This window comes from Vidua macroura, chromosome 22, assembly GCF_024509145.1.
Source record: "Vidua macroura isolate BioBank_ID:100142 chromosome 22, ASM2450914v1, whole genome shotgun sequence".
NCBI lineage: Eukaryota > Metazoa > Chordata > Aves > Passeriformes > Viduidae > Vidua > Vidua macroura.
Genome location: NC_071592.1, coordinates 5890591 through 6461698, shown reverse-complemented (window position 1 = coordinate 6461698; position 571108 = coordinate 5890591). Strand labels below are relative to the sequence as shown.

Here is a 571108-nt window from a genome sequence, read left to right as displayed (position 1 = left end):
ACTTTAATCCACATCTGACCTCCAGATAGGAATCAGCGGGCTCTGGAATACAAAGAATTACAGCTTTCCTGGGATTTTAGCTCTTTTTCTGTGAAAAACCCTTGCCAAAATGATTCTCTGGCAGAGAGTGAACTCCTGTGCAAAACACATGTTTGGTGTGAAAGGATTTTTGGCAACTCAGGGTGGATTTGGAAGCCTGTGCTCTCCTTCATTCTTTCCTTGTGGAAAGAGGAACAGGTCCAAGCCTGAGCTCTTGAGCAGCTGCCTTTGGAGTTACAGAAGGGAATGTTCTTGACAGGGAGAAGCCATCTGGGTTAAGGGATCCAGAGGGCTGCAGACAGGAATGAAGAGAAAGGGTTGGGAGCAGGGACCTGGGCTGGGGTAAACAAACACCTGAGGTCAGTATGAAATCCTGCAGCTCCCAGGAGACCTCACAGTCATCCATGAAGAACAGATGATATTCAACAGGTTGGAGAAAGCTGGGAAGTGAGGGAACCAGGAATAAAGCCCGGCTTAAAAGCAAAAAGCAAGAGTTCATTTGAGGATGCTCCTAAAGCAATATGTTGTACTTTGGATTCCCAAACCTGCAGAATTTTGCAAGATGGGATTGGGTAACACCACGTTTTTTAAGGATTTTGTGTTATCTTGTACTGTACTGTATATTGTACTGTACTGGAGATCGAGGCCTGAGCTCAAGAACTCCCTCTGACCAGCAGCTCCTGCTTTGCTGGGATCAGGGTGCTGGGATCCTTGGGATCTCTGGGATCTCAGCTGTGCAGGTCCCTAGAATTCTCCTGAATACAGCAATACAGCATATAGAAAAAAAAAAATTAATTGGAAGGTAAATGACTGAGCTGCCTGGAACCAGCTGCAGACACAGCCCTGGCTTCCGAAGTCAGCATTTTCCCCCAGCCTTTACTTCAGGCTATTTTTATTTCGTGATGGCACAAATCAACCCTTTTGTTTTTTCCTGGTCACAAAGACAATGTGAATGGATGGGGTGAGGTCCAAAAAAGTGAGAGAAAGGAATTGTGGAAGGAAAAATCCCCTTGAAGAGCAGAGGGGCTACAGGAGCTTAGCTCAGCACTGACCTGCAGCACGTAGCTCACCCTAATTTAGACCCAGCGTAGGTGGATTTGGGGGAATATTTGGATCCCTAATTAAGAGTAATGATGTGAAAGGAAGTGCAGGCATAGTGAAAATGGATCAGAAAAGAATTAATTCATTAATAGGGGTGTTCACAGTACAGGCTTGATGCTATTTTAGTTCCTCCTTGGGCTGGAGTGAAGCCAGGATAACTCAATGGGAAGTGCTGGGCTGGGAGCAGACGGTCCCAGTGCACCTCCAGTGCTGATGTCACTGCACTGGTCCCATTCCCAGGTCATCTTTCCATGTGGATTCAGTTCAACCTCCTGTCCTCAGACCCTTCAGTAAGCACTGGTAGCACTAAAGTCACCTTCCTATAGAAAATCCTGTTCCAAAAGGGCTGAAAGCCCAGGCTTGGGATGGCTCATCAGCCCCAGGTTGGGGTGCACTGGTGGGCTGCTGGGGGATCTGTGCAGGAATAAATCCTGGAGAATCGCTGCTCCTAAAGCAATTCTTGATTTGCTGGCTGCTCCTCCTGAGCTGACCTCAGAGCACAGAAAATCCTGCAGGACTCTGGAGGTTTCCAGCCTGTGCATTCCCATGTAATTGGCTTTGGCATCTCCAATGAGTTTTTTCCCTCTTGGCTTCTTCTTTGGGCTCAGCCAGAACAGGGTCAGACCAGTCTTGGAGCAGAGGGCTGCAGACACCCCTGACTTTAGTGCACAGAATTATATCAGCGCTGGCCAGAGGTCACATCCTGCTGTCTTCTGCAGGATAACTCCGTTTCCCTGGATCCGCACAAACCTGGCTCGCCCCGTTCCCTGCAGCAGCCAGGCTGCACGGAGCAACATCTTGGATTAGTTACGAGCTCTTCAGATGAGCTCCAACTCATATTTCATCTGCTTCCCCCCAGCCCAGAGATCCCAGCCTGTCACACTCACTGGAGGCTGCAGCCCCCACATGTTTTATTCATTATCTGTCCTCTGCTCCTCACCCAGCACCTGCAACGCATTTCAGCTGGGCCGGGATCAGCGGGGCTTCATTAGGCCTGACACTTTCTCCCCACCTCGGCTGATGGAGCTGCATTTTGTCCCCGCTCTTCCAGCCTGGAACACGGCCTGCAGATCAGCACCTTGGCAGGAGGCAGGATCCCAAAAGCTCAGGAGTGAGGTGGGGAGAGAGGGATGAAGGAGACGGCACAGCCCAGATCCCTGTGAGCTGAGGGACACAGAATTATTTAAGCCTTGGAGGATCCAGGGGAAAGCAGAGTCCTGCTTTATGCACATGGAGCTTTTCCACAGCCTCGAGCAGGGATTCTCCAGGCTACAGGGAGCAGACAGCCTCTCTGGTATCTTGATTTGACCAGGAGTTGATAATGGAGCAGAGGTTCAAAGCTCTTTGCCCGCTGCAGCCCTAGCCTTTCCCTCTGCCCGACTCTCCTCCTCTGTCCGATGAATATTCATTGGATGCAGAAAAGCTTCACCAGGAGAGGCAGGGAAGTTGTTTTCCCTGCAAAGCAGCTCAGCCTTGGAAAAAAGGGAGGAATAAGTCCCTCCTTGCTCTGAATTGGGCACAGCTGAGGTTGAAGTGTTACTTGCCAAGCTTAAATAACTGAGAAAATTATTTGGGAATGATGTCCAGTGCCAGGACATCTTGGGAAGACCAGGATCTTCGGACCACCAGTGCCTAAAGCGGCCCATGAGCATCACATTGGTTTTTGGGCCATTTTTGCCCCTCCCCCCAGCAGCTCACTTAGACCTTACATCTGTCCCACCAGCCTTCCCTGGGGCCTGAAGTGCTGCCAGCAATTCCCAAATCCTCCCAAGTCCCGGGGTTTTATTCCTCTCTGTGAGCACATTTAACGCTGTGCTGCTCCTTCCTCACTGCCCCTGTGCCCCAGGAGCTTTCCTGACGTTGTTTTCCTTTTCATTATCCACAAACATCTTTTCCCCCCAGTCTTTCATCACTTGTCTTCCATATCTTCCTAAGATTCCCAACACGTGCCATAAAAATGCTGGTTAAATATTCATGAGGAAAGGCTGATCTGAGATCATGGGCATGAGATGTCTTACAATGTAATTAAAAGATATTGCCAAGAATGTTGTGAGGAGCTGTTTAAAAGGGGCCTGGGAGATGCAAAATCCGATTTCCAAAGCTCTTCCTATTTAAGGTGACAGCAGTTCCTTGTTAAACAGCAGGAAAAGGTGGCCCCAGGAGAGAAGAGTCAGTGGCAAAGCAGAGCCGAGAATTTATTCAGTGCTAATGCAGAAGTGAGCTTGGAAATATTAAAATGTCACTTTCTTTTGGAGGTAAAAGCTGAATTAATCCTGAGAATTACAATATTCCATGGGCTAAGGGCTTTATCTTGGCAATAGGAATGAGGGACGCAGGGGTTGTGTCCCCAGCTCAGGAGGTTCCGTGGATTTTTCATGAAGGGCCATTTCCTTCACTATTTTCAGCCCTCTGTGGGGACTTTTACAAGTGGTCCCTGCTCCTTGCTGGGGGAAGTTAAGAATGGAAGGGAAGAAAACTCTGCAATAATCTCTTTGGATATCAATCCCACCAATTATTCAGCATCTGAGCACAACAAGACCTGGATAGAAGATGCTGCTGACACAAAATCCCATTTCCTGTTCCCTTTCCAGGCAGGAAAGGGGCATTCCAAGGACAAAAAAGCTCCACTTTGGCTTTGTCCAACAGTACCTTAACATCTTTCCTAAGGCTGCCAGGAAAAAGTGATGGTGATCTGTTGGCTGAGGAAAGCAGGGCACAGATTTATCCATGGCAGGGATTTGTCCATGGCAGGGATTTATCCAGGACAGGGATTACCCATGGCAAGGATTTGTCCGTGACAAGGATTTATCCCTGGCAAGGATTTATCCAGGGCAGGGATTTATCCATGGCAAGGCTTTATCCAGGGCAAGGATTTGTCCATAACAAGGATTTGTCCATGGAAGGGATTTATCCAGGGAAAGGATTTACCAATGGCAAGGATTTATCCATGGTAAGGATTTAACCACGGCAAGGTTTTGTCAAGGGCAGGGATTTATCCACGGAAAGAATTTACCCATGGCAGGGATTTATGCAGGGCAGGAATTTATCCCTGGCAAGGATTTTTCCATGGCAAGGATTTGTCCATGGCAGGGATTTGTTCATGACAAGGATTTTTCCATGGCAAGGATTTGTCCATGGCAGGGATTTATGCAGGGCAGGAATTTATCCATGACAAGGATTTGTCCATGACAGGACAGGAATTTAGCCATGGCAAGGATTTGTCTATGTCAGGGATTTATCTATGGCAAGGATTTATCCAGGGCAGGGAATTATCTATGGCAAGGATTTGTCCATGGCAAGGATTTGTTCATTACAGGGATTTATCCATAGCAAGGAATTGTCAAGGGCAGGGATTTATCCATGGCAAGAATTTAACCTTGGCAGGGATTTATCCATGGAAAGGATTTATCCATGGCAAGGATCTGTCCATGCTCTGGCACAGAGGATTGATGAAAGGCCAAAAGATTTTCCTCCCCACTTTGGTCAATCACCATCCCAAATTCCAAATTAAGGGGAAGAGAAGGGCAGGGGAGGAGCTGATTCCATCCCTTTTCCAGCTGGGATGGCACAGTGCAGGGTTGGGGGGAATAGGTGGATTTTCAAGGTGGAGAGGAGTGGGAAGAGCCTTCCTTCATCCCTTCCCTCCCTCCTCGGGAACACGTGGCATTCCCACTGTGCAGCTCCAGTGGGGTTTTCCAGGCTCAGTGGGATCCTGGTTAGGCAATTGTGGGAATAGATTTATAGAAAATTCTCAAAGTTTGACAGAAGGCTCACATAGTGTGTGTTTGGATGTAAACTTTGAGATAAGAAACATTGGCTTAGAAATGTTACGGAATAAGATAGACATCGTTGAGAGAGAAATGGAACTAGAAACAAGTTTTTAAAAATAGTTTTGCAAATAAGATTAGATATTTTAGAGAAATGGAACTATGAGAGATGTATTGTGGTAAGACTCAGAAGAAGTGAAGAAAAAGCTTGATCCTGCAGCCGCTCCCTGCGGGAACGGCTCCGCTGGCTTTGAGCCCCTCGCTGCTCTGGCCCTTCCCTCCCATCCCTGGCACTGCTTCCCTCCCTTTCCTGCCATTGTCCCGTGGCCCTGAGCGATGCAGTCCCCAGAATTGCTGTCCCCACATTGCTCTCCAAAGCCATGGCAGGCCGGGATCGGGATCGGGGCCGGGCCCGGGAGCAGCCCGGGCTCTGGGGCTGGAGGGAGATCCACACCGCGGGATCTGCTTTTCCAGCCCAACGCCAGGCCTGGCAGGGACCTTTTGCCTTTGGGATTTTTCTTTCTTTTTGTCTTTCTATTTGTTTTATTTTAATTTTTCTTTTTTTTCTCCCTATTTTCCCCAATCTTATTTCTATTTCTTTTTCTATTTTTCCTTTCTGTTTTTTTCTCATTTTTTCTATTTTTCTTTCTATTTTTTATTTTCTTTCTTATTTTCCTACTTATTTCTATTGTTCTCTCATCATTTTTTCTTTCCACTTTTCTATTTATTTTTTCTATTTTTTCTATTTTTTCTATATTTTTGTTTTTTTCCCTGTCCATTTTGATTCCTATTTTCTTTCTATTTTTCCTTTCTACTTCTCCCTTTCCTCTTCTTTTTTCTCCCTTTCCTTTTTCTTTATTGTTTTCTTTCTTTTCTATTTCTATTTTTTCTTTCTGTTCTTCCATTCCAATATTTTAATTCCCATCTATTTTTTCTATTTGTTTTCTTTTTCCTTTCTTTTTTTCCCTATGTTATATTTTTTGGTTTTTTTTAATCCCCCTGGGTTTTTTTTTTCCTCCCCTGCTTTTCCCCTATAAAAAGTGATCCCACCTTTCAAAGGCCCCCTGGGAACCCTTTGATGGGGATGGTGCTGCAGGTTTATGGTGATTTGGAGGGGGGATTTTACATCCATTAGGATTTTCCTCTGGAAAACACCTCCCTAAAGGGCTGAGAACTCACTGTGGGTTAATATCAGTGGGATAGGGAAACAGAGTTTTGTTTTCCAAGGCTTTGGGATCACACAGGCAGAGAGATGAAGAGTTTATTTATAGGGTCGTTTCCCATTGGCATTGGATAGGATGATGGAATGGCATTTCCAGAGATACATAAAATTTAAAAAAGTATCACTTTTCACCCTAAAAGCAGGAGGCAGGTGAAGGTTTGGGTCTGGTGAGTGTTGTTTTCCCTGTTCCTCCTGAGATGGGTCTCGCCACAATCCAGGGAGGGGGAATTTCCCTCCAGAGATGATGGAAAACAAACACCAAATTCAAAACTTTCCCACCCCAGCACCCCCAGAACCCATTTCACAACCATTTCTTCCACTCTCTGTTCAGGCAGGGAGTGGTGCTGGGAAGTTTTCATTCCCAAAGCCTGGAGCTGGGAGGAGGAACAGAAAAATGTCAAATGTCCCAATGCCAAGGGTCTGGAATGCCAAGGGTCTGTCCCTGGTGCCACCTGACCCTGTGACCAGGCAGGGATGAGCCCTTGGGTGCCCTTGAGCAAAGGGATCGGGGCTGGCTCTGCCATCCCTCCCCAAATCACTCTCCAAAATCCCTGCATCTCCCCACAGATGGCAGTTGGAGGAGTTTTAGCTTGGATAACTTAAATTAGGATGGGAAAGTGGATCCCTGGTATGTTCTCATGGAGCTGATGAGCCAAAACCTCCTTCTCTTCCCTGTCCCCTGCCTCACCTTCCTCTCGTCCTTCTGAGGGACACGAGAGCCTCTCCAGCCTCATCCTGTGTTGGAGCCCTGGCTGCTGAGAATTCCAGACTTTCTGTGCTGACACACTCTGACCCCCAGGAGAGCACTGCATTGACCTGAGGCTGTGGAGAAGCTCCCAAAATGGAATGACAGAACTGGGATTGTGGGTGTGGAGTTTGAATAGAAGTGTGTGACATCACAGGGTGGGAAACTTAGAGTTTAAGGGTTTAGAATAAGTAATATATATATGGCAAGATGGAGGTTTTAGGGTGGAGGCTGGTCCTTCTTCACCTTTTTCTTCTCCTCCTCCTTCTTCTTCCTCTTCTTCTTCTGCTTCTTTTTCTTCTTCTTTTTCTTCACCTTCTTCTTCTCCTTCTTCTTCTTCACCTTCTTCTTCTCCATGGGTTTGGGTGGTTTTGTGTAATTGGACAGAAAAGTCCACATTGTGGGCATAGGTGTTTGGTTATTGGGTTCAAGTGAAAAATAATTTAGATGTCATTTCTTAACTGGATAGTTTAGCCTTAAAAGGCCTTGTACAGAAGTATGGTGAGCCATTTTGTAGCTTGTTAGTGAAACACTGCAGAGCTCACGCCTTGTGAGAGTGTGATATAGATAAGAAACAATAAACACCTGAGTCTGAACACAAAATTCCGTCTCGAGCGTTTCAATCCCGACCTTGACAGTGAAAGAAAAAAGAAGACAAAACCCAGCAATCCTGCCCCTCCATTTGGGCAGCACCCCGAGTTCCTCAGCTGAGCCCCAAGAGTCCTCCATGGGTGCTGCTGATCTCCACAGGGGACTTGGAGCATCCCCACCTCAGGGGACAATTTATCCCCCAAAAAAGCCTCTCAGAAAAACCTGGATGCACCGTTCTTCCAAGGGGCTCTGTGGTATAAACCCGATTGGGAATTTCAATTCCAGCCCCGTGGGAAAAACCAGCATTTGTTGCAGCCTTTCACCAGGGACGGGGAAAAAGATCCAAACCAAAGCTGATTTTTGCGGAACAAAGGGTCATTTATTCCTTTGGGATCACCAAATTACTTTTGGAGGAGTTGATCTTCAGGGCTGTTTTGGAGTTCTAGATGCTGAGAATTTTAGACTTTCTGTACTAACAGACTCTGACCCCCAAGAGAGCGCTGCATTTGACCTGAGGCCCTGAAGAAAGCTTCCAAAATTGATTGATAAGACTAAGACTACAAGTGTATAGTTGATGAAAAATGTGTAATATTACAAAGTAGAAAACTCAGAGTTTAGGGGTTTAGAATATAATAACATATTTAGGGCAGTAACTAGTCCTTCTTCTTCATAAGTTTGGGTAGTATTTTATAATTAGAAAAATATTTTATAATTAGAAAATAATAATAGTTTATAATGAGAAAACTCCTCATTGCGGACTTTGAGTGATCAGTTATTAAGTTAAAAGTAAAAATAATTTAAGTGATAGATAGTTTAACCTTTATATATACAAAGACCTTGTATATATGTATATTTATGTATATTAATATATTATTAATATGTATATTCATAGATATTGTATATGTAGATTAATATGTATATTTATATAGACAAAGACCTTGTATATATATATATACGCAAAACCTTGTATAAAAATTAGTTAACCAGTTTGTAACTCATTAGTAAAATACTATAAAACTCACAACTTATACTATAGATAAAAAATAATGAACTCTAAACCTAAACTCTTCCTGTGTGCAGTGGTGAGCAGGGTATGGAGAGCATCTTCCTCAAGAAACTCCAAATTCTCCTTGCCTTCCTTCCCAAAAATAGGAAAGCTTTGCATTCTCCAGTACCTGTAAAAACCCCTGGGAATTCTACAAGCAGGGAAATTTCCTTTCTCACAAGACAAAGCGTCCAACGTCCCCCTCTGGCCACCACATAAACCCCAATTCCCCATGAGCCCCTCTCTCCCCCGGCCCGTGGGTATTGTAAAATGCAGGTGAACCCAGTGGGAAGAAACGCTGATGTTTGACTCTAGTTTAGAAGGTTGGATGATTTCTTTATTATGTTATAATCCATTAATATACTATATAAAGGAAGATACTAAAACGACAAACTGACTTGTTTTAACTACTATATCTAACTAACTCACAACTCGTGACTCTGTTCTTGACAGTCTAGGCACAGGTGGATTGGATTGGCTATTAGGTTCAAACAATCTTTACTAGAATTCAATCAAGTAATCACTTTAGGTAAACAATTCTTTAAACGCATTCTACATGAGAAAAACAAGGAGCAGAAACAGAAATTGTTTTCTCTTTCTTCTCTCTGTACACCTTTATGAAAAATCTTGAAAAAAAGAAAAAAATGTACTTACTACACGTGGGTAAATCCCAGCCTCCAACACTCCCTGTTCCAGGACAGCCCTCCCCAGGTTAATTTTTCCAAGGGGTAAGCTGATATTCCTGCATAAAACACACATCTGCAGGGAAAACGCCAGGAGTGTGGGTGAGTTATGGTCCCGCAGCACCGATCACTTGAGCCCTAATGCTACAAGCACCGTCAGGTTTTCCTGACTGAAGTTCTTGCTAATTGCTTCCATATGATCCCTTTCCCTTTATTTCTTTATTTATCCCTCCATTGTTCGTCCTGCCATATTTGATGTTCAAAAAAAAAAAAAAAAAAAAAAAGAGCAGGGAAATGGGTTTATTTCCTAATAATTCCTAAATTGTCCAATAATTGTTTTGTTTGGGCCAGGGTTGTTGCCCATTCAGGGGTGGGTTTTGCATGGAGTTGTTCTCACATGGAAAGGGGTTGCTCTCAACCCTAAGCCAAGGGAAATACAGAAAATTCCATTAATGGTTTGGGTTGGAAGGAACCCCATAAACCATCTTGTTCCTACCTAACTTGAGGGATACCTCCCACTGTCCCAGGCTGCTCCAAGCCCTGTCCAGCCTGGCCTTGGGCACTGCCAGGGATCCAGGGGCAGCCACAGCTGCTCTGGGCACCCTGTGCCAGGGCCTCCCCATCCTCACAGGGAACAATTCCTAATTCCCAATCTCCCATCCATCCCTGCCCTCTGGCAGTGGAAGCCATTCCCTTGTCCTGTCCCTCCATCCCTTGTCCCCAGTCCCTCTCCAGCTCTCCTGGAGCCCCTTCAGGCCCTGCAAGGGGCTCTGAGCTCTCCCTGGAGCCTTCTCCAGGTGAGCACCCCCAGCTCTCCCAGCCTGGCTCCAGAGCTGAGGGGCTCCAGGAGAGGTGGAGCATCTCCGTGGCCTCCTCTGGACCGGCTCCAGCAGCTCCTCATCCTTCTGATGTTGGGTTTCCCTGAGCTGGAGGCCGCTCTGCAGGTGGGTTCTCACCTGAGCACAGCTGAGGGGGATAAATTCAGGAGTTTTCCCCCACAAATCCATGGTCTAAAGTGCCACCCTCCTGCCCAGCCCCATCCCTTTGGCAGAACCTCTCTTTAGCCCCTTTTGGTGCCTTCCAGCTCAGTTTTCCCTCCAAGTTGTCTCTTTTCCCCCCAAGGTAATTCCATGCTCTTCATTTGCCTCTGCAGCTCCAGCTGGGCTGTTCCAAGGAGTCCTGCATGTACCCAGGCAACTGGAAACAGAAAAAAATGCCCCAGTGAGAAGGAAAAGAAAGACTTTGGGAGAGGAAAGCTTGTGGATCATGTGAAGGAAGAGGAAGACAGATCTCGGGAGAATTTGTAGATGTTTCTAATCCACAAGGTTGTCTCCAAACCCACAACGATTCCCGTAAGTATGGGCAGGAACAGAGTACCAGGCACTGTTATTTCCCCACTCAACATCCAGATCTGATTCATTTAGGCATCAGATCTGAGTAAAATCCCTGGCAAATCAAACTTGGACATCTCAGTATGAACCTTGGCACCCTCAAACCATCTGAGCACCAACACAAACCCCACCTAAGAGACAATTCTGCATCCAGGGTTTCCCACATCGAGCTCTGTGTGTCCCAGCAGAGCCTTCATTCCACCTTTCTGCCTTTTCAAACAGCAGGATATGAATGAAAATTCCCCCCAAAAAAGCCCTTTTTGAAGGGCTTTTTCTTTCCTGGGAATGCAGGAGAGTGAAGCTGTGCTGGTCCTTGCAGCTTTGCCCCACAGAGCTGGAGGTAACTGTGAGCTGGGGGTCGCTCCTGGGACATACATGCACTGCCCAGCTGTAATATAGGGATATCACATTGCAAATAAGGAAAAAAAAAAAAGGTTTTTTAAGGCAAACAGGGTCTCGTTAAGGTTTCTGGAGAGGTCTGAGTTCAACCCCCCGGGGGGAGGCAGAAGGGCAAAGCAGAGCCTTGAAATAAAGCAGGAGGTGCTGGGTGAGGGATCTCGGATTTCCAGCCAGGGCTTTTTACAGCCAGGGCTCAGGGCTTTCCAGTAGAGCCCCAATGCAGCCAAATTAATCAGGCTAATGAAAAACCCCAGGCTGCTGGAGGCTTTGGTTGTGCACCACCCCTTAATTAGGGCTAAATCCCTGATTCTGAGCATGCAGAGGTGCAGCTCTTCCATCTGGAACGTGATTAACCTCAGTGCCGGTGTGGGAGAGAACAAAACCCAGCCCAGAGGATGGGATGAGGGGTTTCGGCCCTGACTGGAGTTCAGCTCAGGTCAGGCTGCACTGGGGACTGGGCTGGGTCTGATACTCACCCCCTCCAAGCAGAGCCAGGACATGTTTGGCTGCTGGGAGGAGATGCCCAGGGATGTTGGAATCACCAACATCTGCATTTGAGGACTTAAGGGTTTTTTGGGGGGAATTTTCATTCATATCCTGCTGTTTGAAAAGGCAGAAAGGTGGAATGAAGGCTCTGCTGGGACACACAGAGCTTGATGTGGGAAACCCTGGATGCAGAATAGGTGGGGTTTGTGTTGATGCTCAGGTGGTTTGAGGGTGCCAGGGTTCATACTGAGATGTCCAAGTTTGATTTGCCAGGGATTTTACTCAGATCTGAAAGAAACTGGCTGTTAAGAACAAAACAGGATTGATCAATCTCAAACCACACAAAATCTGGATGAATTAATTAACTCTGAGCCTTTGTTGTGACAAAGAGCTTTCCCCTGGGTGACAGGATGACCGTATAGAAATGCTGATTTTTGGAGGGCAAAGTTAGGGTGGGAACTGCAAAAGGCATTTGGGAATTGAGGCAGGGAATTGATCTGGTTTAGTATAAACCAAAGCCATTCCATCATGGAATGCATTTGGCCACCAGGACTGGTTTTTCATCCACCTGTGCCTGTGTTAATTTGAGCTGCAGTTCTGTCCCCAAGGGTGACTCAGGGGGATGACTCTGTAGGTAACTATTTATATGTATCCATTATATATAAATGATGTTTTCATGTGACTGTATTTGTACATATTTGTGTCCTCATCGCTGTGCAAAGTACTCCCATTTTAATGGAGGCAAACACACACAGGAGTGAATTCTCTTCTCTAGAGGGAACTTCATTTGACACAAGGGAAGGAGTTACCTGAACCCAGAACTGCTCTTCCCAATGTTCCTTGTCTGATCCAAGAGTGGATTGGGACCAGCTGCATCACCAAGCTCCTCCTCTCCCTCAGTGGAAGCTCAGGAGAGCTGCCCTTGACTTAGACCAGGCTTATCTTGCGGCCTAACCATCGAAGGCTGCATTGCAGGAATTGTTGGACTCCATAATTAGCCAGGAGGAAGTTTACCCTGACCAGTCAACCTCAGCAGAGAGGGAATTCATTAAACATCTCTGGTTTGCCAAGCACAAGGCTGACTTTGCAAGTCAAAGAAGGTTTTTGTTTTTAATTGCATTTTCTTTGGTGGTTTTGCCAGGAAAAAAAATCCATGTGTGTCCTTTCCAGCAGAGACAGGCACTCGGCCTTCCCAGATTTTGCTTCTTGGCTCCAAATCCAAGAGATTTACTGATTCCCATGTGACACAGTGACATCCAGAGCAGGGAATGGGGAAGCTGGGGCTGATTCTGAGCATTGCTGCCCAGGGGGGTTTGCAGGGAAAGACAGAACCCTCTGTCCATAAAGCACACAACAGAAAGGGGGATTATTTTGGCTCTCTCCTGGTCTTTCACTTGGGTTCCAGATCTCTTTCCAAGGAAGGCTTGGCACAGGTGATTGAGACCAGGGGCTGCAAGGCCTGAGCCTCCAATTCCCAGACAAGTCAGGGGTGTCCTGCTCTGGGTGCTGCTCACCTGCCTCATCCCAAACCCTGGAGCTGGTTTATGGTATCATAGAACACTTTGGGTTGGGAGGGACATTAAAGCCCATCCCATTCCACCCCCTTCCATGGGCAAGGACACCTTCCACTAGACCAGGTTGCTCCAAATCCCACACAACCTGGCCTTGGACACTTCCATGGAGCTTCACTCCATGTCCAGGTGCTGGAGCTGGGCCTGTGGCCTCTTCTCCTGCTTCTGCATCCTGGTTATTCCCAGCCAGCTCTGCCTAAATTTCCATTGCAGCTGAATAAAGCAAGCCCTGCCATCATCACCCTCACAGAGCTGAGGGGCTGCAGAAGTTCGCTGACCCTGAAGCTCCACCAGGAAATTCTCTGGCCCCAGGGATGGCCTGTGCGCCAGGAGCTGCAGGGCTGCAGCCCAGGGCTGCCTCCTCCTCTGCTGGGATCTTCTCCATCCAAGAGCTGCTGGAAATCCAGTTCCTTGTGTGGCAGCAGCTCTGTGGCCACAGAGAGCAGGCACAACTTTCCCAGGCATTTTCCTGGGGAAAGGCTGTGAGAAGATCAGAGAAAGGATGAGAAACAATTCTTATCTCCACTTGTTGGACCTGCTGTTGTGCGCATGTGGAATGTGTTATGGAGATTTGTTTACCAAAAAGTGATTTCTTAATTGGACACTGGATGGTGTTTGGATTGATTGACCGATTAGGTCAAAGCTGGATTGGACAGGCTGTAAGGGTTACCGAGTCTCTTAATAACTATAGTATAATATAGTATAAGATGATATAATAAAGCAATTGATCAGCCTTCTGCAATCATGGAGTCAATGCTAATTATTACCCAGCTGGGGACCTGCAGCAACATCCTTGCAGAGGCAGAAGGCAACCAGCTGGTCCAAAAGCAACACCACCTTCCTGACTGGTGGCTTGGCCCTACCTGACACCGGGTGGGTTTGGAGCCCAGTTCTGGCCCCTCAGTTTGGGAAGGACGTTTTGATGCTTGAGCATGTCCAGAGGAGTCAACGAGGCCGGAGAGAGGCTGGGAACACAAACCCTGTGAGGAACAACTGAGGGAGATGGGGGTGCTCAGCCTGGAGAAAAGGAGACTCAGAGGTGACCTTATCACTCCCTACAGCTCCTGAAAGGTGGCTGTGGCCAGGTGGGGTTGGGCTCTTTCTCCAGGCAGCACTGACAGAACCAGAGGACTCAGTCTCAAGCTGCACCAAGGGAAATACAGGTTGGATTTTAGGAAGAAGTTTTTTACAGAAGGAGTGATAAAGTTCTGGAATGTCCTGCCCAGGGAGGTGGTGGAGTCACCATCCCTGGATGTGTTTAAAACAAGCCTGGATGTGGCACTGGGTGCCAGGGGTTAGTTGAGTTGTTGGGGCTGGGTTGGACTCGATGGTGCTTCAAGTTCCAGCTCTAGGAACAAACCCAACCAGAGACTGGGAAAAATTAATTTCATGTTCTTTCACTTTACTCTGCTGCATTTCTTCTCCAGATCAACTTTCTTGGCAGGGTCTAAGGCTGGTGGTGACTTCCCCAGGGGTGTATTTTCAACAGGAAACAAAGTTACCTTGGAAATTCCCAACATCTCAGGCTCTCATGGACATGCTGGGGCAGAGGAGGCAGAGATTGAGGAGATCTGGAGGCTTGGCCTCAGGACTTCCATTAAATCTTGTCCTTGTGGCGCTGACCTCGGTGTAGGGGACGTTTTCCAGCCCCTCCATCCCTTTTGAGAAGCACCATGAGGGATAAATAATGCACTGCTGGACAGGAGGTCGGGCCAGGTCATCCTGCAGGACCTTTAGGGATGTGTTTCCTGGGCAGCTCTGGCTGGAGCTGAGCCAAAGCCAACCAGAGGTGCTCATCCCACCCTCAGTGTGGGATTTCTCCAGGCACAGGAGACTTTGGAGCACACCCAGGGACTCTGGGAGCTTGAGGTCACACCAGGGGACCTCAGTACAAGGGGCCAAAATGAGCCAAGGTGACAAAGTGTCTCCTTTGGGTGACGAGCCTCATCTTTGAAGTCATCACTCTTTCAGCCACATGTTAAGAGAGTTCTCTTGTAAACACCTCAAAATCCCATTTTTTTCTCCATTCCTGGAGAAAAACCCAGGTGAATATTCTCATTTTATTGTATTTTCACATAGGGAAGGAGAAGTGTGAGAGCTGCAGACAGGCCCAGGCTGGGAGCACCAGGACTGGGTTTCTCACAGCAGGAAACAAACCCAAATCTCTCAGCTGAACCCAGCAGGGAAAAATCCCTACTTCTTATATTTCCTTAACCCTCTTCCCTTTTGCTTTTCTTCCTTGGAAAAATAAAAGAGATTCTTCAGTGCCCAGGGCAAGCCCAGAGCCCTCCAGCCCGGAGCAGTGAGAGCTCTGTCTGAAGCAGCCCCAAATGGGATTTATTTTCTAATGGATTTCCAATTCCAGCTGTTCTCTGTTCAGGCTGAGGAGCCAGCGTGCCTCTGCATGCCTTCACCCCATTACTTGCAATCCCCATGCCTCATTTTCCACGTGGAGAAACTGAGGCACCAACTGAGCTATTTCCAGGTCGATACAGAGGTCTGGCCTCTGACGGGGCTTGTTGGGTTTTCTTGATGAGGATGTGCATTAATTTAGGAATTTAATATTTTATTTGGATGGCGAGTGGTCCATTCCCTCATCCCAGCTTCCTGGGAGAGCCAGCACAGGTTTCAGCATCAGCATCCCACAGGCTGCACAATCCTGGGGCTTTGGGAATGCTTTTCTGGGAGAAAACAGCTCCCAGCTGCTCACAGGATTGCTGGAAAGTCTTCATTTTCAATGCAAATAAAGAAAGGAAATAAAACCAGACTTTTATGTCCTGAAAAACAGCCATGCTGACCTATCTTGCTCTGGGACAAGGATGAGATGGAATACCTGCTTTAAAATACCTGCCTTGGAACACCTGCCCTGGAATACCTGCCTTGGAATATCTGCCTTGGAACACCTGCCCTGGAATACCTGCCTTGGAATATCTGATTTGGGATATTTGCCTTGGAATATCTGATTTGGAATATCTGCCCTGGAACATCTGCCTTTGAATATCTGCCTTGGAATATCTGATTTGGGATATCTGCCTTGGAACACCTGCCTTGGGTATGTGCTTTGAAATATCTGCCCTGGAATATCTGCTTTGAAATACCTGCCTTGGAATATCTGCATTGGGATATCTACCTTGGAACACCTGCTTTGGAATATTTGCCTTGGAATATCTGCCTTTATTTGATGGGATTGAAATGAGTCTGTTCAGACAGGGATGCACAAACATGACGTGGGAATGAGGGAAAGTCTTGGATGGTTTGATTCCCTGCACTTCAAGATTTGTTGAAGGGGGAACTCAGAAAATCCCCTGTGCCACAGGGCAATGAAAAAGAGCTGGAATCCATCAAAAATCTCCAAATAAACAAGCAAAAACTTTGCCAAATCAGTGCCCAGGATAAAAAAAAATGATGATAAGAAATCATTTGCTGAGTGTAGCTGTGTTACACCAGATCCCAAATCTGGGGATTGGTTTGAATAGTTTTCCCAGGAGCATTTGAATGGATATTTGATTCCATTTGGAGTAAAACTGGAATGGCTTCATGTCACTTAACAGGGATGCTGCTGGCAAAAGGTTTTTGGATCTTGGAGCAGCTCATTCCCCTTGATTCAACTCATCTCCAAACCCCACACATTAAAACCCTACAACCCAATTCCCATTTTCAGAATGGAAATTTTCAGAGTTTTTTGCAGGGGATGTGAAAAAGAGGAGGAAAACAAGGGCTTGGCTCTTGAGGCTCGCTCCTGGCTTTTCCAAGGAGAGGGATTTGGGATGGAGAAGAGGGATTTGGGATGAGGTTCTCCATCGGAAGGGCTGCACTGCCACCTCCAGGTCTGCCTGCACAGCCCCGGCTGCAGCTCCAACCCCATCCCCATCACTGTGGAATTATCCAGCTGTGCTGGCTGGATTTTAATGCCGGGAAAAGCAGTCAAATATTTTTGTTGAACAATATTTTAACAGTAACTTAATTTAAAATTCCACTCACCTTCTTTTCCCTGTAAGGATTTATCACTGGGAAAATCTCCAGCCTGGGCATTTTGTTCCAGCACAGGTGTGGGTGCTTACAGTGATGCAGGGATGCTACATCAGGCTGCTCCCAGCCCTTTTTGCATCCCCCAAATCTTAGGGGAAAGCATCCACTTCTAGTAAAATTGCAAGTTTTTCTGATTTTCCTTTTTTTTCTCTGCAGGCAGAGAGCCTTGGGCATGGCTGTGTGTTCTTTCTGTGGTGCCACCACCTTCAAATCCAGGTATCCCCCGGTATCACCTTCCCTGCTCTGCTCCAGATGGCCATCTCTGATCCAAAAGGGTCTGGATGTGGCCCCAAAAAGCTTTGGATTATCCAGGCACCGCCAGGCTGCAGCATCCCGGAATACCCATGAGATGGCACTGGAGCTGCAGCCTTGGTGCAGGGAAAAATCCACTTGAGGGATTTGGTCCCAGAAATATCCTATGCTCCAATGTCTGGCACAGGGCTGCGGTTTCTCTTCTTTCTGGGAACCCAAGTGAGGCGTGGAGCAGCTCCTGAAGGCAGAGGATGTTGGAAATCCCAGGAGTGAGGTGTGGGGAACGCAGCAGGTCAGAGCTCCCAGAGAGCTCTTTGGTTTATTCCTGGCCACGGAGCCGAAGCAGGAACTGCCAGAAAACCCCAAACTGCCCCAAAAAGGGGCTGAGTGCACAGGGCGGGGCTGCTGGGGGGGGTTGGGCTGGACTTTAGTGTGAATTAATACTCATATTAGTGCCTCTCATCCCATTCCAGGGCCTCTCCCTTCCCAGCAGGTGTCCAAGCATTTATTCCTGCATGGTTCCACTCCCCAACCTCCTGCACGGCTTTCCTTGCTGTGGACACAGCTGGCATCCCATGGATGCCCCGAAATGATGCCCAGCCCTGCTGGCACCTTGGAATCTCCTGAGCTTTTCGACTTGGTCACTGGGGCAGGAGCTGAGATGGTGCCGTGGCCCTACAGGTGGTGGTGGGAACATCCCGTCCCACAGGGCGGCTTTGGGGTTCACTGTAATGCTCAGGCTGTGGCCACAGGGCAGAGGTTTCCCGGCTGGCACGCTCCCAGTGACCGGGGAGCACCACGAGAGTGGCTGCCCCCAGATCTCTTCCGAGGCGTCTCGGGTGGCAGTGCTCACAGAGAGCTGCAGCTCCCTGCAGCAGACTGTGGTGTGGGTAACACGGCTACCGAACGAGATGAGGCAAAGAAATGGAGAGGGGCCACTTGTATGAATTCCAAAGCAATTTACCGCCAAAGAGGGCTCAGAAACAAGTAAGCAGGGAACTGAGGGTTGCAGCATCTTTTAAACAGGGGAGGGTGTGAGGGGTGGAAACAACTCTCTTCCAATGGGGAGGCATCAGGGGAGGAGAACACAACCGAGGTACTCAATGAGGGCAATTCAGGGGAGGGAGCAGGCTTAACAGTCCAATGAGATACTAGGGAAGGGGCAACAGACAGGGAATATTCTGGAACAAACAGGGAGTGGTCAGCTTGACAGGCAGGGGTAGGGGGCAGTGCAGTAAGGATTGACAGGGACTTATTGGGGAGCAAGGGAGGTACAAGGGAGGGACTGGGGAGACTGACATTGGGATTGACAAGCACTTGGCAGGAAAATGTTGGAGTATACAACTTAGGGCTAAACCATCAGGGGAACAGAATGGGCTACATGGGGCAAACCATTGTGAACTTATCAACAAAGAACAATTGTAAAACAACAAACCACCACAGTTCACCTGCAGCACTCAGACCCTGATCTGAGGCAAATCCTTGGAGCTGGAGAGGCTGGACCATCTCACCAGATGTCAGGTGAGCACAAGTGTTGGAGGGATGGGCAGGTCAGCATGGACACCTGGGAATTTCCCTCTGTAAATTCAGGACTTGCAGATTTTTAAAAAATACCCCATAACCCTCCCCAAAGTTAATTTAAGGCCCTCCCGTCCTTGCAAAGGGGCTGGGGCCAAGGCCACGGAGGGGTGACATGGGTGTCCCACTGCCATGCCATGGTCCCCTTGGCTGTCCTCCGTTTGTGCTTCCCATGGCGTCAAATCCCAGAACTGAGTTGGAAGGGACCTCAAAGCTCTGCTCCACCCCTTAATAGTGACACCTCCCACCACCCAGGTGGCTCCAAGCCCCATCCAACCTAGCCTTGGACTCTTCCCGGGATGGGGCAGCCCCAGCTGCTCTGGATAACTGATTCCAGAGCCTCCCCACCCTACATCCATGGGGTTATTTCCCTTGGAATACACCACAGGGACTTTTGGGAAGAGATTTGGCACCCTGGGGTTTTAAATTATTAAATTTACCAAGCCCTGAATCCCAGCCCAGCTCACATTTCCAAGTTCCATCACCTCCCCACCTCTAGTCCGGATGCTGCTGCTCATGGATGCTGGGAATCTGCAGAGGCTTTCCAGGAGTTCAGGAGCACCTGGCACAGGATCACCGTGGAGAAGCCTCCCCCCAACCCAGGGATCCCCCTGTCCCCTCACATCCCTACTCTGCATTCCTGCAGACACTCAGACACGGGAGCACTAATGGGATTAACGGGTGTTCTCCCACTGGAATAAACAAACGATGGAAAAATACCCCAATATTGGCACCGGAACACACACAATGGCATCAAATTCCCTGGAAAACCCCAGCAGGGAATACCCCCAGTGGGAACCCCCTGGGGCAGACCCCACGAGACGCTGCCCCCAGCAGCTCCAAGGGTTCCCACTTGCTGCCATATTCCCAAGGGAAAACCAATGGAATTCTGTCCAGGCCCCTCCTCTGTGCCCTGTCTGCATTTCAGTGCAAGGAAATTGAAATAAAGACATGAAATGCAAACAATAGTGATGGATTTTTTCTTCCCCAAATCCTCCTTTCATCCCTGTGTTTGACTCCTGGATATTTTCCAGGCTGCCTGTTCCATCTAGGGCATAAATACGTAGAACAAATATATTAAACAAATGCATATAATAAGTACCTGTAATAAATACATAATAACACACATAATAAATGCATATAATAAATACGTATAAGAAATATTTATAATATTTAACAAATATTTATTATATTTATTACATGTATTGTATACATACATGTATATATGTATATGTATTACATGTATTACATGTATAGATATAAGAATATATAAGAATATAATAGCACATAATACTAAAAATAACATAATAGCACATATAATAAATACAATATGCATAATAAATGCATATAATAAATATAATAACTGTATATACTAAATACATAATAATGAACAATAAATACATCATAATAAATAATAAATGAATATAATGAACAATATAATAAATATAGTACATATAATAAATATATAATACAGATAGTAAATGTATGTAATAAATATATCAAGGAGATATTTAGGGCATAAATACATCAGAGTTTTCACTATACATACACACATGATATATTTTTATAAATATATATGGTCTAGAGAGAAAGATGCATCCAGGCTCCTCCACAAATGGAAACTCATCAAGCTCTATCTTGCAGATAATGATTTCTATTCTTATTTTTCTTTATCAAGCTCTGGGAAAACAATTAAAACTTCTCCCAAATAATAATGATAAAAACAAAAAAACCCAAACAACAAACCCTGCAAGAAATCTGAGCCCACATTTAATCTACAGTCTTCAAAAGTTTCTTGGAAAGCTTAATTAAATGGGAATTCATCTGTGCATTGGCTCTGCCTTGTAAAGCCTGATAATGCCGGAGTCTTAATTAAAAAAATGAATGCAGCTTTTGGTTTTTATTCTGCCACTTCAAGGGGAAAAAGCGCCAGGCAGGGCTGTCAATAGAGCTGAGAGACGCCTCAGTCCAACATTGATTTTGTCGTGCTTAAACTCTCAGTTCCAGGGTTCATATTAAAATTATTCCCAATTTATTAATTTTGTGGCTCTAAAGGGGGAGAGGAAGCAGGGACGGAGGAGTTTTAGTGTCTGGAAAGGTTTCATCCCAAAAGTTGAGTCCCAAAGCTGTGACCCTGGGCTCATCATCTCCCCTGCAGCTCCTGACTCCATTTGGAGTTTCCCAGTAACTTTCAAAACCCACTCTGGGACAGGGATGGGCCCCTTCCCCTTCAAATCAAAAATTGGAAAATTGGAGATTAACGTTCTCCTGACCACTAGAGATGTTCCTGTTGGGTTGAGAGGGGCTTTTCCCTCTCCTCCCATCAGTAGCATTTTGCAGCACTTATCCCAGATTTTTACCAGAGCTGGTGGAACTTGGAAACCCCTCCAGGACTTCCTGCCCTGTTCTCTCCAAACCCCCCGCCTTTCCCCTTTTCCCAACCCATGCCAGGGACAACCTGCCAGGAATATGGGAATAAAAACCCACCCCAAGCTCGAGAAGCTCCTTCCAGAACATCTCCTGGGAAAGAAGTCCTTGGCACAATGTTCTGCTGCCCAAAAATGCCAGAAAAAGGCTGATCTGCCTAAAGATCCTGCTGTGCTCCAGCCCCCGAGGAAGTTCTGGAGAGTCTTAAGTGGATTTGGTGGGTTTAGATAACATCGAGATAACAACATCAGGGCTTTAAAGCTTCCAGGGAAGAAAAATGTTGACAGGGAGAAAATCAACCTTCTCCTGGAGATATTCTCCCATCTCAATATCCGCTGGGATGCTGCATTGCTGCATTGCTGCTGGGAGATGGGTTTTTTTTGGGAAAAACCTCATCCGGATGTTTTTCTTCCGCCTTTGTGCCGCATTCTGATGGGGAATATGGAAAAGTTGTGCTGACTTTTCTGCTGGATTCGGTCTCCTTCCAGCTCCAGACAGTGATATAAGGATCTCTTTAATGCTAATTAATGCGACGACACAAGGAATTAATTCTGTATTAGGCAAAGCTGTTAATTATCCCCAAATAAAACAAAGGAAAAAAGGGAATCAATGCGGGAGAAATGACAACCGATCCTTGGCTTCCCTCTCCACATCCTTCCCAACACCCAATTCTGGAAAAAGCAGCCTCAGGAGCATCTTCTGGGCAGCCCTGAGGGCTTCAGGTTTAGCTTGGAAAGAGAAGGAATTCTTCCCTGCCCTTGGAGGGAGCTCCAGGTGCTTGGCCAAGGATGAGTGGCATCATGTTCCTTTTATCCGCAGGGAAAATGGCAGCAGTGTTTTCCCAGGGACATTTTTCTCCTCCCAAGGAGGAGGTGAGATTCAGGCTTGGATCAACAAACAACATTGACAAATACAACCACAAAGCCATGATGGGGAGCTCAGGGCTTGAAATTCCTGTCACTGTGAGATTCCCATTGCTGTGAGATTCCCATTGCTTTGGAATTTCCATTGCTGTAAGATTCCATTGCTGTGAAATTCCCGTTTCTTTGAGGTTCCTATTGCTTTGGAATTCCTATTGCTGTGAGATTCCCATTCCTCTGAGTTTCCCATTGCTGCAAGAGTCCCATTGCTTTGGAATTCCCATTCCTTTAATATTCCCATTGCAAAAAAGATCCCATCCAAGGGGGTTACAAAAGCAGAGTCTCCCTTTCCTGTGCCTCAGTTTCCCATGGGATGCAGTGCTATCACATTTCTGGGATGCCTCTTTAGCTTCCCAAAATATTGATTAAAATAGCGTTAAAGGAATTGTCTGCAATGCCCCTGACAGTGTGGTCCATAGGACACCGAATTTGCTTTACAAAGAAGCAATTCCTGTTTTTCAAACTCTGTTCCCCCTTTATCCCCTTATATTGATTCAGGAATAATGAGACAATGAAGATTTAAAGGTGGATTTTCCCCCTTTTTGTTGCTAAACTGAACAGGGATAAAAGATACCAATTTTCCAGGTGTTTGGGACTTGGTGGCTGCTGGGATCAGTAGATATGCACACCCCCATGGCTTGTCCAGCCATGTTATCCCAAAATTTGGCACAGGGTGTGGGTATCAGTTACAAAACCCTTGATGCTCCACCCAGGGCTTCTCTCCAATGGGGCACGTTACACTTTGCAGCTCTCCCTCTTTATGGATTAACCTCATCTGGGTTTTTTCACCTACCTCACGCCCAGGGAAAAGAGCAGAGTGAGCACTTTCCTCCTGGAACACGGGCTAGGATGGATGGCTGTGCTCCAGAAACCTTGGAATGACTGCTGGAGAGGAGAGGAGAGGAGAGGAGAGGAGAGGAGAGGAGAGGAGAGGAGAGGAGAGGAGAGGAGAGGAGAGGAGAGGAGAGGAGAGGAGAGGAGAGGAGAGGAGAGGAGAGGAGAGGAGAGGAGAGGAGAGGAGAGGAGAGGAGAGGAGAGGAGAGGAGAGGAGAGGGGCAGTGTCACCCTGTTTCTTTAAAAATTTTAAAGTTCCTTTAAAAGTTTTCTATGCCTTCTGATATTTACATATTTTACTGGAGTTTCTCACGCACTGTCATGTAAATAATGATTGTTTTACATTCTTCTTTGTGGGAGGAGAGAATTGATGGACTGTTGGTTTGACCAGTGTGGCTGGAGAGGTGGCAATTTCACCCTCCAATCCACTGTCACTTCTGGAATTCCATATATTGCGAGGTCAGAAATAAAACTTGCTTCCTTTTGCTCTTTCGATCTTAGCGTGCGTGCGTGAGTTATTTTGTGTCGTAGTGCAACAGCAGAGTTCCTCTGCCAGCCTGGGCAGGCCTGGCACATCCCTTTTTCCTGCCTAGAGCTGCCTCCAAACACTTAAAGAGCAAAATCCTCATGGTCACTGAGACATTCAGGCTCATAAATAACAGCAAAAACTTGGGGCTGTGGCTCCCCCTTGGACATTTTTCTTGCTTTGCTTGATGCCAAAGGTTGGGAAAGGATGTTCTGCACCTTCAGTTGGGGTGGGTTTTAAGTAAACCCACCCTCATCAGGGTAGGTTTTAAGCAAAACTGGATTCTAACCCTACCTGATCCACTTGGAAGGTGCAGAGCGGCTCTGGGCTCATTCTGCTGCCCAAATTAGTGTCCAGAAGGAGATTTTAGGGTTTCAGGGATGGACAAGGAGAAGATGGATGTCCTTCCTATCCCCATCCATTGCAGGGATGGTCCTGGCAGAGCAGGATTGATCTGAGGGGTGGTGGGAGACACTCATCAGGGTGAACTGGACTTGTTCAAAACCTTCCTGCACATTTCTTCCTTTACCTGGAGAAACAGAATACACTTATTTAATAAAAAAAAACATGATATATAAATAAATGTCTATAAATATAGACAAATGCAAATAAATATGCAAATAAATACATTTAATTTAGTTTGATTTATTTCATATTTTTCCAATTAGGCCAATGAATTGCTGCTGAAAAGATATCTGAACACATTTGATTTTCTTATTTTTTCTTGATTTTCCTAATTTGTCTTCGTTTTCTCAGATCCATTTGCTACTTTCATGGATCCCTGCCAGGATCCTAGCAGGGGACAGGAGCACCACCAGCCAAAAGCAGTGAAAGCAGTGGGAATGGGCCAGTTAATGCTGTCCTTAATGATTGTAAAATGCAGGCAAACCCAGTGGGAAGAAATGATGATGCTCAACTCCAGTTCAGCAGGCTGAATGATTTCTTTATTATAATTATGCTATAATACATTAATACACTATATAAAGGAAGATACTAAAACTACAAACTTACTTGTTTTAACTACCATCTCCAACACTCAGCTCGTGACCCTCTCTGAGAGTCCAGGCACACGTGGGTTGGATTGGCCATCAGGCCCAAACAATCCTCACCAGAATCCAACCAAGCAATCACCCCAGGTAAACAATCCTCCAAACACATTCCATGTGGGAAAAACAAGGAGCAGAAATAGAAATTGTTTTCTCTTTCTTCTCTCTGTGCACATCTATGAAAAAATCCTGATAGAGAAAGAAATGTGCTTGCCACACTTAACCTCTCATCCCACCCAAAACCCAGTAAAAACAAGGATGCAACCGGCTTGTAGGAGGTCAGCTCAACTCCTAAGCTTCTCCAGGCTGCTTTTCCCTCCTCTCGCCTTTTCCCAGCGTGTCTCTCCAGAGATTACAGCCCTTCAATAATGTCCTTCCCTGTCTATTTGCTGCAGGAGCGGGATGAGCCTCGCTCTCCCTTCTCCCCTTTCAATGCCACTAAGAACATCCCTTGCCGGCTTTTCTCCCACAAAAGGGGCTTTGGAAAAACCATCCCATGGCTTATTTAACTTGTTTTTGCTTCCCCTCTGTCCGTGAGAGTGGCTGGGGAATGAATTCCTGCTCTGCTTCCAGGGAGGAAAATCTGGGGGGTTTGGGTGCTTTGAGCCGAGGTCAGGAGGATTTGGGGGTGGAGCAGGAGGGGGCTCTGGGCTCTCAGTTTGGATAAGCAGCTTTGGGGAGTCTTAGACCAGGGAAAATGAAACAGGCCCAAGCTCCTAAGCTCGGAATTAGAGAGGGGATAGCAAGGGATGGAGGCAAGGGGAGAATGATGCTCCTAATTCTGGCTAGGTGGGGATAAGGGCATTAAAAATGCTCCTTTTGGTCAAAATATGCAGTGAAATTATGAATAATCCATAAGCAAGGAGCTGGGCAGGACAAGCATCCCTGTCTTGTCCTTACAGCTCTTCAACCTTCCCTAAAACCAAGCAGCCTTGAAAGGGTTAAAGAGCACCATTGCCAAATTGGCATTAAACTGTGCTAATGTGGGCTAAGTGACTGCTCAGGGGAACAGAGGGGAGAAAAATGATGTGCCATGTATTTCTAAATAATAAAGGGTTATTTATTAATAATCTGGAATTGAACAAAGAGTCTATGAAGCTCAATTAATTATTACTTGTAAAGTGCTTCAGCGATTGCTGGATAAAAGCTGCTGCAGAAGTGAAAGGTGTTGCAAGGGAAACGCCGGGCACCACATCCCAGGGACGTGGCGGGATGTGCTGCCAGCCCAGGGGACGTTTAGATCCCCAGGGATGGAGGGTTTGGATGCAGGACTGGGATTGTAGAAAGGTTTTTTTTGGAGTATAGCAATGGGTTTGGGTTTTTTTGGAAAGTTTATGTGATTTATTTAAGGGTTGTTTGAGCTTCAGGTGTTAGAATTCTAGGAGATTTGATGTTGTAGTCTCTTCTTAATCAGTTAAAACGTGGGGTAAGTTCATTGTTGGTAATTCTCAAAATAGGTTTGACTTAATTAACTCCTCTGAGAAGCTGCTGTAGATCTTGTATAGTGTTGACACTGGTCTGGAGTTGAATTTTCTGTGGTGTCATTGTTTGTTTGGTCATCCTCTACCTCAGGTCATCACGTGCATGGGGACAGGGAAGGTGTGTCACCCATCCCTCGGGAAGGACAGTGGTGGGGAGGGATGAGCCCTGTGGCACGGGGATGGTGTGGAATCAGCTCCTGACCCTGCTGGGAGCAGGCAGCAGGATGAGGGCTGCGTTCATGCTTCAGCCCTGGAGCTCAGATGAAATTGAAACCATTACTAAAATTAATCATTTTTTTAGTGAAATGAGACAAAATTGGAAAATGAGCAGTTCCCAGTCTCCTGCTCCCCCTTTTCTGCTCCTAAAAAGAAGAAGAGAAAGATAAAACCTTCTTGAATATTTAAAGCCTGTAGAGGGAAAGGAACAAATAATTCCCACCTTTTTCTCCCAACAGCACACACAGCCCTGGTCTCTGGAGAGAATTTGTGGGGAAAACCATCTCTGACAGCCCAAAAATACTGCCCTGCTCCAATTAGTTCCCTCCTAAGGCTCTAATTTTATTTCTACCCAGAAGAAAACACAACACCAGACAATTAGCAAAACATTAAATCCATTTCATCCAGCCCTGAGTGAGTTCATTTCATGAAACACCCCTCACAAAGACCCTCATGGATAGACTGAGCCGACCTTCCCCTCCCATGGGAGCTTGTGGGGTCCTTCCACCCACCAACAGCTCCTGGATGGAGAGGGGCTGCCAAGGGACACTCCATTCCCCTGTGCCTCTAACCCCTACCATTGCAGCTTGCAGTCAGCTTGGAAAACGCACCTTGAGTTTTATTTAAGCCTGTGCACTTTAAGCTTGGCCTGGTTTTTGGCTGGGACACAGTTCATTAACCCCTGACTGAAAATCTGTGGGAAAACTGAGTGAGTTAAAAACTCCAGAATTATCCCAAAGTGACCCTGTGGATCATCCCTAGACTGCAGGGGCAGTGGGGAGGGAGGGAGGAGAAATGAGGTGACTCAGCAGTTTAGGGGCTGAATGTGGTTTCTGTCCCAAACAGGGACAGCCCTCAGCTGTCCATTCCTTCCCCAAAAAATCCCAAAGATTCCACCCTCTGGCTCTGCGCTGATTCTCCATCTCCCCTGTGCTCTACAGGACCCTTATTTTGTATCTTCTTATTTCAGTTTTTATTAAACCTTTAAAGCATTGCCCATTTCCCTCTCTCCAGCAGCCTCCTCTGGGAATATCCTCTGGAGAAATGAACAGAGCCATTGTTGGACAGAGCACGAACAACAATTGTTATCTGTGGTATGGCTTTGAAATTATCCAGAGCTTAACGGGGAAGGTTTGGTGGAGCTGGGAGGAGCAGAAAGGTCTCTGCTCCCGAAAGAAGTTTTGATTTATGCCAGGGAAGGTTTCTCCGAGCTCCATGGAGCAAGAGAGAGGTGATGCACTGAAACCTCTCAAAACTCCAAGTCCTTTGCCTACAGAAGCTCCCAGTTCATAATCATTGACCAAAACCTTGGGGTTTTACACCAAAAAATCTCCACTGGAAGCTGCATCAGGCAATGAAGGGTGGCCATCACATCTCTGATTTCTGCTACTTTTGTGCTTTTGCTCGTTTCTGGAGAAGAAGCTGTGGATGAGGTCTGTCTTCTCCCTAACCTTGATTTCGGAAGGAAAATAAATCTGGTTTTTACAATAATCAGAGTTTGCAATGCAGGAAAATCTCTGGAAGTTAATGAAGGCCTCGCAATTAGCTGCTGGCAGAAATCCCGTTATTGCATGGGGACGGTGATAAATGATACCAAAAAGTGTTGAAGGGAGGAGAACAAATACAGTGACCCCCCTCCCCACACTCCTGCGAGAAAAGCCCGATTTGGCAAAAGTGTCACGTCTCCATCTCCTACCATTCCCATTATCCCATATTCACACAAAAAAAGTGACTGTTGGAAAAGAAGGGGTTGCAAGTGATTTAATGCGAGCAATCCATTTGAATGTGAAACATCCAGGTTGGAATTTATCTGTTGTTTAAACTCCTGGATTTTCTCCATGTTTCCCCATTTCCCCCATGCTCATCAATGGCTCTGGGACTTCTCCTTCAAGCCTGAACCATCCTGGAGTACTGAGAAACACCCTGGTCTTTGGCTCCTTTGGTTTTTTTTTCCCCCTTTTAAATGCTTTTTTAAGTGTCACTGTGTTCTTTTGGAGTCAGATTAACCACGCAATAAATTTGCATAATGTGGATCCATAATGTTTAATCAAAGCCTCTCTGGAAAGCTGTTATTGTCCAGGAGCTCCCATAAATCCTCACTATCACCTCCATGTTAAAGACTAAAGCTGCCCGGGGTATATTGGGCACTAATCACTTGCAACACTGAGTTGAAAGGAAATTATCCCTTTCCTTTCCCTTCCCATTCCATGTGGAAACCTAAACCTCTTCAAGCCCCGCGTGAGGCATTTTTAGCACTGGATGGGAGCAGGTCACCCCCAGCTTTCTAAACCTTTGTAGGGGTGTCAGGATTAAGTTTGGACTGCCCCAAATTTCTTCTCCAGCATCCCAAGGTTGGGTTATTCATCCCCATCAGGATGAGCAAGCAGAGGAGGAGCACTCCAGCGTGCCAGGAAGAGATGGAGAGCCATGTGTCAAAATCGTTTGCACTTGGAAAATTATAAGACTCAATTAAGTCTTGAGATTCTCTTTTTTTTGAGCTTTTAATTTCCTTTAAATGAGTCAGGCAATAAGGCATGACGGGGAGGCTGGAGAGTCAGAGTGAGCCTGGAGAGCTGACCCAAATCCTTCCCAAAGGGATGTGGCCAGGAAAATCCCTCCCTGGGGCTGCAGGATTGGGGAAATACAGGGATTCCCTTTCAGGGAAATATAGGGATGAGCAGAGGGGGGAACTGCCCCACTGATTCCATCTGTGTGGTGTCCTTGTCCTGACAGTCTTGATGGTCATGGAAGGTCTTTCCCAACTGGAATTCCACTGTCACCACTGTTTATCTGCAAGTGCTGTTATCAGCCATTGAGTTGTCCACCAGCTCCACACTGGGGTCTCCCTGGAGATCCCATGGTGAACATCCTCAAGCTGGAATAAAATCCACAGCATCCCCTGGCTGCCACCATGGTGGGGAAGGACTCCAAGTGACAGAGAGGAAAGCAGATTCCATTGGGAAATTGCCTTTGGATGCCTCCAAGAGTGGAATGGGAGTAAAATGAAGATGAAAGGCACAGGTGGTTCACAGCTGGAGCAGAAGAGGTTTCCTGCCTTTCAAAGATTTGAATAAGAAGAGCTCAAGAAAACCCAACCCATGGGGTTTCCTAATTCCTGTAGGATACCCAGTAATGGGATGAGCTGAGCTGCTCCTTGTGAGTGCATTCACCGTTCCAGGAGGGCTACAAAAAATGGCAACTTCCAGGAGGTGACATCTCCAAGCCTCTTAGGAGCCTAATTCTATAACAACATTAATTCAACATAAAGCCTTCATGAATAGGGATCGGGCTAATGCTGCGTTTGGATGTTAGGCAGCTTAGTCTTGCCCATCTTCATTTAACTGAGTGCCTGGTTCTGAAAGGCAGCACAGTTCCAGCTTATTTCAGGAATTTCCATGGAAAAAAAAACAAAAAAACCTTTTTTAGGGATTTCTCCCCTCTTGCTGCTGGGTTAGTTGTCCATCCTAGACCAGCCTAAGTTTTTATTTTATTTGGCTTTAGGCTCAAGCCCAGATTAATCATTCAATAAAATGTGGACAAGAAAATATTCCTTGTTGCCCCCAGCTGTAATCCAAGAAGGATTTGAGCTGGAAAAGCAGTAGATCAACAGCAAATTCAGGGGGTTTGGGGTTGCTGCTGCTCCAGAGATGAAATACAGAGATCAAATTAAACCATGATTTGGCAAAAAGAGCTCTCTGCCCCTTTATTTGAGGGGATGGGTATTCTCCTGTGCTTCTCCTCTGGTGCCAACAAGGCTTGGAAGAAACCCTGGGGCACATGAATATCTTTCTATATCAGGAGTTCATCAGGCACCAGGATCCCTTTGAGACAGTCCCAGACCTGACTGACCAACCCCTGCTCCCCACAGGAGCACACTTCCATTCCCCATTCCCAGCAAGCAGCCAGATGGATGCCTCTGCTTGGGAACCCCCTCAGGAAACCATCTCAGCTGAAGAGCCACCACCAGGCACAGAAGAGTCAAAAGACCTGAAAAATGGAGCTTAACAACAAACCTCATTTAAGAGTGTTGTCCCAAGATTATTCCTTTCATTATTTCAGTTGAATTTGAAAACAATTCTATTGTTTTAAACCTGGGAGAGAAAAGAAAGGAATGAAAAGCACCTGTCCTATATTGGAACCACCTTTCCTGCCTCACCCCAATCCAAAGGTTTTGTTTTGTTTGGTCTCTTCCCTTTCTTTCGCTTTTCAATTATTTGAATTCCCTTTGGATCTGTGGGGTCTCAATCCCTGCCTTTGGAAACCACAAGTGCAACGCTCAGGGATGTTCACACTTCTTTTCTCTTCCTTATCAAGGGTTTCCCACCTCCCAGCCCAGGTGGGGAGTAATTCCAGCCGACTTGAGGTCCAGATCAACATCCATCAACTGCAAGATGCTGCTCGTCCCACCTGGGGAATCCTTAAAGGTGCTTTTCCCCATTAAAGGAAAGAGCTGCCAGTTCTCATTTTTTATTTTCTCGCTTTTTCCTCAAAATTGGGGTAATACAGAAAATTGGGCTTTTTCTCCTGAAATAAACTTTGAGATGTTCTCCTTAAGCATGGAATTCCAGAAGGATGTAAAATCCCAGAAGGGTTTGAGTTGGAAGGGACCTTAAAGCCCATCCAGTCCTACCCCCTTCCATGGGCGGGGACACCTCCCACTGTCCCAGGCTGCTCCAAGCCCCATCCAGCCTGACCTTGGGCATTGCCGGAGATCCAGGGGCAGCCACAGCTGCTCTGGGCACCCTGTGCCAGGGCCTTGGCACCCTCCCAGGGAACAATTCCTTCCCAATATCCCATCCATCCCTGCCCTCTGGCAGTGGGAGCCATTCCCTGTGTCCTGTTCCTCCATGCCTTGTCCCCAGTCCCTCTCCAGCTCTCCTGGAGCCTCTTTAGGACCTGCAAGGGGCTCTGAGCTCTCCCTGGAGCCTTCTTCAGGTGAGTACCCCCAGCTCTCCCAGCCTGGCCCCACAGGATAATTTCTACCCCAAAGTCAGTCCAACCTCCGGGTCCCTGCATGAAGGCTGGGATGGACCAACCCCTTGGATCAGATTCCGGTGCCACTGGTGCTGTGGACAGCAGCTGGAGGCATTTCAAGGTTGCCTCAATGTAAGCAGGAGCATATTTTAGCACAAGAGACCTCAGGTGCTACCTTAATTACAGAAGCAGGGAAATAATTCTGAGTCGGGAGGCAGGAGCAGGAGAAGATGAACAAGCAGTGATAAGGCTCTACCTCAAACACAGATAACTGCAAAGATTATCCAGGCAGCCCAGCCGGGTCTCGGTACTGAAGTCAAATAGATGGCTTAATGCTGGCCCCGAACTGAAAAAATGGTATTTAAGGATTTAAATCTTGAAAGACCTCATTTCCCAGCTGGCCTCTAATGGAATTCCTGTTAGTTTGGGGAGCGGATCCTGCACACAGCACAGCGCATCCATCACCAGAGCATTAATGCACAGCTCTGTAATGCATCCAGAGCCTTTGGATAATAGGCCTGCGATGGAATAATCAGGAGTGGGGCCAATTTCTTTCTATAAACAGAAGCTTTTTAGAAGATGGAAGACAAAGGTCTTCCCTGCCACTCTCTGGACCTTCAGGGCTTTTCCGCTTGGCCCTCTCCTGCCAGGATTGCTGCCCCAGATCTTGTGTCCATCTCTCTGGAAGATACTGTGTTTGCTTTTCTCTGAAACACCATTTTTGGGTAGTTTTGGGTGACTTTTCTCCTTAAAGCTTGGGATGTGTCTTCCCTCCTCCCACGTGGGTATTCCAGGTGAGAGTCAGGAGGGTTTGGGGCACCAGGGAACCCCTGGAAAACTTAATCTTGTGAAAGAAAAATGCCTTTTCTTTCTAGACTGCCTTTAAAAATGAAGAGCTCCTGGAAGCCTGATTTGCAAACCCATCCAAAATTCACCATCTGACCATCCATGGTGCCTCTGGCCTCCGTCTGATTAGGAGGCAATGATTCAATTTAATAATATCTAATTCCTAGTGTAATATCAATGAGGGAATCTGCCAGTCAGCGGAGCAATTCCGAGCGCGTTCCGCGCTGCGCGCTCACAGCGGGAGCAGCCCTGATTCCCGGCCATGGGATCAGTCGGGTGCTGACGGCATCGGCTCTGACACCGTGTGAGAGCAGAGCCCTCGGCCAGGGCTGGGGGGGCTCAGCTGGGAACATACAAAAGGTTTCTGGGGTGTAATTTGGTGATATTTAAGCAAATTAGCTCCAAAATGCCCCGACCTGAGGGTGAATCTCAACCTGTGCTCCTCAGCTGCTGCCAAAAATGGGCAGATTTACTAAATCCAGCCCTGTTCCAACAAAGATCTGAGTTCCTGTCCTTGATCCTCCTCAGCATCTCCTTCTAAACCTGAGCCAGGGAGCTTGACTAAGGTCAGGGGAGAGGATTTGGAGCACATTTTTGGGAGGCACCACCCTTCTCTTATCGACATTTCTCTTATTCCTCATGACTTACAACAAGAGAGGAATGGAGCTCCATGAACTTGAACTTCGTAAGGTTTCCTCCACTCCTTATCCAGCATCCCAGGAGATTTAAAGGATTTAAAGGTACCTGAGTTATGACAGATGAATGGACTTGGATAAAGAGACCCTCTTCATCTCAAGCAGAAGAAATCCAATATTCCCAGAGGTAAAAGGCTTGCTGAGTTTGATGGATCTAGTTAGATCTGGTGGAGCAAATCCCAGGAGCCTAAAGGTTTAAATGCCTTACAAGTTTAAATATTAAAAAGCACAGATTTATTACACAGAGTGACCTTTAAAACTTGTCTCATTAAACTACATCTCCTGGCCCTTCTGGGCCTCGGTGCCTGCGAAGACAAGGCTGGGAAGTTCAAAGCAATGAGCAAAAATGGTTAAAAATGTCACCACTTTATGGACTATTCTGTAAAACTTAACTTGAAAAGGAAAAAAAATCCCCAGAGTGTCTTAATGTCCCCATGGGCTTCTCCACTGCCTGGAATATTTTCTGTCTCTGTTACTGTTTTTTTCTTTGTGGAAAACTCACAATAAAACCATGCAAAAACCAGGGACAATTTTATACTGCCCTCATTCCTGGAGAATCCCACCCTGGGGATATTTTGGAGCGTGGAGCATCCCTCCAACGCCAGTCTGAATCTCAGGCTTCCATTGTGTCCATCAGAAAAAAAGCCTAAACACATTAAAATGCTTAAATTGCTTCTTTCTGACTGTGGAGAGGAGCATGGACACGACGGAGGCCGGATCCCTCTCCGGGCGCTCCGTGTGCATCCCTAACGCGAAGCGAAGGGCGCCATCCAATTAGGGACACGCCGGGAGACGGGATGGAATCAGCCACACGGAGGGACAGGATCGCTCCTGCCCCTTCCCATCCCTCCCTCCCCAAATCCAGCTGAATTATGCATGCTGTCTGCTCGGATTAGCCCGACATCCCGGACCCTCCGCCAGGAGATGCGCGGGAGGAGAGCGGCAGAGTGATGCGGGATGGCAGGAATGAGCCGTGGGAGAACCCCCGGGACACCAAAACCCTCCCAAAGGTTTTTTTTAGGAGGAGTTTCGCTTCCCCTGCTGACCTCCCAAACTTCTCAACTTGGCAAAAGGCTTTCAGAATGCAGAGGGTTTATCCCAGATCCCAACCCGAGGGTGTTCCATGAACATCAGGGAGGCTTAGGCAGCCCAACAGCCAGAATGGGCTGCTCCAACTTATTTCAAATTCTTTTCCCGCCTTTCTATGGGATATTTTCTCTAGGACCAAGGTCTCTGTCCTGACACAGAGCAGGAACCCACATTTGTACTGGGGCTGTGCCAAGCCTGGTGCAAGTGTGGGTTTATGGACTCAAGCCCTCAAAAAGGAGAAATTTGCTTCTTTAAGAGGAGTTTGACGCAAATTTGCAGTGATGAAGCCATTTGGGCACTTTACAAGTGAAAAATCACTTCCAATGTCTCCTTCTGCTCTGATAACATCAAAAAAAAAAGAAGGAATTTTATCACCCTTCAGATATTCCATTAAGTGCGGGATTGAGTTATGCCATTTGATATTAACACACATTTTTAACATCCAGTCTCATGTAAGTGCCTGTTTCTAAATTGGAGCTTTTTGGAGTTTCACAAATCTCTGATTTCCCTGTTTCTCACTCTGATTTGGAGCAAAAGCACAGATTTGAGAGGTTGGAATTTCAGACACTCTTGTTTACAGCTGATTTTAAGGAATAGTTTGCAATGCAGATGGAGCAGGGGTTCGGTGGGGGAGGATGTTTACTTGCTCTTCTCCTCAGGCCCAGGTAAGTCTGTCACTCTCACTAATGAATCTACAATTAAAGAAAGAGTTTACACCAAATTTGCCGAGTGCATCTTCATTTTTATTTCCTCACCTGCACCCAAAAAAAAAATAATAATCAGGAGTGTAATAAAATAATGTGATAGCTTCCTCCAACGCAATTTGCTGCTCTTCCCTGGAAAATCAATCTAATTATAGAGCCAGGATTAAATGAATGTCACAATCACTGCCGAGGCACCTGAGACTCGATGATTTTGAGCACGGGAAGATCATTTTTGCAGCAGGAAAAGGACCAGTCCCAGCCTGCTTTTGTGACTTGTAGTTTGTGCTCCTGAAGTCCTGGAAAAATGGAATTTAAGCCCTGACTGAGGGGGTTGTATCCAGAGCACATCAAGAGGAATTTGCATTGGGAATTTTTAGCAAAAACCTGATGGTTTGGAAGCTTTGGTCCTTTTTATGGCTGGGCTTGCAACTGAAAAGTAGAATTTGATGAGTCCGTACAATCATGGAATATCCTGACTGGGAAGGACCCATCAGGAGCATCCTGGACACCCCAACAATCCCACCCTGTTCCTGAGAGTGGAGTCCAAATGCTCCTGGAGCTCTGGCAACCTCAGGGCCGTACCCATTCCCTCGGGAGCCTGGGCAGTGCTTGGGGGAAGAATCTTTCCATAAAATCCACCTAAACCTCCCCAGCACATCTCCAGCTGTTCCCTCAGGTCAAACTCCCTCAAGTTTGGAAGAAAAGATGGAGAAGGGGGATAAAACCCAAGCCCAAACACCCAGCCAAGAAGGCTGAAGTTGTCGAATTATTAATGAAAGGAAATCTCATTCCCCAAACCCTATTTATCCAAAGAGCCACAGAATTCCCTTTGGCATCACTCCAGGTGGCTCCATGGGTGATCAAGTATTGGAAAACCTCCATGAGGATCCCACCACTTAAAAGCCTGGTACTCCAAATGACTTCCATTAACACCATGGATCATATGGACAGCGATATTCCATTTCCCCAGGACCATGGCATCCCTCTTAATCAGAGCTGAGCACCAACCCTGGGATGTTCCCAGAAAAGTGGTGCCCACAGGGATGCTTGGCAGGTACCAGTGACAAACTCCAGGTAATTCTCAGCCCTGGAGAAAAGACACGGCACAAACAGCTCCATGCCCACTTTTCCCTGCCCCTGGGTTTTCCTGAGGACATGGGAGGGGGAAGTTATGATATTTTTCTGCCCTGGAATCTGTCCGTGGGTGTTTTGGGGGTGTTATTCCTGCAAAGGGAGGTTTGCAGGACAGGGGAGGAGACAGAGGACAGGGTAAGGTGGGTGAGGGGATGTAACCAGGTATGGGGGGGAAAAAAGCCATAAATCCTCTTCCAGCCCAGCATTGACATTTTTAGGCACATAGAGAATTTCAACTCCAGGATGTTGTTGGAGAGTGGAGGGAGCAGTTGGGATTGATGCAGCTGTCCCCAGAATCATCACCAGACCCCAAAATCATCACCAAACACCAAAATCTGAATTATCCTCAAGGTGTCCCTTGTGTTGGGATCTTGTGGTGTCACATTACAGGTGAGTGTGGATTCTCCAGTGTATGATAAGGGTTGAGTTTGTTAAAATTAGATTATATCATATTTTTCCCTGAAATAAGTAGGACCTTTTGACCAGACCTGGAGAAAAGTGTGTTCAGCAGTGAGGCTGCACAAAAAACCCTCTGGAAACGTGTTTTTTCAGGAAACACCCACTCTCCACACATCAGCAGGTGCTGAAAACCTCTGGCTTTCACCGAAACTGAAGCAGGTGTTTTGCTCAAATTGGAATTCTTTCATATTTCCTTGAGGTCAAGGACCTGGTTGCGGGGGAGGGGCTGAAGGGACATGTTCAACCTGGTGCTGATTTTTGGGAGGGATTCATTCCACCACCTACACTGAGTATTTCACCAGGTTTTGCCAGAGGGAGCAGAGAGAGCCTCCAGACACCTGTAGGAATTATTCGAGGTCTCAGCCAGCTCTCTGCTGAGCCAGGGAGGCAAGAGCAGCCTGGCTGAATGCCACACCAACATTCTGGGATGGAGTTTTTGAGTTTTTCTCACTCCACACTGATTTGTCAAATCCTTTTTAAAGCCATTTAACCTTTGTAGGGACATTTTCTGCAGAACATCTCACTCTGCTGCAGGCACAGCCTGTGGGGTTTAAACTCTTAAATTAATTCAGCTTCTTTTTGTGGCCCTGCTTGTGGGAAGGGCTGCCCAGCCTGAATTTTATCTGAGCTCCCTCTCAGACTTTACCAAGCAATGAATTGCAGCAGCACGAAGAGAGGAGAGGGCAGTTAATCGGGCAGCAAGGACACAAGGCCCTGTTCTGAGGAAAACCTTGACACCTGAAACAGGTGATTTATGACCCCTCCAAAACTCTCCCTGCGTGTAATAAACCCCACATGGCCCCAGCTTGGACTGATTTGTATTTCAGCCACTTGAACAATGTAGAGCATCCAATTCCCTGGGTAGGAATTGTAGGAGCTGCTCCTTCAAGTTTCCCCTTTTTCTAGGTAAAGGTAGGTCAGCCAGGACTTGTTTTTTCAGGTTGTTCCTAAAACGTTGGTTTGTGGAGGTTGTGCACCAAGAGCTGCAGCCTAAATTTTATCCATTCCCCTTAGAGCACCTCACACCCAACTGCTGGGGGATTCCTGGGGGCTGACAAAATGTTCCAGTCCTGCTGGAGACATCCCACAGGTTAAAAAGATCATGAATAAGGCAAAAAACCTGCCTGGATGTTCTGAATCCATCCTTCTTCCCTTCTGTAGCCATCTCCTCTCCCACCCCGTGTTCTTGGCCATATCTGGGCATGGGTGATGATTTCCCCCTTTTTGTCCCCACACCAGCGTGGGATGGATTCTCTGATTTCCATCTGTAGCTATGGAAACCATTGATTGCTGCTAGTGAAGCCTCCCCACCCTCCCAGACTGGTTTGCAGTGGGAGGGCTCCGTGTTGGATGCCCTGGGACATTTTCCAGCAGGATCCCTCCATGGGTTCTCAGTGGGGGCTCCTGTGCAGGCTCAGCCCCTCTGGTCCATGCACATCCCCCAGTTCTGGATGCCCCGGGCTCTCCAGCATCTTTGCAGGTCCCAAGGTGTTTGCTGAGATGATTTCCACCAAACTCCTCTAGCTTTTGGCAGCAGGTTGTTTCCTGCAAGGACTGGGGCAAATCCTGCCTGGTTTGGGAACTCTCCCAGCCTGAAAAATTGATGGACCTCAACAAATACCCACTCAGGGACCAATTAACCCCAGGAAAAGCCCGCTCTGCTTGGGTAGGAATTCTGGGCATGGATTCTGGGCACCTCCATCTCAGCTCCCTCAGGATATTTCCACCTCTGTGGTTTTCCACAAAAGCTCCTTTCAAGCCTCAGCTCCCACCTCCCTTCTCTCCCCAGCCTTGCCTCCACCAGCCACTCCAATCTGCAGCTGCTTGCTGGATTTTTAGTGATTCTTCTTTATATTTAAAGCAATTTTGAAAAAAAAAATTAAAAATAAAAAAAAAAAAAAGAAGAAGCAAAAAGTTTATGGCAATTTGCACTGCTTTGTAATTAGAGCCAGTGATTAGAAAATCTTTCGCTTCGTGATGGAGTTTTCCTTTAAAGAGAAAAAAAAAAAAGGGAAAAAACCCAAAAAGGGAATAGAAAAAGGCCGCCAAAAGAGCTCAAAGACTGGAATTAACCAGATTATATCTCATTACTTCCAAATGGAAAGGAAAGTTACAGCCTATTAGAGCAGTTGCATCTGCAGCTGGGCAGGAAGGGAAGCAAATTCCCTCCATGGAACCAGGCTTGGGCATGGCACTGGGTTGTAATTGGCTTTGGGGGCTGATATTTTTCCAGCTTTTCCACTCCTGGAAAGGAATCGGTGACTTTTTATCCATTTATCTCTCTTTTATTCTCCTGGGGAAATGCCACCCTGGTTCCAGCCCCTCTAAAGGCCACAGCTAATTAAACAGCACATCCTCAGCCTGAGCATCTCCCCTCCCCAGCATCGTTCCTGGGTGATACTCCTGCATCCTCAGGAGGAAAAGGAAGGATTTGGGCATCTAAAAAGGAGGGGTTTAACTGCCCTAAGGTGTGTTTTGTGCCAGAGGGATTCAGGTAAGGAGGCTCCTGTGCACCTGTGTGGATCCAGGGCTGGATCCTGCCCTCGCTGCCATCCCTCCCGTGCCACCAGGAGTCCATCCAGACCTTACCAGCAGCTCATCCCAATGCCAGGGGAGGGCTCCAGCGTTTATTTTTTCCTGGGAGAAGTTGTGAAAGCACAAAAATCTGGGCTCAGCAAAACAGGGAGGGTTTTGTTCCCCCCTCCGATGCTGCTTGAGCAGCACTTCAGCACACATAGGATTTGGGGGTTTCATTTCCCAACTGCATCCCAGGGAAGGCTTCTCATTACATGGGAAGGCTCCCAGGAGATTTATCCTGATGGAAAAGGGTTTTGGTTGAGGGAAGGAGCAGCAGAGCTCCTTGGAGGGGGGGCTGTGCAGCAGAGACCCAACAGAGTCATTACACGTGGGGGAGGTTGGATGGGGCTTGGAACAACCTGGGATAGGGAAGGTTCCCTGTCCAGGTCCCTGGTGGTGGAACGGGATGAGATTTAAGGTCTCTTCCAATCCTAACTAATCTGGGGTTCTGGCTTTCTCTGGACTCAGATTGTGGCATTCCAGCTGTGTGAAATCACACACAGGACTGTGCCAGGACTTCCTTATCTCTGGGTTTTAGGGAGTTTTCAGCAGGAAATTTCCTTTTGGGGTGAAACCTGAGCTCTTCCATTTGCTTTTATCCCAAATGTTTTTTTATCCTGATGTTTTTTGCATCAGGAGGGAGCTGGGCCAGCACACATGGAGGTCTCCTCCCCAAACCAAGGCTTGGCACCTCAGCATCCTCTGGTCTCTGCAGTCCTTGGAGAGAGGAGGGTGCTGAACTCTTGGAATGATGCACAGCTCCCACCCTGCTCTGACCTTGCTGGAGCAATTCAGAGCTGGAGACAAATCCAGGCAGACAGGGAAACTCATTTAATTGGAGCTCAGTGTCTTTATTGGTGCCGTCTTCCCCTCCTTTTTTCTCCTCTGAAGGAATTCTTTCATTAGCAAACAACAAAAATTATTTGGGTGCCTGACATCTCCCGAGTGGTGCTGGATTTGCAGCAGCATTAGCTGGGAGGTTTATCCCAGCCCTTAATAGGCTGCAAGAGGGATGGATGCATTTTGCCTAAACCAGTAGAGCTGATTAGGACCTAAAAATCTGATTCATCTTCAGAGCAGACACCCATCAGGGCCCGGGAAAGAAGAGTTACAGCCAAGGTCGTGCCAATGAGCTGTGCAGGAGAGCTGCAGGCTGGGAAACCAGGGGGGAAAACAGCTCGGGATGTGCAGGAATGCTTGGAGGTGGAGAGCTGGGCTTGGAGGGGATTTCTGCTCCTCCATGTGGGAGGATCTCCTGTTAGGGTGCTCCAGGTCCGTCCGCGACTCTGTTACAACCAGTTCAGCTATTTTTAGTGCTGGGCAGGAGAGGCTGGAAGCCTGGAATGGTGTTTGGGAAGTGAAGGAGTTACTTGGGAATGCTGGAACGAGAGGAGATGCAAAAGCTCTGCTTTTAAAGGCATGACAGATGGGAGAGGAAATGGAACTGCTGAGGAGCTCAATGGGTCACGGCAGAAGGGCTTTTCCATGGTTTTCAGTGTCACAGGGGATCCATGGAGCCTCTTATCCCCTCTTGGGATGACTCAACCCGCTGAACTCCACTGAAGTGAGGGGAAAACTTTGGCTGCTTCCAAAGCTCTGCCATAAAGGGAGAAAACAGCCCCAGTCAGCACTCAAAGGTCCTAAACCCCAGCCCTGAATTTACCATCAAATTCTCTTCTTCCCTGGGGGTGTTGCAATGAGGCAGGTGAGGAAAACCCCATGTCCAGAGCCCAGAGCAAAACCACCCTCCACCCCAGGCACACCAAGCCCATCCCACTGTCCCCAGTCCTGCTCTCCAAAGGAAATTTTGCCAGCTCAGGCATGAGCTGTGACAGTGACAGCCTCCCATGGCTCCTGCTGCCTTGTGATTGAAGCTTCCATTAACTTACACATCCATTTTATTTTATTTTATTTTATTTTCCAGGTTTTCTTTCCCATTTTTTTTGCTTGAAGCTTTGCTCTCCGTAATTTGATGATTTTTTTTTTTTCCCTTAAGCTCTGTCACCACTTCTCTGGTCTCAAAGTAGTTGATCAGTTCTGGGGAATTGCTGCAGCCTCTCTGCTCTCAGCCAGGCTAAAATGGGATGCCCTAAATAATTCCCCCCACTCTTTGATTTCTGGGAGTTCACTCCAATAACTCCCCCCTGGTGTGTATTTCCAAGGTGTTTTTCCTCATGGCTGGTGGTCAGCTCTGGAGATGATTCAAAGCATAGAGGTCTGTCTCTAAGTTCTCTTACCTGCAAGAGTTGTCTGGGAACAACAACAACAAAAACTTGAAGAAAATGAAACCCTTTTCCTGCCTTTTAAGAGGATTTTTTGGTCAAGCTCTTGGGTTTTCCCAAGTGGGGACAAGTGGCCTTCAATCTTTGCCTGCTCATTTTTCTGTGCTTGTTTTCCCTTTGATTTCCTGCTGAGGCCACTCCACCCTGCGCAGGACTCTGCTCATCACACTGTGGTGGGAATATTGGTCTGGAATTGCAATGGCCAGAGACAATGGTTAAACAAGGGAAAAAACCTTGGAAAAAACCAAATTGGGCTTGCTGCTGGATCCTGGACAGGAAAATCATGGCTGTAATCCAATAGATCCCATGATGCAGATCCCTCAAAACATGAAGAAACTTCAGATTTGGAAAGGGGGGGCAAATCCATCCTGCTTTCACATAGGAAAAGGTGGAATCAGTCAATTGACATGTTCTGATTTGTTATTCACAATAACTTTGAAAGCTTTGCAAAGCTTTGAGGGAGGCATTAGGTCCTGTATAGCCCTGGAGTAGCTCATTTTCCACAAACCCCCTGGAAATCTGTCCCAGAGATAATAAAATGTCCTCAGTTACCTGGGTTTCCATTTTAATTCACTCTGGAAGAGCACTGAAGCTTCCTCCTGCTTGTGCAGCAGATAATGGACGTGAGAGTTTTAAGTGGGGACAAAATAACGCACAGATCATGGAATCATTGGCAAGTCCTTCCTCTGGGAGTGTAAACTGAGGTTTCCCTGGAGTTTTGGTTTCCCCCACACGCAGGATTTTCCAGCCAGGCTTTGAATCAAGCACAGAGGGTGGATAGGAAGGGAGAAAAGCAGTTAATGGGATTGGATAAAGCCAAAGAGTTTTGGAGAAATTGGGAGGTAGAGGCAGCCACTGGCAGGTCTGGGCTCTCCTCTGCCTGTGGGACCTTTCTGAGGAGACAGAACTGATTTTTTTTTTGTTGAAAACCAGGAATTAACCATTTATGGAGGTCTACTTCATTTATCCATGTGCTAAGAGCAAAACTCAACACCCCCACTGGGCTCCATCATCCAGCCCAATCTCCTCAACCACCACCACTCCCAGTTTTCTCCCTTCCAAAAAATCCCTCAGTAGGTCAGCAAGGATCCAAACCCTTCATGGGTGGCTGGAAGCTCAGCTGGAGCTGCAGAGTGAGATGGAAGAGCTGTGTTCTTCCATCTTAAACCCCTTCTTCTTCCCACTGCCAAAGGAAATGGAGGGGTTTTCCGGAGTGTAGGGATCAGCAGTGTATTCCTAAAAGTTTGTTAGTTAGCGTTTTCTTTTTGGGGTGATTTTGAGCTGTTTGAGTCTCCCTGGAGATGAATCTGTGTGTTTTAAAGGGTAAAGCTCTCAACAGAAAGAGTGGGATTTGGGGTTATGGTGCTCCTATCCAGATGAGGGTCATTACAGCCATTTTTAATAAAGATTTATTCTAACAGAAATAGCACTTATAAAACTTAAATGAATCCACAGAGCTGCTGGGAAAAGGGACAGGTTCTTTGCCAATTATTTTTCTTCAAAAACACTTCAAAGATTAAAAAGAAAAAAAAAAGAAGTAGAAGAATCAACCCCCTTCATTCATTTATTTATGAATTAATAAAAGCAAGAGAGAAAGAATCAGTTAACATGCATAGATTTGGAAATCCAGGGGGATTTGGGGATAATGGAACCTGACCTTCTGCCTCCCAGTGCTGGGCTTCAGGGAGGGACTTTTCCACCACTGCTGAGGAGCTCTGGGGCCACAGCCCAACATTCTCCAAAGGGTTTCTTTACACACACGAGCCTGGAAACCCCCATGTGGACACTTCTCAGCCCAAAAATCCTTCTTTTGGATTTTTTCACCTCTGTATTTCTAAACTTTTTTTTTTTTTTTTACCCAAATCAAAACTGAGGAGAATGGCAAACTTTTGGTTTTCTCTACAAAACTCTTCCGCAATTTGGTCTAGAAAAGCTTTTGTGCTTTAAATTCTCTAATGTTCATTAAACCTCTATGTTCAGACAATAAAAAATGCTGTCATGTTGAATTCCAAAGCAGCAGGGGAAGGTTTTCCCTGTGCCTGGAGCATCTCCTGCAGCAGATGCCTTGTTTTTTTAGCAGGATTCTCCAAGGAATTTTGGAGCAGGACATGAGGGCTTTGCCCTCCACTAAGGTCTTATTCCTGGGTTTGTTCCATACACCTGGACTTTGCAGCTCAAAAATAATCCATAACCCACTTTTAAGATTATTTTATGGTGTTGAGGATCTCCCTGAAATGTGAGAAAATGCCACAAATAAGCAGAGTTTGCACTTAGTTTATTTCATCAATTCAATCAGATCGGGACTTTGCTGAGACAAATTAGTCTGTGGAACTCACAAGAAAATAATTAGGAATGTTCAATTTATTTTAATCTTTTTTTTTTTTTTTAATCAGGGAGTTTTAAGGGATAAAACTCATATTCTGCAGGTTTTAATGCTGGAGACTCTGGGGTTTTGCCATATCATATTTCCATCCCATCAGCTGAAGGAGCTGTTTGCGTTTGAGATGAGGCACAGGTGGATGCTCTTTGCATGGATGCTTTCCTGATCCTTTATGTGCATCCTGACCTCCACAAAGGTGCTGAGGAGACCTGATACCTCATCAAATTAGGGACAGAAAATATCATTGGAGGTTCTTAGAATGCATCCAGCTTGGAACCCACACCTGCAAACCCTTTCCATGGTCACCAAGATGCAGGGTTTATTCAGGACAAATTCCACTGGGATGTCAGGCCCCACAAGTCTTGAAGGAAAGCTCAGTACCTTGGGCCACTCATTTGCTTTTTCTAAGGTCAAGGAAGAAATTTTAATGAAAAGGGAGGAGGAGAGGCAGCAATTGATACCTGGGCCTACCTCGTGTGTCTCCAACAGGAGATTTCAACCCCAGTCAATTCCCACTCCCTCTCCTCAATGGCTTTCTCCTCTTCCACGCCACCATGGATAACTGATTCCCACCAAACCCCTCTTTATTCTCCGAGCAGGACCCATTTCCCACTGCCTTTCTTAGACCAGAAGGGCAAGGGAAAATAATAAGCACTCAGTGCACTGTGTTCAAGTTAAGGATGGTCATTATCCTTTTGGAGTGCCGGAGTCGGTATTTTCACAACAGCAGAGGTTTATTTTAAGTGTGTCTCTTTTGAGGGCAGAAATAGGTGTTTACACTTGGAGGAGGTGGAGAAAAGCAGCTAGGGCTGCTTAATCTCTCTGGGAAAATGCTGGGCTGTGGCCTTGTGTGGGCATCCAACAAGGATGCCCATCGAGTCCGTGCCATGGGAGCATCACTCTTACAACTGAGATTAGAGAACGGCTCAGGATCAGTCAAATAATGGTCAAAATTTTTCAAGCTGGTTTCATAATACCTGATTATTTCATAAATTCTGATTAACTTTGTTAAAATTGAGCTGGGCAGATCTACTCTGGCTTCGGCACCAGCTTGTGGCTGCAAAATCGTGTGAAAAAAAAGCACCAGTAAGAAGGATATTTCTAAATAAATAACTTGGCTTCTCAAAGTGACTTTGGGAAGATGGATGGAGATCACAGGATTCTTGCTCTAAATCAGATTTGGGTCTGGACACCAAGCAGGGCACCAGAAAAGGGTGCTGAGGGGCAGATACAGCTTGTTCAGGGCTCAAAAACAAGTTGTTCATGTTCAAAGGTCACTTATGGATCTCACCTCCTCGAGGACCTTTTCCTGCATCTTCATCCTCCGCCTCTCTCGGGGGCAGAGAGCAGAACCACTTGAACTGTGCCACCTCGGCTCATTCCCTCCTGCTTGCCATTAAAATGTCAATATTTGCAGCCCTGCTTGATGACGCTCCGAGGTCCTGATGCCACCCAGGCTGGACCAACACCTGCCAATCCCACCCCGCCAGGGCGGGAAGAGGGCGGCAACCTGGCCGGGCTGCACAAAGGCAGCAATGAGAATAAATTGCCTTGTCAAAGAGGAGGGCAGCTCTGCTCTTAATGGAAATAATGGTAGATTACACGGGCTTTTGTCACACAATATAATCAAAGACAGGATCAAAGGGAGGGAATACAGCAAATGGTTAGCAGGCAAGACATGCTAATGAGATAAAAACGCTCGCCTTGCCACCTCTCCAAGCTTCAATCGAAGGATAATTGATACTAAATAATGTAATTTTGAGCTGTGGTGAAATGCACTTAAAACCAGCAGACAAGGCTGTGAAAATGTTTTAGTTTTTCTGTTATGTTACTCTGCTGTCATTTCTAGCACTTTTTTTCCAACGGCCGTGTGGCTGCTGATTGTGTGTGTGGGAGCTGTTAAAAAGAGAATAAATGGAGAAAAAGCCTATTTTTGTGAAATATTAGTGCATTTACACCACTTTAACCCCACCCCTGGGCCTGGGGCAGGAGCAGGTCACCCCTGCTGGGCTGGGTTTGAGTGTGGGCAGTGGGGACAGCTCTGTGGTGGCCGTGGTGTCACTCTTTGCAGAGAGCCCTGGGATGGCAGTGCCACCTCCACTGGCACCAGGAGCTCTCAGGCAGCAGCAAATTTCATCTGCTGCTCTCACCTGCCACTGGAAATGCAATTGGAAACTGCTGTGATTTCAATGGGAACCAGTGCAGTTTACAGGATTTGCCAGCAGCAATGCAGTGAAGTGCAAAGGCTCGGCGTGGGGTGGTGTCCAAAGGATGGGATTTTATCCCCCGGAGCCGCATTGGCTGATGCTCCACTGCATCTCAGGCAGATCTATGTAACCCCAGGAATTCCTGATCATCTGAAACACTTCTTCCCCTGGAAAATTTCTGCACTGCCTGCTTTGTGGGGAAATAAAAATGCCAGATTAGACAGAGCTTAAATATTTCTTAATGCTTTCCCATAGCCTTTGCTATGTGTTTTAGGGCAGACCTAACCCCTGGTGCTGGTGGATTTCAGACTTTGCCATCCATGCTGGCAAAGCAGCTCAGCGGAGACACAGAATTCCTTTCCTCCTCTGCAGGACTCCTCTTGTGTTTTGTTTCCTAGCTCACTGTGGGGCATGAAAGATTCACAGAGATCATGGAAGTACCAGCTCCGAGGGCCCTTCAATCAGCACCCAACACACCCAGCTGGCAGCACCGGCTCTCCTGAGAGCATCCGGAGGCTGGAGCCGATGGGGAAGATTTTGTAAAGTAATTCCCAGAGATCCAAAGGCAACGAGCAGTGCAGGAAGCTGGATTCTGCCTGGGGACAGCACAAGAAGCAGCCCTGCTTTGGGGCAGAGCTGATCCAAGGAGGAGCCGTTTATATCCAGCCTGGAAGATCCCATGTGTGGAAAAAACTCACTCAGGAATCTCAGGCTTCAAGCAATGACTTCATGTCCCAAAATATGAGTATTACAAGAGGGGAAAGCTGCAAATTAAAAAATAGGGAGCTGTAATCCTGTGAGGAACATCTCTGGAACAGGAGGGGAAATCTTATTCCCTGCTCCCAGTTAACAACCGCCAGTCCCCATCCGGCTTTCCTGGGTGCATCCATATTTTTAACATGTTCCAATTGCAGCAAGGATCTGGGAGGAGGAAGATCCACAAGTTCTTTGTTGAGTGTGGGTGGAGGAGAGATTTTCTGGGGTCCAAGAACAGCTGATCCATTCAAGAGCATTCCTTGCTCTTCCCAAGGTAGGAAGAGCTCTGTGAAAAATGCAAACAATGACAACTTAAAAATGAAAATTACTTTGGTGGTTGCAGATTTTTTTTCCCTACTTAGAAGCTCCTTGTGGCAAAATTAATCAAATCAGGATGTTCCCCAGAAACTTTTGGTGTTTTTTATTTATTGCACGAGTTCGGCTGAGCAGCTTCCCTGCAGAAAGAAAACTGTTCTGTGTCAAGGAAAATAAATAATGAAAAATAAAGGATCTCTCCTCCTGCATTTCCAACCCCCTCTTTGCTGACGGATGCCGCAGGCAATTACTGAGGATAAATTAAGACTAATTATGCCAGTTCTCTTCTGAAGGTTCTGAAGAACCTTGGAAGCACTTCTTCACATCAGGATGCCCTGCAGGGTTCAACAGCACAGGAGAGCACATGAGATCCAGGTTCATGAAAGGCATGGTCATGGATTGAGGAGATGAGGGAGGAATAATCCACAGATCCAGCTTAGCTGGACTCAGAAATCCCAGCAAAGCCTGAATGTGAGTGCATCCTCATATACAGCCACCAATCCTTCGTCATTTTAAGCTTTCTGACCCCAATGCATTGAATTCCTCTCCTGAGAAGCATTAAAATCCTCATTTTTCCTCTTTCCCAGCTCCTTGGTGACCATTGCCACACCCTCCTCTCGTTGCCTCCCTCTCCCCTGATTCTACATAAACCAGTCATTGCCTTTCATGGCCTCTTTTCCCCCTGGTCCCAAGTTTTGGCTACAGCTTGTGTCCCATGAGCTGGAAAACCTTCAGCTCATCCACTTGGGTGCAGCTGATGGCAGAGACTGGCACAGTGAAGCCAGCTGCTGCTGATGGGGCAGAGCTGATCCAAGGGGCTGTTCATATCCAGCCCAGAAGATCCCACATGTGGAAAAGTCACCCAGGAGTCTCAGATGGGCCCTAAACAACCTGTCTCCTGTAGCTCCTCAATGTTCTCCTCTGGAGTTCTGGGGGAAAGGTCAATGAGCAGAGCTTCTTGAGGAAATGGAATGGAATGGAATGGAATGGAATGGAATGGAATGGAATGGATTGAGCACCTTTCTAAAACCTGGTCTGGTTTTAAGCATTCAAGAGTCAGGTGAGAATGTTTTCATACTGGAGTCATATTTTATAAAATCATGGAATTGAAGAAGGACTTGGGTTGGAAGGGACCTTAAAGCCCATCCAGTCTCACCCTCCATCAACTTCCACTATCCCAGATTGTTCCAAACCCCATCCAACCTGGCCTTGGACACTTCCAGGCATCCAGGAGCAGCCACAGCTTCTCTGGGCACGCTGTGCCAGAGCCTCACCATCCTCACAGGGGAGATTTCCTTCCTTACATCCAACAGCATTCCAATGGTTCTTGTACCCCCAAAGCCTACTGGGACATGAAGGAAGCCAAGAAAAGTGGGATTTGAGATGGGATGAGCTCTTGCTCTTGACCTGATCACTGTCACCTTTAGGCAAGTCAGTGTTAGAATTCCTCTTTTCTGGTTAACACTTTCTGTAGCTGCCTTCATCCTCTCCAGAAAAAAAAAAAAAACAAAAAACCAACAAACAAGGAAGACAAAACACACAGAGGAAAATCCAGTGAGGTTCTTACACCCTGCTTGGACAATCAGTGCTGCTGCAAATCTGCTCAGGGAGAGGATGAATATCCTGTCCCCTGAGATGCTTTGGCCAAGGCTTAGCAGCCCCTGAAGTGTCCATACTTCCCAGAACAGCAGGATTCATTCCCTGGACATCTGATTGTATGGTTGTGGTTGTTATGGGGACGCTGAAGTGATTTCTGACAACATCAGAAAGGATCCAAGTGGTTCATTCCATTAATAGCCTTGTGCATGTGGATGGTGGGAGCAGCTCAGAATGCTCAAGAGAGATCCACCACCAGCCATGTGCTGAGTGTCTCAGCTGTTCTGCTGAGAGGACCTGGCCACTTCCAAAGCCTCTTCCCACTCTGCTGAGAGGATGCGAGGGTCTCAGAATCTGGCATTCCTCTTCTGGAGGGAAAAAAAAGGCATGGAAAAATGGTTTAACTCAGGCCAGAACAAGAGAAGTTGTCTCTTCCTGAATTCCCAGTAAATCTGGGGTGAAACCTTTATACATTTCTTTACTCTGCTCCCATTTCCATCTGTTCTGAAGCGAGGTGATAAAGCTGCAAACCAAACAGGCAGAAGCCACATTTTAATGGTGTAAAAATGTGTCCCTTTGAGGTGGTTGATGTCTTCCTTGCATTGTTTTTGTCCATAAGGCTGAGGTGGAATTCAGCATGAGTCAGGGTTTGGGATACCCAAGAGGGCATTTCCAAGTAAATCTACTCCTGTCTGGAAGGTAAAAACACCCAGGCCTCATTCTCAATGTTTTTATTGGCTTTTATGAGTTGAGATGGGAGCTGGAGGACAACACGGGCTGCCTGGGCTCTGCTGAGCTGAGGGAGAGAAGCCAAGGTGACAATTTTATATAACTCGCCTGTGGTCAGGAGCGGAGCCGCCGCCAGACGCTGGCTGGGCAAGGTATATTTAGAAATGAGTTAAATAGAGCGTTCAGCCACCTGGGACGGGAGCAGCAGCTCCAAGTGCTGCTGGAGTCACACATGTGGGCTTTCCACAGCCATCATTCCCCGTGGCTCCCTTGGTGGAAAGGGGATGGAGGCACCCAGGGTGTCCTTGCTCCTTGTCTGCTCTCCAGACTCTTCCCAATGCCTCGTCCGACTTCATCCTCACATGAAGCAGCACCTGAACCTCCTCCAGTTTTGACATTGAGGAACTTTGTTTGCAGCATGAAGAGTCCAGCAGGAAATGTTTTCAACCCGTGGGAGTGGGAAAAGGAGATTAAACATAAAAGAAAGATAAAGTGCTGCATCTCAGAGTTGCGATACCTGCTCTCGGCCAGTGCCTAATGAAGGGATTTGTGCGGAGCCTCCCTGGAGAAGGGCTGAACACTGCTGCTCTTCCAGCCCAACCCTGGAGCCAGCAGCTTTGAATAGCAGCTTTATTCCCTGCAAAAAAGGAATCAAGAGGTTGATGCTGTGAAGTAGGGATGGTTGGGAAAGATCTTGGAGTCAGGGATGACTCAACGCTGCTTAAAAGTTCCCCTTTCTTTCCCTTGGTTACAAAGGGATGGTCCATAAGCTGCACTTGTGTGTTGTTCTCTAGAGCACTTTTTTCCTGCTTTTTTTGCCCTTTCCTGCATATATTTGGAGGTTTCTGGATGAGCCTGTGTTTATTGATCCAGCTGCTCCCAGCCCCTTTCTCCAGCCCTCCATTAAATCTGGGCTCACACCTTCTGAAGGTCTCCCTCAAGGTTTCTTGCTTGTGGAAACCAACTGATCACAACTGAGACTGTTGGACTTGAGACCATACTTGATATTTCATATTTTATTTAGTGCAGAGCAGCTCTATTTACCAGACACTTTCTTTTCACACTTGTTTTCCTCTGGCCTTTGGAGTGGGGAGGAAAAAGAAGGCTCCTGAATATCCTTTGATGCCTTCAGTGATCAGTGTATTTTAGGCTTTATTTCATTTCTTTACAAACAAATGCAAGAGAGATGAAATTTTCTGGGTTTTCCCTTTAAAGCAAAAGAAGGTCATGTTAATTAACCATCCTCATTCTGACAAGCAGTGCTAAGGACTGAGTGAAGAATTTCTCCTGTTCCTGCCTGCGTGTGGGAGTTTGGATGATAAGGCTACTCCAAAGCACATAATCCCATCATTGTAATGTCTTTGGACTGTCATGTAAACTCAATAATGTGTCACTCTCGTCCTTTTCCTGCTATTAAATTAAATGAACTGGAGTCTGAAAGGGGAAGGTGACTAAGGGAAGGGAGCTAACTCCTTAAATCCTGAATTCCAATAAGAGACATTCAGAAAAAGGTCCATGGAAGTTTTCCCTGCCCTCTAAAACAAAGTGCTGAGTGATACCTAAAACAAATCTCCATCAGCTGGAAAAGCCACAGCTTCCTTTGTGTTTTTAATTCCTTTTTGTTCTGCTCATTTGGGGAAAGTGTTTCATTTGAAAAACACCTGCCCTCATTCAGAAAGGAATGAACCAGCATAATAAATTCCACTCCCCTGTCATTCATTGAACTGGGAGCTCTCGGAATTTTTTTTTTTCTCCTTCCAACTGTTATAAAATAGACCAAAAGAGAGCTATTTTAGATCAATAATCTTTTTTCCTCCCTCTCCCTCGATACTCCAGGTCAGCTGGCAAATGGAGAATTGTTCTTTGCACAGTTTTAAAGCGCTCCCGTTATCACCCATCGGAGACGGTCACTTGCCCCAGATAAGGGAGCCCTGTCTGAGCCAATGGGCAATAAAGGGAATTGCCTTTGGAATGAGCAGCTGTCAGGTCTGCCCTTGACAGTACTTTCTTCTCTGCTGCATCCCAGTCCTGCCTTTGGATGCCTTGGCACGGGGATGAGAGGCCCTTGGTCCCTCCCGGTTCCGTTCATTCCTGTTCCTTCTCCTCGCTTCCAGCCCGAGCTGTTCCTGCCGTGCTGCTCTGTGTCAGAAATCCATTAAGGAACTTTGCATTTTGATGGGAGACGTGGAAGTGCCATCTGCTACCCAATGGCTACGCTTCCTGTGCTGCACAAATCCTACAGAATCCCGCCAGTGTCACCGGGAGCGCTCGATTCGCCGCTCTCGTTCCTGTTATTAGCACATTAAGAGACACTTCCTGCTGTTGATTCCCTCATCTAAAGGCTGTGCTGGGACAAAAATCCCCCTGTTCCTGGGCCAGGATGCAATTTAGCCATAGCACTGATCTCTGCTGGGCTGAGACGGGTGTTCTTCCACAGCTGGTGTTGTTCTCCACGTCCGTATTCTGAATGCTGGGAAAGGCATTTCCTTATCAAACAGCTTCATTTAAGTCTAATTAGAGAGAGGCCCATGGGTGACTCCAGAATATCCTCCCCTCCAGTGGCACTCCCTGGAGCACCCTGGGACATGTGCTTGAGGAAATCTGACTGCGGGAAAAGCGCCGGGCTCCAGCAGGGAAAGAGCCACTTTATTTGGGCATTAAATGCAGCCAGGCAGCGATTTCCATCCTGATGGAGAGCGCTGGATACCATAAGGAATAGCACTGGAGTCATGATGGGCTCCCCGCGGAGCGGGATATGGCTCGGGGTAATGGCACCAGCATCTGCCTCCTTGGAAAGATCCGAGATCCTGATCAGTGCCAGAATGTGGGGAGGGGAGAAGGGGAGCGATTCAGAGCAGGGGTTGGATGGTGTGGGCAGGGGTTTGAAGGCCTCCTGCTGCTTTCTCAAGGTGCAAGAAGTCGGTATGGTGCCAGGGGGGGAATTTTCTGAAGATTGGGATTTCAAAGACTTCAAGCACTGGCACAGGTTTCCCAGGGAAATGTTGGAGTCCCCCTCCCTGGAAAGATCGAAAAGATGTGCAGATGTGGCAGCTGGGGACATGGTTTAGTGGTGGCCTTGACAGTGCTTGGTTAACAGTTGGACTCAATGATCTCTGAGGGATTTTCCAACCTAAACAATTCTATGATTTCACGATCCGTTTTTGTTCATCTGGGTAAGAGAGAGAAAAAGTGACTTTTAGGTAGGAAAAACAATGACCGCTAAATGCTCCTGTTTGGCTCTGGAAAAAAAAAAGTTAAATGAGTACATTAAAATCATGGAATCACAGAATCTCCTGAGTTGAAAAGGAACCACAAGGATTGTCAAAGTCCAACTTCTGTCTCTGCCCAGAATAATCCCAAAAATCCCACCCTGTGCCTGAGAACATTGTCTTAACATTAGGCTTAGACAGCCTTCTTTTGGACCTCCAAGGACAGCAAAGATAGAGGAGGGGCTCAATGGAATTGGGCACCAACTCCCACCCCAGTCTCCCTTCCCTGCTTCTCTGGAGTTGGATCATCTTTCCCAGCTTGATCCCTGACCATCACTCCTGTGCTCTCCTGCACCAGGCTATTGCTGCAGACAGGTTGCAGATGGTTTGAGAGGGAAGAGGAGTTGCAGTTACTTATTTGTATCCTTTTCTGCCCCAAAATGGACTGAATAATGACTTCTGTGAGTGCCATGGCCAGTGGGAACAAAGCTCCCTCATGCTGGGAATGTCACTCACATTGCTGGCTTTAGATCAAGAGAAGGGTTTATCCCCCTCAAATCCCATCCAAAATACCCAGGATTTCAATCATGTGGCCCCTTGGATTCTTTGATTTCATATGGTGGAAGTTGCTGGGATGTGTCCCTGCCAGATCCCAGCCAACCCTGGGGACCAGTGGGATGTGATGCTCTGTCCCCATCCCCATGCAGATCTTGGCAGGGACTGTCATTGTCCTATCAATGTGATTGGAGAAGGCAGAAAAAAAGAAGGGTTTGTTATGAGAAATGACCAGGAATGAGAGTCAGGTTTCCCGAAAACCTATGACTCCTGTTTCCAATCCTGTCACGAAGCCAGGACTTGAAGGCTCTGTACAAACCTTTCACAGCTTCATTTGAGTGTCTCATTTTCTTGTATTGACCCAGAAGGGTTTGGGAGCTCGGTGAAATCAGTGCTTTTCTGTCAATTGATTCAGCCTCAAAGAAGCTGCCACTTCCAGCATTCCCCAGCACACACTGAAATCCTGAATATTGCTGCTTCAAGGGTTTGGGGTTTTGAAATCCATTTGGATTATTTAGCAGAAGCAAAAGGCTGCCCTGAGATCACAGAGCCCAGCCCAGACAGACACAAGATTTGTCCCTGGAGTCACAGCTGAGGTCAAGACAACCTTGTCCCCCTCCAGAACTTAATTAGCAAAACCAAGAGTGAAATAAGAGGCATGAGAATAAATCCTGACCCTACTCCCAGCGTCAGACTGTGGGTTATCAGAGGCACAGCTGGGCACAGAACCACCCCAGTACATCACAGTGTGTGTCTGTCAGAATCCAGACTGCTCTGCCTCTGAGGGCTCCAGCCCACTTAGTTATTTCTGGGTTTTTTATCCCAGGCATTGCTCACAAAACCTCCCTCAGGGGCCTCACTGTGCTGTGAATCCATTGGACACCCACAGCTATCCCCAGGGCTGCTGCCCTGAAGCAGCAAGGAGGGAATTCAGCTCCAAAACACTCTGGGCAGGGACCCAGAGAGTTCAACTCCAATTCCCCCCATCCCTGGCACCCATCTGCCCAGCAAATGCCATGGGGCAAGCACGGCCGGAGGAGCCCAACACCTGCTGATCCCTCCCATGGGATGCTTGATGTTGATTGCTCACATGGGCTTCAAATCCCTGAGCTTCTCCAGAGGAAAATGTCTCTCCAAGGCCCTTTAAAATCCCAAACATTGCTCCACCCCTGTGGTTGCAGGCAGAGCTGTCTCCCATCCGCGTTCCCGCTGCCTCCCTGCCGCTCCCGGCTACCGATCCCTGGCTCCTCCAGCGATAATTTCCCGAGGTCGTTGGATCAAGCGAAGCAATTTGGAATAAACTGCGGTCACTTCAGACTTTTGCATTAAACTCTGAACTTTGGGAGCTTCTCTGCACTGGAGCTGTCGGTGATGGGCATCCCGAGGGGGTTTGTATTTATTTATATCCAAAGCCCTTCCTTGCAGAGCAACCTGCAGGGGATGAGGAGATCAGTGGGAAGGAGGGAGAGAAGGAGAAGCAAGGAATGTGTCTTTGGCCTTTCTTTCCTCTCTTAAAACCCAAAGGCAGCTTCGAGCTTAATGACCTCAGTTCGTGCAGGAGGCCAGGAGAACATCAGTGCAGGGTCAAATTCAGCAAAAATCACCCTTAAAGGGGATTTTTTGCCTCTGAAACTCCCAGCTGAGGTTTGGCCTGTGTGCTACAGCAGGAGAGCAGGGCCTTTGCTCTCCTTGCAGTATAGGGAACATGGGATAACCTGCAAGGACCCCTCAAACCTGGATATAAAGGAGAAAACACAATAGAACTCCAAACATCATCTGCTTTCAGCAGCTTTTGTTATTGGGAGTGGAGGGGAGGAGGCTGAAAAGTTGTTATTTAGAGATATTTCATTTTAGCATCTTCTGAAATACATTTTTAACTCTGTGTTAAAAATCACGTTTTGGTAAAAAAGCTGAAAAATCATGGAATCATGGGAAGGTTGGGCTGGAAGGGATCTTAGAGATCTTCTAGATCCAACCCCCTGCCGTGCGCAGGGAAAAATGTCACACTTTAATTCCCTTTTTTGTCCCAGTTTGCAATACCTTGGATCACCCCTCAGTGAATCTCCCTCGAAGTTCTGGGAAACTTTAAATATTAATGGAAGAAGGAGTTTATTTTTGACACCTCTTGCCCCAGTGGCTGCTGGAGCCACAGCATCGCTGCCCTCCCAGGGTGTGTCTGGATCGAAGGGATGATGGAATTAGAGTCCAGCTCCATGACAAGCCCATCTGCTGGCGCTGGGCTGACCTACATGAGGTGAAATGAGATGTGCTGGGCTCCATCCAACTCCTGGAGCAGGCACGGTGCCCCATTGCCAGCACAAAGGAGAACTGTCCAGATGGAAAATGGAGCGATGGAAAATCCCACTGGGACAGGCACGACAGGCACCTTTTGGGTCTTTATATCCAAATTCAACCCCATTTTGCATGTGTGTTTGAAAACTCACAGAAAATGGAAATAAAACACAGGCAGGAGATTTATTCCCATTCATCTGAGTCCAGGTGCTGTTTATTTCAGGAAAACTCCAAATAGACTGAATTTGGTGGTGCCTGATCCATGGCTTATACCCCTATAAAATTTGAAGACCTACAGATGCACTTTTCCTTCCTCGTATTCCCAACCCATGCCTATTAGAGCAGATGGAAAGTTTACCCTTCCCAATCTCGTGCTATCTCTGCATGTAAATGAAGAAATTTGAGCTTAAAACCTGTCAAGCCAACACCTTCCCCCAGGATTCAATTGACTTTGAAATTGTTCGCTTCAAAAAACACCCAAACAAACAGGGAAAGATCCCAAAAGGAAGAGAATTATAAGGGCAGTGTTTTCTAATGTGCACACTAAACAAATCCTTCAATCTAAATGAAATCTATATTGCAGGCATTTGCTGTTTTGAGCTGAGGCTGGGCTGCTCTGGTTCCACATCCATCCAAATTTCATGCTTCCCTTTGAACCTGGCTTATCAGAAACGGTGCCTTTCTTTTCTCCCTGCCTCCCAGAGGGTTTTCAGAATTCAAGTCAAAGCAAGAGCCTACACGGAAGGAAATAAAGAAATTAATTGTCCTGTGTCCTTGTCCCTCCCACATGTTTTGGTCAGGATGACTAGGATTTGAGTATCACCCTGCCAAAATCTCTCTTTTCCATCATCCAGAGGAAGAAATCCTGGGTTTGGGTGTTTTGAAGATCAAATCTAATCTTTCACTCCTATGGCTGTCAGGGATTTATTCCTGTACCTGTGAAATCTACATCTATGACAACAGGTTTCTGTCAATTTGGGGTGCTTCATCTCTCTCCACAAGGAACCTGATCACTCTTTCCACAGGGATAAGGTGCCCACAGCACTCAGTTTCTAATGGATGTGTACTTTTACCTCTTCAAGTGCAAAAAATCAAGGTCATTCCTACTCAAAGCGGCTTTTGTTACCTCTGTAGGTAATCCACAGATCCTGACCACCCTGCACATTATCCCCAGTTTGCCAGAGAGGGAATTAGGAATAAAATTCCAGATCTGTTCAGTTCTTTCTGGGACACCTTTTCCACCAGCCACTGTTTTGCTGCGTTGAGCAAACCAAGCCTGAGATATTTTCCCAGTGGATTTGGTTCTCTTCAGTTTTCTGCCATGGATTGAAGCATTTTGGATCAGATATTCGGAGATGTGGCTCCACTGAGCACCAAAGTGTCTCTGTTTTTCTGATTCCTGGTGGTGTTTGGAACAGGCTGCTCAGACAGAGTGTGGATGTCCCATCCCTGGAAGAGTTGAGGGCCAGGCTGGATGCAGTTTGGAGCCATCTGGGATAGTGGAAGGTTCCCATGGCAAGGAGTGGAACAAGGTGAGCTTTAATGTCCATTCCTACCCAGACCACTCCATGACTCTGTGATTGATGGAAGTGTGGCATGTGAGGTGTGGCATGGCACATGCCATATGGCACATGATGCTGTGACAGCATCACAGGCAGGGAAACTGCCACAATCCATGAAGGACCTTCCAGCCCATCCCAGATTTTGAAATTGCCCAAAACTGTTCCTAAATCTGGTGGGAAGCCAGCAGAGATGGACACCCTGCAAACCACCAGGAGCAGGAACAAGGAGGCAAACCCTGCAAAATGCCTGCTGGACCAGAGCAGGAAACCATAGAGAGGACAGTTTTTATTTCCATTCTCCATGGCTGGTGGGTTCTGAGCATCGCCGTGTCCTGAAGACACGCCCAGGGATTCCAGCCGGAGCAGAGGAGCAGATGGCAGCAGTTGTTCCGCTGGCTGCCAGATGAGCTCATTTCCCTTCCTTTCCCAAGCTGCAGGCACTTCCAAGTGCTCTTGAAAGCAGAAGGAGTTGGAAGTTTGTGGGAATTAGTAAAGGTAAGAAGATTTTTAGAAAGCTGGGAAAGCAGGCCTTAGAAACAGAAAGAACAGAAAATGTAGAGCTAGCTGCAGCTGCAAAGTCTGAAAGTAGAAAAAGTTACAATAGTGACTTATTAAAGAAATATGGATATTGATCTAGCACCGATATCCAACTGTGACGGACAAAAACTCTCTAACAGTTTAAAGTTAGAAAGTGTATGTTTATTGCGACGCCGGGCAGCGTGCGGGACAGCTCCCAAATCCACACTGCACCTTTCCAATGATTACAGAGTCCTTTTATCCACACCAGAATTGAATATCCAAAATACAAATACATATTCATAATTTTGGTACATCCCATTCCTCGCTCCGTATGCTAATCATTCCCAAAGCTATTGAGCATGCGTAGTTTGTTCCTTGAAATGGGTTGGTGGTCCCTTTCATGGGGAGGGGTCCCAAAGTGAGGAAGTAAATGAAGTCTTCCTCATTCTGACCTTTCTACCTTTTCAATGCAAATATGACAAATGAACCTTGGTAGAACTCCCATTCCTTGTCTTCAACCGGTTTCAGAACAGAGGAGGCCCACAATTGTCTTATGTTCCTAAAAGCTATTTGTCAGTTTGTTCATTACAAACCCAGCTAACTAAACATTATGTTGACAAGCAATCAATTATTAGTTAACTACTAACTCTTAACTTCATCAAGGCCTACTCATTTATTTTAATTAACTCTAATAAGGCTTATCTCTAACTAAAATCTTAGCTCCTCTAAAATCTCTAAATCCCTTAAAGTTTATGTTTCAATAATACAGCAAGCAAGGACATGAAACAATAGCTTGAGTCTTAGGCTTGCCTAAGATAGATCTTAAGACTGCAGGAAAATATGCTTAGCAAGATAGTAGAAGGTTTTAAGCTTGATAATGGTGTACTGTGTGTTGTTAATAGAAAGCAGACAAGCAAGCATTGTGTGAAGCAGGTGTAGGTGTACTTGTAGGAATTGGCTAGAACAGCTCCCTGTGAGCTTTAGCAATGTGCTATTGGCTAGAAAGTTTTTAAGATGTTCTGTAACAAAGCAATCTTTGGCTGCTGCTGGCTGCACGTGAGCTTTTGCCATCTTTCCATTGTCTCAGCCATGTAATGAGGCTGATGCTGCAACAAAACCTCAAGGAATGTACCCCAGCAGTCCTGTCCTGTTGGTGAAAAGGAAAAATGGCAACACAGAAGTTGGCTGCTCCCTCCCCATGCTGTGATGGACATGGATTTAGGAGTGGCCTTGGGGAAGATCAGTAAAACCACACTGGAGGGCCTGAATGCTGTGGGGGGAAAGGGTTCGAGGGGTGGAAGAAGAGGTGCCTTGGAGACCTGGACATAAACCCCATCCCATAACAATGTAGAGAATTGAGGGAAATTCCCACAGCAGTTTTTAAGCCTCCTCTCCTTTGCACCAAGGAGAATTTAGTGGATCTGAGACTGTTTATTCTCCCACAACCTGGATTTGCTCATCCCAGAGGTCTTGGCTTCCCCACGTAATAAAAAATCAAGATCCCAAACCATCACTGGTTATTCCTGCAGATATTTCCATGCACACCCTGGCCCTGCTAAAGCTGAGTTTGTTATCAGCTTAATAGGGCCAGGACTTCAATTCATCCTGGCAATAAACTGCAGAAATATTGGTGCTCCTGCCTTTTCTAATCTAATAATTTTTTTTCCTTCCAGAGGAGGCCATTCCCTAGCCCTGAGATAGTCTCCCGGCCCAGCATGTGGAATTACAGATACTGCCAGCGCCTATTAACTGTACAAATCTTTGCATTGATAAGTGAGGGAGAGATTTATGTCTTGAAATGAGAAATTCTATCCCCAACAACAAAATTGAGCCAGTGGATCAATCCAGATCAGAGTCCGTCGAGGAAGTGACTGCAGCAATTGACATTAATTGTTGTCTCTGTCATTTCAGCAGCCTGCCAGGAATGCTGGGCCAGAGGGATGGAGCTTCTCCCTGGCCCCTGGGGGACTTCTGGCCACAGCCAAGCCACTCTGGCAAATTATTGGGGAATATTTACGGAGTTTCCTTGGTGGCGCATTTTGGCACCTTGAAGGAGATGAATCAAAAATCTCCTCCCAGGGCTAAATGTGCTTTAAGAGCAGCCTCTCCTTGCATACCAATTGCCTAATAAGCCCCAAACTGGATTTGCTCAGATTAATTCCCATACACTTCATTTACTTGCTGCTTCTTATCCAGCAGCCTTCCATCCCCAGGCAGGATTCCTGTAAATGTGACCACTCCTGGGGGCACCATCCTGCCTCATCCTTCCCAACACCCCAAAATCAAAACCCTGAGGGCTTGAACCCCAAAATAATCCTCGACCTAAATGTCCACCGGGTGTTTTTAAAGGAGCTTTGCTGGTTTTATTTGCATTTTTTATCCCAGTGCCCAGTTCTTGGATGCCCCTGGGTAACCTGTACAAGCTGGCAGGGGCTGGGGATGCCTTGTAGTCTGAGCTCTTGTCTCCAAGCCATCAAATCCACCTAAACTATTCCTGACAGCTGCTTGTCCAAACTCTTGGATGGAGCCAAGGGCCTCCCCAGGTGACTGTTCCCACATCAAAGCTGAGCTCTGCAGGTCCTCTCTTCCTAATGTGCCCTGGAGGAAACTCTGAGGCATCACTAAAACTTTGTAGATGTTTAATCTTCATTATGGAGCAGTCCCGAACTGCTGGCTGGGTAAAAGATGGGTCTCCAGATCCAGCTCTGCTGGTCCCAGGAGGTTTGGAATGTTCTGCAAAGCCCTATCACCCCCAGGCACTGTCTAGGGCAAAACTCAGTTTTTCTTAAGGAGAAAATCCACTTTTAGGTCTAAAAGTTGCAGAAAAAAAAAAAAGGCGGCTTCATTCCTAAATACTTAGAATGAAAATTAACCCAATCCTGCAATTCTCTATTCAGTGTTTGTGTCAGCCAGCACTGGGCATTTCCCAGGAAGAAACAAGGAGCCTGACCAAGCATCCCTTGACCATTCAGGAAGGAAACCCAAAGAAAATTAGAAACTCTTTGAATTTTCCTGGGTATTTTCGAGTGACCCAGCAGGACTAAGAGAATCCTCTGGAGCAAACAAGAGGAATTTGCCCTCTCCTTCAGCTCTCATTGGACAGGTTTGCTCCACTTGGCAAAACCAAATCATCTGTACCACAAAATGGAAGGGAATTGTCCCCCTGGAGGCTGGAAGGGCTCCAGAGAAGAGCTGTGCCATGAGGGAGGCTTTGTGAGCTGCCTCACGTGGGATGAGGTTAAGGGAAGGGAGCAGGGACAGCCCTGAGCTGCAGATTGCTCATTCCTGCTCCAGGCTCTGGCTATAAATAAAGACCAGGATCTAAGACAAATGAAAAAGGAACAATGACTGGGTTTATTCTGCTTCATCAATAACAGGACAGCTTTAAAGAGACACAAGAACAATACAGAAAAAGACAAGGTTGGTTTCCTAGAAATGAAGGCTGAGCTAAAGATAAACCAGGGTTTGCCCAGATTGTCCCTTTTCTGGCCATTTCCAAGGAGAGTTGCTGGGCTTCAGTGTGAAATACAAAGAAAGAGGAGGCTTCAAGGAGGATATGAGAGATGTCAGAGATGTCATGGACTCTCTGGGGCCTTGCCAGGGTTCCCCCTGTGGGGCAGTCTGTTCCAGAGGACAGAGGGGTTGGGTATGGCCCAGCCAGGATGGGCTCCAGCAGCTGTAACGAACCGAGGGCAGAGCCCCTGGGCATTAATCACATGGAATGGGAAGACATTGACACAAGTGGGGTTTGTGCCACATTTTGTTCAATCCCAGGAGCTGCCACAGAGCTTCCACTCCTCCCAAAATGGCCTGGGAAAGACCTAAAGCCTGTGATGGGGAAGACATCTGTTATTAGAGCCCACATGCTTCAAAGGGATTTCTGAGGAAAGGTCTGAGGGTTTAATCTTAAAGGGATTTCCAAGGAAAGGTCTCAGTGCAGGCTCAGAGATGGGGTGACTGTGGGACTTTGATAAGGGACATTCACCCTTCCTGTCATGCAAGGCCTTTGTCCCCTTGGGCTCTCAGCTTTTCCCTTCCCCTGTGCCCACTGATGGTTCCCATGAATCAGGTTGGGAAAAACCTTTAAGGCTAAGGCCATCCAACCCAATTGATCCCCCACAACTGCCAAGGCCACCACTGACCCACGTCCCCAGGTGCCACGTCCACACAGCTCTTAAGTCCCTCCAGAGGCTGTACCCCTGCCTTGTGATGCTACTGCACATTTGGCAGCTCATACATGTAAATGTAGTATATATATAATCCTTTGACCACACATATAACCCAACATACAGCTGCTGGAAATTTGCTGAGTTCATCATACCGTGTTGCTGTTGAGGCAGGATGGGAACAGAAGAACTCCAAGATGAGAAGGCGAGAAGAAAACTCCACTTTATTTCAAATACATCGCTCTTTTATAGAGAGCATCGTGCAGACCAATTTCATTGGTCTTAAAGTAAAAACATCTGACACCATTGGTGTGCAGTGAATGATGCACGGTGGCAAAACATCTCTATAAACAATGTGAACAACAAGTGAGATAGTGAATTATTTACATTCTTTTCCAACTCTCTCCCAGGCCTAGCCTGGTAGAAATGTCTCTTTTTCTCTCTGACTGAACCGAGAATACCCATAATACCAGAGGGTTTATTTTTATTTTCCATAGCATTTTGGGTTTGAGAAAGAGGAACCTAAAAAGGGGGGGGGGGGGGGGGGGCGGGCGGTGCTAAAAGAAATCTCATGGCATTTGATGGCTCTGGTTTTAATATCATATAACGTGATAAATGGCAGAGCACTAAGACAAGGGCTGTCTTAGGACAAAGACCTTGTCCTTGTGCTGCAGGTGCCACCCAGGCTGGCAGGGATTGCTGCCACCCTTCAGCAGCCTTGAAAGCCCTTTGGTGGCTGCAGCATCTGTCACTGCAGCTGCTGGCAGGGATGTTCCAGGGCAGTTCTGGGGACCTGCGGGGTGGGATGAGCATCCAGGGATGCCCCATCTGCACCCAGGACCATGCCTGAAGGTCAGACACAGAGAGGGGACCTGGGGGTGTCACCCAGCTCTGGTCACCGAGGAGAGCACTGCAAACAGACATCTCATCACTACTTTCTGAAAGAGGAAAGCAAATTCTCCCAAAAGGAGCCCAAATTCTCCTTTTCTTTATCCAAAGGGACTGATGTTTGAGCATTTCCACCCACAACAAAAGCCCAGCCACTGCTGCTCTCCTCATTCAGGAAGCTGCTGCTGCAGTTGTGGGGATCTTGGAATGTGTTACTTGTAAATTCTTGTACCTTTCTGGGAAAAAGTGCCTCATCCTTTCTTATCACAAGGTGAAGGGGTTTTTCACCTATAACAGAAGCTGAAGGATTCTCACACTTTGTTGCACTAGCTGGACTGTAGAGAGAGAAGGGACATTTAATGTTTCAGGTAGATGTCCAAGAAAATCAAAAGACTCCAATAAAAGAAAATTCAGCCAGCTCAGCTTGTCTCTCCCTGCTGTAAAGAGATTAGGTTCAGCAAAGGTGAAGCAACTTATTTTGTTCCTGGTTTTAAAAATAACTGTCTCAACCTAAGCAAATCAGCCATGAGAATCCTTAATTGTTTAATACTGTCAGTAATGAACCCAGCCCTTTTCATCGGCCACTGCCTGTGAGGAGGAAACAAAAATACGGGGACTTCCACTCTCACCCCTTTTCTGGCATAGTTTTGCGTGGTTTGGTTAATTTTGGTGGTGAGGGGTTCATTTAGAGGTGCTGCTGAACCTGTGCTGGCTTTGCAAGGGTGTGAGCACAACCAGCTTGTGTTGAGCCTTGTCACCAGCCAAAAACAAGGGACCAAAGTTGGAAATGAAAGAGCTGCAGCTTCAGTGATCAGGCTGTAGGCTGATGTGGGATATGGAGAGAGGTGTCAGCCCAGCCTGAGGAGACATCACCCCTCTGGAACATCCAGAGTGGCACGTATGTGTTCAACCCATGGCCCTGGGCCTGGCTGGCACCTCCTCACCTCCCCTTACAGAGGAGGCTGCCACCCCTGACACTGCCTGCAGGTGACACTGCCTGCTTTTATCCCAGCAGGGAATCCTCCCCCAGCTTCCTTCTCACCTCTCCGTGTGTGGTTGGAATTTTCCCCCCATTCCCCTGGGGATGTCAGAGGCAACAAGCAGAAGTGAGCAGGAAATCAGTGCCTTCCTTCTGGCTGCATTTCCAGGCACAGCTCTCAAGGCTCGGGCACTGAAAACACTCTGGGCACCTCTCAGAGGTCCCTTCACCCTCAGCATTAAAAAGTCACTTTTCCCACAGCTGTGTCTAAGTCAAGTGTCCCATAACTTGTGGTGCTTGTGGCTCTGATATACTTGAAGGTCTTTCCCCCACAAATTATTCCCAAATTCTACAACAGCCTTCAAGGCCAATTTCTGCACCGTGGTTTGCACGTGGCTCAAATTCACAACTTCGTGCTAATGGGGGATATTGGAGCCAGAAGATTTCTGTCTTGCTGAATTCCTCACTTTGAAATGAAATAAAATAAAATACTAAGAAAAAAATAGAATAAAATAAAATAAAAATTAAATAAAGAATAAATAAAGAATAATACTTTAAAATAATAAATAAAATAAATAAAATTTTAAAATATTTTAAAAGTAAAATACTCTGGATGAGATAAATGTCACTCCAGCAGTTGTGGATGGACAGACACTGTCCTGCCTCCACCATCATTTCTCCTCATCTTCCCGCAGCCCCTCTCACCCCATACACATTTATAAAGTGAGATGAAAACAGTTTTAACATATCAGACCCCATGAATAATGGACTGGAACAGCCTCGGTGCAGCCAAGCGTGTCCATCCCATCAATATGATAAATGCAGGTACAGTTGTTTTAATTGTCGGGATCGTGTTGGACTGCAAACACATCTGTGCTTCGCCTGGGGGGACATTAATGTTGTCCTGATCCTGACAAACCCTCTCATTCACACACCACCGTGCCACTGCCTGCAGCTGGAGAGCTGGGAACAGGCAGGGTGGGCTGGAAGAGCCAGGATGGGTTTGGAACAGGCACGGTGGGTCGGGAATAGCCAGAATGGGCTGGGAACAGGCGAGGTGGGTTGGGAACAGGCAGAAGGGATTGGGAGCAGGCACGATGGGTTTGGAACAGGCACGGTGGGTTGGGAACAGTGGGTTGGGAATAGCCAGAATGGGTTGGGAACAGACACAATGGGTTGGGAACAGGTAGGATCGATTGGGAATAGCCAGAATGGGCTGGGAACAGGTAGGATAGATTGGGAATAGCCAGAATGGGCTGGGAACAGGCACGGTGGGTTAGGAACAGGCAGGGTGCGCTGGGAACAGGCAAAATGGGCTGGGAACAGGCAGAATGGGTTGGGTCCAGCAAAGGATGAAGGCATGGACAGCTTAGCTCCTTGTTTTTCCAGGGAAAATGGGAGCTGGGCAATGCCTCATGCCCCAACCCTTTTACTGGTGATCCCAAAGCCCAGGAGAGGCTCAGATCTGGTGTGGGGTATAGCACAGAGTGTAGGGTTTGTCCAGAAGTGTACTTTGAAGGCTGTCTGTTGTATCCTTCGCATCACCTCAAAGATCTTGGCTTGTCCTTCCCATTCCTGCTGGAGCAGCACAAGGAAGTTCATCTCCATCCCTTCCCCCATCCTGGCAGAGGTGAGAAGGGGCTCGGAAAAACCTGGGACAGTCGAAGGTGTCCCTGGCCAAGGTAGGGGAAAGAGATTGGCTTTAAGGTCTCTTCCAACCCAAACCAATCTGAGATTCTGGGACTCTGGGATATGGTGACATCAGCCCAGTGGTTTGGATTGACAACAACCCTGCAGGGAAAAGGGCCACACTGGACATACGAGATCTGCTTCCACTCTGGACGTGGCAGCTCCATTCCCATCCTGGAACATGACATCTCTGTTTCCACTCTGGAATATGACAGCTGCTTTCCCATCCTGGACACAGCAGCAACATTCCCACTCTGGAATGTGAGAGCTCCATTCCAACTCTGAAATGTGACAGTTCCATTCCCACTCTGGAATGTGAAAGTTCCATTCCCCCTCTGGAATGTGACAGGTCTGTTCCCACTCTGGAATGTACAGCTCCATTCCAGCTCTGGAATGTGACAGGTCTGTTCCCTCTCTGGAACTCCCAGCTCTGTTCCCTCTCTGGAACTCCCAGCTCTGTTCCCACTCTGGAACTCCCAGCCCCGTTCCCACTCTGGAACTCCCAGCTCTGTTCCCACTCTGGAACTCCCAGCCCCGTTCCCACTCTGGAACTCCCAGCTCTGTTCCCACTCTGGAACTCCGAGCCCCGTTCCCACTCTGGAACTCCCAGCTCTGTTCCCACTCTGGAACTCCCAGCCCCGTTCCCACTCTGGAACTCCCAGCTCCGTTCCCACTCTGGAACTCCCAGCTCTGTTCCCACTCTGGAACTCCCAGCTCCGTTCCCACTCTGGAACTCCGAGCCCCGTTCCCACTCTGGAACTCCCAGCTCTGTTCCCACTCTGGAACTCCCAGCTCTGTTCCCACTCCGCTGCGTTTTGCTGTTCTGCAGCCGCCGCGGGGCTTGGGCCAGAGGCAGCAGTAAAATATCTCCGTAATAAACGGAACCATTTGGCTCTCGGAGCCAGTGCCAGCTTTTATAACAATTTCCATCTTAAGCTGGCTCAATCCATATTTAATGAAATCTTCTATAAACCCTTTAACAGCCCTCAATTCATTTCGAGTGGTAAATGAGTCAGCACTTCGAAATGATGAGCAGGATTCAGACTCTGCTGCCGTTACTTAAGGAGAAGAAGTGATTCTTTTTTAATGCTTTTTCTCCTAAATAACATTTCCTTTTCATTTTTTTCTCTCTTTTTTTTTGGTTGCTGCTGTGATGCTGCTCGATAGAGATGAGGGCAGGCACAGGGGCATAAATGCCCCAGGTCTGGCACTATCCCTCTGGCCCTGCAGACAGACCAGGCCAGCCCAGACTGATTTATCTGACTCTCCCTGATCCAATCTCTTGGCTGGGTCAGCTCCAAACAGGATTCATCTCTCCCTGCCTCAGTTTCCCATTTACTTTTTGCTACCAACCTCCTGCCAGACATTTTGGAGAGCTCTGGACGGCCATCCCAGCTCTCTGTGCAGCCTGAATTCCTCTAGCATGGAATTTGGAAGCATTCTGGGGGGAGATATCACATCCACCAAGCACAGCCCACCTGAGGAGCAATCATCTGCCCCGCTATTCCCATTTTCCCTCGGAATCAGACAGCAAAATCCCCTAAAGAGCTGGAGTCTCAGGGAAAGGCATATACCAGCTGTGTAATCACCACTCCACGGTACCTGCTCATTTGAATAATGAAATGGCATCTTTGTTAAAGGCAAGGAGACTTCCAAGCTGTCTTGTTCTGCAGCTCACCTATAAAAGCCAAGCAAGCTTTGCAAAACATTTCAATTCTCCTGATCACTGTAATTACTGGCCAAGATCCAGCTCTGCTCTCTGCTCAGCTTTGCCAGCAGGTTACACACGAGGGCTGTGGGCACAGGCTCTGAAATAAAGTGAATCATGGCTCGGTTTATTTTTGAAAATGCCTTTATTTTGCATGATATTGATTTTTTTCTCTTATTCCACATGACGCAAAGCAAGCCCTGCCTGTGTGGGGATGTGTCAGTGCCTTTCTGGTTGGGGTGAGCTGAGGCTGAAGATGTGTGTCACTGGCTATAGCACAAAATCGAGTCAGAAATTTCCTCAGGGCATTTAAATACTGCCTTTAAGTGACACTGTGTGGGTGATGGTGGCACTAACGTTGTCCTAAGACAGCAGTGGGGGTCGAGTCACCTCAAATATTTCCATAGCAGGCTTTCCTGCACCCCCCTGGCTCCAGCCATGGAGTATTTCCAATTAACTCTGCGTTTCAATGGCCTAAATCCTGCTGAACTCAGAGCAGATGCACGGCAGTCCTTTCTCTTTTATCCCAGCACCCTGGGAGCTTTCTGGGCAGGCTTGGGCAGGGGCTGTGCTTGGGAGGTTGTGGAAGGAGGTGAAGTGGCCACATTAGGCCTGGCTTGGAATGAAGGGACAGTTCTGGCCCTGGTATCTGCTCATCCCAAGTGCCAGGTGAGGTGTGGAGCTGTCTGCAAGGTCAGCACCCTGTGGGACAGCTGAAACCACGGAATTATTGAATCATTTGGCTGGAAAAGCTCTCTAATATCATCGAGTCCAAGGGCTGGCCTAAAATTGTCAAGTCTACCACTAGCCCATGTCCCCAAGTGCCACATCCACACAGTTTTTCAATCCCTCCAGGGATGGGGAATCCACCACTGCCCCGGACAGCTGTGCCAGGGCTGGGCAGCCCTTTCCATAAAGAAGTTTCATTAATAAATAAATTTTCCCACTAAACCTCCTCTGGCACAACTTGAGGCTGTTTCCCCTTGTCCTGTCCGTGTTCCCTGGGAGCAGAGCCTGGCTCTGTCCCTTCCTGGCAGGAGTTGTGCAGACAAGGTCTCCCCTAAGCCTCCTTTTCTCCAGGCTGAGCCCCTTTCCAGCTCCCTCAGCCTCTCCTGGTGCTCCAGCCCCTTCCCAGCTCCATTCCCTTCTCTGGACATGCTCCAGCCCCTCAGTGTCCTTCCTGCAGTGTGGTATGGCTGGAAAAGAAAAGAAAATCCACTTGCTGCCCCCACTGTTTGAAGCATTTTCCTCCAGGAGCATCTGGAAGGAGTGATTTCCAGTGGGGATAATGATGGATTCCTGCTGGTGTGCCAGCCCCAGGTGAGATTGTCTCTGACACCCACAGGACACTTTTATTATCCACTGTTGGAAAAGGCTGGAGTGGCCCTGGAGCAGCTGCTGCAGAGCAGCCTCAGTGTCCTTGGAAAGGGAGAGCAATCCTGGCAAGGGGAAGGATCAGAGCCAGGCTCCTCCAGCCTTCCCGGGCAGAGGGGACCCGGCTGCTCTCTATAAATATGTCAGGGAAGAGAAACAAAGGGAGAAAATAATGGCTGAAGTCAAAGGCCACGATTGAACAGCAGCCAAATTTAGAGTGTGAGACAAAGGAAAGGGCCTAAAAGACAAAGCAGTTTGGTTCAGAACCAGCTGAACTCCTTGGAAGACAAACCTTGATCTGTTGGAGAATGGGATGAGGCCAGACCCATCCCAGAGGTTCCTCCCACAGTTCTTGGCCAAGGCCAAGCCCTGGGAGATGACCAGGAACCATTGAAAAGCACCCCAAGGAGCAAAACAGGAGAACACCCCAAATCCAGCAGGAAATCTTCCAATCCAGATTGCCATGGTGTTCCAAGGTAATTTTTCTGCAGCTGTTCCAGGAGTGCCCCTGCTAATGAGAGAGGGAGATGTCAACACAAGGGCTGGGTTTAAATTGTTAATCCCGCCCCAAATTCATCAGTGAGGAGCACAGCTGCCAAAACCAGTTGACTCCCAGCTGATCCCATGTATCTTTCATGTGACTGCAGTGGCGGCCACCGTGCTGGGATGGGACCTGTCACTGGTTTGGAGCCCGTGGGAGCACCAGGGAGGGCTTTGTTAAACAAAAGCCATCACAAGCTGTTCCCTTCTACACACATCACCCAGCCTAAATGGCACTTAATGGAATAATGAACCACGGGGAGACACAGACAAGGAAACGTCATTAAATCTGCTTAAAAATGGATCAAATGCTGAATCAATTCCCATTAGTGCATGCACGGATATTTCACATATCCTTAGGAGTTTTATTAGGCATTCATGCAGAATCTGAGGTAATGACAGTGATTTCCCCCCAAACTGCTTTCTTTCTAATAAAAATGAGCTGGACCAAGGAGCCAGGACTTTATTCTCTCACGCCTCTTTTTTTTTAAAGCATTTTATGAAATATTTAAGCCACGTCTTTTGCTTCTCATGGTCATGCCCTTATTGTGTCGAGTCCAATTAGTTAAGTATACAAATGAGAGTAAACAAAGGTGACAGATAAATGAAACACATGGCTCCCAAAGTGTCAGAGGTCCCCTCTGTGTGGTCAATCCAGAGGTTCCTTGATGGGCTCTTCATGCACAACCCTGTAAGAAGTTAAGAGGAAGAATCTCCAAGCTTCAAACCAAGTTCCTGAAAGCATCAGATGTGTTCCCTCCCTCCCTCCCTCCCTCCCTCCCTCCCTCCCTCCCTCCCTCCCTCCCTCCCTCTTCTTTTCCTCTCTCCGCCTCATCCACACTCTCCAATGTCATTTAAACACTGAGTGTGCACTGAGCAGAGCCAAGAAAACAGTGGAAAACAAATTTTCTTGAATATTCATCTTTAATAATATTTGGACAGCAGCAGAAGTTCCTGCAGGATCCAGGCCTCCTGGGAAGAGCTAGAAGAGCACGGCACAGGCAGGATCCAAGCTTGGAGCATGAGCAGTTTCTCCCAGAAAGGTGCAAAGGCTGGAAGAGATAAGGTAGCAGGAGCACAGGAGAGTTTGGGCTGGAAATCCATGGCTGTAAGGACCAGATATCCCAGTTTGTGCCATGCCCTGCAATTTCCCCCCCTGAGCTTAGCAAATCTCTTTAATTCTTTAAACCCAAAGTCTACGTGAAGTTTTAATGCATTTTCCCCCTGGTTTGTGACCCCAGCATGGGACATGCCAATCTCCTGTGAGAGACTGAACAAGCTTGTAACAAAAGGTGCCTGAGACAGAAAAAAACCAAAAAGTGGGGATGTGCAGACAGATGGAAGAGCATGGAGTGCACAGAGACAATATTGGCCAGCATGTTCACCAGGAGTCAAGGATGACAGCCTGGGAGCCTCCAGCTGCTGGGCTGGTGTCAGGAGTTTAATAATAATACCAGGCTTGTTTTGCATAACCTGGCTGTGTGCATAATTCATGGATGTAATGAGCTGATCATTAGGAGCAGTCTCAGCTCACCTTCCAGCAGCGTGTGGTTGGAGCGGGATCCGGCAGAGCAGAGCCATTAAGGAGGCATCTGAAAGAGGATAATTTATTCTAATTCCAAAGACAGCTGCAGCTTGACCCTTTTGTGCTCACTCACCTTGAACAGAGCCAGCCGAGCTCTGCTGGTGAGAATTTTCTCAGAAAACAAACTTTTCCTTCAGATCTTCCCTGCCAGGATGTTTCAAAACCACTCCTTGATCACAAAATTCCCAGTCTGTGGTGGGCCAGTTGGGTTTTAGCAGAGGTGTTCCCTTGCTTTGAATCCAAGCTTGGTTTGATTTGGAACCCAGATTTGCAAATGAAGGGTCCAGGCTTTGGAAAATCCAAGTGCAGCACTTGGAACAGAGGAAAATTGTTTGTCCATCAGCAGCCACACTGGGAGAAGCTCCAGAGAGCCAAAGGATCTTGAGCAAAGCTGTCAAATGAGCTGAGTGTGAATTAGAAAAATTAAACAGGAGGGGAATTAAACCTCAGCTCAGCCAATTGCAGAAGGCAGTGAAATCTTCACAACTTCAAGGTGCTGAATCCAGGCACTGGCTTTTCCTAAAAGTTGCATTTTTGGGAAGTTTGAGCAACAATCAACAGAGCTTTTGGAAGTCCAGCTGGATGATTTTGTTCCCTTCCAGCTTTAAAACTGACTTTTGGACTCCTTTCTTGTGTATTTATGGTGCAGAAACATCAAAAGGCCACAGCTCAGTCAGCGGGAATTGTGCAAATGGGAATTGTAGATTCCATAATCACATTTTGGACTCAAACTGATCCTCGGACCGTGAAGAAATTTGCAAAAATTTTCAAACAAGGAATATGGTGGGGACTTCTCCAATCTGTTTGCAGGCAATTTGCAAACAGAAACCCTTGGCAGCACTGGCTGGATATGGAATTCATGCCGGGATTTGTGTGCCAGGCTCTAATCTCTCTCAGCTTCCCTACTCCATGTTCAACAATTTGGGAAAGAACAGCTGGTTTGCCTCATGTTTCACATGCACTGGAAGAGGTTACCCAGAGCAGCTGTGGCTGCCCCATCCCTGGAAGTGTTCAAGGCCAGGATGGACAAGGTTTGGAGCCACCTGGATAGTGGAAGGTGTCCCTTCATACTTACACCCCTTAATCCCCAAATTCCTTTCCTACTTATCTTTTGGATTCAAATCAGTGCTTTAGTCATGTTCGAGATGTGTGGGAAGGGGGAACATTGGGGAAATCAGGACAAACCTGCCCCCATCTCAAAACATTTGGAGAAAAATCATGCCTGAAGATCTGATTTGTTTTCCATCAAGCCAAAGCTGCTTGCAACATCCCAGGATTGTCACACAGGAGGGTATGGAGCCTGGTGCTTGCAATTCTGGCCCGTTTCTTCTTCCTTGGGAGTGTCCTTGAAAAAATCAGGACCAATCTCATAAAGCCTGGCTGGAGCTGCTTGAAAAAAAAGTAAATTTTCTTCATTTTTCAGTCAAAAAACACATTCCTGAAGAAAGGGAAGGAGGGGGAGAGGCAAAGAACCTTTTTTTCACCCAGCCACTTCTTCTTCCTGGCAGAGGCAGAGTATGATTGATATAAAGAGATCCAGTGGTGATTTTAAGACGTCAGGTAATGGAGAGCTCCCCTAGCTCCTGGTAAGACTTTACTCAGCTCCTCATTTGATTCGTGTGTATCTATTTTTCTTCTTCCTGCAAATGGGGACAATTACATTCCCTATTTCTTGCTGAGTTGTTGTGAACCCACAGTTATTAAGGTCTGTAACACATCTCTGTGCCATTAGAGGATTCTGCTTTTCTACCACCCTGCTCTTACAGAAAATAGTGTACACCCCAAAATCTCCTTTGGGTTAGCAGGGAAACAGGGATGTCTAGACAGAGAGGAGCAGCCTGGCATGTCAGGATTTTATGTACTATTCTAAAAATCCCTCATTTTGCACAGGCTATTTCATGAGACAATCCCTAACTTGGGGTTTTTAGAGGGAAAAGGGGCTTTTGCAGCTGCAGATATGGTGGGGTCCTCTTCTAGGAAGTCAGAAATCGTGGAATATCCCGAGCTGGAAGTGATCAACAGGGATCTCCTCACCTTACACAGACCCCCCAACAGCCTCACCCTGGGCATCCCTGGCAGAGCTGTTCAAACACTCCTGGGGCTCTGGCAGCCTCGGGGCCGTGCCCATTCCCTGGGGAGCCTGGGCAGTGCCAGCACCCTCTGGGGGAAGAACCTTTCACTAAAATCCAACCTAACCATGCCCTGGCACAGCTGCAGCTGTTCCTCACATCCTGTCACTGTCACGGGGAGCAGAGATCAGAGCTGGCCCTCCCATTCCCCCAGGAGGAAGTTGTAGATGTTGATGGTGTTGGTCTTCAAAAGACTATCTGAGGTGGAAAGCCATCCCCACTTTCATTTTTACCTGGAAAACGGCAGCCAGGAGATCCCTGCTCTCCCATCCCAGCTCCATGCCCATCACATTCCCATCTTTGTTGAACATGTAATTAAATCCAGGGAATGTAAATCCCTGTGATGATTCTCAGCCTGTTCACAAAACCCATCAGGCTGACCCAAACTTCCACATCCCCCTCCAAAAGAAGACAGTTTGATAGTTAAATAAATCCCTGGGGGCAAGTTGGCTGCTCCAAAGTTTGCCAGGGAAATCCTGGGGTGATGCAATTTGTCTGTCAAACGGGAGCAAAAAGGAATAAATATCCTGAGAGCAGAAACATTTATCCTTTCAACAAGTGACACTGAAGAGGTGATTTATCCATGCATGGGTGCAGCTGTGGTGGAGGTGACATAATCCTGAGAAATACCTTTAAAAGAAAAAAAAAAAAATCCTAATAGAGTATCCCAAATTCCCTTCTGACCTCCATAAACATGGGATGCTGGGAATCTTCCATTATAAAGTTTGCAGCTCCCTATCAGGAAATATTGATAAACAAAGAGAAAAGAAGGTGAATTATCCCAAAATATCCCCCAGGCTGCTTCCTTGTGGTGCTCGGGATTGTTCTTCTGGAGCTGTTGGTCGACCCAACTTGGGCAACTCCTTGGAAAAGTTTGGAAGCCCCAGAAAATCAAAGAAAAATGTTTTTTCATTATGCATTTCAACCCTAAGCACAATAGGGAATTTTCCCTTCTTCCCTTCAGCTCCAGGGATTTCCAGGGGTCTGACGGACAACAATGATCGCGGAACCCCCTTGCCTCAGTTTCCCTCTTGGAAAATGCAGATTTTAGGGCTTTTTAAAGAAACTTTAAAAGAATTGCTCATTTTTAGGACAGGTGAATAGGGGGTGTGGCAGTGTGGCAGGGGCGGGGTAGGGCCTCAGGCCTGGCCAGGGCAGAGCCCCTCACTCCCCTTCCCTGGGATCTGGATTCTCCATCTGTTTAATTATGCATCATTCCCTGTTCTCATTAGACCTTCAAAGAGCCTCAAAAATCTCCTCGTTCAGGGCTTATTTTGGCCTCATTAAATTTTAATCTTAGCTAAAGGAGGAAGAGAATGGCAGTAAACCCTACAGAGGAACGCAGGGATGGAAGGTGGGAGGAAAGATGGAGGGATGGAAGGGTGGAAGGGTGGAAGGATGGAAGGATGGAACAATGGAAGAATGGATGGAAGGATGGGAGGAAAGATGGAAGGATAGAAGGATGGAAAGATGGAAGAATGGAAGGAAGGGTGGGAGGAGGAAAATATGGAAGGATGGAAGGGTGGAAAGAGGTAAGGGTGGAAGGATGGAAGGGTGGAAGGATGGAAGGAAGGATGGGAGGAGGGAAATATGGAAGGATGGAAGGATGAAGGGTGGAAGGGTGGAAAGATGGAAGGATGAAGGGTGGAAGGATGAAGGGTGGAACAATGGAAGGGTGGGAGGATAAAAGGATGGAAGGATGGAAGGGTGGAAGGATGGACAGATCTCCAGAGCTGCTATCCATCAACCCCCTGGCTGTGCAGATCCCCTCCTTTGGCTTCATGGCAAAACCATGATATTTTTAACCCATTTGGGTAGCCAAGGTCCATGAAAACAGAATTTCCAAGCCATAGGCCAGCACGTCTGGGAATAAAACTCTGGATTTCAAAGGAGAAAGAGATTTTTTGATTATTTAAAATTTTTATTAACCCTGTTGCCCTTTCCGCCTCGTCCCCCTGAAGAATGCTCATTTTTCCTTGTAATTTCTGCACTTTGGGACTTAGAGCTGTTTGGAGACTCTTTGCTCATGAGTTGCTCTTCCCCTCTCTCCCCAGATCCTCTCCCCAGAGAGAGGCAAGGCAAGAGGAACCACACTTTTGTGACTGATTGCCCTAAAAACCAAGGGCAAATTCAAAAAAGGCCATTTCAGGATGTATTTCAACTCCAAACATGTCAAGAATTTTTCCCTCCATCCTTGCCTAGCTCAGTGCCTTCTTCTTGCACTCCTCTTCACCTTTTCTCCTTAAAGAGAAGATTGAGGCTCCCTATCACTAAATTCATAACTGTTTGCCTGGAATTTCTCCCTAGGGAATGTTATTAACAGCAACTTAGTGGCTGATGGATGGCGGCGTTGCCAGGGCTCTGTTTTGCATCCAGGCAGCCGAAGATCCATCACCGAAATTCACATGGGCAGGCGTGGATTAAATAAACACCTCGAGAAATATTTATTGCAGAGGGGAAATTGGACTGGAGCCTTGTACAGATGTGTATTTATAGTGATTTAATAATCAATTATCGCACTGGCACTCAATACCCGCCTGATTAAATCTACGCAGGGAGGCGTCTCGAGAACTTTCACTTAAAAAGGTGATTTTAATTCTATTCTGTAATTGTTTTTTAGGCTCTTTGCTGGCTGCCCAGGAGCTGTAGGTACAGGAATGGACTGTGGTGAGGAACTTTGTGGTTGGGTGTTAATGGAGCCATGAATTGATTTTATTTTCTGCTCTTTATTCCCCTCTCTCCCCATTCCCCCAAACTTACACATTTTTATTCCCTGATAAGGGATAATTCATTCCATGAGTGCAAGTAGATCACAGTAAACTCGTTGTAATGGAGCAGTAATTACCTAAAAAGTGATGGATTTGGGGGGATTTTGGAGGCTAAGCAATACGAGAGGTACTGTACAAAGTAGGAGCAACTATTTTGATGCTGATCAATGAAATGCAAATTTTCCACTGATTTCTCTTAGACCAGCTGCTAGTTTAACCTTTCAGAGGCACTCGAAGCTCCCCAGGTCTCCCACACAGTGTATGCTGTGTATTTTATTAACACTTCACCAGCTGTGAGAGTAACTGAGCAAACATTGGCTTGATATTCCAGAGGATCTGCAAGCCCAGCATTCCCAGGACATCCTGTAACCTGTTATTTAGTGGGCAGGCCCCTCTTTCCCAGGGGGATCTTAGCAAGACAGGGGTCAGGTCTTGTCCTGGGAGATTTGGGCATCTCTTGGGTTGTAAAGTGGCACGTAAGGGCCTTTTTGGGGAGCAGCTGGCAAAGCTAAGGTGTGGTGAAATGGGATTCCTGTGTTCCTGCTCTGTGCAGCATCCCTGTGCACCCCAGGGCAGAGGAAAGCAGTCCCCCAAATTCCAGGATGCGAAATTCCAGGTATCCGGCAGGCGAGTGCGCTTGGAAGAAGCCACTAGTGGGAGCCGTGATCCCACAGAACCCCACAGACCCCGGGTAGGAAAGGCCCGGGCCCCGCCTGGGCTCGCTGCTCCCTTACTGCTCTGGGAATCAGGGAATACCAGAAAGGCTGGGGTTTTCCAAAACGGGATCTTAAAATCCATCCAGTTCCACCCCTGCCACGGCAGGGACATCTTCCACTAAATCCAGGCTGCTCCAAGCCCCGTCCAGCCTGGCCTTGGGCACTGCCAGGGATCCAGAGGCAGCCACAGCTGCTCTGGGCACCCTGTGCCAGGGCTGCCCACCCTGCCAGGGAACAATTCCTTCCCAATCTCCCATCCATCCCTGCCCTCTGGCAGTGGAAGCCATTCCCTGTGTCCTACCCCTCCATCCCTTGTCCCCAGTCCCTCTCCAGCTCTCCTGGAGCCCCTTTGGGCCCTGGAAGAGGCTCTGAGCTCTCCCTGGAGCCTTCTCCTCTCCAGGTGAGCACCCCCAGCTCTCCCAGCCTGGCTTCATGGGAAAAGGGCCCCAGCTTTTGCAGGATCTTCATCTTTCCCCTTGCCCCTTGCTGGCCTCTGCCTGCATCCAAAGTTTGGCCTCCTGGGAGGAGAAAGGGAGGAGTAGAAAGATGCTGGGGGGATGGAGAGGTCCCCTCTGCCCTTCCCACCCTCAAGGAGACCCCATGGCACCAACTGGGAGCACGATCCCATCTGTCCCTGGAGTAAGGACAAAGTTTGCTGCTCCTGTTGGGTTGTTTGAGAGATGGAGGAGGAGGCAGGACAAGCCTGGGAATTTTATTCACTTCTGTGATGGAGGGAGCTTTCAGGAGCATCTCTGGAAGGCTTCATCCAATCATCTCCTTTCTGGCCTTGCTGAGCTTCCCCATTCTCCTCTCCTCCTCCAGCCCAAATGCCTTTTCCTATTGCTGCTCCTCTTGGGAAGCAGCTCCTTGCCTGGCAAAGCTGTTTTCATGGTGTATTTTGGGGGTTCCTGGCTCAGTGGCTGCCCAAACACTCAGCAGCTTGGCCCTGCACAACAAACCTGCAGGAAAGTCTGGGATGCCTCCACTTCCAGCCCAGTGCGTCCAAAGCACGGCTGAGGAAGCAGCTCCACGTTGTTTGTTCAGACTTTACCGAGTGGCCTTGAGGAGGAAATGAGATCTTATTAGGGACTCTAATAATGCTCCAGATCATCCTCCGTACAGAGCAGATCTGAAGGATTAGCAAAACAAATGAAGTAATGACTTTTCTGTGAAATTAAAATTTTGTAAGATAATCCAAAGAGGAAATAGAAATTTTATTTCAATTATGCATTAAACTTTCTCAGCTCATTTTGGGTCAGGGTTTGAATGCCAGGGAAAACTTACAACAGTGCTGGGCCAGAAGGAGCTGAAATCCTTAAGCCTGCTCCGGGGTGGAGCTGTGATGGCACTGGACTCCTGAGCACCCTGGCGTGCTCCCAGACATGCCCAACAGCCCCAAACATGGCTTTTCCCAATTAAAATCCAGGCTGCGGAGCACAGACACGCTGCACGGCTGAGCTGGTTTGTCCTCAGCAAGAGCTGCAGGAATAATTGGAATTCCTGGCATTGCTCTGAGCTCAGGACTCCCGGACAGAGAAGCTCCTAACAGATGGACCATCCCATTCCTCACTGATCACAGACCACAGCAGTGGCAGGAGGGTCTGGGGCTTAAATTGGGACCAAGCCTCATTTCTGACTTGATTTTAGAGGCTGAGCCATGGCAGTGATTCCAGCCCCACTGGGGTGACTGGGGACAAAACCACCCGGGCTGGTGCAGTTTGTGCTTTACACAGATGTTTTTATTAAAACAGAATTCAGTCAACACTTGGATTGTCCCCAGATGGAGGACAAGGAGGTGTCACTCCACGGTGGCCCTGAGCAGCTGAGCCAGGCAAGTCTCCATCACCAAATCCACAGGAAATTGAATCCCAGAGCTCCATCCCAGTGGGATGCTGCTCTACAGTGGCAGGTATTGGTTTTCCCAATAGCCTTTCCCTTTCTGTCAAGTTTTAAGAATTCTTTACAAACCCATTTCCCACAGGGGGGAAGCGAGGTGTGGGAGGGGACACTTGTGACAAGCCACACTTGCTGTCACCAAACAGTGCCATGAAAACCCTGCTGAGGGAGGAACCTCCAGAAGAAACTTCATCCCACATCCTCACAGCTCCCAGGAAGGAAATCTGGGTAAATAAAGCTGGTAAATAAAGTAAATAAAGTAAATAAAGCTGGTAATTCATTAGGAGCCACAATCCAGGGACTGTCACAGATGGTGACACCACAGCTCGGATGGGAGCCTCCAAAGTGAGGAAATGAGAGGTTAGAGGCATTTCCTTGGTTTTGTGAGCTGCCTCAGACAGGGCTTTTATCTTAATTGCTACAGCCCCAGCCTTTCTCTGCACGCCTCCGACAACAAGTGCAGCTCTTTGTCCTCTCCAGTTATTAAAGACTCCGCTCTGGATCCCAGGGTTAACAGACAGGCTCACTGAAGATGCGGCTCTCGAGGCAAAGCCCAAAAATCTCCTTTTTTCCATCTTCTCAGGGCACAGGAGACATCCCAGAATCACAGAATGTACTGGGCTGGATGGGACCCACCAGGATGGAGTCCCGCTCCCAGGAAGTCACCCCAGGAGTCACCACATGCCCAGGAACATTTCCAGATCTCTGGAATTCTCTCAGGCTTGGGCCTGTGACCACTTCCCTGGGATTAAATCCTTCTGACAGTATTTGAACACTTTGCTTTTGTCCTCTGGAGCAGAGGGTGAGATCCCACCCCATCCCCAGCCTGTGTGATGAGGAAGAAATCCAAAAGTCAGGCAGTTTCCCATCCCAGATGGGAATGTGTCCCGGCCATCTGGAAGCAGGTGGCTGTGAGCAGGGAGCGTATGAAGCTCACTAAAGCTTTGTGTGAAATATCTTTATTTATTTCAGCTTTATTTTTTTTTTTTTCTCCCTGGGGAGATGAAAGCTGCACACCACCAGTGTCGTACTGGGAGATACCCAGGAGCTGGTGGCAGCTCTGGAGAGAGGATGGAGGAGGGATGGTGGCAGCTCTGAAGAGAGGATGGAGGAGGGATGGTGGCAGCTCTGAAGAGAGGATGGAGGAGGGATGGTGGCAGCTCTGGAGAGAGGATGGAGGAGGGATGGTGGCAGTCATGGAGAGAGGATGGAGGAAGGATGGTGGCAGTCATGGAGAGAGGATGGACAAGGGATGGTGGCAGCCCTGGAGAGAGGATGGAGGAAGGATGGTCCCCTCCATCAGGATATGAGGGTGAGGGATCAGCCCTTCCATCAGGGCTGGATATGGGTGTTGTTCACCTTCATTTAATGCTCATTCTCGAACTGCCTGTAGCGTGTCCATCTCCTGCAGGAGGCACTGACAAGTCCCCCTGGACAGATCATTCCCCACCCAATAACTGAATTTCCAGCACTTTCTCCACCAACATTTTTTTTTTCCCCCAAAGCTTTCCATGCTTCCAAGAATAAAATAAATCCCTTCTATATTTATGTTTATTCTTTATATATTTCCAGGGGGGTGCTGACAATTCAGGACCCCAGATCTGCTGATGAAGGTGGTGTTTCCCCACCAAAGGGCATTTTCCAGAAGCTTGGGGAGGACAAGTGTATCCCTGTATGGGGGGCAATGGAAAGGGAATTTCTTCCCAATGTTTGGTGACACCCAGGAGCTGCTGTGGCTCAAACAGCACAAGATGAATGCTGAGTCAGGGAGGAGGATGGTGGGGCTTTGCTTCTGCAGCATCCAGATCCCACAGGATCCCTCACAAGCAGCCAATGGGGCCAGAAAGATCAGGACATACCCAGGGATAATAAAAAAATCCATATGGGATAAAATAAAATAAAATAAAATAAAATAAAATAAAATAAAATAAAATAAAATAAAATAAAATAAAATAAAATAAAATAATTATTTCCATTAGCCAGGATCTCAACATGGGGACATCCAGTGGAGAAATCTGTCTGGGATGTGGAATAGGGAACGGCATTGGCAGCATTTACCAGAACTACATCCCAAAATATTCCCATTACTCCCCAGTGTGTCTCATCAGCACCATGGAAAACAGTCCCTGTTGATTCCTTCAGACTCCAGCAGATCCATAATGGGAAACAAATTGTGTGTGACAACCAGGATGGATGATGGCAATGGGCAATTGTGATCCTGGTCTTGGTCAGGAATTCCATAAATTCCATAAATTCCATAAATTCCATAAATACCAGAGAGTCAATGCTCCGGGGGTGTTCCTTTGGAGCTGGCCAAGACTGACAGCTGTCAGTGGAGATGACATCCCTGGGATGAGGATGGAGAGAGGCAGCCCATGGATGTTGCACATCTGAAGGAGGAAAAATCTCTGTAAGGAACGAGCAGCCCTGGAGCAGCCTGGGAAAGGAAGCAATTCCCTAGGGATATTTATATTCTAGGAGGTCTGCAAGTCTTCTAAATTCTGCCAGAAGGAGAAAAAAACCCTCTAAACTTAAGAACTTGCTACAACTGGGGCATGTCAGAGTTATTCCAAGAGCAGTCTTGCTCTTTCCTACACATTTCTATTTTTGGTGGCACAAACAGTGGCTCAGGTTGTCTGGGAGGTCAGGAGTGATCCATGGTTTTAAGAAGCCCTTAGATATCTCCAGCTCCGTTGGTGGGTAGTTTTCATTCCCCACCTCCTCCCTGACTCCTTTGCAGTTCCTCTTTCCAAGCTCGTTCCTGCCAAAGTCACCAACTCTGCTTTTCAATGAAAGCCAGGACTCCTGAGTGACTCCTGGATCAAGGGATTTAAGGCAAACCCCACCAATTTTCACATTTCTTTGACCCTGAGCACCAGCAGTGCCTCAGCTTGAGGTTTTTCCCACCTGAAGGTGATTACAGGGAAAACTGGAAATGAGCCCTGAGAAAGGCTGGGCTGAATTTTTCAGGGAGCAAAAGGGAAAGTGGCCATGGATTGTTATTATGCACATCCTGGAGTCCCAGAAAGTGCTGCTGAGTGGAGCTGTGCATGCACAGGGAGTCACCCAGGAGCCCATTCCTGCATCCAGAGAGGAATATATGGACTGTGAGATGTTCCCAGCTGGAAAAGCACTACTTTAGCTTTATCTCCAGAAATCCCTGGCATTGCTGCAGGCTTTGGGGTGTTTCCTTCCATCCTCTCACTTCCATGGGATGATATTCACTGCTCCTGCCTCCTTGACCATCATCACCTGTTCAGAGAAACAGGGATTTGGGGTCATCCTGCAGTGATGCTCTTAATATATACAGCAACATTTGCAACTCCAGCTCTCTCCAAAAAACATCCATAGCACCAAATTCAGTTTTCCTCCTCCTTCCCATAAGTGCTGTGTCTCTGCGCAGGTTTCAGCCTCACATTTTCTTCTGGAGAGGAGGATTTTTTGGCAGCTTCTGGATGTTGTGAACAAGATTATGCCTCATTTTGGATAAAACCCCTTTTTTTTGGCCATGGCAGCCCCTCTCCCTGCAGAGCAATGGGAATATTTGGGAATATTTGCACTAATCACAGTGCAACCATTTGACTTCATGTGGAGGCCGAGATTTTCCAGGGAAGTTTAATTTCAATTAGTGGCCAAAATTGCTCTTTCTCATCTGCTGCCTCTGTAATCCTCCCCTTCAATTAAAATGGAGTTTCTGCAATGGGAAATTAGAAAAATTACCAACAATTCCATGGAATGTCAGCCTGTGCTTGAGCCCAAGTTGCTGCACATCCCTTTGGGAAGAAAACTGGGATATGGGTGGGTTCACTGATCCCCTTTTCCTTTCACCTCCCCACACCTTTGGCTCCAAACACACAATGCTTAATTGAGTTATCCTAACTCTTCTCCCCTTTCCAGCGGGGTGGTTCTCTCCTGAGGTTTTGAACCAGAACAAATTTCCTCTTTTCCAAGCACGATGTCCCTGGGGTGAAGCTCTGCAGCAAATTAGGAATGAACATCTGTAGAGGCGCGTTATCCACCACGCCAATCACTGCCCACCATGTCTCCCCTGAAGGATCCTGTTGTGTGTTTAATAAAACAGCCAAAACGGGGCTCAAATTTCCTTGTTCCTATGAAAAATGCATTGCTGCAGTTCCCGGGAAGTGTTGATCCATCGGGGGAAAAGCCTGAGCCCACAGAGATGCCGGCAGCTCTGTAGTGTTGAGGGGCTCCTGTCCCAGCACATCTCTAAAAATGGACATTGGGCATGCAAGGGGGAAACTAAGGCAGGGAAGTAGATGTAGACAGAGAATTTGGGGTGAAAAACTCAGGGAAAGGAGCTTCCCTCTTTGCAGCCTCATGTTGGTGCACACTGACTTTAAATATTCTCCAATTCCAGCAGCAACAGCACCAGCTCTCCCAAACTCCTGGGTGACTCCAACAGGCAATTTCCATATTTGCTCAAATATGCACCTGAAAATGCAGCATCAATTGTGTATTTGATTGTAAAAATTGCAGCTCCTGTGGTGCTGCTTGGTGACATAAATCAGCTGGTGCTGGGGCAGAATCCCAACGCTCCCCTCCGTCACGGAGCAGCCGAGGGAAGGATTTATCCCCAGACCCAATGTTGTTCCCAGGAGAGCAGCACGAGCAATTCTGCATAACAAACATTCCTGGGCTGTGGGATACAGGGGGAAACACATCTCCCTGCTCCTTCCTGACAGACTCTCTGGGAAAGGCTGGTGAGGAGCAAAATTTCCACCTGAGTTTGTGGTTCGGATGGAGAAATCAAAGTGCTCAGGCCCAAAGGCTGGTGTGGCACCAGGACCACCAGGAATCTGAAATTGAGGGAAGATACATAGGAAAGTTTTGTTTCAATTTGTTTTTCTTGTGGAGTTTTGTTGCCCAGGTGGGGCTTGCAGGTTCAGTATCATGACATCCAAATTTTGGTGGGGGAAACTGAGGCACGGGAAGGAAACATTCTGATGAAATATCCTGAGCTGGACCCATCAGGATAATCCAGTCCAACCCCAGGGCCTGCACAGACACCCCCAAATCCCACCCTGGGCATCCCTGGCAGCGCTGTCCAAACACTCCTGGAGCTCTGGCAGCCTCGGGGCCGTGCCCATTCCCTGGGGGGCCTGGGCAGTGCCAGCACCTCTGGGGGAAGAACCTTTCCCTAAATCCAGCCTAAGCCTCCCCTGGATGTGGATAAGCCTCCAGGAGATGCTGCACAGAGCTCACCCACCCCCTGCTTTGGGGGTTTTATCATCCCTTTCACCTCTTTAAATCACTTCCTATGGCAGCACCTGCCTTTGGATGGGCTGGAGCTGCCCTGAGCACCATCCCTGAAGCTGGCAGCTCCCAAAGGATACAAGAATCCCTGGATGGTTTACAAAAAGACACTGGACTCTTTGAAATCCCCCTCTCCTGTCTGAAATGAAGGGGAATCAGAATTGATGGGAAATCTGAAATGAAGGAGAAGATTCACGGGAAAGCTTTGCTTCCATTTGTTCCAATTAAGGAGTTTTATTTCAGGGTTGGGTTTGCAGGTGGAGCAACGAGCTCCACTTTTTGCAGGGAAAACTGAGACACAGGAAGGGAATGGCCCACAGCAAACTCAGGGTGACTTTGGATGTGGATTGTGAAGGCTGACTTAGAACAGAGGCTGGACAGAGCAAAAGAATAAAGCAGGGATTGATTCAAAGATCTCCTCCATGGATCCACCTTGGGCAGCACAAAAGCCCAGCCAGGGCTGCACCCAAATGAACCAAAATGGTCCCAAAATGCACGAGCGCTCCTGGGGGCTCTCACTGGGATCAGCTCTGCTCCATTTGCACCTTGCAGTTCATTGTCCCATTCCAGCTTTAGCCCATGCACTCCCATCCTGCTTGTTTTTCTCTCTCAGCCCACGCTGTTTGTGCTCCTGGGCCTGAGATTTGGATCATTTGTCCTTGGTGCCCAGCTGGAGCAGGAATTGTTTTGTCTCCCTGCTCTGTGCACAGAGCTCACCACCCCATGATATGGAGCCCAGACCCACACACTAAAGCAGTGCAGAATCTGAAAAATAGAAAAGCTCACACCTGAGGCATCAGGATGAGCATCCAGGAGGTGACTGCAGGAGCTGTAATCCCTCCCCTTTTGCCCACCTGATAATTGTCCATCTGGCCTCATCATCCCTTTCAGCTCTTTAAAATCTTCTCATCTCCCTCTTTAAAGCACTTTATCCCTGGATGGGATGAAGCCACCCTGAGATACATCCTGGTGTCTGCCAGCTCCCAAAGGATAGAAAAATCCCTGGGTGCCCCACAAAAAACCACTGGGCTCTTTGAAATCCCCCTCTGCCATCCTGGGATCGAGCAGCCAGCTGGCAAGTTGGGAGGAGAGCTGTGGTTAATAGTAATTAGAGATGTTAATAATTGAACAGATGATGAACCAGGGCGTGGGGAGATTAAAGCAGAGATTTGCCGAGGGGGTTTAGATGCATGAGTCCAATTAAAAAGAACAAGAGGAATTAGATGAAATGGAGGCTGAGTTCCCAAATCCCTTAAGCCTTGGCAGGAGACGGGGATGGAATGAGCTTTGTCCATTCTCTGCTCCATCCCAGTGCTGGATTGGGCCCATGGCAGCTCCGTTGTGGCCATCGTGGTGCTGAGCCAAGGGCCTGTGGGAGGGGCAGAGCTCAGCAGCACCACAGACCAGCAGGATGGGCCATGATTCCCAATGTTCCCATGGATCTGGGGGACATTCCCAGCTCCAGGGGTGTTCATTGTCTCACTGGAAGGGGCAGAGCTCAGCAGCGCCACAGACCAGCAGGACAGGCCATGATTCCCAACGTTCCCATGGATCTGGGGGATGTTCCCAGCTCTAGGGGTGTTCACTGTCTCAGCACGTGCAGCCAGCAGAGTCACCTGCTGCTCCTGCCAAGAGCAGCTCCATAAAACCACTGTGGGCTCGGCATCTCCACAGCCCTTCTTCCCAAGCAGCCCTTATCTTCCCAGAGCTGCTTCCTCAGGCGTTGCAAATACCACGATCCCTTTCTTCCTAAACACTCCACAGGGGAAACTGGGCATTTAATTTCCAAACAAACCCCTTGGATTTTTGTTTCTTTTTTTCCCTGCTTCTCCCCAAGTGGTTGTAATAATAATAATAATTAATCGTAAGCAGAGCTGACTCCTCTGAATGGGACAATAGTGACACTGGTTGGCAGCTCTATCGTCCTTCCCAGACAGCAACTCATTAACCTTGGAACAGCAGGAGTTGTTTTTAACACCTGAGTTGTCATGAACAGGACAACATCCTTGGGATCAATCCTGTCCTTCTGACCCCCAAAAAAAATTATGGTCTGGGTTTGGGGGTGGTGGGAGATGCTTGGAGCACCCCATGGGACTAGCATGGATTGGGTATACTTAAAATAAAATAAATTAAACACAACCCCCAGGTTGGAAAGGAGAGGGGAGCAGGAGGCTTTGAGCACAAGACCCCGAATTTTTAGGGAGGCCCTTCCCACCATGGAGCTGGTCCTTTAAAAAATAATAGTTTATTCCACTTTTCCCCCTCCTCCCTCTAATTGACTGGTTCAGGGTTTATTTTTCCTCTCTCAAGTAGAACAATGGGAGGGTTTTGAAGCTGGCAATGCAATAATGCCAGAATCGTCACTTTCCCCATTATGATTCCTCATTAGAAAGTTATTTCCCCACGATTTGAAATATAAATGATGCCTTTGATGTTTGCCTCTTTAAAATGACTCTTTCTAATTTCCTTCTTTTAATTTTTTTTTGCCCAAAAAGATGTTTCCCCCCCCCCCTTTTTCCCTCCCCAACCCCCAGCACCACTTAACTCACCCCCAGTGCTCCGATGCGCCGCTGTAAACACGGCTTGGGCAGAATAAATAAACTGCCTCGAATTGCAAGATTTTGCTTTGAACAAATGGGATAATTGGGGCAGCTGGAAAAAAAAAAAAAAAAAGGAAAAAAGAAAAAAGAAACAGCCTTGGATGCGATTTCTTTTATTATATTTTTTAAAGGAGAGGGAAATAAAGGCTGAGCCTTCCTGCTTGGGAGCGTGGAGCAGTGTGTGGTGTGAGCCCAGCTGGGCGGGCGGTGCTGCCACGAGTTGCATCCCCAGCAGCATCTCCAGCTCCCTCTGCCCTTCCCTTTCCCAGTTTTCCTGGTGGGGTGGCACAGGGGCTGCAATGTGCTGGTGGAGGCTCCAGATAAGGCCCTGCCAATTTTGCTGGGAGTTAATTAAAGCCAGTGCTCCTCACACTGGGGCAGTGCCAGCTCCTGCTGCCACTCCCTGGGCTGCAGATATTCCCTTTCCTTGAGCACTGCCCGAAGGGCAGCGGGGGCAGAGGGAAGGAGGGGTGTGGATATACAGGGAAAGCCTTTTCCCACCATCATCCCTGCGTGGATGAGCATCCCACATCCCAGAAAGGTTTCCTTGGCAAAGCCAGTGTCTGCCCACGAGTGCCAGGCTCTGCTTGCCTGATGCCGGTGATAAAACCCCGATTTTGGAATTTAATTAAAAACTATTCTTTCCTTGGCATGGCAGGGTCCCAGCCTCTGCTTCCAGATGGATCCAGGGGAGCGGGTTCAGTGGGGTGTGGGATCTCCGGAATGGCGGCTCAGGGAGGGTGGGACACGGGGGGGGCAACTGTGGGAGCACATCAGGGAGAGGGGAGAGGAGAAGTGATGCCAGCCCAGGCTGGCAGCATCCCCCGGGCTTCTGGGAGATGGGACACGCTTCCTGAGCAGCAGAACCAGGCTGGTGCCAAGGCAGAGAAGTCAAGGGAAAAGCCACTGTATTATTTTTTATTTCCTTGGTTTAACCTTTCCCTCTCCAGATCCTCTGGCTGCATTTCCAGAGGGGAAGTGTCCCATCGGTGCTGAACATCCCAGGAAAGCAGGGAAAGCTTGGGGCCGTCCCAACTGCACAGTCCTGCCCCGGATTTATCCAAGGGATGCTGGCAGGAAGCAGCTCCCTGAAAAATTATCAAGCTGGTGTATTCCTCTACCCTGTAGGATCCCAAAAATCATGGCTGGTTGGGATTCCATCTGTGCCTACCACGGAAAGGGAGCAAGTCCTGGAAAAACAGGCTGGCAAAGGGAGCTGGAAGCAGAAAATAATTCTGGAAACACCTAAAACCTCATGGGAACTCCCAGATAAAAGGATGAAAACCCCTGAATAAACTCATGGAAACCCTCAAATCCAGGGAAATTTTGTCCCATCTCATGCAAATCTGGCACAACTGACAAGGACGAGCACCCCTCCAAGTCACTGGGTGGTGATGAACATCCAGGATAACTTCCCTGGCTTCGTGGTCCATGGGTACCTGGAACAAGCTGCAAATTAAGATGGAAATAGACAGGACTGTGTTTCACATCTACATCAGGCTTGTTTTTACCAGCCCTGTGATGTGGACGATGATTATTTTATAAAAATAGGATATTAAAGAGAGAATCAGGCTCAGATGAAAAATTCAAGAGCGACTCCGATTTAAGTTTTCATCTCCCAGCGATGTCCAGAGGATGGATGTCTGCAGGAAAAGGACAAACTGCGCATTAAAGAGAGAGCCTGATGATAAAAACCTCCACTTAAAATATACATTTCTGCCCCACGTTATTAATAACATGCGAGATTAATATTTTAAATGGGATGAATTTTAAAAAATGTCATTTCCAAGCCACATTGGAAGGTTTTTGCTGAGATTATGGAATGAGGGGAGGACCCCTCCCTGTATTCATTGCAAGAGTGTGATGTATATTTTATAGATGTTAAATATAAATATCATATTCCATCCCCTCCTCATCCTCTCCACATTTTCCTGTGTCTGGTTGCACTTTGAAGCCAACACTGACCTGGCTATTTTCAAATGAAGCTAAGGGATTTGGGCCGGGAAAGTCAAAAGGACCCTTTCTGCCTGGAAAAATTCCACCTTCAATGGATTTTCCACTTCCAAAGGGCACAGGAGCAGCTCAGAGCCAGGTCCTCGTGTGCTGGAGCAGGACGGAGAAGTCCATAACTCACTGCCGGGCCCAGCATGCATAATTTATCCCCAGCAATTCCCATCAATTGGTTATTAAAAGTGCCCTCCCTGGATTAAGCATGAACAAGGGAAGAAATAAATCTCGTTCCCAAGGTAACTAACTCCCAGTTATGCTCCGCAGGGAAAACTTTGCTTAGTTTGCCCATTTTGCAGTCAAAAAGGAGTGTTTTGGTGCAAAGCAGGGCAGCATTCCCATCTTTAACCTCCATGAAGGTCCCTGGTCCTCCTGGGCTCTCCAATGACCATGGGAGTGTGGAAATAATGCTATCTTTAAAAATAAAGTGGAGCTGGATCCGTTGGCATCCAGAGCATCGTTTTTGTGGAGCTCTAAGAGTCATTTCCCTGGATGGCCTCTGGATGAGGCACAAAGAGCATCCTGGCATCACTGAGCCAAACAAAATGGAAATAATTAGGGAGAAAAGATAATTTCCTGGAGCAAAGCACCCTCCAAGCTGCCATTCTCTCCCTGCTAAATGCTGAGGATTGGAGCTCAGGGTCTCGTTGAGATAACAACCATGAGCTGCTGGGGAGTCTCTCTGGGGCAGGAGGGAAGATTTGGGAGAATGAAACTGGCAAATATTCACTTCTGAAAGCTGCAGTCCTGGGAGGTGGCTTTGACGAGGATAAGGTGTCCTGAACACCCGGGATGGAAATGAGGGAGTTGAATTCCCTCCCTCCCATCTCTGATTTTGTGCCAGAAGTTTGGGCTTTTTGTCCTTCCTGATGTGGCTGTTTGGACAAGATCCACCTTCTGTTGCCCAGGAATGCTCCTCATCCTGCAAAGTCCAGGTGTGCTGGTGCTCTTGGCTGTGTTTTTGGAGGGGGAAGTGGAGGGAAGAGGTCAAATCAACTCCCCTTTATTTACAGCAATAAATAAAAAGCCATAAATGTCCACGGTAAATAATAAATACAGCTAAAAAGCCCAGAACAGCTGATCTTGCTGCATCCCAACTCCGCCGTTTCCTTATGGAAGCCACATCCAACTGCCCCAGGCATAAAAGCTTTGGGTTTCCTCATCCTTGCCTCATGTGGTACTTATTTCCTTGCAAGATTATGGAAAGTTCTTCCTATTTTCAGGCATTCCTTCCTGTTTTCAGGCGTTCCATCTTATTTTCAATCATTTTACTCAGCAATTTTTCTCCTTCTATTTCCTCGTGGTCAGTAACAACCCCCAGGTACCAGTAGGACCCGAAGCTCTCCACATACCCCACTGCTTTGTTTCTCCTTGTTGGCATCATGTGAAAACTGAGAAAAACTTGTCCTTATACTGGTATCATTATAATGATCCCTCTAAAAAAAAAAAAAAAAAAAAAAAAAAAAAAATTTAAAGGTGAAGAAAAGGCAATAAATCTGATAAAATGAGAGTGTTGGGTGCACACAGGCCCAAACAGGGAAAGAGTAATTTAAAGAATAATTTATTCCTTTCTTTCCCCTGGGAGAAATTATTTGGACACAGAGGAAGAGGAGTGGCTCCGGACACATAAAAGTCTAAGTGGGGATGTTTGAATAATTCAGGCAGAGGAATGAATAAAAAGCAAGAGGTTGGCCAAAGCAGGGATCAGCTCAGGAGGAGGCAGGCAGAGGCATGGCCAGGCAGAGGCAATCTGGGCTGAGCTGAGCCCGATGGGAACAGGGGGGACCCTGCCCAGCTCCGGGGGCTCTCCTGCACCTCCGAGGCTCGGCATCAATAGATGGCACTCAAGAACTGCTCCTTCCTGCGGTCACCAGTGTGGGGATGGTGGAGAGGTGATGGATCAACTGGGGAACAACTTTGGGAGCTCAGGTGGCCGCCCAGCCCTTCTCGCCTGGCGTGGGAAGGCAAAGCCACGAGCTCGGGATGTTCCAGGTGTCCAGGCATGACAAGGACTGTTTAAATGAGAGCAAAAACTGCTCAAGGCTTCCCAAGGACACACGTGCGTGCTGGCGTCGGGATAGTGCCACATTCCCATCTCCCGTGCTCCCGGTGCAAGGGCAAAAAAAACAGGGAGAGAGGGAGGGCAAAACCCCTCCAACCTCCTCCACCAAATTGCTTTTATTTAACAGCCTCGGTCAGCCTCAAGTAGGTCACAAGGCTGTGTGTGTATCTTCAGAATAAAGTCTTTAATCGGCTGATGGATATGAAAAAATAAATTACAGTGGCAAAATGTAATAAACGTTAAAGGGAAAATGATGAGAGTAATATAAGTACATTGATTTAACTAGGATGATATAGAGGAATTGTCTGCTTTATAGGTCTTTAGATGTCTATTAGCAGCTCTGTATTAAGGAATAGGGCTGTTCTCTTGATATACTTAAGAGCTGTCAGTAATTCCTATTTCACACTCCACTGCTTCAATTCAGAGAGCTCCGTGCAGCCCCAGCGACCCCATCCCGGGCTCGCTGGAGGGTGACCGCCTGCCGAAGGCTTCCTTTGCAGGCTCGGGATTATTCAGAGCCGGAGGAGGAGCTCGGCGGGGCCGTTTGTCTGAACGACGCCTTCCCCGAGCCCAGCTCTTCCTCCCCTGCGAGAAAACGAGGCTTGGGTGAAAAAAAAAAAACCAAAAAAACCCCAAAGCTTCACTCTGCAGGATCCAAGGTGTATTTTCCCTGTGTTTAGGGTCATACCTGCATTTAATTTTCATTTTTTACATCTGCCTCCCTGTGCTTATTTTCACCCGAGGGGTGGGAAATCCATCCTGCTTTTCCTGTTGATCATTTGAGTGTTTCAGCTCAGCTCCCAAGTCAGCCTTAATGAAAATACAGAAATATTTTCCCAAAGCAGAGATGGAGACAAGGAGTTGGGAGCAAATTGAAATTTTCAAAGGGGAAAAAGCAAAAGGGTGGGAGTACAGAGAAGTGTGCAGACACCCAACATAGCGTGGGGAGGAAAAAGCAGAGTTTTTGGGAATGTTGTGTCTTCATCCTGCTTGAAAGAAGGCAAAGCCAAGGCTTTTTCAAAATCATAGCAAAAAAAATGTGCAACAAATGTTTTTTCTCCAGGGTCAGTAGCTGTAGGTGCCATGTGGTTCCTACCAGCCTTGGGATGCTCCTGGTGGGATGTGTTTCCATGATGTCCAGGGGAGAAAACCCCATGTTGGGATAGAGCCCATTCCAGCTGGAAACAAAAGGGTTCAACCCTCTGAGGATGGAGCAGGAGGGATAAGACAGTTCAACTCCAAAATCCAAATAAAACCCTGAATAAAAAAGGGATAGGACGGGTTTGATCCAAATTGCCTTTCCTGCTTCTTAGCAGGAGAGGAAGTATTTTGGAAAGTATCAGAAACATGATAGAAAGTTGTTTTCCTTGATATTTCATAACATTTTCCCCTGCAGCGTTTTGGCCGCTTTCTCTTTCCTTTTTTTTATGGCTTACAAGTAAAAGAGGTTTTTATCGAAAATCTGTTTTTCAAGAACAAGTAAATCAATAAAAATATATCAGTTTATTCCTTTGTTAAAGAACCAGGAAAGTCCCCCTGTGTAAAAAAGAAACCCAAAATGTCTTGTTTGGGCTGGAAAGGGAACTTTCAACGCCTCATTACGAGAGAGGAATCCTGCACTTAACACCGGGGTTTTGCATAAAGGTTTGTAAAAATCCCGGTGCCACTGTGAGCGATTCCCAAACCAAATAAAAGAGGGCAGAGATCATCGAAGAACTGTTTTGCAATGATTGATTTAGCCAATTCCAGCCCTAACCAAATCCCTGAGGCTTCAATAATCTCTTTAGCATCGTCAGGTCGGGCTGTGCACGCCGCCGTTGATCCGATGCCGTTCTCTTCCTTCCCTTTATGAACAACCCAAAGCCAGGGATGCGGTGGAATTCATCTGGCACTTCCCTCTGAATCGCCTGCCCTCGAAGTGCGGATGTTTCACCTTTGGGAAGGACTCCAGAGAGCCGGCAGTGCTCTGCATCCTGGCTGGATCCTTGGGAGCCGTAACGGGGATGCTGAGCTGCACTTTGGCTCTGTAAATCAGCAGCTTTTAACCCCCCTGAGCACAAACACAGGGAATTTTCCCCATCCCTCAGTCCAAGCCAGGACGCTGAAGGACAAAGGTGACTTGTGTATTTTTAATTTATTAATCTCAGCTGCTGTTCACTTTGCCTTCACAGGGATTTTCACATCTATTTTCTTTTTTTTTTTTTTCCTTTTTTTTTCCCCTGGCCACATTCCAGTCGATCCAGGATGTGTTTGATATTGCTGTTCCCATATCAAAGCACTCAATGTGCACAGATTTCAGTGAATTGTGAAGGGAAGCAGGAGATGCTTTTATCTCTGTGCCTCTTCCCAGGATCACCTGGAGCCCAGCCTTCCCTCTGTCTCAGCCTCGTGATCCGGCTGTGCCCCAAAGCCTCTCTGCGAGCCCAGGGAGGGGGCAGTGGGGTGGGGAAAGCATCACCTCACGCCTCTGGAGCTGGGAACAAGCTCCAGCACAGATTTCTGGACAACCTTCCAAAAGGCAGCAAGCTCGACCTGTGATCAGATCCGAGGAAGAGGTGAAGAGCTCCTGGTGCTCCCATCTCACCCCTGACACTTCCATCTCACCCTTGGGGCTTCCAGCTTTACATCTCCTGCCAGGTGCTGGCATGTCCCTCCTGGAACTTCCATCTTCTCCCTGCTGGTCCTCTCATCTCACCTCTGCTGTTTGCATCTGTCTTTGTGTTTCCATCTCATCCCTGGAGCTTGGACCTCAGCATTTCTGTTTCCATTTCACCATTACCATTTGCACCTCCCATTCCTGTTTGCATCCCTCCATTCCTGTTTGCATCCCTCCGTTCCCATTTCCATCTCCCCATTCCAGTTTCCATCTTCCCATTCTTGTTTGCATCTGTCTATTCCTATTTCCATCTCCCCATTCCTGTTTGCATCCCTCCATTCCCATTTCCATCTCCCCATTCCCATTTCCATCTCCCCATTCCCGTTTCCATCTCCCCATTCCTGGTATTTCCATCTCCATGTTGATTCTTCCATCTCCCTCCTGGTATTTTCATCCCACCCCTGGCACTCCACCCCACACTTTGCCATTCCATCTCCCCTGGTTCCTGTATCTCCCTCCTGGCACTGGCATTTTGTCTCTCTCCTGGTGGGCACAGTGGGCTCATCAGGCAGAGCTGCCCCAAGTCCTGAGCCCAGACCCTGCCACCCACCAGGTGGACAGTCCAGGAGTTTGTACCCTCCCCACAGGAAAGGGCTTGAACATGGGATGCTTTTGGTTTTGTCCACCTGCCCCTACTTGGGTTCCATCAAGGACCAGCACTGAAGAGCTGGAAGAGGCTTGGATGTGCCAGGCACTGCAGGGCTGGGAACAGGCAGGATCCATTCCAGCACAGCAGGATGAAGGAAGAGAACAGGAAGGAAGAGGTGCAAAGTCACCCTGCTTCAAGGAATGACTTTTGGGTGAACACCCAGGACATGGAGGGGTTTGCTTTACTTAAATGAAAACTCTGCCTGCCATGATATGGATTAACCCCCCAGAGGGAGGCTGGGAATGCTGAAGGTTTGCTCCCCAGGAGCTCTGAATCCCAACGAGGGGGTGGCTTGAGCCACCCTAAACCCCACAGTCAACATCTCCCTAAACCCCACCCTCAAAGTCCCCCAAATCCCCACACTCAATGTCTCCTTAAACCGCACACTCAGTGTCTCCCTAAACCCCACACTCAGTGTCTCCCTAAACCCCACACTCAGTGTCTCCCCACCTGCAGTGCATCTCCTTTGCCATCCCCTCTTAGTTCTAACAAAGGAATGACACAACATTTCTATAGAATAACATTTACTGCTGCAGCCACAGGGAAAGAGCATTTCTGAGTGCTCTAGGAGCCATATGTGGGCAGCACAGATTTGTCTCTATAAGGGTTTTTCCAAGAGTGCTGCAGGAAAAAAAACTGAGGAATTAGGAACAGAAAAAAAAAAAAAACCACACCAAAAAAAAAAAAAAAAAAAAAAAAAAAAAAAAAAAAAAAAAAGAGGGAGAAAAAGAAACCCTTCCTCTGTCACCAAAGGTCAAAGTGGAATGTCACATCTTGAGGACAAAATACCTGAAGTCTGGAGAGAAAAGGCTTCATGCAATGGAAGTATCCATGGGCACAAAGGAAGCCCTCAGCATCCAGCTGTTCTTGTGGAATATTTGTCACAGCTAATGCTGCATTCAAATAAAAACATAACCATCACACCAAAAGTGATGCTTCATGTCCAAAAACTTCTGGTCCAGGATGCAAGTGCTGGCATTTGGGGTTGGACATGTGCCCAGGAATTGCTCAGAGCTGGAAATGGAGCCTGTTTTTCCCTGCTAACCAAAGACAAACCCCCACAAATCTGCTCTGTGCCCACGTGCCCATCACCACAATTAAAGGGTATCCAGAGGATGAGGAAACCTCCCTGTGTCAATCCCAGTGGTACCAACCTGCCCTGCCCCAGCAGCCTCACAGGTCACAGCCTGGCACAGAGGGACACACTCCTGCTGCCACCTCTCATCACCCCTTGCTCCCCAAAAGCCCTTTAATTAAGGGTAGTTAAAGCCTTTCACTGCTTGGAGCTGATCCCGAGCCCGGTTTGTGTCTGCAGTAGGAGAAATGGGCAGGGATTTTTGCAGTGAGGAGAAGGATTGAGTAGTTAAAAGTGATGCTGCATTAATGGACATTAATGGACATAAACATGAAAATAACCCGCCCAGGCTCCCCCATCAGCTCCATGTCCTTCTGGCTCTGCCGGCCTTTGGATAAATAAAATATCAGGCTCTGCCCTGCACACAGAGCTGGGAGAGGCAGAGGCACCACTGGGGCACTTCCCTGCCCTTCCCTTTGTGCTCAGCCAATCCCAGATATTGACAGATCCATTGGTTATTGGTTAATAACGAGCGATGCCCGTTAATGGCAGGGGCTGTGTCTTCTTGCATTCCTTAGTGTCAGGAGGCAGTTCACAGTTCTCCGTGGGACAGGGACACTCCTGGTCCTGCGTCTGGGGACATCTCACCTTCAGGTGTTGTGTCATTGGAGCTGTGGATGCTCCATCCCTGGAAGTGTCCAAGGCCAAGTTAGATGGAGCTGTGAGCAGCCTGGGCTAGAGGAAGAGGTCCCTGCCCAGGGCAGGGGGTGAATCTGAGTGGGCTTTAGGGTCCCTTCCAACCCAAGCCATTCCATGATTCTGTAATCCTATGATTCTATGTTTTTTATATGACTTCATGATTCTTTTATGACTCCATGATTCCATGACTCTATGATTTCATGAGTCTATAATTCTATGGTTCTATGATTTTATAATTCCATGACTCCATGGTCCCATGACTCCATGATCCCATGACTTCATGATCCCATGATTCCATGACTCCATGATCCCATGACTCTGTGACTCCATGATCCCATGACTCCATGATTCCATGACTCTGTGATTCCATGACTCTATGGTTCCATGATTCCATGATTCTGCAGCCCAAGCCACTGTAAAGCTGCCATGGAGGTGGCCAGAGCCCTTGGGAAATTTGGGTCATCCTTCTCCATGGCCAAGAAATTCCAGCCTTCTACTGGAATGGGACAAAGTCCTGGTGGTGGCTTCCTCAGGGAAGGACAAGTGACCCCATGAGAGGGGATGGAGATGAGGGAAGAGATGGGATATCTCCTTACGGGGCATTTTGCCCTCTAAGGAGCTGCCTGGAATAAAATCCCTGGACATCTCAATGCCTCTGGCTGGGGAAGGAGATGTGGGGCAAACGTCTTCCTTCAGGGCTTAATCCTTGGGCCCAAATTCCAACCTGTTTTCCAGAGACCCAGACCAGTCCCAAAAATATCTTTCCTGAGGAAGGGAGTGGAGAAGGTGCTCCAGAGGCTGCATGGAGAGGAAGGCAGCACTGCAAGCCCAACCTTCACTAGACATGAGAGTCTCCCCTCCAGAAGGAGCTCCTGGAGGGGCTCAAACAACCATAAATCCCAAAATCTGGGGACTCTGTTATGAGCAGTGACAGCAGCTCATGGCTGGCTGCTCCCAGAGGAATTCTGGGGCTGGGGGGCATTGGCAGGGGGGGGGAAACATTCCCATCCAGGAGCTCCATGGGCTCACCAGGCAGCAGCCAGGAGCCACCTGCCCACAGCAGCTGGAATATGGAGTGAGCTGGAGCAAAAGCCGTGCGTGCAGAGGAACATCTCATCCCTGGAACTGCCAAGCTGCTCACAGAACAGATGGCTCCAGGTTAAATGTGAATTGCAAACCTAAAAAATAAAAATGGTGTTTGTGCCCTTCCCGGCACCTTTATGATATATAAAGATACAGCAAGTGGTTTTATTTCCTTCGGAGGAAACGTGGTTGGGGTTCTTTATTCTTTTATTAGGTTTGGGGATTTTTATTTTTTTTTTATCTTGCATTAGGGAAAACAAGGCAGGGTTTTCCAGCTGGGAGCTAGGGGAGCTCAGCTGGATTTTGGGGGGTATTGCAGCTGTGGGAAGGGACAAATCTTAGGAAAATGCTAAAGCTGTAATGCAGTAAACTGCATGAAACATGGAAATAATACAAGTTCTCCCTGCAGAAGACCAAAGGAGAGGTGGGAGGATGTAACAAGCTCAGACGGGGGCTGAAGCAGGGAAAAGCCATTGGGGTCTCCAAGACAGCTCCCCAAGTCAGTTTGTGTCAGGCAAAGGGTGAAAGAGCCCTCTCCTCCTGCAGCTGGGTGTCACAGTGGAGTTAAGGTTGCATGCCACAAAAATTACCTCTCCCAGCCATGGAGTTTGTCCCTGGCTCAGATTTATTCTCCTGGAGTGGAATTAGCCAGGAAATAATTTGGAAACACTGTGTTTTACTTTGAGTTGGCTTGGAATGAGGCAAGAGAGAGGTAAAACCACCCCTTCAGCCCCTCTTTCCCCTTCCTGAGGGCAGATTTATTCCCTGTGCCAATGCCTCAATGCCTTATCCCAACAACAGCTTTAAACACAGGTGGGACAACTAAATGGAAAAATAAGATCGTGGTTATTCCATAATCTTTCATTAATGCAACACTCGCTATTCAGACAGAGACAAAAGAGGCTGTGCATCTTTTTGGAAAATAAATCTCCCACTGCTTATTTTTTCCCCCATGTAGCGAGGAAAAATATATTATTCATATGAAGACAAGGACCAGCTGAAGGACTTGCAGCTGAGGCTGTGGCTGGAGCAGCAGGAGTTGTGCCTGGCAGGTTTGGAGCTGCGAGGGAAAATCAGCATCAGGGTAAGCAGGGAGACAAAGCCATCGTGGCTCACTCACGTGGCAATTTCCTCCTGCAGCCAGGGAAACGGAGCCTTTGGGCTTGGCTTTATCAATTAATTCAACTTCTGGTTCACCTTTTGGAGAGAAGGAAAAGAGGGGGGAAAAGCTTTTCAGAGCTTTTAAAAATAGCTCAGCAAAATGTTTTGGCATTTGTGAAACAAAGCCTTTCACTTCAGAGGTACCGGCATGAGCAGCTCAGCGTTTTTCAAAGGTTTGCTGCTCTTTAATTCTTTTTTAACCTGAAATTATTCATCTCATTAACATAATCCTGAATTCACACTGCTCTGGTCCTCCTCAAACATTATTTCCAGCAGATGCACAAATTGATCACAAAACCCCCTTCAGACTGGATTGATCCTGAGGCCGTGGTTTTTCCAAATTCACACCTCATTCCCAATTCTCCTGTCAGGAAATCCATCTGTGACCTAGTCCTGAGAACTGCAGCTCCACGACAAACCCACCTGGGGTTCCCCACATGCCCAGGAGGGCTTGCAGCAGCTCCGAGCAGCTTCCAGCTGTGGGGAGGATGGGACTGAGGTGGGGATACACCCTCAGCCACTGAGCTATAACAGAACTATGGCTGAGGGGCTTGGTTTACTGGGATAAATTCAGAGGAAGTTCTGCTGGAGTTATGTAACATAAAGACAACGTGTGGTTGCGTCTGTCACAGATATAAATATGTACAGATAAGATCCATCTCCATTTGGGAGCATCCTTATTGCCTTCTGTTCATTCCCATTAACTCTGCATCCCCCCGGTGCCTCCATGGCCCAGACGAACGTCTATGGCCACAGCTGAGTGCACTCCTTCAAACAACACATTCCATCCCTTGGCATCTGGATGTACCTGTGGGAAGATGAGCCTGGGTATAGAAACTGGGAGATCTCCATAAATCTTCATTTTGGGTGTGTGGGAATGTGGTTTTGGGCATGCACATCCCAAAATCCGGGACTTCAACAAAATGCTTCAGGCAGGGAGGGTCTGGGGGATTTCTTTCCTCTCCAGTTGGTCAAAACCACTTTGTTGTCAGCATAATTCCATGGATTTCATCAGAAATGTGTTGAACAGACTTCCCCAAATGGTGGAGACAATGATTGTGGAGGGATTTAAATGACATGCATATGTGGCACTTGGAGACTTGGTGTACAGGTGGCCTTGGCAGCGGGGGGTTAAATGTTGGACCTGATGATCCTGGAGATCTTTTCCAGCCTAATCATTTCTATGATTCTATGAAAAATCCTCCCAGTCAGGGCAGTGCCAAAGGACTGCCAAACTGGCTGCCACTGGAGCTGGAATCGGCACAGAGTGATGCTCATCCCTGCCTGGAGCTGTGAGAATTTGCAGTGGGATAGGCAGCTCACAGGGCAGGTCTTTTGGGATGTGAGTTCTTCCTTAAAAAGCATAATGGATCTTGCCTGGGGTCTTTAGGATCCCCTGCCCCAGGTGCTGGCACCTGAAGGGTTGTGGAGAAGGGAGGCTCTGACTCCAGGCTCATTCTGGAAGGTGCTGAGCATCTTCTTAGCTCAAGGGCTGGATCCTCATTTCCACTCCAGCCTCTCCAGGCTGCAAATGCAGCTCCCAGAGCCCTTTAATGTTCAGAGCAGCTCGAGTGTAAATGAGAATCAGGCCCTCCAGTGCCATCTCTTTTCTTCCAAAGAGGAAAAATCTCCTTGACTACAGGGAGTGAAGTGGGTCAGGATGGTTTGGGGTTGACTTAAATCTCTTCAGTGCTATGCTGGGTGATGGCTGCCCTTCACTTGAGAGCCAAAATGTTTAAGCTGCTTTTGTAGGCAAGAAGAGTTTGCAAATCCAGTCTCGGCATCTGTGCAAGAGAGAAGATGCTCTCCCCATCACACCAGCATTAGCAGAAGGGTTTTCCCACTTTCCCTGGGAGCAGAGGTCTCTGAGGAGGAGCAGAAGAGCAGGCAATGGTCAAGGACAAGGAACTCTTGTGGCCTTCACTGCCAGAGGAGTGACTTTGCCCAGCGTGCCCAGCGCAGCGCGTTCTGCTGCGCTGCTCTCCTGCACTTTGTGCTCCACTGCTCTGCAAGAGGACACAGTGTTTGGAGTGTGGTGACATCAATCTGGGCATGTGGCTGGGGCTCCTTCTGTCAGGGACAGAAAGGTTCTGCAGTGGAAAGGAGGATGGATCCATCCACAGAGTAAATACCTGGGGATGGTGTTAATTAGTGCAAAAGCAGGGGGAGGGAGGCAATTTGGCTGGGATACACAAAAAGATGTTCATCTGCCAGGGAGTGGGTAATGAGGCTGGACCAAGTTAATATCTGGGGCTGGAATGTGTTCAGGTGAGGACGTGTCAATGCCTGGGAATGAGGATTTTGGAGACACGGCTGTCAAGGCTATCCAGGATCTTCAGAAACCCTTGCTAAGGACACTCCAATGCTATTGAGGACACCCCCTACCACAGAGAGTGCCAGCAATGTCCCTTCCCCATGTCCCAGCACTGCCACAGCCCCTGGGTGACTCCAGCCCCCTGGCCTGGAGCTGGGACACCAAGGCAACATGTACCCACCATCCCCACTCCCAAGGCAGCCTGGATCCTCTATCCCCACTCCCATGCTCAGAGACTGGGATGGGGTGGGATGGGATGGGATGGGATGGGATGGGATGGGGTGGGATGGGATGGGATGGGATGGGATGGGATGGGATGGGATGGGGTGGGATGGGATGGGATGGGATGGGATGGGATGGGATGGGATGGGATGGGATGGGGTGGGATGGGATGGGATGGGTTGCATTTGCTGATTCATCGCCTCTCCAGCAACATCAAAGAACCCTTTCAGGAGGGTTCCTCCTCTCAGGAGCTTTTTGTGGCACTTCATCAGAGAAGAGCTTGGCTGTGGCATCTGAAGGACTTTTCAGGTGAGGCGCATCCTCCCCGGAATAAAATCCCAGTTAATGCACAGGTGTGGAAAGGACAAGATTCCTTTTGGCACCACATCTCTCAGCATCTGATTGCAGTCTCTTCCCAGGAGGGCTGCACGGACAGGGAATGCTGGTGCTTTGATACACAACCTATTTACTGTCTCCTCACCATTCCCACATCACTGCAGCCTCCAGCCTCCTGCAGGATCCCTGCAGGGTGAGATGGGGTCCTCCCCACCACAGGGACCATGCAGGGAAAAGTTAAGGGACTTGGCAGGGGTTGCCATGGTTCTCACTTTGATTTCCCAACAGAAATCACCCTAACAACCAACTTCAATCATCACAGGAGAGATCCAGTGTCCTTATCCTCCCTTTACACCAAGGAGAATGTACCAGGGGAATCTGAAATTCAGATTCTCCCATTTGAATGGTATCTGTCGCTATCACTTGTGTAACAGCAGCTTCCAGAGCCTGTGGAAGTGACTCCCTGTGTGCTGGATGCTGCCCACATCCTGCCCTTCCATTATTATCATTGCTATTGTTACGGAATAAATCATTCCTTAAGCTTCTCTCTTTCATTGCAAATTGTCCATGAAACACTTGCAATCTCTATAGAGAGACACCCGGCTTGACAGCCTAAATCAGATCAGTAATCAAATCCTGATCCCAGCCCCTGCTACCTGCTCTGAGTTATTGGGACCACAAGGAGTTGGGAAAAAATCAACAATCTCTGCAAGAATAAAAAAAAAAAGGATGTGTAGGAAAGGTTTCTTCCACTTAGAGCTGTGCTGGAAAGATCTGCATCTCTCTCATATTTGTTATTTACTCTTTATTTCTAGGTATTTGAGCTCTGGGTCTCAGCAGACCTTACACTCGTGACCTGCACCAGCCAGACCTCAGATCAAGGAATCCCAGTGGTGACCAACACAAAATAGATACAGAGCACAGGCAGCAGGGCCAGCAGGGATGGAATGGGATGGTAGCTCTTTAGGCTACCCCTAATCCTGGAAAAAAGCTATATTGTGCAAACCCCACGATATTTTAATGGCTTGCAAAACTTGTTCTGAATAAATTCCTACAATTCCCTGATTGGGTATGGCCTGGATGCCCCATTTGGTGCCTTGCTTGGGGCATCAAGGAGCCAAAATCTGTCCTCACTGACATATTGTCAATGATTTTTGGCTTTTTTGAGATTTAGGAACTCTTGCCCACATATTATGATAAAAGCTTTGTCCCCTCTACCCAGAACAGCTGGAATGTTGTGGATGAAGGACCCCAGGGATCACAGCAGCTACAGCTGGATCTGTACCAAGCCTCTGCCTCTGCAATTGGACTCCTCTTAGAGACAGACAAATCTGGGGGGCTCCAAACTGCACTTGCACCTCCTTCTAGGATTTTTTTGGCTCAAAATATCCCTGCCTGGAGAAATCAGATGTTTTTCCACAGGCCGAGGATGGGGAGAGAACAGCAGACCCTTCCAACCCAAACTGTGCTGCACCCTTGATACCTCCCTTTAATTATTCAGTTGCACCAGAAAATGAATTTTTCTTCATTTCCAAGTGCAGCTTCAAGGCTTTGTTTGTAAGATGGGCTTTTTCTGCTGTGTTTGTCCCATTCCCCCAGAGCTTTGCTTGGCAGAGTGGACAGAGCTGCCTGGGCTTGCAGCCTCCACCTTCTCAGTGCTCCAAAAAAGCATCTCGGCTCCAGAGAAAGCAAATGGGAGCCTGGAATTTATTTTCTACCCATTTAATCAAGCGCCAGGGAAGGAGTTGGATGCACTGGCCCCTGATTTCACATTTGTTTCTCTGCCTGACTGAGTGCCAAAGCCTCAGCAAAGGCTTAGAGAAGTCCTTTCACCACAAAGAAAAAGTGGCTCAGAAGTGGTGGAGGGAGGTCAAGCACCCAATTTCTTCTTGCTGGAGAACCAGAGTCACTCATGGAGAGGTTTGATCCCTGCTCTGGAGGAGATATTTCCACCTGCTGGATCCGTGCTGCCTCCCACTGCCTTCCCCACTGCAGCACTTCCTGAGGATTGTGGCTAAATGGGATTTCAACTCCTCCGTCCTTATCACAGCCTGCTGACAGCTGACCAAGCCTCGGGCTGGTTCTTTCTCTCTCTTGAAAATCCATGTTCACATTTATATATCTCCTTTTTCCCAGCTGCTGTGGCACTGCCTTGATCCTCTCCTGTTCATTCTTCCCATTTTTCTGCCTCGCTTGGCAAGGGCCAGGCATGTTTTAAACACTGCAGAGGTGTTGCAGCCCCTTGAACAGGAATAACCTCCCAGGTATTGCCTGGATCTCGCTCAAGGCTGGCAGGAGGAAGATTTGACAGCCCCAGGGCCAGGACACGGCCACTCTGAATTTGTTGGAGAGTATTTACAGGGACACAGGGAGGAGATTATATCCCAATAGTGGGATAAGGTCTATAAAAAGACAAACTCTTGACTTGCCCCATGCAGCACTTACCCAGCTGTAAAAAATCCTCTCTTTTCTTCTCTCTGCTAGTAATTAAATCACCGGCTTCAAGTTCCAAATCCTGGGCTTGGGAAGGCTCAGGCTGTGTCCTGTGAGGGGTTGGGGTGCTGGGGGATTTGGGGATGCTCAGACATCAGAGGGTTGCTCTGTGTGCTGATCCTGGAGCTTCATTCCCCCTCCAGCCTCTTCTCTTTACAACGCTCGCACTCATGGAGTGTTTAAATGCCCTTCATGTGACAAAACTGGGGTACAGGACAGGAGCTGGCGTCCCAGTGCTGTCCAGTTGGAGCTCCAGGTTTCTATTCCAAGGGCCTGGAGTAACAGGATGTGAGGGGCAATAGCTTCCAACTGAAAGAGGGCAGGTTTGGATGGGATATTGGGGAAGAACTCTTCCCTGCAAGGATGGAGAGGCTCCAGCACAGGGTGCCCAGGAAAGCTGTGGCTGCCCCATCCCTGGGAGGGATCCAGGGCCTTCCATGGGTGGTGGCTTCTTCTGTCCACAGGAATCCCTTCCCTCCTCCCCCTCCAGCTCCTTCTCAGCTCGAAGTAGGACAGATACAGATAGAGATGCTATGGATATAGTGGATATGGATATGGATATGGATATGGATATGGACATGATATGGATATGGACATGATATGGGTATGGGTATGGGCATGGATATGGATATGGATATGGATATGGACATGGACATGATATGGATATGGATATGGATATGGATATGGATATGGATATGGGTGTGGGTGTGGGTGTGGGTGTGGATATGGATATGGGCATGGATATGGGTGTGGGTGTGGATATGGATATGGATATGGATATGGGCATGGATATGGGTGTGGATATGGATAAAGATATGGGTATGGACATGGATATGGATATGGATATGGATATGGACATGGACATGGATATGGATATGGATATGGGCATGGATATGGGTGTGGATATGGATAAAGATATGGGTATGGACATGGATATGGATATGGATATGGATATGGACATGGATATGGATATGGATATGGATATGGATATGGATATGGGTGTTGATATGGATATGGACATGGATATGGAAATGGACATGGATATGGATACGGACATGGATATGGACATGGATATGGACATGGATATGGATATGGACATGGATATGGACATGGATATGGACATGATATGGATATGGGTATGGATATGGACATGGACACGGACATGGATATGGACATGGATATGGATATGAACGTGGATATGGACTTAGACATGGATATAGATATAGATAGGGATATGGATATGGATATAGATATGGATATGGCTAAGGAAACACATGGGAAATTAATTTTTAGAAAATCCATTAGTAAATTAACTAGCTTCTAATTGTGATAGCATAAATTATAACATCTGTATTGTCTCAGCCTTCACATGAAACTAAAAATGGAATAAAAGTTTTTAAAACACCTCTCAGTTACCCCATCTCTAAATCAAAAAAAAACTTAATTCAACAGACACAGATATGAACATGGATATATGTGCTAAGGACATAGATATAGATTTTAGGGATACGGAGGATATAGATATGGATATATAGACAGGTACAGGTACAGATGTAGCTAGAAATGTGGATTACATGGATATAGGTTATATGGATATGGTTATCAGTTATTTGGATATGGATGGGAATGACATGGATGCACCAACAGATGCAGATACAGATACAGATATCGATGAAGTTAATATAGATATAGATGATAAGAAAATAGATATTGATAATGATAAAATTTAAATGGTCATGGACATGGACATGGACATGGACATGGACATGGACAAGGATGTGCATGCTGAGGATATAGATATAGACAGATTTCATGGATATGGATATTTAGACAGATATAGGTTTAGCTACAGGTGCAGATTTTATGGATACAGATACAGGTTGGATGGATATGGATGTAAATTATATGGATATGGATACAAATTATATGGATGTGGTTATGAATGGCATGAAAATAGCTACTCACGCAGATGAAGATACAAATATAGATGATACAGATACAAGTATAGATAAATATAAAGATAAGATAGAGATAAAGCAAGACATAGATACAGATACTAGACCAAGGTATAGATATATAGATATAGGTATGGATATAGATATGGATCCAGGCATGATGCCATGAGAAAAGGATGCTATTTTGGGGACACTCAACCCCTGCTCATGGGGAGAAAGCCTCACCCCAAGCCAAGAAATGAAGGGGAGGGAAGAGGAGGGAAGTGGATCTGTCCCACTGGAAGCCCCTGCTGGGGACAAAAGGCATTTGTTACATTAATTGGTGCTGGAGATAGCGCCGAACAAATGAAAGTTATTAAAGGAAGGGAGATGGATGGAGCTCAAGGCATCCGTTTGTTTTGCCAGCACCAAATTCATTTCCAGAAAAAGCCCTTATCAATTCCCAGGGAATAGTTTGCCCTGTCAGTGCCGAGCGGGTGTTAATGTTCTTTACAGCCCCGTTTGAGCTGCTGCAGTGACACCAATCTAAATAAGGGGGGAAGGAAGGCTTAATCAGCCTGTCACTGACCAGTTATTAACATTTGAGAACAAGGGCATTAAAGGAGAAAATTCTGAGAGGTCAATTTGTACTTGAGGAGAGAAGCCAAAAAGATAAGGAGGAGAGCAGCCACATCCTCCAGGCAGCGGTCACGGTGCCGGCCACGAGAGAGGGATGGATCCGCCTGCCACAGGGACACCAGGAGGCACAAATGACACGGGGATGGCGCAGCCCGGACCCACACTGAGGTGTCCCCCCACTGAGGGTCTCCAGCTGCCACCCAGCTCCCCCCATGCCCTTGCAGAGTTCCCCCCTCCCTCTCTCACTGCGGTCCCTGCGCCCCAGAGCAGCTGCGATTGCTCTGACAGCCCCGTGGGATGAAAGCTGTGTGCTTAGATATGGTTTATCCCTTCCAACCCCTGATGATAATCCGGGATTAGTCCTCCCTGGATATGATTACGTTTTGCCCACTCTCTTTGAAATGACTCTGTTCTGGCCCTTTTTGCTGCTGCTTGTCCCACCAACCCTCAGGAAAACGGTTTGCCAGGCTCTGATTAAGCCCGGCTCACAGCAGAGTCCCCCCAGGATCCCAAATGACCTGACAGGTGTGTCCCTCACGGGCTGCACAGGATCTCATCCCTGCTCCAGAGCTTGGCACCCTCCTCCAAACACCCATCACCCTCACGTCTCCATCAGGACCATGCAGGGACCTGGTGTAATTCCATAAATTCACCTTCCATAATCCAAAAACTCCACTGGTGCCTCTGGCCCTCGCTTCCCCAGGCAGCTGGATCTGTGGAGAAACATCACCCAGGCTCTGTTGGGGAGCACGCAGCGATCTGTGAAGGCTGCTCCATGTTGGATTTATTCTCTCTCTGTGTTGCTGGGCCATCAAAGGAGCTGTGTGGGAACTCTCTGGCTGTTTGCAGGAGCAGCAGCAGAGCCAGCAGCTGTCCCTCAAACCATTTCTCCAGGGAAAAGTAAAAGGGAGGGAAATAAAAAATTCAAAATGAAAAAAAAAAAAAAAGGAAAATCAAATTTGCAGTGGAGGAATCAGGAGGGCCAGAATTTCTAGTGTGATTATTTTAAGAGAGAAGGTGGAATGGAATGGAATGGAATGGAATGGAATGGAATGGAATGGAATGGAATGGAATGGAATGGAATGGAATGGAATGTGTTGGATTGAGTTGGGCTGGGTTGGAAGGGAGCTACAAAAATCATCCACTCCACCCCCTCTGCAATGAGCAGGGACATTCCTTTTGTTTTGTTTTCAAGCTCAGTGCTCACAGGGAATCTGATTTCCAGGGCCTGGACTCTGGCAGGCCTCAGGATGCTCGCTGGGATGGCAGTGCCTCTGGTGGGTAATGTAAATCCCACCACAACAACCACTGGAAGGGACTCTTGGCTGGGAGGAGATTTGGGATGCAGCATTTCCATTGTGGATCTGCCTTCAGCCCCCATCTGTGTTACACACAGCAGTTCCTGCCATGCACAGACCTCCATCCATGTGATTTGGGGGCTCCAAAGCGTGCAGGGACGCACCCAGGACCAGGCTGTGGGTGAGAAACAGCCAGCATACTCCAGCCTTTGGGACAGTACCTTGTCCTCCTCATTTATCCCACTTTTCCTTCCTCCCAATGGGGTCCACACAGCCAGGACCCCTCCAAGCCCTGCTGGAAGGTTTTATTGTGTTTCATACCATTTTGCCAGGATATCCCTCTTTCCCCCTTCTCTCCTTATCTCAAATGCCCAGCCCATAATAACTGACCCAGCACCACTAATACAGGGAAAATCATTCAATCTGGGGAAGTGCAAAGGACAGCTGTTAATTTTGATGGAAGCATCCAACCCCTCCAATCCTAGGCTTGGCACAGCCCTGACATCCCTGGAAGGGGTTTGGGTACCAAATGAGGATGTTTAGTCCTTAATATCTCACAGGAGGGGAAAAAAAAAATAACACCGAGCCTCTAGTCCTGGTCCTCATTTCTCTGATGGCCCCTCTTGGAAGATTTGAATTCATGAAAGATGGTTTTAATACCCGCTGTGCCGCAGGGAGATTTGTTTGGTGACAGCTCGTGTTAAAGTCAACCAAGCCCAATGCACCCGCTAAATAAACGACACCAAAAGTTGGGCTCCCCTCACCAGGCTGGGGAGATGGATGGGTTTTATTATTGCCATTATGTCAATTATTATTATTATTATTTATTGGGCAAATGGAAAGAGGCAAAGCAATTCCTTCTGCTGGTCCCAAAGCCCAACTGGCAAGGCTGGCTCGGGATGATGGAGGAGCAGCACAATAACAGCAAATTATAAATCATCGCCTTTTGTTTGTGACTGAGCGCTGCGAGTCAGGGATGCACCCTCCTTCCACTTCCCAAAAAACGGGGTCTGGAGGAAAAGTGGCAGGGCACTGATCCCAAATCCAGCAGGGATGGCATGGCCATCACACCCCCACTGCCCCCAGCACATGTGGGGTGAAGGAGGTGGGCTTGCCTGGATGAGCCGGCCCAAACAGCCACTCAAAGTGTAGAAATTGGCTTCCCTTTTCTCATTAGAGCTGATTACACTAATTGACATGTTTGTTTACAATGGGATATATTTTGTTGTCCTTTTGCTTCCCCAACTTTGTTATTTTTTGGAGCTAGAATGATGTGGCTGTTGCCAAAGAGTTGGAAAAGGAGCAGATCTCCAGGGAATGGCCACATCCTCCTGCAAGGCAGGGCTGGGACAAGTGAGACTTTTATACCAAAGGCCCTTGAACCCAAACCCTTTTATACCAAACACACTCGAATGTTTTCAGCACAGGACTTCTTTTCCAAAGTGCGCCGAGCCTGTTTTAAAGGATTAACTGCCTCCTAGTGACCCAGCCATGAATTTCCATGAGGAAATGTCCTTGCACTCCCTGTTTTCCCCCATGGAATTGCATGTCTTGCTCTCACCCCACCATTAGATGTGGCTAGCCCCTATAAAGCAGAGATGCAGGGATGCTGGAAGCCGGAGGAAAATGGCATGTGGTAGCCAAATACGGGATTTGGTACCCAAATACGGGATATGGTACCCAGAGCAGCCCAGAGATGCTTTTTCCAATCCCTTGGATTCAGGCTCCTCTGGGCTGGAGCACCTCAGCCGAAGCACAGCTGCTGAGCAGCTCACGTTTTCAGCCTCTGCAGCAGTGAGACACGGGCGTTCACACACTTTGATCCTCAAAACGGAAATAAATGATCCCCTCGGATGGAACAGAGATGTAGTAGTGGAGTCCATTTGGGAGCTCTGCCGGCAGGAGCGTGGAAGTGTCCCCAGCCCGCCGGGGCGCGTCGGGAACAGCCACATTACCGCCTCAATCAGCATTAAATTCCCGATCAGCCTGGCTGGGTTCCGAACATCTCCCATCTAAAGGTCGGGCAAATCATCTGCTGTGGAGGCACGGGGAGGGAGCAGCGGGGAAGCGGAGCCGGCACAGAGGGAACGAGAGACGCTCCGCCGGCTGTGGAGCATCCTCGGCTCGGCTTCGGGCTCCTGCTGCTCTCTGAGGATTGAAAGGAGCAAGCAAATCCCTAAGGCATTCCCAAACCAAACACATTCAGAGTTTTTTTCAAAAAGAAATTTAAAATAATAAAAAAAAAGGAATCATAGAAAAGAGGGTGATGCAACAGGAACATAGCACTGTCTGGAGCAAAAAAGTATGATTGAAGTGGAATCTCTTATCTGAGGTGAAATTTGAGCAAAAGGAGCTTGTTTTGAGTAAAAAGCTGAAACCTGAAACCATCCAGCAGAAAAGGAGCAGGAACACAGCTCTGCTCCAGCCAGACTCACCGCTCCCTCTGCCTTCCTCCTCCTCCTCCTCCCCTGGGAGCATCCTAGACCCAGCCCCACATCCCCTCTCCCTGCATCAGACACCCCAAAACCAAGCAGGCCCTCCAACCCCACAACAAACCAGCCACCAACCTGCCGCCCTCGTCCCTCATGCCCTCCACACCGCTGCAGAAACGCCAGCAGCTCATTCCAGCCGCTGCCCGGCTCCTGCCGGGCGGATTGCGATAACGGGCAGCCCGTTCAGATTAGTCCCACCGCGCCGCCGGCAGCCGGGGAAACCATCAGCAAGGCACTCACGGAATTAGGAGCCAGCATTTAATCGCTTTGCTGGTGGCTGAGTGTTATTAAATTCCCCTGAGTTCAGCAACTTCATAGCCCAGCTCTTTTATTTTTTCCCCTGTAAAGCTCAGAGTGAAGCTCAGAGCTTTGGTTGGGGTGGTTGGATCCAGCACTGCCTCATCCGTACTCCATCCCTGTGCTCCAAAGAAAGGCCAAGGCCAGGCAGCTTCATTTAGAAACCAGAGGGGGAAAAGCAGAGCAGGAGCCCAGACTAGAAGAATATTAATATTTAATCACAGCAGGGCAGAGGTCGCCCAGGCAATCGCTGTTAAATGTTATTGAAACAAAACATTCATATTCCCACTGTAGGGAGAGTTCAGGAGAGCTGCCTTTCTCCAGTCTGCTCTCAGGACTGGCACCAGGAGTAAATCCAGGAGTAAATCCTCCTGGGAGAACTTTTCCCCATGGAGGGGTATGATCCCTGAATACAAGCAGGGGTTCAAAGCTGCCTTTTGCAGGAGCCAGTTCTGCATCAGTGTCTTGCTTTGAAAAGCCATGTGTCCGCTAAGGAAGGCAGGAGCCTCTCTTGAAATAGAGAATGCAAACCCCCTCCCTCTGAATTACTATAATTTTCAAATTAAGGGGCTCTCAGGCAAAGATATGGGAATAGGAATAACAGTTCTTTTTTAGGGAAGAAAATAAAAATTAAAAAAAAAAAAATGCAGTAATACAAAACAACACTGCCAGAGTCAGAGCAGGCCCTGGCAGGCTGTGGGTCAGGGTGGTGGCAGCAGTGCCATTCCATGGGGGCTCAGCCCTCCTGCAGTGCCAGCTGTGCTTCTGCTGGAGCAGGATCCTGGACAAGGCTGGAGTTTTCCTCTGAAGCTCCAGGGCTGGTGTGGATGGGCCTGGGCTTCCTCTGGGAATGCAGTGGGGCAGAAAGCTGCTCCTCTGGGAATGCAGTGGGGAAGAAAGCTGCTCCTCTGGGAATGCAGTGGGGCAGAAAGCTGCTCCTCTGGGAATGCAGGGGGCAGAAAGCTGCTCCTCTGGGAATGCAGTGGGGCAGAAAACTGCTCCTCTGGGAATGCAGTGGGGCAGAAAGCTGTTCCTCTGGGAATGCAGTGGGGCAGAAAGCTGCTCCTCTGGGAATGCAGTGGGGCAGAAAGCTGCTCCTCTGGGAATGCAGTGGGCAAAGGCTGCTGTGCTGTTACAAGGGCAGATTGTATCCAGGTAGGAATGCTTGGCTCCTCCCCTGGGCGGGGCCTCTCCCCATGGATGATGGAATTTTCTCAGCCATGCAGGGGCACTCACTGGCCATGAACAGGAGATAATTAATAATTAATGGCCCATGAACAGAAGAGATCTCCTGGAGGGAGGATTGGTTGTGGAAGAGATAAAGAAAAAACTGCCCAATGAACAGCAGAGAACTGCCCCAGCTCTGACAGGTGGCAATGGAACACACACCCCAGCTACATCCTGCCTTTCCAACCTAAGACAATCAGGGATGGCTTTGAGGACTCCCAGATTTCCAGCAAGAAGCTACAAATACACCAAGGAAAAAAGGACAGCCCCAGAGAATCTTAGAATCTCAGACTGGTTTGGGTTGGAAGGGACCTTAAAGCTCATCCAGTCCCACCCCCTGCCATGGCAAGGACACCTTCCACTGTTCCAGGTGGCTCCAAATCCCATCCAGCCTGGCCTTGAACACTCCCAGGGACTCAGAATCTCAGGGGTTGCACATTTCTATACCAGATTCTCCTAGGGGTTTTTTGCACACTGGGGATGTACAGAGGATGTACAGAGGCACAGCATTCATCCCTCTTCCCGCCCTTGTCCATGCTCTGATGTCCATCTCTTCTTCTGGCTCTCCACAAATCCCTGACAGGAGGGGGCAGCTGGGGTGGGTTGAGCTCTGCTCCCAGGGAACAAAGGATGGGACAAGAGGAAAGAGCCTCGAGATGCACCAGGGGAGGTTTAGATTGTGTATTAAGGAAAATTTCTTCATGGAAAGGATTGAAACTGCCCAGGGCAGCAGTGGAGTGACCATCCCTGGAGGGATTTAAAAACCGTGTGGACATGGCACTTGGGGACATGGGTTAGTGGTGGCCTTGGAAGTGCTGAGGAATCAAAGGACTTGATGATTTTTGTGGTCTTTTTCAACCTAAATTATTCCATTATTCTGTTTTGTGATTCATGAACCAGGAAGAACTTTCTCCACCAAGCTTTGCTGCAAGTACCCTCCACCTTCTGTTTTACTGTCTCCCTATTCAATATACGATTATCTTTTTAAAAAAGATAAATTCATGAAGCTATCCATGGCTTTGCTGGCATTTCACTCCCTCACTGACTTTCAGTGGCAACCTGCCCGCTCTTCCTGGACCTTGGGAAGCCATAGGAAGCCCCATGAATGTGATTTGGAAGGAGTTTCCAGGGGTGGCATCCCAGTCCATGGTTTGGCACCGTGTCTCCAAACCACTCTGCTCAGAATCCTGCGAGGGGTCAAGCCTGGGGCAGCAGCTCCTCAGCACCTGCTCTGACAGGTCGTTAGCACGTTCGGTGTCTCACTTCCCTCAAAGCGGGATTTCTTCCCTGAGAATTAATTCCCATTTTTTGCTGCACACAAATCATTAGCCGGACTCTCCAAACAAAGTGCTAATGCTTCCTGTCACCTTCTGCTGCTCTGATTCCCCCCGAGCTGCTGCAATCAAGCCCATGAAAAGCCAATCAATTAAGGCTCAAAGTATCAAGAGCTCACAAGCAGGAGTGAAGAACCCAACACATCATTACGGAGCCTGTGAAATTCCTGCCTGGAGAACAGATGTGTGGGAAGCAAAGCAGCCCAAGGTCCTTTTCCTTCCCCACAGCCTCCATCCCGGAGTTCCCACCTGTGTCAAGCCATCTGTGTTTTCTCCAGTGCTTCAGGACCAGGAGAGGACACATCTTCTCCCTGTTGGCATCACATGGAGGTTGGACCTTCCATTATGGACACCTTGAGGGGCTGGATGTGCCCCAGATGACTCCACCATTCCCACTGTTTGTGGGTCCTTTTCCTCTGTAAAGGACTGAAGAGGGTTTTCTTCCCCTTTTTCAATGGAATCCCCCCAAATTCTACAAAACACCGCCCACACCAAAAAACAGCGCCTCCAAACAGCTCCAGTCTGAGCCAACCTCTTCCCCTAAAGTTAAACCCAAGCATCTGCATCAAAACACCAAAACCAGAGCTTGCCTGCCTTCAGATTTTAGAACAGAACACTTGTCTCCATGGAAACCCACACTTTTGGGTTTTTTATCTTTTTCCCCCTTTTTTTTTTTTTAATACTTCAGAAGCAGAGTATCAAGGCATGGAGCGATCCAGGGGCTGAGGTGAAAGTGTGAAAGTGTCTGGTTCAGTCCTGGCATTGAAGGAGGGATGCACCTCATTTTTCTGGAGAAGAGCTCTTCCCATCAGATACATCTACAAGCTCTTCCAAGCAGAAGGTTTGGTTAAAGTAAAATTTGTTTTTTCCAGAATAAATTGGATGTGGGGTCATAGAGAACAGGAATCATAGCTGGGCAGTCCCATGTCAGCATGGGGTATACCTGGATTACACCTCTTGGCCTGCAGACTGACTCCATTCAGAGTTTTTCCTCAAATTCCCTCAAGGAGGGGCCAGAGTCCCTCCTGAGGGTGGGCATCAGGATCCTGGTGAAGGTTCCTTTGTGCCCTCAGAGCTGCTCTTAAAGCAAATCTCCCGTGGACTTGTGCAGAGCTGAAAACATCAGGAATGAAGCCAACAGGGATGAAGAAATATTCCCCCTTTCCAAATACTTTTCATTTCCAGAGCCAGATATATTTCCAAAGGGCAAAATCCAATTTTTACTTCCAAAGTACATCAGATGCTGGAGCAAGGAGGTGACAGATGAGCTGTGGCTAGTCTCACTCGAGTGCCCTTCCTCAAGGTCATCCAGCTTATCCAGTGTCTCACATCTCCCTCCAAGCATTTGGCACTTGGGAAAAGACTCCCAGATTTCCATCTGGTGATGGAAAAGAATGTTTTTAGTAGTAACTGTGCCCGTGGGGCTGCACCTCTTCAGGTGAGACCTGGAGTTACAGCTTCTGTGCATCCTCCAGGTCTCCATCATTAAGGATGATCCAGTGTCTGGTGTCCTTTGGGGCTTTATCTGGTGCTCTCAGGCAAAAAATTCTACCCACAACACATCCAAGAAGCTTTGTCCCATCAGGAAACTGGTTTTGAGGCATTATCATTTAAATTATCCCCATTTCTGAGGAGGATACTTACTGGTAGAGATTGTGACCTTTGTGATACCATAGGAGAAATTCTTCCAACAGCTGTTCCAACATCTGGAACATCTGGAGCTCTCGAGCATGCTCAGCTTCCTGATGCTTGTGCTCAGTTTGGAGTAGATGACTTTAATAGACACTCACAAACGTCTGGTCCCCACAGCCCCTGATGTTTTGGAGGCTTAAAGCTGCCCTATACTGATACCATTATCAGTAAGTCTGGAATATGGCTGGACTTCCTAATTACTCCTGATGACCTCCCAAATGGCAGGAGTGAAGTTTAATGTCAGCCAGAGGGGAAAAAAAAAAAAAAAAAAAAGAACACCAGCTTTTTCCACTTGAGGGGACAGATGGAAACCACAAAATGATCTCAGACTGTCCCCAGCCCCCTGTGCCCAACCAGGCTCTGCTCCACCTGCACAAAATGTTCTGGAGAGTCTCCTTCTCCCTCTGATTTAAGAAGTTTGTCATGGCCCTTTCCTGGCAAGGGATATTTACAGGTGAAAATGCAAAGGGGTGTTTAGGTAAGTGGTATTTATAAGTACATCTGCAGGGAAATGTTTACAGGCAAGGTACTCACGGGTAATTATAGATCAATACTTCAAAGCAGAGTAAATAGAGAGGTAAAGGACCTCTGCTGGTGTGCCACAAATAAATATTTAGATATAACAGATGCACATAAGTGTGTGCAGGTTACATGGGCGAGATAAAGACTGGGATTTAGCTGGAGCCCTTTTCCCGGGAGCCGAGGCTGTGCCATTAGCGGCACATCCATAACTCAGCACCGCCGGCGCGTCCCAGCAGCGCTATCGGATCAGCCCCACGCTCCATCAAACCTGGCGGCCAAAACAGCTCCAGCAGAGATATGAGTGCAGAACCGAAGGTCAAAGAAGTCTCTTTTTCCTGTTCAAGGAGGTCTGATGCCTCCCTATTCCATATCCGGGCACAAAACCTGGGACTGGAGTCATGTTATGCCTTTCCAGCTCCCTCTGACTTGTTGGATCCAAATCTCCCTTGACAATCACGTGTCAGTTTGTGTTTGACAAAGTTCAGCCAAGCAACGAGCAGCCTGGAAGGCCCTGAGATCCTGCTGAAATCCCCATCCAATTTATCAAGTCAAAAATTCAGCCGGGTGGGAGCTAAGTGGGCTGAAGCTCTGATCAAGGCGAGAGATTAGGGCAGAGCTGGTTACACAAATCACAGCTCTGACTGGGAGGGGGAACAGCAGGGCCAAGGGGAGCTTCTCCAGAGCTGGGCAGAGCTGGAGATAAGGGCCTGGTGTTGGTAAATAAAACTGCTGGGGAATCGCATGTCTGATCAGTGTCCGCTCCCCTCAGGCTGGCGGGAGCTGGCAGCTTTATTTCCAGGCTTTTCCCCAGGAATACTAAGGGCATTCAGAAAGGCAAGAACAAAGCTACAACTTTATTTGAGAGCAAAACAAAAGCAAACAAATGCATACCCAGAAGACCAAGCGTTGAAAGAGAGCGGGAGACGTCTCAGGCAGCATCTGAGGCGGCCCTTGGACACCTCATGACTGCTAAAAAGTTTTGTGAGGAGCAAAGGCTTTTTGTTGGTTGGTTTGTTTGTTTGTTCGCAGGGAGAAAACAAAGTGGAAGGATTGCTGATGCCTTTGGTGGTAAATGAAGACAAATATCTCTCGATTGTGGAGATTGCCAGCATGGAAAAAGCTCTGCTTGCATCATTTTGGGAAGAGGCTGAGCAATGCTTTTGGGTCCTCAGGCTGACTTTTCAAAGATGAGCTCCTGCACCACAAACCCCAGGGGGATCTACACCCTGCAGCTCTCGGGAATGGATGCACCCTGCAGCTCTCTGGCTGCTGGCACGTGTCACCTTGAGAGACATCCCTTCTTATTCCACAGATGTCAAGAGCCTTGGAGAACCCTCCTCTCCTGATATTTTCACAGCCTCAATATTTTGGAAAAAATTGCAGTTTCTCACTTAACTTTGCTCTGTGGCTGCCTTTAAACTATTGGTTCCCATTCTGCCTTTCTCTGAGGGCTTAAAGAGCCCTTTAGTATCTGGTATTTTCTTCCTGTGAAGCTACTTAGACATGGTAATCAAGTCACCTCTCTGTCTCCTTTTTAATAAATTAAGCAGATGGAGCACTTTAAAGCTTTTTTTTTTTTTTTTTTTTTTTTTTTTTCCAGCCCTTGAAGTATTTTCTGTGGCTCTTTCTCAGCCCTGCCTTTACTGACAGAGCTCAACAAGGGCACAGCCAGCACCTCTGCCCATCCCCATCCTACTCCCCAGATATCCAGGTCGGGAGGCTGTGCTCAGCCTCCAGGAGATTTTATAGTTTCAAACCTCTTGCCAGTCAGATCCTTCAGACAAATCCAGCTCATTAAATGGGAAGAAATTTACAGCCTCCATCAATGTATAAAGCCCTCGGCTTCCCGACGGCTGCTGCCTGGCCAGTATTATAACGTAATAACCTTTTTCTTTATTTTAAAAGCAAGAGATAATAATTAAAGATTGGATTATGAGCTAGCCCAGCATCACAAGAAAGACACAACTTTATCGTATTACATAGCATCAAAATTAATTAGAAGCGCGTTAATCTCTAATCTAGGAAAATATTGCAGGATCTCTGGCCTCAATATCACATCCCCCATCCAGTGCCTGACAGCCTGGCCCCTTTGAAAACCTCCCTGCATCATCCCTGCAAAGAAAGCTTTGCAAAACTGGTGTAATCGATGTAGCTTTGATTAGTCAGAGCTTGCAGACACTCTGGCAGCCGTTCCCGGGGCTGCTGCCTTTGTGCTCGGCCGGTGCTCCCAGGGACTGGGAGTGAGTCAGGTCCCATTCCTGCTCCGCTGGCAAATCAGCACTGAAAGCGTTTAGGAGCACAGGGAAGGGCCTAAGCCAGCACTGATCACTGGATGCCTTTAGGATTGGGATGGAGAGAGCCCAGCAGGATGAGGATCCAGGCAGGCTGCAGCTCTTTTCTGGTGCTTTGCTCCTTTCTTCTTCCGCAGGGCTGAAGTGGCTGTGGCACAGCACTGGTGGTGCTGCCAACTTCACCCATGTTGGCCACAATCTGAGGACTCCACTGAAGCTCCAGACCTTGGGTTTATTTGATTTTCCAGCCCCATGTCTTGGTTATCACCATTACCCAGGAGATGTTACTGTGAGGGTGGCAGGCCCTGGCACAGGGTGCCCAGAGCAACTGTGGCTGCCCCTGGATCCCTGGGCATGTCCAAGGCCAGGTTGGAGGGGGCTGGGAGCAACCTGGGATAGTGGAAGTGTGCCTGTCCATGGTAGGGGGTGGGACTGGATGGGCTTTAAGATCCCTTCCCACCCAAACCATTCTGGGGCTCCATGACTCTCTGCTGAGCACGAGCTGTCACCCATGAGTGAGAGCTGCATCCCCCAAATGCCAGGTGTGGGTCCACATTCCGCCTCTCCAGGTGTGCTGAGCATGGATAATTACCTGATGCCATCATGGGTCATTGGACATGATGATCCTTGTGGGTCCCTTCCAGCTCCAGATATTCTCCAATTCCATGACTGAGGGATGACTTTAACTTAATTCCACAGGGAGCTCCCAGAGCCGCAGAGACATCAGTGTCACGCAGAGCAGCAAATCAAAGACAGCAGCAGCACCGCAATTTTAGCACAATTATTTCTAAAGAAACCCTTGATTTGAGCAGCCTGGAAAACTTGCAGTGGGCACAAGAGGGCTTGGGGTTTGTGGGAATTCAGTTGTTAAGGGAGACTCACTGGGAGTTGGAAAAGAACTTGTGAAAAGGGGTGGAGGGACAGGACACAGGGAATGGCATCCCATGGACAGAGGGCAGGGTTAGATGGGATATTGGGAAGGAATTGTTCCCTGTGAGAGTGGGGAGGCCCTGGCACAGGGTGCCCAGAGGAACCATATCCAGAGCCCCCAACATCAGGGAGGACCTGGAGCTGCTGGAGAGGGTCCAAAGGAAGCCATGGAGAAGTTCCAAGGGCTGGAGCCCCTCTGCTCTGGAACAGGCTGGGAGAGCTGGGGGTGCTCACCTGGAGAGGAGAAGGCTCCACGGAGAGCTCAGAGCCCCTTCCAGGGCCTAAAGGGGCTCCAGGAGAGTCCCTTGGAGAGGGATTGGGGACAAGGGATGGAGGGACAGGACACAGGGAATGGCTTCCACTGCCAGAGGGCAGGGATGGATGGGATTTTGGGAAGGAATTGTTCCCTGTGAGAGTGGGGAGGCCCTGGCACAGGGTGCCCAGAGCAGCTGTGGCTGCCCCTGGATCCCTGGAAATGTCCAAGGCCAGGCTGGATGGAGCCCTGGTCTATGGAAAGTGTCTCTGTCCATGCTTTGGGATTTCGTGATCTTCAAGGTTCCTTCCCACCCAAACCTTTCATGACTGAATAATTCTGGGAAGGGTGGCAATCTGTCCTGGAGACAACAGGCTGTAAACACAGCTGGTAACAATGCTGGCCCCTGCACACTGAGAAGCCAAGATGGAGAACATCCAGTCAGGCCATGATGAGAAGGAAAGGAGAAGAATAGGATCATGGGAATGACTGGGAATGACCATGCAAATAGAGACTACACAACAGGCTGTGATTGGCTAGAAGCTTTCTAGAACATTCCCTCACAGTCTATGTAAGTGTGTGCTCAACCCCATTTTGGGGTCTCCTAAAGGAGCTACACAGACCTGTGAACATCAGACTTATAGGGAGCAAGGACTTTATTTCTTAGGGGCAGCTGTGAGCAGGCGTTTCTGTTTATGTTTTATGTTGTGCCCTTGTGCACCCCCTTCGCTTTTATTAAAGTGTTCCGTTTCTAGCCCTTTAGTCGTTCCCGTCCCTTTTTATTTTGCCACACCACTCCCAGCTGGTCTGGTCCACACTCGTTGGATGTGACAGGAAGGGCCTGGGCCTCTGTTGCTCTGAGCAAAGCAGTGCCCCAAACTCCCCATTTCAGGCCTCAAACTTCCCTTACAAAGCTGAATTCTCTTTGGGATCACAACCTATAGAATGCTGTATGGTCATCAGCCTTTGGGACTCACCCATCAATACTTGCATTCCTCACAATAACCTGGAAGAAGCAGGAAAATGGTGGCTGCTCAACACCTTCCATGCAAGGAAGAAAAGCAGCTTTGTGACAACAGCATTTTCTTCCCTGATCTAAATATTTACATTACTGAAGTGGAAAGGGGCTGGAGAGAAACCAGCCTGGGAAGGCAGGATTCCTGGGAGATGGGCTGGGAGCTGTTATTCAGCAAAGAGAAGTGCAAGGTAATGCAATGTGGGGAGACCACTTAAACTGTTCCTGCACTCCAGTGGTTTGTGAATTAATTGTAGCCTGGCAGGAAAACACCCAGGCATCCTGCGGAATAACCTGATGGAAGGAGCTGCTGGTAGCCAAGCAGCAATTAGGAGGGGAAACAAGTCATTAAACTGCATTAAGCCAGGGATGGGAGGTTTTAATGCAAGGCTAATGCCCAGCTGGGTAAATCTGTGAAGGATTGACTCTTTCCCTGTTCATCTTTGGAACAGCCTGTCCCAGGACACCAGAGCACCATGCTCCCCATTGTGCTGAGGCAGGATTGCCTCTTGTTTGATGCACAAAGTTTCAATGGCTGCCAAAAAAATGGGAATAAATACAAGGTCCTGCAGGCTCATTGCTGCCATCGAGACAGATGAGGCTGCTTGGAGCTGGGCACATCAGCTCCTGGAACTTTATGGAGTCAGCGAGACTCCCTGCACCTCCCTGAGCTGAGGGACGGGATGGGAGATTGAAAAGACTTAAATTTGTGTCTGCAATTTGGGTTTCGCATTCCCTAAACCACAGGGATCAATTTGTTCTATCTCAGGGAGATCAGAGGGAATGGCCACACATAAATACAGATGAGAGCCTGCACATGGCTCCGGGTCCCTCCCTGCTTTAAACTCCCTGTCAGCTTCCTCCTGATCCCAATTCCTGCTGAACATTGGGCTTAGAGCATAAACATCTATTTAAAAAGTGCAGGACACCCTCCTGCCAGGTGTGGAGATCCCCTGTGGGTGTCACCTGCTGCCACCTGACCTTTACAGAAGAAGAAACTGCAGCTTCACATTGCTCATCCTCCAACCTTGGTGGTGTTGGAGCCAGCAGCAGGTTTGGCCCCAGTTTCCATCCTTCAGGGTGCCAGAGACTGCACTGGGATCCACTGAAGGGGACTCGGTGCTGAGAAGCTGGAAAATCCTTGTGAAGGTAGGAGAAAGTCATGGAGAATGATGGTGCCACTTCTGCACAGCGTCCCTGAGAGCTCCCTTAAAGGGGATTGCAGGACTCAAGGTGAGAAAATCCCTCTTGATTCCCTCCAGCATTCCTCAGGGCAGTTATCCATCTCATCCTGTCCCATCAAAGTCCCAACCTGTCTACATCTCATTTAATCTTTTCCCATCCCATCCCATCCCATCCCATCCCATCCCATCCCATCCCATCCCATGCCACCTCACCCCTTCCTCGCTCTCCTGCTCCCTCGATCCCTAGAGACCGTTTTTTCCCAGCCAAGGGTGGCTCTGATTTCCTAAGAGGGAAGCAGCCCCTCCTCATTTCCTCCTCATTTCCTTGGAGCAAACAGGCGAGGGTGTGAAAGCATTGCATGGAGCAAGGCAGGGCCGGTGGCAGGAGAAGGGCAGGGGCTGCAGCTCAGGGTCTCCCCCAGCACATCCAGCCCCGCTGGCAGTGGGATTCCCCTCCCATTCCCACTGTGTCCAGAGCAGATCAGTAGCAGAGGAGCAGGAGCCCAGTTTGCCAACGGAGCCTAGAAAAGCCAAAGGTGACCAAAATATTGACCAGGATGCTCACAGAGCACTGAGAAACTGCGGCTTTATGGATCCCAGTGGCTGCAAATCCCAGCCCTTCCTGGCTGTAAATGCAGTAATCAGGGAACTGCTGCTCCTCTCTTTGGGATTTTGGTCTGTTTAATGAGTCTCTGTGTGTGAGAGTATTCACACACCTCTCCCTCCAATTGCTCTTCAATCACCCTGAATCCAGCACCAACATAGCCTTCAAAGTGTCCTGCTGGGCTGGCATGGGCTGGATTCCATCTGGGGTGGGCTGGATTTGGTCTGGGGTGGGCTGGATTCGGTCTGGGATGAGCTGGATTCAGTCTGGGGTGGGCTGGATTCGGTCTGGGATGAGCTGGATTCAGTCTGGGGTGGGCTGGATTTAGTCTGGGATGGGCTGGATTCAGTCTGGGGTGGGCTGGATTTAGTCTGGGATGGGCTGGATTTAGTCTGGGATGGGCTGGATACAGTCTGGGATGGGCTGGATTCAGTCTGCAATGAGCTGGATTCAGTCTAAGATGGGCTGGATTCAGTCTGGAATGGGCTGGATTCGGTCTGGGGTGGGCTGGATTTAGTCTGGGATGGGCTGGATTCAGTCTGCAATGAGCTGGATTCAGTCTAAGATGGGCTGGATTCAGTCTGGAATGAGCTGGATTCAGTCTGGAATGAGCTGGATTCATCTGAGGTGGGCTGGATTCAGACTGGAATGGGCAGGATTCAGTCTAAGATGGGCTGGATTCAGTCTGGAATGGGCTGGATTCGGTCTGGGGTGGGCTGGATTTAGTCTGGGATGAGCTGGATTCAATCTGAGGTGGGCTGGATTTAGTCTGGGGTGGGCTGGATTCAGTCTGGAATGGGCTGGATTCCATCCAGGATGGGCCATTCCCGGTCACCCTCTCACATCAGGCCCTTGTGAAAAGTCCCTCTCCAAACCTGCCCACAGTGTAAGAAGACAACAAGAGCTTTTCCTCCATGGCATCACCTCTGTGCATCCCTCTTCATTCCCACCCTCCTGCATCACCTACGGGCCACTGGCTCCAGGATGGGCCAGGAGATGCAGCAGCTGGATCCCATTTGGATGGAGGAACATTTTGGGTTGCATTAACTCTCCCAGGGTCCAAAGGAACTTCTCCATAGATTTGTCACCAAATCCAGCAGCTCCAGTGGCAAAACTCAAACCCAGCCAGCAGCTGCTGGATGGAATCTAGTGAATTTCAGGTCGCTTTGGGCTCACAAGTGCCCACTCAGCCAGAGGAGACCCCCAGCTTGCCTCGGGCTGTGTCCCAGCTCCATCCCTGCTGTATTTCCTTCCCAACACCAGCAGCAAACCAGACCTGGTGTGACTGAGGCTTTGCTCCCTGCAGAGTTTTGCCAGCTCTTGCCAGCTGGAAGTTGGGTCTCCACTGGATTTAATAATACCTTATGTCCAATGGATTTTATGATTGATTATTATTACCAACAAAACCGTCCCAAAATTTGCCCATTTCAGACAAAGGAGACTGATTTGATTTGTGATTTTTTGATAGGTGCTTAGTAATTTTTTTCTTTAAAAGACAATTAAACCCCCAGAGGAAAATGAAAAGTGTTTAAAATCCAGATAAACAGGCTTTCTGTCAAAAATTACAGCTTCCAAAGGGGGCAAAGGGCCCAGGATCCATCTGCTGAGGGGCCTTGTCAGCAGCTCCCCCTAGTAAGGGATCTCTGAGAAAGTTGAGTTTAATTAGAGCCTTACATGTTGTTTTCCCCCTTGCACAGATGTTTTCTCCATCATTTACTCCTTGTTTAATCCCTGAGTCCAGTAGAAAGTGATGTAAAGCTCCTCTCTGCCTTGGGTGCACATAATGAGTGCTGCAGACATTTGGGATAAAGTTGCCCAAGGCAAGAGATGATTCTTTGGCTGCTCCAGCAATTTTCTCACCGCCCTCCTAAGATCCATTTTGGGTTTTACAACCTCCAAACTGCACCTTTTGGAGTAAAGATTGAGCCTCCATGACAACACCAGGGGGTGGGGAGGGGCAGAGGATGAAAAGCAGGAGGGTGGGAATGAAGAGGGATTTACAGAGGTGATGCCATGGAGGAAAGGCTCGTGTTGTGTTCTGGTAACTTCTTACACCGCAGACAGGTTTGGAGAGGGACTTTTCATAAGGACCTGGAGTGATGGGATGAGGGGGAAAGGCCTGAAGCTGAAGGAGGGCAGGGCTAGATGGGATATTTGGAAGGAATTCCTCCATGTGAGGAAGGAATTCCTGGTGCCCAGAGAAGCTGTGGCTGTCCCTGGATCCCTGAAAGTGTCCAAGGGCAGGCTGGACAGGGCTTGGAGCACCCTGGGATAGTGGAAGGTGTCCCTGCCCATGGCACAGAGCTGGAATTAGATGAGCTTTAAATTCCCTTCCAACTGAAATCATTCTGGGATTCCAATTAAAAAAAGGCAAGGAATGAAAAACATTTGCAGTTTGGATGTGCTTGGGAGAGACGAGTTTGTCTTTATTGGCTGCACTCATTAAAGATCCTGGTGAGAGGAGAAATCCTGACATGAGTGATCGGAAACGCAGGTGATGGAAGACCAAAAGGAAAAGGGTTTTTTTCCCTCTTCTCCCCTGCTGAAGACAGCAGGAACTGGGGAAGGATTGACTTAGCTCTATCCATCAGGAAAAGACTTTCCATCAAAAAGTGAGCAAGAAAAATTGCACCTGGGAAAAAACAAGAAGCCTGCAAGGAGAGCAGCAAACTCTCTTCAGAAGTCAACAGAGTCCTTTTGGGAAGGACTCAGCAGGGCAGGAGACTTGGGCAAGGCCTCGAGGAAGGCAAAAAGAACTTAAGAGTTCTAAAAGAACATGAAACAGGTAGGGGGGAGATGGAAGGAAAGAGGTCCCCTGGAGCATTTCGGGAAGAGAAATATTCTCATGCAGGATGAAAGGAGCGGAAGTGGGAGCGGTGCCAGAGGCGAGGCCGGGCTCAGAATTGGGAGAGATGTCTGGCTCAGAGGCTCTTTGAAGATTTTCTGGTCGCTTCGAGTTTGGGAAATGTTGCTGTCAGCTCAATGGGTCTGCCTCTGCCCTGGGAGTAACCACCCTGGGAGGCTGCAACAGAAATAAACTCATTTTAGCTCAAGGCTGGGGTCCCACCACCTGGTTTTGATCAGTCCTGCCTGAGGGGTCCCACAAAAGGTGGAGCTGGAAGGGTTTAGGGCAAGGGAAGCTGTGCCATGGCAGAAAGCAAAGAGCAAAGAGCTGACATGGCCCAGCAGAGATGGAGAGGCAGATCTCTGCCAGGATCCCAGAGGAGACCTTGCAGAATTTGTTGCCAGCCAGGAAAGCAGAGCAAAGTTGATGGAGTGAGGCTGAATTTGAAGACAAGGACATGCCCTGCAAGGACAGTGAGATTTGTTACCAGCCCTTTTCATCACTCTTCTATTCTATTCTGTTTTTCTCTGGATTAATCAATTCCTGGGATTAATTGGCTCTGCTCCCACCCAGCTGCACGGCAGGGAAGACACTCAGAGGCTCCCCTGGAAGGGCACAGCCCAACCACATCCAGCCCCAACATCTCACCCGGCTCAGGTCCTGCTACAATTCCCACAGAACATTTGCATTATGCAAATTTGGCATATGCAGATCAGCCCTTCCGAAAATAATGTGCAATCAGGCAATTAACAAGTGCCTTGTCTTTAGCTCACAGGTAGGCTCAGTTCCTGAGACTCTTCATTCTGGATTGGCTCTGCAACCTTAATAATGGCATTTTCAATTCCCTGGCAGCCTTTTTGGGATGGATTTTCACTTTCTCTTCCTGCCCCGAGCCCTCTCTGCCACCCACTGGCTGGTAGAAGGGAGGGTGACAGAGGGATGCTTTTGTCACAGCAGAGACTACAGCCATAAATTCCACTTATAGCCAGGAAAATACAGGCATCCAATTAAACCCATAATCCTATAAACCTGCCAGCAATCAAGCACACTTTTAAAAATCAAGCCCGACAGATACTTTAAATCAATATATCCAAGTAACAACTCGCAGCCTGTAGGATCATCCAACACTGCGTCCTCACGGAAAGAATAAATTTCCCAGCCTGTGCGTTGGTTTTATGGCTTTTTCCCCCTTTCAGCTTCTCCAGAGGAGATTCCTGAGTGATGAGCAACTGTCAAGGACTGAGGGGAATCAGGAGGAGTTTGGGCCATTGCACCCCATAAGACACCACTCCTCCTCAGCTCCTTTTGGCTGGAGGTGCTGGGGGGACTGATGGTTTGCAAAAGTCTCTTATTATCCAGGGTTTCTTTCCAGAGAGGGGAAAAAAATGAGGATTTAATTTATGAGCAGCTTTCCGAGAGCAGCTGAGGGCTCTGCCAAATTCCGAAATCTTTTCACCAGGTGAGGTACAAAGTGTTTGGCACTGGGAAGGGGCAGGGCAGGTGATGGATGCTGAGGAGCATCATTGCCACTCATCATCCCAAAGAGGAGAGGAGTCACCGGGTTCGTGGCCATCCATCAGGTCCCCATGGATAAATCATTGTGTTCCTTCTCCTTTTTGGGAGTTTTCACCCCAAAGACATCCAACTTGCTGCCCCCTGATGGTGGCACTTCCCTGGGGCTCTGCAGACCTTGAGAGGGACAGGGGAAAATCATGGAATTATAGAATCAGAGAAACACAGAACTCAGCAATGGGAAAGGTTTTAGTGTCAAATCCAGTCCTTTGGCATCCACCACCAAATCAGAGTGGTTCAACAAACCCTGCAACAACTCCAGGGTTCACTCCCAGCCCATCCACAGCTCCAGCTTTTTGGGAAGATGCAGCTGGGGCTGGGACAATGCTCCAAGAACCTCTTTGGCTCTGTCTTGATCTGATGCACTTTGAGCTTGCTCAAAATAACTTGGAAATGATGGTTTCACCTGCATTCCCGAGGTGACCTGGGCGAGGCTGGCCGGCAGCGACAGGAATCAGGGAGAGCAGGAAGGTGGGACTCATGGATTTTCACACCTCCCATTCTCCTGGCAGCTCCACCCGATCCAGCTCACAGCCCCCAACAGCTTTGCAGTAAGAACAGCCTCTTTGCTGGGAGCTAAACCCCCGTGTGCAGCAGCAGGGAAGTGTCTGAAGCACATTTCAGAGAGCTTTAAACAGTTTTATAGCAGCTGTTTCTTTGTGTCCCCTTACCTGTAAAACCAGGTATTCCCAGCATCGCACTCTGAATGCAATAAACACGGAGTCATAAAAAATCCCTTAGGCTGCCCTGGAACAGCTTTTCCAGACCTCACAAAGTGGCTGGTGAGGCTCAGAGCCTGCCAGGAAAGCTCTGCTTACCCAGACGAGGCAGCAGCACGTGCCCAACCCAATGGATGGCACAGCTCTTCTTTTTTTTTAAGTCCTTTATGGCAATAAACCGTAAACTTGAAATTAATGATCACTTCATGGAGAGAAAATGCAGCCATTGACCTGGGAGTGAACCTCAGCCATTCCAGGCTGCATTTGCTGCTGTTCAAATGTTCATTTCCAGGGGTCGTGGAACAGAACTTTGATCTTCTGAATACCAAATATTCCTGATACCACTGAGCTGCTTCCTCCCAAAAGTTCATTTTTGCAGAGTGTCCAACAGGTTTTCACTTATTGAAGACCAAAAGGCAGCCAAATAAAATTTCAATTGTAAAGATTCCATGTGGCTACAGCTCCAAAATATGATTAAGTTGGTGAAATAATGATCCAAGTGAGGCCCATGGTGAGGATCCCGGGATCTGCATCTCAAGACCCATGCTCCCAGTATTTCTCTGGTTATAGAAGAAACCATTTTCTCTTCTCCCAGGTTATTTGCACCTGGTCAAAGCATCAGCCCAGTGCAGAATCCATGGGAAATTATTCACTTATTTATCTCAGATCCCAGGTGAGAGTGGCCAAATCCCACCTCCCATCCACCCCTATAAAACACCATATTGACAACAGGCACCACGAGGATGATCCACCTCATCTACTGTTTAATTGACTGCAGACCTGGAGTTAACAAGGAAAAAAAACATAAAACTGTCATTTCAGAAGCCCTGTCTCCTCTCTTGGCTAATAGGATTAGACAAAAATGTTTAAAATTAAAATCCCAAAGCTTGGTGCTGGTTTTCAAATGAGGCTGAGGCTTTCTGGTGAAGCTTTTTTTTTGATCTTTCTGCTGAATGGTGACTCCGAGTCAGAGTCCCAAAGCTCTTTGGGGTTTTAGGCAGCTCGGAGCCAGATTGTTTAGAAAACGTGGGGGTTTGGGGTCAGAAAATCCATGGTTTTCAATCACAGCAGCCAGGAAAAGCATCCCAGGGGCTGGAGAGGCAGTTTGAGCACAGCAGGGTTTGGGGACACCACTGAGCCGCTCCTGTCAGTCCCAAGGGATGCACCTGGCAAAAGGAAAGGATGCTGAAAAATTGACCAGAGTGCAGAGAAAGGCCCAGAAATAACCAGAGGGCCAGGAAAAATGCCTTCCCCTGGGAGACTCAAAGAGCTGCACCTCTTTATCTTATCAGGAAGAAGAATGAGAGTGATTTGATTACAGCACAGGAGCACCTTCTTGGGGAGAAAACACCAGGCACGGCCAAACCTCTTTAATCCATCAGCCAAGGCAGAACGAGAAGTAAAAGCTGGAAGCACAAGCCAAATCCATTCAAACTAAAAATCAGAGAGTGGATTTTTATTTTGTTTTAATTTTTTTGCCCATCAGCAAGATGGGTTCACCATTAAAACAAATCACCTGTGAAACGGCATCCTGCTCAGACAAGGCTCAGTGGAGAGCAGCACAGACAAAATATTGGGGTTTATCCCAGTGGATTTGGGGTCTCAAATTCTCTGCAAGGCAGGGAAGAGCTGCAGATATCCCCAAGCCCTTCCCATCTCCTCCACCCTTGGATCTCTGTGCTAGACAGAAAAGTTTGCCACTTCCCAGCCCCTCGCTCTCCTCGCAACCCACAGATGCATCTGATCCACACTGCAAGATAATGATAGAAAATTACAGTGTAATAAGATAATGGGATTTATTTATAGAATTTGCTTTCCAATCACGCCCACATGATCTATGTATCCCCACACACTCACACACACGCACACAGGCACTTTCCATGTGTGTGTATTTGCATAAGTGCTTGGCTTTGTGGAAGCAAAATGCCACCTGGGGGATGTCTCAAATGGTTCGATCCCAGTGAGAAGGGTGCTGGCACATCACAAATAGTCTCCTCATCATCATAACAATGACACCATATTTCCATCACACTTTTCTCTCAAAGCACTTGACAAAAAAAAAATAAAAAAAGAAAAACAGAAAAGAAAAAAGAAAAAAGAGGGAACAAAAATAAAAAATAAATGTAAACTGCTACTCAAAGCCCGGTGTGCAGAGAGGAGAATTGAAATGCAATGACAGCCTCAACTGGAGACAAATCCTGTCTCCAATAGAAACAAGCCAAGGGAAATTTAAGGAGGCAGCTCATAATTAGCTGGGGATGGTCAGCACAGCAGGGCTCTTAATGAGCTCTCTCCCCGCGGGGCTGTGTCAGGTCTGAGCACACCGAGGTGCAGCAGGTCAGGGGGCTCCAAATCCCAGCCCAGCAAACCCAAACCGAGAGCAATGCAGCACCACAATAACTGAGATGAGAATGTGGTGGCTCTGCCACCTCTGCCTGGAGTTTCCTAACCCACAGCAACCCGGTTTTACCACTCAAACAAAACTATGGAGCTGTGAAAGCTTTGGGATTCGTGTCCTGGGAGGTTTTGTCCTCCTGCCATGAGCCACTGGGATTTATTATTGCATTCATAAATCCCACTGCAATCTGCATCCCTAAATCCAGCTACAGGGAGAGGACAGAAGTGTTAAAAAAGGTGAATAGGCCAATTGCTCCCTGCAAAATGATCCTGTGCCCTAAGAAAGCCTCAGCCATGGGCACAGGGATGTTTGCAGGGAAAGCGATGGCAGAGCTGATGAACCCCACAAAATTATGGAATGGTTTGGGTGGGAAGGGACCTTACAGCTCATCCTGTTCCCTGCCATGGGCAGGGACACCTTCCTCTATCCCAGGTTGCCCCAAGCCCCATCCAATTTGCCCTTGGACACTTCCAGGGATGAGGAGCCCACAACCTCTCCGGACAACTCCACTTCTCCAAGCTGCCCCTACTCTGATCATTCCCATCATGTGCTCACCGTGCCAGGGGACACTCAGGACCAGACTTTGGGGTGAAACATCAACTTTTTAAATAAAACATAATTTCAGCACCCTCAGACTTAGCAGCAAACGCCTTTTTCCCAAATACTTCACTAAGGGCACAGCAGGATTGTACCTGCCCATCCACAGGGTCTGATTAACCAGGGGGAGGTGAGGGGGGAGACAGTGTGTGAGGATCCCTGCTCAGATTCCCTGTTCAGGATCCCTGCTCAGATTCCCTTCTCAGATTCCCTGTTCAGATTCCCTGCTCAGATTCCCTGTCAGGATCCCTGCTCAGATTCCCTGTTCAGGATCTCTGCTCAGATCCCTGTTCAGAATCCTTGCTCAGGATCCCTTTGCATATTCCCTGTTCAGATTCCCAGTCAGACTCCCACTGAGATCCCTGCTAAGATTCCCTGTTCAAATTCCCTGTTTAGGATCCCTGCTCAGATCCCTGCTCAGGATCCCTGCTCAGATTCCTGCTCAGATTCCTGCTTAGATCCCTGTTCAGGATCCCTGCTCAGATTCCCTGTTTAGGATGCCTGTTCAGGATCCCTGCTCAGATTCCTGCTCAGATTCCCTGTTCAGGATCCCTGCTCAGATCCCTGCTCAGATTCCCTGTTTAGGATCCCTGCTCAGATTCCCTGTTTAGGATCCCTGTTCAGGATCCCTGCTCAGATTCCCTGTTTAGGATCCCTGCTCAGATTCCCTGTTTAGGATCCCTGTTCAGGATCCCTGCTCAGATTCCCTGCTCAGGATCCCTGCTCAGATTCCTGCTCAGATTCCCTGTTTAGGATCCCTGCTCAGATCCCTGCTCAGGATCCCACCCCAGCACCCTGGCCCCGTGGAGCCCACGCCAGGAGCCCATGGCAGACACATTTCTCTCTCCTCAGCTGCAGAGAGGTGCAATTATTTTCCAAGGGCTGCTGAGCATCTCCACCGAGCCGGCTTCTCTGGGGAAGATCAAAGCCAACCTCTGATCAGGAGAGCTGAGCAAGATCCCTGCACGGGGAGGGAGAACAGGGAGGAGAGGAAAAACATCAAGAACCGGGGGATGGCTGGCAGCAAGGGGAAGTTTTCTGTTCGTGGGGTTGGGTAAAGCCTGAACAAGCCCCGCTGGAGTCAGTGGCTCACCTCTAGTGACCCGGTGCAGGTGTGGCTGGGCTGTGACAGCCCCCGGGGCTTTGGGTGGGACTTGCAGGGCTGGCCACTCCCTTGTCCTGCAGCACCCACAGCCCACCACAACTCGGCTCTGCCGGGGAGAGGGGGCAACCGAGCCTTCGAGGCGTATTTTAGGAAATGCAAAGGACCAAGAAGACCCAGATCATCTTTTATAGATGCTGTTGCCTCTGGCAGAAAAGCCGAAGCAATTTCCAGCACTTCACTCCTCCTTTGATTTCAGCACTTTCAACCAGGGAGGAGGGAAAGCCCCCACACAGCAGACCCCAACCCTGCCGCTCCTGTGGATGCTCCAGGATGTCCCAGCATCTCGTTCCCTCCTGCCAACCCCTCAGCAGCAGAAATCTCATCAACAGCACCGATCTGGGTGCGGGGAAGGGAGGGGAGAAGGTGCAGGACTGGTTCCCTCTCCCTTCAAACGTACTTGTGCTCTATATTCAAATGGAAGTTTAATGAGCCTTTCCCTATTTCGAGCAACTTTATCACATCATTAAAGCACAGAAATGAATAATACATCTAGCAGGGGGCTCTGCTGAACTCCAGACCTGCTGCAGCTTCAAACGGAGACGGAGGAGCTGGAGGACGGGGCTGTGCTGGGAGAGGCCGCAGAGATCCCGGCTCGGATGTGCCAAACCACACCCAGGGGTACCTGAGCTCCTCCCCAGAGCACCAAACTCCTGCCATTTTACCTCAGCGATGGGCACGAGCTGCTTGTACCCAAACTGTCCATCCTCCTTCCGTCTCTGGCCTGAAGAAATAAAGGAATGATGTTTAAAAGGTGTTTAAACATGATTTTTAATTATTGCTTCCAGCAAACTGCCCGGGGGTAAGGAGCAGATCCCAGACCAAGCTCCATGTGTGGGCCCATCCCCACATCTCCACCTCTTCCCATCCTCAAAAATGAGGCAAAATGGGTAAAAAGGTCTGATCCAGGTCACATCTGACCTCACTGAGCGCTGGGTGAGGTCTTGGCCAAATGATCCCCTCGCCAAAGTGAAATGTTTGTTACATCCCCTTGGATGGATGGGCAGGGGGAGGTTTGCTGCTCCTGGAGGCAGGATCTGTGCCCAAGCACCCACGGGTGTCCTGCACCCCAAGGTGGCCTCAGCACAGGCTCAGCACCCCAAGGAAAGAAAAAAAAATTCATTTATTAAACTGAAAGCTCATTTAAAACAGGAGAAGAAATAAAAAAAAAAAAAAAAAAAAAAACCAAAAAAAAAAAAAAAACCAAAAAAAACAAGAAGCCAAAACAAACCATCTTCAGCTCAGGATGTGAAATATATTCTCCCCAGGGGAAAACTAAGCAATTAATGCTGGAAAGATTCAAAGATTTTATGGTTTAGGACTTCTTTATAAATTGTCCTCATGAAAACTAGTCCTTATGCATTTTTGGCCCATTGTTTGTGGGCATTGATTTGTTTTTCTCTTATTCTTTCTGACTGTTGTATTTTGGATGGTGCTTACTGATGTGAAAAAAGCCATCTTGTGTTGCTGATAAGGCTGGAGATAACTGCAGAGGTCAAGGAACAGCTGGGAAAAGAGAAAAGAGGAGGGGAAAAAGTTTCAGCATCTCCAGTTCCATCCTCACTCCCCCCTAAACCTGCAGAAAAATCACATCCAGTGGCCCAGAATGGTAAATGAGATGGATTTTCCCCAGGGCCAGCCCGGAGGAAGAAAGGAAGGAAACAATTTAACTGTATTTCCTCGTTATCTGATCTCAGTCGCTTTAATTTGAGCTCTCTTTGAGGCTTCTCCTTTTTTCCTTTCCTCGTGTGTTCATCTCCTCCTGCCGGGAGTGCTGAGCTGAGTAATGGATGACATTGCAAGAAAATGGGAGGGCTTTGCCTGGCCCAATAACCACTTCCAAGGTCGCACGTGAGAGAGGCAGACACTGCCTTCAACGTGAGGCAGAAAGGAGGAGAAAAACCCTTCTCTTACCAGATCCTAATAAAATAAATTTGCCACTGTATTCCCATCAGGAGCCAAGAACAACCTCATCCTTTTCCATTTCTTCCCCCTTCGAGGATGGAAAGCTGGTCCTTTACCCAAGGGCAGAGGAAAGTAATTGCTGGGTAAGAGAGATCAGACTTTAAGGAGAGAAAATCACAGAATAATGGAAAGGTTTGGGTTGAAAGGAAGTTTAAGGGTCATCTCCTTCCATGGGCAGGGACACCTCCCACTGTCCCAGGCTGCTCCAAGCCCCATGCAGCCTGGCCTTGGGCACTTCCAGGGATCCAGGGGCAGCCACAGCTGCTCTGGGCACCCTGTGCCAGGGCCTCACAGGGAATCCTCCCAGGGAACAATTCCTTCCCAATATCCAGTCCAAATCTCTCCTCTTTTAGTTTAAAACCCTTCCTCTTGCCCTTTTCAGTGGAGAAGTTGAGGGGAATTGTGTGGGAGCCCCAGGAATGCAGAGGGCACATGGGCTGAAAACAGAAGCAGTGACTCTGGAGAGATGGAGGAGGGCTCCTTACTTGGTTTGAGGGTTATTTTTTTTCATAGCATTTCAAAGAAGCAGTTTGATAAAATGGCTATTAATTATGCCTGTCTTTGTTTGAGCAATTAAGGGGCCGATTTACTTCTGGGAGAGCCCAAACGGAGCCTAAATGAGGTCAAAGCAAAGCAAAGCCACCTCAAGCTTAATTACAAAAGCAGTTTGATGCTCTGAGTTTGGCCTCTGGAGCTGGATTTAGTTCCAAGACCAAGGGAGAGGCCTCTGCCTCCCAAACCACTCAAGGAAGCAGGGATGAGGTTGCTAACAAACCTTTCAGTGGCAGGAACAACGGGACAGCAGCAGCTGCCCAGGAGGGAGCTCAGCCTGACGAAGCCTCAATGCCGGCGCGGGGACAACCTTACGGTGCCAATCCAGAGTGAAACGGAGCCCTGCAGCTCTAATTAAAAGGGCTGCTGTAGCTAATGATCTGCCCAGCGCTAATTAACTTCCAAACGTGGCGGCTCCATTCACTTTGTGCTCTGCTGCTGGGTTTGCTGTTGTTCTCCAGGCTCCTCCTCGGGTTGGCGTTTTCTCTGAACCATGCCCAGGATGATCTCCTAAGCATGGATAACTAAATCTTTGCAAACCTCTGAGGCCTCTCCTCCTCCTTCTCTGCTCTCCTTTTATTTTATTTCATTTTTTCTTCTCTAATTTGCCCAATTCTGCTTCCAGAAATTGGTGACTTATAATAGAAGTGTCTTCTCAGCTATATTTATAGCACGGCGCCAGCGTGAGACTCCCAGAAGGTTCAGGTAGCTGGGAAATTCAAAATTAGCTCAGGGAGGCTGTGAGGATGCAGCCATGTCCTTTGGGAGAGGATTTTCCCCACTTTCCCCCCAGTCTGAACCTCCCACATGCTGCTTTTGTGGGGTGATTTGGATGAGGGATGGGATATGGGCTTTGCACCCTGGCTTTGTGTTGAAAAGCAGGTTCCATGTTGGAGTTAGGTGGGGAAACCATCAGCTTTAAGTGCCAGATTTGGGGTTGTTTTTAATGTGATTGATGTCATGGGTGAGGGGCTTTTGCACAAGGAAAAAATTGGTTTTCCAAGCCAAAAACCTGACCTGTGGGGCCTTCCCTGTACCAATCCCACACCCAATCTCGTGAGAGAAGTGCAGCGCTGGGAAGCCTGACTGGCAGCCAGCCTTTGCCATCTGCTCCGGCCCCTCATTACGGATTCACAACAAACACAGGCGACAATTACATCCACGCAAACACCTCGTGTTTCATCTGCTGTGGGAACGCAGGCATATGCTCCCTGCCCAATAAATCCCACCTCGGAGCTGGGTCTGCTCCCGGAGAAGACACAGGGAAGAGGGATGAGGTGTTCTCTTCACCTACACTTGTGAGCCAGAGGGAAGGTGTGGGAGAGGAATCTTGCTCCGCCACAGGGGAAGGGAAGTAAAGGATGCTGAGGGAGGATGTTTGGAGGTGCTTCGGGCTTCACAAGGGGCTGAACCCTTTTGTTGAGTAATTCCCAAAAATCGCAGACTGGGCTGGATAAACCAAAACTGGCACAGAGGTCAAGAGGAGCATCCCAAAGTTGGCAGGAGGTCTCTGCATCTGCCCCTGTCATGATTTGACGCTGGCACAATGCCAGCACCCTCATAAAAATGCACCTTCCCAAACTGAATGCTGTGAGATGTGATCAGGAACAGAGCAGAGCAGGCCCAAGCTTAAAAAAAAAAGGAAAGAACTGTATTAAGCTACTACTATGATAAAAAACACACACTGAATCCAGAATGAAAGCCTTCCAAAACATTCCTCCTCCCCCCACCCAATTTCCACCAAAACACGGTGAGACACAACCTTGGACTCTCGATCAAGTTACCACCCTTCAGATTATCAATACTCAGTCCACCAAGGGAGAGAGGAGTCTCTCTTGCACCATAGAAACACAATTGACACCTAGAATTTTCTTCTAACATCCAAGGCCAATATCCAAACCTGACCACTGATTGGTTTGACCCCAACTTCCTGAGAAAATTCACTTCTCTATCAAACCATGACAACCCCCTTGAAGAAGCCCCTCTGTGCAAGCCCTGCTGGTTGCACGAGTCACTGATGTGATGAAAGCTGCTCTCAGGAGCTGGGACTGAATTGCTGCTTGGAAAGAAGTGGCTCAGAGAGAGGACAGACACAATAACAGTCCCTGACTCCTCAGCTGCTCCTCAGGCAGACCGAGCTGGCGCCAAGGCTCCACTGCACCACTGTGGAAACGTGCTCAAGGGACAGAACATCAGCTCTGTCCCTTCAAACCCCTCAAAATCCAGCAAAAAACTGTCATGGATGAGGCAAAAATTGTCCTTGGAGCCTGGAAAGGCACCTATTAAATCTCCAACCCCCAGCCTTTGGAAGAAGCCACGTCCTGTTTTCTCATGGCGTTCATTAAATTCTTAAGATATGGAGAAATCCACATTTTTCTCCATATTTTCCCTTCCAGACCTACTCCTGCTCTCTGTAAAACTGGAGCTCTCCCTACCTCCTCTTTCTCCTTTCCCCTGATATTCAGGAAGGGGAGACACCCCCACAGCACAGGCAGCAGCATGTCCATAAATATCCCCTTCTCTTTCCCCAGATTTCCATTTCATCACTCCCGTGGCTTTGTTGTAGAAATAAATTGGGAGTGCAACATCTGCACATCAGCTGCTTCCAAGTTTTTGATAAAGCAGGCATCTGACACCTTGTTATTTCAGTTCCCTTCTTCCCCCCAAAATGGCTGGGCCACAAGGTTGCCAGGCCAGAGGGAAGCGATGGAAGGCTCTGAGTTGTTAATTTTCATTTAAAAGTTTAAGTCATCCCATCCCTGGAAGATGTTCCTGGGGTGAATCCAAACCAAAGGCTTTGCTGGGGGTTCTGTTTAGTCAGCAGCTCAATGGAAGGAGAAACATCTGCTCCAGCCAGGCTGGAAAGATGCTGGATATCCCAAGCCAAACGCATTGGTATTTTTGGAAGAGATTTCCTTCTTTCCTGAAGATGAAAGTATGGAAAAATGAATAAGGTTGGTCATGCCCAATCTCAATATCTACAGAAACAGGGAGAAGCTGAGTTTTAAACTAATGAAGGCACAAAGCTTAAGGATCAAAATAAAAGGGAAGCCTTGAAAAAAGCTCCTCAAGGGTTGGGAGACATTAACAGGCAGCTGGAATTGTTGGGGAGGACTGTAAGGGAAGCATTGGGATCTTCCCAGGTGTGGGGGTTTGCAATTCCAGGCTGGGAAGAGCTTCCATGGAGGATAAGGAAGATTCCTTAATCCACATGCCCCGCATTGCCTCTGCCCCAGGCCAGGTTCATCCAAGGGAAGCACATTCACCATCTGCAAGGGATATTTGGGAACGTTTGGAAATGCCAGCCAGTGGGTGTGCTGAGGGGATTGGGAGTCCATCCAGATGTATCCAGAGGGGGAGGTTGGGGATTTCATTCCCATTGCACCCCCTGGAGATCTGGGGATGCTGATGGGACACAAGGGGGTGAAGCATTGCCCTCCCCATTGGCTGCACGGGAGGTGCAGGGAGGATTTTGTTTTCGTTCCCAGCCCTTCCAGTGCTTGCCAGGGTAGGGGAAAAGGCACTTTTTTGGAAATTAACTCCTCATGTCCCAGTGACCAGGCAATGAGCAGGGGAAGGGATGGACTTGGCATGGCTGGTTGGGCAGCAGAGGGTGGGAAGCAGCAGGAGTCCTGAGGATGCTGCACCCCAGATTCCCCAGTTAATAAATTAACCCAAAATGCTGGAATCGGGTGATCCCCAGGGAGCTTTTTCCACACGCATTTTCCTCTGGGGGTTTCATCCTCCTTCAGTGCCAGTGATTGAAACTTTGGATCCCAACCCAAAGCTGGAAGGTGTCACTGAAAATCCCCCAGGGCCACACAGGAAGGTGGAAAATTCACTTTTCAGCACGAACTTGTTGAAACAACTTGTTTGATTTTTTATTTATCTTTACACTATTCCAGTGAAAAAACCCCAAATATTTTGTAAAAAAATGAAAATAATATTCTATTAAGTTTTCCTTATGAAAAATCAGTTTGGGTTTTTTTAAAAAAAATCCTTGTTTTTCCACTGTTAAATTAAATCCTCTGCCAGAAATGGTTTTGGATGTGAAATGTGGGCATGAACACCATTATTTTTCCCTTCAGAAGTGGAAACTGAGGCAAGGGGATGTTTCTCCACCAACCTTTGCAGAGCCTGAGAAGCCTGTGCTGCACCAAAAGCCAGCAGAGTGAGAAGCACCCAATGCTCAAGAGGTTTCAAAGCAATCAAAAATTCTCCTTTTTTGGGATACAACATCTGTGGGGCACCAAGGGGAGCCATGGATATATGGATTAAACACTGGAAAATACTGTGCCTAACCACTGGATCCCTGGAGATCAGTGTGAAAATAGGGGAAGGACTCCCAGCCCTTCCCCACCCTCTTTTCCTCTCCCTTCCCACATCCCTCAGCCCTCAGCAAACACCACAGTTAAACCTTGCCTGCGGAAACGGCTGAAGAAAGAAAAACAAAGTCACTGGACTCCGAGACAGATCATGGAAAGAGAGGAGATAAATCCTGGGAGTGCAGCTGGCATGGGGAGGAGAAGACAAATACTGAAATAAATATGAAAAGAAGACAAGTTTGTGCTACAGGGAGCGTGTGAGCCAGAGAGAGACAGAGGAAATGGCACTAAAATAGACGAGCTTTCCTGGAGACAAAGGTAAAATTGGGAAAAATGAGATCTAAACCGAAGGGGGATAAATCACAAGGGCAGCAATGTCTGAAAATTATTGGGAATGAAGCCTTCCCAGCAAGTGAGACATCCCCTGCAAGACGGATCTGCTGTGAGCAGCAAACACAGCTCCGGTGACAAAGCCAAAACTGGAGGGGAATGGACAAATTGTTTCTCCTGAGGGATTTCTGCAGCTTTGTTCCTAGGTTTGGGCTTCAGGAAGCTCCTCCTGAGAAGCTTTAGCAGCACCTCCCCCAAAAAGAAAAATTTGAGAGAAAAACAATAAAGGGAACAGGTGTTTTTGCAGAGGGAGATGCATTCCCAAAACATCAGAAACTCTTCAAAAATAAAGGGCAAAAACGTGGGGAAAGTGTTCTGAAGCTGCAGTTCCCTCCTCTAGAGAAGGGTTCAACCATGAGACCATAGAATCATATTATTTATATTAAATATTGCAATATATATATGTCAGTGATTATCCAGGTTGGAAAAGACCCTTAAGATAAGTCCAACCATTCCCCCAGCAGTGCCAAGGCTGTGACACTAAACCATGTCCCTAAATGCCACATCCACACGGTTTTCAAGTCACAGGTTGGGAGATGGATCCAACCCTTTTTGCTGAAGGCTTTTAGCAGAAATACTCCATTCTACAGCTTCCTCTCCCCCGCCCCCCCCCCCCCCCCAAAAAAAAAAAACCACCAAAAACCCAGTTGCTAAACATCCCCCAAAGCCATTAAATCCCCCACAGACACCAGGACTGTGAGGAGGAGCTGGTGGGGAGCTCTTCAGCCTCATGACTTCTGAAGACCAGCAGCTTTTTTTCCCCTCAGGCTCCTCTCCTGCTCCCTGTCTGATGACACCTCATGGATAAATAACAGCAGTGATCCTAAATCGAGATCACAACATGCTTTACACTTCTGCCTTGCACTTGGAGCAGGGAAAGCTCTCTCCAGGCTGCACAAAAACAGCATGGGATTTTTTTTTTTCCCTCTGTGCCAGGCAAAGCTGTGACATAAAGCCTACAGCTTGTTACAGGCCTGGGTTGGTTTTTTTTGGTTGTTTTTTTTTTTTTTTTCCCACATCTCCCCCACTTTGCTTTGGCACGGCAAAGGAGTTTTCAGCTGGGAAGAGCATGTGGCATGCCAGACACACCCCCAAATTTCCACCAGGAAAGCAGAAATCTGTACACCAACACAAGGAAGCTTGGCAGCCCTCTTTTATTAGGGGGGAAAAGTATTAAAAATCCATGGTTTCCGCAGGGAAAATGCTCTTTTCCCACAAAAACAACTTGCTGCTTGCTCATAAACCTATTGCTACATCTTGACTCATTTGGCAGCAGTTTGTGGCCAGCATGAGGCTCTTGGTGTGGCTTTTGGTGGAATTATGGAAATCCATGGGATTTTGAAGGTGGATTTGAAGCAGATCTAGAAGGGGACAGCAGGATTCCCTTAGGGAGGGGTTGTTGTGCTTGGACTTGGGGACAAGCTCATGGTTGGTGTCCTCTCAGCAGGCATCACAACACCATGGTTTCCCCAACCTCCACAATTTTTTCCTTGGGGGTTTCCTCCCAAGCTAGGCACAGAGAGGAAAAACCATGAACCAAAAGAAAGAGGAGACACAAAAGCTGGTGTCAGAGCTCAGCTCAAGTCTCCATCCAGCATGTCCCACTGACGAGTCCCTGTGTTTGTGCATCCCACACCTGCTTCCAGCTTTTTATGGCTATGTTACCTCTGTGCTCACTGCTCTCCCGGCCTTTCCCCTCTCCTCCTCCCTCTGATTTATATAATTTGAAGTCCTGCTTGGGAGCTGATATTATGACACGTCCAGACTTCAAAATAAACCTCCCTCTTGATACCAGGTTATTTTATTGGGTGCATCAAGGCTGAAAACAACCTCATTCATCTTAAGAAATGTATTTTCCCATTTGCTGTATAAATACATACATGTTTCCCTGCATTATTCACCTGGGCACGGCAGATAGATGAGCAGCAACAAAGGCACCACATTTTTATTTCTCATTCTGTAACAGAAAAGGCACCAGGGAGTTCTGTGGAAGGAGCTTGGCGGTGCGGAAAAATCAGCTGGGGCAAAGGGTGGCGAGAAAATTGAATGCAGAGGAGATATCCCAAAATAGTCCAGGGATGGGGACAAGGTCTGGTCTTCAGGGTTCTTGTCCAGGTCAGAGAGACAGTCTGGAAACACAGGAATTAGAGGTGAAGAAAAAGCCAAAGAGCAGATGAAAAATAAGACAAGGAGGCCAGAAAAAATCGTCAAAGAAGAAGAGGGAGGGATAACAAGGGAGGGGAAAAAAATGAATAATTGAAAGTCTGTAATAAACATGGTGTAGAGACAGGAAAAATGCCCGTGTGAAAATGTAATTACTGCCTGTATCAATAACATCAGCGCTGCACCCGCTGCGCCGGGGTTAGGACCAAAACAAGCCATAAGTCTTGGGAACGCTCGGTTCAGATGTGCCAGAGAAATCATCCGTGTCCAGGTCCAGGCACCTTCATTCCCCCATACCTCCCTGGGGATTCCAGGAAATAAAAAAGAGGAAACAGCCTTTTTTCAAACCAGGCTCATACAGGGCTCTGAACCCTGAGGGGTTTTAGCAGCAGTTCTGCTGGTCCTGTAGAGACCAGGTTAGGTCTGTGCTGACAGCCCCAGTGGCCAACAGAGCCAATGGCCAACAGCCTAAACAGTCAACAGCTCCAATGGCCAACAGAGCCAATGGCAAACAGCCCTGATGGCCAAAAGACCCAATGGCCAACAGCCCTGATGGCCTATTGGCCCCGATGGTCTGTTGATGTGATGACCAACAGCCTTGATGGTCAATAGATGTAATGGCCAACAGCCAAACTGGCCAACAGCCCCAGTGGTCAATGGTTCCAATGGCCAACAGCCCTGATGGCCAACGGACTCAATGGACAACAGACCCAATGGCCAATAGTCCCGATGACCAACAGTCCCCATGGCCAACAGACTCAATGATCAACAGCTCCAATGGCCAACAGAACCGATGGCCAAAAGCACTGTTGGCCAATAGACCCAATGGCCAATAGACCCATTGACCAGGAGACCCAATGGCCAACAGCCTGAGTGACCAACAAGTCCCCAAGGCCAAAAACTCCAATGGCCAACAGCCTAAACAGTCAAGTGCCCCAGTGGCCAACAGCCCTGATGGCCAAAAGCCCCAATGGCCAAAAGCCCTGATGGCCAATTGGCCCTGAGGATCTGTTGACGTGATGACCAACAGGTGTAATGGCCAACAGCCAAACTGGATAATAGCCCCAGTGGTCAATGGCTCCAGTGGCCAACAGCTCCAATGCACAACAGACCCAATGGCCAACGGCCTGAGTGACCAATAGTCCCCAAGGCCAACAACTCCAGTGGCCAACAGCTCTGATAGCTAAAAATGCCAATGACCCACAGAGCAGTGACCAACAAATCAGGGTTTGCCAAGCCAGCCCGGGGATGCTCTTGGTCAGAACTCCTGGATTTCTAGTCCTGCCTTGTCCTCATGAAGCAGAGAATGCAGGAAAAGAGTTAAACCCCCACTTCCCTTCCTTTGGAGCCCAGGATGACTCGGAGCCTACAGCTGCTATTTTTAAATCACTGCTGGGGATACGCTGTGGATTTCTCTTAATTGGACATCACTGCTGACTGTAATGAGTCCAAAATAAGACTCTCTTTCTCTTCATTAACTTCCTGCATGAATTGGAGGTTGATTTCTTTGCACCAACAATTTTCACTCCCCAGCGGCTGAAGCACTACAATGGGATACTGGATTCTTAAACTCATCCCAAGTAATGGGATATAAAAACAAATTATTTATCCCGAGAAACTGTGACCTGCACTGCCTCAGCCTTGTGCAGCCTGAGAACCTCCCTGACCCTGCAAATTCATCACCTTCTGGGAAACTCAACCCATTACACAGGTGTCCGGGGCTAGTCCTGCTTAATTCCCACCCAGACCAGACTCAACTGGGAGCAAACCGGAGCAGGAGGTGTCCCTGCTGCTCTGCCCTCTCCTTGCACACCACAACCTGTGCCAATGCTGCTCCTTCCCCACACCCCCGCCCCTCCTGTGCCCAGGAGTGCCAATAAACCCACCCGAGATGCAGATTTAATGTTATCAGGAGATGCAGGGCATGTTTAGCAGGAACTTGAAAGATCATAGCAAGAGGCCTGGATGTAATCCAGGCTGCAGCAGATAAGGAACTGAAAAGCCGCTTCTGCTTCTGCCTCTTTTCCTTTTTCTTTTTTTTTCTTTTTTCTTTTCTTTCCTTTTTTTTTCTTCGGTGGTTCAAGATTGCAAAGAGGCTGAGAAAGAAGAAAGGGAGACACGGGGCCCGAGCGATAACGGGTGATGGACGTGCCGCCATCTCCTGCCCCAGAGTACCAGAGATTGCAAAGCATTGAGAAATCAAACTGACAAGTGGGAACACAGGCTCAGCATAAGAAACGGCGGCTTGTTCCGAGCTCCTGCAGGCCTGGAGAGCTTTTCCCTTCTCCTGACGATGGATTAAGTGGATGCTGGCGATAGATAATTTTGAACTCCTCCTGCAATGTATTCTGGCTTGTCATATCCTGGGGGAGGCCTGGAGCCGCAGACAGCACCCGGTGTGAGGCTCACAGCCACAAAACTCCTCAAACCTGGCAGAGGGACTGGGAAAAGCCAGACCTTGCAAGGCTGGTGACACCAGGGAGCCTTTTTATACCTGGCCAACCTCAACTGTGGTTCCCATGCCAGGGGTGGGTGAGGAACCAGGCGAGGATTTCAGCTGGTTTGGCTGCAAAGACTTTGACCTTGGCTAAAAAGTGGCTCAAATTCAGTAGATTCCCCAAGAATGCAGGAGATCAGGAGATGGGAACTTTGTCACCCTTGGAGCAGCAATTTTTAGCATATTTGGGAAGAGAAGTAACCCTGAACTCCAAGTTGCTCAGCCATGGGTAGTACTGGAGGTTACAACACAGCCAAAAGTGCTCCCTACCTGCTGCACCCATCTTGGTTCACTCTCTTTGCCTGAGTTTCCCTCCCACCTCAAGGAAAAATCATTCCTGTATCCTGCAGAAATGGTGCAGTAAAAACTGAATTTCAGGAGGAGAAAAGAGAGGTAAATCCCAATATCAGCACACAAAAACAAAGAAAAGAAACCTCCTAGCATGAGGCAGGTGTAATGCTGCCCTGGGGGAAAAACATCCTAATGATGAAAAATACAGAAATGCAATCCTCCTTCCTAATTATTCTGCAGTCCCATGTGTGCAGCACCAGCTCAGATCCAATCCTTACTCCCAGCATTTTTTTATAAGCCTTTCCTACCTCCCTCTTTACCCCATCTCTCCACTCCCCACGGGCCGAGTTCTGTCCTGCTGCTGAGCGTGGCAGGAGCTGCTCCAAGGGCAGGGGATGCTCCATGTGCAGATCAGAACTGGAGGCTCCTTTGAAATTCCCCAGGGCAAAGGAGTGGGGCTGGAACAAGATGCCCCAGCTGAGCCCCTTCCACTTAAAATTGGCCGAGAAATCCGTCAGCTTTGATGAAAAATGCCTTCCCTTGCCTTTGATGCTCCTGTGCAAACAGTGCGAGGAACCAGGCTGATAGCACGGCTCTCACCCGAGGTGGAGGCAAGGAAAAACATGCCCAGATGGATATTCTGTCCTCTGCTGAACTGGGAGTGAGGAGAGGGAACGTGGAAGTTTTAATTTATAGGTTCTGAGGCAGCCAGTGCTGGGAAGTGTCTCTAACCCAAGTGAGAAATAGAGATTGAAACGTGAGAGCCCCATCAGTGTAAGTAGCAATTGCTCATCCAGGCACAAACTTAATATTCCTGGGCCAGAAAACCAGGATTGAGAAGAAAATAAAAACATCTAGAGAGTGATTCCTACACACATCCATAAATGCATAATTTATATATGACTCTTGAGATTTTAGAGCACCAACGTGTTTTGGGGGGTTTGTGCTGAGCATGAGTTTTGGCTTTAGCTGTTTTCTGCCCATTTTCATGGAATAATAGAACACTTTTGATTGGAAGGGACTTTAAATCTCATTTTGTTCTGCCCTCCAGCTGTGGGCAGGGACACCTTCCACTGAACCACTCCAACGCGGCTGTGAACACTTTTCTCCCCTTGTAAAAAAGAGGTTTAAATCCCATCAGGATAGAGCTGAAACATCTCAGAATTTTGATTAATCATGAGATCTCCATATGGGATGCAGAATCATCCCATCCCTGCCTGTGCCACCCAGTCAGACACAGGCCTGCCTGTGATACTGATCTCCAATAAACCCTTGAGCACTGGGAGAGATCCAGAAAGCCGAAGGAAAACGAGTGTTGTGCCAATATGTGGGAAGGATAAACAAGATGACCTGTGTAATTACAGCCCTGTCAGCCTGACATTGATTTTGGGTGAAATAATGGGATGTCAGCTACGGGACTTGTTTAATAAGGAATTAAAGGGAATAACATAAAAGATGACAATCAACAAGGATTTATGGAAAATAAATCTTGCCCAGCTAAGTTGATATCTTTTTTTGATGAGGTTATAAATTTGGGCTGATAAAGGTGACGTTGTCAGCACAACGTACTCGAGCTCCGGCAAGGTTGGGTCCTGGTGTCATCTTGATTAAGAAACTAGGAGGGCAGGAAATCACCGTGGCAGAAATTAGATGGATTAAAAACTGCCTGGTTGACAACTTCCAAAAGGCACTTCTTGGAGTGGGAAGCACAGAGCCTTGTGCTCCCGCTGCGTGCCAGGGCTGGCTGGCTCCAGCTGACATTTCTATCAATGACCTGGAAGAAAACATCCCATCACCCTGATAGAGTCGGCAGCTGACACCAAGATCAGGGCAGGGGCAGGGGAGGAGAGGAAAGGCATCGATTCCAGAGGTATCTTAATAAAGGGATTGAGCAGCTCTGGAGAAAAAGAGAGTCCTCCCTTGGCAGCAGGGATGGGCGAGGGGCTGATGGGCAGCTGGGCAAGGGTGGGAGGATGAGAAAAGAAAAGAATCACAGAATCCCAGAATGGTTTGGGTTGGAAGGGACCCAAGAGATCATCCCATTTACACCCCCTCTACCACAGGGAGAAATTCCTCCCCAAAATCCCATCCATCCCTGCCCTGTGGCAGTGGGAAGCCATTCTCTGTGTCCTGTCCCTCCATTCCTTATCCCCAGTCCCTCTGCAGCTCTCCTGGAGCCCCTTCAGGCCCTGCAAGGGGCTCTGAGCTCTCCCTGGAGCCTTCTCCTCTCCAGGTGAGCACCCCCAGCTCTCCCAGCCTGGCTCCAGAGCAGAGGGGCTCCAGCCCTTGGAGCATCCCCATGCTTTTCAGGAAGAAAACCCTTTTTTCAGACAGAAAACCCTCTTTTCAGACAGAAAACACTCTTTTCAATCTTTTTGGTATGAAAAGGTAGAAACTCCAGGGTATTTTGGAGCACAGCTGCTTTGGTTCTCCCCTGCAAAAGCCACACAACACCCTGCTCCACTTCCACGCTGCCCTTCTCCCTCAACTTCAGCTCATTCCTCACGCACTTTGCAGGATTTCAAGGAATTGCAGCTCTTAGATGCTATTGCAAATCCCACGAGACACCTGGCTGAACCTTTAGGCTTCCAACTATATTAAAAACGTGTCCTGGAGTGACTTCCCTGAGCCAAGCACTGCGGGACTGGCTCTGCATCAGGAGAGCTTCAGGCAACATGCATCCAATTCAGTGCTCCCTCCCTGCTCTCCAGCCCCCACACTTTTTCCCAGGATTGTGTCTTTCCTTGGGGAATAAAGCCCTCTTGTAAACCCCAGGTACCAGAGCTGCTGTGCTTTCGAAGCTGCCTTGTGTGATTTCTCCAAACACCCAGCACACCACACTTCAGGGCTCTCCACAGTGAGCACTTCATTGCTTCCAGAGTGGGTTTTTTTCTGCTCCTGCAATCCAATGCCCAAGAATAATGGACATATTTCAACCAAAGGAATTTAATTCTGCTCCTACTCCTTTCAGATCAGAGCCTGTGTCAGCGGGGTGCTCTTACAACAAGAGACTATTACAGCTTATCCAACACTTGGCAAGTTTTCAATCTGGAGAACTGGTTTGGACTCCAGAGATTGCCGCAACACGGCACATCTTAACGGAGAGCCACAGCTGGGCCTGGCACCTGGAGGAGAAGGTCTGAAAGCCTTTGGTACCAAAAACCACACTGGGAAACTCTGTGGAGGTCTGGGGTCAGTTTGAATTGGAAAACCCACGTCAGGTGCAGTGGTGTTTGGAATTGTTGAGCTGAGGGAGTCCTGTTCTTCCAGCTGTTCCCATCCATGGAAAAAGCCAGAGACACTTGCACCAGTGGTGAAGTTCCCAGGTCCATGGAGCATCATCAGATGCTGCACCAGACCCCTATTCAGACGAAAACCTCTCCCCCTTTTTTTTTTTTTTCCCCTTATTTTTTTCATTGCTGGAAAGCCCTGGGAAGAAACTCTCCTTCATACCAGAGTCCCACCTGACACCAGCTCAGAGCAGCCCTCAAATCCAACCCCCCACACCTTTTTCCCTCTAATTATTGTTTGTATTTCCCTGCTGTGGCCAGAAGGGAATGAAAGCCAGGAATTTTATTTCCTGGGCTCCTGCCTTGCCAAAAGAGCACATTTTCCCCTCCTCTGCCCTGAGCGAGCATCCAACTCTCTTTAACTGCAGCAGAAGCTCCCCAGGCCTGGCCAGAGAGGTAACCTGAGGATGCTCGGAGTGTCACTGCGGATGACACATGCCTCTCTCTCAGGATGTGGGATAATGAGCTTCTCTGTGGTCTCCCAAGGCAGGAATGTACTTATGGCACAAGGGGAGATTTATAGAGCTTTTCTTTAAAATCTGTCAGCTAAGAATAGCCGTGGCTGGGCCGGGGTGAGCTGGGCTCACACACAGGCATAAATCAGGGGTGCTCCGAGCCCTGCCAGCATTTCCTCACCTTTGGACTCCAAGGAGATCATATCCTGAGCAAACCTGTGCACCAAAGAGAGAGAATAGGAAATGTCCCAGGTGGGTGACCAAAATGCTCTCTTATATATCCCAGTGCTCCCCTTGTGCTTCCCTGCCACAGCATCCAGCCCCAAATCAATGGGATCTTCCTACAGACCTGATGTTGCTTCCCAGGGCAGGGATAGCCTGGGAAGAAGAGATTATCCATGCTTGGAATTATTCATTTTCACCCTACCAAGTTGTGGCTTTAAGGCATTTAAGGTGTGGCTAAAGCTGATAGGCCAAGAGTTTCTTACGGTGTATTTTAATTAGGGAATAGTTGGCTTCTGATTTTAATGGCGTGAATTATAACATCTGTATTATCTCACCCTCCTCATAAGACTAAAAATAAAATAAAAGTTTTTAAAACACCTCTCAGTTACCCTATCTCTAAGTCAAAAAAACCATAATCCAACACCAAGTGACCCACACATCTTGTCCTCCACTAGCGAGGGAAGTTGATTAAATGTTTCCCGTTGTCTCCTGGAATCCCACAGCCTTGAACAACACCAATGTCCTAAAGAGAATGCTTTTCCAAACAAAATAAATGCACAGTATTTTGATTTTTTTGTCAGCAGGGGTCTGAATAAAATAGCTAACAGGTTCCAGAGGGATGTATCCTGTTAATTCCACTCATGATAAAGGTCTTTAAAATGCCACTGGTGCCTGGAGCACTGATGAGCTTCCACATTTGCTGATTTGTGGACCGTGGGCCAGGCTCCCAGTGGAGCCCATTAGGTGGCCCAGAGACAGGCCCTGGATGCAGAGCCACAATGTGCATCCACACCAGGCAGAGCTCAGAAGCATTCCGGAGCAATCCTGGGCCCTTCCCAGCTCCTGCAGCACGGCTGAGGGAGGGGGAAGGTTTGTGAACAGCTCCTGCCTTGTTCTCTTCGTGCCACACTGGGGAAGAGGAGGGGCAGACACTGATCTGTTCCCTCTGGTGTTCAGGGACAGGACCCGAGGGAATGGCCTGGAGTTGTGTTGTGGGGAGGATATTTTGGATTTCAGGGAAAGGTTCTTCCCCCAGAGGGTGCTGGCACTGCCCAGGCTCCACAGGGAATGGGCACAGCTCCGAGGCTGCCAGAGCTCCAGGACATCACTCCCAGGCACAGGGTGGGATTGTTGGAGTGTCCTGGGCAGGGTCAGGAGTTGGACTGGATGATCCTTGTGGGTCTCTTCCAGCTCAGGATATTCCACAGTTCTGTGATTCTGTGATTATTTTAGTGTGGAGCTCAAGCTGTGATGCTTTCCTACAAAACCAGGCTGAAAGAGCTGGGGGTGCTCACCTGGAGAGGAGAAGGCTCCAGGGAGAGCTCAGAGCCCCTTGCAGGGCCTGAAGGGGCTCCAGGAGAGCTGGAGAGGGACTGGGGACAAGGCCTGGAGGGACAGGACACAGGGAATGGCTTCCACTGCCAGAGGGCAGGGATGGATGGGATATTGGGAAGGAATTGCTCCCTGGCAGGGTGGGCAGGCCCTGGCACAGGGTGCCCAGAGCAGCTGTGGCTGCCCCTGGATCCCTGGCAATGCCCAAGGCCAGGCTGGACAGGGCAGTGGAAGGTGTCTCTGCCCATGGCAGGAGACAGGAATTGAGTGATCTCTAAGGTCCTTTCTAACTCAAACCATTCTGGGATTCTGTAATTTGCAAATGCAAATGTGGATTTACAAATGAGCCTTTCACCCCAAACTCTTGGGCAGCAAAGCGTCCCCCACAGCCCCAGGTAGATGCAATGAGTCACACGTTCCATCCTCTTCCATTTCCACTCACTAATTCCATCCACTGGAAGTAAATGTGGGGAATCTGTTCAGCCACCCAACACCTGGGTGAGGAGAAAGTCAGCTCCTTTCCAACCCAAATCATTCTGATTCTGTTCTTTGGCGCTGGGAGGGAGAACCTGGGGATGAACAGGCTCTGCATTTTTCCTCAAGTCACCCCTTTGCCATGGGGCATCTCACCCCCTCTTCCTGCCCATTGCCCCCCAAAATTCCTGCAGCCACACCTCAGGGCTCTGGTTTCTACTTCCTGCCCAGGTCATGCATTTTTCAAGTCCATCTCGGGAGGTCCCCAATGAAATGTCCTCGTGTCCATCATGTCCACTCATTTCTGCTCCGGGCGGTTTTATCTCTTCCTGCAGGGCCAGCCCGGGCTCGGTGCTGGACTGAGTAATTCAATAGGTTTGCAGATCTGTCTCGAGTCAATTTTAATTCTATTTAAAGGACAGTCGATAGGAGCATCTCTGGGGGTTTCTGAGCAGGAATTTCATATTGCGCTGAATATGCGCTGAACGGCCTGGCCGGCAGGGAAGGAATTTCAGCTTCAATGAGACAGAAAGGATGGCTTGGGAAGCACTCTAAAACCTCCCTCTTTTTAGCTATTTTAGGCTCGGCCTGAGACCCTCAGAGCAGGCTCAGGAAGGGGCCAGGCAGGAGATGGCTCCCAATGTGACTTTTGTACAATGCTCTGCTCACCTGATGCTCAGGAGGCACAAATCATCCCCTGCTTCAGTGTCAGCAGCCAAAAGTCCCCCCAGTGCCAGATTTTCACCACTGTGACCCCGTCCCGGGCGTCTGGGGGAGGTGACACCCAGCAAAAAGGAGATACCCCAAAAGAGGAGATCTGAGCAGCACTACGTGACCATTCCAACCTGCTCTACTTCCCTTGCCATAAAAGACAGGGCAATGTCCCAGATTAATAAAGAAGGAAAGCTTTCAATGCTGCTGCTCTTCTAAAACATTCCCTTAAGTGCAGGATGAGATGTTCGAGCACTAAGATGCCATTTTTATGCAACTTAATAAAAGGGAAAAATGATATCACCGCTGGAAAAAAAACAGAATGCGTGCAGGGGAATTGGATTGCATCACTTTACCCTCAGATCAATCCCAAGATCACATGGCACAGGCACAGGGGGAGTGCTCAGCACTGCAGGAAAGCTCAAGGAAAGCTTTGCTCAGGCATTTTTAGGGGGGACAAATCCCATGGACCTAGAGGGAAATATTTTCCCACTGGTCAAAGCAGGAAAAAGTTCCAGTCCCGGATAAAAATAATAAGAATAAACCGTCTGCTCTAGGAAAATGGTCATCCAGATGAGGAACGTGGGGCAGTCCACTCACCTCACACCAAGGTGATGGCAAGACAGGGGTTAAACCCCTCTGGATTTTCCAGGGGGATGGGGGGGCCCTGGTGATGCTTCACTGTTTTTATGGCACCTCAAGGGATTGGCTCCCATTGCGGGGAGCATCCAGCTGACTGCTCCAAATGAAATTGTCCGTTCCCTGCTGGAGATAATTAACGTATATCAAAGAGGAATTTAGCTGGAGTGGCTATTTCAGTCCCACGCCGTGTTCTCCCTCACTTTGGGTTTGTTTTCGAAATTGCACATAAAGTGCAACTGCGGCACATTTACTTTTCTATTATGCCGCCGAAATTAAGTTAGATGGCCCTAATAATAGCATTGCCTTTAAAATAACGTTGTGTTTAAAGAACAAACTCTCCAATGTCGCCGGCGCAGCAGATTTGTCTTGTGCTTAATTTCCACTTGCTGTTGTATTATTAGACATTAACATGATAGTTTTGTTTAATCTCTGGCTCCGTCGCCCATGGCTGACTCCGAACCGATCGCTCGCCCCTGTTGATGAAAGTCCTAATTCATCCTTGTTAGTGCAATTAGGAGGAAATTGGATCACGGTGTCTCTTCCCACAAAAGGTCTGGGAGAGGGCGAGGCTCTCCCCCGAGAGGTGACACGGGCTCTGGGCTGCAGGAGGATTAGGCAGCCCCTGGGAAGGTGATGGGGATAAATGAATGGGGACTCGGGGAAGGTTTGAAGTGGGTTTTGGTGCATTTCGTTGCTCTTTTCCCAGCATGGAGTGGGTAGGAATCCATCCCTAACACTCAGCGAAGGTCAGCAGCATTTTGAGGTTGTTTTGAGCACACCTACGCAAAGGCTGGGAGAAATAGGAAAATAACGAGATGATTTTTTTCCAAAATCCGAGTCCTCCAAAGCTCTCAGGAAAGTGGCTCTGGTTTTTTTTCCAGCATTTTCTCTCCATGGAGAACTTTCTCCCAGCCATGAACGTGAGCACAGATAGGAGAAGAAACTCTCCAACTGCAGCACCAAAACAAGGTGGGTGTTTGCAAAGTGGTTCCCCGGCCTCCACGCCTCCACTTTTCTCTCCTTTCAAGCTTTCCCAGGTTCAGTTAAAATTCCCACATCCAGGACCACATGGAGACCGTGGAATTGCTTTGGGTGTTGCCCTGGGTGTTGCTTCCCATCCTGCTCGACACGGAACTTGCAGCAAAGCCCACTGAGAAAACTTGTGGGATCATCAATATCTGGGGAAGTTTTGCAAAACCTAAGCCCATAATCCGTCATGTTCAACTTTATATTCCAGACTTTTGGTAGGAAAAGAGGGAATTCAAGCTAAGCAAGCAGGAATTCCTGTGGCTCTCGCCCTGCCGGGGTGAGTGTCTTCCTGCATCTCAGAAAGTGAATTAAGCTAAACCAGACAAACGAACTTTTACTGCTTAATGAAATCAATTCCTCCTGGGTACAACCAGCAAAGGCACAAAAGATTTCATTCCAAAGGAGATTAAATAACTTGGGTTTCCTTCCTCAGGAAAAAAAAAAAAAAAAAAAAAAAAAAGCAGCCAAAGGAGGGTTTGATGGAAGTTTACAAACCAGGGATGGGGTAGAGAGGACAAAATGATGATCCTCATTTCTGCACATTCCTGTTTAAAATGGAATTGACACTGGATAAAATTAGCAAGGGGTAGGTTTAAAGAAAATAGTTGTTGAACTGTGGAACTCATTTCCAAAAGATTTTTTGGAAATCCAAATTATAGATGAACTGAAAATGAAGGATTGGGCAAACTCAGGGGAAATTATTCATTCCAGCATCAAATGCACAATTTTTTATTCACAGAATAAGCTATTATTTTTATTAATTATTATTAGTGTCGTTGTTGTTACTATATTATTATTTATGTATAACTTGCAGATGCAATCATGGATTATTTAGGACTATTTATAGGAGTCATTTATCCAGAATAGTTTTGTATGTACATTAATCAATTTTCCCACCATTGTTTGCAATCACCAAGACTAGATCTGGTCCCTCAGGCAAACCCCAGGGGAATGTGGGACCAGCACACATAGACATGAGGTCCAAGGATCCCAAAAAAAAAAAAAAAATTTGGATGATTAAGCCAATAAATGCTTGAAGCGGGAGCCAGTGATCTGAAATTGTTCAGGATTGTTGTGTGTCATAGTCCAAACATCCCTCTCCCAAAAATAGGTATTTCCTGACAAGTTTGGGACATTTCCCAGGCTCCACATTGGCTGTGTTGCTGCTTTACAATCTTTGGGGTTTAGGCACCATCCTTTTATTCCCATTTCTTGTACCATGCTGGCCCTGGGTGCTGGGACACTGACCTGGAGAGTAAAAAAAAGCCATTTCCCATGGGATTTACAGGTGTTCCCACCTGAAGGAGGTACCACTGAACCTAGGCCAGTTCTCAGCACAACAAGCTGGGAAAATCACAGTGGCAACAGCAAAAATAGGCTGGGATTTGTGGAGAGATTCCCCTTTCCTCCACTGCCAGCTCTTCTCAAGCTGTTCTGTAAATCAGGGGTTATTCCCACTTCCAGGTGGGCTCGCTGTCCACACCAAGAACTCCACAAACCCTCAGCTGCTCCCAGCCACAAATTCTCCCTGGTTTTTGCTGGCATTTTTGTCCTTACCCAGGGAGAGGAACCCACGTGTGCTCTCAGAGGCCACCAGTGTGTCCTGCTTGTCCCTCAGGGATGGCTGAAGCGGCTGGAGAAGCTGCTGAGGGAGGAGACATCTCCAGGGAGCAATCATGATGGGGAGGCAAAGCTTGGAGGGCACTTGGATGGTCATCTCCAAGGAATTGTGTGGCAAAATCACCCAGAAATAAAAACCCAGCTTGGCTTGGGGCAGAGGGGTGAAATTCCCGGCCAGTTTGTTCAGGATGCACCAAAAGGAGAGGCTGCTGCACATCCATGTGTGCTGGACCTCATAATGATGATTTTCCTTTTCTTCTCCAAGTCTTTTGGAGAGGAAGGGCAGAAAGGGATGCAAAAAGATGGGCAAAGAAAGAGCTGAAATGGGTTTTGAGGGAGCAGAAACCGTGATTGCCCAGTGTGTCACCAACTGGCACATGGCAGGGCAGGGACAGTGTCATCACGAGGGGCTGTTGGGTCCAGATGACCCTTTTTGGGGAGTTTTTTTTTTTAATTTTCCAGCCAGTTTTCCCTTGCAGAGCTCACAGTGTGCTTGGTGAAGCATTAACTGGATTTGATGGGCTGGGGAAAATAGACTTGGACAGCGAAGGGTGGAAGGGAAAGCCCTGTGAATAAATGCCCTGTTGTCACAGTCCTATTAACCTCCCCTCAGTCTAATCCTGTCCTTAATTGACTTGATTCTGATTAGAGTCTTGATCAGCCTGGGAAGGTGGGGTGAGAAGTGGCGGTGAGGGATGTGAAAAACACGGAGTGAGCTGGAGGAGAGCAAAACAGAGGAGCAGCAAAATGCATCCCCTGGTGTGCCTGCACGGCTGCTTCCAGAACAGCAAGCACCAGGAAACGGAAATGAAAACTTCCCAGAAAGGCTAAAAAAGAAACCTCCAACCCAGCAAACCGCAAGCTGCTGTTGTAATAATTAAGAGGTTTTAAACTGTTTATTTAATACAGACCAAAATCCCATCTGCAGGTAACAGGGAGACGGAGCTTGCTGCCTAATCAGCCAAACCCCTGGAAAAGCAGCATCCCCCGTCTGTCTGCAATCAGGGCTGGAGCAGAGGCTGCCATCCCTTGAAGTGGCTCTCAGCAAGGGTTCTGTAATTGTCTCGACGAAAAGTGAGAGTTCCCCTTAGTGCAGAGCAATAAATCAGGGATAATAATAACTCTTTCCAAAATAATCCTCAGGCAGCAACAAAATCCAGCGGCGAAGGTGGTACGGAGTCAAAACGTGGCACCTGGATCCCAGGGTTTGCTGGGTTTATAAATACCCCGAGCCCTTCCGTGCCCCTGCTCCTGCCACAATATATTGTTATTAGTAGCACTCAGTTAAAATTTTCAGATTTTTGTAAATCTAATTATTTCTTGGCTCTTTCATGTGCTGTGAGGTTTTCCCATCACCCTGAGTGCTGGGCCTCGCATTGCTGGTGCTGAGCTCTCAAAGTTCATTGTGTGAGGGAGGCTGGGGACACCCCAGGGCTGCCCTGGTGGCTGGGAGCTGCTTTGGCAAAGCAGAGCCTCAGCTCAGCCACTCCAACAGGTCCTTGAGCTGCAGCAGCTGTTCCAGCAAGGCTGAGCTTAGAGCCAAAGCCCCTGGGATGGGTGTGAGGATTTGTGTCATCATGGCAGCCCAGAGGTGACACGGGCTGAGCTGAGGGATGCTGTGAGGTCTGAGAGTGCAGCCAGAGAGAAAAACCCATGCTGGGATCATGCCTCAGTGTGGGGAGGGGAACCCTGCCCCTCTGCCCCACTCAAGTGAGACCCCACCTGCAGAGCTGAATCCAAATCCAGAGCCCCCAACATCAGGGAGGACCTGGATCTGCTGGAGAGGGTCCAAAGGAGGTCATGGAGCTGCTCCAGGGCTGGAGCCCCTCAGCTCTGGAGCCAGGCTGGGAGAGCTGGGGGTGCTCCCCTGGAGAGGAGAAGGCTCCAGGGAGAGCTCAGAGCCCCTTGCAGGGCCTGAAGGGGCTCCAGGGGAGCTGGAGAGGGACTGGGGACAAGGGATGGAGGGACAGGACACAGGAAATGGCTTCCACTGCCAGAGGGCAGGGATGGATGGGATATTGGGAAGGAATTGTTCCTTGGGAGGGTGGGGAGGCCCCAGCTGTGGCTGCCCCTGGATCCCTGGAAATGTTCCAGGCCAGGTCAGACAGGGCTTGGAGCAGCCTGGAACAGTGGAAAGTGTCCTGACCATGACAGGAGATGGAACTGGATGAGCTTTAATATTCCTACTACCCAAACCATTCCTGGATTTTGTGATCCTACTGTCATGTTCTGGATGATCCCTCAAACTGAGAGGCCCTGCCCAGCCGTGGCTCACAAATCCCTCTGAGCAGTGGGGTGCTCTGCAGCTCTGGGCTGGAACCCTCTGCCTCCCCATGCTCTGCACCCCAAAACTCCCAGGTCCCCTTGGCAGGGCTGTGGCCATGCCAGGGGCTGTGTGACATCCCCTCCGCAACACTTGTGGTGGTTTTATTCCCTTCTTGCCCCTCTACCTCAGCCAGCAGAAAATGCCCAGAGCTGCCATCGATTTATTTTTCCTTATTTACTGCTCCAAGCCCACCGGTTCCATTCCCAGCCTGCAAATGTTGCCCAGCTGACTCCAGTTCCATGGAGCTGCTCATGAATCACCCTGCCCTGAAACTCCAGAGTTTTGTGCCTTTGAGCCAAAAAATTCCAGCCTCCAGAGGGTTTGCAAATTGTTAATTTGCTCCAGCATTCCCAGCTGGGTGTGTGTGTTCTCCCAAAAGCTCCTGTGATTCCTGCTTGGACAATGCTGTCCTGGTGTCCTTGTAGAGCTGGATCACAGAGGGGACACCATGGCCTGAGTGATACCCCTGTCATATCCCTTTAATCCACCCTCTCCTTGGAAAGCAATGCCTTTTCCGCAGGAGAATGAAAAATAGGTGAATAAAGGCATGGAGAATGAAGTCTGAGGTTTTCATTTGGAATGTTGCAGCTGTGTAATGATTGATGGAGGGCTCGGGAAAAATCTGGGGAGTTTTGAGGTCTTGGGAGTCTAAATCAGCCTCTGCAGGAAATAATGGCACTGTAAGCCTAACCCTAACCCTGGCTCCTGGTGTCTCTTTGCCTTGCCCCTGACAGCAGGTTTGGCCTTTTCCTTTGCTCTCCCAAAGGTCACAAAACACCAGGTCAGGCTTTCAGGAAGACAAGAATTCAGGCTGGAAAGGATTTCCAAATCAGGGTGGTCCAAGGACAATGTGTAGGGTTTGGGGTGAAGTTTTCCCTTGGAGAGATGCTGATGTGGGGAGTTTTGTTTATATTTTGGGAGAACAAACCTGAGAGCTCAGGAAGGGAAGTTTGAGATCAAGAGACCCCAAAAGAAGCTTCTCAAGTGTATGTTGTTCCCATAAAATTCCCTCTCTATGTTCTGGAAAGTGAGCTAACCCAAAAAATGGCAGTTTGGGCTTGTTTGCATCTTTCCACCATATTAAATGAACAATTTATGAATTGAATGTTTGGGTTTTCCTTTGATTCATAATTCTTTGTAAACAAAACCTTGGGTCTCTGATGTTTTCCTCCTCTACTCTATTGCTTCTAAAAGAAATAACATTAAAATAAAGGTATAACAGAAAAAATCCCCCCAAAACCTTGAAGGAAACCCATAAGCTACTAAAACTTGATTTTTCACCAAGACATTGTTGTAAAAACTCTTTCAGACAGCGAGGTGCCCTTTTTTTCCCCTCACTCCTAATCCCAATTTCAGCAAAAACAATTCCCAGCCCTTCATTTTTAGCTGGCCACAGATAGAAGTTGCTCCCTGGCATTAGAATTCACAGCAAAGCAGCCTTGAAATCAAACACTGCTGCTCTGCTCCGGGATCTCCTTCACCCTCTCTGCATTCCCCACGTTGTCTAAATCAATCCTCTTGACTCCCAGTAAATAGAATCGCTTCAAAACACTGAAATAACTCCACAGTTCCTTTTTCTCCTTCAAAAAAAGAAGAAAACTCAGAGCCAATAAGGGGATGAATAAGGAAATACAAGCTAATCTGGACTTCTCTTTTGAGCTTGCTGGTTTTCTCCTCACCCAGGTGGCTGAACAGATTCCCCACATTTGCTGGGTTGGATGGAATTAGTGAGTGGAGATGGAAGAGGAGGGAACGTGTGACCCATTGCATCTGCCTGGTGCCACCTGGGATGTTTTGCTGCCCAAGAGTTTGGGGTAAAATGCCTATTAGCAAATCCACATTTACATTTGCAAATCTGCATTTGCATTTGTGTGTCACAGAATCCCAGAAAGGTTTGGAGTGGAAGGGACCTTAAAGCTCATCCAGTTCCACCCCTGCCGTGGGCAGGGATACCTCCCACTGTCCCAGGTTGCTCCAAGCCCCAGTGTCCAACCTGTCCTTGGGCACTGCCAGGGATCCAGGGGCAGCCACAGCTGCTCTGGGCACCCTGTGCCAGGGCCTCCCCAGCCTCACAGGGAACAATTCCTAATTCCCAATCTCCCATCCAGCCCTGCCCTCTGGCAGTGGGAGCCATTCCCTGTGTCCTGTCCCTCCATCCCTTGTCCCCAGTCCCTCTCCAGCTCTCCTGGAGCCCCTTCAGGCCCTGCAAGGGGCTCTGAGCTCTCTCTGGACCCTTCTCCTCTCCAGGGGAGCACCCCCAGCTCTCCCAGCCTGGCTCCAGAGCTGAGGGGCTCCAGCCCTGGAGCATCTCCATGACCTCTCTGGATTTGCTTCAGCAGCTCCAGCTCCTCCCTGTGCCGGTGGCCTCAGACCTGGGCTCCTCCAGCTGTTTGGGGTGATAATTCCCAACCCGAGCTGCTGGAGGTGCCCCACCCCAGTGGACGAACCCACAGGGATTTGAGGTGCTGTTGTGAGCTCTGCCCAGCCTCAGCCCCCTTAGCCTTCACCTTTATTTTTTGGAAGAGGATTTTTGGATTTTGCGATGGGCTCCTCTCAGCGAGGGAGAGGCTGTGGGACACGAAGGAGGAGATGATCAAACCCAGCGGCTCCTGCCTCTTGTCTGCCGCTCTCGGCGCTGTGGCAGCGCTGCGGAGGAGCCCGGCTTTAAACAAAAGCTAAACACTGTCAGTGGGAGCGCGGAGCAGGAGCTCTCTGAAATGCAAATGCCTTCTCGAGAGCAGCCGGCGCTGAGCGCGGGGATCCTGCTGACTCATGCCCGGGAGCTGGGGACAGACGCTGCTCCTGCAGCCCGCCCGGCCTCCTCTGCCCCCGCCCGGGGCCGCCACCCCTGTGGAGGGCAGGTGGGCAACACGCACGGGTGATGGTGTTATCGATATATATCACAATATTGGCTTCTCGCAAATAGTAAAATGGATGCTATATGTATAATGTTAAAGTAAGTTTGCTATAAAAATAGAGGTTTCATTTCTGTTGTTAATTAAGCTCAGACATAGCAGTGAAACAGCCGATATCAGTGTGCTTGTGTTAAAATGCCTGCTGGGATGGGATAACACCCAATGGACACAGGATGAGGACACCTGTACAGATCTGCCACCCATCAGCACTCACGGTCTGGACCAAAGCCCAAACTGGAGGTGATAACAAGAATGGACTAAAACCACAGCCAAGGAATGGGCATGCTCTAAAAAGGCAGATCTGAGGAGGAGCTATGCTGAACAATTCTTGGAGCATGTAAACTAGTTTGGAGAATTTTAATATACAAAATTGTTTATGAATATGTAACAAGCTGATACAATGGAAATGGTATAAAGGGTGTTTCCAAATTAGCAGGTGTGCTCTTGGCTGAGTGATTGTAACATCTTTGCTCCATGGTCTTTTATGTCTCCTATGGTCTTTTATTAAACTTCTGAATTTTATCAGGAGAGTGAACCTTGTTTTTCACAAAGGGGTGCCCATGAGGACAGCATCCACAGCCCAGTGAGGATTGCCCTGCAGAGCCATCAGCTGCTCTCCCAACCGGGCAGGGTCAGCAGAGTCCACCAGGGTGGAGGATTTAGCCGTGGAGCAGCAGGAATTTAAGCCTTGATACCCCAGGAAGCTTTTCAAATCCCTTTCCTCACCTGCACCTCCTTCATTTTCCCTTCCCATTTCCTGGCTGTGTCCGAGCTCAGCATCCCTCCAGCTCACTCAGGGTCGAGACCACAGCAGTAATTTCCACCTGCCAGCGGGTCCTGCAGGTTTCCAGGACTGGGGAGCAGGACTCTGGCTGCTGTTTGTCCAGCAAGGAGACGGCTGAGGGCAGGGAGGAGGAGCACGGGGAGCCGGGGCTTGGATCCCTTTCCATAAGAGCTCTCATTTTCTCCATCGTGCAGTCCCAAGCACCAGCATGTGAAGCTGGCACCACAGAGCCACTGAGTTCACAGAGGGCACAACCCAAATCACTGCCTTTTTCTGTCTTTCCTTTTGCTTTTAAATCTCCCTCATTATTTTCAAGAGCAGACTGAAAACTTTGCCTGCTTAGACCCAATTTCCATAGGCGTTTCCAGCCCTGTGTCCACACTTTGAGGGGGCAGGAGGGTCCTTCTTGAGCTGCAGCACTGCGACCCAGCACGTCTGCAGATGCTGAAAATGCTCTCCCTCATTCTGCCTGTGCACGTGAGCCCGAGAGGTTCAAAACAGGGGTCTGTTTTCTCCCCCCAGCCTGTGTAATATTGTTTTATCTATTATATTTATTAATAGAAATTGATTAAGACCTGCAGGGTGGCTCCAATCCTATGCAAAAATCTTTTCCTGAGTGATGGGGAGAGTCATCCAAAGCCACCAGCTCCTGACACCTGCCCTCAGACCCCACTCAGACGTACGTGGGGTGAGACACCCCCAAGAGCTCAGTTAATGTCATTGGGTGAGTGATCCCCATCTCCAGATGAACACCCCGGGATGTGAGCTGCTCCTGGGTGGGATATTCAAAATCCAACCATGGAATAACAAGCAGAGCCCTGATGGAAATACCACGGCTCGCGGCGATGTCGAGCTCCAGGGGCGGAATAGAAAGTCAGATTTTATTTCTAATGCGCTTCTGCTCTAATAACCACTTTTTTTTCCCCCTCATTGCTTTTCATCTGAAAACACTGGTGTGCTGCACCAGCAGCAGCTGATCAAGACTTCACACGTCCTGCTCATTATCCCCTGCTTCACACGAGGGAAACGAGGAGGATTTATAGCACCCAATTTCGCAGAAGTGTTGCCCAAAGTGCAGTACCCGGCGTCTGCCCTGGGGAAGCCGCAGCTGTGCCGGGGCTGAGGCTGCAGAGGAGACGCTTTATAGGGGCAGATAAAATCTTTTATTAGACCAACTGATCTAGCAAGGAGAGCAGACAGGTTTTAGGTACACAGACCATGTTGTCTGCATGACACCATGCCCAGGCTGGCTCCACCTCCCCAAACCCCGGAGGTGCAGTGAACTAAACCAGCCCCCTCGGAAAAGTCTACAAGCTCCAGCACTGCCAAAGACCAAAATTGGGCCTAAATCCTTCTTCAACACCTCTGGCTGACCAAAAAATTCTCCACCATGTCACTTTCATCATTTTTCCCTGTATCCCAATTTTTAAAATTATTTATTCTTTTTAAAAAATATTATTGATGTTTATTTTATTATTTTTATTCTTTGTTATTATTTTCCCTGTATCCCATTATTTTTTTATTATTTATTCTCTGCTGCCTCTCTTTTTGTAGAACCCACCCTGCAGAAAGCGATGCTAGTGGGCAGAGAACAGAAGGACAATTCACTTCGGGTCCTGGAGCCCCTTCCAGGCAAGGAAGGCAGTGAGGAAATGGTGAGGCTGGGAATTCGGAGTGGGCAGGCTCGTGGGCTGGGATTCCTGGAGTGATACCCACGGGCGCTTGCTCTGGTGTCCCCGTGGGTGTTTGGGCGGCTGTGGATGATGAAGAGCCAGATGCACAAGGCTGAAATCATGTTCCTGTGCTTTCATGCATTTTTCCACTTCCACCCCTGCCAATTCCCACCCAAAACACCCACGGCCCTGTCCCAGACATACCCCAGACCCACGGTCTCAGAAATAAAGTTTGAGTTGCCATGTGGGCTTTAACCATTTTCCTCTCCTCTCCTCTCCTCTCCTCTCCTCTCCTCTCCTCTCCTCTCCTCTCCTCTCCTCTCCTCTCCTCTCCTCTCCTCTCCTCTCCTCTCCTCTCCTCTCCTCTCCTCTCCTCTCCTCTCCTCTCCTCTCCTCTCCTCTCCTCTCCTCTCCTCTCCTCTCCTCTCCTCTCCTCTCCTCTCCTCTCCTCTCCTCTCCTCTCCTCTCCTCTCCTCTCCTCTCCTCGTTCCTCCGAGGAACAGCCCTTTTGCCCTCCCCAATCATACAGCTGCATCAACCACATCACTAAGATTTCTCTTCTATTAAAAAAAAAAAAAAAAAAAAAAACCAAAACAAAACCAAAAAAGGGTTGATCCTGCCGGGAATTCGTAGTAATTGTAGTAACCTGATAACAATTTCTAGGAATTAGCACAATACTAATTCACTCATTTACTGAGTAATGTTTTGTCTGTGTTTATGGGGGCTGTGCCGAGTGTAAATATCTTACTCACTGTGGTGGCTAATGAAAATTTAGTAAGAGGTTTTTTTTTTTCCCCAAATGTTTATTCATTTTTAGCTATTCTTGGTAATCACGTGTGAATAAGGAGTAATTGCTTGACTTTAGGATGGTAATTAGGAAGTAGTAAGTCATTGTTTTCTTCTCGAGAGCGGATGGTTTGTTTAAATGTGCATCTGCTCTCCCAGCACTAATTCAACCTGCCAGCCCCTCATCCTGCTCCTGAGCGCATCCCGCTCTCTCCGAACGGGAGTTTCCCGGGATTGATGGGCTGGGCAGCCGGGGGTCGCGCAGAGCACAGCCCGGGCTGTCCAGGTGGGAGCTGAACCGCTCCATCCGTGTTCTTGTGACGCTCCCTCGGGTCTCGGAGCTCCGGGGGCAAAGCGGCTCCATCAGCATGCAGGGCAGGATTTGCATCTGCTAATCGGAGCCAGATCCTGGAAACAACTTCCAATAAAAGAATCCCATTACAAAGCAACCAGCTGTGAAATACTGTACCTGTGTCGCACCCCGCAAACCTGCAGCCTCCTCGCTCCCTGCCAAGGAGGTGGGAGCGTCTGCTGAGCGTGGAGATGGGGAAGGAAGGGGCAGGGAATGAAATAAAAATGGGATTGACATGCACGAGCAGGACTGCTCGTCTGGGAAGCCCGCACCGCTCCATCCTCCCGGGACGGGAGGGATGCTCAGGGGAAACTGAAGCAAAATGTAATTTTTTTTTTCCCAAAGACCCCCAAATCAGCCAGAAAATACTTATTCAGCCAGAAAATACTCATCCGTGCAGAAAATACGTGTCCCTCCTCAGCATTAGCCACCGGACTGGGACGTTCCAGCTTGGCCAAGCCGAGTCACGGCTCAACCACCTGGAAGTATCTGGAGCCAGCCCTCCGCAGGAGCTGAATCTCCAAGCACAGCCCAACCCGGAGGGAAACGAGGCCAGCTGGTGGGAATTCAGGGCTAATCCACAGCGTGCCTCGGGTTCCTCGTTTGCAAACTGGTGTTAATTGGTCGGTTCTCCTTTGGGAAGAGCATCGGGATCTCCTGGGGAGGGGCCAGGCTCCCACATCAGGTGGCTGTGGGGGATGCTGGGCACGGCAGCCGTTTCGAGGCGGTTCAGACTCGAGCACTGGACACGATCTTTAAAACACCGAGTGATTTTTAAGTGCTTCTCTGAGAGCATTTACAGGGCCCTGATTTACTGAGTGCTCAGAGCAGCCTGTTCTCGTTGGAAAACAGGGCTCAGGATGCAGCCAAGCATCCAGAAACACAAGCTTTGCACTCTTTTTAATCTCTGCCTTTCTCAGCTTTCCTGTCTTTGAAAAGGGGATTACCTGGACACATTCCCAAATATTCCCACAGCCACTGCTGTACAGTCTGCACCCACAGGCAGGAGCCTGGAAAACTCCCATAAAAAGGGAGAAGGTGTGTGCTGGTGTCTTTACAAACAATCCCATGTGTGAGGGCAGGGTTGAACGGCTTTAAAATGGGGCTGAATGTTTCCACCAACTTCAAGGAGCAGGTTTGTTACAGAGCCCTGGCAGCCTGGCTCCTGAGTCACACACGGGTCTGCACAAGCCTGAACTTCTGAACTTGGAGGGGAAGATGACAGGTTCAAGGGGGGATATGGGGTAGGCGGTTTGGGAAGGCTGTACCTCGCTGGTACCTCAGCCAGTGGGGAAAGGACAGGCAACATACAGCCAGGAGCTAGGATAAAAGGGAGGCTGCGCCCTCCGAAACCTCGAGAGAGAAAACCCTGCGGGTGTGCCCCAGTGGACTCTCTCCCTTTATTCCAATAAAGTTGAAGTACTCCTCTGTCTCCCTTATGGCTTTTCCCATGTGATTTTCCACATAGCCCCTCCTTCTGTTCCATCCTAATGTGACAGTAAAGATGGACAGCACCCCTGAAGGCACTGGGAACACCAAAAATCAGCAGAAAGCCAGGGCTGTCATCAAAAAAGGGTCCCATGGAAGAGGATAAGGACTTGGCTGATGAAGATGATCTGCAGGTCCATCCATGGGTGTTATAGATGAGTAATGTGATGGTTGACTCTCACAGTCAAGGGGTGAATATTAAGTGTATGCTAAGAGGAGTTTTATAAATGTGTAGTTATGTTTCCCCTCTCCCTTGCATTGTTATCAGGGGGTGGCCTGGGTAGTCAGGGCATTTGGGAGGGACAGCTCATTACTGTGGCAGCACCTGACTTCCAGTCAAGATGTCAGGAAGTGATCCCCACCCCTGGAGAGTGAAGGAGTCAAACTTTGGGAGAGAACTTTGGGAGGGGATGAAAGGTATAAAAGGCAGGGCCTCCATTTTGTAGACAAGCACATGGTGACTGAATCCTTTGCTCCCGGTGCTGTATTCTTTTCTCTATTCAGTCTCCTGTTGTATTTTTTTATAAGGCTTTAATAAACTTTTTACATTCTTTGAAAGTGAGTATCATTTCTCACAATGGGGTACGGAGGTTCCTGGGTAGGACTGGCATGTGCTCCATACTCCACCGTACCTACATCACACATCCCTGCAAGCCAGGGAGGCAAAGGAAGCATTCCAACACCCTGGAGAGCACCTGGGGGTCTGAACCATCTCCTCATCACCACACCCAGCCCAGCAGCCTTGTGTTCCACGCCCCAGCCCAACTCTTCACAGCGACCAATTGGCATTTCCACATTCCCACCCCTTTCCAAGCATCCCTTTCCTCCTGCACCACTCCCCATGCCTTTGCTTTGCTCAGAGCCACGGTGGCCACGAGCAGCCCCCAAAATCACCACTGTGTGACCTGGACAGGCCAGAGAGCTCCTGTGTCTGTACAAAACCAAAACATCCCCCAGGAACTCCAAAGCAGAGACCGGGAGAGGGCAAAGGAGATGACTCCAAAGGCATGGTCTCCAAGATATTTCAGCACAAAATTTCCATGGGACTGCCCTTGGCGAAAAAAAAATGCCCTTTGCACCCCTCCTTCCACTGCTCCTGTCGGGGCTGGCGCTCCGCGGGTGCAGAGGAGCTGCTGCAGGAGGAAGAGGCAGATCCAGGGCACCTCGATAAATCCCTGCAGGGCTCACGTCCAGGGCGCCTGCTTCCCAGAGATAAAAGGGAAGCGGCGCTTCTGCGAGGCACGGACACCAGGCTAATCTCCTCCTGCGCCGGGGCCGTCACCGTGTCATGGGAAGCAAAGACCAGCGAGGGGAGGAGGGAGGAAAGGAGGCAGCGATGGGGCTGTCAGCATCCCAAAAGGTTCCAGGGAAATCAGCCCCAAGCAGCTGCTTGAGGAAGGAGCAGCGCCTCTTGTTTATTTTACACGGGGAACTGGAAAGCATTTTTCTATCTTGAAGTGGAAAATTAATCCTGCGGAAGGGCCCTGGGGGGTGCGGATATTATTTAGGTGCTTTGAGATCTATCCTAAGGTGTGATGAGGCTCTGACAGGTCCCACGATGGGAATCCAGGAGGGCAGAAAAGAGCCTGGCAAAATTGCAGATGCTGGAGGAAAATCACTTGAGGGGCTAGAAAAAAGGGAGCTGTAATGACATCCAAGAGCTTCAGAGGGAGAAGAGGCTGGGCAGGGAAAGAAAGAGAGCAGTTGCTGCAGGACATTGGTGCCAGACACATTCAGATCAAAATTAGGCTGAATTTTTATCAGGGAGGATGATTAACCCTGGGAATAAATTATCAAGCGAAATGGGAAATCAAGCTCCACCTCTTGATGTGTGTGGGTAAAACCCAGGTGCCTTTCGGAAGGATGAGCTTGAGTGGAGCCCAAAGCTCCCTCTGGACAGGAGCTGGGAGAGACAGGCTCATTCCCGTCGGGTCTCAGCAGCACTGCCAGGACCTTCAGACCCTGCCAGTCCATAAAAAATGATTGCTCCCCTCTGCCCTGGGAAAGGACTGACCCATCTGCCTTTGGACAGGGCTGTGAGACACTAAGGAATTGCCAGGTGCCAAATGGTTTCTTTCTTTTTTTTTTTTTTTCTTGCAGTAATAAAAGGGAATTTAATTGTCGAGGCCAAATGAAAGACCCCGCCAAGGCTGTTGTTGGTCCAGCAGCACAATGAAATCATGGCTCTCATCAAACAACAAATGAAGGAAATTTCCACTTCTATTTTGGTTTTTGATTTTTCTTCCCTTCCAAACCTGAGAGTGTTTTCTTTAATCTCATGCCCAATTTCTAGGCTCTGTTATATTAACGCCCCTCAGCTCTGATGGTGTTTGATCTTAGCCTTGGGATACTCAGAGCCCCTTTCAGGGCACTTTGGGTGTACAGTGGCACAGGGCAGGCATGGCTGGTGGGTTGCTACTTCTGCTCAATGACTTCCAGTTTAAACTCCCTACAAAGTGCCATGGTTATTATCTAGATGCCATTTTAATCCTCAGGAGGACAGGGCAGGTTCGTGGCTGCAGGTTGTCTTTACTGATATGGCTAGAGGGGCTGGAAACCAGCAAGAGCCCAAAGAAGGGTGGAGAAGAGGGTGGGAAATCAGTGTGCAGAGCTGGGTCATGCTCTTTCCTACACACTTTTGTCCCCAAATGGCAGCACAGCAGCAGGAATGAGCAGTGAACCTGCCCAACATCCCAGCTCCATCCCACATCCGGGCGAGTTGGTGCTGGTGACCACAAGAGATGCTCTCAAATTGCCATGATCCCTTCAAATTAGGGGCTTGACCTGTTGCCACACCAAATAAATTAGTATCATTTATCTACATGGCCAATATTTGGATGTCATTCAGGAAATTTGAGATTTATCACCCCTTCCCACTCCTGTGCTCACAGTCCATTGGGAGTAGGTGAAGCAGCTGGGTCCTCACCCAGAAAATCAGTTTCTCCACCTAAAAATGGATTTGCTATTTAACCCAAACCAGTCAGGAAGGAAAAAAAAACGCCAATAAAACTGAGACAAGGTGGAGCTTTGCCTCTCAGGCTCCATCTCAGGAAGAATTTGGAGTGTTTCCCATCAAAGGCAGCCCTGCAGGGACCGCTCAGGGGCGCAGCGGGAGCCGCTTCCCAGCTCAGCGCAGGGATGGCTCCCCAGGGACCCCGAGGCAGAGCTTTGAGCAGAGCTTAGAGCCTCTTCCCCTCGCAAAAAGCCTTTCCCAGTGTGAGCTTTGGTCTGCGACACAGCAAACACGAGGGATATTTTGGGACCGGTCTTGTTCTCCTGCTGCATTTCTTCTCTTGCCTCCTGCTGCTGCCTCACTTGTTTTGATCTCTCTCCTCTCCCTCTCCCTTCATGTCTCTCCTTTGGAGGTGAGATGCAGCTCCCTTTTCCCCTGCTGTGGCCACGTCCCAGTCTCCAAATCCAGGAGACGTGTGGCAGTTTGGGCCATCCTCCCTAGGGCTTTGAAAGACATAAAATTTGTGGGATAAGTGAAGCAGGAAGGCCAAATATTCAGCACATCCTGCCCCCCTCAGCACCCTCTGAATTCATTCACCCATCCCCAAAATCTTTTGGCATCATTATTTACATGGTTGCTTCCAAGCACTTTGCAAAGGGGTCACAGAGCCCAGAGCAAAGACATAAGAGACAGAAGGCAGGGATGGATGGGATTTTGGGAAGGAATTGCTCCCTGGGAGGGTGAGGAGGCCCTGGCACAGGTGCCCAGAGCAGCTGTGGCTGCCCCTGGATCCCTGGAAGTGTCCAAGGTCAGGCTGGACAGGGCTTGGAGCCCCCTGGGATAGTGGAAGGTGTCCCTGCTCGTGGCAGGGTGTGGGATGAGGTCCCTTCCACCCCAAACCATGCTGGGGTTCCATAATTACTGGGCTGCAATCATTTTGGGTTGATAATGAGCACTGACTGATAAATACACTCCAAAAAGGGGCATCAGTTCCATTCCCTCTGCCTCCCCACCACAGCTGAGGACAGAGCAGGAGGTGTGGGGCCTGTCCCAGTGCGGGTATTGTAAAATGCAGGCGAACCCGGTGGGAAGAAATGCTGATGTCTGACTCCAGTCCAGAAGGCTGAATGATTTCTTTATTATAACTATGCTATAGTTATGCTATAAACCTACTTTCTCTAACTACCAAATCTAACTACTAACAACTCATGACCCTCTCTGAGAGTCCAGGCACACGTGGGTTGGATTGGCCACCAGGCTCAAACAATCCTCACCAGAATCCAACCAAGCAATCACCCCAGGTAAACAATCCTCCAAACACATTCCACATGGGAAAAACAAGGAGCAGAAATAGAAATTGCTTTCTCTTTCTTTCTCTCTGTGCACCTCTATGAAAAATCCTGAGAGAGAGAGAAATGTGCTGCCACATGTGGGGATGCTCCAGGAGCCCCAGGATCTCCTCAGCCGCCAGCACGGCTCGAGTGTCACCGGGAGCAGAGCCCTGCACCCTTCAAGGAGCTGAGCTGTTTACTGGAGCACTAATGAGATAATCAAGGAATCATTTAGGCTCCTCAGGAAGTGGATAAGTGCCTCTGGCAGATTTCCCTTGCATCCACCTTGCACAGACCTGGTCCAAGCAAGCGGGGGAGGAGGTGTAGGGCGGTGTTGGGATTGAGGCACATTTTCCATCTCCAGAGTGAAAAAAGAAACTCCTGGTGTCTTATCCTTGTTCCTAACACCACACATGCCATTTTCCCCTGCTCATTTCCCTACATAGAATTTGCAGAGCAATGCACAGCACTGGGGAAACTGAGGCACGGAGATTGACAGAATTACACCCAGTAGCCAAGCTGGAGTAAACTCCCACTTCTTTTGGGTCTTGATCCCAAGCTGCGACCCCCTCACCACCCAGCTGACCCTCTTCCACCTTGTCTTTTCCAGAAGCTGGCCAAATCCTGGGTAAGGCCACAGCCCCTGCCAGGATTCCCCGCTTGGGGGGCTGGCGAGGAACTTCTCCAGGCACATATGGCAGCCTGACTCCTCTGAGCACATTTTTAGGGCAAACTCTCCATCCCACTGCTCACTCGCCTGAAAATAGAAAGCTGAATTTGGGATGAAATGCGTTGCTGTTGGCTGGGGAAGCGGCAGGCGGTTACAAAGGAGGGGCTGCCAGGAATATTTTTTCACCCAAAAAAAAAAAAAAAAAAAAAAGAAAAAATGCAGAAAAGCAAGAAAAAGAGGCTTTTTTTAAAAAAAGAAAGAGGAGAAAATGTTGTCTATGATTTGGGCTTGGGAGGATCGTTTTGGAAAAGCTGTTCCTTTGCAGAAAAATGCAGGGAAAAGGGGGATTTGGGACAGCAGTGGGTGATGCAAAGAGGTGACACATCCATATGGAAGAAGCAGAGGCAGCTCCATGGTTTTACCTTTCTAAATCATTCCACATTCAGCCCATCTCCTCTCCAAGTCACATCTTCTACCTTTGGGCAATCCCAAAGTCCTGGCCATGGTGGCAGGTGACCTCAGAGGGTGGAATGTCCCCCTTTGAGGATGCCTTTGCCCAGCTGGGGCCACACTGGAGCAGGCTCTCCCTGAGTCACTACAGCAGGACTGAGAGAGTATATTTAATACAAAATATGGAAATTCCCATTTGCATGGAGGATTTTGTGATATTTGTCAACGTTTCAATGAAATTCGTAGCAAAAGCCGGGAATTTTCCAACGCTGTGCAAGGAACGTCTGCCAAGAAAATTCATTTACTCTTGAGCAAAACTTTGCATTTCCTCCAAGCTTGGCCATTCTCACTCACTGTAAATGTGGTGGCAAAGCCCTTTCAGGGTAAAACCAAGGAAAACAGTGATCCAGACCTTGCCAAAGGGCCGTGGGAGGCCATCCATCCCAGATCAGGGCTCAGGGTGCTTGGGCCTTGGGCAGAGCCATCCCTGGCAGTGAAGGGGATGCACCCTGCAGATCACATGTCCCAGTGTTGCTCCAAGTCTTGGAGCTCCTGGATAATTTGCCTCACCCTGAGCACATGGCTGGGCACAACAGTGGTCTAAAAAATGCCCCTAAATGTGCCACAGCCACAGAGCTGGGCTGGGCTTTCTTCAGGCAGTGAAAAAAGAGCCAAGGAAGGGGAAAAAAGGCTCTGCAAAAAAGCCATTTGTCCCCTCGGCTTTATTCCGGCTGCAGAGCCGGAGCAGCTTGTAGCTTCAGAGAACTTTTAATAGAAATCTTCAGAATGAAATGGGCTACAGCTGTTTGCCTTGATAAATATATTTTATGCTACATGCCTCAGCCGCCATCTGTTTGCTGATACGAGCATTTCTGCTCGGCGGCAGCTGAAGGGAAGGCATCAAAGGCATAGCAGGAGCTGGGATTCCTTGCAGGTAGAGGGGAAGAGGTGAAGTGGCCCATGCAATGGGCTTATTCCGGTGGCTTAATGTGCCAGAGCAGGGACAGGAACAACAAGGAGGGCTGGCAGGGAGGGGGAGTTGGGGCTTCCAGGGAATGTGGGCGTTCTGCTGGTGCTATCCAAGGGAAGTGCTCTGTGTGACACACCACGGGCCAGGGTCTCCACGGAATTTAGATGAAAAAGACATTGGGAAGGAATTGTTCCCTGGGAGGAACACCCCTGGGAGGGTGGGCAGCCCTGGCACAGGGTGCCCAGAGCAGCTGTGGCTGCCCCTGGATCCCTGGCAGTGCCCAAGGACAGGTTGGACACTGGGGCTGGAGCAGCCTGGGATAGTGGGAGGTGTCCCTGCCCACGGCAGGGGTGGAACTGGATGAGCTTTAAGGTCCCTTCCAATCCAAACCTTTCTGGGATTCTGTGACACACAAATGCAAATGCAGATTTGCAAAGGTAAATGTGGATTTTCTAATGGGCATTTTACCCCAAACTCTTGGGCAGCAAAACATCCCAGGTGGCACCAGGCAGATGCAATGGGTCACACGTTCCCTCCTCTTCCATCTCCACTCACTAATTCCATCCAACCCAGCAAATGTGGGGAATCTGTTCAGCCACCCAACACCTGGGTGAGGAGAAAACCAGCCCAAAGCATTCTGCCCCTCTATCACAGATGTCTCTTTGGGCTGGCAGTTAAACCCTCGCCTTGCTGCTCTTGTAAAACTTTCCTGTGGGAGAGCTGGGTTTGTTTCCCTGCTTCCCCCACTCCCCTCCTCACACGCAGCCCTGGCACCACTCTAATTACAGTAGGTGTGTAATAGCTGGTTGTCAGTGGCACTCCGTGCCCAGGTGACAGGTGCCCTGGCCAGGAGCAGGGTTATTATGATGATTATTGCTATCAGTGCTGTGATTATCAGATTATTTCGTGGCCTGCATGGCTCAGCCGAGGTCAGGGCTGCAGGAGATGCTGTAGGAGTGCATAAAAAAGGGGAGCCCCATGTGCAGGGAGATTGTGATGAGGGAGCTGGGCAGACAAGCAGGCAGGGGTGAGGTGCCCCGGCTGGCCAGGAGAAGGGGAGCAGGAGGTCGGGTTTATTTGGGTTGTGCCCAATTCTGTCAGAGGTCAACATCGCCCACAGGGTGAGGTTGGCAGGAAATGTGTGCGTGAGCACTGTCTGCAAGTGGAGATGGGGTGGGTGACTTGGGGACAGGGGCCTGGAGCACTCCAGGGGTCACCTTCCAGGGCAATTATGGTTCTTTTATTGTATTTATTACAGGAAAAGTGTTCTTCCCCTCAGCACTGGCTTGTCTGTGCTGTTTGCCAGCCTGTGACTGCAGGAGCAGGAGGAGCCTCTCTGCCCCAGGGAGGGAAAATGCCAGCCCAGATCTCCAGAAAAGTTCTCCTGGAGAAAATCTCCCTTTCCTAGTGGCCTCTGGAGGATGTGATGCTGAGGATTTTGGGCCAAAATCCCCACAATTTGCCTCTGATGCCTCCATCACTCGTGGGCATGGAGAAAGCCCCAGAGCAGAGCAGGGCTGGCCTGGGGAAGCCACACTGGGACATGGTCCCTGCTCCCCCAGGTGTTCCTGGGCACACTGGGATGTGGGGAGCAGAGCAATGGACAGCTGGTCCATCTGTCCATGGCTGTGTCCTCAGCATCCCCGTGCCACCCTCATCCTGCCACCACCCTGTCCTGCAGCCACCCCGGAACCCTGCTGGTCCCTAATTTGGGATGACCATGAGATTACCATGGGCTGTTAGAAGGGGAGAGGACCTCAGAGCCCCAGAGCCAGCCTTGGATTTGCTGTCCTCAGCAGGGCTCTGCTCTAAGCCTGTGGGAAAAGCCCCCCAGCACCATCTGGATCATGCCCTTCCCAGAGCCACAATTCGTGCTGTCCTTTGCCATGTCTGGGAAATGCTCCTTTTGTCCTGCCTTTTCTCCCTCTCCCCATTTCTATTCTTCCACCCAGAAAGCTTCAAGCGTGAAGCACTTTAAAATTCAAGGGAATTCAATACAATGCAGGAGGTTTTATATTTTTTTGTCTGTTCCTCCTCCCCCCTCATCTCCAGCATGTTTCATTCACTGTCTCCAGGCCCTTTGCTGGGGCAGATAAAGGCTGAGCAAAGCCCTTTTGCAGAACTGGGCATCCTGGTGGTTCCAGAAAATGCCGTGGAGCAGAGAGGAGGAAAAGGCAGCTGTTCCAGAGTGTGGGCTCTTCACAGCTCCCAAATCAGGGCTGGAAAAACCTGAGGGTACTGCAGGAAAGGAGCTCCTTCCCTTCAGCATCACTCAGCACCATGTCCACTCTCCCTGCATCTCAAATCAGCCGTTTCCCCGGATTTCCTTCACCTCCTCCCTGTCTCAACCCATCACTTCACAGCAAACTGGGTCTGAAAGGGATGATTTGATCATTCAGCATCCCCCACGTGGGTCCCCAACCCATGGCCCACCCCAGCTCCTCGGTGTGACCCCTCCCAGCAGTGTGCCTGCTCTGACCCGCCAGCTCCTGGCTGCACTGAGGTGCTCCCATGTCAGCTCCCACTTACTGCTGTGAGTGATTCCTTTCAGCCACGCCAGGCACTGAATCACTGGGCTGTGATCCTGTAAAATTAACATGGCCTGCTATAAATAACCTCTCCCTAATGGCCTGTCAGTCCAGGCCTCTTGGACAGGCTCAGCTCATGTGAGCGCAAGCTTTAACGACTGTAATTGAAATTAGATGAAACCCATCAAGGCTGGGCTTTCTCTGACCCATGCTAGGACAAAACCTGTCATGCAGCAGGGAAAAATTCCCCCTCCAGGATATGCCATGCCCGTCTGTGTCTGGGAAAAGGCTCTGGAAGTGCAGCCAGTGGCTCTTTGTGCACAGAGGGCACTCAGGGTTTTCCCTTTCTGTCCAATCCCCGGCGTGGCTGCAGCAGAGTGGGGATGTGGCAGAGGAGCTGGTGGGTCTGGGGTGCTCTGATGTCCAGGGATGTGCAGTGGGATGCTCAGGACTAAACTTTTAGCCCCAACAGCTGGGTATTGAGGAGGAAACACAAGTTATTGTGGCTGATGATGAAACAGAAGCTTCATTTTGCATTTGAGCCCAGCAAACCGAGCAGCAGCACCTTCTACAGGGTGTTTGCCCTCATCCAGATTCCAAGGGAGTTTCAGCTGCTGCCACTCCAGGATCAGGGCTCAGATGGGACTCCCTTGGCACACATCTCAGTGCTTTGTTGTCTTGTTTCTTCTCCTCCCATACAGACCCCAAAGGTCCCCAGGCTCTTGGGGCTGCAGATCCCACACATCCACCCCCAACCCTCATCGCACCCCTGGGAATGGGATAACAAATCCCCCCCGAGCACCTCGTGTGCTCTTGCACACAACAAAACACCTCCTCTCTGGGGACAAAGGGGTGGCATGGGGCAAATTAGGAGATGCCAAAGTGTCCCTGAAGTGCTGCTTTGCCCACGCCACCAGCGAGCCTTGGGATGCACAAGGATGTTGGTAATGAGGTGGTTGGGAAGGGAGGATGGCTGTAGGCTTTGGGTTTGTTCCTAAAGGCCGGAAAGAGGATAAGACAAGAAAATTGACCTTTTTTTTTTGGTCCTAATAGGCCCCAGGAATTTACAGGCACGCAGAGACACCCAGAGAGATGCTTGGCTTTCATTACCAGGGAGAGAGGCTGAAGGCTCAGCAGGGAGGCGAACAGGGAGATTGGAGTCATTGCTGCAGGAGTTCTGCAGCAAAAAGGCCTGGAAAACATTCCCTAACTCCCCCATCCAGGCACCTGTTGTGTTCCTGGGGAAACCAAGGTATGGGAAGTTTGGGTTCCAGTCCTCCAGCCCAAAAGCACAGGCAGAGGGGAGGTTTTGGGGGAGCAGAGCTTGGCATCCTGGCCCCAGAAGGTTGATATGTAAGAGGAGATCCAAGTTCGTGGGGCTGCAGGTGAAATAAAGGGTTGGTTTGGAGTGTGGTCCCAGAAAAAAACAAGCAACAGCATCTTCTGGGAGGAGTTGGGTAAGCAAACAGCATCCAAAGAGCTATTTCATCCAGGCAGGGAGGCACAGGGATGAGATGGAGATGGATCAGCTCAGCCCCCAGCCTCGATCCAGGCGTTTGCTGCTCTTCCCCACATTCCCCTTCACTTTAATCCTTGCTTATAAATCTTTCCAGCCTGTGGGAATGAAATTCAGACTTTTGTGTATTTACTAATTGAGAAGATGGATGGTTCAGGGTGGGTTTTTTCCTATTAAGCTTTTTCTGCCAAGCAATTTACTCTCTATGATGAAGATTTTTACTCCACTTGGGCAGTTTTATCTGGTTTTAAAGTTGCTATTAATATTTTTCACTGAAAAAATTAGATGGTAAAGCGAGGGCAAAGGTTTCCAAAAGTCACAAAGAAACACAAACCCTCAAAATAGAAAAAATAAAAGTAGCTTAGAGCTATCAGGGTGAACTGTCTGGTTGGTCTGCAACAAAGCATCATTTGAATTTAGCAGTTGCAGAAGAATTTGAAAGGGATTGGTTTTACATTCGCCACCAGAGACAATGTTTTTATTTCCAAATTGCCAGCAAACCCAAAAAATTTCATTTTCTTCTCTGCCTATTTGTAAGGGAATATTCACTGGGGTATTTGATAGCTGTAATTTACTTTCCAAGCTGTGTAATTAGCCACCTCAATCAAACAGCATCATTTCTATCTCTGCTCGAAGAACAAACCATTCCAGTGCACAACAAATGCCTTTGCCTCGATTTGAGCAAAGCCCGGGAACAGGCTGGAATTTCGCAGCCAACTTTTGCTTTCAGAGATGCTCGTGCTCATCACGGGCCCTGAAAGCTTCCTGGGAAAAAAAGAGAGGAAAAAGTGGGGCTGGATGTTGACTCCAAGCTCTTGTTCTTCTCCCTGTAACACAAGCAGCTTAGAGAGGAAGTGGACACATGCCGGGGAATGTTTATTCCCTGGACTGCAGATGTTGGGGTTCAGGGCTGGGAGATGGGGAAGGAGGATCAGGGTTACCCAGAGGTTTCCCTTTTTACACCTGAAAGCACCAGAAGTAGTGCAGAACAATTTTTTTTTTTCCTGTTTTTTTTGTGGATAAAGGGACCCTTCTTTCCCACAAAGACACATTTCCCACAAAAGTGAGGAACTGGAAATCTCCAGCGTCCCAGTTCCCCCACTGTGATGGGCTCAGAGTTGTCTTTTATTGTCTCTGTTGTTTTACACCCAGAGCTGGGGGTGTAAGACCCTGCTGGGCCCCATTTCCAAGTCTGGGCTGTTGTTTGGGATTCCAGGCTGTGGCTGGGCTCAGGTACAGTGCTGTGATTTCAGACCACACCTGAACCATCACTCACCAGCCCAGCTGATCTGGAGCTGGTCCCAGGAGACTCCCGGGCGCTGCGAGCTGGAGTTACAACTTCCCCCTAAAACCAGAGAGAGGAAAACGAGGGAAACTGCCTTGTAAAAACCACAAGGACTTTCGGCTTTCTTCTTTTCACTGGAGCTCTTAAATTCAAGGCTGGCTCTGGAGCCTGTGCAGTTCCTGGCAGACTTGAGAGACAGAACTTTTCTTCCCTCTTCTCCTTAGCATAACAATCCCTTGTTAACATAATAAAATTAATTCTTGCCTGCAATCAGGAAGCCACACTTTCACCAAGCCCTAAATAATATTGTTCCCTTGCCACGTTTATAAAGTAGGAGGGCTTTTTTTTCCCCTTGCTTTTCCCTTTTCTTTTTTTTTTTTTTCTCCCCTTTGCATTGAAAAAAATTGGAAATCTTGTAATCTTTTGATAAATATAACAGTATGGAAGCTTCCCATTCTCCTCCAATCTGATTGCAATGGCAGCAAGAGGACATGGGCCTAATTAAAGTGCCAATCAAGCAAAAATGGGATTCATTGTTTTTATACAAATGCTCCCTTTAACCCTTTCCAGCTTGTTCATCATTTTCTAATGCACTGGTTTTTATCTCCTCAGCAAAAAATAAAGTCCAAGCCAGGTTCCAGAGTGAGTCTAGAGGATGAAAAATCGCCAAAAATTATATTAAAAAGCATAACTGATGATGAGGACAGTGTCCAGCAGCCTCAGCACATCCTTCCCATCACATTTTCCTGCTGCCAACTCCCCTCCTGCAGCCACGGGAGGAGCTGCGGAGCTCTCGCCTTCCCTCCTACCTCCCTGTAGAGCTGGGAAAGTTCCGTGGGACCTGGAAAACGCCAGGATCAGATGGCATTCTTAGCAAGCACTAATGCAGTCCAGTGTCTGTCATGTTCAGACACACAAACAGCACCTGAAGCCAGAGTTGTAGTTGTTTTCCAGTGGATTGGGGCAATCTGCCCAGATCTCAGTATCACCAACCACCTCGGGGCAGGTGGTGGAAGGTGAAATGTGGCCCCGATTCTCCACCAGTAAGACACTGAGACAATCCCCAAACACATCTGGGCACATCTGGGCAGTGAAACAGGAGCTGGGAGTTCCAAAGGCTGGCTGGTGCTCCCTGTGTCTGTTCACAGCAAGGAATGATTGCAGGGTGGCAATTCCCTCTTATCCCAGGAAACATCTTGTGGCGCTTCACCCCGGGGTTCCAGAGCCATCCCTCTGCACCACCAACTCCTCAGCAGTGTCCCATAAATTCCAATTTCCAGCAGCAGGCAGAGCACACCCAGCCCATCCGTGCACAACATCCCAGCAGGTCCAGCTCGGCTGCTTTAACCTTGGCAGCGGCCCTGACAGGAGAGGGGAAGCAGCAGAATGCAAAGCACAGCATTAAAATAACTTTGCATTAAAAGACCTGCATGAAAGGCAGCCCTAAAGCCTCCAGGGAATGGCCTGGGGACTGATCCGGGTGAAGTTAGGAAGGGCCTATCAAGAACCGTGTCAGTGATGGGGTTTGGCCACCTCTGTGCCTTTGATCCCTCAGGGTCCCCGCCCTGGCTGGGATGGCCCGAGGCTGTGAGAGGAGCAGGGTGGCTGTGGGAAGCATGGCAGGAAATCACAGATCACAGAACCTCCTGAGCTGGAGGGACCCACAGGATCATCCAGTCCAACCCCTGGCCCTGCCCAGACCCCCCAACAGCCCCACCCTGGGCATCCCTGGCAGTGCTGTCCAAAGGCTCCTGGAGCTCTGGCAGCCTCGGGGCCGTGCCCATTCCCTGGGGAGCCTGGGCAGTGCCAGCACCCTCTGGGGGAAGAACCTTTCCTGATCTCCAGCCTGACCTGCCCTGGCCCAGCTCCAGCCGTGCCCTGGCTCCTGTCCCTGTGCCAGGGCAGAGATGGGAGCTGCCCTCGGGAGGAGCTGCAGCCCCTGAGCTCTGCCCTCATCTCCTCTGCTCCAGCTGAACAATCCCAGTGCCCTCAGCTGCTCCTCCTGTGGCCCCTCCAGATCCTTTCCCATCTCCGTGTCCCTCCTTTGGGCACTCTCCAACAGCTGTGGATCGATTTATTTTGTGGTGCCCCAGCTGCCCCCATCACTGGAGCTGAGGCTGCCCCAGCCCCAGCACAGCAGGACAATCCCTCCCTGGCCCAGCTGATGTCCCCAGGGCACGGTGGCCTTTGGGCTGCCGGGGCAAGGCTGCCTCAAGTCCCACCTGCCCTCACAGAACTCCCAGGTCCCTTCCTGTGGCGCTGCTCTCCAGCCCCTCATTCCCCAGGGTGTCCCTACACCCAGCTCTGCTCCACGGGGATGTGACAAGGCCCTGTGAGTTCGCTGAGCTGCCCGAGGGCAGGCTCAGGCTGGAGATCAGGGGAAGCCCCCGGGGCATCTCACAGCGGTGATGCAGCAGGAGAGGTCCCGATTCCATCCCTGCTCCGGACCCTCAGCTCCAGCCTTCCCCACAGCTCCCCCTGGCTCCCCCCAGACAAAGGGGGTGCCAGGCTGGAGTGGGAAGCTGAACCCAAAATGCCATCAGAACTCTTTTCTTTCTTGTTTTGAACCCCTGAAGCTTCTCCCTCCCCTCCCCTGCTGTTCCCAGGCCCTGCCTCTGGCTGCCCATCTTGCTGCAGAGCTGCTGTACAAGAGCTTTATCGAGTGCCACAGGCTGAGGGGCTTTGGCAGCTCTCCACACAGCCGGGAGGAACAGGAGACAAGGAGAGAAAAGAGCCCAGGCTCTCCCACTGATCTGCTTCCCTGGCCTTCCCTGGGCTGTTTTCAAAGAGGATCCGGTGGGAGATGTGGAAAGGGACTGGCACTTTTTGGCTGGGGTTGCTCTGGAAAGTGAGGCAGCACCAGAGCTGGAACACTCCAACTCCTCTCATGTCCTGGGCAGAGGGGCAGGCAGAACTGGGGAATTTTGGGAAGCAGCTGCCTTCACTCTTGGAGGGAAAAGCAATGGCAGCTGTGTCTACCTCCGGCCAAGCAAAAAGGTTTTCTTTTTTCTCTGTTTTCTGCCCTCTCCAAGAGAATCTCAGGAACGGGGTGACCTCCTGGGAGGAAAAACACAGTCCCAAATATCCCCCCAAAACCCCAGCCTGGCTTTGCTGCACCCTGCCATCCCCAAGGATATCCTTGGCACCTCCACGACCTCTCAGCCCCAAAACTGCAGCGAGCTCCTGCAGCGTGGGACAAGGGCTGCACCTCTCTCCTATGATTTGGAGGGACAGCTACACCTTCCTCCATTCCTTTATCCCATTATTTTGCTTTCCAATCAGGAGTCAGCCAACTTGGAAGCATTTGTGCTGCAAACAGGTGACTAAGGGGAGTGGTGCTCTGCAGAGGGGAAACTGAGGCACGAGGGATGTGTTTCCTTAAATCCACGGGGGAAGCTCTGAAACAGGAGCAGGGAAAACCTCCAAGTTCCAGCTCCATGTTTTTCCAGCAGGACTCTGCACAGCTTTCACTTGTCATGTGTATTTTTAAATGACAAGGAAAAGATTTTCTAAACCAGGCAAACGTGATTATTTTCCTTTCCCTCTCTCTTCCAGGTGCTTGGCTTAGCGTTGTAATACCACAAGAATGAAATCCATCTGAGTTGCTGTTGTCCTGCTGCTTAAAACCCCATTTTCTGTCAATATTGCTTCATTTTGATCAAGCTGCTTACATGTTTTATATTATTCTCTTTTTTTCTCCTCCATTTTGCTGCAGCATTTTCAGAACATTTTGTTTCTTGCACTTTCTGGTAAATACTTCTCAGTAAATAGCCTGGAAGTAAGAGAGGCAAAAGCATGAGAAAGTCTGGGCTTTCATTGTTGTGGTGTTTCATATCTATTACACTTGTCAATGTGGAATTTAAAAAAAAAAAAAAGGGGGTGGGGGGGAAGGAGGAATTTGCCTGTTTTATCCCTGCTGATGTTCAGAAGGACAGGAGAGGTTGAACATCTGCTCTTTCCAGCTTCTGGAATTGCCCTTTGCCTTTAGAAACTGCACAGGGCAGGTGTGTGTCCCCAAATTCCATAGGGAGACGTGGACACAGCCCCAGGTCTGGGAGCAGGGGGTGCAAAGGGACCCCAGTGGGGTTTGCAGCTGCAAATGCACCCTGGTCCTGCACCAGAGCCACCCAGCACCAGCTTAATATTCCTCCCCAAAGGCTGTTCCCCCCAGCTCCCTGATTTTCTCAGCTTTTTAATTGGAATGATTCATTTCCTTCCACAACACAGCGCAGATTTAAATGAGATATCCGAGAGGAGCAGCTAATAATCAGTTTGCACTCGATTTGCTCTCCTGAATCAGGTGGAGGGGAGCTGATCTTGCAGGACGCTGCTCAGGCTGCAGCAAGCCAAAATTATGTCAGAAAGCTGATTTTTTTTTTTACGTGCCTGGTCCTCTAAATCAAATTTGACTACCAATGTAGTCAAAACCACAGAGGTAATCAGTTAATAAAACTTCGCACTTACCTGCTACTTCCACTCAAGGATTTAAAGCCCTTTGCAAAGGTCAGTATTGCAATGATGAGAATTTTCCAGCTGAAATGTTTTCACTGGGAAGGAGAAAGAAGAAGGAAAAAAAAAGAAAAAAAGAAGAAAAAAATATTCATGATTCCTGGAAGTTAAAAATTCTGCTGTTTTGGATGCAGGCAAGGAATAATATTTTTTGTGAAAGGAAAAGAAGAAATTGCCATGCAAATGTTAATGGTGTTTTGAAGCTTCACAGGAAAGCCTGACTTGTGTAGCAGCCTTAATATACATTAGTACCCCTCGTCTGCAAGCAAACAACATTTTGCAGAATAAACTGAAACACAACAGGGAGAGCCTTGGAATTATTTAGAAATCTAATTCCCACTGAAATCAGGCACTGAGCTATTTATTCCATGCACATTTAAATCAGTGCTGCTGCCAGAAAAAAGTACACCAAAAAATGCACCACCTGTAACCTGCCAGGCACGGGCACACCACTGAGGCTGTGGCCACTGCCAGGGCTGGAGGCGATGTCCTGGTGGAAAATGCATTCCAGGAGTGCCACTATCCCTTAGAGCGGAGAAATGCAGGAACAGGACAGCTCCAAGCCCCACTTTTGCACCTCTTTCTCCCAGGGACATGAGCAGGCAGGGATGGGCAAACCAGCACACGTGGACAAAGCCAAATAAGCTTGATTTCCTTAGGGATGCAGACTAAAAATAATAATAAAAGCTCTTTATTTGCAGGGTGACTCCCCCTGCGCTGAGAGCAGAGCCTGCGTGCGGTGCTTGTGTTTCAATCAATAAAACTCAGTTCCACGCTGCTCCTAAGCCAGGTTTAACCACCCGGCACCAGTTTAGCTTGTTAGCACAAGTGGATTTTAGAAAGTTATCCTTTTTTAGCCACACCAGGGCTGGCAGTCATGGCTTGACCATGGTTTAGCCATGGTCCCACCAAGGTAAGCAGGAAGCCCCAGAACAGCAGGAAGAGCTGTGCAGCCTTTTTTTCAAACTCACCTTGCAGTAATTAGAGTCCACAGCTGTAATTACTTTCTCATTTTGGTTTAATAATTGCACCAGCCATCCCCACATACCCCTCGGACTAGTGATGAGGGAGGCTCTGGCATCAGTAGGCATAAAAAGTGTAGTGGTAAGCAATGATTTTATTATTTGGGTTTGATTTTTGGGCACCTCTGCTCTGTTCCCAAACTCCTGCTGGGGGAAAATGAAATTAAAGGAGGTTAAAAAAAAACCCCAAAAACCACAAAAGGATAAAAATGGTGATTAAAGGAGAGAAAAGGCCCTTTTGTCCCTTTGCCTAGTCCTGCAAAATGACAGTGGGAAGTGCTTGTACAGGGTCCCAACGTTACAAACAAAACTTTATTTTGGGGCGAGGTGTATTTTTATTTTTCATTCCCAGCTCCAATGCATGTTTTTATGGGGGTGTGAAAAGCTGCTGCTCCCCTCCTGGAGAAAATAAGGGTACAGCACTGGGGGTCTCCCAGAGGAGTCCCCCCCATCTGCAGCTCCCTCTGGACTTGTGGGAGGCTGTTGGATTGGGGTTGGGGGGCGACATACACACATTATGTCTCCCTCTCCTTTCCCGGGATTTGGGGAGTATTCCCCTGTATTTCAGGGGGAGGCTCTGGCTGCCCCCCTCTCCTTTCAGGGCCCCCCCCGGGAAGGCACGGACTGCCCCGCAGGGAGGTGAGGAGGGGTCCAGGGCTGCCGGGACTGATGGGCACCAACCCCCCACCCCTTAAATTCAGAGCTGGGGCGGGCAGAGCCGTTCAGGTGTTCGCGCTCCTGCTTTAGGTGCCCCGCTGGGGCGGCAGCAGCGCCGGCGGGGGGGGCGAGCATCCCTTCCTCCCGCACACCTGAGGCCGGAGCAGCCCCGACACCTGCCCGCTCCCCCCACCCCACGCTCCCCGCCCGGCTCGGCGCGCAGCGCTTTGGGGAGGGGGCGATGCGCGAACGTTCCTCCCCGCGCCGAGTCGGCTGCGCGCAAGTTACTCCCCCTTTCCCCGGCACTTTGCCTCCCTCCCCTTCCCCCCCCGCTCCAAAAGCCGGGCTGCGCCGCCGAGGCTCCGCCAGTGAAGGCAGCGCTGCCGGGGGAGGAGCTGGGGGGGCGGCGATGGAGCCGCGCGAGCGGAGCCGGCGGGCGGCGGCCTGAAGCCCCCGCCGGCAGCGGCAGCGGAGCCCCGAGCCCGAGCCCACCCTGAGGAATGAGCGCTTTCCAGGCAGACCTCCTCCTCCTCCTGCTCGGGTGCCTCCTGCTCAGCCACGGTAGGACCCCGCACTTTCCGAGCGGGGCGGACGGGAGGAGCCGGGGGGGGGGGTCCCCGGCTCGGGGTGGGGTGCGGGGGCTGCGTGCGGGTTTTGCGAGGGGAGAAGGGTGCGGAGGAGAGAGGGAGGATTGCAGAGTTTTCCCTCCTGCATCTCCGCCGAGGCAGCTTACCGTTCTTTCCTTTAAAAATAAGCAAAAAAATCTTTAGTATGCAAATGAGTGCTTTCTGTTCCAGCTTGGTAAATTGGATCGTGTTTGTGTGTAAACACGGCTTGGCTGAGTAACAGCCTCCCCCTCGCCCCCCATCGCCGCCCGGTGCTTCCCCCGGTGCAGGAGGGCGATGGATGCTCAGTTTCGGTGCAGCGGAGGAGCCGCTCGGGCTGGCGGCAGCGGCTCCAGCCCGGGGACAGGAGCCTGCGGCTGTGGAGCCGGGCTGGGGAGCGATTTGCGCCGGGGGGGGTGCGAGGAAGGAGAGTTGCTCCCGATGCAGCCAGCCCGGGGGAGGTGGGCACCCCGCGGGGGTGTCACCGCCCCATCCCACCTCCCCACAGCGCGGGCAGGAGCGTGGGAATCCGCAGGAATTCACCCCGCAACTTTACAACCTGCTTGATTCCCACGCAAAAAATAAATGTAAAAAAAAAACAACAAAAAAAAAAAAACGATTAGGGGAGGGGATGCGTTTTGGGAAGCTGTATCTGACATGCTGCTGGGTGCCTGCTGCCTGGGCTATCTGTCACCTGTGGAAAACGCTGAGCTGCAGCCAGACCCCGGCTTCGCCTCTGTGCTGCTCATCCCCCCCCCCAACGCCGGTGTCAAATCCCATCTGTGTCACGCCGCCGTGGTCCCCACACCAGCTTTTGTGAGGGTACGGCTTGGGGATGCTTGGGAAAAAAAAGAAAAAAGGGATAAAAAAACCCCAAACCCACGCAGCTAGTCCATCTGTTGATTAAATGAAGGATAAAACTTTTGGAGAGAGTAGTGCTTCTCCACGGGCAGCTGGTTTTTTGCTCAGCCAGACAGTGCTGAACATCCCCCACCATACGCTGGGTTTCACCCTATTCCCCAAGCAGGGACGCCTTGTTTGTGGCGTCTGTACTCCTGGTTATCCTTCCCTCTTCTTTTCCTGGGCTCGGATGTGATGCTGGGCTCCTACACTATCCTCCCTTTCCCTTTTCTCTTCCCCTCACTCTCTGCTTGTACTAATATTCCTTCGGGGAGAAAGCTGTGTTTGCATTTGCCTTTGCTGCTGCACAAAAGAAACCCACTGTGTCCTCCGTGTGGGTTTCTGGCTGAACAAATCTGAACTCTCCCTGGTACAGCAGGGCAGTGGCGGGGCCGGGCAGAACAGCAATTTGGAAGCTGCTCCCGGCCTTCCGTATCCCTCCCCGCTCACACGGACCCTGTCAGTCCCTGCAGGTCAAATGGCACTTTGCTGGCGGGGCTGGAGAAGTTTGTGAGCGGGCTCCAGCCAGGATTTGTTGGGTTCTCCCCCTGCTCCTTCCTTTTGCAGCCATGATTTTAATGTGGGTTAATGCACTTTTTAATAGCGCTGGCGTTGGGAAGCCACGGCGGCTCCTTGGCTCTGCTGCCTGAGCTCAGCTGGTTTGTCTCCTGCAGGATCGTGCATCTGCTACCTGCTTATTCATGCCGGGTTAGGAGGCACAGAGAGTGCCTTGCAGAGCATTTTCTCAGCTGTTTTCTCCCACAGGATGAGCCAAGAGCATTTCTGTGGAGTTGCCGCTCTCCGCGCACGACAAAGGCGCTGTGGCAGCACCGTGGCTCTTCCCGTGCAGAGGATCCCTAAGAGGATTTAATGCACAGGGTTCCTTTGGCCACGCGGTGCTGTGGGGAAGGAAAGGCCTGGATGGAGGTGCTGAAGCTTTTCCAGCCCGTGTTGTGTTCGCCTCCCCTCGAGCAGCAGCTGTGGTGTGTCCAGATGTGGTGGCACTGGCTGGCCATGACAGAGGTGTCCCTAAGGGGTGGGGATGGGCATGCATGGGGCAGCCCTGCCTTGCCCAGGAGGAGCTGGTGGTCCAAAATCACTTCAAGGGACAACTAAAATCATTTGGCTCTGCCCTTCAGGAGTTTCAGGAGCTCCTTTTACTGGCAAGGGGCAGGCAGGGCTGTGTTTTCTTGACAAAGTGGCTTGAAGAGATTTGCCATAATTAAATTCCCCTGAGCCAAGGGCAGCAGGGCTGGAAGGATCATCTCTGCTGAAAACCCCACTTGGGATCTCTGGTCTGGACACTACTTTAAAAAAAAATCTCCTTATCCCAAACCTCCCCAAAAGGACATTTTCCATCATGGGATTTGTACACCTGTGTCCTTGGGTTTGTATTTCATGGGCATCCCGGTAATATCCTGGCATTCTGCCGTTCCTGCAGCCCATGCAGGCTGAAACTTGGGCTTCCAAAGGAGCTTGCAGGGAGAGGAAAATGCTTCTTGCTCCAGTCTGGGGCTGTGCTGCACCTGGGCATCCAAGGCATGGCTCAGCCTGGTAGGGAGGAGGATCTGTCCCACAGCTCACTGCTCCAGGGGACCTGGGCAGAACAAATTGCCTTCCCTGGAGCATCCTCTGTCTTTTCCCCCTTGCAAATGGTCTGAAGCAGCCTGTGCTGGCTCTTTCTGAGGGTCGATAAGTCAGTGTTCCAGGGCTGGTTTGCCCTGGTACCACTCACTCTTCCACCCCTTCAAGCTGTCAGGGCCACGGCTTTGGTGGGAGGGAGAGAAAGTCCCAGCACAACTGGCCTCCTGTGGAGATGGGATGTGTGGTACCCTTGGGGGGAAGGAATTGCTGCTGCCATGAATCTGCCTGCCTTTGCTTCTGCCTGGGGAATAACTCACCCGTCCCTCCGCTGCTGCAGTGCCAGCCAAACTGGGGGAGGCTGGAGACAACTGGGGAAGGTGTCTCAGTGTGGGAGGTGGGGCCGTGGGGAGAGCACCACTGAAGAGGCACCTACAGCCACCTCCTCCTCCCGCTGGCCTGTACTAGATGGATTTGGCAGCATCTTAAATTTACCTTGGATGGGAAGATTTCTGCCTGTCTGGGGCTCTCTTTCCAAAGGCATGTTTGCTTTCCCTCAGGGTGATGAATACCGAGTTCTCTGGGTGTTGCAGGGTATGTTTTTCTCCTTCACAGTTCACTTGGTTCCTCCCTGGAAGCAAATGCTTTACAATCTTCTGTCAGAGGGGCTGTTATCAGCAGCAGTGGCTCAACTTCCCACTGGCTCAGCAGCAGCCCCCAGGTGGAGAAGGGTGAAATCATGCTGATGAGAGAAACCAGGCCAATTCCACCCACCAACACTGGGACCAAGAGATGAGGATTTTCACATCTTGGGGGTGGTTAGTGGGTGATGGGGAGGAAAAGTACAAGGTTTGGGGTGCTGGGAGTGTGTGTGCAAGACCTGGGGCACTTGGGGGGTTTCTGTGTCTGACAATCACGAGTCTGTTAATGAAAAGCCTGGAAATCTGTGGTTGTGGTCCCTCTTCCATGTTAATTCCTCCTGCCATGTGGAGAGCAGGGCAGCTTTGCAAGGGGAGTGTTTTGGGCTGTTCTCTAAACCCAGCAGGGGAGTGTCAGCACTGGGAGCTGGTCGGGAAGTACGAGGAGTGGAAGCATCCAGTGAGCTTTAAAAATGATGGTGAGGAAGAGCTCCTGAAGTCCAGGAGATTGCACCTCAGGATATTCTGTGGTTCTGGGAACTGGAAATAGTTGAGTAGAAGACAGAGATGGTATGGAAAGTGCTTTGTGAGGTACTGCAGGTGGAAAGGTGAAGGTTTGATGGGGGCAATGCGTTCACAACTGGGCTGCGTGGGAAGGAAACTGAAATAAGCCTCAAGATAAAATTGGTGTTGTCCAGTCTGTGCTGTCCCAAAGGAATGGTGCAGAATTGCCTCCTCCAACACTGTTTTAACACAATTTAGGTTTCCTATCTCCCATCTGTACCTCCTGCAGTGAGAGCCACGTGAGGGCCACTGATGACTTTGCTCAAATCAGCTTTTCTTGCAAGGTTTCAGCTCTCAGAAAAGCACAGGAGGGGGGAGCTGGGGTTTTGCTCAGGTGCCCTGTGCCAGAGGGAGGGGAGCTGGGCAGATGTTCCTCCTCGGAGCTAACGCCACATCCCCACCAGCCTCCCCCTTCCAAGGTTAAGCAGAGGTGCCCAGGCAGTTTATGCACAGCACATCTCGGGCTGATGTCGATTATTTCTGTGCTTTCCTGTTGGTTTAGGGGACACCAACTGGAGTCTGAACGTGCCTTGAAATCCCTGACAGGTTCCCAGCACCGTGTGTCACCGGCTCCAGCCACTCTGTAGTCGGACTGCAAATGTTAGGATAAAAAAGCTCCGTGCTCTTCTTTCTTTTGTAGCTGTAAATAAAGGGGGGAGAGGCCAATGTGCTCCTTAGGTTGTGAGTTGGCTGAGGATCAAGGGCTTTGAATAAACTGTTTTCTTCCTGTGAGCAGCCTGTGATGGAGAGTGTGGCTGCTCCAAACCTCTGATTTAATGATCAGCTTTGCAAGTTTGTACAGTGCTCTCAGCTCCTCAGCGTGCTGGATGCAGGGGGCTTTATGGAAATGCTGCTGGAGAATTGGCTTTACATCACTTCCAGAATCCTTCCAGTAGGATTAAACAGCTTCTATTTATTTATTTATTTACTTTAAAGCCCAGCAAATTTATACCAACAATTGCTGAAGGCCCTAATTTATCTTCTGTTCAGGAGCAGTACAAGTTTTTCCTTTGGCTTCATTGAGAGGCACCTCTGGCCAAAGAGAGCAACAGGGCCTCAGTGACCATGTACAAGCTTATTTTATAAATCAATAGGTAGTGAAACAAATTGGTTGTAAATCAGTCTCTTATTTGCTGAGATTTAAGGCCTTTGGTGGAGCTGTGAGTTTTCGAGGCGGTCTGCCCTGCCTTCAGGGCTGGCACATGGCCTGGCTTTTGCAGGGATGTGGGAACCCAGTACTCATTTCAAACATGCCAGGAGATGTAGGATTTCTTGCCTGGGAAGAAATAAAGTTTAAAACCTGTGCTCATCTTTCCAGGCAAAGGTTGAGCAGCAGGATCCTGGTGCTGCTCAGCTCTCGGGGGTTTCCATTCCTCCACTGCACTGCACCTCATGGCACATCTGTGCTCCAGACTGCTGGAAGGGGGAAGAGGAAAGTATCCATTTCTGAATCGTGCCTTGTGGTAGGACAGAAGAAATGCTGGGATTTGGTCTTGGAAACGGTGGCCTAACAGATGTCCTGGTTCAATATGCCCTTTGAGCCTAGCCGAGCCTGTTTATTCATTGCCTCGCTGGCAAGACCCACACTCAAGTGTTTGCCTTTCCCTGGTGGCAGCAGCAGCCTCCAAAGTGGAGCAAAGAAGCTGGAGGTCACTTGGCTGTTACATGGCTCTTCCTTTTACCGACTTGCATTAAACAGCTTAAAATCTAAATGTGCTTTCAGTGCCTGTGAGCGATGGGCTCTGGGCGTCCTGCCTCGGGTAGTGTCACATGCTGGAGAAGTGGGAGGTGGAACACTCGCATTGTTAAATTCAGATGCTAACTTGGGGATAAGATCTTGTCTTAATGTGTTCATTCAACGCCCCCACTCGCAACAAAAGCTACAGCAGCTTTTGGTCTGCTGCATTTGGGGTGGAGCAGGATGTAATTGGTTTTTGAGGGCTTTGCCATAACTGCTGCTCATTAACCATTGATGCAGGCACGGTCAGACTTTCAACTCGGATAATAGATGCTGTCTTTTGTTTCCAATTACTTTGCGTGTGGTGGAATTGCCGCGCAGGTTTCACATGTGTGTGGTCCTGTGGTGGCTAATTCACCTCCTAAGGGCTGCTGGATTTATGTTCTGGGGTCTGGGGTTGTCACGCTCAATATGAGGCAAAGGCAGTGGTGAACGCCCTGCCTGGCTGGGCCGGGTCTGGGGGGATGCAGCAGCACCTCCTGAAGGTTTCAGGAGCCCTCTGGGTGAGCAACCCCAACGTTGTGGGAGGGGAAATAGAAACGGAAAAAATTCCATAATGTGGTTTTTCTGAGGAGCTCTGCCCAGCAGGACACACACTGCAAGCGAGAGGAACCCTGCTAATTACGGGTGAAATATGCACCTATGGTGGAAGGGATGAGTTCCCTCAACCTTCCCTATGGATGAGGGATCGATCTTTGTGCTGTGGGCCAGGAGTGAGTGGAAGAAGCCACAGGTTTTGGAGTCCCACCTTGCATTTTGGGCAGGTTGTCATTAACCTAACTCGTTAAAAGGTCAGAAAGGAAAGGCCTGAATCCCTCTCAGGTGCCTGTTGTCCCGTCCCCCTCCCACCCCCGGCATAAATGAGTATTCAAGCAGTCTGCTGCCAGTCAGTGAATGTCAATATTGGATAAGTGTTTCCTTTATATCACTGCAATTTAGCATAAGCTGCTTGGAAACAAATGTCTTCCATAAGCATGAGGTGTTTCAGTAAGTACACAGTCAACATTACTATGAGGATTAAATAAATGTCAGCCCCACTTGTATGCTCAGCAGCGAGTTAAGACAGCCGAACTTGCATAATGGCCAGCACGGCAGGAACAACAGCAGGGATTTTGAGAGTCTCTGGAAAAAGCGGGATGGAAGGAGCTGCTTTGGATGGATCTGAAGCCCCTGGATCAGAAGGGGATGTGGAGACAGGTGCAGAAGCTCCTTAGAGCAGGGGTAGCTGATGATGGGAAGGAATCCTTTCCTGTGAGGGTGGTGAGGCCTGGCACAGAGGAGCTGTGCCCCATCCCTGGGAGTGTCCAAGGCCAGATTGGATGGAAACCTGAGCAACCTGGGATAGTGAAGGTCATCCCTGGCTACGGCAGGGGGGTGGAATGAGATGCATTTCAACATCCCTTCCAACCCAAACCATTCTGATCCTATGGTGTGGAGTGCAAAGAGAAGCATGGAGCTTCCTTCTGGACAGCCAGGCCTGCTCTTTCTTTGGTACTGGCTGCAAACCAAAGACGAAAATGTGGTTTGGCAATATTGGCTGGATCTGGTGAGGCTGCTGGCTCAGGAGGAGCAGGCCCCTCCTGCAGGTGACCAGTGCTCGGCTGGATCTGCCTCTGCCTTTCCCAGTGCAAACTGGGAGTTGCTTGGCTGCAGCTGGTGAGGCCAAGGATGAGGCTCAGCTGTTGCTGCTGTGTGAGGAACTGTGAGCTCTGATTCACCTCCAGCTCAGGGAGATGAGGAAAGGGTGACACTGGTCCACGCTGGCAGCGCTGTGGGGCCTGCAGGTGCTGCAGGGAGATGGTCACCTCTGGCTGCTCTACCTTCAGGTGTTGGGTGAGAGTTTCTCTCTGCCCAACAGGAAAAGGCCTCTGGCTTCTCTGAAGCGATTTAAACCCAGCCCACACATGGAGACGTTGCTGAGGCAGCTGAGGCTTGACTCTTTCCCTCAAGCTATGTCTGCAGGAAAACCCTGCTCTTTACCGCTCCTCGCTTTGCATCTTCACCTGTCGCCCTGAGATGTCACTTGGCGCTGTCTCGGTCAGCCTGTGACAAGTTCTGCCAGCGAGGAGGAAAACGTGGGGAGCGTGGTGGGGGGCTGAGCTGGCTGTGTTTCTGTCCCCTACCATGCAGAACCGCTGCTCTCTCCCCAGCTGGCAAGGCGCTGACTGCAGCCACTTGTTCCCAGCTGCACAAAAATAACTGGAGACAAAATCGTTATCACTCAGATGAGCCTTATCAGCTCCTCTGATGTCTGCGGCTGCCTCCGCCCTGCGAGCACTCGCTCCCCGCGGAGCGTGTGCTTAGTGCCCGGCCGTGGCCGTTCCAGGTGACCCGAGCCGTGTCCCAGCCGTGTCCGGCTGCCGCAGGTTTCCCGAGGGTTTCTGCCTCCTTGTCCTGCGCAATCCCAGCGCCGGAGGAGCTGGAGGACACGGGGGATGTCCCCGTAAGCCAGGCTGAGGAGGAGAGCGCCGGGGGTGCGCGGGGGAAGGAATGCCCGAGTGTTTTGGCTCCAAACCAGGTCACCTGGCGGAGCTACAGCAGGTTTCACCCTCACTGTTCCCGTTCAGCCTGGCGGTGGCAGCAGCCGCGCTCGCATGGAGCCGAGCGCTCCGCTCCCACCTGCCGGTGTCACCTCCTTCGGAAAGGTCCAAGGTGACCGCTGGGCTCCAGCTCTGCGGGGATGCTGAGAGCACCGCGCCTGGCCTTTGGGGCTCAGCAGCTAAGGCCATGCCCTCGGAATGGAGAGGTTGTTTGAGTGCTGGGCTGGGAGAAGCGTTGGGGACCCTCTGAAGTTGCCACCCCAGTGTGTGGTTGGACACGTGTCCAGGAGGAGCTTGAGGTGACCCTGCCTGGGAGCGCATCGTGTGTGAGTGCCGTGGGCTCCTCCACAGGCAGGAAGGGTCGGGGTGTGGGAGGGGGATGTGGGGCTGTCTGACCCAACTCTGTGCCCCCCACAGCCATAAATGTACCCAAGGGGTTCCTCCCCTCCATGAGCAGCTGCACCCCTGCCTGTGGATCCGTGTGGGATAACCTGCAGCAGGGAATGGCTGCCGCTCCTGGTCAGCGGTGCTGTGCTGCTCCTGCTCCCTCCCATGAGCTAATCCCCGGAGTGTGATTCAACACTCGCTTCTTTTCCTTCTGGCAGTGTCTTTAATAAGCCAGGAGTGACGGGGCCACCCCCCATCCTCCACAAGTGCCAGAGAAACAGAACCAACAGATGCTAAAATTAGGCACAGCTGTTTGCAGCATTTTGTCCTCCCGATCACAGAGTCTGACACTGTCTGTGCTGATTCCTCATCTTGTCCAGACACTGAAAAGGTTTAAGATATCAAAGCTTGGAGTGGCTGTAAATTAACTCTTTCTGTCTGAGCTGAAGCTTGACTTACTGATGATAGATTTCTTGTGATTTCCTTTATTTGCCCTTCTAGTAATGGGAATTGCCAGGGAACAAGACAGAGTCTTCTCTCTGTACCTGGGAGACAACACTGCTGGTTTGGCCTGCTCAGGAGCTTCTCCACCAGGGACCAGGGGGAACATCTTCAGTCCTGCTGTCCCTCAGCCTTTATGTGCCTAAACCCTGTTCTACATGCAGCTTGGACAAGCTCTGCAGCCCAGCTCAGCCTTTGCATGCTGAAAGTTGTCCCAGTCCAGCCCCACACCCTGGCCATTGTCATCTGCTCTTGCTTTGGTGGGGGGCAAGATTTTCTGGGCATTTCTGGGGCACACAGGCTTTGTGTTCATGGTTTGGGTGTTGGGGTGGGTGTCACCCCAGGGCTGCTCTTTCCCTCCCTGCCCGGTGTGTTTGGCCTGGCAGTGGCTGTAGGGAGCATTTTGGGAGGAGGTGGCTGTCTCTGTCACCTGCCACCCCTTGGAAAACATCCAAAAGTGGCACTAAAGTGGAGCTGCAACACTCTGGAAAGGGCAGCAGGAGGAATTTCATGGCAGAGCAGAAATGTCTTTTCTGTCAAGCCTGGAGCGGTGTACATGTCCCTCCTGACAGATCTGCGCTGATGGCAGCAGCTCAGCTCTTGGGCTGGCTGTGTCGGGGTCTGCACGGGGTTGTGAGTCTGAGGGGTCTTTTTTGTCTCAGTGTCTCTCTCCTGAGGCAGCAGTGCCTGCTGAAGATTCCTCTTGCTCCGGTCATGCTTAAAATGATAATGTTGGTTTAAGATAGACACTTGTGATAAACTGGGGAACATGGTGCCCTTTGAAATCCTCAAAGCTCTCTCTCATCAAGAGGGCTGGCTGGGAAGGCAGCAGCCAGAGCATTCCAGGCTGTTCAGATTGCCACGATCCCGTGCTGACCTGCTCCTAAGGATGCTGTGCCTTGAAAGAGCTGCCACCCCTCGCCCTCCTCCCCTCCTGACTGCAACAAGGTGGTGTCTGCCTTGGGCGGCTTCCTGTGGTCTCCCCAGATTGCCTCTTTTCACTCTTTCTGTGTTGGAAGCAAATCAGGATGGGAAGTGCTAAAGGAAGGCTGTTTTTCCCTGGGGAGGAGTAGGGGTGGTGTTGAGGAGGGGGGGGGAGGAGTGAAACATCTCAAGGAAAAGGACCACGAGCAAGTGCCAAGGGGTTGATGTCCCTTGGCAATCTCTTTGCAGGGGTGGTTGTAACAAACCTTTCATCCAGCACAGTGATTTTTTCCTGCAGCAGGGAGGTTTCTCCCCGTGGTTTGGCTTTCTCCCAAGGATAGACAGAAATCTGTGTAGTGCTCTTAACCCCTGCAAGTTTCTGCTGACTGGAGCAGATCGGAGTTGTTGTCCCAGTGGGAGCATCTTGTTCAAAAATCAGGAAGAAAAGTTGAACTTTTGAAACTTGTAGAGCAGGAAACATCAGAGAGTTAGGGATTGGAGACTTGGAAGTAGACTTGGCAAAATACCATGTTTTGATATCTGAAATTTTAACATGGGGTTTAGGAAGGGTTTTTTGCACAAAGGATGCTGAGTATCCCTGTGGTGGGTGAAGGGGAAACTGTTGTAAAAAACATTTGTCTGCTGATTGCTGGTTTTTCTCTGGGACTTGGAAATGGATTTCAGGTCTCTTCTTGCCTTTGGCCTGGCCAGTGAGCCACCATGGTGGCTCTCTGAACATCCCAATTTGTCACAGTATATTGAATTCTAAACCAGTGTTAATCTGATCTGTGTGTCTGTAAAGCATCTTGTGTTGGGTTTGATAAAATTAGGTTTTATTGTCTAACACAGTTTATTTCTCTTGGTCTGCTTGCATGCTTTTATTGCCTGTTGTGCTCTGCACCACCAGGCCATCGTGTGCCAGCATCTGCCTCACTTGCTCAGCTCTGAAAGCCCCTTAAAGTCAGCCCCTAATTATTGGAAGTATAGAAAGACTTTGAGGGTGCCAATGATATCAGTCGGGCACTGGTGCATTGAGCAGGTAAAGAAAGGACCTAAGAGGCTATTGAAGAGATTGATGGGCAGTAATGGGGATAATTGTAATTTTTGTCCTGTGTTTTTAATAAAGTGATTGACGACAGGCACAGCTGGAGCCCCCGTGCGGAGACCAAGAGATGCAGTTAAATTACAGAGGCTTCTTAACTTAATGAGGCCAGGTAATAAAAACGAGGCATAATGAGCAAGGTATAATAGTACTATTATGCTTAGAGTGCTCTCGCTGAGGGCTGAGCAGGCGGTGCCTGGGAGAGCTTGGGGTGAGCTCACTGCAGGAAGGGCTTTGCTCCCTGGGGTAAGGATCAGGAGTGGGAGACTTGGGAAGGATATTGGGTGATCCCACTGGGAGGAAGGGCTTTCCTCCCTGGGGGAAGATGAGGAGTGGGAGACTTGGGAAGGATATTGAGCAGCCAAGTGCTAACCCAGGACTGAATGAGGCAGTGGAGCACCAGACTGGATGATCCCCCCCATGCTTCTGGTTGTATTTGTGAGGTTTGGAGCAGCTCTGCTCCAGGTTTTATTCACTTCATGTAGCCCTGGGGAGTCCATGTGGCCCTTGTTGCTGCACAGATGACATGGCCAGAAGGTGAGATTTTGTGACATGAAGGAAAAGCAATGGAAATGTAACAGCCTGGAGGGAGGATGTGCAGGGAGTTGGTGGATGGGCTCAGGAAGGTTGGCCAGCGCTGCACCAGGCTCATGCCACACCTTGATTTGGAGCCTTGGCAGGGAGGCTGCAGCAGCTGGATTGGGACCTTTGTCGGGGTGGAGATGGGAAGAGGATTAGTGTCTGCAGAGCAGTTGGGTGTCTGCCGCTGCGAAATGTGGTTAAACTTGAGCGACTCCTAATCTAATAATGAAAGGAAGAGAAATAAGTGTTCTCAGTGATGCATGCCCCTCACGGTAAGTACTAATTGAAAACAGATATTTACTTTAAAATGAAAATGTAATACGATAATGGTGGGTTGAGAATTTCACACACGTAGGAGGGAGAGATGAGCATGCACAGCCTCCCATCTGCTCTGCCCGGGCTTGGAGCGTCCCTGGGAGCAGGATGTCCCACACCACCGGCTGCTGGGCCTGGGAGCCTCAACAAAGGGCCTGGGGCTTGTGCTGGAGCAGAGCTCAGCCTTACTCAGCTAAAATCAGGTCCGTTGGGTGTCTCTTGAGCTGACTCTGACTCTCTGTCTGCAGAGGACCTTCCAAGCTGGGCTTCTGTCTTTCCTCCCACACCTTGCAGAGCCTTCCCAGCCAAATCTCCATGGGAAGGAGAGGTGTGGTAAACTGGGGGAGCATCACCTCCCTTGTCACTGAGACTGGGACAGTGATGGTGACCGTGTTCCTGATGGTCTTTGCTGCTTGAGACACCCCTTTCTGGCTGTCCTGACCCATTTCCCTGGCTTGGTGGGTGGACCTGGCTAATGCTGCCTTTTGGGGGCTGCTGAAGAGCACGGGGGACACCTTTGCTGCCTCAGGCCAATCTGAATGCATGCTGATCCCCTGGGGAGACTCTTGGCTGCGAGTGCTGAGACTACAGCACCTCTTGGTGTCTGTTTGTCCGCCCTCCCCTCCTCTCTCTGAGCCAGTTTCAAGCCAGCCGTTGCTCCAGAGCCGGAGTCAGGGTGCTTTTCCAAATGTTTGTAACAAAGCTCAGTGCAGCGTGACTGGTGGCCATTAAAGGATCCCCCCCAACAAGAGCCCCCCCAGTGCTGGAATCTTCTGAGAGGAGTAGCCTGGCCCTAATCCCTTTGTGCAGAGTTCCTGCTTGTTTCTTCCTATGGGTGCATTTGTATAATTTGCATTTTGCACTCTGATCATATGCATAGAATTCAAATTGAAATGGGGCTTGACTACATTTGCATGCTAATGAGGCAGTGGCTTTATTTATTTATTTGGAGCCCTCTCAAGCAGGCAGCCATGGGCTGGGGAGCAGCTCATGCAGCTCTCCTGGTCACAGAGCTCTGTGGCAGCACGAGGAGCCTCAGTTTTGTCCCAAGACCCACTTGCCCCTGTGCATAAGCAGGTGAGGCTGGTGGGCTCTGCTCCAGCACCCTTGGCTCAGCCTTTCTCACCCTGTGTGGAGCTCAACAGTTCCACCCCCTGAACTACCCAGAGATGCCTCTTTAGGTCATCCCAGTGTCCACTGGGTGTGGGTGAGGCATTTCTGTGTTAGGCTTGGGTGCAGCCAGCACGACCCGCTTGATGGTGACTGCAGAGGTGCAGGGCAGAGCAAACAGAGCGTGTCCCCGTTCTCTCCTTGGCCTGGGCTGCTGCTCAGGCTGCTGCCCACAGCTCCCTGTGTCCCTTCTCTCTGTTACGGGGCTGTTACTGCTGGTGTCCTTGGGCACCTGCCCCTGGATGTTGCCCAGGGCCTTGGGCTGTGCTGCCCATCCATCCCCAGCTGCGGAGCCCAGCTTCCCTCGGTGCTGCCCTGCTCCACTCACACTGTGCTCCCTCAGCAGGAGCCTCCCAGCCTCTTGCAAAGCAATAGCGAATAAAGTTTGGAAATGTTGAGAAGGAGAAGCCAAGGGCTGGGAGAAAATCGGTTCCCAAAATTCTGCAGCATTACTGGGAGGGGGAGAAAGACACCAAAGCCTCTGAGTTGCAGTCCCTTTGTGCCCCCGCAGACACACCCAGAGCACAGCTCTGTGCCCAGCCTTTCCATGCCAGCTCTCCCTCCCGGATGATTCCTGCTGCAGCTGAGCTCCTCACTGGCACAGGGAGCACTGGCCAAGCCAGGGCTCCTGAAATGGCAGCAGGAATTGGGTCACATCGCCGTGCCCCAGGAGAGGGAGTTTCTCTCAGAGCAGTCTGGCTTCCAGTTATTATTTTACAGAGGATGTTAGAGGTTGATAAGGGAGCCGTTCTGACTGCCAGTGGGGCTTATTTGGGGCTTATTGTGTGCTCCAGTTTGTATTTTAATATAGTCAAAGGTGACTTACAACTTTAATATTAATTTTAAAACTGATTGCTCGAGTTGGTTTTTTATCTGTTAAACCAGATTAATCTCAGCCTTCCTTGATCCTTTTGGTAGCTTTTGTCTCCCTGGCTGGAGCCACACGTGGTCTGTGTTGCACCAACAAAAGCTGAGGAGGAAGATGTTTTTGTGGCAATAAATAATTGTCGTGGGGCTGCTTTTCTTCCAGAGAAATCTCGGCTCCACAAGCTCGACAATGGCATCAGTGGGAGCTCTTGCTTTTGTCCAAGGCTCTCCTCCTGAGCGTGCAGAACGGGGCTTTGCTGAACAACACCTGGCTTTGTGCTTCCCATAGAAAGCTCCTCCTTGCTGTTGTGTTTCTCCCCGGTTTTCCAGGCGCTCCAGAATCCGTCTCCTCCTGTGCCGCTTTGTGCCTCTGGCATTACAATTCCTCGCATGCTGGCTCTGCTGCTGGCAGGGTGTTTCATGCCCGAGGTGACAATATTCTGTGGGTTGGGAAGGTGGCCTTGGGGCAGCAGGGTGTGTGTGGAGCTGGGCTGGTTCCTTGTCCCGTTTCTGGCTCCTTAAGCGCCCTTGGGCAAGGCTGGAGGAGCCAACAGCAGCCAGAGCTTGGTGATGTTCTGCCTCTGGGTGCCTGATTCGTGGTGGTTTGGGCATTTGCTGGGTACTTTGAGTAAATGTCACACCTCTCCAGGTGGCCACTTGGGTACCCAAAACTGAGTTGCTGTCAGCAAAATTCAGCATTAAGCTGGGCTGCCCAAAGGGGAGGCTGGTGCTCTCCGGCAGTTTCCTAGGTAATCCCAGAATGGTTTGATTTGGAAGAGACCATAAAGCCCCCGCAGTTCCACTCCCTGCCACAGGCAGGGACACCTTCCACTAGACCAGGTTGCTCTGAGCCATGTCCAAGCTGGCCTTGAACACTTCCAGGGATGGGGCATCCCAAATGATGTGTTTTAAGTGAATCCCCTTGACTTGACTGTTGGACTTGATGACCTTAAAGATCTTTCCAGTCGTAAGGATTCCATGTTTCTATGACAGCTGCAGGACACAGTGACCAGTTGTGCTGCTGTAGATGCTCTGGATCTCAGACCATCCGTGTTGGTGCTGCCAGTCTGTGGAGCATCGGTGGGTGGTTGATCTTTGTAGTTGGAAGGAAAGGATCAGTGTCATGGCCCTGGACACCTGTGGTCATAAAGCTTTATGTCCTGAGCATCAGCCAGGCCAGCCTGGTACCAGTGGCACCAGCGAAATCACCCCAAATACTGAGTTTACAGCACTCCCTGTACCCCTGGGAATGATTGCTGGAATCAAATGCTCTATAAACAGCCTTTAAATTTTCATAGTTTGTGTGTGGAAAAGCACTTCACTGATGGTCCACATTCTCCAAAACACCTCCCAAATGCTGCCTATACAATTTCTCCTGCCAGCCTTACAAAGAAACGTGTTTCAGAGATTGTTATTCCATGCACAGTGCTGTAAATAAACATGCTGGATTGGTGGGATGGAATTTGAATGAGCCGAGTGGATCTGACAGTGGCACGTGGGGGGAACTGAGGCACGGAAGGCTCATGTGACATCCATGAGAGTTGGTATCACAACCTGGGGGAAAACAGGAGGATTTGTTTGCTACATCTGCCCCTGGTCTGTCTGTTCTGTTTCAGCCTGAGGTGGGGGAGCACCAGGTACCGAGATAAGACAGTGATAAGACTGAAGAGCCACTAAAGGCAAGACTTGACTCCGTGTGAGCGAATGCCGAGCAGCAGCCGCATAAATCCCATTTGTTTTACATTTCAGAGCTTAATGAGACAGAAATCGCATGGCAATTGTCACATGTGAAGGCAGAGATTGCCGGTTTGCATTTAACTAGAGCAAGCACCGTATGCAGCACCGGGATCCTCACTCCAGCTTCCATGGGGAGTGCTCCTGCAAACTGCTGCTGCCCTGCAGCTCAGCACCAATCCTGGCTGGAAATAACCCCCCTGGCAGCTACACCACATTCTCCTGCAGGTCCCCAGCCTTCTCCAAAATTCTCCAATGTCACGTTCTTTGAGTAGAGAATGGTTGGGTTGGAAGGGTAGTCAAGTCCAGGAGCTGAATTCCTTGTGGTTTCTCCAGGATGTGGGTACTGAAAACTTCCATTTGGAATGATCTGTAGGAAGTTTAATAAGACTGAGGGTAGGTGCTGCAACCCCCAGGATCAATCCAGGCTGGGGATGAAGGAATGGAGAGCAGCTCTGAGAGGAGCCCTTGGGGTGCAGGTGGGTGAGAGCTGGACAGGCCCTGGCCCAGAACCCCCCTGTGCTGGGCTGATCCCCAGCGTGGGCAGCAGGGCAGGGGGGGATTCTGCCCCTCTGCCCCCCCAGGTGAGACCCCACCTGCAGAGCTGCCTCCAGCTCAGGGCTCCCAGCACAGGGAGGAGCTGGAGCTGCTGGAGCCAGTCCAGAGGAGGCCACGGAGATGCTCCAAGGGCTGGAGCCCCTCAGCTCTGGAGCCAGGCTGGGAGAGCTGGGGGTGCTCACCTGGAGAGGAGAAGCTTTGGGGTGAGTGAACTGTGGCCTTCCAGAGCCTGAAGGGACCAAAAAGAAAGATGGAGAGAGACTGGGGACAAGGAATGGAGTGACAGGACAAGGGGAAAATGGCATTAAGCTGAGGGAGGGTAAACTTAGATATTAGGAAGAAGTTGTTCCCTGTGAGGGTGCTGAGGCCCTGAAATGGATTTCCCAGAGCAGCTCTGGCTGCCCCATCCCTGGCAGTGTCCAAGGCCAGGTTGGACAGGGCTTGGAGCAGCCGGGGACAGTGGAAGGTGTCCCTGCATGTGGCAGTGCGGTGGAACTGGATGAGCTTTACAAGGTTCCTTCCAACCCAAACCATCCCAGCATTCTGTGTGCCTTGTCCTCCAACGGGTGCAAACCCTCCTGGGAATCATCTCCAGGCTGCATTAACCATTGAGCTCTCCCTGGTTTGTCACTGCAGACCTGTAGGTCTTTCAGATGAGTTGAACAATAGAAGGATATTAGTGCCAAAAATGCATTAACTCGGGTAACTTCCTTCATCTCTGCTAATTTGCGCCTTCACTTTCCAGATAATGTTCATAAATTGCTAAAGCAGTACTTTAATATTAACATAAGCTGCAGTCTCTGTGACAACTGTTACAGAATGGTCTGTTTGCAGCTCTGAAATGGATTTTTTTTTTCTTTTTTGCCCTTGTCTGTCTGAACTGAAAATCTGAAGAAAACATGCTATATTGGGTTAACCAAAAACACGACCAAAAATACTTTTTTCAGGTCAAATAAAACATTTCATTAGGTACAATATGTTATTTTGTTCAGATTTTAAAAACCTTTTTTTTTAAAAAAGTAAATTAACTTCAGAGGTGCCTTGCGGGGGAAAAAGTCTAAATGTTTCATGTAGAGGAGAAAATGTCTAAATAAACCACTCACTTTTGACACCCACTCCTCCCCTTTCTGGCCAAATGGGTTTGATGGGAGCTCGTGAACATCTTTGCTTGACCCACATCTGTGTTGGAATTATTGTGCCAAAGATGCAGGGGGAAGAGTTAATGAATCATTTTTTAATGGGTATCTCAGTAGGTGAGAGAAGGACCGAAATTATCCATTTGAAGGCATAATAGGGACCCTGGTTGGGTGACTAAACCCTGCTCTTAATCATCCTGGGGGCGGCGAAGAGGAGAAATTGGGGGTTGGATCATCCTCATTAGGTAAGTTGGGGATGAACAGAATCCTCCAGCTGGCCTAGAGCTTTCGAGGGGGATGAAGGATGGAGGGATGGGATGAAGGGAAAAGGTTCTTCCCCCGGAGGGTGTCAGGCACTGAACAGTGAATGGGGACAGCCCTGAGGCTGCCAGAGCTCCAGGAGCCTTTGGACAGCGCACTCAAGGACAGGGTGGGATTGTTGGGGTGTCTGGGCAGGGCCAGGAGCTGGACTCGATGACTCTGGTGGTCCCTTCCAGAGAGGGAACCAAACCCAGCTGACAATCCCTGGTGTTGATCCTTCCTCATCCCGAGGGGCCCCGTGAGGCTGTGGCTGGTGGTGTGCTGGGTTCCAAAACCCTGCTGTTTCACCAGCAGTCCCTTCACAGTGTTGAGTGTTTCCTGGTGAATCCTTACCAAGGTAATTGGGACCTTCTCAGTGTGAAGGGAAACTTCCCTTCCCAACATCCCAACTCCTCCGTTGTAAAGCACTTGGAGAAAATCCTGCTGGGATCTGCTGCTGTGGAGTCTAAAATGTGAAGTGCGCAAAGGCCTGGGTGGGAAATCATTCTGGTGTCACCGTTGAGTCAGGAACGGGAAAGAAGGCTACGCAACTCCGTGCATTTCCAGAAGGTTAATCCGAGTTTATTAGACACCCATTCTTTTGTACACGGTTCCACTACAGGTGGACCTGATTAGTCATTTAATCAACAGCCCTCACACCATTGGCTAATTAAGAAGACACCTTTTGGTAAACATCTGATGAGAAAACAACTGTTCAAAACACCAGCTGCAAGATTGTTTTTATCTTTCTCTCAGCCTTCTCAAAACTCCCCAGAACAATTCTGGGAAAGCTTATCTGGCTTCTCTCTCTGACTAAACTGTTGCATCCACATTTGGGTCGGACCTTTGTAGTGGTCCAAGTCTTCTGCTGAACAAGTGCTGTTTTTCTGGGCACATCCATTTGGATGCATCTCCTCCAAGCTTGCACGTGGAGCGCTGGGAAGGCTGTGATCTGTTTTAGAGCAGTAATTGAGCAATTGCATTGTTCTGGACATAGCAACTAATGATTTTTTTTCTGTATGATAATGCATCTTCATTACTCTGGGGAAATCATTTGCTCCTGTGAAGACAGGCCTCTCATTCCTGGGTTAAGGGGGAAGAGACTAATGGCTTAATTAAAAGGTTGGAGAGAAAAATTCATCTTAACCCTTTTTTTGTGTGTTTGAAGCATGCTATGGGTAGAGAGATGCACATGCAGGCGTGGCAGAGCCTTCGTCTCAGAGAGTGTTTGGGACCAGTGGGCACAAATTCCAGGTGTTCCATCCATCACCTGCATCTCCCACAAGCCATCTGCTCCCTGGAATGGGCCAGCGAGGGCCTGAGCTGTGTGTGTTTGTGGCCAACGCTGAGATTTATTCCGTGTGAAAGGGGAGCGTTATTTAAATCTGCACATTTTGCAGGATGTGAAAGCAGCTCCCCATAATCTACAGCCCTGCTGTCCGCTGGGAACGCTCCATTAGCATCTTTCATTCCTGGAGTTGGATGTTTTGCAGCTCCTTTTAGCAGTGATAATCCAGCAAAGGCCCTGTGTTGTTCACACTGCAATATTTATGGAGCCAGCCTTCCTTTGAATTTCCACACTGGCTTTGGCCAAAGGCAGAGGGAGAACACAAACAGTGGCTTTAGTAACACAGTCGTCCAGGCTTTTCCCTTGCTGGGATGTAGGGCTTTCCAGAGGCCTGTTTGGAGCTGATTTGGTATCCTTTGGGGGAGGAATAGCAAGGGCTGAGTGTGTCTGACAGCGATTGTGCTCTCCCAGCCTCCATCCCAAGGGAAATCGTGGTGCAAAGCCCTTTCCTGCAGACAGGTGAACAACCATAAGCAGAGGCAACAGGACCAGTGGGTGAACTGCTGGGATTTTCAGGGTGCAGGGGATGTGCACCTTCCCTCCAAGCCTTTGAACAGAGCAGTGGCAGTGCAAGGCATCTCTTTGTGTACCCCAGAATCATCAAGGCTGGAAGAGATCTCACCATCACCTAATCCCCAGCACCACCACAATCACCCCTAAACCACATCCCCAAGTGCCACATGCAGAACACTTCCAGAGATGGTGACTTCCCCTCCCCGGCCACCTTCCAACACCTAAGGAGAAAAGCCATCCTGCAGAGGAGCAGTGCTTGTTTTGGGTGAGCCCTTTTCAGGTGGCTCACACCTCTGAGTGCTTTTGTGTTGGGATGTGGATGCCAACCCTTTCCTTATCCTTGAGGTCGGGTGGAGCCCATGGAGATGGATTTCCCATGTTTGTTTTCATGGCTGCTGCATGTGGTGCCTTTGCCTTTCCCTGCTCTGCCTGCAGTGTTCTCCCAAAGTGGAGCACTCTTTCCTGTGCCAGGGAGAGGGCAGGGGGAGCCCTGGGTTGGTGCTTTGGCTCGTTTGGGTGCCTGGCTTGGCACGGCAGGAGCAGAGCCCCTGGCACGCACGTGCCTCTCTCTGCAGCTCCGATTCCCCAGCTCCTCTCTCTTCATTTGACACAATTAAATATTAAAGCCAGTAAACACTTTAGTTCGTCTGCACAGCACTGTCTGCTCAATTATCCTCCTGCAGGGCTGTCAGACTCTGCCAGTTGCTTCCCTGGGTGCTGGCAGCCTTTAGCCTCTACGCCAGCATCGCTCCGAGGAGAACCCTGCTCTCCAAACCTCCCTTCCCACCTCACTCTGCAGCTCCTCATGCCTGGGGTTACCTCAGGTATCCCAAGGCAGTATTGGCCTGCCTGAGTCTTTTCAAAGGGCCAGAAGGAGCTGTTTGTTCTTCTAAAGCTGTTTTGCAGGTATTTTCTGGGGAATAAAGGGGGAGCTTAGGCAATGGCTGCTTAGAAACCTGTGCATAGAGGTCAGAGCTGTTGCTGTCTGTGAGGTGCAGAATGGGTTGTTCATCTCCTGGAGCTGCAGGACGGTGCTCCTGCAGTTTGTGTGGATCTGCAGCACCCCAGAAATGCTTCCCTGAAGGTGGGATTTTGCTGCTTCCAAATTATTGGAGATAAGGCTTTATCTTCTCCCTGTCAGAACTGTGGTGTGGAGTCACCCCTGCCCCAGCCCCGAGGATGCCCTCCTGGCAACTTAAACCCCTTTTTGTATTTTTATGCGGCCGATGAGATTTTGCTGACACTGACACGTGAAGGGAAATTGCTGCAGTCCTCCCAGCCTCAGTCAAGCAGAGCTGGTTTGGGGTGGTTTTTTTGTTGCTGTTGTGCTCTTGCCTTTCAGGGCCTTGACATTCAGTAGAGTCCATTTCCAAGAGGGATAGGACAGCAGGATTTTACTGTGGTTTCAAAAGACAGTTTAAGTGCTTGAACTGCTGCCATCACTGAGTTACATGCCTGACTCTGGCCTTGACTGTGCAGGTTGAATTTCTTGCTCTGATTTTCAAGGCAGTCGGCATTAGCAGCTCGTCTTCTGCTAGACAGATTGCTGGGAGCAGCTAATGGGGTTTCTCTTTTCATTCTCTCAGCAGCAATGTGCATTCCCAGACCTTGGCACCTGAGCTGGTCACTGGCAAGATCAGCAGATATCAGTGAGAAGTCTCTGCCTCGCTCCAGGGTTGAGATAATCAGTGTATGCAGAGTTTTGCCCCAGCACAAAATTCAGATTGGAATTTTCCCTGGTCTCCATTAAAAGTTATTACCCACTGGGGTTACTATTGACCAGGCTTCCCCGCCAGTCTGGATTTCCTTCCTGCATCAATAATCTCAGTATTGATTTAAAAGTTGGTATCTTGGAAGTGCAGCTATGCTGGCTCTGGGCAGCTCGGGCTCTGCTGCTGTGGGAATTCCCCATCGCAGCTCTCCAGGATTTATCTGTGGGCTGCCACTTCCACCGCCAGCAGCAGGATTTGGTGTCTGTATCTCAAACCCCTCCAGAGATGGGACTTCAGCTGGAGGGAACAGCCTGGATTTGTTGTGTCAGAAGTAAACAGAATTAAACCTGCTGTCCTGTGGTGTGATCCCAGCCCTGCACAGCCTCAGCTCCCAGGGCTGTGGATCTCCCTCTTGTCCCTCAGGATAGCTCCCAGCCCTCCACTGTCAGAGGGTGCTGGCTGCAAACTGCAGGCACAGGGAAGGAACACTGCTCCTTTGGGCTTCCATAAATATTTCATGGCATCTTACAGCTCCCCAGGGGGGAGGCTTTTGGGAACCTGAGACCTCAGTGCCACCTTCTCCTGAGTCTTTCAGTAATACCCCTCTGCCTCCAGCCATGCTTGGTTATTTCTTTTTCCCCCAGTGTGCTGCAAGGCAGAGGCTGCTCCTCTCCATGGAATTGTTCTCAGCTGCCTCTGGTTTTCAGAGCTGTTGAATTGACCAGCAAACCCCTTTGCACACTTTGTCCCCCAGCCCAAGGAGACCCCCTGGAGCTCCAGTTCATAAAGCACAAATCTCTCCAGGCTTGAAGAACTCATCCCTGTGATGGCTTTTGTCCTGTGTGAGGTGTTTCATAAGAAGCTTTGCTGTTCTGTAGCACACCAGATCCTGCAGGCTGAGCTGGCTTAGGAGCGGCTGAGGCACCAGGCAGGATCCCTTATGAAATCTGCTGGGAGTAATGAACCACAGATGACTCTGTTTTCTGAACTGATGCGGAGCTGCTGTTTCTAGAAAGCTGCCAACCACAAAAGTGTGAGGTTAGCCATGGAAAACAGCTTCGTGAGGAAGCTGGGAAAGCTGTTGGTGCTGTCAAATGTCTCTGCTTGCAGCCCAAGAGGCTTCTGTCCTTCTTTCACGGACAAAGTGTCTGTTCCTGTTCTCTCCCTTGCTCCTTCCAGATCCTGGGAGGTTTGGTGCAGTTCATGCTTGCAGAGCACTTGGATAAAGCATTCTTGAAAAGTGCAAAATATTTATTAGTATTTGCATAGCAGCCCCTGACCTGCTGTGAAGAAGCAGCCCTTCAGCTCTTCTGAGTAAATACACCTTCATTAAATAAAACTCTGCCTGTACTGCACAGCACTGCTCTGTCTCACCTTCATCTGCTTTTTCATGTGTAAAAAGTCTTAGGAGTATTTGACTTTAATGAATTTTGAGCATGCAAAGTGCCTGCCTCGCCCAACAGTGCAGCTTTTGACCCTGGTGACAGGAATGAACAGCGTCCAGGGGCTGCTGAGGAATCATTTCCTTAAGGAGTCACCGAGCACTCCCTTTGGATGTTTTATGGCTGGAACCCTGCAGATGTGCAGGCTTAGGGGGCACAGGGCTGCTTCCCAGCTTGGTTTGCTGGGAAGGTGTGTGGATTTGGGCTGGGCCTGCCTGGGGATCACAGCCACCCTTCAAACCTCCTTTGTGCTGCTGCTGCAGAGCTGCTGGGATTGCAGATGGGATGCCAAGGCTTTAGATGCTCTCGGTGGCCCATAAAATCTTCTTGAGCTTTACATGACGTTAAAGCTTGAAGAGGCACTATTTAAAGCAGAGTGTTTTCACAAGTGCTTGAGGTTGGCTTAATGCTGCTCTTGTTGCAGCTAAGCCCAGTTCAAACAAACTTTGTTCAGCACTGAGCACACTCTGGAAATATTCCCCTCTCCCCCACCCCCAGAGGAAGGCAGGCAGATATTTGTATTAGAAGAGTCTCTGTACAACTCAGAGGCTCCAGCCATTTCCAGGCTGAGTGGAAATGGGGAGGACAGAAGGCACTGGCTTTCCAGCCTTGGCAGAAATGGTAGATAGGCTGCCAGGTAATGCTGGGTGTTAAGGGGGTATTTCTGCTTTATAATTCATTGAGCAGCTTACAGGTTCAGCTGGGAAGCTGCTTTCTCTTCAGCATCTTTCTTAAAAAAAAAAAAAAAAAAAAAAAAGTTGCACAGCTCAACAGATTTTCTTGATAAATTCCTGAAGTGTATCCTCATCCTTCCCTCATGTCAGCTGACAAATGACTGTTTTGTCTGGCATTCCTTATTGACTTATTTGTTTTTAATACAATGCAGAGAGCAAAGAACCCAGGCAGCACAGCACAAGCCTCTTGCTTGTAGCTTTGGGGGCTCATTTTTCATTTGGGAACTGAGGTGTTTTTTTTTGGTTTTTTGTTTTTTGTTTGTTTTTTTTTTTGGTTTTTTTTTTTGTTTGTTTGTTTTTTGTTTGTTTTTTGTTTTTTTTTTGTGGTTCCTTATTTTCATTCAAAGCTTTGTTGCAGATTATAAAATACAATGTTCAGAAGAGAAGTCTGCTTGTTTCTCTCACCAGTCACCTCTTGGTCCCCAGTACCACATTTTGGGACACTGACTGTACTGACTGTGCACCTGTTTGTCTTTGCTTCCCTCTGTTACAGTGTTTTATGTGAGAGCCAGACTGGGAGTGTGCTCAGAGCTGTTGTACTTGGAGACTCTTGTGAAGCTTCCTCAAACCCCAGGAATAAGTGAGGGATGGAGAATAAACACCAGATGCTGCAGTGCCACTGAATAAAGCTGAAAAAGCATAATCCACCCATATGTGCCAGATTCATCCATCTATGCTTTGTTCCCTATGCAGCCTGCTGCTCTTAGAGAATCCTAACATCCCAGACTGCTTTGGATTGGAAAGGAACTCAAAGCTCATCTCATTCCTGCCATGGGCAGGGGCACCTTCCAGTAGCCCAGGTTGTTCCAAGTCTCCAGGGCTCTGCAGCAAGTTCTTGGTGCTGTGAAGGATTTGTGCCCCTGCTGGCTTTCTCCTTAATCTGCCAGAGATGGGATTTGGGATTTGGGATGCCAAAATACTTGAGCTGAAGTTCAGCTGGCTTGCAATGAGATTAGAGCTCCTGCAGAGGCCAGGAGTTTCAAACGTGGGTGTTGCTGTCACCTCTGTCCTGGAGCTGCCAGGCTGGGGGGTGCTGGAGTAATTTGGATCTGGGTCCATTTTCTTGTTAGTCTTTGGTGGCTGAGTGTGTCTTGTTTCTTTACGACAAGATCACTTTGTTTTCTTGCCAGGAGCACAAGCCACTGTCCTCATCTGCCACATCTCCCACCAGTTTACCACAGGTGAAGAAGAATTAAATACCAGGACGACTATAAGAAGACAAAATGTAATTACCTAGGGAGAAATCCACTAGGATTCTGCTGAATATCCTGTCTTATAAGGACTTTTGGGGCTTCTTAGCTGTCTGGAAGCTTTGGGATCTGCTAAGACTGAGCTTTGAGAAAAGTAGCCTTAAGTCTGCAGCACTGGGGGGGAAGGGTTGCTGGGCTGGAGGTGATGTTGGGGTCGTTCTGGATTCAGGGAAGAGGTTCAGACCGCCACATTTGGGGCAGTGGGGGTTCAGACACCCACATTTGGGGCAGTGTGAGTGGCTGTGCTGCAGCCTTTGGTGGGTTCCTACAGCACTGAAGTGCTGCCAAGCTGCGGGGTGTGTGTGGCCTGCCTGACTCCAACCCAGTCTGGGGGTGTGAGTCATATCCAGTGGAGAATAAAACACCTCCTGGGCTAAGGAAGAGTTGGGCTGTGCCTTTGTGTGTGGCTGGTGGCCCCACAGGCTCTGGTGGCCACAATGTGGGGGTCCAGAATAGAGGTGCCAAGCAGGATGAGCCGTTCTTGTCAGCAGAGCCCTCAAAGTGCCTTTTCCTCCGGGTAACCAACTGTGGAAGAGGTGAGAGAAGAACTGAACACTGTGCTGGACCAACCTTCTCCAAGGTCAAGCTCCTCAGGTGCCTCCTGCACCTCCTGGTTCTCTTCCAAGGCCTCCCCGTGCGCTCTGCCCGGCCGTGGAGGGTGTTGGGTTTCCATCTCCCTCCCACTGCTCCCTCCCCCTGTCCCAGCACCATCTGTCATTAAAATGCTCAGACATGTGGAAAGGGCCTTGACAGAGATGCAAGGAGACAGGGGAGACACGGCCGAGCAGAGACTTTGTCAGATGGAATGATTCTGACATTAGCGACGGTAACCGGGGGAGAAAGATCCGGCCACGGGAGGGGGGAGCAGGCTGGGGACCTGGAGTGACAGGACACGAGGAACATGGGAAAACTGGAGCAATTTCCAGCTGCAAATGGAGTGGAAAGCAGCACTGGGGTTGGAGGACCCGAGCATTGTCTTCACAGCAGTGCAGGGCAGGCAGTGACCCTGCCTTGCCATCAGTTCGGGCATGTTTAGGTCTGAGAACAGCAGCAGGAGGTTTTCCCCCTTCCTCCACCCTTTGCCATTCCAGTAGCTTGTTTGGGAATCTTTTCTAGCTGAGTGTCCTCCCACAAGCCTGTGAGAAAGATGTTAGCCAGTTCCAGCCTCCACCTGTGCCAGGTGAATGTGGGAAAAGAGCCCTGGGAGCATCTGGGGGGTGGAGAAAGGTGAGTCTGGTGTGTGCCCACTGCAGTGGGGAGGTGCAGGATTCCCTCTACTTCCCAAAACAGCTCTGTTTTGCTGGTTGTTTATCGTGTTTTGAAGGTATTTTTCCCTGCAGAGAACACCTCTGAAATTGCTTTGTGATCCTGTAAAGAAAACAAATGAAAGGAAGCCTTCCCTGCTCCCATTGATAGGAGGAATCCAAGCATCCATGTAGGTGGCAGACGTGGATGTACGGCCCTGAGTACTTGATATTCAGGGCAGGAAGCTGGTGGGGAAAACCCAGCAAAGAATTCCTTGTATCTTTAGTGCAAATATGCCTGTGGTTCAGCAAAATCGAACAAATGAAACACTTGGAGCTGGGAGAGGAGAAAAAAGCAATTCCCAAACTCCGTGCAACCTGCAACAAAACCACAGCTCCTGGTGTTTGAAGAGCCTGGGCTGGAGAGCACTGGGAGGAATCCCCTCTGGGCAGGCAGGGAACAAAGAGCCAGCTCCAGGGAATGAGCCAGGAGTGAGCCAGGGCACACAGCTCCACTGGAGGGAACCTCCTGCACAGCCCTCCTCACCATCCCCACGCTGTGAGCTTGGAAGAAGGCTACTTTTATTTATTTATGAACAGCTGGAGATCATGAGTCTCCAGCCAGGAATGGTGAGTTCCAGCCGTGCCTCCATACCCAGTGTGGAGGGACTGGGAGGCTGCTCATCCTGGCCCTCACTGGGGAGCTTCCTTTTAAAATCACCCACCTGGTGGTAATCTTAAAAGGATTAAAGGGACATGGTATTGTAAAATGCAGGCAAAACCAGTGGGAAGAAATGATGATGTCCAACTCCAGTTCAGCAGACTGAATGATTTCTTTATTATAACTATGCTATAATACATTAATATACTATATAAAGGAGATACTAAAACTACAAACCTACTTTTCTAACTACCATATCTAACTCATTCACAACTTGTGACCCTGTTCTGGAGAGTCCAGGCACAGGTGGGTTGGATTGGCCACCAGGCTCAAACAATCCTCACCAGAATGCAACCAAGCAATCACCCCAGGTAAACAATTCTCCAAACATATTCCACATGGGAAAAACAAGGAGCAGAAATAGAAATTGTTTTCTCTTTCTTCTCTCTGTGCTCCTCTATGAAAAATCCTGAGAGAGAGAGAAATGTGCTTGCCACAATGTGGTTCCTCACATGGGGAATGGTGAAGGATGGTTGGGACTGGAACACTCTGATGTTCTCTCAGGTGGCTGAATTACAGCGTGTCTGAAGATGGGGCATTCCCACTGCTTCCCAAATGCTGTAGAAGTCTCAAGCCTTTATTTTCCCAAGTTTTCACGGTGTTCCTTGAGGCATGTGTTGATCTGCCTTTAGGTGTGAGGACAGGTGTTTGCTCCTGGGCAGATGCTGCTTCAGGGAGGCTGAGCAGAGATGGTTTATATGGGATATAAACTCTGGGACCTGGACATGGAGTCATGGGATAGCCTGAGCTGGAAGGGACCCACCAGGACCATCCAGTCCAACCCCTGGCCCTGCCCAGACACCCCAACAATCCCACCCTGTCCCTGAGAGCATTGTCCAAAGGTCCCTGGAGCTCTGGCAGCCTTGGGGAAATGCCATTCCTTGGGGAATGCCCATTCCCTGGGGAGCCTGTTCCAACTTATGTTTACCAGAACGTTACATTCTCCCTAATTTCTGGCCTGGTGGCTGATTTCTGGGTGCATTTCTCCTCTCCCCAGCCTCCCAGCACCGTGGTTTCCTTCCATGAGTCACTCCCAGACAGGCTGTTATTTCTCTCCAAGTGGCCTATCTAACACAAACTTTGTACTCTTAAGTGCTAAGGGAAGCGTTCTTGGGGGAGACGAGCTCCATTTGTTTAACACTGTAATTCACTGTTAGAAATCTCTCTCTTTTGTCACAGACAGAGTCACTGGATGCATCAGCCTTTGATCTCAGCAGCTGATCTTCTGCGTGGAAGAAATTTCAGTAACACTTTAAATTATGTGTCTGAGATATCCATTACCAACGTGTTGCGCTCAGATTTAGGGAGACTGTTGAGTAGTAGATAAATAGTACATGAGGTGCCTTTTAAAATACTTTTATTACACCAGTATTTTTCTCCATGAGATGCTCTTAAGAACTGGGAAACTGCATTTCCTCTCCTGCCATTTTAAAAAATGCTCCACAAGCCTGGGTTTATGGTACTCTGCCTAATTTGATAGATGTTGATAAATGGTATGTCTTATAACGAGTGGCTTTGGGGCTAAGTGTGCATCGTGGTTGGATTTGAGTTTGCTTCTTGCTCTGCAATTAATTCCTTAGGTGACCTTGAGCATATTGCTTCAAAGCTGTCTCATTTTACTCTCTTATCTCCAAATGAAGTCCCTCCATTTGGAGAGGGAAGCCTAAATGAAATCTCTGCTGGCAGCTGGGAGCTCACCTGGTTGTGTGCAGCGGTTGCAGACCGGGGTTGCATTTCACCCTCCGGTGACACGTTGCGCTCTGTTGTGTTACACTGGAGTTAAATCCGGCGTTTTGCTCTCATCTGTCAGCCTTCTGCGCTAAGGAGATTCACCTTGTTGCTTTTACACAGCTTCAGGTCCCTCTGCTTCACTTAATGGGATTGTCTGTCCAGGAGACAGCTTGGGGAAAATTTAAAGATGTGCTTTCCGCCTCCTCTGCTCTCCCGTTGCCTGCCTAGGAAGATCTGCCGGAGCAAATCTCACGGGGTTCACAGGGAGTGCTCAGGAACACACACCAAGGCTTTGAAATTTCCACTGCAAGTGTCCACCCAAGTGCCAGCTGCATTTTAAGCTCAAGCTTTAGGCTGAGAGGTCTCCTTTGCTTTGTGTGCATAAGCTGGAAGAGAGGTGAACACCAAGATTATGGAATCAAGGAATCACTCAGCATTCTGAAGTAATAAAGATGTTTGAGGTATTAAATGAGGAGCCCTAGAGCTGGGAAAGGCTGTGGCCAGTTTGGCAAAGGCTCAGAGTTCCAGCTGAGGAAGGGAAGGTTTTGATCTGATTTAAGGAAGGAATCCTTTACTCTGTAAGGATGGTGAGGCTCTGGCCCAGAGAGGTTTTGGATTCCTGATCCTTGGCTTGGAGCAACCTGGCCTAGTGGAAGGTGTCCCTGTCCAGGGCAGGGGGATTGAACTGGATGGGCTTTAATGTCCCTTCCAGGCCACACAATCTGGGGGTTCTGTGACTCTGTGAACTTGGAGCTTTTGGAGGACTTGCTTTGGGTTTGGGAGCAGCTCCCTCTCCCCAGTGCCCCAGACTTGGAGCTTCAGGGTCTGGTTCCCACCCATGATCTGAGAGAGCAAAGAGCAGCAGCCAATGCCAGGGAAGAGCTGCTGCTCCCAAGGCCCTTCCTGCTGCATCCACATCCCCAGCACCACCCTTTCCACATGGTGCTTGAACCCATTTAATAACCCACAGCTACAAAGGGGACTGGGCTCCGCTCCTTGACAGTGTGACAAGAGAAGGGCAGCATTTTCCAGAGCCGGGAGCCAGGAGCTGCTGCTAATAGCATAATTTCCAAGCTGGCGTTCTCTTTTGAAATCCCATGAATGGGATAGGAAGTGTCAAATTTGGAGCTTTTAGCTGCTTGACCTCCAGCTTTGATTTTTGAACAGGCTGTGCTCGTGTTTTGTTGCTGGCCAGCTGCAAAGGAGAGGGATTCAAGGGAGCATTGCCTGCACCACAGATCCCTCTCAAAGGGATTTTGGGTCCCAGTGATGTGGCTGCTGTTGTTTCACAGGTGACAAAGGCATCTCTGAGGAGATGGACTTCAGTAGAATAAGACACATTTCTAAAGAAAGGCTCTTTCATTAACCACAGACGTGTGCTCTGAGATGATGTATTTCTGATCAGAGGAAGGGTCTGTGCTTCTGGAGGCACAGACACGGAGAAAGGGATGAAAAGATTTTCCTTAGGTGGGCGTTAAGAGCAAAGACACATCGATTGCTGGAGGCAGTGAGGGCTGGTTCCCACCCACCGGCCTGGGGCCTGTGCTTTTCCATCTTTGCCTCGTGGATGGAGCTTTCCCCTTTTGCAGCATGAGCATAGCAGAGCTTCTTTCCCTTTGAAGTGCTCCGAGAGCTTCAGGAGGTAAAAAAACCCGCAGTAAGTGCAAGAATCTCTTCCAGTGGATCATTATTTGGTGTGTCTGGAAATACTTCAAGGGGGATGCAAAGCAGAGCTGTTGTGGGGCACACTGGGCGTGCCTGTGGGCAGAACACCTCTGAGCAGGGTTGCTCTTCAAAGTTCTTCATGGACTTATTGCTGTTCCACGGGAATGGAACAGGGAATGGCTGCTGGGGCTGGGGATGGATCCGAGACACTGCATTTTTTTCAGTGCAGCTGCTGTGCTGTGACAAGAAGTGCTGCACAGGGCAGGCTAGCAGAGGTCCCTGAGAGGCTTTGTAATGAAACACAGAACCTTTCACCCTTAGCCAAAGCTTCTGTAAATTGCAAACGGGGATTAAACTGGGAGCAGGAGCTCAGAGCCCCGCTCCTTGTGGTGCAAGACCCATGGGGAATTTTGCTCCAGTGGAATTGAAAAATCCATGGCTAAGAAAGCAAGTGTTATGGGCCAAGGGGGCAAGTGTAATGAAACCAAGTGTGACTGTGTTCTCCAGATTAGATCCAGAGCATTTGGTTTGCAGAGAACTCCCTGGGCACGAGTACTCCTTTATTCTTATTAAATAAAGCAGTCATGCTGTATCTGGAAGAATTGCAGAGATGGAGTTGCTGGGAAGGGGGAGCACAGGGGGAGGAGATCAAAACGGGTTTGTCAGTGCAAAGCTCACACCGAGCACGGCAAAGAGACAGGGAGAAGCAGATCACACGGGGAGAATGAGACTGAGCCACAGCCAAGGTGTCAGAGCAGGTTTGTCGCTGCCAGAGCCAACTGGAAGTGAAAACATCACGGGGAACCAGAGGCAGATCGAGCCTGTCAGGGAGGTTTAACTTGTCTGAGGGCTGAGAACACTCCCAGCCCCACTGGCTTGGGCAGGAGAGCAGGGACAGGCAGGTGCCTCTGCAGGCTGGAGGTGCCCACTGAAGTGCCCAGCTCAGGAAGAGCTGCTGCAGCCCCTCCAAGCACTGGCTGGTGTCCAAGGGGCCAGGGAATTCTTGTGCCACCCAGAGAGCCTCACACCTGCTGGGGGTGCTCCCAATGAACACTCAGATCTTGCCTTGAGCTCAGGAGTTGAGGGAAGGTTGGTGGCACTTGGGGCACTGGTGGCCCTCTCCAGGTGGAGTTTGGGTGGTGGAGGGGCAGAGCTGTGCCCCACCACAGGCTTTGCCTTCCTCTCTGCATCCACTACCAGCAAGTTCCCTTTTAATATTCCTCCCAGCTCCCTTCCCCATGACAGCCAGGGGATGCTGCTGTGCTTTATTGCCACCACATTAATGAAAAGGCCATTGCAGCCGAGGCTCCTTTGGTGACTTGGAGATGGATTTCCTCTTCAGGCGAGTAAAATGAGCCATCCTCAGCCCTCGTGGAGATAAGGAATGCTGAAGGATGGTTGGGACTGGAGCGTATTTTGCTGGGTGGAGGCCATCCTTCTGCCTGACGAGTTGTTTAAAATCCTGCAGATTGTCCCTTCTTGTCAGGCAGAGCTATGGATGGGGCAGGTGGGGCTCTTTGAGTCATTGGAAGAGACTTTAAAGCCCATCCAGTGCCACCTCTGCCATGGGCAGGGACACCTCCCACTGTTCCAGGCTGCTCCGAGCCCTGTCCAACCTGGTCTTTGGCACTGCCAGGGATCCAGGGACAGCCACAGCTGCTCTGGGAAATCCATTCCAGGGCCTGCCCACCCTCCCAGGGAACAATTCCTTCCCAATCTCCCATCCATCCCTGCCCTCTGGCAGTGGAAGCCATTCCCTGTGTCCTGTCCCTCCATCCCTTGTCCCCAGTCCCTCTCCAGCTCTCTTGGAGCCCCTTCAGGCCCTGGAAGGGGCTCTGAGCTCTTCTGGAGCCTTCTCCAGGGCACTGAGGGCCTCACCAGAGATTGGGAGAAGAAATCTCCTCAGCTGTTGGGGGTCTAGAAGGTCTCCTTGGGATGCCCCAGCTCCTGGAACCTGTGCCCTGGGCTGCATCGTGTCCCCCTGGGCAGGCAGAGCTGCTCAGGGCTCTGGGAGCTGAGGAGGGCTGGGAGCAGCAGGAGGGAGGGCAGGTTGCCCAGCCATGCAGGGAGATGCCAGCCTGTCCCAGCATGGCTCTGGGAGCACTGGGCTGCTGCCACCCACGCCTGCTCCAGAGCCACGGCAGTGTCCTCACATCCTGCTTAAAGCTTTTGTGCCTCTTCCCACCTGGATTTCAGTGCTGCAGCAGCGTTCTGAACAGAGCTGGTTGCAGGTTTTCCTCTCTGACTTCTCCCATCTTCATTTCTTGTCTGCTGGCTCTTCCAGCCTGTGCTTGGAGCATCACAGACCACTGAGCACATAATGCTCCGTGGCAATCTCCAGGTGAGGGCTTGCAGGGAAGAAAAAAGAAACAGATGGTTCCTGTAAGCAGCACCTCAGCCCTTCCCTGTAATCCCATGGAGAGGAGCTCCCAGAGCTGCAGGGCAGTGGTGCTGAGGCACAGGAAGGGGCAGCCAAGGGAGACTCCAAAATTCTGCATCTTCCAGGTCTCAGTGTAAGGTGGCAGATTGTCCAGAGCAGCTGGGGCTGCCCCTGGACCCCTGGCAGTGCCCAAGGCCAAGTTGGACAGAGCTTGGAGCAACCTGGGACAGTGGAAGATGTCCCTGCCCCCTGCAGGGGTGGCACTGGATGGGCTTTAAAGTCCCTCCCAACCCAAACCATTCCATGATTCTCTGTTACGTTGGGATCACAGAGCACTCAGATGCAGGGCAGACTGGAGGACTCAAAGTGGTGCTGAATCCACAACCAGAGTTTGGCCTTCCTGCTGAATTTGATGCATGTTGTTCATTTTCGCACACTCCTACTGCAGGAAAAGCTGGGGTTTAAAAATAAGGAGGGGGAAAGTTTCCTATCTGCTTTAAATTAAAATAAATCCAGAGCAGAGAAGGCCTTTTGTAAGGTCTGCTGAGTTAATGGATTCATAATGACTTTTAAAGCTTCACTTGGGTAAGAAATACTGTTCATTTCATAATTGCATATAAATATACTTTCTCATAATCCAGGACAGCATAGCAAAAGGAAATCTACTGGCTTAATTATAAATCTTTTTATTAGCTGGAACCCCGCTGGAATAAAAAAAAAGCACCACATATTGTTTTTATCTAGGAGGAAAAGCATGGGGAAAGGAGGGAGGGGGATGTCTTGGGAATGAGTTATGAGGAATTAAACAGGAAAGAAAACAACTGAGTGCTGGGGGGCAGCAGTGCAGGTACCGAGGGCTCCTGTGAGCACTTTCACTTTTCCAATCGATCCATGGGCACGGAGCATTCACACCCTGGCTTCCCCGGGAGCTTGCACAGCAGATCAATTCTCTATCCAGTCAGTGGCTTTTCCAACCTGTATTTTTTTATCTCTTTGACCTACCGTGACCCCAGCTGAAGCAGATTTGTTTCTCCTTAGCTCCTGTCCACCTTGCTGGCACAGGCAGATTTCTCTTTCGGAGCTGGAGCAGGAAGCCGAGGTGGAGGGAGGGACCGGGGACCTGCTGGTGCTTCGTGCACCTGGGGACGCAGAGATGCCTCCAGGGATGTGCGGTGTGCGGATGGCCCCGGAGCAGCGGGATGCTGGGATGGCTGGCACCGGGCTTTTCTCTGGGAGGCAGCAGGGCTGAGCCCAGTTCTTTGGGCATTTACTGGAGCAAGTTTTGGGATCGCTCCCAGCTCCTCCCCCGGAGCTGAAGGATCGGGCTGCTCTGCCCAGCCCATCCATCACTCCCGGCTCCCCTTCGGGGGAACGCGGCACCCAAGTGCTGCTTTTAAAAACCAAAAGGAAACTAATTAAGCGCTTAAAGGTTGAACAGCCCATTTGCACCTGATGGAGACAGATGAGGCTGCCTCGTGCCCAGGAAAGCTGGCATTGCTCTCCCGCTCCCAGGTGGCTGTTTTTGCAATTCTGGGCTGCTGCAAACCCTGGCACTGCCAGGCACCTGCTGCCTCCTCTGTCTGCAGAGCCGGGGTGGCTGTGCCAGTCCTGCTTGGGGAATGTGGTGGGAGAGGTCCCTGGGCATCACAAGTCTGATGAGGGAGGTGGGAAAGGGGCTCAGCCTGGAGAAAAGGAGGCTCAGAGAGGCCTTCTCACTCCCCACAGCTCCCTGGCAGGAGGGGACAGCCAGGTGAGGGTCAGGGTCTGTTCTGAACTGATGAGAGGACATAATTTTGAAGTGCAGCAGGGTAGGTCTAGGTTGGATACCAAGAGGAATTTCTTTGGAGAAAGGGTGATCAGACACTGGAATGGGCTGCCCAGAGAGGTGGGGAAGTCCCTGTCCCTGGAGGTGTGTGAGCAAAGACTGGATGTGGCACCTAGTGCCATGGTCTGGCTGATGGTGGTGGTCGCTCACAGGTTGGATTCTCTGATCTCAAAGGTCTTTTCCAACCTCAGTGATTCTGTGGTCTCTATAAGTCCTGCTCCCTGTGCCCTGATGTCCCACTGTGACAACTTTAATCTTCCTAGCCAAAGCCAAACCAAAGAGCCTCCTGCTGCTACTCCTGGTCTTGCTCCCCTCCTGAATTTGGGTGCTGGAGTCCTCTGAGTTGTGTCTGAGATGAAATACAGTTGCTAAGTGGGAAATCTGAGGGGCTACAAGCAACTTCAGCTGAAAGAATATGCCATATTCTCTATCTCTCTGGATACATCACTTTTTTGAGAGAATTTAAAGTACCAGCATGGCTGGGCAAATAATTTCCCTGTTTATTTTGCCTTGTGTGTTGAGATATCTGATGTTAATTTGTTCTTTTTTAGAGGAACCCAGGAATGTTTTATCCAAGTTAAATTGTCAGCAGTTTGGGCTAGATCTTCCCTGGGTCTTGTATGTACTGATGGAGGTGGGAGGGAAAGAGAAAGCCAGAGCCAAACCAGAGAATTGAAGAAAAGCAAAGCAGAGCAGGACAGTAATATGCTTTTGGATTTCTTTTTCATGTTCTGAAAAGAAAACAGGGAGGGAAAAAAATAATCTCTTCTCTCACCCTTCCCTCCAGACCATGGAATTAAATCTATAACCATTAGAGAAACATTTTGACCCAGACATCTTTTTTCTCTCCACTCCTTCTCTGCATTCAAAAGCCTCCAAAGTGTCAGCATGTTTCCATGCAGGCGAGATGTGCATTGCATCTAAACAACATCATGTCAGTGTGGTGGAGAAAATTCCCACTGAGGGCCCTGCAGGTCAAAGCAAGCTAATGTATGATGCCCTCCCTTGCACTACTGAGCGTGAGTTGTGCTGATAAGACTCTGTTCTCCGTGTCTATTAAATCTTCTCTCCTGTATAAGCAATGCAGGCACGGAGTTATTTACTTATTTTTCTGGCCTTCCTCCCCCCGTAAATTGTCATCCTTGAGCAGGGGGGACCTGCTCAGCCACAGGATCTGGTGGTAGCCATCCTGGTTGGTTTTATTTTATTTTTATTCCATTTTTCCCACTCTGTGACACTGGTAAGTTGTGTCTGGTTGCTTTATGTGCTGCTGTGACTTAGCTCGAGGGCCTGTCCTCACCTAGCGCTGGGTGATTCCTCCCTCCCTGCTGTCCTGGGTGTGAGGTGAGTGCTGGCTCCCCCTCGGCTCCTTTGGGAGGTTCACTGCTGTCTGAAGCTTTTGATATGCAGGATTTTTTTGGAAGGGAGCTGACTGGTTGGGAATGATTCCCCTTGACCTCCACTCTCTCCATTTTGCGCTCGTCCTGCACTGCCAGGGCACCGAGTCTCTCTTTCTCACGTTGCTGCTGCTCAGCGTGGGCACTTCGGTGCCCTTTCCCTATTTTCTGAGTCTTTTTTTATCCCAGCCTTGGGGGTACCTGGGCTAATGAGGAATGTCCCCTCCGTGGGTGGCGGTGGAATGCTTCCAGCCCAGCCCAGGGCTGGCTCATTAACCACGGCTGCGCCAGCGCGCTCAGCAAGGAGGGACAGAGGTCAAGCTGTGAAAGCTGCTCAAGTGGGGCTTTTTTAGGGAACTGCTGGAGCCTCTTAGAGGAGAGGCCTTGGGGACCCATTATGTGCTGCCAGTGTCGCAGGGTGTGAGTTGGCTGTGGATCTGTTACAGGTACACGTGGCAGGTGTGGAGGGTCTCCTGTGCCTGCTGCAGGAGCAGAAGGATTGGTGGTCACGGGGAACTTGCAGGGTTTTGGGTAGGAAAAGTTAAAAGCAGGAAAAGAGGAGACTCTTCTCCATTGAGGACCTGCTGTTTCCTGGGCAAAGAGGGCAATGACTGTGCAGGTGAGGGGCTCTGAGTGCTCATACTGTGAGGATAAGGAGTCTTTAGGAGTGATGGAGGGAGCTTGTGCCATGGAGAAAGAGCAAAAGAAACAAGGGAAGACAGCCAGATAGACACCTTTAATCTTTTATATTAACTGAGTCTTTTTGCCTGTGGATTTGGGGAAGGCAGCTGGCTCCCTTAGAGCCAGGCTGGCAAATGAAAAAAGGGATGACGGGAGAGCTCTGATGCTGAGAGTGGATAATGCTTGGAAGGGGACAGCACTGGGGAGGGGATGAGCAGTGAGGGGAGTGGGGGAATCACCAACATCTGCTCTCACACTCGGTCTTCACACTGATCCCTCCTCGAATCTGACAATCCGCTCCCCTAATCCCTAAATCCCAGCGATCTGTGCAGCCACCCGCCCGGCCAGCCATCCCTGCAATCTGCCCGTGCTGAGGGAGCAGCTGCTGGGCAGGACGGGGCCCAAATGCGACACTGCCCTTGCTGTCAGACACTGATGACTTTCCCCACCTGGCTGAGAGAGGCAGAGACAGGAATGAATCCAACAAGCGCCAGCTGCTGTGAGGAACAGCTCCCAGTGGGTCCTGAGGCAGCGGGGTTCAGCTGGGTTTGGGGTAGGGAGCAGTGAGCCCACATGTGACAAACACATTCACTCTCCTGTGAAAATGTAAAAGTTTAATAAAGAGCAATAGGAGACAAGGGCCACAGAGCAAAGGCACTCAGCCAAGAGCACCCTGTTATGTTTGGAGACACCCCTTAAATACCTTTTAATGACATCAGCCTGTTGCATATTCATAAACAATTATGGATAGTAAACTTTTCCCCACACTAGTTTACATGTTCCAAGAATTGTTCAGCATGGCTCCTCCTGTTCCACCATTTTAGAGCATTCCTTGGTTGTGCTTTTAGTCCATTCTTATCATCTCCAGTATTTGGGCCTTGGTCCACACTGCCTTCAGCCAGTGAGTGCTGATGGGTGGCAGATGTGTACAGGTGTCCTCATCCTGTGTTCATGGGATGTTATCCCAGCCAAGCAGGCATTTTAACACAAGCACACTGATATCAGCTGTTTCACTGCTATGTTTAAGCTTAATCAATAACAGAAATAAAAACTGTATCTTTATAACAAAGTTATTTTGACATCACACATGTAAAATCCATTTTAATATTTGCGAAAAGCCAATATTATAATGTGTATCTATAACAAATCCAGCCTGCTGACTGTGTTCCTCTGGTCTCCCTCTGGGAACCATGAAACATGTCAGTCAAAATACAGGAAAACCTGGGAGCATTGCTGTGACTGCCCCCTGCCCTGTGAGTACCTTAAATGTGTGTTCAGGCCCAGAAGTAAAAGTCATCTTGGCAGGAGGCTCAGCTGAGAGCAGCCAAGTCTGGGGAAATCTGAGTCAATTCTGAGGGCAGGAGTTGTGTGGGATTATCACATCCCTGCCAGTGTTTCATACAGTTGGAAAGGGAAGAAAATAAGGAACAACTTCCAGTGGGTCCTGAGAGAGTGGGTTCAGCTGGTTTTAGGGTAGGGAGCAGTCAACCCAGAGCCTGCTGACTCTGTTCCTCTGGGATCCACAACACGTATCAGTCAAAATATAGGGAAACCTTTTCCCTGTGGGGCTGGTGCTCCAAACGCTCTGCTGGGGTTTCACCCATGCAACTCTTCAGGTCTAGACCCAGACTTACATCCCTTCATCGTTGCCTTCTCAGTAGTGACATGGTTGTTGCTGATGTGCCCCTTCCAGTGCTGTTCCTCCTCTGGGAAATGTCAGCCTCTCCAAATCCAGGCTTCGTGAGGACAGCAGGGGTTTGCAGGCAGCCTTTGCCCTTCTGCACAGGGACATCCCAGGGGGATGCTGGGGACCTGGATTCACATCCTGCATCAGGCTGGACAGGGGAGCAGTGCAGGTTTCTGGGGAAGAGAGGGACATTCCCTGGAGGAGAGGCACATCCATGCTTGCTGCAGGGCTGGTTCCACCCCAAGGAATACGTTGGAGTCCAGAACATCCCTCTGGCTGCCCTGGCTGTCTCGAGACCCTGGCAGGGGGCTTGGGAACCTTGGCATGAAGTCAAAAACACCTGTGGCTTCCATTTTAGCCTGTGGAAAACTGCCACGTTTATATGAGGAATTACAAGCCACAAGGGTTTTCGTAGTGTGATATTTGAACTAACACAGGGTGGAAAAGTAGAATTTTGGGGTTTTTTAGAATATAATTCAGGGGGTCAAGATGGAGCAATCTGGGCATGTCCTCGCCTCCTTCTCCTTTGTCTTGTCTCCATGTCTTGGTGTGATGGTGACACTTTTCTACTGGTTTAAGGCAGAGATTCACTGTCTAACAGAGATGACGGGAATTGGTAATAAATTGTAAACAGACTATACGTAACTTTGATATAAAAGTTAAACACTGCCCGAGAGGGCACGGCAGAATGCCATGGCCTCCTTGCTAACCAGAGCCCAGCAGGTCAGAGAAAGAATCTTGTAGATAAGAGAAGAAATAAACAACCTTGAATGCGCAATCGGACGCATTCCAGGCTCCTTCTTTGCCTGTGGCGGGCTGGGAAGCAAAGACTCTTTACGATCTCGGGGTCGCCCTGACCATCAGAACCCCGAGACATCATCAGGAACACGCTCGTGTTATTTTAAGGATTTAAGCATTTTTGTTTTCCAAAGCTCATGTGCCAGGCTGTGGGTCCTCAGTCCTTCAGACAGTACCTGGGGGCCCCAAACAAACACAGGCTGGTGCAGCAGAGCTCAGGCATGGACTAGCACACATAAAATCCCAGTCCCTCTTCTTAAGGAAAAACGAGATCCTTTAGGAGGAGGGAAAAAGCTCAGCTGTCTTTGCATTGAAACCTGTTGGCACGGAAAAAGTGCCAACTTGTCATCTCTTTAGCACCTTGTCAGTGGCTGAAGCCTCGTGCCCAGCCACAGGGGCTATTAGGGAATAGCTCAGCAGCTATTTTTACACTCCAGCCAGCTCTCTTGGGTGTGATTTTTCCCTAAGATTTTTCTCCCCCTCTGTCCTCCCAAAATTAGCTGAATTTTGACACAAAAGAAGTGATTGGAAAAATACCATGAAGAGAGGCCTCTTAAACCTTTCCTGACTCCTGGAAACCTGTCCTTGTGCTGAAGAAAAACGTCTGTGCTCTCTCTGGGAGGGAAACTGATGTTTGTTCCATGGCTTGTGGGCATGTTTATGGTGTTTGAGCTGGCAGTGACACTGCTCTCAGGAAAGCAGGTGGATGTAGCCTGTCTTGTCCCCTCTAAAGGTGTGATCTGGCTCCAGGGAAAACCTTTGTGTGCTCTGGGAGTTCCACTGAGCCTGTCCAGTGTGACAACTGCTCCAGAATTGCCTTGGCTCAGCAGATGAAGCAGAGCAGGGTTTGCTTTTTGGGGCCATGTCCTTGCCGGCTGTTGGGGGTTTGTTGCATGCACAGTGTGATTTATTGCTGTGGGAAGAGCTGGGAAAAGCCCACCTGTGGCAAGCACATTTCTCTCTCTTTCAGGATTTTTCAAAAAGGTACACAGAGAGAAATGAAAGAGAAAACAATTTCTATTTCTGCTCCTTGTTTTTCTCTTGTAGAATGTGTTTGGAGAATTGTTTACCTGAAGTGATCGATTAGTTAGACCATGGTGGATTGTTTGGGCCTGATGGCCAATCGGATCCACCTGTGTCTGGGCTCTGGAGAACAGTCACAAGTTGTCAGTAGTTAGAGATGATAGAGAAAGTAGCATGTAGTTTTTAGCATCCTCTTTTATATAGTATATTAATGTATTATAGCATAATTATAATAAAGAAATCATTCAGCCAAGTCAGACATCATCATTCTTCCCATTAAGTTTGCCAACATCTACAACACCCACCCCTGAGCTGGTGGTCAGTCCTGCAGCTGGTGGTCAGTCCTGCAGCACTGGTGTCCTGTGATCCCTGGCTGACAGGCTGACATGCAGGGATGTGCCTCTAATTACTGTGATTAGTGCTGCCCCATTGCCAAACCAGCTGTAGTTCCCGGCACAGCCCTGACACTTCAGTGGGAGTGATTTAAATGGCACTCAAAGGCTGAAGGCAGTTGGATGGAATGGGGAGGGAGGGAAAAAATATGGTATATGTATTGCAGACCCCTGCAGAGGCACAAACTGACACTGGAGTGATGATGCTCCTTTGGTCCCTTTCTTGGGGAGGAACAGAGGGATGAAAGAGCCTTCAGAGCTGAGGCTGGCCATGCTCAGCTGGCCCCTGGGGTCCTATGCCATGCCCCCAGCCCATGGAGAGCCAGGCAGTGAGAGCAGAAACAACTCAGCAATACCAACAGCCCTGGCTGGGTTCCCAACCTTGGAGCCAAAGGAAAGACCTCCTGAGGCAGGTGGCAGGAGCTGAGCAGCAAAGCTCACACAAGGATGGGTGTCTGCCTCTGGAACCTGGTACCTCACGGGCCCAAAATATCAGTCAGGACTGAGGTGACAGCGTCAGGGCCTGGTTTGTGGGTGGGAAAGTGGTGAGTGAGCAGCTCTGGCCAGGATGAGCTGGCAGGGAAGGCTCCCATGGCACTCTGCCTGCTGCTTGGAGCTGCCTGTGGAACAGAAGGGCATTGGCATTCTTCAGGGCAGGGCAAAATTCAGAATCTTCCCTGAATTCAGCTGCCTGCTTTAAACAAAGCTTGTTTGCAGACATTTCCTCATCTCTCCTTCCCTGCTCTGGCTCCGCAGCAGCGAAGCCACAGGTTCTGCCAAGTCTGGGGAAATCTGAGGCGGTTTTGGGTGCAGGAGCTGTGTGGAGTGGGAATATCACATCCCTGCCAGTGTCTCTCAGTTGAAAAGGGTACAAAAAGTGTATTTTCTTCTCTCCTCCTTGCCAGCAAAATTGAGGCTCCTATTGCTCTCCTATGGCTAAATCAGCTGAAGCCTTCCTTTTTGTTTAGGTAACCTTCTCTTATATGAAACATATACCCAGCAAGCCAGATTCATTACTTATTAATTTACAAAGTGGTAAATTTCAAAGCTGTCATAATGCTGAAGTCATGTTCACTTTGGTTATTCTGCATAATTAATTACAAAGTAATAATTTGTACATCATGATATTTTCATTCCAACATGAAAGCCAAAGACTCGGAGCCGTAACAGCCTCAGGCAGCAGTGAGGGCCAAAGGAGGTTTCCAGACGTGCCTGACTGAGGAGAATATCAACTCAGCCTCGCTTCTGGGGGGGTTCTTCTTCCTTCTCGGTGTAATGACCTCTCCCCTGTGCCTGCAGGAGCTCCCTGAGGACATGTGGCTTCACCTCCAGTGCTGGGGGCACTTTGCGTGCCACAATACAAAAAATATCTAGAGCTGTTAAAAAAGCATCCAAAGGAGGGACACAGAGATGGGAAAGGATCTGGAGGGGCCACAGGAGGAGCAGCTGAGGGCACTGGGATTGTTCAGCTGGAGCAGAGGAGATGAGGGCAGAGCTCAGGGGCTGCAGCTCCTCCCGAGGGCAGCTGCCATCTCTGCCCTGGGACAGGGACAGGAGCCAGGGCACGGCTGGAGCTGGGCCAGGGCAGGTCAGGCTGGAGATCAGGAAAGGTTCTTCCCCCAGAGGGTGCTGGCACTGCCCAGGCTCCCCAGGGAATGGGCACGGCCCCGAGGCTGCCAGAGCTCCAGGAGCCTTTGGACAGCGCTGCCAGGGATGCCCAGGGTGGGGCTGTCAAGGGAAATACAGGTTGGATATTAGAAAAAGTTTCTCACAGAAAGGTGATAAAGTTCTGGAATGGCTGCCTGGGGAGGTGGTGCAGTCACCATCCCTGGGTGTGTTTAAAACAAGCCTGGATGTGGCACTGGGTGCCAGGGTTTAGTTGAGGTGTTGGGGCTGGGTTGAACTCGATGATCTTTAGGGTCTCTTCCAACCTGGTGGTTCTGTGAATTGTTGGGGTGTCTGTGCAGGGCCAGGGGCTGGACTGGATGATCCTGATGGTCCCTCCAGCTCAGGACATTCTGTGATTCTCTGGAAAGGCTGCAGGGCAGGAGGGAAGGTTCCTGTTTCCCAAACCTTGTCTTGCACAGCTGGTTTGCACAACTGCTGCTGAGAACAACTTGCTGTGTGTCACAAAGAGCTTTCTGGTCCTCTCTTCATGGAGCTGAACCTGCTCAGGCTGCCTCAGCACCTGCAGTGATGCTGCACCTCTGGGACCTTCTAGAGATGGTAAAGGAGAGCAGGGTGAGGGCTGGAGGGGCGAACAGCAGAGCACCATCACACTGTGCAGGATGTTGGAAAATAAATGTTGGCTTGGGAGGGAAGAAAGGCCAGTGCCAGGGGAGCTCCACAGGAAACAGCCCCCAAGATTGCATGGATTTGTTCTTTTTGGTGCTTGCTTTTATAACTAAAAGGAGCAGCGGATTGTGTCTGGAACTCCTGAAGAGCTGAGACAATGAGCACAGGCCACAAAGACATGTGCAGAGATGGAGCAGCAGCTCCTCCCCTCTGCACCAAACCCCTCTGAAGTGAGGTTTACACTCAGTGCTTCCCCCTGCCCCCCTGAGGGTGCTCTGAGCCTTCCTTTCTGCCCATGTTGCTTTAGAGGGGCTTGATCTCATTTCCCAACTTCTCAGCCATGGAATTAAGAACTTCTCACTGACAGCTGAGAGGGCTGGACTCACCCAACCTGTGGAGCTCAGCTTTGGGTAAAACCTTAAGAGACTCCAGCAAAACTCCCCACGAGCTCAGTGGCACTGATTTCCCCCCAGACACAACGAGCCTTAGCAGCTTCATCAGCTACACATCTTTGGTCTCTGTTTTACCACAGGATTCCTTCTGTCTCCAAAAAAGCTCTGATTTTTGTGAGTTGATTCCTCTCATTTTTAGGTTTTCCTGAGACAAGCATGGCAGTTCCTGGCTTCAGTGTTTGTGGCTCACCTGGCCCTCAGGGAGAGTTCTGTTGTTGGTTCATGACCCGGTTCCCCCTCAGAGATTTGGATGTTCTCCCTGTTGGTGCTGTTGGTCAGGGATGTCCCCAAGGTGATGCCACCTGGAAAGATTTCCCCAGGGGCTCTGGAGGCCCTGCAGCCCGTGGTGAAGGGAGGAGGTGCAAAGGAGGACTTGCACCATGAGAGCAGTGAACATCCCCTGACCCCGGGCGTGCACCACAGGTGAAGTTTGAACATGCAAGTGGAGAAATCCTCGTGTGTGCTCAAGGACAGCCTGTGCTTGCTTTTAACTGCCTGGCCAGGGGTGATGAATGGATCCCTTTGGATCTGGGCCCTTCACAGAGCGGGCAGGTCCAGCCTGATGTCACTGCCAGGTCACAGTGGGCCACGGGTCACTCGTGTTTTACTGCCCGTGTCCAGCCTGCCCCTGTGCAGCACCAAGGAAAGGGTAACACCATCAATCTCCCACAGCCAAATCCCTGCTCCCGAGCTGCAGCTGGCTCCCTTGGGAGTGTCACTTACCAGTCCTACTGCAGGAAAAGAGCTCCTGTGGCAAGACTAATTCATTAATTGTGGTTGATGATGTCACGTGCAATCGGAACGGCGAAGGGGGCGTGAGCAGGGAGGATTTCCCAACTTCCCTGCACTTTGTGTCCTTCAGCACAGCCAGTCCTGACATCCCATTAGCAGGGAAATGCACCCAGGCTCCTCCAGCAAAGCCTTTGCAACCCTCTGGAATCAGGGCTGCAATTTTGATGAAGTCTGCCCATTTTGATTTCCCGGGAAAACAAAAACAAGATGTTGAAAGCAAACAGCTTTCAAAAATTGAGTGGTGTAATGATAAACTTATAATTTGGGAATGGTTCTTACATTCACCATTGCAAAGATCAATCTATAGCCTTTGTGAGCTGGTGATTTTGCCCAGTCTTGAGAACTTATTTTAATCACTTGACGCTAATCTCATTTCCAAGCCTGAAAATGGTCCCAAACATTGAAATTATATGTTAATATAGCGAGATTGACAAAAGGAAGCTGCTTGTATCGACTTGGAATTAATGAAGCAATTCAGCAATGAACAATATCGCTGGCAGGAGGTGTTAAGGAGAATTGTTGCAGTTGTTAAATTTTGGCACTGAGAGGTCTCATTGCTCTGAGGAGACGGTCGGATCACAGCGAAATGAAAATTACCTGGGAACTTCACAGGGTTTTAGTTATTCTGAGTCATTTCACAAGGATTGCAGCAGGAAAGAGGGAAGTGTGGGTGGGGGGACTCCTGGTTATCCACAAGTGCTTTTCTGCACTGGTGAGGGAAGAATCCTCTCTGCAGTTCTGTGATGGGGTGGAAATAACACTTTGCTCATCTGGGCTGGGCTGTGCCCCACTCCAGCCCCCAAGGATGAGCTCAGTCTTACTCTGTGTTACCGCAAAGACAGCTCTGGGGCAGAAGGGCCCTGACCATTCCAAGCTGTGAATTTGCAGGTCCTGAGACAGAATCACAGAACCTCCTGAGCTGGAGGAACCCACAGGATCATCTAGTCCCACTCCTGACCCTACCCAGACACTCAACAGCCCCACCCTGGGCATCCCTGGCAGCGCTGTCCAAAGGCTCCTGGAGCTCTGGCAGCCTCGGGGCCGTGCCCATTCCCTGGGGAGCCTGGGCAGTGCCAGCACCCTCTGGGGGAAGAACCTTTCCTGAACTCCAGCCTGACCTGCCCTGGCCCAGCTCCAGCCGTGCCCTGGCTCCTGTCCCTGTCCCAGGGCAGAGATGGGAGCTGCCCTCGGGAGGAGCTGCAGCCCCTGAGCTCTGCCCTCATCTCCTCTGCTCCAGCTGAACAATCCCAGTGCCCTCAGCTGCTCCTCCTGTGGCTCTATTCCCCTCCAAATCCTTCCCCATCCCCATGTCCCTCCTTTGGGTGCTTTCTAACACTTTTTCATCTCATGTTGAGGTGCCCAAAGCTGCCCAGGGCTGGAGCTGAGGCTGCCCCAGCCCAGAGCAGGGCAGGAGCATCCCCTCCTGGCTGGGCCTGATGTCCCAGGGCCCTCCTGGCAGTGCCAGGTGTGTATTCCCAGCTGACTGTAGCTCAGGTGTGTTCCCCTGCACAGCTCTGCAGGGTTGTGGAAAGCTTTGCTTTGCTGTGGGTTCCCCTTTTGTGGCGCCCTGTTTTGTTTGGGGCTCCTTGTACAGCCTGGTTGCCAGCTCTGGCTTTCTGCAAAGTGCTCGTGGTTTGTGGGGCTGCCGACAGCTCCAAAGCATTTCACCTTCCCCAGAGCTCAATTTGTGCTGCTTGGTGGTGTCAGCAGAGTGAGGGCTTGGAGGAGCCTGAGCCAGGCTTTGATTCCTTGACCAGTGATCCAGCCCAGCCAGGAGACACAGAGCGTAGAGCTGCACGTCAGGAGAAAAGGAAAACTTGTTAAGAAATAGTTTCTGTTCTTTGGAATCAAATTCCTCAGTAAGACTGCAGATAAAGATGCCGGGATGTGTTGCTGCTGTTAACATCTTGAGGCTTTGAACTCATACATGCAATACTTGAGAGACAATTTGGAGCAACTGAATTCAAGGCACAGCAAAAACGCTTTAGAAGCTGCTCTCTGACAGTGATAAACATGAGAAACAGGGAGGGACGTGCCCAGTGGATTTTGAAGTAGCTGCTGGTGAATCTGTTCCTCCAAGGGAGCCAGAGTTGAAAGTTGGAGCATGTTTACCAATTATTGACTCTCTGATTGATGGCTTAGGAAGATGAAGGAGACATGAAAACAGCAAGTTCCCCTCCAGATGAGGGAGATTCTGCCAGGGCGGGGCAGGACCGTCACAGGCAGCCGTGGTGCTCCCTTTCCTCAGCTGGAAATCACACCTGGTTTGGGACTGTGCCTTTCCTCAGCATCCTGGGAGCACAGGCATTGATGTCCATGGACAGGTTTTTGCTCATCAGTCTTCAGCTTCAGATGGATTTTGTGGTCCCTGGTGTTAATCTGTGCTCAGAGGCTGCAGCAAAGTGCCTGTGCTGCTTCCAGGTGTGCCTACACTGCAGCCTGGGGTTTTAGGGATAGAGGAGACAATGTTCTCTTTTTTCTTTTTTTTTTTTTTTTTCTGCTTTCCCTTGCAGGAGGAGGGGCCAGGGCTGCCTCTGTATCCCACTGGTAGTTTTTCCTAGAGCTCTCTAAGTGAGAAACCTTTGTTGAGGTAAAATACACAGCACTTTGAAATTACAGCTTTTTCTGGTTTGGTACCTGGTTGAGGGTCCCAGCAGGCTGGGGGGTCTGTTCTGGCTGGATATTGAATTCAGGTGGTTTATATTCACCAAAGTGAAGTTTCCTGTTGATCTGTCAGGAGCATACTGCAAACAAAATGTTTGTTTTTAATTCTCAAAGTGACTAAAAAAGGTAGGTAACTTTTTTCCCTTGCAATAAAGAATGCTGGGGTTGAAAATACTTTCATTTCATGAGCTAAAAGTGTTCTCTGAATGTAGCTCAGATTTGCAAAATTCCTTCCCCCTTTCTGACTTTTTTTGCTTCTCAAACCACCTCAAAAAGCTGAACTCTCTGGAAATGTCAATTTGGGGAAGCACTGCTTTGAATTTTGGGCTGGAGAAAATTCCAAATCTTCCTGTGAAAGTCTGTCAGGATCTTTATCCCCGCGCTCTGCCCGTGGCTCTCACTGTCTCCTCATTCCCTTTGTTCAAAGCTCCACAACCACATTTTGATGCCGAAAGAGAATTTGTCTGAGGTCATGGAGTGAATCCATTGCTCAGGTGGGGCCTCAGTCCAGAGCTGTGTCCAGGCTTTGGCTTTTAACCATGACCCCATCCCTCTGCCCTGAGAATTAAACTAATTTGGGATCAGAGCCACAATGTGGGATTGTGGGGGGGGTGTAAGGCGTGCTTTTGGTGGAAGGTTTGAGATGGAATTGAAACTTTCATCTGGGATTTATTCCCAGGTGCTGCAGGGTCTGTGGCCAGGGGCAGCATCTCTGCTCCTGGAAAAATGGATGTTCACAGAATTCACAGAATCACAGAATCACAGAATTCACAGAATCATCGGGTTGGAAGAGACCTCCAAAATCATCGAGTCCAACCCAGCCCTGACACCTCAACTAACCCCTGGCACCCAGTGCCACATCCAGGCTTGTTTTAAACACACCCAGGGATGGTGACTCCACCAGCTCCCTGGGCAGCCATTCCAGAACTTCATCACTCTTTCTGTAAAAAACCTCTTCTTAATATCCAGCCTGTATTTCCCTTGGCTTGAGACTGTGTCCTCTTGTTCTGTCAGTGCTGCCTGGAGAAAGAGCCCAACCCCACCTGGCCACAGCCACCTTTCAGGAGCTGTAGGGAGTGATAAGGTCACCTCTGAATCTCCTTTTCTCCAGGCTGAGCACCCCCATCTCCCTCAGTTGTTCCTCACAGGGTTTGTGTTCCCAGCCTCTCTCCAGCCTCGTTGCCTCCTCTGGACATGCTCCAGCATCTCAATGACCTTCCCAAAGTGAGGGGCCAGAACTGTTCCATGCTTTGGTATCCCAAAACTGATCAGGAGGAGCTCTGGGTGTCTCCAGGATGAAATGTGCCATGAAATGCAGCTCCACACCCTGGCAGAGGCTCTCCAAGGGGCAGCTGCAGCGTGGGACACAGATGGATTGTGCTGTGTGATTCCAGTGATCTCTGTCCATTCCCAGGCTCCCACAGCGCCCTGGGAAGGGCACGTTGGTCATTAATTCAAGCTACCTCAGCACAGCAGAGCCTGCAAGGAGAGGGAAAATATCCTCTTAAAGCCAATCCTGGGTGCATAAAAACAGCCTCAGCTTGCTGGGATCAGGCACAGCAGCACAGAAATTGCTTATCCCGTATGCCAGGGAAATCTGGTGCCTCTTGGATGGATCTGCTCTCACAGATTTCTGCCAAATCACTGGCAAAGGGTCTCACTGGCTGCCTGGAGTTCAGTCCTGGCCCTTTTAGTCCCTGGATTGGTTCAGTGTTCTCTTAATTGCGACCCTCCCAGCTGGCAGGGCTGCTGTCCAGCCCATCCAAGGGTTGCCCTGGGATGCAGGAGTGCCCTGGCAGAGCTCCCAAGGGCCAGCATCTCCAGGGAACCATTGGCTGGCCTGTGCCTAAATCCCACTGGCATTTCTGGTGGCACTTAATAGACTTGGCATGCCTCTGCAAGTGCAAAATGATGGGATTGATGTGGTTTAGATTGAATATGATGGAAAATTTCCTCACTGAAAGGGTGCTCAAGCTCTGGGAAAGACTGCCCAGGGCAGTGGTGGGGTCAGCATCTCTGGAAATGTTCAAAAATGCACAGGTGTGGTCTCTGGGGACATGGTTCAGTCAGTGGTGGCCTTGGCAGTGCTGGGGGAATGGCTGGATCTGGCAGCCAATCTGAGAGGGCTTTTCCACCTTTCATGTTGGATCTGTTGTATTCCTGGGGCTGGGTGCTCACCGACCCTCCTGTGATGGTCCTGCTGCTCCTCCTCAGGGCTGGCTGTGCCTGGGGAGCTGCTGAGGAGTCACTTTTGAGGAAAGATGTATCTCACATCCACCAGCACATGTAAAATTGCCTCAGCTTTACTTCCATGGACACACAGAATGGTTTGGGTTAGAAGAGACCATGAAAACATCCCGTTCCACCCCCTGCCACGGACACTTTCCACTCGAGGAAGTTCTGTTTGGGCATTTTTTGTACTAAAAATCAGTGCTGTTAGGGAAAAGCAAAAGGAGCCTTGGCAGAGCACAGGGGCTGACAGTGAGGATTGGAAATGGACACGGCTGAGCAGTGAGAGCCCAAGGTAAGGACAGGCAGGGGAAAAAGATGTTTCTATTTGCAGGGTCTGTTTGAAACTAATGGAACAAGGAGGGGGGAAACACATTGTTTTTCTGCTCTGCAGGACTTTGAATGTTAAATAAAGCGAGGCACTGAAATCCTCCTACCAAAGCCCCAAGTGTTGGTGTTCTCAGGCACCTCTGTGTGTGTCTGGGGGCATCACAGGGGTTTGGAGTACAGACCCCACACTGCTTTGGGTTGGGAGAGACCTTAAAGCTCATCTCATTCCCCCCTGCCATGGACAGCAGCACCTTTCACCAGCCCAGGCTGCTCCAAGCCCTATCCCACATGGACCATCTCCTGAGCAGTCTGGTTCTTGCTGGCCTCCAAACTCTCCTTTCCTTGCTCAGAAATCAGTCCTGAGGGTTGCTCTGCCCTCCCTCTGTCCTGCCCAGTATGGGCAGCCAGTCTGAGCCCTCATGGTGCTTTTTTTCCTTCTTACTGCAATATTCAGCACCCCAGTTCTCTGAGCCTTTTTTCTTGCCTTTCTTTTCACTGCAAAGACACAACAGGTGACTAAAGGTAAGAGGCAGTGGATGGGAGATGAAGCTTTTAGGAGTCCTGGGGATAGAACAGAGCAGTTTATCCTTCCTGGCATATTAGTTCAGGATTTTGCTCCTCTTTGACAAAAGAGAATCCAACCTGCCACTGGTTTTCCTCTGATGATTCTAGGGTTTTGTGGGAAAAGCCAATGTTTTCTTTGGTGGAAAAAGCCAATCTTTCCTTTAGTGAAAAAACAGCTTTTCAGTCAAAGCCAGGTTTTCAGTAGGAAATGGCTGGATATTGATCATCCCAATGGAAAACCTGCCTCTGCAGCTCCCTGTCACCACGGCTCGAGCTGCAAGGGCAGCTGCCCTTGCTCAGCTCCAGCAGGATCTGTGAGCTCCAGGCAGGCACATCCACATCCAGCATGATCCATGGCTCTGGACAAAGGGTGATAAATGCCCCGTGCCCAGCTGTAATAACCTGGGTGCTGCTCAGAGTGCTCTCTGCTGCCAGAGGGGATTGGGTTCGGGCTGGCTGGGGTGGGGAGCTCTAATTATTTGTCAGATAAGAATCCAACCTTCTCTGCTCACTGCTTAATTAGACTGTCCACAAGCTGGGATTAAAGACTTTGCATTATTGGCTGAAGAAAAATAAAGATGGTTTAACATGATTTCAGCAAGGAACCTCCAACAGCATCTGTTATCCTGCCCCAAATGCTGTGTGTGAGTTGAACCCCTGACCCTGAGGCAGTGAGTTAGTGCTTGGAGATGTCTCCTGGACATTTATTCTGAGTGCTCAAGACGATGGCCCTGAACCTGACTGCTGGGGATGCTTTCTCTGAGTCTGGCTTAATCGCTTTGATAGACTGTCCATCATTTATTTTTATTTATTTGCATTTAGGAGAGGGGGAATTTGCTGCTTGGGCTCTGTCAAAGAGCTGTGGGCAGTGGCAGAAAACAGCATCTGGCTTGGCCCTCGCAGGCTTAGGACAGCCTAAAATAGACCAGGGGGTGTTTGGTACAAAGTGGGGGCATGAGGAAAAGCAATAAGGGGAGGGGACTTTCCTGTCCCAGCCCAAGCACTGCTGGGTGTTAATGGGGTTCCTGCAAAGCAGGAAATTTCATCTGCTTTGAGTGGGGTTTCTGGAGAAAGATTCTGCAGATTCTGCAGAGACAAAGCCTAAGTGATCATCCCCTGAGAGCTGAGGCTTGGAAAACTCCCCTCACCTGAGGTTTAGATGTAGTTGTTTCATCTGGAGTGAAACCAAGCCTCCTGCTGCAGGCAGAGAACCCTCAGCTGTGAAGGTCCTGCAGTGGGAGGGTGCCCTGGGATGGGATTTATGCTGCTGTTCATATAAAGATTGGGGTAGGCTGAGGTTGGATACTGGAAAGAAATTGTTCCTTGTGAGGGAGGTGAGGCCTGGCACAGGGTGCCCAGAGAAGATGTCCATCCCTGGAAGTGCCCAAGGCCAGGTTGGGCAGGGGAAGGGAGCACCCCTGGATAGTGGAAGGTATCACAGCCCATGGCAGGGAGTGGAAAAAGATGATTTTAAGGTCCCTTCCTGCACAAGCCTTTCTATGATTCTTTACTGGATTTTTAGACCAGGATACTCATAAATGGTTAAGTTGAAATGAAGTTGTGTTTTTCCCTTCCTTAGTGATTTGCAGGCCACAGAAGGGGCAAGAGGAGAAAAGCCTCGCCTGTAGCACAGCAATAACAACTGGGAAGCAAGTGTCTGGTGCTGTTCATTGTGTTACTGTGCTCCTTAAAATACATATGCCTTGAAGTCTGCCAGGCGTTTTGTTCTCCAAAGCATATGGTTTAACAGATAAAATGATTTCTGACCTGGAGACCTGAACTGACAACTTTGGAGACAAACAAAAACCAGGATGGCTCCATCTGTCAGGGCTGGTTCATGTCCGTGCTGCTTACTGACATTTGTGTGTGTGCATCAGGAAAATGCTTCAGTGCCCCTTCCCCTCCCTTCCCCAGGAGCTGCTCACTGTCCACCCTCGTGTTCCTGGCTTGCTGCACGAGTTCTCCCCCAGGGCCTGGCCACGACCTCTGCGTGGAAGGGTTTGCCAACCCTTTGTTGGCCTTTGTTTCTTTAGCAGTTCCCTGCTCAGGCAATGGCTTGGTTGCTGGGTTCAGTCTGAAGCTTTGAGCAGGGTCTGTTCCTCGACATTTCCATGCTCAGGAGCTTGTCACCAGTCAAGTTAGCTCCATCCCCATCCTGATGCCAGAGAGTAATTCAGGCATGTCATTCTAATGGCAAATTCTTCTGGATGACAAAGCTCTGGGTGCTGGCCCTTGTGCTCTGCCTCCATTTCAGTTTGTCACATGTGTGCTTCTACATCCAAGATACCCTCTCAGCTTCCTGGTTTTGATAGGCCTCTGTGGCCATGTACTTGTAGAGTAAATATCCTAAAAATTTCCTGTATTACCCCCTGCAAGTGTCCCAGCCCTTGCAGAGCTGCTTGCTGGATCAAGGACTGATGTCACTGTTGAGTGCACGAGCTCAGTGATGTTCAGAAAGTCACCTCCTGCAGACCACAGTCATCCATCAGCCTTGGCATGGTCACTGCAGCCAGATCAGGGCTGTGGAAGGGAGTGGTAGTGTCCAAAATTGGTGTCCTGTCACCCCAAGCCCTTGTCCCCAGTATCTCTCCATCTTTGTTTTTGGTCCCTTCAGGCTCTGGAAGGCCACAGTTCACTCACCCCAAAGCTTCTCCTCTCCAGGTGAGCAGCCCCAGCTCTCCCAGCCTGGCTCCAGAGCTGAGGGGCTCCAGCCCTTGGAGCATCTCCGTGGCCTCCTCTGGACTGGCTCCAGCAGCTCCAGCTCCTCCCTGTGCTGGGAGCCCTGAGCTGGAGGCAGCTCTGCAGGTGGGGTCTCACCTGGGGGGGGCAGAGGGGCAGAATCCCCCCCTGCCCTGCTGCCCACGCTGGGGATCAGCCCAGCACAGGGGGGTTCTGGGCCAGGGCCTGTCCAGCTCTCACCCACCTGCACCCCAAGGGCCCCTCCCAGAGCTGCTCTCCATCCCTTCATCCCCAGCCTGGAGGAATTTGTAGCTGAGGATAGGTAGGGAGGGGTGGGTGCCACCAGCTCTGTGAAGCTTTGGGTGATGAACTTTTCCTCCTTTGCCTTCTAGAATAAACTTTCTTTCTCCTTTCCTCATTATTCTCTCGACGTCCCCATTGCCCTGTGCACATCCAGGGGTAGAACAGCTGAGGGGGATTATTTCTGCTCTCACCAGCAAATCCATCTCCATGTAGTTATTTAAAGCTGAAACTAAAAAGCCAAGCAGTGTCTGAGAACAGAAGCTCTGCTAAGAAGTTTTAAGCAAACATTATTAGATATGACCTCTTATTTATGAGCGACTTTGCAAAAGGAAGTCTGTTACCCTCTCACTGCCTCAGCAAAAGACCTATTTTCCCAGCCATAATATCCCTGCCAGCAATCAGTCTGATTGGAGTTTAGGATGATGCAGTAAATATACCAAAGCTGAATTTAACCAGCAGAGAAGCAAATAATAATAACTTGAGGCCTTTGGCTATAAAAATGCAGACGTTTACCTTGAATGTTGACTCAAACCATTTCAATTTTGTGCCAAATGAGGCTTGAAATGTATCACCCCATGTTCAGTGTCCAACCAATAAAAATTGCCTTAAATATTGCACCTTCCTGCTGGCAGTGCTGCAGAAGTGAAGCTACTCACTCTTGGTCAGGGCCCCCTGGGAGCAAGGCAATAATGATGGGGTTTGTTCGTTTATTTAAGGATCCCAGAGCAAACTGTGAATATTCACTGATGTTGTGGAGGCTTTTTGCATTCACCTGGGCTGCACTGCAAGGTAAAGCTTTGTCTTTCTGCTCTGACATCTCCAAACGTGCAATTCTAGGTGGAAGGAGAAGGATATGGTGAAGGAGGAGCACGAGTAGGTAAAGGAAAGCAGCCAAAATCTTTATCTCTGCACTTTACTGTGCTTCCTGATTCATTAGCAGGCCTGATTATCCAGTTCGGTGGCTGTAATCCCTAATTAAACACCACTGCTGACAGCGTGTTTGTGCCAAGCTGAACATAAGTGGCCTCTTCCTAATAAATGTGTAAGTCTGATCTCTGTACTGTTAACAGAGAAATGAGAGCCCAAAGTTCTTGGAGAGTGGTAATTGCCAGAGGGACTTGCTCTTATTTTACCCCTTAAATACACAGTCGATGACCATTAATGTTCAATATCCTTTAAACTGTTATTCCTTGAACCAAAAGCTTGTTTTGAAAATGGAGGGGAGGCCTCTGTATGTGCCCGTGGTGATGAATCCACCCAGAGGAGAGGCCAGGAGCTGGAGGTGCTGTCACTCATTTCCAGCTCCCGGTTTCTCTGCAGTTTCTCCGTGGTGACCAAAAGATGCTCGAGCAGATGCTGATTCCTGACTGCACTGAAATCTTCTGTTGTCTTGAGAGTGGCTTAAAGACATTTGGTGCTGTTTGGATTTCTGTTCCATTTTGGGGTCTGTGTTTGGGTGGTCCATGTAACAAAACTATTTAGGGGAAGAAATGAGGGGATGTGGTATGGGTGGAGGGATTTTTGTACATTACATTATTTTATTGCTTTGGCAGCAAACAGCTTTGAAAGGGGTGAGGCAGGACCTCACCAGCTCTGGGAGGGCTCAAACCTGGCTGCAGGAGCTCAGGGGATGCCACCTCACCCCTGTGTCCATACAGGAATTTTTCTAACCTCTCCTACCACACTGCCTAAAACAAGAACAGCTTCTTTACAGAGAGCACTGAGGGAAAACAGATTGGCAGCTGGTGTGGGGATGTTTATGTATGACACAGGACTAAAGTACTGCTGCCTTTTTGTTTCCAAAAGGTGGGATTAGCCTGAAAGCTTCTGGCCGTAACTTTTGAGCCTGTGCTTTAGAGAGGCTGAAGGATGAGGGTGCAAGTGTAGGTCAAAGCTGCATCCACCTGGAGTGGTGCTTGGGAAGCACTCAGGGAGTGCAGCTATCCCTGCCTGGCCAGACCTGCTGCTTCCCTTGTGCCTTTCAGCTCTTGTCTCTCCAATATCTGCTGCCTTTCCCTTCTTGGGAAGCTGTGCTCACACCAGGCAGGAGCAGAGCCCCCAAGCCCCTGGGGAGCCTGGGTGGAGAAGGGGTTTTGCAGAGCAGACAGAGGGCGTTCCTCCCGATTTGCTGTGACCTTCTCTTCCTCCTGCCCAGCCCGGGGCAGTGGTTCAGCTGCAGAGGCTGCAGCAGATGGAGAGGCTGCCCCGGTGCTGGAGGCACTGCTATAAATTCCCTGTGCCCTCGGAGCTCAGTGCCACACAGGGAATGGCTCCTTCTGGCGCTCCGGGTCCAGCCTTTCGCTGTCTCCAAGGAAAAACCTGGCTTTTGGGGTCAGGGTGGGCTTGGCAGCCTGGCCCAGATGGGCCGGAGAAGGGCCAGCACAAGGGGCTACTTGGGCCCCTAAATCCAGACAGGTGCAGTGAGGTGAGACCCCTGCCCAGCTGGTGGGCACTGGATTTCCTAAGGGCTGGATTTCACATGAGCAATCTCAGTCCTCCCCCCATCACCACCTTATCTTTTATATTTTATTTTCCCTGAGCAGATGTGAAGATCGTGCTTTTGTCAGCTTTCCTCCTGCTCCAGAAAAGGGAAGAAGAATTTGAAAAGAATATTAAATTCAGGAAGGGTGCACAGAAGGGATGGGAACAAGTTTTCCTATCGCACATCAGAGCCGCGTGTCCCACATTCCCCTCCTCGAGGCGGATCCTTTGCCTTGATTTCTTTACCTTTTTCTTTTCTTCTGTCATGACTCCTGGAATAATTAGTTACTAGCAACTGTGTGTGTAGTTTTAAAGGCAACTTTTATATCAGCAGCATGGGTTCCTTTGCCACAGCTCTGCAGTGCCTCATTCCCTTGAAGATATGCAATCAGCACTTCTCCTGAACCCACTGATATACTTGGCCATCACTTAAATATCATTACAGGAAAGATTTCGACGAGATCACTGCACGTTAGACTTTAAAGTTTGACTTTAAAAGAATGTCTGGGCTTTGCTAAAAGGCATTAGTAATGGGATTCTCTATCTTTGAGCTTAATTTATTCTGAAGAGAAAAAAGGCCATTATCTTAAATCTTTTTTTCCCCTTTTCCTCCTTGTACAAAAAAGAAGAAAGGGAAAAGCAGCCTCTGAAGTCCAGCACTCATGGCAAACCCATTGTTTAATTACTTGCTCTTCTCATCCTTTGGAGGGAGGCAAGCTTGGGGGGAGGTGGCAGCCCACAGTGTTTTGGCATCATGGCTCCTGTTGCTCCACAAACAATGCCAGGCTTGGGGTATTTTTTAACTCACTCTTCTCTCGACCTGATTTGCTCCAGGATTAGGGAGTTATGGGTTCATTTTCCATGAGAAAAGCGGAGTCATTCCTGTTATGCAGTGCTGTGGGTGAGCCTCGACTAAGCCAGAAGGACAGGCAGAAAACCTGGGATTTCTCAGTGTTGGTCAACAACTGCAGGCTGGGAACCTTCCTCTGAAAGAGTTTGTGACAGACAGACCCGCCTGAGCAGAGCTCTCATTAGCTATGCCAAAGAATAGACCAGGAGCGAGTCCATGGAGGTGTTTTACGTACAGACACTGCTGGCAGCAGCTCCTGGCTTCTGGAGGATTTCATTTCCATCAATACCATCAGAGCAGAGGGAGTCTGTGAACCTCTTCTTATTAGTGCTCAGCCAACCTTGAAATTTTTGGTGCATCCCAAGCCAGCATTGTGGTCATGCATCAAAACTGAGCGGAAAGCCTTGGCCTTGGGTTTAATTCCATCTGAGGATAGGTTTAGCTTTGGGTTACAGCAATAAGAACCCTTAGATTAGGCCAAAAACAGAACCCAAACAAACAAAAACCCAAATAGCTTTCAGCAGCAGAAGTATTTTTTTAGCAAAACTGAGGAGCAAAACCCTGGGAAAAGTTCAATTCCAATTTTTCCAATTCAGAGCCAAATGCAGTTCCCTGGAGCACAGGCCTGGGAGCCTCCATTCACATCAGTGCTCTGAACTTGGAATGTGAGTGGGGCTGGAGCAGGGAAGAGCAGAGGCTTTGCCCCAGGGCTGTGGGAGCTGTATGGATTCCAGCTGTCCTGCACTTGGGCTGTGACTTTCCCCTTCCACTGGAACTTTTTTGTGCTGTCTGAGGGTGCCTTGGTTTGAAAAGCCAGGTATCTGCTGAGGAAGGCAGGAGCCTCCCTGAAATGGAAAATGTAAACCCCCTCCCTCTGAATTATTATAATTTGGAAATTAAGGGGCTCTCGGGAAAAGATATGGGAATAGGAATAACAGTTCCTTATTAGGGAAGAAAATAAAAATTAAAAAAAAAAAAAAGCAGTAATACAAAACAACACTGCCAGAGTGAGAACAGGCCCTGGCAGGCTGTGGGTCAGGGTGGTGGCAGCAGTGCCATTCCATGGGGGCTCAGCCCTCCTGCAGTGCCAGCTGTGCTTCTGCTGGAGCAGGATCCTGGACAAGGCTGGAGTTTTCCTCTGGAGCTCCAGGGCTGCTGTGGATGGGCCTGGGCTTCCTCTGGGAATGCAGTGGGGCAGAAAGCTGCTCCTCTGGGAATGCAGGGGGCAAAGGCTGCTGTGCTGCTCCAAGGTCAGATTGGATCCAGGTAGGAATGCTTGGCTCCCCCCCTGGGCAGAGCCTCTCCCCATGGGATGATGGAATTTTCTCAGCCACGCAGGGGCACTCACTGGCCATGAACAGGAGATAATTAATAATTAATGGCCCATGAACAGAAGAGATCTCCTGGAGGGAGGATGGGTTGTGGGAGAGATAAAGAAAAAACTGCCCAATGAACAGCAGAGAACTGCCCCAGCTCTGACAGGTGGGGACAGAATGCACAGCCCCATTTCCAGCCTAGGACAGGGGCCCTCCTGGGTACAGGCAGGACTCCATCCCTGGGAGCTGCAGCTGCTGGAGCTGGAGTTATCCAACGGGCTTAAGGATCAATTATCCATTAGAGACCTGGTAATGATGAGAATTAAATGAGCTTTTGCTGAAGTGCGCCGTGCTTCTCTTCACCTTCACACGGAAACTGCTCTGAAGAGCACCAACATCTGCACAAATAATCCATCTTCTGGCAAGCACATTGATCCTGTGTTTACAGATGGGAGGGCTCTCCTGCTGCCTCTCCTGGGACAGGGAGCTCTGCATCCGGGAGGGAGGGATGTGGTCCTTTCCCATGCCTGGGATATGCACATCAGCACCAAGGCACACTTCTGAGGCCATGGCAGCAAGGTTGTTAAACATCTTTACACTCTTCCCTCCCTCCTGGTTCAAGGCAGTTTCTCATCATGGAAATGCTGGGAGAGTCTGGAGAAGTGAAGGCTCCAGGGAGAGCTCAGAGCCCCTTCCAGGGTCCAGGCTCAGCCTCCATCCAGGAGTCAGGACTTTGCCATGAAGCAGTGTGGAACATCTGCCTGGACACCTATGGATGCTCCAGCAGCTCCTGTAGGCACAGGTATGTCTGGATGGACTTGCCAGCTTTTGGCAAAGGTGAAAAAGGGATTTTCTGCTGCACCACTGCCTCATGAGCCCAGGAACCAGCCTGGGTGGTTTGAGCACCTTTTGTGCTGGTGTTCCTTCAGAGAATCCCAGAATCATTGACCTGGGTTGGAAAAGACTTCCCACATCATTGGATCTAACCTGTGACTGATCCCAACTTTGTCACCCATCCCAGAGCACTGAGTGCCACGTCCAGGCCTTCCTTGGACACCTCTAGGAATGGGCACTCCAAACCTCCCTGGGCAGCCCCTGCCAATGCCTGACAACTCCTTGAGTGAAGAAATTCTTCCTGATCTCAAACCTGAACTTTCCCTGGCCCAGCCTGAGGCTGTTCCCTCTCCTCCTGTCCCTGTTCCCTGGGGGCAGAGCCTGACCCCTGGGCTGTCCCCTCCTGTCAGGAGTTGTGCAGAGCCAGAAGGTCTCCCTTGAGCCTCCTTTTCTTCAGGCTGAGCACCTTTCCCAGCTCCCTCAGCTGCTCCTTTTCATAGGACTGACTCTCCAGACCCTTCCCCAACTTCACTTTTTTTCTCCAACTTCAGAGTTGAAGCCAAGCCACCTTTGGCATTTTGCTTGTCCCAGGCCTGGATGGTTTTAAACGAGGTCCTGACTTTGGCCATGACCCAAGGGTGTGTTGAGTCATGCAAGGGTTCCAGTGCTTTGGCTATTTTCTCATGGGTTTGGTCTTTAGCAAGATTTAAACCTCAGTCTCCTGACTCAAGCAAGTGTCACCGGGCAGCTGTAGCATAATCTTTAATTTGTGCAATTGCAGAGATCGATGCAGGGTCCCCAGGACAGCCCAGGGCAGTGGTTAAAACAGCATCAGTTCAAACTTTCCTTGTTTGAATCCCTGTGATTCTGCTCCTCCCCACGGCACAGCTGTATGATGACACTTCCCTATTGCAATGCAATTCTGCAGGTTAATTTATTTTTTCCAGCGCACTTTGCAAACATTAAGCGTTACATAAATCTCGGGTATTATTATCCACAAGATGCATTGATTTGCAGTGCGGTCGTATTGTCTGGATTTCTTTTTTCCTTTAAAAATTTCAATCCATTAGAAGGAAGGGGGAGGAAGTGGGGGAGCCCCATAGGTCTTACACGAGACCAAATAGTTCCATAAACACAGAGCTGAAAGTGGCTGATCAATGAGAAGGCAAATGGGGCCAATTGTGCATCAGCTCCTGCCTCCAGCTATGGTTTGCACTGGGACTCTGGGCTTGCTGGAATCAATGTATGAGTGTGGGGACCAGCTCCCACAGCAGTGGGATGTTTTCCCACCTTTCCCTGAATTCCACATCCCCTGTATGACTCTGCTGCGCCTTTGGTTTTGGAAAAGAGCAGCTCAAATGTCGGTGGGGAAATCCAATGCTGCCAGCAGTGGTGGTTGTGCTTCTGTGGCACTGTTATCTCTCTGGGGACAGGGAATACACGCCCGCATTTTCGGGGTTCTGAGGGTGACCATGGAGAATAAATCACAAGGGAGCAGCAGTGGAGAGCAGGGCTGCTCCTACAGCTCCTCCGTGATGCTGTAATTTACTTTATCAGCAACAGCAGGACAGGAGAGATAACTGAAAGCCTTCTGTTAGGCCGGGGGCTGACAAACATGGGGGGTTATTTTTTGTCTGAGTGACACCGTAATGGCAAGCATTGTGTTCTTCTCCATTTTTATTTGGAAAGCTAAGATGGAGCAAGCAGGGACTATCTGTCTTTTAGGCATGGAAAGGTGTCCCCTCCCCAGCACCGATCAATCATAACACTCCAAGAGTCATTGATTTACACACAGCACCAAACCACCTGCTTGCTGCATCCCCACATTGTTTTTTTGTTTAGTTGGGGTTTTTTGTGTGTTTTTTTTTTTTTTTTTTTTTTTGTGAGAAACTCTGGATTCTGTGTTAGTGGGGAGGCAGAAAGAGGCATGACAGTTGTAGCCAGTGAGTTGTACCTCCCTTAACCTGCTTCCCTGTCTTGCAGAGCCCAGCTCTGGTATTCCCAGCTCGCTGCTCACATCTGGGCTGAGACCAAGCAAATTTCTCTCACAGTCTGTAAAATCTTAAGTTTTTGAGTGGATGAGATGGGAATTGCTGATCTGGGGGAACCAGCTCTTGCCAGTGCCAGTAGTTTGGTGCTGATGGTTCAAGTGTTGAGTCTTTTTTGGAGCAGAGTCATCTTCTCAATCCTCTTGGATTTTTACTGGAAAAGGGGATGTGTGGTGATTGCACCAGGCTCTGGCATGTCTCTGCCCCAGATTCTCTGTGTGTGAGGAGCAGTTGAATTTTGCTGTGGTGCACCGGTGCACAGACACAGAGAACTGCAGAAGCAATTGCTTTTTCCAGCAAGCCAAGAAGCCATGCAGGGTTAGATTTTGTTTACTGGATGGGATTTGTGTTTGCAGAAGTGCTTTGAGATTCTGGGCAGATGGACCCGACAGAAGTGCGAAGCTCTGTTGTTCTTCTCCAGCGACAAGATGTGAACGCTGAAGCTGCACTTGTAAGAAACTTCCCCCAAATCTGAAGTGTGCCAAGGTTTCCAAGCTGATCCGCCTCTGCTCTTGAGAAGAGTGGCCCTTGTGAGGCAGTAGATTACAGCAGGGAGTTGTGCTGGGAGCGGGATCTCTCTCCTGCAGAACACACTCCCATTGTCCCAACCACAGTTTGGTATTTGCCATAAGCCACGCTCTCTTATGAAAAACCATTTGCAAGATAAGTAAAGGAAAATGTAATCCCTGAGTGGAATGAAAGGTGCTTTGAAATGAATGGGGGATAATCCTTTTGTTGTCTGTTACAAATGCACTTTATTTCTGCATTATCTGAGCATGAGAATAGACTGTTCTCTCAACCAACAAATCCACTGCAGCACCCTCTCCTCAGCACTCAGACCCAGTGCAGAGACAGAGCCGCCTCTCAACTCCCGAAGCTCGGCGGGTTGCAAAAAGGGCTCTTTGGAATTTCAAAATCCTGCTGGCATGATGATTTTGGCGTTTGCAGAGTGCACAGTCTTGGTTTAAGTCACGCTAAAGACGCAGGTTGGGATGCAGGAAGTGGTCTGAGGGATTTAGCTGCCTACCTGCCCCTGCCTTCCTATCCAAACAGGCAGGGAAATCTGCCTAAATTGCTTTTAAAATCACAAAGCCTCTGCTCCAGGGACTTGTAGTCGGGGTCGAAGAATTTCTTCCATCTGCTTTCAGTGTTTTCCTTTGTTGGCAAATTTCTCTCGGCAAGTTCAAGCCCCTTGAGTTATGCAAGGAGCTGCTTCCAGCTTCTGCTGGACTTTGTGACCCTTGTGGCAAGAGCCAGGCTAGATCCATCTGGCCACTCCAGCAGAAAGGAAGGCTCAAAGCTTAAAGACTGAGCACTGCAGAGCCTGGAATGGCAGCATCTCTTTCCAGCCAGTGTCAAAGTGCTTTAGTTACTGCAGGCATTGATTCTGGGGCCCTGGAAAATGCATCCCAGCATGGCTTCTCCTTGGATTTTTAGTAAGTGACCAAAGTTCAGGAGATAAGTCATGAGTCATTTGTTCACTCTGATTTTATTGTCTGCCATACCCAGCCTCCAGCCAGAGGTTCAAAACTTCTTTACACTCTTCCCCCACTCCTGATTTGATGGAGTTTCCCATCATGGAGATGCTGGGAGAGCTGGGGGTGCTCACTTGGAGAGGAGAAGGCTCCAGGGAGAGCTCAGAGCCCCTTCCAGGGCCTGAAGGGGCTTCAGAAGAGCTGGAGAGGGACTGGGGACAAGGGATGGATGGACAGGACACAGGGAATGGCTCCCACTGCCAGAGGGCAGGGCTGGATGAGATCTTGGGAATTAGGAATTGTTCCCTGTGAGGGCGGGCAGGCCCTGGCACAGGGTGCCCAGAGAAGCTGTGGCTGCCCCTGGATCCCTGGCAGTGCCCAAGGCCAGGCTGGACAGGGCTTGAGGCAGCCTGGGAGAGTGGAAGGTGTCCCTGCCATGGCAGGGGGTGGAATGGGATGGGCTTTAAGGTCCCTTCCCACCCAAACAATTCCAGGATTCTGTTTCTATTCTGTGCTGAAGACAGGACACAGATTTTCTTTTGGGTTTTGCTTCAGAAAGTCCGTGGAAGTGAGGTCAGTCCTGGACTGAGTTGTTGCACATCTTGCAGGCTGGGCAGTGCCTTTACCTGGGTGAATTCCCAGCAGCAATGCCCTGTGCTCCAAACCATGAGAACCCATCCGAGCCCAGCTGTGCAGAGCCCATGGTGTCTTCCCTGAATCAACAGGTCTGAGCCTGGGGCTCCCATTATTCCCACTGCCTATGGCATGCATGGTTTCGGTCTTGAAATAATCCAGTTGCTTTTAGTAAAACAATTATAGCTCTTATAATTTTTCTTTGCAAGCAGACTAATTAGAGGAGAATAGGAAATTAATTAAAAAGCTAATTATTAAGCCCATGAATGTTGTTTTCAAATTTTTTAATGAATTTACTTTCACTCAATGCTGCCATTTCCTTTTTTTTTTTTTTCAGCTCTGCTGGTGGCTGTAGGTTGGGAAACTGAGGGAATCAAAGTGTGGGATCCAGACATGACGTGGTGCCGTGCTGGCTCCTAAGGAGATTAGGACATAGATGATGGAAAAGACACAGCAACAGCACTAAGCTGCCTGTAAGCCTGTTGTCTTCCAGCTTTTTCCATTACGAGGTACAAAGGAAATTCAGGTTTTCTGCCTCCTGGAGTCTCATGCCATTGTAATCTCAAAGTAATCCCTTCAAACAAGCGTTTCCCTGCCCTTGGAGCAGGTTTGCCATGGGGTCTTGCTTTCTTGGGAGCCACAAAATGCTGCAATTAATCGGGGTGCTTAGGTGGCTTCTTCAAGACCACATTAGGCTCAGCAGCAATTTAAAGCAAGTGTCCACTGGTAAATGGTGAAAACCACCCAGGGAAAAGCCGGGATGTTCCCATGCATAGCAAACGATTCATTAGCATCCAAGCAATTATGCAGAATACCAAAATGACCTTGCAGTCATTAGGAGAGAGGTATGTTATGACTTAAGTTTAGAGGGACTTGCATTACAATGTAACATCTAATTAGTGTTACCTCTGCTAATTGCTACATATTGCTGAGGTATATAAAAATAAATGCCTGAGTCATTCGGGGCCAGCAATGCCCCGTGTTGGAACAGGGGGAGAAGTTTCCTGCCATAATGAGCAGCAGCAGCTTGGTTTCCTTCGCTGGCAGCTTGTTAATGTGGCTTTTGTTGTCTGCTCAATGCAAAGAGGGTTTTTGTGTGGGGATTGTGACTGTTGGGTTCTCCAGTGTCCTTTGTGAGGTGGGTTCCCATTCCTGGAGTCTGGGTGAAACCACAGGGGAGTTCCTCCAGCCGCAGCTGGTGGTGGTGGCTCTGCCAAAAAGGTGGTTCTTGCATGAGGCTGCAGTCATGGATTTGGGGTCAGAGCCTTCACCTGCACTGCCAACAATCTTGGAATTGTTTGGGTTGGAAAATATTCTAAGATCAAGTACAACAATCAATCCAGTGCCACCGTCATGGGAGAGACCTCTGCTCCCACGAGACAAGCACAGAATGAGAAAAAACAGCCTCAGGCTGCACCAAAGGAGGTTCAGGTTGGACATCAGGAGCAATTTCTCCATGGAAAAGGTGCTCAGACATTGGAAGAGGCTGCCCAGTGAGGCATGGAGTCCCCACCCCTGGAGCTGTCCACCTGGACGTGACACTCAGTGCTCTGGGCTGGTGACAAGGTGGGCATTGGGCATAGGTTGGATTTGATGATCCTGAAGGTCTTTTCCAACCTCAGTGATTCTGTAATTCTCTGTTCACCACTAAACCATGGCCTCAAGTGCCACCTCCAGCTGTTCTTTGAACACTTCCAGGTTTGATGACTCCACCACTGCCCTGGGCAGTCTGTGCCAGTGCTTGACAACTCTTGCCACAGAAAAATGTTCCCCAATATCTAATCTAAATCTTCCCTGATGCAACTAAAAAGAACATAAAAGGAAGAAATAAAGGGAAAATAAAGAGAAATGCTGAGGCTTTTATTCCCAAGCACCTGTGAGTCCTCCCCCCAAAGCTAAAACTTTTGGAAGATCAGTCCCTGTGGATAAGCCAAGAATAAGAGACAGGTTGACCAAGGAATGATCTCTGCAGGAGGCTGTGCTCTGGCTATTTTCATGTACACAGGTGATCAAATCCTCTCTTAATAAAGAGAAAAATTTTGTCTTAATCCTGCCTCTCTGATGAGTGGCACATGTACAGGAAGGCAGGTTTGGAGTTCGGGGAGCAGGCCAAGGTGACAATGTCAGGAACAGCCTTGGTGTGACCAGGACAGTTTTCTTTCAACTGGAATTACAAGTAAGGGGTGGAAAACCACTGGGAATGTTAAAAACAAAACTGTGCCTGTCTGCATTTCTGGCTTATGAACACATTCACTTCTCAGCTTCACAACACTTTGGTTTCCCAGCTGTCTGCATGAAGTTTTGAGAGGTTTTTTTTTTTTTAATTGTTTGTGATTTGTTTTGGTTTTCTTTCATTTTCAACAACGAGGTTAGGAGAAATGGATCTGCTGATAATTAAAGTGAAATCTGTGTGCCATGTGGTCTTTAGTCCTAAGATCATCATCAGAGCCAGACAGTGATATTTTGATATTCTAGACAATTTTTTTTGATATCTGGAGGGAAGTTACAAAGCAGGGAAGGACGGCAGGCCTGGCAGTTTTATAATCGCTCTGTCTAATGTGCAGTATCATGGGACACCTCTCAGATGTCTCCATGGTGGCTTCTGTGTGCTTCAAACACGTGTGCTCTTAACTGCAGAAACCAGCTCCTGAATTAATGACTGCGGCTTCAAAGGACCCTCCCCCTCCCCAAGCTGGAGATCTGAGGGCCATCTCCAAGTGGGTGACATGCCTTTGAAAATTATGCAGTGCAAACAATAAACCTCATTAAAGAAAGTCAGCAAAAACAGCTCAGCAACCCAGCATGGGGAACGGACACGGTGGGGACACGATCCAGGATCTCTGTCCAGGGCCAGACAGTACCAAAAACTCTGAGTGTGAGTGCAAAGCGCACGTGAGTCGAGAGTGAAGTGCCCTTGGTCACACCAGCCCTCTGCAGAGCTCCAGGCTGGGGTGGAGTGGCTGGGAAGTGCCCAGTGGGAAAGGACCTGGCAGTGGTGGTCAGCAGTGGCTGGACATGAGCCAGGTGTTCCCAGGTGAGCAAGTGGCCAATGGCCCCTGGGCTGTGCCAGCTCCAATGTGGACACTGGACCATGGCAGTGATTGTCCCTTGACCCTGAGCACTGCTGAGGGACCTCCGATCCCGTGTCCAGTTCTGGGCCCTCACCACAGGAAGGGCATTGAGGAGCTGAGCATGTCCAGGGAAGGGTCTGGAGCCCCAGGAGCAGCTGAGGGAGCTGGAAAGGTGCTCAGCCTGGAGAAAAGGAGGCTCAAGGGAGACCTTCTGGCTCTGCACAACTCCTGACAGGAGGGGGCATCAGGGGGAGTCAGGCTCTGCTCCCAGGGGACAAATTATAGGATGAGAGGAAACCAAGCTGGACTGGGGGAGGTTTAGATTGGATATTGGGAAAAGTCTCTTCACCCTAAGGGTTGCCAAGCACTGAAACAGGTTGCCCAGGCAGAGTCCACATCCCTGGCAGTGTTGACACAACGTGCGGATGCGGCACATGAGGACACGGTCTGGGGGTGAACATGGTGCTGATGTTGAGTTGATGGTTGCATTTGATGATCTGAAAGTTCTTTTTGAACCTTAACAATTCTGTGATTCTGTGAGTGCCCATCCCAATGAGGCTGTAACATTCCCTCCGAGGAGCTGCTGCCAGGCAGAAGGAGCCTGGTGGGATGTGGTTCATGGGCAGCTGAGGGGCTTAGATGAGTTTCTGAGAAGAGCTGGGCACTGCAGGGTGGAGCTGCTTACCTGCTCCTTCTTCATCGTGGGGTTGTGGGGAGGGTTTTCTAAGCAGAGTGAAATCAGTGCCTCGACAGGCAGCAGTTGCACATTGACCAGACCCTCTGTTAGTCTGGTGCACCTCACTGAGCTCCAGCACATCTCCAACGAGAACCCACCCTCCCACCAGGCTTGGGGCCGGCTCGGCCACACCAACACTGCCCATTTTGAAATGAGGATTAATGAGTTCTTCCATCTGATACTTGTTTGAGATTTGTCATTTGCGTTCATTTTAAACTAATTTTATTCTCCGTGTCACTGGCAATTTATGCAGCAAATGCAATTATTGGAGATGAACGCCTGCCACAGCTGAAGGCTACAAGTGCCACTTCCTTGGATGCGTGAGGAGCAGAGGGCTGGGGAATTGGGATGGGGGGGAGGGAGAAGGAATATTAGAAAAATAATCTTTCCCTACAATGCTCTCAGAGCTGATACACACACCTTCATAAAAAAGTAATTTAATTTTCCCAGTGCAGCACGAAAAGGAGATCTAATTATCCACTTCTAAATTGCTTCCTTAATTTTTCAAAACATGGCTTTTTGTTTATGCCTCTCCCCGAGCCCTGCTCAGAGCCTGCCGTGGAGCTCTCCTCCATCTGGAGGTCAGTGATAAAACCACCTGGAAAGGAACTTGCTCCTGATAGCAGGTGTTGGAGCTCCTAATGTGCCACGTGGGCCTTTTGTCCATGCTAACAGGGCTTCTCAACAGGTGGCATCCTCTGGTGATTCTGGGAATTTGGGAGGCAGCCCAGGAGCTTGGCTGGGGATGTGCATCAACCATGGGTTCTTTTCTCAAGCCTTGCAGGAGTTTTGCTGCCTCAACGCTCTGCGTTTTGCTGCTTTCTGGGTTTCTGGGTCTGGCTCGGCAGCGTTGCTATGGCCCCACGTCTGTTCTGCATCCGTATCAAAGACTGTAATCCCCCAGAATGAAATTTCTGGAGTCTCCAGGAGATTCCAGTGGGCACTGCCTTTTAGGGTGTTTATTTACCTTGGACCTGGACAATACACTTTGCCAAGTCCCCAAAGACTGGCGTTTTGCAGGAAGCTCTTGTAAAAATCATCAGCTGTGTTTGAGACAAGTGTTGTAAAACCTCCTGGTTTTGATCATGCTGCATCATGCACCTCTCCGTGCTTCATGTATTCTTCCCCTGGATTTCCCTAAAGTTCAGCTCACAGGCTTGCTTTGGAATGTGAAATGATGTACACACACGCCTCCTCTAATATTTATAGGATAAATGCTAAGCTGTACTTCAGTGATTATCAGGAGCTTCTCAAAAACAGGCTTCAGGAGCTGACATGACACCTTCAATTATTTACTGGGAACTGGGTTTCAAACTGCTGGCTGTGGTTTGTTCAGGTATTCAGAGGCTCACAAACTGGAGAAGGCCCTGGGGATACCTTAGAGCCCCTTCCAGGGCCTAAAGGGGCTGCAGGAAAGCTGGAGAGGGACTGGGGACAAGGGATGGAGGGACAGGACACAGGGAATGGCTTCCACTGCCAGAGGGCAGAGATGGATGGGATATTGGGAATAAATTCTTCCTTGTGAGGGTGGCGAGGCCCTGTCACAGGGTACCTAGAGAAGCTTTGGGTGTCCCTGGATCCCTAGCAATGTCCAAGGCTAGGTGGGATGAGGTTTGGGGCAGCCTGGGGTAGTGGAAGATGTCCCTGCCCATGGCAGGGGGTGGAACAAGATGGTCTTTTGAGGTCCCTTCCAACCCAAACCAGTCTGTGAACCCATGATTCTATGAAAGCAGTTCCAGTATGTGTTGTCCATATTTTAAACTTCTTTTTGTGTTGCATTCCACTGTTAAACTCCCCCTCTCTGTGCTCCCTGCCTTGTTGGGTCTGAGTTCTACACTGAAAGCTGTAGGGATGGGGTTTTTTATTCCCTGTTGGTCTCACTAGTGCTGGATTAGATTCTTTTGTTTTACCCCATTTTCCCCCAAAATATTAATGGCAGTATGCAGAGCTTCTCAGGGTTGTTGTATAGAATCCCAGAATGGTTTGGGTTGGAAGTGACCTGAAGGATGATCTAGTCCAAACCCCTGGTGTGGCTGGTTGTGGCAGGGGATGCCCACAGCACTGGGGGTCAGAATTCCCACTCCTCCAGCCGGACACGAGTGGGTCGGGACCGCGTGAGCCGGAGCCAGCAGCTGCCAGCAGAGCTCTCCCACAGAGCCTGGCTGTTCAATAATGCTCTAATTAACTACTGCAAACTTCAGAGGACCCAGCTAACTCTAATTGAGAGATCAACAGAGGCTGCAATGAAGTTAGATGTGCATACTAATTACTGAATTATCTAACACCTGCTTTGGAGAGCAGCACCAAAATATAAATACATTTTGCATTGTAAGGCCCTTGCTTTGAGGAAGGCGAGATCTTGCCTTGTCAGACACATCTCAGATCCCTCACGCTGGCTGCAGCTTCCCAGAGGCGCCTCACTGGAAAAGCTTCATCCTTTATTTTTAGGCAGGGTAGTGAGGCTGTCATGTTGCAGGCTCAACTTGCGAGAAGCCAATTAAGCAGGACTCCAAATATTAACTGGGATGCTCCCAAGGTGGCATTGAGGATGATGATGATGATGATGATTATGATGATGATGATGATGACAATGACATCCTTCGCAAAGCCCCAGTGAATTCTTACAGTGCTCTGAGCTTCATGTCAGTGTCCAAATGACACTCAGTTTGCTGGCAGCTCCCAATGCTACTCTAAAAAAGAGTGGAAAAAAAAAAATGGATTCATTTTTCTGCTGCTGAGTGGCAAATGCAAAGGTTAAGTATCCCAGGCATTAGTGCAGGGATCCACCAAAGGGCTGTGGCCAAGTGCTCTTGGAATGGGGAGGAGAAACAGGAGAGGGGAGAGGAAAAGCTGGATTGGGGTTTTTTATTATTATTATTCCATTCTGTTGGGGTTTTTTGCATACTGATCTGAGGTGCGATTTCCACATCACCAGCTCAGCCAGCCATCACCAGCAGCCCTCTGAAGGCAATAATTTTCTGCTAAGCAGTTTGTCACTGTGCTGGAAGGATAAATGAAACCAATGTTTCAGTGCTTTGTCCAGCATGGAATCAGCACGTGGCACATCTTCCCTCAACAAGTGGTTATTCCCTATTTTCTTTTGTTGAGGATTAAGCTGCTTACCATAGCAAATTTGTGAGCTTTGCTATTTCCTCCCCCTTTTTTCAGTATATTTGCTCAAGTGAGACTCGTTGGCTGTTTTGATGGTGTCAGTAGTGCTGTCTCCATTTGTTAGAGAGCTGGATGCTTTTCTCCTGACAACTGAAAGGCAGGAGCTGTTGTGGAACATCCTGCTCTTGAAACACTGCTTTTGCTCATGGTTGTTGTGATATACAAAGCCTTGAGATCCAAAATTATTCTGTAGAGAGCTAGAGCCAGGTAGGGAGGGGGTCTGCAGAGCAAAGAACCTCCTCTTTGGAGTCCCATCCTGACTCCAGGTTATTTTGTCACCCACTCGGAAAGAAACACAATTTCTCTGTCACTGCCTTGTCCCAGCACCCCTCTCCCCTTGCTCTTGATCAAATGGCCTCTCATGCAACCCCAGGAGGTGTCTGCACTATTTTGGGGAAGGAGATGTTAGAAATTCCCCTCGCACTCCTCTCACCCACCGCAAACTGGGATTATTGACTGCCTGTGATGCTAAACTTCCCTCAGCCTGCTGCTTACTTGGAAAATCTTTCTGTAGCTGCAGTTGCCAAGCAACTGTCAGCTGTATTTCCAAGATGCTCAGGCTGCCTTCAAGATGTTTAGACCCAAATGCTGCCGCTCCACTCTCCAAGATTGCTGTTTTCCCTGGGCAGGGAGCTTTGGGAAGGCAGGGTAGCATTCTTCCCATCCTGACATCATCTTCCCTGGCTATATTAGCATGTTCTCCCAACGCTCTCTGCCCACTCATCCCATTGATTATCCTGCTGGTTGAGCTCCGAGGCGGTGCCTGGCTCTCCCTCCAGCATGTGCTTGGACACCTGGCATGGTGTTCAGTGTGAGAGAGAGGTGGAAATCCAGGGGTTGCACCTCAGCACCAGTAAAAGCATTCCAGTCTTGCTTGTTTCTTATTATGCAAAAAAAAAAAGGTGATTTTTTTATTGGAGCTAAGACAATTAAAAGACAGAAAAGCTGGAGGTGTAGGTTTAGATGAGCTATTAGGCAGAAATTTGGTACTATAAGGGTGGTGAGAAACAGTGCCCAGAGTGGCTGTGGACTGCCCATCCCTGGAAGTGCTCAAGGCCAGGTTGAGCAGCCTGGTCTGGTGGAATTTGCTCTTGCCCATAGCAGGTGGCAGTGGAACGAGGTTGGTTTGAAGGTTCCTTCCCAGCCAGGCATTCCATGGTTCTGTGATTGTATTGATGCCTTGGGATTTTAGCTTTTATATTTTTCATCTATTTGTAATCCTGCAGTTCTTTAGTGTTTAACTCTAAACTCCACACACAGTGTGAGCTGCTGCTTTCCCATTTTGGGCAGACACAACAATTCCTCTCCAGGCCTGGCAATCAAGGACACCTCACTGCCTCAGGCCTGAGAGATGGAAACAAAAGTGAGTTGGGGGAGCAAACCTGGAGTAAATGACATTAGCTGAAGCTATAATTGGCAGATTAACCCCCAATATGCAAATGGACAAAAATTATAAAGTGTGAAAACCTGTGACCCATTGTCCATTTTTGGATGTAGCCCCTAGTGCGGCTTCATCTGCCCTAAATGAACGTGAAGGCCCTTCCATAAATATAACTACTTTTTATTCCCTTGATTTTGTCTGGCCTCTGTTTTTAGGTAGTCCCAAAAAGGCATCAGTGTCGAGGAGCCGCTGCCTGCAGCACTCCATGGATGCTGTGGCAGGGCTGCTGGCTCTCAGGGTGCTGCGGGCTCACCTGCCAGGCTCCAACCCTCCATCCTCACCTGGGAGTGCAGCTGCTCCAGGTTGTTTTTCTGCAGCAGGAGCCCAGTAATGTCTGTGCTGGTCTGCGCAGAGCGAGAGGGACGGCTGAAATGAGAAACACATCAAACTTTGCCTACAGAAGCGCTCATTAGCAGCCTCCCTCTGTCCATGGCCATGCATGGCTCAGCTCACTTTGGAGCCAGGCCGTTCCATTTGGGTTAATAGAAGGAATCTCTGTTCCATTAGGTGCATTACAGTCACAAAGCGCCCAGGGAGAGGGAGCTGGTGCCTGTCAGCCGCCTGAGGACCGGGCTGTCACTTGTGCCATCAAGCCTTCCTACTTATTTGCAATTTTATTTTCAGATGTGATTGACATCTGGAGGCTCTGACATTCTCGGCACAAACATACAGCCTGTTATTATGCTTGCATTAACATTTTGATAAACACACAGTGCAGCATTGAAAAAGTAATTACATGTCATCACATCTCTGCCTCATCAAAGAAAACTTTGCTGTGTAATTGCTCCAAGATTTACCCAGGTACAATGTGCTGCTTCCAGTAAAGGCTCCTTTCTCTTGAAGAGCTTACATTTACCTTTTAAGATGCACAATATCTTTTCCCCACGGGGCTTTCTAGGGCTAAAATAAACTCAGCAATATAATTTAGCTTTTCATAAATACACTTGGATATTAGAGCGTGGTACTCTTTGCATAATATTTATTTAATGCTGGATGTAAATATGCTGTGTATTATATGGGCAAAGCTATCAAGGGAAGTTTTTTGCAGACAGGTAGAAATAGCACATTGTTACCCTGGCTCCTGCATTAGCACAAGGGCCCTTTGCACTTGTATTTATATGGGTACTTCTCACAATGACATCTAATTTTACAATAAAGTGAGCTTAGCTGAAGCGCCTTGCTGCAGATTCTAAAATATTGGCTATTTCCTCGCTTGTAAAGGACTTTTCTGATGGGTCTCTGAAAGAGGTATTATATGGAAGAATACAAATAATTTCAAGAGAGGTTTTTTTTTTCCCCCTTCCTTCGGAGCCAAGTAAGGAAGAGAAAACCTCATTGATGTTCAGTCAATAAATCTTGCAAGATAGGTGCAGAAAGACCTGAATAAAGGTAGAAGGGAAAAGCAGTGTATGATGATAAACCATATGATGGTGAAGTGGTCAACGCAACAATTGCTGGCCAGGGAAGGTTTCAGATTCTTTTCTTTAAGGTGCTCTGTGCTGGCTGAGGCACATCCTTCGTGCTTGGGAAACAGGATAATACCAGCCTGTTCCCACTGCTGGCTGATGGGATTTTATCCCTTTTGCTAAAGCAGTGCTTGTTTGGGCTCTGGAATTACAAGTTTCATGTTGTGCCCCCAGTTCTGATGGGACTGAACCCTGATATTTCCTACCAGCAGGTGAAGGGCTGAATATTTGGTCCGGGTGGTTCAGTTCTCACATTACAAGGTTTCTTCGTGCCCTGTGGTTACTGGAGAGATGTGGAGGCTTGTGCATTGCAAAATTGGTCTGGAGTGGGGAATAATTCTTTGGATTGTTCATGAGAGGAGCCTTATGAACAAATCCTTTGGGAAGCCTCTTCTCCGTTACTGTAGTAATGAGAGAAATGAGTGAGGAATGGCCTTAACAGTCACTGCTTCCCACCTTCCGTCCTCCACCTTTATCAGGGCTTCTGTTTCCAAAGGAAAATATTCCCCCTTCCTCTGCAGGAACACATTTTCTCCACTGTCTTCTGGAGATGTCAGGGAAATAATGTCTGATTCTTTTAATCCAAGGTGGTCAGGGAATCAGAGAATCACTAAAACTGGAAAAGACCTTTAAGATCATCAAGGCCAGCCATTAACCAAGCCCACCATGCTCACCACTAACCCATGTCCGCAGGTGCCACATCCACATGTTGGCTGAACACTTCCCTGGGATGGTAACTCCACCACATCCCTGTGCAGTCTGTTACAACACTTGACAATCCTTTCCATGAAGAAAATTTTCCTAATATAATTTTTTTCTTATCTAAGCCTCCCCTGGCATGACCTGTGGCCATTTCCTCTCATTCTCTCAGGCTGAGCCTGCCACTGCCAGGTGGGACAGGAATTGTGCCACCACCTGAGAATATTGGCTTATCTGAAAAACCAATTTTCTTTCCTTCCTGAGCCGGGTGCAGCCCTAACAGAGATGTCTGGCATTACAGAAACAGTGCAGCACTCCTGGGGTTGGGATCCCCCAAATCCCTTACTCTGGGGGATGTCCTTTCTGCAGGAGATGCTAGCATGGATGGAGTGTGGGGTGCTGCTCGGAGCAGCTCGTTGGCCGTTGTGTGCCAGCCAGGGAGCTCAGCACCCTCAGAATCCCTGACCTTGCTGGGAATGACCAGGGCCATGGGGAGCATTAGGGCCGGCCTAGCACGATCCCAAGTGTGTTTAATGGTTGGATAATGCCCCGTTAATGTCTGTTAATCCTCTCAGGAGCTCGGTATTAGCTCAGCTTTAGCACCAGATTGAGTCACTCTCTAACAGGATGCACCCAGGCTGGCGCTGGGAACATCTGTATCTCACATCTGTATCATTGTGATTATAGGCTTGTGGCCTATATCCAGTGTCTATGAAATTAGATCTGGTATTATAGCTCCCAAGCAGCTGGGGGGTTAATTCCCTCTCCTTCCTGCTAATGAGGGCTGGAAGGGCTGGAGGAGGGACCCTGGGAGATGCTCAGGGATGGTGTGTTGCCAGGGCTGGGCATGCACCGGATTGGTCCTGGGGGTGGGGGGAGATGCCAGGCTCTGACCTGCTCTGTTGAAGGACAAAAACTCTCTGGGCAAGCGAAGGTCAGCCAGAAGTGTTTGGAAAGCTCTCAGGCATAGGGTGGGATTTCTGGGATTCTCCTGTGCGGGACCCAATGATCCATGTAGGGAAGGGCGGGGAGGGGGGGGGTGTCTTTTTGTTGCTGTGTTTGACCTTCTGCTTTCTTGCCTATTGTGAGGGATAGCTCCCTGGATTTTATTCTTTTCCATCCTGATGAGCTGTGAGCTTCTGCTTTGCCCAAAAGCTTCAAAGTGTGGTGGCCCTGGCTCTCAGCTTTGTAGCCATGAGGAGCTGAGGGATTTGATTCTCTCAGGTGAGACCCCACCTGCAGAGCTGCCTCCAGCTCTGGGCTCCTGTTACAGCGAGAAGCTGGAGCTGCTGGAACCAGTCCAGAGAAGGTCATGGAGATTCTCCAAGGGCTGGAGCCCCTTAGTTCTGGAGCCAGACTGGGAGAGCTGGGGGTGCTCACCTGGAGAGGGGAAGGCTCCACGGAGAGCTCAGAGCCCCTTGCAGGGCCTGAAGGGGCTCCAGGAGAGCTGGAGAGGGACTGGGGACAAGGGATGGAGGGACAGGACACAGGGAATGGCTTCCACTGCCAGAGGGCAGGGACGGATGGGATCTTGGGAATTAGGAATTGTTCCCTGGGAGGGTGGGCAGGCCCTGGCACAGGGTGCCCAGAGCAGCTGTGGCTGCCCCTGGATCCCTGGCAGTGCCCAAGGCCAGGTTGGATGGGGCTTGGAGCAGCCTGGGACAGTGGGAAGTGTCCCTGCCTGTGGCAGGAGGTAAGACAGGCTGATCTTTAAGGTCCCTTCCCAACCTAAGGCAGTGTCTGATTCTGGGATTCTGGGATTTGGGCAGCAGCAGAGCCTGGTGTCTCCCAGCAGGAGCACATCCCCACTGACGTAGGAAGAGCCAGGGAAGTCCCGTGTGCCATGCTGGCCTGTCACTGTTTATTGCATTACTTATCCCAAGGAGCTGTTGCAAGTGGCTCACGATTCCTCTTCATCTTTTCCATTCTTGCCCATTTACTTTTAGAACATTTACATTTAAATGTGTGTTTCTGCAGAAGGTTTACAGGAAAGCAGTGTTGGACAAAAAAAAAAAAAAAAAAAAAAAAAAAAAGACTCTAAAATGCATTTTTCATGCTCCTTCATACTCTATTGATTTTGTTTTTCTCATTTTTTCTTATAAAGAGAACGTTTTCTAATACATTTTTCAGAAATAAAGGAGTCAGCAATTCCACCCTCTTAAAGCAATAGTTATTCACCGAGATTGCAAACAGAATTTGGGAGGGAGGGCTATTTATATAAATTTCCCTTTTCAATAAAATGAATATGGTGAAAAGCAGGCAGCTCCAGAGCTGTGTTCCCAAGCAGAGAGTTCTGATCCTGAGTTCCTGCCTTGCCTGCACTGTTGGTGATGGGCAAGGCACTTCACTTCATGCTTATCCTGCTGGTTGAGCTCCGAGGCAGTGCCTGGCTCTCCCTCCAGCATGTGCTTGGACACCTGGCATGGTGTTGAGTGTGAGAGAGAGTTGGAAATCCAGGGGTTGCACCTCAGCACCAGTAAAAGCATTCCAGTCTTGCTTGTTTCTTATTATGCAAAAAAAAAGGTGACTTTTTTATTGGAGCTAAGACAATTAAAAGACAGAAAAGCTGGAGGTGTAGGTTTAGATGAGCTATTAGGCAGAAATTTGGTACTATAAGGGTGGTGAGAAACAGTGCCCAGAGTGGCTGTGGACTGCCCATCCCTGGAAGTGCTCAAGGCCAGGTTGAGCAGCCTGGTCTGGTGGAATTTGCTCTTGCCCATGGCAGGGGGTGGAACAAAATATCCTGAGCTGGAGGGACCCACCAGGATCATCCAGTCCAACCCCTGCCCTGCACAGACACCCCAACAATCCCACCCTGTGCCTGAGAGCAGTGTCCCAACACTCCTGGAGCTCTGGCAGCCTCGGGGCCGTGCCCATTCCCTGGGGAGCCTGGGCAGTGCCAGCACCCTCTGGGGGAAGAACCTTTCCCTGATATCTGAAGGATATTCCCTGATATCCCACACTCTGCCCCCGTGTGAGAGCTGGCGAGGAGCGAGCCGCAGCTGCTCAGCGCTTCCCTCGACAAGCACCTTGTAGGCAAAAATCAGTTTTCTCTTGTCAGGAGGCGAGAACTTATTTGTAAGCACTGGATTGCTGTGGTTTGACATCATTGATGTCCAAAATTCCAGCTCCTGGTTTGAAAGGGCTGTTTTCAAATGCTGTTTGTGTTGGTCTGTTTGAAGAAGGAAAGGGAGAAGAAACAGAACGACAAGCAGCACGTCAAAGTTATTGAGAAGAATTGCTGTCACAGCCTTGCCTGCCTAATCTCCCAGGGTTTTTTTCCAACTGGGGACTGTTTCTGAAATGTTGATAGTATTGGGTGTGTTTTTTTGCATTTCTGAGCATCATTATTTTTGCTGCCTCAGAAAAAACCATCCCAGGCCCTCTGTGTAGCTGCGTTTTGCTGCAGCCAGCCATGTATCTTGGTTAAACTCCTGGAGCTGGCCAGCAGCTGCCAATGATAGTCAATAATGTGCCCTTTTATACAGAATCTGCCTTCTCACTTTGGTGGAACACAAATGGGAGCACATCTCCTAAATGACAAAGTTTGGCTCAGAGGCTCAGCTCATTTTTTTGTGTGCTTGGCTCTGAGAATATTCAGCTGGGGTCAGACAAGTGAGTGATCTTGTGCTCCCACCTTGGGCACTTGGAAATGAAGAGCTTTGGGCAAATAACACAAATTTGGAATTAAACCTCATGTTCCACCTTCCCCTTATTTTCATACTGTTAATTATTTAAATAATTAAATAGTGTTAATTATTTTAAATAATAACATTGCTATTATTATTTCTATTTATGATGATTTTTCCTTGCTGGGTGCCTCTGGAATGTTCTCCCCCTTGCTCTGAGTCTCTGTTTGCTGCAGATGAGCTCTGCCTTCCTGCCTTCTTGCTCAGGGTTATTTCCTCCTCCCCCACTTTTCTGGACCAAAACGTCTTTGCCGACTGCGGGAACCTCCCCCTTCTATTTATCCTCGTTCTTTGTAATCTCGTACAATGTAGCTTAATCAACCCTCTGGTGCTCTGCCGAATCCTGTCTGGGAGACACAAAGGAATTAAAGAGGTTGAATGTTGAAAAGCTTTTCCCAGTGGCTGAGTTGCCTCCAGGAGAGCTGCTCCTTGTGCAGGGCGCCGCTGGGGATCAGCCCCCACCTGGGCACCGGGGCCCTGCCAGCCCCACTCCTCCATCTCAGACCCACAGCCCCAAAATGTTCCCCTCAGGAGGTTGACTGACCCAGAGCTCCTGCAGACACCAAGGCAGCCTTTCAAGGAAGCAGCAAGGGACCTGGGAGTTCTGTGAGGGCAGGTGGGACTTGAGGCAGCCTTGCCCCGGCAGCCCAAAGGCCACCGTGCCCTGGGGACATCAGCTGGGCCAGGGAGGGATTGTCCTGCTGTGCTGGGGCTGGGGCAGCCTCAGCTCCAGTGCTGGGGGCAGCTGGGGCACTGCAAAATAAATTGATCCACAGCTGTTGGAGAGTGCCCAAAGGAGGGACACAGAGATGGGAAAGGATCTGGAGGGGCCACAGGAGGAGCAGCTGAGGGCACTGGGATTGTTCAGCTGGAGCAGAGGAGATGAGGGCAGAGCTCAGGGGCTGCAGCTCCTCCCGAGGGCAGCTCCCATCTCTGCCCTGGGACAGGGACAGGAGCCAGGGCACGGCTGGAGCTGGGCCAGGGCAGGTCAGGCTGGAGATCAGGGAAAGGTTCTTCCCCCAGAGGGTGCTGGCACTGCCCAGGCTCCCCAGGGAATGGGCACGGCCCCGAGGCTGCCAGAGCTCCAAGAGCCTTTGGACAGCGCTGCCAGGGATGCCCAGGGTGGGGCTGTTGGGGGTCTGGGCAGGGCCAGGGGTTGGACTGGATGATCCTGTGGGTCCCTCCAGCTCAGGAGGTTCTGTGATCTGTGACTCTGGGTGTCTGTGGCCCAGCTGGTGCCCAGGACAGGCAGAGGAGGCAAGGGCTGGGGCTGGGGCTGGGGCTGGGGCTGGGGCTGGGGCTGGGGCTGGGGCTGGGGCTGGGGCTGGATCACACCCTGCAGGTGTTTGAGCCATCACCCTGCCAACACAGCCCTCGGAGCTGCCTTCCCTCTATCACTGGGAACTGGCCTTTAATTCCATTCAATTCCACTCCCATCTACCCTCCCTCCCCTCCCAGTGCCGGCCCCAGACCCAAGCACACTCTGCAGCATCACGCAGTGGAGGCCATGGAGGTGCCCCATGGGAATATCTCCCTCCTACGTCCCATTGGATTCATTAATAACAACATTATGTTACGATGTTTTCCCCTTGTATTATTCTATAGATCATTTTTATTATGTAGATACAAACCCTTTGATATTGTAATTGTGAAGTACACGTTATGAAGACAAATGTGTTTGGCTTAATGAGAATGGATTGCCAATAAAAGCTGAAATAGAGGAAAGCATTTTATTATTATTTTTTTTTTTTAGCATTAGCCCTCGTAGGAAGTGTTGTCAGACTGAGCATGCAGCTGAAAAGAGCCACGATGCAAAGAGTCTTTTTAGTCTGTTGATGGAGCATTGGCTTCCAGAGTGTTGTGGTTATTTGATTAAAAATAAACTACCTCAGGTGGCTGCACAACTGAGAAAATCAACAAAAGGATGAAGTGAAGTGTGAAGTGTGCGCTGCAAAGGTGGAGCTGGATTACTCCCAAAAACCTGGAAATTCTTTTGGAGAAACTCCTGAGTTGCAGGTCTGTCTGGTGAAGGCAGAGGATAAATTCAGTAGGGCTGGCGAGGGGCTGGATACCACAAACTTGGAGGGACTGGTGGTCCTGCAGTCCCAGAAGAATGATTTCCTGGAGGAAGGATTCAATAAATCATTTGCCTGGAATAGAAAGGTCAGGGCATTGTCCAAGACGTGAGGAGATCTTTGCTGTGGGCAAACTACAGAGAAAGTGTGGAGTGAAGTCATATAAGACAAAAGCCATCAGGTTTTAGGAGCACAGACCTCTCCAAGCCCCTTCATCATCCTTCCAGTGCCTGAAGGAGCTGACAAGAAAGGGAGAGAGACTCTTCACAAGGGCCTGGAATGGCAGGAAAGGGGGAATGGCTTCCCACTGCCACAGAACAGGGTTAGATGGGATCTTGGGAAGGAATTGTTCCCTGGGAGGGTGGGCAGCCCTGGCACAGGGTGCCCAGAGCAGCTGTGGCTGCCCCTGGATCCCTGGCAGTGCCCAAGGTCAGGATGGATGGGCTTGGAGCAGCCTGGAACAGTGGGAGGTGTCCCTGCCCATGGCAGGGACTGCAATGGGATGAGCTTTAATGTCCTTTGCAACCCAAACCAATGCAGGATTTTATTGTTTCAGTGGCAACAGCCTTGTATGGAACTCCCCTGCAGCGTGGGGAGCATCCCTGTTCCTGCAGTGCAGGCAGAAATGGGAACTCCTGCTGCACACAGGGAAGGCCCCAGGATCTCTGGATGTGAAAGAACCTGCTGGGTGTGGGTGGGGAGCAGCCAGCTGGAGATGGAGGGATGCAGGGATCAGCAGGTGAGGAGGAGCAGAACTCTTCTGCCCAGTTTGCCCAGCCAGGAGCAGTTTGCACACACACAGGCAGCTCCAGGCCGGGCTCTGCTCACCTGTGGCTGCTGAGCTCGCTCGGAGCTGCCAGCCCTGGGAATCGCTGGCGAGCAACCAGATGGAAGGAGCCCTCTCCCCATCTGACACCAGCACAGATTTAATCAGCTCACACTTCCCTTTTCCACCTGGCACAGACACCAGGAAATGGATCTTGATTTGCGTCCTCCCCGCTCTCCCCGTAGACTCTTGACATCTTTGTTTTCTTGCGACTTAACAGCAGCAATTGCAGCCCAGCACTTTGCCACCTGTCGCAGGGACGAGCCCGGTCCCTCCCTGGCTGTCACTGCTTTGCTTTTTGATTTTTTGACTATGCTTTCTTGCGGGGGAGCAAGGGGAGGTAGGATAGAGATACAACAGGATGAGGAGGAGAGCTTTTCCAGTACCAGGACTGTTGGTTTTTTATGCTGGCTGTCTGGTTCATTTCCACACTCCCTCTCTTTCTTCCCAGCTTTTAAAATATATTTAGGCTCAGCTTTGTCCCAAATATTGCTAAAAGTGGGGCTGTTCCACCTTTGTAGGTGTTGCTGTTGCTTGCAAACTTCTTAATATTTGATGTCTTGCGTTCCTGGAACCCACCTCTTGGAACTGGTTACTGAACGTTAAAGCTGTTTTCATTAGGGAACAGAAAGGGAAAAAAAATCCCAAATGCCCTCAGGCAGCATATTAAAGCTTAAAAAGACGATTTCTTTTCCTTTGAGATGTGAAAATGAATGAAAGGCCCAGCAAAAGAGTTTTGTTGCATGGGAAGGACGACCCCAAAAGAGTCCTTCTTTGAATAGATCCTGCTAAGGGTCTTCAAGGAGAGCAGCTTCTGTGGTTTGGGTGGGGAAACTGAGGCACAAACCCAAGCTTATGGAGAAAGAGAGAAGCCAAGTCGCACCTGCTGCACATAGTAGCCTTTGAACACGGTGTCTTCCTGTTAGAAAGGAGATTAATTCATATTGCCTAAAAAAAATCCACATGTGAAGTGAGGGAGGGGAAAAGTCCCTCCCTGCCTGTGCTGTCAGAAGGATTTGTGTGTCTCAGCAGAGCTGTCAGAGTTAAATCCAAACGCAGGCATTGGAGCCAAGGCAACTGAGAAGTGAAAAGTATTTTATTAACATTCTGCTATTGATTTCTTAATGGCTTTTCTTCCTGGAAACAGGCAAATATTTACTGTGCTTGGAAGGTGCTTGGGGCAGGGGCTGGCAGTGGGGCAGGGGGTGTGAGGTGCCATGAAGGTGTCCAAGGCTGAGTCCCAACTGCCCCTGGAGGGCAAATGCCCAGTGAAGAAAGTACAGGGACTTTGGCAAGGCTGGATTTGGTTTCCACCCTCGTGCACTTGTGTTCCCCCTTGAACACCTCTGTTATTTTAAGCTTTCGGTGCAGCAAGGGAAGAGAACGGGGAAAAAAAAGAAAATCACTTTCCACTTGCAAATAATTCTATAAAGCACATCAGTGCTGCAGCACGAGGTGAGGAATCTGGGATGGATGATAACACCGACCTGGAAGGAAACTCAGCAAAGGGATGCATCAAACTCAGCTCTGCTGGCTCCTGGTCGTTCCACTGAGCAGCCCAGTTGCCTGGAAAGCTCAAAACCTTGTTTGCTCTGCTCTTGACTTCTGATTCTTCCCTCTCTCCACCTCGTTTTTTTCTTCAGGACGCTGTTATATGAATATCCTTGGCTTAATTTGCATTGCATTAGAGTAAAACATTTTAAATTTCTTCACAGCAGAAGTAAATCTGACAGACTTTATGAAGCCATTATACCTGCAGGTATTTTATACTTTTAAAATACATTCTTGTCAAGCTATCTTAATTATATTATTATATGTACTTTTGAACTCGGATCCACTCTCGGGTGATATATTACGCTTCTGACAGTGCAGCCCTAAAAAGCTACAATTTATATCAAAGCTTTGTGGCTGAACAAAGATGTATCTATTATGGATTCGGGGGAAATTATTAATTTACTGTTTTGGAACACTTATTCATTGACAAAGCTTGCTGGCTTTGAATTTCCAGCGGGCGATTATTGTGTGCAGCAATTCTGTGGCTTTGGAGGTGTTGGGATTGCAGATGAGAATGTTGGAGAGCAGCTGGAGGTACGGAGGGCTGGAACCTTGGCTGGTTTTTATCCAGGGTCAAAGTTTGCAGCATTGCCCATTCCTGTGCCAGTGACCACAGTATGATCCCTTACAGGACATCCCCAATGCTCCGAAGGACCTGCCCTGGCAAAGAAGTCTTCAGTGGGTCCTTCAACAAAACTGTTCAGTGCTGGAAACCGATGGGAGCTCAGAGCGTGCAAGGGAAGCTCTTTGTGCAGCACAAACCTTGTTTGCAGGAGGTATTTCGCTCACAGAAATCAGAGAATTCCAGAATGGTCTGGATTGGAAGGGACCTTAAAGATCATCTTGTTCCATGGGCAGGGACACCTTCCACTATCCCAGGTGGCTCCAAGCCCTGTCCAGCCTGGCCTTGGACACTTCCAGGGATCCAGGGGCAGCCACAGCTGCTCTGGGCACCTCTGCATGGGCCTTGGCACCCTCCCAGGGAACAATTCTTTCCCAATATCCCATCCATCCCTGCCTTTGTCCTGTCATTCCAGGCCCTTGTAAAAAGTCTCTCTCCATCTTTCTTGTTGGCCCTTTCAGGCCCTGGAAGGGGCTCTGAGGTCTCCCTGGAGCTTTCTCTTCAGGCTGAGCAACCCAATCTCTCCCAGCCTGGCTCCAGCACAGAGGGCTCCAGCCCTGGGACATCTCCATGGCTTTCTCCAGACTTTTTTCAAGAGAAGAGCAGAGTAGAGGGGGTGTCTCTCCTGTTGGCTGCAGTTGTCGTTGGGTGTGCCAAGGATTGGGCATCAGGAGGGGCCACAGGGCTGCCCATGGAGTTGCTTATTCCCATGACCACAGGCACAACCTGTGCCCCTCCTGGGCTTTGGGGGTTATCACCCAAAAAAGAGGTTGGTGGTAAATCTTTATCAGTTCAGGATTTCCTAGTGGAGGGGTTGAAGATTACTCCAAACTCTTGGTGGATGGTTTTGATGCAAAGCGAAGCCACGTGCTCATCCTGCATTCCATCCTCCAGTAAATCAGCCCGTGGATGTGGGAGAGCTTCACTTGGCCCTGGCAATGGGGTTGGAAGGAGGTAATCTTTAAGGTCCCTTCCAACCCAAACCATTCCACGGCTCTGCTGTTCTATCAAATATTTCTTAAGATGTGAAAAGACCTCCAAGATTTCAAGTCCAGCATGTGACCAAACACCACCTTGTCACCCAGACCACAACCCTAACTGGACACTTCCAGGGATGGTGACTCCACCCTGGGCAGACCTTTCCAATGCCTGACAACCCTTTCCATGAGGAAATTCTCCCTAATGCCCAACCTAAGGTTTCCAAGGGCTGGGCCAGTGACATGGAGAGGTGAAGGTCCTTTTCATCCTTCCTTTACAAACTCTTCCCCAAATCCATCCTGGCCCCAAGGCTCAGGGCTGGCAGCAGCAGCTCTTTGGACTCCCCTGGTCATTTTTTCCTCCTATTTAACCGCGAGAAATGAATAGATCAACAACTGTTCTACGCTCATTAAATTGCATCAATTCTCCCCTGATGAGCTCCTGTGGATGAGAGGTCTCAGCTGAAGTGGCACCAAGGGGGGGTTGTTTAGCCTGGAGAAAGGAGACTCAGGGGTGACCTCATCACTCTACAACTCCTGAGAGGTGGCTGTGGTCAGGCGGGGTTGGGCTCTTTCTCCAGGAACTGACAGAATGAGAGGACTCAGTCTCAAGCTGCACCAAGGGAAATACAGGTTGGATATTAGGAAGAAGTTTTTTACAGAAAGAGTGATGAAGTTCTGGAATGTCCTGCCCGGGGAGGTGGTGGAGTCACCATCCCTGGGTGTGTTTAAAACAAGCCTGGATGTGGCACTGGGTGCCAGGGTTTAGTTGAGGTGTTGGGGCTGGGTTGGACTCAGTCTTGAAGGTCTCTTCCAACCTGGTGGTTCCGTGATTCTGTGAATTCTGTGAATTCTGTGGAACATTCCCCATCTCCATTGGGTGCTGACAGCTCCAGGAGAGCTGGGGCTGGAGGCACAGTGAGCCAGGAGCATTTATGCCACGAACCTCCTTCTCCAGTGACTGTTCTCCTCCCATCTCTCCTTGGATTAAGGAGGTGAGGAGAGCTGGAGGAGCAGCATTAGACTTTCTATTCTGAGCAATCACCAAAATCCACTCAGGAAGTTTAATTGCTTCAAATAAAACTTAAAAATACCGTCAGGGCACAAGGCACTTGAGCTGGCAATTTTCTTCACTGCTTTCTGAGGATTCAAATGATATTTTTCATTCCCTATTGTTGTTCTAAAGGTTTTGGAAGAGCACTGATTTTTTTTTTTACTTCTTTACTTTTCTTTTTTTGGGGGGGGAATTTATTTTACTTCTTCAAGCCCTGAACTTCCCTCCCAAAACATGTTCCAGTCAAGTTCATTGAAATTGTCTTGGTATTGTCAGAAAAATCAGTTTGACTGCTTCATCTTGTAAAACTTTCAAAGCTAAAAATTAACTGACATTTCCAAGTGAAATGTCATTTTGCTCCAAATAAATAAATAAATAAATCCAATGTTTTGACATTTTTAAAGCACTCTTCCTTCGTAAAAGGAAAAGAAGTTCTTTAAATGAAAGTCCTGTCAAAACTGACTTCTTTTTTCCTCTTTTTTTTTTTTTTTTTCTCAGAGAAAATTTGACTTTTATGGATTTCTTTCTGTGAGAAGGTACTGTGTGGTTAACCCATGGGGCCAGGCTGGCACCAAGACTGACTGGGGGGGATCTTAAGAGGATCCAACCAGTGTGGAGAGGCACTGGAGGAAGTCTTGGCTGGGCAACTGGATGGTTCTGCATCCCTGGCTGCACATAAATATGTATTTCCCATCTTTGGCAGTGTCCAAAGCCAGGCTGGACAGGGCTTGAAGCAGCCTGGGACAGTGGAAGGTGTCCCTGCCTATGGCAGGGCATGGAACAGGATGGGCTTTAAGGTCCTTTCCAACCCAAACCATTCTGGGATTCCATGATTTTATATAAATATGTATAAAACTTTATTGTGTGTTGGCTTGTTTAGAGGCAAATTTCCAAAGCAGCTGAGCAACCCAAGCATTTCCTGTGGTGGCCTGGGACACAGAACCCCGGGAATGTCTCTTCTTTTCCACTGGGCTCTGGAAAAGTGGAGATGTCTGGTCACAGAAACCTTGAGGTTGGAGAAGACCTCAAAGATCATCAAGTCCATTCTTTGTTGGGACACCCCCACTAAGCCATGTTGTGCAGTGCCACATCTGCTTGTTTTGGAGCACCTCCAGGGATGGGGACTTCACCACTGCCCTGGACAACCCCTTCCAATGCCTGACCACTCTTTCAGGACAGAATCTTTCCCTAATATCCAACCTGAACCTCCCCAGTGCAACCCGAGGCTGTTTCCCTTGTCCTGTCACTGTTACCTGGAAGAAGAGCCCAACCCCACCTGGCCACAACTTCCAGCGACTTGTAGGGGAGTCAGAAGCTCCCCCAACTTGCTGTTGTTTGGGTCAGCCTTGGAAACAGCAGCTTTTCCCCTCATTGTGTTTTATCTTGCTATGTGGCTGCTAACGTGAAGATAAAGAACAGCATCTGAGCAAACAGCTGGTCTCAACTCCAACATCCCTGATCTTCACCCCAAGAGCAGCGCTGGGAGGTGCCTGAGTGTGGCTTTAGTGTTCACTCACCCAGCCCCACTGAAGGAACGACTTAGAGCCAGACAGGGCTGGGTTTTTTATTATTTTTGCACTGACTGATGTGCTCCCTGCCTTCAGTGGGAGTGGCGTGCCTTGCTGAGGGCAGCAGATCCCAGTGTACTAATTCAGACACATTCCATGGCTCAGGGGGCTCTGAGAGCACTGCAGCGGGGCTCAGGAGAGAGGAGAGTGGGCAGAGCTCTCCAACAACCTCCAAGGTGGGATCCTTGGCTTGAGGGTTGAGCCAGGGGAGCTGCTCCCTGTGCCCCCATGGGGCAGAGTTAGGGAATAGTTCAGGGCAGCTTGGGAGATGCCTCGTGGAGAAATGGAGAACAAACATTTCTGTACTGCTTCTCTCCTGGCTTTTGTGCCACGGAGTGCAGCTGATGTTGGTAAATCACTGCAGAATATTTTAAATGATGTGTGGAAGGGGAAAAGCAGAAATAATCCCTTGTTCATTCCTTGTGTTGGGGGCAATATATGCCAGTGGTTTCCTATAATGACAGGGCAGGAAAACCTCCTGCTCTAAAGGGGTGAAAAAATATCCCCTTTGTTTTTATTTCCATCTTAAGGTTTTTTTTTAAGCTCTTATTTCCCTGCAAACCATCCTCACAAAATACTCCTGGGCGTCCCCAGCCAGTACTTGTTTCAGCCACACTTTTCATACCCTACCATGGTTTCACCCCCCATTTTCCCTGCTGCTGAGGTTTTAGAGAGGTTTCAAAGCCAATTCCATTTTCCCACTGGTGTTTTGGGGTTTTTCTTCATTTGTTTTGGCATTTTTCTTCATTTGTTTTGGGTGGATTGGGGTGTTTGGGTTTTTTTATGTTGTTCTTTTTTTATTTGGCAAGGCCATGCTGTTCCCATGCCTGTAACTCCTTCCCTTGTGCCTTTCTGGGGTGGTCTGGAAGCAGCTGAGCACAGAGAGTGGAAGAACAGCACCAACAGCTTTGGACATGCCAAAAACTGCTGCAAAGCAGAGGGGAACCATGACTGACCATGGGGAAAGGGTCATAATCCCATATTTAAATTCCAGTGGGGACATTTAGCTTGAGCATCTGGAAAATCCTTTTCTCTGTGAGGAGAGAGAACCCTGGAGGGGTTTGAGGTGGCTCAGACACACATGAGCTGTTTTTATTGGGGGCACAGCTCCTCCTGGTACTGGAAAAATGCAGAATAAGAATGGTTTGAGAGGACCTGGAGGGATCACAAAACTCATCCATTTCCCTCCAAGTCCTGGATTAGGCAGTGCTGGCTTTATCAAGGATTAGGGATTATTTTATCGGAAGGAGGATTTGGTTGTGGCAGGTGGAGATGCCCGTTTGGGAGGCTGGTGAAAGGGTGCCCTTCCACTACCCCAGGTTGCTGCAAGCCCTGTCCAACCTAGTGTTGGACGCTTCCAGGGATGGGGCAGCCACAGCTGCTCTGGACACCCTGTGCCAGTGCCTTATAAACACCTGGAACCTGCATCTCCCACCCTCCCTTGTGTGCCTCCCTCCTTCCAGCAGCCCTTCCCAGGGCTGGCAGCATCACCAACCCTTCAGCAGTAACTTCAGAAGAAAGGAAAAGCCTTTGACTATTCTTTGGCATGGCTTCAGACCATCTGAGACTGGCCCAAGTGGGAGCTGAAGCCCAGACACAGCCCCAGGCCCGTGGAGCAGAGCTGCTATTCTGAGAGGCGAAGGAAGGCCAGGCTGTATTGGGGATGTGTCAGGGCAGGCAGGGAGATGAGAGGTAGTCAATGACATAAGAGATGTCAGGGTTTATTTCCAGTAAGAGCCGGTGAAGCTGGGAAAATTGCTCATTAATGCTTTATTGATATTCATGTTCCTATTGAAGAAGTCTGGGGTGGGAGGTGGAGCGGGGGGGCCGTGCCCCTGTTAATGGGGCCAGGCTGAAAATAGGTTCTTTTATGCCTGGGCAAAGGGGATGCACTGACCACGAGAGGTTTGCTTGTGTCAGTCTCTCTAAATAGAGCCTGGATCAGTGCTGTGCCTGAGCCAAAAGCTTTGGAGGAAAAAACTAATAACTCAGGTCAAACCATGCCAGGAGCGCTGGAGTTCTTGCTCGCTTTTTTTTCACAAAGGAAAATTTAAAGCAGATTGTTGTAAAACTATGCAAAATGTTCGTCTGTGGGGTTTGGGACTATTTAACCCTCATGTTTGCTTTAGCATTCTGTTTTTAGAGTGATTTGAATTTAAAATGCTCTATCAAAAGGAATTTATTTCCAAAATGTCAAATTACTTTATTTCAGAAGTGCTGACGGTAAAACGTTTGGCTTTTAAAAAACAAAGCAAACTCCATTAGCAGTTTGGCATTGGTGACATTCACAAATATTTTCTGTTTCTCTGAAACTCTTTATTCCATACATTTCCTACGTCCTGCCCGGTTTTGTAGCCAGGAACCAGGCTGAGCACAGCAGCTCCACAGGGAATGTCCCCAAACCAGGCAATTCCCAGCATGGTTGCAGCTTTTGCGGCTCACTGGAAATGGGATTTTGCAGAATCACGGATTGCTAGAATGGCTTGGGTTGGAAAATACCTTAAAACTCTCATTCCAACCCCTGCCATGGGCAGAGGCACCTTCTACTAGCCCAGGGTGCTCCAAGCCCCATCCAGCCTGGCCTTGGACACTGCCTGGTGTTCATCCCCTCCACATTCATCCTCTCACCTTGTCAGGCTCCATCTGGAGCAGCCAAATCACTTCCCCAGCCCTCCCCACATTGCTCAGGCTTTGCTGGAACCTTCCTGTCTGACCTGAGCAGGGAACGGAGCAGGAGCCTCCCTGGGGGAAAGGCAGTGCAGGAGCAAACCTGCCATAGCTCAGTAATTGGGGCAGGGTAAAACATCTCCTGTTACCATGTTCAGTAAAGCTCTGCTTCTCACCTGTCTCGTGCAGCCTCATTTCCTGGGCTGTGGATCAGCAGGGAGCAGCCGATTGCTGGAGCCCTGTTGGCACATCTCAGAGGTCTGCCATGCATAATTCCCATTTTTTTGAGTTTCATCTCTTTTTTTTTTGTTCTTTTTGCTGTTCCCATGCCTGTTCACATGTTTGATCACAGCAGGATTTGTGGAAGAGCAGGATGTAACATCCCAAATGCTGAGCCAGACCCCAGTCTCCCTGCTGAACCACGAACTGCTCCTTTTGGATGTTATTTTAAGCTCAGTACATTCCCTGCTCTCCTGCATCCAGTCTGATCCTTCTGTCTGCTGGGACATTGTTTTAATGGGACACTGGGCATTTTACAGGTGGTGAGAAGCTTATCCTTGTTGTTCCTGGCGTGTAAAAGTAGAATCACTCTTCTCATTTTATAGGTAGAGAACATTATCCCTGCTGATGCCTCCTGCCAGCCTGCTTTCCCAACGCTGTGGCTTTACTTCCCACTAAAGCTGTGCTTCCTGGAGCGATGGCAGGGAAAGGGCTGGGTGTTCCCTCCTTGGGACACACCTGGAGGGGCACCCAGGAGACAGAAAGCTGCTTGCAAATCCCTTCCCCTGTGTAAGATGAATGTTTATCGGCGCTGGGATGATGGAAGATGCTCCTGTCAGGGTTACGGCACTGCTGCTCCCAGACCTAAGGCCATGGAAGCAATAACACTCAGGATATCTCTCTCCATGGTTTTATGGTCCTTTTCATCACCTGAAAGGTGCTTGGTTCAGTTGGAAGTTGATTAAACTTGCAAGGAAGGATCATGATTTATGCCTGACCAGTCCTCCCAACCATTTTGTAGCCACGGTGTGAATTAAGGCTGATTAAAATCGAGGGAAGGTTCCCTTCTGCCTCACACTGGGTTTTTGGATTGGGATGTCTGGAGCATCCAGCCCTGCCTGTGTTCCACCAGGTCCCTGGCTGCCAGGCAGTGATGGGAGAGGAGGGCACGGGCCAAAACACAAGAGCAGGGCACTTATTATTCCAAATGAAAAGCTGCTCTTCTCATTAAAGCTGAAAATTATGGTCTGCAGATAACTCTGGTGGTGGTTCATGGAATCAATAAACCCCCAGTTTGTTTTGAAAGCCAAGTTGCCGAAATGCCAAAATACATATTTTGCAAATTGCTAAATTTCCATTTGAAAAGATCAAACCTTATTTCTTCTGAAAGCTGAGAGGTGGGGTGGTGGAGGCGACACACACACAGCAATTTCAATCTTCTTTTTCCTGAAAGATCATCATTTAATGGAAACTGAGAGCAGTGGAGAAACTGCTTCCTTTTGTTTTATTTTGCTTTTTAAACATCAACCCTGCAGGGAGGCTGATGGTCTGAGTTACCAGGGAGTCTGGGCTAATTCCAAAGCAGCTATAACTAATTTTTGGAAGCAACATTGCTGGCTGTCAAGGCATCTTCCCACAACACTTCTGCCTTTTGGAGGCATGATGGTCACCAGGGCTCTCGTGGATGCTCCTTGCTTCCTAAAACCCTTGTTCCCACTGGAATGTAGGATATAAAATCTCCTGTCAGGGATGCAGGCTCACAGGAGCACTGTGGAATCAGGGGCTGCAGGATGGGTGAGCCTGGAATGCTGAGCCTGGAGATTTCCAGGGGGTTTTGTGCTGAGCTGGGCAGGTGTCAGGTGTGCCCTTGGCATGTGGGGCCTGTCTCAGCCCAGCTGTGGCATCCGTGGAGCTGAGCATCCTTCAGCCCCTCCAGCGTGTCAATAACATTCACATCAACTGGCTGCTGACTGCTCAGGAAGGGAGAGGCAATGCAGGGACAGAGAAAGAGCTGGAAGGATAATTTACCTCAGAAGTGCCCGTGGCACACACGGCCCTGCCCTGTGCCTCCACACCCAGGGACTTCTCGTTCTTTCCCATAACCACTTGAAAAATAAAGATGTATGATGCCTACTTGAGCAGAATAGATTGTTTTCTATTGCTATTCATCTATTATTTTAGAAAGTAAAATGAATAAAACTTATGCAGGTCACAGACATTAAAGAGCATTTTTATATCAGTTTGGGAGCTCTTGTCAGCTTTGATTTATTAAGTAACGTTCCCCGACTGGCTACTGGTGTGTGTTGTCAGTCTCTTGATAATGGATAGACCTCACAGCTGAATGCTCTGTGATTAGACTTCTCAACTATATATTTTTAAATAAAGGCATTGCTTTTTTGGGTTTGCTCATTTCCCTCTCTTAGGCAATTTCATTCATCTTCCCTCTCCCTCCCTCTCTCTGCTGTAAATTTGTTGTTGTTGGAAGCTATGAGGATACTAAATGGGACACATCTTAGAGCGTTGGGTCAGGTTTTTTTTGTCCCCCCTCCAGCTTGCTTCCAACTGAACTTGATAGATTAAATGTCATGGGGGGAGAAAAGTGGGTAAGAGAGGCCATAGAACACCTTTCCAGAGAGAACACAGCACGTGCTGCTCCATTACTATGGCTGTGTCAGCATTTTTACTGTCACACTGCTCTTCCCTGGGCCTTAGGGATGGAATTACCAGGGCTGCATGGAGAGGTGGATGTGGGAGCCCCTCAACCTCTCTTTAGTGAGCAGGGGCTGAGCAAACCCAACACTGCCAGCCCTGGTCCCGCCTCCGTGAGGTTGCAGGGATTTAATGGGAATGGGAAGCCTTGCCTGGCTGACGAGGAGTGTTCGGGGAAGTTCAGAGGCGCTCTGGTATCTCCTCTCACCACAACAGTTTGTTTTCCCGTTGGAGGATGGCCCTATGCTGCCTGGCCAGGCTCAAATCCCACTGCTGGAGTCTCTCCAAGGGTGGCTCGGGAGCCCCTTGACTGCGAAGGGCAGGGATTTGCAGTGAGCTCTGAGCTGCTGTTACCAGGCACGTGCTGGGATCTTCTCCTGGGAACGGCAGCAAATGGGACTGAAGATGAGTATCCTGGGCTAAAATCCTCAGCTAGAACTGTAATTATGCTTTCATAAAGAGCTGAGCTGGAACGAGGATGAGATTGTTTCCCCAGGGGCTGCAAGAGCACTGGGACTGACTCATTAGCGTGGAATTGCAGCAGCGCAGGTGGGAGGCCACCAAGTGCCTTTGTAAATGAGTCTTGCAGATCCTTCAGGAAGGGCAAAACTCAACAACTTCCCTGGGATGCTGGGATGAGGCAGCGACCTCCGCTTTTGTTATCCAAGGCTTTGGTCTCAGACCAAAACTGATCTGTCTGACTTGGGAAATGCAGAATGCATTTAAGATAAGGATAAGAAAAAAAATATTGCACTGATTTCAAAAGCCTTTTTACTCTTGTATGACTCCAAAAATTGCTTTTGATTTAAAGGTTAAGATCTGACAAGCCAACGGACCTTAAAGATCTTTTCTTTACCCTCCTCTTCTCCTCCCTGACGCCTTCGAAACTTGAAAGATGAGAAAATCTGTGTAGGACCATCTGTATGGGGAGGGGGGCAGCAATTCCTTTGGGAAGCTTTTCCTGCTGCCCCTCCACTGCCGGCTGGGGACACATTGGTCACACAAGGATTTGGTTTCCCCAGGCTGCATCATCCTCTGGTCCCTCTCACAGCAAGATCCAGGCCTGGGCTGAGTGACCCCACGGGGGAAAGGTAGGGGGGGGTGAGGAAGAGGAGTGCCAGGAGAGGACAGAGCAGGGTTTGGAGCCGCGGTTTTGGAAGGACAAGTGACGTGTCGGTGGTGATTTGATGTGATGGTTGGCTGCAGGAGGCCCCTCTCAGCTCCCAGCAATGTCTTTGCAGTTCATTAAGTGTCTCCTGCTGCTGTTCCTCAGCCTGAAATGGCTTTAGTGGCTTTGCATGTTCCAGTGACACTGCCATTATCTCCCAATAACACACACATTCATTATGAAGCCAGATTGTTCATTTACACCTTGAAATGATAACACTGTTGCTCACTTAACAAATCCAACCCCAGCGTGCTCTGAAGAGGCTCATTGGGGCATTTTTGGTTTTCCCTACTGACTGTTGTTTCTTAAGCTGCCCTGGTGACAGGCAGGTGGAAATGTCATGGGCAAAAAAGTGCCCGAGGCTCTCATGCCAGGAGGGTCCCTGCTCTTGGGGAGGTGGATTAGCCATCAGGGAGAGGAATCAGCTGTCAGGTCCCCCAGGTGTGAAGGGAAGGGTCCCCATTGAGATGGAGCATCAGATCAGAGCCAACTCCCTCAGGGTCCTTGGAGTTGGTGGGAAAGCACCCAGGGAATTCCACTGATGTGTCCCAACCTTGGCACTGGGGGAAGAAGCCCTTGTTCTGGCTCTTGGCATCAGCAGCTGTGGGTTGGTTGTGCCACCTTTGGCTCCATGAGGAGCTCCCTGCCAGGCTCATCCTGTTCTGTGCCATGTTCTAGGCGGGAGCAGGGCTGAAATCTCACGTAGTACTTCCCAAGGCCTGAGGGCAAACAGCTTCAGCCCTTTATTGCTTTAGACCCAGCCTGAATGCAGGAAAACCTCCAAGTCCTACAGCAGACTCCACCTAACCAGATCCTTTATTCCTCTTCTTTTTTTTCTTTTTCTTCCTCTGACTAAAAACGTCTGCAGTTTCTCCAGTTTACCAGGTAAAAACGTGGAGCATTCCTCCCTGAGAACGTGTAAAACAACATTCTCCAGTTTCCCTTTGCCAGTGGTGGTTCTCCTCCCAGCTGAACGTCCTCTGCGTTCCCTTCTCCATCCTTGGCGCCCTCGGGGAATTCATGGGTTATCAGCAGGAGTTCAGACTTCCAGGTTAGGGACAGTGAGGGAATATGGATGTGCCAGTGGATGTTACCAAAGGGAAGCTGCTGCCTGGCCCCCCAGCCCTCCCGATTCCCGCGTGGCTCCTGCTGGAGCACCAGATGGGGCTGAATCGGGAGGGCCGCGGCGCCGCAGGGTTGTTATTAAGAGACATCCAGTTCTGGATGAGAGAAGATTATCCAGGGTTTATTTCCAGCTGATAACACTCTGCCCTTCCATAACACCTTTTATCTGAGGATCTCTGAGCTCTTCAGAGACTCAGTTAATTAAGGCTCACGTTGCCCCCTGGAGCCGCGGGTGAGACCCGGGCGAGGAGCGCTGGAGCTGCAATTAGGAGGGATCGGCTCGGGCAGGCAGATAAGGCACATGATCTCCTGCCTCGTCTTTGCCGTCTTATTTGCATGTTTATCTTCCCTGTGCAGTTGAGAACAGTGAACCCGGAGGTTGCACTGCCTGCCCAAAGTTCTCATTAAGTGCTGCACCGGACTGAAAACGTGTGGATCCCCTTTTGCAGGTCCAGAACGAGCTGGATGCAGAGATTTGTCAGTGGTGCACGATGCTGGCTTTGTCCTCCAAGTCTTCCTTTTCTCCTTTCCCACTGCTGGCTCTCCATGGGCTCCACGCCTTGGTTCTGCTCGAGTTTCCTCCCTGCAAACCCAACCTCCAAGTCTTCCTTTGCTGGAAAATAACAACAAAACCCCTTGCAGACCTCCAAAAAATGAGCTTTTACTGCCTCTCCCCACAGGGCCAGATTCCTCAATAGTGATTTCTCTGGAGAATAGCTGGGCCTGAGGTTTCCTTCCCCTCCTCTTTTATTTTCTTTACTTTCCCCTAACTAAAAATCAGGAAGCTTTAAAATCCTCTTTGAAGTAACACTGTATGAAGAGGATTTATCCTTGTCCACTTAAATATTCATGACAGCTCGCATTTCTGTTCAAAAAGACACTTGTTTATTTAGATAAGATTTAATTTATTCATAATTTACCTAAATTTGCAGGAGCGTGCATGTACATTTTAGCTTATAAGTAGCGTAATACATAAAACATTATTGAGGCATGCAAATTACACAAATACAGCATTGGAAACTGCCTGCTTGTTTTAGGCAGATAACTAATTTCTTACCCTGAGTAGAGACACAAACACAATTGCCTGGGCTTGTTGCCTGGGATTTGGCGACTCTGAATTATGCTTCTCTTAATTCAAGAGGCGCAGCTTTAGAGCAGGGCCGTGGCAAAGCCCACTTTTCTTGGACTGTGAACCGTAGTAATGCCAAAGCCCTTTGCTGGAGGTTTTTTTTTTTGTTTCTAGTCCTCTCTCTGGGGACTCAATTTGGGTTTGTGTGAAATCTCAAAGTTCCTCTTTGTTTCCTTGGGATGGGGTTAGAATTTCTAGCAGAATTTCTAGCAGGGCATTGTCTCACCAGTGCCTGGGGGGTGATGGAGGGAGCAGGTATCCCTGTTCCACACCATCCTCTGGCAGTGTGGGATCTGCTTTTCCTGTGAGGACCTTGTTTGAGTCAACAGTGGAGCCCCTTGATCCTAATTAATCCCTGCAGGGTGACATGGCCACTTGTTGCTCTCCTCAGGTCAGAGCAACAAATGGCCCAGAAGTTCCTTGTAGCCTCCAAACATCCCATTTTCTACTAGCTTCCAGTTAATAATTGCACAAATTAGCAACCACACAATGTGCGAGGCTGGGGAAAGCAGGCTGAGCTTCCTCCCAAATCTCCAGCCCCCTGTGCCACAGGACAGCAGCACAAGGGCTGAGGCTGGAGGTGCAGCAGGGATTTTTGGGCTCTGGATGTGGCAGCTGCGTAACAGGCACTGACTTAGCAGCATCACTGCTCTCAGCACCGTTAGAAATTGTTCCTAACAGGAGCAATTCTGGTCAGGAATGAGATGTTAGCAGCTGTATATATGGAATATAGGGTTTGTGTCTGTGAAGCTTGCAGGAGATCTCTCAAAGACGGGAATATTGGGCAGATCCCGCTGGCTAGGGCCGTGTTACCCACAGCCTGTAATTAAGGCTCTGTGACACCTCCCACCTGACTCTGTTTTCCCTTGCCTTGTCTGTGCCAGGCTGCAACTGTTTGGGCTGGAATTCCCAGGGCCAGATGTCCTCCGTGGCTTCACAGGCTTTGTTTGTTTGTTCTGCAGGGATGGACGAGGAGGGATGGGGACAGCAGGGCTGGTTGGTGCTTTTGCTTTTTCCTAGCTGAAATCAGAGCCAACATTTTCTGTCGTTTCCCAGACTGAGTTTAATGGGGAAAATACATTTTCCCTGGGTTTGCCTGCTGCAAAAATCACTAATGAGTATCTCCAGAGCCTGAGCGCTTCAGGACAGGGACCGGTTTTTTGGTGGATCATGAAAATGCCCTATTTTAATCTTGGAAAAGCCATTGCACCTTGGGGAGAAAAAATCTCTGCCTGGCATTGGGAACAACCTTGAGTGTGCAGGTGGATAGGGAGGGTAGAAACTGCTGGGGGAATCCCCCAGGAAGTAGTTTGTGGTGGCACTGTCCCCCGTGTCATTTGTCCTCAAGACTGCCAGGTAAACCAGAGCAGGCCCAGCCCTATTTCCATGTTCCTGCTGGGTCATGCAGCGAGGAGAAGGAGGTGGCTCTGCTGCATTTGCTTTATTAAAGAATTTAATTACAGGGGCTTAATTACATAGTCACAGCATATTTGGATTTCCAGCAGGTCATGCCCTCACTGGGTGGACAGAACTCACCAAAGGAGCTGAGCTGGTTGTGGTGAGCTCCAGGAAAAAACCTGTTTCAGAGTAATGGGAAGCAAAATAAGAGCTAAGAAGAAATGCTGGTATTAAACCCTGGCTGATGAAAGGAGCTCTGCCTGTTGTGTGGGCTGGAGATCCTGGGATGAAATGGTGCAATTCTTTAGTGGCCTTAATGTGGCAATGCTTAATTTAGTCAGAAATGGTGTTATCCAACCACGGTCTTCCAATTGCTGCATCCCTGTCTGCAGAGAGGCTTCACAGGAGGATCAGAGGTGTTTTTATATAGCCACTATCCCCCTTTTGTCCTTTTTTCACCTGGCCTTGGCTGGAGTTCCTGCATAGGCTGTGCTTTGAAGTGAGAATTTTATGATGGAGTGGGCAGACTCCAAATTCTGACTTTGTTGGGACCTGTTGGAGCTGTAGAAATGCAGCAGATTCTACAAGTGGTGCTTGGCTGGTGGGAATCACGGAATCCCAGAACGCTTTGGGTGGGAAGGGACCTTAAAGCCCATCCAGTGCCACCCCCTGGCCTTGGGCACTGCCAGGGATCCAGGGGCAGCCACAGCTGCTCTGGACGCCCTGTGCCAGGGCCTCACCACCCCCACAGGGAAAAATTCCTTCCCAATATTTAAATTTTTCCTCTTTTAGTTTATTTCAGCTTATAGTAATTTTAGTTTTTATTAATGCCATACAGGTGAAGAAAAACAGTCCTCAAAAACCTGTGCTTGAGAAGATGTTGGCCTTCCCCATGATTTTGGAGGGAGCTGAGGTGAGGGAGTTTGTGTTTAGGAGTGGGATGTGTGAAGAGTGTCAGAGCAAAAACTTCAGATTTCAAATCATATCACTAAAATAGCTCATAATTATGTGAGCTTCACCACCTCGATGCCTGCCCTGTGCAGAAGGGGGAGATGGAGTGTTTGGCTATTCCTGAGCACACATTAATTAAGGGAAGAGATGAATATTTACTGACCAGCAGTGAGCAGGGTGTATCGGAAAAGAACACGGCATCGATCGGAGTGAAAAATAAATAAATAATAGAAACGTCCCCCCCAACACCACCTGTAGATGTATTAGGGAGAAAATATTGAACTGGGCTCTCCTGGCTCCCATGCAATTGATGCAATTTATTTTCAATTTGTCAAACGTGGCATTGGAGCAGCAATTGGTTTTGGTGATTTATTAGGAATTTTCTAACCAGGGCACTCTGTCATTGGAGTTACTTCACTTCTGTTCAAGTAGATTTTTGTCTTTCTGCAAGCTCAAGCTCTGAAGCCAAAAAGGTGAGTTTTTCTACATTCCCCTCCCTTTTTTTTTTTTTTTAACCAAAAGGGAAAACTGAAAGAAACTCAGCCAAAAAAAGGGAAATGGGGGAAAAGTAGCAGAATTGACATATTTTAAACATCATGACAGGATGGGCTGCTTAAATTGCCTCTGTGAATTGATTTAAAAGCTGTTGGAAGGCATCTCTATTTCATTAAGTGTCTTTCTCCTTCATTTCAGTCACTGGAGTCATTGCCTCTTATTATCTTCCAGGTTCGTGATATCCATCCACATGGTTATTTTGGTTATTACTATCTGTATACAGAAAATGTAAGAGGCAATTTTGGGACAGAAGCAGCTTGGGAGGGATGTGGGGATAGTAAAATAAATAATTTGATTTCTGTGTGACACCCATGATTCAAAGCCATCAGGATTACAGGAGTGTTTGTGCTGGGTGTGCATTTTGGTCAGAACCTGGGAGGAAAGTGTGAGGGTTTCTGGTATCAAATCTGGATCTGGTTATGAAGTGTTTTCCCACACTGAATAACCAATAATGAACCCACAGCAAGTTTCCTCCTGGGAATTAGGCACTGCAGTGTGCTCATGGTATTTTTCAACCCTTCTGGCTGTGATGGTATCAGGAGTTTGGTGAGTTTCGAATGTATTTTCATTTACCTTCCTCTGCGAGGTGGATCTTGGGGAGCAGGAGGACCCTTTCCTTATCCGTGGGGACATTGACGATCCTGTCCCTCAGGGAACATCAATGCTCCCTTCATTTAACAGCTGAAAAGGTGCATGAGGTACCTTCTGAGGCTGCTGGATGTTACCAAGGTCTGTGGGGAAAAGAAAAGAGGAAATCTTTTGGGCTGTCCTTCCCTAAGCTTTTCTTTTCAGACCTAAACAACACAGTGAGCTCCAGATTATTTTCAAAAATGCTGGAGCTTCCAGTCTGTTTTCCCAGAGCTCTGCAGAGTCATTAGCTGCTTACAGCACTTAAAAGAAAAATGTGGTGCTTTGGAGACTTCGCTTCTGTTTGCTGTCTTTACCACCAACTAATTGGTTGGATAACGAGCAAATATTTTTCCTCTGTTCCTCAGTTTCCAAGCTTTTTGACTTGCAAGCAGGAAGAGCAGAAGCTGCTGGTAGTTGGCAGGCAGTGAGAGGGGAAGAGCTGTGGGGAGGCTGCCGGAGCCACGCTCGGGATGGGATTGCAGGGATTGCCTGGATCCAGCTGTCCCCACGGTTTGTGCCTCTTCTGCTGAGCTTTTACATGCACAGGTCTGCTCTGACTCATCCTTAAAGCAGGTGGGGAAGGGAAGGGGTGAAGCTCTGCAGGGCAGGGTGACCAATAGTTCCCATTTGGGGGCAACAAAGCATCCAGGAGCCTTGATAGTGTGAAAAACACATTCACTCTCCTGGGAAAATTTAGAAAGTGTAATAAAGGACCATAGGAGACAAAGACCATGGAGCAAAGATGTTACAATCACTCAGCCAAGAGCACACCTGCTAGTTTGGAAACACCCTTTATACCATTTCCATTGTATCAGCTTGTTACATATTCATAAACAATTATGCATAGTAAACTTTTCCCCAAAGCAGTTTACATGTTCCAAGAATTGTTCAGCATGGCTCCTTCTCAGTTCTACCTTTTTAGACCATGCCCATTCCTTGGCTGTGGTTTTAGTCCTTTTTTATCACCTCCAGTTTTTGGGCCTTGGTCCACACTGCCTTCAGCCAGTGAGTGCTGATGGGTGGCAGATCTGTACAGGTGTCCTCATCCTGTGTCCATTGGGTGTTATCCCATCCCAGCAGGCATTTTAACACAAGCACACTGATATCAGCTGTTTCACTGCTATGTCTGAGCTTAGTTAACAACAGAAATAAAACCTGTATCTTTATAACAAAGTTACTTGAACACCACACATATAAAATCCATGTTAATATTTGCAAAAAAGCCAATATTATAATGTGCATCTATAAAAATAGGAGGACTTGAATGATCCTAAGATCAGGGTTACTGTGGCAAGGAGAAACAGCTCTTGGCTGCAGGAGCCAGCATTACCTCGATTTAAAGGCAGTGTTTGTGACTTTAAATGGAATTCTCTGGGTTTGATTCAGCCCTGACCAAGAGCTGTGTGTGCTGCTGGAGGCCGTGTCCGTCTCTCACAGTGAGGTTCCCCAGTGCTCTGAGCACAGTGAGGTGTAGAGGCAGCAGCCATGGAGAGCAGGGACATCCTGAGTGACATCCTGAGTGCCTGAGGGAGCAGAGAGCTGGCCTGGCAGGGGAGAGCTGATCCCCAGCACGGGGACACTCCTGCAGTGAACAGCAAAGCTTCCCAAGAGAGTGACTGGGCATGGCTTGCAAAGTGTTCCCAGACTGGAACCTTCACCCAGATCCCGGGACCGGCAAGAGGCATCTTCGCCCTGGGCTCTTGCTGGGGGTGCACCGCCCTGCCCAGCACCCAGGAGCATCAGGTGCCAGGGTTCCATCCTCTGCTGCTGCTGCTGAAGTGAAGCTGAGTCAGTCTGAGATGGGGAAGGGTCTCAAGGGGCTACTCGAGGAGTGGCTGAGGAAACTTGGCTTGTTCAGCTGGGGGAGACTGAAGTCAGACATCACCAGGGGCTGCAGGTCCTCCCGAGGGCAGCTCCCATCTCTGCCCTGGCACAGGGACAGGAGCCAGGGCACGGCTGGAGCTGGGCCAGGGCAGGTCAGGCTGGAGATCAGGAAAGGTTCTTCCCCCAGAGGGTGCTGGCACTGCCCAGGCTCCCCAGGGAATGGGCACGGCCCCGAGGCTGCCAGAGCTCCAGGAGCCTTTGGACAGCGCTGCCAGGGATGCCCTGGCAGGGTGGAGCTGTTGGGGGTCTATGCAGGGCCAGGGGTTGGACTGGATGATCCTGGTGGGTCCTTCCAGCTCAGGATATTCTGTGAACCCTCCTGGCTGCCTGAAAGTTTTGCTCTGACTCCCTCCTGCCCTCTGAGTATCATGAATGTGTGTTCCCAGAAGTACAAAGCCACCTTGGCAGGAGGCTCAGGCTGAGCCTCAATCTCACCTGCCCCTCACACCAGGTTTTGGGAATGGCAAAGGGAGAATGTTCTGTACTGCTTTGGCTTTTTCCTATCTCCATCTGAGCTGTTTATTCTGTGTCTCTGCATGAAGGCAACACCAAACCCTGGGAATTTGCAGGACCAGTCTGATGCTCTGGGACTGCAGAGCTCATGGCTTGAGGAGAGCCAGGTGGTGCCTGTGGCATCTCTCAGACTCACCCCTCACTCCCAGGTACCTCCACACCCACCCCCATGGCAGCAGACGTGACCCCATTGTCCCAGCACCCGTGGAAGGACCCCATTAACACATTTCTTGCAGCACCCAGTTTCCACCATCACTGGGAAATGTCAATGCTGTTTCCTGGAGCACACGCTGGATGATGGCATTTCCCAACATCTGTTTTCATTTCAAATTCACAGGCCTTTTTTTGCACACAACTTTTGGTGCTGGTGCCACCTTACACTTGCAGGGTGGCAGGATGGGAAGTGGGAGTCTCCAGCCCAAACAAAGCACATCCTGAAATTTTATTAATGAAGATTTGCAGCTGCTCCTGGGACTTGGCAACTGCCTGCAAAGGATGATGACAGGATTAATTTGGTGAAACATCCCAGTGATAATGTCAAGTGGGAGCGATGAGCAAGCCGTGGTCAGTTCATGAGTGGGTTTTTTATGTTGGTTGGGGAATAATTTGGTTTCTGGTGGCAGCAGAATGTGTTATTTCTCTTCTCTCTTCCCCACCAACCTCCTAAAGATGCTGCAGGACTGAGCTCGTAAAGGAGCAAGTGTTGCAGCCACTCACCTCGTTTACAAGCCAAGGTTGATCAGCCTTGAAAGGAGAAGGAGCTGGTGAAGCCTGAAAGCTGGGACGTGCTTTGGGCTGAGAGGGAAGGGCTGTGGAGCCTGGCAGGGTGTTTTGCAGGTGAAGCAGCAGTGATAGTTATGGTAGATAATCACCCTGCTCCATCTGGGCTGAAAAATGTGCTAATTGAGGCAGGACTGTTTCCCGTGGGAGAAATAATCTCCCTGTTTTCAGGGCTTTACTGTGAGGGTCAGGGGTTCTTTAGGAGATGCTTCATGCCTCATCCTAGGGCTGGTTTAGCTGAAATACTATCAGCTATTTTCCTTCTATTTTCATCCATTCCTGGCACTTCCCATCTCCAGCTTGTTACAGGCTTGGCAGGGAAAAGAGAATGGGAAAAAAAATGTTTCATTTCCATTTCCAAAACTGTGCCTCGCTCCCCAGGAGCAGCCGCAGAACTGATGATGCTCACGGAGCTGTCTCTGACAGCTCGATGCCAAAAGGAAACCTGGGCTTCCATTTCCAGCCCTGTCCCCCCTGGGCAGAGCTGAGGAGTTCGTGGGGATCAGCAGGGAGAAGGAAAACAATTTGATCACGGGGCCCTGGAGTCAGGCACATGGAGAAACTGGTCTGGTGGGGTTTTTCAGCTTCCATCAGTGTCAAGTTGATTTTATTTTTAGAGCAGTGATGATATTAAAAATAAAAGGAAGGGGGGTGAGTAAAGCACCTACAGGTACATGGGACACAGCCCCCATCAGCTCAGCTGGTCCTTCCTGACCAACTCAAAGCTTTCTAGAGCTGATTATAGGGGGTTTTACAAGGTGGGTGGGGCCACAGGTGTAATATTTTACTGTGTGTAGTCACACTTATCTATTGGCTACCAATACCCTGCATTTTGCAGCATTTGGGAGTGGGGGGAACATTTTGTGCCATGGACAGTGTGTGTAGGGGGAAGGGGGAGCTGTTTCACTCTATCAGTGCATGGGGACTGGGCTTGGTGGCGATCCCCACAGCTGCCAGCGAGGACAATTCCAGTGAGCTGTCACTGCCTGGGACCAGCGTTAGGGATTTCTAAGGAAGATAGAAAAAAAAACTGCAGCAGAGGTGAGGGTCCCCTTCCTCCACTCCTAGGCAGGCGCTGCCCTAACTCTTAATTGCCAAAATCTGCTTTAAGGCCTGGAGCCTGAGGTGTTCATTGTCTGTCCCAAACTGCTCCTCCCTTTTAGCATCAGCTGCCCTCGCTCACCCTCAGCACCCAAACCAACCTTTGGTTCCTCCAAACCCACCAGGGTCAGGCTCCTGCTGCCACACACACCAAGAGAAGTGAGCTGGTTTTGGGGGAGACACAGCCCCTCTTTACAGGCAGTGAGTGGGGACTGTCTCCAAATGTGTCCCTTGGGTTTTTTAAATGTTTTTCATCTGTGAGAGAAAGGAGTGCAAACCTGTGGGTGGCACAGCATTGCCTGGAGAAGTTCTGCTCTCTTCTGCTTTCACTCAGTCCCAAATTCTGCCCTGCTAATGATGGTCATATGCACATATGTGAGACTATTATGAATTTATATTTTTTATCATTGTCATTATTACTGTGTTCTGAATTGTCCCAGCAAAGTTGCTCTAAATCAATGCTGGGGGAAGATGAAAGTTCACTGCTTTCTATGCCAGTGAATATGAAAATAGGAGGGGTTTTAGACTTCTCTGGCATTTTCCTTGCCTTCTGAGCAAAAAAGTAGCAGGAAAGCAATAAAATAAGGCTTCCAGTCAGGACTCCAGCTGCCAGGAGAATTATTAGTCTTTTGCAGCCTAGGCTCAGGAAGGGCTTTTTTACATCCCAAGCCAGGCAGGTGAGATGAGACACTGGTGCTCAGTGGTGCAGGGCAGGGCTGCCTTTCACAGGGCAGCTGCAGCCAGCAGTGAAGAAGGCAAACCCTCAGTGATGCCAGCCCCTCCCTGAGCCTCGTGTCAGGAAAAGCAATGTATTTCTGTGATTGTCCTCTCCTTGTTGCAGAGCTCGTGCTGCTCTGGTGCAGACAACGAGGCTGTGCAGTGCAGTCGTGACCCTGTGCTGGCAGAAATGCCAGGGTGGTTTAATGAAGAATCCTGAGCAGGGCATAAAACCCCCCACATTAATGGCTCAGGGCCCAGAGAGGTGAGCTGGTCCTTATGAGAGAATGATGGGTAAAAATTGGCCTGTACAGCTCTTACCCAGCCTCAATTAATGGAGATGATGCTCCACTTGCAATGAGCCACTTCTGCTCTGCTCCTCCCCGTGACCTCGCTGGGTTTCATGGCATTGGTGGTGATACAAACATGTGAGTCCTGTGCCAGGAAAGGCCAGGATCTGGCTGGGAAACAGGAAAGAGGCAGCAGAACCATGGTTTTGTGGTCATCCCAGCCAGTCGACAGCAGTGCTGGGCAGGTAGAGCCTCTTCATTGGAGCCACAGGTGACTTGGGCTGAGCACAGCAATCAAGAGCTTATTTATCCCAGCTTGGAGTGTCACGCTCTGGTAACCAGGCACTTCTTGTTGCTCATCTTGAAATCCCAATCGAACGCCTTCATTATCACCCAGCAGTGTTTCCTTTGTGGATAACAAGTCATACTGCGAGCATTAATGGAGCGTCGGATGGATTTGTGTTGTGGGATTGTTGTAAGCGCTGATTGAAGTTTTGCCTGTGATTAGGGGACTTAGTCAGGTGTGAGAGAGGGAGTCTCTGCTGCCTCGTAAGATCTGGGTTTGCAGCGCTCTCTGAGGGGTGTTATAGCAGAATTCACAGAATCACAGAACCACCAGGTTGGAAGAAACCTTCAGGATCATCGAGTCCAACCCAGCCCCAACACCTCAACTAAACCCTGGCACCCAGTGCCACATCCAGGCTTGTTCTAAACACACCCAGGGATGGTGACTCCACCACCTCCCCAGGCAGGCCATTCCAGAACTTTATCACTCTTTCTGTAAAAAACTTTTTCCTAATATCCAACCTGTATTTCCCTTGGTGCAGCTGAAGTTATCAGGGTGTTCCTTACAAAGTCAATTTAATGAGTTCCATGCATGAGATGCCAAGGTTGCTTTATCCCATCTGGCACCCATCACTGGCAGCGTGTCACCACCCACACAGGAAACCCTACTCCAGCCACTGCCTGGGGTTTTGGCTGCTGTCTAGAGGGGTTGTGGTGGGGCATCGTCCTCCCTGCAGGATGCAGACCTCGTTCTGCAGAGGTGGACACAGAGGAGGGGCAAAGGTGTGAGCTCATCTTCTCACCCGCTCAAGAACAAGAAAATATTCCAGGGTCATGAGAAATGTTCTTTTCTTGTTGTGTGGAGGAAACAGGACATCAGGTGGGGTAGGAGCTTCTTGTCCAGTAGCTGTGGGAGTTGGGAGGCAACGTTGCTCCGCCCCAGCTGAACACTGTGACACTTTTGTTCCTCGAGGAGATCAGTCGTGATTCCTTAATTGGGATGAATGTGGAACTGGGGGAGAGGCTGGTGGCACAAGCTATCAATTTTACCAATGAATAATGACAGGAAGTGGCATCCTCCCTGTCTGGCAGGCTCCCAGCCTCCTCCACTGCACACCTCATTATCCCGTTCCACTGCTTCATCTCCATAACATTCATCCCTAATGATGGTGGAGGGATATTCATATTCTGGAGGCTTATTTGATTATTACCAACCCAGCCCTGGCTCCCTCTGGAATGGCAGTGGGGAATATTTCTAAGACATCATGGCTTGCTCAGTCTGGACTGAGGCGTACAAGCTGAAGGTGGAGGATGTCCAGGAGGATGTCCTGCTTGGTGTGTGTAATATTTCCAATTCAGCCTTTTCTGGTGTGTGTAATATTTCCAATTCAGCCTTTCCATCAGTGTTTCTGGTCAGATTCCTGTTTCCTTGGTTCCAGGAGAATCTTTAATAGGAGAAGGGTGCTCACACCTGCCAGGGAGTCATAGAGCTGAGTTGTGGGTTAGGCAGAGAGCTGGGAGGTGCAATAAAATGGGCAAAGCTGGGGGTTGCACTACAAAGGTGTGTCGAGATGAGAAATTCATTAAATTACCCTGCAGGCTGGGCAGAGTGGGCTGTAAAACTGCTCCTCACCTCCCCAGGGAGCTTCACGCAGGATCTCAGCACAGCCCCTGACACTGTGGGGTGTCCTGGTGGATCTCCTTTCTCTCCCCAGACTTTCCCACTGGCTCCCCAGGCCCTGCAGTGGTTCCATCAGTGTGAGCCCCACGGGCTGGCCACCGTCCGCGAGTCCCTGGCCAGTGAGAGGTGCCAATCACAGCTCCCGTGTCCACCAACTCAAGAAACCTCTTTGAAGGCTCCTAACAAGCTCATAAGGATCGATCTGCTTCTCATCAGATCATCTTGGCTGTTCTTAATGAACCTGGGCATTTTCAAGCCTTTCTTCCCCTTAAAAATGAGCTTCCAAATAAATACTCTTCTTCCAGTCGATGGGCAGCTGATTCCCTCTACATTCCCCCAGCATTAAGGTTTGTATTGAAGGAGGCACCCCTCTGGCTTTGTGTTGGTTTTGGAGAGAGGCTTAAGTTAAGCAAATCTTATATTTGGTCTTAAATAAAGATGGATGTAATTACAATTAACTGTCTCACGGAGTGGCAGTTTGAGAAAGCCGGCTCAGCCCTGATATTTCTACCTAAGATTTAGTTGTAAGCCCTCAGAAAACACCCAAATTTTAATTCTCTCCTGGACAGGCTAAACCTTGAATAATAAAAATAAAGGTGGGAAGAGCAGTTCAAGAGGAGCCCTCAGAACAATGAAATTAGTGACTTTTTTGTCAAAAAAAATTACCTTAGGCAGCTGGGATAATCCACCCTGCTGTCTGTAGCATCGCCAGGAGAGAGTTGTTAGAGTAATGGGGTCTTTGAGAGATCACTGATGATTCTGGTGTAAATGTCCACCTGCTGCTGGAGCTCTCTCTTCCCTGCCTTCCTCGTTTTCAGGGAATCCATAGGGCTGAAGTCCTGCCCTGCCCTTGCTTCCCCTCTTTGGTAAATCCCTTGTACACATGTTGCCATCTGGTCCCTAATGCTTCATGTCAGTTTAAGTTCCCCTAAGCTCTTATTGACCATTTCTTGTGTTATCTGCACACTCCCTAATTCCTCTTCTCCTCTCCCCAGGGTTCTGATCCCTGACTTAGGCAAATCCTCATCCTCTTCATTTGTGAACACAGATGGAAAAGTAAATATTGTAAGTGTCGGTGTCAGCTTCTTATCCTCTTCTGCCTCCAATTTCCCTCTGTCAGTCTTATCTGTGTTGGATCCACTTATCTCCTGTGTCTGCATAATGGTCTTTTCCTTCTGTGTTTTTGTAAAAGCTGGAGATTCTCGTTGTTAAGTGTCTTTTCTCCTTTAATTATATCCCTGTGTGTTTACCTTCCCCAACCCATGCCCCCGCTTCTAACACATCCCCACTTCTAAGCAGGCAAGTTTTCTTTGTACCTGACTTTGATTAAAGATCGGAGCGTCACAAAATCCCATGTTCTGGAAACTCAACACCTGGGGCTGTTTGAAGCTGAGCTGCATTCTGTGTGGAGCCAGCACTGCTGTGAGCACTCCTGGGGTGGGGCACAAGGGAGGCGTGGGACATCACACAGCCCTGCAGTGATGAACTGAGAGAAATCAAGAGGGGATTTACAGCTGAGTGTCTGGATTTTCCTGTCTGTGAGATGAGGAGAGTGTTTCCTTCAAAGGGTAGGAGTGGTGTGGGTGAAAGCAGGGCAGAGGCAGAGTTGAGCTGCCCTTTCCTTTGTGATTTTTCATGGATGCAGGAGCATTTTGGGACAGACCAGAGCCAAAAGGCACGTGGAGTTTAAGCCAAAACACAAACATCAAACTCCCCAACTGCTTTGGAGTGCATTTCTCCTTGGAGTGTGGGTGCTCCCTGCTTTGTGCTGACATCAGATCCACCCCAAGCCCCGGGATTTGTGGTCTGATCATGGCTGATGTTATAACTTGGATAAATCGATTTATTTTACCTGTAAGTGCCCCACAATAGTGTTTATTACATAACAATTCCTGTCAGGAAAGTGTCTCAGTGTATGATTTACAGCAACACTAAACGCCGGGGTAGCAGGAGGGCCCTGCTTTTTGCAAGCTGCAGCAGTTTGTAATTTCAAGATCAATATGATGATGTGTTTTTTGAATTTTAATGAATAAACTACACTGGTGTTTGTTGTTTACCTGCTTTCTGATTTTTTAACAAGTGGCTCTAGTGATAATTACCAAAAATCTGTAGTCACAGAAGGAGGGAGGAGGGCGGGGGGGAACCTGGATCCTTCATAACTCTCCAACTGGGCAATTATCTCCATACTGTATGTGCTGCTTTTCTATAAATGTTGAAATTCAGTAATTACCACTAGAGCCAGCCGTGACATTTCGAAAGCAGATACATAACAAATAGGGATGCCATGGAGTCATTAAAATTCAGATATCAAAACAGCTCTCCCTATTCTTCTTTGCATGAATCCATCTCTTTGTTTCATGAAGAATTCAGTTGCCAATTAAATACCTTTTCTTTCCTTTTCCTTCTTTGTTGTTTTTTTTTTTTTTTTTTTTACTTTTTTCCCCCATTTTCTTTTTCCTTTTGCAAATGAATTCTAATCTCCATGAAAGGAGCTGAATTGACAGTCGTGACAGTTGGTGCTTTAGGAAAAAACATGGATGGGTTTAGTCCTTCCTGAGGAACCCAGCCAGCACCTCCCCAGCTTTGGAAATGGTGAGGTTGTATCGAAAATCTAGGGAGAGAGGGATGGTTTTGTGAACAATTCCCATTCTCTCCTTATGACACCTTTCTTTCCTGCTCATCCTAAAAGGAAAATCTTCCAAGTTGTCCAATAACTTTGGGGAACCTCTTTTTGCCTGTCCCACCAGAGCTGTGGTTTCATGGCCAACAGGAATAGCTCAATTATCTCCCAAATTGTTATTCCTGCTGCAGTCTCGTAGCAATCCCTGGCATCTGGCAGTCAGAGCTTTTTATTAGCTGTTTTTTCAGTGGTTGGGTTGTTTTTTTTTTTTTCATTTTTTTAACAATGTTGTCTTGTTTACGGGTTTGACTCTTGGAAGACAGGATGTGATGCCTCCCAATCAGTTGCTAATGAAACAGAGGGATTGACAGGCTGGAATTGATCCTTCCTTTGTAATCTGGGAGCAAGCAGACAGGTCTGTCTGTGAACCTGTCAGGGGTTGTGTGTAAGACAGGTGTGATGAGGAGCCCGGGCGCTGAAAACAAGGAGAACAGCGCCTTCCAAAACCTCACAAGCAGGGAAACCTGAAGGGTTTCAACTCCTCCCTCCCTGAATCTGAGTGCTGCTCATGTGCTCTGCCAGGAATGTCTTTTGGGGACAGCAGGGTGGACTTGTTCAGAGAGGGCTGGCGTGTGGAGGGAATCCTGGTCCTTAAGCATGGGAAAGCACCACGAGCTTAAGTGGTCACAGTGTCAGAGTCATGGAATGCTTTGGGTTGAAGGGACATTAAAGCTCACCCAGCTCAACCATGGTGCCATGGGCAGGGACACCTCCCACTGTCCCAGGCTGCTCCAAACCCCATCCATCCTGACCTTGGGCACTGCCAGGGATCCAGGGGCAGCCACAGCTGCTCTGGGCACCCTGTGCCAGGCCTGCCCACCCTCCCAGGGAACAATTCCTTCCCAAGATCCCATCCTTCCCTGCCCTCTGGCAGTGGGAAGCCATTCCCCTTTCCTGCCATTCCAGGCCCTTGTAAAGAATCTCTCTCCATCTTTCTTGTCAGCTCCTTCAGGCACTGGAAGGATGATGAAGGGGCTTGGAGAAGTCAATGCTCCTAAAAACTGAGGTTTTTTGTCTTATATGACTTCACTCCACACTTTCTCTGTAGTTTGCCCACAGCAAAGATCTCCTCACGTCTTGGACAATGCCCTGACCTTTCTATTTCAGGCAAATTATTTATTGCATCCTTCCTCCAGGAAATCATTCCTCTGGGACTGGGAGATCTCCTTTTGCACAGCACTAAAGGAGGAGCTGCAGTAGCTTGTACAATTTAAGGAGGCCTCAAGTCCATCCTTTGGTTTTCTAGCTGTGGCCAGATTTGCTTCTCCTCCACCAGCTCCTCTCTGGGAGCAAAGCCTTGGATAAGCCCACTCAGGGGGAGCTTGGCTAAGTTTTACTCTCGAGCTTGGTGCTCATATGTTAAGGTAAATAGGAATAATATTCACTTCAAGGAGAGATGAGGCCCTTGTGTTGACTACATTATCATTTATACGAACAAAAAGAGCTTAAAATGTTAGCATATCCTTTTGAAAACAGAGCTTTGCATCCTATTAAGAGGAAGGAAACACAACCTGCGGCACATTATATTTCCAAGCTCCTGTCAAGAAACACTTACGGCTGTCGCCTGCTTAGGAGCATCCAGCTTGAGGAATAAATTGGGAATAGCTCCCTGAGAGCTGATCCCCCAACAAAGGGACAGGAGATGCCACTCAGTTAAAACCCAACTAAACACAAGGCTTGGATCTGCTTGGGACAGAAGCTCAGGGAGCTTGGGGATTGAGAGCTGCAAATGTTTTCTGGTGTGGAGCCTGGAGAGGAGCACATCTCCCAGCTTGGTTTGGAGGGTGGGGGGGATCTGGGGGAGTGTTGCCATTGAGCAGGACGGGAACAGAAGGACTCCAAGTTAGAAGGCAAAGAGAATGAACTCATTTATTTCAAATGCACCGCTCTATATATAGAGAATGTCGTGCAGATTAATTTCATTGGTCTTAGAGTAAAAACATCTCACACCATTGGTGCGCAGTGAATGATGCATGGTGGCAGAACATATCTATAAACAATGTGAACAACAAGAGAGATTAGAGAATTATTTACATTCTTTCCCAACTGTTTCCCAGGCTCTCGCCTGGTTAGAAAAACCCTCTCTTTTTCTCTCTGACTGAACTGAGAATATCCACAGGGGAGATTCCCTCATTTCGTGGCACTGTGGATTTTGGCAGCATGGTTTTTAGCCTGGTTAGAATAGAGAGGAAACACAAACTTAATTTGACCCCTGTGATTTGGAAAAAAAAACGTTTCAACATCAAAATTGCTTCCTGATGGTATCAGGTGACTGGGGGATTTCAAGGGAATAAGCTGGAAGTCCTCAGTTCCACATGGAGAGAGGTGTGCAATATGTAGCACATGGCTCATGCAGGTGTGTGACACCTGAACTAGCCATTGGGATTGAGCCTCCATTCCCTAAATCTGCTTCCCCATCCCCTGCACAAGGCAGTCAGCTCTGCCTGCACCAGTGCAAGCAGTCTTTGTTTTAAGGAAAAACTGTGGGAAAGCCCGAAATCCCAAACAGAAAACCTCCAAAAACCTTTCCCCAGGAAAGGCTTTTGGAGATAAGTTGCTGCTTGGCAATTTGCTAATGAGAAATTGCGGCCCCACTAGAGTCTTTGTAGAGCCAAAATCCACCTGGAGGGGAAGAACCAGGATATTCAGGATATGCTTTGTCAGGCTGCTGAGTCTGGGGCTCGGAGCCTTCTGTAGCTGCATCTTCTGTTGTGGAAGGAAGTCCCTCGTGTGCCCTGACCACGCTGCCATCTCTGCTGAGCTGCACGGGGAGGGTGGATGCTCTTCCCAGGCCAGCTCAGGTGCATTTTTGGGGTGGGAGGGGATGTGCTGGGTCTGCTGAGCTGGAGTTCATTTCCCACAGGAGCCGTCCCAGTGCTGTGCTCCCAGTGGGAGCTGGAAAGGTGTTTATAACACGCCTGTGTGTGTTTGGGCACGGCTGGCACAGCCTCAGCGCTGTCTCTTAACATTCCCCACACCCAGCAGCTGGGGTGAGCAGGATCCCGGGAGGGGACACAGCCAGGCCAGCTGGCCCACGCTGACCAAAGGGACATTCCAGACCCCCAGCTCAGAGCAAAGAGAGAAGGAAGGGACCAGGAACGGGGGGCACTCATTATTTGTATTTGTCTCTCAGAGCAGCCACTCCACGTGCTGAAGCTTCCCAGGAAGTGGCTGAGCATCCCTTGCTGATGGGAAGGAGAGAATAAACCTTTTCTTTCTCTTTGCTTGTGCATGCAGAGTTTGGCTTCTGCTTTAGTAAACTGCCTTATCTCAGCCTGTGAGTTGTTTTCCATCTTGTTTTATCTCCACTGTCCAGCTGGAGAGATGGAGCAGCTCTGTGAGCACCTGGTGTCCAGCCAAAGTCAACCCAACAGAGTGGATTGTGAAATCATAGAATCCAGGAATGGTCTGGCTTGGAAGGGACCTTAAAGATCATCTCTGGCCATGGGCAGGGACACCTTCCACTATCTAGGAGGTTCCAAGCGCAGTCCAACGTGGCCTTGGGCACTGCCAGGGATCCAGGGGCAGCCACAGCTGCTCTGGGCACCCTGTGCCAGGGCCTCAGCACCCTCCCAGGGAACAATTCCTTCCCAATCTCCCATCCATCCCTGCCCTCTGGCAGTGGGAACCATTCCCTGTGTCCTGTCCCTCCATCCCTTGTCCCCAGTCCCTCTCCAGCTCTCCTGGAGCCCCTTTGGGCCCTGGAAGGGGCTCTGAGCTCTCCCCAGAGCCTTTTCTTCTCCAGGCTGAATACTCACAGCTCTCCCAGCCTGTTCCAGTTCCAGTTGTCTCATCCTGAACAAATGTTTCCTTTCAGGCTGGGGCCCCAAACATCCTCATAGAACAACTTTCCTGAGCTGCAAATCCAAACAAAGCTTTAAAAAACCACCACTTTTATTTCAGCCAAGGCCCCGTGTGTCTCTGCTTGCTGCTGGGCAGGGCCTGGGGATTTCCAGTTGTGGTAGCACTGCAGGGTGTGCTGGCAAGCAGATCCTGGGTGGAGCAGTGGGCATGGACAGGTCCTTGCAGTGTACACAGGGTGCAGGATGTGAGGCCAGGAATTGGTTGCAGACTGGGAGCATCTCCGTAGGGATCCGTGTTCCCAGTCCTGGCCGTGGGCACGTGCCCTGGCTGGCTCCATGAGGGACCAGGTGAAATGAAGATGTCTCACTGCCCTTTCTCATCAACACTGATGCATCCAAGATCCCACTGATAGGCAGAGCACTGTTCCCTCACCTGTCCACTTTGATTAATTTGGTGCCTCATTCCTGGGCTCTGTGAATTTGTCTTGGTTCTGCTTTCCCCCTGAGGTAGAAGTTCCTCCCCCTCCTTTTAACCACATTCTGCTACCCAGGCTGCACAGAGGGACCTGCAGGAGATGATGTGCAGAGTCCCTGTGCATTCCAGAGCACAAAATCCAGCTGTGAATCCTCTTCACAAGCCTTCAGAAAGCGCTGCTAACACCAAAGCTCTGGTCAGAGAACCGGGAGAAGCGCTGCAGCTTCAGGCACTTCAAACCCGGCGCTATCAGGAGGGCTCTGGGCTCACACAAAGCACCCCCAGCTTTAACACAGAGCAGGGAATAAAAGCTGGAGTCCGTTGGAAAGGTTTCCTGTGTGTGCAGGAAGATAATTTATGGTAATGAGGACAGCACCAAGTTGCTGTAAGTTACAAGAACTTATCACTGCTCTCTGCTGTTGCGGCACATTCCCGGGATTTGGTCTCGCCAAAGCAGCGTGAATAGATTTATTTTGCATTGTTAGACTGTCAAGTCACTGCAGAGCAACAACTTCCAAATGATAACTTGTGCAGCATGCAGGAGTTGGGAATTACACGCTTTTAGTCCCCACAAAGAGCCAGGGTGGGCTGACAGCTGCTCGGCGGGAGCCTCTTCCCCATCCTGCTTCCCTTCCCTCTCCATGCTCAGTGCATATGGTCAGCGCCTCAGCATCAGCTCCCTCTTCCAACCCCATGAGGCTGTTTTTGAGGATTATATCCATTTATTTCTAGTGTCTGAGCGTGCCAGAGCAGCTGAGATGGAAGCATGGAGAAGAGGGAAGCACCTTTTGCTGATCCCTGTGTGCCATTGGCTGGGCTGGGCTGGTTGGGTTTGGAGCAGGGAACAGGCCCAGGCTGGGGGAAGTCTTGGGGTGGGACATCTGGAAATCAGCCCCAGGAGGAGCAGCTGAGGGGACTGGGGTTCTTCAGACTGGAGAAAAGGAGGCTCAGGGGGGACCTTCTGTTTTTCCACAGCTCCCTGACAGGAGGGGACAGCCAGGGGGAGGCCAGGCTCTGCTCCCTGGGAACAGGGACAGGATGAGAGGAAATGGCCTCAGGTTGCACCAAGGAGGTTCAGGTTAGTTATTAGGAAAAATTTCTTCATAGGAAGAGTGGTTAATCACTGGAGCAGGGAAGTGGAGGAGTCATCCCCCCTAGAAGTGTTCAGAAAAACAAGTGATTGTGTCATTTCATGCTATGGTTTAGTGGCCCTGGAATTTACCAAAGGTTGGACTTTATGATCTTGGAGGTCTTTACCAACCCTAATGATTCAATAATTCTGTGATCTCCTCACCTTGCCAGATGGATCAGGGTCTCACTGCCTGGGTTTTGGCCCCTGCTGCTGTCCCTGGCACTGGCGATTTGAGTTTAATGGCATTGGGGGTGACTTCAGCGTGGAAATCACCAAACTCTGACCCCACAGCCACAGGACTGGGGGAGTGTGGGTGCAGGTGGTGTTTAGGTGGGTGCAGCTGTGGGTGACACCCTGGAAATGTCCCCATCACAGGGTGCCCTGAAGCAGGTGCATGGTCCAGCCGTTACACAAACCCCAAGGGCATGGAGAGCATTCCTGTAGGAGCAGGGGCTCCTCTCAGATGTGGAATAAAAGGGAAAGAGTGACACATGGAGTTATGGAGATGAAACACATAAGGAGCCTGGGAGGAGAGCTCAGACTCACATAATTGCTCTTGAGCTTTCATTTCGTCCTGAAAAGTATAAAAAATATATAAATATATATTTTATATATATATTATATATTTCATCCTGAAAAGTATAAAAATATATAAATATATAAATATATATATTATATATATATTATATTATATATAATATAAATAAATATAAATATATAAAAAATAGCATCTGGTCCTGCTTGGTTATGACTGAGTTGCCTTTTTCCCCTTTTGCTTTGGCTCCTCTGAATATCCACACAGGTTTATTTATTCTTGGTGGGTGCTGTGCACCAGGTGTGGTCTGAACCTTTTTCTGGATTCCTGCAATTATTGGGGAGGGTGTAACTTCACAGAATTGGTGTTGCAGTGCCGCCTGCCTCGTGCTAGGGAGGTACAGGCACCAGCTCGGGAATGCAGAGCACCCTGCAAAGGCCTTCAGGCTGGAATATTTTGCTATTATTTTTTTAATATTCCACTAGAGTTTGAGACTGTATCAAGAAACTTCTTTTGAAAAGGAAATAAACCCATAAATTATAGCATAGTCTTTGCAGAAAGGCAAAAAGAATACAAGATTGTTTAAACGTATTATTTGCTGACCTTGACAGTTTACTTGTAATGTTATTTAAACATTTGGGTTTGCAGGGCGGGGGTTCTTATTTATTTATTTAATAAGCTGCCAGCTTACAAATTGCAAAACTTTCGCGGCTCCTCTTATCTTCTACAGAACCACTGAGATGGCAAAATATATTCTGTGTCTCAACAATTCCGCCTGCATTTGCATGAGGAAATTGGAAAGCGAGTTGTTTTCCCTCGTCTGCATGACAATACCCCGAGCACAGTGCAATTCACCCTTTAATTTGGGATAGTTAGCTTGGGAGAAGAATGGGCCCAGCAATTTGACTCGATTCTGTTGCTGATGTTGTCGCCATAATTAAAATTGATTTATTAGTAAAGGCGACAAAATCTCTGCTTACCTGTTTATTCAGCACCTTGTCAACCTGCAGAGCACAACAGCTGGGGTCACCGAGGTCAAATCTAACTGCAGAGCTGGAGGAGTTTCGCCAAATTGAGTTTTCAGGGAGAGCCTTTAATTAGTGAAACATTTCCAGATGGCTGACGGTGAAAATATCAGACCCAGAATGGGACCAGGACCTCCACTGGCTCTGCAGGAGCATGACCTGGACTCCATCAGGACATCCCTACCTGGATACATGCACAGGTTTTGTGGGATAAAACATTCCAGGGGTGACTTCATCCTTGTTGCATTAATTTGGCAGCAGCAGCACATTTCTGCTGATAAGAGCTCAGGGCAGTTAATAAGTGCTTGATTGCATTGAGGAATCTCTTGAATGCAGGGAAAACGGCTGAAATGGAGCTGGGATGGAAAGCAGCCCCCGTGGTTTGTTAGGATTTTGTGTCAGGCTGGTGTTTCTGAGGATGGTTTAATGTTCCACGTGGAGTCTCCAAGCATGAGCTGTGAGCCTTGTGCTCCCAGATTTTAGTGGGATTTTAGTCAATGGGAAGAGACAACCTCAGGGATGATTTGTCTCAGCTGAAAATGGGCATTTGAGGAGACCTGCCTGCTAAAAGCGCTCATTCCTCTCTTTTGGCTGTAAGAGAAATCTCAGGTGACTAATTCCTCCCTCAGTGTCTGACTCCAGCTATCTGGCCTGCTTGCTCCAAACAACATAAAAGCTTTTTGGTGCTTTCTGAATGTTTTAAGAAGAATTGAATTCCCTGACTTTGGCTGCACGTCACTGGACTAATCCTGGAGCTGGAAACAATCTGTGGGAGTGAGACAGCGCCGTCAGAATTATGAAGCTTTTGAGACAATGAGGAGTGTGTTGGACAACTGGTTTGGTCACAAAGGAGCTTTGAAAGGCAGATTTAGGCCGATGCCAAATAGGCTTTCAAAATCCCCTTATTTACTCTTCAAAATATGCAGAAGGAGAGATTTTATGAGTAATCCTTGTACTTCTTCAAGGCAAAGAAATATTAATATTAGATAGGGACCCACTGACTTTGTAAAAGGATAAATAAGGTCAGAAAGATTGAATGGTTGGAGAGAACTGTGTAGCAAATGAAAATCCATTTCACTTGCCCTCAACAAGCACAGGCCAAGGCTGAAAAAGACTGGAGTTTTGGAATGCTTTAAATAAGGGTCACTGAGGAAGAGCTGGAGGAAATATCTGTTCACATCTTTAATGACTGCAGTTACCTCGAGTGTGGTTTTTTCCTTGTGTTCAGGTACTGGGGGTGGCATAGATTGAAAGTTATATTTTGAGGGGTTGAAGTTTATGATGTGAATGAGAAAAGATACAGCAGTAAAAAATAAAACACTCCTGCAGTTCTGCTGCTGCAGGACTGAGGCTCATAAAAATACTAATAATCCTTGATAAGAGTTCCCTTAAAATAAGGGATTTCTCCAGCCATAGAGTGCCATCCCTGCCCACAGTGGGGGACTGGAACTGGAGCCTCTTTAAAATTATTTCCAACCCAAAGCTCTCTGTGATTGTGTTATACTGCCAACAGAATGACTGTGAGACATCTATTTTCTGCTCCCATGGAAAAAAAACAACTTTTGGGGACGTCAGGAGTGTTGGGGAGGGGTGGGCACCTCCTCCCCTCCATCCCGTGGAAGAGACCTGGAGCTGGGACCTGCTGCCCACCAGACCCAGCCCAGAAAGGGGAGCTCCCAGTGGAGCTCAGGTGCTGGAAATGCCCAGGATGTAGTGAGCAATGTTTGCCATTTATGATATTTCAGGGGAGACCTGACTTTATAAAGCATTCATGAGCTTGGCCTCCTGGAACGCATTTTTTTTTCCCCTGGTTATTAGGAAATATTCAAATACTGCAAACAAATGTCAGTCTGTAGAATATTCATGAAGTCTCCTGTTCAAGTGGATCCCCCAAGTCGCTGCTGGCTGGAATACATCAACCTAATGCTGATTGCATACATTTAGGGTTGAATAAAGATATTCCACTAAATAAGTGTGGAATGGCTTTTTCAAGTTCTGAGACTCTGGGAATTGAAAAGGCTCACACAGGTCCCGGTGCCAGGGAGCTGCTAATGGAGGTTGTTTTTCTGTGTGCTTGGCCATCATTTGGAATCAAGGGTGGAATTTATCCCCTCTGGCTCTGGCCATCTGAAATTCCTGCCCTAAGGTTTTAGCTGGGCTCCACTCTTTAGTCAAGAATGGCAGTTTCAGCCTGAAATTCGACAAAATGACAGCGTTTTGAAACATTGTGAAAACATCATTTAAAAACAAATAAAAAACCCCAAACCCCACCCAGACAAACCCCTTCCTGCAAAGCATTCATTCTTTCATTCAACATACACAAACTGTGCTCTGATGGTTCTTGTTTACTTTTGAAATAGCATTTAATTTCAAATGAAGTACTTGGAAATACTTTCACATACTTTTGTAATACTTCGAAAATATCATTTCATTTCAAAAGAGCACAGGCCTGATACCAAATTGCCAAAATAGGATGTGCCACCGCTTTGAAAATGACTTTGTAAATGGCTTTTTGGCCTGGTCAAGCTGAAAACAGTTTTGGAAAAAAAAAAAATGTTTCAGACAAAATAATGTTACAAGGTGGGAAAACGCTTAGGGGAGAAAAGAAAAGTTTAGGGCTTGGTCTACCCCTAATTTTTCTCTCTCTTCTGGGGTTGGAAAATGTACAGAGAGGTGAGAGACAGGGATAGCCTGGTCCTAAGAGAGCATTAGGAAGGTGGTTTGGTCTGGCCATCAGAGAGGCACTAAAACCCAGTAGCTGGAAGATAAAGCCTGCAAACAAATTCAGGCTAGAAAATAAGCAACACCTTCAACAGGAGCCTAATTAGCTCCTGGCACAGAGTGCCAGGGGTTACCGGAGGTCTTTTGTTGCTGGAGGAGTTTCAGTGCAAAGCAGATGTTCTGCTCACACCCAGGTGTTGCAGTTCAGCCAGGTGCTGGCAGGGGAAGCCCTCGTGGTCTGGTGTTTTCTCAGGTCCCTTCCACCCCAAACCATTCCTGCTGAGCCCAGAGGTGGAAATAACTCATCCCAATGGTCCTGTGCACCTCCAAAACATGTGGGTCCAGTCTCAGGTAGTCCACGAATGCTGCTGCAAAGCACATGGATTGTAAAAGACTTTTGTGATCCCTTCCTGCAGCAGCCTCTTGCTTTTTCATGCCCATCTTTAGCATGCAAGCCACAGGGAGAAATAATTACATTTAATAGAAACGGTGGGTTCCCAATGAAGATGTACGGTGTTGTACACAGCGTGCTCCTAATGAACAGAAATGTCAGGCCAAAAGAAGAGATGAGAAGGATTCAATTCTCCAAGGTGGGTGGTGTGATTACCCTGCCTTTGTGTGAGGCTGTCTGGAGCCACTGCGCTGCAGCTGGAGGCAGGTATTGGGGGAAAGACCAACGAGCTGATCAAAAAGAAGAGAATCCCACAATGCTTTTGAGAGCTGCTAATTAAAGAGTTTCATCTCAGATTGTTTGCTGAGAGGCACGAGGAGGGGCTGGGAGGGGAAATGCCTTTGTTTGGCCACCAGACCTGCAGGTGGAGATGGGCAGGACAAGCTCTCCTGGGGCTCAGGTGAGACCTGAGGGTGGTGAGAAGGCAGGCAGGTCTCTCTTGCTGTACACACCACCTCCCCTTTTTATCACCGTGGCCTCCCTCAGTAGTGAGAGCTCTCTGGAGCCTGCAGTGGGACTGGGGGGAAGCTCTTTGTACTCCCTGTGTTTCCTCCTCCTCCTCCTGGTACTGAAATTCCTCACATAACCACAGCTTATGACCTCGTCCTGCTGAATTTTCATGAGCTGCTTGGCAAGCTGCAGTTCTTCAGCCAGTGCACCTACTCGGAATAAAATCCAAGAGACCTTAAACCTTGCTCTTAATTTTTCACTCCCTGGTAAAATTGCTGCATAAGGATATTTGAAGAAGTCATTGCCCCCTGCGGATATTATCACTTAATCTTTTTTTCCTTCTTAATAAAAGCCTGGCACAAAAGTCACTCGCTGAAAACAACCGTGTCCTGTGCTGCCAGTGCCTCACGACAGTATTTTTTAAGATCATAGCTCATAACCACAGGGAGAGGTCTCTGCGGAGGGAGTGAGGAGTAACTTTCTGTTTATAGCCATTTACCTTCAACTGTAATGTATTTAAGAAAGAAAATTGCCACTTAGACTTGCAAAGCAAATTGGCTTGTGCTCAGTAATGGCTTTCTAGTGTCTATCTAGGAAAGGTCATCCTGGAGACTTCTGCACTGCAGAACTCGGTGCTGGTGGCCGGAGGGACATGGCGTGGCCCCAAGGTGGCATTTTCTCCAGTTGTAAAGACCTCAGCACCACCCCTCTCACATTTTCCAGGTTTCTCCATCCTTTCCAACCTGTCTGGGATGCAAAGCTGTCCTTGGTGTCTCCTTATGGGCACAGGAGCCCCTCAGCATGGAACCCCCCAGCATGTGTGAGGCAGAGGCATCGAGCTCTGTGTCCCCCTTGCCTCCATCTCCCCCACTCTGCAGAGGCATCAGCCCCCGTGTCCTGCTGCAAAAAGGGCCTATGTTCCATTTTAATGTTATTAACCATCACCGTGGCAACAAATATAGATGTTGTGTTTGCAGCAGCACTGTTTCACAGGTCCCCGAGGACTCTTTACCCTTGAGTGCATTTAGTTGATAGCGAAACCAAAAGGAACATAAAACAAGCAGGTTGGAAAAGAGGCACTAGCCTTTCTCCAGCTCCCAGTGCAAATTATCAGGTGTGGGAATGCAGCTGACTGTCGCCTGGGTGTAAATCTCCCCCACTTATCCATCCCCACAAGTGTAAAACAGGCAGCATTTCCAGCTCCTAACAGCCGCTGCTGTGGCAAGTCTGGCACAGCAATTATCTTAATAACTTCAGTAGCAACAGCAGTAATGGGAAATGCAGCTCTGTGTGTGTCTGAGGTATTCTCACCTTTATCAGGGATCAGTCTGGGGCAGCAGCAGGAGAGGGAGAGAGGTTTTGTTATCACTGTGTGAAGCAAAACCATCTCAGGTAATTGTGGTTTGGACTGTGGGCCTCCAAATGCAATCCAGAAATCCCTGCGAGGTGCCAAGTGTCTGGTGTTGGACTCCTTGGAGAAGAGGCTAAAACCTCCCTGAGGGCTGGAAGGCAAGAACAGGAGGGTGATGAGGGTGCTGTGTCCAGTTCTGGCCCCTCAGTTTGGGAAGGACGTTTTGATGCTTGAGCATGTCCAGAGAAGGGCAACAAGGTTGGTGAGGGGCTTGGAACACAAACCCTGTGAGGAACAACTGAGGGTGCTGGGGGTGCTCAGCCTGGAGAAAAGGAGACTCAGGGGTGACCTTATCACTCCCTACAGCTCCTGAAAGGTGGCTGTGGCCAGGTGGGGTTGGGCTCTTTCTTCAGGCAGCACTGACAGAACAAGAGGACAGAGCCTTAAGCTGCACCAAGGGAAATTTAGGTTGATATTAGGAAAAGGTTTTTTACATAAAGAGTGATAAAGTTCTGGAATGGCTGCCCAGGGAGGTGGTGGAGTCACCATCCCTGGATGTGTTTAAAACAAGCCTGGATGTGGCACTGGGTGCCAGGGTTTAGTTGAGGTGTTGGGGCTGGGTTGGACTCGATGATCTTGAAGGTCTCTTCCAACCTGGTGATTCTGTGATTCTGTGATTCTGTGATCCTGTGATTCTGTGATTCTGCTCAAACCCAGGCTCTGACAGATGTAATCCGGGAACACAGACCAAGTCACGAGGGCAGTGGCAAGAGCTGGGATTTAACAGGAGCCCTTGTGTCAGCACATTAATGGGACAGAAGAAACTTCCAGTGGTCCAGCAATCCATCTTTGCCTCAGGAGACAGTAGCCTGCCCCTACATATCCCTGCTCTTAAAGCTGCTTTGCATCCCCTCAGCCCTTCCCTGAGCTTTCCTCTCATCCTGCACCATCTACTTGAACCTGATGAAGCAAAAACTGGCATTACCTCACATTTCCATGATTTTCCTTGCAGCGACGCCCTGATTCCATCTGTCTATCTCAGCCCAAATGACAGCCAAAGTACATTTCCTGCAGCATGCACTGGCAAACTGTGGGATAGCCCCTTCCTTCCTCCATCAATCCATCATCCACAACTCCATAAAATGATCTCCCTGGTCTTTGGCGCCCATGGCATCATTAAACTTGAGCACGAGCAGACCCGTGCAGCTGAATTTGGGCTGGAAAAGGGGAGATTCATGAATGATCCCAGAAAAACACAGAGGAAATGTCCTTGTCATCAGCCAGAGGAAGGAGTGTCACAGCAGGGGTTCTGCTAAAGGGATGCCTGGGGCTCATTACAGTGAGAGTGAAACTGGAAGGTCAAAGTGCCATGGCGGGATTTTGGGCTTAAGGGAGAAAAGAAGAAATAAAATGTATTGGAATTGTCTTTTGTCTCGAGAGATTCCAGGCACGGCAGGCTCAGAGGGCAAACTTCTCATAGGAGGCATTTCCTGACCCTCCTGCAGCGGAATCTTAATCGAGATGATGTTTGTTCCCCCTGGCACATCTCACTGTCTGTGATACAGATTTCAAACAAACATCCTGAGGAAACTTCTCCACTTATTGCAGTTCAGCTTTCCTGGGCACTGTCTCGTGGCCTGTGCTGGGGTTTTTTTGGAGAAGAGCATTGCCTTCCCCCTTCCCAGGGCACAGGAATAAGGAACTTGTGCTGCGGAGGGAAGAAGTTTTATATTTTATGTTTTATATTCTCTACCTCCAGAGAGAGGGGGCATTTCCCTTTACCCAGCCTCTTTTTACATCTTGCTTTTCTGTTGCTGTTATTTTAGGTTTTCTCATATCCCTTTTTCCCTTTAACAGTGAAATCTCATCATCCCTTGTCAAGTTTGGTTGAGATTCACCAAGAATTTCAAAAGTACTTACAAGACACTTGATTGATGGACCAACAAGGCTGTCAAAACAGCTTAAGGAAATGAGGGTGAAACTAAAGATAATAATTAATGAAACGGATAAGGAGAGAGGCTGGAAGGTTTTCCAGCTGCTAGATCCAGTGGGGATCATAAAGGATCTGGCACCTGGAGTAGAGACTGTAGAAAATGAGCTGAGAGGTCTTCTGCTGAGAACTGTGAGGCAGACAAAGTCTGACATTGTTTTTATCATCTGCCAAATACATTTTTTAGGGAAAAAAGGCAGAGTATTCCCCTAGAAGACACTTTGATTGATGTACCTGGAGAGCTGTTATGCCTTGGTTTCCTCTGCAAATGGGTCCTGGCTGCTGGCACCTCTTTTCTGTGATGCAGAGGCTGTCAGAGCTCTTAGGAAGGTGACACAGAGGCTGAGGGAGTCCCAAATCCCCCAGGGATTCATGGAATAGTGTGGGAGACTGACAGGTACAATCCTGAGGATGGCTAAAAGCAGAGGTGGTTGGATGTCAGATTCTTTTCCGCCAATTGATTATCTTCTGATCTAGGATGAAGGGCTCTGAGATAGCCAAAGGCAATACAGGCTGTTCCAGCCGATGGATCTAAGGTCTGGGGAGACCCCGGGAGGTGCAGTGGGTGTGAGCAGTGCCCCCTCCAGCCAATCCCTTCCTTGGCTGGCTGAGCATCCCCTGCTCCGTGTGCGAGGGCAGCAAAGGGCTCAGTGTGCCTTGCACAGCTGAACAGGAGCCAGAATGTGTTCTCTGCTCGTGAAAAGATGTGGAGGTGCTGGAGTGAATCCAGAGAGGCCGTGGAGATGCTCTGAGGGCTGCAGCCAGGCTGGGAGAGCTGGGGGTGCTCACCTGGAGAAGAATCCAGAGAGAGCTCAGAGCCCCTTGCAGGGCCTGAAGGGGCTCCAGGAGAGCTGGAGAGGGACTGGGGACAAGGGATGGAGGGACAGGACACAGGGAATGGCTCCCACTGGTAGGGGACAGGGATATTGGGAAGGAATTCCTCCTGTGAGGGTGGGCAGCCCTGGCACAGGGTGCCCAGAGCAGCTGTGGCTGCTCCTGGATCCCTGGCAATGCCCAAGGCCAGGCTGGACAGGGCTCAGAGCAGCTTGGGACAGTGGAAGGTGTCTCTGAGGTGGAACTAGGTGGTCTTTAAGGTCCCTTCCCACCCAAACCATTCTGGGATTCTGTGATTTGTGCGTGTCCCAAGGGCTGGGAAGTGAGGACTCTTGTGAGCAAGGAGAGAGGTGAAGCAGCAGAGCTCAGGTGAACATGTGTGGGAGTGAGAGGGACTGAAGGGGATGGCACAGGAAGATGCCCGAAGCAGGACCCTCCTGGTTTGGGGCTCAGCCACGTGGGGGTGTTTTGCTCTCAATGTTTTGGCTTTGCTTTTCCCTGAAACACTGATGAATTCTTTTGGTTTCTGGGAGGCCAGATGGGAATCCCAAACCCTTGGCCAAGTTTTGCAGGAGGAGCCTCCTGCCCTGGCCATGCTGCATAGCCCAGCCTGGTGCTGCCTGATGAGCCTGACAGGGCCTTTACACTCGACACCTGTGTTTATAAATATGGAGGAATTGTCTCAAGCTGGTCAAAACACAATTATTTCATTTTCTTCCCCATTCAGGATTGTTGTTGTTTTGGAATAAATTGCCGCTGCTGATTTACAGGATCAACAAGGACAGCATGAAATGGGCTCAGTGAAGTGATTTTGAATTTCCACTACAATTACTCTTCTCTTCAACCATATGATTCCCTTTTGCTCACATGCACCAGCCAGGGCCGGGTTTGTTTTCTCACTGCTGCCCTGGGAGCTCTGCCCGCCCTCGCTGTGCAGCAGCCCCAGGCTGAGCCTGCACAAACAAACCTGAAGTGCTAAATTGCACTTTATTCAAGGAAGCTGGCAGAGAAGGTGCATCCCCAAATCCCGCTGCACGGGCGCCAAGGGATGGTGATTCTCTGGCTTCAGCAGTGAAGTCAAGAGTAAAGACCCTGGATTTGTTATGCTGGTGGTGTGTGTATCTCCTGAATAAATTCCTCCTCTTCTTGTCCCTCAATTTCTGTCCCAGGAAACCCTGGTTGAGACCTTCTGACTCCACACTGAGCTCCTCACCAAGCCCACGTGCTTCTCTTGGTGATCCAAGGCTTTGCAAGCTCACACAGATGGGTGACACTGTGTGTGTGTCACCATTAAAACTCTCTGTGGCCCAAAGGGCCCCAGGAAGGGGGCTGCAGACTTGGTAGAAATTCATTTCCCAGGGCCCTGTGTGGCCTTCTCCAGCTCATTCAATGTGCCCAGGGTCACACCTGGAAATGGGCCAAAAATTCCATGTTCAGGTTGGCAAGTGAGGAATCCTCTCATGGGTGTGTGCATCACTTGGAGTAAAGGAGCGGTTTAAGCGAGCAGAGAAATAACTTGTAGGAATTCAGCTCTTCTTGCTGTTTCTTGGATTAGTGTGGTGTTGGAGAAGGGAGCGAGCGTTGCCTTTAAGCTCTGTTTGTTTCTTTGCATCTCTTACCCCCCTTAAGTCTTTCCTTCTCCTTTACCAATGTCTGCAGGAGCGCTGTAGAATCCCAGAATGGTTTGGGTTGGAAGGAAACTTTAAACTCATCTAATCCCATGCCCTGCCATGGGCAGGGGTACCTTCCACTAGACCAGGCTGCTCCAAGCCCTGTCCAGCCTGGCCCTGAAGCCCAAAGCCCCTCTCCTGAGGCTCCCATGACACTGGGATGTTTGGATGGTGTTGCTAATTCAGGACTCTCATCCCCTCTTGCATTGTTTAATGAAAGGTGTGTGCTGGGGACCCGAAGTTATTAACAAACCCTGAGCTCTGGTAACAGCACGAGCACAAACCCACGCCAGCGATGCTGAGCTCTGAATAGTCTAATAAATGTGAACATCTTGGGTAATGTGATTTATTATTGACAGCATGAATAGCAAAATAATAAAACAATGTAATGATTTCGCAAGAAAAGTGAGGGGGTTTTATTATTATTCATACTTGGAAGGGTGTTTACAAGGCAGGAATGAGGTCAGACTTTTAAAGAGAGCCACGGATGCCAGGTCTCAACCTCGTGCATGTGAGGAGATGTAATCCCGTTCCTGCAAGTTCATTTGCGTGGGGAATTGGGCTCCCCAGTTTCATTAGCACTAATAGACCCTGCCTGTCTCTGAGTGGCTCTGTGAATATTGCAGTGCTGGGTGAGATGGAGAGCTGAAGCTGCACAGCTTGGCAGGGAAGTCGCTTTTCCACACCTGGCAAAGGGAGCTGTGGGGGTTGGGAGTGGGGTTTGTTGGTTTAACTCAGGCTAAGAGATGGGACTTGGGGGGGCTGGGCTTGGAAAAGAGGGGTATCCAAAATGCAGTGCTTTTGGTGAGAGGGAAACTGAGACACAAAGGGTGATGCAGCCGATCTGGGATGGGGCTGTCGGCAGAACTTCACGCTCCATCCATGGATGGTCCATCAGGACACAGCCTGGCATGGGTGTTGGCAGGGATCCTGAGGGACAGCCTGGCATGGGTGTTATCAGGGCACTGCTACTGGCACTGGCACCCCAACATCTCCTGTTCCTTCCCTACCAGCTAGCCCTGCCATTTTCCAAAGGTCCTGCTGTTTTCCCAGGGATAGCAGAACCCATCATCCTCCCTCTGTAGTGCCTGGTGCATGCAGAAACTGAGGGAACAGCTGGAGCTCTGCTGGGGAGGGTTAGGTTGGATATTGGCAAAGGTTCTTCCCCCAGAGGGTGCTGGCACTGCCCAGGGTCCCCAGGGAATGGGCACGGCCCCGAGGCTGCCAGAGCTCCAGGAGTGTTTGGATACTGCTGCCAGGGATGCCCAGGGTGGCACTTTGGGGTGTCTGTGCAGGGCCAGGGGTTGGACTGGATGATCCTTGTGGGTCCCTTTCTTACTCAGGTTATTCCATAATTTTGTAATTCCCAAGAAATGTTCCATCTGTCGTTTTATTTAGCATTCTGTTTCTTGCCCCGCACAGCAGCACTTCCCACAGGTGGGATTAAACATCCCTCATTTTCCTCTTTATTTTACATCAGCCCAGCTCCACTCCAAGCCCAATTGGATTTTTCATTACTGTGGCAGGTTATGATTCTTTGGATACTTTTCCTGTAATTTTCATGTTTTCGTTTTAACATTTCTCATGAGATTGAAAGCTTGGGATAAGAGGTGGGAAGCTTTTGCTCAGCACGTTAGAGAGAAACCTCTGGAATTTGAATGAGGTGAGGGATGCCAGGTCTGGTGGCTGTGGAGATGAGGGGAGGTGATGGAGCTGAGCTGGGGAAGCTGCAGCACACGAGGAGCATCCACAAAAACAGCATTTCTTAAGGCCCAGCAGTGCTAAATCTCTGCACCTCTCTGACAGCTTCTACTGCCATCAACATCTCCCATGTTTTTCAGCGAAGTAATTCTTTTAGATGCTTCAAATATAGATAGATTTTTGTGTATAGAGGGTTTTTTTTATTTATATAAATATATATATATCTACTGTCAGCTGGTATTACAAAGAGCATAAAGCACATCTCCAGCTCCTGCATGTGCAGCTTGGCTGGGACCACATCACAGGAATGAGAGGACAAATGAGCCAAACTCCAACATTTCCCCTCAGCAGGGGACACCTGGGGGGTCCTGCTTTTTGAATGGCTCTGGGATGCTGCTGGTAGCTGTGGGATTTCAGGTAGTCCTGGATGCTTTGCTAGGGAATATGTGTAACTGAGCATTTATGGCCCCTTATTTCCCTCTGTATGAGAAAAAAAAAATACACTCTGGGCTTTTTTCTCGAATTACTTTGCCTGGAGACTGCCAGCTTCTCTGCCTGCATCCCTCTGGGAAGCGGGGGGGGGAGGGGGGGGGCTTGTGGAACTCCTTTTTATCAGCAAATTAGATAATGGCAATTATCTTGATGATCTTTAAGGTCCCAGCCCAGCCCATTCTACGGTTCTACGATCTTACTTTTGTGTCATTAAATGCTGGCAATGACTCTCAACTTCCCCCACCTCCTGTGGCAGAGAACATCATTTCACTTGGCTGCAGAGCCCGAGCCACAGAGGGATACGGTGTCAGTCCGCAGGAAATCTCAGCCATGGGACCCAGATATTGCATTTAGATGTAGTTGCTTTCATTAACTCTCTATTTTATAGCACTCATCAGTCTTTCTCCCCTGCCAGAAAGTCTCCAATGTACTGAGGAATATTCAGGCCTCTTTTGGCAAGCGTCAGAGATAAGTGGATAATAAAACACACCTTGAAAATATTCTCCATCCTATTATTAGCCACTTTCTTATTATACTTGCAAAGAAAAAATTCCAGTTATAAAGCAGCGCACTCCTCTATATTGTCGGTCCATCGTGCTCAGACACTCGCAAAGAAAGACTTTCAATAATATTCTCACTATTGTTTGTTGATTGGCTCTATTAATCACTTCTCACAGCCTCAGCTACACATTTCCATGAGCATGCACAGTTTAAACCCCCCTCCCTCCCCGCAGCCTCCTTTTATGCTCCCATGAAACTTTGAGGATGCCTAAACCCCTGCTTCAGCAGGAATGAGAGGAGACAGATCTGCAAAGCTGCCTGCTCTCCTTTTAGCGAGAACAAAAGCTCCCTGGAATAGCAACTGTTATTTACTCATCTCTCATCAGCAGATTTGACCTAATTTTGCTCTTCCCATGCCTTTGTTTCAAACACCTGGTAGCGGCATCGCCGGCGGATCCGGCTCTTTTACAGCGGCTGGATTTACTTGGTGGGGGAGGCCGGCTCCTGATGGAAAAGCTGAGCCTGGTGGCCTGGATGAGCCTTGCAGAACAGCCCCCAGCATTTCACTTGTGGGGAGCCCCTGAGAGCCTTTCCTTAGCACCCCAACGTGCCCACGGTGGGTGCTGGGCAGCAGTGACCACTCAGCCTCTGGCACAACTCTTCAAGCTCAGTGTGGCTCAGGTGAGGGCACCTGGCTGTCCATCCGCTCCTAAAAATACACCCAGACCCCGATTTGTGGTGATCCCAGCTCAGGTAAGGGCTCAGTGCCCGCTGGCGGGCACCCACCAGGTTGTGTTTGCAGCAGCCCCTGGGGCAGGAGCTCTGACTTCACCTCGAAAGCTGCCCGGAGGAGCTCAGCCACAGATTTGTCCTGGCTTTCCATTTAAAATAGCCTCCAGCCCTCCTGTGCCAGTGAGGAGGCAGCGGGAAGGGAGATGCACTGATGAGAAATGTGGGGGCCCGAAATTCATTTTTCAAAGATGGCAGCAAAGCCAGTGATTTATCTGCTGTCACCACAGTCCGAGCAAATCTTTCCCACCAGGTGAACGATGCAGGAAAGGTAACTCAGCAAACACAAAATACAACGAAGCCCCGTCAGGCTTCCTCACCTAGAGATGACTTTTATTTTGAGCTTTGAATGTAATTAACAGCACTGACTTGAGAAAAATAATGAACTCTCTCCCATGCAGTCTCTGGGATCTCTTAGCCAACTTCCCATGTTCTTTGCCTCATGCATTCCCCATCAGTTTTCCTTCTGTCATCTCTGATTTATTACCTTCAGAGTCGAATCTTCATCCCCAGGGCTCAGCAGCTCTGAACTGGCTGAGAGACCTTTGGTGTCATTGGGATAAACCCACTCAGGCAGCGTTACAGTTTTTGGAAGTTTTGAGTCCCTTGAGGCACTCATCCATCCTGTAGCCAACCTTCTCCAGGGCTAGCTGGCTACAAATGTTTCCAGCAGATGTTCTGGCTCTTTTAGGAAAGTTGTGTGCCATGGAAGCCACCTCTCCCTCCCCTCATCCATTTGGGAACCACGGGACATTCCAGCCGCCAATAACCGCGCTTCACCTCCTGTTTGCACGGGGCAGCCACAGCCCTGCCCGCCCACGGCCAGGGATATGGAAACTGTCACAGTTGTACTGAACATCAACCCAGTTACAAATAAGAAACCCAGCCCAGTTCCATAAACCAGCCTCTGGGCTCACTGACAGAGGTCTCAACCAATAACAGCTCTCCTGAAATACAAGCAGTTGAGTGGTTCAGCGTCTGGGGGGTGTAGAGATTAGACCAATGGCTGTTTAGAGCTGGGAGCTTTGAATTGCCTATAAGAGCAAGCCCTGAACAGTAAAACAGGCTGGACACCTGAGGTCTGTCATGTGTTATGTCTCAGACATGCAAACATCACGTGTCACAAAAGGCTGCCCAGGAACCTGGGAAAGCAGCACAGCCAGGGTGCAGAGAGGAGACACTGTCCTTTCAAACCTTTTGTAGGGTTTTAGGTGTTTATGAAGCCAAGAAAGGAGCTGTACAGCCAGGAAGGGGGATGCTCGTGGAGGCTGGAGAGGGACCCCCCTCCACCATTTGAGTGCACATGTAAATCCTGTGGTGCAGAGGTCCAGCCTTGTGGGAGGCATAATTCTGGTTCGGTGGTTTTGGATCTGCAGGGTTTGTGCTAATGGCAGGCTTGACACAGCCTTTGTCCTCTCTCCCCATGGTCCTTCCAGCAGCATGAAAGTTTTTTGCAAGGCATTCCTGGGAATGCTGTGCCTAGGAGGTGAGGGAGGTGAGCCTGACTGGGAGGAGGTGGCACATCTAATCCACAGTCCCAGCCAGAAGGGAAGTCCAAGGTGTGACTGTGCTCTTGTCAAGTTGTAGGAACTATGGAGAGATCCAAGGTGTTTGGAGGTCATGGCCAGTGTAAAGGGTTTTAGTATTAAAGGTCTTTCTCTGCTGGTCCCTGCTGCCAGAATTAGGGTCTGACATTCAGAAATCCAGGTTAGTGTCTCCTGTTGGCTGCATCTCCTGTGCCCAGGGAGGTCATGGAATCTCTGTCTCTGGAGATATTTAAAACACACCTGGATGTGTTCCTGTGTCACCTGCTCTCTGTGACTCTGCCTCAGCAGGGAGTTGGGCTGGATGACGTCCAGAGATCCCTTCCAGCCCCAACTGTTCTGGGATACTGTGATTCCCAGAGCAAGGCAGACAGACCAGCTGAAAGTCTCACTGGAAAATAAATTATTTAGTGCACCCTCAAATAAAACCAGGGGTCTTTGCTCTCATATTCTTACTGTTTTCTAATAAAGGTGCCAAGAAACTGTTCTGCCTGCGGGGTCACTCCTGGTGCACGGAGATCACTCACTCTCCAGGCAGATTGGGAGGGAGCTGCACAAGCTGGGGCTGCCATCCCTGCTGGGTCATCCCTGGTCAACAGCTTAGCTGGGAAATCAATCAGAAAGCTCAAGATGCTGTCAAATAAGGCTGGTAATTCCCTCTGTTGTACCCAGCACATAATGGGAGTTTTTATACATCCATATTGGGCTTTTTCAATGAAAATTGAGAAAGTAATCACCTGCCTGTGTATGACTTGAAGGAAACTTCCAGAAGCTTGGAAGTGCTTGCCATGGGCTCTGCTCAATTTTTAGATTATTTTAACTACAGTGCTTTTCCCTCAATCTTTTTTTTTTTTTTTTTTTTTTTGTTTCTTGCAGGGGGGGGTGGTTTTGGATGGCTGAGTCGTTCTTGACCTCCTGCCTCGAATTCTCATGGTTTGTTACTGCTCGTCGTTAAAGAGCTGCTGTGCTCTACACCAGAATCAATGCAGTTCAGGCCCAGGGAAATGAATCCTGTAGCCAGTCAATTCTAATCACTTTGGGACCCTTCTGAGTGTGAGGAAGTTCTATAAATGAAAGCAGGACAGTGAGATGCATGAGCTCTTTCCAAGTGCCCATGTGTGGATAGTGAGTGCTATTGAAAAGCTTTCACCTGGGGCTTGGCTTCATTATTAAAATTATTTCAGAAGTTCCCCAAGACCTCCTTTCTTCCTCCTCAGTGGCAGCACAACCTGGGATGGACTGGGCTGTTCTAATGCCACATATCTGGTTATTCCATTTGATTACCTCTGCTGAGAGGTGCCTGCAGATGGAGCAGGTCCATGTACACCCTATTTGCCTGGATTTAATGGAAATTTGAGGTCTGATTCTCTCTATTTTCCTTTTTTCTCGCTGTGTTGGGTACAAAGCCTGTGTTGAAGTTTAGGTTCCCAAAGCTGATTTTGGGTCTTTATTGCCCTAATCAGTCAAAAATCTGGAACAATCCTGCAGTTCCCTATTACCTTTGACCCTGCAGTACCCCCTTACCAAAGGGCCTGGAGTGACAGGACAAGAGGGAATGGCTCTAAGATGAGAAAGTGATAGATGGGATTTTGAGAAGAAATGCTTCCCTGTCAGGGTGGTGAGATCCTGGCACAAGCTGCCCAGAGCAGCTGTGGCTGCCCCATCCCTGGAAGTGTCCATGGCCAGGTTGGAGGGGGTTGGAGCAACCTGAAATAGTGGGAGGTGTCCGTGCCCATGGCAGGATTGTGGAATGAGATGTTCTTTAAGGTTCCTTCCAGCCCAAACCATTCTGGGATTCTGTGCTGAACTTTGGGAGGTACCTGCTAATTTATTAATGCTCCACTCACTTTTATTAATGCGCCTAATGTGCCACTGACAGAGCCAGGACTTTGGGAGAGGGGATTGTTCTTATCTAAAGGGAAGGTAATATTTTACTGTGAAAAGCAACACAAACCAGCACGAGACTCGCGATAAATCATGTGCTCAACATCACCCGGCTGCGACGGAAATTAATGGGAGTTGCAAGGCAAAATTCCCCATCATCTCGTGCAAATCTCAACTGGAGTTTGTGTTCTCAGCCTCACTGCTGTGTGCAGCCCATGCTCCCACGCTCGTTCTTCATGGAAAAAAAGGCCCTCCAGCAGCCTGTAAAGTTTATGATGAGACGGAAGCAACTGGAGCTAAACTGTGAGCTTTTTGTCACCGCCAAACGCAGCCACTCCGGGGCTCAGCGGGGACCGTTGGCTGTGAGAGAGAAGCAGAGAAAAAGCAGCAGAGACTTCAGTCACTCACAAAATATGCAGAGCTGGTTTGGAGCGAGGCAATAACCTTGGAGTTGCTCTCCCGACTCTAATAACCCAAATGTTCAAGGCCCTGGGTTGTAGCTCATCAGGAACGGAGCTCCCCCAGCTCAGCGTGCTCAGCACCACGCCAGAGCACCGGAGTTGGGAAAGGTCCTTAATGAAGCATTAATTCATCCAGCACCGCCTGCTGGACCTGCTGCTCACAGAGGAGGCCACACGGTGTGTCTCTGCTGGAGGAACTTCTCTTGCTTTTTGTTTTCCTTCTCTTCCTTTGCTCTTAGGAAGGTACCATCTTTGCAGATAACAAATTCAGCGCAGGTGGCAAATCACCAGATCCTGCCATGCCCATGGCTGCTGTAAAAAATTTAAGACGTCAGGTTCTGTGAAACTGCCTGTAATGAACCATCCCCTCGTTACCTGCAAGGAACACAATGTGGGAGGCTTCTCTCCCTCTTCTGGAGTTACCCCACAGCAGCGTTGGAGCTTTTAAAACCTTTTTGATTTCTTCTCTCAGAATGCAGCTTCTGCTCAGATTGTTTAAAACTTGAAGAGAACATAAAGGATCTTACTGCCAGAAGCATCACATCTCAAATGCCATGGAGATATTTTCCTATTTATCATATTTTTCTGTGGGCTTTTTGAACCCTGGTAGTACAGCAGACAAAGAAAAGGCCAAGCAAAAATGCCTAGAAATACAGTAAGAAGTCATAGAATCATTGAATCCTGGAATAATTTGGCTTGGAAGGGAACTTAAAGTGCATCTAGTCCCACCCCCTGCCATGGGCAGGGACACCTTCCATTAGACCAGATTGCCCCAAATCCCATCCAGCCTGGCCATGAACATATCCAGGGATCCAGGGGTAACCACAGCTTTTCTGGGAAAGTTGTGACAGGGCCTCAGCACTCACAGGGAGGAATTCCTTCTCAATAGCCCATCTAACCCTGCCCTCTGGCAGTGGGAAGCCATTCTCCCTTGTCCTCTCACTCCATTCCTTGTCCCCAGTCTCACTCCATTTTTCTTGTCAGTTCCTTCAGGCTCTGGAAGGCCACAGTTCACTCACCCCAAAGCTTCTCCTCTCCAGGTGAGCAGCCCCAGCTCTCCCAGCCTGGCTCCAGAGCTGAGGGGCTCCAGCCCTTGGAGCATCTCCGTGGCCTCCTCTGGACTGGCTCCAGCAGCTCCAGCTCCTCCCTGTGCTGGGAGCCCTGAGCTGGAGGCAGCTCTGCAGGTGGGGTCTCACCTGGGGGAGCAGAGGGGCAGAATCCCCCCCTGCCCTGCTGCCCACGCTGGGGATCAGCCCAGCACAGGGGGGTTCTGGGCCAGGGCCTGTCCAGCTCTCACCCACCTGCACCCCAAGTGCTCCTCCCAGAGCTGCTCTCCATCCCTTCATCCCCAGCCTGGATTGGTCCTGGGGGTTGCCCTGACCCAGGTGCAGCACCTGCCCTTGGCCTTGTTGAACCTCATGAGACTGTCCAGGTCAGGACAAGGTTGGAGGATCCTGGCATCTGCTCTGCTCAGTTTCTGTTACCTGCACCAGTTTGGAGGGAAACCAGTTTTGTCTTTCTGAGGTTTCTTTTCTCATCTCTCCTCTGTAAGGACACTGTGTACATGTGGTGGAGGTCGTTAAATAAGTGGCAGCATATGGGATTAGGATTTCTCCCTTTAATAATGGTTGAGCTGATAGCAGATTGTGTTCTCTTTTTTTTTCCCTCTCCCACAGAAAATAAGTTGGGGTTTTTTTTTTAGCATGGGCTTTTCAGCAGGAGCTGTCTGTTTTCCATCAAACATTTGAGCATAGCAAAGAAAGAACATATTGCTAATTTTGGCCAAAATTTGATGGCTCGTTTTTAGACCAAGCATTCCTTGCTTTTCAGACCCACCAGCTTGGAGCATAAAAAGGGGATGTAGTGAAATCCTCAGTGCCTCCTTGTGTTCTGCTGCACTTTCTCATGGAAGTGACTTTCCCAATGAGCTGTAAACCTCCATTCCTGTTCCCCTCCATGAATTATCCAGTGCTATTCCAGTGCCTCGTGGCAGAGCACAGGCAGTGAAAAGGCACTGTCATGAAACACTCCAGAGCTGTAATTAATAGCTCAACCTGCAGAAAGATCTTAAATTTAGAGCTGCAAACTCCTGTGGTGCTCTGCCTGGAGCAGGGACTTCTCCCTGTGTCTGCTGGATGACCTGTGCATGCAGCTTGGCTTTTCTTCAGGATACAGATAAGCACTTGTGCCAACTCACAGCCAGAAAATGGCAAGGAATTCCATCCAGACTCAAGGAATATGGGGACTTTAAAAGGAGCAGCCAAGGAATGTGTTGATGTGATTCCAGGGTGGAAGTTAGGAGGATGAGGGGATACAGGGGTTCAGGACAGCTTTTGCTTTATTCTGCTGGGCAAATGAACTGGTTTTCCTAAGAGCTGGGAAGGGGCCACACTGGGAAGTGCCTGTGGACTCATCAAACACAGCTCTGTTTGGTCAGGGATGTGATGTCACTTGTGCCAGCCTCAGCCTCGGTCCCAGCCCAGCCCATGTCCCTGCAGAGTGGGGAGCTGTCCTTGCTTCTGGCTCTGGCTTTTGCACCATGAGAGCAGCAGGGAGATAAAAGTGGAGGAATGTGGAGCCCAGAGACCCATTCCACTGAAGGAAACAATAAATCCCAGCTCTGGGAGCCTGCTGGAGAACTCCTGGTTTGCTGTCCCCTCCCCATGCTTTGCACTGGCCCCATCCCCGTTATCTGCTCATCCTGAATTGCACAGGAAACATTCATGTGGGAAAATAATCCTTTCACCAGGCCAGCTGAGAAAAATAGCTATAATTAAAAACAATGATGCACTGGGTTTCGAGCAGTGGTCTTTATTTCCCGTCAGGCTGCCAAAGACCAGGCCAATTAATCTGTTACAGGTGGGGGTTTATTTTAATATTGTGTTGAAAGTCAACCAGGCTGTTTGGCTTTGTTTTCCACCATCTGACTTGGTCCTCCTGCCCTCTTGCCTTCATTAGTGGGAGACAGTAAAGAAAATTACAGTCTATCCTCCTCAAGGCAGCTGTGCTGGGAGGGTTTTTAGAAAGACAGAAGTAAATACCAGTGACCTGGCAATTACTGGAGCATTGTTTATTCCAGTGCTAAATGCAGAAGCCACAAACCTGTTAAACTGTAGGAACATGGAAACCCATTATAAGGAAGATTAAAGCAGCTAGCCTTTGAAATAAGAGTTTGTTTTGTTTCAAGGTGATGCACACAGGATTGTTTCTTTCTTCCTGATGCTTTTAACTCTCCCCTCTGTGGTATCACATGGAATTCACACAGAGGGATGTGGATGCTCGATCTGTGGAGGGATACTCCCAGACAATTAGCTTAAAATAACCTTCCCTGGCTGCACCCTCAGGTTGGAATACAGTGAACTGATTAATATTACCTGGTTTTACAAAGCAATTCATTAGTGGGCAAACACAGGGTGATGGTGGATCTGGTGGCCAGGAGAGATGGACCGAGGAGCAGGCTGTGTTTGCCTCTTAATTTCCTTCAGCTGTGGGAGCGGGAGGTGAATTTTGGAAAACAATGAAGCGGAATTTATTCTGACTTAAGTACCTTTTTAATGCTCAAATGCATGAATTATCTTCCCGTTAATTGGAGGATTTGAAATATCAGTGAGCATATGCACAGCCTTACCTCGGCTGTTCCCTGGGAAAGGGTAAAGGCAGAAAGGGCCTTGCAGGGAGATGGGGGAAGCAGGGAAGGCTGCAGCCAGGGGAGGCTGGGCAGGGCGAGGCTGTGCCATGCCATGAGCAGCAGTGCTGGTGCTCTTGGCCTCACCCAGCACCTCACCAGGCTGGGGACATGCCTGGGAAATGTCACCCCTTCCTCCAGGGCTGAGGTGGGCGAGCAGGGGCTCTGCTGGCTCCTGCAAGCTCTGCAGAGGGAAGCTCTGGCTCCAGCAGTGTAACTGCAAGGAAAGCTCAGCTGCAGGTTTAAGGGAGCTTGTTTCCAAGAGAGAAAAGTGGGGTTTGTCTCACCCATACCTTACCTTTGTGTAAAAGCCTTTCATTCAAGCTCCTGCTAAGGCTTTGTTGCTTTGTCTGCTGGGAGGAAAGGGAGACCTGGGTCCCTCCCTGAGCATCCTCCTCACAAAGCCCTGCTCCTCCTCCCTGCCAAAGCAGCTGCTTCCCATGGCCAGAGCTGATCATTTCCCTCTGTTCCCTTTGCTGTGGATGTGTAGCACTCCTGCCTTTCCCTGATCAGGAGACAGCCCAGGAGCATTTCCCCATCCACTATGCTTTCATTACTCGATTTATCTGTGCGGTGGCTGCAGTGAGAATTAGTTATTAGCAGTGCCCTAATCCTCAGTAGCTCACTTGATTTGACTGGAGTCAGGGCCAGATTTTAATCTTGGTTGTAGTGGTGTAAATCCTCAGTCAGCTTCAGTGGAGTTGACCCAGACTTTATAACAGTGTGAGCAAGATAAGCGTCCCCTGTGTCCCTTCCTCCACCAAGCCCTTGGAGAGACTAAGCCAATATCTACCCCCACCCTCATAAATCTGTATGAACTTGGCCAGTATTCCCCTAGGGAATGCAAATCAAGATGGGAAATTTCTTCCCCCTTTCCTTTCAACAGGACTATCTCAGGAAAATAGAAATCTAAGTATTAACTCGAGCTGCCAGCCCAGAGGGTCATAAAATCAGGGAAAATGGTTCTGACATGCCCTGTTAACTGGGAGTGCTCCCCAAAAGATAGGAGAAGATGAGGTTGGAGGGGGGAAACAGCTGGCAGTGGTGATAAGGCTCTGCTGGAGCCGGGGGTGTGCAGCTGCACCTACTGCTGCTGAGGCTGGCTGGAGCCAGTTAAAATGCTGCTTTAACCAGCAGGAGGGATGCTTAGATGGGCTCTTCATGCAGGAATCTGCCCTGGAACATGGATGTGTCACAGGAGAGGTGCAGAGTAGGAGGACACCTCTGGGTGTGGTGGCTGTCAAAGGGAAGTTCTCCCAAGGTATGCTGGAGCCTGGAGTGGGATGGTGATGGAGCAGAGGAATCCAGCAGACAGGCAGGTCTTTGGCTTGGCATTCATCAGTAATAATTTCCCACTCTGGCTCAGCTGCAGTCCCAGAGAAGAGCAGGATGCCTCAGGAGGAGAGCTGGAGAGCAGCTCATGGAGCAGGGAGGGGGAGAGACCACTGACACCCAAGGCTTCCACGGATGGTCCTCCCAGGAGGAGGTTTTAGGACATCAGTCCTAAAATAATACCCCTGACCAACTCTGTTATCTGGTGCTGCCATCCACATTTGGATTTAGCAACACAGCAGGAATTAGCATGTCCAGGCTAATTGAAACATACCACTACAAAATACCTTGGCTTGTTTATTAAAGAGCACGTTTCTCCCTGGATCACCAGCTGACAGAGCCCTTGGAAGGTTAAGCTTGCATCCTAGTTCATATTTCCTTGCTCCTTATAAATAAATTACTCAATTCATTCAGGCCATGGATTTTTCTGCAGCTGAAGCAGTTTCCCAGAGGAAGTTGTCATGCAGGCTCACAGTTATGGAAATGCCAGAGTTATTTCTGACACCAGTAAATAATAGTTCTCTATGCACTGACACTGTTTTCTTACCTTACCAGGCTGGGGTTCGAGCATGATTTAGATGTTTGCTGCTGATTAGCATTTCTGGGACTGTGGTAAGCAAATTGTGCAGTGTGTTTCAATCTTATTTTATGCACAGGAAGGAGGAAAAAAGTGATTAGTGCTCTTTGGGAAAAAATGTCTGCTAAATTGTTCTGATCAAGGTAAATCAAGACATCACCTGGAATGATCTGGGAGCCAGTCCTCCCCCAGAGCTACTCCCTGTTCACAGGAAAATTAAGACTTTGTAGTTTTGTTTGCTGGGGTTTTGTGCCATTTCTGCCACAGAAAGCTCGTTCTCCTGCAAAATCTCTTTTCCTGAGCTAGGGAAAATAGGATCTAGGCTCTTGCATCAGGAGATGTCAGTGCTTGTAGAGGGCTGAGAAAAGGCTTGGGGAAAGTGCTTGTGCCTCTGCCGTGTTCAGATCCAACATAATCCTGGGCAGAGGAGCTTTGCCTCACCAACACAGGTGAGGAACAGGGCTAACAGGGCTAAAGAGCTTGGGAGCCTGTGCTGTTTGGTTGGTTTCTTTGTGGTGGATGCACTTTTAGGCCAAGTTTTCCATGGCTGTGCATGGGGATGGTTTGATTGAACAGCAAGTGCATCACCAAGCCTGTCTGACAGGAGTTCTACACTTTTGCCACAACTGGACTAAGTTTGTCTAAGCAGTGCTTAAGAACCTGCAGCAACTGAGATTGTGCAAAGCTATATTTTTATTTTATTTCTTTTTCAGGAAGCTGTATCTAATGTCTTTCTTAACATTTCCTTGCTGCAATTTAAGCTTATTATTTTTTATCCAGTCTTCTGTGAACATGGAAAGGAGCTTTCCTGCCTCCTGCCACCAGTTGTTTCTGTGTTGGAAGATTATTCCTGTGGCTCTCCTCAGTCATCTCTTGTGCAGACAAAACAGCCCCTGGTGGCTCACACAGTCCTTTTTGGGGTGTTTCCTGTCCCTGCTGCCACCTGGACCCTCATCCCACTCCCTTTCATGGGCAGTGCTGCTGCTGTGTTGGAGCTGAGCAGAGTGCAGGGATTCCCCGAGTCTCCTACAGCTCCTGCTGGGCTTTGGGCAGAGGAAAAGCCAAGTGGTCCTGGCAGGGGGAGATACAGGAATTTATTTCCAGCTGGAGCTGGGAAGCATCCCATGCCCAGGAGATGGTTGTGAGATTCCCCAGGAGTTGTCCTGGTGTCCCGAGAGGGACTCATATGGACAGGTAGTGACAGGACAAGGGGAATGGTTTCACACTGACAGGGGCAAGGTTAGGTTGGATTTTGGGAAGAAATTCCTCCCTGGAAGGGTGGGCAGGCCCTGGCACAGGGTGCCCAGAGCAGCTGTGGCTGTGGCTGGATGGGGCAGGGAGCAGCCTGGGACAGTGGAAGGTGTCCCTGCCCATGGCAGGGGGTGGGACTGGAGGAGCTTTAAGGTCTCTTCCACCCCAAACCTTTCCATGATTCTGCAATTCTGTGGCACATCCAGCCCTCTCCTCTCACAGGCATCCCCATCTCAGGGCTGAGTTTGCAGAGGTACCAGGGTTTGGGCTGCAGCTGATTCAGTTCTTTGCTGGCATTACCCAACAGTGCTCTCAAGATGCTCTTCCAGCACTTCACCCTTGTCACAGTTCAAACACTCTCATGTTTCCCAGCTGCAATTTATTCCCGTGGCAGGATCAGTCCAGTATTCCCCTAGGGAATGCAAATCAAGATGGGATTTTTTTCCCCCTTTCCTTTCAATAGGACTATCTCAGGAAAATATAAATCTAGGTATTAACTTGAGCTGCCAGCCCAGAGGGCCATACCCCATGGGGGTAGCTCACAAGCCCCATTGCCATGCTGAAACTGGAGGACACTGTGGTAATTAATGCCAGGACTTCTGCAACATAGGGCTGTTTGACCCTGCTGAGACATGGGGATGTAAAATTAACTCAGAGCTCTGGCTTGGGCTCCTCTCTGGCTCTGGGAAGCTCCTCTCCAGCTGGAAAGGAGGAGCTTGGTGATGATTGTTTGAGATCAGAGCTATTCCTACAACCTGGCTCTCCTGTGAACCTCAGCTCCATCCTCTGCCTCCCTCAAAGCACCCCCACCAGCTTTGGTGTTCATTTTTCAATCCCCCTGCTCTGTCCCTGAGGCAGTGGAGCTGTGGCTGCTGTGGCTCCCTCGGTGCCCGGCACCTCTTTGTAATTATCTCCAACCCAACTGCTCATTTCCAGCAGAACTTTAAACATTGCTCCCTTTTATGTAGCACAGCTTTTTAATTTCCCTCCCTAACAGAAGCGATTGTTTATGTTGTAAATGCCACATTAGGCCCTGTGAAATGGAGATGGAATTGATTTTCATTTTGGAGATTTCACAGCTTGCCCCAGAACTTTTCCTGTTGGTTGCCGGTGCTCGGGGAGGCACAGGGCTCCGGGAGTCGGCACGTGCACTGTGGGATGTACAGACACCAGAGTCTTCCTCCAAGTGTAGCTCAAGGATTCGTGGAATGGTTGGAGTGGGAAAGGTCCTTAAAATTCATCCAGTCCCACAATGCCATGGGCAGGGACACCTTCCACTGTCCCAGGTTGCTCCAAGCCCTGTCCAACCTGGCCTTGGACATTTTCAGGGATCCAGGGGCAGCCACAGCTGCCCTGGGCACCCTGTGCCAGGGCTGCCCACCCTCGCAGAGAAGAATTTCTTTCTAATATCCAATCAAAACCCCCACTCTTTCAGTTTGAAGCCATTTCTGCCAGTGCAGCTCCCGATGAGATCCCCCTTCTCACCCTGTTCAGCCCAGGGCTGTTACAGCTTCCAGGACTCAGCCAAGGAGCTGCCTGGTGATTTCTTTTTTCTTGAGAGGGATGCTTGGATCAAACTCTCCCTTGCCAGCTCTGACAATGAGGATGAGGTGGGCCCAAGTCAGCCCATACACATGACATCCAGTCCTTGGCGTGTAGCAAGGCCTTGCTCCTGGTTGCTCCATGTTTGTGAGAATTGATGTATTTACCCTATAGTAAACAGGTACCCTATGTACCCTACTATGTATTGTAATAGTAGTAGTATTAGTAATAGTGCCTTGTGTACTTCACTGTGTGCAGCAGAGATGAATAAGACCATCAAAGAAGTATTTACAGTTAAAGAAAGAGGGGGAGATGTGAGAAATGGGTTTGTAAAGGATTCTTAAAACCTGACAGAAAGCTCACATAGTTTTGTACATCTGTATGCAAACTCTGAGATAAGGTGTGCTGACTTAGGAAGGTCATAGAATAGATATAACGTTGTTGAGAGAGAGATTGAACTAGAAACAAGTTTCAACAAGTTTCAAAATATGGCCTTGCAAAAAGACCAGATATTTTAGAGAATTAGAACTGTGAAAGATTCATTGTAGCAAGTAAAAATATAGGTGATTGGTGTTCGAAATTATTGTGTGGCAACAGCTAATAGGCTGAAAAACATTTATAAGATATTTTAACTAGGAAATAGGTTGGCTTCTGATAGAATGGCGTTGAGTTTTACATCTCTTATATCTCACCCTTCATTGAGACTGATAATGGAATAGAATCTTTTAAAATGCCTCTCAGTTGCCCCGTCTCTGTAAAAGCTGGGAAAACTGACAATGTTCTAGTGGGGCAAGCCATGGAGATACTTCTTTTTTAGGGAGGCGTGTGATGGAAACTCTGTTTTCCTCACCTGTGCTTGCAGGATCAAGCCAAGCTCTGAGGAAAAGGAAGCTGCATGTGTCACCTTCCTGTAGAACAGGTGGGATCACCAGTCCCCACTGTCCAGCTCCTGTCACCGAGGCTGGGAACACAACTTGGAGGGTCCTTGGAGACGTAAAAATCCCCCATGTAGGGAGCAGAAGGAACTCTGCTGATTTACAGGGCTGCAGGGATGCAATTCCCTGTCCTCTCTTAGCCCAAGCAGTAGGAGTTGTGGAGGTCAGGGGTGGTTTCTTGGGAGTTGATCCCCAAACTGCATGTGGAAATTCCTCTCAGCTGCCCCAGCTCCTTCTTTTAACAAAGTGCTTGTGTTTGATCACCCTGATCCCACTGGATCCCAGGCAGGAACCTCAGTGACATCACAGTAAATCATCCCAGCAACCCAAAGGCTGAAATATGTTTGCATCCCCCATTTATCCAGGAATGCTACAGAAAGGATCAGCTCATAAATAACGAGGCTTGAGCATGGGAAGTCCATAAACACCAGGGCCTGTTGAACCATTTGCTGCCAATAATTCATTATTTTATAGAGGGCAAAGGGAAAAAAATGCACGATTCTCCTATCACCTTAAAAAATTAATTAAAAGAAGCTGCAGAATAATCTATCCTCTTCCCAAAATGCATTTTTGGAGCAGACTTCCTCAATTCCCATGTAAATACAAACTCCCCTCTGGCACTGGAGCCGGATCCGCCAATGTGAGCGCAGAAGGGAGGCAGAAGGATCCGAGTAAGTGGCATGAAGACAATTTGCTTGGACCGGGGAGGAAGATGCACTCTGACAAGGATAGATGGAATGAGGTTGTTGCCAGAGAAAATCTCAAGGAATTGTGAGCCAAGTTGGGGGGAGCCTTGGATGCAGCAAGCATGCAAATCTCCTTGTGTTTTTTGGTTTTGAAGTAGTAGCAGAGCAGGGGAGGGGAGGGAGGGGGCTAGAAAAATCCAAAGAAGCTTTGTCAAGTCTGACATTCCTTTTGCATCCAAAAGTGGGTATTGATTTTCCACCCGTGACTGCTATAAATGAGAATTTCTGTGTCGCAGCTCAGGCCCGCTCTCCTTGTGTTTCTTATCTCTTTAAATATGATTACCTGCACTTCATGGCTTCACAGGCAAAATCATAATGAACTTTGCCAGCCCAGGCAGCCCTGCGTCGCCTTCGTGTGCGTGAGCAAATGAGTTCCACCAGTTCCTCCTGCTCTGTCTCTGGGCTACAGGTTTATTGACTTTCCACTAATTTTCTTGTCAGGATAATTCTCCCAATCAAGATTTAAAACAAACTGTGAGGTTACTAAAGTGCTGGTGGTTCAAGTCCTACAGCTTTTTGTTTTGACTGAGAGACCTTTGAGCATTTGGGTTATGGGGGGGCAGGTGAGGGAAGGGGATGGGGTGAGAGGGTTCTGCTTGATTTTGGTCTGGTACAAAGCTTTTTGTGGAGGGAGTGGGTTGTTTGTTTAGAGCAAATCCCTTCTTCCATGCCAACATCTGCTGCTCTGTATTTGCTCGCAGGGGAAACATAAAAAAAAAAAAAATAGAAAAAGAAAGAAAGAAATAGATTATTCCCACTGCATCAACCTACAGGCATCTGCTGGCTGCAATTTTCTTCAATTTCTCGCCGTGAAAAGCAAGAGCGTTCATTTTGTAAGTGCTGCTTTTGTGTGTGACCTATATTTTGAAAACTGATGGGGTCACCACCTCCCTCCTCCCAACCTGTTGAACCAAAGAGTCTCTGAGATCTGTCCTAGATTGTATTTATCTCCGAGATTATTTAAAAAGCAAGGTAGCTATTACTAATAAGACGGTGTTATTCTGGTGAGGTTTGATTTTTTGCTTTTTTTTCCCTTTCCCCTTTACTCTCCTTTGGAAATGAAAATCTCAGCCTGGCTCCTCCTGACCAGGAAAGTGCTTCCTTTCCCGTCTCCATCCTTCAGAGCTGATTTAAAAGCGCGTAATCTTCCTCCACTCATCATCTCCTGACCCTCGCTGATTTCCCCCCCCCGTGGGTTGCTATTACACTGGCTGGCAAGAGTCGGGAGATGTCGGAGCCTGTCAGGCAGATTTGAAGACATCCCATTTGTGCCTATGGATACACACATTGCAGCTCTCCAGTTGCTTAATGACACAGCTCATTCCCCTTGGACTGGAGCTTGGAACGGGCAGAGGCAGAGCCAGGTGAGCTGCAGCAGCCCACATCCATCCGTGTTCAGCACTTCTTTTGCTCTTTTTCAAATTTGGGGTCTTTTTTTTCCCCCATCAGAAGTTCCTTTTTTTTTTTTTCTTCGCCTTTAATCTCACTTTCTATTAAAAGTCTTCCCAGAGCTAATGTAATAAATTTAGATCCAAAGCCAGATGCATAGCAAAACTTTTGGCAGAGAATACTCTATCAGAAGACATTGCAAATGAAATATGCTTCCCCTTGGGGATTATTCTACAGTTTAATTTAATTTGATATTTCAAATTAAATTAATTCAAATGGTTATGCAGTTTCCAGGGAAAACAGACTTCATTTATGATGTTCTGCCACCAAATTGTTTTGCTTCTATCATATATCTTATATTGTTAACTGGGAATGATAAGTAGTGACAACGTAGGATTTTTTCATGCCCTTTATTTTGCAATTCCCATCCTAAAGGGAACAGAAACATCTCCTTATGCAGGGGTTTCTCTGTGGGGTTATTCCAACATTTCTACTGAAATCTTACTGTGGCTGAAAATTAGATTTTCATCAAAATGTGGTTTAACAAAACAATAAAGTGTTTGCTTTGAGAAGGTTTGGGGTTTGTGGGACTCCTACTTCTTGCCTGGTTTCAATTTACAGAAGAAAAAATAGCAACTCTTTGTTTGGGATTGAGGTTTTGATCTTCCAGGCTTTATGGCATGGGCAGGAAGAATGTCAGGAAAGAAGTCTGAGCTGCTTTTCAAACTTACTCTGTTGGATTGGGATTGGTTTGGACACTCTTTGGGATTCAAAAGCAGCGTGGGCAGGACCTTGAGGAAGCTGATTCTGCCCCTCTGCCCCCCCAGGAGAGACCCTCACCTGCAGAGCTGCCTCCAGCTCGGGGGTCCAAGCACAGGAAGGAGCTGGAGCTGCTGGAGCCAGTCCAGAGAAAAGGGAAATGATCACAGGGATGAAGCACCTTTGCTGTGAGGAAAAGCTGGAAAATTTGGGATTGTTCAGCCTGGGAAAGTGAAGGCTCCAGGGACACCTAATTGTGGCCTTCCAGGACCTGAAGGGATCCTAAAAGAGAGCTGGAGAGGGACTTGAGGAATGGGACAAGGGGGAATGGCTTCCCACTGCCAGAGGGCAGGGCTGGATGGGATATGGGGAAGGAATTATTCCCTGTGAGGGTGGGCAGGCCCTGGCACAGGGTGCCCAGAGCAGCTGTGGCTGTCCCAATCTTGGAAGTGTCCAAGGCCAATTTGGACAGGGCTTGGAGCAGCCTGGGACAGTGGAAGGTGTCCCTGCCCATGGCAGGGGTGGAATAGAAGAACTTTGAGGTCCCTTCTAATCCAGGCCATTCTCTGATTCTTAGTTTTTCAGCCAGAAGTGATTTTCTTTTATCAGGGGCAAGTTGGGGAAATTCCTGCACTTCCCAACCAGATCCAGCTTCACCAGAGGGGGTTGAGTTGCACTTGAGGGGTTCCATTTCCTTTCATCCTTCATCAGCAGGGGGAACTTCCTAAAAACAACCCAAGCCCCAAACCTGGATCATTTTGCCTTTTAGTATGCCCCACCTGGAATAGGATTCCTGATGTTGTACCAGCCCTAAACCAGCTTCCCAAGACCTGTGGGGACTCCCGTGGGATTCCTTTATCTCACTTTTGCAGTGAGTGATTGATTTAACAGGGCTTTCCTCCACAGGCTCTGATTATCCAGAGTCATCAAGGAACTTGCTCCAAACTCTGAAGTACATTAAGACAAGGTAATTCAGGGAAGTCTTTGCATCTGGAAATCTCTGTAAGCACTTTCCTATCTGCTGGCCTGTAGAAAAGCCATTATTCTCGACAGGGGAAAAAAATATTGCTAATATCACAAGAGGCTTTGGAAGAGAACATAAAGCTGGTTTCATTTTCCAGTCAACTGAGATCTAATATTTCCTGTACAAGATGTTGAGATGTTTTAGAAAAAGGAGCAATGTTTATTTGTCTAAAGCACCACACACACACACACACACACACAAGTTCTATATTGTGCTTCTGGCTTTTTTCCATTGTAAATGGTTTTGCAGGGAGAAATCTCTTTCCCATCCATCACAGCCAGTAGATTAGAAAAATATAAATATCATCTAAAGAGAATGGAGCTGAGGCTCCTGTGGAATGCACAGGAGAGAAATGACAAATGCAGCATCCCTGGTGGTGGGGGAGGCTGGGGTTTGGGTCAGAGATAGCCTTCTTGTCTCCTTGGCGATTTATTTGCTTACACTCTCCTGGGACAAGGCTCCCAGAGTGATATTTCTTATCAGACATGTCTTTTGGGCTGGTCCAAACCCATTTCATTGAGCAATCTCCCATCAGCAAAGGAAGGTTGATCAAAATATTCTTTTTTTTTCCCTTAGAAGTGCATCCTTTTGGGGGTTTTTCTCATTATTTCTCAAGTCCTACAAGGATTTTTTTTCCAGAGTAGCCCCAAAGCACTCTGGGGAGCGCTGGATTCCAGTGCCCCCGTGGCGCTGTTCCCAGCCTGACAGCCAGGCTGATGCTCCAAGCTTTTGTCTTTTGAGCCCTGACCATTCCCTAACCAGTTTTAGGCATGATGGGAGGCAAGTCTGTGCCCTGGAGGGCTCGTGGATGGCTGGGTGTGTGTGATGAGGATAAAGCTGTAGTTACTTGTAGGGCCTTGAAGTGAGAGAGAACCTTCCCTCATCCCTTTGGCCAGCTCATCCCCATGGCTGGGAGCGCTGAAACATTGAAGGTTTCAAGTGTTAGGATTTTCATCATTTTTCCTTTTTAAACTCCTCCTCCTCTCTTTCTCCTCCTCCTATTATTATTATTATTTATTTTTATTTTTATTTTGATGATAATGATGATGATAATGATGATGATGATTATTATTAGACAATGTTTTCCTCCTCGGTGCTTCCCTGACAGTCAGGAATTCTTAACCTTGAAGGTTCCAGTGCTTTGGTTTGATGGTGTGCTGGCAGTGGTTTTGGTGTGGAAACCCTGCTAGAGCTGAAGTGGCTCTTTGGGCACAATTGGGATAATCAGGGAAACCCCTTCCCCCCCAGCTGAATTAGCCCCACGTTTAATTGAGTATGGAGCACCACCAGCAGTGGGTGTTCCATTGTGTCTCACTTCTGCTTCTCCTCAGACAGAAACCAAATCCATCCCAGCAGAGATTTTGCTCTTTTCATTTCGGTGATTCACCTTGCAATCCATCTTCCCTTTCCCAAAACCTCTCTATCCCCCAAAACCCACCTGGGTAAGGGGTGTACATTCTCTCCTGAGCACGGGCAGAGAGAAACGGGCAGCGTGGAACAGCCAGGCCATGGCTGCCTCTTTAGGCTTGGCTTCCTCTCCTTGGAAGCCTTGTCTTTGGAGTGGTGCTGATGCCTTTTGGGCTACCTAAAAACAGAGGCCGGACAAAATTAAGAGAATAAAAATTGGTTCTATTTATTGAAGGGCCTTCAGGTACATTTAGGGCAGACAAAGCCCAGCCAGGGCTTACACCCAAAATTGGACTCACAGCCTTTCACATTTTGTAAGTTTGGTCCATTTGCATATTGGGGGTGAATCTGCCAATTACAGCTTCAGCTAATGAAGTCATTTACCCCAAGTTTGCTCTCCCAACTCACTTTTGTTTCCATCTCTGGCCTGAAGCAGTGAGGTGTCCTTGATTGCCAGGCCTGGAGAGGAATTGTTGTGTCTGCCCCAAATGGAGAAGCAGCAGCTCATGCTGGATATGGAGTTTGGAGTTCTACACTAAAGAACTGCAGGTTACAAATCCTGCAATATTACTTAGATTACAAAAAATATAAATAATAATTTATATTACAAAAATTATTTTGTAATTTACAAAATTGTTCTATAATTTATATTACAAAAATTATAAAAGCTAAAATCCTAAGGCATCAGTGCTGCCAGGACCTGTAGTCCCACAGGCCATGTTTGTAGGGTCAGGCCCTAGGAGGGGATTTCTGGGAGAGGTCAGTGTAAAAGAGCTCAGGCTGGGAGCAGCTGTGCCCAGCGCCTGCTCAGGCACAGCAAACAGGTGCTGGAGATGACAGAGTGCCAACGACTGCAGGCAGATGCTGCCCTGCAGCCCAGCCTCCTCCCTAATCCATTCAGGTGCCTCTCCTCAGGAAGTTTCTCAGGGCACCCTGTAGTCTGTGACACCCCTGCTTTTCTGGGTTCATTCTTCTCTGCTGCAGTCTTTTGTCCCTCAGCACAGCCACCGTGTCACAAAGAGAGATTGCCCGAGCCCAGCCCTGCTTGGGGCAGCTTTGTTTTCCCCGTGGGCCTGAGGAGCATCCACAAGCAGCCCACAGCGAGTAGCTGGAGCCCTCCAGGCCACCATGGGCAGAGAGGGATTTTGGGAGAGCCGACCATGGAATCATGGAATGGGTGGGAAGGAACCTTAAAGCTCAACCTGTTCCACACCCCTGCCATGGCAGGGACACCTTCCACTGTCCCAGGCTGCTCCAAGCCCCATCCAACCTGGCCTTGGGCATGGCCAGGGATCCAGGGGCAGCCACAGCTGCTCTGGGCACCCTGTGCCAGGGCCTGCCCACCCTCACAGGGAACAATTCCTAATTCCCAATCTCCCATCCATCCCTGCCCTCTGGCAGTGGAAGCCATTCCCTGTGTCCTGTCCCTCCATCCCTTCTCCCCAGTCCCTCTCCAGCTCTCCTGGAGCCCCTTCAGGCCCTGCAAGGGGCTCTGAGCTCTCCCTGGAGCCTTCTCCAGGTGAGCACCCCCAGCTCTCCCAGCCTGGCTCCATGGGAGTGTTGTCTTGAGGGGGCTCTTTTGAGGGGGTCTATAAAAGGGAAATTTAGTCACAAGCTGCAGGATGGCTTTCTCAAGGCCATACAGAGGTGCTGGCTGCACTCAGAGCAAGGGGAGATTGCTGTTATCTGTAAATCTCTACAGAAAACCTCTGATGTGGGCTGGCTTTCCCAGGGAAGTGCCTCTCTGCTCCTGGAGGTGCCTGGTGTCCCTGGGGAATGGCAGTTCAGGTGAGGGTATTGCTGCCAGGTCCCATGGCCTGAGCAGCCCACAGTGCCTTTCTTCTCATCCCAGAGTGACAGATTGTCCCTCTGGGCCTTGGGATGAATTTGGGGGCTCACTGGGGTGTCTGTTTTGCTCCAGAGCAAGCTGTGTGCCATGGAGGTCAATGGCTGCTGAGGGAAAAGCCTCCAGGAATGCAGAGTGTTTGTCCCAAGCACCTCTGGGTGACCCAAAGCCAAGGAGAGGCTCCTGTGGACACCCCAACCCTCAGAGGTGGCTGTGGGGGCCAGTGTGTCACACACAGCCCTGCCTGGACTGTGACACCTCTCCCTGACCTCAGGAGCATCATCTCTTTGTGTTAAATACATCAGTGCAGCTCAAACCTGTGATCTAAGAGGCCCTGGCTTCAAAACCTGTTGGGAGTGAGCCTGCTGCCCTTAAGGTGGTTCAGGAGTTATTGATGGAACAACCTTGGGGGCCGAGTCTCAGCTCTGGCAGAGGCGAAGGAGAAATCATTGTTTAAATAACCCCCGGGGACTGGAACTGGTGGTGACCCAGAAACAGTTTATTTTTTTATTGCTTTCCATAGCTTCCTCAGGCTAAAGCTGTCTCCAGTAAAGGAAAACCAGGTTGTTACTGGGGGAGTAAGCAAATTAGCAGACGAGGGCAAAAGCTGAGCAGAGTCGAGGACCCGAGAGCTGCGACAGCTGAATTGCACTTGTGCCTTTCTCTCTTCTCTTGCTTTTAGTGTCCCACTGATCTGTAGCCCCTTCATCAAGTAATTCATTTTTTTATTTCATTTTTATACCATTGTTTCAGTATTTCAGGGTAAAACCAGATGTTGACTCTTCGTTGAATGGCAATTCCATTTTCAGCCTATGGGATGCTTGATCAAAACCAAACTGATTTCTTAATCACTGAAGGATGTTTTCAGGAGCTTTATTATTCTTTATCATTTCAGCCGCTGTGTGGGTGCTCACTGGCCAGGCAGATCTCCCAGCCTGCCCCCTAATATTTCAGGGAATGTTGGGGGTAGGAGCAGGAGGGGATAAATATATTCCATTCACCACTTGACCTGAGTAGAGACCACCACCATCTTTATTATTGCAGGGTTGAATTTGGGATTGCATTCGATCTGTCTGGCCCTCAGCCTCCATGCCAGCCCTTCATGCCTGCTCTGTGGGAGCTGCTCATTCCCTGTGGGATGTTCCAGCTCCCAGTCCCACCCTGCCGGGGGCTTGGCCAACAGAAGGGGTTTGTTCACTTGTTTGCTAATTGGATTTTGCACCAAAGGGAGCTCCAGAGAGCTGCACCTCTGGCCAAAATCAGCGTGGTGTTGACCCCAGGCCATCAGTACTAAAAGCACAGGCCGTGGCTTGGTGGGTTCCAGGAGATCTCTTGTCATCTTCGATCAGTGTGAGCCCTCACACAGTCCTGAGCACCTGCCACCAGCGGGGAGCAGGACAAATGCACTGGTGGCACAGATGGAGAGAATAAACAAGTCTTTGCCCACATTATTGGGTTTGCTAATGAGGAGAGACCTCATCAACCTCCCAGCCATCTAATTTCTCTTGGCTGCCATTTCAGCCAGTCAGGAACCACACCAGGAACAGCATTTCCTGCCATGAACCAGCTCTTTGAGGGAAATATCCAATGGGAAAATGAGCAATTCTCCCTTTGCCTCCCGTCTCTGATATCAGAAATCTCCTGCAGACCACACATCTTCTGGAGAAAGACTGAAGTCCAATCTGAGCGTTTCCCACTATGTGCCTCCAGCAGCATCCCAAGCCTCTGTAGGATGGAAGTGGAAGACTTTCCATCCTCACCCTGCAGTTCGCATTTCAGGTGCTGCTGCTCAAGCCCAGAGCATTTGGGGCTATTATTTTTTTAACCATGACTTCACCTCCATGTAAGTAGAGTTGTCTTGGAATTCAGCCACAGAGCTGAATTCACCAGTGGCCCCTTTCGAAGCTCAGACAACTCCATCCCTGTGCCAGAATTTTTCCTGCTCCCTGCGCCACCTGGAAGCATTGGAGTTGTCCCTCTCCCCAAATTGGACACAGCCCCCACAGTCCCACACGAGCTCCTGGCACTGGTCATGTTGCACAGATATCTCTCACTCGCCCAGCAGCGTCTTGACTCACAAACTGATTAAAGTTCATGTCACACTGGGAAGATGCAAAATGCTCTCTGAGCACTAGATGTTATTATTTTAAGCTTCTCTTCTTTTTCCTGAGGCGCAGCAACTCCCTGAATCCCAGCTGGCACACCACATCCAGCCACAAAACACCGCTAATTGGGTGTTTCTCCTGTTGACCTCATTTCTCCAGCATACTTTGGCTGGGTTTATTTCCATGGGTTTTTGGGGAATTATTTTCAAGAGGGTCTGGAAACCAGATAAACAGAAACACTTTGCTGAGTGTCTTGGACAGTCCTTGGTCATTCCTGGCCTCCAGACTTTGCCCTTTTTCAAGGTGTGATAATGCTGCTCTTCCACATCATCATCTGTTTTACACATCCAAGGAAATAAGAGGCAGAGGGAGATGGGAAGAAAGAGATCAAGCCAAGTGATGATTTGGAAGAGGTTTCATTTGGAAGAGGTCATAGACCTCTAGTCTAGGCAGGACCTACACTGTTGCTCCTTCCCATCACAAGGCGTTGGCAGGTCCGTCATCCTTAAGAAGTATTCCTGGGACAGGATTTGGATTCTGAAGGGTGACTTTTGGACTGATTCCCCTTCAAAGGAGAAGGTGACTTGTGCTAGAAATGCTGTAAAGCTCAGCCAGGCTCTGGGACAGCTCCTGCCTGATGAACACGCCAAGTTCATTAGCAATGACTTTGTTCAAGTGTCCCTGACCCAGTTCAGCTCCCAAAGAATTGAGGAGTCTCCCATTAATTCCTTAATTGTGTTATTGGGAAGGTGCCCCCTCAGTGTCACCTTGCAGAGGTGGCAGGTGGAAACCTTTCCCTGATGTTCTTTAAGTGGCTTGTTTCCTTCTTTTGGTGTTTGTGAAAACAGATTTGATTCTGTGTGTGGGATTCTGCCCCATCCACCTTCCCATGAATTCATCGTGCTGTTTCTCCCACACCATTCATTTCCTCCTTAAAAATGAATGCAGAGAGAAAACACAATTAAATGCTGCTTTGGTTAAATAATACCTTGTAAAAAAAACAGAACAATGTCTTGAAAAATAAGGAGAGAGTGAAGATCACACAGTTTGAACTAATGATAGAAATTACCTCGAGTTAAGTTGGATTTTAAATCAGAGGTTTAGGGAATTGTATTTTTTACTTTTCTTTCCAGTGAATTATGAAAAATATAGAGGCCTGCTGGATGGATGATTAGATTTTTTTTTTCTTCTCTCTCCCATCCACATTGAAAAATGAAATATTTCTGTAATATTAAATCTGTCCAATTGATCAAAGTGTGGTGTCAAAAAATGTTGTAAGTGCTTCTTCTCATCCAACCCCTTCAACAACTGCAAACCAAAGACCTTTTCAATCCCTTTCTGGAGGCGGCTGGAGGTTAACTCTGCTGAAAGAGTCTGTGCAAGGAGTGAGTCTGCATTTCTCCAGCACATTCTCACAGCAGGGACTTACAAAGGACTGCGGATTTGGCACGTGGACAACAGCACGTGCCCTCAGCTTTGGGGGTTTGTCTCCTCATAGGGTCATAATCTGTCCTAATACAGCCCTGCCTAACGGTGGGGCAGGAATGGGGGATGGGGTGGCCAGAAAAGAGGTGAGAATAGGAATTTTTTCTTCCCTGGCTCAGCTTGATGAATAACCACTGGGAGATTTATGGGTGTTTCCCCTCCCCTTATGTTTTTCTTTCCCTGCTTACTTTCACTGGAGAACAAGAAAACCAAACAAACCAGAAACCTCAAATATTTGGTCACTGTTTGAGGAAGCAAACACAAAGTGTATCCAAACATTTGGAGAGGTGGGAAGCTGTGGTATTGCACAGCGGGATAAATGCAAAATGTGTCCAGAAAAGAAAGATTTTTTGGAAAGCTGTCAGTGAGGAAAAGCTCAGAGAGGGTTGGGGGTTGCTTTGTGTACAAAATAAGGGATGGTTTTCTTCAAGTGGATACTGTGGATAAGACCAAACAGTCTTGCAGTGAAGAGAGGAGGAGAAACCAGGTTGGTTTCAGCAAGAAAGCTGAAAGAGGAATAAAACCCCACTTCTGCTGGGATGGTGGGGTATAGGACAGGGAACGTGGAGTGTTATGGACACACCTTCATCAGCAGCTTGATTAGGAATAGGACCTCCAAATACCTGTGGCTGTTTCCATGCTCTCATCCAGCCCCTGGAGCTGCATGAAGAGTCACCCAATATTTCCTTTAACTCTCAGAATTCAACTCTCCAGTGCCTTATATCTCCTTTGGTTCTGCTGTTTCGACAAGAAACTCTGGTTGTCTTCAAAAGAAAACCAGGGGGGGAAGAAAAGGGACCCGTCTGTTGCATCTGTTTGCATATCAGGGAGGTGTTTGCTCACTCTAGGAGAACTCATTTATTCCTGTGGCTGCATGGGGATGTACTCAGAACTTCCATAAAATGTGTAAGGAGCAGTAAGTGCTGTTTCATCTCTTGGTGAATGAGCAGCAATTTCAAAGAGCAAAACAAGGACTGAAAGGCTTCTGCTCTCTCACTTCGTGCCTCAGTGTCCCCCAGCTCCTGGACGCTCATGGGAGATCAAAAGGTAGAAATCTCCCGTCTCCTACTCATCGATCCCTTTGCTTTAGGAGCTCTTTGTGCTATCGACTCACTCTCCTGAGGGAAAATAAGCATTTTCCTTAGTTAACAAATGGACACACAGGTGTAAAAGAGATGAAGTCATTTTTCAGAAAGCCACCAACAGAAATGAGGGAAGGTCAGAGAACCCTCCTTCCCTGGCACAGCCCCTGGTGGTGAACCTCTGGATAACCCAGGGGATGGTCTCAAACAGCTCCACAGAAATGCAGCAAAGAGATGGATTGCTGCAACTCTGCTGCTTACCAAATTAGAAACAATTTAAGGATTTAAGGATTAAGTACCATTAATTACTGCCCAACAAATGCTGATCTACAATGGAGCACTTGTGGAAATGGAGAGAGAAGTTTCTGCGTGAATACTAAATGGCTTCATTAATGCTCAGTGCAATTTCATTGAGTGATAGATTAATTAGCTTGATGCTACAAGAATTACTGAGCAGGACCATGGGCACATGTGATGAAGGGACAGCAGGAGCTCAGTGTCCCCTTGCCTGGGCAGAGCAGGTCACACAGGTGTGGGACATGTGGGGGCAAGGTAAAGGGACTAAAGAAAGAGGAAATGGGGTTTCTGAGAGAGGAAAGACCCAAAATGCTGATCTGGGTTTCCTCATCTGGATTCTCTGATCTGGAAAACACTGGAGGTTCCAGAGGTCAGGATGAGAGGTGTGGGATCAAGGTCATTATTTTCCTGTTGCACCTGGAGGTGATGCTTTACCCTCCTGCTGCTGACAGTGGGTTGGTCAGACATCATCCCTGCTCATCGTATTTCTGTTCCCTCCATCCTCTCTGTTCAGCCATAACCACGGGGCTGAACAGACATTCCGAGTGACTGATTTCCTTCATCTCCATGGCTTGTGCTGGGTGCTCTTCCCAGCACATACCAGGATAAGGGAGGTTGGAGTGTGCATCCTCTTTATCCAACACTTGTGGCAAACTCTTGGAGCATCCCGGGTTCCTTGGCATTGCTCCAAGGCATGTTTACCTGGGCCTGGAGAAAGACTTGGTGCTTCCAAAGCTTGGGGGAGCCCTGTCTGGCATGGCAGCCCAGTAAAACAGCTGCCCAGTGACAGCTTGAACTGGAGTCTGCTCCCCAGCAGCATTTTCTCCCCAAAGCAGTGGAGGAGGAGGAGGGAGCAGAATCCAGCCAGGATGCCTGGCAGTGAGTAATTTCAGTTTCTCCTCAGGCTGTCATGCTATGAGAGCTGCCTGGGCAGAGCGTCGCCACCCCCCTCCAGCGCGTTACCTGGAGTTCAGCAGCGGATTTCTGTCCCTCGAGACATTTTAACCACCCGTGCCATCGCAGAGTTATTGATTGCTCACCCAGCCATGGCTGGAGCTGGATCAGGTGTGAACACAGCACTGCCCCAGCAGGCCCAGAACAGGGCAGGATGCTCAGAACCTCCTTTCACCAGTCTTTTTTTAGCTCTTTCCTGCATTGCTCTTTGGCTGCCTCCTGTGTCTCACTCTGTGCCTCAGCACATTTGCAGTGCCTGTAAAAGTTGTGTGATTTCATAGCTCTGAGCAGGTCCCTCCTTGCCCCAAGGTTTGGGTTCCCTCAGCTCATTTGGTTCCCACTCCTGAAGGCAGAGGGTGGGAAATGGCAGACATATTTTGTTCCTCCCTGCCAAGGGGAGATTGAACAGTGAGGAGGTGTTTGTGCCCCTCCATGGCTCTCCACATCCCTCTCCACCACTCCTCCCCCAGCTCCTGCAAGAAAACCCATATTAGGATCACCAGCTTTGGATATCATGAGACATCAGCACTCCTTGTCTTGGTGCAGCCTTCAAGACTTAGCCCAAATATTCTAGGTCTGCTTTGGCCAAGAGGGGTGGCTGTTCAGGATGCCCAAGTGGAGGAATGTAGGTGGATGTGGAGACTCCTCTGTGCTCTCAATGGACCTCTCTGGCTCAGATTTGGGAGCTCACAAATGAGATGAGCTGAGTTTCTTACATCCCCCATCCCCTGCCCTGCCCATGGAGACGTGTCCTGTATTGGCCACTACGGACCAGAGAAGGAATATCAAATTAACAGCCCTCATGCTCACAACAGGCAGAACTCACACCAAAGTTTTCCTAACGTAATGAGCTGGTATAAAAGCAGCCACAGGGAGACATCCTCAGCTTTATTGGGCTGGCAAAGCCAGGCACAGAGCTGTGCATTCTGGAGTGCCATCTTCTGGCACCTGCAACGTGAACTCGTCGCATTCCTCTGTGGCTGAAGCAATCTGAGAGCTGTGCCAGGCACGAGGAAAGAAGCAGATTTCCAGGATTTTCCAGTGTATCCTTGAAAGATGCATGGAATGCAGATGCTTTTTTTTTTTTAGCATCCTCCCATCCCTTTGGCTGCCAGGTACCTGCCTGTGCCAGCGCGAGGAGCCGCGCATCTGCACGGAGCTGGTGGCGGCTCCCCATGCCAGCTTGGGAAGCATCTGTTTCCTGGTTTATTTATCCCCTCTGCAGTCACCACGGGAGGATAATCTCGGTGACATGCCACATCTTGTTTACAGACGGCCCCTGAAAAGTTAGAAGTGCAAGTTGTGGGGTGGGGAGGAGGCGGGGGAGAACGCAGAGTTGCTCACGCTGGGGACTGAAAGGGGACTTCGGGAAACGTATAAAATATTAAATGACATCGTGGCAAGACACAGACAGGGGAAGAACAATAATTAAAGTAAACAGCACATCAAAAGCCTGGCTAAAACTCACATTTAAATTTCAAGACAACGCAGAAACAGCTCATGTAGCCGTGTGTAAATGTGTTTCCAGGAACCTTTTAAGAATATTAACAATGATGGAAGCAGAACAGCAATGATTCAGACTTTATGTTAAGTGACAATACAGGAGGCCACCAGACTCCTGCCTGGCTGTTGGCATAAGGAAGCTGATGAGAGCCTGTATCTTGCCAGAAGAGCAGGTTTCTTTCCAGGGAGTGAGAGATCCCGAAGTGAGCAAGAATGGAGCCTCTTCTCCTGCCAGGGATGTGCAGGGTTTCCCCCAGCCCCATGGGTAAACTGCACCCCTAAAAATTACATGACAGGGGCTTCTGTGGGTTTGTTCCCTACATCCAGTCCCACATTGTATCATGCTGTCTGCTTCCCTGGCTTTGTCCTTATTAGTTTTAAACATTCCTGGTCAGGTTCCTGTGTGTTCTTGGTTGGGATCCTCCAATATGTTGTTGCTCTCTTGACTTTCAATTTGCTTGCAGCCACCAGTTGTTCCTGGTGTTGCCTCCTCCTTCGTTCCAGCCTGGAGCATGTGGAATCACCACACCTGAGGCCTGAATATAGCAGAGAATATAATTGGAAAACTCAGGTCAGGCCCAAAGCCATGCAAGACAAGCTGAGCAGCCCCTTCCCTCCCCAGCACGTTTGAATTAAGGGCCAGAAATCAGTGTCAGATTTGTCTGGACTCCAGCACTGAGTACCTTTGGGCTATAGAGCAAATCTCTTAATTATTCCCCGTGCCTTTTGCCCTCTCCTGTACAAGGACTACAATAGCTCTGTCCTTGGGGAGCCCAAATTCTCCTTAGTCCTGATAATACCGTGATTTACGGAGGATTTCCCAACGAGCCTTCAGGGCACGGTGTTACCTAATGGAAGTAATTAAAAAGCATTGGGAAGTGACCCCCTGAAAGTGCAGGCAGCTGCAGATGGAATAAGGGAATTAAGAGGCTGCAGAGAGCTGCAGGAGCACATGTCTCCGTGCTGTGCCACAGTGGGATGGATCGTGGGCTGGGAGTGGGGGCTCGGGAAGGAGATGCCATGAGGGCCTGAACTGGAAAATTCCAGGTGGTTTATTTTTTCACTTGACTCTGTATTTTCATGAGATCTTTTGGATGTTTCAAGTTTAGGAGGTTCTTGGGGAACTGCACAAAGGTTTGACTTCCCATAGGGTTCAATTTTCCAGTAGCTGAAGTCTCCAGACTTTCCTGTTTTCTTAGAGCAGTTGAAAACTCTTCACATCCTTCTGTGCTGCAGCTCCCAAGCTGCTGTTCAAAGGAGAGCATTCACTCCCACTGACAGCACGGGCCTGTGCCAGGGGAGGGTTAGGTTGGATATCAGGCAGAGGTTCTTCCCCCAGAGGGTGCTGGGCACTGCCCAGGCTCCCCAGGGAATGGGCACAGCCCTGAGGCTGCCAGAGCTCCAGGAGCCTTTGGGCAATGCTGCCAGGGATGCCCAGGGTGGGGTTGTCTGTGCAGGGCCAGGAGTGGGACTCAATGATCCTGTCGATCCCTTCCAGCTCAGAATAATCTCTGGTTCTCTTGATTCTGTGATTTATATACTTGGGGAAACTGAGGCATGGCATGGAGGGACAAGTCTGAAGGGGACAGTGCCCATTCCTGGGGTATCCATACTGCAAAGGGAATCCTGCTGCCCTCTAAGCAGGCAGGAAACCATGCTGGCAGCTGGGATGAGCCTCAGGACAGCTTTACCATGAAATATCTGTGTTGCTGCTCCTTCCCAGGACACTCAAGTGCAGCCCTCCCTCTCCAGCACGTGATGGACACCAGTAGCAATTTCCAGGCATGATTGTCTTCAAAATATTCTAGACACTCCTGGGCTATTTGCATCCCAAGTTCACAGAAGGTTGGTCCCACATCCCAAGGACAAACATTGCATGGACCAAACACTTTCTTTACCAAACTCTTAGGCCCCCAGTATAGGAAAGTATAACTTGGTTTTGGGAAAGAGCAGCTTAAAACACATTCAGGGGTTTTTGGTGCCTGGTGAAAATCCAACACGACACGAAGCCCTTTCCCAAAGCCATCGTAGGTTTAGCCAGGACAGGATTTCCCTCTTTTCCCCTTGCACAGAGAGTGGCTGAGTCTCCCATCAGGATTTTCCTGGCATGCAGATGTTGTTGTGACCTAGATGCTTAAGCATTCATTTACTGCTGAAGTTTTGCATTTAGAGGTCTTAAGAGTTCGGATCATGGGCTGTCTGGAAAGCTTCAAAAGGGAAAAATACTGAGGGCAGCTCACGACTTCCAAGAGAAAAGCGATTTGACATTCTTATGCCTCCATTTATTGGCAGCCCACAATGAGATGCAAAGAAATGTCAGAAAATCCCATGTGCATGTTGGTTTGGATCGGGAAAAAATTGCTGTTCTCCTCTGCCTGGAGGCTACGAGTCGCTCTGCTAATGCGGAAGGCACTAAAATGACCCCTTTGTTTTTCCTATGATCACTTCTGATAGCGCGCTCTGCCAGAGATATCATATCTTTGATCTCTCTGTGCTGATGTTAAGTCTCTCTTGAGTTCAGTAGCATCTCCTTGAGATTAATACTTCATGGCATTCTCAGCACCAAGCTGTCCTAACCCATACATCACAGGATGTCACGCTTCGCACTCGCCTCTGCCTCGATGACTTCACGCTGGCACCATAAATAACCCTTGGCCGGCTCCGCTCTCGCCTCCCGCGTGTGCAGAGTTCCACGGGAACTCTCCGGAGGTGAGCAGGGAAGGGATGCTCCTGTGGTCACAGCAGGCATGAGGATGGCCCTGCCTCCCTCCCTGCAGGAAGGAGGGTGCTGGGATTTTGGGAGGGTTATTCCTGATCCGTCTCCGGGCAGAGGGAGGGACCGCGCGCGGTGGCTGCTCCGCGACGCCTTATAGAAAGTGACAAACCGATGTACCCCAAGGGGACCCATCTGCCAGCCAGTTCCTTCCACATCTCCTCTGTTAGGCGAGTTAGGAAAATCACTGACTGCTTCAGATTTTACTTTGGTTCTGGCTTTTCTGCTTCCTGATTTGTTTTCCAAGGGCTGGGTGAGCAGACTGGGCTCCTTTAGCAGGACAGGCTGGGTGTAAAAACACCTGCCCTCTGCTTTGGGAGATGTGTGAAATGCTGCCAAACCCTGGTGCTGCAGCCCTGCAAAAGGCACCAAAATTCAGCTGCAGCTGACTCAGAGCCCTCTGATCCCTCAGAAACCCTCTGATCATCATGGGAGGCTACGGGTGAAAATCCCCCACCTTGCACAGAGCAATAAAGGAGTTTTAAGGGAATTTAGAACATCACATCCAGCAGATGTTGGGGTTCTTGAAATGCCCAATGTTGAGCAGGATCTGGCAATGTGGAGCAGGCTCCAGGCTGCTGAGGCCTTGATGCTCTTGGGATTGAAAGAAGGTCATGGCTATGATCCAAAGATCATAGAGAGAGCAGTGCAAGTCCTGGTCTAGGGCGTGCTTGATTATGAGGTTGGGCTATGTCCCCAGGGCATGAAATCTGCTGTGGTCTCAGTGGTTTGGAGTGAAGAGGACTTTGCAAGGTCTTTTTTTTTTAATCCACGGTCCATCACTTCCATCTTGAGTATTGCTCTCAGACACAGGGTGGGATTCATGGGGTGTCCTGTGCGGGGTCAGGAGCTGGACTCGATGACCCCTGTGGGTCCCTTCCAACCCAGAATGTCCTGTGATTCCATGGTTTCCATGGTTTTGCCGGTGCTGCTGATGTTCAAGGTGCTGTTCAGTGACCCTGTTCTGGGGACTGGGGACGTGAGTCTTGTCCAGTGCTGAAAACACCTCAAGCTTCACCTCTTCAACCTCAGAGACTCTGTGAACTCACGGGTCTGTGATGTCCCCATGACCTCACACCCCACAGGCCCCCTCCTGGTCTGTGGTGCACGGGGTGAGGAGGGAATGAGCTGCTGCCCTTCTGTCCCCAGCCCAGAACAGAGTCTGTGTCATTTCTGCACTGCATGGGGTTAGTGAGGAGAAATCCTTCCACTCCCTTGGACTGGATTTAGAGAGATAATTGAAAGGAAGAAGGGAGGTCTCAGGGGAAGGAGTGAAAACACTGACACTCAGCAGGGCTGAGATGAGATGTCCTGCAGTCCCTGACCTCCTGTTTGTGCCAGACAGGCTCTGTGTCCCCTCAAGTCCCTCCATAGTGCCAGCTGCAGCTCCCTATGGACAAAGGGGCTGTTCCCTCTCATTTCTGTTATAATCTCCTCTGTTAATGCATATTTAATCCACTCTGGGAAGTATTCAAGGCCAGCTGGGATGGGGAAACAACTTGATCTAGTAGGTGACATCCCTGCCCATGGCAGGGGCTTGGGAAGAGATGATCTTCAAGGTCCTTCCAATCCAAATCTCAACTCAGAGACTCTGTGAATTCACGGGTCTGTGATGTCCCCATGACCTCACACCCCCAGGCTCTGTCCTGGTCTGTGGTGCACGGGGTGAGGAGGGAATGAGCTGCTGCCCTTCTGTCCCCAGCCCAGAACAGAGTCTGTGTCATTTCTGCACTGCATGGGGTTAGTGAGGAGAAATCCTTCCACTCCCTCGGAATAGATTTAGAGAGATTTAGAGATTCAAGGTTGGAAGCACCACTTGCTTTTGCCTTTGCAGCCAAAGGATGTCTGGCCCAAAGAGCACCCAGCAAACAGACAAAAGAAGGGATGCTCACCGCAAAGAGGCACTGACGGCACACCACGAGGCTTTTTCTTCCCACAAAAAAAAAAGGGATATATGGGGTGGGTTCAGTTTAATCCTGGCTGGATTGGCCATTTCTGTGCTGAAGTTGAGATGTGAAGCAGACTGTGCTGCACCCCTAATAGCAACGCAAATAATTAGCACTGATAAGCCTGGCCCTAATAAGAGCCTGTTGCTAATGGGGTGCAGCAGGCTGGGAGTGCAGGTACCACACATGCCTTGCGGGCTGGGTGGCTGCTAATGAGGAGGGATGATGCAATTAGAGAAATCCCTTTTTTTTCTAATTTTCCACCAGTCTCTGGGGAAAAGGGTTTCATTTTTTAAAGTCCTGTCACACCAGGTTAGAGTATTAACAATCACGGTTCACTGCTATCTGTATTTGTTCCATTTGTGGCATTTATGATGGTTATCCACATTAATTATTTCTCCGCTTAAGTCCCTTCTAATTTCAGAGCACTGTTATTTCCAAGAAAGATGGATATTAAATATGCCACACATCAGCGCGGGGTGGCATTACACCGTGCTATTAAGTTTGATGCGAGGACTTGGCAAAAAATAACTTTGCTATTTGTAATCACCGTGAAGTGTTTTAGTGTTGCAGCTTGGAATAAGAAATAAAGATGATGACAGGAACTGATTTCTTATTAGGACGCGGTGCAGGAGTTTACATAAATCAGGAAGGAAATAACAAGGTAACCCTTGGCTGGCCAGATCGATGTGGGTGCCTGTTGGATGGGGTCTGATGGGGAATGGGTGGGTGCAAAGTGTTTGAGGGGACCTCACTGAGGGCTGGAGCCCCTCTGCTCTAGAGCCAGGCTGGGAGAGATGGGAGTGTCCAGCCTGGAGGAGAGAAGGTTCCAGGAGAGCTCAGAGCCCCTTCCAGGGCCTAAAGGGGCTCCAGAAGAGCTGGAGAGAGACTGGGGAGAAGGGATGGAGGGACAGGACACAGGAAATAGCTCCCACTGCCAGAGGGCAGGGATGGATGGGATCTTGGGAAGGAATTGTTCCCTTTGAGGGTAGTGAAGCCCTGGCACAGGGTGCCCAGAGCAGCTGTGGCTGCCCCTGGATCCCTGGCAGTGCCCAAGGCCAGGTTGGATGAGGCTTGGAGCAGCCTGGGACAGTGGGAGGTGTCCCTGCCATGGCAGGGGTGTGGAACAGGATGAGCTTTAAGGTCCCTTCCCACCCAAACCACTTGAGGCTTCTTTGATCTCTACCCAGTGCCAAGGTTCTTTATCCCCCCGGGGAGGAGGTGAGACCATGGTTGAGTGGAATGAACCTTCACCCCAGGAAGGATGGAGAGACCCATCAGTCCCAGGGAAAGAGCCGATACCCCCAGGGGTTTTGGGGCTGGGGTGTGATGATGCAAAGATTTGGCAGTGTTTTTCCTCAGAAAGAAGGAGCCTTTCACTTGCTCACGGGGCTGCATTTTGCCCACACAACCCTCTTGCCCTCCCTGGTGTTAAGCTCTTTGGAAGCTGCTGCATTCCTATGGCTTGGAGGTGCTACCCCCTTTCTGACACCAGGATGAAGCCCCAGGACTCGCTATGAACATCCTGCGAGGGTCATGCGCTCCTGGGAGAGCAAAGCAGAGGGAGTTTTACCCACGAGGAGGGAATGGATTCCCCCAGCACCCCTGTGTCTCTGAAGGGTGAGGTTCCTGTGCCTGACCAACACGGGGGGACAGCTGGAGAGCCGGGGCAGGTGTGACTTTTGGTTGGCATTGGACATGCGAGTGCTGCAGCAGCTCTGGCTGGACCATCCCTGTAAATATCCTTGATCCACAAGGAGACCCCCCTGACATCCTGCCAGGGAGGCAGGGCAGGGGTGATGCTCCCACCTTTTGGGCAGTGATGAACATTTTGGGGCGTCCTGGTGATGAACCCCTGGCTCCAGAGGCGAACAGCTGAGAGAAGAGGGAACAGGAATTGTGTGAGGAACTGCTTTGCAGGCTGCCAGAGGCTGGAGCAACAGTGGTTAGGGTTTGCCTTGGGTTGAGCCTAAGGAAGATTCTTTGTGATTTTCAGCAAACCAGTGATAGAAAAAACAAAGAAAGGTTGAGATCAAATGCAGAGCTTTGCTCAACTCCCAGGTGCAATGTTCCCTCTTAGCAACGAGTGTTTGTGTACAGGTTTTGCTAAGAGAGAGGAATAATTTGAAATTAAAAGTAAACTAAAGGGGAAAATGTGTCCCTCTTATTTTTTCTGCCAGTGTCAAAACAAATCCCTCTAATTCCTTGGAGGAATTGTTTGTTTATTTTTTGACTGCTGTGGTTTTAGCTCTTCAAGCCCCACAAACTTTGCCAAGGCTTTGGTGAGGCATTCCAGCATCTCCAGAGCTGTCTGTGTGTGAGCTGCATCCACCTGGCAGTCTCAGGTCCAGGGTGTGATCCCAAGGGATCAAACCATATTTCTGGACTGAGCTGGGTGCCCAGCAAATTGCAGACCAGGAGTGTTGGATGAAGGTCCATCATCCAAGCCTGGATGCAGAGAAGTCCTTGCAGCCCTCTCTGCTTCGTGTCTCAGCTCCCAAGCAGCTCCTGCTCAATACAGAAGGATACACCAACCTTTCTCAACTGTTATTGTCTATTAATTAAATGCTAATTAATTATTAAAAGGGTATTTATTGAGATTTAACAGGTCTGCAGCCAGAAAACAAGGAAAAAACCCATTGGTGGCAGGTGTTCCACTGCAGTAATGAGGTTCTTAATAACCAATTGGCATTTGTTTGACTTAGAATAACATTCTTATTAAGTCTAAATCAACTCTTTGCTTGAGACACTTAATTACATAGGGGTTATTTTCTTTCCCTGCCACCTTTCCTTGGTGCTGTGGGAGTTCCCCACCCTCACTCCCGGTGCTGACAGAGGAGTCTGTGACGGAATAAATGTGAAAGTTGATGGTTACTCCTGGAGAGTGGCACTTATGGAATGATTTCCCTGAGCTCCTACCCCTGCTCATGCTCACGGGAGCTGCCAGGGCTCCTCTCCTTTCCTTAGGGAAGCTGGCACATGGGAGAACTCTTTGGCTGTGCCAGCTCTGTGGCCATCCTGGAGCAGCTCTGCTCCTGCCCTTATTTAGGGAGGGAATTAGCAGCCTCGCCTTTTGCTTGGTTATTTGTTAGAAATCCCATTTAGCACCGGGAGAAGTTGCTGGTGCAGTGCTGGAAGCCCACAGGAGGGGAAATAAAACTCCCTCCAAGCATCTGGGGGACCATGGTGTCCTGGGGGGAAAGAATGAGCTGCACAAAATCCCCAGAAATCGCTCTGGCTGGAGCTTTGTGTCTCTGCTGTGAAGGGGAAAGACTCCCCAGTCCATTATCCAGACACTTGGGTTCCTTCAGGGTCAGCAGTGATATTTAAAACACTGTTGTTGGGAACATGTATGCCTTGGAAGGAGATGGGAAGGTGGGCAGGGGAGCGACTGCTGCCTTTAATCGGGATTTAATTACTTCCCCTTTTAATGTGGCTTTTATAAAGGAAACAAGGATCCCAACCGGGTGCTCTTGTAGCACAAATAACAACAGGGGGGGGAAAGGAAAAGTACCCGACAACAACAAACAATCTGTGCTATTACAGGATCATTATTCTGATATTATTTATTTCAGACATTTTGATACTCTCCAATGCTTGACTTCACAGGCTCATTTAGTTCCTTTCAAAAGCAAAGCAGTGCTGCAATTTGCCAGGAGAAAATGTGATAAACACTGAGAAGGGGGGAAGGAAATAACCCAGCAACCGTAGGGATAAATATACTTATTTGTACAGGCTGGGGAGATGCGTGAGTGTGAGGAGAGCATCATTCATGGCTTCAGAGCCACAGGACAGGGAGCACCTGAGGGCCTGAGGTTCCAGTGGTGAACATTCCATCACCTCCCAAATTTTAAATTGCCTGGGAAGATGGTGGCTGGCAGGAATACTTTCCTTCCATTCCCAGATAGATTTGGAATTGTGATACTCCAGCATCGTCAGGACATGCTCTGAGGCACCGTTTGAGAAGTGGCCAAGCCCTGGAACAGGCTGCCCAGGGCAGTCACTGTCCCTGGAAGCGTTCAGAAAACACATGGATGTGGTGCCTAGGGACATGGTTTTGTGGTGGCCTTGGCAGTGCTGGGCTGAGGGTTGGACTGGATGATCTTGGAGGTCGTTTCCAATGTTAATGACTTTGGGATTTGCAGAAGTGCTAGGCTCAGAGCGAGTGGGGCAGATTGCTCTTGAGGCAGGGAATGCTGCAATCCAAATACTTCCAGCCCAAGGGGAAATATCTCCTGCTTCCCTGTGTAAAACACACTTCACTTCCCCGTGCCCAGCGCCCAGCTCTGCATGCCAAGGCAACGTGTGTGACTTTTCCACAGGGGCCTCTCCGAGAGGCTGGAAACATTCAGGTCATTTAACATCCATTTTGCCCTTCTTGGGCAGCAACAAGAGCCACACACAGGGATCTCTGAGTTTACCCAAAAAATGAGAGCGATGGGCTTAACTCAACTTCAAACCAAGGAGAGCAATAATCTCTTTGTTCTCCCTGGGTAGTCTTGAGCATTCCTGAAACTTGGGGAGCTCCTGGGTGTTGTGTCAGCAGGAATTAGATCATGATATCATTAGATCACAAGGCTGTGCCTTGTGTATTATCATCGATAGGCAGCGAGAGCTGCTTCATCCAATTAGTTATGGATTAAGGGAATCCCTTCTGAAGTTTATTGTCCCAAGAAGGAAAAAAAAAAAAGGCAGAAAAAAGTGTGATTTGGATTAAAAAAACCCAACTGGAATGTGATGATCCTTAAAGTCCCTTCCAGTCTGAACCATTCTGGAATTCTGTGATAAAAAGTTCTTTAAGATTAAAAGATCTTTCAGAGCTTGGTGAGTAACTGGTTGCCCAGAGCAGCTGTGGCTGTCCCTGGATCCCTGGCAGTGCCCAAGGCCAGGTTGGACAGGGCTTGGAGCAGCCTGGGACAGTGGAAGGTGTCCCTGCCCATGGCAGGGAGTTGAACAAGATGAGCTTTAAGGTCCCTTCGAACCCAAACCATTCTGGGATTCCATGATCCTGATGTTTGGGGTAGTGGATGGATAGCTTTAGGCATGCCTTATCCCAAAATTCCTCTTGGAAAGGAGTCTGAAAAATGGCCCCACCACAAATCCTGCTCTTCATTTATCATCTAAAGGACCTTGATATTGAAAAATGAGCCTTGATGTTGTGAAATGATGGAAGTACATGGACATCATTTAGCTGGAGCAGCCTTGTTCAAACAGTATTGTGAGGGTTTATTTATATCTCTACTTTTTATATATATTTTGTTTTTTCTGCAAAGACACGCCCTGCTACACCCTTTCAAAGGCTCTGTTTGGATTAATATGGCCTTTGTTGGTTTCTCTCTAACTGTGGTGTACCTCAACCCTCCCTGCTGGATTCATTTGAAATTTTTGGGTTTGGCAAAGTTGTGTCAAGCCCCCAATTTCCCACCTCACCTGGATTTCCCATAAGAACGGGCTGGAAGCAACCCCACAATGCCAAACCTCCCTAGACAGAACATCCTCACCTGCCTGTTGTTGGGAAGGGATGGGAGAAGAGCGTAAAATCAGCAAAACCACTGCAAAACCACCCTCCTGGGCTCTCTCTCAGACCTAGAAAGCTCCAGCACTCCCAGCTGGGTTTTTATCTTGGCTCACTTACGAGCCAGCGGCACTGAGCTGCTGCAGAGCGGCCAGACTTACTAAGAATGAATTAAAATAGGAGGGTTTCCTAAAGAAAAAAAATAAACCCAGCCCTAAAGCAACAGCAAACTGCTGCAAACAAACCAGCCCCCTTGGCCCCTCCTGCTCTGGCGCTGGAATTCAGCTCGTAGCCATTATCCCAGGATTTTTAACGGTGCCTTCGCCAGCCCATGAGACGGATTTGCTGTCCCCAGAGCCTTGTCTCTGGGACGTGTGTCAGAAACATCCTTAAATCTTCAGAAAAAACCCACCCAGCCCTCATCTGGCTGCGGGCTGAGCGCCGGGCCGCCGCCAGGAGCTGTAAAAACCTGCTGATAGACAGATGGAGCGGTGTAATTACACACGGGGAGGGGGACGAGCATGCTGAAATTATTGGTGTGGGCAGACAATTAGAGGCTTTTCCAGAAGATTACCCTCTCCCTCCCATCTGTGCTCCGGGGAGGAGTTTGCTGTTTCTGTCCTCAGCCGTGTGCTGCTTTGCCCAAATCGCGGTTCCGCGCTCCTTCGGACACCGCCGGAGCATCCCCCGGATTTCAGGAGGAGGGAAAGGCTCTGATGGGGCCTTGGCAAAGGCTTTGCTGGGAGCTCAGAGCCCTCATCATGGGTGAGGATGCCATGGGATGCATGGCAGGGTTCCCCTGGGAAATCAACCCTCAGGAGGCTGATTTGGGGTAGGTTTGGTGATTTCTGGGTTTCTCCAGCTTGCCAAGGACATTTTCAAGCACGTTTAGACTACATGACCTTTAAAAGGTCCCTTCCCACGCCAGCTATTCGATGGCTCCATGTGTGCAAGCAGCAGGGAGGGCAGGCAGCTCTCAAGGCCAGCAGCAAAGAGAACAGCTAATTACAGACCCATTTCAACACAAATCACTATTTTTGTGTTAATTGTGTATTTATTTTCAGTATTTGATGTGCTGAGGAGTTAAACAGAAATTATTTTGGATGGCTCACAGCTCTTTTTTTGCTTTATTTTTATTTTTTTTCTAAACCCAAGTCAGGACATTTGATTTCAGCACTGAAGGGTTATTTCTCAACAGTTTATTTTTCACATTATGGTCACTTCGGTTTGAAAACATTGCCACTGGCCATTTGTTGAGTTTTCTGAATCAGGAAAATAATAATAGTAATAAAAGAGAATACTTGGATGATTCACAATGTCCTTTGTCAGCTTTTCTTTCTCTTGGGAAGAAGATGATAAATTGGGTGCAAACTTTCTTCCAGCTCCCATGATAACACTGGGGATGGTGTTTGTGGTGAACCTGTAACTATTTCCTGATGTCCCACAATGTCCCTGGCTCCTACCAAACTCATATCAAGGGGTGACAGCAGCTCCTTTGGAATGGAAACCACTCTGACACACAAACCTGGGTATTTATATGTATGTAATACATTTATTTTCCCTCCTGCCATGTCTTAAAAGCCCTGTCAGAATCCTTTGCTTCAAAGTCTTCCAGCCAGACCTTGAGGCTACCTGAAGCCTGAGCACTCCTTTGTGTCCTGTAAATCGATATACATGGGGAAACACAGAAATAAAGTAAGGATTCCCTAAAATGAATAAGGTGGAATTAAAACAAATGGCTGCAAGCAAAATATGGGAAGTGGGAGATGGGAAGGGAATTTATTATTTATGAAGAAATTGGTGTTTGAAGGGTAGGGGCAACCTTTTGCCCTTCACCCTAAGCTGCTGCTACTACTGCAAGGGACCCTCATGTCTCTTTTGTTCCTTCTCTATGGAGCTGTGAACCAAAAATTGCTCCTTTTGGGTGGTTTTACTGTTTGGAGGTGCTCGAGCTCCTGGAGGTCTGAGTGTCTCTGCCTGTTTGCACACAGGTACCAAAAACTGATGTCTCTCCATTTGTTCTCCAGCTTCCCACAGCTTCTCCCATAGTCCCTGTTCTTCTACAGTGGGACTCAGCTCCCCAAAATCCCTTCCATGGTCCCTTCCCTGCTTCCCTGGAGCTCAACCCCCCAAAACTTTTCCCATCCTCCCTGCCCTGCTTCAACAGGGCTCATCCCTTGAAACCTCTCCCATCCACTGTGCCTGCTTCCATGAGACTCAGCCTCCCAAAACCTTTTCCATGGTCCTTGCCCTTCTTCAACAGGGCTCAGATTCCCAAGACCTCTCCCATGGTCCCTGCCCTGCTTTGTCAGGGCATTTAGACACATTTTGGGGCCGTGCTGAGCTCACACCCATCTGTCTGACATCCTGGGGCAGCAGCCTGGACACAGACAGCTGTCAGACCTGAAGAAGCACGCACATCTCCTCTCCTGAAAGATGCCTTGCAGAGACACAGCCCCCAGGACCTGGTTTCAGCTCCTTGGCTCCCATTCCCACCCCAGCCATGTTGGGGGACAGTGGAGGCTGTGAGTGTCCCTCTGCTGTCAGATTGCTGTGTCGGGAAAGAGCAGCTCAGGTACCAACCCCGCTGCTCTTTCAGAGCTCCTTGATGGAAACAAGGGGCTCCAGGGGCTGTGAGAGGGATTTAAAGGCCCTTTGTGTCTCTACTGCTGCTCCGTGGGAGCCCAGGCAGGAGCTCCTCTGGCAGCGCTGCCGTCTCACCTCCCGGCTTCTCCCTCCTGCTGCCAGCGCTGCTGGCAGCTCTGGGAGCATCCAGTTCTCCCTCTTTCTTTCAGGGCTGGATTACAGCTTCTCCCTGCAATTTAACTGTGATTAGATGCATGAGTGGTGCTGCTTGACAAGGCTGGAGAGGCAGTCAGGGATGTCTTCACCCCTCTGATTATATCCACCATGACTTATTTCCCTGGTTTTGTTTCTTTCCTCTTCCCTTCTATTTTTTTTTCCACCCTCACTGGTTTGCTGATGGTCATTTCCCCCAGCTTCCCCAAGCAGGAAGAAGATCCCCACAACGTTGCTATTTCCAGTCAGATAAATCCATGAGAGTCTTTGTTTTCCTGAGTATTTTTTCCCTTCTCTTGCCCCTGGTTCTGCTCCATCCTCCTTTTTCCCTACTTTTTTCACTCCATCTGATTGGTGCCAATCTTTAGCAGTCAATACGCTTTACACCATGTCCCAGGAAGGGAGAATTTAGGGATAGTCCTGAAATGGGAGGAGGGATTTTCTCTGAGACAGTGCAGTTTGCAGCACAAATTTGAAAGAAGTTTGCCAAGCACTCCCCAAGGCAGAGAGATGGATAGGGAACGATCTCTCCCTGCTCCCTAATTTACAGCCCTGACAATACGATGCCGTTAGTAAGCATCCATCTTCGTGTATAAAGGGGGGGAGAAAAAATGAAAATAATAAAAAAAAAATCATTATATGCCTTTCAGCATTGACCAGCCCGAGGAGACACGAGTTATTCTTAAGAAAGTCGTGTATCTTCCTTACTTTGGCATCAACATAAATAAAATTACTTATCTCTCGGATTTAAATGCTCTGCACCTTTAGCAGGCCATAAATTCTCATCTCCTGTCCCTTTATGTATTTGTTTCTTGCTCCATCCTTCACCTCTGAATATGAAACTGCAGCTTCCCTTCCTGCTCTGAGCAGGGGCAGGACCCCAATGTTTCCTCCATCCTTCCACTCGTGTTTTCTCAGGAAGGACGCACGGTGCTGGAGTGAGGCGTGGTCCTTCCCAAATCCAGCCTCACCTTTCTCCCCACTGGGGCAGGCAGGGCTGATCTCTTCCCCAGATGACGGGTCAGCCCCAACTTTCCATCGTTTGGGTGTAAATTCCTGTCGGAGTCCAGAGCATCCCTCTGGCTGCCCTGGCTGTCTCGAGACCCTGGCAGGGGGCTCAGGGACCTTGGCAAGAAGTCAAAAACACCTGTGGCTTCCATTTTAGCCCATGGGAGAGGCTGCCAACCTTATATGAGGAATTACAAGCCAAAAGGGTTCGAGTAGTGTAATAGGGGAATTGACACAGGGTGGAAAAGTAGAATTTTGGGGTTTTTTAGAATGTAATTCAGGGGTACAAGAAGGAGGAATCTGGGCGTGCCTTAGCCTTTTCTTCCTTCTTCTTGTCCTCCATGTCTCGGTGTGATAATGACACTTTTCTATTGGTCTAGGATAGGGACACCCTGTCCACCACAGATTTTAGGTATTGGTACGGGAATGTAAACATGGTACACGTAATTTTGAGTTTATAATGTGGGAGACGCCCGGGGCTCGGGGCAGACTGCCATGGCTTCTGTACTAACCGGACCTCGGCAGGTCAGAGAGAAAATATTTTAGATAAGAAGAAATAAACAACCTTGAAAACTCATCTTCACGCCTTCCAGACCTTTTCTTTGGCTGCCGGGCTAGGGAAAAAAGGACTTTGACACTGTTGGGGTCTTGCCAACCTGACCCTGACAGATTCCTGCCTGGGATGGCAGCTGATGATGTGGGATGGGGCCGAGGGGGACCCCACTGATGCTGTGGGTGCTCCTGGGCTGCTGTCACCACTTATATCCCAAGGTTTGTGCCATGTCAGGGGTGGCAGTGGAGAGGCACGGAGAGCTGGGAACACACACAAATGGACAGAGCTCATAAACATTTCATCCTTTCTTCCCTCTCTCCTTGGTGCTTGATCCAACATGGCCAACTCTGCTTGGCTGTGCTTTCCCTCCTGGATTTCAAATGGAGATAGGACATTAAAAATAATCATTGTCTTGGAAACCCACGTGGATCCTTGTCATGATGAAACCATAAAGTCCAAACTGCTGCTTTCAGGTGGGACAAGGTGAAATTGGTTCATGGAATCATAGAATAGTTTGGCTTGGAAGAGACCTGAAAGATTCTTTTATTCCAAACCTTCTTGTTGTCACAAGGAATGGCTCAGCCCTGAGCCAAAAGTGGACAGGTCCCATTGGCTTCATCCCATTTAGCAGGCAAAGGAAATCCTGCTGGAAAATCCACATTTTCCTCAGAATGAAATTCAAGCAGAAAACCCTGAATCCCAGGATATCTTTTGGCAGGAAGATTTTGCTCTTTTCCCTTGGAAGTCCAAAGGGGTTTGGGATGAGCTGTTTGTCTCACAGATAGAACTGCAACAGGAAACAGGCCCCTTACCTGCACTGATTTCTTTTTTTTTAAATTTCGGGTCCACGTTTTCCAAAGCCTTCTCTTCCTTTCCCAACCCAAAATAACCTGGCAGCAATGACATTTTATCAGGAAATTAAATGAAAACATTTATTTTGAATTGACATTTTGACTTGAAATGCTGATTTGTTCCGGATTTTTAAGCCAGAGAGCAGCAACGCACAGTCATTGTAAATGAGAAAAAAAGGAGGAATATATGAAAAATAGCCATGAACTCTCTCAGGACACATCAGGGACAGAGAGGGGACACTTGGCTCCTGGGGAGTTCTGTAGGGAAGGACACAGGAGCCAGACTCAGCTTCTGCACCAACTCACCTTTGCATCTAATTTGAAAAAAGAAAAAAAAGGACAGTTTTCTGTTTTCCTGAGAAAGGCAGAAATTTCTGTGAGGCTCAGAGAGTGAGAATCGATTTTTCCATCTGCTGTTCTCCACCACCGTTGGAGGGTGATACTGTTGATGTGTTGAGGTTTTGCTTTCTTTAAATATCACTGGTATTTATTTTCATTACTCTCTCTTAATTCTAATGAAGCTGAAGTCTCCTCTGTGCCCTGGTGGGGAATTTATCCCAAAAAAGCATCTAGAAATGTTTGGTTTCTTGGTCTGCAAACATCCTTTCATCTCTCCAGCATCCCATCTGTCTGTCTAGCTGCTCCTCCACCACTTCCTTCCTCTTCCCTGTGATCGCAGCCACCACGACCTGTGAAATGAACATTTTCATAAAATCTTCGTTTGCATTTCAAACGAGGCAGAGGCACAGAAACCCACAGGAAAGGAGAAAAAAAGCACAAAAACCAACTTTGCTGTCTCGGTTCCTCCTCATTTCTCACATCTGAAGAGATTATTAAACATGTCTAAAGGTAAAATCTCAACTCTTCCCTACGTGCCTCCAATGGAAATGGTTTTCCTTGGGTGCTCTCTTCCCCTCAGCCTCCTCTGGTACACCTTGGATGGGCTTTTGTGCTGTTATGATGAATTTGTGTGATGTTGCCCTCTAATGGCTGATCAACAGGAATTTTAGGAGCCCTGCCCAAGAAATCCTCCTTTATTTTCTTGTGAGAAATGGTGGGTGTTTGGACATAAAGGGTCTGGGGGTTTCTCTGTACCCAACAGAGGAGTGGGAAATGCACATGAAACTCTCGTTGCGTTGCCTCTCCAACCCCTTTGTCGCTCATCCCTCTATGCCAAAACAGAAAGAACCACAATTAGATGTTTAGGTCGGCGTTTTTCTCCCCCACAAGCCCTTTCTTGGCTGCCTCCACCCTGCAGGAGATCCTTGAGGACCTCAGCAGATAGCTCCCAGCACCGCAGCCTTCCGACAGGAGCTCCTCCACTCCGTTCCTCTTTGAACAAGGGAAAACATTTTGACTTGAACTTTCATACATAATGATGAGGGTTGGTTACCCAAATCTACACATTTTCTTTAGTCGTTTTCATTTACTACTGTTTTAAATTATTTCACAGCTTTGCAAATCTCCTCCTGACAGCCAGAGCCCAGGCACGGAAAGGGAGAGAGAGGAAAAAAACCCCACTAAGCGTTCATTTCTCACATAATATATTCCAATCCTGTTAGGTCGTGCTGGTGAAGGTAATATTTCTGGCATTCATTTAATGAAATTGACAGTGATGAATGGTTAATTATACAAATTACATTCTTATTAAATCCCCTGGAATCACTGCCTTAGAAAGTCTTAGCTATGGACTTCTTGTGCTCGATACTTATTTTTTTTTTAGGAGCATCTTTACTGCTGGCTGCTGCAAAACCGTCTTCCAAAAAACCTTGAAAAGCATTAAAAATCCTCTAGTTAAGTCAATTACTGCAGATAAGTTAATCTTAATGGGATGCTTAAACCCCTGTCCTTGCATGAGTTTACTTTTCATCCCTCGCTCTCGGCTCTGGAGGCGCTGGAGAGAAAAGTTTTCTGACAATTGTTGTGACAAATGGATTAAGAGTGCATAAACAGGGCTGGATGCAAAATTTGCATTCAAACTGGTTTTTGGCAGAATTTTCTCCCCGAGCTGGCAGTGCAATTTCCCATTTTGGGGTGGAGAGCAGCAGGGTGCCAGCATGTCCCCCTGGATCAGTCACTGGATGGGGATGCGATGCCCTGGGAACTGTGGGCTGGTGATAAAGAATCATGGAATCATGGGATCATTTTGGAAAAGCTCTCTGAGATCATCAAGTTCATTAACCCCGCACTGCCCTGTCCCCAGGTGCCATATCCACATGGCTTTTGAACACTTCCAGGGAAGTAGCACCAAACTCCCTTCACCTCTGTAAGGTGGACAAAACCAGCCCCGGACATACCTGATTTCCCAAGAAGCATTTTTAGGAAGGGAAGGCACCAACCTTTAACCCCTGCTTATTCCCAGGGTGTTAAATCCCACTCACAAGCCATCCAAACACACAGAGTGGTTTTAATTGCAGGGCATGGGATGAGCTGGCATTATTAAGCAGGGATGCTTGGGAGTAAATGTAATAAATAGACTGTTAAGTTAAGCAAGTTTTCAGCTTCAGCAGTGAGAGTGGCCATCTATCTTTCTGCATGCTTCATTACCACATGTAACCACACTGGAAAAATCAGCTTTATCCCTTCTAATTAGATGATAAGTTCCCTAAGATGTGTGTTAGTGCTGCCAGGCACCTGACGCTCCGCCACGGCGCCCACTTCCCGCGGCTCCCAGGGAAATTTATTACCCAGCCTCATATTAGACTTAAGTTAACATCACTTAATCTTCTTACTCGACAGAGTTATGTATGAGGCACTCAGGATATATTGGCCAGGATTTAGGGATTCTGAAGGGGGGATCTGTGCCAGGGGGGCAGAGGTGGGTGCAAGGGAGGTGAAGTTCTCTGAAGGTGATCAGGATGCACTTATTTCCCCATCCCCAAGGGGACAGAGCATCTCCTGCAGCCTCTCCTTATTCTTTAACTAAACTTCAGGCTGGTTTTGCCTGGCTGTATGCAGAGAACAGCAGCAGACAGTAATCAAGAAAGAAGCCATGACCTCTTTGAGGAGGGAGGAGAGCGTGGAGTGTTGTTGGGCACAAGCAGAGTGTTACCAAAAATCAAAAGTCCTCTAATGATGTAGGCTGCAGAATAGTGTTCATCAGGTCCAAAAACTACCACTGGGAGCATCACCACCTGCTCCCAGCAGCTCTCTGGTCCTGGGCTGGCCCCAGGTTCTTTCAGCTCAGAGAAAAATGGGTGTTGTTTTCTTCCTTATTTTCCACCTAATTTTCCAGGGAGGCTGGAGACGCACAGAGGTTTCAGGGAATTGTCACAATTGAACAACTTGTTTTGATTTGGATTTGGGGTTTCATCCATCTCCCTCCTCCCTTCCCCCCGGGATCTGTGTCTCCATAGCAAAGTGATGAACCCCTGGTGCCTTCTGGAGCCTGGAAAAAGCCAAAGGCAGGAGAAATGATGGAGCTGCCATCACATCTCCCTCTTTTGACTCAATAAGCTTCATAATCTCTGTATAACCACCTATATCACACCAAGACAGGAGGAGCAGGGGGAACTTTATGAGCTGGTTAGAGCAGGCAACTCCATCACCAGCCGTGACTATTATTATAAAATATTCTGGAAGTTAACTCAATAAAAAAACTAATAATGAGAGGAACCATCTCTGCCTTTGTTTATGGCTTCTTTAAGTGTATAAATGAGCACAAGGTGATTAATGAGGGTGATCTGAGAAAGAAAGATTTGCATGCACAGTGCTTGAATTATTTCGTTATTGCATGTGCTTCCCAGTCCCTCTGTTTATTGTGCTGCTCGACGCTATTTAATACAGAATGACTAAAGTTATGAGATCCTATTTATTCCACCTGACACTGTCCCCTCTGCCAGCTCAGCCCCTGGGACAGATAGCGCATGCACAATGAATTTAGAAAATATATTAAAAAGCAATTATAAACTCCCTGCCTTTGGTGTCCTGGCCTTATTCTTCACAGTGCTCCCTGAGCATTTGCATAATGTCTACAGGCTCTTGTGGAGTTATCAAAACATGAGGAGTCTCTCTCTTATTTTCAAGAACTGACGGATTTAGGAATTAAAGGTTGCCAAAGGTGCCTTGGTACCCTCCTTCTGCATGCCCTGGTAAATGTTACTGGTGCCAGTAGCTCATTCCCTGTCCCACCTGCCACCCCGGGAGATGGTGGCAGCTGGAATTTTGCCAGCTCAGCACATGTTTCTTGCATTAAGCAACATCCTTTGCTCTTCCCACCATGATGGCTCTGATATTAGAATTTCATTATCTTCCTGGGCTGCTTTCCTCACTGCTTTGTGCTTTATAGACTTCTCAAAACCTCTCTAAGGGACAGGAAGAACATCAGACCGAGTCATTCCTATATGATGGGTTATTTTTCTTGCCTCTCAGACATTGCAGGGTAAGATCCTGTTGACAGTGAGCTGGAATTCACCTCTCACTCTTTCTTCAGAGCTCTTCAGACAGAGAATTCCTATTCCACCCTGGCTGATGTGCTCTCAGTGCTGGTGTGGCACTGGGAGCATCCTGCACATCCATGGCCCATGGGCTGCCGTGCTGAGGCACAAACCCACCAGTCAAAGACCCCAGTCAGCCCTGCAAGGGTGACAGGCACCAAAGAGCCAAAAACACAATTTAGGGGCTTTTTGAAGTTGTAACAGCATAGTGTGTAGTTTCAGTGGGATTTTGGGGCTAAAATGATGGTGAACTGGGGTCTTTCACCATTCGTGACTGGAGAAAACTGCAACAAAATCACTGCAACTTTGCCAGGTTACGCTGGAAAAACTTCTCACCTGGATGTCCCACTGGTTTATTATTGATGTCTTCTCTTACGCATAATAAAACACGGATATGTTGCAAATCTGAGGTGCTGTTGAACCAGCTGGCACTGTGTGTCTCCATCTAATTATACAGAGTCCTTTGGGTTTCATTCCAGCTCCGCCATAATTCTCTTCCGCAGGATTTTAACTCACTCCCGGCACAAAACGCTTCATCTCCGTTAAAAGTGAGGGTGCGAGCAAATAAATTAGCATTTCAGGAAGTACTTGAAGGCTTTCACAGCCTGTCTTTCCCCAGAAACTGTTTATCAAGCATCTTAATACCGACCAATTTGTACACCTCAAAAATACATTTATTCTGTAAATTGTTTATAGAAAACCAACAGAAGGAAATGGGCTTTGCTGCTATTGAATTCATTAGTAGCAGACTGGCTGATTGCTTTTATTCCTCCTAACCTATTGTATATTTTATTTGCTTGGAATATTTTATATACATCAGTGCTGGATGCGTTCTGAGCTGGGAGTTAAATCAGCCCCAAATTGAGGAATCAGACAGTGCTGCTGCTTTTTGCTCCACATGTTGGTTTTGTTGGAATAGGTAAGAGAAGATGCAGGGTTCCCAGAGAAGATACAGGGTTCCCAGAGAAGATGCAGGGTTCCCAGAGCAGCTGTGGCTGCCCCACCCTGGAAGCGTCCAAGGCCAGGTTGGACAGAGCTTGGAGCAGCCTGTGATAGTGTGAGGTGTCCCTGCCCATGGCAGGGGCTGGGATGAGAGGAGCTTTGGGGTTCCTTCCAACCCAAATCATTCTGGGATTCTATCACAAGTTAGATTATCATATCTCACTGTTCTCTTGCAGTTTTCCCCACCCAGAGCAGTAGGTTCACTGCACAAACACTTGTGTTTGGCACTGCCATGGGGACAATTTGGGGCAAGGTGGCAGGACCCGTATTTGGTGATGGAATTTGTGTCACTGTGGGTTTGCCTCAGGGAGCACACCTCAAATCTATTAATCTTTCCTGGCTGCTGAGGTTTTTATTGCTCCTTCAGAAGAGGGGAAAAGGCCCTGAGAAAACACTTCCAAACTGGTGTGTCCTCACGTCAGACACACGGGGCTGCTGGGGGAGCAGGCACAGTGGGAAGTTCCAGGTGCTTGGAAAGAGCAGCTCTGTGAGGAGCAGCTTCCCAGGGCTGCAGGAGCTGGTTGGGGTCACCCCAAATAACCAAGTGAGGCACAGAAAACCCACTGAGGAAACAAGGCCACCCTTGGATTCTGCTGCAGGCTGGCTTGGGGCTCTGCTGAGTGTCCCCAGCCCTGGCCATCCCCACCTCCTGCCCTGGCTCACACACCTGCACCCAAAGTGGCACCTGCAGAATATCTTGGAGCACAGATCCAGCAGGTTTGCCCACTTGGTTGGATGTGCTGGGAGCTGCCACGGGATGCTTTGCCCCTCTCTGCCCAAAGTCACCCCATCATCACCTGAAATTCCATGGTCCCCTTCTCTGCAGAGGTCTCTCCTTGCAAACTGCCTGCTCTGGAGAGCAGAATGCTGCTCTTGCTGCCAGTGCCTGATGTTTATAGGACACAAGCTGTGATCTGTGCTTATATTTGCATGTGTTTCACTGTGTTTAACCCAGTTTGTAACAGTTCACTGCTGGTTTGGGTGCCATGACCTCTAGGGTATAAGAAGTCAGGGCTCCCCAACACTTTCTTGCTCTCCCTGGAGTCTTGTTCGGCTGCCCTGGATTGGGGGATCTAAGGAAGAGGCGAGAATAACAGAGTTCCTGGGTCAGAAATAGGCCCCAAACCCCCTTTTTTGTGATTTGATAGTAATTCTGGTTCCACAAAAGAGTGAGTACAGGATCCACTTTGACCCAGGAGCTGCTAGATCCCTTGTGTGTGTGTGGAGCATGTCTGTCCTTACTGCCTCCTCTGTGCCACACAGCTTTTACCCCTGATCCCACAGTGCCAGGCACTTGTGTGGGGCGTGGTGGACAGGAGAGCTCTTTGGTCACAGCACTGGGCATCTTTAATCAATCCCTACCTGTGCTGTGTGTGCAGTGGATGAGGTTTAAGAAGAGATTGATGGCGTTGAATCTGAGAGGCAAAGGGAGACTCAACTCCAGGGCTCCAGAACAAACCCCTGGAAAGTCAATCCATCAATTATTTGCATTTCCCCCCTTCCCAGCACACTTCTCTTTCATTTTCTTCTCCTCCAAGGCACTGGGCCTGAATTTGAGTGTGAGAGTGAATAAAATATTTATATTTGGCTGCAAAATATGTAACACTGAAGGGAAAAATGTTGAAGGGAAGCAGAACAGGGGCCACATGTTCCTCGCAACTTCCCAAAGCAAAGGGGCAAGATCACCCCCAAAGGTCAGAGATGCCATAAAAATAATTATTCTCCCCAAAACCCTGAGTGGCTTTAGGTTTGGTGGAAGAGATGGCACAGGGAGAGGATGTGCTTTCACTGGGTGTTGGCTACTGGTGGATGTCAATGATGCAGTTTGAATGTAAAGGAGCTTGTGTGTTGTCCCAGTCACACAAAATTCCCTGTGGACATTTACACAGACTCCCAAATATCACATCCCCTGCCTGCACAAAGGCATGTGTATCCCTGCCAGAATTCCTTCCTGAGGGGCATCCAGAGCTCCAGGCTCAAATATGATTCTTGGCAACACCTTTGGGATCCTTTGCATACAACTGCACTAATGGTTGCACTCAGTGATCTCAGAGACTTTATCCAACCTAAGAAATTCCATGATCTTCAGCTCCTTGCTAAAAGCCCAGTGGAGAAAGCAGCAGGGAGAGGAGGAAGGAAGGGGCCAGGAATGTCTGGCTTGGGAAAGAAGGAGAGGGAATGCAGGGGAGCAGGGTGGTGTTGAGGGGGGTGGAAGGGTGGCATTTCTCAGCCAGTCAAAGTTTGCAGGAAAACAAACAAAGCCTTTTCCAGACCCTCCAGTGAAGGGAGGCATTTAAGCTCCTTGGCAGGGCTTCTTTGGAAGCCTTGGCATGACCCACTTTGGAGAGCAGGAGCCAGCAGGAGACTTTTTCCCCTCTTTGAACAGAAGTAAATGGGAGAAGGAAAATAAAAACAGAAGAAAAAAGCAACAGTGCTTGGGAGAGAATTTTGACACTGGGAAAGAATATTTGCTTTAAATGGACAAATCCTGTCTTTTTTCCCCTCTCTTCTATCTAAAAAACCTTCTCATCCCAGCACTGCTCCAAAAGAGGATGTTTGCACCTCTCTCCATTCCTCCTGCACCTAGGCTAGCAAAAATGCAGGTGTTCTCCTCCTTCTTCACTCAAATCCTGGAGAGTTCTGGGGGTCTGAGACATCTGCTGTGGGAAGCAGGGAAGTCTGGGTGCAAGCAAACCCCTGATCTCCTGCATTGCTGGGAGGTGGGCAAGGCATACCTGGAATGCCACAATCCTGCCCCAGCAGTGGAACAGCTGAATGCTGTGGGCATGGGGGGGTTAATTCCACATCCCTTTCTCTTCCCTCTTTTCGTGCTGGGGAAGGAAGGGAGGCTCGGCAAAGGAAAAGGGTGGATCCACCCCAAAGCTGTGATGTTGTTTTCCGTCAGAGAGAGACAAAACTTTCTGCTGAGCTCAACTTCAAAGGCAAGCGCCGAGCCTGGAGATAATCATTTTAGAAATTCATGTACAGCTGCATTAGTTCAGGGCTTCACATGTTTTATCCACTTGTCACGATTAGACATTATTATTATTGCTGCAAACAGAGATGGCTGAGAGATAATAATTCTTTATGAACATCCCGTCACAATTAATGTGAGCTCCATACTTGTCCATTTACTGAGTTTTAAGCTAATAATTCCTTATATGTGTTTCAAGCCTTTAGTGAAGTACAAATAATTTGAACTAATTAGCTTATTAAAAGAAGGGAATGAAAACAAATGGCACATGAATGAATTGTGGGATTTGGTATGGAATTAATATCTCACTAATACATGTGGATTTGGTAAATTCATTATGCATTCATAATCAGACCTGATGAATCACCTAGCTAATTCAGGAGTAATTAGGCATGAACCACTGACACTTATTTTAAAGTGTGACCAAACTACTTGGCTCTATCCTAAGGACTCAATTACAGTCTCCAAGGCACAGGGAAGCACTGCTGCGTTCCCTGTGAAACCTGCCAGGGTGACACAGCGAGACCCTCTGGGAATCGTGGCTGTGCTCCAGAGATCATCAGGTGTGAGGGTGTCCACACGTCCAGCCCAGCAGCTCCCACTGGGGGTATCCATGTCCTCATTCCTGGAATTAACAGTGCCATTGCTACCCTTGGAACAAGTTCATTTTTCACACCTTGGCAGTTGATGCATTAGCAATCCTGTAATTATTTACATTTTGTATTGTCATTATGGCTCGTGCAGTGCAGCACCTTCCTTGCCCAGCGTCCCACGGAATGTGGGACTGATCCAGGCCCCTGGCCCAGCCTCAAAGAGGGGATCAGGCACACAGGGAAACAGAGGTGACATGGGGACACAGTCCCAGCCAGCCAGAGGGTTTTGGAGGTGTTGAGGCAAAAGGAAGAGCTGGAGAAACCCCTGCTGAGAGTCACAGGGGCTGGGAGAAAAGGGGATGGAAGAAAGCACCAAGGGGACAGGAGTGTGGTGGGAAGGTGGAATCAGCTGGCATAAAGGATGGGAGGAGTGGCTGTGTCACAAGGAGGGCAGAGCACAGTGAGGGTGATCTTTGAGCTGGGATTCAGGCAGGAGAGTTTGCATTGCAAAGGTTAGAGGAAAGGAGGTACCAGGGAGGAAGGCTCAGGGGAGAACTTGAGTCCATGGGAGGGGGAGGATGATGCAGGAAGGCTTTGTGGGGAGAGGAGCAGGATCCCGAGGCTGAGGTGACATTGTGGATTAGGAAACAGTCTGAAGAGCTCTGTAGTAGGTGGGTTGGGCTTGGTCTGATGGTGAGGCATCCCCAAGGAGGGGCAGGGTGGCAGCTGGGGCCAGGTGGGAAGCACCCACGGCTCCTTCTGTGCCAGAGATCTTCCGTCGCTGAACGGAACCTCCGCTGCAGATCTGTGACTCATCTGCCTCCAGGTACCAAATTTGTGTTTGCAGATAAGATTATCCAGGGATTAATTGTAGAGGGAGAAGAGAAATGTAGATTAGTCATCCCTTGAGAACAGACATAGATCAACAGCATTTAGAATTACCTTTGGGTGTTTAACAGCCACGGTTCACCAGAGTACCTGAACACCTACCATGTAAAATCAACAGTCTCGTTAATTATGAAAAATAATTCATGTCACACCAATCTAAACCCACTAAAATCTCTTCTGCATTCATCCCAGAGGCAGCTGTATCATTCCTGCACTCGCCCCAGGGCCAGCAGAATGTCTTGAATACCATTTCTTCCTACACCTTCTCCAGAAAACAGGGGTGGGAAGGCCTGGCAGCAGCACAGTTCCACGGTTTGATCCTCCGTTTTGCGGGAACCGCTGCTGCTGGGAGCCCTGGTGGCTTTCAGAGCCAGGAATGCACCTGGGGAATCATCTTTGATGTCTCCACCCACGCCCTCCCTGCAGTCACCTTCTCTCTGCGCACCCAAGCTGTCCCTGGCCCTGCAGCAGTGGGAGAGGATGGGTTTGTCCTGCACTGGGTGCGTGCCTGTAGGTGCTCGATGATTCCCAGCCCCTAGAGACGGACAGAGCTCTGCACCCCCAACATTCCATCCCTAACAAAATCCAGGGAGCAGGCTGCATAAATTGGGAGCTTTGGTTCCGCTTCTCCGAGCACGTGCGTGACAATAGGATCTTTCCTTACCTAAAAGAAGGAAGACAAAGTGGGAAATTACATTCCATGCATGCCAAGGGCTGCCTGGATCCACCAGGAGGGCTGGGCCCCGCTCAGATCCTGCCAGATACTTGGGATGACGCATGTGGATCTGAGTGTGGTGCCATCACAAAGAATAAACAGTAGCAATTACTTAATACTTGTGGTGATGGAGTATTGAAAATTAGCACCGGAGTTAAGCGCTAATAAGACACGTAACACACCGTAAGCCTGTGAATTTTATAGAGCAGGATCAAGAGTAAATAAAATTACAATTTAAACAAAGGCAGATAATTTAATTATCCTGTAGGCACAGTACTAAAATTTGGAGTGATTGGCTAATCAATACGTTATTACACAATGCAACAGTGCGACCTGCCTGGGAGCTGGTAGGAAATGGATACTCAGGAATCAGAGTCAGGGTGGGGTGGTGGGAACCAGCAGTGCCAGAGCCTGGCAGATCCCTGGGGCTGGGATATCTGGGAAGCGTCGTTAGCATTCAAGGGTACCCATGGGAGCAGAGGTAGAAACACAGAGTCATTGAGGTTGGAAAACCTCTCTGAGATCATTGAATCCAACCGTTCCCCGAGCACTGCCAAGGCCACAACTGTCCCCAAGTGCCACTTCTACAGCTTTTGAGCACCTCAGGGGATGATGATTCCACCATTGCCATGGGCAGCCAGTGTCAGTGCCAGTGCCTGACTAAATTCCAGAGGGTTGGAGTTGTACAAGGAAGGAACGTTAGGTGCTTTCTCTGATCCCTTCATGTGTTTTTTTGATTCACAAATTTTCAGCACTTTGACATTTAAATTTGACATTTAAATTGAACTTTCTGGAAATGAGCAAAATGAGGGAGGTAGGAACAGCTCTGAGAGCAGCAAGGAACCGCCGCCTGCAAATACGTGTGTAAAACCCTTCCCCAGAGCAGCAGCTCAGCCATGGTGTACCCATGCAAAACTGCCCAGGATGGTGTAAGGCCAGCCTTCACCATCAAAATGCTCCCAGGGTCTTTGGAGCTTTCCAGTCTGTCCCCTGCTTTGGGTGACCTTCCAGACAAGAGGAAAAGTCTTCTTTTCTCTTGGTGTTTCTTTGTATTAAGCCTTGAGGTCCGTTCTCCATCTCTGATACCCTCCAGTCACAACAAGGAAGCTCCACTTCTCAAGGCCATCTGAGCTCACAACCCTTTTGCACCCAGAGATTCCAGCCCCTGAAGCTCCTGATATCCCTCTCCACATGAGACACAAGGACAAGCAGGACAGCGCTGTCCCCTCACATTCATCCCATGGGAAATGAGTGTTCCTCCAGCCAGATCCTCACCTGGCAGGACCCGGCATCGCCACGCCGGCATTGGGGGGAGATTGTGCCAAAATTCCACCACTTGAGGATTTGGCCACTGCACCCAGCCAGCTGAGATTTGTGAGGAGCAGTAGCTGCATGCCAGCGTGAAATGCCAGGCTTTGGTTCCACACCGATACCAATCTTCTAAGGGAAAGCAGCTCTTCTTTCCAGCCCATTGTATTTCGCTAATTTAATTTCCAGTCTGTATGTCAAATCACATTATATATTCACACCGACGGAGGATCTATTTTTTTCTTTATTAATATTAAGACATTTATTTGTCATTTTTTAACAAAATTGAAAAGGAATCAAAACCTCATTTTCTGGAAAAGCAGCGCTATTGACATGCGTGCACCACTGCAGCTGTCTCGCTGTGTGTGGCTCACCTCTCTCTGCAATTTTTTTTTTCCCTTTTCCAAAATCCAGCTCAGGGACACAACTCCCCCACCAGGCCCCCACAGGATTTCATACAGCCAAACCCCCTCCTCCACAGAGCACACCCCAGTTTGGAAGGACCAGCAGGGAGGGCACGGGGCAGCAGGGGTGCAAATGTTGCTCTCTGGTGCAGATGGGATGAGATCTCTCATCCTGTGTTCAAAGGACTCTCATAATGAGGAATCATAGAGTTATGGAACTGTGGAATGGCTTAGGTTGAAAGGGATCTTAACCCTCGTCTTGTTCCAATCCTCCTGCCATGGGCAGGGACAACTTCCACTATCCCAGGCTGCTCCAAGCACCATCCAACCTGGCTTTGGGCACTTTCAGGGATGGGGCAGCCACAGATTCTCTGGGCCAGGGCCTCATCACCCTCACAGCTAAGAATTTCTTCCAAATTGCCAGTCTAAACCTATTCCCCCTTGTCCTGTCCCTCCATCCCTTGTCCCGAGTCCCTCTCCAGCTCTCCTGGAGCCCCTTCAGGTAGGGAAGGTCTCCCTGGAGCCTTCTCTTCTCCATCTGAACACCCCCAGCTCTCCCAGCCTGGCTCCAGAGCAGACGGGCTCCAGCCCTTGGAGCATCTCAGTGGCCTTCCCTGAAGACAAGGACAGGGAGCAGAGTGATTAGGAGAGGGGTTTTGGCTTGTCCCATGAAAATCCTCCTGCAGCTCTGACACAGATGATTCCAGTACCTCGTGCTGGTGCAATGACAAGGTGAACATTCCATTTCTCATGAGGACGTGAGATCACCCCATTTATTTTGTAACTTGCCCTCCTAAACTTTGCACTTCTGTCTGCACAGAGAATGTTGGAAGCAGGTGATGTGAGCCTGGGAGCCCTTCCAGCCTCTGCAGTGCAGAGCTCCTCTATCCCATGGTTGGGAATTGTCCAGGGATTCAGTGGACAGAGGCAGGAGATGGGCATGGACACGGTGGTGGGCTCTGACTTTGGAAACCCCTGCACTGAAAGGTTCTGGGGTCCAGCCAGGTACAGGGACTGAACCACACTCCTCACACTCATTACACCACAGGAGACTGGGAGAGTATGGAAAATCTCCCTCTGTGACCTTGGTGGGGAGCAGATGACCTTTCCAGCTGCTGTAAAATAATTTTAATGATGTTTCAGGGACAGGACTGTTATTTGACTGAGAAACTCTGGCATTTTGTGGAAAACTCCATTTTTTCTGTAGAAGCTGAAGATTGACAGCTGGAGAAATGGAGTGAGAAGTGGCAGTGGTCATCTGCAGTGCACAGGAGTGTTTTCCCTCCATCTGCCAGCCCGGTACTTTGTCCCCTTTTCTCCAAGCAGAATGGTCCCAAACAGCTCTGATTTTCCCCTTTTCTTAAAAACATCATTATTTGGGGTTTTTTTTGAAGGTTATTAATTCCATGTCATGGCCAGGGGAACCCATCATGTTGTACATGGCGCTGAGCTCCTCTCTCCACTTCCAGCTGCAAGCTGGGTGGTTTGGGTTGTTTTTTCCCTGATCTGAAGATCTTTGTGGGCAGGTTCTTGGGAGACTCAAATAGCTTGGAAAAACTTTGTTCAGCTCCAGCTGCCCTGGATCTGAGCTGTGGCTTTGTCACTTATCCTCCAGCACAAGCGTTGCTGGAATTAAGGACACAAAACAGGAGTGAAGGGACATGCCTGCCTGTCTGTGCACATTTCCACAGCACAGCAGCCAGGAAGGGGCTGGGTGAGTTTATGGCATTTTTGGCTAATGAAGCACAGATCTGCATTGCAGTAATTGCAGGGAGGGGTGGAGATCCCAGCAGGGGCTTTGCAGAGAGTGCTGAAGCAGAGGCAGGAGCAGCTCGGGGACGTTTGCTGAGCTGTACAGATCAGTGTGGCACCTGGGCTGGTCCAGTGCCAGCACTGGCAGTTCTGCAGTGGTTGGTGTCACACAGGGCAGGTTTGGGCAGGGCAGGCACTCCCAGGTCCCCATGTGGCCTCCTGCCAGCAGACAGGGCCAGTTGTGAGCTCCTCCATCCCACCCTGAATCAAAGATGGTCACCTGGCGTGACCCCGCAGGGCTGGCACTTGTCTCCCAAAGTCTCTCAGCTGACAAACCCTGGTGGTCCCTCAAGGTTTCTCTCCCCCTTGCAGCATGGAAGGATGGTAAGGTGTAGGATGGTGCCAGCAGGGTCCAACCATTCCCTGGCATTGTTCAGAGCAGCTGTGGCTGCCCCTGGATCCCTGCAAGTGTCCAAGGCCAGGTGGAGCACCCTGGGATAGTGGAAGTGTCCCTGCCCATGGCAGAGGGTGGGACTGGGATGGACTTTAGGATCACTTCCAACCCAAACTATTCTGGATTCACCAGATTTTTCTCCAGCCTTACTGGTTGGTTGAGATCAGCCCATTGCCTGTCCCTGTTGGTGAGATGCCACAACCTCTTCCAATAAACCACTAATCTTGTTCCCAGAGCTAAGAACTGGCAGCTGGCACCCCAGGAGAATGGCAAGAAGCTGTGTCAGGTCTAGGTTGGGTATTATGGAAAGGTTCTTCCCCCAGAGGGTGCTGGGGCATTGGAACAGGCCCCCAGGGAATGGGCACAGCCCCAGGGCTGCCAGAGCTCCAGGAATGTTTAAACAGCTTTTTCTGGAAGAGGGTGTCATTGTTGGGATGTCTGTGCAGGGCCAGGATTTGAACTTAATGATCCTTGTGGATCCCTTCCAACTCAGAATTTTTCATGATTCCGTGGTTCTACGATTTCTGATTTCTCTTTCTATAGGAGACTCCAACACAGCACAGTTCACCTGAAGCACAATAAAAGATTGAATTTCTTGTAAAATCAAACGTTTTCTAGAAGAATATAAAAAAAAAAAAAAGAACCAACAAAATCTCCTCCCCCCACCCCCATTCTTTTCCTGCTATCAACATAACCTGATAGCAAGCCATTGCTTTGATGAGGTCTGTGTGTTTCCTTTCTGGTTTATGGTATCGTATGATTATAAAGTTGAAACAATAAAAGCAAATCAAAGCCCTTTGATAGCATGAAAAAAAACATTTGGGGTTTGGCTAAAATGAATTATATTGCTAGAGCTGCACTGAAGTGCTTGGATTTTTAGGACTGCCTTGTGGTGCTTCTAAAAAAAAAAGCTTTACATTAAATTTAGGTAAATTTTAAAACAAACCATCATTTCAAAGAAGAAAAAAATCCTGATGCTGTGCTTTGAGGAGGCAGAGATAAAAACTTCCCAATTTTCCTATAGAAGAAGTGCATTTCCAATTAGAAGTGTTTCAAGCTGGTTGTCAACGATTTTGGGACATTATCTGACTCTTCAGTTTTCAGCAAATGAGGTTTCTGATTGGAAGGAGCTCACCCATCTGTAGGAGAGTGTCCTATATAGAGGACTAATAATGTTGGCATGAATAATTCATCGATCTTTATTACATCGAAAGGTATGTGTGGAGTGTGATGCACACACAGTCTCATCAAAGAAAGGCATATTCAGTTAAAAATAATCAGTTTGACTGTAGATTTTGAGAGTGTTTGATGGATTAACTCCAGCAAATCAACCTCCAAACTCGACTTTTGTTTGTCTCTCCCCGATCTGTAGGGAGATTATTAATATCATGTAACATTCAGTTAATAGGTCAGATGTGAGACCTTATTACAGATCGGGGATAAATTGCCTCTCCGGTAGCACATCCCTGACCTTCACAGACTTCAGAGTTCAATATTCAGCCTTCATCCATCCAGCCTTAATTACTGTGGGCACGAGCATTAGCACCACCACGAAAGGGCCGAGTTCATGCAGCCAGGACCCTGCTTTGCATCATCTCTCTGCCTGGGAAGGACACGAAAAAGTCTTTGACAAGGTTAGACCCGGGATCTTCTTCGTGTCTAGATTGTCTTTTAGTTGTTTTTCACCCAAAAGTTTGCTCTGGGTTCTGTGGAATTGAGGGACTATGATACTTTCTATCTTATTAATAACACTCAGAGCTTTCCAAATATTCACTAGCTGATCTTGTTGCACCCAGATTTTGGAGGTGCCTTTGGGTGCTTTCACCCAGGACAGGTTCTCAGTTATTTCACAAAACAACTGCAGAGGAAGAGCTGGTTCTCCCAAAATCCCACAGATCAGTGAGGATTTGGTTTGTTGAGGGGAGGCATCACCATCTGCAGCTTTGTCCCGAGGGGCAGGTGCCAATCTCTTCTCTCTGTGACCATGGACAGGACCCAGGGCATGGCTGGAGCTGGGCCAGGGCAGGTCAGGCTGGAGATCAGGAAAGGTTCTTCCCCCAGAGGGTGCTGGCACTGCCCAGGCTCCCCAGGGAATGGGCACGGCCCCGAGGCTGCCAGAGCTCCAGGAGTGTTTGGACAGCGCTGCCAGGGATGCCCAGGGTGGGATGTTGGGGGGTCTGGGCAGGGCCAGGGGCTGGAATGGATTCCTGTGGGTCCCTCCCAGCTCAGGAGATTCTGTGATTTGCACAGGAGGGCTGCTGGGCTTGTTCTTTGCTTAGGAGCAGCCAGAATGATTTGTGGTGTTGTCTCTAATTGAGGATGGATGAGACCAGGGGTGGTTGTAAGGCGAGAAATGTGGGTTTGGAGATGGATTTGATGATCCAACCTGCCCCATCCCTGCTCCAGCTGTCTGAACAAAGGGTGGTTGGCAGGTGGCCCCCGAGGAAAAGCTCAGGAGGGTCCTCAAAGAGAACTCCCCTGGAAATGTATCTTTTCAGTTTTACTCAATTCTACTCATTTTGCTGGGGGAAAGTCGATGGCCTTCATTACGAGTCAGAGCAGGTGACATAATTCTCCTTCTGTGCTTTCAAATCTATGAACACACGAACTTAATATTAGCAACACAGATACAAATAGCATTTTAACGCAGTATTTATCACAGCGCCTTCTCAGGAGAAAATCTATCAAAGCTTTAAATCTAAAACTCTCCCATTCTTCTCAAGCAACAAGATCAATTCATTAATATTTGGAAAGCTCTCAGGGTTATTAATCATCTGTTATTATTTTATTTATGTACCTCTTAGTAAGAAAAAAGCGGACGAACCAAGGCCAGTCTCACTGATTGCAGCTTTTAACTTGGGGGAATGCGATGGGAGAAGGATGGGAGCAATTTTATTGGGGGAAAAGCATCCTTTGTGCTTGCAATTTGCATAGCAGAGGCAATAAATGATGCTGCAAGTCATCTAAAGGCTGAGAAAGGTAGCAGGTTAATTGTCTTATAATTATGAATTCACTTTGTATCCGTGGCCTTAGCAGAGATCATAATGAATTTATTTAGTATTCACGGGGCCGTCGTGGCACTTTCCTTCCATCAGTGTGGGCAACGCCTGTGTTGCCCCTGGGTGGCCGTTTGGGGGCTGGTCTGAGCCCAGACTGGAGTGGATGGAGCAGAGGAGTTATTAAACCATGCCACAGATCAGCCAGGCAGAGAGGTCAGCCCCCTAAATGAGTTTAGCTCCTTCCCTGGGTCTATCTCAGATGAGTACCCACAGCTTGAAAATAAGTTTGTAATTGACTGATCCAGACAGATGAGTTTGGGAAGAGGTGATTGATGTCAGCAATATATCTGAACGCAATCAGCCTGGCCCAGAATACTAATCTGACAGCCTTCAGCAGCTCAGAGCTGCTGCTCAAACACACTTTGGGTAAGTAGATCGTGCCCCAGCCATCGCCTTGGGCTTCTGCTTTCTCCTGCCTTGGAACAGGAGTTGCCTGCAATGCCAGCCACGGGTCTATGTACAAATCACAAACGGGACGGGACTGCTGTGGAACACGTCTCGAGCTGTTTATTTTCCAGCATCAGTCTCATTACACGGTATGAGACATTCCCATTAGGACAATGGCAAGATGCCAGCAGCTCACGTTCTCGGCAGCAGCCACAGAACTCAGTATTACAGCTCACTTTAAAAGCTTTTTGACCAATCACACAAAGCAAAAGCATGTTGACTGTAGTTCTGTCCAACCACTAAAAGCACATGTACCTTTGGTTGAAACAATGCTTGTTTATTTAGAATACAATACCTGCTTGTAAGCCTTAAGATACAATGCACAGAGCTCTGTTATTAAGCTTAGAACTTCCTAATATCTCAACTAGATATACTTTTCTGTAGCTTAGGGAGTTATTCTAGACAAGCATTAATACACAGACCATTGTTCTATTTGTCCTTACTTTCTATATCTTATATAACTTTTCTGCTGACAAATCTTACAGCTACTGCTTAGCTCGAATTGCAGTTCTACTGTTTCTAAGGCCTATCTTTTGCAACTTTCCCAAAACACTAAGATTTTAAGGATTCCCACAGCCTGATTTGTGGTGTTTTATTTGTGTTGAGCTGTGGTTTCACTCTTCAGGTCTCAATGCTGCCAAGTATTTCAGCACACACTTACATTTGAGCTCACGAGTAGTTGGGCTAATCTTGGCATTATCTGCCTCAAAATGTCAGGAACGGGTGAGGACTGTGCTAAACCAGGCCAGAGGCAGGACAAGGAAGTTTAGCTTATGCTGGAAGGCTGGAACCAGGGGCCTGCACGCTCAAAGGTTCACACAGACTTGTGCAGAAGAGCAGCTTTCCACACCCTTTGTCCTGGGCAGCCTTTTGCTGAGCCATGTGCTTAAACGGCAGAGAGACAAATTCCAGGGTTACCACCGAGGTCCTTTTCAGTAGCAGGACATGGAACTGTGTCTTGGTACCTGGAGCTGCATCCAACCTGTGGTGGCCAAGCCTCTGGTCTCCAGGTCTTCAGGGGCTGCCACCCTCACCATGTCACCAGGCTTGGGAAAAGAAAGCTCTGGGAAATCAAGGTGGGGCAACAAAAGCAAAGCTTTCTGCTCCCTGAGTTGGAAAGGGACAAATGGCAATTGTAGGGTGGATAAGTAGGAAAATCCACATTCCCCCACTTTTGGTGCACAGACATCTCAGACAAAATTGTGGTTTAGTTGCTTTGTTGCAAAACCAAAATTAGGTGCTGGACATTCTTCACCTTGAGGAGCAGCACAAGGAGCCTTCTCCCTGGGTATTTTCTGGCTCAATAGATTAATGGTGCGCTCTGGGTGAGTGTTAAAGTTTGAAGGCTCTGTGAGATCCCTGCCATTCCTTCCTTTACCAGCTGATGACCTCGGAGCCTGGGATGCATGTGGGGAAGGACAGGGCTCCAGCCTGGATCCCTTGATAAAGCAGCAAAGGGCACTACACAGCCACTATGAGGAGGTGTGGAGATGCCACAGACAATGTGACATTTCCCTGGACTTCATGTTGTTTGGAAACCCCTTGTTTCCCTGTGCTGTCCTGCCCAAGACCCGCTGGAGCAGGAGGCAGCAGGGAGGGCCAGGCAGGGATCACTGAGGAGGACACAGGAACGGGGGGATGGAGCTTCCTCTCTTCCCCAGCCTGCTGCACCTCTCCTCTCCCTTGCCAAGTGCCTGGCTGGCATTCCCCAGCCATGAGCAGTGTCCCTCTGAGCTGTGTCTGTCTGTCCCCACCTTCAAACCCCTCATTGTGGCCCCGTAGCCCATAGGCCTTGCTGAGCAGCAGCATTGGCATGGGGGCTGCCAGTGGGCAGGAGCTGCCTTACTCCTTCACCATCTCCTTCATCGCCAGCCTTCGGCTGACACGGGGCCTTGGATTCGTGTGTGGGGTGGTGTCTGTGTCACTGCTGTCCCATTTCTCCTCCCTCTGGGTGTCCTGCCTTCAGGCCGGGGCTGAGATGGCCCCGGGACAACAGGCACAAGCTGTCAGGCATGGTTAGAGGTGTCCCAGGTTTGCACCTCTCCAATAGGGATGGAGCACATCACCGAGCTGCCTTTCCAGGGAACAATTACACATCCAGCTGCCAGCGGTATTTTCCTTCCCCTACCCTCTTGCTGCTGCCCAGCTCAGCAGGGACCCCAGGACGGGTTCCTCCTGCCTGTCCTGCCCTCTCCCAGCTCTCTCATGCTCTGCAGTGTTTGCCATCCCTGCAAGCCTGTCCCCACCTAAAGGGGCTGCTGCTCCTTTCATCTCTGCATCTCTTTAACTCTTCATTCTTTTGCCTTGTCTTCCTCGCTGGCAGGATATGAAAAAGCCACAGAAATCGAATTCCATTTAAAGGCATCCACCAAGAGAGGATTTTTTTTTTTTAATCCTCCTTCCCCTTCTCTCCTCCTTAAAATGAAGTTTCGTGCACTGCTCATTAGATGATAAGTGAATACAGAAAAACCTTTGAGCGAAGGTAATTCCTGGCGTGTGGAAGAGGGCTCTGGTGCTGGCTCCACATTTATGAATGCAAACGAGTCCAGGCGTCCTGTGGGGATGCTTTGTCAGTCCTTTTATCTCTAAAACCAAAGTTCAAACTGACTTCCTGAGTCAAGAACCATAAAATTATTCTGTTGAAAGAATTCTCAAATGCCATCGGTGGAGGGGGGAGACCTGAATTTCCCAGCCTCTGAACTGGTCTGTGCATGTGCGGGGGAAATGAAAGAGCCCTTCATTATCGGGGTGCTGTTCAGCCCGTGCTGCTCTCCTATAATTGATGGAATATATTATGCTTCAACAGGGAAGGTCCAAATGGAAATCCATAATAATAATAATAATAATAATAATAATAATAATAATAATAGTAACTCAGTGTGTTTCAGTCTCCCATCCAATCCCCAGATCTCAAAGTGCTTTTGAGACAATTAACCAAGGCCCACAGAAATCCTCATCAAGCCAGGATATGACATTTGCCTTTGTCACAAATCAAAGGAGCTGTAATTTGAGGGGTGTCCCTCCAGTTGGTGCTTCATCTGAGCACCATCAGCACCCCAAACCCATGGAGTGTGAGAACATGGATAATTAATAAATTGTTCTGTTGGTGCAAATAGGTTGGAATTGAAGTGAGAGGATGCTTTAGGTGCCAGCACAACCATGGGCACGAGCTAAAGCTGCCCAGGTGCCTGGCTGTGCTGGTCTGGGGTATTTTGAGGAGGGTTTCCAGGATGTGCCATTAAAGAGCAGCAGGTCTGTAGGACTGGGGCACTTTCATGTGACTTTGAAGGAGTTAATCTCTGGAGCACCATTCCTGTGCACAGAGAGGAGTTTTTTTTTTGGGTTGCAGGCACCCCAAAATCAGTCAGACCTGCTGCATCAGAGGTAAACCCTCTATACAGGCTGCACATTTCAGCTGGGATGGTGTAAAAACACAAGCACAAATGTACCAGAAGCTGGACAGATAAAACAGAGGAGCACAGGGCAGGGAAATGACAGCAGAGAAGGAGAAATACAACTGCCAGCACATCTGTCCCAGTTACCTCCCACAAGGAGATGCTACAAGGCCCCAGCGCCAACCCTGTCACAAGCCACTCAGCCAAATACTGTCAGCATTCCAGAGGTCTGGATTTCACTGTGGCACCAATTAACAGTACAGTTTTCAGGCAGTTTGCTGTATTTTTTTCTTTTTTTGTGAATTTTAAATTGCAAGTCTTTTTTAGTAGCTTTTCCTACAGAGATAAACTGCTGCAGTGGGTTGGGGACCAGAACAGCTTCTGATGCCTCTTTAGCTGAGCATCAGAGTGGCAAAGACATCTTTGCCCACCCCGTTGTGATCTAAATCCCACTGGTGCCAGTACAATTCTCAAGCAGCTCCTGAACACAGTTCACCTGGAGCAGATGGAAACCCTCCAGGGGCTGAAAGGAGAGCTCAGGCTCTGTTCCCTTTCAGTCTAGGGATATTTTACTGCCAAGCAGGATGCAGCCAGGGAAGGAGCTTGGGCTATCCAAGACAATGCCGAGGTTCATGTTGCTTTCACAGCCAGCGTGGAGCAATACTGGAGGATGTTCCTGTTCCTGTCCAACCCTCCCTCCAGCTGGTTCCTTCCACTACCTCCCAGCACTGCCTAAAGGTGCAGGACCCTATTTAATTAAGTAATGAGAATCGAATATGATAGCTACAAGCAACAGCTAATTGAAAGGAGGGGAATTGCAAATGAGAAGTGCCATGAATTCACTGAAAATCAATCAAATTAGAGTGTCTCATCATCCCCTCAAATGGGCCCGATCTTCTCTCTCTGTCTTGCTGTTTAACCCTTTGTACCAGCATATTTTGTTTGGTGTTAGGGGAAGGTGCTGCCAAGACACACTGTGGGACATGTGGGGCTCCAAAGGCACTTGGCCACCCCAGTGCTTTGATCCTCTCTGGAGCACGGCTGGATCCGTGTCTCCTTCCCCCTCTGCAGGTACTGCCAGACTCCTGGCAGGGTCCTTCTTCCTTTAAATCCTCACCAAGGAGCACGACGGCAGCACCACCAGAAAAGGAGGAAGAAAAAAATCTCATTTAATCAAAGAGAATATTAAAGCTGAGCTTTTTGTACAGCAACGGGCCTCAGATGGAGAAATCCCCTCTGTCGGCAGAGGGAAGAGCGAGGGAGAGGGAAAGACATAAAAAAGCATCAGAGTTTTAATTAAAAAGCTGCATCCTGCCTTCATTTGCAGCTTGTTTCCGGATCCCTTCATTGGGCTTTACCCTTTAAATACTCGTTATCAAAGTTGTGCAAATTCCACTGACTTGGGATGTGCATTTGGTTGGAAAAGCCCTTTTTGTCTGCGGGTTGGATTGCTGATGGGGTATGGATGGGCCAGCAGCAGAGGGAAGGAGCAGAAATTGTTGTCTCAGGGAGAAGCATCCCGGCTCCAGGGATTTTCTTCCATTGATCTCACTGCCAGGCTGGCTAATGGCCAGCTCCAGCCAGGCCACCTCCGTGTGGGGCTGCTCATGACCTTGCAGGAGGCAGAAAGGAGAAGCCAGGTGTGTTGGAAAGAGCTAAATTGGCTGCTGGAGGCTCAGGAGGGCCTGTTAGGGCCTGCAGCCCCCACCACGCCTTGTCTGACCCAGCAGGAATATTTCCAGAGGAACTTTAGGTCTGCAGAGGTTTTTCTGAGCATCTTGCCATGAATATCCTTATCCATGCTCCTGGAACTGAAGGGAGTTCCCTGCCTGATCCCTGCAAGCTGCATCAGAGTGGGGCTTGGCCAGTGCATGTCCCCAAACCCTCTTGTCCTAAATGCCACGGGACCTTTCACAGCCACTGGTCTGTGCCTTATTTTCAATTAAAGCACTAATGATCCCTTCCAAATTGGGCTGCTGAAGAACATTGTCCTCATCCCTGAGATGCACTTTAGGATCCAGAATTAAAAGAGAGCCTTTAATGTGGGTAAAGAATCCCTTGTAAAATCCCTCACTTCCTGTATATCTGCCTTGTTGGTGCTTTTTCAGGCCTCTGGCTGTGGTGCTGGGCTGGGAAGGAGGATGTGGCAGCTCGAGTGGGGTCACAGCCAGGCTGTGTCCGAGCCTGTCGGGGTCAGGTTGGCAAGACCCCAACAGTGTCAAAGTCCTTTTTCCCTAGCCTGGCAGCCAAAGAAAAGGTCTGGAAGGCGTGAAGCTGAGTTTTCAAGGTTGTTTATTTCTTCTTATCTAAAATATTTTCTCTCTGACCTGCCGAGGTCCGGTTAGTACAGAAGCCATGGCAGTCTGCCCCGAGCCCCGGGCGTCTCCCACATTATAAACTCAAATTTACGTGTACCATGTTTACATTCCCGTACCAATACCTAAAATCTGTGTTGGACAGGGTGTCCCTATCCTAGACCAATAGAAAAGTGTCATTATCACACCGAGACATGGAGGACAAGAAGAAGGAAGAAGGAAGAAAAGGCTAGGGCACGCCCAGATTCCTCCTTCTTGTACCCCTGAATTACATTCTAAAAACCCCAAAATTCTACTTTTCCACCCTGTGTCAATTCCCCTATTACACTACTCGAACCCTTTTGGCTTGTAATTCCTCATATAAGGTTGGCAGCCTCTCCCATGGGCTAAAATGGAAGCCACAGGTGTTTTTGACTTCTTGCCAAAGTCCCTGAGCCCCCTGCCAGGGTCCGGAGCAGCCAAAGGGATGTTCTGAACTCCGGCACGAGCCCGCTCTGCAGCAGCGTTAAATGTTTAATCCTTGGGAAGAGCCAAGAGGCCGGGACACCTGGGCCGGGCACTCACCCGTGCCAAGCTGTCTTGCCTAATCATTAGCAGAGCAGCAGCAGCCAGGGTGCACAAGTTCAGTCCCTGGATGTGTCAGGTTCATTTCCCTTTCATGCTTGATGCTGGCGACTGAAAAATCAGAGCATCCAATGTGGCAAGTGACCTTGAGCAAGGCTGTCCATCCTGGAGATGGATGGGACTTTCTCCAAGCCTTGTGCAGGGTCACTGGGGAGCCTAAACTCATTTCTGTTTTCGAGGTGTGAATGAATGCTGGATGCTGCTTTTGTCCTGTTACAAGATGAGGAAGAGATGGGAAAACTTGCTTCCCTCTTTCCACCCAGCCCTCAGATGAATAGCCCAGCTTGCCACCAGGGTCAAAGCCACCATCACCTTACAATCCTGAATTTAGGACCTTTTCTCCTAAAATAAAACCTTCACTACGATGATTTGCCACCTAGCCAGGTGGCCCTGGTCCCTCAGCTGGGTCCCAGTGACAGCTGCTGGGAGCGTGCTCCGCAGCCAACTGCCGGACCTGACAAGATGTGTTAATTAGGATGTGATGTTCCTCGATGTGACACTGCTAAAGCACAGCACAACTGGCAGCGTCACTCAGGGCGGGCAGTGGGGCCGCAGTGCCACCTTTAATTAAAGGGAAGCAGCGCTGACAGCGAGGTGGCCGTGCCAGCACAGGGACCCTGCTCACTCCAGAGAGGGCCCGGCGTGTCTGTGGCTGTTGTCCTGTTGTCCTCGAGCTGGTCCAGAGGGACCATCACTGCCTGGGAGCAAACTCAGCCAGCAGTTTCTGCTTTGTGTCTTTCCTGAAGAAAGGGCAAAGCCAGGGCAGCAGCTGATAAGGGACTCTGATATCACTCAGATGTGGGTACCTCATTTAGGTGCAGGGTCTGCTGAGGTGGTAGAGTTTGACTTAAACCCACTCTCATCCTCTGCCTTCACACAGGCAGTGATTCTGGCTGTCCTTGGATCCTCTCCCTTGTGCTGAGGTGGAGCCTGACTGACCTGGAAGTGCCCAGGGAGAAAACCTGGTTGTAGCTCCAACAATGCATCTACTCACAGCCCTCTGTCCTATTCCTCTCTGGCTGTGCAGGATGACCCCAGCGTCCTGTTGGGATGTTGGGGTCATGTCCCCCATGGCAGGGAGGATGCCAAGAACCCAAGTGTCCTACAGGGCTGGGGTGTGAGACCTGCAAGGTCCGTGGTGCTACGTGTGTTTGGGGTGGGTCACCTCATTACTCACAACCTCATCAAGATTAATGGGACCAGCAAAGCTCCAAGGGTGACTGAAGTCATATCTGATCTCTGGGGAAAGCCTTGCCTTTGCCCTGGACTTGGGCCACCTTTTCCAGATTTCAGGCCAAGTTGTTTCTGACTTTACACCAGAAGCGTGTTTATGTTTTGCATAACCACACCCGCAAAAAGCAGGGAAGGATCTGGCTCTTCCTTGGTGCAGCCACGATACTCTGGGCCTGGTCCTGATGTAATCTTTGTCTCCATGGCTCCTGGAAGCGCTGTGCTGCTGGATCAATGGAAGTTATTTCCCAGTACACTCTGGACTATGCACATGGGCCCTGTTAGGCAGGTGAATGGTGCAGCTCACACGTCGTTGTTGCTCTCTAATTGTCATTGCTCTACAAGGAGCTCTGGATGTATCTCAAGTGGAAATAATAACCCCAGTTTTATGGGAATGTGGAAATATATACCCAGCCTAACTCCATACAAGGGCAGAGCCACCTCCCCCATGCACCAGTTGTGATTGCTCTCCACAGCTCCAGGGGAGCTTTTCTTGAGCAAATGGCACATATTCCCATTTCCGTACAACAGGCCTCGGGGAAAAGACAAAAGGTTTTCAGAGTTGTCAGTGAAGCCCCTGCAGGAGGACTCTCTGCAAGGTGCACCCTTGCTTTGTCTTCTGCGTCTGGTGCTGGCTCTCCAGAGCCATGAAGCCCCTGGAAGGTGTACTCAGTTCTCAGATGATAATCCATGTTTATATAGAAATAAAGACCCCAGAAGAGACCACTGCCATGACTGGGTCAGGATCCGTGCGTATGCACAGGGAAACGCAGGCTCTGTCTTACAGAGTTAATGATCCTAGTGGAAAACACAGTCTCAGCAGTTTGGAGATGCTCTCCCAGTGCTTAAACCGTGTGTTGGAGCCAATTTGGAAGCTCCAAGGGGGAGGTTTCTCCTTGAGAGCCTGTCCCATCCTTCACACTGAACCCTTGGCTCAATGCATCTTGGCTCAGTGCCCCACCCTGGGTGCCACAGGCATCTCTGGGCTCCACTTTCCCCTTGTTGGCCTTGGACTTCCCTGATTGCTTTGATTCCTTCCAAATACAAGGGGGTGTGTGGCGCTTTGGACCTGATGTGTCCTTCCTGTATTTCCCCCTGGGCTGCTTCCACCTTCTGGTGTTCCCATCACCTACTGGAGTATTTTGCCTCTGTTTTGGAGTACACCTGGCTCCGTGTCACCTCTCTCCTCCATCCTCCTCCTCACCTTGTCCTGTGCCCCACCATGGTGTCATTCACATCCTACAAACATCACCATTCCCCTCCTCTCTACTCCAGGATTCATGAATTTCCATCAGCCAAAAACAGAGGATGGCAGTTGTTTGGATTTTCTTCTTCCATTGCCAATGGATTGAAAATTAAAAAATAAAGGACTCTTGTGTTTTGGGATGGGAAATAAAATGTTGGGGGGAGAGAGAAAAAGTATTTCTCGACATAATGAAAACACAAATGGACAAGATAATTATCTTCATAAGGGCTTGGATCCATGACAATACATCTCATTTTATAAAGCCCATTAGAGTTGGAATTTTATGCAAAATGCTAAAAGAAATCTAAAAATATAAGGCAATAGAGGCAAAGCAATGGGGATTATTAAAGGGGGAGGCGTGTTATATTGGAAGCAATAAACCCTGGAAGAACCAGGAAAAAAATGTTCTAGTAAAACTGTAATAAATGACTGGGGTTTAATCACTTGGTAAATAACTAAGATATTTCTGCTGGCTTTACACTGTCACTAAAAAAAAAAAAAAAATAATCCCAACCCCTTGTACATTAAGGATTCAGCCAAGATGGTTTTTCTGGAGACAGAATCAGGGAAGAGTGTCATTTCAGCAATTCACTTTTTTAAATAATAGTGTATTATTTTCTGCATGGATCCACTTTTCCAACCTCTCCCTTGCTTTTAAGAGATCATTTACCATTAGCTGGGTTTTTCTCCTGCTCCCCACTCAGCGTACTCTTGAGTCTTTGAACACACAAAATTATATTATTCCGAGCAATCTTCCCCACCACAGCAAAAAGCAAACACTTTGGGAAACTCCTGGAGGGTCTAATTTTTAATAATGATCTTTCCTGTGCTTGGACCCTAATTGAAGATATTATATGGGTGTTTGAGGAAATAGAAGCATATTTTGTACGGCTTTTTCTTTACCTATTAAATAGATGGAATCTAAAGAGTCCCTGTTCTTCCACCCCCCAAGTTATGGTGCATTCTGTTAAAATTAAAATAATTTAATATCCTCTCCTTTTTTTCAAAACCACCCCCATGCAGCTGAATGAAACGCAGCTCTCAGTTTAATTTTTAAGGAGGTGGGGGAGGAGGTGCCCAAATCCTGATCCTGCCCCATCATCAGTACCAGCCCAGCTGGTTCCAATCCTGAGCAAAAACTGCCTGTCCGTGGCAGCAGCCAGCACTGGCAGAGGCTGCACGGGCAACTGGTGGGGTCACCACCCAAAACAGAGTGGTGGCAGATGTGGCACTTGGCAATGTGGTTCAGTGGCCGTGGTGATGTTTGGTGAAAGATTTGACTTGATCATGGAGGTCTTCTCCAGCTTTGTTAATTCTGTGATTCTAAATTCCTCATCTGTGGTCTCAGGAGCTCGTGAGGCCTTGATGTGACCCCTTCCCTGGCAGAGGGGACGTCACCCCTGAGGGACCAGGGGCACCTGGGCTGGGGCTGGGGCTTTTAGCCTTTGAAAATCTCACATCCCTTCCAGCAGGACCAACACCTTTAGGGGCTAAACCTTCATGCTGGAATCTTTACATCCCCTCAGCACTCACGGCTTTGCCAGGAGAGCTGGGATCAAAGCCCCACCACAACATTTCCCAAGCAATTTATTAATGCAGGAAAACTGTGATGGAGCATCATGGTGAGAAACTGAGGGTGCTGCTCATCAGGAAACCAGGCACTGGTTCGCCCCTCTGACTTGTTCAGTGTCACTTGGAGAGCTGATCCCTGTGCTGTGCACTGATTTAATCCTCCTGGACCCATCAGTGCTCCCAGGAGATGCACACCAGCTCCACCAGCATGAATGGGAGTTGCAGTGGGGGAACCCAAGCAATGGAGGTTGGTAAATCAGCCAGGAGCTCACCCCAAGTCCCGCTGGAAAGCAAACAGGAGGTTCCTTCATAGAATCATGGAACCTCCTGAGCTGGAAGGGATCCACAAGCATCATCGAGTCCAACTTCTAGCCTGGCAGAAGACAACCCCAAAAACAACTTTTGGTGTAAAGCAAGCAGCTTTTTGCTACAAACATCCCTTTTGATTTATTATGAAGTGTGAAGCTACACGTACACAACTGTGCCGGGGCTTTGCCAAGGTCGTGGCAGGGGGAGGCTGAATTTAAGACCCAACATATGTGTGCAGCAGACCCAGCTCTGATGTGGCCCCAGGGAAATTTGTGTCAGGCTAAAGTGGGATTACAAAATCTTTGAGTGTCTCCACACCTTGATTCTCCCGCCTGTTCAGCTGAGCTGGAGCAGCCCTTGCTGCTTGGCCAGTTTGGGGACAGGCACCAGAACTCTGTCCTGCACCAGAACTGCTCCAGCAGAGAATGTCCACTCTCCAAAGAGAGCTGGCACACATTTGGTGTGGAGATTGTGCTGTTAAAAACAGCTTGCTTGCCTGGAAGTGACATCATAAAGGGAGATTTATGAATGCCAGGCCTTATGGTTTTAGCATCCTCCTTAAATATTAATCCTGCTGCAAGCAGCTGTTAATCTTGCTGGGTGCTGGGACCCAGGGTGGCCTTGGAGATGGGAGCAGGGACTCTCTGGGCTTCTCCATGTGACCCCACTTGTGCCACATCTGTAAAATGAGGCATTTGTGCCACTGTGCCCACCTGTCCCATCCTCACCTGCAGGAGAAGGGTGGGGTCAAGCTGCATCTTCCCATCACTGGATCCTCCTTTCCCCATCAGGAAAAGCCCCATCACCCTGTTTGTGCTGATGTCTGAAAATCCCTGGAGCTGTGTAAATAAGAGGGATAAACAGCATCTTAAAAAGTTCTGGTCTCATGCAGTTGCAGAAAGAAGGCTTTAAAATACAACCCCTTAAAAGCTCGAGGCTCAGAAGGGAAATAGAAAGAAACCACTAAAATTTACTTGTTTTATAAATGCCTGTGATTTCCTCTTTTTTTTTAAGCTGGTCCCATGAGGTGGGAACATAAATCATGGCTTTATTTGAACGCTTGGGCTGAGAAATGCAGCTCTTTCTCCTTGGAGCCAGAGAGCAATGGATGCTCTGAGCGTGTAAAGCCCTTTCAAATGGACTTCTCATCTAGCACAGAGCTGCTCCCGGAGCCCAGCTCCCAGCAGGAGTCTGCCCATTGCCTGAATTCCCAGTTTCCTTATTTCTCCAAGCAGCTCCATCTTCTCAGTGTCAGCTCCTCCATTTCCAGCAGCAGGACATTCTATTTCCTGCATTGATCTCAGTCTGCAAAAAAAGGGTCTCTGCCCTAAGTCAAACACCACTCTTAAAAATAAAATTTGAAATCCTGAACACAGTTCTATAAAAAAAAAATTGAACATCAAACCTTCTAGGTTTACTCTCCAGCTGGCTGGCAAGGGAAATAAATATATAAAGGTCTAAATTAAAATTCCAGGGAAGCCATCCAAAATAAATAAGCAATATTTTCCTGCAAAGGACCATAATATTATTTTTATTTTTCACTCCCAATATGATCAGACTACTTTACATTTTAATAAATGCATAGTTTTGAAGAGAAAATAGTTTTGCTTTGATATGGCAATGATTATTTGATCAAATAAACTATTAGAAGTTTTTGGGACTGCATTATGGGGGAAAATGTTGGCTTCTTTGCAGGATCTGTCTATCTAATAGGCAATGATTGCAAACAAATAGTTATATGCTGAAACAAATGGGGGAAAATTAAGGTTATCTGGCATGGAACAGCAGAAAAAAATCCAGTAAGATAACAATAAGGGAGTAATGTATAGCTGAGTGTTTGGGAGATAATTGCATTTCTATTGGCTGATGGCAGAGCAGGCTGAAATATTAAGACTGTGGCAGAGGAGGCCTCTGTCCTCTCACTCCCACAACAAAAACATCCCTCACCACCTCCTGCTGGGCACTTCTCCTCCTCCAAAGCCGCTGGAATTCTTGGCAAGTTCTCCTGATGGCAGCGGTTTCATCTTCATCCCAAATTGTCCCGTGTGGTCCCACTCTCTGCTGAGGAGTCAGGCTGCTTTGAGGGGTTTGTGTCATCCTTGAGCCGTGGAGTTCATGGGGATGCTGAGCCAGGGAGTGCCCCGCTGTCTCTTGTCAGCCAGGTGATGTGAGACAAGAGCCAAACCCTGGAGAGCATCCCTTGGAGAGGCCTTGGCCGAGCTGCGGCCACGCTGAGGGGCCTGGGCAGGTGCAGGCTGCAGGTCCTGGAGGAATATTGTGAGTGATGGATCTCTGCTGCTTTGGTGAGGAGTGAAAGGTTGAGAACAGTTGTGCCAATTGCTCTTTGCTGAGGTGTCCCCAGCTGGGCTCGATGTAACCCCAGCTCTTGTAAGCAGCTGAGGAAACTGCTGGGCTTGCAGCTCCTTGAGACAGCCAGGGAGGGGGGAATGGCTGGGATGGAGCCCCAGAATCATTCATACCACATGCACTGGCATGTAGAGAAGCAATCACAGATCATGGAATATCCTGAGCTGGAAAGATCCCCACAAGGATCATCCAGTGCAGCCCCTGGCCCTGCACAGACATGCCAACAACCCCACCCTGGGCATCCCTGGAGCGCTGTCTAAACGCTCCTGGAGCTCTGGCAGCCTCGGGTTCGTGCCCATTCTCTGGGGAGCCTGGGCAGTGCCCAGGTCTGGGAAGATCCAACCAGCATCTGACAGCCCAGCAGGTGAGGGGGTCACCCCAGGTGGGCTGTAGAGCTGTCCCCCCTCACCCCAGAGAAACTACTGGGGATCACTGAGTTTATTTTCGTTGCTTGATCTCCCTGCTGACGTTCTGAAAGCCTGGGGGCAAGGGATGGGTCCCTCTGCTGCCACCCCTGTGTGTGCAGCAGGCTCGGGGGAGCATCACAGGCACCAGGGACAGCCCGATGCTGCTGGTTTGCTGCTGCTGCTGCTCTGTGTCTGTGTGTCTGTGGAAATCGAGGCCCTTCTGTGGTATTCACATTCTCTGAACAGAGATAGACATGATTCTCCCTCCCAGGATTTTCCTAGGAAGTTGTGAGACGTAGTGAGAAAGCTCAGAGAAAGAAGAAAACAATTCTTATCTCTATTGGCTGCTCCTGTTGTTTGGCACACGTGGAATGTATTATGGCGATTGTTTACCAAAGAGTGATTTGTTCATTGGACACCGGTGATGGGTGTTTGGATTGATTGGCCAGGAGGGTCAGAGCTGTGTCGTGACTGTCTGGAGACAGTCACGGGTTTTTCTTTAGTATCTTTTTAGTCTGATATAGTTCTAGTATAGTATAGTATTAATATCATATAATTTAGCTTAATAAAAGCAATTTATTCAGCCTTCTGCACCATGGAGTCAGAGTGTGTTATTCCCCCTTTAAGGGTCACTGCTTCAATATCCTTCTAGCCAGGAACAGGAGGAAAAGCCACCCAGCAGCTGCCTGGGCTCCTTCTCCTCAGCAGGCACAGGTACAAAGAACTGGATGAAGAAAAAAGTGGGGACAGTGTTGTGTTTAATGAACCCACTCAAGGGCTGATAGCCACAAGGCAGTGGGAAGACATGCCCAAACTTTAGGGGGAAGGAGAATTAAAGCCTGTGTGTTTTTAAAGTTCTGATTTCCTGCTTTTTACTGGTCCTGGATGAAAATGCCTCACAAAGCACTGTGGGTTTGACAACATTGATTTTTAGACTCTCCCCAGCAAACCTAGTGCAGCCTCATGCATTTTGCTACCGGGCTGAGATTTATCCCACCTAAATTTTGCTGCCCATCTGTCACAGGCAGGATGTGTCACCTGGCAGAGGTACTGATCTGTCTGTGCTGAGGAGAAACAGCTTGGTCAAATCCGTGAGACAAAAACCTATTCAGCACCTGGAATTACAGGGAGCAAAGCACATCCCCAGAATAGTTATTCTGCCATCGGTGCTCATTTTCCCCCCATCCATCCCCCTCTCACACGCCATGTGTGAACAGCCTTTTCCGGCATGGCACAGAGCAATTCTCGCTTTCCCTTTGCAGTCTGCCTTCCATAATCCACTTAGAATTTGCAGCTTTTTGTCCCCTTTGTAAGCCTGCCTTTAAACTCTTGATGTAGCGCTTTTCCCATCTGTTTCTGCCTGTGCATCTTCCCCGTGTGCTGCCTAATGACTTGCTCTCGCTAGGAAGAGGCTGTATATTAATAATATCATTATAATTCTCCTTTCCACCACTTCAGATCTTGTGAGGAATGTAATTGCTAAAGCAGATTTTAAGTTACATCATGATAACCGAGCGAGTTACGGGGGAGGTTAGACTATCACTTTGCTCAGTAGTTTCAATTTCCCTTCAGTGCTGCTTTCTGAAGGACCCTGATGGCACAGTGCAGGCAAATCCCTCATGAGTGGATTCATTATTAATATTGTTGTTAACTGGCATTATTAAGTTGGAGCCTGGCAGCCCCAATTATGGGTTGAGAGCCTTTTGTGCTGGGGGGCCTGCTTCCCATAGAACTCCTCTTCCATCAGCTGCAGGTCCCTTATCATTGGCTAATTCTGCATCCCAGAATTTCTCTCTTGCTTCAGCCCACGTGTTCCCCGGGGGAGTATTTTCCTCTGTTTCTTGCCCTGTCCCCAGAGGACCAGAGGATGACGTTCCCGTGCCGATAACGTGCCTTGAGATGTTTGTTCCATTCCACTGAATGGAGTTAACAGTCTCTGTGGGTTTAACACCTGCCTAAAATTAATCTTCATTTTGTAGAGGGTGAGGTAACTGAGGAAAGTGGCTTTGCTTTCACCCTCAGAGCAGGTTGGAGGTTAATGGGACATGAACGAGGCAGCACACCCAGTACAGGGCTTCCCACCATGCCAGCCTTTGGTGCCTCTCTGGTGCCAACTGTGTCCCACTGCCTCAGCAGGGCTCCGACCCTCCCCGTGGGAAAACACATCAGTAACGCCAGTAACCACGCTGGTGGTGGGCTTGGTGACCACTCTGTAGAGGCTGGGATTAATCTGGAAATGGCTGAGAGAAAGGATGCTCTCCTCCGCCCATCTCCTGGTTTAGCTCCAGGCTGCAGTGGCACTAACAGACTTCCCATGCTGGAAAACCCTGGGTTCGGTGGATTAATGGCTCGAGCCTGCACTGTACTTATTAAGTGGAACAGACTATTTTCATTAAGAGACACTGACATTATTAAGGCCAGTTAAATGTCTCCTGGAGATGGTGTGCCCAGCGTGAGCTCAGTACAGCATGTCCTCCAGTTTGGCTGGGACATCCAAAATCCATCCATCAGCCCTCGACTCATTTCTGTCCCTCATCCCTCAGCTGCTGAGTTTCATTTGGCCAGCCCTCCTCTCTTCCTCCTCTAATCCAGTTCCAGGGACTCAGGTGGATTGAGAACTGGGGACTCAGAGACTTTCATTATTCACATTGTGTGCACCTGAAAATTGCGCTGCCTGCTGGCTTCCAAATTGAGTACATTAAACACAATGCATTAAACTGCCGAAATATGGAAATATCCAGGGAGGGCCTCAGATTTAAGACAGTCCCAGTTTCCGAGAGTGGCGAGCTCCGTTAATAGCAGTTGGTGCGGAGCCAGGGAGGAGCAGGGGGACGTGGCTGCAGCGGGGCGGAAGGACAGGAGCCAGATGGGGTCCTGGGCAAAGAGGAAGAGTTGGGCTGGATTAAAATACAGCAAAACCCAGGCTTCGTCCCCTGCCTGGCCGTGTGTTCTGTCAGCTTCTGTGTAGGGCCTCATGTGTGATGCTGGAGGTGGCTGAGGGGCCCTGAAGGGTGCAAAGTCCCTGTGCAGCAGAGCTGGTGATGAAGCTGGGCTGGGCATGCAAAAGACCCATTTTTCCTCCCTTTTCTGCATGGGCACTGCATTCATTCCATCTGTGGGAGGTGGAAATGAAATGAATCCTTGCTGCACTCAACAAGGATTGCCCAGCTGAGGAGAGCTCAGGGAGTGCCAAACTGCCCCTTTAGCCCCTCTTGGTGCCTGTGAAAGGGTTTCATCATCACTGAACTACTGAATGTCAAGAGTGTGAGGCTGATCCTAGTTTTTAGTTGGGGAAAGGCAGAGCAAGGAAAACTGTTCCTTGTCAAAGGTCAAGAGCCTCTGTAGCAGAGCATGAAGCAAAACCCAGGTGCCTTGTGTTCCCCATATGGAAATCAGGTTGGGCTTTATATCCACCCCTTGTCTGCCCCAGTTATCTCAACACTGCTCCCCCTGTTACTTTTATTGATAATCTCCTGTCTTCCTGAAACACATATTTCTCCCTTAAAGATGGCAAAATCAAAGCAGGAGCGCTGCCATTCAGGTAGGGTGCTCAAACTGCCTTTGGATTTATGTCTCCCATTCCACACTCACTTGTGATGGATCTCTCAGTGCTTCAGGAGCTTTACAGATGGATTTCACAGCTACCACATGCACAGACCCACACCTTTGGAAAGGTTTCCCATGTTTCCCACGTGGTACAATAGTACAGCCAAACAGGCCAGGAAATGAATACGGTGAAAATATCGAGTTTCAACTGGGAACCTAATTAACCAGGATTTGATTAAGATAGTGGATTTCCTCTTCCATGATTAGAAAAGCCATGTGGGGTCTTTAATGACCAATAGTGATCAAGACTTTGATTAAGAATTTCATCTTGAGAGAACCCTTGATAATTCATCTGCCCTGAGAAGAGGCACCTGCAACTCAGAAGAAGACAGAGGTTTCCAGCAGAACTGACATATGCTCCTGCTTAAAAAATCATGGCAAACCTCCCTGCTCCTTGTTGGCCTGCATCACAGAGCCCCTAAACAAAGCCAAAAGACTCCTCTGCTTCTAAACTGACCCTTTTCCCAAGGAAAATAAAACCCTCCCATCCCCAGCACTTCTAGTTTAGAGAGAGGCCAAATCCAAATACAGATTTTCTCCTCATCTTCACATTGTTCCAATTTTGGGGTTTGTTTTTGATGCATCTCTGGCTGAGCTGCCAAGTTCCACCTCAGTTAAAGCCAGTCCTGGTCAGCTTTTCCCATTTCCTGGCTGGAAGTGCATCCTACAGCTCTGCTCCCACTGCCCCCGCTGCCCTGGGCTCCCACGGTAATTGAACAGGGTATTTTAATGCCAGGCCTGGCAGCTTGGCCTAAGTGATTGTAAACAGGGAGTCAGACATAAAAAGAGAGACGGCAAACATAAAATTTTATGGCTTTAATACCAGCAATTAGAGGGGAACACGGTTATGCTTTGTGGCAAAGGTTCCTGCTCCCTCCCTGCAGAGAGGCTTCTCCATTTGCAGGCATCCCTGGATGCTCCTGTCCCTCGCAGAGCTGTCCCTGCCTCGGGCACACCTGGCTGAGCCCAGGGCAGTGGGAGCAGCACAGGTGGGCACACCTGGCTGCACGGGAGGCCGAGCCCGGCTGCCAGGAGCTCGGCAGGAGGAGGGAGCGGCAGCAGATGCCGCCTGTCAGCCCGAGCAGATGCCTCATTAGCCACGGCATGCGCCGCAGCCCAGCTGTGCCGCGGGGCCCGGCAGCCTCCGGCTCCAGATGAAGTTGTTGAGCTCGCCTTGCTCACCTCCCTTCTCCTCACACTTCTCCCTTCCCACTCTGCTGGCCGTGGCTTGTGCAGCACCCTCTCACATCCTTCCTCCTCATCCCTGGGGCAGCCATCCCAATTCCCCCCAGAGCATCCTCCTTTGATGCTCAGCACAAGATGGGCTCAGAGCCAGATCCGTTCCTGCCAGTGCCCAGCACAGAGGGTCCCCGGGGAGGGGGAGCAGCTTTTGGGCACGATGTTGGTGGTCAGGGGGGTTTGGCACCGAGGACGTGTCTCTGTCCTTATTTCACCGGGAGCTGAATGCTCGAGTGAGAGCCATCACTCATCGGCTTAAACAAAGTGTAGTACAAGACAATTCAATTAACAGCAGCGGAGTCAATAGCGCGGGGCCGGGAGCGCGGCGCTCCCCGAGCCAGGGGAAATCATCCCGCTGGTGGAAATCATCCCTGGTGGCCACGGGCCGCCATCGGGGGGAGAGAGCCATGCTGCAGAGAAGAGCATCTCCTGGAGTATCCCCGACAGGGAAGAGGCAGCCTTGTCTGTGAGAACAGCCTGATTTCTCCACAGCTATCTGTACTCTAGGAATAGAGCCCTGGAATGGGCAAGGGTGGCCAGTAGGTGAAGGTGCGGATTCTGCCCCTCTGCTCCGCTCTCATGAGAGCTCGCCTGGAATACTGTGTCCAGCTCGGGGGTCCCAGGGCAGGAAGGACACAGATCTGTTTGAGTGAGTCCAGAGGGGCCATGGAAATGCTCCAGGGCTGGAGCCCCTCTGCTCTGGAGTTAGGCTGGGAGAGCTGGGCGTGTTTGCCTGGAGAAAAGGCTCCAGGGAGATCTTAAGAGTCCTTCCCAGTGCCTAAAGGGGCTCCAAGAGACCAAGGGATGGAGGGACAGGATAAGGGGGAATGGCTTCCCACTGCCAAAGGGAGGGGATAGATGTTTTTATTCCCCTTGCTTTGAGCACTCTCTGCTTCTCTTCACAAACCCCCTCTCTTATGAGACCCCCAGAAATACACAAAGATCCTTCAGTTCACGTCTCCATCTTCTGCCCATTCTTGTATTCTCCAGCGTTCCCCTGAGCTTCCCTAACAATCCCCCCTCCAATGCACTTGTAATGCTATTCCCGTGTTTCCTGGGGTTTGCTTGTGTTTGACGAAAAGACCTCATCATTCCAGATTTGTCTTGCGTGAACTATCACAGCACTAGTGAACTGGAAATCTTTCCGAGTTTTCTTTCAGAAGCTTGTCCCTCGGGAGCATCGCTTTAGTAAGTGATTTTTCTGTTCTAGCCCAAGGATTGGATCCGCATCCGGTAGCCAAATTGAATTCATTCGGGCAAGGTTAAGAGCCATTTGATACAGTTTTAGATTAGGTGAAGGCAGCCATATATATTTCATATTCTGCACTAACTGCTGCACAGTTTCCAGGGATGGACCGGTGTAGCACTTATTGACTGCTCCCCAGTGGTCCTGCTGTTACAAATGGATGTTGCTAAACAGGGAGATGGATCCTAAATCTTTCCCTGCTGAAAGGTAATGGAAATAAAACAGAGTGACAGGCAGAGGGAATGGCTCGACACTTAATAAAAGGTTGGGGTGGCTGTCGGCGTGGCTGTGGGCAGTGGGGAGAGCTTCCCACTCAGCTGAGGGGGGGCTGTTTGTATTCCTCTCCTTGGCTTGAGCTCGTTCCCAGGCAGGATTGAGCGGGACTGTTAGAGGAAAGTATTGCTGCAGTCACCAGCGTGGTACCGCGCAGGGCTGCTGTGTTACTGTAGTAACAGGGAGGTGCTCAGAATCCTTCCTGCTCCCCTTCCCGGCTTGCAGGGAGCTGAATTCAGCGACCTGGCCACGTGCACCAAGGCTGAGTTGTGTCAGCCAAGCATACAGACATGGTTTGAATAGTAGAACAAATGGGTTTCTCTGTTTCCTTAAGGTGAGCCCATCCACAGTGGTAGTGATGCCTGAAATGCTCATGTGCCATCACCATCTGCTCCCGCTGGAACGATCTCAAGAGCAGGATCCCCTGGGGCCAGAGCTCTCCTTCCATGTGCTTGGCCTGTGGCAGGAAAAAAGGGAAAAGAAATTGCCCTGACGTCCCAGAGAGGCTGCTCAGGCTGTGAGATGCACACAGAGGCACAATGAGCCAAGGCAGCATCCCATGGGTCCAGGTTCAGCCGTGGAAAGCAGAGAGGGAAATCTCTGTTATCAGGGTGGAAGAGCTCATAACCCTGTGCACAGCTTTTAGCACAAGCCAGGTGAGAAAGGACTTTGGGAAAGAAGCAAGTTATATTTAGGATAACCAAAAGTCCCCCCGAAGGATCTTAAGGACAGTCAAGGCCCATAAAATTCTGTTCTTACTCACAAATCTCACCAATACTCTAGAGCATCAGGCCCGGGATGTTTATTGCTTTTCCAAAGGGTCCAGCTCCTGAAGTCATGACATGAAATGAGGGGCTCAGCCTTCCTTGCCTTTTGACTGTTTGATCTTTACAGCAGCAGGGAAAATTTAGAAAACATAACCTTTATGTTCTGCAGAGCCAGGGAGCAAATAAAAAGGACATAGAAGTCATTTGCTATTTATTTCTATTTCTGAAAAATTTCATCATTTCTTTTTTTTTTTTTTTTTTAATTTTGAAATCACCTTGGTCTCACACACATTTTTTAAGTGCTTGAAATGGTTTTGGGGAGTGGAGATGTGTAAATAATGACAGGGTTTGGGCCTTTTTGTGCATCTTCTCAGCTGTTCCTCAACCTGCTAGAAATGAGGAAAACAAAAACTAGGGAACAAAAAGCTGCCTAAAGATGTGACGGAAGAGCACAGATCCTCTCCTCCTAGAAATGTGTTTCTCAGGAGTGGGTGGAACTGGTGCAAGTGAGAATGCTTGACCTAAACCCTTGTGTCACACCAAGAGCTCTTCAAAGCAGGAGACAGCACAGAAGAGCTCTTCAGCTTCATGGCACAAGTGGCTCTAGAAATGGTATTCAGGGTGTTCAGTGTCAATTCTCACTCCACATTGTCCAGAGGACATTTGCCAAGGCTGTTCTGGGTGCTTTTGTTAGACAGAGTCCCGGGAGTGCAGACCTGTGACAATGTGACATCAGCACTGAGACATTTCCACCTCCCCTCCAGACAAAGCCAGGGATCAGAGGGGCAGGAGGTCACAGCGGGGGGACACAGGGCACTGCCATGAGAGGATGTGACATTTAAGCTCCACTTTATCTGTCCTTTGTCAGTAGAAGCCTTCCTCCTCCTTTTCTTCCTCCTCGTCCTTCTCCATTTCCTTCTCCTCCTCCCCCATGTTCATCACTCAAACTGCCCCTGTGAAATTCAGGGTCCCTTTGATGAGGCATCTCCTTCCCTGTGCTAATCCATGATGCCTCCTCCCATGGGGCTTTCCCATTCATTTTCCTAGCTATAAGTGTGTTTCTCCCTGTTCTCCCCATTTATTAATGATCCTGTTTAAAATGGCCAGAGGATTTGTGGAGGAAATGAACATTTTTGTTCTTGTTTGAAGCAGAAAAAAAGCAAGCCCTCCTCAAAAAAATTGCTCTGCATCGTTGCCTGGTTTGTTTTCTTCATAGCCAATTTAAAACTCCAAGTTGGTTGTTTTTTTGTTGTTGTTGTTGTTTGGGTTAGAAATGAGTGCAAGCCAGGTAAAAATATTTTAGCTTGAGGGATTTTCCATCCTGAAAAGAAAAAAAGCAGAGAAGGAAGTGTGGAGGAAACAAAGCTCAAATAACACAGCACTGCAAATCCCACCAACCTGGGAATTAAACATTGCTCCTTTTCCATCATTTCCTGAGAGAAGCCCAGCCACTGTGAACAGTCTTGACAAATGTGCTTGTATTGTTTGATAGGAATCTTCCAGTCAGTACTAAAATACAACGTTGTGGAGCAGGAGGGGGAGGGAAGGTGCACATTCATCTGTCCAAGGAACAAACAGCACTTGTTTGGATTCACACGGACACAGGCGGATCCAGGACTGACTGGGCGGTGGCCAGAGGTCTTTGATTGAGGGTGTTTGATGGCTGTGTATCCAGCAGTGTAAATGCAAGGGAGAGCGTTTCCCTGTTGGCATCTGCATGGAGAGCAGCGATAAATTCGGGATGAAAGATCCGCTCATCACCGCGAGGCCCTGAAGGGACGGCCGGGCAGGGATGGAGAGTGATGGCTCACCAGGCACAGGAGCTGAGCTGGCAGGAGCCTGCCTTCCTCCCAGAGCCGACCTCGGCTCAGGAAAAAGAAAACCACAACATTTTTGCTGCTCTTCAGAATTCATCCTTTTTACCAGGGTCCCAATTTCACATCATTTGAAGGAGGAGGCAGGCTTTGGTGCTGACTCTGGATGTCTCCCTGGGCCAGCTTCAGAGGAGGCTGTGTCATCTCCAACCTTTCAAGGAAGCCACAAGGGCTTAATTAAAACCTAAACCCGCGCACCGCTATTCAGATGAGACCAGCGGCTCCTCTGCTGACGGCAGCTCAAAGTTGTCACTTTGCTCGTGCTGCACATTCGTGTTGGAAGGAAGGAAATTTCAGCTGGGAGACAGGCCCGGGGCTGGCGTGGGCTGAGCCCCTCTGCCAGAATCCTCTGGCTGGCAGGAGCGGGTCAGGGGGCCAGCAGCATCCCTGTAAGGCCAGGGAGCAATCAATCACTGGGACTTCGTTAAAAGATGCATCCAAGGCAGCTGCTTGACAGAGCTGGTGTGCAAGAGGTGACACAGACCTGACTCCAGTCACCAGCACGAGAGGGAGAGGGAGAATCTGCATTTCCCAATCACATCACTCTGGTCAGAAGTCACTTGTTTTCAGCTCCACTCTGGGCATTTGCATGCTTGGAAGGAAAAAATGTAATATTAACCATTGCCTCCCATCCCTGAGGTGTCAGCTGGGACATGAAAAGGAGCAGCTACAAAGAGAGATGGTTTGGGGGGGTGGGAGACCCAGAGGAGTGTAGATTCAGGGAGCAGCTTAAAAGCAGGGTGGAGAATCCAGCCCATCCATGCAGTATCAGTTTGTGGTTCCCAGAAAAAGAAGAAACCGGGCACGGAAAAGGGACATATCTGTGAGATGTTCTCATTCCTGTGTGTGGCTGTAGCACTCATGCCTGTGTGTGCTGATAGGGCTGTGCATGGAGGGGCTGCACCGGTGGGACACACCTGTGTGACACGGGACAGGTGTGCACCCCAGGAACACCTGTAGGGTGTGCACCTGCACGTGTGTGCATCCAGACAGACCAGAAGAGACCTTAGTGAGACTGAAGGGACTATGAAGAGATTGTAGAAACCATGGTGAGGTTGTAGAAACCGTGCTGAGGCTGAAGCATGGTGATGTTGTGGAGACCAGTGAAGCTGTAGAGACTTGATTACCTTGCAGAGACTGTGGTGAGGTTGTAGAGACCATGGAGAGATTGTAGAGACCATGGTGGGGTTAAAGATATCATGGTGAAGTTGTAGAGACCATGGAGAAGTTGTAGAGACCACGGTGAGGTTGTAGAGACCATGGTGGGGTTAAAGACATCATGGTGAGGTTGTAGAGACCATGGAGAGGTTGTAGAGACCACGGTGGGGTTAAAGACATCATGGTGAGGTTGTAGAGACCATGGAGAAGTTGTAGAGACCACGGTGGGGTTAAAGGTATCATGGTGAGCTTGCTCCTCTGGTGCAGCTTGAGGCTGTTTCTCCTTGTCCTGTCACTTCTTCCCCAGGAGCAGAACCCAGCCCCCACCTGGCTGTCTCCTGTCAGGGAGTTGTGGAAACCCAGAAGGTCCCCCCGAGCCTCCTTTTCTCCAGGCTGAGCCCCCCAGCCCCCTCAGCTGCTCCTTACCAGACTCGTGCTCCAGCCCCTTCCCCTCTCTGTTCACGGTGTCTTGCTTCTGCCTGGGGCCTCAGGAGGTGCTGCAGGAGGTGGTTCCACCAAGAGGCCACCAGCCATTCCCACTTCCATCTGATTCCTAGCACACAGGGCCTCTGTGCCAAGCATACTCCACAACAACTTGCACAGCAGCTGTAGGAAAGTAATTTCTACATTATTTGATGCTCAAATGTTGGGAACCAGGTTGGGCCTTGCTCAGGTGCTTCCTGAACAAGCACAAGAAGGGAAATCAGACTAGAGATTGGGAAGGAATTGTTCCCTGGGAGGGTGCCAAGGCCCTGGCACAGGGTGCCCAGAGCAGCTGTGGCTGCCCTGGATCCCTGGGGATGTCCAAGGCCAGGCTGGATGGGCTTGGAGCAACCTGAGATAGGGGAAGGTGTCCCTGCCATGACAGGGGTGGAATGAGACAATCTCTAAGGGCATTTCCAAACCAAACCATTCTGGGATTCCAGGATATCCAGTACCACATCGAGGTGAATGAGATGCTGTGAGGGCACCACACACCACAGCCCATCCTGCTGTCACTGATCTCTCTTCAAGGAGATCCCAGCTGCTCTTCCCGCTCCATCTGCAGCCTCCAAACAGCCACTGCAGGGGAGAAAATAAAACACTGAGTTCAAGGTGGGGGAGGGAAAAATTATTTTAAAAAAAATCAGCTGTCTGGCATCCCATAAATCTCAATTTATTTGTCCTTTTCTCTTTATACAAGCGTGAAGGGAAGCAAAGCGATGTGTACTGAGCTCCCTGGGGTCCCTGTCAGCGTGGAGGGGGATGTTCAAGGCAAGATGCCTTCAGCCCTCAGCCACCTGGAGTGAGGGGAAGGGGCTTTGTGGAGTTTAATTTCATTTTCCTCCTCAGGTGTCTCTGTGGTGGGATCATCCACAATGATTTTTGCCCCAGGGAAGAGGAAGGTGCTGGAAGGGGAAGGAGGAGCTGAAGAGTAGAACTGTGAGAAGTGACCTGAGGGTTCTGGTTGAGGGCAGGTTGGACATGAGTGACCAGTGTGTCCTGGCAGCCCAAAGGCCACCGTGCCCTGGGGGTATGAGGGCAGGGAGGGATTGTCCTGCTGTGCTGGGGCTGGGGCAGCCTCAGCTCCAGTGATGGGGGCAGCTGGGGCACCACAAAATAAATCGATCCACAGCTGTTGGAGAGTGCCCAAAGGAGGGACACGGAGATGGGAAAGGATCTGGAGGGGCCACAGGAGGAGCAGCTGAGGGCACTGGGATTGTTCAGCTGGAGCAGAGGAGATGAGGGCAGAGCTCAGGGGCTGCAGCTCCTCCCGAGGGCAGCTCCCATCTCTGCCCTGGCACAGGGACAGGAGCCAGGGCACGGCTGGAGCTGGGCCAGGGCAGGTCAGGCTGGAGATCAGGAAAGGTTCTTCCCCCAGAGGGTGCTGGCACTGCCCAGGCTCCCCAGGGAATGGGCACGGCCCCGAGGCTGCCAGAGCTCCAGGAGCCTTTGGACAGCACTGCCAGGGATGCCCTGGCAGGGTGGGGCTGTTGGGGGGTCTGGGCAGGGCCAGGGCCTGCCCTGGATGATCCTGTGGGTCCCTCCAGCTCAGGAGGTTCTGTGATTCCCTGATTCTGTTTCCCAGGTGCCCAGTGCATGGGGGCTCCTCAGTGCCAGGTGCCAGGGCTCAGCTCAGCAGGGCCCTGAGGCAGCTCCTCCCTCCATTCCCCTCACTCTGCTGCTGGAGGAGCTGCTGGGGGTGGCCCTGTCAGGGTGATGCCAGGGTAATACTGTGGTGATGCCGTGGTGATGCTGTGGTGATGTTGTAGTGATGTTGTGGTGATGCTGTGGTGATGTTGTGGTGGTGCCATGGCGATGCTGTGGTGATGTTGTGGTGATGCCGTGGTGATGTTGTGGTGATGTTGTGGTGATGTTGTGGTGATGTTGTGGTGATGTTGTGGTGATGCTGTGGTGATGTTGTGGTGGTGCTGTGGTGATGTTGTGGTGATGCTGTGGTGATGTTGTGGTGATGCTGTGGTGATGCTGTGGTGATGTTGTGGTGATGTTGTGGTGATGTTGTGGTGATGTTGTGGTGATGCCATGGTGATGTTGTGGTGATGTTGTGGTGATGCTGTGGTGATGCCGTGGTGATGCTGTGGTGATGCTGTGGTGATGTTGTGGTGATGCCATGGTGATGTTGTGGTGATGCTGTGGTGATGCTGTGGTGATGCTGTGGTGGTGCTGTGGTGATGCTGTGGTGATGTTGTGGTGATGTTGTGGTGATGTTGTGGTGATGCCATGGTGATGTTGTGGTGATGTTGTGGTGATGCTGTGGTGATGTTGTGGTGATGCTGTGGTGATGCTGTGGTGGTGCCATGGTGATGCTGTGGTGATGCCAGGATGATGCCATGGTGATGCTGTGGTGAGGTGAGGAGATGAGACAGGTGCCGTGGTGAGGAGACACCAGAGGCTGCTGTGACAGACAACCCAGGGGGTGTGGCAGGTGGCAGGCACTGCTCTCTGGCCCCACTGCAGAGCACCCTGTCCAAACTGCGAGTGCCCTCCCTCCAAAAGCCCTGCAGGAAGGGTGTGGATGTGGGGTTTGCTCCCATACCCCACAGGCTCTGCAGCCCCAAGGTGTGGTGGGGTCTGTCCCTCAGGGCTTTGGGCACAGGGGGTGTCTCAGTCCAGGTGAAAACACCTCTTCAACCAAACATCTATTTCCTGCCTTGTTGCTGAAGCAGTAATTGTGGGGTTTCAGTTGGTTTTGGATTTTATTTTGCTTCTGGAGTAGCTGTTCTGTTTTTCCTGAGCTCCTAGCAGGATTTGCTTAGGAGTTGGGTATCCACAGCACCTGGATTTGATGTGCCCATAGCTGCAGAGAGGTGGGATTGGGATGGATGCTCCCAGCCTTGGAGGATCCCAGGGTTTGCTGTGATCATCTCTGTAGCCTCTCCAAAGCTCTTGCTGAGTGGTGCTGCAGCTGCTTGGGTCACAGGGAGTTTGAAAAGGTTCTTGCAGGTTCAGGAGTGCACAGCTGAGAGCAGGCAATGGATGCTGCTCCCCATATCCCTGCACTTCAGCTGCTGTGCAGCATCTCCCACACATGGGGTGATGGGACAGCCTGGTGGCTTTTCCCTCAGCGCAGTGGGAGCTGGCACGGACTGTTTACCACCCTTTTCTGACTGTTTAACACCCCCTTTCTGTCTGCTTAACATCCCTCTTTCCCCCTCTTCGCACAGAACTTGTATCCAAATCTTCATTTTCCCTGGACTAGGACATTCACAACTTGTGTGCAGTAATTACACTCTCCATCGCTTTCCCATCAAGAAATAAATGGAAGAAAACCACATCCCAAGGTAGCAGCACTGACCTTCATTTCGGAAGGTTAGCCACAGTCAGCTGGGCTATAATCCAGCCCTAAATTTACCCAAGACCTTGCTGTTCCCTTGGGCTGGCCATGTGCTGAGATGGGGGGTGGGAGGCTGATGGGAGAAGGACAAGTGCTCTGGGAGGTGTTTTCCATGGGAAAAGGTGTCTGTGAGGAGGGGCTGGGGTGGATTTTTGGGGTCACTGTCTGCAGCAGGGAGTTCCTGACGTGTGCTTCGCCCTGCTGGTGGCTTTGAGAGCAGGAAGGTGTTGGGGTCCCCCTGAGGTCAGACATTCAAAGTTCATTAATCCCCTTCTCTTCCATGGCCTGGCAGGGCTGTGACGCTGCCTGTGTCTCTCTGAAATGTCACCTTTGCCTACTGATGATGGATAAACTTCTTTCCAAAGACTTTCCCTAAGGTGTGGTGCCTGATGAACATGGCCTTCCTTCGCTCCGTCCCACGTAGCTCTGAGGGATGAAATCCTCCTGCCAGGGTTGGCAGTGCTGGGATAAACCTTGGGAAAGGTCAGCAGGTCTGTCCCATTCCCTCCAGCCTCTTGGTTGCTGCAGCACGTTCTCACCAGTCTCACCAGCCTGCTGCTGGCTGTACATGGGAATATTCCAGCCCATGGAATGCCAGGGAATGTGGTCACCAGTTAATTCCCCACCCTGTCACCCAGGCCATTTAAAGCTTGCTGAGGGAATATCTATTTGAAGGCCTTCAGGAAGCCACCGTGCTGTGTCCCATAGTCCAGGGAAAACTTTCCCTGCTCTGCTCTGATGCTGTGCTGCGGGAGGTCCAGCATTTCTCCACATTCTTTAGGGAACCTACCAGCTCTCCTTTACAAAGGAACTCTGTCTCCTCCTTCCAAAGTTGTTCCTGTGTTACTCTGCCCAAGCAGGGGGCTTTGGGGTCTGCGTGGAGTGGACATCTGTCCTCTGTGCCCAATCCTACTTCCTTTGGCTGTGGAAGGAAGGGACATGTTTCTGCCATTCCCTGAGAGGATGATTACAGAATGTTGAGGTGAAAGACACTGTCTTGATCTGCTGTAAGCCCAGCTCAGGCAAACCCTGCACCTCAGCTGCCCTAACACAGTGTGCAGGGCAAGAACTGGATCCTGGTATCTTTATTATCCCTCTAGACTTGCTCTGCACCTCTCACTTGCTGTCTTTGAAAGAGGAGGGGTGGAAATAGATGGCCATGAGAATTGTGTTCAGCTATTTCATGAAAGTCATAATCATTTCTAATCTGAACGTGCAGGGACTGCATCACACGGCCCAGTCTGTCACCAAGATTGTCCTGCAGCTGCAGTTTAGCCAGAAAGTAAAAACCCATCCAGAGACAGAAATACAGGAAACGAGCGTCTCTGGGGCTGGGCAACTTTTTGATGCTAGGACAGCCCAGGTGCTGAGCAGTGGTGGGTTATCCAAACCAGTCCTACAGATCAGAGATGCATCCCTGGGATGGGAATGGAAAGCTGGTCTATGGAATAATGGCTTGCTCCAAGTGTAGATGGAGGAGGTGGGCAGCCTTCTGTCCTCACTGCAGGCAGGGCTGACAATGCAATTCCCTGTGGATACTCACAGCATTGGAGAATCACAGCATGGTTTGGGTTGGAAGGGAATTTAGAGACCATCCCATTTCACCTGCTGCCACCTTCCACCAGACCAGGTCACTCCAAGCCCCATCCAACCTGGCCTTGGACACTTCCAGGGATGAGGAAGAGTTTCCTCAGACAGCAAGTGAGTCCCAAACAAGGGTATTTCATCTGGGCAGATGGCAGGGGGTGACCAGAACTCTGCTCATCCCCTCCCAAAGGAGCCCTGTGGATGCATCCCTCACCATTCAGGGCTGGGGCTGTGGCGCAGCGGGTATTCCACCTGTGCCATTGAGTCTCTGTGTGACTGTCAGGCTTTAATGCAGATTATTGTCTCTTTTCCCACACCAGGAGGGCTGAGTGCCCTTGGTGATGGGATCTGCCTGCCCAAAGAGCCTGCTGGCACTGGTGTGAGTGCCCTTATGTGCTGCAGGACTCTCCTCTGGGAAGTCCCTGAGCTGGCAAAAGGGAAGGACATTATTAGGGAAGTTGGAACCCCTCCAGCATCCGTGATCCTCTCATGTTTGTTCCCTGTGTGTTTGCCAAAAGCACCCTTATTTATTTCATCAGCTAAATGCTGCAAACCAGATGCCTGAGCTCCATCAAGGCATTTAATGATGATGATCATTGCTTCCCCTAATGCAGTGTCTTCTAGCGAGGACGATGCCACAGCAGTGCACAGCTGTTGACCAATGGGGGCCTGTCTGTTTTCTCCAGTGTTTTATGGTACTTATCTATTTTTTTTTCTGCTAAGCCTCCTTTTTTTCCTCTCTTTTTCTTTTTTTCCTTTTTTTCTGCTGAGTTGCAAGAAGTTCTGAGGTGGAACGTGGCAGCTGTTTAATGGTGCAGGAAGGAGCCTGGCGAGGCAGATGAGCTCAGGGAGTGAGGAGAGCCTCCCGCTCCTCTGTAGTGCTGCAGAAAGTCTCCTGTGTGACAGAAACACGGTCCCTGCATCCTCACAGAAGCAGGGAAAGGATGTGGCTGCTCTTTCCTAGCTAAGCTGGGAGTAAATAACACAGATGAGTAAATAATACAGACCAGGCTGCACGAGGAGGCTTTGGCACAGCCAGAAGGATGACTGATCCTAAGGGGTTTCTTTCTGGTGCAGAGCCGTGTTTTTCCTTGGCTGGATGCACCAAGATGAGCTTGAGAGGACACGAGGCAGGGCACAGATGTTGGGAAAGGCACACGTTGGGCATGGGGGGATAACTTGGCACAGGAAAGCTGCTCAGAACCTGCATTTCCCAGGGGTGTGCTTGACTGTTCTGCTGAGCTGCTCCATTGATCAGGATTGAGAACGTGCTGGGGACAGGTCAGGTTGCTTCATTTTATCTGGTGGCTTCACTGGGAAGGTGGGAGCAGGATCGTGTCCTTGCCATCCCAAGGTGTTCCAGGATGGACGTGCTGCTGTGGAGACAGGCAGAGGCACTTCCCAAAAGGAGACATCAGCCCACAAGGCACTTCCCAAAGGGCAATACCAGCCCACAGGGAAGAAGCTTTGACAGTAACAGTGGTGAGGCCCTGGCACAGGGTGCCCAGAGCAGCTGTGGCAGTGCCCAAGGCCAGGCTGGACGGGGCTTGGAGCAGCCTGGGACAGTGGAAGGTGTCCCTGCCGTGGCAGGGGTGGCACTGGTGGCACTTCAGGCTGCTGCCATGCTACAGGAAGCACACGTGGCTGTTCAATGCAGCCGCGGTGCCGCCTTCCTGCTGGGAAGCGCCGTGTAACTTCTGGAGGTGTCTTAAGATCTCTTAAGAGACAATTAAGAATTCCAGTGTTGCTTTGATATTTGTTGAACAAAACATTGACACAACACACCAGGCTATTCAGGTTTGTTTTAACTTGCAGTTTAGGTTTAAAAAAAAAAAAAAGAGTATGAAATGAATTAGCAAATTATTTTGATTGCTTTGTTCATTTTTCCAGCAAGAAAGTTACCCACCTGGAAAATACTGACTGGCTGCAGGCAGGAGCAGAATTTATTACCTGAGATAAATGGATCTGGGATAAAAGTCCTCTTTATTTTTTCATTTTAGCTGCAAAGGATGATATGCTTCTGTTCTGCTCTTTGTGCCCAAGATCAAATAAGAAGGAACTTTGCATAGGTGTGCCAATGCCTTTCAAGGGGAAGTTTCTCCCCCCACCCCAACCTTCCTTTTCCTCCTGGAAGCAGCACCTTGGACTTGAGATGAGAGCAGTGTTTGACGTCCTTTTCACAGTGATGCCAGCATGACTGAATCCCAGAACTGGCACTCATTCTGTGTTCCATCCCCTGCGCACAGGCTCTGATCTCTCTACCTTGGCCTTGTTTTATTCCCTTTTTTCTTCCTTTCTTTCTCCATTTCTTTGGAAAAGAAGGCTTTGTGGGAGAAGCCTCGTTTCATTTCCCCGCAGGTCCCGAGGGGCGGCTGGTGGATCTCCTATGCAGGGTGTCAGCTGCATTAAATGAACACACTCAGATCATTGTAAATCCCTATTTACACATCATAAACACGAGGATATAAAACATAGAGGAAATAATACATTATTGATTACATCAGTGGCATGTAATGTCCTTTGAAAGGCGGGGGGTGCTTGCCCATCCATCAGCGCTCCGAACGCGGATCCTCCTGCTCCCCGGGAATCCAGGGCAGGTCAGCTGTGTGTGCCTGGCTCCCCTGGCTCCTGTGCAGAGAGGATGGGCAGCAATGGGGAAAGGTGGCTTAGAGCTGTTTGCAGAGAGAACAGCAAAGGCCAGTATCAGCCTAAAAGAAAGAAGTTTTGACAGCGACGGTGGGCAGGCCCTGGCACAGGGTGCCCAGAGAAGCTGTGGCTGCCCCTGGATCCCTGGAAGTGTTCAAAGCCAGGCTGGACAGGGCTTGGAGCAGCCTGGGACAGTGGGAGGTGTCCCTGCCCTTAGCAGGGGGTGGCACTGGACGGGCTTTAAGTTTTCTTCCAAGCCAAACTATGCTATGCTATTTCCCCTGCCTGCACCCCTGTCTTTTGGGCATGTTGGAATTTTCCTTTAGGCAAGACGGTGCTTGAAAAAAATTTTCCTACAAGTGCAGCCAGAGCATTCAAATCTCATTGTCCTTCCCCGTCAGAGCAGACAACATCTCCCATAAGGAGTGGGTTATGTGCAGGATGCCCAGGTCACGTTGTATGTGAGCAAAATGAAAGTTTGGTACAACACCTGGGGGTGCAGAGTAAGTTATTTTTTGGGATTGGGAAGGATGGCTCACAAGCCCTGACACCATTCTTATGCCTATCAGTCGGATGCACTCCAAAGCAAAAAGTGTGGTGGTTTTTTCTCTGTGTGTATGAATTTTTGTTAGGTTTTGTGTTTGTTTTTTTTTAAAAATGGTGATATGCTCACCACCTGAGGTGCCCTATCAGCATCACTGCCCTGGCACTCATGTTACAGTGATGAAGAGCAATATTTTGATGGTTACTGAAATTGTAGGTGATGATTCCTTCCTTCTCAACAGCAGGCACCATTCCTCACTTCCCATGCGATTCATGAAATTCATTCCCTTGTTTTATCTCTGGCTGAGGTTGCAGGCGAGTGAGGTCGGTGAGGCTTGACAGGCATTTGGAATAGGTTTTGTTGGGTTTAAATGAGTTGAGAGTTCAAAGCCAGGCAGGTAATGGAGCGGTTCTGCTCCCCTTGTTCACTCTGAGGAGATTGCAGACCCTGCAGCTCCTCACAGCGCTGCTTCAGAGGCCAACTGCTCTGGTCAGGAGAATCCTGAGGTACAGCTGGGTTAGAGGGCACTGCAGGACAAGGGGGAATGGCTTCACACTGATGGGGGCAGGGTTCAGGTCGATATTGGTGACGCCTCAGGTTTTAGCTTTTCTATTTTTCAGATGCTGTGCTGCTTTAGTGTGTAGTTCTGAGCTTCACATGAGGGGATGCTGAGCTCTCTGCACAGAGCAGGGAGACAAAACAATTCCTCCTCCAGCTGGGCACCAAGGACAAATGATCCAAATCTCAGCCCAAGAGCACAAACAGCGTGGGCTGGAGAGAGAAAAACAAGCAGGATGGGACTGCATGGGCTAAAGCTGGAATGGGACAATGAACTGCAAGGTGCAAATGGAGCAGAGCTGATCCCAGTGAGAGCCCCCGGGAGCGCTCGTGCATTTTGGGACCATTTTGGTTCATCTTGGGTGTGGCCCTGGCTGGGCTCTTGTGCTGCCCAAGGTGGATCCATTGAAGCCTCCTAATAAATCCCTACTTTATTCTTTAACTCTGTCTAGTCTCTGTTCTAGGGCAGCCTCACAAAGCATCAATGGGAAGAAATCCTTCCCTGTGAGGGAGGTGAGGCCCTGGCACAGAGTGCCCAGAGCAGCTGTGGCTGCCTCTGGATCCCTGCAAGTGTCCAAGGCCAGGCTGGAAGGGACTTAGAGCACCCTGGGATAGTAGAAGGTGTCTCTGAGGATGGAATGAGATGATCTTTAAGATCCCTTTCAACCCATCCTTTTCCTGGTTCTAACAGAGCACCTTCATGAAACGTGGATAACTTTACTGTAGACATGGGGAAAGCTCCTGGCCCCATGAGCCACCCCAACCTTGGATCCCAGCTGTTTACTCACCCTGCTGTGAAAACATATTAAAGTTCCCTTTTCCTGCAGCTTTTTTCCTCCAGGTATTTAATCTTAGTTTACAGATGAAATGTGCAGTGGAGAAAAAGATGCTAATCACACAGTTGCTGCACTCTGCTCCAGCCACTGAAAAATTTATTACTATCTGTCCTGGACTGGACAGGGCTGGAGCATCACCCTGCTAACAGCTTTGGAGCAGCAGCAGAGAGACCCAACATCACAGCAGGGCACAGCCCTGAGCCCCTGGGGCCACCAGAGACCTCACAGGGGTTGGTGCAGGAGAGCTGCATTTCCTAATCTCTTCTTGGCTCAGCTCAGAGGCAAGGAAACTCCGGGCTGGGCTGGAAGCTTCCAGCACTTGGCTGTGAGTGCCACCAGCAGCTTCCCGGTGTTTCACGGTCAGAGGAGATTTTTATCCACCATTTGTCAACACTCTCAGGCACCTGGTGGGATTTTTGGGGTGTCCTGTGCCGAGCCAGGAGTTCAACTCAATCCTTGTGGGTCCCTTCCAACTCAGGATATTCTATGACTTAGCTACTCAGCTCTTCCCACTTTTTTTAGCCAGCTGTTGCGGTGTCATTATTTCAGTCTCCCGGATACATCGTTAGGTACATCCCTAATAGGTGCCTTGCCTGGCTGTAACAGGGCACGTGGTGTTACATGATCAGGTTCTGACAGGCTTTTACAAACCCGGAGCAGAAGGCGAGGTCAGAAATCAGACCAGAAATGGGATTTCTCCGGCTCCCAAAGAAAGGTGTTTGGCTGTGCAGCTTTCTGAGCATCTTGTAATATCAAACTGTCTTGGAGGTAAAGTGGTTTGATTTTTGGCCTGTCTCTGCCCTCAGTGGATTATTTGACTTACAGTTCAGAAAGACTCAAACTGGAGCTCCTGTGATGCATCTTAAATATATGATTTTCACTTGGCTTTTTGCAAGACCAAAGTTTCTTCCTGGCAGATCCTCCTGTAACTGTATTTCCTCTCCAGCACCAGCAAGCCCAGCAGAATCTTGGAGCACACAACCATTCCATAAAGTCCCTCTCCTGTGGCTGTGTTTGCTTATGTCTCTCTTTTTTTTTTTTTTTTTTTAACTTGGACTATTTTCATAAAACCTCACACCTTGGAGAACCCAAAATTGCTGAGCAAGGAGATAATCATCAGTGGTGCAAGGAGTGCTCATGTCTCTCCTGCAATTAGCAAACCTTAACGCAGGCTTGGCTCTCTTTCCAATTAAACCCTGGCAAGCTGGAATGCACGATGTGCTAATGAAATGGGGAGTTTTGGAGCTCCTCTGCTGGCTGTTTGGAGGATATGGGAGCTTTAGGCTGTCTGGCTGAAACGAAGCCATCGAAAGTAATGGGCTGGACAATCTCACCCCATTACTTTTAATGGGATTGAGAGAGTGCATGGGGAGCAGCACTGGGGGAAGCAGGGGAGCTGTTTCCACAGATCATCCAAGTTATGGCAAATGCTGGGAAAATGCCCTTCTGGCAGCAGGAGCTGAGTGCAGTGACAGGGTTTGGCAGGGAAGGAGCAGGGAGCATGAAGGCACCAGTGCCACAAGTCAGCCCTGAGTGGGGGCTGATTTTGGTCAGGGCATGTCACAAGGGGGGGAACTGCTGGGTGTGGGAGATCCCTGCTGCTGGATGGGGGAGATCCCATTGCTGGATGAGGGAGATCCCATTGCTGGGTGGGGGAGATCCCTGCTTCGTGCCTGCTTTGGTCCCTCCCTCATACCCATCTTCCCTGGTTTACCTTCCTACCCCTTACCTGTGCTAACTGCACCTGCAGAGGTGGAAGGAGGGTTTAGCATGGTGTGAACCACAATGATTTCAGCTGAGGCAGCTGAGCATGGCTAGCAAAGCGTTTGCAGCGTGAAGATCCAGCTAGTGGGACCAGTTGCAGAAATTGTGAGTTTTCAGGTCAATTAGGAAACTGAAAATGCTCAAAAAGGGGAGAGGGATGGTCATGAGACATGAATATCACTGGAGTAAATATTTAGGCTGAATGCTGCAGCCTGAAGTTGTCGTGGATGCTCAGTGTCTCTGGTGTCCTCTCTGGAGCCGGGCAGGGTGAGCGGTGCCAGGGCAGGGCGAGCTGAAGCACCCAGCCTGAGGCCGCTGCTGTGGATGCCTGCCTGGCCTGGAGGATGGATTTGTTCCTCGTGGTGGGACTGAATCTGCTCCCGCTGGGACATGGAAGGAACATGGTCTGGACAGGGCAGCAATCAGCCTCCCACAGCCTGAGATTTGCACACTCACTTTCTTTTCTCCTCCTGCTGAGCGTGGCCAAAGCCTTCCCTGCCAGCGCGCTCGAACCTCAATACCTCAATCAAAGCAGAAAGGGATGGGAGTGTGGTGATGAGATAATCCCTTAAATCTTATGGCTTTCTCCCTCTCCCTGTAATTGGTGCCTTGTTCCTGGGTGGAGGGCTGAGACCTGTTCTCACGCTGCCCCTTCCATTTAGCACCACAGCTCTTCCAGAAAGTTTGAACAGAAAGGGAGGAGCAGGGACTGCAGCAAATGCACCTCCAAGTGGGATTAACCTGGAATTGCTTCTTCCTTGGCCAGTTTACTCATCTGTGATGGTTTGGCTACACCACCACAAGGTTCCCCAACCTGTTTAGGAACCTCAGCTCCCATTCAAGTTCCTGGGAAGTAATTCAAGTTTGGATATCTGAGGAGGAAATGGGGATTAACCTGTGCCGTGCGTCTGCCCTAAGATAACACATTCACGTCACTGATCTCTTTCATCTTGGAGAGGAAACAGCACAGCATGGACTGGTCACAGCAGGTCTCCTGCCCCTTCCCACCTCACAGGCAGGAAGGCAGCTAAAAGAGATGGCTGAGAGTTGCCAAGGAGAGGAAAAATGAAATAGAAGCTGAAGATCAGAAATATTTTTAAAACGCCTCAGATGCAGAAGAATTGCAGCCGTGCTGTGAGGTAACCAGCAAATAGAATTTAATTATACGATACACAGGAATAATGGAGCTTGTGAGGCTGGAGTGTGATTTCCCAGTAATGGGAGGACAGCAGGGATCCCTGCCTGGGCTGTGTGTGTGTTCACGGAGAGCAGGACGGTGCTGCAGTGCTTTCCCTGCCTCCAGAGGGGAGGGAAGGGCCACAGCTCCTCCAGCTTGGACTCGCTGGGCACTTCTTGGGGTGGCCAGCACATCCAGCCTTTGGAGCAGCTGGGCAGTGGGATTCTCTGGATCGGGGCCAGGAGAATCTGGGGCACATGGGCTTGAAGGCAGTGGCTGAGGTCAGGCAGAGGAAAGCTGTGATCCCAGCACGTCTCCGAGGGCAGAAGTGGTTTGTGCTTCCTGGTGCTGCTGTCTGTCTTCCAGACTTGTAAGAAGGATGGCTTAGGCAGAAACACATCCAAGGTGGGAGGTGTGAGGAGCCATTGTTGATCCAGAGCACGGCTATAGATGTGACCTTTACGGTTCTGTGGGTTTATTTTTATTATTTTTCTCTCCAGCTTATCCACAATCTGTCAGAGCAGCGTGGGGACTTCCAGGGTTTATTGCAAAGTGTTTCCATTGCCATGATCTCCTCCCAGTTGAGCTTGTTTTATTGTGTTGGATATTCACCTTAGGGGATTGGTTGGTTGGTTGGTTGGTTGGTTGGTTGGTTGGTTGGTTGGTTGGTTTGTTTGTTTGTTTGTTACAAGTTGCTCTGGGTGGGGTGTGAGGCAGGGACACTCCCACTGCTGTGTGGATCTCTAGACCTGCATGTAAATGTGGCTCTCTGAGTGACAAGAAATGTTGCTTATTCCACCATGAGATGTTCCCACCAGGCTCCAGGATAATGTGCTGTGTCTGATGTTGCTTGGATTGGGGTGGGACACACAGGGGTCCTTCAGCAGGAGCAAGGAACAGTGCAGAGGCTTTCAGTGAAATGAGAAGCCCCAGTGAAATCAGGCCTTCAGAGAAAACACTGTGCTCTTAAGGAATCAAAATATGTGGATTTTGTGTCTTTCTCCCTGTCAGTTTTGTTCTGAGCTGGTTTTAGACCATCTCAGAGTCTCACAATCCCTGCTGTTGAAAGCCCTCCCAGTTTGTAGGAGCACATCCTGATCCAATCACTGGAGATGGAGCAGGAAGGCTGAACACAGCTTTAGAGCAGCTCGATCCATCTCCCAAACACCCCTTCCCTTGCAGCCCCTGATTCACACAGACCCTTGTGCTGCAGACTCTGGGGCTTTTCCAATCTCTGGGCCACATCCCCATTAAGGCATTTTATTTCCCTGGAGAGCTTTTTTTCAGTGGAAGGGGTGCTGCAGAAAGCTGGGATGGGTTTCGTACATGAAGAGTGGGGTCAATTTTCTGCTGTCTGGAGTTGAATGTGCAGCTCCTGGGTTTGGTGGGGTGGAAGAAGGTGGGTGGAGGAAGTTACGTGGCACCACAGCCCTTGCCAGGCAGGTCCCCAAGTCCCTGCAAGTCCAGGGCTGAGCAGCCAAGCAGAGCATGGGGGGAAGTGACAGACAGCCCAGGGCCATCCCAGCCCTTGTCTCGAGCAGAGGAATTCCTGGAGGAGGTGGAGCAGTCAGACAGGGTGAGGGACACTGCCTGTTCCCCTCTCCTTCCCTGGCCATGGAGGAGCTCCATGGAGCACATGGATCTGTGTGGGCTGGTGAACGCAGCCACTGCAGTGAGGCCAAGACAGATATGCCCAACACCTGGTTGTTCTGCCCTGTCCCTGGCTGTCCTGCCATGTCCCTGGTTGTTCTGCCCTGTCCCTGGTTGTTCTGCTCTGTCCCTGGTTGTCCTGCTATGTCCCTGGTTGTCCTGCTATGTCCCTGGTTGTCCTGCTCTGTCCCTGGCTGTCCTGCCATGTCCCTGGTTGTCCTGCCATGTCCCTGGTTGTCCTGCTGTGTCCCTGGTTGTCCTGCCATGTCCCTGGTTGTCCTGCCATGTCCCTGGTTGTTCTGCTCTGTCCCTGGCTGTCCTGCCATGTCCCTGGTTGTCCTGCCATGTCCCTGGTTGTTCTGCTCTGTCCCTGGCTGTCCTGCCATGTCCCTGGTTCTCCTGCCATGTCCCTGGTTGTCCTGCTCTGTCCCTGGCTGTCCTGCCATGTCCCTGGTTGTCCTGCCATGTCCCTGGTTGTCCTGCTATGTCCCTGGTTGTTCTGCTCTGTCCCTGGCTGTCCTGCCATGTCCCTGGTTGTCCTGCCATGTCCCTGGTTGTCCTGCTATGTCCCTGGTTGTTCTGCTCTGTCCCTGGCTGTCCTGCCATGTCCCTGGTTGTCCTGCCATGTCCCTGGCTGTCCTGCCACCTCTCCAGAATCAGCAAATCTTGTCACTTCAGATCTCCTCCTGGTGGGACAACAGGGATGGTGATGTGTCCAGGTTTCAGGGGCTGACCTGGGGAAACACTAGGAGAGACTGGGGAATGCATGGGCAGGTGCTTGCCTGCTGCTTTGATTTCCCTGGAAGGCTTGTTCCAGCCCTGCCTGCAGCAGCTCACTGCACTGGAACAGAACATTTGAAGACCAGGCTGGAGCAGCAGGTACAGTGGGCTGAAGTGAAGCAGATTCATCCCCTGGGAAGCCCTTGAAGTGCAGGTCAGAGCCACCAGTGGGGGAGTTGGCTGAATGACACAGGAACCTCACAAGGAGGATCTGAGCTCCAGGGCTGCAGCAAGGCCAGGAGCACTGGAGGGCCTGAGGTGCCTGGGACAGCAGCTCTTGAGAAATACTCCAAAACTTGTGTGAACTGGGGGAAAATGCTGGAGCTGCAGCTGGATTCTGCAAGATTGTGGAAGGAAACACCACCACAAGAGTGGAGCCTTCAGAAGTGGGCTATGGAGGGAGCAGGTGCAACCCAAACTCCCATGGGACTGCTAATTGAATTTGGAATCATGGGCAGCCCCACCAGCCTTTTCCAATGCCTGGGTGTGTTTTTTGCCATCATTCTCTGACTGTGTGGGGTACCTGACCCAGCTTTCAGCAGTGCAAACAGGAGTGGGTTTGGTACTTAATAGTGAAAAAAGCAAATTGTTTCTACATAACCTTTTATTTGGTTTTCTTTTAAATAAAACCCTGTGTGTAAGTTATGACTTTTATAGTAGGAAATACAGGAAAAATACTTTTTCCTGCACATGAGGTGTAGTTAAGCTGTGCAAGTTGCTGACCCAAGGTCTTAGCAAAGCATTTTGGGCAATTTGACCAGTGTAAACACATGCCTGTACACACAAAGCTGTGAAAGCTGTTTGTGTGGGAAGGTTCAAGTACCAACAGCCACCTTACTCTGGGGTGAATTGTTTTTCCTACTGCAGCTCCATCAGATTTCTTAACTTCAGGAAAAGGAAAAAATAATCCAAAGAATGACTGGATTTGAGGTTTGTGAAGATTTTTCTTCACTTGTCAGATGCTCCCCAAATTGGACATGTTTGTGAGAGGTTCAGAAAAAGTGCATCAGCCGTGAAGGGCTGGGGAGGAGAGTGGGGAATACAGACAGATTCAGTTCTGAACTTTAGGGACCAAAGGCTCTGTGTTGCCACTAGAGAAAAAAAGCCTCTTCAAAACACTCCAGTGCTGAGTTACAACTTGGAGGTGCCTCTTTTCCCTTCATTAGCCAGGGAACACAGGGATATCATTCTCTTTGCTCAGCAGCACAAATCCCTCTTCTTTCTTTCCCCTTCTGCCAGTTGTGTTTCCTGCTAAGAAGCAACTTTTAATTGTCTGGTACCAGGGCAGAGCTTGTTCCTGGGAAGAGCTGCCTCCTGTGTGTTTCTCTGCTCTTCCTCTTGAAGCTTCCAGTGCTGATGCCTTTCAAGGCACCTGGAAAGCTGGATTCCAGTGTACTCCTATTCAAGGCATGTACCTGTCCACAGTTGTTTGTCCCAAAAAATGCCCTCCTGGGTTATGGAGACTCCGCTTTTCTACTGGGTTGAAAGAGGCATAGCAAAAATCAGTACATCCAAGCTTTTCTGTCTTTTTCCATTATGGTTTTTTACCCAAAAGAAATGTTTGAGAGAAGTTTTAAGATCCTTCAGACCTTCACCCTTCAAATTCCCAGTAGGGACAACAGCCCTGGCACTCATTTGAGCTGTTGCTGTTCCCCAATGCATGAAGGTGCCTCTCTAGTGGTGTTTAAGACAAATTTAGGTCTTAACAGAGGTTCTACACAGGGCTTCAATTTTGGGGAGATTTCTTTCACCATGCAAAGTTGAGCTATCCTCTCCAAGATCTTCACCCTGTGAGCAGTAGGAGAGGAGACTGGAGTGATAAATTCTTCAACCAGAACTGGCTCCTGAATGGGGACAGTTTTCCACAAGCCCTGCTGGATGTCCTTCTCTCTTTCCAGGGCTGTGGGCTGTGGGAGAATAGCCAGTTGTGTTTTCCATCTCGGAGCAATGAGCTGGCAAACATCTCTGCTCCATCTGTTTTCTTTCATTGATGGATTCTTTAAAGTCAGATTGTGGTCCCACAGGGACACACTCAACTAATCCTCTGCTTTTAAGATTTTATTTGTGCAATAAATGGATGACAAGGTGGTTTGCGAGTACATAATACAATAAATGGGTTTATAAATGCAACTTTTTTGCAGAGCACTGTAGAATAAAATACAATATCACTCTGGCATTTAACACTGATCTCTGCTTCATTCATATTTCAAACAGTAATGTGCCCATTTTCTCATCTGGGAAGCCTCTTAGGTTTTTTAATACATTTTTATAAATTAACCAGGCACAGATTTAATAATAATATGCATTTGTATGGCTTTTTTCATCTCTGAAGATCTTGGATTGCTCTGCAGACTTAACAGTGTAATATAGAAATTCTGTGCCAAAGGATCCGTTTGCTCTCTGCCAAATTGCAGCAGGAGTTTGGATGGCTCAGGAATGCTCGTGGATGCAAACAACATCGAGGGAGGAAGCTTCAACCCAGCACTGATGGCAGGAGAACCTGGAGGGAAGGGTGCTCCATGGCTGCCCAGGGCAGAGTCCTCTGAAGGAGAGTTTACAGGGATGTTTGGGATGGTTCTGAGCCCGGAAATCAAAATGATGAAAACCAGAGAAAATGCTCCTTCACATATTTCTTTTGGGATGCAGCATCCCTAGACACAGTGAATCCAGGAGCATGAAGAACCTTGGGAGATCAGGCTTTTCTGCCCATATTGCTTCTTTATCAAGGCACCCATGTTCAGCAAGCAACTGTATCCACCAGGAGAGGAAACTCCTAAGCAGGAGGATGAGGATTCTCCATCAAAATCTCTTTGATTTGGTCAGGTAGGATCTTCTCCTTGCTGGCCAACTTAGGAATGTGTCAAGCTTCTTTCCTTGGAGAATTTCATGCTCTTTGAAGAGCTCCCAGACGAATTCTTTGCTTCTGGGATCCCCAGGTGAGATCCCAGGCTTTTCCAGCCCTCTGCCTTTCCCAGTTTCCACATTTCAGTGTCACTGACAGTAGGATATCTACCGTGGAGGTTGCCATTCCCCATCCCAGAAAGTAGAGTTAAAGTCATGGATATAACACGCAATCAGAAAAAAATATTTACAGGTAGCAAATTGCCATCACTGTAGAAGGAAAACATGACAAAATGGAAACGTGATATTTATGTTAATACTAAGTTTTAAAAATTTAATTTTAGAGACCAGCTGTTTCTGCTTCTCTTATAAGAGTTTAATTGGTATATAATAGCATAGTTAATTAAATACAAATCAATAGTTTAAACCAGCTAATTGATATTTAATATGTATGGGAAAATATAACTTAGTTGTAATATCATTAGCTCAATATTAAATAAGCAATGGAATTGCAATTATGCCTTTACAACGATTATAAAGTTTATCGTTCTTTAATAAACTTGCAATTAGACAGGTTGAGCTGAAAAATTATTAAACAGGTATTATTGGGCTATTAAATGTTTATTACATTCCTGGTGGGATACAGCTACACAATAGTACATATTATGATTATGTTAATAAACCCTTATTACAGCTTTGCAGCTTTAGCCTTTAGTGCGCCGGTGATCAGATATTTCCTTCCTTTCCTGAGTGGTCAGGGAAGGAATTGCCCTGAAATTGAGGAAAGAAATCCCATACAATGAAAGAACCAAGGAAAAAGCAGAAGGAATCATTTGGGCCAGCACTGAGAGATCTTTCTTCCTGAGCATTTTTCCCCTCTATTTCCCAGGCTGAGGATCCCTTTCTCCAAGACTCCAAGGTCCTGTTTCTTTTAACTGGGTTTTGCTTCGTTGTCAGTGGCAATTTGTGGTTTGAAGTTGCTCCTGCTTTGCCCAGTGAGTGGCTCTTCTGCCAGTTTGGGGGTGAGTTAATGCAGGTACTTCTGAGAGAGTGGAAATCATGGTTCTGCTGGGTGTTTTCCAACCAGGGTACCTTGGCTCCCACTTCATCACAGTGCGTGGGATGATCAACTTCAGCTGTAACTACTTTTGCCATGCTGAGAAATTCAATTATCATCACAAGGAAATGGATGGGATTGATTTGGGGGAGATGGGGACACACAAGGGTTAAAACAGTCTGGTTTTGGTGTGTCTCAGCAGCCTCCTTAAAGCCAAGACATTTAAAATGCTGCATATCTGTTTAACTATTTTAGCTTTAGGTAGCCACTAAAAGCCAAAATGGTGAGACATCCCTAGGCAGCAGAGTCATCTTGAAGTATTTTACCTTTTAAAGGCACTCTCAAGTATTTAAAGGTGCCTTTAGCTATAAAGATTTTTGCATGTTCTCACAAATTTATGGTATGAATTATTATAATGCAGTGCTTTTGTACAGCTCCTTTCATCATGGGATATCAAAGTGGTTTATAAGTGTTAATTATAGCACCCCTTGGGGAGGCAAACGGGAGACAGGCGCCCACAGCAGCCTGCTGAGCCAGGCTCCAGAGAGGCAAGAACCCACATTTCATTGGGATCCAGCTCAGCCTCAGCCTCCTGCCCTCTCTGAGGACTCAGCTGGGACCTTTTGGACAGCACAGCCATTGCCTGGGGCTGGAGCCCCTGCCCACAACCCCCTTTTTGGGAGCTTTTTGCTCACTGCAAGGGGAAGGTGAGAGCTGGACACCTGAGTGGTGGGATTGTCCCAGGACACTGCAGCTCCTGCTGCCCCCAGCACTGCCCTGGATCAGGGTGCTCTGGGGCCACCATCATCAGAAGGAGCTGGAGCTGCAGGGGTGAGTCCAGAAGAGGCCACGGAGCTGCTCCAGGGCTGGAGCCCCTCTGCTCTGGAGCCAGGCTGGGAGAGCTGCGGGTGCTCACCTGGAGAGGAGAAGGCTCCAGGGAGAGCTCAGAGCCCCTTCCAGGGCCTGAAGGGGCTCCAGGAGAGCTGGAGAGGGATTGGGGACAAGGCATGGAGGGACAGGACACAGGGAATGGCTCCCACTGCCAGAGGGCAGGGTTGGATGGGAGATTGGGAAGGAATTGTTCCCTGGGAGGGTGGGCAGGCCCTGGCACAGGGTGCCCAGAGAAGCTGTGGCTGCCCCTGGATCCCTGGATGCGTTCAAAGCCAGGCTGGACGAGGCTTGGAGCACCCTGGGATAGTGGAAGATGTCCCTGCCCAAGGCAGGGTCCTTAAGGTCCATTCCCACTGAAACCATTCCGTGATCTTGGTGATGTTTGTGCTCATGGTGTGTGGCAGAACCCCTCACCCCAGGTCTGTGTCCAGGAAAACCCAGCCAGCATCCACACACAGGCCCCGTGTGCACGTCTGAGCAAGCAGTGCTGGCTTGCTCAGCTGCACTGTGGGCTCTGCTGCCTTGTCTCACACTAATCTAATTGTGTTGTTTTAATTACTTTGATACCTTGGTGCTCGTTGGAGGCTCAATAGCAATCGATGGGGTTTTGTTTTTCTATCAATAAAGACATAAAGGCTCTCACCTGCTTTGCTGGCTCTGCACAGCCGGCCCCAGGGGCTCTGGGCAGGCTCGGGGCTCTGCCAGGCACACGAAGTGTGTGTCTCACAGGATCCTGCATGGAACCTCCCCCAAGGTCAGCAAGGTCTTATCGATCCTTGTTATCAGCCAGGGCTGAGGGAGGCAGCCTGAGCTGGCTGTCCCTGCAGTCAGAGGCATCCAACACCCTGCAGGCCGACACCTTTCTGAGTGTGCTTGCAGTTGTGCACTTTGTGCAGACCATGGTGGAGCACGTTGTCTCTGTCCTGGAGAGCAAGAGAACTGGTTTTCACCATCAGACCTGAACAATGGTTGCTCATTACTCCTTCCTGTTAATTCAAGAAACCACTGAGAGTTCTGGTGGTTGAGTCATCTGCCCTGATCCTTAGACATCTTCACCTGAGTTAGTCACCACCTTTTATGGCCAATGGGAGAGTTACAAGCACCCCAAAGACATTCAGAAAGGCGGAGTCCCATTCTGGGGACACCTTTTCTCTCCGGGCATTCCCTCCAGGACTAGGCGGATTTAGGGGAGCAATTAAATTTCAGCTTACTTTGATTATTTCAAGAGACTTGCTTTTGTCTGAGCATCATCCTCCGTGGATTAACACATGTGACTTGTTTTGGTTAGATGCTGATTCCTCCCTGGCAGGAGCCTTAAAACCAGGGGCCTCCTGCAAGGTGGAGCCCTGTATAATGCTAGAGAAAGTGCTTTAACTGGGCTTGTGTGTGGCATCAAAAGAAGTTTGTTTTTTCCTAGGTTTAGGCTCAAATTCTGCCTCATACTGTGCACAAGAGGAGGATGTAACCACTCTGCTGGGATGCCACGGCAGCGAGCACTGTTAGGGAGGGATTCTCTGTGTCTGGGAATACACCCATATGGATCCGGGGATCTTCCCTCATCACATCACACTTCCTTCTTCCTCTGGACACGGTCCAGATCTGCGATTCAACCCCAAGTTTGCCTCATGGCCCTGAAAGCCAAGCGTGCCAGGCAGGTCCTGCTCCGCTCTCCAGCCACCGCTGCGCTCTCCAGCCTCCCGTTCCGCCGCCTTCCCCTCTTGTGAGGCACAACTTCCCAGCACTCCTTCCTCGGCAGAGGGGGCTCTGCAGAGTCCACAGCCACATTAAGTAAACATCAAAGGGGCTTTGATCAGCGGGGCTCTGCAGAACACAGAAGCCCCCGAGGAGCTCTGCAGGTCCACAGGCAGCGTTGGGGACATGGTACCTTAATTTTCTGCACTGTGACACAGGAGAATTTGTTTGAAGAACGAGAGCTCTCTGCCTCTCTGAGATGCGCACGGGGAGAGCGCCTGTGCTCGCAGCCTACTTCTGGAAAAACCCACGCTCAGATCTCTCTGTTTGTTACCAAGAGTCAAAAAGCCCCATTAACAAATCAAGGCATCAAAGGCTTGTGCCTCCTCAGACTCTGGCACTCTCCTGCTCACAGGGTCACTTGCTTGCTTCTAAAGAGCAAGATTCCTCAGGCCAGAATTATCTTCCCTACTGAGACCCATTTCCTGTTTCACTTTGCTGCCCACTAAGGGAGAAAGGGATAAAGGAGTACCGTTGTTGGAACACGCTGCTGTGGAAGAAGATGCAGCTCATTGCCTCACTTGGAATAGAGGAGAGCTTAAGGACAGGCACAGAAGGGGATGCTGACCCTCCTGTCTTTGAATACATTCTTGGGGCCAAGCCAAGCTCAGCTCTGTGAGACTGACCAAAGACTTCAGTTAGGTGCCCACCTTCCTGGCGCTTTTCCTGAAGGGTGTCTCCAGCAGGATTTGCTCCCTGCAGCAGCCCCAGATGCCTGCTCCTGTCCCCAGCCCAGTCTAACCCCACGCTCTCTTCTCTTGCAGAACTGGGGCTCCCAGGAAGAGGATGCTGCCTAGTACTGGGGTTCATGTACAAGGAGAAGTACCGCAGGATGACTGAAGGTGAGCAGTTCCCTCACCTTCTCTTCTTCTTCCTCTTTAGCAATCTCATTGTGAGGGGCTTCACCTCTGAGGGTGTGCTGGGCTTTTGTTCCCACCCAGGAGAAAATCCTGCTTCCCCTTTGATCTCTGGAACATCTCAGAGGGCATGCATGTGGGGAGACCCCTGTGTGAAGCTGCAAGAGAAGAGCAGGAGCTTTGTAGCTCCATACATCCAAAACCTACTGTCTTTTCCTACAGAAAGGATTTCTGTCACACAGGAAGCTCTTGCAGCTATTGCTGCATCTACTCTTCTTATTCTACTTGGATGGCAGTGGTCACCATGCCACTTCCAGAATCCCAGTTTCCAGTGCCTCTGAACCTCGCAGAGTCACCGTTACATTGCTCTTCAAACTTCTGCTAAAATCTCCCTATTTTATATTCCAGTCATTCCCCAAGTACTTTATGAGCATTGATTAATCCATAGAAATATCATAAATAATTATGAAGCATAATAACTAAACAAAAACTATTTATGCTCAGAAGAAATGCCATCCTTGCTTCTGGTAGCTTCCTTTCCTGGAGCCAGCCCTGGTGCAGCCCCCTCTGATTAATGTTGGATGAGAGAAGGAAGCCCAGAGCCCTGTGAGATGGGAGGGTCTCCAGGATGTGTCACAGGGAGTTTGGCTTCTGTGAGGTCACTCTGGGAATTGGAAACTTGACCCAAGCGTGGATTTAACTCTTTTTAGGGATTCTGACTGGAAATAATTCAGACAAAGGGTGTGATCTCTTGCCCTGCTGCGCTTCCTCTTCTGGAAACATCCAAGGTCAGGCTGGATGGGGCACTGAGAAACTTGGTCTAGAGGAAGGTGTCCCTACTCACTGCTCAGGTTAGGTGACCCTGAAAAGTCCCTTCTAACCCAAACTATTGCATGATTCTTTTTCCCTGCATGGGATGGAGTTTTGCCAGCAGTTAGCCATGGGGGTGTCTGCTCCTGCAGGAAGCCTTTTTCCATGACAGTAAAAGGTGAGTTTGTTTCCACGGAGTAAAACTCTCATAGAGGCGAGTTTGTGGTTCAAATATCAGTTAGAAGATCAAAGGTTCCTTCACGTTCCCAGGAGCCCTGATACTGAGCTGATAACATGGGGAAAGTACTACACAAGGCTTCACCTCATGCTTGTTAATTAGCGCACACTCTTTAAACATTGATTAGCGGATGTTTTTAATGGGAAGGGGCTGCCCCATGGGACACGAGTGCTGTGAGAAGGTGCAGCCTCCCTCTCGGTACCTTCCTGTCCCTCCAGCCTCTTGGACAGGCAGTCTGTGGCTGTGCCCAGCCCCTGGCGATGCTCACAGGGTGTTGGAGAGCAGGACCCTGGGCATCCTGCCAGTCCTTTGGGATTGCTCTGGTCCCCTGACGGATTCAGAGCCTGCGTCAGCCTACGAAGTGAGCCCCCTTTTCAGGCTGAGCATGGCTTTGTGTGGAGAGAACAAAGAAACATGAAAGGCCAAAAGTAAAGCTTTTGTGAGGGAAAGGGAACAAAGTGTTCCTGCCTGACATGCAGCCAGTTTCTGGCCCCTGCAGGCTGCGGGGCCATTATGTTTAAAGGTACAATCTGCCAAAAACAAAAGTCAGGGGGATTTCCATGGCTACAAAGACCACCTAGGACTTGTGTTTTCATTACAAGCAGTTACAGATGACAATTGCAGACATCCAGCTTCCCAGAGTTTTGGTGGATTGCAGTACAGATCCACACTGTATGGTGTGTGAGCTGGGGTGGGGTCAGTGTCTGGTCATCTACAGGAATTTCCTGCCCAAGGTGCCTGAGCCAGACTTTTGGGCCAGTTCCCTTGCCAGGGTGAGGAGAGAGAGCAACTCCCCTTTATATTTGTGCCAAGTGAGAGCTTTTCCTCCCTTTAAAAAGAGGCTGAAGAACAGACCTATTAATAATTACAAGGGAGCTGAGGGAACTGAAAGCACAGGAAGGCAGTGGGGCAGTGGGATAATATGAGGCGTGGGGTCTCCATCCCAGAGGAAACAGGTAATTGCAGGGACCATTAGAACCTTCCTGTCATTTACTGGACACATCTACAATGGCTTGGAGGGAGATAAGCACAAGAGGAGTTGGAAGCCTTGACAGTGTGGAAGAATCATTTTCTGACAGGAAATCATTTCTCTGGTTGGATTTCAGGAAGAGATTCTTCCCCCAGAGGGTGCTGGCACTGCCCAGGCTCCCCAGGGAATGGGCACAGCCCCGAGGCTGCCAGAGCTCCAGGAGTGTTTGGACAGCGCTGCCAGGGATGCCCAGGGTGGGGTTGTTGGGGGATCTGGGCAGGGCCAGGAGTGGGAGTGGATGATCCTGGTGGGTCCCACCAGTTCAGGATGTTCTGTGATTCTGTGAACGAGGTGGTTTTGGCTGTCCTCACAGAGAAGATCCAGTCTGGATGCTCACAGATCAGTTTGGCAACCTCTCCCAGCAGGGTGAAATAGATCTGGGTTAGAGGTGCCCAGCGAGGGCCTTTGGTGGCATTGTGCTCTTTGTTGACCAGCTGGCAAGGGATGATGTCCATTAGCACAGCTGGCTGCAGATGTGGCTCTTCCAGCTGAGCTGGGCTCCAGGATGAGGAGCCAAGATCGGTGTCCATGGATGTGCCTCTGCCCACGTCAGTTCCATCAGCTCCTCATCTCAATCTCCGTGCAGTGATCACACAGGCCCAGGTGCAATGTTGGAGCCTCTCCCAGCTGTCAGGCAGCACATGATGGGCACAGCAAACGCAGGTTGGGCACTGTCCTTGCACTGCTGCGCTGTATCAGGTGCAACCACTTCTCACTTGTAAAGCCCTCAGCAGGAAAAGTCTGGATTTGGGGGTGGAATTTGGCTGGGGAGCAGCAAGGCACAGCTCCAGCATGGTTGCTCTGCGCTCATGTGATTGATGATGGGCTCGTCTCGTGCTGGGCCCGTGCTCTGGTGTGCACTGGGAGCTGTGGGGTGAAATGGAGCTGGTGACAGTTGTAGGGAGAGGGAGAGGGAGAGGGAGAGGGAGAGGGAGAGGGAGAGGGAGAGGGAGAGGGAGAGGGAGCGCTGTCTGCAATGACGGCTGCGCAATAAAGACGCTTTGGAGTTAATCCTCCACCATCTGTCTTCATTCTGCTAATAACCCACTCAATCAGCTGCTGCCAACTGTTTGTTAACATTCAGAAACAGATACATAATCAGGAGAAGTGTGCTGTTAGCTCAGGAGGGGCTGGATTGCTCCTGGGGAATGGCTCTCCCATGGCCACGAGGGTGGAGCAGCGGAAGCCACGGCGGGTGGCCTGGACGTCCCAAGGCACCTGCAGTGCAAGGGGAGCGCTGCTGGGGCTGGAGGTGGTGCTGTGAGATGAGCTACCCTGCTTCTCCCAGGGTTTGTGCCACCCTGATTCAAGGTGATTTTGGAGTAGAAAGATATTTTCTAGGAGGCGGGTCACCTTAGTCACCCAAGAAAAAGGATTTTGAGCTACTCTGAAAATTTGGGCTGGTTCTTCTATTCCCACTCCTCCTTTCTCATGCAGTTGTCTCCCCAGGGGCAGGCAAGGGGTGTGCTGGAATATCTCTCTCTGTTCACCCATCATGCTTGCTCCCTCCCTGTCCATGCCTGCAGGTCCCAAGCCGGGCTTGCTCCGCTCTCCTCTGCAGTGGTCCAAGGCAGGAATTCAGATGCTGCTCCTGCGATTTTACTTCTTGTCTCCTGCCTTTGACTACTTGCCAGATCTAACTCGAGTCATTAGCAAGCGTCACTGCAGCAATTATGGCACTTTTTGGCTGCCATTCATAGAGCTACTAACGGGAACGATTAAGCACTGAGAGGTGTCAGCCTTCACCTCCACCACCTGTTCCCACCAGCCGCCGGCTGCTGGCAGGTGCCTACAACAGTGTCCCCCCACGCAGGGCAGCGGGGCAGGGCAGCTGCCTGCCCTCCTCTGACCTCCCCTTCCAGTCGCTTCGCTGGCTCTCGTGTCCTCACATGTGGAGGGCAGGTGGCATCTCTGTGGGATGGGCACAGCTCTTGGAGTATGAGGGGTGGGCTCCATCCCTGTGCCCAGCACAGAGTGGGGAAAGGGACAGAAGGATTTGGTGCAGCACCTTCCTGCTGGAGCAGTGAGTGGTTAATGATCTGTGCTGAGGGAAGGACAAACCCTCCTCTTCAGAGGGATGCAAACACTGCCTGCTGTGCCAGGAGGAGGTTGTGCCGCAGTTATCTCCGGCAGCAGCCACTCTCCGTTTGTGTCGGGGCTGGATTGTGCATTCAAGGTGTCTCCATCCACTACACAAAGCACAGCAGAAGCAGCAGCCTGTGCTGCAGAGCTGCAGATCCACATAGCAACGAGTGCTCTGCCTTCTCTGTGAGAGGGAGAGCTTGGCAGGTCACCTCTGCTGGGTCAGGGCTGCAGAAATCAGCTCAGGGAAGGGCTGCCCAGATCCAGGGCGCACGACTTTTCTTTAAAAGCCATGTGGGGCTGTTGGGCAGCATAAGACAAATCTTCAGTTTTTGGAGGGTGAAGAGTGAGGCCTTGAGAGTTTTGCAGTCTGAGCTGCAATCTCACCTTGACTTTTCTGTTCTGAAGGTTTGAGATCTTATTTGAAGGCACTAATGGAAGGGACTAATGGAAAGCTCTGTTCTTTTGTTCATAGAATCCCAAAATGTTAAGGGTTAGAAGGGACCTCAAAAATCACCTTGTTCCAACATTCCCCTGCCATGTTCAGGGAGACTTCCCACTAGACTTGGATGCTCAAGGACTTGTCCAACCTGGCCTTGGACACTTCCAGGGATGGGGCATCCACAACCTCCCTAGGAAAGCTGTGCCAATATCCCTCCACCCTCACAGTAAAGAATTTCTTTGTGAGATCTGATCTAAATTTCCATTTGTACCCATTCCCCCTTGTCCTGTCACTACAGGTCCTGACAGAGTCCCTCTCCAGCTTCCCTGTGGCTCCTTCAGATACTGGAAGGTGCTGTAAGGTCTCCACACAACCCAATCTTCTCCAGGAAGGTGCTCCCATTCTCTTGTCAAGTTCATGGCCTCCTCTGGACTTGCTCCAACAGCAAGTTGTTGGGGGAAGGGGGAGGTCCTGCAAGGATGGGATTCATCCACCATACCTCAGCTATGGGACAGGGGTGAGTTGGCCCAGGGAGACAGGGACAGTGGTGGCCTAAATGGAAGGAGAGCCACCAGCCTGCTCTGTTTGGGATCATTCCTGCGTCCATGCAGCCCTCACAGACTGCAGCTTCTAGGGATCATGGAACCATGGAGCTGTACAGTGGTTTGGGTTGGAAGGATCCTTCAGGATCACCTAATTCCAGCCTCTGGAAGGTTGATTCTGACCAGCCCCTGCCTGCCTGCAGAGCTGGGCAGCTGCTCGTGCTCCTTCCCAGCTCTGGCTTTGCATCGTGACCTGTGAGCAGCTCTGCGTGGGGGGGTTTGTCCTGAGCTTCAGGGTGTCTCCAGCAAGGTTTTGGTGCTGCCAAACATGGGGAAAGAATTGTGTGTGCATATGAAAGCTGGGTTTATGGCTTGTAATTATCTCATACCCATCCTTAGAACAATTATAGCTCCTCCATTATTAATAACTGGAATTCCAGTCCTTGTCATGGATCACAAAATGGAGAGGAAGCTCAGCCCAGGGTTTGCATAATGTACCTTGGCCTAAATTGAATAATTGGTAAAATGGTGAAAATCATTTGTTTTCCCCCATTCTTTGGTGCTAGAATTAGTGAGATATTAGTGCAATTAGCCAGTGCTTCCATTTGAGGCTGCAATCATTTGGTTTCTAATTTAGAATAAATGTAAAAGCCCACTTATGCTTCCAAACAGATTATTTGTCCTGTTTAAAAGTATCTAATGGGGTGGCTGTCATCTAAGCAAGATACATTTGACCCATTTCAATTTGTTTCCCTTTTAATCTGCTATCTGTTTTCCTGGATCTCTTTTAAATAAAAACATAAAGAAGAAGTGGTCAAGAGAGACCAAAGAGGGAGAGAATAGAGGCGTTATAGATCCAGAGTTTATCATAAGCCAAAGTAACTTGAAATCAAGGCTGTAAAACTGCAGAAAGCAATAAAAAGAAAACACTATTTGGAATCGTTTAAAGGGCCGAGTGCCACATCAATGAAAGGTTGCTCTATTTGACTGCTTCTTAATAGCTTCTCTGAGGCAATCTGCAGCTCCTGCAGCAGAAGGGCTGCAGCTCCTTCTGCAGCAGCGCTGCTGTGGGGCAGAGCTGGGGTCCCTGGGGAGCTCGGCAGCAGTGCTGAGGTGGGGAAACACAACACCAAGGAGGACAAAGAGGAAAGGAGATGGACCTAAACACCAAACTGGGTTTTAAAGCACATCAGAAATATTGAAATCCTGGATAGTGTGGTGGGCACAGAGCGTGGATGTATTGCTGCTTGTAGGGCTGTGGGCAGATGTGTGCCCAGTTCAGTCACAGAATCACAGAATCATGGAATGGTTTATCTTGTATGGGACCTTACTGCTCATCTCATTCCACCCCTGCTGTGGGCAGGGACACCTTCCTCTAGACCAGGCTGCCCCAAACCCCATGCAGCCTGGCCTTGGACACTTCCAGGAATCCAGGGACACTTCCAGGAATCCAGCGGCAGAGAGAGCTGCTCTGGGCACCCTGTGCTAGGGCTTCCCCACCCTCCCAGGGAACAATTCCTTCCCAATATCCCATCCATCCCTGCCCTCTGGCAGTGGAAGCCATTCCCTGTGTCCTGTCCCTCCATCCCTTGTCCCCAGTCCCTCTGCAGCTCTCCTGGAGCCCCTTCAGGCCCTGCAAGGGGCTCTGAGCTCTCCCTGGAGCCTTCTCCTCTCCAGGTGAGCACCCCCAGCTCTCCCAGCCTGGCTCCAGAGCTGAGGGGCTCCAGCCCTGGAGCAGCTCCGTGGCCTCTCTGGACTGGCTCCAGCAGCTTCAGGTCACTCTGATGTCCCACCCCTCGTCATCCATTCCACCATGCCCTTCCATTTCTCCCGTGGAGAACAGAGGGACTCACAATATTTTTTCCTCCTGGAGCCTCAGCATCCCTTCTACAATGGTCTGATTTGCAGCTCCTGTCTCTGTCAGGCCCCGTGTTACTGCCTGGAGAGAAGCCAGCTCCGCTCTGGGATGGAGTCCCTGCTCTTTTGGGAAAAAATGGCTTGTTCAGAGAAGCTGGCTGTGCCTGTGCTCCAAATGTCTCTCTGCCTGACCGCCTCTTCTGCTCCCTGCCATAGTTCAAACTGGGCTCAGTGAACCCTTCCTGCCAGGAAAACCTCTGATTAGAGCATGGCACCGAGGCACAGTGGCATATTTGTGCCACCCATTAACAGCCCAGCAAGGCAGTTGCTGCCTCAGAATTACTTGGATTTATGAGAACACTTAATCTGGATCTTGCAAGTGACTTTTACATCTGCAGCAGCACAGGCTGAGCATGAATCTTCCTGAGCCTCAAGGATAAATAGGAACTAGTCCTCTTATCCCTGTAAAACATGACCTTTCTCCTCTACCAGATGCCAACAACCTCAGTGCTGCTGTAGAAGGTCAAATTGCTCTTGGTTCTCTGGCCTGACAGTGGAAAGGGTCTGTCCTTTGGGAGCAGACCTGTGACGTGTCACTTGGTTTAGTTCAAAGTGTTGGCTCTGCTCAGCGTCCTGTGCATACAGCAGAGCTCGACAGCCCAGAAACAGCTCCAACACCACCCCAGCATCTTCCCACAGCTTTGCCCTCTGGGCTTTGCACGGTCTGCACCCTGGAAATGGGATTTCTGCCACGCTTTGCTGCAAGCTGCAGGAACCCTGGCACAAAGGGGTGCAGCGGTGGCAGCTCCGTTATCAGCTGATCTCCAGGGTCCCCGAGGGATGCGGTGGGAACTTTGCATTGCTAACTCTGCTGTCACTCCCACTGAAGGTGCCACCCGCTCCTCTCCGGGGCTCGCAGCTCTGTGATGGGGGTGCTCCCCTCACCCAGCGTTGTCACTCAGCAATTGATTAGGGCCGGCAGCCCCGGGTGAGCTGCATTGAGCCTTTTGTTCTTTATCTGACAAAGGCGTTGGGAGGGAAGAGGAGAGTGGATAGAGCCGCTGCCAAGGAGTTGTTAAGGATGTGTTGTTATCTCAGAGGTCTCATTGATATTTCCGTGATGCTTTGTGTGTCCCGGAGCTGAACAAGGCAGGGATGTAAGTGAAACCTGAGGAAAACCAGCGCAGGAGCTGTCTGTGTCTGGTGTCAGGGGAAACTGTGCCTGGGTTGGGTCAGCTGGAAAACTGGGTAAGGCAGGACCTCTGTGGCCATGAGCCGAGTCCTGGCTGGTGCAGCACGCACATTCCCGAGGATGCTGCCGAGGGAAGGATCCCATGTTATCTGCTGTTCGTTCTCCCCAAATTCCTGCTGCTCTCTGCTCCTTTGGAGAGGGGGAGCAGAGCTCCATCCATGATGTTCCAGTCGTCTACAGCAGCTGTAGAGCATCTGAACAACTCTGCTGGTCATAAATCTGATGCAAACTCGGGAGCTTTACGGTAACAGTGTTGTTGTAGCAGTAATGGTCGAAGGGTATCATTTTATCTATTGATTTGAGCAGCAGTCCCCTGTGGAAAACTGTTGCTGCGTGGTCTTAAATAAGTGAATACGATCCTTCCTCGCTCCCTGAGTACCAGCATCAGACATTTCAGGAGCTGCTTCTCTCGCTGTTCAGCCTGCAGGTGTGTACAGGAGACCCTGGATCCTGTGGAATCTGTGCACTGCTCCTTTGCAGGGACTGCCTTTGGGAGGCCCACTAAAAGCATTTCAGGAATCTGAGGCTGGAGAGGGACTCTTCACAAGAGAATGTAATGATGGGACAAGAGGAAATGGCCTAAAGCTGAAGGAGGACAGGGTTAGATGGGATACTGGGAGGAAATTCTTCCCTGTGAGGGTGCTGAGGCCCTGGCACAGGTTTCCCAGAGCAGCTGTGGCTGCCCCATCCCTGGAAGTGTTCCAGGCCAGGTTGGACAGGACTTGGAGCAACCTGGTCTAGTGGAGGGTGTCCCTGCCCTATGGCAGGGGGTGGAACAGGGTGAGCTTTAAAGTCCCTCCCAACCAAACCATTCTGGGATTCCATTATTTGTATACATGGATCAATATCTAGGGTGGGATACAGATTATTTCAGCCACTTGAATTCCATTGCCCTTGCCATGCCCCTTTAGATCCTTTCTGGCACTGAAATGGGATGTGCACCTGGGGAATATGGCAAGTTGTTGGTAAAAGCTTGTCCTGTGAACTTGCACCTGGAGGCAGACAGAGATAAGGTTGTGCACCTCACCTTGCCACAGCTGCCTGGCCATCTTTTGGTGCTGTGGGCTTTGGGCCAGTTTATTTTTAATCTGGAGATGGGGGGACATGAATGACAGGAGGTCCAAGGCTTCTGTCTGGAGATGGCAGCTCTGGCTTTCCCACCTCCACGCTGCTCCAGGCTGAGTTTCCCTTGGAGCTGGATCTGCTGATAGCTTTCCCCTCTCTGCAGAGCTGCTGCTGCAGCCTGGGGTCTGTCATTTAGCTTTCCTCCCTCGTGTCCATGGGGACCCTGCCAGGGAGGCTCCTGGCAGCAGTGGGATCAGTGACCCCAGTCACGCAGCTGACACTCAATCTGTTTAGATTGGAAAAGACCTCAAAGATCACTGAGTCCAACCAATAACCCAGCACTGCCCGGCCACCACTAAAGGACATGGTGACCACCACAGCAGAGCCTGGACGGGCAGATCTGACTCTGCCATTGAGTTAGGTGCTGATGATGCTGTAAATCCCCCTGACATGGACGTGATAGCCTGGCTGTGTGGAAGTCTCCAGCTCTCAAGATATCTGGAAGCCATCGCTTTCAAGAAAACAATCCAGATTTTGGTCAGAAAGGGGGCAAGATTGTGACAGCACATCTCTACTCAAGGCTGAAGAAGGGGAGAGCATAATTTCTGCTATTTCGGGGGGCACTTGTGGGGCACAGACACTGCAGTGCACACACAGCTGCAAGGAGACACCAGGATTGCTCCTGCCTGCTCTGGATCTCCAACCTCCCTCTCCTGGAGGCAGCCACATGCTTTCTGCAGGCAGAGATGGTTTGCTGATGCCCAGACTGGAGCAATGAAGCAGTACCAAGTTCCTGTCACTTAGAATATCAATTAAAACCACTGCAGCCTTGTAAGTCCTATCCTGAGACACACTCAGGATCGACAAACAGCTAGGCCTGCCATTGAAATGGTTCTTGAACCAGCACAAGGAAATCTGCTGTGCAATTGTGAGCACAAACTGGTGTGCTGGAGCACTTCCAGCCCAACAGGCTGTGGGTGGGAGCTAAGACTGGTGTGAAGATGAAACCCTGTGGTGTTCTGGGCACTGGGGAGCCAGTGGCTTTGCTGTGCTTGGAAAAGGCTTGAATAACTCATTTGGAAGCTCCATCCCCAGGGTTTCCCTGTGTGCCACATAACACCATCCCTGCAGTCCCAACCCGCAGCTTGAAGCTCCTCTCTTACAGGAGCAGTGTGAGGCAGCTCTATTTCACTGCTATAATGACAAAATGGGATGAAATTGTGCATTTCAGGCCAGCAGAATGATCCTGCTTCCGTTCCTCAGTGAAGTGGGACTGTGTTGGATTTGACTGAAAGACACTGCCAAGCACCCAGCAACACACACAGCTGTGTTTGAGCTGACTTGGTTTTCACCCCTTCTAAAAATCCTTTCTTATCGTAAGGAAATAGGGAAATCTGGTTGTGAAGTATCCAGCTGAATGCTGCAAGTCCTGCTTTTCTTGTTTGCCCCAAATTATTCGCTGTATCTGGCCAAACCCTCCCACCTGTGTTCACTCGGTGCAATTGAAGCCTTCATTGAGGCTGCTGAAAGTGGAAGGAGTGGGAATAGTCAAAAACCTGCAGGATAGGTAGGGATCATGTGTGAGGGGGAGTGAGGGGAATCCCCCAGGCCAGGCAGCCAATGCAAGAATTATTTAGTACCCAAGGCTGCCCTGATGAACCTTCAGAGAGCAAAGAACATCAGCCACAAACCATCCCAGTTCCCTCCAGTGCAGCACCAGTCTCAGAGTCAGTATTTCTGTGCCCTTTTACACCCTTTATTTGCTCCCATGGGTACTTACTCCTCTAGAAATGGATTAATGGAGCTAATCTTAAAGCATATCCAGAGATATAACTTGAGATGTTTTTTTTTTTTTTCCCTTTAACAAAGATGAAGCTTTTATATAGACGGGAAAAGAGAAGGGAAGTGAAATGTTCAGTGACTAATGATCCTCATCAATATTCATGAGAGTCAGTAGCATTCTGAGATTTAAAATAAAGGAAGAAAGAGAGGAAGGCATTGACTCCTTTAGAAGCTAAATGAAATATTTAGGTTGACCTGGAGATAAGTGTGCTGGGTGGTTGTTGCTATCAGCTCAGACCAGTGTTCAATCCTAGAGCTTTCAAAGGGGGAGCCGAGCTGCCCGTGGATTTTTCTGGAGATAGGAAATGACTGGGTGGGCTCACCTACAGCTGAGGGTCAAGTCCATGCTGGGCCAGGTGCTGTGGCACCTCCCAAACAGGGAGGGAACAATCCCTGTCCCAGGAACTGCTTCCAGCCAGCCAGAGCCAGCGTACAGAACTGCATCCAGGGGTTTGGCCACAGCCAGGCTGGGGTCAGGCGTGGCCTGTCCCAGGTGAGTCCCAGCTCACACCATCCACCAAAGGGCTCCTGTCCCACCCACTCCCTGTAGTGAGGCTGCTCTTTGGGACAGGGGACTGCCTGAAGTGGTGGCTTGGAGGGTGCAGTGGACATTGATGAATCTAAAGCAGCTGCAGGGCTCAACTGCCTGGTGAGAATATCCTTCCTGCAAGCTGCAAACAGCTGTAGATATTGGGGAGCTGATCTGCTGTTGTGGGAGGGGTCTCCTTATCTGTTATATTGTTTTCCTTCCTTGCCCATCCCTGCCCCCAGAAAATCCCTGCAGCTTGGGGTGATTGTTCCTAACTTGGAGGTGAAGTTTTAAACCCCTCAAGATACTTGTTAAAAGATGGGGGAACCTTAATCCTTCCCCACCTCAGTCTTTTGTCAGCTGGGTGGGAGGAGAAGGAAAACTTCTGCAGAGAATAGCTGAAATACAGGTTTGTGAGGATGTAGCTCTGGATGTGCAGCAGTGATGGTGGAGACGGAGAGAATATCAGGATTTAACTGCAAACAGAGCACTCCAGGCCTGGAAGAAAGGCTTCCCCCACCTTCTGTATGTCTCTTCTAAATCCTTTTCCTTTCTGCTTCTGCAAGTTGCCCTTGTCTCTCTCTGCTTCTAAGGCTGCTCCTTTTCATTTCGAGCCATCCCTTCCCTCCTCTGAGTGACAGCTGTCCCACCCCTGCCGAGGTCGTTTGCCCTTGAGACCATCTTTGATCTGTGCCCTGATAGAAGGGCCGAGTATTGACTTTGGCTGCGGCTTCATTAAGAGGCAGCCTCATTTGTCAACTTGTTTGTTTCCAGGGCTGCTTGGGAGACGGCAGAGCTTGCATCCCCTCCGAGCCGAGCGCGGCCAGAGTCTGGAATTAACTCCCTTTTCAGGGATTCCCATCAAGGTCATTGCAGGTGGCCCTGCACAGGTCTCTCCCCCTCATTTATCCATGTCACTGAGGTTTTAAGCAATTCTAGATCCAGTGGGAGTGTGGATGGGAGACCTGCCCAGGCTCTGGGGGCTGCAAGGACCCAGGGACAGGTCCTTGCTAGTTAATCCAAGGTGTTCCCAGCTGGAAAAGAGGACTGCTCATAGGGAAACCAGAGCTGAGGCCTGGGATGAGCTCTCAGTGGTGGGATCATTGCAGGGGGTTCTCTAGCTCTGGCTGTGTGAGGATTGTGAGTAATGAAGATGAATTTCTCTTGTCAGTTGTCATCAGGTAGCTCATCTGCCAGTAACAGCCTCTGGTTCCCATCCAGGTGCTCAGGTGGGTGGAGTGAGTGAGCTAGCCAGGCTTTCCTGCACTCCTGGTGCTCAGTGATCAAAGCACTGACCAGTGTTTGCTTGTAGGGTTTGCCCTGTGCAGGGGTCACCTCCCTGCCCCGCAGGTGCCCAGGACAGGGACCTCAGCTGGTGCCAGGTACAGAGATGCCAGTGATGGATGTGCCCCATGGGCTGGTCCTTGGAAGCTTTGGGGGAAACAATCTTGCCCTGCAATCACCTGAAACTGAAGCTCTAAGCATTGGCACTCTCAGGGGAGTTCAGGGATTTGGAATGGCTTCACACAACAGCCCTGGGAAAGAAGAGAGACTCATGGGTATCACAGAATCAAAGAATCCTGGAATGATTTGGGTTGGAAGGGGCCTTAAAGACCATCTTGTTCCAATCCCCTGCCATGAACACGGACACCTTCCACTGTCCCAGGCTGCTCCAAGCTTTGTCCAGCCTGGCTTCAACATCACATGGATCCAGGGGCAGCCACAGCTGCTCTGGGCACCCTGTGCCAGGGCTGCCCACCCTCCCAGGGAACAATTCCTTCCCAATATCCCATCCATCCCTGCCCTCTGGCAGTGGGAGCCATTCCCTGTGTCCTGACCCTCCATCCCTTGTCCCCAGTCCCTCTCCAGCTCTCCTGGAGCCCCTTCAGGCGCTGGAAGGGGCTCTGAGCTCTCCCTGGAGCCTTCTCCTCTCCAGGTGAACACCCCCAGCTCTCCCAGTCTGGCTCCAGAGCTGAGGGGCTCCAGCCCTTGGAGCATCTCCGTGACATTCTCTGGCCTCACTCCAGTTGGTTCATGTCCTTCCAATGATGAAGACCCCGCAGCTGGAGGCAGCACTGCAGGTGGGGTCTCATCTGAGCAGAGCAGAACCCCTTCCCTCACCCTCTGGCCACACTGTGCCATTGCTCAGGGCCAGACCAGAGGATGGAGCTTTGCTGCTGGGGGCAGATGCTGCAGCACAGGGCATTTCCAGACCTTTCTGACCCTGTGCAGGAGAAGCAGGGGAAGACAAAAAGATTTCACTGGGGTCCAGTTTCCTGCAGACCCTAAAGTTTCACTGCCCTTGTGAGGAGGGGTCTAGTGAGGCTGTTTCCATATTCCTGGGAGATGCAGCAGCCTGAGCAGGAGGTGTGGGAGCACCAGCCCAGCCCGTGCAAAGGAAAGCAGCTCAAAAACCAGAAGTTGCACAGCTCAGCTGTGCTGCAGGGGTTAAAGCTCTTTGAGTGCTGGGTACTTCCACACTCCTGACAGCACACAGGGAGCTGAGGGAAAGATGTTCCTGGCTGTTGCCACGGGCATTTTGCTTCAGCAAGTCCCGAGGTGATAAGGCAGCAGTAATTGTGCAGCTCCACGTGGGCTGCGATGGGACCGGCACCGCAGCAGCGCCGGGCCCTGCAGCAGGGGAGCACGGAGCAAAGCCAGGGAGAATTCTGACTGTGGTGGCAGGAATGGCCCAGGGATTCAACAGCAGGTTGTAAGAGGAGAGACTGGAGGAGGTAAATTTATATAGTCTGGAGGAGGCTCAAGGGGAGACACGACCAGAGTCTATAAATATACGCAGAAATAGAAACCAAGGGAGGAAATTATTCAGAAGGAGGGAGGACAAGGAGCAGTGCCTGAAGCAAAGCAAGAAAAGTTTATTCTGGGTCTTGCATGGAAGGAGAACATCCTTCAGCACCCAGCACCTGGCTGGGGTGGGGTCCCAGCGCTGCCAAGCTCCTGCTCTGCTCCCCACCCCCCTGATGCCTCACCAAGCTGGATACTCCCCCTCCTGACACAGCTCCGCTGTGTTTCACAGTAGCCCCACCTCATTTCTTCCCTGCCAGCCGTCTCACACGGGCGTCTGGCACCCAGCCGCCCCAGCATGCCTTCGAAGGTTTAATAAAACAGATTGAGATGCACTTGGGCTTGTGGCTTGACAACTGGCTCCCCTTGGACAGGAACATTTGCCTTCGCTGGGTGACAATGCTTTGAGTCCATCGCCTTAGGCACTGTGGCTCATTGCTAGTCATCTCTCCAATGAATAATACACAGGCCTGAATATCTGTCTGCATACATCTTCCTTTTCTGTAGGATAATTTAATGTTATCATTGGGCCTCCTGCTTCAAAGATGAAGAGATTACTTCGAACCTGCAGCCTGCAACCACAGCCATTGGTTTCAAACGTCATTAAGTTTCATTATAACAAATAAACACTGCAATGACATTTATAAGTTACCAGAGAGCACAGAAACACAAATATGAAGCAGATAAACTGCATTTGATCCAAATAATTACTGCAGGCAATATCGAGCTTGGGCTGAGCTGGCAGGCGGGTGCTGGGTAATTTATAGGAGTCCGTAAGGCACTGTGGTGCACGTTGCTCCTTAAAAATGATGATGATGGCTATGTGTCTCTCTCTAAGGCCTCAAACAGGTTATGTTCCTGCCGCCTTGAAGGCAGGGAGCTTTTCCTCAAGTGAGAAATGGACGTGGTACAGGCAACTGTTACTGTTTGGGGACTTTCCTCTCACCATTGCTCAGGATTTCAGCCTGAGAAGGGACCTGCATTTGAAGTTTGCTCTGATTTAAGCTGCAAAAGAGCCTTATTTATTTATTTGTTTGTTTGCTTATTTTTCCTTAGGGGTATTTATCCCTACTGCAGACCAGTTCTCAAGAGTGGGGAATCCTTGGGGAGAGATTTCCACTGATTTGCTCCAAGGGAGTATAATTCTGTGCTTAGAGAATAATGCAATACTAGAATACACTGACTTGGAAGGGATCTACAAGGATCACAGAGCCCAACTCCTGATTAATGATAATGAAGTTCCTTTCATTTTGACTCCTGGCTTCACACTACCAGCTCTGAACCCTGAACAAGGGCTCCTCTACCAGCAAACCAGGTGGAAAAGCATTTTCTCCAGCTGTACCCCAAGAACCTGAGTGAAAGGGGTTTGTTGCTGTGCTGGCTGTGTGAACTCTCCCAAAGCTTTGCCTCTGCTCTGGGGTGAGAGCACATCATCTCCTAAGTGACCTCAGCAGGGCTTGTCATTCCCCAGTCCTGCCGACAGCGCCCAGGAGGGGGGTCAGACACGGCTGAGTTTATTGACAAGCATCTCTCATTACCTGCTAATTAACACAGCAGGCTGCGATGTGCTAATCTGCTCTTGGGCCGGGGTTTTGCACCAGGCAGCCATTGACTCTGCAGTGGGGAACATTGAGAAGGAGCTGGTGACAAAACAAACAGCAAAATCCGTGTTAAATAATCTGAGTTCCCTCCGAGCCTCCCTTCTCCTCCAGCAGGGAAGGGGAGAAGCCACGGGGTCTGTCTGGCAAGGCACAGCCCCTTCCCTGGGCCTTCTCCCAGGGCTGCACCTGGGCTGGTAAAGCACTTGCAGGGCTGTAAATATTGACTGGATTGATGTTGCCTCTCATTTTTCGTGGTTCTTTGCTTTACTGGGTAAAATCCAGGTAAAAAGCACCAGCTGGTTGTTGTCAGCAGTGGTGCAGGTCACTGGCCTCTTCCATGATGGATAAATGCACTTTCTAGGCGTTTCCTTGGCTCTCGGCATAGAGTAGCCAAAATTTTCATGGAGGGGAGTTTTATGCAGCTTCCACATATAGACAGAGAAGTAAATGAATTTTTAAGCACCTTCCTGGGATAACAAGATGGGCACGTGTGTGAAACATTTCCTGCTCAGAAATGATCTGCTCCCTGTCTGTTCATCTCAGCATCTCCAACCCCTCCTGCCTTCTCCCTGCCACTTTTTTTTTTGTGTTTGTATTGCATATACTTCACTTTAGGCTGTTTTTCAGAATAATTTGTTTTAATTTTAAATATGAATCTTGCATGTGTAAAAAAAAAATGCACATATTTACAATCACTTCCACTTGTAAAAACCCAAGCAAACAACAATTATAGCAGAAACCTGCTAATTCTCACTCCACTTCATCTTCAGAGCTGATAATTCACACAGCACAACCCCAAGCAATCCCGCCCTGCTGTGGTAAACAGCAGGAGCTGGAGCGAGTCCACAGCCTGCTCTGCAATATCCTGGAGCTCTTCTGGCCAGGAGCTCCCCCAGAAGCCACCCAGGTGATGTTTCATGCAGACAGCAGCTTCCCAGCCTTCCAGGGCAATAATAAGATTTATTCCTGCCTTCTCTTCCCTTCATTTGTGAGCTTTGGTGCCAACAAGACGTTTCTTGTTCAGGGAAGTATCTGGTAGGGGAATCTTCAATGGTGGCACTTCCAACACCTGCAGAGGTGGAAACACCCTGTAGAGAGACTCATTTAACCACTCCTTGGATGGATTCTCCAATCTGTACAGTGTCTCACCAATCTGTAGCAAGGCTAGTTAAAAATTTTGTGAGAAGGAGCAGAATTTTCCACTCATTTTAATATTATAGAATCCCAGAGCAGTTTGGGTTGGAGAGGACCTTAAAGATCATCCAACCCCACTTCCATATGCAGAGAATGCAACATTCAATATCTGCATTTTCTGTTCTGAGCTGCATCTTCATTCTGATTTCTCTCCATGCCTCATAGCGTACGATAACAGATTTTGAAAAACGAGGATGGAAGTGAAACATGGTGCGACCCAAGGCAAGCTCTTTGCTCTAATTTTCCACCCCGTGAACTGCACAACTTCCAGTTGCCGCTCTTCCTGGGAGCAGAGCCAGACTTTGAAATCTCCAAATCGTTTGTGAAATGGATTATTCATCCTTCTCGTTTTCCTACGGACGAGTGTCCTCTGTGCCCTCTAACTCAAAGATGAGCTGAGATTTAAAGGACTCTATTTCAAAAGAGCAGCCCTGATCTGGGAACAAAGGGTGGGCAAAGGGGATGCACTTGGATTTACTGTCATCCAGGAAAGGGGGATCACCTGAGAGGTTTCAGAAGATCACAAGGGATAAAATCCTTAAGGATTTTATCTGGGAGACCTGGTGCAGGCAGGCTGCTGCCCACTGCTTTGCACATCCACTGTTATTTTTAGAAGGAAAAGTTCCTTTTTCTTCTCTGTGGATTCAAGTGGGAGGTTTTAGGTCCCAGGAGTGTCTGTGCAAGACTCCTGCAGCTGGGGACCTGCCACCTCCTTTCTGAGCTATAAACAGTTATCACCCAAAAAGCAGCTGGAGTTGCCACGGAGAGAGCTGCTTGGCTGGAATTTCCAGAGCAGGAGCACCCCCTGCTCTGTTCTCCCCACCTCAGCCCATCCGCCTGGCCTGGGGAGCTGTGCCAGGACACTGCACCTTGACAGGAGAACAAATGGTGATTTCTTACTGTGCCACAGCTTCCTCAGGAGCGCCGGTAACAAAATAATTCTTGGAGTCATTGGCAGTGTTCAGTGGAGCCGGGCCTGCAGGTGGATCAATGAGAGGAAATCTATTCCCCTCTGCTCTTGTCTCCATGAGAGATTGGTGCTCAACGCCTGCCCAGGGTTTCCAGTGCCTTTGGAACAGCTGCTGGTGCCACTGTCCTTGTTCCCAGCAAGGACAGGCATCACCCTGTGGCCTGAGCAGCCTTGGCAGAGGCTCAGAGCTTACAGCTGCCCTTGGAGAGGGAGCCACAGCAGGCCAGGCACTGGGGTGAGGTGCTGGCCCCAGCCCAGGGTGTGGGGAAGCTCTCACACCTCTCCCCTCTTCCACAGCTTTAGTGACACCACCAGCTTTGCCTCTGGCTGACCCTTCAGTTCCTCTGCCACCCCCCTGCAACACCTCGCCTGCTTTCCCCCCTCCTCCTGTGCTGGCCCTGGGTAAAACACCACTTAATCCAGTTTGCTGCCTCTACCTCCAACCCTGCAAAAGTCCTGGGTGCCCCAAAGCACTTATCCCAGCTCTGGCAGCTTGTCTAATAGGAGATAATGCTGCCTGCTCAGAGTTCGGTGCTATCTGGGCAGCAGGAGAAGCTGGGAGAGCAGAGCAGCCAGGAGCTATCCATGGAGCTTGGAGCCATCCATGGAGCTTGGAGCCATCCACGGAGCCTGGAACCATCCACGGAGCTTGGAGCCATCCATGGAGCTTGGAGCCATCCACGGAGCCTGAAGCCATCCAGGGAGCCTGGAACCATCCACAGAGCCTGGAGCCATCCACAGAGCCTGGAGCCATCCAGAGAGCCTGGAACCATCCATGGAACTTGGAGCCATCCACGGAGCAGCCAGGAGCCATCCACAGAATCAGGAGCTATCCATGAAGCCTGGAGCCATCCACAGAGCCGGGAGCCATGCATGCAGCTGGAATATTCAGTGTGATCCAGTCTGTAAGGTCACTTGAATGCTGCTTTTTGGTGCCTCGATGCAGTACATTAGTTTGTTTCCTATCAGTGCAGCTCCCAGGAGCAGGCATTTAATCTCACAAGAGGTAATTCTCCAGGCTGCTGCTGGGAAGAGTTTGCTAATAAATATCCCACGGTAAGGATACTCTTACACCTTTCCCAATTGGCAGCTAATAACCGCGCAGCCGATGACATTTCAGCCCTTTCTGCATGGCTGATCAAACTCCTCACAGTGACTTTGAAAGCAGTGCTGGGATTTCATGTGGGTATCAAAGCCAGCAGAACACTCGATAGTTCAGATCTCTTGCCTCTGTGACTAATAGACAAAAAGATCTCTGAAAGGTTTAATATCTTACTCAAAATTTCCTGTTTCCTGTTTGAAGCTACTTAGTGGACACAGTGGGATGTTGATGGCTCCTCTCAAAGCAGTGCCTGGAAAATATCTGACATCACTGCGGGATGAGCTCAGCTCAGCACGTGGGCTTGCTGAGAGCTGGTCATGGCCAGGAGACAACACGTTCCCAGAGGCCAGGGAGGAGAGCAGAGCACTGGCTTTGCACCTTAAACTCCGCTCTGGCAGCTGGCATTAGGACCACAAGATCATTTAGTTTGAAAAAAACTTAAGATCATCAAGTCCAACCCTCGACTCAGCACCTCCAACATATTCATCACTAATCCATGTCCCCAAGTGCCACATCCACACCTCTTGTGAACACTCCAGGGACAGGGACCCCACCACTGCCCTGATAGCCCCTTCCGATGCTTTGCAGCCCTTTCTGTGAAGAACATTTTCCTAAATATCCAATTTAAACCTCCCCTGCTGTGACTTGAGGCCATTTCCTCCTGTCTGTCCCTTGTTCCCTGGGAGCAGAGTCTGACCCTCACCTGGCTGCCCCCTGCAGTCAGGGAGTTGTGGAGAGGGAGAAGGTGCCCCTGAGCCTGCTTTCCTCCAGCCTCCCTCAGCCTGTCCTGGTGCTCCAGCCCCTTCCCCAGATTATTGCCCTACTTTTCATTGCTTTTCCTGGGCCTCTCTTTGGCTTTGGTTTCACCTCAGTGCATCCCACACCTTCCCCTGGGAGCTGCACAGGTGGCTGGAATCAATGGGGACCCCCAGGCTGTGCTTCCAGGGAAAGTCACATCTCCCTCTGTGTTTGTGGATGAGCAAGGCACGAGCTCAGCTTCTGCTTCCCTCTTGGAGCGGGGACACCTCTGCCAGGTCACCCAGCTGGTCAGTGACCAGCACCATGCCGTACACCTGAGTCATCCCTTGACTGAAGGTGTTGTGCTTTGGTTTCTTTCAGGTTGAATAATTCAGCACTGAGGCCACGTGAGCCGGACTTACGCAGTCTCTCTAAAAAAGACCAAACTGACATTTCTTTTCCAACAGGTTTGATTTTATTTTCTCCCCAAGGAAGCCAAATTTTTAAAAATGGAAATCTTATGCAAGGGCTGAACTCAAGCTACCTCTCTTATTTGTGCCATGAAACCCAAGGAAGTGTCTGGCATGGCTGTGGCCATCACCAGCAAGGGGCTGTCCCGTGGGGAGGCTTCTCCACATCTCCTCACTGAGGACAGCATCACTGGTGCCATCCCTCTGCTCCTGTCTGGGCAGCCACAGCTGTTTGCTTCTCTGATGGTGTAAGAAAAGCTCGTCTCTGTCCGTGTCTGGAGAAATCCTTGCCCCTGGGAACACGTGGCTCCCTCTTTCCTGTGCTCTGTGCCCGGCCAGGCCTTGGGCTCCACCTCAGCGCAGGTCTGGGTGTTGTGTCCCACCAGGGAGGGAATTGGGCTGCAGGCAGGTAATGAGCATCTCTGCCGCCTGCACGGCTCTTCCCTGTGCTTCCCCAAGACTGACAGTTCCAGAGAGCTTTGTAAATAATGTAAAGCTTTTGTCTGCTTGCTCTTCCTCCTCATCTGAAAATCAATGCGGGCGCGTGTTCTGGAGCACGATGGGCCTGTGCAGCGGGCTCGGCGTCCTTGGCTCCAGGGAGGGGACCCAAAGGAGCGCTGAGAACCAGCCTGTTTGTCACGGGGCCATAGCAGGAGCTGCGTGGGGTGGTGCAGAGCCAGGCCCTGCTCTGCTGGGAACGTGTGGGCAGGAGCCATCTCTTCCCAGCCCTCTCCATGGCCAAGAGACGGCTCCATCTCCAGGCGTCATGCCACAAGAAACCAGCCCCAAGCTGGGCTGATTTTCCTGAAATCAGGTGTAATTTCAGCCCCTGGGTTGAAATGCCCTGATTTCCATCAGGTGCGATCTGCTTGGTCTGAAGACAGCCCCTCCTGGGATGTTGTGTAGGATTAGGATGTCTCACAGCAGCCCCTTGATCTTCCTCCTACCATGCGTCGTGACAGCTCCAAGCTGAGGGAAGGATCAGCTCTTCCCACTGAGGGACAAGGAGAATGTCCCACCACTCCTAATCACCAGGCCTTTCATTTCAGAACAGTAATATTTTGACAAGGAGCTCATAGTCCTCCTTCTCCACTTCTGTGCTCTCCTCAACAAAAAGGACTAATTCTTTTCAGAGCACAATGGACATTCAAAGCTTCACTTACATAAAAGCAGCCACAATGTCTCCATTTCTAATGAGTCATTGTTCCCTCGGTGAGTCCCTCGCTTCCTACTACAATACTCACTCCTCTTGGGTAATGAAAATTTAACTTTCTGCTGCTCCCGGTTGCTGGTTTGGGCACAGGAGGCTGCAAGCTGAAATAATTCAGCCAGGAGCTCATGCAAACAGATTTCAGTCTTCAGAGAGCTTTAAAAGCCTGTCACAGACTCTGGCTTCAGCCACGGAAGGGGCTTCAAGGTCCTGCTGCAGCACAGACCGTGGCAATGTCATTGTGTAGGTGCCTTCCTCTGTTTTCTGGGTTATTAAACAGGATTTTTGGGCCTTCTCACCATCCGTGGGTGTTGAGACATCTGAAAAGCAATGCCCTGGCACTGGCAGTGTTATTTCTCTTGGAAGTCACAAACAGAGAAGAGTCTCTCAGCCTTTGTTTGAAAGAACAAGGTGACATTACAGAGAAACACTGAGAAACAGGAGCCACAGGTGCAAAATCCATTAAGGACATATAAAGAGTTCTAAAGTGGTTCTCTCTTTTTCCCTCTTTTTTTCTTCCTTTAGCTTCTATGGTACACTTGTGACTTCACAAAGATCCTGCCTGGGGTTTTTGAAGGCAGGATTAGTGTTCTTGCCTGCTTGCTCTTCACCGTGGTGCCTTTATTGTCCCCTTTTGTTCCTGCCCTTTGGGATTTCAGTGGCTGCAGAAGTGCCCCCCATGAGAGAGACTCCTTGAGGAAGGCAGGAGCTCAGGGGCCAGCAAGGGGATCCTGCTGGTGCCTGGCAGCTCCTCAGGGAGAGGGGCAAAGCAGGAGGACGTGGGAAGGCTCTGGGATCAAGAGCTCCTCTGGTCACAGCAGGTGACCAGTGGTGACAGCGCACTTCCAGCTGCAGGGCAGCTCCAGAGTGCAGCTGGGACACTGGGCTTGTGCTGGACCCTGGCCAATGGCATCGTTAGCATCTCATTTCCATATCTGTTTGCTTTTAAAACAAAACCAAAAAATTCAACAAGGAATTCAGAGCCCCGAGCTTTGCTTCTGCTCAGAGCATCTCTGTGCTGGATGAACAAATCCTCACATGGACACTCTCAGGGGCAGAGTCAGTGCCCAGTGACTCCCTGTGAAGTTCCCAGGAAGCCAAGCATCAACTGAGTCATTTCTTTGAAAATATTCCAAGTCTTTACACTTGAGGGAAGATGGGATGTGGAAGTAAAACAGGACTACACTTGGGCTGGGGGCACATGGGCATGTTGTTGCATCTCCCTGCTTTGCTAAGCAGCACTTCCCAAATCCAGATTTGGGGATGTTTTGTGCAGGAGGTGACAAGGAGATGGGTGATGAGGGTGCCATGGCTGGACTCTTGGTTGGGCTCATGTGGTGAGCTGTATCTGCCTCTGGGTTCTCAGCACAGGATGGACCTGGAGCTGCTGGAGCAAATCCAGAGAGACCATGGAGCTGCTCCAGGGCTGGAGCCCCTCAGCTCTGGAGCCAGGCTGGGAGAGCTGGGGGTGCTCACCTGGAGAGGAGAAGGCTCCAGGGAGAGCTCAGAGCCTCTTGCAGGGCCTGAAGGGGCTCCAGGAGAGCTGGAGAGGGACTGGGGACAAGGGATGGAGGGACAGGACACAGGGAATGGCTCCCACTGCCAGAGGGCAGGGATGGATGGGATCTTGGGAAGGAATTGTTCCCTGGGAGGGTGGGCAGGCCCTGGCACAGGGTGCCCAGAGCAGCTGTGGCTGCCCCTGGATCCCTGGCAGTGCCCAAGGCCAGGCTGGATGGGGCTCGGAGCATTTTGGGACAGTGGGAGAATGTCCCTGCCCACAGCAGGGGATGGAACTGGATGAGTTTTTAAGCTCCCTTCCAACGCAAACAATTCCATGATTCTGTGATGAACTCCTGGCCTGCAGAGATTTGGATTAACCAGTATTTTTTGCTGAAACTGTATAGTGGGAGGGGAGAAACTGGGAAGCTCCTGCTTGCCCAACAGGTTGGAGTCAAATCTCCTGCTTTGAAACCAAAGCATCATTTTGTAATTCCGTTTTAAACATTCCTGGAAAAATACCCAACTGACATCTTTCAGCCCATTTTCTTGTAGCTGAAAACGCTCAGCCTGCATCTGTAAATCACCCTCTCCCAATCTCCCCATTTTCAGTTATTTTCTGTCAAGTATCTTATCTCCCTTAAAACTTTCTGCAAATTACTTGTTCCTTTGACATTAAGACATAAGCTGTAACGTGGACAGGCCTCTGATCTTCCAAACCCAGTTAAACCCAGTAATCAGACTTTAAGCTGATTTGAAAGTGAGTTGAGCTCTGTCTTCAGTACTTTTTTCTTTTTTTTTTTATCTGAGATTTAGGGAGAGATGATCCTGCTGTGGAGCAGGGACTGGGCCAGGTAATGCTCTTAAGGTCCTTACACCCATCTTTCCTCTCCTGTGACTGAGTCTGAGCTGTTTGTAGCTGAAATGGAGCCTTGGATGAATAAAAAATGGCTTTAAGTGACAATTCTTCACACTGAACAAACACAGGGAAGGAAAATATAGGAGAAATATGCCATGTTTCTGCTCTGATTTTCCATGGCCATCAGCTCATCTTTAAAACACATCAAGAAGTAAGAGAAAAAGGAAAAATAAAACATAAAAAGAGCTTCATTTCCAGCAGCAATTACAAAATGAAGCCTGTGCTTAATGGGCATTTGCAGAGGGCACAGACACCACTTTGTGCCTCTGCGTTCTCATTAGGGCTCGTGCAGCTCCCAGCTGACAACCTGATAATTCTCACTGATAAAACAAATCTTTTTGGGTTATTGCTGCCTTCCTGTGCTGTCCCTGCTCGCCCAGCTCTGCCTGGAGAATTGTCAGGATTACAGAGTGAGCTGTGAAAACCCAGTTAGTGGGTGGAAAGTATATATTAAAATAAAACAACAAAACAACAAAGCAAAACACCCACTTTTTCTGCTTTCTGAGTTTTCTCTCTCATCCCACTTTTCCCTGCTATCCTAGGAGTGCTTCTCCTTTATGAATCCAAAAAGAAAAAATACAGAGCTGACTCATATCCCCTTTGAAATCAAATATTTAAATCTTAACTCAGCACAAGGGTTTGTGTCAGAGGCCACCATGAGTGCCTCCCAGCAGGAAAAGTGGGAATCTCCTCTGGAATTAACCTGCCCTGTTGTGCAGGCAGCACCATGCCAAGAGCCACCACTGTGATCTTTTGGAGTATCTGAGGTGAAAATCAGAGTTCCTTGGAGATATGTGGGTGCTGGGAGACCTGGAATATCTGAAATTCCTGGGAATAAGGTGCCCAAGGTGCTCCTGGAGATCTGCAAAAAAATTTCAGCTGGGCTTTTTACCTTCCTGTAATGTAAAGCATCTGGAATTTTGAAAGGACAGCTCTGCTTTTCCCTGTGCTCCTTTAGGTGGCTAAGAGTGAGCTGAAGCTATAATAAATTAAATTGAAATATAAGCACTCTTGTGGGGGCACACGTTGGTTCAACAGCGTGAGCTGGAAAATGATGGAGCTTTGGAGCCTTGCCCTGTAGGAAAGGCCCTGCAGCTCATCTGGAAACAAGTTCAGATGCAAGAACTTGTGTCACACTTAACCTTGGTTCTGGATTAATCATCAGTCAATGATTAAATGGAGTTGGTGTAAATTAGGATTGAATTGATTTGGGGTGGATCACATGGACACTGTCCTGCTTTGACAAATTGGTTTTAAAGAGGAATTTTTCCTTCAGCCCAGTCCCCTTCCACGGAGTGAACAGACACTCAGTGGAGGGCACAGGCTCTGAACTCCTGCCTCATGCAGGGCCATAATTCCTACCCAGAGAGGCTCCTGGTCTTACAAACCCCACAGGTAACTCAGTGAGGGGCAATTCAGTGTGGTTCTGCCTTTCCCCCAACACCTCCCTTTCCCAGATCATCTCCTGAATCCAGAATCAGAGCAAGACTAAGTGGAGGCAGAGCAATTGAGATGCTCTACAACCAACTCACACAAAACACTGTACTCACAGGAGCTCAGATATCAGCAGATCTGCCTGGAATGGCCCCACATTTAGGATCTTCCAGCTTCAGACTGTGGCTCTGGGGTTGTCCCATGCAGTCATTATGGGAAAAAAAAAAAAAAAAAAAAAAAAAAAAAAAAAAAAAAAAAAAAAAAGCAGGATTTAACACTTTGAATCCCTGGAACATTTTGAATCCCTGGAACATCCAAGGCCAGGTTGGATGGGGCTTGGAGCACCCTGGGATAGTGGAAGGTGTCCCTGCCCATGGCAGGAGAGGGAATGAGATGGTCTTTAAGATCCCTCCTAACCCAAACCATTCTGGGATTCTCTGAATAATTTTCAATCATGGCAAAGCCGAGGGAGAGTGAAAATAAAACTTAATGCTGAGTAAACTCTGCTGTGGAAGAGGTTAGAGTGACTGGAGTGCTTCCCATGGAGACTGAGGAGTGCCATGTCACACCTGCGGTGTGAGACATCCCACCATGGCAGGAGATGACCCGGGGCTGGGATTTGTTATTGCAGCATTGCGGGTAGGGAAGGGTGAGGAGAGAGATTTGCGAGTTTGACAATGCAGCTTTGGAGAAAGGCAGTGCTGAGGCAGAGCTGGGCCTTCCCTTCTGCTCCAGATGTGTGGGAAGCTCCCAGCAAATGCCAGGAGGTTACACCTGGAGAGAGAGCAGTTGGTTGTTTCCCTGCATTTTTTATAGCAGGTTGTTTCCTTGCACATCCTGATTTCAGGGAGCACATGAGGTGGGAGCAAGGCTCAGAAGTAGAGGGTCAACATCCTCTTTTATTATGTGTAATATAAAATATTGCTGCTGCTGAACATCCTGCTGCTTCTCTGTCTGTGATCGTTGTGGCTGAAACACTACCACCACAATTTGGAATAAAACAGTTACAAGAAATGCTGGTGCCTCTTGGTTGGAGCTTTTTTTCCCCCCAGGGAGCAAAAATATTGCAAATATTCGTCTGTCACAAAGTGCTGTGTCCACCTCTGGGTCCTCAGCACAAGAAATACGTGGAGCTTCTGGAATGAGTCCAGAGGAGACCACAGAGATGCTCCAGGGCTGGAGGCCCTCTGCTCTGGAGTCAGGCTGGGAGAGATGGGGGTGTTCACCTGGAGGAGGATCCAGGGAGAGCTCAGAGCCCCCAGTGCCTAAAGGGGCTCCAGGAGAGCTGGAGAGGGACTGGGGACAAGGGGGAATGGCTTCCCACTAGGGTTGATGGGATATTGGGAAGGAATTCTTCCCTGTGAACGGGATGAGCTTTAAGGTCCCTTCCAACCCTTTCTATCATTCTATGGGGCAATCACGTAATTAAGCAAACACATCATTAAGAGCTGCAGAGATCCGTCTCCCATTTGTGCTGTGCCAGGAGCATCCTGGACTGTTGCATGTCAAGGAAGAGCATCGTGTTGGAAAGCACGGGAGAGCTGACAGCGTCCTGTTCCTCTCTTGTTCCCCGGTGCAGGCCAGGCGTCCTCGTTCACGCAGCAGCCCCAGGACCAGGTGGTGATCGCGGGGCAGCCGGTGACGCTGCTCTGCGCCATCCCCGAGTACAATGGCATCGTGCTCTGGATCAAGGACGGGCTGGCCCTCGGGGTCGGACGGGACCTCTCAAGTAAGTCAGGGCACCTGGGAGAAACGTGCTTGATAAGAATTTTAAACACTAACCCCCATGAAAACACTGCATTTAACCTAAAAACGTAAAAAAACCCTCTAAAAAGTAAATCAGGACACCACCTGTGAGAACCCTGGTTGCTAACGATTTTAAACTGTCTGTACTGGCAAACACTAACCCCTCAAGAAAAGACTACACTTAACCTAAAACCATAAAAAAACCTTCCAAAACTAAATAATAAAATGAAAATTATGAGTGTATAGTTTAAATCAAAGTGTATAATATCGTGTAATAAAAAACTTAAAATTTTAAATTTAGAAATATTACTATATTCTATATACAACATTTTATATATACATATAAATATACATAATATAATATAATATAATATAATATAATATAATATAATATAATATTTATATATAATAAATATCTATAATATATCATAGTAATATATATTATATAATATATAATAAATATATATTATATAAAATATATAAAAGACATATTATATATATTTATTTTATTATATACAATATTATATCTATATAATTTTTATATAGACATAACAAAATAAAAGTTTTAAAACAAAAACAAATCCTTCTTCTTCACCTTCTTCTTCACCTTCTTCTTCATACGTTTAAATAATATTATATAATTAAATAAAAAATTAAATAAAAATAAAATAAAATATAAATTTAAAATAAATATAAATAAAATAATAAATAAAATTAACAATAAGAAATATAAATAAAATAAATCATAAATTTGAATAAAGATTAAATTTATAATTATAAATTATAAATTAAAATTAAAATCAAACAAGTCACAAATAATTAGTTATTAAGTTAAAAATAAAAATAATTTAAGTATCCTTTCTTAATTAGACAATTTATCCTTAAAAAAAACCTTATAAAAAATACAACTCCATTTTTAAATTATTAAAATAAAATAGTATAAAACTCACCATTTATAAAACTGTAATATAAATAAAAACTAATAAACATCTAAATCCAAACAAAAAATACCATCTCACACATTTAATCCCAACCTTAGCAACGAAAAAAAAAAAAAAAATCCACAACCACCCTCCATAAACAAGGAAAGCAGGAGCTCTCCTTGCCTAGTGTTTATTTGGGGAATAATATTTTCATTTCAACTCCAACACCTTCCAGTCCACCCAGGTTTTTGGTTTATTCCAGATGCTTGGTTTATAAATTTTTATATAAATTTATAAATTTATTTTTTAAAATTTATATATAAATTTTTATATAAATTTATATATACGTTTTTATATAAATTTTTGGGGGGTTTATTCCAGATGCTTGATTTATAAATTTTTATATACATTTATAAATTAATTTTAAAACTATATAATTTTTATATAAATATATATATAAATTTGGGGGGGTTTATTCCACATGCTTGGACTAAACCAAACTCTGGTTCACTGACACAAAACTGTTGGCTCCCACAGATGTCACCTGACCCTTTGGAAAGGCCTGGTTTGATTTCCTTGGAAATTAATGTCACCTTTCCAAAATGTGGCATGAAATGTTTTATAAATATTGGAAGTGCCTGTTTTGATATTCTCAAAAATGAAAAGAACCGTAGAATACCCTGAATTTGAGGGGACTCACAAGCCTCTGTTTGCTTTGGACAATGTTTGTGGCTTCCTCAAGCTTTGGTTTTGGCAAATTATACTTTGGTGACCAAATTGCTCAGAACTCCCATTCCTTAATCCCACATCCACACTGATTGAGGGTGAATTGCAGCTGATGTAGACGGGTGCAATACTGGGAGAGTTAACAGTTTATTCTGCATATTTCACTGGAAAACACTAATTTGGAACTGAAATATTTCACGTGAATAAGAAGAGGGTTTGCTGGAAACAGCCTGGGAGGACATGGAGCCCTTCAGGAGCTGCAGTGTCCCCCAGGCTCTGCAGAGTTCGTACACGTGTGACACCGCTCAGCTCCTGGTGACCTGAGAGAATTTTCCCCAAGGCAAGAAGCAGCACTGAAAAACCAGGGGAGGCTCCATGCTTTTTGGTCTCCAGGGACCCTGCTCTTCCCTAAAGTGCAGTGCCTGCTTCTTCTTTCCCCCTATTTTTTTTATTAATACATATAATTGCTCATTTACAGCTGTGCCCGAGTGAGCAGCCCCATCTTCACCTGTTTTTCAAAGCTCTGAGCCACAATTTTTGCATTTATTAGAGAGCTGAGCTTCCCATGCAAGACCTTGCAACAAGACTGAGTAACAAGAGCTCCAGTGAAGGAGGGAGCTGATGTGAATGACTTCCACAATTAACAGAGCCGAGGCTGCTGGAAGCCACAGGAGCTGCCAGCTCGCGTGATACCAGCTCAGCCAGTGTCTAATTAGCACAATACAAACAAACCCATCATTTGTACTTCTCATGGTTCAGGAGAGCAAATCCTGCTGTTGATAACTCGAGAAACAACAGAAGCACAAATGTGTGCCAGAGCTGTGTTACACAGGGCATTGGGCACAGGAGGACACAGGGGTGGCACCTTTCCTCTCGTGTGTCCATCCTGTGTGTCCAGCCAGGCTGACCAGGGCTGCTGGTGCCCCCAGACCCCTGCCCAAGCTTTACACACAGCTAATCATGGTTGTATTCCAGGGTGTCACCTCAGCTGACTTCAGGAGCTGAGGATGTTCCATGACAGGTTGCAGAGGAGCAGGAGGCGGTGGGTTTCCTGGTGGAAGGGCTCACCCCTTTTTCTTGCCCAGGGAGGTTGTGAATGCTCCAGCCCTGGAAGGGTTCAAAGCCAGGTTGGAGAAGGCCTTGAACAACCTGATCTAGTGGAAGGTGTCCCTACCCACGGCAGGGGGACTTGGGTCCCAATGATCTTTAAGGTCAAAACCAAACCTTCCAACACTTAACATTCTATGATTCCTTGGGATTTCAGTTAATGCTCCTTCATCAGCACTTCTTTTTTGAACCTGTAGAGCAAAATGTGCAGTCTCTTTCCTGAATTTGGCAGGTTCTTTCTCTCTTTCTCTTTGGGCTGGCTGCCAAGGAGGGGAGGAAGCTGCCTGGATCCTGGGAATTGCTGTGGGGTGCTGGGGCTCTGGACCCATGCTCTGCTCTCCTCAATCCTGGGCTCGTGGCTCCAGCTTGTTGCAGCATATGTTGCAGTTAAGACAGCCACAATACACAGAATATCATCTTAGCATTTCAGAAAGCTTCAACCCAGACAGAGTAACACCACACCACTTCAGAAGGCCTCAAGCATCTGCCCTTCTTGTTCTTTAGCCCAGCCTTTTACACCCCTCATGTTCATGCCTCACACCTGTGTGCCCTCTGTTCCCTGTGTGGTTGCTCAGCACACCTGGGCACTCCATGGCTCATTGCTGTCAGTGCTGCTCACCTGCTTCTCACAGCTGCACCCACTGGGGATGAGGCTGGGCCACAGCCCCACTCCCAACCACCACAAACCGTGCCTGCACCAGCTTCCTCCTGACCCGTGCTTTGCCTCCGGCAGGTTACCCGCGCTATCTGGTCGTAGGAGACCATCTGTCGGGTCAGCACCACCTGAAAATCCTGCGAGCTGACCTCCAGGATGACGCCGTGTACGAGTGCCAGGCCATCCAAGCCGCCATCCGATCCAGACCTGCCCGGCTGACTGTCCTCGGTGAGTCCCGGCTCCTCACACCCTCAGCGTGTTCCGTGGGGGTTTCAGAGCCCTCATGGTCACACTGAGTAGCTTTTGACAAAATGTTTTTCTGCTGGATCAAGAGGGCTGGGAATGAATCCATGGAGAGCAGTGGGGGAGCAGCTCAGTCCTGAGAACAGGATCAAAGGAAGCTGCCTGGGGAGTGAAGCAGCTCTGGGGTGGAGTATGACAGTTCTAGGAGTAACACAGCCACCAAGTGTTTGGCACTTCAGCTTTATGGATTTATGCCCCAATTCAAGAGAGTCTGTCCATAAATTTAAGGATATGAAGAGTGCCAGTGTCATCACTTATGTGTTACCCTGTCTACAGGACTGGGATGACTCCACCTTCTGGTTTCATACTATGCAGTATTTTTAAACTATATACACACTAATATTTTATCACCCTGCGTTTCTCACTAATTCATCTTTCCCATGAGCAGCACAGGAGGATATTGCCTGGGATTGCAAACTGGAAGTGGCTCCCAAAATCATGTAGAGGACCTTTTTTTGTGGGAGGTGGGAGGGCTTTGTTGGCCATCTGGCAGAGCGGGAGGGAGGCTCTCCCCACAGGAGTGCTGGGAAAAGGCAGGCACGTCAGCGAGGCTTCCCGGCATGGACGTGGCTTCAGAGAAGTTAATGAAAATGGTATTTTTCATGAACAGCTTGGACAAAACCCAGTCTCTATTGCTGCTCCCAGATTCATCCTGATTATTCAACCCTCAAAGTGAAACCATTTCCATATTTAAGTTTGTTTAAATTGAAGATTGGATTTCTTTTTTCCTTGTTGTTTTTATTCCTGGTTAGTTTCTAGGGAGAAAAAAAAAACCCACATTTTAAAAATATCCAAATCAAGAATTTCTGTGCTTTTAGTCAGATCAACACTGATTAGTTTTAAGCAGCCAAAAGAAGTGAATTAAGATACCAGCTGTGGTTGAAGGTGCACCTCACTAGAGTCTGCACTACGAAAATTAGTTCAAATTCCTAGTTTGCAATTTCCCCTGCATTTGTTTTCCTCCCTCCACAACCCTACAATGTTCCCTACTCCCAAACTTTCACAGCTGCCATCCCTTCCTTCCCTGACCCTGACAATAATGATGATTTTCCTTTGATTCCTCCTTCTTCTCAATCAACCCTTGGCAGCAGCTCAGAGCTCTGACACGTACCCATATATGAAATAATCCTGGAAATGAATGGGAAAGGGGAACGTTGTCTTGCTCACCGACAACCCCTCCTTCGCCTGGGCTCCCTCCTTCTGTTGTGAAAGCAGAATACATTGTGGGAGCCAGACAAAAGAAATAATGTTATTTAATTAGAGCTAAAGATTTCAGAACTAATTTAGTCCCAGGGCGTACGTCAGAGCTGCTGCGAAGCGTTGATTGAGCAGAGAGATGTTTTTATGGATCAAAAGGAAATCGTTATTATCTTTGGGGTTATGGAATGTGTTGAATAGATGGTAGTTAATGTTTATGTGGATATACATGGTAGTTGCTAATTGGTACATTTACCTAAGATGTTCAGCAACTTATATTTGCAGAGTGTTTTCCTTTTAAGAAAATTAAAGTTACAGCATGTTCAATTTAGGCCAAATCGATGAGCCAGGGTGGGTTTGGAACTGACTGGTAGCTCATCTTTAACTTTAGGGGTATTTATGCAGATGTTCTGAGGGGGGAAAAGTGGTCACAGCCCCGAGGCTGACAGAGCTCCAGGAGCATTTGCACAACGCTCCCAGGGATGCACAGGGTGGGATTGTTGGGGTGTCTGTGCAGGGCCTGGAGTTGGACTGGATGATCCTGTGGGTCCCTTCCAGCTCAGGAAATTGTGCGATTCTATGACATTTCTGGCTGGGTGGGGAGGTAGGAGTGATGATCCCGCCTTTGCAGGGGATTGGTGGCCAGCAGCTCACACTGCTCCTTTGGGATGGGGTGTCCTGTGCTGGCAGCAAGGGCAGGGCTGCTGTGGGATCTGTGCTCTGTGTTTTAGCCACACAGTTCTGTCCTCTGAGGGGACAGAAGTGGCACATGAAGAGTAGAAGCCTTAAGCCCCCATGTTTCTGACAGCTGGGGACAATGTGCAGCCTGTCAGGCTGAACTCACCGCATGACAGGGGGGTAACACATGTCTGTGAAGGGGGAGAGACATTTCTGATGCTTCCAGATGTGCAGCACCACCAGCTGTGCAGACATGTCTGCTCTTAGCATGCAGTGTGTGAGCCTGCTGTAGTTGTGAGCTAAGCAGCTGTGTCTGGAGGGAGCTGGATCTCCCAGATTTCATCTCCCTGGCTTGGGAAGGGATGTGCCAGGCTGTCTGAGCTGCTCACAGGAAGATGCCTGGGGGGCATTCCTTCATCCCAGTCTGCCCAGCTTCACTGAGGCTGCAGACTTCCCCTGGCCAGAGAGGATCCCTGAGACATCCCTGGAGCTGGGTGCAAACCATGCAGCTGTGTGGATATTCTCAGCTCAGTCAGAGAGAAAGAGAAAGGTTTTCTAACCAGGCAAGAGCCTGGGAAGCAGTTGGGAAAGAATGTAAATAATTCTCTAATCTATCTTGTTGTTCACATTGTTTATAAATATGTTCTGCCAGTGTGCATTATTCACTGCTCATCAATGGTGTGAGATGTTTTTACTCTAAGACCAATGAAATTAATCCGCACGATGTTCTCTAAATATAGAGCGGTGCATTTGAAATAAATCTGAGTTCATTCTCTTTGCCTTCTAACTTGGAGTCTTTCGTTCCCGTCCTGCTCAACGGTGACACAGCTGGTTTCTCAGTGACTCAAGGGCTCTTCAGCCAGATGGGTGTTAGAGGCAGTTCTGGGGAACTCTAGCCTACTTTATCACCCCCAGCTTTGTCTCTGGAAAAATAACCCTACCTGGTTTTTTGTATGGGTTGGTGCCGCCTTGTCTGTCCTTGCCAGATTTTCCACTTCCTCGGTATCAAGAAATCCCCTAATGCCTCCAGATTCAGGCTTCAACTGCTGTCATTCATGTCTGACAACAGCTTTATGGGGCTGATGCCTCCTACTTCCCTGCTCAGATGCAGAGCTACACCATATTTTAATTAAATATTTAAGGTTTTGTCACATTGTTTTCAAATCTACATGGTTAAATGTAGTGGAACGGATCATTCCGTAGCCTTGGAAGTCCAAATACTCAAACAGACGAGCCTATTACTGTCATCAGCATTGGGAAAATCTTTTCTTTGTGGAGTTCCAAGGACAAATATTGCTGGGAAATGTTGTTAATGCATCCCAAAGCTGGAGGGTTCCCCTTCTCCAGGTCTCCCTTACCTTCCCTCCTAACATTGCCCAAACTCTCTGAGGAAGGAATCACTGCTCAATCTCCTCAGGATATCTGCCTCAAGCAGGGAAGGTTGATAAATCTGATGGGATGGGATTTGGGACATATGGAGGCATCCAGATTTTCTGCAAGCAAAGGATGTCAAGGCAGTTTGGCAGGGGAGCCCAAGCCAGGCAGGCTCTGGGAAGCCACTGGAGGGCTATTTGCTACCTGGTATATCTCTAAATGGCAGGGCTGCTTAATTTATGATCTATTTAACTAAGCCAGGATATTAATTAAATAAAGTAAGAGCCTGATTAGGACTTGGAGAAATTTAAAAATAAAATCAGGCAGCAATCGAGCGAAATTGCAAAGCAAACACTTTGGCTGTAACCACTGGAGAGTTCCCTCCAGTCTTCCATCAAAGCTCAGAGCAGGGAGGGCAAATGCAAGAGATTATATTGCCAACAGATGTGTGTTGTTAAAATATGCATCTGCCAGCCATGTAGCTTCAGGAGCCAGAGGGCTCGCTCGTGGATCCTTCTGCACTCGCGGGACCATGGAGGAATTTGAGGCCCCAGCAGCCGAGCTGGGATTTGCAGACACGTTAATTAGTGTTGAGTTCCCAGATCTCGGAGGCAGCCAAGCGAGGAGAAACTTTGAAGAGAGCGTTGGTTTCCCTGGAAGGGAGCAGGGAGGGAGAGGGGAACCCTGGCTCACGGTGCCAACGTGGCCGTGGCACAGTGACACCTGAGCCTGCAGTGACATCTTGGCCTACAGTGACACCTCGGTTTGCAGTGACACCTCGGTTTGCGGTGACACCTGGGCCTGCGGTGACACCTGGGCCTGCGGTGACACCTCGGTTTGCAGTGACACCTGGGCCTGCGGTGACACCTCGGTTTGCGGTGACACCTGGGCCTGCGGTGACACCTGGGCCTGCGGTGACACCTCGGTTTGCGGTGACACCTGGGCCTGCGGTGACACCTCGGTTTGCGGTGACACATGGGCCTGTGGTGACACCTGGGCCTGCGGTGACACCTGGGCCTGCGGTGACATCTCGGCCTACAGTGACACCTGGGCATACGGTGACACCTAGGCCTGTGGTTGTAGCAATGTATCTGACCAACTTAGGCCACATTGTGCACCAGCCAAGCCACTTGTAGTTATTCTTATCAGAGCCCTCTGGAATTCATGAAGGTTACTAAGACATAAACTGGGCTGAATTAAGAAAGAAGAAGCTGAGAAACAGAATTTCAAGACCACAAGAACTCGATAAAGGAGGGTGGTGAACCACCTGGACTGTAACCAATCACATACTCTGACAAGTGTGTGCAGAACACGTGGACAAGCTAGAGGCAAAAATCAAGCGATGCATGATCAGCGTGTGCAGTAGGGTATTTATACACTTAGAATGTATAAATAAGTGCCTAATGTAAAGGGCTTCTGTTTAATCATACTGGTTAGTTGTCCAGGAGTCCTGATTCTCCTGCATGCAGTGGCACCTCAGCCTACCACTTTTGTGCCAAGAATGACACAAGAACAGATGAGAAACGCAGCGTAATAAGGAAGAAAAGAAGGCTTTAAATGGAAAGGAAATTTCGGTTTAAATAGACTGATATGATACATTCTATTTGATTGGTTAGTTAATAAAAACATCTTTCTTACACACTGTCTTTGAGAGGAACAGAAAAGTAAGGTGTAAAAACATCACCTGCAGATTGTTTAGACTAACAAGTTATGATATTCCTACAACTCCCTAAAAATTCTCACAAGCTACTGTGAGAAACGATTGCCATTTCTCTCTCCCTGACTAGGCTGGCATCCACACTCAGCCTGTGGTGACCAGGGCTGGCAGGACCCACTATGCCCGGAGGATAGAACAACTAGGATAATGAAGCAGATGGATGACGAGGTGTTGGGGAACTGGATGGCTCCTCCCTCCATGGCACCTTGGCAGGAGCATGCCAAGGCTGTCCTGGTCTGTCCTCCCGAGCAGGAGATATGGCACCTCCAGCCCAGTGATGCCTTGTGAAGGCTGCCCTAGAACAGAGACTGGACAGAGCTAAATTTATTAGGAGGCTTCAATAGATCCATCTTGTGCAGCACAAGAGCCCAGCCAGGGCCGCACCCAAGATGAACCAAAATGGTCCCAAAATGCACAAACGCTCACGGGGTCTCTCACTTTAATAAGTTCTGCTCCATTTGCATATTGGAGTTCATTGCCCAATTAGGTTATGAAGTTCCATTCTTCTTGTTTTTCTCTCTTCAGCCCACGTTTTTTGTGCTCTTGGGCCTGAGATTTGGATCATTTGTCCTTGGTCCCCAGCTGGAGAAGGAATTGTTTTCTCTCCCTACTCTGTGCAGAGGGCTCACCATCCCATAGTATGGAGCTCAGACCCACACACTAAAGCAGCACAGCATCTGAAAAATAGAAAAGCTAAAACCTGAGGCATCACCAGCCACGTACCTCGGGCTGTCCCAGGAAGCTCCCAGGCAGCACTTGCTTGGCACAGGGAAAATGTTGGTCCCAGAGGTGCCAGTGGGAAATTGGCCACAAGCAGGAAAAGGCAATATGAGGGTGTGAGGGGGGAGGCAAGGGAGCTACTTCCAGAGACTTAAGGTGAATAATTGATAGGCAATTAACTTGTACCTTCACCTTTTATAGTCTAATTCCCTCTCTCCTCCCCTCTACGGCCTCTTCTAATATTAACTCTGTCTTCACGTGTGTCCCATTAGGAATAAAGCTTTCTTAAATCAACATTAATTATTTAACTCTAAAGATTAAGTTAATTTGAAGTGAGAGCTCCTGACTCTCTTACAATGGCACAAGGCAGGGACAGGAGGAGGGTCACTGGGGTGTCAACTGCATCCACATTCAATCACAGCCATTTTCTTATTTTTATTTTATTTTTCATTTTATTCCAATCCTCTTTCTTGCCAAGTCTTTCCAGTCCTCCCCTGCAGAGCAGAGTAAGCATTTCCATTACCAGAACAATGCTTGGCTGCTTGAGACATCTGCATTTCCCAGCTTTCAAGCACTTCAGTGGAGTTTGATCAGGAAATAAAGAGGTTATGTCCTGGGTAAAGGCCCTTTCTCAACATTTGTTTGTAATGCTGAGCTGCAAGAAGAAAATGCGAGGAGGAAATGTTTCAAATCCAGAAACAGTTCAGCTTGGAACCCTTTTTCCACACTTTTTAATAGAATTCAATTCTCTGAATGCAAAATTCAGAGCATGTAGAGCTGGGATGTCAATTCAGAAAAAAAAAAAATTAAAAAAAAAAAAAAAAAACCAAACAAAAAAAAACAACCCACAAGTGATGAAAATGTGATCATTTTCTTCCAGACAGTCTCTTCTCCTTGAACAACTTTGGGTCTTCACAAAGCTGCATTTTCTGCTGGGAATATTTTCAGTGGCAAAACAGCAAGTGGCTCTACTGGGAATGAAACAGAAACATCAAACAATCGAGCGCAAATCCCAAATAACCTAAATATTTGATGTCATGTCTGAGCAGCTTAAGTTTTACAGCTCTCTGAGCCAGCTCCTTTTGATAGCAGAGGGTGGCCGGGTTTCCTTGCTCACGTCCCTGTGTGGCTCTGGTGTGGGAAGGCATCTCCGTGAGATTGACCATTCCAGGCAAACCCAGGGGCTCAGAGGTGAAAGGCAGTCGCTGCCTCGAGCAGTCTAGAGCTGGAAAACAGACCACAGAGAGGGACTGTGGGCTAAAAAAACTGGGTCTTGCGATCTCCCTAGGTTGCTTTCACTCTTGGAATAAATCACATGAGACTCCGTTTTCTTCACGGTGGAAAAAGCCCCGACTTTATCCACGTGTCGTGTGTTGACAAGGAAGTGAGTTTTCTTGGGAAGTTATAGCCAAACCAATCAGTGGTCAGATTTGAATATTTTCATGGGTGCACTGGCACTGCTCCAGCACCAACCCATGGCACCATATAACTCGTTTTTATACAGTTTTACAGACCTCGTGTGTGGCTCCAGTTGGTCAGTAGCTTTCTTGCCAATTACTTTATTGGTTAGTAAAAGGGATTTTACTTGTCTATCAAATCTCTCTACTCTCAATTGGTTACATATTTTCTTCACTGGTTTTCATGGGATAGGTTTAATATTTATGCAGGTGCTGGTTGTTTTTCAGCCAGGAATAGATTGTTACGATAAGGAACTGCTCACACCAGGATTGCTCTCACATGGGAACTTGCAAAGTGCTAGCTTGACAAGGCCAGCCATCTATTTAACAGAGCAGGCCTGATTTCATGAGGCCTTTCTTTTATAATTTTTCTACCTTACTGCAACATTTCACCTGGGTGTTGAGAAGTGCTGCTTCCCCCATTCTGGAAGGGTTTGCACCCTGTCTGTGAGGAGAAGGAGAAGGGAAGGCAGCATCTGCATGAGCTCTGTTCTCCTTACTTTGAAGAAGACAAGCAAAATGACATCTTTACATCCCCAGTAAGTACATCTGGGCTGGTGGTGGGTGCCAGGATGAAGCTCTCCATGGGACAGAGCCACTCACCTCAGGCTCTGCCAGGGTCGTAGCAGTGGAGTAACAACTTTGCAGTCATACAAACATGGGGAGAAGAAGGCTAAGGAAGGGGTTTGTTTCACCTTACAGACATTAAAAATTATAAATGTAATAGAACCATGGAATGCTTTGGCTGGGAAGGGATATTAAAGATCCTTTAGCTCTGCTTCCTTGCTCTTCCACTACCCCAGGCTGCTCCAAGCCCCCTCCAACCTGGCCTTGGACACTTCCAGGGAGCCAGGGGCAGCCACAGCTGCTCTGGACACGCTGTGCCAGGGCCTGTCCACCCTCACAGGGAACAATTCCTTCTCCAGCTCTCCTGGAGCCCCTTTAGGCTGTGGAAGGGGCTCTGAGCTCTCCCTGGAGCCTTCTCCTCTCCAGGTGAGCACCCGCAGCTCTCCCAGCCTGGCTCCAGCCCTGGAGCATTTCCATGGCCTCCTCTGGGCCCCTCTGCCTTCCCCTCTGGGGAAGGTCCATGTCATTCCCCACAGGACAGGGCTGTGAGCAGGGGCTGGTGTTCACTCACATCAGGGGAAGAGGCAGCACTAAGCACTAAGCTGCCTCTGCTCCCTCAAACCCTGCTCTAGATGGGTTCACACAGTTCTTACAAACTTTGTATTTTCTTAATGCCCTGGGGTTGACTGATGCTGCCTCTCCCATCAAAGTTTCCCTTCCCTAAGCCCTCAGAGCCTCACCAGCATTCCTACCTGCACACTGAAGACTGAAGTACCTCAGAGTAAATAGGAAGAGACACAGATAGAAATGATTAATGTTCGTGTTCCTGCACCAATCTGTGATTCCTTGTCTCGATGCAGGGAGGGCATCGTGGTTCTGACCCGTGGTTTTATCGAACACGAAGCATTTGGCTTCTCTCTGCAGTCTGCTGGGCTGGGCTGACCTGATGGATGCAAAGCGCAGAGGGCTGATAAAAAAACCTTCCTGATTTTTAGTCATCCCTTTGTCTCTTCCCAGTCTCTTCTGCTGGCTCTGGCACTGCCCTGGCCCCCGGTTACTCTGGCTGTGATGGCCATGAGGGTGCTGTGAAATGAGGAGGGGGTGCTGGTGTCAGGATCCCTCTGTGCTGCTGTGCTCATCACTCGTTCCTGTGCCTGCACCCCCTCCTGCTCTGGGCACAACCCCTCTGCATCTCACTGCAATTCCCCCATCTGCACGAGCCAGCTGGGGGCCAGCAGCTCCCTCCACATCATGCCAGCCTTTCCCTCTGCTGCACCCAGCGCCTCCAGCTCCCCGGGATGCCTGTGGACAGCGGGCATTGTTTTGCTTCATGCGCTGTTGAACCGCTGACACCTCACATTCTGCACCAGCCAGACCCCCCGCACGAGCAAACCTCGCTTTGCTTTCACTCCTACGCACGATTCTCCCTCTTGCCAATCAAGACCCAGCTCCCCCATCTGCATCCTTCCCGTGCTTTTCTGCATCTGTGCTCACAGCAGCCCCTTTTGTGCCTCTCCCAGCTGCGCACACGGATGCGATGCCGACTGCAGCGCCGGGAGCCGCCACGGCCAGGAGCTCGGTGGGTTGTTAGTGACCTGACACAAGTATTGACTGCCTCTCCCTTGTCAGCCGGCAGAGAAGAACGAGGCTCTCGGAGCGTGACATCACCTGAGCGACAGCCCCCGCTTGGCTATCGATCGCCGGGTGACAAATGAACCGGCGGCTCGGCAGGGCAGGACCGGCCGCGAAAGCGGAGGAGCCGCTCTGGGAGAGGCTGCCTGAAGGAATCCCAGCCCTCTGCCCGTGCCCAGCCTGCAGGAATGTTGTTTCCTGGTTCCAAGAGCTTGGCCAGCCCTTTTTGCTTGTCTTGCCTTTCCCTGCTCCGTGAAGTGTTGTCCAGCCTTGCCCCACTGTGCCTGAGCTTCTCTGTCACCCATTGCATGGTTCAGACCTCCCAACACAGATCCCAGCTCAGCCAGCACCTCCCAGCTCGTGGTGAAGGAATCTCTCTGTTACACATCCACACGGTGTGTTCCCGGTGCCACTTGCTTTTGGTGCCCCTGTCAGTGTGATGGATGCCAGCCTCCCATCCTGCAGGAGCACTGGGATGGGTTTGGAGCTGTGGCATTCCTTCTGGCTTCAGCTGGGCTGTAAAACTGGATAGTCATGTCTTAATGACTGACCTGTGGGTGCCCTTGGTAATTAACAGGAGAAAAACCTGTCCTGCTTCAGGATATTTCTCACACGCCAAGATGGACAAATGACCCTCTGGAAGGGGCTATTACTCTTTTTTAGACATTAAAGGTGCCTGATGTGCTCAAATTTGCCCCTTCAGTGGGCAAAGAGAGGTGGAAAGCATGGACATGGCATTGGATGACCCACCCAGGACTCTCCAGCCTCCTCCTGCTCCAGGGAATTGGACCAGTGCTCTCCCACAGGGACAGCCACAAAGCCACAATATTGGGTTCCTTTAAACTCAACTCTGACCTCCACAGAGAGAGACAAGGGATTCATGGCAAATTATGGATTTAACACCTCTGATGAATCCCCATTACAGCATGAAATGAGAAAGGAAAATGTAGCTAAACGGAAGATTTCCCCTGGGCAGCAGGAGGCTGCAGTTCCTGAGAGGCTGCGGAAAGTAGAATGGGAAAAAATAGAGAACTAGGAAAAACCTTGTTCCATTAACTAAATATTGCAAAACCTTTGCAAGCCACTGCTTGCAGGTTAGTGAGGTTTAAAGGCCAGGGCTCAGACTCATGACACATCCAAGGTTTCCAAATCCATCCCCTTGGTTGTCATGACAAGGGGAAATGCAATACTGTTGATGACGGTTCCCTGGGGGCTCAGAACAACTGATCCCCTGTCTCTGGGGCCAGGACCTGCCCTTCACTACCTTCTGAGTGTAGCCTGACCCTTCATCAGTCATCTCCCTTTGGGAAATGCCAATGGAGCATCGGAAGGATAAAAAAATGCACTGAAAAGTGCACTTTTATCTTAGAGCAGGCTCCTGGCTCCCAAACATGAGGTTTAAGGCCAGGTTGGACAGGGCTTGAAGCATCCTGGTCTAGTGGAATGTGTCCCTTCCCCTGGCAGGGGGGTGGAATGTGATGATCTGTAAGGTCCCTTCCAACCCAAACCATTCCAGGATTTGGGATAATGCATCTGGAGATGATTCCCACAGGGATAAGCTGTCAGTAGCTCCCACTGAGTGGCTTTCCTGGAAGTGCAGGAAGGAAGACAGGCTTTAGCAACCAAATAGGGGAGGAAATTCAGGGAAGGGGCTCTCAGAGTGCTGCCTGCTTGGCTTGCCCTATGGGCAGAAAGGGAATCCGGTCATTTATGGCTTCAATGGAAACACACAGAGCCTGGGGTCATTTCTGTGGTGCCAAAGCCTCCATGTGCAATCCTTCAGATCTCTCAGGCTCAAATCCCTCCCTTAAAGAACAGGAAAAGGAGCAGGGTGAGGCAGGAAGAGGAGCCCTTAGGATCTGGTCCTGGCACTCGCTGCAGCTCCGGCTGCAGCGGGAGGGCATGCAGGAGCTCAGTGCAGTCACTCATTCCCGGGGCTGGGCAGCGGCCAAGCAGAAACACTGCAGAGTCACAGTTGTGGAGACAAGTGTCTATAATCTCCACTGAGTCATAAATCATGGAGGAGCTGAACTCTCCTCCCCGAGACACCGTGGATCCTCTCCCCGTCCTCATGGCAATGAGCACCGGACAGCCTGCGGTGGGTTCGGATCATCCCGGGAACATCCTCATACCCGAGGTGCCTGTTTCTTGTTCAGGTTGTTGCTGAGTTCTGCAGAGATTTCTTCTAGTGGGTGAGAAGTAGAAGTGACTTTCAAATCAGTGGAAGCATGAAAAAATTGCGATGGAAAAATAAAAGTCTTTCATGAGATCCCATTTAATTGCTAACAAAGACAAAAACCACAGCTCTCACATTTGGTTCCCCAACAAAACCCAGATAGCAGCTGCCCCGTATGTATCTGATTCCAACTGGTAGGTTTAAAAGATACAGAAGGTATTTAATGATAATGATAATGATTTACATTTATATAGTGCCTTGTATCTGCTGGGATCACAAAGTGCTTTATATATGTATGGATAAAAATATACTGGATAACAAGCACTCCATCCATCACCAAATCACAGCCCCTTCCCTGGCGAGGCTGCAAGCTGTTCAGGAAAGAGTTGCTGCATTTCCAGAGCCGTTCTCCCTCCTATCTCCTACAGCACTTGGGGTGCTCCACAGTAATTTTGTAATAAAACCAGGTGATAAAAACACTTTAAAAACAATGTCATAAAAAAGGAGAACCCTCAGTGTCATAAAACGGCACACAGAGGAACAGGAGGGGAAACTTGAGAGGAAGAAGGTTATAACAGTTTTAAAATAAAACAGAGTAGGTTTGGGTTGGATATTGGGAAGATATTCCTCCCTGTGAGGGTGGGGAGGCCTTGGGATAGGTTGCCCAGAGAAGCTGCCCAATCCCTGGAAGTGTGCAAGGCCAGGTTAGACAGGACTTGGAGCAACCTGGGATAGTGGAAGTTGTCCCTGCCCATGGCAGGGGAGTGGAATAAGATGAGCCTTAAGGCCCCTTCCAACCCAAACCATTCCATTATTCCACAATAAATAGGGACAGTTGCCATTGGGAAGATCAGCCCTGGAGGAGAAATGTCCTCCAGCTGCTCTGAATTAGAAGGTGAAGAGCGTGGCCAGCAAGAACAGCCCCAAAGCATGGGTACCATCAGAGCTGGGTAGTCAGGGACCTCCCAAAATCACTTTGGATGGAGCAACACAAAGAAAAATCCTGACACCTGAGGCTCAAATGATGCTTCTTTTTCCACGCTTTGCTTCGTCCTACTGTGGAGCAAATCTGTTCCCATGGGTTGGGTGCAACTCAGCCTTCCCCCAGCAAGCTCTGCCCATGCCACCATGTTTTAATGCCTGTCCTGGGAGGGATGAAGCCTTCCCAGCCCAAAGTCCTCCTGAATCTGAAAGGAGCCACTCAGTTATGCCCCTTTGGTGGCAGCCTCTGGCTCAGCTGGGCCTGGGAGGCAGGGGAGGGGAGGGGAGGCAGAGAGAAATCGAGGCTCTCGGAGACATTCATTCAAAATTCATAGGCGCAAAATTGCAGTCTGCATGGATTTGTTTCCTTTGGAAAATTACAGGAAGCTACAGGCACCAACAACTGTTATTCAAATAGCCACTTTGGATGATTAGGATGGCAGGAGGCTGTACTTACACATGCAGATCCAATATAATCAGGCGTGAGGCAGGGTGGGAAGGCAAGGCCAGAGAAGGGAAGCTGGAGGAGCTCAGAAGCAAAAACAGCAGCAGGGTGGCTCGGTGGGAAGAGCCACGGGGCCAAACCCAGCCCCACTGCTGGATGCAGCAGGAGCAGCCAATTAGCTGCCAGGTTTGGGTGATAAGGAGAGCACAGAGCTGGGAGGTGATTCCTTGAGGAAGTTTCTCAGCCCTCATGGGTCAGCAGCTGACAACAGGCAGTGCACAGGGACAAGTACCATTCCTGCAGCAAGGGCTTTGCTCCACGCTGCACATACATCACAGCCCAGGAAGCACCACAGAATCACAGAATCCCACAATGGTTTGGGCTGGAAGGCCACCTCATTCCAACTTTCTGCCAGGGCAAGGACACCTTCCACTACCCCAGGTTGCTCAGGTTCACCCTCCTCATCTCCTGCTCTCCTGCCTTCCAGCAGAAAAATCCATCATCGCTCTCCTGCCTGTTATAAATCAAGACAAAAAGTTTTGCCCACACTGAATTTATTAAAAAAAAAAAAAATAACTTTAAAGACACACACACACAAAACCCTGAGCAAATACTGCTTTGAGGATTGGCCTGTGGGTCAGCAATGAAACGCAAGCAAAACATCTGAGCCATGAAGGGTGAAAATTGTATAATAAAAGTAAACTCTGCAGTACAAGCAGAGGAAAAACTCCTGGCTTTGTACTGGGGAGCTGCTTCTCTCCCTTTTAAAATGCTTCTCTGCAGTACCAGAGGTGTCGTGCAGTGCAGAGCAGCCAAGAGCATCTCATCCTGCGCCGGCAGCAGCTCCCGCTCAGCCCAGCCCTCCCCACGGCTGCGCCTCTCCCGCGGATGGACGGGTTCCAGCCGCCTGCCGCGGCTTCGCGGGTGCCTCGAGGTGTGGGGGAATGTTTGCACACAGGCCCTCGAGGCCCATCTGCGCCTCGGCAGCAGCGGAACACGTGGCTTGGCAGGGTTTGGCTGGAAGCGCCACGGGAGCAGCAGGCACAGGCATCCAGAGCTGTGAATCCCAGCCCGCGGGGCCCTCAGCCTGCCGCACCCACAGCCCTGCAGCAGGAGGGTCCCACCTCCTCTCCCTGGCTGCAAGGGCATGCAGGGGTCCAAGGTGAAACGGCTTTAACCTGAGAGAGATTCGGGTTGGATATTGGGAAGAAATTCTTCCTTGTGAGAATTGCCCAGAGCAGCTGTGGCTGCCCCATCCCTGGAAGTGCTCAAGGCCTGGTTGGACGGGGCTTTGAGCAACTTGGTCTGGTGAAAGATGTCCCTGCTCATGGCAGGAGGTGGAACTGGATGGATTTTAAGGTTCTTCCCAACTCAAACCAGTCTGGGATTCTGAAGATTCTGTCATCTCTGTGATGTCAGAGAGGCAAGCAGATGGAAGATCAAAGCTGTATTTATGGTGAAGGTGGATGGGAGGGATGGTGGCTGTGGGATTTTCTGGAGCTTGAGGCTTGGAGCAACCTGGTCGGGTAGAAGGTGTCCCTGCCCATGGCAGGGGGTTGGAACAAGGTGATCTTTAATGTCCCTTCCAACCCAAACCATTCTGGGATTCCATGATTCTGTGGGTTTGTGTTCCATCAAGCTCTTTTCCTGGTAAGTCAGCACTGATCTAAAGCCCCTTGCTGATGGATAAAGGTGGATGTGGATGTCTTGAAAGGAGAGAGACCTAAAACAACAGAGCAGGAGGTCTGGAAGGAGTTGACTTTCAAGCAGAGCTCAAAAGGCAGCTTGGAAATTCTGCATGTGCAAGGAGACCTTCACAGAGCCTGTGGACGCTCCTTAAACACAGGTTCCCCATCCTTGGGTCTTTTTGGAGTGACCTTGAGCGTGTGTTGGCTGGACACGGATTGTTACAAACTACTTTGCACATCCAGCCTCTTTCTTGTCTTTACAAGTGCTTCTCTCTTATCTGGTAGTATTTTGCAAAACTTCACAAGCTTTTAGTGGCAAGACTTTTGCTAAGAGGCTGTTGATAAATCTGGAGTAGGCAGCAGGAAAGCTTCAGTGACGTAGTCTCTTCCTTTTGACTGGAAAAAGAAGCTTATCTGCTTTGGAGAATACAGGTTCTTCCTCTTTATCCACGCTGAAATCTTATCTAAACTGGTTCAGGTGGCAGAGCTGAGAGAAGGAAATAATTAAGCAAAAGACAGGTGAAATGCTGGCATTATTATTACTTAAATGGCCCAAACATTTTACCTCGTGTATTTTTTATTATTATTTTACCCTTTTTTTTATTGCTGGTGACACATAACAAGGGAGAAATAGGTTTTTCCCGGTTATCTCACCCATCCACACACTTGCCACTTCACCCCCCCCTCCTCCCCACCCAAATATAAATCTTGTTTAACTGGTTCTGTTGGCAAGACAGAGAAATAATTAAGGCGAAGGTGGCTACAGTGTTGATGTTATTACTGTAATGCAGCAGCCTGTTTAGTTTCTTTGCCAATGAAATGCAACCAGGGGAAAATCAGTTTTAAAGATTACCTCCCAGAGATGCAAATAAAGGAGCGGAAACCATGTAGTCAGGAAGAAATGGTCTCAAACTAGGAAACATTTCAAAGTCGGTGACAGTCTCTTAGGGGCTTTTAAGACCACAATTTACCTTTTGACTGCATTCTATTTTCTCTGAAATCCTTTATTTCCCTCTTATTTATTGACTGGAGAGACAGCACAGAAACGAGAAAGTGATTCTCCAGCCGCTGGTCTTAAAAATCCATAGAAGGAAATTGTTCTCGGGAGTGCAGATTTTTGTTGTTGTTGGGCACTTCTTTTTTCCTCCCTCCTTGTTTTTAGCCCTCTCTGTGAACCAGGGCTTAATTGAATCACTTTGCCATGGAGGGGCCTCGAACTGGAAGGGAGCGAGGTCAGCGGCTCTGTCTGGGAGTGAGAAGCCCTGATTAGAGGTGGAGCCATGGTGATAACACAGCGGGATGTGGCACAGCCCACACCAGGCCAGCTCGGGATGGAGGTGGAGGTGGAGGTGGAGGTCTGTCCATCCACACGCCAACAGCAGCTGAACCACAGGAGGTGCTTCAGGGGGATCTCTTTTGTTTCAGGGATGGCAGCGCAGGTTGGGAAATGGGCATCTCTGTGCTTGGATTAGCATCCCAGTCTTGGATTAACATCCTGCTCTTGGGATTGACATCCTGCTCTCCATGGAACATCCCGCTCTCAGATTAGTATCCTGCTCTAAGATTAACATCCTGATCTCAGATTGGTATTCCACTCTAAAATTAACATCCTGCTCTCAGATTAGCATCCTGCTCCTGGTTTAGCATCCCAGATTTAGATTAGCATGCAACCCTCAGATTAGCTTCCCACTCTCAGATTAGCATCCCACTCTTGGATTAGCATCCTGCTCCTGGTTTAGCATCCCAGATTTAGTTTAGTACGCGATTGTCAGATCATCATCCCACTCTCAGATTAGCATCATGTTCTCAAATTAACGTCCTGCTCCACGTTTAGCGTCTCGCTCTCAGAGCAGCATCCCTCTGGACACAGTGAGCCATCCCACTGTCAGAGCAGCATTCCTGTGTTTACAGTGGCACCGTGAGCCATCCCACTGTCAGAGCAGCATCCCCCTGGACACAGTGGCACCGTGACCCCCATGCCTCGCCTGCCGCCTCCTGTTCCTCTTGCAGTGGTTCCCCCCACCACACACACGTGTGCTGCCCACAGGTTCCTGTTTGCGGGTGTTCCCTGTTGTAATGATACTGAAACGTGCAGAAAAAACCAATCCCAGGGAATTCCTGCAGTGCTGGCCTAGTTAGCCCGTTCCCAGCTGTGAGCTAATGCTGCTGCCCAGGCGAGCCCCTGGAGACGGCTCTGCTTGGAAGAAATAACTCGATTAAAAAATAGCACATCAGTTCAGGGTCAGAATTGGTGCAGCCCCGTAATTAGAGCCTGGATTTCAGAGATTAAATCCTTTAAGGCCAGCTTTCAGTAGCTGTGTTTAATTACTCCTTGCATCTCCCAGCCCTGTCTTCACAGAAAGGACGATGTCAGGACAGCTCCCGCTCCATCACTGAGGTTTCCGGCTTGTTGATGCTTTTCTGCCTAATTCCTGAGGCTGCACCGTTTCTTAGCAATCTGGGCAGGCTGGCAGCAAAGTCCTGCCTGTCCATGCTGCAGAGCCTGAGCTGTGCAACTCCTCCAAAGCACATTGGGTGGTCTCCAAGGGCATCACAAGGATCCACAGTAGGATGGCGTTGGGGTGGGGAGGAAAGGGAGAACCCAGTGCTCTGGGTGGTACCTCTGGAAGAGCCGAAAAAGGGGATACAGGTTCAGGAAACATCCCGGAGCAAGGATTTCTATGCAGAGGCTCCTCAGGTCGGGCTGCTCCATTTCCTGGCGCTGTTGGTTTCTGTCTCAGCTCCCCAGACAGCATTTGGAGGTATTTGGCTGATGCGGAGGCAGCAGGAAGAGTGGGAGAGGAAAATTGCAGAGGTTTGAAAAGTTTCCCTTTTGGAGTGAAGGATTCTGCTACTGAGCTGAACTGAAAACCAATTGATTTGGGCAGACCTCCCCAGGGACAAAACCAGTTCATCCAATCCCACCCGCCAGGAAAGTTGCCACACCCTGGGTGTGCCTGTGACCCTTGGCCTCCCTGGACCTCGATGCCTCCTCCCGTGATGTGCTGTGATGTGTCTCGGTGGCCGAGTGCCCCAGCTCTGTCCTGGGGTCGGAGCTGTGTAACAGGAAGGTTTGGGGGAATTGTGTCCATTAACACAACTGAAAAAAATCAAACGGGAGCCATTCCCAGCCAGCTCCCGGCTTTCTGTGTAGCCTCTCTTGTCTTCCCATCTCCCCTAAACCCTTTCTGATTTCTGCTGCTGTTGCAGGCTCCGGGAGGAGCAGCATTCCGGGGATGTGGGTCGAGGCAGCAGGACCCCTCACCTTGCGAGCCCCCCCGGACCAGGACACCCCGTGTCCCTCCACGTCTCCATTGCTGCGGCAAGAGCACCCTCTCCTGTCTCAGCTCTGCCTGCCTGTCTCCCTGCTCCCTCCCCTCCGAGGCTCCATCGTATCCTGGGGTGAGGCCATGGGGACAGGGACACAGCAGCCCAGTGCCCACAGCCTGTCCTGGCACCAGTGTCACCCAGGGACCTCCTGACAGCAGCACAGCTGTTTAGGAGGACCAGGGGAATATTTAGGTAAAAAACAATTTCTAGGAGAGGTCTGTTATAATTACTAATTAGATTGGGTTGTAATTATCTCTCTTTGAAATCCCATACCTGCCTCAGAATAGCTCCAGTTCCTCTTAACAATTAACAGAGAAAGTCTTTTACGACACACTGGGTGATTACATCGCAATCACAGCCTCTGTGGCCAGCTCTGCCTTATTAAAGAAGGGCTGATATTTACAGAAGAACATTGTGATCAAATTAGACTAAAATTAACTGGAGTAAATTAAGAATAAGAGGGTTTCTTTCATCTGCTTCCCTTTATTTTCTGCCACAGAATTGCCTCTGGGTTGGTCATAATGCTCTGTGTGTTGATTGTGGTATTTGACTGGGCAAAAAAAAACACAGAAAGTGGCAGCAACTCATTTCTCTGGTTTGCCTCAGAGTGAAATCTGCATTCGCATCTCCTCACTCACCCACCTCCTCCTGCTCCACGAAAGCTCAGGCTCGAAGCCTGCTGAAGCTCAAGGAGCTCAACGCTCCCAAGCACAGGGTGGGGTTGGTGGGTGTCTGTGCAGGGCCAGGATCTGGACTCGATGATCCTTGTGGAGCCCTTCTGGCTCAGGATATTCTGTGAAACTACAGGGCCAGAACCAAACCTCTGGTGTTTCAGTGCCCTCCCAGCTTCAATGAGCTGGGGTTGTCTAGCCTGGAGAAAAGGAGACTCAGGGGTGACCTTATCACTCTCTACAACTTCCTGAAAGGTGGTTGTGGTCAGGTGGGGTTGGGCTCTTTCTCCAGGAACTGACAGAACCAGAGGACTCAGTCTCAAGCTGCACCAAGGGAAATTTAGGTTGGATATTAGGAAAATGTTTTTTACAGAAAGAGTGATGAAGTTCTGGAATGGCTGCCCAGGGAGGTGGTGGAGTCACCATCCCTGGGTGTGTTTAAAACAAGCCTGGATGTGGCACTGGGTGCCAGGGTTTAGTTGAGGTGTTGGGGCTGGGTTGGACTCGATGATCTTGGAGGTCTCTTCCAACCTGGTCATTCTGGGAATTCTGTGAATGAGCTCTGCCTGTGAGTCTCTGCCATGCCGAGAGCATCCCAAAGTGCTCATCCCACACTTCCTGCTCAGGGCATGGCTTTGCTCAGAGCAATAGCAGAAATGGGGTGGATTTCCCCCGGCGATCCTAAACCCAACGCTTGCTCACATTTAATACGCAGCTTAATAGCTCCAAAACCAAGGCTGGTGCTCAGCATTACCAATAATCATCCAATGAGGAATTGGGAGATTTTTTTAGTAGCAGTGGGCCAAACAAAATAATCATCAGGTGGTTTGAGGGTTTTTAATTTCTTTTTCAGCATGAAGGGAATTACTAGTGAGCTGAGTGTGGTTTCTGGGAGGGTCAGCTCTTTCTGCAGGGCTCCAGAAAATGGATGATCAGACTTTTGGCAGTGGCAGTGTGGGGTGGGTACATGGGCTGTTGCTTTGCTTCTCCCAGGTAGGAGGCTGAATCATCCTAAAGAATAGTGTGGCAGAGACTGCTGGAAGGAATGAATAGCAGAGTCTCTGACCCAAGCCTTTGGATAAATCATCCTTCCAGTTCAAACCCATGAATCTGACAGGCTTTGAAAATTGTGTCTAATTACAGCTTCACCAACTTCTCCACCTTTACCTGACTGCTTCATCCCTAATCCCCAGATCAAAGCCCCACTGAACATGGGGGCCCTTACTGCATCTTTAGCCACTCCTGGTTTTTCCCTTAATCCAGGAGCTCCTCCCCGGTTCTGGTTTAGCCTTCTACCAGCAGTTCCTGCATGCTGAGCCTCCATCCAGGCAGCTCCACTTTGGACTGGAATTCCAAGCTGGCCTCTAGATGGGCAAACCCAGGCCACAAGCAGGGAGTGGTGGCACTTCTGCAGTGCCAAGGATGCTGTTAATACAGACAGTGCCATCGGCATGGGAGGGAGATGGACACAGGGCACGCTTTCCATGGGCTTTGGGGAGAAACTTTGGGAAGATGCAGTAGCTGGGATGAAAGAAAGATGCAGCAGTTGGGATGAAAAGTTTATCAGTGAACAGGCCAAGATGCTCTTTTTCCTCCTTGGTTTCAGTGAAAGACTCACATGAAGCTGTTGATAAGGTTTTAAGCTTTGTCCTCCTCTTTCCTCCATTTTTTGCCTCCAGAGAGGAAGAAAGAAAAGAAATGACTGAGTTAAATTAGGTTAATAACCTTCATTTTTCAAGTTTTTTGTCACTGGAAAACTGAAAAATTCCATCTTGTCTGTCCAGAATGAAATGTTGGAGTTTATTGTTCATTCTATGCAGGCATGATGAGTTCTGATGGGGTTTTGCCCGCTCCTCTCAGTGCCTGCAGAGCTGGCAGTCAGCAGGGACCCCTGCCCTGCTCATGGGGCGACAGGACTGGAGGGGCTGGTGCTGGCAGTGTCCACTGGGGGCACGTGTGATACCTCGGTGGGTGCCAGGGTGGAGGGACAGGTACCAAGAGGGAGGTGGGAGGGGCAGAATCCTCCAAAGGTGTTCGTGCTGCTCCCATTCCTTGCACCCCACTCACTTCCCCTGTGGGGCTGGCAATGGCTGTATTAGAGGATTTTCGCCCTGCAGCTCATGCCCTGGGGAATCAGAGAAGGAAAGTGGGTGTTCTTTATTCACATCACACCTGAATATTCACGAGAGCTGTGAATTATCCAGCTATGCCACCTGGGCAGGGCTGGGACGTCTGCCTGGAGCGCCACCCCATTCTTCCAGCAGCCTTGCTGCAGTGAAGGAGAAAATTAACAACACTTCTTTTGGGGACACTTCCTTCATCCAAATCACTTTTGAAATCTGGCAAGTGTCGGGTGTTTTATTTGCAAACAGCACTCGGGGTTTGTCAGGAACAGGCAGCCACCTCAAGCCAGGTTTCTAAATCTATTCAACCCATTCGAGGATCCAACAGAGGAGAAACCAGCCCTGCTCCAGGCAGGGCAGAGCTGAACCCCCGTGTTCTGCTCCTCATCCTGCCTTTGCATTAGTGCAGCACAGCAAACAGTGAATTGAATTGGTACAAAATGAGCCCAGGGCAGGAGCAGCAGCATTGTTTTCTCAACTGGAATGAGTCATTTTTTCTGAAGTATTCCTGCTCTCCTGACCTCGAAGTGTTGCTCATCCTGGTCAGGATCTCCAGACGATCTTTGCAGCTCATTGTCAGCTCTAATTGCTCTCTGCTTGGGCCCCAAACATGAACAAGAGCAGAGCAAGGACAGAGGAATTGGTGTGTTAATCCCTGGCTTTGCTAGGGCACCTGATGGCCACTTGGACACTCCTCTTGGACAAATGGGAACAGTCATCACTTTCTCTTTGGGATTGCTGGAGGACAAAATCACCACAGAAATGACAAACCAATGACTGCCTCAGGTGGCAAATGCCAGTGTCAACCACAGCCCTAATGAGCTCCTGTGAGCCCCCGACAGGAGCTGGCATGACTTGGCATGGTCAGGATGAGCCACAGCCTGGGAAATCATGGAATGATGCTCGTGGGTGGCACAGTGTGAGGGAGGGACCTGCAGGGACAGCTCTGTGTGTGCAGCAAAGCCACAGGCTCTGAGGATGCTCCTGGGTTTGTGCTGCGAGCTGGTTCCAGCCCTGGAGTGCAGTGACCAGGGCTGAGGTGGCCACGGGCACTTGCTGGTGTCTCTCCAGCAGGTAAAAGTGGCACCTGTGTCCTCAGCACGGTCCCAGTACGTTGGTGCTTGGGACTGGGACTGTGAGTCCATCACACCTGTGCTCCCACCCGAACCTGCAGCATATTCCTGCCCATGGCTCCTGCAGAGCTCCCCAAAAACCGGTGCCAGTCCATAATTTCCCACACAGATAAGGCTTTCCCTCCCTTCCATGGCTGCAGATGGTGTGAATGTGCTGGCAGTGCCACAGCCAGGACCCCAGCGTGTGCCGTGGGTGCTCTCCCAGCATGGAATGCAGAGGGAACAGCCCCATGTCTGTGGTTACAGTGACTAGAGCTGGACAGCCCAACAAAAGCTCCTCAGTGCATTTTTTTCTCCACAAACAATCCTCCAAACAAGCTCTGGCACAAGGGTGTCTGTTTGCAGACACGTATAACCCTTTTTATTTCAGCTGGGTTTGTTTGGGAAGCTGTCACTGTAAGGCCCTGGGATGAGGCTTAGAAACAGCTGCGCTGCACAAGTGGCACTCCAGAATCAGATGTCAGGTCCCCAAAGCCTTGAGACTGCGTGAAGGAGTGAGGGAATTTCTAGTGAAAATAAAAATGCTTTGCCTCTGTTGTTGGTGGAGCACACCAGGGTCATGTTCTGAAGCTTTGCAGTGCTGAGGACGAGCAACGTGTTGGTTTTTCCATGATGAAAAGCTCCGCTCTTCCTCGCCTCCGATGGCTTTGGAATCTGGGCTGGAAGAAGAGTGAGAGATGATGTGACAAGCAGGGTACAGCTGCTGTGGATTTGGTGACACTCAGTTTGCTGGCAGATGTTCACTCCCATCCCTTCTGCTCTGCAGAAGACGAGCAAGGCTCTCTCTAAACCAATCCAAGACCCCTGGGAGCTCTCTTGGCAGTGCCATAGGCCCATTTCTGGGAAGGGGGTGACTGCTTAGATGGACAGCTGTGCCCTGCATTCCCTGACCCCTCTCTGGGGTGGAAAGTAAAGCTCAAGGTGGAAGGACCTTCTTGTAAGAGGTCACTTTGCCCAAACTGCAATGCCCAGCCTGGGACCAGCCTAGGGCTCCTGCCAGAGGCAATTCAAGAGCCTGTGCTGAGTCAATCCACCTTTCCCCCTCCTTTCCATCTGTCTTTCCAAGGTCCCCCTCCCCTGGTGTCAACACAAGCTTAATGAAAATGCAGCAGATGTTGCTGTGATTGCAATTTATTCAAGATTTTAACCTAATGCAAATAGTAGTTTGCATCCAGCTGTGACGAGGCAACCTGTGCTGAGGCCCAACATCCCTGCCTGCAGATCTCCTACCTGTCCCATGGCTGGGATGACAGTGACTGATTTCCAAAACTCTTCTCCAGGAGCTTGTCTTGGGACCTGCCCTGACCCAGAATGTGCAACAGGACTTGCAGCAGCTCCTGGTGAGGCAGAGGTGGGATCTGTGGGACAGCATCGAGCATCACTGTGGCCTGGGTGGAAATATTTGTGTGTGTTTTGGGGGTTTCTCAAGAAATGGAGGAATAATTGAGAAGAAGAGCCATCAATAGCGAGTGATTCATCTGCCAGATTGAGTTTTGCTCTCCCCCTTAGGATTGCAGAAGCCAACTATGATTTCCTGACCTTATCTCCTCTCTGAGTGGGTAAACAACAAACCAACTCCTTTGTCACTGCCTGGAGCAGCTGGAACATAGTCACAAGCAGATCTGGTTGGTTTGTTTGTTTGATAGGAAACAAACACCATCTCCTCTGCCTTGTATTTCCATCACCTGAATTCCTGTGTGTGGGCAGAGCTCCCACGTCACTGTGGCACCGCCAGGTCTGTGACCCCCATCCTCACCCAGGACGTGCAATGCCGTGGTCACAACACACCTTGGAGGCTCTCTGTGTATGGAGAGCACCCACAGCTCACCCCCACCACCCGTCCCCATTCCTGAAAAACTCTGTACCCTTCACAGCCCTCAGGGCCAAAACTCTTCAGCACAGGAGGAATGGGCCCAGGGAAAGCACAGATTCACATTCCAGTCTTCACCACCTTCCACTTCTCAAAAAAAGACAGGAACAGGAGACAACCATGTGCCTGCAGAGCCAAAGCAGTCGTTTTCCTCCTTGTGAGACACTTTTCAGATGGTTTTGGTGGCCTGCAGACCAAAAAAAGGAATGGCATTCCAGTCCATACATCCCTTACTACCTTCCTCCTGCTGGAGTCCTGCAAGCTCATAATGGACTGAGATGGGCACGAGGGGAAGGAAAATCTTCTGTCACTGGAAAAAACATCCTGCATTTCCCCCTGGAGCAAAGCAGGGGAGGAAGAAGTGTGGTCAGCGTGGAGCCCATCAGAAATCTCAGCCTGATTAGGAACAGTGATCCCCTGACACGGAGCAGCAATTTACAGGCACCATTAGCCCACGCCAGAGAGACAGAGATGCCAAGAATGTCCTATTTTCCGCACCTCCAGAATGCCACACGACTCTTGAAGGATAAAAATAATTATCTGGAGCATCTCAGGGATAACTGACAAGGACCCAGGGGCTGGGAGTTCCCCCGATGTGCTGTCCTGTCTCCAGCACTTTGAAAGGGAAGGAGAGAACTTTGCTGACAGCCAGCTCGGGGTGGCGGATGCTGCCAGATCCATGGGAGTGGGATGGGCTATGGGGAACTCGGAGAGTCACTCCAGCCTTCACACAAGGCCAGGCTGCATCTGCCGGGGCTGCATCCTGGGCTGCTGCCCCTAAATCTGCTCTGCCAGAGGAGGTTGGTCACACAGGGACGGGCCAGGCTTGGCTGGCCCCTCCTGCTGCAGGTAGGACTTGGATCCCACCATCTCTTCCCTCCTTCATCAACCTCTGAGCAGCCTCTCTGCTTTTTAACCTCGTGGTATTTTCTAAGTATTAGGCTTGTTAAAAGGCACCATCGGGCTATCATGAATAATGGTGAGGGTTCAGGGACAGGGCTGGGAACTGGCTCCATGGGCTACAGGGATGAGTGGGAAGCTCAGGAAGGACCTTTGTATCACTCCCCTGCCTTCCAAGCCCACGTGTCCAGACAGGACCTCATCCTTTCCAGCCAGTTTTCCACCAACCACCACTTAGATCCCCCTTCTCCCAGCTTTTTGCCTCTTCCTCCTCAGTCTATTCTATTTAACTCACAACCTCCAGGCCTGCATGCCCTGTCTCTCTGGTCAGGCACAGCTTGTCCCAAAATGAGAGCTCATAAAGTGATGGAGCCAGTGGTCCAGAGCTTGGTGACTGGTTTTCCATTGCTGATAAACTCACTGGGAGCTGTTTGTTGTGTGAGTCAAAGCTGGGAAAGCATTCCAACTGGGACAGGGCAGCAGAGGGCCTTATGTTCCTGAAAACGGCCAAAAACTTCACATGAGCCTTTCCAAAATGAAAGGCTAGGTAGGGAAAAACCCAAATCCTGCGTTTTGACATCTTCCAAACATCTCCTTTTGTGCTAACTCAGCACTTCTTGTTTTTAAAAAAAAAAAAACAACCTAAATTCCTAAGTAGGATTTTCTTTCCATTCCCTTCCCATCCAGCACAGTTTCTGTCCTGCCTTCTCCCTTCAGCTGTGACAGAGCAGAGTTCTGTCCTGCCCCTCGGGCCAGCCAGCTTTGGGCTTTCTCATCTCTCTTCCCTTTTTCTTCATTTCAGCAGCCGGGACGCGGCTGATGAAACCCTCAGGAGGCAGGAGGGGGATGGTGATGGATGCTTTGGGCAATGCCAGTGGCATCTCTCTGTGTGCTCCCCACCAGGGAAATCCATCTCCCCAGAACGGGGGCTCCTGGCAGCCCTGGGTGGATGGCTGGCCCTGAGGGCTGGTGCCAACGGGACAAGCCAAGCATTTTAGGTGGCCTCCCCATGGTGGTGAGAGCAGATCCACCTTTCTGTCTTGGTTTGAACAGACAGGTGTCTGCTAAGGAAGGCAGGAGCCTTTCTTGAAATGGAAATGCAAACCCCCTCCCTCTAAATTATTATAATTTTGAAATTAAAGGGGCTCTCAGGCAAAGATATGGGAGCAGGAATAACAGTTCTCTACTAGGAAAATGAAAAATACAAATGCAATAGTACAAAAAAAACCCCCACTGTCAGAGTGAGAGCAGGCCCTGGCAGGCTGTGGGTCAGGGTGGTGGCAGCAGTGCCATTCCATGGGGGCTCAGCCCTCCTGCAGTGCCAGCTGTGCTTCTGCTGGAGCAGGATCCTGGACAAGGCTGGAGTTTTCCTCTGAAGCTCCAGGGCTGGTGTGGATGGGCCTGGGCTCCCTCTGGGAATGCAGTGGGGCAGAAAGCTGCTCCTCTGGGAATGCAGTGGGGCAGAAAGCTGCTCCTCTGGGAATGCAGTGGGGCAGAAAGCTGCTCCTCTGGGAATGCAGGGGGCAAAGGCTGCTGTGCTGTTCCAAGGTCAGATTGGATCCAGGTAGGAATGCTTGGCTCCTCCCCTGGGCAGAGCCTCTCCCCATGGGATGATGGAATTTTCTCAGCCATGCAGGGGCACTCACTGACCATGAACAGAAGAGATCTCCTGGAGGGAGGATTGGCTGTGGGAGAGATAAAGAAAAAACTGCCCCATGAACAGCAGAGAACTGCCCCAGCTCTGACAGATGGTGAATAGAATACACACTCCAGCTAAATCTTTCAACCTAAGACACTCTCCTTGTGACAGATGGGAAGGGATAGCTCACATCCCATCCCACAGGAGCAGCATGCACCAGGATGTCTGGCTGCCAGCAATCCAGGAATTCATCCCAAACCCTGCAGCTCCTGTCTGGGCTGCCTCTGCCCCCAGGAAAAATAGCTGTGGCCAGCAATGGCCTGGCAGCAGCTACAACTATTCATGCTGTCCATGGCTGCTTTGGGAAGATATCCAACTCAGCTCAGAGCCAGGGAGCTGGAGCATCCCACAGGCATCACCTTGGGACTCCAGTCCAGGAGTACAATGATGGTGTTGACTTACCATTTATGGGTTTATGATATATAAACTTTGCAATCAATTTGTGAGTCAAACTGAGAAAGAGCTCCTCATGCACTTCGATAGTGGGAATAATGGGGGAAGTCTGGTAGAATCCCTCAAAGTGGGCTTTCCCATGGAATGAAATGCTGATACTCCATTACCAACAGCAGCATCACCTCCCAGCTTGTTCTGTGTCCTTGGAGGCTCCTTTGCTGTGACTGAGCAGAGTCATTTCTGCTTCAGCCTGGTAGAGCCAAGCACAGCCGGTGAGCAGGAACTGGGTGTGGTGGGATTGGTGAGCAGGATCCTGGTACGCTGGGAGCTGGGACTGGTGAGCAGGAACCAGAGCTGGGATGTCATTAGTGCTGTCCTAATTGCTTTGTGCATGTCTCAGTCTAAGGAGGGGAACAGCCCTAGGGGAGCTGCTGCTTCTCAGCCCGTAACATTTCAGAGGTGTTGGATAGAAAACCATAATGACAACTGCCAGAAAAGAGAAAACCATTAAAAAATCAAGCAAAAAAGACAGAAAGAAACACAACTATTTCTGCTGCAGAAGCTCCTGGGAGCCGTCACTCAGACACCTGATGCTCCCTCCTGTGCTCTTTCCTCGCCTCATTTCCCAGGTCAGGCCAAACCTGCTCGGATTCACCATCACCTTTCAAGAGGAACGAGACCAAAGCATTTCCCCTATTGACATGTTGCTGCCCTTTTTTTTGCTATTGATTCCTTAATTAAAAAAGAATAAAATTCCACCAAAGCAGACATTTCTCTGAAACACCCCATCAGTCAAAAAAAAAAAAAAAAAAAAAGAGGAAACAGAATCAATATCCTATTTTAAAAAAACCAAACACATTTGGGAGCAGATTTTGGAGCAGCCCCAGGTAGTACATCTACTCCCTTCTCTAACAAGTTCTGTTTGCTCTGCCTTCCCATGCTCTCCTGTCCCTCTTCTCTTCACTGGCATCCTTCCCTCTGGACTTTTCCCACAAATCCCACCATTTCTGGCAGGGTTGTCACTATTTCTAGAGGGTGAAGCCTGGGGTACCTGCCTGTTTCCCTGCAGGGTCCTGTGCACAAGCACCATGTCCCTAAGGATGAATGACACCTCTATCTTTATGCTCCTCTCAAAGAAAAACCTTTGTCAAATCATGGAGGCAGAGCAAACCCTAAGCCAGTATTCTCAGGATCCTTGTGTCATGGCTTTAAGCAGGATTCCTGCTTTTCCAGCCCCATTTTCCTGCTACTATGCATTTTGCAGGCTCTCTGGGAATGCTGTATTAATGGCTCTGGCTCCATAGGGACGCCTTCACAGAGGGACTTGACTGTAAACAGCCACCCCAGGGGATTCCCTCCGAGCAGAGGTTTAAAGATTTGGGTAATTTATCTTAAAATGGGGCTATGCTAATGGTCTATGCAGGATGAATTATCCTGGGAAAGGCTGTGAGACTGGAGGGCAGACAAGGGCACTAAAGTGTCTGTGAGGCTGAACCTTTCCCATGTGGAGCTGTACTGCTGCCTGATAAGGGATTCAGACCAAACCCAGACATGTGTCAATGCTGGGACATTGGGATTGATCGTGCTCCGTCCTGGGCAGGCTGGGTTTGGTTTCCTTCGAAATGTGTGGCCCAGCCAGTCGGAGATAAGGAATTGCACTGCATTGATCAAACTCAGCTGATGGATGCTGGATTCATCCCTGGGGGTTTGCTCAGCCCTCCCTGCAGAGCAGCTAAAGGAATGCAGAGCCCGTGACCTCTGCAGCTCAGGGACACGTCCCTGGCGTCCAGCAAGCTCCCATGGGACCCACCACAGCACCATCAGTGGCTTGGTCTGTTTGATCTTTAAATGCTCTGCACGGTGCTTAAAGCAGAGCTGGGAGATGTTCCTTGTTTGCCAGAGCTGGGTGCCCAGTTCCAGCTACACTTTTCCCTGAGGAGATGGTTAGCATGGCATCCCTGGCATTCCACAGCAGTGGGACGAGGAGGGGTGTGAGAGGCCTGAGGTGGCTCAGGCCAGGTGTGTTGAACAGGGAGTGTTTTTATCTGGCTGGAGCTGCCACAGGGGGGTGAGTCCAGCTGTTTGCAGGCCCATGGTGCTGGAGTGAGGGGAGGGAAGCAAGCCACTGACAGATCTGGGACATGGGATTAGTCTCTTTCTAATTTATTTATTTCATTTATTATTTCTGGTGGTGTCTTACACCTGGGAGGGTTTGGCTGGTACCCAGATCAAAGCTCCCAACTCCCAGCCCAGCCCTTCCTGCCTCATCCATCTCGGTGCCACCACAAGGCAAGAGCAAAGCACTGAATTTCCATGTCCCTGTGGGGCTCCCTGGTGTGAGCTGCCCTCAATTCCACTGCAGCAGCAGAGCCAGGGATCTGAGTGGGAATGTCTCCTGGTGGAGGCTGGAAAGAGCATCACTCAACACAATGCACAGGCTGTTCCTGCCAAGGAAGGAGGGATGCAAGAACTTCCAATTGGTGACCTGCAAATGAGAGTATTCACAGACTCCAGCAATGGTTTGAGTTGGAAGGACCCTTAAAGTTCATTTCATTCCATCCCCTTCTGGCATGGGCAGGGACACCTTCCACTACCCCATTTACTCCAAGCCCCATCCAGCCTGGCCTTGGACACTTCTAGGGATCCAGGGGCAGCCACAGCTTCCCTGGGCAACCTGTGCCAGGGCCTGGAAAGGGTGCTGAAAAGGGACAGATCTGTCATAGCTGTCCTTTGTTTCCAACAGCCACTGCGCAGACATGAGCTGTAGGCAGCACCCCACATCCTCCTCTGGTCCCACGTTAGCCCCTCTCCATCACAGTCAGCCATGCTCTAAGGTCTTGGGAACATCTCCATCCCTCCAAACTCAGCCTGTGCTGATGTCAGGTGCTCAGCACTTGGGAACAAGGATCCACGCCCAAGGAAGGGTGGTTGGGTCAAGAAATCTTTTCATCATTCCTGCAGAGTGTGGTAGGAGCTTTCCCAGCCCTGGTGGGTCCATCCCAACATGTCCACGGAGAGCAGCACAAGGCAACAGCCTGAAATCCTGCTGAACCTCCACCCTTCCTAGTGACCAGGTGAAAAATCTTCATCCTTTCCCTCAGTTTGATCTTCCTGCTGTGCAAACAGCCAGGGACAGAGAAACCACAGGGACAGATCCTTCCATGTGAGGGTGGTGAGGCCCTGGCACAGGTGCCCAGAGCAGCTGTGGCTGCCCCTGGATCCCTGGGGGTGTCCAAGGCCAAGGGTTGGATCTTGAAGCACTCTGGGATAGTGTAGGGTGTCCCTGCCCATGGCAGGGTGGGGAATGAAATGGTCTTTAAGGTCCACTGCAACCCAAACCAATTCTGAGATTCTACAAATGAAAAAGCATCCTTCTTCCTTGAAATGGCAGTCACACTTCAAATCCTAGGCACAGTGCCAGGGAGATTTTTCCCAGCCTGGCCTAATGTCTTGTCTCTTCTCACCCTTTCCTGTTCCCAGTTTCCTCAGTGACACATCCCAGCAGCCAGATCCAGGCTTTCTCCAGCCCTGGGTTGCAGCTGGGAAAAGCAGCAATAGCCGTGGCTTTGGGGCTTTGCGGCAGGGAATGGTTTAAGGGGGAGCACATGACAAAGCTGTGCCCTTTAAAGGAAAGAGGAGAAAAAAGGAAAAATCAGCCTTTCACCTTAAAAACAAATAAATAAAATTAGTCCTTCCAGACCCAAAGGTAGAATCCCTCCACTCTTCAAAGTGCAGTCTGGGAATGACAAAGCACCCCTGGGACGTCTCCATCCTGTGCTGGAGTGCCTGGCATTGGTGAGAGCAGGCCTTCCCTGACATCCAAGTCTGGAATAGCTGGATCAGACCAGGAACCTGCACATCCCAGCTGGGCCAGGCATGGAAATGCCATGGGAGAGGGGAGGGCAAAGCCTCTGGCACTGAGCAAGTGCATCAGCACCGGGGCCACAACAGTGAAAATGAGCTCCTGAGCTGGAAACTCACATCTCGTTCTGCCTTCTTGTCCCTGAGCACCAGACAGGAGCCCGGGACTGAGGCTAGAGATGCAGCAAGGCTCAAAATACAAACCTCCCCTCGCTCTCCTCAGCCTGCAGGGCGTTGGGAAGGGCTGTGCCCATCCCTGGGATCGCCCACCCACTGTCTGCCCTGGATGTAGGCTGAGACAGGGAGGTCTCCTGCTGCTGCTCAGTGGGAGGTGGTGCCTGCCTTGCTCTGGTACCTTCCAGCTCCTTACACATGGGTTGGTGTGCCAGGCTCCCTGCCAGGCCCATCCCAAGGGAAAGGCAGGATTCAGCTGTGCTCAGGCTCCCAGGCCTGTAAGGTGCTGTTAGGATAGTAAATACCACAGCTAATTAACAGAAGAGGTGTTGGCTAATGAGCTCAAGGCATGTGCAACCTCAAAACAGATCCAGATAATCAAGCCCCAAACCTTAACGACTACCTCCCAGTGTCCCATGTCACCCTACTGTTCTCTGAATCACTGAATTTCCATGGCACCTCCTGGGAGGAGACAGGCAGGAGTTTTCTCCCCCATCCTGCAAGAGAGGGGATCTAAGAGCAGCTCTCACTAGAAGGGGACCAGCTCAGGGTTTTGCTCCTGTTTTCCTTTTTTTCCTATTTTTTTTTATCAACAGTAATAATCCCCCTCTTTTTTTTCTTTCTTTTTCTTTTTTTTTTTAACAATTTGAAACTATCTGACATATGGGAAAAATAATGAATTCGGTTTTTCGCCTGCATTCTCTGATCTGTCAGTCTGCACCCGGGAGCTGTGTGCAGGGGGAGGAGGAGGCAGGGGTGCTGGCCTACATTGGGGAGATAATGATGTTCCTGCTGATCCCCCTCCCAGGAGAAGGTTCAGGCATGTCCTGCAGCTGAGGCGAGCCAGGGTATGGCACAGCCTTTTCCTTCAGCTTGTATTTCTCTTTGTGGGAGGGTGTTTTTTAGCTACAGCAAAGCGAGATAAGCTTGGAGCATCTCTGCAATCTCCTGGGCTCTTCCTTGATTCCCAGGGCTCCAGGACTGGATCCACCAGGTCCCTGCTGCCTCCAAAGAAGATTGACCCAGGGCTGTGCTCTTTAGTTTCAGCATCTCTAACCATCACCCAGTGTAGGATCAGTTGGGATGCTGCAGTCTCTGTGGAGTCCCAGATTCATTTGGAGAGTTCCAGAACCATTTTGGCTGGAAAAGACCTCCCAGACCATCAAGTCCAACCTGTGACCAATCCAAGCCCAGAGCACTGAGTGCCACATCCAGTTGATCCTTGAACACCTCCAGAGGTGGGGACTCCAACACCATCCTGGGCAGCCCCTGCCAAAGCCTGACCCTCCTTTCCATGGAGAAATTCCTTCTGATGTCCAACCTGACCCTCCCCTCATGCACTCTGAGATTGATTCCTCTTGTCCTGTCTGTTGTTCCCTGGGAGCAGAGCCAGACCTTCACCTGGTTCCCCTCTCCTGTCAGGGAGTTGTCCCCCGTGAGCCTCCTTGTCTCACAGAAGATCCCATGTGGGGCACCCAAACCACAGCCCCCCGCTGTCCCTCCGGTGCAGCTGGGCGTTTTGCACGGGACTGGCACAGAGCTTGGTGCAGGGCAGCTGGGCAGGGCAGGAGGCCTGCACAAGAGCAGGGATGAAGGGATATTCCAGCTGGGAAAGCCTGGGATTCAAAACACCTGGTCTATCTGTGCCTCAGTTTCCCCTGTGCCCACAGAAGCTGTGGCTGCCCCTGGATCCCTGGAAGTGTTCAAGGCCAGGTTGGACAGGGCTTGGAGCACCCTGGGATACTGGAAGGTGTCCCTGCCCATGGCAGGAGGTGAAACAAGATGAGCTTTAAGGTCCTTTCCAGCTCAAACTGTTCCACGATTCCATGATTTTATACTCAGCTGCTGTGCTGGGGAGGGCCATCCCCAGCAGGGATCCTGTGTGTGATAGGGGCTCTTATCAGTAAAATTGATTATATCAGTGGTAACAAGGCCAGGTGGGCAGGTAATTTTTCCTCCATTCCTCTCCCATCCCTGCTGACACATCTGGAAAGCCTTACCCTGACTTCCCACCATGCTGACAGGCAGAATTGGAACCATTAATCATGGTTGTCCTGGATCACGGACCCACCTCTCTCAGTTGTGGACAACACTCTTCAGTTTACAGGCAGCCAGGGCAGACAGAGCAAAGCAAAACAGCTCCCTCCAAATCCCCCTGCCCTGAGTTAGGGCTTGGCAGTAGCTGTTGACATGATCCATTCAAAACCATTGCCTTGGTGGGGAGAATTGAACGAGGACCTGGCAAATGCAATATATTCTTTGGCATTGTGTTGCCCTTTCAGCTGGGAGAGAAAATTTTAAGCTTTTTACTCTTTCCAGAGTGAACATTCCAAGTAAACAATCCATACCTGGCCAGCTACCTGCCTGCACAGCATCTGGATCTTTGTTAAAGTGTGGAAGGGGGCTGCCAAAATTTCTTTCTCCTGGCATAGAAGGCTTTTCAGTAGAATACAAATGCTCACTTATCCCATGTCAGATCTGCTTCTGTGCTCTCCAAAATGGATCCTGCCCAAAGCCAGCTCTCACAAAGGATTTCAGAACTTTGACATTTGGTTTAATTCCAATCCATTGTGAAAACTGAATATTTAAGACACTCTCTAGCCAAGAATCTGGGAGCAAACCCCTCCTCAGCATGAAAAAGCAGAGTATTCCAGTGATATTCCTTGGAATGACCTGGAGAGGGCTTAGATGGAGGAAAATCAGCCCCTCCAGGGCAGTGAGTGGGAGAGCTGTGCTTTGCTACAGTGGGATGAAACAATCTCTAAGAATCATTTCTGAATTTTAGGGATCTGCATTCTCCAGCAAGACACTGTTCCACTGGACAAATCCATCCTGCTGACCCTAGAAATGTGGAACATGTGAGACTTTTAGTGGCTGGATGAAAAAAGACAAATCATTAGGAGAAAATAGGGGGGGGGAAGGGGGGAATTTTAGGAAATATTAGTGCTTTGTTTCTCATGAGCTCCTTAATGTGGGGTGGGTCCATGAATGAGGCTCAGCTGGGGAACAGGGACACAGGTGTGAGCTTGGGATGGAGAGGAGGCAGCATTCCTGGCAGCCCCGGGGCCCCTCCCGCTCACACACGCACACTGAAGTGCCACAAGACAAATAGGACCGAGAGAGAGATGCACTATTTAAACTTTCATCACTATTTTTCTCCCTGGCTCCCCTTGTTTCTTTTGATTTATTTTTTAGTGTGTTTTCCCCAGGCTGTGCTGTTTGCCTGCATCTCTTTCCTCTCCCTCTCCCAGCAGCAGCCGGCGCCGTTCCGAAGCACCAGGAGCTGCCCAGCATTTTTCAGGCTGTCCAGGCTCAGCTCCCGTGGGTAGGAGGGAGGAATGAGGCAGCAGAGCCTGGGAAAGATGTGGCCAGGACACAGCAGGGACAACAGGGAACCTGTAGGCACAACATCCTCCTTTTCCCATCCATCCCTGACCGAGCAAGGACCAGGGGACAGCTCCGTATTGCACGGAGCAAGAATCCCATCCCACCCATCCCACCCATCCCAGGCTGGGCGACCCTGCCAGGGCTTGGCATGGCATAGATGCAGGAAGGCATCCCACGAAGCACCAGCCTTCCGTGCCATGCCAGTGTCAGCAGGGCCAGAGGCTGGCAGCACACAGAGGGGGCTGCATGCCCGGAAGCAATGCCAGAGCTCATCCCAGAGCCAGCGTGGCCTCTGTAAATTGACCGTGGACAAGACGGGCTGGGGTGTTTTCAGCCTGCCTTGTGTGGGGAAGGTGCAGACAGCTCCAGGGATTGTTTTACAGAATCACAGAAGCGTGGAATGGTTTCACTTGGAAGGGACCTTAAAGCTCATCCAGTTCCACCCCCTGCCACAGGCAGGGACATTCTTCCCTAGACCAGCTGCTCCAAGCCCTGTCCAGCCTGGCCTTGGACACTTCCAGGGATCCAGGGGCAGCCACAGCTGCTCTGGGCACCCTGGGCCAGGGCCTTGGCACCCTCACAGGGAAGAACTTCTTCCCAATGTCCCATCTAACCCTGCCCTCTGGCAGTGTGAGCCATTCCCTGTGTCCTGTCACTCCAGGACCTTGTCTCAAGTCCCTCTCCAGCTCTCCTGGAGCATTTTTAGGCCCTGGAAGGGGCTCTGAGCTCTCCTTGGAGCCTTCTCCTCTCCAGGTGAGCACCCCCAGCTCTCCCAGCCTGGCTCCAGAGCAGAGGGGCTCCAGCCCTAGAGCAGCTCTGTGGTCTCACTCCAGCAGCTCCACGTCCTTCCTGTGCTGAGGACTCCAGAGCTGGATTCAGCTCTGTGGATGGGCTCTCACAAGGGCAGAGCAGAAGGGCAGAATCCCCTCCCTCATCCCTCTGCCCACTCTGCTGGGGATGAGCCCAGCATGCGAAGAAAAGGATAAGAAGAGTGGAGCCTCCTCCTGCTGAGCAGCTGCAGACAGGAATGGTCTCCAGGTTCCACATGTAGGATGCCAAGGAAGATCTGCTCAGTGACACTTCAAGGGGGAATATTCCACACTGGAGTGGAAGGACTCCCAGCCCTGTGCTGACCCCATTTAAACTCTGACCACTCGCTCTGTGTTGTTTGTTTTTCCTCACCTGCCAAAGCAAAAGGATTGAAATCCTAATTGCATCAGGAAGGGGAGAGGTAGAAGAGATGCTCATCAAGACAGTGGAGGGGAGGATGCAATTGGCATCCAGGGCTAGGTTTCCTCCAGATCTTAGGTCACTGAGCCCCACAGTCCTGCCCCAAGTCCCCACTTGGTGCTGCCCTGAGAAGCTCAGCCCATGACAATCTCAGACAGCAAAATCCCTGCCTTTCAAGTGTTGGACAAAACCTAAGAGTCTGTTTATATCCTTCCTAGCTCTGAAGAACTGCTTAAAATCTGAATCCTAAATGTGTAAAGGTCTGATAAATGGAAAGCTAAACACTTCTGGAGCTGTAAGCTGTTCTGCAGTGGTTTAGGCTCTCACAATTTGCAGCCTTCAGGGTTGATAATACAGCAAGACCTTGAGCAGTCTGCTGGAAAACCCTGCCAGAAACACAATCCCTGTAAGGGGATTCTCTTATCCCGAGTAGGAAGCTTCATCCTAAAAGCAGTTTTGTGTTCTAGCCCCTTTTCCTCCCCATGGAAAGCTTTCCTAGACACTTGATGAAACAGAGAACCTTCTTTCTCCCCCAGCATCCAAATTTTCCTGCTTTTTCCTTTGTCTTCTTCTCCCAATCTACTTCTGGTCCTTTCACTGTAACTCATCCCAGTGAAGCCTCCCAACCTTCACTTTGCCAATTAAACAACCCAACCTCTGCCGATTTCACCAGGTAGGGGAGCTGCTCTTTTCCTTTGATCAGCTCCAGGGAGTTCTGCATCCATCAGTGTGGCCAAAACACCCCAGAATCTCAAAAGCATTGTGCAGAGCAACATCACTACAGCTCCAAAATGCCCCCAAGGCTGGTGGGAAAGGCAGATACTGTCTGGGAAGAGGAGGCAGCTCCCTGCAGTTCTCAAGCGGAGAAGAGGATGCTCTGATCCCAAATGATGCACAGAAATGATACCACAGCCAATTAACTCTTTATTCTGCTGAATATCATTAGCAAGAGCTTACTGCCAAAGTCACACCCCCAAAGTCTTGATACATTGACCACCTTTCAGACCAGGACAGGACAATAGATACACAGAATATTTGGGGCTGGAAGGCCATCTATTCCAACCCTCCTGCCACGGGCAGAGACACTTTCCACTAAATCAGAGGATCACGATCTTCCAGAGGCTGCAGGTTGGACCCTGCATCTTTCAGAAGTGCCTTGCCAGCAGCAAACCTGCACTCCAAATGCCCCAGCGTGGAGCAGAGATGGGATTTGCCAAAGCAAACTCTCTTTGCGGGGTTTGTATTCCTAAACCTCCCCAAGGACAAGCGGCTCGTGAGGGTCAGGGCAGCGCCAGATCGGGTCAGGCCCAGCAACTGCTCTGTGATGCCTCATAAGCCTGGCTTGTCTACAAGTGCTGAACATGCTTCCCTGACAAGCTGCAACGCCGTGTCGGAATGCACAAACACTCGGCACAGCAGAGCAAAGCTCCCACATCCACCCCTGCTGCACGAGGGGCTCGGCTGAGCCAGCTGAATCTCTCTGGGGATTCCCTTCCTGCAGAGACAAAATAGAGCACCAAAGGTACCTGAGCTCAGCTTGGCTTTTTCATCCCCACAGGGCCTCGTGTTCTCACCGAGTGCTCGCTGGGAGGCACCTGTCCCCGCTGGGGAGGCTGGGGATGCTCTTGATTCATCACAGAATCACAGAACAGGTTTGGAAGGGACTGTAAAGCCCATCCAGTGCCACCCCCTGCCATGGGCAGGAACACCTTCCACTATCCCAGCTTGCTCCCTGCCTCATCCAGCCTCACCTGGGGCACTTCCAGGGACCCAGGGACAGCCACAGCTGCTGTGGGCACCCTGTGCCAGGGCCTTGGCACCCTCCCAGGGAACAATTCTTTCCCAATATCCCATCCATCCCTGCCCTCTGGCAGTGGAAGCCATTCCCTGTGTCCTGTCCCTCCATCCCTTGTCCCAAGTCCCTCTCCAGCTCTCCTGGATCCACTTTAGGTCCTGGAAGGGGCTCTGAGCTCTCCCCAGAGTCTTTTCCTCTCCAGGCTGAACACGCCCAAATGATTTACACACTTGTTCTCTCAGCTTTGGGGCCAGGAAGAAACTTCCAGTGGTTCATGGCACATTTTGATCACCAGGAGCATCCTCTGGTAACTGTTATTTGTTTATCCCACATGAGCTGGGCCCAGAGCCCCTGGGGAAGGGGAGCCATGAAGATGAGCAATGCATCAGCAAGGCCTTATCCAAGGGATCTCATCCCACAGGGGACTCTTGTGCTGAGTCTAACACCAGCTGAACACTCCTTGCAGATATTTGGCTCAGGGCAGCCCTCAGGGGCTGCTCAGTGTCTGCCTCTCCAGCCCAGCAGCTGGGTGGCCCTTGCCCACCTGCAGGTGTTGGGGTTGAATTACTTAACACTGAAGAAGACATTGGCCCCAAGAAGAGGAGGCTGGTTACACAAACCCAGCAGCAGTAAAGTACCAGGCACAACAAGACAGGAAAACAGCCTTAATTAGGGAAAATGTGCTGCTGGCTGCAGGGCTTTTTGCTTCCTGCACTTCCAGGACCTGGGTGCTGGAGGATCCTGTTATCTCAGCAACTATTGCTAATGACTGAGGCTCTGTTTGCTTGCCACATCCTTGTCCAGCTGCTGTGGATTTAAAGACATCCACATCATTCCTAAGGCAGCGTTAGCCTGGGGTCTCAGCCCAACGCTGAAGAATTCTGTGGGGGTCACTAATTAGCCAAGTTGTGCAGCGTAGGACAGTGTGCAGGAAAGCCTCTAACAAGTCATTTAAAAAGCTGATGAATGCACCAAGAGCACCATCATTTAATTGTGTGTCTTTATGATGATGTGCTGTAGGTGCACTTTTCCAAAGGGCAGGGGGCAGAGACCCCAAGCTGTCCCCTCTCATCCAGGCAGCCCAGAGCTATGCAGAGTAGATTGAAGCCTGTCCAAGACTGGTTTAAAAATATTCAGCAATTCCTGTATTTTGAGAGAAACTGAGGGGCTTGGCAGGGAGAAGTTTGTCAGCATTTCTTTGGAAAGTTTTGTCTGCAGTGAAGAGAGGGACAAGTGTCCAGCTGAGGTCTTGAGGGCAGTGTGAGGAACAGGATACCTTCAGCTGGGGTGATTCACCTCCACCCCAGAAGGTCTCACTCTCATGTCCATTTGGGGATAATCTGTGGGGACTCTTACCCCATAAAAAGCTGCATGTCACAGACCATGGAATCATCCAGGTTGGACAAGCCCTGTAAGCCCCTCGAGTCCAACCATCCCCCCAGCACTGCCGCCATGTTCACCACCAACCACGTCCCCAGGTGCCACATCCAGGGATGGACGCTCCACCACTGCCTTGGGCAGCCTGCTCCCACCTGACCACCCTTTCAGTGAAGGATTTTTCCCTAATATCCCAACTACACCTCCCTGGTGCACCTTGAGGCCATTTCCATCCAGCTTTCTGCTCCTGTGGGCTTGAGCTGTCCTGGATCCCTTCTCCATCATTTCAATCTTCTTGGGCATGTTCAGGTTAACTTCATTTGCTTTGCTGTCAGGAATAACCCCCCTGCAACCCCAAACAACTCTTCCTATTTATATCCCTGGTTTAATCAGGAAGGCTAGCGCTTCCATAGCTACGTGATTAAAAATTAGGAGACCAGATTCTGTAGTGGTGCCTCATAATAACAACCAATCCTGGGAGCACAGTGGATGAATAATGAATCACAGCTTCTTGCTTTCCCTCCTTTCTTCTTCTCCCTTTTTCATCTTTTCATTCTTCTCCTCCTCCTCCTCCTCCTCTGCCTCCTCTCCCAGGCTGGAGGTGGGGTGGGGAAGGAATACATCCATCCTTCATATTGCAGAATTTAGAGAGACATCACTGATTCCTCTTCATCAAACCCTCCACCCCAAGCAAATTCCTTGTTAGGGAGCCTGGAGACATCAATAATTCATAGCTACCTGGAGGAGTGGGTGATGAAAACCATTTACTTGGGAAGAGATAGCCAGAACCCATCCTTTCCTCACTGCCATAAGCAGCTCCTCAAGGCTGGCTGCTGATCCCATTGGGAGAAACAGGAGCAAAACTGTAAAAAACGAGGATTTCTGGCACAGGCCAGACAAGTGATTCCATGTTTGTTTGCATTATGTTCTCCCCTGTCCCATAATATCCCCTAGTGGACACACTAGATTGCATTGCAGGGGAGATGTTGCTGCAGGAATACCAGGGAAAAAAGTCAGGAATGTCAAACATCCCACCATAAAAGTTCCTTCATTAAATTCCAATATGGTCTTCAGAAAAAGATTTGTAGGTTGTTTTGTTCCCCACTCTACAAGATGAATTTTCAATATTTTTTACAAGCAGAGGTCAAATTCAATTAATGGATTCAGTGAGGGGGAAAAAAGCTATTGAAAAATGCCAGATTTGGTTTTAAACAGCATAAACTCATCCAATGAAATAAAATAAATAAATCTTAAAAATTAAAATTCATATTTCCTTTATAGTTAAATAACATCAGAATGGAGCAGAATTGTTCCCATTTTCACATCTCAGTGACAGGCATTCCAACTAACCCAAACCACAAATTTTCACTTTCTTGTTCCACTCTTTTAGCCTGAGAAAAAAAAAAGAAAAAAAGAAAAAAAAAAAAAGGTACATTTTGGATCCATGTAGAAAAGCTTTTTTTCCCCGGTCCTTGGGTTCCACGCACTGAGCTGAAAAATCCCATTACTCCCAGCCTGGCAGCCGCGTGTGCACAGCAGGGTGTGCCCGCAGCACATCCGCAAATCCCGGCCTGGGGCAGGCAGCACCTCGGGATTGTCAGAGACCAGAATCCCTCCCCAGTTCCCAGCGCTGAAGTTCAGCCCGGCGCTGAAGATTTTAAATCCTGCTCAGCCAACCACAACGCAGGGGCAGCTCAGGAGCAAAGCCAGGCTTGGGGATTTCACAGGGGGCTTAGGCCAACTTTGGTTCTGAGGGAGAGCAGCACTGACTTGGGACAAAACCAGCTCCACTTTGGCAGAAAACTGTCGGATTTCACCCAGCTGCATCCCCTCTGAAGGATGATGAGGGTCAGAGGGTTCTGCCACCCACTTCTGAGCAGGGTGTGAAGGAGCAATTTGCCATTTCTTGAGAATGCCTTTCATGTGTCTCACATTCCTGCTGGCCTCCCAGCCCCACACCAGCCCATCCATGGACAGATGGGCAGCACATCTGTCTGTAGCAAGAACAGAATTTGCCTTCCCAAGGGGCATGGTGGGGAAAAGCTCAGTGCCTTTGGGCAGTGCTTTGGGCTGGAAGGGGGCTGCCAGCAGCTTTCAGCAACAAGGAGGTTCTCTGCTGTTTCCCTGGAATTAAGTGAGGCATCCATGGGATCGGGGATGCTGTTAAAGAGCCAGGGAGAAGGAGGGCTGAACTCAGGTCTCTCAGAGCAGAAAAGTGCATTTGTCTTACTTAGTCAGGAACTTTTTATCTCTTGATGAAACACCCACCAATGGCCAAACTTTTCATGGCTCACCTCTGGAACAGGCTGGAGTCCTCATCCCTGGGGGGATTTAAAAACATGTGGATGTGGCATTTGGGGACATAGTTTAGTGGTGGGCTTGGCAGTGATGGGGGAAAGGTTGGACTTGATCTTAAAGGTCTTTTCCAACCTAGAAAATGCTCTGATTCCATGAGAGGCTGGACAAAGCTCCATCTCCAGCACAGATCCTGAGTGGACCAGACCCATTAGGGTAGCAGAGATAAAAGCTCCCTGCAGGATTAAAGAACAGTCTCTCTCTCCAGCTGGATTTCCCATCTCTTACCATTCTGGCTGCCAGGTTCAAGAGCTGGTCCCAGAAGAGAAAACCAGGTGCCCCTCCTGTGCTTCCATGCCCCTCCTGTGCTTCCCTGTTTTCACCTGTCTCTGTCTCTGCCTTCATTTCCAGCAGAGATGCCCAGGGCTGTGAGATATCAGCAGAGCCTGGAGCTGAGACCTCCCATGGGCTCTCAGGTGCCTTCAAAGGAAGACTGAGGTGTTAAATGTCTCTGTTCCCCCCGGCTAGATCTGCATTCCCAGAGGGAGGTGCTGAGAAGCCTCCCTGTGGCAGGAGGTGACCACAACCTGCTTGTGGAAGTGACAGGGACATCAGAGAGAGCAGGGAGTGCCCCCATTGCTCCGTGGTCCCTCTGGGACACAGGGCTGCCAAGGGAGCCCTCCTCAGGCAGGCACCTGGAGATCACACTCCTGATGCCCAGAGGTTATCCCACCCTGAGTCCTACAGGTCCAGATCCAACTGCTCTTCTACCCCAAAACAGCCTCACCTCCCTCCCACTTCATAGTCAGAGCAGGGGTCACACCCAATCCTCTCCAGTCCCTGTATCCTGTGTCCAGCACCAGTTAGAGATCCCCAGGGAGGAAGAGAGGAGCAGGGATATTTATTTCAAGCAGGGATATTGCTTTCAATACTCACCACCTTCCCAGAGTTTGCAGCTTAGGGACATCCAGGCCTTTGAGGATTTAGTAGCCCTTGGTGGATTTTTCTGCCACAGACCTGATCCCTCATATTCCTGCAAAGCTTGCAGCCACCTGGCCCAAGTCCCCTCAGAAGCTGCTGCTGCTGGAGTTCCAATCTGGGTCACAAGAGCAGCAAAAGCAGGTGGCCCTAAGCTGGGGACAGGGGGTGGCACTGCCATGGCCATCCCAAACCATCTGCAGAGTCCGAGAGGTCACAGGCCAGCCCTGGCAGCTCAGCTCCCACAGATGACTCCAGGAAGGTGGGGTTCATGCTTCTAATGACATTGTCTCCTCTGTGCTCTTTCACTGCAGTTCCTCCAGATGACCCTGTCATTTTGGGGGGACCCATCATCAGCCTGAGAGCAGGAGACCCCCTGAACCTGACCTGCCATGCAGACAACGCCAAGCCAGCAGCCTCCATCATCTGGATGAGGAGGGGAGAAGTCATCAATGGAGCCACCTATTCCAAGGTGAGGCAGGATGGGGCTGGCACAAGGCCTGTGCTCGTGAAAGGGGTACCAGGCCTGACACTTGACACAACCCCAAACATTTGGGGCAGCACCCTCAGCTCTGCAGAGCTCAGACTCTCACCCTGCATCCCTTCCCAGTGGGGAGGCTGGGAGGAAAACAGCAGGACGCAAGTGAGAAGCCACAAACTGTCACCAAAATGGGCTCTGCTCTGAATTTGGCTTTTTGTACCTTCTCACAGATTGTAATCACCTGGTGTGGCCACTTCTCCCCCATTAATCCCACCTGGGTGTGGTGTTAATGTTGTGTACAGCAGCACTGACCCAGCCCTGGTTCTGGTTCTGCAGCAGAGCCTCTGGATCAAAGGGGTGGTTGCAGTGACATGTGTCTCCTCCTCCAACTGCAATTTTCCATGAAAAATTGTCAGGGTTCTTGGCATTTTTTTTAATTTAGACAGAAAGTCTTTATTGGGTCATGAAGAAAATAACCAAAGAGCAATCAGCAGCACACTGGGAATGGGACCCCAAATATTCTCCTGTTTTATGGGCTCCTGATGGCTGGTGAGCGTGAAAGATTCAATAACACTTGACAGTTTTAATGACATTTTCTAAACAGCAAAATTCAGAACCTAAAATGGGTCAGTTTGCAGCCAAAACTTCAAAGCGGGCAGTCAGAGCCATTCCTCAAGCTCCCAAAGATCTTTAATAAACATTTCATCCCCGGCTGCCACTGTGAAGCCTCCATCCAGCCTCATTCCAGCAATATCCTGATTTGCTGGGGACAGCAGAGGAGGCAGAACACCCTCCCTGCCTCCTCCCTCTCCTCCTCCTCCTCCTTGTTGTTGTGAGCTGCTTCCCTGAAGCCAGGGGTGAGCAGGGGGAACCTGCCCCATCTCCCTGCCTGCCGTGCCAGAGGCAGCACTAATTAGAGCCAGGGAGAACTGACCTCTCTCTCTCTCTCTCTCTCTCTCTCTCTCTCCCTCTCTCTCAAATGGAGTGGAATTAATTAAAATCCAGGCCGTCGATGTGCAGTTGTTCACAGCTTATCCCCCTCGCCCCCAGCCTTCCCTTCCAGGGCTGTCAGGCCCTGAGAAAACAAATTTGGAGCTCTCTTCCTTTCAGACCCACAAGCAGTGGGGAGCAGAGAAGGGGGAATGCCCATCTTTAAAATATTTCCAACAAAACACCCTTCCAAAGCAGAGTTTTCCAGGCTGCAGATCCATCTCCCACAGCACAGAGATCTCCATGGCATTTTAAGCAGTTGGCAGGGATGGGCTGGGAGGGGACCCCTGTTCTGAATGGAGGAAGCATCCTTCCCTCCTCCTGGAGTCAGGAAAACTTCTGTTTCTGAGACTGAACTGCATTTTCTCCTGACTTCCTGAAGGTTTCCATGAGGCCCTTCCATATTAAAAAAGAAAATCAGCCTTTAGACAAACTAGCAGACAATTTTAGACATTTTTTGAGTGGGAAGTTTAGGGTCTTAGAAACATTTTCCTTTTGAAGCTCCCTTTAAAATAGTTCCTCAATTTGCCTCTTTCTGCTTTTTCAAGAAAAGTGAAACCAAACCCAGCTTTCCTTCGATCCAGATATTCCAGCCAACCAAAAAGAATTCCTGTTTGGGTTACTGACTGCCTGAAACCATTCACACTGAGTGATAATTTCTTTGTTACTCTGAATTTCCAGTCCACCAACTGATCCATTTGCAGCCCCCTGAAATCCCAGCCAGGCAGCACAGAACAGCCACAGCTGACTGAAATCCCCCTCATCCCTATTGAAGGGGACAGGGAACGTTACAAGATCCTGCAGGATTTGGAGGTTAACCTCAAACAGGGGAAATTTTGCACAGACTTAGGGTTCACCTCAACCCCAGCACCAAAAATGGGGCGTTCCCCAAGGGAAGAGCACACGGGGTGACAATAAATCAAGGACAGGGCAGCATCCTACATTTGTGTCCAGAGGTGGGAACAGAGCTGGGGAAGGGGCTGGAGGACCAGGAGTGTCTGAGGGAGCTGTGGGGGCTCCGCCTGGAGAAGAAGAGGCTCAAGGGAACTTTCTGGCTCTCCACAACTCCTGACAGGAGGGGGAGCTGGGGGAGAAGTCGGGCTCAGTTCCCAGGGAACAGGGACAGGAGGAGAGGAAATGGCCTCAAATTGTGCCAGGGGATATTTAGATTGGATATTGAGAAAATTTCTTGACTGAAAAGGTATGCAGCCATTGGAACGGGCTCTCAGCATGGTGGTGGATTCCCCATCCCTGGAAGTGTTTCAAAAACCTGTGGATGTGGTGGAGAGGGATATGGTTTAGTGGGTGAGTGCTGTCAGTGCTGGGTAAATGGATGGACCCAGTCTCAGAGGGCTTTTCCAACCTTCATGACTCTGGGCTTCTGGGCTGATTGTGGTGACAGTTTCTCAGCATCATTCCTTGTCTCATGTGCTTGAGAGGCACAAACCTGTGTGCACGAAGGCTGTGCCACGATGACCCAGGGAAAGCATTAGTCTTGGAATCAAAGAATCATTTAGGTCAGAAAAGCCCTCCAAAATCAAGTCCAGTCATTCCCCCAGCTCTGCCAAGGCCACCACTAAACCATGTCCCCTAGTGCCACATGCACACAGCTTGCTGGCATCTGTTTATCTCTCAGCAAAGCCCTGTCTTACACTGTGAGGAACAAACTTGAAGGATGCTGACTTAGAAGGAGAAACTGCCTCGCAGGGTCCAAAATCCACAGTGGATAAACCAGAGAGAGGTCAGAGGTTGGAGAATGATTAAAAGACTGAAAACCACACAACATCTTGAGAGCTCTGAGGGCTCAGCTTATCAAAGTCAGGGTTACGGGGTGACGTGACCTCCTGTAAGAACTTGCAGGAGGATTAGGGGATAGTAAGGAAGCACTCCCAGGCTCCTATGCTCCCAAAAGAGGCACAGCAGAGCACCACAGCTGAAGTCCAGGGAAGAAGCACGGTGCCAAGGCTGAGCAGGTAGAGCTGGTAACCACCTGTCTTGGTTTGAAAAGCCAGGTGTCTGCTAAGGAAGGCAGGAGCCTCCCCTAAAATGGAAAATGTAAACCCCCTCCCTCCAAATTATTATAATTTGGAAATTAAGGGGCTCTCGGGAAAATATATGGGAATAGGAATAACAGTTCTTTATTAGGGAAGAAAATAAAAATAAAATAAAAAATGCAGTAATACAAAACAACACTGCCAGAGTCAGAGCAGGCCCTGGCACCTGTGGGTCAGGGTGGTGGCAGCAGTGCCATTCCATGGGGGCTCAGCCCTCCTGCAGTGCCAGCTGTGCTTCTGCAGGAGCAGGATCCTGGACAAGGCTGGAGTTTTCCTCTGAAGCTCCAGGGCTGGTGTGGATGGCCCTGGGCTTCCTCTGGGAATGCAGTGGGGCAGAAAGCTGCTCCTCTGGGAATGCAGTGGGGCAGAAAGCTGCTCCTCTGGGAATGCAGTGGGGCAGAAAGCTGCTCCTCTGGGAATGCAGTGGGGCAGAAAGCTGCTCCTCTGGGAATGCAGTGGGGCAGAAAGCTGCTCCTCTGGGAATGCAGTGGGGCAGACAGCTGCTCCTCTGGGAATGCAGTGGGCAAAGGCTGCTGTGCTGTTCCAAGGTCAGATTGGATCCAGGTAGGAATGCTTGGCTCCTCCCCTGGGCAGAGCCTCTCCCCCATGGGATGATGGAATTTTCTCAGCCATGCAGGGGCACTCACTGGCCATGAACAGGAGATAATTAATAATTAATAGCCCTTTAAGAGGAGATATCTCCTGGAGGTAGGATTGGCTGTGGGAGAAAGAAAACTGCCCAATGAACAGCAGAGAACTGCCCCACCTCTGACAGATGGCAAATAGAATACACAGCCCCATTTCCAACCTAAGACACCACCAGAGTTTAGATCTCTGGCCCCATCAGTGAACACCTGAGAGGTGATGATTTACCATAGGCTGGGCCAGACCACAGCAGCCAAGGATCCATGGCCAGGGTCTGTGCTGGCAGCTGGCATCACCTCATTGCTATGGGAGTGCCCAGGCAGCTTTTTGCACTCACCTGGCAGAAGATGACAGCAGGGTCACAAAGCCATTTGCCTCTGGCTCTCTCTTTGCTGGGGTGGTGGGTGAGGTGTCTCACTGGAGCCTTCCTCCCTGGCCTAGGCACAGCTCGGCTGCAGGGAAGCAGATGGGAGTTAAGAGCCCAATTCCCAGGGAAATGCAGTGAAATTTGTCTTTGTTATTCTCCCTAAGGCTTTTGGCAGATTCCAGCCAGAGGAACTGTTAGTGCAGGAAGCTGCTTGGCTGAGAAGCTCTTATTGAGCCTGGGGATGGGGAAAGGGCCCCTTCTCCAGCAGGAAAGTCCTTTCTGTCAGATTATGCCCTTTTCTGACCCAGAGATGGGACAACTGAGAGGCATTTTAAAAACTTTCATTCCATTTTCAGTCCCATGTGAAGGGTGAAACAATACAGATGTTATAATTCACACCATTAAAATCAGAAGCCAACTATTTCCTAATTACAATACACTATAAGTGTTTCTTGGCCTATCAGCTTTAGCCACACCATGCTGTAAATGCCTTAAAGCCAATCATCTAAAATTACCTCTCATAGGTCCTATTACAATGCATCTTTCATAGTTCTATTTCTCCAGAGTATCCAGTCTTATTTGCAAGGCCATCTTTTGAAACTTGTTTCTCGTTCCATTTCTCTCTCAACAATATCTGTCCTATTCCATGGCATTTCTAAATCAGCATTTCTTGTCTCAAGGTCTGTATATAGATGCACACCGTGTGAGCCTTCTGTCAGGCTTTGAGAGTTTTCTACAAATCCATTTCCACTTTCCTCATCCCTGTTTCCCCCTGGCAGACACTCCTCCGTGACGGCAAGAGGGAGAGCATCATGAGCACCCTGTTCATCGCCCCCTCCGACATTGAGAACGGGGAGAGCATCGTGTGCCGTGCCACCAACAAAGCCATTCCCAGCGGGAAGGAGACTTCTGTCACCATCGACATCCAGCGTGAGTACACAGCTGGCTGAGCCACCTCTGGCTGCTGGGACACCCCGGCCTCTCTGCCCTCTCCATCACTGCCCCCAGCACTCTGACTCCAGGCAGGAGCAGCACGCTGCGACTGGGGGTTTCTCTTTACTGGGATTTACTGGTGTATCAAGAGTGAAGTCACAGCCGGGAGATTTCATGATCCCTGAGCTCCCTGAGGAGCACCCACACTACAGAGATATCCTGCTTCCCGTGTGTCTGTGGATCTGAGCAAAGCAGCACCAGCTGCCGTGCTCTGGGTGGCCCAACTGTGCCCTGATTCAGGCCCTCGGGGGTCTTTGGAGCAGGGATGGATCCCAAAGGGTTTTGGGTGAGCAAGCAATATCTCTGAGCATGGCCAGTAGCAGAGAGAAGTCCCGTTAAGATTTCTGGTGCAGAATCTCGTGTTTCCAGACTTACAGGCAGTGCAGTGATACATTTTTTGTGAGACACCTGATCGGGACAGTGTCCCTCGCATGACACAAAGCCAGCACCAGTCACCACCTCAGGGGACAGGGCTGTGGTCAGAGCTGTACCATTGACCCTTTACTGTAAAGCCACAGAGTAAAATCTGCCATTTTCCAAAATTCACATTTCAGAGGCCTCTTCCCTCCTCCTCCACAGCAGCCATTGCTCTTGGGCTCCTCCTAACCCCTTCCAGCCACGCTCCATTCACACACCCAGTTCCTGCAGCTGTATTTACCCATGACTTGCAAAAGCAGGATGTTCAATATTAGCATGCCAGCTGCTTTCCAGAGACCAATTAAAACTGGCAAACTCAACTGAACAAACTCAAGCGCAGCAGAAAATTCACCATTTAAGACTTCCAGCTTTTGCTGCCGGAAGATTACCAGGCTCTTGGGTTGCTGGCTGCATGTCCTGACAGAACTGGGCAGATAAAATGAGATAATAGCTTGGGTTATTTCACAGCCAGCAAACAGCTACAATAGCTGGAGACACACTCACACGAACAACGTGGAGCAGAGACATCATTACACCGGGGCAGTACAGTGCGGGCTGGAGACGTGAGCTGAATCCCCGAGTCACATGGAATCTGCTTGGGAAAGAGAAAAACCCGATAAAGAACACCAATTTTCACTCTGAGCTATTAAATACGCCATGCTGTGAATATAATAACAGTAATATTCTACCCAGCTATTAAAAGTATGTTGTTCTTAATGGTGGCTAATGAGGATATCAATTTTCCGAAGCTGGATGGGTGATGAGATAGAAAAATAATAAGATGGATTAACCAAACTGAGGTGGGATGGATTTTGACCTGGATGCAAAAGCCTGCTCTAGCTGCATCTAGTAACAGAATCACAGAATCAGTAAGGTTGGAAAAGACCTCTAAGATCATCAAGTGCAACTATTAACCCAGCTTTAGCTCATGAGGTTTCACTCCCAGCCTTGTAGACAACCAGCTGCATTCACTTTGCAAAGAGCTAAAAGTGTTTTTCCTAAGCAAAAAATATCTGGACCACTCATTTTTCCCTAGGGAATTATTCTGAGAAGTCCTGCTCATGGGTCTTCTTCCAATATCTAGCAGAGAAGCAGCACCTCAGGGAGAGAAAGAAGTGGTTTCTGCAAGAATAAGGAAAAGCAGGCAGCAGCTGTTGGCTGGGGAGCTCTTCCCAGCCTGGCAGGAGCTGCAGCATCCCCCTGGACCCTGCACTCTCCACCTCCAGCACTGGAGGTGAATTCACACCATAGCAAACATCACCCAGCTGTGTGGTTTGAGAGATGGCCTTGCAAAAGGATCCCAGGGAACCAAAAATAATCCTTCCCAGGAAGCAGCAGCCTGGCAAATCACTCCTACTGCTTTCTTCCACTTTCTTCTGCAACTCAAAAGAACATCAGCAATGCTCACAGGCAGCAGAGGAACACGAGGATGGAGGTTATCCCCAGGAAGGGTGTGTGCATGGTGGCAGAGATTAGCTCTTTCAGCTGATGGAAAATTGAAGTTGGGGTCCCATCAGTCTCATGCCTGACCATGATAGCAGCAATGAAAAAGCTGAGTCATAAAACCCTCCCCTCCCAAATATATAAAAAAGGGGGTTGGCAGAAAGAGCTGGAAAAAACCCCAGTGCAGGGTCTGTAATGGAAACACTAAGCAGCTCCAGCTGGAACATCTGTTCAATGTGATTTCCGTTCCACCAGCCACATCAAAGTCAGCCCCCTGTGAGTTACGCGTTGAACATCACAAGTGGGATTAAAATCATGTTTAATAGTTTTATATGCCATAAACTATTTATGCTGCAGGAGCCCAGTGGCTCCATGGAAAAGCACACCCAGCGTGCCGGGATGGGGAGGAGCAGGGCTATTGCTTATCCAAAGCCATTGCTCCAAGCCCCTGCACACATATGTGCAGTTGCTCATTTTTACACCTTTTTTTGTCACAGCAAGAAGGGATTTGGCTGCATCTGTATGTTTTTGCAGGAGGTGGGAGGAGGAGAAGGAAAGTGGAGGGTGATGAGGGGCACATCGCTGTGCTGGAGGGTCTCCTGCTGTGTTTATCCTTGGAGCTTTGCAGTGTTTGATTCCCTTTTGTGCTTCCCGCTGGGGAGTGGAAAGCCCAGGGCTGAAGTGGCGCCTTAGCCTTAGTGAAGAGGTTTGGAAGGGCTTGCTTGTCCACAGGGGAGAGGAGCACGGAGAGGGATGTGCACCTGGCAGGGCAAGTGCCAGCACAGTGCCTGCAGCCCGTGGGGCTCAGCCCGCGGCCATTCCGGAGGTGCTGAGTGGGAACAGTGGGAGCTGGGGGGTTTGCCAAGGCGCCTCCCGGGCTGCAGGGCTGCTGAGGAGTGATGCTGGCCCCGGTGCCCGTCCCGGTGCCACTCCCCGTGCGACGTGGCACCTGCACCGGCGCTCACACCCTCTCCCCCCGCCGCCTGTGGGCTGGCTCTATCTCATTCCATCATTCAAATTCATTACAAGAAGCCAGGCAGGAATTATAATTGTAACTGAGTGGAATTACATCCTGATGAGTTACAATTTGTGTCTTTTTTCCCTTTAAAATGCCCCGAAACACAGTGACACACACAGCCCACGCTATCCACAGCACCCACAATACTCGAAAGCCCAATCCCATTTCTGAAAGGCGAGATCAAAGACTTTAATTCATTTCCTTTGCTTTTTTTTTTTTTTTTTTGTCTTTTTAATTTTATTTTTTTTATTATTTTGAGTGCAGGAGGGAGCCGGGCTCATTTTATTACAAAGAGGTTCCTCTCTGTAAATCGTAGGCACAGCTCCTAACCCATCAAACAATGGGGAAGCTACTAAAGAGAAGTGTGATTCATACTTAACAAAGGAAGGTGATTAGCTGTTGTTGTCTAACAATAGGGAAGTGTCAGGATGCCTGGGAATGAATTAGGAGCCCGCTATACATCTCTGGGCTGCTGTGTCAGGGAAGCTCATTTATATTCCCAACTGCGCCCATCTTTATTGTCATTTGAATTGCACATTTTAAAATGAAATTAGGGTAAATTGAAAATACCTATAATTTCCCCGTCATAATTTCCCATCAGGAAGGCAGGTGGCTTTGCACACAACAAAGCCAGGCTCCGGCTGGGTAAATACCACGGGGCGGAGACGAAGGAGGCTCTGGAGCGCTGCGGGGACTCCGCCTTTCCTTCTCCCCTCCCGCCCAGCCAAGGTCACTGCCGGGGCCACCTCCGACCCTCCGCTGCTGCCCCCGAGCTGCTGCCCTTGCTCCTCGCAGGGCTGCAATGACCCGGGCTTGCTTTGGAGGCAGTTCCCACACCCGTATGCCCAGTTGGAGCCCACAGCCTCCAGCAAAGGCACTGGGCAGTCACTCCAGCAGGACCCTGAGCTGGGTGTGCTGGGGGGAGAGGCCAGCAGGGAAACTTCCATCCCTGCTAAACCAGGGACACTCCAGAGCTTGGCTGGGGCCGTGGCTCCACAGCATCCCCACAGGAACTCGAGCACTGGGGGTGTCCAGCCCCACAGCGCTGACCCCACACCCAGCCCAGGGCTCTGCGATGCCCCAGCACACCTGAGGCCAAGGGAGGTGCCCTGGACCAGGAGGTACCACCCAGCTTCTCTGCCCCCCTGCCCTGTCACCTGCAGCCTTTCCCCGTTCTCCAGCTGGGAAGGACATTGCTGGAACACCTGGAAGAGGAGAGAGGCAGCAGGGAAAGGTGAGCACATAACATGTCCTGTTTTAGGATGTGTTTTTGCATATGTGTAGCAGACTCCCACCTCAAGGGCAGGAGAGCCCCTCAGCTGGGTCAATGAGCCCCAACACCCTCTGCCGTGGGACAGCTGGTTCTTCAGGCACCAAGAAAACCCTCCACAAGGCCAAGTCTTTCTATTTTTTGCCCTCAAATAAAGTCCCATGCTTAAAACCTAAAGCTGAAGGCCTCAGTCATCACGAAAAATTAAAACAACTGGATATTCTTCATCTGAACATTTCACCCATTTCCCGCTTGCTTTTATCGGTTCTTTCCTAAATTTTATTTGATGCTAAAGCATTTAGATGCTTCTCATGTGAAAAGGAGAGAAACTGAGGAGCATTTGGAAGACTGGAGCAGCCTGTGACACCAGTAAGGCCTTGGCAGAGATGATTAGGCTGATGAAAGAGCAGAAATGCCACTTTAAAGTTAGAGGATAGACAAAAGATCATTGTTATACAGCGAGATATTAAACTGGAGTGTCTCAAAGCAGACGAGTTTATGTCCTTAAATGAGAATCAGAGCCAGCAGTCACATTTTCCAAGTGAAATGTTACATCAAATGGTGTCTGTGGCTCCTCTTCCTGTCTTATTCACTGAAGCCCTTCAAGAGAAGAGCAGCGTTCGTGGCATCAGCCTGTCTGACAAACCTTATATGGCTTTAAACTGAAAAATGGCTTCCCATTGCCAGAGGACAGGGTTAGATGAGATCTCAGGAAGAGATTCTCCCCTGTGAGGGTGATGAGACCCTGGCACAGGTTGTCCAGAGAAGCTGGAAGTGTTCAAGGCCAGGTTGGACGGGACTTTAAGCAACTTGGTCTAGTGGAAGGTGTCCCTGGCCATGGTAGGGGGTGGAACTGGATGATCTTTAAGGTCCCTTCCAAGCCAAGCCATTCTGGGGTTCAGCACCAAGGAGTCTCAGTGCTTCTGCCGGGCTTTCTTACAGCCAAGTTTTGCTTTGCAGCCTGAGAAGCTGGCAGGCAGCAGGCAGGGATGCTGCAGCTCTCCTGGGTTGCTCATGGGCCTGTCTCTCTTTCAGACCCGCCCCTGGTGAACCTGTCCGTGGAGCCGCAGCCGGTGCTGGAGGACAACACTGTGAAGTTCCACTGCTCTGCCAAGGCCAACCCTGCTGTCACCCAGTACAGGTAAGGCGGCACTCCTGGCACTCCTGCCACTCCTGGCACCTCAGTCCAGCCCTCTGCTGAGAGCATCTTGCCTTCCCCTTGCAGCGCTTCCCCTCCAGGTGACCCAAAAGAGCTCAGCACCTCTGGCTGTGGTTTCTGGTGGCCCTTCCAGCTCCTCCCGTGTTTCTCACCGCTTGGTGCTCACTGTGGCTCGTCCCCACAGCCTCTGCTGCCCCTGTATGCGCTGGCTGGAGCCAGCCCCACTCCCTGCTGTGCCAGGGTCCTTGTCCCCACTCTGGTGGCTCCCTGGTGCTGCCCTGGCCTTGATGACGCTGTTGCACGTTGAGAGGCTCCTCTTCTGCCACTCGCCGGTGTCTGCCGCATTCTACAGCTTCTCAGTCAGGGATTCATTGGCACCTGGAGCGGATTAAGGGGCCTGGCACTGAGCTGGTGGAGCCATCTGTTTGGGGGCATCACGAGCAAAGCACGCCGAGTGAAAAGTCTGTTATGGGAGAATTCCTCTCCTTCTTTTGCACACTCTTTTATAATTTCAACAAAGCAGCTCTATCGCCATCTCCATGTAACCCTTATGCAACCACCATAAGCCTCTCTGTGTCCAACACGGTGGAGCTGAGCTCGGGAGGGGCCAGAGCAGAGGTGCAGGTGCCAGAGATGTGAGGGGACACAGGGGATGGGATCTCCTTGAGTGAGCCATTCTCCCTGAGTGGGGGGGGGTCACATCTGCTAGCCACAGTCTGCAGTGCCCCTGCACTGGCCACGCTGAGCTCGGAGCAGGCCACAGGTGGTTGAGGAGATCTGGAGCAGGAGGAAAGGTGCTGCTTGTTGCTGAGGGAGGTCTTCCATGCAGGAAGTGCATGGGGTCCCTGCCAGCCCTGAGCCTCCCTGAGTCCTCTCTTCTCTCTGGTGACCAGGGAAAGGATCTGAAGGAACAGCTGGAGCTGGGCCAGGGGAGATTTAGGTTGGATTTCAGGAAAAGGTTCTTCCCCCAGAGGGTGCTGGGCACTGCCCAGGCTCCCCAGGGAATGGGCACGGCCCCGAGGCTGCCAGAGCTCCAGAAGCCTTTGGACAGCGCTGCCAGGGATGCCCAGGGTGGAGTTGTTGGGGGTCTGTGCAGGGCCAGGGGCTGGAATGGATGATCCTGGTGGGTGCATCCCAGCCCAGGAGATTCTGTGATTCTCTGAGTGCACATCCAGGGATTGATGGGCAGGAGAGCAGATGCTCTGCACTGAGCAGAGTCGCTGCCATGGGCCCCTGGCTGTGGGTGTGAGGTCTCCTGCATCAGAAAATACCCCTTCTCTCACAGTTTTTTTTTTTGTTTTGTTTTGTTTTGTTTTTTTTTTGGTTTTTTTTTTTTTTTTGTCTAAGCAGACAAAATATGGGTGTGGGAAGCGGGGCAGGCTGTCAGCACACTTTGGGAGAAAAGAGCTTTGTGTAACCAGGTACATCCCTGGCCCACCTCATCCGTCAGCCACTCACCCTCCTGCCTGGAAGGCCTGAGCATGCACACACAGGCTCACCATCCGTTCTGCCTCTGCAGAACCATCCATGGGTAATAACAGAGGAGGCACCTCTGGGGACAGGTTACCATGACCTGTTAGGCTCGTACAGCTTAATTAGTACAATTGAGTTTCCGGGTAGGAGCTATCGCTTCCAGCTGGATATCAGCACAACAAAGCAGTAATTGTGTTCCTGGTTACACAGAGGAGTTATTAATTTGAGAAGTCAGTTAATGTCAAACATACAAATAGCCCTGGTTTCATATTTACAGCAGGTAGGAAAACAAAGTACATGGCAGGCTGGGTGAAGGACTCACGTGGTTCTTACCCCAGGACTGATTCTGGCACAATCCAAGGCAAAACAACCATCTCTGGTCAAGGAATGTGGCAAAACCCTGGCAAAACTTCTGCTCCTGATTCTCAACAAAGGAACCTTCCACATCATCCCCAACCCCAGCTGGGCTGAGCCCTTGCACAATGGGGCAGCCTGGAAGGCTCCAGTCGAGGGTTTCCACTTCCTTGGACAGGGACTTTGGACAAGAGGAATGGCTCCCACTGCCAGAGGGCAGGGATGGATGGGATATTGGGAATGAATTCTTCCCTGTGAGGGTGCCAAGGCCCTGGCACAGGGTGCCCAGAGCAGCTGTGGCTGCCCCATCCCTGGGAGCGCCCAAGGCCAGGCTGGACAGGGGTTGGAGCACCCTGGGATAGAGGAAGGTGTCCCTGCCCATGGCAGGGGGTGGAACAAGAAGAGCTTTAAAGTCCTTTCCAGCCCAAACCATTTTGGCATTCTGTGATTTCTCTTGGCTGTTGCCACCCTTGGGATCCATGCCCAAACCAAGCTGAGTTGCTTTTCTCCACCAAGCAGAGGTGGATCCAACACTCCTCTCCCATCTTTGCTGCTGTCTTGGTAGTGCAGGGTTTTGCTGTCCCCTCTGGCTGAAAATGCCACCCTGTGCCCTCTTCCTTCCTTCTCACCCATCCTGAGGCCACAGGTCTTGTCACCCTTCCTGTCCCCTGGGCCTTCATGATTCTACTTTGCTGCAAATGGTTCTGGGATCCATTTCATGATAGATTTTACTCTTAAAACTAATTGCATGTTTTTTCAGACCATACTTTCCCATAAAAAGAGTTTTGGGCAGGAAAAAAAAAAGAGACATGACAAATTCAATCACTTTGGGTTTTTCATTTCTTGAGTTCCCTTAACGTGTAAATTTCACACGAGGCTTTTTCCCTACCACTGTGACAAGCAAACAGAACTCAGCAGTGCTCGCTGGGGCTTCCTTCTGCTTAAAGGCTCTGATTGATGGAGGGGGGATTTGTTTCCCTTCCATAAGATCCCAAAGCTCTTCACTATGTAAAAGTGGCAGATGTTTCAGCGCTTAAGCTTGGAGCCCTCTGGAATGGGACATCCAAGCAAGAAGCCCCCTGCACCTTGACACTGGCCAGGAGAGAAGGATGGGATGTGTAAAGCCCCAGGACTGAGACATCTGGAGGTTTGAGAAGGCAGAACATGAACTTGGTGCCATCCCCAGGGTCACTCAGGACCCCACCACTGGTGATAATGAACTTAATTCTGCCTTAAAAAAACAACAGGAATCGTGATTTTTTTTCTCCTTGGGCAAGGACCACTCTGATGTATCTCCTATGGCTTCCCTCATGCTCAGAGATCCCAGATCTTCAGACAATATTTATTTTTAATCCCCCCGCATATGTTTGTCAGTAAATAACTCTGAACACAAAGGAAGAATGTTTAAACAACCTAAACCCCCTTTTGTGGCCACAAATCCACAAAAGCCAGCTTTGCAAGGCCATCCCTGCTACCAACACACCAGCAAGCTGTCACCTTGCTGGAGTTTTTGAGGAGCCACAGGTTTTGCATTGGGTTTGCATCCTGGGTTTTCTTTCTGGGAAAAGCACATGAGGTGAAATATCTCACCCATAGATGTTCCCTTGGGAAGCATCCATGGACTGGGCTCCCTGTTAGGATGAAGCCACTAAACTACCTCCATGGTTCTGTCAATCCAAGATTTTAAGCCCAGACCTCCTATTCTCTTAGTTAGGAGGGCAAGGGAAAAGAAACAAAATTCAACACAATTTCCCAAGAGACATAAAGCCCCCTCTGCCCCTATAGAGAACATAGTTTTGATTAAATTGAGCTGCTTTTTCCTTAGGAAGTTTTCTTCATGCTCGCTTATATAATCACACACAGGTCTATTTTAATGCAAAAAAAAACCTGCTTGGAAAAGAGACCTCAGAGCAATCCACTCCCAGAGCCAGAGTGGAAAGTTACAGCCTGCACCTTGTTTTCTCTTCTGGAGGCAGAGGGTTAATGGCAGTTTCTCAAAACTGACAGATTTTCACAAAATCTTTGGCCTCAGTGACATTTTCTAAGCAAGAATCCCTCTTCTTTAAAATCTGCTGGCATCTCGTGATGGTGGGAGGCAGGCAGGGCTGGGGCAGGCTGTCCTGTGCTGGAGGCACAGCTCCTCTGCTCCTTTCCTTAGCTGAGGAGGCTGGAGCTGAAATCGCAGCCCCCCTCCCTCGCTGGCAGCAGTTTCCTGACGAGGAGCAGCATTTCCCCAGGGAGGTTTGTTTGCCCACGATGTCACTTGGGCTGTCACTCGCTTTTGGACGCAGGACAAGCCGGTGTCACCAAAAGCAAGGGGAGGGCAGAGGCTGGTGAGGTGTCACAGTGGTCCTGAGCAGGGGATTCTGGCACAGGGGTGAATTAACCCTCTGGCAGCAGGGGTTTGTTCATTTGGATGTTTTCCCTCCTTCCATACAGAGCAGGTTTTGCACAGACACAGCCTACAGCTACTGTAGGGTCTTACACCCCATCTGGCCTGGGTTTATCCCACCTCTGTCAGGTTCCCTTTGGAGCTGAAGAGCAGCTCAGCCCACCAAAAACCTCCTTGGGTGTTGCCAGTGCAGCATCCTCCACTTGGAAAGGACTCAAGGGGACCTGGGCTCCTCGGCAGCACGTCCATGGATGTGTGCCCATCTGCTCTAGCACCATCGACAGGGGCCTGGAAGCCCAAAGAGGCTCCCTGGTGTCCCAAGGGTGGTAGGGGACCACACGAACCTTTCCTCTCCCGCTCCCTTGAGCCAGTGCCAGCCTCTGCCAGCCCGTTTGCTGGCGGAGCATCGCGGTGCCAGGCTGGAGCAGCAAACGGCTCCGGCACACATCCCGCCTCAACACGCCCTCCCACGCGCCTCTGCGGCTTCCTGGACAGTTTTGGGATGGGGAGGGGGCAGTCTGGGAATTTACTGGCTTTCTTTTGCTGCAAGCAAACGGGCAGGAAAGGGAAAGGGAGAGTAATTAGCTGTCACCGTTGTTCTGCTACCTGCGATGGCGGGTAAAATTAATGGAAAGCAACAGAAGTCAGGGCGACGTGAACCGACTCCCAACCAGGCCTCCTCTTTGCTCCCTTCAGATCTCTCTATTTGCCAATCTTCTTGTGGCTTTTGATGTCTGTTGTGTGTCTGTGGGGTGTTTTTTTGCTGTTATTATTTATCACTCGCAGTAAGAAAGAGAATCTTTAAAGTGGCAGAAGAAAATGGGAAGGTTTAATATTGCAGGAGGCAGAGTCCCTGAGCATTTCGGGCTCCTCAGCTGATGATTATTTTTGTGGAGTTGGTGCAGGCAGGGCAGTGATACAAATCTCATTCTGTGCATCCACACAGAGCTCTCACCCCCAGGGCTGGCGGAGACCTTTGCAAATAATGTTATCTTTGGTGTCAGAGGGAGCCATGTGGAGCCACCCTCCAGCACCAGCTGCAGTTCTGGGGATCACTGCACTTCCAAAGGAAGGTGTGGGACTGACAGACAGACACACAGACATAGCTGAGAAGAGGGACACAGCCCTCCCAGCTGCTGCAAGGTGTTGAGCACAGCAGCTGTGAGCAACACACAGCTAGCTCTTCATAGCTGAAGGATGTTGCAGGAGGTCCAGTGTCGGAGTCCAGAGCATCCCTTTGGCTGCTCCGGATGCCTCGAGACCCTGGCAGGGAGCACAGGGACCTTGGCAAGAAGTCAAAAACACCTGTGGCTTCAATTTTAGCCCATGGGAGAGGCTGCCAACCTTATATGAGGAATTCCAAGCCAAAAGGGTTCGAGTAGTGTAATAGGGGAATTGACACAGGGTGGAAAAGTAGAATTTTGGGGTTTTTCAGAATGTAATTCAGGGGTACAAGAAGAAGGAATCTGGGCGTGCCTTAGCCTTTTCTTCCTTCTTCTTGTCCTCCATGTCTCGGTGTGATAATGACACTTTTCTATTGGTCTAGGATAGGGACACCCTGTCCAACATAGATTTTAGGTATTGGTACAGGAATGTAAACATGGTACACGTAAATTTGAGTTTATAATGTGGGAGACGCCCGGGGCTCGGGGCAGACTGCCATGGCTTCTGTACTAACCGGACTTCAGCAGGTCAGAGAGAAAATATTTTAGATAAGAAGAAAACTTGAAAACTCAGCTTCGTGCATTCCAGACCTTTTCTTTGGCTGCCGGGCTAGGGAAAAAGGACTTTCACACTGTTGAGGTCTTGCCAACCCGGCCCCGACAGTCCAGCAAGTGCTGCAGCAGGAGCAGAGGTCAGGAGGAGCCTGGGGGCATTTATCTGTCAGCCACCCAAGGGACGGTGAGGCCCCACTTCTCCCCATCCCATGGCCAAACAGGGAACACAGCAAGTGCAGTCCAAGCAAGTTCCCCCCACCCCCGCTGGGCTGAAGCCCAGGCTGCCGCCTGCCCGAATCCTCCTGCATCAACCAGCTTTGTGAGCAGCAGCTGCAGCTCAGGGCGTGAGCCCCACCATCCCCCTGGTCCTGCTGAGCCAAGCTCAGAGCCATCCCACAGCATCCCTTGTCCTCACCTCCACGTGCTCCCCCCCAGAGCACTGTTTGTTTGTTGGCTCAGGGCCGGCAGGAAAGCCCTTGCTCAGTAAATACTGTTTTATCTCTGAACAGCATCTCACTGTGGCTCATCAAATATTAATCCAAACTCAACTGCTTCTTAACGAGGTTTTCTTTAAAGGCATTGGGGCTCGAACACATCTGGTGGGAGGCGGTGTCCTGGCTTCCCCCTGGCTTTCCCCCTGGGAAAACAAAGGGACAACAACAGGGAAAAGCTCCCTGGTCCAGTTCCTCCACCCTTCTCCACAGGATAGGCATTTCCCACCCAGCTTTAGGAGAACAAGTGGATGAAGAGCCCAAGTGTCTTTGGTGTCTCCAGGGATCACACATGCCCAGGTACAGGTTTGGGGTGTTTTGGCTACCGGCCTTGGGGAAAAAAAGTGGCAGAATTTTTTGGGTTCAGGTAGATACAGAAAAATTTCACTTGATATCAAGGAGCTGTGAGAAGGAAAAAGAACATCACAATGTGCATCATCTGTGCTTTGGCCTGCCTGCCTTACACTGTGCACCTTGGAGGCATTCCTCCCACGGAGACACAGTTTTTTTGGGGAGAAGTTCAAACTCCACAGAGTTCTGCTGCTCTTTACCCTTTGAGCCTTGTCTGCACCATTTGGGGACCTGCTGGCATCTCTCCAGATTTATTCATTAAGTGCCTCAGCTCCCACGGGAGAGTCAAGTTCTCCAAGAACATGTGCCCCATGTCCTGCTGGAAACAGCTTGGAAGTTTGCTCAGACACTTGAAGCAGCTCCCTCATGGCTCAGCATTGCTTTGGTTCCTGGCACAGAGCAGGAAAAGCAGCAGAAATCTGGAAAAGACTTATCAAAGGGATGGGGAATGGAGGAGGGAATGAGCAGCTGGTCAGCCCTTGCTTGGCTTGGCAGAATCTTTGCACTTTCCCTGCCCCAGTGGATGTGGCTGGATGGACCAACTCACTGCCAGGAGCATTTCCATCATCAGTCTGTCATGGGCTCAACACACAGACCCAGCTTCTCCAAAACAAATCCCAAGGAAAGAGCCAAGAGACATTCCCTGCCATCCCTGAGTGGTTGCTTATGGCAGAGGGGGAAGCCCAGAATGAAGGTCAGCAAGTCGTGGAATTACAGAATCAGTTCGGTTGGAAAAACTCTCTAAAATCATTGAGTCCAACTTTTAAACCTGCACTTCCAAGACCACCACTAATCCATGTCCCCAAGTGCCACATCCACATATCTTTTAAATTCCTCCAGGGATGGGAACTCCACTTCTGTCCTGGGCAGTCTGTTCAAATGTCTGACCCACATTTTAGTGAAGAAATGTCTCCTAATATCCAATCTAAGCCTCTCTTGATGAAATTTGAGGCTGTTTCCACCCCTCCCACATCACTGATTCTCATGGAGAACCCAGGGAATCCCATCCCTAATTCCTCACACTCACTTCCCAGGGATCACACCTGTTGCCATGCCAGAGGTCTGCCCCCAGGGATATATCCTTAGCAGGATAAAAGGGAAGGTGAAATAAAACTGCCTGCCACATCCAAGCAGTGAGAGCTGGGCTCATGAATGGGTGCATCCCATTCCATACGAGCATGAAGAAGCCACATTTATAATAGAGTCAAGGAATTCAGGTCTTAGGGAAGGAAGAGCCATGGGAATTGTTTGCTGCTGCCAGGTCAGATGAGCAGAAGGAGAAATCACCCCAGACAGTGGGAACAAGATGCCTCTGTTCCAGATAGATCTCCATTGCTTCTTTGCTTGGTCAGTGAAGCTTCTGGATGTGCTCAGATCCCTATTCCTGGGTGAAAGGCCAGGGAAAGGCATATTTGGAGTTTAACATCCTTTCATGACACTAGAGTTGTCCCTACCTCTTCCAGCTGAATATATTCACACATCCATAGGCTGTAAAGGCCAGAAGGGATTATTGGATTGTGGGAAGCTGATCAGAGATTCAGGGCAATGATTTCATTGGCAACTTCTGAGAGAGAAGTGGCAAATGATCCATTTAATGGGCACTGCCTCCAGCCAAGCCAGAGCAGGGGCTGTTTTCCCTCTTCTGGCACTATAAAACCTGGATATATTTTAATATGCAATTCCGGTGGCTTTGAAAAGTGTCTCCTGGGAGCTGGTGTGTTTTTGTGTTCCTCTGCCTGTTCCTGGAAGGCCCAGGATAAAAATGACCAACCCTTCGTGCCTTGCATTCCCAGAGCTTCTGATCACCAAGACCCCAACCAGACTGGCCAAGGGAGGAGGATCTGCCATATTAACTCTTATTAAATTACAGTCATGCCTCTCTTAATATTTAAAAGGGAATGTCAGGAGTTTGGAATGCTGCAGAGCCCCAGTGGCTGCAGGCAAGGTGTGAAGTCTGTGGGTGCAGAGACACTTTTCTCCACTTTCATTGCACTCAGTGCCCCACTCACAGGAAAATCACCCAGACTTCTCCTCCAGGGACTGCACAGGGACCCTTTCAAGGCTGGTTTGGATGGGCCTTGGAGCAGCTTGGTCTGGTGGAAGGTGTTGGAATGTGATGAGCATTAAGAGCCTTTCCCACCCAAACTCTTCTGGGATTCTATGATCTGGGGCAGCCCCACAAGAGGTTCTGCAGAGTCTCAGGGGTCCCAGCTGCCCAGAAAGCTGCAGAGAGATGAGGTGGGGAGCAGCTCAACAAATGTCTGGTCCAGACCAGAGGCATTTCAGCATCTTGAAACAGAATGGTCAGTTTGGTTTTGCTGCCATTTCTTGGCACACTTTGGACCTTCTCCCCCCCAGCCAGCTCCCTCCTCCAGTCCAGCCTGGGAAAGTTCTCATTTCTGCCAGTGTGCAGTTTTTGTGGCCCTCCTCCCCCGCTCCCATCTGCTCCCTCCCGCTGCAGTGGCCGAGGCTGCCGTCTGTCCAGCGGCAGGACGCTGTGAGCCCATATGTTGTCCCTCGGCAGGGCTGTCACCTCTCCTGCTGCCTCCCGCAGCCAAACTTGGCAGGGGAGGGAAGAGAAGCTGGAGTGGGGAAGGGGCCCGCAGGCATTTCACAGCAGTGACAGAATAAATCTAATTTATAGACATAGCAAAATGCAGCTAAAGCAGGAGTTGAAATAAATGCAAAGCACACCGGGGTCTCAAGTTATCGGCACTGTAACATTTTTCCTGACTATCTCTGTTTTCCTGCCTGGGTTTGTCTTTGTAGCTTCCTCCCAGACAACTGGACCTTTGCTCTGAAGTGAAAATGAAAGCTGGGGAAAAAAAAAAAAATACCAGGAAATGAATGCTTCAGATCTCCTTCGTGATGCATCAGCCCCATCTGCCAGCTCCCCGTGACAGGGAGCGGAGTGTGGCTGGTTGGCAGGTGGAGAGACAGGCTTTAAAAAAAGGAAATAAAGTAAAATAAAAGGCACAACTATCCCTGCAGCTGGGAAGTGAGACTGGGCTGTTGGGGGGGCTCTGCCAAGGCACAGAGCTCCAGGTGAAACTGGGAAGACAGGGTTGGAAGAGCCTTCGCTCATGGAGGTGTGAGGACAGGGAGATTTGTCTTTCCATTCCCTGGCTTGTCAAGGTAATGGGAACAAGCGGGTGGGAGATGTTCGGAGGCAGCTCGAACTAATTAGGAGAGAGTGTAGAGGGGAGAGAGACTGATGGAGGGGGGAAAGGCGGGGGGAAGGAAAACGCTTTGTACTGGTGAGCACCATCCTGAGGTAGAGATGATGCAAGGTACCAGAACAAAGAGTGATGGAGCAGCCAGCCCAGGGCTGGATGGAGGGGCTGCCAGAGGGGGTTGAGTGTTCCAGGAGAGCTCACAGAAACATGGGGTGTCCCATGGTGCTGCTCATCTCCATCCCAGCCAGGACCACCAGTAAGCCAGGAGTCGGCAGCATCGTGAGTTTTCCAAACTCTGCTCCATCCCTTTCCCGGCATTAGAGTGAACCTGTCTCCATCTCATTTCCAGCAGACGTTAGGGTTGGGCTTGTGTGTTCCCAGCCTTGTCAGTCACCCCTCCCTCAAGACGCTCCTGGAGCTGGGAAGGGAGCATCATTGCCTCCTCTGGCCAGATCTCCTCTCCCTTTGCAAGAAGTGGCAGCTTTTTGAGCCTAATTTAGCAGTCTTTAATCTGAGTTATTCCAAACCACACTTGCCACTTCCTTCATGCGCTCCCGCAGGATGATGGGCTGATTTCACAGAACGAAAAGCCTTAAGCAAATCTTGTCACACAAGAAAATTGATTTTTCAAAACTGACTTTTACAAGATTACTGGTGGTTTTTTTCCCCTCATCTTTCTTCTATATCGTTCCCTTCCAGTCTCACGAGGTGGCTTCAGATCTAAGGAAATTAGAGATGCTGTGACTAAATTGAAAATGTAAAAATGGGGAGAAAGAGGGGAAGAAAAGACACCCAGCACCTCCTCTGCTGCTGCCTCTGAAGGATACGGCTGCTTGTGCTTGTGAAGGAGCAGAGCTGTCTCCTTGACCTCTCCCACTGCCAGAACATCAATGCCATGTCACAGTAGAGTCTGTCCAAGGATTATGGCAACACCTCACAGGCAACATCCCCTGATGGGCATTCCTTGGTGATCCCTAGGCTAGATCATGGGTTTTTTTCATTCTCTCCCTCAATCTGTACATATTATTTTATCTTTTGGAATTAAAAAAAAACAGTTTCCCCTGCCGCTCGGTTCAGAGACATCTCAATGTGTTTTGTTAAAAAAAAGAAGACAGAGGAAGAGTTGCCTTGAAGTTGTTTCAGACAGCTTAAAATATGCTAAGCTTTTGTGTTTCTGCCACATAAATAATGAATCCTCTTACAGCTTCTGAGTCAGGAAAGACGTTGATTTAAGAGGCCTTCAGCTCTGTTTGAGGCTTTTCTGCCAGAAAGGGAGGAATGTGACCAGGGACGAGCGAGGCATGAAGGATGAAGCAGAGTGGGCAAGGAGGATGAGGAACAGAGGTGGCACCCACCACAGCCCTGCAGGAGCTGTGCTAAGGGATTCCACTCCTTGATTCCCTCTGTTCTCCTTTATTGCAGATTGTGGGGGCTAGAGGTGTGTTTAAATGGAGGACAAATCTGTGAGCATCTACTTCTGTCACTGTCTCTGCCCCAAGTAAACCAGTGGGGATCTGGTGACTGCAGCAGCATCAGTTGTTGTTCATTTGACTCATTCCCCAAGTGCCACCCTTGGAGATGTCTCTGCCAACAGAGCGGTCAGGAGAGCTGCAAAATGTAGGCCAGCAGTCATGGCAGGAGCATGGGAAAGCCCAGGGGTGCTGGTGTCCCACAACAAACCCAGTGGGTCCCACATGCCCTCCAGCACCACGTGTCCTGCTGACTTCCCCAGTACCGTGACCAGACACAGGCAGTCAGAGGGCTCAGCTGCTGGATCCACTGCTGAGCTGGAGCTGGGAGGTCAGGCTGAGTTCATCAGGAAACAGCAAAAAGAGAAGCAAGGGCCAAGCTGGCTCAGGCTGAGCTGGGGCAGGGGAGCCTTTCCTCCCCAAACCTGCATGACAGTGGCGCCTGTGCCGAGGACACATCCTCTCCACCTGGCATGGAGTTATCTTGGCACAACTGTGTGGGGTACACAGCACCTACCCTTGCACACCCCATCCCAGAGAGACCCCAAAGGAGTTCTGGGCTTGGGGAGTAACCCTGTTCATTTCACGTCCCAAAAATACCCTTGGCTTTCTGTTCTGCTCTAGAAGCTGCTGGCAAATATTAAAGCAAAGAGAAAAGGCAGGGTGTTGTCCCTGGGCTAGAAAGTTGTTTGTAAATTATCAACCAGCATTTATTGCTTAGCTCCACTTTGTTACTGAAGTGGGTAGTGAAGAACTTCATGGTTGTTACTTTTGGAGATGGCTTTTTTTTTTTTTTTTTTTTTTTTTTTTAATACTGTTTCATGCTGTTTTATGGAGAAGTTGATAGATAATCACAGAGCTCTCTGAGTCAGTTTGTTGTACCAGGACACAGCCACACTGGGTTGTTTTCCTGTGACATGGCTGAGAAGGGCAGAGTTGTGCCAGGGTGTCAAGGGCATTCCAGAGGCTTGTGATAGAAGAGAGACTTGACCAGAATTTTGGGCATGGATGGATGGCTGGACTGATGGATGGCTCAGGGAGCTGGGGTTGTTTCAGCTGGCGAAAAGGAAGCTCAGGAGAGACCTTATTGCTCTCTAGAGCTGCCTGAAAGGAGGTTGTAGTGAGGTGAGGGTTGGTTTCTTGTCTCAAGTAACAGGTAATAGAATAAGAATAAACAAGCTCACGTTGCATCAGCAGAGGTTTATATTTGGTGTTAGGAACAACTTCTTCCCCAAAAAGGCTCAACAGCCTTGGCACAGTCTTCCCAGGGCAGTGGTGGAGTCCCCATACCTGGAGGGATTTAGAAGGTGTGTAGCTGTGGCACTTGGGGACATGGGTAGTGGTGGCCTTGGCAGTGCCAAGTAACGCCCAATGATCTTGGAAGTCTTTTCCAAACTGAGCAATTCTGTGATTCCATGGATGAACTTCATATTGAAAAGATGAACAGATTTTTTGTGAACTCCTAGCTTTATTCTACTCCCCTGTGAGTTGTGTGTTTGCATTAGCACAAGGGAATGCACTTTGGATATTTATTATTCCTCCTCATGACTTGCCAGATCCCCAAGCTGCTCACACTCCAGCCAGCAGAAACCCAAGTTCCTTACACAGAAATCCCAGCCCTTGGCATCTTCTGTGAGGAGAGTCCTGCAAAATGAGGGCTCAGCCCATCTCACCCAGGTGACTCAGCTGCCTCTGTTGATAATCCTAACGTGAACCTGATATCCTGTTGATAATCCTAACGTGAACCATCTGATCTAGACACAGTTGAGCCCTGAATAATTAACTGTTCTGGCAGGGCAGGCCAGAGAACCTGCCAGAGAAGGAGCTGTGCCTCACACCAACCTGAGGACATGCCAGGAGTCAGAGCACAAGGAACAAGCCTGAGCAATGGGATGGAAACAGTGGTTGTCATAGGGAAGGAGGGGCTTTAGGGCCACTGCTGGGGCTGGAAAGTCAGACAGAGCCAGCTCAGGCTGGTGGGCACCATTTTTGGTGGCCCAAAGCATTGCCTGGGCTGTTTGACATGTCCAAGGTTGGCCACCATCCTTGAAGAGTTTATACAAACTTGGCCCGAGGTCTGTCTCCTCTTGCCATGCCAGAGAGAGGGCAGACCCTCTCATGCTGCAGACATCAAACCACAAAGCCTTTGAAAACATCTCAAACTCAGGACCAGGTCAAAGCCTCAGGGGAGCTTTAAGAGCCAGCCAAGAAAAAGAAAATCCTTGGAGAAGACCCAGACACCCAGCAACTCTCTGTTGCGTGAGTTCCATGTGCAGAAAGGCATGAGCCATTCCTGCCTTCTGTGCCAATAATTTCTGCCCTGAAATGTGTGGAGTTGGCAGCTCCAGTGATCTGGAACACAAGGTCCCAGCCCAGCACTACTTTCAAGATCCCCAAACAGCAGCTTTCTTATGCTGATGAAGACCTGTGAGTTTCTGTCTCCATTCACCATTGTCTTTTCCCTGACAATCTCAAAGGAATTCCACATTAAGGTGTAAAGTTGCAAAGGTCTCAAACACAGGTGGAAAATAAGAACTAGAATAGAGGGAAAGGCAAGTTCAAGCAGCTTCACAGCACTAAGATTCACTTTGCACTGAGGAGGAGGATAAATACGGCAGAGAATTAGCTCTTCAACATGCCAGCATCCATAAATCTGGCTAAAGACATTCTGCTACGGGGGTGGAGTGGGGTAGGAAGACCCCAGAAAGGGCTAATCCTGTTAAACGATTTGAAAAAACACAAACCACGTGATTAAATTGGATTACCCAAAATAATAGTTAAGCTATTAGTCATGTCTATTGTGTGCCAGGGTAAGTCAAGATGATGTAGGCAGGAAAAATGAAATGCAGCATCACTGCCAAAGGGGTAAAAAACTCCCCGAGGAGAGGTGACACCTCCAAGCTCATCCAGGACTGGGGAGTGACTCACATCCCCAGTATTTCCCCAGGATAAGCAGTTTTGGCAGCTGGCTGTCATACTCTGAATGGTTTTAAACTTTCTCTGCATGCATTAAAATGAGGAATTTAATGTGCATAATTTAACCTGGGGGGGGAGAAGTACAATTTTCATATGATTCCATGACTCTGGGGTCAAAGATTCTTAAATCTGAAGTCCCCTCCTTAGAGGGATAAGAAGTTCTTGTGGAAGAGGCTGAATTTGTAAAAGAGGAGGGGGCCAGAACATCTGTAGTGGCAAGAGAAGTGCCAAACAGGGATTAATGGGGACAGGTTTGGTGCCCAGCCCTGTCATATGATGGGGTGGAGGAGGAGGGGGGGGTTTAAACAGTGGGATTAAAACAGCACATCTAAAGCATCTGCATTTTGTTTTGATCTGTCACGAAAACAGCTAGACTTGCAGAAGGAATCATCCAGTCCATGAAGTTTGATGCTTTCCCTTTGAAACACTGACAGTTTTTCCAGAGGCCTCTCTGGTTTCCTTCCAAGGGAGGGATGAGGGTCCTTCCCAGCCCCTGGTGCAGGGAAGGAGCCAGGGTGGCACAGTGGGATGGGCTTTGGCCAACCCCTCTGTCTTGGTTTGAAAAGCCAAGTGTCCACTAAGGAAGGCAGGAGCCTCCCTTGAAATGGAAAATGCAAACCCCCTCCCTCCAAATTATTATAATTTTTGAAATTAAGAGGCTCTCAGGCAAAAATATGGGAGTAGGAATAACAGTTCTTTACTAGGAAAATTAAAAATACAAATGCAACAGTACCAAAAAAAAAAAAAAAAAAAAAAAAAAAAAAAAAAAAAAAAAACATTGCCAGAGTGAGAGCAGGCCCTGGCAGGCTGTGGGTCAGGGTGGTGGCAGCAGTGCCATTCCATGGGGGCTCAGCCCTCCTGCAGTGCCAGCTGTGCTTCTGCTGGAGCAGGATCCTGGACAAGGCTGGAGTTTTCCTCTGAAGCTCCAGGGCTGCTGGAGATGGGCCTGGGCTTCCTCTGGGAATGCAGTGGGGCAGAAAGCTGCTCCTCTGGGAATGCAGTGGGGCAGAAAGCTGCTCCTCTGGGAATGCAGTGGGCAAAGGCTGCTGTGCTGTTCCAAGGTCAGATTGGATCCAGGTAGGAATGCTTGGCTCCTCCCCTGGGCGGGGCCTCTCCCCATGGGATGATGGAATTTTCTCAGCCATGCAGGGGCACTCACTGGCCATGAACAGGAGATCATTAATAATTAATGGCCCATGAACAGAAGAGATCTCCTGGAGGGAGGATTGGTTGTGGAGAGATAAAGAAAAAACTGCCCAATGAACAGCAGAGAACTGCCCCAGCTCTGACAGATGGCAAATAGAATACTCCCAAACCACATCTTACAACCCAGGACACCCTGCCTGCATCCATAATCCTCCAGTGCTCCGCTCTGCACACGCTGAGGTGCACGTGCAATTTTGGGCAGGTTTTATTCCCCACAGTGCCCGGCCAAGCCCTGCCCGTGGGCTCACAGGCCCCTCCGAGTCTCTGGAGCTCTGTGCAGCCCAGCTGCAGCCCCAGCAGTGCCGGTCCATTGATTACCTGCACGGCTCATCAGCCCTCTCCAACCATTCCCCACGGCTGATCAGTCAAGTCATTGACAAGTTAACAGCTTTGTTTACTTCTCCCTCTCGCTTCTGCAGCCAATTTGTTCCGATCACTGTGCTGAGAGAAAGACTGTTTTGATTGGTTTCTCACCCAAAATGAACCATGGTGGGTGCATGGATTGGTGACATGGCTTTAATTGTGTCATCTGGGAGAGAGAAACCTTCTCACCCCACTTCTTTCAGGTTCCTGTGCCTTGGGCAGCAGACTTGACCCCAGGGTGTCCCTGATAATCTCTCCTCCAGAACCCCAGTGCTCTCCTCAGAGCTGAACTCTCATTGAACATCTTCAGGTGTGATTTGAGGAGCTCTAAGTAGTTCCTCATGGATTTTTCCCACCCACGGGATGTGCTGATGGTGAGGAGGAGATGCAAAACCCAGGCACTGCCCTTGAAGACTGCAGCTGATGAGCAATCAGGCTCATCCCAGCCTCCTGGCTTGGCAGGAGTGGGAGCACTGGAGCCAAGATGAGATGGAAAATCAAGCCAGAATTTTCCTCTGCACTGAGGTGTTATTATTATCATCAAAATCCCAGAGTGTTTAAAAACAATCCAAACCCAGTAGCAGCAACTGGTGCATCGTGGGGAGCGCAATCAGACACCAAACATGTCCTTGTCAGGGGTAAAAGTCTGAAATTTGGGGAAAGGTTGCAATCTTTCTCCTTGTTTATTTCTTTTAAAATTTTTTTTTTTTAAAAAGGCGGGAGGGGAATAGGCAGGCGGAGATAAGGAGATGAGTAAAGTTGGCATCTTTGCAATTGAGCTGTGGCATGTCCACCATTAGAACTCGAGGTTCACTTTGTGGTGGAGCCAAGATCCCTAAATTGGGATAGAGAGGTTTGGGAAGAGGTGATCACTGCAGCAGCTGTTTGTGCAGGGAGGTTTGTCATGATGGGAGCTGGAGGCTTGGAAACATTTCCTTGAGTACAATGGATACGATACACAAGGAAATACCTTTCCGTGTGCTTTCTTCCCTTCTAGTCAGCACAGGTGAGGCCACATCTCAAATCCTGTGTCCAATTTTGGGCCCCTCACTACAAGAAAAGACACTGAGGTGCTGGAGCATGTGCAGAGATGGGTACAGAGCTGGGGAAGAGTCTGGAGCACCAGGAGAGGCTGAGGGAGCTGGAAAGGGGCTCAACTTGGAGAAAAGGAGGCTCAGGGGGGACCTTGTGGCTCTGCACAGCTCCTGACAGGAGGGGGCGGGGGGCCGGGCCCTGCTCTCAGGGAACAGGGACAGGACAAGAGGAAATGGCCTCAAGTTGCCCTAGATCAGGTTTAGGTTGGACATTAGAGAAGATTTTTTTATGGAAAGGGTTGTCAGGCATTGGCACAAGCTGCCCAGGGCAGTGGTGGGATCACCATCCATGGAAGTGTTAAAAACCCCGTGTGGCTGTGGTGCTTAGGGCCACAGGCTAGTGAAACCTTGGCACTGCTGGGTTAGCAGTTGGACTGATGATCTCAGAGCTCCTTTCCAACCTGAACAATTCCCTGGCTCTGTGATTCCACAGCCCAGACCCCGTGCTCGAGGCCCAGCCAGAATTCTCAGGGCTCTGAGCTGGATGAATCCCAAGCTGGAGGGCCCAGCCGTGTAATTCAGATGGGGAGAGGTTACCCAGGGCCTGCTGCTGATAAATGAACCCACACTCAGAGGGGGAGGCGGAGGAGCCACACGAGCCCCACACATCTTCATTAGGAAGGGAGAAGAGGAACAACCCAATACATCACCATTATGAAAATTTACTCGTAATAAAGAAATAATTTGTGCGATGCATCACGCCGCAGCCGCGCGGGGGGTACCGTGACACCGCTCGGGCTGGGAACCTCACTCCATCATTTCTCACAAGGCTGTCACTAGCAGGAGCCATCCATTGTGCCTGTCCCCTTTGGACCTCCAAAAGATGCCAGAATGTCATCCTCAAAACATCCATCCTGTGGAGGTTACCAAGGCTCTGGGGCCTCGGGGGATTTGGGGTGGTGCTCACAGCATCCCGCTGGGGACAGCTCTCCTGTGAGGGTGAGAGGAGGGGATTGCCACATCACACACCAGGAACTGAAGGTACTGCTGGCAATAAAGCAACAAAACCCATTCTCTGAGCAATTTGTAGCAATTAATAGCCATTCCCAGGAATGAAATGTTAATTAATTCTTTCCCTGAGCCATGCATTTATTTAAGGCATTTGTGGGTGTTCTTGGTACTTTTATTAAGCAATTAAAATGCGTCCAAGAAAATATTTATCTATTTTAAGTAATTCTTAGTAAACACGATTTATATGGCAAGCAACCACTTTATTTTGCATTGTTAATTAAAACCGACGACACACTCCACTTCCCGGGTTATTCGCCACCAGAGCAGCCGCGCTGCCAGGAGTGCTGGTTCAGAGCTGCTGGCAGCTCCAAAATCCTCCCTCGGAACCTTCAGGGTGGATTTGTGCAGTGCCTGATGGGGCTTTTCAGAGCCCAGCAAGCCCCAGCAGCCCCGTGTTGACCCCCAGGAGTCCCTGTGCTGCTGTAAGGAGCCGTGCCCTGATGAAAACCTTTCTAAAGAAGATTTTGTTGAGTCCTACAGCTTCCCCAGGGCTGGGAAGTCAGTAGTTTGTTCCCACACGCTGAGTGTTGAAGGATTACAAACCCTTGTTGTAATGTAGGGCAGACAGAGGGAGATGTTCATTCAGGTGAGGGATGACGTGCGTGTTAGAACGCTCCTGCACAGACTGACACCCTGTGGGGTTTGCTGTGCTCTCACTGGGAGCATGGGGAGCTCTCCAGGGGCTCCACCAGCCTGGAAGCTCAGCCAGAACCAGGATTCATGGGAAAAGGGGATGGAACTGCTGGGCAAAACCCTTTGTGCAGAAGGAGACACAGCTGAGCATCCCACAGGAAGAGGCACAGATGTGTCATCCCAGCTTGTGGCAGGTTTCCTTCAGAAGCAGAAGAGGAAAAAACACTAAGACGTGAAAACCAAAACAAAGCCCCGGCATTGTTTAGGAGCTGACAAATCCCAAACTGTCCTCTCTTATTTGCTTGTGTGTACTCTTAGCTGGGAAGCAATCGATGGAGTCAGAAAAATGCTATTTCCCTGAAGAATATCTCCTTAGAAAAGTTCCTCCCTCTCTCTTCAGTGTTAAAAGGACCCACTGCAGGTATTCTATTTTTTGTTCATTCTTTAATCACCAGCTTTCAGTGCTGACTGTAATAACCCCTTTGAAACTTGGATCAAAATATCTCTTTCCTGGTTGAAATTTGTTTTCTTCCATCACCCGAGCAAATTCAATTTGCAGAAGATACTGAATTGGGAGGCACCTGGTACTCCCTCCAGAGAGGCCAGAGGAAAACAAAAGCACATTAGAAATATGAGAAAGGAAACAACAGAATGAAACCCAGCCCACGGGGGGAAGAAATGCCCATCTGGGGACACAGACTGAGATGGTGCTCGGTGAAAAGAAATGAAGATGAGAAAATCTGCACATCTCTGTTCTGGAGCCAGGCTGGGAGAGCTGGGGGTGCTCACCTGGAGAGGAGAAGGCTCCAGGGAGAGCTCAGAGCCCCTGCCAGTGCCTAAAGGGACTCCAGGGGAGCTGGAAAGAGACTTTGGACAAGGGCCTGGAGGGACAGGACACAGGGAATGGCTTCCCACTGCAAGAGGGCAGGGATGGATGGGATATTGGGAAGGAATTGTTCCCTGGGAGGGTGGGCAGGCCCTGGCACAGGGTGCCCAGAGCAGCTGTGGCTGCCCCTGGATCCCTGGAAGTGTCCAAGGCCAGGCTGGACAGGGCTTGGAGACACCTGGGACAGAGGAAGGTGTCCCTGCCCATGGGACAAGATGAGCTTTAAGATCACTTCCACACCAAACCCTTCTGGGATTATGATTCTATGATCTGCACTGGTCATGTGACATGGGATGGTGGGAGCAGGGGTCAGTTTGGAGCTGGGTACTCCAAAGATGCCTGTCAGTGGTAGAGGGCAGGAAATGAAGGCACCCCACAGTCACCCTGTGGGGACCACCTGAGAGGCACAGGGGCACTGGGATGGGTCCCATGGCATCCCCTCTGCCTGTGCTACCCCTCAGCCTGGAGAGCCCAAGGGAGTCACAGAAACAGGTCCTATGGGCAGGATCCCCGGAGACAGAGCCTCACCTCTCTCCTGGCACAGGGGAGCCCCCCTGCCCAGCCCTGCCCCCGCAGTGGAGTCTGGCCAGGGGTGAAAATCAGCACAAGCAGTGACAGGCGAGTTAGTGGCCAAGTCATCCAGGGAGAGACTAAAGCAGGTAAATTTATATAGTCTGGAAAAGACCCTGGGTGGCACATTTGCAATCTATAAATACCTTCAAGGGAACAACATAAACGAAAGGAGCCCCTGATCTCCAGGCTGGCAGGACCAGGAGCGCTGGCTGGGAGCCAGTCTTGGTGCAGTACGGCCACGGAGACAGGAGGAGGAAATCACAGAGAGCCGCAGCAGTGGAGGTGGTGGATGGGGCTGCAGGAGCATCCTCCCATCTTCTCTGCTCTGTTTTATTGAGGTTCTGTTTATTAATAACAACTGAATGGTTAATAGGTGAGCAAGGCACGTTATGGGCTCGTTAAAACCCTCAGTAAGTTGCCTTCTGGCTGTCCATGAGCCCGTCACAGGAAGCTTTACAAGAGGGTTATCAGTTGCCATTATTAAAAACCAATTTGACATTATAAAAGATCCATACTGCTCGTTCTGCCACATTGATTTAGCAATGTTAAGCCTTGGAAAACTGGAGCAAGAACCTTGATCTCTGCTGAAGCACAAAAAATTGGTGTTTGTGACACATCAGGAAATCCAGTTTTGCAGCAGCAATGGGTTTTGAACAAATCCATGAAGCACCATGCCACGGTTGTTGGGGGTGTTTTCCCAAGCAGCTCTTGGAAACCTTGTTCTGTTTTGCAACATCCAGAAGGACCTCATCTGAGCTCTGCCCAGCTCAAACCCACTTCCAGACACTTCTCCATCTGGTTCCAATTCCCAGTGCTCTCTGGGAACATTGTGAGGATGAACTGCAGGCAGGTGTAAGGACATGACCCCACAAGTCATTTTTATCCTCATCTTGAAGCCTCCTTCTTGTCCTTTGCACAGCAGGGAGAGTGGATTTGTGCAAAATAACCAGGGAAGTGCCTGGCACAAGAGAAGCTCTGGATTGTCCCAAAAGTTTGGTGCCATGCCCTGTCCCATTGACTGCTGAAAAAAAAATGGCTTAATGTACCTGCTGCCTCCCTTGAGCACCTGAGGAGCAGAACAGGTCTCTCCAGAGGCTGGAAAACTGCTCATGACTGGGAATCTCTACAGGGACAAAGTTGTAAAAGGAGCTTAATGGAGCAGAAATATTCCTGACAAAGAGCATGGGGCGTTTCCCCATTCACCAGCTGGAGTTTCCCTGTCACTCTTCCTTCCTTCCTTCCTTCCTTCCTTCCTTCCTTCCTTCCTTCCTTCCTTCCTTCCTTCCTTCCTTCCTTCCTTCCTTCCTTCCTTCCTTCCTTCCTTCCTTCCTTCCTTCCTTCCTTCCTTCCTTCCTTCCTTCCTTCCTTCCTTCCTTCCTTCCTTCCTTCCTTCCTTCCTTCCTTCCTTCCTTCCTTCCTTCCTTCCTTCCTTCCTTCCTTCCTTCCTTCCTTCCTTCCTTCCTTCCTTCCTTCCTTCCTTCCTTCCTTCCTTCCTTCCTCCCTCCCTCCCTCCCTCCCTCCCTCCCTCCCTCCCTCCCTCCCTCCCTCCCTCCCTCCCTCCCTCCCTCCCTCCCTCTTTGCATTCATTCATCCGCAGTTCCTGAGATCTGAATTCAGGCCTTTTGGACCAGCGAACCAAACAGGAGCTGTCAGGGTCGTGCCTCCTCTCCATCCCACAAGCTGTGCTAAGCTCTGGCCATGAGGTACCAGGCCTCTGGCAGATGCCCCCGTGCCTCTGCTGCCCCATCCCAAGGGAGCAGCTGCTGCCACAGCGCTGTCAGGTGCCCCCCACAACGGGCAGCAGCGTTCCTGGGGCAGGGAGGCAGCAGGGCAAGGCGGATCCGTCGGAGGCAGGGAAGCAGGATGCTGCTTGGCTTGGGCTGCAATTCCCTCTGGGAGGAGAAAGGCATCACCAAAGCACCACTGCCCATTCAGACCTTTGGAGCAGCACCTGGAAGGCTCTGTTTGCACAGGTTTTTCCATACAGAACCTCCCTCATTAACACACGAAGTGCAGCCCTAGAAATAAAACCGGCATCTCCTGATTAATTATTGGAGGGGGAGGCGAGGGAGGCAGAGGAGGGAAGCTGAAGTGGCCAGTCAGCATCTGTTAGAAGTGCAAAGATAAATGGAAGGCGAGGGCAGGTCAGTGCATACAAATCACTTCCATCACTCGGGAACACCTCTCAGAGCGCTGTGTCACCACGGGGGAGGCTGAGCAGGTCACCAGGGTTCACAGTAGCAGGCGCTCGGGGAACTGGCTCTGGCAGCACTCAGGGTGTTCTCCAGCCTGCCATGGATGAGCATTCTGCTCTCTCTCCAGCCCCACAGAGGCACATCAGTGCCTATGCACCTTCAGCAGGAGCTCCCTGCAGCTCCAATTGTCCTTGGCTGCCTTTGGGGCAGTATTCAAGCAGTGGGGAACCGCGGCAGAGTGACAGGAACAAGCAGAGGGAAGCAGGAAGCCGCTGGGAGGACCAGGAGCTGCTTGCCTTGAAGGGGACAGCTTTCCCCAAACCACCCCACCGACCCCATGTGGGGAGCAGCCTCAGCGGCTCCTTCCTCTCTCCAGAGCCCAGCTCCCAGTGCCTGCATCCTTCCCAACCCATCCAGCACAACCAGAAGGGCAGCCCCAAAACAACAAGGCAGAGACTCCTCAGGGAAACCCTCTTCCTTCCAATTTACCTGTCAGTTGTTTGGGGAGGATTATTATATGTTTTTTTCCCAGGCTTTTTTTCCCTTGCCCAAAGAGTGGCTGGAGTTTCACACCGCCTGACAGCATCTCCCGCCTTTCCCACCCGTTCCCGAGTGGCAGGTTGCCAGATGGTGCCCCATTAGGTCACATTTGCTCATTGTTTGGCAAACAGGGCTTAATTCAAGTGCTGAGTTGACAGCTTGTTCTCCAAGACAATTTGCAAGTTGCAGTGTTGCAAATGCCAGCTTGGCTTTTCGGGAAATGTTATTTCAGCTGCCTTAAAGGGATAAAGTTCTCTTTGACTGGGGAAAATAAAAAGAAAAAAGGAAGAAAACGGCCAAAGCAGGGGGGCCAGCAGAAAATGTTTTTAGTAGTTTTGATGAGGAAGGACCAGTAGTGTTGTTGGCAAGCATTCAGGAAGGGACTGTCATTCCCCATCAAGTGGAGACCCTCCATGTCCCATTCCTCCCATCCTCCCATCACTGAGGTCCTTCACAATCCTAAAAAATGAGGTGTATTCCCAGTGAAACAGGGTAATAGAATGTTGGCTTCTTTTGGAAAGGTTCCTGTAGGGGTACATGTACACATCCCTCTGATGGCTCCTGTCCAAAACCTGTGGCTGTAGTCCCTAAATCCCCAGGGAAGGGGACGATGCTGCGAACAAGCTCATGTCCCTTCTGAAGTCAGGGGCACTCTGGGCCTGATGCCCCCAGCACTGTGACAGCTACACGTGGACATGGCAAGAGACACAAAACAGCACCACGGTGATGCTCTGTTTTCTTCAACAGGTGGGCGAAAAAAGGCCAGGTTATAAAGGAAGCCTCCGGTGACTTCTACGAAACCATCGTGGACCACACGTTCTTCTTTGAGCCCGTCTCCTGCGAGGTCACCAATGCTCTGGGCAGCACAAACATCAGCAGGACCGTGGATGTCTACTGTGAGTAACCTGTTGGCTTGAGTCCGGCTTCCAGGCTCAGCAGAGCTGCTGAAAATCAGCAGGAAGCAGACACAGCTCAGTCTGACTTGCCCAGGGTGGCAGGACTTGCTGGGCTCTCCTGCAGCTCACGCTTTGTAAAGGCTCTGGTGGTTGGACCTGTGATTTCCTTGCGAGCTCGTGGGGTGGTCACTGGGGAGCTGGTCCCTCTGGAGTTGCATCAGGCACCTGCCTGAGGCTTTTCTTTATTTGACCCCCATCAAGATCTACCACTGCTCCCTCTGAGCTGGTTGGTTTGGGGGTTTCTGGCTGGCAGTAACTCCAGTTTCCTCTGCGCAGTTGGGCCCAGGATGGCGACAGAACCGCAGTCCCTCCTGGTTGACCTGGGCTCGGACGCGGTGTTCAACTGTGCCTGGACTGGGAACCCCTCTCTCACCATCGTCTGGATGAAGCGAGGCTCGGGCGTGGTAAGAACCACAGCGGGGCAGGGGCACGTCCAGGGCAGGGGTGCTGCAGGAATCTTCCCACGGAGCACAACTCGTGTGGTCTGGGAGCTCCTGGCTCCTCCAAATGCAAAGGGGTCCTAAGAGTGGGGGAATTTATTTCCATGATGATGGACAGAAGGGTTGAACCAGAGCATCACTTAACACCTCACTGAGGGGAAGCAGTTCTGCAATTCACCTGCATGTGGTTCCTTCTGGGATGGTCCTGTGTAGGATAGTCCTTTCTGGGATGGTTCTTCCTGGGATGGTCTTCCCATGGATGGTCCTCTCTGGGATAGACCTTCATGGGATGGACCTTCCTGGCATGGTCCTTTCTGCCCCCCAGGCCTGGGATTTCACATCCCTACATGTTCACCCCAGCACTCCCTGCTCTCAACTGGGGCCTGCTCCAGGGAGGAGTTTGGATCTGTCCCAGCAGACTTCTCCACGTCTCTTTCGTACTGAAACTCTTAAGGAGCTTTGCCAATCATAATCTCAGCTCAGTCAGCCCCAGGAAACAGAAGGTGCTCTGATCCCTCCTTACAGACAGGAGGTCTGAGCAAAGCCACAGGAAAAAGCTAAAGGAGGGCTGAGATGTGATACTCATTCAGAAGCACACACAGGTTTGGGTTTGAAAAGCATCTCCCAGCTTCATCTGGGCAGATCTGTGGAGGAGGGAGTGCTGCTGTTCCAGCTCAAGGCTGTAATTGGAGAGCTGGACTCCCACAGAGGGGCTGAGTCCTCCTTCTCCTGGGGACACTGAGGCATTAACTGCTGGGCTGCTTTTTCCAAACCATAATGACCTTGGTGAAGGCCATCTCCTGGGAAAAAATTATAGACCTGGGAGAGCTGATGGCTTGAATCAGCAAAGGAATCCCAGTGGGTCAGTAATTCCTGGGTGGTTTCCCATCCCACAGCTGCTGTGGCTGTTTCTCTGGGTTATCACTGCAGGCTCTCTCACACAGACTGTTGTTCTGCTGCCTCGAGGTGGCTGCAGGAGCTGGGGACAAGGGCTGCCTCACCCTCCTGCTCCAGCCCAGCCCCCATCAGGGCTTGCCTTTGCTTTTCAGCAGTGCCCAGGCACAGCTGCCTGCTCCCTTTTTATCTGCCTCTCTCCAGATGAGTTCCATCACGTTGGAACTTCTTGAAGCAGAATGAAGGAGTGGATTCTGCCTTTCCACCATGCCCTCATGAGACCCCACTTGCAGTGCTGTGTCCAGCTCTGGGGCCCCCAGCTTCAGAAGGACATGGAGCTGCTGGAGCAAGTCCTGCGGAGGCCATGGAGATGCTCCAGGGCTGGAGCCAGGCTGGGAGAGCTGGGGGTGCTCACCTGGCGAGGAGAAGGCTCCAGGGAGAGCTCAGAGCCCCTTCCAGGGCCTGAAGGGGCTCCAGGAGAGCTGGAGAGGGACTGGGGACAAGGGATGGAGGGACAGGACACAGGGAATGGCTTCCACTGCCAGAGGGCAGGGATGGATGGGATATTGGGAGGGAATTCTTCCCTGTGAGGGTGGGCAGCCCTGGCACAGGGTGCCCAGAGCAGCTGTGGCTGCCCCTGGATCCCTGGAAGTGTCCAAGGCCAGGTTGGAGGGGGCTTGGAGCAACCTGGGATAGGGGGAACCCTGGATAGGGGAAAGTGTCCCTGCCCATGGCAGGGAATTGGAGATGTGTTCGAGGTGTTCAAGGTCTCTTCCAAGCCAAACAATTCCATGATTCTGTGATCTCAGGACAGACCCTCCAGCTGGTGTAACCCACCAGAGATGGTTATGCTGGTCACCAGAGCCACCTCCATCTTCCCAGAGGGATCCTGGCAGAGGATGCTGCTTTGGAAAGCCATCAGCACCCAGCAATCCCAGTGGGATCTGGGATCACACCTGCTTCTTCCCCTCTATTTTCAGAACCAGGTGGAAGTCCCTCAAGGTTGCCTTCTTTTCTCCCTTTTTCACAAAAAGGAAGCAAGTCAGAGACCAAAGAGAGGTTGAGGCCAAGTAAACACAGGTGTTTTTATGGCTAACTCTGAAATCAATGCTAACACAGTGGGTTTAAAAAGGATCTGACCCTCTGTGCCTCTGCCTCGTGCCAGGTTAGGGCTGAGACCCCCATCTTGCTACAGGGAGACCCAGATCCACATGCAACCACTGCATCAGCGCTGATTCCAGGAGCTGTGGGAGCAGCAACCAGCAGAGCCAGAGGCTCACCCAGCAGTGGGTGCTGAGGAGGATGAGAGATGATGGGATGTGCAGAGCCCTGGGGGAGAAAGCCAAGGGCAACTGAAAGAGTTTGCTCCAGAAACCTGTCTCTGTTTGAGATCTGCCATGTTTTTTTTCAAACCCAGCAGTGCCAAGATCCTGCTGAGAGCCTCAGCCAGATCCCTCAGCTTCCGTGCTTTTCCAGGTTTAATAGAGCTGCTCATTGCACAGCAGGGCAGAGCAGCAACAGGGCTGAGACACCATCAGCCAGTCCATAGCAGGGGGCTGGCCAAAGACAGATGAGATTTCCCTGGGTATCCAGACCCCATTCCAAGGTGTCTGCCACCTCTGCCACCACTTCTGGGCTTAAAATCCCCGAGCCAATCCCAGCAGCTGCCTCTGTGCCTGTGAATTTGGAGGTGCAAGTGTGGAGTGTGGTTCTCGCTGAGGTTTTTCTGCCTGTGTCACTGCAGCCACCAAAATTTTTCTCTTGTATCTTGAACTTCTTGCAAAACTGCAGTTTGTAAAAATTCAAATGAATAGGAAGAGGATTTCTAATTCCACCCCAAAACACCTGTGGTGTTTCTTTATTCTTTGGTCAACAGCAGCAAGTGATATTTCCATGCAATGCCAGACTTTGGGCTCATCCACTTGGCTTTCCCAAGGATGCTCAGGAGCTGGTGACTCAGGTCATTTGTTTTGTCTGTAACTTCTCATGGCCCACCTGAAAGCCCCTCTCCTCTCTTTCAGGTCCTGAGCAATGAGAACAAGCTGATCCTGAAGTCAGTCCGCCAGGAAGACGCCGGGAAATACGTGTGCCGAGCCGTGGTGCCGCGGGTGGGCGCGGGGGAGCGGGAGGTGACGCTCACCGTCAACGGTACCTCCTGCTCCCTTCTGCCATCCCTTCCCTCCTGCTCCCTTCTGCCATCCCTTCCCTCCTGCTCCCTTCTGCCATCTCTTCCTTCCTGCTCCCTTCTGCCATCCCTTCCCTCCTGCTTCTCTTCTGCCATTCCTTCCCTCCTGCTCCCTTCTGCCATCCCTTCCCTCCTGCTCCCTTCTGCCATCTCTTCCCTCCTGCTCCTTTCTGCCATTCCTTCCCTCCTGCTCCCTTCTGCCGTCTCTTCCCTCCTGCTTCTCTTCTGCCATTCCTTCCCTCCTGCTCCCTTCTGCCATCTCTTCCCTCCTGCTTCCCTTCCACCATTCCTTCCCTCCTGCTCCCTTCTGCCATCTCTTCCCTCCTGCTTCTCTTCTGCCACTCATTCCCTCCTGCTCCCTTCTGCCATCTCTCCCCTCCTGCTTCCCTTCCACCATTCCTTCCCTCCTGCTCCTTTCTGCCGTCTCTTTCCTCCTGCTCCCTTCTGCCATCCCTTCCCTCCTGCTTCCCATTTGCCATTCATTCCTTCCTGCTTCCCTTCCACCATTCCTTCCCTCCTGCTTCCCTACCCCGATTCCCTTCCCACCTTGACCTGTTGCTCTGACAGCTCCTGTTCCCAAATTATCCCCTCAGATACTTCCTTTTGGAGCAAATCCCACCCCCAGTTGAATCAGAGATCCAGGCATTTGGGGTAAAATGGATTTTGCATTATTTTGCCTGGAAATGCACAAGTTAAGGCAAAAAAAAAAAAAAAAATCAACATTTGCTCAGTTCCGCACAGTTCCTTATTATCAACAGGGGTTTATTGAGTAGTTGGGAGCTGGCAGCTTTAAATCTTTAATAGATTAATCTTGCAAAACCCTCGCAAGGTCAGAGAGTGCTGTTGTCTCTATTGTACACCTGGAGAGCTGGGAATTGAGTCTGGATCCAAGACCAGCAGCCTAATCACACTCTCCAACCCACATGAGGATGCCTGTGAGGATTCCTGTGAGGATATTTGTGAACATTCCTGCCAGGATTCCTGTCAGGATACCTGTCAGGATACCTCCATGGCTGCTTGGGGCTCATCCAGCACGGTGTCAGGATGTGCCCTGGACTCACAGCCACATCTCCGGAGTTTCGTGATGCCCTGGCCAAGACCTCGCAGCAGCTGGTAACAAATTGCAGCATAAATAGGGCAGGGAAAGAGCCAGGTGGGCTGCAAATGGTGTAAGCAGAGGATGAATTTTGCATTGTCTCTCACCTGCATGACAAACTGGCAGGTTTCACTCCCCACTCACTGTCGCAGGAGAAGAACATAAGGAGGGAGCTCAGGCAAGCATTGATTTCAAACACAGATAATGCAGATGGTGGATGCCCCAGTTCCCTGGAAACGTTCAAGGACAGGGCTCTGAGCAACCTGATCTAGCTGAAGATGTCCCTGTCATGACAAGGGGGTTGGACTGGATGACCTTTAAAGGTCACTTCCCACCCAAACTATTCCAGGTTTCTATAATCCTAGAAAAGGAAGGCAAGGGCAACGCAGCAGGGACTGAAAACCAACCACTCCCTCAACTTGGACTCAGCTCCTCGGCGCCTTCAGTCTCCTTCCCCAGCAGCTGCTGGGTTTTAATTACAATTAAATGAGCTTATGGAAAACAAAGCAACAAATTAGCACGAAGAACATGCTCCTTCCCTGACACCTACCAGGCACAGGGATGCCCTGAGAGCAGAGCAGAGCTCCCCACAGGCTCGGGGCATTTGGAGCATGCAGCACTGACTGGAAAAGTTGCTCTCCAGCAACTTTTGGTTTTTTCTCCTAGCTTATGCCTGGGGAAACTGATGGGGAGCAAATGAATTCCATGCATGGGGTTCACTGCTCAGCTTTGAGCACCTGCCAGGAACTGTCTGCCTGCACATCCCATCCCATGGGAATGCTGCTGGGGGCTTGGTGCACCCCGAAGGTGACAATGTTGGAACATGTCACTGCAGGTATTGGACCAAGGGAGAATCCCACACCTCTGAGTCAGGATGCTCTCGTGGCCCTCCAAGTGAGGAGAACTGAGCCCCTGAGCACCACATCCCACATCCACCAAGAACCAGGGCTTGGCAGCCTGTCCTGCAGCGGGAGCAGCATTCCAGCTCCAGAGCACGGCACAGTGTGTCTAATCCAGCTAATGAATTCTGCTGGAAGCCTGTTCTGACGTAATTCAAGGGGGAAGTTGAATGCCTCATATTTTGATGTGAGTTTAAGTCCAGAGGGTGATACAATTGTCTATTATTACCAGATGCCTCCCTCTGTCACAGAAAAATCAGGCATTGAGAAGTTGTGTTCTGGGCTGGCTGCACTGCCCGTGATCAGGACACCTGGAATTTTAGGGGGCTGATCCATCCCACCGAGCACAGAGATCCCAAATGAGGAATCACCCGACCCACTCTGAGTCTGTGGTCCCACCAGCCTATCCACTCCAAAAATTATCCAAAATCATGGCCTGATGATGGTAGGGTGAAAGAGCATCCTCCTGCCCTTCCCACCCAGCTTCCTCAGACAGGGCTGTGGTTGCAGAGCAGCCCAATCCCGTGCCAGAGCCAAGGCCACCAGCCTGCAAAGAAGCAGATAGGATTCAGAGTCTGGTGAGTGGGAAGGAGGATTATGCAAAGCAGCAGCATTTGGCAGGGCCAGAGCAGCAGAGGCTCGAAGGAAGGAAGGAATTTGGTGCCATCATGAATCAGCAGCAGCTGGATTTACTGCCAAAGCCTCTCGATGCTCTTGACTGCATCCAGCCCAGTTGCAGCTCCCACCCCAGCAGAAGCACCCCAAGGTCACCTTCACAGGCAGATCACCAGCAGTCCCATCTGTCACTGCACCATCCGGGCTTGGCAGGGACTGCTGAGCAGGGACCACCACCCCTGCCCACCTTGTTCTGCAAGAGAAGTTTGTTGGAAGGGCTGGACAGCTCCAGGTGACTAAATCAGGATGTAATTTGCCTGGGATTCACCCCAACAAGGAAGTCGGGCATGCCTGAGAGCTGGGAGCAGGGCAGGGCTGACCTGCCACCCCTCTTGGCCAGGAGCACATCACTGTGACAGGAAGTGCTCAAGGCCAGGTTGGAACAACCTGCTCTGGTGGGAGGTGTCTCTGCCCACGGTAGGGGATGTGGAATGAGATGGGTTTTAAAGACTTTTCCAACCCAAACCATTCTGTGGTGTTCCTTTGCAATACCAGGCAGAACTAGCCAGCCCAGGACTTCTGCAGGAAGCAAGGAGTTAAACAAAATTCTCCTGCCAAATCATTTTGAGTGCTGGGAGAAAAGTTCAGATGGACTCGATCAGACTGGAGAAGCCAAAGCCATCCTATCCTTTCATTCCTGAAGGCTTCCACCTCAGACTTCTCTTTTGTGTGAGCCGCCAGGACCGCACAAATAAATTGGCACCGAGGTGCTAAAAATAACCTCCACCAATAGCTCCATCATTTATATCCATAGCAACATTGCTTAGAGCCCTTTCCCTGCCTGTGGGCTGTCTCACACTCGGCGCTGAATGCCAAGCTGGAGATTGGCAGCTTTCATAAGGAGCCAGAGCTTGGTGGAGAATCAAACACCGGCCCTGAATGCGAAGAGGCTGTAACTTCATGCTATTATTTCTGGGCATGTTCATCTCACAAATAGTCTTTAGTCATCCACTATTATCATGATGATAAGCCTTCGACTCTGAACTCCTGAAGCAATAATAAAAGCCAAAGCCATTGGCATTTGTGCCATTTAAAAATCCACTCGCCTGGGGGAAAATGATCCTTTTAATGATTATTAAGCCATTTTTCTCTAGCGTCACCCAGTCTTGGAGCTCTTCTAGAATTTATAAGTAACACACAACCATCAAAATGGAAAGGAGACAGTTCTTTTTATTACTGTTTAGGCCTGGCCTGCACATCCCATCACTGCTCTTGCCTCTGCTGGCTTTGGAATCCTCAAGTGGGCAGGAGCATCAATGGCCTCAGCAGGCTCCTCAGGCAAAGCAAGGAGTCACCTCCACTGAGACCCTTTGGAAAGCTGAGCTTTCAACAATGGATAAACAAGAACTCACACCTTGGGATCGTGCCTAGAACAACATCTTGAGCATTTCGAGAGAAAAACACAACAAAGTGTCTTTTTTTTTTTTTTTTTGCCTTCTTCGATCAAAAAGGGCACAAGTTTCCACTGCTGTACTGCTATGTCCATTACAGCAAAACAAGTCCTGACCTTCACGCCCAGTTCCTGCTATTCCTGATGCTGATGGCGGCTCCCTTCCAGTAGTAATTTCCTGAGCTGCCAGCAGCGTGGTCACTGGTCAGTGAATTGTGCTTCAATGAGCTTGTTTTCCATCCATCTCCCCTTGGACAGTGTAAGGAAGCAGGGAGAGGGCTGTGCCTCAGTGGGAAGTGTGTGAGGAGTGTGCAAGTTTGGTGCAGGAAGGGGTTACTGGGACAGTTCCAAAAGGCAGCTGCATGTACAAATGCCTGAGAGTGAAGGATGTAGCATTTTGGTACATTTTTGTGCATTCATGAAATTTATAAATGTGTGATTTGGATGAGAATCAGGCAGGAATACCCAGGCAAATCTTTCTTCCCAATTTACCCCAAATCCCTGAGACATTTTTTTGAAGGAACACATTAGGTGCAGGGCAGGGAGGTGGGGAAAATGGGAATAAATCCACAAGGCTGTGTTACTGATAAACCTGTGATGTGATAAACTGATAAACTAGTGATGTAGTCCAAGCCAGGCATGACAGCCTAGTGACACTCTGGAACTTTGGGTGTTCACCCAAGTGAAGTTCCAGAGCTGGAGCAGGGGGAGCTCTGACAGCCCCTGCCACCCCTCCCTCCCTGCCCTGCAGCCCAGTTGTTGCTGTTTTCTTTTCTGCCAGCAGCAAGCCACTCATAGAAATGCAAATCTGCTTTAATTAAGGAGGTTAATTTACAGCAATTAGGATCCCCGCTCTTGTGCTGCTCCCCTGGGGCCATCAGGGCTGTTAGAAGAGTGAGGGACACACCACGTGCTCTCCTCTCCCATCCCTTTTCTCCCAGTCACAGGATGTTCACCAAGGCAGGACAAGGACACTTCCCATCCCAAGCAGGTGTTAGGCTCAGGAAGAGCCTTTCCTACCCTTTCTCCTAGGCTCCTTTCATGATCCACATGGCACAGGAAAGCCCAGCTGATGGGTGTCAAAGTTTTCCAGCAGAAACTCCTCCACCACATCTTCCTTAATGCCCTGGAGAGCAATTAGTTTAATGGTTGCTTAATGAATCTGGGAGAGCACAGAAGAGAAACACCAGGTGGGATGGGATCCTGCTTTGCTTGTGCAGCAAACAGCCCTTCTCAGAGGCCAGGCTCACCCAGGACATGGGAGCAGGATCCTTTACACCAGGGATGGGGGTACAGAGATGGGGGACCCTGGTGCTTTGTGGAGGCTTTGCAAAAACCCAGCAGAGCCCAAAGCCTCCACTCAATGTTCTCCATCACAGGAGGTGATGGGGCTGTTTCTCCATCCCTGCCCTTCAGAGATGGACCCCAGTATCCATTCAGGGCTCCCCTAACACCCCCCATCCCCACCAGTGCCATGGGGTGCCAGCAGCCTCTCCTGTCTCCACAGGGCCCCCCATAATCTCCAGCACCCAGACCCAGCATGCCCTGCACGGCCAGAAGGGGCAGATCAAGTGCTTCATCCGCAGCACTCCGCCGCCAGACCGAATTGTGAGTACCACCCCGGGCACGGCGGGTGCCTGGAACACCTCGGGGTGCCCGGGCTCACCCCTCTCTCGCTTGGCAGGCTTGGTCCTGGAAGGAGAACGTCCTGGAGTCTGGGACCTCCGGGCGCTACACGGTGGAGACAGTGAGCACAGATGAGGGGGTCATCTCCACACTGACCATCAGCAACATCGTCCGGGCTGATTTCCAAACCATCTACAACTGCACCGCCTGGAACAGCTTCGGCTCCGACACGGAGATCATCCGGCTCAAGGAGCAAGGTGGGCACTGCTGGGCAGCTGCCAGGGCTGGTGGGCAGCGGGAATTAGCACCTGGCTGGGCTGTGGGAGTGGGGAGATGCTGTGAGAGGCAGGAGGTGCTCAGGAGAGCTCTTGGGATGCCAAAGAGGAAATTAGGAAGGACAGTGACAAGGCTCCAGCTGTGCTAGCTGTAAGATGGCATCCTTAGGGCACATGATCTAGGTAAAGGGGAAGGACAAGCCCTGTGAAGTCTCTGCTTGATAAGGTATTCCTGATTTTACCTGTCCTGCTACAGCTGGAGGGCATGGGCTGATCCTGCACCCCTTACTCCCTGTCCCACAGTACAAGGTGATGTCACTGCCCCAGGCTGGAGGATCATTTATAGCCTTGGAGAAACAGGAGTGGCTGCTCCCAGCAGACCTCCACTGCTCCACAGTGATGGGAGTGAATGATTGAGAGGAAGGCATTTGGACGGGTGGCAACTCTCCATCCTGTCCATCAGCCACAATGCCAGCACGTCACACAGGGCTGGGCTCACCCACCCAGCAATTCCCAGGGGATGGCCAGGGCAATTCCGCTCTCAGGGCTCTCCACAGCAGGGGAGGGAGAGTTTAGCCGTGAGGAATGCTTAGCTCCTGGAGGAACTCCAGTTCTCCTCTATTTTATTAAATGCCAGGGCAGGCAGGTGGATTGTTCTCATTAAGCCGTGATTTATAGGCAAGGCTGGCGTCCAGATTAAATCAGAGCTAAATGAACCCCTTAAAATTAGCCTTGGGCTTCTTCCAATGCAAACAGAGCCAGTGGTTTTTCCAGGTCGTCTGCCAGTCAGCAGGAGCGCTCGGCGGCGAGCCTGGGTCCCGGCGGAGGGTGGCCGGGCAGCCGAGCCGGCTCCGAGCTCACAGCCAGGGCTCCCTGCTGCGCCACGCCAGGGGACAGCCCTGCCCGGGCCAGGGGGACACCGCAGGGTGGCACAGGGGACAGCCCTGCCCGGGCCAGGGGGACACCGCAGGGTGGCACAGGGGACAGCCCTGCCCGGGCCAGGGGGACACCGCAGGGTGGCACAGGGGACAGCCCTGCCCGGGCCAGGGGGACACCGCAGGGTGGCACAGGGGACAGCCCTGCCCGGGCCAGGGGGACACCGCAGGGTCCCCTTCACGGGGCCAGCCCCGGAGCAGAGCAGAGCAGAGGGCTGAGCGCTCAGGAAGGCTGCGGTGGGCGCGTGGGCTGTGCAAGGCTGTGGACACTTGCTTTATTTTCAAACAGGTACGGAAATGAAATCAGGAGCTGGTATTCAAGCAGGTATGGAAATCATGAGCTGACGGTGAATGTGAATTGTCCCCAGCCATCACCACACCTGAGGGCCCAGCGTCCTCCTCCTGGCCCGGCAGCTTTCCATAGGGCAGGCAGGGCAGGAAGGGCTGTAGGGAAGCTGCAGGGCAGCGACTGGGGCAGGACTGGGAAGCTGGAGTGGTCCAGTCCCCCCTGTGCCACTGATCCACTCTTTGCCAGCACTTTCTTTGCCCCAGCTCCCCAGTCACTGGAAGGGGGATGCTGTTACTCAACCATGTTGCAGAAGTCCCACAGAGTGCTACTTTGGGACAAAAACAGAGGGAAAAGTACATGTTTCTAGGGTCATTTGCAGACATCAGCTTGGTTCAGCATAGTGGGAGAGTGATGGCCAGCATGCACTGGCACCAGAGCAGGTTTGGATGGATCTTGGGGCAGATCTGTGGGATATGCTGCCCTTGTGGTTCCTCATCCTGTGGCCCAGAGCAGGATTCCTGGGGGAGCCAGCAATCTGCCCCTCCCTCAGCTCACCCATCCCTACAGGACACTTTACCATCCCCACATTCTGTCACTGCCCCTTTGCAGTTACCTTTATCCCAGCCCAGGAGAGCCCTGGACATTTTCCCCACCTCATTCCCTGCATCGTTCTTCATCATCTTCATCCCCATCGCCACCTGCTTCTCTCTGAGCTCTGCCCTGCAGATCCCATTCCCCAAAGCTGAGAGCCAGCCAGCCCTTCCAGGGTCTCCAGGCTCCTGTCTCTCCAGCCCCTTGCTCCAAATTCCCCTGGGAAGGCAAAAAAAAAAATCCCATGAGGAGCTACCACTGTTGGCAGGAGCACTGCCTAGCAGGCAGCCTCAGAAAATCCTGGTTTCTTTGTGCCATGGCTCAGCTGCCAGGTTGGAGGATGCTGATTTTAGGGTGAGCTTCCTGGGGCAGCTGGACCCAGCTGCAGCACCTGTTCCCTGAGCTCCAGCAGAGGACTGAGGGGATTTGCCTTTTCACCACCTGGGCACTCTCAGAGGTTTGGTGATGGATTGGTTCAGTGCCACTTGAGTCATGTCACCAGTGGCCCAGCTTGAGTGACATGTGACACATCAAGGGACCTGCAGGCCCAAGCAGGAGATCCATGAGCAAGCCATAAAGTGAGAAACATCAGTTCTATTTTGATCAAGAGTGAGCAGAGCCTAAACTCAATCAGCACCACATATTTATCACCCTGCAGTTCCCAAATTAGGGCTCAGGACCCATGAGCTCCACAGCCATGGCTTAAGGGTACCGTGAAGTGGCTTTAGAACTCCTCTGTCCCACTTGGGGCAGGGTAAACAAGGAAGACACCCTTTGCTGACTACACAGTGGATGCTGCTGGAATGACAACTGCCCCCAGTCCCACCAGTAGGAGTGTGTCCCCCTTGGGAAGGTGAAAGGCACAGGTGGGATCTGTGGCCTCAGGTCCAGGATGAAATTCCTGCCCAACTCCAGCTCCACACCAGTGGGCAATGGGAAATGGTTCCTGTATCACCCAGTCAAGTGACAATCCCTGGGCTTTGCTTCTCAGCTGGGTCACCCCCTGTGTCCCCAGGGTCCAGCAGCATTCATGTCCCCATCTGCACAGACCTCTGAGAACCACCTCTCTGCATACATTTTCCCGTAAATTCATCCCATCCATTTCCAAGGCAAGGCCTCCAAGGAGAAAACACCTTCCAAGGAGGTGTGCAGGAAAGTTGTGAAGACACATTCACCCACCTTATCTGGTCATGCCAGACAAGGTTATCCCTATTTTGGTTCACAAGATCCTACAAAGTGTTTAGAAAGAGAAGGAATGGGGACCTAGAGATACCTGCAGGTTTAGGGGAGAGAGTCTTCAGGATGCAGCTTTCTCATCCCAGCCAAGGAAGGCCATTTGTGGTACCCACAGCTGTGGTGTCCTACGGTGTGAGCGCTGCCCATCGCTGCCCCTCCTTAATCCAACCCAACACTCACTGTGAAGTCAGAGCTGTGCCTGGAGGAGCTGGAGAGACAGAGCAGGGAGATAAAAAGGCTTTGGGGCTCCAAATCTGACCCTCTCACTATAAATGTGATTTCCCATTCCACCCTCCCCACACCTCACAAGCTGCTGCCAGAGCCTGCGTAAATAAATCAGCTTTGCTGGCTGAGCCACAGCCCAAAATCCCCCCCAGGAACTTGGTGACAAAGTTCTTGTAGGCAGAAGGATGTGAGGGTGCATCCCCTGCTCTGCCTCCCACAGACCCTGCCCACACATCCCACCCCGCAGGGCTCAGCCCCAGCATGGGCCATCCCTCCCATCCCGGTCTTTGTAGCACCCTCAGGAATTTTGGAAGGATGACAGTTGACAAGCCACAGGAGATGGCAGGAAATTGGGATATAAAATAGGGAGGGGCTGTGAATGATGACTTGGGTTAAGTCATCCATCAGCCTGCTCGGATGCCATTTCTCTTTCTTAATAATAATAACACACAGACTTCTTTTGCACTTCATCCTTTAGAGAAGCTCATTTATTAACCCGCAGGGCGCTAACAAGAGCAGTTGGTAATCCACTCCTCTGGCTCCCCCCTCCTCTCCTCCCAGGGTAAACTGAGACACAGAACGAGCAGGGTTGTACAAACTGCAGCATCCCACAGGCAGCCCGTGCCGACATCACCACACACGGATGGGGGAGCAGGGAAGGAGGCCCCAAAACCCTCCCCAGGCTCATCACTGAGCCTCTTGCCAGTAGCCAGGGGTGGGTCCCTGGGGGAAAAGCCCCCTCTGTGACCTTCAGCCTGCTTCAAGCTTCCTCTCCTTGCTCTTGCAGAGTCGGTGCCGATGGCGGTGATCATCGGAGTGGCCGTGGGGGCCGGTGTGGCGTTCCTGGTGCTGATGGCCACCATCGTCGCCTTCTGCTGCGCCCGCTCCCAGAGGAGTAAGTGTCACTCCCCACCATGCTGCACCCCTTTGGGAGGGCTGAGGGGAGAACTCTGGGGAGAGTGGAGCAGGGAGAAATCAGAGCCTGAATTTACCGGCACAATTTACTGAGTTTACTTCTCCGCACAAGCTGCTTCTCCTGTTGGGCTACCAAGTGTTTGCTGCAAATGGCAGCCCTGTGGGAAAAGGGAAGGGCTTATGGCAAACATGCCAGGGTAACTGCTGGTGCCTGTTAGCAGCACAGGCAGCTCAGGAGGTGTGCTGGGGACCTCTTAATCTCTCCCTTGGAGAATTCCTGGGGTACAAGAGAGAGAAGCATCCTCACTGTGCCACATTGGTGCCTAAACCCCCTCCACAGTTCTGCTTCTGTTTTAATTCCAATTTTCCTGACATGCATATTCCTGGCAGGAATGACAGCCAGCAGAGGGGTTGTTCGTGGGACTTGTGCATTTTGGAGTCTGACTGCACTGGAAATACAAATTAAAGTGACAATAGAGACACAGGTAGAGGAGGAGGAGGGGGAAGTGGTGCAGCATAGTCTGGCCTCATTAAAAAGACACCAGGAAATTAAAGGAGGATTGGAAGAAAGGCACCAAAGCAGGAGGGAGAAGAGTGTGATTGTCTAGAGCATTCCAAGCCTCTGGGGAGAGGAGGAGATCCTTGGCGCTGCTCCCGGCTCGCGAGACGCGTGGTACGGATTCCGGGATGCCAAACTCTCCATGTGTGTGCCAGAAAACCCAGTTGTTGTTCTTTTATTTTTCCCCCCTTGATGATTTACAAAGCCATCAAAGACACCAAGCAGCTCCTGGATTCAGTAAGGACACACAACCCCCCACTGCAGAAATGTGTTTAATTTTCAGCGTGTTAATGATGCTTCTCCCTGTTTTATCCCATTTTTTTTTTTTTTGAACTCTCACAGCCTCCATTAGCAAGAATTAATGAACTAAATAGGGAAAGTGATTTATCTTGCTTTTTGGGGAAGGATTGCTGATGGACAGCACCCAAGACTAGGCCAGTTTGATGTCATGGAGGTCATTTGGCAGCAAGAGACAATTCAAGCACCTGAAGGAAGCAGGGCCAAGTCATGTTCCCATGTCCATGGGCTGTTTTTTCCCAATGCCACATCCTTCAGAGAAACAGAGAGCGTGTGGTTCATTATTTCCCTCTCGTTAGATGGAACCAGATGGTGCAAGGCTCTTTACAGGACACACAATTTCACAGGAATGCCATGACAACAGATTCCAGACGTGGTGAAAACGCCAGGATTTAGACCCTCACAAGCTGGAGGCATGCAAGGATGGGCTGCTCTTCAAGGGGAAAGCCAAGAGGGGACAAGGCCATCCCAGCCAAAAGCCTTGTATTATTTATCCCATTGCTAAATCAGGAAGAAGAGGCATTTTCCTCACCAGGGCTGGGAAGACAGGTTCTGGAAAGAAGGCACTGGGGACATGGTGGCAGGGTTTGAAGTCCCTTTTTCTCCGCTGGGTTTCTGGTGCTGTCCCGTTTAGAAAAGGTTTTTGGGTCTCAAATACACCAGAGGCTGCTGGGTCTGGGAGTGTTCCCTGCTCTGCTGCTCCCCTGGCAGTGTGATTCCCTGGGGAGAGGTCAGCAGCATCCCCAGGCCAGGGCAGGGGTCCCTGTGCTCCCTACAAGGCTTCTTTGCCACTTCACTTTGGGATCAGAATAAGTAAGAGATCACCCAAGTGAAGATCCCTGCCCTGATCTCCCTTCCCTCCCCAAAACCTTGTGGGAAGGGAAGAGCCAGAGCCAGCTGGGGACAGCAGCAAATCCAGAGTGCAGATGGGATTCCCCAGCCTGAGATTCATGCATGGGGTGCTGGTGGCACTGAGGCCACTCAGTTCCCCGTTACCTGGCTCCAAAAGCCACTGGAAACTACCAAAACAGCCTCTCCTTGGGTTTGGGGGGAACTGGGAGCATCAGCAGCTGAACCAAACCCCAGTGACGCTCAGGGTGCAGAACCCTGCAGGGAAGGACTTGGATGTGCCAGGTGGATGGGCTTTTACCCCAGTTCTGAGGTGCTGAGGAGGGTGGGAACACCAGGCTGGAAGGTGAGGAAAGGAATTTCATCGCTGTTAGTTGTGTGCGATGTGTAGAGTTATTACAGAGATCAGCTCAGGAATGATGGGATTGACAGAGCACTTGGATAGCAGGAGAAGGACTCATTTCCTGCCAGGATGACTGCAGATTCCTCTCTCAAGACAAATACTGGAGCATTGTGCCATCATTTATAACAACAACCTGGTGCAGACCGCAGGAACAGTTGTGTTGAGAGGACACAGTGACCCAGCAGTAACTCTGGAGAAGGAATCTCCTGACCCAGCCACTGACCACATCTAACAGCAATGGGGGAGGCAATTCCTGACCATGTTTTGGGAAAATGCAGCAAAAAAAAAAAAGGACCAGGTGCAGACACACCAAGCCTGGAGGCTCTGGAAAAGAAAAAAAAATTACTGCACATCTGTTGTTATATCTTCAGTGACTTAACGGCCCAGAGTTATTTGAGGGGGAACACTCCTGGGAGAGGAGCTGCAAGACACTGATTAGCGTCTCCTTGTGATTAAAGACAGAGGCTCCAGCACCAGGAACGTGGTCCCAGCAGGACAACATTAAAAAAATAAGCTGTAGTAACTTCCCAGTGAAAGGCTTTGCCTTGTGCCCTGAGACTTGGCGAGGTCTGGGGGCTGCGGGTGTGGAGGACAGGGGATGCTGGGAGAGAGAAATTCAAGGACAGAGCTTGGAGCTGGTGTCGGTTACATCATTCCGTTTGGTTTAGAGATAAAACTCCCGGGGGTCCAGCCTTTTCTGGACTGATCCCTGCAATCCTGGCTTGGCAGGGCGCTGCTGGATCCATCAGGTGGAGGTAGATCTGACAAACCAGTTGTTCAAGGCAGTTTTTGGGTCTGGGAGGGCTGGCACAGCCATCCTGGGAGGTGAGAGCCAGGTCCGTGGCTGGGGGCCGGCTTCAAAGTTGAGGTCTCGCTGCTCAGATTTGCCTCCATCTCTGCTTTTCATCTCGGCTTTGCGCCGCCGTTCTGCTCCCGCTGCTCCACGTCTGTGGTTTACTTCGCTAAAATGACTTGTTCAAAGCACGCCTGACACCTTCAGGGAAGGCAGGGAGTCTCTCTAGGAATGTTTCTCTCTTCGCTCGTTGTCATTTCCAGGCTGCTTGGAGATGATAAAACTGTCCCTGGCTACATCTGTGCTCCTTGCTTGGCCTTTTCCACGTGTTGTCTGCAGCCCAGACTGCGGGAGGTTTTTCTCTGGGGTTCCCAGAGCCTGTGCAGAGCTGGTCCATCCCTCAGGAGCAGTATTTTCTATGGATCAGCAGGTTGGACAACGATTTCACTCCCTGTGGGAGCAGTTCTGCTACAGCCCACGCCCTGGTAACAGCACCGTGAGTGTGGCAGAGGCCAACCGAGCTCCAAAAGGAATTCCTATAGGAGTCTGAGCCGTCCATACCTTCTGGCAACGCAAATATTGCTCCTCCAGCTCTACAATGGGCTTGCTGAGCCGGGTTTATTTTCTCAGTCAGTTCAGTTGCTGGGAATCCTCTCAGTCATGTCCCTGCAGAAGCTCCACCACTGCCTCAGACTAACCCCCTTGTCCATCTCCCTCTTTTCCCAGATCTCAAGGGTGTGGTTTCTGCCAAGAACGACATCCGTGTGGAGATCGTGCACAAGGAGCCGACCTCGGGCAGGGAGGCGGAGGAGCACCCGACCATCAAGCAGCTGATGGTGAGGAATTCCTTCCCTTCCCTAAGCGATTGCTCCGGGCAAAGTTTGATGGTAACAAGCCCAGACCCGTGTCGTTCAGCCCCGTAATAACCACTCAAGGCAAAGACACGCTTCCAAAAATGCTGTTCTCGAGATCCACATTCTCTTGCCATAAAAACTCCTGGAGTGAAACTTGGCTAATGAGGAGGGAAAGCTGCTAGGGGTTTGTTGCAGTGGCCCATCTGCCCGCCGGGCTAATTGCAAAGCAAATTTGCCACCTCACACCTGGAAAGCTGCAGAGGGCAGGGAGACACACAGCGGGCGAGCACGAGGTGATAACGAGCTCATCACCCAGCGAGACTTGTGCGGGCAGCACCACGGCGTGTGCACAGGGCTGGATGCACACCCGGGCTGTGGGGCCAGTCTGCACCTGGGTCTGTAACACCGGGGAGGTGTCACCTTCCCGAGGCCACTGCCTTCACCCGAGGGGACCGACGGACACGGGCAGGGCAAGAGGTGGATGGCTGAGATCCAGGAAACGCAGCTTGCACCCTGATGCTGGTGCATCCTCGCCGGCAGCCCCTCTGTGTGCTGTGGTCACTGTTCTCTGTGGCTCAGCCCCAGTTTGCCTTGGCTTTCACTTGCTGGCGACAAATAGAAGCTGAAAAATGGCAAAGAATCCTGCAAAAAAAAAAAAGGAAATAAAAGAGCAGATGGGAAAGGGGGAAGGGATTGAAGAAGCCTCTGGCTGCTTTCTAGGCTGTTGGGTGGTTTTTTCCTCCTCTAAAGCTCAGTTTTTTTGGGCAGCACTTGTATGTCCTACCTGCAAAAGCTGTTCCATGAATGCCTGGTGGGAAGGCAATGCTGATCATCGTAGAGTGGGTGGAATCGCTTGCTGAAATTGTCAGGACTGCCAGAGCATTTAGACAGCCAGGGAGCCTCCAAACAATGAGGCAGGAGGAGGTGGAGATCTGGCAACTTATCCCAGCTCCACTGAGGTTCCTATGCAAGACCCTTCATTCCCAGTAGGGCTTTGCCCTGAGAAATCTGCAAGTCTGTGGTGGGATTTGCAAGGCTGGAAGGTCAGAGGAGGCTGGGGTTGGGTTTGGAGCAATCTGCTGGGATGAGGGGAAATGAGAAGCTTTCTTTCCATGGGACCCTGTACATCATCTGTGTGATCAGCAGTGCCAAGCCCAGATCTGGCTCCCACAGGGGCATCTGGGATCATCCCAAATCCCCCTCCAGGCCAGGCTGGAAGCACACACAAAGCCTCAGCAGAAGAGAACATTTACCACTCTGAGTGAACAAGGAAGAGGATGGTGGTGAGAGGTCAAGCACAGGATCTTGGAATCCATCCTGGGGACTTTCTTAGGTTATTTGCAGGAGCCAGGGGGTGATTTCACGTCAGCTTGTGCCTTGGTGAGGCTGGGAGTGGAGCTGTGCTGGCCACGTTGCAATGGGGACTCTGGCAGGGTGGAAATGGTGCAGACAAAAATGACAATATTTGTTTGAGAGCTGGGAAAAAATGCCTTACAGGGAGAGGTTGTGGCGCTCCTGGGTTTATCAGCCGGACTGGTGAGAGGTGGTTTGGTCACGGCACAATAGAACTGTTTAAGTGTGAACAGGGTTCACACTTAAAGCTGAGCACTTTCAGATGTGACACAACAGAGACTCACAGCCTGGCTGGACTGGACGAGGGCAATTCTTCCCCCTTCCTGGCCAAATCCAGGCATTTTGCCTGAAAATACAGCAGTTGGAAATTACATCATTGGATCAGCACCATTCAAGAGCTGGAAGAGGTGGTCTGTGATCTCTGACCCTGATGTTGGCAGGGTTTGGACAGCTGGGACATCCTACCTGCAGGGAGAAGGCATCAAAGCCCCCTCCCCTGCCTGGATCAAAGCCTCCCCACCCTCATCTACCCTCAGCAAGCACGTTCCCAGGAAATACTCCCCAATTCCTTCTCTCCTCAGAGTCTGCAGAGATCTCCCTCTGTCCTTCATCCACATCTTTGCTGTGTCCAACAGATGGTGTGGGCATCCTCCTCTGGCCATCAGACAGCCAGCCTTGGATGCCAAACAGGTTCCTGATAAAATGTCCCAACTTTGTCCATGAAATGAAGGATCAAGTTAAAAACTTCTCCTTGCTGATGAGGAGCAATGAGACCTCTTTATCAGGAGGAGGAGGGCAGTGCCCAGCACCTCCCTCCTCTCACCCCAGGACTTTCCAGCTCTCCCTTCTCCCAGCGCCAGCATTATTCCCTCTGCTTCCCCATTTGCCTTCTCCGAGTGTCCTGTGAGATCTCCCTCCCTTGAGATGATCTCCTCGCCCTCACCAGTGTTCATCACACCTTGCAGTTTAATAGCAGCTGTGACTGTCATTGCCACGCCGGGGCTCGGGATCATTAATGTGGATGTTAACGAGGAACAGCCACGCTGGCAAACAGCTCCTCGCCGCTCTCCATCCTAACCCCACCTCGGCCCCTCGGCCGAGCCCCTGACTCCAGCACAGCCTGACCTGCTCGTGCTGAATTTCAGGGTCCTCAGCGCCGTGGCTGTGCCTTTGCTGCTCGGTTTCCCACCGTGTCCCGCTCTGCCGGAGCGCTCCTGGCCGCAGGGTGCCAGCGTGACTCTCGTCCCCCCAAACGCTGTTTTGTCATTCTCCAGCCATCTGTGACCTCGGCAGCTCACAGTGCTTTTCACAAGTAATTATTCATGCATCTATAAATTCATTAACACCTTAGGATACGAGTCACGCTGGCTGATTTGCATATGTTCACATTGCCTCAGCGGCGTTCCCACCCCCTGCTCCGAGAGCTGTTCTGCCAGGCAGTGCCTACGGGCAGGGAAAAGGCAGCTAGCTCGAGTGGCTGGAGGCAAAAGAGCCTGGTGAAGGGTTTGATCCGGGGGAAAATAAACCACAACAGCCACATTTTCCCTCCTGCGGGACGCATTGCATGGGCACGGCAGCTCCGTTGAGCCCGGGCTGTGAGGAGGGAGATGAAGAGCACGGTCAGCTCCGGCGGGGCACAGCTCCTCCCTTACCATGGCTGGGTTTTTTCCCGGCTGAACGGACCCCGTGCCTCCCCACCTGTGAGATGGGGCTGATAATCCCAAAGGAGCCATCCCCATAAGCAGTCACAGACGATCCCAAAGTGTCAGGCAGGCAGGGGCATCCCAGAGATCTCCACCTCTGGATCGTTCATCCCTTCTGGATCATTCATGCCCCACTGTGGCCAGGCAGATCCAGGCATTGCCTGTGGTTCAGATTTGGAGTGGAAGAGTCAAAATAATCAATCCACTGATAGGTTTATCTTTTCCTGTCTCCTTAAACCCATCCCTCTGCTCCAAGGGCTATTTCTAGTTTGTTCACAGCCTTCACAGGTGATCAGCACCAGACACCTTTCCTAGACAGGTGCTCAGCTCAGATCGCTGTGGAAGAGGAAAAATCAAAGAAGCAGAATTTCCATTCTGGGCGAGGCTCATTCCTACGCGCAGCCCAGCGGACACAGCATCCCTTTCTCTGCCTCCCCCCCGTGCCCGCGGGCTGGGACGTGTTCCATGTGCCCAGCGGCCACTGCCACCGCCACCCTGGGAAGCACCGGCAGCCCTGAGCTGTCAGAGCCGGGCCGGAACTGGAGCCGGGCTGCGTCTGAACAGCATCCAGTCTCGCCCGGAAGGCTCGGGGAACATCCCTCCCTCACAGCCGGCTCCTTCCAGCGGCACCAGCCCGTCCCAAAGCAGGATTTTGGGGAGAGGTGGGACAAGACGGGCAGCTTCTCCTGTGGTGGGCAGCCACACCCACCCAGCGGCTCAGCGACCGAGGCCAGAGCCGGTGTTTGAAGGTGATAAAGCTTCATCGAGCTGGGAATTCCCAGAGGGGTTCTTTATTCATGGGCTTGTTCCCTCCCTGGGAGCAAAGGAGGTCGCTGATCGAGAATCGTCACCAACATCCCTCACCCTGGTAACGTCTGGCCCGCACCAGTGCTGCCGGGTGGCATCCAATTACCCAACCAGCCGGAAATATTGTAATTAAACCCGGAGCGAGGCGGGGGGAGGCACTTCGAGCCCGCCAGGTCTGGAAGATACTCAGGAACCTGAAGCAGCATTTAAAAAAACATATTGTGTCCACTAATGAAAGCCAAGAATTTAATATCCTGTCGGATTCTCCATCTCAGAGGCTTCGTTTGGCGGCGTGAAACGCGGGGGAGCAGAGCGGAGCGGGAGGCGCGGCACTGCCTGCTGCTTCCAGCCGGTGTTTCCCGGCGCTGAGGGACCCTGCGAAGGCGCTTTGCTCTGCAGGGAGGCGCTCCCTGGGCGGGGGGAGCCAGCACAGCCAGCCTGAGGTGATGCTTCAGGAGCTGGAGGGGGTCCCTCCCTGACTTTTGCAGAGGGGGAAACCGAGGCAGTGGCGGTCAGGGATGCAGGGGTGCAGTTTGTCACATCCCTCAGCCACGCTGACCCAGGAGGCACCGGCGAGGTTTGGCCATGGGCAGGACTTTGCACCCCACCTGCGATGCGCCACTGTTCTGGGCATGGGGAAGGCAGCTGGCGCCTGGCAGTGCCAAGCAGGATGAAGTCCTGGCAGGAGGTTCCCAGGATGGGAAGGGCGCTGGCAGGAGGGAGTGGTGGGCACGTGGCTCTAACAGGAGGGTGCATCCCCAGCCATCTGCACGGCGAGGCCCGGAGCATATTGGTGCTGTCACCTGGCTGGCGAAAGGATGGCTCTGGAAAAACGTCCAGGAATGACACGGGGCATCCCTTGCCAGGGCACTCAGACATCTCTGGTCCCTTTTTCCATCTATTTCCCTCTCCCCCTTCATAGTCCGTGTTGATATTGGTGATGGAGTGAACTTGAGTTAACGTCGGTCCCTAAGCGATGTTTGCTCAGTGATGACAAAGCAGAAATCACACTAACGGGGATCCCACCACCCACTAATTAATGGTGTAAAACTTAATAAAGTTGACGTCAATGACCGGCTGTAATGGGGGACTTGGAGGTTCAGTGATGTGATGGCGCTTTGTGGACCTCATGTGGAGACTCCCTGCAGTCCCCAAATCCACGGGGTGCAGCCGAATTCAGAGCGTCGGGGACAGGCAGGGTCCTCACGGAGCTCAGGGAGCATCTCAGTACCTGGATCATTCCCACCATCACTTCAATGGCTTAAATAAAATAAATGTCTTCAATAAAATGGCTTCAAACACCCCACCAAACCCGACATTCATTCCAGGGAGGTTTGGTCACAGTGGGATTGTTCCCTTGGTTCCCACCTCCCTTCTCCCCTCTCCATCTCTGGGTCTGGCCCTGCCCTGCTCTGAGACATCCACGCCAACACAAAAAGCAAATCCAGGGAGGAGAAGTGGGTTTTCGTTTTCATTCTGAGCTGGGACCAGTTAAACCCTTCCGATGGGGTTAACAGCCCCAGTCTGCCTTTGCAGAGATACTTTAGAGGATCGAGGGGGTCGCCGGGGCTGGCAGAGCAAAAAACCCCTCCACGTCCCATTTTAGCTGCACTCGTTTAATCCTCGGCGACACTTGTATTTATCCTGGTAAATCAATGGCTGATACAGGCTTTCTTTTCCCTAGGAAAACTCAGGTACTTTAATTTATTGCCTTTAACAGCCACATCAAAGGCTTTCGGGAGATGAACAGCAAGTGCCGCGGGGTGAATTTCCACAGCCACTTACCATCTTAAAGAGGAGAGAATTTGGGCAATAAAAGGGGATTTTGGGGCTGGTGTGGGGCTGTGATCCCAGGGAAGCCGGGCTGGAGGCGTCCGGTGAATTCGGGAGAAGCTAAAAAAAGGCAACTGAGAAATTGGTTGATAAATATTCTGCTTCCTGCACAGCCCCGCATGCTGGAGGAAGGGTAATTAAAGCTGTAGTGTAATTAATGTGCACCTTGCCCCTCCTCTCTGCCTCCCCCCGATCACAGCCAGCCTTCAAAGGAAAACTAATGAGGCGGCCAAGTTCAGCTGAGGAGGAAAGGATGAAAAGAAGGGAAACAAAAAACAAACAAAAACAAAAACAAAAACAGGCGATTTTGGGGGTGTTGCTTTGGGCAGGCGGGTTGCAGCCCCAACCCTTAACTCGGTAAATAATTCGTTTTCTGCATGAGCCTGCTTTTTTCTGTCCTAAACAGGGGAAAAAAATCTGTAACCCAGGGAATTGTGTGGCTTTTGGGCGTCCGCCCTCAGACACTGCTGGGACACCCCTGGGCAAGTCCTTGAATCCAGCTGGTGGCAACTTCCCAGTGCCCTGGGGCTGATGATGGGTGTGGGGCTCGCTCCACATGGCCTGGGGGTGATGAGGAACCCAGGGTCAGGCGGTGCTGGGCTGCTGACCCCTGCCTGTGTCCTCTCCTAGATGGACCGGGGGGAGTTCCAGCAGGATTCGGTGCTGAAGCAGCTCGAGGTGCTCAAGGAGGAGGAGAAGGAGTTTCAAAACCTGAAGGTGAGTTGGATCCTGGGGCCTGCCTCTGTCCCCCATGAAAAGATGGGGTCAGAGCCCCCTGTCACTCCTGGCAGAGGGGCTGCACCCCGGAGTGCTGGGAACCCCTCCCCGTGCCCACCGCCGGGCAGAACCAGCTCATGCCTCACCCAGCACTGCTGCTGCCAGGCTGCCTGTCCTAGGGCCATGTCCCCAGTGGTGGCCTGTCCCAGAGGGCTGTCACTGTGCAGGGAGAGAGGCTCTGGCATGCTGGCGCTGTTTTGTGGCCCCAGCACTTTTAGGGGTAACACGAAGGTGTGGTGCCAGGACAGTGGTGTGCAAGGGGCGCTTGTGTCCCGGCCTGGAGGGGGCTGATTGGAATTCACTGGTGGCACAAGAGGACATTGCTGGATGGTTTGGTGGTTGAGGTGTCCTCCAAAGCGGGGCTATGAAAATGGGGAAGGGTCTGGAGGGTTCATATGAGGAGCGGCTGAGGTGACTTGGCTTGTTCAGCCTGGAGGAGACCAAGGGGAGACTCATCAGGGTCTGCAGCTTCTTCCTGAGGGACAGCTCTAATCTCTGCTCTGTGACCAGCAACAGGACCTGAGACAACAGCTGGAGCTGTACCAGGGGAGCGTTAGGTTGGATATCAGGCAGAGGTTCTTCCCCCAGAGGGTGCTGGCACTGCCCAGGCTCCCCAGGGAATGGGCACGGCCCCGAGGCTGCCAGAGCCCCCGGAGTGTTTGGATACTGCTCTCAGGCACAGGGTAGGATTGTTGGGGGTCTGTGTAGGGCCAGGAGTTGGACTGGATGGTCCTTGTGGGTCTCTTCCAGCTCAGCATATTCGATGATTCTGATAAGTCTCTCATGTCCTGGGTGAACGGGCAGGGTGGGCACCCCAAATGCCACAGTACCCAGGGAGGCCACCACCAACCTGCCCCGCTTCTCCCACTCCCCAGGACCCCACCAACGGCTACTACAGCGTGAACACCTTCAAGGAGCACCACTCCACCCCCACCATCTCGCTGTCAGGCTGCCCGGCTGACCTGCGCCCGGCCGGCAAGCAGCGGGTGCCCACGGGCATGTCCTTCACCAACATCTACAGCACCCTGAGCGGGCAGAGCCGCCTCTACGACTACAGCCAGCGCTTCGTGCTGGGCATGGGCAGCAGCTCCATCGAGCTGTGCGAGCGCGAGTTCCAGCGCGGCTCCATGAGCGACAGCAGCTCCTTCCTCGACACCCAGTGCGACAGCAGCATCAGCAGCAGCGGCAAGCAGGACGGCTACGTGCAGTTCGACAAGGCCAGCAAGGCCTCCGCATCCTCCTCCCACCATTCCCAGTCGTCTTCCCAAAACTCGGACCCCAGCCGGCCCCTGCAGAGGCGGATGCAGACGCACGTTTGAGCCCCTCCGGGGACGCTCGGGACCCTCCGCGTGGGCGCCGTGGCTCCGCGCTCGGACAGTGGCGCCCGCCGGCAGCGGCGGTGGGAAGAGGCCGGATCCAGCCCCCCCCGGAGCGGGGCTGCGGGGCAGGGGACCGGCCGAGCATCCCCCTCCCTGGTACATGCTAAGCACAACCCCGCCGAGGACGCGCTGAGCCCCGGGGAGCCGTCCCCTCCGCGGGGCTGGGGACGGCCCTGGCCCCACCACGCACCCCCGTGCCCCCCCAGCCGCTCGCCTCCGCTTCCCGCTGCCCTCTCCCCCCCGGCTCCTCCCTTTCCTTCGTGGTGTTCGGTGTCCATACTTATAGAGTCCGTTTCGGGGGGTCGGGGGGGGTCCCGCCATGTGGGACAGGAGGTGGGGGACAGCGATGGGACAGGGACTCCCCGGGAAGGGCCTCTCCACGCTGTATCGCGGCACCGCGGTCAATACAAGAGGTGTTTCTCGTGGCACGCCTGGGCTGATGGCCACCCCGCGGGGACATCGGCTTCCCTGGCACTCTGCCCCGGCACAGACCTGGCCTGGAGTCTGGGTGTGCCATGGCCTCCTGGGGCAGGCCCCATGGGGGCAGAAATGGCCGGTGGTGGAGGGAAACTGAGGCATGGGGCAGCTGGTACCCCACAACCCCAGCGTGGGAGCCAGGAGATGGGGCGTCACAACAGGTAAGGGGATGCGGGGACACAATGGCATGGGGACAGGCCACCCTCCCTGCATCTCACAGCCCCAGAACTCCCTCACACCCCCTCATCATGCCCCAGGAGCACCCAGCCCATCCCAGCCTCACCAGGACTTTATTGGGTGCCAGCATGAGCCCCAACACCCCCATCCAAGGGTCCCCCCAACACCTGCAGCCCCACGGGGGCAGAGGAGACCCTACACCAACAGGGAGAAGGCACCAGTCAACCCCTCCATGGTGAGGGGACATCCCAAATGCCCACCCCTGGAGCCAAGCACACACCAGCCCACCCAAGGCCCCTTGTCCCTGACACCAGTGGCATGCGGGCCCTGGGTGAAAGCTCCACCATAAATATGCATTTAAATTAATTAAATTAATCTGCACCACCAAAGGGCCCTGACAGACCCCGAAGCCAAGCACCCCAGGGTGCCCCCACCCAGGGGGGCTGTGGGGACGAGTCCCTACACCAGCACTAAGGCACAGGACAGGGCCGCCAAGTAAAAAAGGAAATTAAAAAAAAAGGGAGGGAATTAAATATTTGGGGGGAGGTCCAGGGCAGGGAGGAGGCAACATTAGCCTCTAAAGGCTCCCATTCCCTGGGGGGAGAGGGGTCAGGACCCCAAAATCAGCCCCTCAGCAGGGCCCTCGTCAGTGTATGAGGGAATTAAGGGAAAGAGAATGTCCAGGGCAAGGGCTCCTGCCCTGACTCACCCCCTCAGGCCTGCTGGGAGGGAGGTCGCCCCTACCCCAAAAACCCCCTCCAAGTCCTCGGTAGCTTCAGTGTGTCAGTAGAAAAGGCGCTGGGCCACGGCCCCGCCGGGCTCCCTGCACCCCCCAAGAGCAGCCCCACCCTGGGCACCCGCGGTCCAGCGCGGCCCTCCAGCCCCAGCCCTGCTCCAAGAGTCCCAGGCCATGGTGGCGGTGGTGACAACGATGCTCTGCCCTCGGTCACTCCGGCCGTGCCAGCGCGGTGTCCCCTCACCGCACGGGATGGCGTCCCCTCGCCTTGGGGACGGTGTCTCCTCGCCCTGGGGACGGTGTCTCCTCGCCTTGGGGACGGTGTCTCCTCGCCTTGGGGACCGTGTCCCTGCGCAGCCCCGCCGCCCTCAGAAGTAGGTGAGGTTCCTGACGAGTCCCAGCTCCAGCATCCGCTTGATGGCCACGGCCTCGTGTGACACATTGTGTTCCGACGCCTGCGGGACGGGGAGCAGGGGGTGACACCAGAGTCTGGGCCACACGCTTTCTTTCCATCCCTCACACCTTCCCACGCTCCACCTTGCCCACCCCACCAGCAGGGACTTCAGCCCCCCAAAAGCAGGGACAGAACACTCCCCACCCAATCCCCCTGTCCACGGCTCTTCTCACACATAAACTGGGGATGGATCCAACTCTCCATGCCTCCAAAGACATTCGGCTACCAAGAGAAGTTGGATGATGACCATCCAAAGGTGGACTTCAACCTTCATCATGGGAGAGGAGTGAGAGGGAAGAAGCTCCCATGCCATGCAGCATCCTGGCACTGCTCTGTGGGCTGCCATCCCACCTCCTGGGGGAAAAATGGGGGGAACAGGGACAAAACTGTGGGGCAAACACTTACAGCCATGGACTTGAGTGTGATCTGTTCGTAGTAGTGGATGGTTTGCTTCTTGTTGGCCGAATCAGGGTAGCCAAAGCCCGCGATGTGCACCAGGTCACAGAAGTGCAGTGCCAAGGTGATGGCCAGCAGCCCTGTGGTGGGCTTCTGGGGGACAGAGAGCCACAGCCTTCAGGGAGCTGCACGGGGACAGCTGACCCCCCTCAGGGTGTGCAGGGTGACTGGCCATCCCCACCCCTTACCTGTTTGATCTTCCGTGGTTGCTTCATGGGGAGGTTGAGCAGTTTAGCAGCAGTTACTTCCATGTAGTAGGGATTGAGGATGCGCACTTGCTCCGGGTTGGCGTCCCAGATCAGTGGGGGCTGTTTCCAAAACCCTTTCCGAACCTGCAAGAGGCCAGATGTCCCCAGGCGTGGGGTGGTATGACAGCTGGAGTCTGGAGCAGCCAGGGAGGGGTTGGATCCCGTTCCCCACCACACTCACCCTCTTCTTGTCGTTAAGGATGGCCTCCATCCACTGGAAGTCCATGGGCTTGAAGGGCACGAGCACCAGCAGCGTGTCAGGGTTGTTCTCAGTCCGGGGGTCAAAGTGGGCTGACTCGGGGTAGAAGAGGCGCATGGTGGTCTTGGAGCCCACGTCCTGCTCATAACCATGGACCGGGGCGTTGTTCAGCCTTTGGGACATCACAGGTGTCAGCCCCAGCTGCGGGTGGCACTGGGGAGGGAGCAGTGGGCCGGGCCCGGGGCTGTACCTGATCACGACATCGTAGGTGTTGATGGTGTCCCCCATGGAGCTGTTGCGGAGCCGGTGGCCGTTGCCCACCACGGCACACCTCCGGCACTTCAGGCTGCGAGAGAAAACCCTGTCTCAACCAGGCCTGTTCCAAAACCAGGGTGATTTTAACCACCGGAGGAGTTAAACCTGGTGTTGTCCAGTCTCCAAACCTTCCCGTGCTCCATCCACCACCCCTGGGTGGCAGAGGTTAATTTTGCCAAATCCTGGGCCCACAACAGACAAATTTCAACCACCCCCAAGAGGGCAATGATGAAGAAAAAGAGAAAAGCCCCTAAACCCACCCCAGTGTTACCTCTGGATGCTCTCGGGCAGGGAGTAGTGGGTGATGGACAGCAAACGCAGGAGGACATCTTCTGCAAAGCAAGGGCAAGGACAGGGTGAGGAAGGTGAGGAAGGTGAGGAAGGTGAGGAAGGTGAGGAAGGTGAGGAAGGCGAGGAAGGCGAGGAAGGCGAGGAAGGCGAGGAAGGTGAGGAAGGTGAGGAAGGTAGCTCCTGCCTGGCACAACACTCTGAGTGCTGCCCCATCCCTGCCGAATTTGCTCCTACTGTTAATCCTGATTTCAAGCAGATAATCTGTCTCTGGGGCTTAGTGAAACCTGGCCCACCCTAAACTCTTTTAAGAGCCACAATGTGTGAGAAGATACTCACTGCACAGTCTAAAAACCAAGAAAATAGCTTGGGAATAGTCCTCAACAAAATCAACCTGCAGATGTCTTTAGGAAAAGGGAAGTTGAAACCCCAGGAGCAGCAGCAGGACGGACAGACAGACCCAACAGACCGTTGTCAGGCTTACCACTTCCCTTGGTGCCGTAGGGCAGCTCGTAGAGCGACGGCGTCTTCACCCAAAAATAATCCTTCAGCTGCAAGAACAGTGGGTGGTCCCTCGTGTAGCTGCCAAGGAGCAAAGTGTCAGTGAGACTGGGATCAGGGATGGCACAGGGGAGGGGAGTCCTGGCTCTGCATCCCCCCCCCCCCACTCCCTGCTCCCAGCCCCAAAACTCACTTCCCGATGAGCTGCGCCGCTTTCTTTTCCACCTCCCCAAGGGGACACGTTGTCTTGTTGTTTTCTTGCACAGGGAAATAAAAGCTGTAAAGGAAGAGGTTAATTAAATCAAATGATGCCTGTTCCTCTGCAGCCCCCTCCTGGCGAATGGGGCTCCGGCACCCCCAGGAATCCCCACTGTGGAATTCAAGCTGCGAGAGAGATATTTCCAGCTGGATTTAAGGCTGCCACTTCCTGGGCATTTATCTGCTGGGCTTGCAGCCTTGCATCAGAAGAGGTCTCTCTTGCTCTGCTCATGAACCTCACACTCCACTTTCCCCATCTCCATCAGCATTGCTGGCACTGGGAAGAGAGCAGGGCTTTCCCATCCTCCCGGGCCCAGAAAAGCACCAGCATTTGCAAAAAACCTCGCAGAGCCCAACCACCACCACACACCGAGGGGGAACCTCGCTTGTGTCCCCCATTCTCCAGCAGCCGAGGATGCTGCCACCTCCCCAGTCCCCTTGGATCCAGGGAATCTGCCATGCTCTGGCATCCCTGTGAGGGATGGGCAGGAAGCAGCTGCCTCCCAGGAGTGAAGGAAAGGGCAGGAGGTCCTTTAAACTTGAGTAAGAAGCACTCACAGCTGTATGTACCTGTCTTCCCGGTAGATCGAGTACCAAACCATCACCAGAAACAGCGCCAGCACCCCGAGTATCTTCCCTCCTGCAAGCCCAGAGGGGAGGGGGAAGAGATAAACCAATGTCAGCCATGGGCTTTAGATGATTGCTTGTGGGGTCCCACAGCATCCTTAGCTAGATCCGGGATGGCAGAGCCTTCTCCTCAGGGAGCAGGTTCAGCTGGCACCACAACCCGGAGAGGAGTGGCTCTAAGAGGAGTCAGGTGGTTTTGTCTCAGGATTAAAAGTCGCTGTGATGTTTCTGTTTCTTCCTGCCTGCTTTTTGTCAAAGCCTAGGCAAATATCCCTTTTTCCATGTGCCTCTGCCCCATTTCTGTGCAACACAGTCCAAGGTGTTCCAGGTGTCCAAGCCCGGAGATCAAGGTCCCCAAACCCACCCTCCCCACCGCGACCTTCTCCTCTGATACCCCAACACTCCATCACTCAACTGGAACCACAGCAAAGCAGCATCCAACCCCCCGATTTCCAAAGGCAGATTCCCCAGGCTCCCTATCCCTGCTTGGACAGAGGCAGATGGGATCCCTGTGGGACTCACGAGACTTGTTGATCATTTTTATCAGCAGGAAAGGGATCAGGCGGGGGCCAGAGCGCTCATCATGGCTGGTCACCTGCAGCAGGAAAACAGGGAAAAACCATCAGAGCTGATCTTAAAACCCCATCCAAGAGGCATCACCCCCTGCTTGCCCATCTGCATCTGCAGACAAGAAGATGCAAGGACTCCCGAAAGGATTTATTTCTTTAAATCCACATTTCTTTGTTGCCAAAAGGTTGGTTTAGAGAGCTTATCAAAGCCAAGCAAGCAACACTTCCCAAGGAGCTTCAGCCCTACAGATTGAAGGCCAAAGGAAAAAAAAATTAATTAGAGAGGAAAAACAACCCCCCATGGGGGTTCATCCACAAAATCCCATGGGGGAGGCTTTAAACCCAGCTTAAGGATCTACATGGCACCAGCAGATACAAAGTCCAATGTGCCACCACAAAGCCAGTCAGGACAGGAGCAGCAGAGCAGGATCAAACCAAAGATATCACATACTTGGGGAACCTCCAACGCCTTGGATTCACCCATCCCGGCCTGGGGAAAGGAGGTGCTGGAGCTTAGTGCCCACACAAACACTGCCCAGGGAAGCGGGGACACTCTAGTGCTCCTCTGAAACCTCTCACTCCTGGAATAAGGAGCAAGAGCCAAGGTTGGAGCCATCCCAGGATCGGCTCATCCCATCCCACCAGGACACGGCAAGGACGGAAAATGAACTTACCGGCTGGGAGAAGCTTTGGGGTAAAGGGGAGGCTTTGCTTCCAGGGTGAATCCTGCTCTAAGCCGGGCTCAGAGCTGGGCTTGGCTTTGCCCCTGGTAACAGCTCCTCTGGCCTCTGACCAGCCACGTCTCAGTGCGTTGAATGCCAGCCAAGGGGAAAGGTATACGCGGGGCGGGGCGATGCACCTCAATCAGAGCCTGCCCATCAGAGCCTCCAGGGATTAGTCACTGGCCAAGGAAAGGCACCCACCTCACCCCCTCCCTGCCCAAGGAAGTGCCACTAACAAACCTGACACCTGCCAAACACCCGGCACGGCCATGGCCTCCGCCAGTCAAGAACACCAGGTTTGGTGGCAAAAATGTATCAAGAATGAAGAGAAATGGGGCCAAAGACGGTTCCACAAGAGCCAGGCTCTTCCCTTACCCGTCATGGACTTCTGAAGTTAAAAGGGCAGGAGAGCAATTAATTAAAAAGGGCAGGAATGACAATTAAAAGGCAATTAAGGACAATTAAACCACACTAAAAGCAATGGGACAGGACACTAGAAAGAGAAAATTGTGTCCATCTGACAGCAGAGGGACGGGGCAGAGAGGTGAGGAGGTCCCCTAGGAAAGCACCTCCCTCTGAACCACTTCTCCTTTGTAAAACATGGATAACTAGGCCCCATCATTACCTGGGGGCTCCAGAAAGGGGAAGTAAACCCCCATCCCAACTGGCTCTCATCCTGCATCCTAATTTCCAGCTCAACAAGCCCCTCCTGCTTGGGAAGATAAACTACAGCTGGGTCTTCACAGGTGGGAGCAATACAGGGAGAAGGCACAGGGGGGTCTCACCCCTTTGCATATTACAGTTGCTTGGAAAAAGTAAAATTAGGGGAAGGTAAAAAGCAGCTTGTGCTTCCTGGCGAGTTTTGTTCTTAGTAAAACTGGCCACAAAAACCCTAAGGGGAAATCCATGCCTCAGGGCTGGAGGCTGGGTTTGCTCCTGGGGGCCTGAGTACCCCTGTTTGCCCAGGGCTGGGAAATTGCTGGGCACCAGGACCTGATTTTAGCACCAAATTCACCCCCCAGCTTCATCCTTGGGTGCCAAAACACCCAACCAAGCACACTTCACCCCTTCCACCAGTTAAAGCACTGAGAAAATCTGCTCTGCCCACAATGTTTGCCTTTACATACCAGCTTTTTTTAAATAATATTTTTGACAGCTTTATGATCTTTTCCCAGGCTTGTATGCACAAGCTGGGCCTGATGCAAAACTTACTAAGGCAAACATGGCTTATAATCCCTGAGGAGAAGAAACGTTGTTTAGTGAAGCGATCAGGGAATGCGGCACAAAACAGAGCACACCCGGCTGCCCCCGCACCCGTGGTGCCTCTGGAATGAGATCAAGCTCCCCACAGCCCTCCCAGATCCACAGCCCAAACCAGAGCAGCTGCTGAAAGCAGGAAGGTCTGAACACCCCGAGCCAGGTCCTGTGTCCTCCTTGTAGGGTTGCTGGAGGGAGCAATGCTGAAGGGTCCTGCTGGTCCCCACAGCATTCCCAGTCTTGCAGCATGCTCAGAGCCTGCAGCATCCCTGTCCCATCACAGCACCCTAAGAGCCTCCTGCAGCATCCCTGTCCCATCACAGCATCCCCAGTGCTCCCCTGAGTGTCCTCGTCCCATCACAGTATCCTCAGAGCACCCCATGGCAGCTTGGTCTCACAGCATCCTCAGAGCTCTCTCACAGCATCCTCGGTCCTGCAATATCCCTGTTCCTGCAGCATCCCTGATCCCTCACAATGTCCTCAGAGTCCCCTCTCACTGGCATCCGTGTCCCATGACAGCAGCTCTCAGATGCCCCAACACAGATCTGGATCCCGCACTGCAGCATCCCTGTCCGGCAGGGAGACTCAGCACTCGCTGGGATCAACCCTCGCTCCTCCAGGGTTGTTCCAGGGCATTGCCTGCCCCACCAAGCCCTGAAGCTGGGGGGAAAGTCCCCACTGGATTCAGCTCCCCACACCTGGAAGAAGTGACTGGAAAAGCCCTTCTTTGATGTTGTAGGATGCACCCCCACAGCACCGCGGGCTGCAATTATTGCTGCACAAAGGATCCAAAAACCCCACGGCCCATTCCCCATCTCCCACTCCCTTTCCCACCCCGTGTTCTGGGAAAGCCCCATCCCAGGATGCTGCAGAGGCAGCTCATGTCCAAACCTTGTGGACTTTCCCTGTCTGCCTCTGACCTGGAGCAGCGTTTTGCCTCCCAGCTTCACCATGTCCCCTGGGAGATGCCAGCAACACCCATCCAGACCAACCCTCCTGCCACGGGGGGAAACGCAGAGAGGTTCATCCCTGTATCTCCATCCGCCCATTCCCATCTCCCCCCATGGCCTCAATGGCTCCAACATTTCCAGATTTAAGTCATGTCAATCCACAAAGTGGAAGTAAGCACCTGCCAAGCTGCTCGCAGCCAAAAAAAAAAAAAAAAAGGGAAAAATTTAAAGGCCTGGAATTTAAAGGCATGGAACAAGCATGGATGTGGGGAGTGGTTATAAATTCCCCCACACCATCCCAGCATAGATGGATGGTGATCCCAGGCCATCCTGGCAAAGCATCATGGACCAGCAGGCTTGGTACTTTTATGTTTCCATGGTAACCTATGGGTTGGGAAAAGCATGACAGGAGGCAAGGACACCTCTCCTGTGCTCCCACCATCCTATCTCACATGCCCACGGGACACGGAACCACCCACTGCCTGGTCCAGCTCTCCTGGGTAAGAAGGATGCTCACTGAAAAATAAGCATCTCCGACAGTTTATCCCAACAAAACATGTCTTTATTTTTAACTGAAGGAGAGTCGGATACCTGAGGAAGGGATGCACTGGCAGTCCCTAAGGATTCACTCTCAGCAGTGGGAACCAAAGGGCGACAGCCAGAGAGCCAGGCCAGCACAGACCCCTTCAATCCCAGCCACACCATCTCTCCCGAGCTTTCCAGACACATGGAGCTTTCAGGAACCAGCAGGGCAGATCCTGTGCTCCCTGGAGGACAACAACGACCCCCACAGAATCAGTTTACAGCCCCGGGATCTTCCAAGCCGCCATCCCGCGGGTGTTCCGCACGCGGCAGGGCCGGGATCGCCCCCCACGCCGGCCCCGGCACAACCCGCGCGTGCCGGAGCCTGAGCGCAACCTGGGAGGCGGCCGGGGGCCATCCTGCAGGGAAAGGATCCAGCCAACTGCAGGCACTGCCTGGGCTTGGCAGAGCATCAAACACACCCAAATTCCCAGCCTGGCATCCCAAACCTTCCTCGCCCCGGCTGCTGCAAGCTCCTGGTGCTTGGGGAGTTTTTTTTTCCAAGCTGGGGAGAAAATCCTTGTGGGATCGCAACAACCGCCAGTGCAAGCCCAAAAAGCAGCAGGGATCAGATCTGAGCCCCCTCCAAGAAATGTTGCATGGCAGGGAGACAGGGATACCAAGGGGGGACCAGGGATGCTGGGAGGGGGCAAGGGATGCCAAAAACCACGGAGCAGAGCAATGTCCAGAGCCGGAGCTGCAGTGCCGTGGGCCGGGGGGATGAAGAGGGTCGTGAGGGCACAGTACTGCAAAAATCAACTCCACTGGACACTGGGCATGACCCTGCAGAGATTGTGGAGCCAGCCCAGCCTGTGTACTGCTACCCACATTTATCCTATTTTAAGAGCCCTGCGAGTCACTTTAAAGGAATCTTTAAAGGAATCTTAATTGCCTCTTACTCGGAGAGGCAGTGCTGTTTCCTTTACCGTGGTATCCCAGGCACACAATAATCCAGCCAAAGATTTACGATAGGGGAAACAAGCCCTCTTTGGCACGTGAGTCTTAACAAAACATTTACTCATGACCAGGCTGCAATTTTGAAGGTGGCAACAGCAAATAAGCTCAGGTACAACAAATATTTCCACAGTGGCAGGTCCTCAGGATAAATCCAAGCTGCTTCTGCCTTCCATGGCACTGTTGGTTTTAATGTGCTCCAGAGCAATTCAGACCAGCCCTGGCTCCATCCTCTCCCTTCCCTCTATGTTTTTTTCAATCCTTGCAGCAGAAAAAAACAAAGGGAGGGACACAAATCCCTTCCTACAGCCCCAAAACACCAGCTATGTGGGTATCTCACTGCTCTGGGGTAACCTCGGGCCATCACAGAGCAACAGAGCTACAGTTAAAAGTGTTAGAGATTACATATTATTATTTTTATTATACGGGTCTAATCACTCTTTTGCTAAAACACTTTTTAAAACACTAAAATAAAGACCTTTTCTTGCTGTATGCAGCTCGCTACATCCTGGAGGTTATGACCGAGGTGCTGAAGAGAGCAGAGCCAGCCATGGGGTGACAAGCCCCTGCTAAGGAGATGAGAGCAGTGATAATCCTGTGGGATTTCATCCCTGACCCCCTGACATCGATCCAGACACACCCTTCTCCTACCTTCCCCGTCCTACCCCCCGTTGCTGCCACGCTCACCTTGGTGCCGTGTTTACTCTCCGGTATCTCCATCCTCAGGGATCACCAGGGACGCAGCAGCAACAGCAAAAGCAGCTTTGGCAACACAGCTTTGAGCCCATGTTTTGGGCTAAATCCCCCCAAAAAGCAGCAGAAAGGGGGAGGCAGTGAGCTGGGGGTGCAGGCAGGGTGCAGCCTCTCCCCACTCTCCTGGGAGCAGCAGGCAGAATACTCACCGGGAGCACCACTCCCTTACAGTTCTAGAAGGTAAAAACTAAACCATGGAGGTGCTCCAGCCCATCCCCAATCCAAACTCAAGCAATGCCCCAGCTCTTCTGGGAAAAGGGGTGGGAAATTAAGGGATATCAAGCTCCAGGGCCGAGTTATCCTGCAGGGAGCTCCTGCTCCCAATGGCTTTTGACTCTGAGGGTCCCCTTTGGGGGCTCAGAAGCTGCCTGCCATTGCCATCCCCCTTGCAAGGCTTACGTGCAACCTTGACCCCACGGTTTCTCCTCTGTTTCCTGTTTTGCATCAGATTTAGAGGAGCGGAACTGCCAAAGCAACCCACAGTCTGATTTGGCCAGACCCAAATCCCCTGGGTTCTTCTCTGCTCTTTTCCCTCATGCACAGAGCAAATAACCCGGCCCATCACTTTGCACCCCCAGCATCACCTCAGTGCTCCGTTAACCCACGCAGGGAGGAGGGTTCCCATCCCAGGGAGACTTCTTCCTGCATCCCCAGAGGCAGGAGAGGCTGAAACCAGTCCCAGCAGGGCGGAGATTAGCTGGCAGCAAGTCACGGCTACTTACGGCCCGTCCTCTTGGTCCAGGCGGAGCAGGCGGGAGCTCGGCGAGGTCTACGCGGCCGTCCTCTCTTCCCCTAGGAGAGCGAGAAGGGAGAACATCCTTAGGGCTGCAGCCGCCCACAGCGGCGGGGCAGCCGCCTCCGGAGGATGCACGGATCGCTGCGCATCCCCGGACAGCGCAGCCCGCAGCGCCGGGCGGAGCCGGCCCCAGGGCGGCGGGAGGGAGCGGGGCCCCGGCGAGCCGGCACAGGTCTCAGCGAAGTGTGAGCTCTCCGAAAAGCCTCCCACCTCCGAAAAGCCACCCACTTCCCACCCACCTCGGCCGGCACCGGCACCCCAGGGCCGGGCTCCCCGCCGCTCTTAAGGAGGTGGTGTGGCCAATCGGAGCGCAGACCTTTCCCCAACATCCCTTGGCCTTTCACACCGAAATCCCCTTCCGTGACTCACTCGGACTTTTAGGAAGACCCCACGAGACGGAACGGTGCCCTTTCCCAGGGAAAAGGGAACGCAGCTTTCCTGCCCTCCTGCACAGAGAACGCTCCTTACTCCCGCATCTTTGGTATCTTTTCCCCCAAAACTTCCCAAACTGCACATCCTAGCCCAGCATGTAATATCCTTATGATTTGGGGGAGGAAAATCCTGCCGAGAAACCACGCCACGCACAGAAACCCTCCTGCCATGCTGCCACTCAGAGAAAGCCTCTCTGCTCTGCATCCCAAGTCATGCTCCCAGGTAGGGGAAAATGAGGCAGCCAGTGGAGCGAGCCCACTGCTATCCCAGTCAGCCCCAGGGCAGCAGCTTTGCTCTTCTCCCTGCACCCCTGGGATGGATGGGGTGTGGTGGCAGCCATGGCTCTCCCCAAAAAAACACACGAGAGGCAATGTCAGCTCATTCCAGCGCAAGAAACAGTCATGCAGGTGAGGAAGACAAGCCTCTCTCCACCAGCTGCTCCTTAAGCCCTGGCAGGGAAGGTGCTTCCAAGGGAAAGTTTTGAAGGGCCAGAGGTTTCCTCACCTCTCTCCATCTCTTCTACCTAGAAAAAGCAGAGATGAGAGAGGTGCAAGCCTTCCCCACAGCATGCTCCTCTCTTAATATCCCATTAATTTAACAAAGAGGGCTACATCCTTGTCCGAGGGGTGGGGACGGAAACCACCCAGGAGCCTGAGATGGTTTCTCATGAATATTTCTCGCCAGGGATCAGGCTTTCTGCACATATCCTGGGATGACAGGGATGGCTCCATCCCAGTGTCACACCTTCCCTCTCCGCCCAAAGAACCTTTGCTTCCTCCTTCCATGTTTGCCTTGCGGGGGCAATTAATCCCAAGGGCTCAGGGCAATCAGCAGCCAAACCAAATGCACTTAAGGCCACAAAATTCACCTTTGGCACCGGGGTCTTTCCAGAAGCCCTGAATCCACCAGAGCATCCAACATTGCTGCCTCTGACACAGAGTCTTTTCATTTAGAGCTGTGAATTATAGGATCCACTAACAAGGTTAAACTCTCCCTGGGGAGTTCCTGCTAAAGCACTTCATGGCACAGCATCAGCCCCTGCCAGTGGAAATGAGGATGAGGATGTTCAGAGATGCCTGGGGGTTCCAGGAGGATCCTGCAGCCCTGGGTGAGCAGGAGACTGTGATACCTTAAAGCACATCAGCCAGGCAGGATCCTGGTGGATCCGAGGTCTTGCCCTAAGCTGGTCTTTCCAGCTCGACTGGAAGAGCCAGGAGCTGGATTGCTGCCACTCTTCCCGGGGTTGTTTTCCAGCCGCCCGAGTGGTTTCTCTGCCATGAGCCCATGCAATCAGACGTTCCCAGCCAGGTCCAGAAAAGTCCCATCACGGTTCCAGTGCCCACCAGGTCAGGAGCCGCCGTCTCCACCACTCGCCGCAGGCAGCTCAACCCATCCAGCAGCTGATCCCAGCAGGAAATGAATGTCACATATCCCAGACCCCTCAAGAAGCCCTAAACAAGCTGGATTTTGCTCCTTTCCTTCTCCAGCTGTGTTGCTGGCCTCAGTTTCCTCTCCTGCCTATCAGTTTAATCATTTAAATAATAATTTCCAAATCTGAGGGGTAAAAAGGCACCTTCTGACCACTCCCCAACATCTGCCTCTGGGATGCTCATGGCTTTGAGCAAAAGAAAACAAAAATCCAGTGGGCACATCCCTTCCTGTGCTAAAGACTAAAGCCAGCCAGAACTGGCCCTTTGAGGGGCTCAGCCCCAGTGTAGGAGCATCCTGGCAGGAATGGATATTCCAGAGGCAGGAGGGAACACACACAGGGCAGGGATGAGCCTCCAAATTCCTCCTGTCATCATCCTCCCCATAGAGGACCAAATCTCCTCAGGGCTGTTAAAATATGGGAGGGGGAGATGGAGACGAGTCTCCCGCCAGACCTGCAGGGAGGCAGCCGTCCGTCCATCTGTCCCTCGGTGCTCCATCGCCGGTGCCAGCCTCCCTCGGTTAAAATTACCTCCCGAGGGGGGAGAGAGCAAAAACCAGGCTGGGAGGGGAATAAAATCCAGGTGAGCTCATCCTCCTCCAGAGAAAACGTCCCCAGTTGGCAGGAGCAAGGTGTTTCCAAGCCCGGCACATCCCTCACGTCACCCCAGTCGCTATGGCCCTGGGACCAGCAGCTTATTCATTCAGCAAGTATTTAATGGGAGATAATCCAGCTGCCTCCCAACCACCCTTTGGCCGAGCCAAAGCTGTAATTCCAGTGTGGGAATTACACTTTGGGAAGATGTTTCACTAATGGTCATCCCAGTGGATGCTCCCTGTCCAGGACAGCACAAAAGGGCAAGCACCAGGAGAACCCCCATCCTTCAAACCTATCTTTCTTTAATTATATTAATAATTTATTAAATTTATTAAACTATTTCATTAAAAATAAAATAATTTAATAAACCTATTTCTATCAAATCCCTGAGAATGGGAAGAAAAGCAAAGCTGCCCAGCCAAGCCGGATTATCCAAAGCAGCGACCGACCTAAAAATAAACCACTGCTATTTAAGGATGAGCCTCCCACAATAACCACCCCCCATCCCAAAAAAAATTAAAGGAAAAAATAGACATATTCCCAAGCTGGGGTGTTGAGCATCACCCACCATACCAAAAAAAAGCCTACTTTGGGTTCATTTCCTAGCACAAGTCTGCACTTCCAAGAGAACAGCATCCCCAGGCTTAGTGCTGCTGATTTCCAGACACCCCATGCAAATAAATAATTAAGATTTAAAGCTGTGTTTGCATAATACAGATAATCTGTCGATTTAACTTGTAAATGCAGGGGGGATTATGCAGCAACAGTTGTTAATTAGGCAGCAAAGGGGCTGGGGAAGCCCCAGCTCCAGGGCAGATGCCAATGGACCACCAGGAAGCTGAAGAAGCCAAATGTGAGGGGGACTCAGGGCTTTGTCAGTGGGACCTGGTCCTGGGGCAGGTGCCAAGGTGTCAGGGCTCCAAAACCTTGTGTTCATCCATATTTGAACTGAAAATCCCCCCCAGCTCCCCAGCCCTTCATCAGGAGCTGCCCATCCCTTCCCACACCGCCTGCACCACCCAAGCCCTTGAGGGCTGCCGTCACCCCACGAGAAAAAAGGCAGTGGAAAAGGAGCCCAGGGTAAGATTTCTGAGGACAAATCACATCTTTTTGTTGCATAAAAAGCCTGCTCTGACAGCCAGGCTCTTGGCCGCCCTCGGTTCCCCCACCCCAAATACCAGACCCCGCCCAGGAGCAAAACCTGTTGAGCCCGAATATGCCCAAACAGACAGCTCTTTGTGATTTTTTTTTTTTCCCCCGTCTATTTTTTGGTTTGGAAGCAGCACTGGTGATCGCACAGGGATGGGCCTGAGGAATTCCCAGCCCTTGGCATTGCTCCTGATGCCTTGTTCGAAGGCAGCACCACATTTAACCCCTAAAGCTCCTCTCTGCCCTTCACTTCTGACACTGTCCCACTTCCCGCACCCTAGTCCTGTTCAGTCCTGCATCCCCAAAGTTCATTTGCATCCCCCCTCTCTGCATTTTTCTCCCTCACTTCTCACTTTCCACCTCATTTTTCCCCTCAGTGCTTCAGTGCTCTCCTCCATTCCCAACACAGACAGGTCTGATCCATCCTTGTGTCACAAAATCTCACCCACAGACCACAAGCCAAGGGGGTCAGATGAGCCCAACAGCAACAGAGCTGCTGTGCTGGGGGTTTAACCCCCATCCAGGGGTGTTTCATGACCATGGTGGGAATGCTGGGCTGGCTGGTTGCACACAGCATCAGCAAAGCACCAGAGCAGCGTTTAAGACTCCTCAACTCTTGCTCAGCACTCTCCTGCCTCAGTTTCCTGCCATTTTGGGGCTGAGGGAAGCTCTGCCCCACTGGCGATGTGGGCAGAGGGTGCAGCAAGGGATCCCAAACCCCAAACTCCACCCCAGTTCATCTACCTCCATTTTAAAAGAAATTTGAAAACCACCCGATGTCGCAAGCAGCTCAAACCCCGACGGAGGATCCACCCCGGGGCTCCGGCTTGTGCAACACCACGGGGTGAGTTCCAACCTCTCGCCACTGGCATCAGGCTCTGGTTAAAAAATTAAGGCTCAGCTTACTCAGCCTGGCCGGATATTGGGATGTCGAATCTGGCTGGGAAAACTTCGGCGGGCTGGGGGAGACATTTTGCAAGGGGAAGAGCCGGAACAGGAATGGCATCTGGAAGCGATTGAAGGCAAGGAGCCTCTCCCTGGCGCAGCAGGGAATTCCAACGGCGTGAGCTCAGGTTAAAGCCTCCTTCACAGACCCAGGATTAAAGAGAAGAACCAAACTTCAGCACAGATATGTATGTTTAAACCTGCAGGAAACAGGGGAAAGGGAACCAGCTTTCTGCATGGTCATCCGGACATGGTTTGGTGATTTAGGGTTGTTCTGACTTGCAATAAAAAGAAACCAAAACTCCAAAACAGTGCAGAAATCCTTCCATGGATTTGTGGATCTAACTTTTGGTGTGGTGTCAGGAGTCTTCCTTCAGCCCTACACCATCCATCCCTTGGGACCACTGCATCTCACCTCCGAGCATCCCTTGCCAGCACAGGCTGCATCCCATGATGGTCCAGGAGCATCCGAGCATCCTCAGGATGGCATGGAAGAGCCGATGGAGATCGCCAGCCTAGCTTGGACCGAGCGGTCGTCCACAAGGAGCTGACACAGCAGGGAGTCCCCAGCCCCTTCCAGTCTTCCCTGAGTCAAAGCACAGGGAGCCGCAGTTGGTCAAACCCACCTTCGCTGGACATCCCAGCAGAGCAATTTACAGCAGGGCAGATCCACGTGGGATGGGCAGACTCCAGCCCTGCTGGGCTCCTGCCCCGTCCCGCTCCCCCAGATGGCTGCTTCGGCCCCATGCCGCAGCAAGAGCCCAGGAGCAGCGCTGGCCGCAGCCCTGCCCCGCTCGCACGCACCTCCCCGGCGGGGCCGTGCCCAGCCCGGGCCCATCCGCGCCTCGGCGGGGCCGGGAGCAGCGGCCGCGGCTCGGAGGACTCCGGCAGACGGCGAAACACATCCTGGAGAGCAGCCGCAGCCTGCGGCAGCCCGAAACCGCTGCGAGCATCCGCCGGTCCGAAGGAAAACCAGGATGGAGAGCGGCTTCTTTGGTTTTTCCGTTCCCTGACAGCCAAATGCCTTTCTCCTTCCTCCAAGGAAACTTTCCAGCCCAACCCCAGTCACATGCAAGGGGTCGGCAGCTGGAAAAGCAAGAGATTAGCAAGTACTGGGTTTTTTTTTTCCTCTTCCCTCCCAAGAAGACACAGGGTTTTCCTAGAAAAAGCTCAATAAACACGAGGATTACAGCTGGAGGACAGAGAAGTGTGAAAGTAAAGTGACAGGCACTTAAGAAACACCAAAAAAAGAAAGAAAGAAAAAAAAAGAGAACCAGAAGTTGCAACGAGCAGCATGAAAGCATCAAATAATTTCCTTTTCTCACTGCAAAACCAAAACCACTCATGCAAGTGTCCCTGGGGGCAGCATATGGGGGGAGGGGTCCCAGACTGGAATGGGTAGAGAGGATCCCAGAGGGATCCCAGTGAATCCAGGATGCCAACCCTCTGCAGGAACAGGACCACATCCCTGCTCCTTACACAGCCATCATGCTACATCCAGAGGAAAAAAAAAATGAAAGGGGAAAAATAACATTAAATAAATAAATAAAAAATTTAAAAAAGGAAAAAAAGGAAAAAAAGGCACAATAGGGAAAGCTGTGGAGAAGCAGATTCCATGCTGCCAGCCTGCATCAGCTCTGGAATATTCGAAGCTAAAGCAATGGGACCATCACTTCATCAAAGACAATAAGCAACAGAATACATGGGATTTAGAGACATTGCCAAATAATTAATTAGCAGGACTCAACCTGAGGATTGCTGCCAGCTGAAAACCCCTGAACACACGAGGAGGGCACTGGTCTCAGCATTCCCACATCCTGCAGCCTGGCATCCACCTCTGATGCTGGTTGCAAGAATGGGGATGACACAAGCTATAAAAATACAGGCTTGTAGACATGAGTACAGCTGCTCCAGAGTTCCAAATGGATGCTTTCCCTCCAGGGTGGATCCTCCAGGAGGATGCTCCAATCCCAGCTGTGGAACACACCCTACTTGCAGATCTCCATAGTGGACATTCCTTAAAATCAGTGTCCACAGACAGTTCCTCCTTTTATATTTACATTTGCAGAGGCATTATTTCTCAGAATTCGGTGCCTCGCTGGAGCAGCTGCTATTACCTCCCTGTCTGAAGCTGGATGAGCAAGCAGCCCTCTAATGATGCAGACAATTAGGGAAAGGGGTTAGGGAGAGTCCAGCAAAGCATGTTGATCCCATCCTACAGCTTATAGCAACATAAGGAGCTCATTAAACATTGGACACATCGTTAGGAGCCAGGTAGGAAGAGGACACCTAAACCATCAGTTCTACCACTGATCCCAGGTTCTGGCCTGCCTGGGGTGCCTGTCCCACGGACACCCTCAGCAGAGACAGCTGGCAAAGCCTGGGCAATCCATCACCTGCCTCCAGGAGCATCCAGGGGGAGAGCCCAGCAGAAAAGACAAGGAAATTCAGCAGAACTTCCCAAAAAGTTCCACCACAAGACTTTATTCAGCTCATCTCACCAAGAGACGGAGATCAGACTTGCCAAGCATCAACCCACTGGGCATCACCCTACTGACCCAACAGGAGAGATGGTGTCCAAGCTGAGGAACACAGAAAAAAAAACACCCAGAGGAAGAACTTTCCTTTGTTCTCCACTCCCCAGAACAATAAAATACCACCACTGGTTCAACCCTGCAAAGACCTGACATGAAAAGATCAATGGGGAAAGGTCCAGCCGGTCCTTTTCCTGTTGGTCTCGGGGCAAGCATCCTCATCTCTCCCTGGAAACAATCCTGTCCCATGGGAGAAGAGGGCTCCAGGCACACGGAGTGGGACGGGACAGGGTTTATCCTGCACGAACATGCCCTGCTGCCAGGGATCCTGCTGCCAGCAGCTCTGTCCACACCAGCACTGGGTGGGGGACCGGCAGGGACCCCTCCTACCCCTTTGGGATCACCAGGCTACTGCAGCATATCCACCCACCAGTCAGAGGATGCTCAGGGATGGGGAAAAAAGCCTCGGACCACTTAATAAATCCTCCTCAGCCCGTTGTTCTGCACGGGAGCGATGCCGTCCTGAGCTGCACATGGAGCACGTCCTCCCCTCCCAGGCCTCCGGGAGGATTTTCCCTTCCCTACCCCGGCTCCCGGGCATTCCAATCACCCAGACCCATCGCAAGGAGGCCACCCCGTGCTATGGGGAGATGCCAGACCCTCTCTTCCCGGGGCTCTCGGGGTGGGATCTCCTTCCCCGGGAGTGGCCACGGGCAGGAGCGATGCCAAAGGCCGTCTTTTCCCGGCGAGATGAGGGGGTTTGTTTTGCCAGGAATGGGGAGACAGCAGATGGAAGGGCACTGGGAGAGCGGAGATTTTCCTCTCGCCGCTGCCCACACTCACACTTCAGGCGCTGATTAATTGCACTAATTAGAAAAATAATCATAATGATTATTTTCCAAAAACCCACAAAACGTAGAAACAAAGCCACTTTCTCCCTTTCCCATGTGCCGCGCTCGCCAGGACATCGATGCCAAAGGCGTGGGATGCTCCGGTGGGGGTCCGAGCTGGGGCGAACGGGGAGCACCCCCATATCCCCAGTTCGCACCCCCCATGCCAACCCTGCCTGGGAGCTGCCAGGCGGGCAAAGCTCCTGCCCTGCCCTGCGCCCTCCCAGCGCGGGGTGCTCCCCTCCGAGCCCTCCAGCCCCCCAAAAACACGGGGGCTTTGCTTCCCAACCCTCTTCTTGTGCTCAGCACGCCCCGACTCGCAAACCCGCTCGGGACACGGGAGCCGGGGGAAGGCGAGGGGACGCGGGGGGACCCGAGGGGGCCGGGGACCCCCGGCTGCAGACTCACCATGGGGCGGCGCGGGGGGGTCGGTGCGGCGGGAGGATGCGGGGGGTGGGTGCGGGATGCGGGGCCGGCCCGGAGGGGCGGGCGGGGGGCGGACACGCTTGCGCACAGCGCGGGATGGGCGGCGGAGGGAGGAGGAGGAGGAGGAGGAGGAAGGAGGGAGGAAGGGGAAGAGCATCCCGGGAGCTGAAGGCGCCCGGTCCCTCATCCCCGCACGGGAGAGCAACAACGCCTTCCCCGTGCCCTTCGGACCCCCAAAAATCATGGGGCTGGGGGCAGCCCCTCCCGAGGCAACTCCCCACCCAAAACCCGCTAAAATTGGCTCACAGCAAATTTTGGGGGGTGGGAAAAGCTCATCCTGCTGGAGATTTACACCGAGCCAGGGGATTTGCACTGTTCCCTCGTTGAACCCCCATGAGATTACGCTCAAACCATCATGAGATGACACACAAACGCCCTGGGGATGGCTTTGCTTAAAATCATCAACTAATATTAAGTATTTTTCTTTTTCCTGAAAATAAATTAATCCTCACCACAGGAACGCCCCGTGTCAGGCCACCTCGCTCTCCCATGGGATTCCATTTCCATCCCACCCCACAATACACAAAATTAGCAGTCAACTTTTGAAGTGTTTTAATTCCTCTCAAAACTTCTTTTTTTTTTTTTTTTTTTTATTTCTGCAGCCTCAAACTCATCCCTCCTGCCCAGGGTGAGTTCTGCCAATCCCTGAGACAACATGTACAGTGCCAATATAAATTGATAAAATACCTGTCGAGCTGATGCATCTGATTTTGCCAAGAGAACTACATCAGTATTTGAAGAGAATCTTTGCCTCATTCCCCATCCTTCTTAAGCTGGGGCTTCCTTGCCATTAACAAGTGGGGTAGAGTTTTACCCGTGGTGACAGGAGAACTCGCCATAATTAGGTTTTAATTGTCACAGGCTTGTAGACAATCTGGGATAATTAGTGGGGCCACAGCTCCACAGAGATTTGCTTAAAGGATATTTTGACCCTTCAGTCTCATGGGTTCCACTGCTTGGTTTATTGCATCTGAAAATAATAAATGGCATTCAATGAAGCTCCAGCAATAATAATGCATCCCAAATGTCTATTTTTGCTGTGCCCCCAAGACAGAAAGAATATTAAAAGAGGCTGCAAAGCTTCGCTTCCCAGGACCTTCTCAGTCCCCAGCAGCTGCATCCTGCTGGTGAAGGTGGATGGGCTCATTTTGGGGTGATGGTCTCCATCTCCAGCATCCCCCCATGGCCCAGGGCAACATCAACAGGACTGGGAGCAAAATAAAAGCCCTTGCAGGGATGCAAATCCAGGATCACCCAGACCTCTGATTGCCCACACCTCTGTGCCAAGAGGTCATGGTGCTGTGGCTCAAGCATCACCAAGGTTTGGGGAAGCAATGGTGATCCCATACCAAGCATTGGACACCAGCTGTATCCATCCCACAGGAATCTCAGGACACCTGCTCACATCCATGGAGCAGTCACAAGGTACCTGTGCTGCCTTGGATGGACCCAAAAACCAGCCACGAGCTTCCTGTGGCCACCACAGCCTCAGCAGACAGCAGGAATTTTAAAGCCCACCAGAAAATGGGAATATATTTGCTGCCGTTGCAGAGTGCCAGGAGCCTTCGCTGGGTTGTTAGTCACTGTTAATGACTACGCCCTGCCCTAATATTTAATTTACAAAGGATAAACTGCCACTTGAATTAATTCAGCATGATGAGCACTGAGTAATTTGGAGAAGAAAAGAGAGGGAAATTGCTGGCAGTTTGAGAAGTGAATTGGTAACAAGCTCTGCCATCACCCTTCGGAACTCACACAGACAGAAGGGTTTGGGGAACACTGTGGGACAGGACTGGTGTCCTGTCCCACCAGGGCACAGGCAGAGGCTGTGCCATCCATCACACCACAGCCAAAATGCTCCCAAAAGGGTGGCAAGGCAAAAGCAGGAGCCAGGCAAGCAGGATCTGTTCAGAAAGGAGGAAGGGAATGCCCTCAGCAGCATCTGCTCCAGAGGGACAAGAATGTGGCGATTCATGCCCAGCACAAGCCAGCTTTGTCCTGGATCACCTCAGGCTCACCCTTCCTCAAGCCACAGCCTGGGAACGCCATCTGGCTTTGCAGACCCAGCCCCAGGACCTCAGTTAATCCTTTGAAAGCTGCAGATCCACCAGAATGTTTCCCTCTGACCCCTTCTTTTGGGACCAGCAGAGGCAGCCTCCATCCCAGGCTCCTCTCCTGCTCTCCAGCGCAGTCTCCCAGGAAAACAATTCATCCAGTGGGAGCCAAACAGATGGTCTGTGGAAGATGTGCTGCTTGGTCGTCTGTCACAGCCCTCTGAGAGTATATTTTCAAGACTGAGGGTGTTTTTTCAATACCTGAGGACCAGGGAGCCTTCCTTGGAGACAGGATGGGCCTGTGTGTTGTTTAACCATCTCCATTCCTAGACTGGCCTGGGTGGAGACATAAAACTGGGATGTTCCCTCACCAAAGGAGACCAAGCTCCCCCTTGGCAGAGAAAATGCTTTGGTACGGAAAAAAGTCATCCCTGTCCCTTAGCAATTTAAAACCTAGGGAAGGGGAGAGCCATGGGACAGGCAACCCGCTGACCATGTCCAGATCCTAAAGCTCCCCAGCTCCCCAAATCAACTGGCCTGCCCTGCTCAGGAGGTGGGTAGAGCTGAAGCAAGAGGGAAAGGCTCCCACAGCAGATCACTGCAGCTTTCTTGCTGGGGATTGCACTTGTAGACTCCAATAATTTGGAAAATACCTCTAAGATCACCAACCCCAACTGTTCACCCAGGAAATGGGCATTTCTGCAGAGAAATATGGGAAGGTGGCTGCATCCAGCTGTTCTGCCTCTCCCTGCTGCTAAAAGGCATCAGAGATGCCTGACCTCAATATTTATAAATGGGATGAGCTGAGCAGAGCCCCAGGGCAGCTCCAATTATGGCACTTTGCTCCAGCCAGCTCCGGGCCGCACTCCGGCACAGCCAGCAGCCTGGAAAAAATAAATCACATCTGGGTTTTCCGCCATCAGCAAAAAACCCCTCTTAGAGCTCAGGGTGTGGAGAGGAGCAAAGAACTGGGGTAGCAGCGAGATGATTCCTGCAATTACATCCGTGGTTACCAACCAGAAACCAGAGCCCTTTTTGGCACCAAGAACTCACGAAGTTTTCAGAGGTTGGTGCTCAGTGGAGAAGCGGCCAGGAAGCCAATGGCTAGGTGGCCAAGGAAGCTCCCTGCATAAGAGAAATTGGGTCTTTCACCACAATGGATCATTGAATCCAACTCCTGCCACTCTCCCTTTCCCTGCCTCCACCTTTAGCAGGAGGAAGAGCACCATTATTTCTGGGGGGCTTTAACCCATAATCCTTGCAAACCCTTGAGCAGCCTCTGTCAGAAAGGGGCTGCCCCTGCACACGAGGCTGTTTCAGACACAGATGACTGAGGAGCAGCAGAGGGGTGATGGTTCCCAGGCTGGGGATCAGGCAGCACTTGTCTCCACAGCACTTGTCTCCAGAGTCAGACAGGAAGGGTGAGGACTCGGGT

General features: G+C 49.8%; 2 protein-coding genes and 1 long non-coding RNA gene across 9 annotated transcripts; 1 reads left to right on the top strand and 2 right to left on the bottom strand.

The window, feature by feature from the left end:
* The first annotated feature begins 179834 nt into the window (after positions 1 to 179834).
* KIRREL3 (kirre like nephrin family adhesion molecule 3) lies at positions 179835 to 548048 on the top strand. 4 transcript variants are annotated; one of them, XM_053996900.1, is made up of 17 exons: positions 179835 to 180040; positions 414837 to 414914; positions 442138 to 442287; positions 445794 to 445943; positions 488181 to 488338; positions 493183 to 493333; positions 498580 to 498685; positions 522352 to 522500; positions 522837 to 522964; positions 525916 to 526042; positions 531647 to 531747; positions 531824 to 532022; positions 533265 to 533300; positions 536104 to 536211; positions 539859 to 539968; positions 546313 to 546399; positions 547335 to 548048. In XM_053996900.1, the coding sequence occupies exons 1-17, from the start codon at positions 179980 to 179982 to the stop codon at positions 547776 to 547778; spliced, it is 2343 nt and encodes a 780-aa protein (XP_053852875.1). In that variant the 5' UTR covers positions 179835 to 179979; the 3' UTR covers positions 547779 to 548048. The 4 variants fall into 4 exon arrangements, with proteins under 4 accessions (XP_053852875.1, XP_053852877.1, XP_053852878.1 ...); XM_053996904.1 differs by lacking the exon at positions 179835 to 180040 and adding an exon at positions 405049 to 405063; XM_053996902.1 differs by lacking the exon at positions 533265 to 533300.
* LOC128817974 (uncharacterized) lies at positions 317400 to 320675 on the bottom strand. Its single transcript, XR_008440352.1, has 2 exons — positions 320368 to 320675; positions 317400 to 317795 (listed from the first exon to the last, which is right to left on the bottom strand). It is a non-coding gene; the product is annotated as an uncharacterized LOC128817974 (long non-coding RNA).
* Positions 548049 to 548586: 538 nt separating the features above from the next.
* ST3GAL4 (ST3 beta-galactoside alpha-2,3-sialyltransferase 4) lies at positions 548587 to 567594 on the bottom strand. 4 transcript variants are annotated; one of them, XM_053996914.1, is made up of 13 exons: positions 564514 to 564589; positions 564125 to 564295; positions 559084 to 559153; positions 553097 to 553169; positions 552506 to 552587; positions 551883 to 551966; positions 551673 to 551770; positions 551172 to 551232; positions 550836 to 550931; positions 550568 to 550757; positions 550327 to 550470; positions 550088 to 550231; positions 548587 to 549683 (listed from the first exon to the last, which is right to left on the bottom strand). In XM_053996914.1, the coding sequence occupies exons 2-13, from the start codon at positions 564175 to 564177 to the stop codon at positions 549597 to 549599; spliced, it is 1182 nt and encodes a 393-aa protein (XP_053852889.1). In that variant the 5' UTR covers positions 564178 to 564295; positions 564514 to 564589; the 3' UTR covers positions 548587 to 549596. The 4 variants fall into 4 exon arrangements, with proteins under 4 accessions (XP_053852889.1, XP_053852891.1, XP_053852893.1 ...); XM_053996916.1 differs by having other exon boundaries at positions 552518 to 552587; XM_053996918.1 differs by lacking the exons at positions 564125 to 564295; positions 564514 to 564589 and adding an exon at positions 567542 to 567594.
* Between the last annotated feature and the right edge of the window lie 3514 nt (positions 567595 to 571108).

Excerpts from the sequence above, each read along its gene's own strand:
- ST3GAL4 (XM_053996914.1), bottom strand. The coding sequence starts at position 564,177 with ATGCTCCTGGACCATCATGGGATGCAGCCTGTGCTGGCAAGGGATGCT. Across the intron at positions 551,967-552,505 it reads GAAGACAGGTACATACAGCT|CTTTTATTTCCCTGTGCAAG; the intron begins GTGAGTGCTTCT and ends CTTCCTTTACAG. Across the intron at positions 551,233-551,672 it reads CTACGGCACCAAGGGAAGTG|AAGATGTCCTCCTGCGTTTG; the intron begins GTAAGCCTGACA and ends CTTGCTTTGCAG.
- KIRREL3 (XM_053996900.1), top strand. The coding sequence starts at position 179,980 with ATGAGCGCTTTCCAGGCAGACCTCCTCCTCCTCCTGCTCGGGTGCCTC. Across the intron at positions 445,944-488,180 it reads TGCCCGGCTGACTGTCCTCG|TTCCTCCAGATGACCCTGTC; the intron begins GTGAGTCCCGGC and ends CTTTCACTGCAG. Across the intron at positions 532,023-533,264 it reads CATCCGGCTCAAGGAGCAAG|GTACGGAAATGAAATCAGGA; the intron begins GTGGGCACTGCT and ends ATTTTCAAACAG.